Consider the following 576,716-nt stretch of genomic DNA (forward strand, 5'->3'; position numbering starts at 1 on the left):
TGTGACAGGTATGTACGCACTGACCAGTGCTATATGAAATAGGGAGACGTGCTCCAGATTTCCAAAATCCCAGAGCAGAACTGTAAATAAATGGGAAAAAAAGCACAGACTCCCAGTTCTCCACAGCAAGCAGGAAGTCATGAGCCACCTCTGCCCAGAGCACAGGGGCCGGCCTGCCTGACTCCAGGTGGGTGCTCTGTCCCCCAGGTCCCACCCCTCCCTCAGAAAGTCAAGATCTACCAAGGGTCCAGGCTTCTGTTCCTTTTGTATCACGACTGGAATCCATAATTAGGGAGGGGCCTCTCACAAGCAAAACACCAGAAACTTCCAGACCTCGACCCACAATTTTGCCTTTGAAATGGAAAACACTCCCCCCACCCCCACCCCCCATAGAACTTGGCAGGTGACAGCCAAGATCTCTCAGCCCCGTGCCAGGGGGCCAGGTGTGAACCGTTCCGCTCCGTTTCCAGAGAACTTCCAGCAGCACAGCCACACCTCTGAGGGCGCCTGGTGGCACCGGGAGCCTTTGCAGGGGACCAGAGAGGGCGTGTGCTTCCCTCCGGGGAGGCACTGCATGTGTGTTGCTTTGAAGCCTTGAAAACGGGAAAACGAATCACCTCTATGCCCAGGGTCCCTGGGCCAGAGCCGCAGGCCCTCTCTGAAAGAGGCCTTTCTCCCTGATGGGCTGCACCCGGTGAGCAGCCACCGTCTTTGTGGAAGGAGAAGTGCACACCTGGGTCCCAGCTTCAGACCACCGCTTTCTGGAACAGTCGGCTCCTGGAGGTGAAGGTCACCTTCAACAGCTTCTAGCTGGTGAGCAGACCAGGGGGAGAGCCCGTGTCCACCAAGGACCCCCAGCAGCCCTGTTGGTCCTCGAGGCTGGGTGTTCACACAGCCCCTCACGACTCTGGTGGTGGTGGTGGGGACACTCCCCTCCACCCAGCAGGCACCAGGGCACCAGGCACTTGATTTAGATCCTGAAGCCCTTCGAGATAATCATATGTAAACTTTTTCAGGCATAAGAAATCGAAGTGGCCTACAGGTGACTTAGCTAGTGACAACTGAAGCTGAGAAGGAACCCCCACACACATGGTGGCTCACCTTCAGTGCTCTTCCTGCCGCGTGGCACAGAGGTGACCCGCTCCAGGACACTCCCTCCATCCCGCGCTCAGGAACTCAAGTGCAGCAACGTTCGGGGCCTGTTCTGAGCTGCGTCTGGGGCTGAGGGCTGAGACCCAGAGTGAGCACGAGGACCAAGTCCTCCCGAGGGCACAGCATCCTGGGGACAGGAGGAGAGGGCACCAAGGATTGGCACTGTGCCCAGACCCTGCGATCTTGAATGCTTGTAAAGGCACAGCAAGGGCACAAGCCGGGCTTGGGGAGGTGGGAGTCGCAGAGCAATTCTCTGAAAAAGGAAGGCCTGAGGACGAGGATTGGGTACAGGCGCTGGAGATGAGCCCCAGGAGGAAAGGGACACACTCCCGGGCAGAGAGGGAAAACATAAGCCGAGCCCCGAGGCATAAAAGGGCTTGTGTTGCTCATGGATCTGGAAGGAGTTTAATTTGATTGGAGTGTCTCCTGATTGCCCTAAATTACATCAATTTCCTAATAAACGTCGGCCAAAGGCTCCTCATGCAAAGAGGAAAAATGAAACAGGGATCAAGTCAGAATCTATTTCATGAATGAGAGCGGTGCTGGTACCTAGAGGGGCTTCCACACAAAGGGCGTCCAAGAGCCTGGACAGGAGGGGATCCCTGAGACCGGGATGAAAACCAAGGCCAGCTTCCAGCACCCCCACTTCCATTTATCGCCACTATTTTAGCCACCACATGGACCCAGCCATCGCTCATCCTTTAACTCCCCAAACTGATGTGTTTCAAGGTTATTCTTTCATAACCTTGTATGACTTCAGGGACCCCTCCTTACAGATCGTCCTTGTGCCCCTAGAAGGAAACTAACCTCTCTGACAATCATTCCACTCCAGTATGAAGGCATCCTATCACTCCTGAGGCCCAGTGAAATGGAAAAGCATCTGATTTCTATTGCATTAATCCCAAACTCCTGTTCTAGAAGAGAAATGGTAGGAAGAAAATCAATATTTACTTAGCCTCGTCTATGTGAGAGCCACATATTGTTTAATATTATGAGACTGATGTGATAATCCCATTTCAGATGAGGAAAATTATTTGCTAATACTCACACAGTAAAAATAACAACAAGACTCGAACCCAAGTTTTGTTCTGAAGCTTATGTTCTCTAGGGTAAAGAACTTTTGAAGGTTCTTCCTAGGCATGACCTGCCCAGCCTTGACACCTGGCTGCATGGGAGATTCATCTTTCTTTCCTGTAGACTTGTCAATAGGGGATGTGCCAACACCAGGTCTGTAAACCAAGTGTGTATGGTGGGTCTGGCCCAGTGGACTGACTCTTAAATCAAGAAATCATAGGCAATGGGGAAAATATTTGCCTTTCAATAGTACAATTCTATGTGGGGTAGATTCTTTAATCATTGACGTTGAAGGGGAGAAGCAAAATTATTATTGCATGACCAAATTCCATAGGGAGGCAAATCTCCTGTGTTCTCATAAACCACGTGCAGAAATGGCAAGAGAAGGCCTCAGACTTGGTCAACTATGGCCTCTCTTTCTACCTGTACTTTTCTCCAGGCCAGTCACGTGGACGTATTACTGAATTCTCTCTCGTCTTACTGGTTCTTTTATACATTGATAAACATGTCAAAACGAGACAACATACATTTAATAAAAGAACACACTAGCAGTCTAAGAGGCCTTCAACAAATGTCAGTCCTCTCCTACTTCTAATGAACTCATTGTGTTTTCAACCATCTATATTGGTTTACTGTTTTACTGAGATGATGATAGGATACCTTAAAATATGTAGCACTTATATGTTATTATTTGCAAAGTATCTTCAAGTTTACTATCTTATTCAGTCATTACATCAAGGCAATGCATGACTTGTACAAATAAGTTATGCAGACTCATACCTTACATATAGTAAGGGACTCACAGTGCCCACAAGTGCCAACTGCTATTATTGGCCAAGATGACTCAGTGGTTGGTAGGAAACTGGTTTTCGAATGAGTCCTTGGAAACTAAAGCCATTCTGAGTGAGGAGGGTGGTAACTGAGGAAACAACTAATGGTGGAAGTCCTATTGTGTGCTAGAAGTCCTATTGTGTGCTAGGCACAGTGCCAATGCTTTGAAGCCTGGCCTATATTATTTTTGTAACACTTTGAAGATTCAAATCTATTATCCCTGTAGTTTCTAATTCTTAAGTGGGGAGAAGGCAGCCTGTCTAATTACCCTCCTGTAATAAAGCTGTGTAAGGGGAGGCCAGTGAATTATGGCCCCAGCTCTTCCCTTCCTCAGCGCTTTTCATGACAGCTACTGAGACTGGCTCCCTCCCTTTGCAGCTTTCTCTCTACTGCCTACATCCGAAACAGACAACCACAAGCTGCTTTTTAATGTGAATCCCAGCTTTCACTCCCAGACTCAAGCACATTTGGGAGACAAACCTCCTGGCCTTCCCCATCAGGGCAAACTCCAATCAGAGGCTGGAAACTAAACTGCATGGATAAAGCCTCAGAGTAGAGGTGTTTTTGTGGAAGGGAATCTGCAACCTGGTTGTGTTGCTTTTGATGGAGGGCCTAATTAGCCTTTAACTCTTTAACCACAACATCATCTTAAAGTATGGAGAGGAAATTAACCACCAGCACTCAAGAGCCACATGGAAGAAATTAATGCTCTTCTTCACTAATCCTCGTTCAAGGCACAATAGTAAATATGCATTATATTTAACAATCCTGTTCCCCTGGAGCTAAGCATGGGTTTCAGTGAAAATAAATTGCTCTCTACTGTGTCTCAGGGTGCTACCCAGAATTACAAGCAGAAAGTCCTGTGCCCTCCAACCCCAGCAGAAGGCCCTGCATGATGACAAGGATGGGGGTCAATGAAGAGGGTTTGCAGATCCATTTGTCATCTAGGGTTTATATTTCATCTTTGCTTGCAAAACAGAAGCTTGACTGGGTGAAACCATCACTTCCCACATCTGGCTCTTCTCCAGTCTTGGAGGAGTAGTGGTGTTTCTAAATACCATCTTGAAGGAGATGACATTGAGGTGTTTTCTGGCTATGTCACTTGTCCATTGCACATTTGATTTTGTAATATGGCAATATTCATCTAGTTCACTCTATATGTTTTGTCATCTTGCATATATTTTATTCATGTATGTTCAGCCTATATGATTTATTTATACGTAAATGTGTAAATACAGGGATATAAGAATACATAAACTTATATATGAATATATAGTCATGTGCATATATATTACATACACAAATAGAAATAATATAAAATAAATATATACATATGCATGCATACATAAACACACATAAGTACACCTTAATATAAATACAGCAGATATGTATAGATTTCCTTGTATGTGGAAAAGAGTTAAAAAATTCGTGGTTTATTTGTAGCCTCGTGGAGTCACTGTTTGCTAGATCAGTGAAAGCGTACTGGGGAGTAAATCATCTAAAACAAAGAGTTTTCAATTGTGGTCTTCATAGGCCTGGGTTTCCTCATTGGGTTTACAGTGAGATAGATATTTAGATATGGTTGCATTTCAATTTGAATACTTGCCGAATTACTTGTTAGCTTTGTAAACTTGGGCAAAGCATCTATGTAATCGGGAGAGTGACAGTGACTGTAGGTATCATGAGTCTTACACGAGCAGATGCACGTGAAGTGGATAACATAGGACTAAGATTGTGGAAACTAAATCACGTTTAACTGAATGGGTGTTAAACAGTACAGTGTATCTGGATCCTTATTTCTCTCTCTTTCTTTATATAAGTACATACATATCTATATCTATCTATCTATCTATATCTATATCTATATCTATATCTATATCTATATCTATATCTATATCTATATCTATATATATATATATACCATAAGTAAATATCAGTATCTTCTAAAAATTACACTTTGGGCACTTTTCTAAAGGGGTTTCTGAACATCTTACTATAGTCTAATATGCTCTACGCATAAGAACAAGTCCAGAGAGGGTTTGAGTGTGTCAAGGTCACAGACAGGCTCTGATCTATTATGAAAAGAAAGGTGTCTGGAACGATTTGGGGTGGTTGATTTAAGAGGAGCTCTGAAGGATTGCTTAAAACAATATTGAATAAAGGGGAATTTAATTTATTCTCTGTACTGAAACTGCTCCTTCAACCGTCTCCCTAGTTCAAAATTAAAGTTCACACACAACTCACACGCAATGCAAATTCTCTCTCACACACACACATGTACACACAGATATATTCAGTCACTCATTCACATGCAATTATACACACACTCATGCACACACCATGTCAGGGGGCAGAGCTGTGGTACTCTCTCCTATTTATCCTTTCTGCACACTCAGTAAACATGCAGGCATGCCTGTTGTGAGGCCTGATCTCTTTATTTGGATGGGGAATACCAAAAGACTCAGCGAGCCCAGGTTGCTCCCTTCAGTGACTCTTTGCCTTACCCAGCTATCGAGAGTTCTCACTCTATCAAGCTTCTAACAAGTATTATCACCTTTAATAATTACAACCACCTACCCAGGGTGGATGATCTCCACTTCACACTTTCTCTTTACAAAATCCCAGACTCATAAAAAGTCAAACTGCCTGAATCTTGGGACTACTTATTGGCAATACCAACATTCAGAACCAGTTCTGTGTTACTCTAAAGCCCATTTATTTTGAGGATTCTCAAGCTGGCAGCAGGGGCCAGCAGGGAGAGGTAGGTTTGTGTCTTTCCATTCATTTCTCAAGGAAGCCCAATTTAATAAGTTTCAACTGGCATCTAAAGTATTTGAAACAGAAAAGAAGAAAAAATGTAGGAGTACATTGTGCATAGTAAGTATGGTTTTATGAAACTTGTCTAAATATGCATGCGTTTGTGTGTTCACAATAAACATGTAAAATCAATTATGTGTTGTTGGTCTCAACCAGAAACAGGTTGACAACCACAGCCCTGTACTCTTCAGCCAGGGTCAGTCCAGGCATTTAGTATAAGAGCTTTGCTGGAACCCTCCAGACTGAAAAAAAAAAAAGGCTTCTGCCTGTGTGTTCCCTAAGCAGTGCACATTGTTATAACACGAATCAAATCGCATTTTCGTTTCTTCCTCAAAGAGTTTCTATGTGTGTATAGTCTTCTCTCTCCTATGCCTTTCATCTCTGCCTCAAAATTACAGTGGAGTTACTGGGAGAAAATGAACACCCAATACCTTGGACTTGATGGAATTTAAAACTGACTTATTTGAGAGAATGTCTCCAGTGTTTGAATCTACGAGTTTCTTCTCTTTTATAATGTGGCATGAAATCATTTTATTCTTCCTTGGGATCTATAGAAAAGACAAGCTAAAAAGGAAAAGAAAAAAAAAGAGAGAGAGAAAAGACAGAAGACAGAAGAGAAGTAAAAAATGGTAGTATGTGAAATTGCTATTATTATTATTATTATTTGTATTGCTAGGGATGGAACCCAGAGTTTTGCACATGCTAAGTACGTACTATACGACCGAGCAATAATCTGGACTCCCAAATTATCCATTTGAATGAAAATGGAAAAGAAGAAAAACCATAACACTCTTTATGAAATTTAAGTTTTTATATAAAGGATATGAGTTTAGTTTATTCAAATGTTCACAGGCCCAAAAAGTGTCAAAAGCTAACAATTAATAGCTGAGTTGAGTAAAATTGGTTATATCCATAGGAAGGACATTAGCCAGGGGAAAAAACATCAGAGGAGAAGAAATGAGAACTTTCCGCCCCCTCTTCCTGAGCCATCTCTTAGCCAGCACAGGAAGCCCAGCCAACATGGCCTCCTGAGGCCAGAGAGGGCTAGACTGTACTTTTTCGGCTGTTTATGTTGTTTTATGGCTCTTCATTTTCACATGCCTCCTTGGAAGGGAAGCGGAAATGCGGAGTTCGTTCTCAGGAGGAGGAAGCCACAGCAGACGCCCATGGAGCCAGAAACCCCCGGGGCCAAATGTTTCTTGCATGATTGTAGGAGAAACACATGGGAGTGTCCAGACACATCTCAGATAAACAAGGAGTTCTTAACTTGGAATCAGTGTTGACAAACGAGTGCATTGGAAAGCAAAGGGCTTTCTCACTCCATTGCTGTCTTACTCCACAGGGGTGGCAGGAATCAGGGATACACACTTCTCAGAGAAGACCACTTGATGGGTCCTCTGTTGTTCATCTTTCTCTCAGGATGAATTCCGTTGTTATTATTTTATTGTCTTACGATCTATCATTGTTTCTTAAGGTCCTCTTATCCTAGTCTCCAAGATTAGACCCACAATAAACCCAGTCAGAACCCAGAGTGGAACATGGATGCAAGGCACAGAGCATATTTAGGATGCAGTTGAAGCTGGGGTAGGTCAGGGGACAGTTTGTAAAAGATGATCAAGAACAGAAAAATGGATACTTTGTAAAACATGATGCTACAACTTTGGATAACTCTCTTGAATGAAAGAGCAAAATCATGTAAAAAGCATTTCTATTTGAGTCTTAGATCCTCATTATCTTAACCCATTGACTTTGCTTAATTAAAAAGTTTCTCACTTTCACGGTACCACAAGCCCTGGATGCCAGCTTTACAGGTTTGGAAGTTTGTCTCTGAAAAGATCAAACTATTTTCTCTCAATTCATCTATTAGGAATATATACAGGAATCGTAATCGTATTAATGTTTACAGTTTAGATATGAGGTGTCCACAAAAGCTCATAAGAAGCACGAAAATTTAGAAGGGAGATGATTGAATTCTGAGAGCCTTAACCTAATTAGTCCATCAATTCTCTTAAATGGATTAATTGGGTAGTAGCTGTAGGCAGGTAGGATATCATTGAAAGAAGTAGGTCACAAAGGAAATGTCTTGGGGGTATATATTTTGTCCTTGGTGAGCAGAAAGCTCTCTCTGCTTCCTTATTGTTATGTTCTGAGCCATGTCCTTCCACTATGGGCCCAGAGCACTGAAGTCAGTAATCTGTGGACTGAGACATCTGAAACCCTGATTACCAAGTAAAATTTTTCTCTTCCAAAATTGACAGTTCATTTAGTCACAGTGGGGGGAAAGCTGGCTAAAACAGAAATTGATATCAGGAGTGGGGTTGTCAGGGTGACTAAATTGACCATGGAGTTCAGAAGCTTTTGGAGCTTTGTAATTTATGGGAGGAACTTTGAAAAGTTTAGAGATGCAAGATGGAAATGTTTTAGGGTGATTCTGGTGAGAGCTCAGAAGACCAAAATGCTAATAGAACTGTGGACAGTAAGGACTGTGTTCAAGAGATTTTAGAGAAAAAGGAACACTCTATGGAACATTGGAATAGAGGCCGTTCATATTACATTCTGACTAAGAAGTTCTCTACATTGCGCTTATATCCTGAGACTTTCTATGAGGGTGAATTTATTTATTTATTTTTATTATTTTTTTAATATTTATTTTTTAGTTTTTGGCAGACACAACATCTTTGTTTGTATGTGGTGCTGAGGATTGAACCAGGGCCGCATGCATGACAGGGGAGCATGCCAGGCAAGCGTGCTACCACTTGAGCCACATCCCCAGCCCCTATGAGGGTGAATTTAAAGATGATGAACTAATTAATCTGATGGAGAAAATTTCAAGGACATCCAGCATTTAGGAAGTGGATAGATATTGCTGGCATATTTCAGCCAAATTTACCATGCTAATTAGGAGCGGAAAGCAAATCAGAAATATTTGAAGAATTTGCGGTTTGACCAGAGAAGTGCAAATAAAAATGGGGCTAAAGAAGGTGTGGTTGTTAAAGAGATGACAACCAGGAAAATGATGTTGCTAAATACTTTACCTAGAAACAATAGGAAAGATGGCTTCAGGGCATCTCAGAAATTAGCAAAACCACACCCCATCTCAGTCTCAGGGTGTAAAAGTAAAAGTTCCTCTGAGAAGAGATCATGAGGGCATCTTACTTGCACAGGTGACCTAGGAAATTGTTTTACTGTGCTGTGGTCCAAGGATCTCTGGCTACTGCTTGAGATGGTGGCAGATTTTCCATCAACTGTGTGGTGCTGGTTCTACAGGCATGCAGGATGCTAAAGTTTGGGGGTCAGGGAGGCTTCCATCAAGATTTCAAAGGAAAGCCTGGGAGATCAGGCAGAGTACCAGAGGATCTGAGTCCCTGCAATCTCCCCAGAGAAAGTGATGCATAAAGATGTGAGAAGGAAGTCAAAGCTGGAGTGGAGATCCCTGAGACTAAGAGATGACAGTGACATGCAATGTCTGCCTGGGAAGGTTGAAGAAATTAAGGGCTGCAAGGTCACAGAGGTGAAACCCTTTGGAGAGAACATCACCATGACTATGTCCCGGAAGATGGATGCAGAGGTACAGGACTTGTTGGCCCAGCTGAATTTCAGTCATGTTTTGGTTCAATTTCTTCTTTCTATTCCCCTGTTTCTCCCTTGTATAATATAAATATTTACTCTGTGCCTTTCCACATTGGATCTACGTATAACGCGCTCTTGATCTTTAAAAGGGGAAAATATCTGAGAGTTTGACTTGATTCTCAGAGACTCTGAAGTTGAACTTCTGGGAATTGCTGAAACTATTAAGAAGGTGAAGACTCTTGAAAATAGACTAAATATATTTTTCACTGTGAAACAGGCATGAGCTTTTGGGGGCCAGGGGTGGAATGTTATGGTTTAGTTATCAGGTGTCCACAAAAGTTCATGTGTGAGATGATGCAAAAAAAAAAAAATCAGAGGTGAAGTGATGGGGTTAGGAGAGCCTTAACCTAATCAGTGCATTAACACACTTTATTGGATGAACTCTGGTAACTGTAGGAAGACAGGGTGTGGCTGGAAGGAACAGGTCACTGCGGCCCATCGTTGGTGTTCATATTTTGTCCCTGGTGAGCAGAAAGCTCTTTCTCCTTCCTTGTTTCCATGTCCTTTTCCTCCTCTAAAATTGTCCTTGTCAGGTCTTTTTGTCACAGCAGCAAAAAGCTAACTAACACAGTCAGTTTTTCATTTTTGTGACCAAAGGACACAATAAAAATAATTTAGAGGTGGAAAAGTTTATTTTAAAGTCATGGTTTTAGAGTTTCAGTAGTTTGTCAGCCAATTCCATGGTTCTGGGCTGGAGGTGAGGGACAACATCATGGCAGAAGTGTGCAGCAGAGGAAAGCGATTCCCCTCATGGCATTAATGAAGCAGAAAGAGGGAGCAAGCCCCTGGGACAAAATATAAATCTCAAAGGCATGCTCCTAGTGACCTGCTTCCACTAACTCAGTCCTAACTGCCTAAGGTTACCATCCATTAATCTACTCAAATTATTAATCCGTCGTATGGATTAATCCATTGATTAGGTTCCAGCTCTCAAAATCTATTCATTTCACCTCTGAACATTCTTGCATTGTGTCACACATGAACTTTTAGGGAACATCTCACATCCTGATATCTAAACCATAACAATAATAATAACAATCTTTTATAGAATTGTAGACTTTACAAAGTGTTTTAATATTCGTCCTGCTATCCACTCATAGTCCTAGGAGGTAGGTGTTTAACTCTCATATCTTAGATAAAGTAGAATATAGGAAGAGTTTTCCAAGGTTAAACAGAACAAATATAACCTGAAAAATGAACTAGGTGTTTTACTCCAAAGTTTAATACTGTTTGGCTATGCAACACAATGTCATAATTAAACTTGGAAATAGAGATGTAACTACTTCTACATGATGGAGAAAGAAAAGCAAACAAAAATCATAGGACTAAAATAAATTTCAGTTAAGAGTTACAGTAAATCCCAATGAAACCATTATGCACCAATATGGCCCAGTCCCTCTCATAGCATTGACACACTGTAAACTTTTGGTAAAAATCTCCCTATTGACTAAATGGATGAATCCATTGAAATCACCCACCCTCCTTTGGAGAGAATTTTCAAATGACTTTACTAATGGTGGCCAGGCTGTTGGACTAAGCAGATGCTTTGGAACTGTGCCAGACATGTTTTCAAAAAATGCAGTCTGTCCTCTGTATCTGGGGGTTCCACATCTGCTTAAAATATTTGAAAAAAATGAAAATGTTCACAACTTTACAGACATTTTTTGTCATTATTTTCTAAGCAGTACATTTTAACCACTATTTACATGGCATTTACATCTTATTAGGTTTTATTAGTAACCTAGAAATGATTTAAAGACTATAGAAGTGTGTGTGTGCAGGTGATATGCCAATACAATACTACAGCATTTTACATAGGGACTTGAGTATCCACATTTTTGTTATCTGAAGGGGTGTGGTAGCCTGCAACCAATTTCCCGTGTGTAATGAAGGATGAGGGCTGGCTGTATTTGTTTACCGAATACTTTCCAATATTTTTGTCAGTTACCTTGAAGCCTGAAGGAAATCAATGCAAAAAAAAAAAAATGGCATATATCTTTACACCTTAGCAATAACAATGACAATAATAAAAACAGTAATAATGTCAGCAAAGATTCCTAGCCCTGTACTGAAGGTGGTACTCTCACACATATAAATTGCTAGAAGACTTTTGGAAAATATTTTATCAATAATTTTCAAGAGCCAATACATTTTCTCACACTTGTCTTAGCAAAGTAAGATCAATCATCCTCTTCAGGTTCCACACTCAAACGGATGTCTTTCTAGCTTCAGCAGCTCTGTTATAAGGAATCTGCCATATTTTTTTTCATGGAAAAAGCATTTACAAAGCTCTTTATAATTATATTACTTATGTTAAATACTAAAACTAGAAAATAACACAGCTGCTTAACAAAAATTTAATGAATATATAATTCATGATCATTTTAATCAAAGTGTTTTCAACAGCACCCTTAGAATACCTGTTTACAATCTGGGACTGCCTAAGAAATTCCCAAGACACATTGTTAATTGTAAAAGGGATATGAGATTGTTTAAACACTAATTTCACCTAAACATAAATATGTTTAGGAGGGAGACAGGAAGTAACACACAAACATGTTAATAATAAAAGGCCTAGACTGGTAGAATCCTGACATTTTTCCCTCAATTTTTTCTAATTTGGTTTTACAGCTTTTCTGATACATAAATAGATGAGAGAGGAGAGAGAGAGACATTTAAGTTGCAATGTACTGTGTGACCATAGACATACTCCCAATCTTACCTGATTGCAATATGAGGAGGTAGACTGCCCATTTTTTTCTGGAATGACCTCCAATTCTATCTATGATTTCAGCCCATAATAGGTGTTAGCGAGATGATTCTGGAAAGATACTTTATGTTGCTAAATACCCTCCATCAAGGGAGCAAAGGGCCAAGACATTCACACTATAAATGTAGCAAGGAATAGTTAGCGGGGGTTAGAAAAATTCTCAAGTTATGGTTGGTATATTCCTCAATAGTCTTTAAAGAATCATTTAAGGGCTGAACATGGTGGCACATGCCTATAATCCCAGCAGTTCAGAGCCAGTCTCAGCAGTGAGGCCCTAAACAACTCTGTGAGACCGAGTCTCTAAATAAAATATAAAAAAGGTTGTGGCTTGGTATTTAAGCACCCCTGGGTTCAATCCTGGGCACAGGAACAAAAATCCTTTAGGGGTAATAGTGCATTCTGCTGTCATATATAAATTTAAAAAATAATTTTAAAAAATCCTTTAGGGAAATGACTGGGTTGTACTTGCTTTGCATACAGTGGAACCCTAATAGTACTTGTGCTTCCTTCGTCACAGATGGTGATAACAGCTCTAACATACACACACACCATCTAAACATTGGTAAATGTCAGGAGTCAATGGCAGAGAAATTATACATTTGGAGTAACCCTCAAAAAATGTACCCTCATTATGTCTCTTTCCGGCTTGAACCCTCTCATTCACCTAGAAGAAACTTACCAAGAAACACAACACCCTGTTTTCCCTTCTGACCTTGGACCCTATGGATTTCTCATAGTGTCCTGAACTTGCCGTGCATGGTCAAGCCTCTGTGCTTTTGCATGTGCCCACTCAGCCAGCTGCCTCCCAGTCTCTTCTTACCCTTCAGTGACCATGTGGATCATGACGCAGACCCTCAAACCTCTACATACAATGAAATATAACCCAGTCTTTAAAAACCTTTTTCTGTACCCATCCTGGTCTCTTTCCTCCACCTAATCCCTGCCTTTAAATCTGCACAGTCGGCCTCTGAACTTTCTGTCTTTATTCTAGTATTAGGCACTGAACTATTATTGACAATTTTTTTTTCAGTCTCCTGGGAACTCCTTGAGAAAAAATATTGTATTTCTTTACTTCCTATTTCTAAGTACAATGCCTGACACATAATAGACACTCAAAGATATGCATTCAGAAGGATATATATACAAACATCTCACATATTTTATGCATGTAACATGTGTCTATATAGTCACATTTATGTAATACATTATACAATTTTGTAGATAATTATAATTTATTATAAATGAGTTTATGTAATTTTATATATAAAACATACAACTAAACATATATATTTATGTAAAGTACATACATACATACTTACCTATATATATAAAATCATAGAAAAAGTAATACATTGCTGCTGGGACTGCAAATTGGTGCAACCATTATGGAAAGAAGTATGGAGATTCCTCAGAAAACTTGGAATGGAACCAACATTTGACCCACCTGTCCCACTCCTCAGTTTATATCCAAAAGACTTAAAATCAGCACTCTACAGTGACACAGCCACATTGATGTTTATAGTCGCTCAACTTATAATAGCTAAGCTATGGAACCAACTTAGATGTCCTTCAAAAGATGAATAGATAAGGAAAATGTGGTATATAACCCAATGGGATATTACTCAGCCTTAAAGAAGAATGAAATTATGGCATTTACCAGAAATAGACTGAGCTGGAGGATATCATGTTAAGCAAAATAAGCCAATCCCCCCCGCCCCACCCCCAAACTAAAGACTGAATGTTTTCTCTGATATGTAAATGCTAATTCACAATAAGGTAGGGGGCTGGGAAGAATAGAATTACTCTGGATTAGGTAGAGAAGAGTTAAGGGTGGTGAGGGGTCATGAGTATAGGATGGATATTAGAATGAATCAGACATTATTAGATTACGTACATATATGACTACATGACCAGTGTGATCCTGCATCTTGTACAACCAGAAGAATGAGAAATTATACTCCATTTATATGTGATGTATCAAAGGACATTCTACTGTCAAGTATAACTAGTTAGAATAGAGAGAAAGAGAGAGAAAGCCATCAGCATAAGGGGACAGATGTCTGTAATCCTCTGAATACAGACTGCATTACTAGAGCATTGTCTTCTGGCAGAACAATCCAGTCTCTTATCAGTAAAGAAGAGGAGTTCTATGGAAGAGAAATTCAGCTTCTACATTATTAGCAAGAACCCCCACCCACCACCCAGCAAAAATAAATAAATAAATAAAAAGCTGCATGATATTTGGGCCTTTATAGCTAGCTCCCCAAAATAGTTCTCTACTAAGAGTTTGGCAGTTCTGATTGGAATAGATTTATTTAATACACATGAAAGATGATTTCTCTACTGACAGCAGGTCTGAAATAAGCCCTGTAGAGTGGGAATGCTTTTTCTTTACCCAGAAGAACAGCAAAGAAGCAAAGCTAAATTTGCCAAAATTTTTCAAGCTTTGAGGGGGGAAAAATCAGGATTTCATTGTGATTATTGATTTATTTTAATTTTTTCAGAAATAAATGTCATGCTGATAGCATAAATGTAAATTTATTCTCAACTCTTCAGTTTCCATGATTTATATATTATATTTATATTCCATGCTTTTATAACTATGTCAAAATGGATTCTACTGACATGTATAACTAAAAAGAGCCAATAAAAATCAGTCAATCAGTCAATCTCAATATGTTTGAAAAGGAACTTGATGAGGCTCAAAAATGTCTATAAGTTATATGATATTAAAAACAAACAAATAGGTAAAGGGGAAATAAACAACTATAAAAGGGAGATGAAAATAGAACTAATTAAATAAATTCTAGAATCCATTATATGACTTGTATTATATATATATATATATATATATATATATATATATATATATATATATATATATATATATATATTTGATGGTTGCAAGCACTTAAAAATTGGGTTTTGCTAAGTCTGAGTTTCCTGGATGAGGCAAAGAGGGTAGATGTGAAAATCACAGTTAAAGTAAAAAAAAGTACATCCATTCTCCACAAGAACCACAGCTGCTCTAGATAAGATTTTTTAAATTCCTACCAACTTTATTAATAATATGTAAAATGGGAAATGTCTCCTATGGGTCCTCATGGAGGAGATTGTCATGCATTGGGTTTCTTCAAGAACACATAAAAGTAAATAGAAGAAGCATTTTTGCACATTTATTATAATCACTCATCTGGACCAGGAAAAAGTCAGATACAAAAGAACATTTCTCCCTTAGATGGTTTACTCTGACAGTGCCTATTGCTTTTAAAAATCTGTTTATACCACCTGTACCAATTCCAGTCTCATTTAGCTTAAAACAAAGAAGCAGCAGTGGGTAAAATAGGTATTCTTTCACTTTTCCCCTCCCTTATTAGTAAAAGTGTTATGGGCGCCCCTTCCCATGGTTTAATATATTAGTCACACAAATTATTTCTGTCAATGTCACTGATAACCAAATTTGAAAACAATCATTTGGCAATATCTAAAATGTAATAGTTGGAGTATACAACCTTCTAAACGTCTTCCAATACAAGCATTCTATGACACTGAATGTCAAAAAATACGGCAAGAAGTTGAGAGAGTGAGCTGGGAGGTATACTTGAGGGTGGAATGGAATGGATGTCTTTGGACAGTTGTATAGTGTACATAGTATAGACTGAGAAAAATGGCAGAGTGGTCCTATCACCTAACCTATTACAATGTTTCTACTCAGTCATCTTGGCAAATTTTTCAGAGCATTTTTTTTCCCCAAGAAGCTACAACTGTGTTCAACAAGACAGTGGACAAGTGTAAGCTGTTAGTGTCAGAGAGAATGTTTTTCAATTCTAACCTTTTCAGATAACAACTATGTGACATTGGGCAATTTGTTTAATCTCTATGTGTGAAAATACTGCATCCCTTAAATGTTGTGAGGATCAAAAAGCAACAGAAGAACTAACTGATTCATACAAAGGGTATTCTCAGTATACATTTGTTTCCTTCTTACGGGAGTTCTATTCTTATAAATAACATTTATAAAATAATATTTGTATGAACTTCTCATCTAAAAGTCCTTATAAGAAATTAGAGTAAATGTAGTTAAGAACCTATAAACAAAGAGAAACTGATTTTTTTCCCCCCTTAGCAGACTCTTGGTTTTAACTTCTGGAAGCAAAGTTCATGCTAACTCCTGAACGGTTTCCTGAATAGGAAATATGCCATAGAGACATTTTGACCTGAGCAATATCATTTTCAGCAGAACAAAGATGTTTATGTGCTGTATAACATTTTGGCATTTGATGCTGGAAGCAAAGTTTAAAGTTCTGAATATACATGAATATCCTAACTTCATTTAGCAGCATCTGCTTTGAAAGGGTGAACCTGATATGCCTTTAAATTCCACGCTGTTGGGTCGAGTTAAGATGGCAGCCCTGGGTGGAACACATTTAAAATCTCTCCCAGGAGTGGAAAGGTTGGACTTGAAGTTCCTCTTCCTCCTTTACTATCTCTTCCTTCACAGACCAAAATGTTTGTTGATGAAAACACTCTTAGGAGCATCTTGATTAAAAGGAGATGATTTTTAGAAAGAGAAATTATTGAACAAAACATTGCAATAATAAAGATCAACCATAGTGGAAATCAAAGACTCCTAAATGAAAGCAAATTCTTTTACTAACAAGGCTATTATAAAACGCCTTTAACAGCCTGTTCTTTCCTAATGTGAGGAAATTTCTACATTGCCTATGTCATTGAAAACTGTACAACTCCATAGGCAGGCATCAGGGCAATGGGATATTAAGAGCTCAAATCCATTTATACCTTTTTGCTCAATAATTATGAATGCAGGTATTACCTTTATCCATTACTTTTTTTCCCCCAGAAAATGCTGTGAACCTCTGATGGGCATTTGACCTAAAAAGATTAAGGCAAAAACTGCTTGGTAATGTTTATAGTCTAGTGAGGAAATTTAAAGAAACAATTTGACTGAACTAAATGCCATAATAAGTGATTTTCACTTCAGTGCTACTTCTAGGAGCAAAAAATATGATGCCTATCAAATACCCAGCAACAGGAGTCTAATTACATCCATCAGTTCACTGGAGAGCAGAATATAAGGGTATAAAATGTGATGATTGTGATGTACAATGTAGACAGCACTGTAAAATTATTAAGCAATCTTTTACCAATAGTAGAATCTTATTCATCTTAAATATATTTGAATGAAAGAAAATGGAAAAATGATAAAAACTGCACTTGTCATACACCAGCAGGTTTTTATCTACAAACTAGCAACACTAGAATGGAATAACATTTTTTAAATTAAAAAAAAAAGTAGTGAACAAAAAAAAATTAATCTAGTTTTTCCTGATCAATGATAATTATATGGGGATTCACAGAATTGGCACAGTTTATAAGGATCTAGAATTTTCTCTTCCTTCCTCCCTCCCTCTATCCCCACCCCCTTTCTTTCTTTTTCATATAGTTTTGTCCTTTCTGCAAAATACTGTAAGTTCTTTTTAGGATTTTAGCTTTTAAATATCACCTTTCAAAGATCTTTCTGGAGTATAAACTAAAGATAGTTGGGGAGAATGTAGAAGGGTTTGATATGAATAGAGGTCAGAAATCGTGAACAGGTCATTCCATTTCTCTAAGTTTCTACACCTGATTTTTTCTGGGGGTGGGGGGACAAGGGATTGAACTCAGGGGTACTAGACCACTGGGCCACACTCCCAGCTCTATTTTGAATTTTATTTAGAGACAGGGTCTCACTGAGTTGCTTAGTGTCTCACTTTAGCTGAGGCTGGCTTTGGACTCCCAATCCTCCTGCCTCAGCCTTCCAAGCTGATGGGACCACAGGTGTGTTCCACTGTTCCCGGATAACTTTCTACATTTGAAAAATGCTGATGATTGTTTCTGCTTGACTCTAAAGTGGTTTTTGGATGACAAGCACTTATCCAAAAGCAGGCTAATGTTCTGAAGCTGTTGGGAAACTGGAACAGTAATTCCCAAAATCCCATGAAGATCCCATCATTAGTGATTCTGTTCTGCACACTGTTGACTCTGAGAAGGAATTTGGTGCATGAGATAAGGCCTTCAATGACAGGAGACATAAAACCATAGGTCCTTGTGGCTTAGGTGTCAAAAACAAAGAATTATAAAGACTAAGCTCAGGTTGCCCTGCATTGGTATACTTTCCTTGAAAATGATAAACTCAGTTTTCATTCCTACCATCCAATAAGAGACTGTCAAGACAAGGCTGTGCTGTTGTGCTTCATGTAATGTGCGTGATATAGTCTCCGTGATATCGTGGGATACAGTCTCTGCACACACACAAAAGCTTTCCTTCAAATAAAGAAAAGAAATGAAAGGAGGGAAGAAAAAAAGGGAAGGGATAAAGAAGACAGGGAGTATGGGGGAGGGAGAGAGGAAGGAGGGAAGAAGGAAGGAAGGAGGGAAGAAAGAGGGGAAAGATGAAGAAGGCGCCTGAAACAGGGCAACAGTGGTGTCTTGCTGGATTTGTGATGCACAGAAAAAGAAAAGCTGGTGCCGCAGAGGGGCACTGAACTAGCACTCTGGCCACGGACAGAGCCGATGCTGCAGGCTGGGCGGTCAATATTATACTGTAGGGAAACCTTCAAAGATAAGTGATCTAAATCTCTATGGTTCCTGAATTTAGAGCAGGAAAGTTCATAAATTATTTTCCAATGTGTAAGGAAAGATGCAAGTGAGAGAGTTTATCACTGGAAAAACCGTTCAGAGTATACAAATGACCCCTTTTCTCATTGCAAAGGAAGCAGTCTGAACTCCTCTTACCTGCACCCACTGGAAAGACTGCATCCTTCTTTTCCAAGTCTCACTCGATTTACTTCCTAACGTAAATTCTCCACTTGATTCAAACCCTTTCATTTATGGCCTGAGACATCCGTTCTCTATCACCTACCGATGCTACCCGCCCTCTCCTAAACAGCAGTGAAACCTCATCACCACTCCAACAGCCTTCAACCACCTCTGGAACTTTCAGCATCCCCAAAAGTCTGTGTTTTGTCATCTGCAATTTGTAGGGGACAACTTCTCCCTTGGAAGTCCAGTGTACACCTCCCAGAGTACCACACTCAACCTGCATGTCCTCTGAGATGCCCCTCTTTACTTCCCAGTGCACAACTTCCCCTTCCTCTTCATAGCGTCCATACAGCTTTGTTTGGTAGATATGCTTTTGAAGAAGTAAATGGAATGATGAGTGGGCGGAGAAAAAACAATGGAGCGATCCTGAGCAGAAACTTGGCAAATCTGGGGGCAATAGTGAAGTAGTATTTTGCTAAAAGTTTCATTAAAAATATAAATATTGCAAACCAAAGTTTTTACTTCATATATTTCTAACTTGGAAGGTACATGAACTAAAATGAAAAACAAACTTTGAATGAAGCTCACCACTCAGGAATGTGTGAAGTTGGAATACATCCATCTTGAAATCTCCAATAAGTTCTAGGGTCTACATTACTCCTCTTCTTCCACCACTTGCATCGCTGAGACATAACACTTTTGAAAAATCTGACAACTCATACTTTTGTTCAAAAATATATTGCCATCATCTATGTTCAATGGTTGCACAACTTTTTCATTTTCAGATTTGCAAACACCAATTAGATCTAGACTGTGGGCATAAGGCGTCATATTTGAGTTATGGCTGCATGCCATGCTTGTGTGGCCTTGCAAAGATTATTTTCCCTCTCTGAAACCTCATTTTCCTCTCTTGTAAAATGGGTGACAAAATACCTACATCATAGGGTTTCTTTCTCTCTGCCTTTTATTTTATTTATTTATTATTTTGTGTGTGTAATCTTAGAAATTTATTTACCAGGGACCAAGTCCAGTCTTTCTGTGTAGCCACTCATTAATCCTGACAGTCCTGTGAGTTCAAAGTGAGAAAAAACCATGACTCATGCTTAGCACAGCACCTACCATTTGAAGAGCATTCCTCATATGATGGCCATTGTTAATTTCCATTGATTCTTCTTAATCTAGACTAGAAGTCAGTGACAGAGAACTTTCCAGGTTTTCTTGTCCATATTCTCATTTCAAAGTTGAAAAATTGGCACCCTGGTGGCAGACCACATATTTCTTATGTTGATCCAGCTCCATTTCCAATATATACTTTCCTTGGAACAAAGGAATAAAGACACGAGATTTCTTGGGAAGAGTTTCCTGCTAAATATGTGTGGCCAGTGTAAAATGCACATGAAAAGGGGTGTTTGTTTATTTGTTTTTTTAATGCTTTTTAGAAAGAAAAACATGGGTAAGTCAGTGCTTTTGGTAAACACCCTCTCTTCTTCAGTCTATGATACATGCACATTTGTGTAAATCCATTTCTGTGGTTAAAACAAAGCACCAGAGGTTGGTACTTTGTATAAAAAATAGATTTATTTAGCTCACAGCTTAGAAGCTGAAAGTGCAGAATCTGATGAGGGTCCCTTAACTGCATCACTACATGACGGAGAACAGAACAGGAAAATGGCCTCATGTGGAAGTGGTAAGAATATATAGCAAACTGCTCTGGTGAGACTAACTCAGTCCATTAAGACCAGCATTAAGGTTTTCAGGGGTCTTGTCTTCATGGCCTACTGATCTTCCACTAGGCCCCACCTCTTAACATCACCATCTCCCAACATCACACACTAGACACTAGGCTTCCAGCTCATGAACCCTGATGAGACACAATCAAACCATACAGAAACCATGGCAATGATCTAAAATATAATTTTAAAATTACCCACAACTACTAATATAATGTCTATAAATTTCAAAACTGAAACTGATTCTTTGGGGTGTGAGGAATATCTCATTACAAAAAAACCTTGTCATGACTCTTTTGGAAACTCGTCTTGATATTTGCAACTTCAAATATCCTCATGTTATTTAATTTTCGTTTCTTATTTCCAATTCCACAGAGTTGAGGAGATATGGAAATTAAGAGCTTCTAATCTCAAGACTTGCATTTGTTGATTCCCTCCCATCTGAATTCATGTGCTATGTTTTTTTGATTAAGATGGATTTTATATTACAAATATGTGAATATGTGTAGTGACAACCTCTTGCTGAATCCAATCACCTGCTTCAGCAGCAGTAGGTTTATCACAGAAAGCAATAGAACAATGTGACTCTCTGGGTGGGTAAATCTTGCCACTGGATATGTTCTGGGACAATGACTTTTACCAAGTAGAAATGTCACACCTGCTTCCATAACTTTGCGTAGTTCCTATAATCTATGAATCATGTTACTGCTGAATTACTTTTAGGGGAAATAACTTGGGAAAGAGCATATGTTTTGAAAGTTGTTAGAAGGGGAATTGTTGACATAAATATGTACGGGAGAAGATGAACATATGGAAATTTTCATGGTGAGTTTTCCTCCAGAGTAAATGAAAAAGAATGTCAAACCACAAAGAATCTTTTCCCTGGGCTTCAGAGTGATAGCAGAAGTCTTAAAAAGGCACTTAATGGAATCATATCTGGAAATGGTTGAATCATAAAAAGGTACAGCATCCAACTCTCTTTTTGAAATGCTTTGGAAACTTCAGTTTTCTCATGGAAAAAATGAACCAGACTTTAGCCTCCTTGGATGCAAAGTGAGACGGTTCTATAAGCCACTTCTCACCTAATGGCCGGTTAAGGTCAGGCGGGTCCTCTTTTACCTCCCAGACTATACAGATCCTGTTCCCCCTCCAGGTTCTAGACACTAGGATTTCCTCCTTAAAGTTGTCTCCGCAGGGCTCTGCTCCTTTTGACTTCACTATTTCCTAAAACCTATCGTAGATGTTTGTAAAACCCAACTTTACATTTCCTTCAAAAATATCTTACACTGAGCTTGAACACTATCCTAGCAGACCACCAGGTCCCTAAAGGCAGAGATGAAATCCCACTTCCTTGGTGTCTAACTCTCTTAGGGGCCCCTGTAGAGACTTTAAAATATTAGTAATAATCAGTTTAGCAGTTGGTATAGTTTAACTACAACCTCCCCCGTCAAAGAAAAGGACTTTTCATGCAAAATAAGAATGGTCACTTTTTGAGCCCTTGCTACCTACCAGATGTAAGGCTATTTTTGAAATTTATGAGGTTCAAAGATAGTGAGTTGTTTGCCCAAGGAAAAAAATCTACATTTGAATCCAGAGTGTGTCTGACAGTGGGATTACCAACGTACTTGTAGCAACAACAAAACCAACCATTAAAAGTATTTCCTTTGTATCAGAGATAATCTCCCCCCAGATCATGGACATGGCCAGTAGGAAGTCCTTGTTCTTCTGTGTGGGAAGTCTCTCTGCTTGCACCTTGGTTTTGCCAGCAGTGTGGATTACTCAAGGTGAAGAGGGATGGCATGACATCTGTTTCCATTCTACTCAGTCAGATGACATCTTTGTGCAAACTGCCAACTACCAGAAGATGTAAATCTATGAAAATTAAAAGAGGTTTCTTTTTAATGTAGAATTGAAAATTGGCTCAAAGAACAGACTTCAGAACATTTTTAGCATATGATGTTTCACTTCTTCAATCAATTTATTATCTTCCCTCTTTTCTCTTCATTGTCCCCCCAAAAAATATATTCAATGTAACATTTCAAATGTATGTAGGATCTCTCCTGTATGGTTATTGAGCACTCAGGGAAAACCACATGATCAGAGAGACTCCCGAAGTCAAGGATCTGGTGACATATTAAAAGTGACTAGGGCTGGGAGTTCAGTGGAAAAACAGTTGAGTCGTGTGCAAGTTTAGATTCTATTCACTGCCCTAGTATTAATGCAGAGAGTACTTGGGCACTAGACAGGGGTGACCAATGGATGGCTTAAAAGAAGAAGGTGGAGTTTGAGCTAGATTTGAGGAAATGAGGAGTATTTGCTGAGAATAGGATCAAAAGATGTTCAAGAAAGAGAGAAAACATGAAAGAAGATGAGACTCAAAGGCAGTAGACTTTTCAGGGATTTTTAAGCAATCAGAAAAGGCCAGAAGATACAGTTTGGTAACCACCGAGAGATGTTTTAGTCTGGAGAGTGTAGAAACGAGAGAGTGCTAGAAAGTTTGGTTCTATCGTCTATTTCACTAATGACCCACCCCTTTTATTTAGTGGAAATCTGATTTGATGAGAGCAGAGCTCTAAAAGTTGCAGAACTGTTTATTCCTTAGAATAGGTTTTCTCACTGATTGATATTTGGATTCAGATAATTCTTGCTTGTGGGCATCTGTGCTATGCACAGGAAGTGCTTAGCAGCATCCCTGTCTTCTTCCTGTTAGGTCACTAGAGCACCTGTTCTCATCAGTGACAACCGAAAATGTTCAGATGATGTCAGATGTCCCCTAGTGGGAACATTTACCCTCAGCTGGGAGCCACTGCTTTGGAGTCTGTTTTTACTCTCCATCCCCTCCATATTGCATGGCTTCCTGGGCCTTGTTTCACCCTCTCTCACTCCAGTAAAATAAGGGGATAGGATGGATGATCTTCAGGTACATGCCAGCAACACCAAAATCTTATTCCTTTGTTATTGAAACAAAGTGAATTACTAGAATATCTCATAAGCACTCAGGGCCTGCCTGGACTAAGTTCTGAGCATGCTCTATAGTGTGGGACAATGAACAGAGAAAAGGCTTTGGAAGCATGACGATCATTCACAGGCTTTTCTGTGGTTCTGAAAAAGACTTCTTAGGCTCTGTGATGAATATTGGGGCTCAGAAAACCACACCTCACAGTGTGGCTCTTTAAACTGAAAGACGCTGGACGGGTCTCAGAAGATCCCTCTCTTTCCGTGTCTTGCTCCTGCCTCTGTCCTGAAACAATATACAGAAACCCAAATTCCTCTTCTCCAGTATAGATTAAAGAAACTATAACTATTTCTCTAATCTTCTTCTACTTTTCTGTGTAGGTTCTGACCATATAGACCTCTCTGGTCTTCCTTATCTGGTAGTGGGTTCCAAGACCTCATTCCACAGGGGAGCTGCCACATTCCTGGGGAAAGAGGACGCAGTGTGGAGAGATCCAGGGGAACCTGGACAGGTGTCCCCCTGGGTCTGCTACTTCAGGTCATGCCTTTTGTCCAGTCACACTTCTGCATGGCCTCCATCCTTCATCACACCTTAGCTTTCAAATAGGCAATTTTCCCTGGGTCTTCGGGTCTTCATTTCTCAAGGCTTTTGACTCATATAAATTTTGATTAAATAAGTTATTCATGCTTTTCTCTGGTAGACCTGTCTTGTTACCAGGATGTCAGCCATGACCTTGATGATGGGTGAGAAAAGAGAGCGTCCCTTCCGACCCCTCCATATGAGCAATGGGTAACGCCACCACCTCAGTGGAGCTTTGAGAAGCTCCACACAGGTCAGACACACAGTTTCATCTGAGGCCCTGGCATGGAGAAGTGACACCCAGAGCACACATTCCCTTCCTTCCAAAGTAATATGCTCTTCACTGGATCCTGAAAAGTTCAGTCTAGCCATGGGTAGTCTCTGTGGATGAAGGGCTTTCTGCAGACTTCTCCTGCCCCACATCAAGGTGGGACAAAAGCAGCCCACAGGCCAAGTTCAGCCCGTTGCCTGTTTTTGTCTAACCTACTTTAAGGATGGGTTTTACATTTTTTTTTTAATATTTATTTTTTGTTGGAGTTGGAAACAATACCTTTATTTCACTTATTTATTCTTATGTGGTGCTGAGGATTGAACCCAGGGTCTCGCACGTGCGAGGTGAGCACTCTACCGCTGAGCCACAACCCCAGCCCTGGGTTTTACATTTTTAAACGATGAATAATGGCAGATAAAGATTACATGGCATTCACATTTCGGTGGCTGTAGTGAAGTTCTGTTGAAATACAGCCTCATCCTGACTGACTGCGGCTGCCTTTGGCTCCAGGAGCAGAGCTGAGCAGCTGCAGCACAGACAGTGTGCCCTGCAGGGTGGAAAATATTTACTTTCTGGTTCTTCACTGAGGTTTGCTAATTTCTTTACTTGTTGCTAGAGCTCAGAAAAGGACACCCCCCAAAAAACATTGTTTTGGATTTCAAATTAAGATTACCTAGGAGCAAAAATGCAGAGGAGACTTTCTCTGAGGTTCCCTTAATACCAGATCTGCCAAAGAGAAACACAATTTCCTTCAATCCTCTTACTGAAATGTCATTAACCAAGGAAGACTCAACTCATATCACAGAAGGACACTGGAAATCACACCTCATACTGAGAGCTCAGAAACATTGTTTCAGGACTTTGTTTTTGGGTCCACTCATTTCTTCTGAAAATCAATTATTGTCCATTTAAATTGCCTACAACCCCCAATTCTATCCACCCTATGAAAGAGATGTTTAAACCTCAGCCATCTGGCTCTTCTTTGGATTTCTCATGTGGCATGGCTCCCACACACATTAAATAAGTCATGTTCTTTTTCCTCCTATCAAGCTATCTGCTTATTCTGAAGACTCAAAATATCAAAACTTCAGGGGAAGATTTGAATTCTCCTACATTCTCTACCCTTTCTCCTAAGGGCTCGGGGCTTTCCAACAGTCCTTTGGTTATCCATACCCTGTTTTCCCCGTTATCACTCCAAGCACCATAATTAAGGTTATGAAGCCCAAACCCATACCCACAGTCTTTCATTATCCTCACCTGGGCAATTTTAAATGAAATAATACATATGAATATGAAAGAAATTGGCTAATCATGGGATTTATAATATTCTCCTTATTTTAAAAAAGCACACATTCATCTTCTACTACGTAGGGTTTAGGCAGCAGGGCAGTGCCAAAATGAACCTGTGGTTCTAAACTGCTCTATAGCTTTATATCAATTAAGTCACTGAGTCCTTTCATCAGTTGTATGAAATGGGTCACATTATTATCCATTATTTTATACATAGGAGGAAACTGAGGAACAGGGAGGTTAAATAGCTTCCTCATGATTAAGAAGCAGGTAATGGCTGCTGTTCAGTTTCCAGCTTGGGCAGTCTGGTGCGAGAAGCCTGTCTGCTCTTAACTGCTGTGTACATGGCCACTCATCACCAAGTGGTTGAGAACGTCATGCAGAATCAGATTTGTTCCCTCCACAGTGTGGCTTCTGGCAAGTTTAACGACCTCCATTACCTTCCGTTTGTTCATCTCTTAAATTATAATAATATTAGAATAGTCATGTGCCACATAATGATGGGGATATATTCTGAGAAATATGTCATTAGGCATTTTTTGTCATTGTACTGGTATCATAGAGTGTCCCTAAATAAAGAGAGGTAGGACCTTAGTCGGCCACATAATTCATCGGTTTAAAGTTGTAAATGCGAGTCGTTATTGACTGAAATGTCACACAGAGTGTGACTTCACCTAATTCACATGGTAATTATGACTTGTGAAGAAATTTCAGTCTATAAGGGCTAAGCATGATGCCTAGTCTATGAAAAGAACCACACTAACCAATGTTTACTTTATTCTTACAACTTTCACTGTGCCCAGGACGTCATTTTAGGCAGAATGGAAGACCAATATGAGGTTATGCTTGGAAAAAAAAAAAAAAACCTGTCCTTTTATGTCCTTTAAATTCCCTGCACAGAAACCTGCTCTGCTCATTCATGAAGCCAACCCTGATCATTGATGTATGTGCATGATGTGCACATATGTCATCTCCTGATGCAGACTCCAAGAAGGAATCCTTCAGTTCTGCTTTGTGGGCTATCTGAGCTCCTGAGTATAATCACTTTCTTTTGTGGTTTCAGATTTATATACACAATGGCAGCCACAGGCATGCAGGCATGTATTTTTAGATCACTCTCTGAAAACGGAGCATCCAAGTTTTTAAAAATAAACTTGTGCAGCTCTTAAAGCTGGAATCAATGAGTGGGGAAAAACACCACCAAGCCTTGTGCTCCCGAGCCTGATTTCAGCCGATTCTTTCGTTTTCCACCGTAGGACCTACAGTGCAGATCTTAGCAACTGGCAAGTGTGGAGTTTGCTGTTAAGGAGAAATATCTGACTCCTCCCGGGGATTTGGCTTCTGACAAATGTTCTTGAAGACTTTAGGATGTGCCTGCATATTTCAAGGGCCTCCTTAGGAAACCTCAAGTGAAAGCAGGCTTCTCACAGATGAGCCTCTTTGGGCTGGGGGCTCACCAAGTGCCCCTTGAAGGGAGTCGGAGCCTGTGAACACAATAAAGTCCTGTGCATGGACTCTTCAAAGGGACTAGCCTCCACTCCCCATTTCCCCAACACAGCTTAACAACCAAGAGAGATGTTTTCATGGCTGATTAGCGTTGCTAGGGCAACTCAACATGGATCCTTCATCATATCACTAGGGGCAGATCTCCTGGCAATTGGAGAGGGTGATGGGTGATATTCCCTGGGTGGGAGAACAGGGTGCTATTTAGCATCAGGACTATCCATTCCCACCCCAATCCACCCCTGAAAAACAAAAATATCGCAAAGCTTGATTTTAAGTTCTGGAGATGTCCTTAGTCTGATAAAGGCTGAGGATAAAGACAGCAGAGGAGGCCCTAAGACTGCTGGGGGAAGACCTCACTGCAGGAAGCTCAGATTCCCAGGATGGGGATGAGAGGGTGGTCAGAAAGAAGAGACAGGAAACAACTGTCATTCCATAGCGAAGGGACCAAAGACAGCCCCAGGGGACAACCCTTCAATTTGCCACCGAGGAAGATTTAGAAAATATGGGGGTAGGAGAGGATAGAAGATCCTGGGGAGATCCCAATCATGTTAAAGAACAAGGATTCTGTTCAGCCAGTACTTTGAGGAACACCTCGGGGCAGACAAGCAGAGGAGACTTTAGTGACGTTAAGCAGGGCAGGAATTAACTGCCAGCGACACAGGTCACAGATCTGTCCTCTTCTGGTTTAAACTCAGATGAGATCAAACTCCTTTGGAAATTCAGTTTGTGCTTACAGAACCACAGCAGCCACTGTGACTTCTTACTCCATATGCTATTTTGACTCTGAAAAATTTCAAAGTGCCTGCCTCTTACTCCACTGTACCTTCAGAAAGAAAGGAAATCAAAAGAAAAAAAAAAAAAAAAAAAGAACAGACTGTGAAACATTCCAGAGAGCAGATTTGGCAAGTAATCTCATTTCAAAAACATCTTATTGAAAACAATTATTTGTCTTACATCTAATTCACTGTTTTCTGGTGCACTGGGTTGGAAGAAACTCTAGGTTTGCTTGCAGAGTTGCCAGAGATAGGAAAACCCGAGACTCCAGTGGGGACACTGCATCTGCACAATTTACTTGACCTCTCCGAGCCTCAGTGTTGTCACCTCTAAAATGGAAAGCATGCCACCATTCAAGGAGGCTTAACCTAAGACTTACACACAAGATAAACACCCTGAGTGGTGTTTTAAGCACTTAGAAAGCAGCACCTATTATTTCTGTTCGTTTCTAGCGATTCCCAAACATAAAGCTAAATTATGATGTAAAGGGGACTCAACATAAAGGGTTTATGAACTATTTGAGAAAATTAATTCCATGCAGTCTTGGGAACTGTTTTTTAAATTTAGAAGAGAAAATGTTATTTTATCAGCATTGTTCAAATAGTGTTTAAATTGTGTCGCTGGCTGTTTCCTTGAAGGGGGGAAGTTGGATGAGGCTCGCGCTGCATGTATATTTCATCTACAGTTCCCACATATGTGTTTTTCTCAGCAAGCAGCACATATGGAAGAGCTCATTATGGAAAACAGGAGTGATGTCATCGGCCTGGCAATACCAGGATATGAACTCAGACTCCCACCGAGCTGTTGGATCTACACAGCTACCAGTGTGCTTGGAGGAAGGGGGACTATTTTGAATGTTTCCGGAGCAGTAGGCTTTGATTTTCCTTCTGAGAAATCACTGGGAGGGTGTAATCTGATTTCCACAAAGAGGAAGGGGGGGGTGTGGGGGCAGAAATAAGTTTATTCTTAGGGATTCCTCGGGAACTCATTGAAAGTGTTTCTCATATTTCAGAGCAGAAAAGGAGAAAATGGAGCAAATGTGTTCCATTCCCTTTTAGGTAGAGGGAAACAGTCCCTGGCCTCTCAAGAGCTCGGGTCCCAGGCAGGCTGCTCAGACCTGCTATTCAGTCTGCATGCCTCCTGGCATGGCTGAGCAGATTAGCTCCAAAGGAGTTTAGTGCTTCTCTGGTGATTTAAGGCGTTTTAAACAAAGATTTCGAGATCCAATGGATGAAAGGAAGCCAGATATTTGGGCATGCTCTCTCCTTGGGGAAAACCTGTTTGTTTGTTTTTCTTCTCTTAAAACCAATAATGAAAAAAAAATTAAGTTTATTCACACGAAACTGTATTGGGATGGCTTAAATTCCATTCTTTGTAGCTAGGTACAATGCCCTTCATTAGCATTGATCTCCCTATAGAAAGACCCTTCATGGTGACTGGGAATTCAGGCTCCAGTCTATTAAGAACTAATCCCCATAAGCTCCTAGGAATTGCCACCCTGGGCCACAAATGAGAGAGCTGCCTGGAGTCACTGAGGGGTCCCCTGGTGGCTCCAGGATGGACTGACTTCTTGCAGATAATGGTGGGGTTTGGCAAAACGTTTGAAAAGCATTTGAATTGGAACGTTTTAGCCAGGGGTATGCATGCGCTGTCTTTTTTTTCTCCTCAGACCCAAGCACTCCCTAGTAATATTTCCACTGGTGTCCCTTGAGGGGAAGTTACCTGCCCAGTTCCCAGAGGCATTTGAGTTTGAGTTTCTTTGGATGAGAAGGGACACCTGACATGATGTCAATATTGTATGAATTTTCCTTCCTATTCCACCAGATCCTGACGTCAGTGTGGACTGGGCCGCGTCCTGTGCCTCAGACCTCACAGTCTGTTTATCCACTGCTGGTTGGCTACTGTTCTACTCCAGGGTCTGACTCCAGGATCCAGGTCTGACTCCAGGATCCAGGTCCAACGGCTCCCATTTGGATGTATACTCGAGTTCATTGCAGAGAGAACAGAAAAAGGATCAGTTACTCTTCAAACATCCACTCAGAAGCTGCACACAGTCTTCTGTTTACCTGATAAAGCAAGTCACACACACAAGCCCTACTTCCTAGATGGGAGCAAATAGCTTCCTCCTTCAAGGAGGGACAGGGAATATTTTGGACAATATAAAATTAACTTCATCATTTAAAAAGAAACTATTCATGAGCTCAGCACAAGCTAAATGAAGTGATAAGTGGGGGATACAGCCTGCCTTCAGTTAGAAAATGGAATTGATAAGAGAAAATGGTAAAGCATTTAAAATTTTTGCTGTTGATTCATAAGTAATTCTATTCGTATTCTTTTATCTATTAGCAGAATCTCAACTCCCTTTGGAAAACATTCTCTTCCTTCTATGTGTTTCTAGTTGAGCTGTGACTTCAGATGTCCTTCCTCTGACAGGAGATGTTATTATTTTTACAGGATTGGAGGAAAAAAATTAGTCTCATTGACTGAGATAAAAATTCTGCTATGGTGGTTGTTATGGGTTGAATTGTATCTCCCATCCCCAAATCTATATGTTGAATGTCTAAGCCCCAGTACCTCAGAAAGATAACCTTATTTATAACTAGGATTGTCATAGATGTATTACCAGGTAAGAATGTGTTATGTTGTGGTTGGGTAACCCTTAATCCAACATGGGTGATATCATTATAAAGAGGGGAAATTGGGGCATAAACACACAGACAAGGTAGCACTCTGTGGAGATGAAGATAGATACTGGAATGATCCAGCAGAAGCCCAGAAACATCAAAGATTCCCAGAAAACTAATAGAAACCAGAAAGGTCTGTAACAGATGCCCCTCATACTCCTCAGAAGAAACAAATCCTACTGGCATCTTGATCTTTAACTTATACAGCCTCCCAAACTGTGAGATAATGAGTTTTTTGTGGTGTCAATCACAAGGTTTGTGCTTCTTATCTAAAAAGTTCTTAGAACCTAATGCACTAGACTTAATTGAATATATAGGAGGGAGAAAGGGAGTTTGATGGAGCAAGATCTTGGTTCAAGAGAAAGGACCAACAATCTAATATTAAACAAATAAAAGATCTCTTGGTCTTTGGAGAAAAAAAAAGAAAAAAAAAGATAAGGATTGGCTTGAATAAAAAGACTTTAAGGGAAAAGAACATGAGTAAATCAGTATAGGTTTGCATTTTAATCTTTGATATGTCACAAAACTTGGGGACATTCTGAAAGTATCACAGTTTTTATACATAATATGCCATAACTACTTTATAAGCTGACTGATATAAATACTTTTAAAAATACTATTCTCTGTCATGACACTCCTTTTAAACTGGAAAACAGTTTAGTGTTTTTGATGTAAAGAAAAGTTGCTAAACCTAGAACATCTGATTTGAGTCTGATCCATAATTTCTTTTACTGATTCTGGTCAAGCTGCTAAAACATTCTATCATTGAGAGTTATTCTCTATAAAAAGAAAATGGCAATATTCTCTAAGAAAGATTATTTGCCTGACCAATCTGTTTCCAGCAGGCCCAAAGGATAAGAAATACTAACTAAAAAATTCAGATAAAAGGAAAATGAACTTAGAAAAAAAAAACACATAACTTTTCAGATAGGAATGAAAACATTAAAAGTGGTCAATATTTGAGCAAGTATAAATTACAGAGTCTTTAATCAACAATAATAACAATGTATTACAGGTGCTATATCTATATAGAAAAAATGAAATGTATGGTAGCAGTAGGTGGCAGTAACATTAAGACATCAAATCTAAGAATCATTGGCATAGCAGAAATATCAAGTTGCAAACTATAGGAATGTGCAATACTTTGGGTGAAATAATATCAGGAAAAATTCCAAACCTTAGGAATGAGATGGAAATTCAAATACAAGTCACATTTAGAACACCTACTAAATAATATCTAAGAACATCCTCACCAAGACACATTATAACTAAAAGGTCTAATATACAGAAGGACAGAATTTTTAAAACCAGAAGAGAAAAGCATCAGGTCACAAATGTGACCAATTTGACTTCCCAAGAACTCTCAATTCAGATTCTAAAACAGTCAGCAACACTCAGAATAATGTACACCAAGTCCTGAAGGATAACAGTGCCAACCAAGATTACTATAGCTACCAAAACTATCCTTCAGATTTGAAGATGAAATTGAAAAAAGAAAAACTTCCAGGATAAGCAGAAATTTAAAAAATTCTTAACCACAAAACCAGCACACAGACTATACTTAATATAATTTTATATGCAGAAGAAAGGAAAAATAAACATCAGAGTAAGGGAGTGAATGGATATCACTAGAAGACTATTTAATTAAAGAGAATTAAGTCTGAAACAAACATTAGAAATAAATAAAAATAGTGGAAAATAAAAATCATCTCTATCATACTGAATATCAATTGTCTCAACTCTCCAACCAGAAGATATAGGTTGGCAGAGTGTATTAAAAAACAAGACCAAACTATATGTTATTTGCAAAAGACTCACCTTATAGGCAAAGATATCTACAGGTTCAAGGTTAATGAACGGGAAAACATACCACACAAATGGAGACTGAAGGCAAGCAAGGGTAGCTACTCTTATATCAGACAAAGTATACTTCAAACCACCATTTGGATATTCCTCCAAAGACTAGGAATGGAACCAACATACGACCCAGTTATCACACTCCTTGATATTTATCCAAAAAAACTAAAACCAGCAACCAGTCATGGTACAGGCACATCAACATTTATAGCAACACACTTCGCAATAGCTAAGTTCTGGAAAGAGCCCATATGCCCACCAACAGATGAATGGATAGAGAATAGGTGGTCTCTATACAGAATGGTGTTTTACTCAGCCGTAATGAAGAAAAAAAAAAGTAAAGGAATTTGATGTAAATCGATGGAACTGGAAAACATCTTGCTAGGTGAAATAAACAAGTCTCAGAAAGTAAAGGGTCAAATGTTTTCTCTCATATGTGGAAGCTGGAGAGAAATAAAGAAATAAAAAAATGGGAGCAGAGATCCATGAAATTAGAGAGATCAGAGGAAAGGGACAGAGGAAGAGGGAGGAGAAACAGGAATAGGGAAAAGCTGTCGAATGAAATTCATCAAGTTATGCTGTTCACCTACATGAATATAACCATCAATTGTACCTTTTTGTATAGCTATAAAGTACCAATTAAAGAATAAATAAATAACAAAAAGAATAGTGGTGGGATAGAGGAAGGGAAACAGGGAGAATGGGAGGAGGGGGGAAAGTAGAAGTACTAGAAATAGAAATGGAACAGATTATCCCCCATGCATCAACGCACATGTGAAAATGAACCCCACTATCCTGTGTAACTACAATGCAGTCATAAAGGTATTTCAAAAGAATAAACCAGAAAAAAATAAAACTACTGAAGGTGTCTGTAGACTTCTATGAGCAGGGAGGAATCTGAATCTCTTCCCCTCTTGCCTCATTCCCCTTATTTTCTTCTGGAGGAAAAAAAAAATGACACAAGAACAGTAGAAGATTTTTGTTTTTTCTCTAACTGAAAGCTAGTCCCTCCACACAGGGTGTTTTTTGATGTGGCTCTCACTCTATTGCTTCCAGATTCATCCTTAGCCATTGTCTTTCTCCTACCAAATATTTGAGCAAGATTGAAATAAAAATTGAAGTTTGATCACTGATCTTGTTAGATTATCTCCATATATATTTGTATTATATTTGCATATGCTATTCCCCCCCCTAAAACATCCTTCCCATTCAAGTAATTCCCCCCAAGCTTATTTACCTTTTACAAATATTTCAAATCTCCATTCCCAGGTTGTATTTTCTAGCGGTCCTGGGCACCCCATAGGTCTTGTTGGAGAACTTGAACAGTGTAGTAGTGATATCTCTTCATATTCTCTCCCTCTCTAAACCAGTGTGCCTAACTTTTTGAATTTCAGCTCAATTCGAGGGGCAAAATACCCCAAAGCTATCATTTGATAGACTTAAATTCTTTATGATTAGGAATTGGGTCCATTTCTGACATACAAAGATCCTTAAGACTCAACAGTGGGCCAAAGACCATGCATGAGAAATCACCAGGTTACATAAATATTCAGGTATTGATGTAGTGGCCAAGTTTGTGGGCTCAGGCCCAGCTCTTGAGTTGTAAATCTAGCTCACCCCTTTACTAATTGTGCCCTGTGGAAATCACCTAATGCTTTTTTCGGTTCCCTCATCTGTATAATGGAAATAATAATACTATGTTTCTCCAGTTAACTCATGCAAAATATTTACAAGAATGATTGGTGCATAATAAATTCACTGTAGAAAATAGCTGTCTTAATCAGTTTTCAGCTACCATAGCCAAACTGCAGAGCAGGTAATTTTAGACAACAGAAACTTATTTGACTCAGAATTCTAGAGGCTGGGAAGTTCAAGAGCATGGTACCGGTATCTGGTGAGGGAAAAAGGGAACACAGGTAAAATAGAAAAACATTGAATGAACTCAGCCTTTTTACCATAAAAACAAACTGAATCCCATGATAATATCATTTATGTAGCAAAAGCTTCCTGCCTAATCACTTCTGAAAGATCTCACTTGTTAATACTATCATAACATCAATTAAATTTGAACAAGATTTTAGAAAGGATATTCAAACCATAGCACTATTAAGCTTAATGGTATTTCTGTATGTCAGTTCTTCCCACATTACCTAGAACATAGTAGATGTTAAATGCATTAGTGTTCCATTATCCATAAAGGAAACATTTCAAGACCCTTAGTGACTGTCTGAAACTTCAAATAGTACCAAACCACTGTTTTTTCCCCTATAAATAAGTACATACATATCTGTGAGGAATTTTAATTTATAATTTAGTCAGTAAGAGAAGAACAAGAGTCACTAATAAAATATAAAAAACAATATACCAGCATACTATAATAAAACTCATGTAAATATGGTCACTCTCTTTTTGGCTCCTAAAATATTGTATCATACTTCCATCTTTTCACACTTTACAGGAAGCACTTTACAGCCTCTCTTTGACACATCTAATTGTCAACATCACTCACTCCTCTTGCATTTTGGGTCCATTATTAAGTAAACTAAGGGTTACTTGAAGCAAGCACTATAATACTGTAATCTGATAACTGAAACAGCTACTAAATTTCTAAGTGTGGGTAGTATATACAGGGAGGATACACTGGACAAGAGCATGATTCATGCTCTGGACCACATTGAGCAGGCTGCCCTGAGATCTCACCACATTACTAAGATTTGTGTGTAGTTTAAAACTTACTAATAGTTTAATTCTGGAATTTTCCATTTATTATATTTAGACCCATAGTCACTTGGAGGTAACTGAAACCATGAATAAGGGAAAATACTGTCACTGCTTTCTAAGTGAAGGAATGAATCAGCCCATTTGGACAGAATGCCTACAAAATGCTCAGCAACTGATAAATGCAGAGGGAATTTAAGACTCGGTTTCATCTTAACTGCTTTTATCACTCTTTGTGACTACCTTAGACAATCCAGTTTGAGGACATCTGAAGAAAAAAACCATCTCTGCCCATTGTACACATCAACCTGGAGAGTTGTTAGAAGGCACAGAGAAATGTTTTTCTTCTGCTAGCAGAGAAGCAAGATGATCAGAAGAGGAAAACAAGAGAGAGAGGGAGATTGGGTTTGAATACAGGAAATTAGGGTTAATGCTCTCTGTGCAAAAGTGCAACATTGGATAAAGTCACTTAATGCTATCATTTACTCCATCTTAATTGAATTATTTATGCTTTGGTGGTTCCCAGTAGATGGTGAGCTCCATGGGGAGGAATATCCAGTGTTCCCTTGGTAATGGCACTTAGATACCTTGCTAAGAGTTTTGCAAAGGGAACTAAACTCAGGCCCTTCCTTCATCATTTATGAAGGATGCCTGTCCAGCCCACCATGAGGACTTACCTTCAACAAGAGGATGCACTTTGGAGATCTTCAAATCTTCCAAGGACTATAGAAATGTGTATGGTCTCTGTAGATGTTTTATGAAGATCAATAAGTAACCAATACATATGAAAATCACTTATTTACAAAGCATTTTTCATATCCAAAGCCTAATTTAATCCTGGCCAACATTTTAACGTATAGAAAAGGATTACTATGTCAGTTTCTGAGAAGTTCCAACTTAAATCATCATTTTGACATTAAAATATGCTTTATAATAATTTAAGGGTACTTGTTTCAAAAGTATTTTACAGTAATTCTTGCCTAATAAAATATTTTCTTTTTCATAAATTTTACATGTCTTATACTGCGGTTTTATTTGCATTGATCTGCAATTGAATGAAATCTATGTGCATTTGCCTCAACATCAGAGATTATACCAATGCAGAACATTCTCTACTTTAAAACTTTTTTTTGGGGGGGGGGGCATAGATGTATTTATCTGTTTTAAAAAACTATAACAGTTGGGAGTAAATGCAGACTTAGGAGTTAGATATACTTGTGTTTTGTTTCCTTCTTCTTTCATGACCATGTGCATATCAGAATTCTTACTTGTAAAATAGAGAAAAATTTATAAATACCACCTAGACTTATTGAGGACAAAGTAAAATAATGTCTTTGAAGTATTCAGCACTGGTCCTATCAAATAGCAAGTGCTGGACAAATAACTGCATTTCCTTTTATTAACAATTATATTTTGTAGGCTAATCATAATTAGTAAAATGTCTTTGAATTAACAATAATAAATGCAGTGGGTAGTTTTATTGTCTCTGTGTTTTGTTAGGGAACCTCTGAATAAGCTTTGCTATGATTTCCTATTCTGTGAATAATTCACAAGTGAAACCAGAATCTTGTTATGTTCTATGATTCCCATTTGTGTTTGTTTCCTGGACAACAGTAACAAACCCCCACAAAACTTAAATGGCTTAACACAACACAAAGCATTATCTTATGATTCGACTGGTCAGAGTGTTAAATGGGGCTCTCTGGCTGGAGTGAGTCGGGTGGCCTCTCTGTGTCTTTCTGCCATTCTGGTCTTACACTCTGATCTATGCCACCTCTCTACTCCCTCTTTAAGCATGATTGTGATTATGCTGGACACATGGTATGATCCCGGATAATTATCCCCTTTTAATGTCAGCTGATTAGCAACCTTAATTCCATCTGCACTTAATTCTCATGCAACCTAATATATTCACAAGTTTCAGGGACCAGGACTTGGGCATCTTATTTGGGGGACATCATCCTTCCTACCACACAGTTCCAAATATCTAGGTTAGAAGACAATACTGTGGAATTTGGATAGAGGAAGGTTTTGATTTGATGTCAAGCTTCAAAATGACATTTCTTGACCCCAGGCTCTGTTTTCATAAGGCTATATTTCCTGCCATCGAGCAACAAAAGATGTACCTATTCCACAAGACAACCCATCTCTGGTACTCTGGTTGGGTCATGTGCTATTAAGAAATCCAACCCAGCTGACACTGAAGAAATTGATGATAACATAAAATCCCTGGGTTTTTTTTTTTCCTGGTTTCCTGTATTTTCCTTCTTCTATGAAAGCTGCCCAAGAAATTCTACTGTTTATAGTATCCTTCAAAATCTACATTGGATTTCCAGGAAGGTCAGGAAAACTTAGTATGAAATTTTAAAAAGTCAGAGGATTTAGTTAGTGGATAGTACCTTGACAGCTGAAGGAGCTGAGGCCCTCTGCAAGTCACAGTCAGGCCTGGGTTGTCCCATCTGGATGTGAAGATGTGCACAAGTTTTGTGGATCAGTTGTTGTCTTCCCTCTGCCAGGTGCTTTATGTCTAATGTCTCTAAGGAGCATCACCATTGTTTTGAAGCAAGTAAAAATAAAATTTTAAAGGGCTAAATAACTTATGAAAGAGCCTTCAGTTGTGAGTTGCAGTAGGGGTTTAAATCTCCAATGTCGGATTCTCAAGGTAAGGATTTTTCCACCGCCTGCAATCCTCTTCTGCACACTAATGCTCATCATAGATCAAACTTGTTGCTTTACAGCTGTCAGAAAGCTGGGCTCAGTCAGTTCCATCTGTCTGCTGCATGAAGGCTTGGGCCTGGTGTGCAGTCAGGATTCAGCAACATTTGCTTATTTCATGAACATGAGATTTAGCTGGGATGCAAGCTTGGGTGTCTAACTGCTCCGGCGTCTATGTTAAGAGAGGCAGCAGTGACTCAGGGACTGGTGGAAATTGGCCAGGGAATATTGTTGTCTCCAGTCGCCATTCTCATGCTATTGGATTTGGCTTTCTGAGGCATATGAATCAGCCCTCAAAACTCTACTCATGGTCGTATGCTACTCAGTGGTAATCAGCTAGCATTTGTCCATGGAGACACTTGCAAAGATGAAGTGGAAAATCGGACTTTCACAAGGTGCTTTAACTTGTCCCCTTCTTCCCAGCTTCATTTAAACCTCATCTCAATGTGCCCCACACAGCTCTCTGCTTGAGGAATCACCAATGCCAGTTAACTCAACACGTAGCTTTCGGGTGACTTGCATCTACTTAGTGGCAAACACTGTGTTTGTCCCTGTGTATTTTAATCTGGATATTAAAAGCCCAACAGATGATCAATTTGCAATGCTACATTTATCTAAAATTCAAATATATCACATAGTGTTTCACAAATACAGGCTAAAGTTTCCTTCTACATTATTTTCAAATCTCTAAGGAGTTTTTCCATTAGGGATGAATTTTTAATATCATGGACTATTTTTAGTCATTGAAGACTAAAAGTATCCTTTAACAAATTTGCCAGAAAATATTCTAAAAATATCCCCAATAGAGGCACAGAAGGAAGAGATATATCCTATTAAATGCTGGAAACATTCAGTACCTGTTATAATACATAAGAAATGTGTCAAAAAATACTGTTGAAAAACATTTTTTAATCCTCTTTCAGGATGGCTAAAATCATTCTGATAATATCAAATGCTGTCAAGGAGATGGAGTAATTTATGCACTGAGAATGATTACAAATTTGTACTGACATTTTGAAAAGGTATTGGCACCCTATCACACAGCAATTCAACTACTTGATGATATGTATATGTTTAATGTATGTGTTTGCAGGTGAGTTTTTGTGTGTGTAATCATCCATATTCTCTTTTGTGAAGTTGTCTATCTCATGTCATTATTTCTATTAAAAGATATATTTATCTCTTCCCAAAGAATTCTTCAATGTGGTTTTATTCATAACAGTCCCAAAGAAGAAGCAGTTACATATCCTTTGGAAGTAGAATTAATTGATGCAATACACATGCACACGCAACATGCACAAGCACACACACATACACACACAGACACTTGAATGCTATTTAAGAATGAAGAACAAACTAATACACAGTAACATAAATGACACAAACACAAAACTATGTTGAAAAGCCTGATACAAATTGAAGTTCAAACTAATATGTGATGATTAAGGTTATGTTCCTTGGTATGGGCTATGAGGAGTCTCTGAATGACATAATTTGTCTGGAATGTCCTCCAAAGACTCACATATTGGAGGCTTGGTCTGAAGTTGGTGGCACTCTTAGGAGGTGATAGAAACCTTAGGAGATGAGACCTAGTGGGTGAAAGTAGGTCACTGCAGGAGTGCCCTTGAAAGGTGTATCTCATGCCAGCACCCCCCCGCCCTGGCTTTCTCTCAGCTCTCTCTCTCTCTCTCTCTCTCTCTCTCTCTCTCTCTCTCTCTCTCTCTCCCCTTTTTGGACACCATTAGATGAGTATCTCTGTTCTGCCTTATGCTCCCTGCCATGATTTTATGCCTTATCAAAGGCTCATAGTGACTGGGCCAATTGTACATAAACTAAAACTTTTGAAACCATGAAGCAAAACAAATCTTTTCCCTTTAAGTTGATTTTCTCTGCCTCATTGTCACAGTGACAGAAAGGTGACTAACACAGTGAGGTACTGTGAATGCTGTATATCTACTCTAATTGGTGGTTAGATGAGGATAAACCTGAAAAAATTCTCTGAGGTATGTATCCATTGCATGTTATGGTATGTAAATTATACTTCAATAAAAACTGAATTTAAAAGATACACACAAAAATCATATATTTCAGGTAAGTACATGGAAAATTTATATCCACATATATTGACCTTATAAAGAATGGCATAGAGCTCATGAATGTAAATTTCCTACAGGTTGTTTCTCAATGCCAACATGGGAAGGGTTCTCCTATTTCATGGAAATCCCTTAGCACTATATCAATGTCTTTTATGTGAGAACTATTTGTTCTTATTTCTTACCTACAGATGTGTTAGGGTATGTTCCCATACTAGGCCACAGTTTAGAAATGCTTAGAAACCAGAGATTCAGAGTCCATGTCAGATTTATTTCTATCCCACTTCTCCCCATAGACACAACCCCCAGGACCTGACTCCTGTACATAGACTGCCCTTGTGGATGTATTATTTTTGATATCTAATCCATGCCATCTAAACTTCCAAGAGTGCTGGCCTGTTGGTCCAATCAAGCTGTCACAACAGACTACAGACTGGCTGCATTAAACAACCAACGAATTACGCCTGTTCTGGAGGCTGAAGTCTAAGGTCAGGATGCTCACAAAGTTGATCTCTGGTAAAAGCTCTCTTGCTGGCTTGCAGATGGCCATATTCTCACATAACCTTTCTTCTATGCCTTGAGGATGAAAAAGGATTTTAGGTGTCTCTTCTTAGGAAAATACCGATCTGTTGGAATAGGACCCCACCTTTCTGACCTGATTTAACCTTAATTACCTCTTTAGAAGCCCTGTCTCCAAAAGTAGTTACATTAGGGCTTCAGCATATAAATTTGGGGAGTGGAATACAATTCAGTGTATAATAGCTTCATTAGCTGAACCCCTTTGTCAATCCACCTTGGCACCTAGATTTCTCTACTCACACCATCTTTGTTTCCATGGAATTCTAGTGGCATTATTGATCCTGGTCCCAGGGTTTGGACTCACATCTGTCTTGCTTTAATTTGCTCCTCAGTCTGGCCTTCTTAGTCACTAATTGGTGAAGTCCTTAGAAAGAATCCTAGTCATTCAGAACCCTATATATGACACCAGCTCTAGGATTCTCTATTTTATAGTTCTCTCGTGTGTGTGTGTGTGTGTGTGTGTGTGTGTGTGTGTATTCTCCTTTGTGAGTTATCTATTATCTGTTTAAGATTTTTTTGTTAGTCATTTCATATGGGCTCCCCCTTCCAAAAAAACAAACAAACAAACAAACAAACAAACTAAATTTCTACAAAATCCTTTACCCCAAATCATGAAACTTATGAGAAAAATCAGATTGGAGGAAGATGACTCAAAATGAAAAAAAAAATTTATCAGAACCCTAGTATAACTACTCTAATTGGGGTAAAAGAGTGCACAGTTAGTTTTCTATTGGTATCTGCATTATGCTTTATAGTTAGATTTGTAGTCTTGAATATGGGGCTTACACCTTCTCCTTAAAGATGTAGGGCTTTGGAGGTCATTTGCTTCTTACAAAGAACATAACGACCAAAATTTAAAAGTCTGGTCTAAATGTGTAGCTTTTTTTTAAATGCACTAGGAAATGTCTTTGTAGGTTTTTATTTCCACTGTGTCCTTCCCTGTAGGTTAACATAGTGGAAAGCCTGCAGTTCTGGAAACCATTCAATTAGCCACCACTTGCACTAAAGAAGGTCTCTTCTATAGATTTTCAATTTTTACTTCAGATCTTTCCCTTTAATTGTGAGATAATTTGCCCTTGATTGCTACAAAAGATTCACATATTGAGAAAATTGTACACAGATCAACACAACTTTTATACTTTATTGACATCATCTCCCTATTTACCAACAGCCTATCAGATAATTTCTGCCACAGAAACACTCATTATAGCTGAACAGAGCGCCGTAAACCCTCAGGGCCTCCTCTCTCAGGATGCTCCTTGCCACCTTCTTCTCTTAAGTCTCCATCACCAGAGCATGCAGGAGCAAAAAGTTCACCTTTCTCTGCTTGACAGCCAATTAAGAAATGCATCATTCCGAAACCTAAAAACTGGGATAAGGAATTTTAAGGCAGAAGTTAGAAGACAGTGTTCAAGACCCCAGCAAGGATTCATTAGCTGCTATATTCAGTATCTGTGCACTCACTAAACTTGTTTGGAGGATAAACAACTTATCAGGAAGTCAGCAATAGCAAGGTATTTTCCATGGGTGCTCAGCACTATCCCTTATGTTACCTTACTCAGTCCCCGAAGCAGTGGGCTGAGGTGGAGCAACTCCATGCTCTTTTGCTGATCAGGAAAATGAAGCTCTTGAGGAACAGAGAACACAAGCACGATGCATCCAGAGTGGAGAACTCATTCTTGCTTTTGCTCCAGAAAGTCACTGCTACACACCTGAGGTTCAAAGTATGGTCCTGGGATGTCTCCTGTCTTTTTTGTGTACTTAAGATTTCCTTTCCTTGAATCTGACCAAGTCCTTTTTAAAATAGATGTGCTTTTCCAAACGTCCTTAGTTGTAATCCGACTTTTCTCTAACATGTTGCTTCTAGAATGATCTCCTCATTTTGAAACAGTCCATTGAAAATGCAAATGACACCCATCCAATGGCCTAATTTGGGGTCAGAGGAATTATAACTGCCTTAGATTTAGTGGCTTGAGGCCCCAGTTTTCTAGAAGGTGATACTGGGCATAGACACATAATCTCATGATAGGGGATCTACAATTATTAATTATTTTTCACAATTGCTCAAAATCATGCAACAATATGGCAGAGCAACATTTGAGAACTGTTCTGTGCGAATCTAGATTGTATGCTTATTTAGCAAAAGCACACTTCCCCTCTTGTATGCTAAGGAATAAAAACATATGCAACACAACTCCCAGTCTTGAAGTGTCACAGCTGATTAGTGGGATGGGAGAGAGCCATGGCAAAGATGGCATCATCTAATGTAATCCACACATGTCTCCGTAGAGGGACAGTTTCTTGGCAAGACTGGAATTGGGGAAACCTGGTGACACTGGATGTTGAGTAGGTCAGAAAAGAGAGAGAGGGGCTCAGAGATTTAACTGGACCCTGAAGAAATGAGACTTGAGTTATGAGTGGGAAACTGGATAAGGTAATCATTTTCTCGTTTCTCAACCTCAACACCACAGTTATAGGTCATTTTAAATTCATTTTATCTATGCCTCAATTTTTCCCATCATCCCACAGTCTCCATCTAACTATCCTGTCTCTAGTAATGATTTTATTTCTAAAGATTATAGAAGCAGCCATTCTTCCTGGACCATAGGGTGAACGTACAGTGAAGTGAAACTTGCTGTTCTTGGCCTTTTCCCCCTATCCTGAATACATCATACACGATCCTGCTCAAAGCTTTCACTATTCTTACTCATCTATATCCTTGAATTGCTGCAATAAATAAATAAATAAATAAATAAATAAATAAATAAATAAATAAATAAATAAAACATCTCTCTCCATGTCAGCCCAGTGGTCCTGGAAGCGGCGTTCCCACAGCCTAATCCCAGTGGGCCCTCCCTAACATCCCTTTGGGATTGTACTCATGGTGAATCATCTTCGAATCTTCTGGGATCTGCCTTCTCCGCTAAGGCTCCTTGAAGACTTTCCCTTCCATTTGCCAAAGTCCCTGAGAACTTAGGAAATTCAGCAAAGCACCCATTCATTCCAAGGAAAAGATTTTTTTTTTTTACCTCTTCCTCTGTTGAAGCTAAACTTTTCTTCTTTCTCACTTTCTAAGCATATATTTCTGTCATTCCTAAAAATGCCTACACATAGGCATTATTTGAAAGTTTGAAGCTTTTTCGGTGAGTCACAGCGTGTTCCAGCCCTCCCTTTCCTTCATAAAGTTTTTAAGAGTAAAATAGAGAAGTGTATAGAACAAACTATAATTCTAAACCCTGTCTGACATTAGCCGTATGATCTTGACCAAGCTATTTGACCTCTGTAAATTTCTAACTTTGGATCCCCAAAATGGACAAATAGCCTTTGAAGCACTGATGTAAATGCTTAGCATAGTATTCTGTGCCTGTGGGTCAGACTCCCCAAATGTTGACTTCTCCTGTTTGGATTCATGAGCTTATCACATTTATTACAGACTCTCCCCTAACTTTTTTATGAAGCATTCAGCATATCCCAGACTTATGTGTAAATCCTGGCTCTGCTACCCCTTGGTTGGGTGGCTTTGGACAAATCACATACCCTCAGAGTCAAGCTTATCTACTGAGTAGGGATTAAAATGGCTACTTCTCAAGCTTTTATGAGGATTAAATGGGGTCATTTATGTGAAGTGCTTCCTCTAGTGCATGGTAAAACTGCATGTTAAGTAGTAACCATAAATAGTTCCTTTTCCTCCTCCTTCTCCTCCTCCTTCTCCTTTTTTGTCTTCTAATTATCATTAACATTTAAACATTTTTATTATATTACTACTATTACTGTGTCACAGTTATGATCAAAGTACAAGATTCTCAATCTCACTCTCATTCTGCTTCCTAGCCTTCTTGAGTTCGCTGAACATGGAGCCTGTTCTACAGTATTTGGGGCTATTTCCAATCACTGTACCCATCTTGGAAATGGCAGTGATGCTATCTTAGACTGAGACAAATAGCCCATTTTCATATTCATTAATTACTCTTGAATGCAACCAGCCTACCTTGAATTCAAATATCTCTAAATCTGTATTAGATGAACAAGGCTTCCATTTAGTCATGATTAACATGAAAGTCTTCCCGTCTGGTTGGTTGATTTAGTGGGGAATTTTGCCTCTAAGTCACATCTGTTCAAACAAGCAATATCAGTCCCTGGTTTATCCAGACCACTGTTTCTTTTCCACCCTAATAGGCCAGAGCACACAGACTTCCCAACATCAAATAGACTCATGAGGGCCACTTGCATTCCTTGCTTAAAGTTTTGTGGCAATAACATACTCTAGACCATAGAACTGGATCAAGGTTAACTATGGCAGCTAGGAAATGTCTGCAATTGATGGCATGTTTCTCTATGATCTTCTTCCAGTTGCCTTATCATACTGGAAAGGGCAAGAAGTCAAGACACATTGGAGTTGTATTTGAGTCTGAGTCATACGATTAGAGTGTGACCTCTTCTTTCTGTTTTAGTTTTCTCGTCTTTAAAAATGGGGCTGACATTACTTGGGTCATTAGATGTGAGACTCACAGACGCTTTATGTGGACCTCCAGCATGGTATTTGTCACATGGCACATGCTCAGTAAATTATAGCTGTTATTATTATGGTTAGCAAAATAATTTATCTTTCATAGAAGGGCAAAGGTGGTACTTATCTTCCAAACAGCTGAAGAGTGTTCTGGTTCCAAATCTCAAGTGTGGCTGTCATTCTTGCCAGCCTGCAGGTTCAGCACTTGCCATCACTTGTCAGATTCCTGATGCACCAGCTCTGCCATCCTCAGTCCTCGAGAGCAGATGAGGCTGGTAATAGCATCCACCCATCTGCAGAGACTTCTACCCAAGCAGAGGCAGACTTCTGTTTCCTTGCCTCAGCCTCTCTGCTTCTCATTGTGCATTCAGTCATCGTACAAAATGGGAAGCTCTGTTGTGCTCCTAGTATGTGTGTCACTAAATTGTACTACATTCAGTGGCATATTCTTAGGGTTTTCAAGAGAAATAGAATCAATAGAAACAATGGGAGAATATATATATATATATATATATATATATGTGTGTGTGTATATATATATACATATATATATATAATGTAATACATGCACACACATACACATGTATACAAAACACATATTTATTATGAGAAATTAGTTCATTGTGATTATGGAAGATGAGGAGTTTGAGGATCTGCTATCTTGGAGCTAGAGACACAGGAAAATCAGTGATATAATTCAGTCTCAGTCTGAAGACCTTTGAGCCAACAGAGTTGATGGTGTAAAATTGAATGCTGGAGAATATGAGATAAAAAATAAATATAAAAAAAATCAGCTCAAGCAGTTGTTTTGTTCTGCTCATGCTTTCCAAGTTATTGAATGTTGCCCACCCATGTTGGAGAATGCAACCTACTTTACTGAGCTCACCAATTCAAATGCTAATTCATCCAGACACACCCTCACACCAGCATTCAGAAATAATGCTTAATCTGGGCACCTTGTAGCCCAGTCAAGTTGACACATTACAATTAACTCTTATACCTCATTCTTTAACTACTTATAAATTTACCAGCACCACTAGGGAGGGTGAATTAATCAATCTATATTCAAAATCTGGTTGTTACAATATCCTTTGCATCTCACCTCCCCTATCCTCTCCTCTAATGCTCAGAACATGTTGATGAAGTGATAAAATTTTATCAAGCTCTCTTTCTTTCCTGATCTGTCTTCCTGGTTTTTTGAGCCCCCGTTTTGAGGGTTGGCAGTCACATTAATAGAAGTGAGAGCTTCCAAAGTTGAATACTGTTCAAGTCATTACCCCACTTCCACAATTTCTTGAACCTCTTCTTCGGCTCACGGCAAATCCATGCATGCTGGTAGAATGTGGACTCAGTTACCACCCATGTACAGGTCATATCAGAATTTGGATTCAGGCCCATTCTGGATTCCTGCTGTATGAATTTTTAAAGCCACAGGCAACTTACAGGACTGATGGTGTCTGATTCCTGATGATGACACATCACTGTCTTAAACACAGCTGCATTGCCATACCTATGAGTACTGAGTTATAAAGCTCTTACATTGTGCAAGATGTTGTGGTTGGTATTTCAGAAGCTTCATCTTATGAATAGGTCAAGAAAGTATGAACCATTAAAATCTTCCTAGTGATCAGAAAGACATCTGAGAGGTTAAGATATTTACCTAATACCACCCACTTAATAAAAAGAAAAAGCAAAGCTTGCTCTTTTGTAAACTCAAAGGAGTCTCTATACTCTATTGCCTCCAAAGATGAAAAATTTAGTATTTAACACGCAGTAAGCATTTGATATGTGAGTATTATCCCATATGAAATGTGCCACATCTGTAAAAACCTTGAAGAAAAATGGCTTGTCTTATTCTGATTTTTATTCTCATCATTGTCTCATAAATTCCAGGAAGTCAACTGCAAATACATGCCCAGTTGAGGAGATTTTGATGTTCCTCAGCTCTAAAATGGTTACAAGCACATATTTAGTGTGCTTTTGTATATTGAGAGGAGAGTAGCCATGATATGCCTTTCATACTTCAATGAATAGAAAACCTCTGCTCAGGTTTGCTAGATCCAATCTCCATTAACTTCTTGAAACTCAGATTTGAGGAGCAATGAATGAGTAAATAAAATGAAGTAAAAAAAAATAGAATTGTTGGCTGAATATTTCTAGAGCCTGAGATGGTTAATTTAGCAAACTTCACCAACTGAGATGTACGTCTAACAATAAATATGCTAGTACATTGTGTTTCACATCAGTTTGCTGAGCTTGCACAAGAGGTCTTAAATGAAAATAAGATCAAAAGTGACAATACAGCAATCTAAAGTTGAATGGGTTTATTTGCCCTGTCAGCAAGACTTTTTTTTCGTAGGAGACGCTGTGTCTTTCCTTAGCCCTAAATACTACAAGCTTTATCCTTGGCCTTTGCTTTATATGCCAAATGTAATTAACATGAGAAAGTGAACCTGTTTGGAAAGAGAGAGGGTCAACTTAGAAGATATGAGGTTAGTTGGAATCCATGTCTTTCGTGAATTATTTATACTGTTTGATCCCAGTTTTAAAGGAGAAACACTGAACTTCTTTTTTTCTGTTTTTTTTTTTATTTGATTTGATTGGAGTGATTCAATAACTTTTTGTTTTTCAAAGCAACTATTTCTGGGTGTTTTCAAATAGCACTTTGTGTTATGTGGGGTGATTCAGTGAAGCAAATATGTATTCATATTTAGACCAGCATAATCAGAACCATTCCTAGGGTGATACTGAGTCACCCCACCAGGGATAAGCAAGCGATCTTGAACTTAGAAATCACTGCAGATCTACAATTTAACTGACCCTGTCCCTAACTCACTGTGTAGCCTTACAAATTTGGTGTAACCTACCTGAGCCTTAGTTTCTATGTTGGGAATGTAGGATAAATACTGGCCACCTTGCAGCAATCGTAAGGTTGAGAGGACACCATACCCATATTGTAGGTGTTCCATAAATGGTCACAGTCTTTATGTGGCTCACCAGGCACTCATGTTTAGAAACAGTAATGTCATCTGTACTGCATGTAGGGAAGAACCAATAGGATGATCGAATGCCCCTCAATAGGTCCGTTAAAGACCATGATCTTGATGGCCACATCAATGTTTATAGCAGCACAATTCACAACAGCTTAACTGTTGAGCCAACCTAGATGCCCCTCAGTATATGAATGGATTTAAAAATGTGGCATATTTACACATTGGAATATTACTCAGCAGTAAAAGAGAATAACATCATGGCATATGCAGGTGAATGGGTGGTGTTGGAAAAAATAATGCTAAGTGAAGTTAGCCAATCCCCAAAAAACAAATGCTGAATGTTTTAATATAAGGTGACTGGCCCATAATGGAGTAGGTAGGGGGAGCATGGGAGGAATAGACAGACTCTAGATAGGGCAGAGGGATGGGAGGGGAAGGGAGGGTGCAGGGGGTTAGCAATGATGGTGGACTATGATAGACATCACTATCTAAAGTACATGTATGAAGGAATGAATTGGTGTGAACATACTTTATACACAGAGATATGAAAAATTGTGCTTTATATGTGTAATAAGAATTGTAATGCATTCTGCTGTCATGTATTTTAAAAATAAAATCAATTAAAAAAAGAAATAAAGAATTATATGGGATTAGAGAGAAAAAAAAAAAAACAAAAAGACCACGGTCTCGGGAGAATTTCCTCTCTGGCATGTTTCCTTTCCCCTATTTCCTCTCCACATCCCGCACCTCCTTGGAAACTGTTCATGCCAGTAGGCTATGCATCATAGAGTTCTCCAAGTTTCCCCTATCATCCAGCCCCTTCCTCTTCTCTAATATCCCCTTCCTTTCTTTGTATTCCAAAATTGCTCCTAAGCATTGTCTATTCTTTCTAATCTTATTTCTCCTCCTAGGTGAATATTTCCCCACCTCCACACTCCCCTTCTGCCCTCTCATATCTACAGGACAAGACTGAATAGTGCCTTCATCAGCTGTTATCATTAGTATTGATTTATTTATCTATCTGAAGAGCAAACCGAGCTCCTATGGAGGGGAAATAACTCCTTATATTTTCTGTTCCTTGTATCCAATTGGGCTTGACTCCTTCAAGGTACAAAACAAATGTTGGACGACTGACCGAAAGAACAAGTGAATCTTCTTGAAGTTACTCTTTATATCCCTCATACAAAAAGGTGAGCTCTAAGGATACATATGTATAATATGATTTACTTTAAAATGTATGGCTATCTACATAATTGGCCTTTGAATCTATTTATCTACCGTGATTTCACTCATAGGATACTTCACAGGATAACACAATAAATTAATTTTTTAAAATTAAAATTTCAAAAAAATGACTTTGCTGTGAGATAAAATTTTCTATTGCTCAAAGGAGAGAGTGGCCAAATATACATATTCATTCATTCAATCACTCACTGTATACAAAATTCACTGGTAACTACTACTGTGCATGAAAGTGGGCAAGGTGCTGGGAAAATAGCGATGTACTGTGGAGACAGAGTTATTTCCCTCCCCAACCTGCAATCATTGGGAAACAGATAAGGAAGGTTAATTACCAAACATATCTACGATAAAAGTCAAACTGAGGTAAGTGCTTTGAAGGAAAATACAAGCGGCTGACAGAAAATCCAGTCCTAGTCAAATAGGGTTAGAAAGGCTTCCCAGTGTGAAACACAGACAGATCCAGGCAGATAAATGGGTTGCAGGGATGGTGGGAATAAGTAGCAAAGAGTTACAGCCAGAAGCAGCTTGGAGAGATGGAGGTGGTTTCCAAACATTACCTCGACTGAAATCCAAACCCAAAGGAAACAAACCCAACTCGGCTCTTTTGGAATGGCTTCCTGACTTCCATCAGCCTGCCTATCTGCTTTTCATTAGATGGACTACCTATATCCCATGGATATAATCAGATTTATTCAGAGCCCTGGGCGCTTATAGAAGATCTGCATTGAGTAGAGTCTGATCAAATAGAAAAAGTGCCTTTATATGCAAAACAGAACAAGAGGAATTCTTATACAGAAACTCCTATAATTTAATCAAGAAATCTGGTGTGCTGGCTTCTGCTTGATCAGCCTGAATGCAGTCGCATAGATACCTTGGGCTGTATTCAGAAAATGTAACAACTGGGGGCTGGCTGTGTATTCAGGACAAAGGATATTGTTGGGAGAGCCAAGTCATGGGAAGAGCATTGAATTTCCAGTTACATCAGATTTTAGCCTCTATTTCAACAGCAGCCGGGACGGAACTGCTCCCCAGCCTTGTTTCCTGAGAGAGGATGGGATTGCATGATGGGCTTTCTCTGGGTCCCTTCTTCTTTTAAATGTATGTGGATCATCTCCAAATGCTGGCAGGAAGGAAGGCTGAGTCTTCACAGTGAGAGTGAGTTCAGTCATCTCAGGTGCTTGAGACAGACTGCAGCCTCTGAGAAAATTCAGCTTTACATTTCCTCAGGGTTGAATTTACCCTAATGGTAAGTTCCTCAGTCTGCTCTTCCGAATGGGGAACTCATCCCATTACAGGTACTTGGCTGGAAATCGTGCTTTTAATTGATGAGGTGCTATGACACTGGTAGGCTGTTGTTCTTCAAATCATTGTAGGAAACTTAACTGTGGCTAATTAACAGCACTCCTGCAAGGGTGGTATAGAATCTCTCTTAACGGAACATATGTCTTGTTTAATTGAGGCCCAGATTACATTTGTTTTGCGGTAACAACACAATGCTATTTGTGCATATAGAGCTTGGACTTCTCTAAGTCTCTAAACTGGGAGACCCATTGCAGGACATGACTGATTACACCACTCCACGCTTCCTTGGTGAAGCTGACCCATGTTTTGAGGATAGGGGACCCTTTTTGTGTGTGAGACTGTGGAGTAAGGAAAGATTTATTAAACTGGGCACAAAAATCACTAACTACAAATTTTAAAAATGCTAAGTTGGACTATATCAAAATTAATGACTTCTTCTATAATCAAAAGTCAGTATTAATGACATATAAAAATTACACATAACAAGAGAAAATACTTATACATATATTTCTTAAATTATTTATAGCCAGGATTTTTGAGAACACCTAACAAAGAAGAAAAAAAAATGATCAATCCAATAACAAGTTAGCAGAAAATTTGAAGGTACTGTAATAAAAATATACAAATGGCCAATAAAGATATGAAAAAGAGTCCAATTTCATTAGCAATTCAGAAATTCAAAGCAAAACTTTCAATATGATATCAGGAGACTGGCAAAAATGGAAAAAGAGAACTATGAGGCAGCTGTGTAGCCAATAAATATTCCTACATTGTTTCATTGTAGAAATTAATGCAATGCTCTTGGAAAGCAGTTAATCAGCATTTGCTAACATTGAATTGCTTATTTCACCATGCAGCAATTCCATCCCTAATTATATCATAGAATATATATATATATATATATATATATATATATATATAATATATGTATATGTGTATACATGTTTTGTGTGTGTGTTTAATAAAAGACATGAGGTAGAATGCTCATAGCACTACTATTGATAATTGCCTCAAACTAGATATTACTCAGAGGCCCATTAAGAGTGGATAAATAAATGTCAACATTGGCACCATGTACTATTATTCATCAATCAGAATCAATGACCTACAACCACACACAAATATGAATGAATTTTATAAAATACTCTTGAGTATGACTGTAAAGGGAAAACCCTGCCTGGAAAAACAGGGTTCTGACCAGTTCTGCTAACTGTCCTGCCCACTGGCAAGGCACACATGTTCACCAGACCTCAGTGTCTTCGGTGGACCGACAAACCCTGCCAATGTCAGGCACTGATTAGGAAACACTCAGGAAGTGGTTTTCTTTTCAACTGCTCTCCCCTCTTTCTTCTCTCCTTCTGGCCTCCTTTCTATTATTTCTCTTTTCATCTTCTGGTTCTTTTTATGCCTTTTCTTTCTCTTTTAATGTAGCTGTATTTATTCTCCCTTTTCGTTGTTTTCACTGTTATCCTCAGCAGTAAGGATGTGCTGGCTATTCCTACCTAGTATCATTTACCTTTTCCCTTGTTAAAGGCACCACATATTGTGTAGGGGATTATCCCTCCCGCCATAGTGTCATGGAGAGATATTCAATCAAATTCCCCTGGATTTGTCCAGAAAAAAAAAAAGAGTGAGCTGGGGACTCAAGCTAGGCCAGTTAAATGCTTTCTACTTCAATGGATTTTTACAAGCACTGAAAATAAATTGTGAATTCATCCTGCCCTGAAGAGACTGCCCATCAGATCTCTCCAGCTATATCTCTAAGTCTGCTCTGCTGCTCTTCCTTCCGGAAACGTGATTCTTCAGCTTTTCTTTTACTTCAACAAGCTGCTCTGTCTTTTCTATGAATCTCCCCTTTTGCTTAAGTTAGCTAGAGTATGTTCATGTGGCTCCCCTCTGAAATTCCCTGAGGGATTCACTCTTCCCCCACCCAGAAGTGTCTCCTTTACCCCAATCACAGCTGCTCCACTCCAGTGGACAATAGAACGTAAACACATGGAGCTAGGCTTTGCAGAACCAAACATGGGTGCCAATGATGCCTGCAAGCCCCAGGTAGAAAGAAGGAGGCCCAGTGAAGCATCATCCGGGGTGGCTCTCTTCTGGTGCTCTAGAGTATATAGAGAGATCATATCTAGGCATAAAACAAAGACTGAGGGGGAATCTGCTCACTCTTAAGTGCTCTTCTCAGAGGTCAGGCAGCAGTAATGGGAGTGAGCATGGAAGTTTGTAGCCTGACTTCTCTATTATCCATGACCACTTTCACAGAGGGAGATGGGATTATTTTCAGGGTCCCTTGAGCTGCCTTCTCCCAAGGTGTTTTTTATTACTTTCACCTTCTACCGAAGCTTCATTCTTTTGACCCTGTTCTTCTACTTCCCAAACACAGACTCACACACCTCCTCCTCTAACATTGAGGTTTCTGCTAACCCAAGAAAAATAGCTAGGATTCTGGGATCATGGAAACCCTTGCTGAAATTGGAACCTACACCAATCAAGCTTTTAAGACCACCTCTCCCTTTGGGGATAAGCGTAGACCCATTTAACTTTAGCTTCTCTATGTAGGACTGGCTGTCTCAGTATAAAGCAGTACAGACTTTAGTTACTTCTAGTTTTAATTTCACTGAGATGTGTTTTATACCTCCAAAAGCCATATACTTATAACAGAGAATTTAAATACATTACAAACGGGAAGGACGGGTTTGCTTGGGAAACTTTACTAACTCAAGAGCTCTTTTCATCTCGGTTGTTTTCTTTTCCTCAATTTAAAGGAAATGACATTTTCTGGTGCAAAAGAATGAAACAGCCCTTCTTTGTTGGTGACAAGCATGTAAAGAACTTATGCTAGCTGCCTGCACATAAGCAATAATGTGACTGTTCTTTAAGCTCATTGCCTGAAATGGTCTAGGAAAATCGAAAGATAAATAGATCACGGTGATGGTATTACCATCACATCAAGATCTTATTTATCCGGGAGGACTGTTAATAGCTCTGTGCTTAGGACACAAGTTCAAAAGAATTTGCCTAGAAAAGACCCAGGGCTTTAAATATTCCCTCTGAAATGTGGGCTGTTGAAGTAGATTGCAACAGTCATTTGTCTGCTTATTAGTTTAGAGCATTTGTTGCACTGTAATTGCAGGGAGAGAAAGCCTCCCATCCACATGGCTGGTTCCACCAGTCACCAGAGGGGGTACTTCTCCCTGAGGATCAAATCGCTATTTGTTTTTTGTTTTGTTTTTCTTAACCTCCTGCAGAAGCTTCCAGTGTGATGGGCTATAACAACTAATAGATACAATACATCTTCTCTGAAGAACTTACAAAAGAAATCAATGGCTTGTTTTATACCCATTGTCTCCCCCAAATTCCCTTATCCATTTGCCTTGCCTGGGTTGGGCAACTTAAGAACGGCCACACTTCATAATAAAATGTTGGCTCATAAACGTGGACTTGGGCTAGAAACTTTAGTGGGGACTCGTTTATTTATGGCATTAATTGTAGTCCTAGCTCAAAATAGGATAAAAGAACATCCAAAATAGGAAGAAAATGAAACAGTAAAACTGATAAAGTATGCATTCACATACAGTGTTGCTCTGCAAAAGGCACAGTGGACTCATTGAAGCTATTCCCAAGCAGCAGAGCATAGAGCAATGAGATTCCAGTTTGCAATAATCAAAACACCTTCTAACAATTGAAACACCCAGTGATGGAAAACAATGCTTCACTTCATTCTGGATATCTTTCTCCAGAGCAAAAGCACGACAGAAGGTAAATATTCTAGAACTTGAAGAAGGAAAGGAAAAACATACACGCAGGGGTCACATGAAACAGCTGAGTGAAACAGAATAAATTATTTAGCCTCTGTGACTTTGTTTTGTCATCTACAAAATGATGATAATGCTTAACCAGATTTGGAAGACTGAATGAACCCGTGTGTGCGCAGTGGCTAACATGATGTCACACATATTTTGTATTCAAAAAATGTCATTTTTAAAATTTTTGTTTTTATTTTCAGTAAGAGTGAACGCATAGATCCTGCTCAGGATGTGGGCCATTTGGCACTTAGCATTTGTCCTCAGGTCTCCTAGTGGAAGTTTAGAATCTACCTCTTCAGTGTCTCCTGGAGCTCAGATTCTCTACCAAGTTAAATTCCATTTGTTTGATGCCCTCATGCAGATGTGGGAGGCAGAATTTCAGCTGGTGGCAATTTCCTGGAGCACTGGGACATTTCTTGCCACCCGGCAGTGTCTGGGTGGGATCTGTGTCCCTCTTCCAGCTTCATGCAGTGGCTTCCTGCCCTGATCAGAGCCATGGCAGTCATTCTTGAACTGAGTGGCGGTGGGGTCCCTCTCCCAACTTCCTTGTTTCAGAAGAATGCCTCTCTTACTTGATCACTTCTTCACTGGGCAGCCTGGTCATCAGGCCCTTTAGCAAGTTTATAAGCAACTAATTTGTTTTGAATCCTTTCTCTTAAAAGTCTCCTTACGACGTTTTCTGCTTGCTACCCTGAATTAAGATATATCTTGGGTGCCCCTATGAGTGCAAAATTTTAAGAAGATTAAAATTGACTACCGTTAAAAAGTAAGGTGAGTTTAAGAATGGGAAATAGCCTGTGAAAGATTTCCAATTTCCACTTCTTAGCATGAAGAAAATATTTGAAGTCAATTTATAATTTTGCACATTTGCAATTATTTTGCTTTGTAGGTTAACGGTTATATCAAAATAAACATTCAAAGTATGTTATGAGGTGATTATGTGATTTATAAAAATAATTTTAAAGATAAATCATTCATATGATAAATGATGTTTGAGGAATAGCTAAAGAAAGCAGTGATTATCTTGGAATAAAGTAAAATTAAAGAGAGAAATTAGATAAAATATGGAAAAAGTATGCTACTTTTAAACAGAGAACCACAACAGGGTAGACATAACAAAGAGACTGACTTGGTTCAACATGAGAAAGAAATTTCTATGTCCTATAGTGAAAAGGCTGCCTTCAAAGAAGGTAAACATATCATTTAAATGGGGAACAAACAGCCATTTTGCAGGGACAAATGACAAGGGATTCTCAAGTAAGAATCTGAATTAGAGAAACCTCATTGTCTTTTGCAAGTTTAATATCCTAGGATGCTACGATCCTTTGTATTGTGACTTGACTTTTCTCATTTAATTGATGTGTGAAAGCAATTTAAGCTCAACATTCCAGAAACATAACAGATTCATAAATTGAGGCCTAGAGTAGCTCAATGATATTAGGGCAATTATTGTGCATTTTTGTACCATACATTCAAGTGTACGCATATGTATGAACATATATTCACAAAATGAAGATACATGGTGTACATATGTGTTAGTGAACAGAAGTGATATGCAGAAGCTTATCAATCATTTATGCAACCATTAACCTATCCATTTAGTCTCCTTTTTATTATTCGACTTAAAAATTAGATCTGTGTAATCTGGAAGAGCTAACAATATACATGTAAATGAATATCATTAGTTACTGAAATAAATAGGGGAAAAATGTGTTTTATGTGTATGTTAGAAGTTCTATCAATATGATTCTAAAACAAGTGCCTTTTCTGAATCCCCAATGTTTTCCTTACTCCTATAACACATATCTTGAGGGATACTCATTTCAGTGAGATATTAAAAACAAAACAAGAAAATTGTGATTTATTTTGACTACTGGATGAAATTTTATGGCCTTGAACTATTTTAAAAATACTTTCTCTTAGCCAAGAAACTCTGGAATTTACAGTAATTTGTAGTGTCATATTAAAAGGGAGATCTTAAAAATATAATTTTCACAGGATAAGGTGGTGCCTGCCTGTCCTGTCCTCCCAGCTACTTGGCAGGCTAAAGCAGGAAAAGTACAGGGTAGAACAGCCTGGGAAACTCAGGGAGATGTTGTTTCAAACAAAAATAAAAAAGGACTAGGGATGTAGCTCAGATTCCTAGAATCCAGAACATGTATATTTTTACACATTCACACATGTATACAAATATACATGTGGATGTACATATGTGTGTGTATAATTTTTAATTGGGCAAACTCTGACTTTCTAATTTTCCCATAGACCATTTAAGAAGCTTTTATGAGTACCTGACACAGTGGCAGGCAGAAGGCAATGAAGAATGCACATGCTTAATCTATGTTTTATTTTCTTCCTAATTCACTGGCAGGATCAATGAGATTATGGATTAAGTGATTTAATAATTCTAATTCATTATACAGACAGAAGCTGATGTTCACATCACAGTATGGATTTGGATTTCAATGATGTGAATACCAATTCCAGTTTCGACATTTCTTTACTAGGATTTGGGGTAATCGTCTGTGCTTCTGTTTCCTTAGCCATAAATGAGAGTAATAAAGCCAACAACAGTACTCGAGATTTAGTAACATGTGAAAGGGTTTGGAAACCAGAATGAATCGCACGTTTATTGAATCTATTGAAATCATAGGTATATAGGGGAGTACAAGAGCCAGGAAGAACTTTTTAAAAATGTGCTCAGACTTTAAACACAAGACCTGGTTTCAATTCTCCTATTCTTTAGATGGCGCTGTCTATCTCAAGCTCCATCCAGCTGTGGGTAGGTAGGAATCTAGATGTGTCCCTTTGGCATTGTGCCCTGTATCTGAGACACCACTGCCTCGAGTGTGCTGCAGCTTGATCAGTTTGTAGAGTTCATTTTTCAAACCAGACAGATTCTCACAGAACTGTGAACCCCCTTACCTGTCTGAATGTTACTGCTGGGAACCTCTCATATCAACACTAGCCGACTGAGGCCAGTTATGAGATGTCCTTTGAATATCTTGATTGGAATGGCTGCAGAAACCCCAGGAGTACCATTTCCCTCAGTACCACTTCCAGGGTCCTGAGGTCTTTCCATGTGTGTGGTCAACATTTTATAGATTATCAAAATTAAATCCCTCCCAGGCTATCAAGTATAATATAACATTCCATAAGTGGGAAGCAGGAGGGGCTTTACAAGTCCCATATCATTGTGCAAATGGACAGTTATTTTGTCTGAATGTGTGTGCCTTCTCTATCTAGTACAATTAGCAGATTGGGAAGAAAATGGATGGTAAGTATGGGTTCACTTTGCGGTGGCATAAATCATGTTTAGAACCTTCTTAGAGTTCTGGGAGGTGCTGGGAAACTCCAGATCATTTACTCCCTGTAATTACATTTCCTCCTATTTGCTTTTGGGTTTGTCTGTTAATGGAGTCTCTTGATCTGCTTAACTGCCTCCTCTGTAATTAAACAGTCGAGGAAAGCATATGGATAATACTATGCTAATGATACAGTTTTAAAATTTAGGATGATTTAAAAGGAAATTTTAATCTTCTACTGAGTTTGGCCTCAAACTGCTCTGGTCATATGGTGTGTTTTCAGACTTATCACCTGCAATGGCTTCACAGTTCACAAAGCTAACTTCGCACCCAAAGAGTTTTAACCAGCACTTGCTCAGAAATAGATGCACCCAAATCTCCATTATGTATTCTAACTTTTTCCCATGACTAAATAGGTTAACATTTCAAAGGCAGGTACAGAATTTTCCTAAAGTCATGTACCAAGAATGTTGGAATGACGTGTTTCATCTTCAAATTTATAGTTCAAAGTTCTGCTTGGGCTATGAGAAGAATGCTGTGTAAATCAGCTTTGCTAGTCTACAACAATCCCCAAATTTTAGCGACTTGTAGCCACAAACTTAAAAAAAAAATGACTATATGCAGTAATTGCTCCAACTCTGTTTGTTTATAGTCTATATGTATTCTCATGTTGGGGCTCTGGTTGAGGATCAGCCCACACCTGGTACATGCTTCTGGAAGCAGAAACATAAAGTCCAACAAAGCTACATAGTTGCACTGAAAATTTGGAAGTGGCTTGCACAACCTCCACTAGTATTCTAATGGCCAATGCGAATCACACAGTCAAGCTAATATCAGTGGAGAGGGATTTTTATTTTTCTAGAAAACAGAGGAGAGGAGTGAGCACATTAAGATGATAACATATTACATAGAGTCAAATAATATTCTAGTTGCATGCGTGTCTAACTGTTCTGTCATCTTACAAATCTGCTGCGTCCTTTGATTTGGATCTGCTTGTATTTGGCTAAAGACCACCAGGTCCGTCCAGCCTGTGCTTTCTCAGGTGGTGCTATGTCCTTCCATGAGGCAGAATGGAATATTAGAGGGAGATAGGATTTCAAACTTATGAACAGAAAACATGAATTGGAGTCTCAGCCTTATGAGCATCCAGATGTTGGATGGTGTTGAGTCAGTTTGTATGTGCAGGCTGTGGGTTCTTAATCTATAAAACTGTGCTAGGCATAATAACATGGGAAAAGTTGTCATATAGCTACTCTGGGGGGTGGAGTGGGGGGTAGAAACACAAACACATGTGTCCCTGGAGAGGACTCTCCCTCTCTGTGTGTAGGGACAGGTAAGAGCTTTCTGATAGGGAGATAAGAGGGTCATGTGACTAGGTGGGGAAGGAGTGGGGTCTGGGGAAGAGAAGAGCATGCAGAACAGGAAGATCGAAGACACAATGTGGAGCATGCTGGGGGTGCAGCGTGGCCACTTCTCTGACTTTGCACTGAAAATGGAAAAGGTGTGCCCCTCATTTTTGTTGTCAAAAACTCCCTTAGCTTTCTCATCTTCTCCTCAGACATGCAAATGACATGAGAAGTAGGAGATGCTCATCTGTAAGATCTCTGGTCTATTACATAACACCTGTCAGCCTCAGTTTTCTTATCTGCTAAATGGGGATGATCAATCTACTTAATGTTTTCTTTTTTCCCCCTGAGATAATGATCACAGCAGGGCTTTGAAAGGCTTAAGATATGACACACGTGGAGTTACTCTATTGTCTGTAAAATAAAAGACCTGGAGTATCACTAAGAACCTTTTTATCTTAGAAACTTTATGATTCTGGTACTATTTTGTTTTTACTCACAAAAAGTGTTAGAGAACAAATAGTTCATGCTTTTTATTTCACAATTGAACAAAATACTTTCAGTTCTTAAGATGTTTAGCAAAATATTTAGACTTCTTACATCAGAGTTTTGGGGTTGATTTTAGTTTTAGTTGTACTGCATACAAGAAATACTTCTGCAGTAATGTTAATATGGTCTGCTTTTTTTCTAAATGCCTACTAAACCTCACTATAGTTCCCTTTAGTTTTTTAAATGTTTTTTTTCATGTTGATGAGCCTTTATTTTATTCATTTTTTTATATGTGGTGCTGAGAATTGGACCCAGTGCCTGACACATGCTAGGCAAGTGCTCTATCACTGAGCCACAACCCCAGCCCTCCCTTTAGTTTTTAATTTATTTCAAGTCAATCAATACACATAAAATCCATGGATATATGGGCGTATGTACACACTAATGCTTCTCAACTCCACTGTATAGTGGAAACACTCAGGGAACTTTAAAAAATCCTAATTCCCAGGCCCTACTCTAAAAGCTGTTTTCTTTAGTCTCAGGTGAGTACCAGGCATAATTTTCATGTTTGCCTTTTACCTGGTTGTTTGAATCTTTGGTGGATTCTTTTGTAAAACTAGGCTTGGGAACAACTGCTCTAGAGACATCAACTTGAATAATGCAAAGCTCCTTCTCTCAAAAACTCAAAAGTCTTTTGGATCAGCCAGACATGGAGAAAAATGGCTTAGAGCTGCCCTGATATGGAATTCCTTCCAGATGGGTGCTTTCTGAGAGCTCAGCAAAGGCTTCCCGAGTGGGATAAAGCTTGGACTTTTGTCTTGAGGTAAAAGTAAGTATTTTCTAGCTACCTGGCCAAAGGAAAGACCCTTTCAAGGAAGAGGGGAAATGGCAGGCACAAGTCTTCACAGCAAGAACATCAGTAATGGGACATGTTCGAGAGAAACACAGGTTCTGAGGTTGGCAAGCAGAGCAGGAGCTGAAGACACAGAAACAGGAAAAATCGTACAGGGAAGGAGCTGGACACTGTGTGCACTCCAGTCATTGCAAACACACCAAAGAGTTCCCAAGAAACCAGATCACTTTTCTTAATAGATCTCCTCCAATTAAACCAACTCATTTCTTCTTAAATTTTTGTTCTACTTTTTATCACACTAATCTGGGCTTCTATGTACCTGTTCATCACATGTGAGTCCCGGATGGTCCCTGCAATGACATCTCCTTTGAAATATGCCACCTCAATGATAAGTCTATCACATTTAAGCCAATACTTTGGTCTTGAATTTCAACAAACTTGCCTTATTTCCATGAATCTGAAGTGCCAAAGAGTCTATGAAACCACTTTAATAAAAGCTATCTATGGAAAAATATAAGGAAAATGAGCTCTGACATATTGCCACATGCTTATATTTCTTATTCCCATGAGCCAGCCTAATTGTGAGACTCATTACAACTGGGGGAAGCTGCATGTTGGAATAAGGTAGTGAGGGTGGGCAGGAAGCTCTGCAGAAGCTCAGGTTGTGCTTACATGCATATGACACACGATCGATGAACATGTTGAGATTTCACTTAAGGAACCCATGAGTTTTGCTTTTTTTTTTTCCCCTTTCATTTTTCTGTGTTTATGTGTCCTCCAAAAAGACCAGAATATCCCAAATAGTGTCAGTGGGAAAGGGATAAAAGTAACACTTCCTTTGGATATGACCAATAAGCAAACAGAAATTCTGATGCTTGTTGATTGTGTTCTAACATGTAAGGCAGCTTTGCAAAACACCAAGAATCGAGGCAAAGCCATCTGCTCATGGACTCACATATCACTTATTTGAACAATGATTAAATACCTCTCATCATGCTAAAGTCTGGACAGAGAAAAGTAAGTGGTCCCTATATTTGAAGTGTGAATAGTAACACAATTCAATTGAAATATACTGCAAGATATATATGTGTGTGTGTGTGCGCGTGTGTGTGTTTTAATAGCCACATTTAAAAAGAAAAAAAAACAATTTAAATCGATTTCTGTAATATATTTTATTTACCTCATATGTCCAACATGTTAACCCTTGAACAAAATGTAAAAAAATATTAAAATATTTTGAAGTCCTTTTTCCTTACCAGTTCTGTGAAATTGCTAAATATTTTATATTTACAGTAGGTCTCAATTTAGATACCACAGTTCTAGTAGTCAAACTAAAATTATAGGTAGTGGAAATACTTAAAACTGCTTCAGTTTTAAAATTAAGTTAATCCAAAAACTCTGTGAGATTAAAATCCAGCCCTGCAGCCAAACCAGCCGTGCTGCGTGAGCTTGAGACACAAGCGTAGCTAGTGGTTATGGCTGCACAAGGCAGCAAGAGACCAAGTGGAAAAGGGAGAGATCAGTCAAGGATTATAGTAACAGCTAGGAGACCTGGAAGGTGGCAGAGAGCACAGAGCAAGATGCACTGGGTGTCCCTGGGGCAAGCTGGAGAGTCTGAGTCCAGCAGCTCAATAACTGCTACGGAAAACCAAGCTTGTGAGAGGAGGGGAAAGCGATTTCTGGAAAAGGCAGAACAGTGAGAAAGAAGAGTGGTGAAGGGTGCAGTCACCTGCTCCAGAGTCACACCCGAGGCAGGCATGGCAAAGAAAAAGAAGTTCACGCTGAAGAGCAAGATAAGCTCGGGAGAGCATGGAGGCCGCGAGCCAGCTCCGGCAGCTGCAGCCCACTTCTGTAGCTGTGTCATGCTGAACAAGCACCTGAGCATTTCCTTGTCTGTAAAAATGGGGACAATACACCTCCCTGGGCCATTGCAAGCAGTTGACAAGGTGACATGGATTACCGCTTCCAGTGCATGTCTGTGACCTCAGAGGCCAAGTGGCAAAGTCATGAGTGACTAACAGCGATGTCCCATGTACAAGCCACCCCCAGATGGGAGACTTAGGGGAGGGCTCTCACTTCAGGCTACAGTGGTAAAGGGGGCACCATCAGAGGTGGGAGAGCTGGTCTTCCAGGGGAAGAGGACCCACTTCCAGGTATCGCTCTCAGAGTGACAGAGCAGCTACTGGTGTTAGAGAGCAGAGGGGGAAGTGGTTAGTGCAAGCCCCTGCCTTAGAAGGACACAGAGGGAGGAAACTGGGGACAAATAAGAGGCAAACACAGAATTTAACTTTGAGCAAGACTAAATAATATCAGGAAGCAGAGGGAAAGAGCACTATGAAGTGTCTCTGGTCCGCCAGGGCCTGGGCAAATCGCCAGCTCCACCTCTGTGCTTTCTTTTGTCCCTACCCCTCCTCACTCGCTGCCTTGAAGACAGGTGCATGCCTTTCTCTCCTCTAGATGCCTGTGACTTTGCTCTTTGCCTGGTCCCTTCTCATCTCCGTGTCTCAGCTCAAATGTCTCCACTCCTGATCTTCCCTTCTATAGCACTCCCAGTCACATAGCCGGTCACCACCTTCCATGTGTGCATTGAACACGTGTTGAATAAACAAATGACATCATCCAGGGCATTTAGCTATTCTTCAGTGCTGGCCACTCATAGCTCAAGAAGTTAGAAGCTAATAGCATAAGCTCAGATACTCCCTGAACCTTAGAGCAATTACCAGGATCCTCTATTTGCCTCTGACCCAGTCCTTTCTTTTCCTCATTGTCAGCTTTTTGTTCCACTTTCATCCTCTAGACCTTCAGTTTTAAAGCCTAAACCTAATTATTTGGCTCCAGACTCTTTTGGATACAATGTCTTGAGGAGTGGTATGAAAGAGTGAGCCTGGTCCTTCCCTTTTCTCTGGCTTTCTATCTTGTCATGTGATCCTTTTTGCATGTGCTTCCACCATGATGTCATCCATAATTACGTTGTCACCACAGGTTGAGCCACTATAGTCACCTCATCTTGGAATTTTGGCCTGTAAAACTATAAGCTAAATACACCTCTTTTCTTTAAAAAGCAATCCACATCAGCCATCTTGTTATAGTGACAGAAAACAGACTAATGAAGCTAGAGAATAAAACCTCATGAAAAAAGAGGTTCAGCTGTTTATGGAATTGAATTTCAAATAAATCAAAAGAAAGTATGTACTGCTTGAAACCCCTGGAAGATGGCATATTTAGGACAGGAAAACTTCTTGCAAGAAATTTTCAGACACTTCTTGAGGATATGAAGTCACTATTTCCAAGAAAGACAGAACTGCTTTATTCTGACAAACTTTCTTCTTCCTGATCAATCATGGTATTTCCTAAGTTTTGATTTCACTATACATAAACAATCCACATATCTGGGTCAACAAAATATACTCCCATTTACAACAATTCCCTCAATTTTCACATTGGGCAAAGCATCCGTTGTATGTCAGCTACATCAGAAACAGGGGCTTCTTGTGAGGTTAAGAAGAATAAGAAGGAATCTATTTAATGATTATGTCCTGAGGGTCCACTCTCTAGATGTGAAATCTGAGGTCCAAAGAAATGGACACATGGTCAACTCAGCAGTCCTTAATTACCTTAATCTCTCAGATGACTCTTTTAAATTCAAAAAGGTTTCTAATAATCTACAACCACCATTCCTGAATTTCACTAATTCTTAGGGCCATTGATTTTGATGTCCCAGATCTACTTACACTTTTAGGATGAGAAAATATTCCAGGTCAAGGGAATGCATACCTGTTAAGTCTTCTGCTGCAATGATTGATGGGTTCTTGAATGACAGACAATTGATGGGTAGATGTTCATGGAGGAACAAGGAAACACCTTGCTTAGATGTCAATTCCCAGTGATCCATATAGCTTATGTACTATGCATTTAGGTTGTGTCATAAATGATTTTAAATGCTCAGCAAAGAAATAGATTAATCCTCACAAAAACCTAATGGTAGTTGTTGTTATTATCATCTGTGCTTATAAATGAGGATACTGAAGCACCAAAAAAAAAAAAAAAGTAAAATAGCTGGTCCAAGGCACAAATATAGAAAATACTCAAGCCAAGATTTGAACCGAAGCCATCCTTGAGTCAGGAGAAGCCATGCACTATACTTGCCTTCTTCTCCAGGAAGACACATTGAGGAGGAGACCTAGGGATGAAGGAACACAGGGCATGGAATATGATTCAAAGACGCACAGAACAAATGCTCCTGGAATTACAGGATCTCCTGAGGAGGAGTGATGCTGGCAGGGCTGCCCCCATGGCTTGCCTGATCTGCTTAATGAAATTTGTATTGCGTGGTCACCCAACCTGACGACATCTTGAAGACAGTGATGGGAGCTTGCTACTTTGGACAGTGCTCTTCACCTCTCTGCAATTCCACAATATGGAAGCACAATATATTTCATATAATAAACTAAGCTTCACTCCTTAACTAAATCTTCTACCCATGTGTCCCAAATGTGCCTCTTAGGAACACAGAGACCAAGGCTAATACATCTTATATCTGGCAACCCTTCATTGAAAAATAATGACTATCCTATCTCTATTTTCTTTTAGTCAAGATAAGTAGTTCCATTTTCTCAAATCTTCTTTTTATAAAATGAGCTTGAGTTTCCCCCTCAGTCCTGAGGGGCTTGGGTGAGAGAAAGCATTCTGGGAAAGAAAAACAAACACCAAACCAAACAACAGCAACAACAACAAAACCAGATGTTGCATATAAACAAGAACATTTGATTAACCATCTTGACTCAAAGATAAAAAGTGTGACTTGTATTTTCATTAGACAGTGTATTAATTAGGGTAAAATTCTTTATTGTTTTTACACCAATTCAAAGTGGGTGTTAGCATGTGCTTCTCCTCTGTGCTGTGATTCAAGGATTCAGGACTCTTCCCTTGGCACAGTGTATGGATGAGAAAGAATTCTTGGGGGAAGTGGACTTCATCTTGATGCTAGTGGTACACATCATTTCTCCTCACACCAGTAGGAAGCCTGGAAAATGGAGCCTTGCTGTGCACTCAGGGAGATAGAGAAATGGGTTTGGGTGAACAATCAGCACAAGCCCTATTTGTAATGTGGAGAACTTAGACCTAGATTGAAATCCCAGTCTCCCTTTTTGACTAGGCGTGTGAATATGGGTAAGCACTTAATTGCTTGAATCCACCATCTTCTCACTTATGAATAGTATGCTTCCTACAGGATTGTGGCAATGATTAAATGAGATCACACATTTAATGCTCTTGTTATTGTCTATCAAGCAGAAATTATGAAATAAATTCAAATCCTTATTATCACCTATTTTCTTACTGTTACTGCCAGATTCCAGCTTAAATCTTAGAAGATAATGGACCTCAATAAATGTCTGTTGAACTGAACTGAACTAAGCATCACAGTCATTCCCAAGGTCAGTTACACCCTTATAAGGAAGCACCAGGGGGACACGGCTGGTCCATGCTCACTGTGCTGCTAACATGCTTACAGGGTGCTTTCCTTGTGTTCCCACGCCTCTACAGCATCCATCCAAGAGACTGATTTAGTTCTCCTCCGGGGACACACTTCCACTAATTGAGGACCAAAACCCAGAAATCTAGAGCTAAATGGAAGAAATCAGCCAGGCTAATAAGTGCCACTGGTCTCCTTTCTCCAGTGCCTGGTGACTGGTGGTGGCTATACTGGCACATGCAGGGTCCTGGCCATCTGCCCAATGAGCAGGGTGGCTCCCCAGGAAATGAGAATGGCTTTTCAGTTGCTCTTCTGAAGCCTTGTGCCGAGTCACCAGTCTTCTGACTCAGAAAGCCCATCAACTTCAAAAGGCAGCAAGGAGCGGTGGGGAATATCTGCTTGCTTTCTTTTTTTTTTTTTTTTTTTTAAAAAAAAGACCATTAAATAAGAATCACGATCTCCAGGATTAACACAAGCCAGCGTGCACAGTATTCCCCAGGGCTGCCATGACTAAGGCTGGGTTATTGATTACTGTCTGTTCCCTCAACTAATGTCTTCTTTGCAGTTTCCACTCCAATCATTGTTAATTGTTTAAACAGTGAATTGATAGCCACGTGGCCAGATGGAATGGGGATGGGTTAGATCAAGTCTGTCTTTCCTCATATTCATAGTCTCTGAGACACTCTGATATGCCAAAGCTGGGTGGAAGAGTGGTCATATCAAAAAGCCAGTCTGTCTCTGAGAGCCAGACAGGATGTACAGTTGAAGATTCTCCCGTTCGAGTTCTTTAAATAACCCTCTATTCAACTTCTCAGATTTTCTCTGTGACCCCATTCCTCATTTCCTTTGGAACTGGGGGAAAAAATTCCCTTGGAAAACTCATCAGAATGGGTTGTTTAGTACTGTGGAAAATAGCTAGAGCATGAATAGTTATCCCAACAGCTGAACTTTCTTTTACCCCAAAGGTTACCAGGGCAAGGATATCAAAATTTCTCTCTGTATTCTTTCAAGGTCTAACAGCCCCTCACACTGAGCAGCTCTTCTTGCATCTGATCTATTTTCCACCAGTTTCCTTTAATCCTGTGTTTGGGGAGGATGGGAAGATCTGGAGAGCAGCCTGAACTATCTTCCTTGGGGTCCTTCCCATTCTGTCTGTTTGTTTAAGAGCCTTCTCATCTTTCTTCTTGCAAGAAATGCAAAGATAAGAGCTGAATGAGTCCCAGGACAGATAACTTGGCACTTCTCTAAAAACCGAGAGGCCAACTGGAGATGTAATGACTGCAACTGCTCCTTAAACGTCTTTCTCAGCTTCGACGCCTCTATTGCTGAAACTTATACTCCTGTCAGAGAGAGATGGACAAAGGGCTCAGTGTGGGAAGCTCTGAGTGTGTGGCGCTTTCCAGAGTCCGACCTGTCATTGAGATGAGTCTGCAATGCCTGCTGTAGGTCACTTGGGAGGTAACTATATGCGGAGGGCTGTGGTGTGTTAAAAGAGCAATGCTCACAAGTTCAAGACTTGGCTGTCCATTTGTGAACCATTGATCTTGGGGCCAATCATCACTCTTCTGAGCCTCTATGTTTTCATCTATAAAACGTGGCTCATAATAATCACTTCACAGGCTGCCTGGGCAGATGGAAGGTGTTATGTGTGGAAAGGGCCTTATGAACTATAAAAGATGGCTATAAATAGAGACTGCATGTTCAAGGCAAACAGTAGGACAGCAGCCCAGATCCATAACAGCAAGGGGGAAGGGAGGGCTGAGAAAGGCCTGGGAGTGAACAGCCCGGCCCCTCCCCACACCCCGGGGCTGCAGGCTGCAGACCCTTGATCTGGAGTCTCTAGCTCACACTGTGCTACTGGATGGTTGTGGAGGTGAGCGCTGATTAGAGTGAATTCAACAAGAGCAAAAAGAAACAAAAAGGAGGAAGAAGCAGGGGGTAAAGTTTTACATCATCTTTTAAAAATATTTGACATGTGGTTCCCTGAGTCAAAAAATCGCCCTCACTGGAAACCTGCTGCAATAAATCGAACGGAGGGGTCTATTACATTTTTCAGAGGCCTGGCTTTCCAACACACATGAGAGGACCATCAGAAGTGTTCCTGTCGGGAAGGAGATGTGCAGACAGATGGATGTGTGGGAACACACAGATGGCTTTAGTGATGGCTGGGAATCAAGGTGGGGCTGATGTCTGGCTTTGTCGACACACGAATTTCTATTTCATTGACTTGCCTATATTTTTAAATTACAGAATGCGGCTCCATCACTTAATTAGCTTGACAGTTAACTTCCTGATTTTCATAAAATGGGCATCGTTCAGAGGATTAATGGAAAGAATAGGTACATATCATCCCACTCATCCCAGAGGACATTCTTGATAAAGGATGATTCCTTCTCCTTTTCTCCAATTTCATCTGCTGTCTTGAAGGTACAGAATTTTCTATGCTAGAACCTCCACAATCATGAAATTATGAATTTATATTTATATATGTGCATATATATGTATGTGTGTATGTGTGTATATGTATATGCATATATGAAAGGTATCTGGTTAATTTATAATATTAGTGTTTCTGATAGTGTCTTTTCAAGGTTACAGGAATACCATATTCCTCATACATGGAGATCAGTGATTTTATCAGTTTTAGAAAGCTATCTGCAAGCTTCATGATTGCATATAACATCACTTCTTGGTAAATGGAAAACTTTCAAATATTCATATGTAAGTATTATAGAGCCATTTCAACCAAGTTAAAATAAATCCACTATCAGGATAATTTTATTGGGGTAAGAAGTCATTTTAAATTAACTTGATGGACTCAGACTAAGGATGCCCTTCAATCTGGACAAATTAAGGATAGATGTGGGATCTAAAATGATCCCATTAAAATAGCTAGAAACTTTTGATGGAGGGAGAATGGAGATCGGCACACTCAATGTGCACTGTGCACCAGGGCCTCAGTTACAGGCTGTCTACAAACCACCTCACCCAGCTCTGATGACCTCATGAGTCAGGCAAAAACAGGCCCATTTTGCTGAAAAGGAAGCCACGATCAAGGGCTGTTAAGCATTTGTTTTTTTAATCAAGCTGCAAATGACAAGATGAAGATAGGCACTCACACTACTGTGAATATAATGAATGTATTTGAAGAGCTTACAAGTGCTAGGGATTAATTTTTAAGTGTGGAGATTTAGCTATAAATAAAATAAGCCTAAGTTTGTTGCCTTTGACTTTAGATACAACAAAAAAATTAGGTATAAAATATATGCACCTATAGAAGCCCAGCAAATTGTACACTTTGAATTATACCAAAGTGATCAGAATAGTTATCTCAAAAGAATTCAGCAGCAACATATGTGAGAGGGTCGTTACATACATGTACACACACGTACACATACACATACATACACACAGTGCATCATTATAGTGCCCTCTCAATGCATCTTATCAGAAAGTACATACTGTTGATGTTCTATTACAAGCAATCCCATGAAAACACTTGTATAAGCTTTCTTCCCAATAAAACTATAATTTACCCCTTTGTATTTAACAACGACTTTGTGGAGAAATATTTTAAGACTATTCAAATAACCTGTTTCTCATCATACCTACACCAATTGATTTTATTATCCATTAATGTTTCTCTCTTTTAACAATTATTACTGTGGAGTTCCCCAAATGGTGATTTTTCTATTGTTATTATTCCCTCTACATTTATTAACTAGAGTGCAATTGTAAGAAAGAGTTTTCTTTTCTCCCCATTTATATTATGTCTATGTTTTGAAGTTCATGTCATATGGATTAATGGACATTTTTTTTCATCCCTGAGTCTTATAATCCATGACTGTCTTTATTTATTTTATTGTCCATATTAGATCTGCGGAGGCCATTTCATTCTCTTCTGATTAGCTCCTGGATTGCTTCAACATAATGCCATGATTTTTAAGCATGTTTGTATTTTGGTGCACATGACAATGGCATGTTGATAAACTGGTTCTCAAGAGAAACAAAATTTTAAAAAAGGAAACCAATATGTACGTGCAAAGTGTGCTAATTGGTATTTAATTGCTATTGGTATGTCATTACACATTGATCCAATCAGAGACTAGTTTTTGGAAAAACTTTATGTATGCATCCACACATGTTTATATCTATTTCTTTCTGTGTATATGCACAGAACTATGTGCTCAGACTGATATCTTTGATTCTGATCCATTGCTACAGGATTGACTCTTGTCTTCTCTCTTCTGGTATTATAAATTCTTTCTAACACTGAGGAAACATGGCTTTCATTGTCTCATTATCTACAACACATGTACCTATTTGCTTAACCTTATAATACATGCAAAGTTTCAGTATTAGTAGCCCATAGTTACTTAGACTGTTCCTGTTTCTATGACAAAATACCTGACACTGGTTAATTATAAAGATAGGAAATTAATGACTCACTGTTCCAGAAGCTGGAGTTCAAGATGGAGGTGCAAACAGGTTTGGTGTCTGGTTTCTGCTTCCAAAATGGTGCCATCTTGCTGAATTCCCAGGTGAAGAGCAATGTATGCTGTGTCCTCACTTTAGCAGATGGAATAGGAAAACAACAACAAAAGACTAAGACCTCTTTTATAAAGTCCCCAATGCCATTCATGGAGGCTCTGCCCTGTGACTTCCTCATCTCTTAAAGGCCTCACCTCATAATACTATCTTATTGGCAATTACTTTTCAATATATAATTTGGGGGGACACAATCAGACCATAACATTCCACCTCTGGTCCCACAAATTCTTGTCCTTCTCCCCTATAAAATGCATTCATCCCATCCAAAGAACCTCATTCTAGAACCAAATCAAAACTGTAACATCCAATCCCATGTAACTTCAATGTGGGCGAGACTTAAGGCACAATTCATTCTTAGGCAGACACCCCTCCTCCAGCTGTGAACCTTGGAAATCAAATAAGTTATTTGCTGCCAGAATACAATGACAGGACAGGTAGAGAACAGGCATTTCAATTCCCAAAGGGAAAAACATAAGAATGAAAAATGTTCTCTACTCGGAATCAAGAGAAATTTGTGAATGGCTTTTACTTTATCTACCAGTGTTTTTAAAAGCTCATGTGTTCTTTCAATAAAGCACCCTCAAGTCTCACTGGAGAGGCGCAGAAGGTGTTTGTGTCCTACTTAAGGATAAACCATCTCTGTGATGGTACGTACCCAGGCACACCTCTGTGCCACGGTAACTTATAGAAGGCTGGTCGACCTGCCCACCTTGCTTTTCCTTGCCTCATCTGACTCTCTTTGCACTGACACAGTCAGAGAAATATATAAATCAGATTGTGCCACTTCTCACTCAAATTGCTGCAGCTTGCATGGAGTGTGCATTCCCTTGAGCTCACTAAGCTGCTTCTGCCTCAGGGCCCTTGCATGGCCTTCTTTTTGGTCAGCAAGTCTTTCTCTCAGGGAACTGTGTGGCTGGCTCTCTCACTTGCCTCAGATTTCCCTCATCACCAGCCAGGTTTCTATCTAAAGGAAACACCCATCCCTATGCCAAATGGCTCACTTTCTTTCCCTGTCTTATTACATTTTTCATTATTTAACATCATTTGTGGGTGTGTGGATGTGCATGGTGCTAGGGATCGAACCCAGGGCCTTGTGCATGACAGGCAAGTGCTGTGACACTGAGCTGCAGCTCAGGCCCTGTCTAATACCATCTTTATTCTCCTTGTTTGCTTACTTCTTATCCATATCCTTCTAGTAGACTTAAGGCTTCCCAAGGGCAGGGCTGTTTGCATTTTTCACTATGTTAGCTCCATTGATGGGGCTCCAGAAAGACTTTTGGAAGAACTGAACTAATTACTATAGTAAGTTTGGTCTGGCTGCATACTCAACAACATAGAAAGTTTCTAGAAACAATCAAAGGAAATTTCCATTTGAAAGAACTGAAGATAAAGGCTATTATGATTCAGAATCAAAGAATCTGTAGGCCTAAAGAAGCTTTACAGATTATGTAGGTGGTTACCCTCTTATTCAAAAGGAGGAACTGGAGTCCCTCTGAAGTGCAGAAACTTGCCCAGTGTTCCACAGCCGGCCTGGCTCCACCCCAAGGAAGCCAACGCTACTCAGCTATAAAGTAGTGGAAACTTTACACATTTGTTCAACTCTTTGTTGTATTTTTGCTTCATAACTTTGGACAAATACCTTAATTGGTTCAAGTCTGAGTTGCCATCTTTAAAAATGGGAATAATAACCCATCACAGGAGTCAGGACTAAATGCTTAGGGCAGTGCTGGGTATCCTGTGGTCCTACATGGAAGGCACTATAATCATTCTATTTTTTGTTGTGAGCCATCCATGGGCTGTGTATGTGAGCTACGTGCATTTGAGCAATATGAGGGGACTGGTCTGTGATTGTGTGCTGATTGGGTGGGCGATGTAAGTGTGCCCTTCCTCTTGCTCTGCCTGTGATCCCACACAGCACCTGAGATGGGTGTGACTTGCCAAGATGTCATATGTGACTGCAAGACTCCACCTTCTGAAACCCTATCCCTTGCCTTCTTTGGGTGGAACATTCCATTGAATGTCTTTTCCCTAATTCATAGAGGGTTTCTGGGTGTGCTCACTCTCTCTTGCTCCTTTTCCAGCACTGTCCAGAGCAGAGCTGAACCCTTAAAGTCACAGAGGCGTCCTCCCTTCATTCTCAGAAACTCATGTTCCGTGTTTTGTGTGTTTTCTTCGTTATTGCTGCAGCCAGCTCCTTTAAACCCAGCTCATCTCGCCAAACCAGCTTCTTATTTTGCTATTATTAGGAGAAATTGCCTTTCCTACTTTTAATGATTCTGTGGCCTGGGACATTGGGTCAGCATGGAGTCAGGTCATTGTCCCTCCACTCCAGACAAGTCACTTCAACCACTTCTCTGTCACATGAAGAGAGAATGATGAGAGAGTCCTCAGCCTTGTTCATCCCCTCAACAGACAGCTTCCAGTCCCCCAGGCAAAGGTGACACCTTTGGAAAGCACAAACGCTCTCTGTGGGGGACAGTTATTTTGTTCTTACCTCTGAGATGGCTTTCCGGAAACTGTGTCTTTATGCCAGTGGCACTGAGATATGATTTCTTCCCCTCTCAGCAGGAAGAAGCTCCTTCTAGAATGAGTGCTCTTGTTTTAGTGCCCACAATTAAAGCCTTTTGTTTAACTTTATTAACATTAAGTGTTTTGTTTAGCATTCATTTTGTTGGGGTGCTCTAGGGTTACAATACTGATCAAGAAGAGCCTCTGCCCTCATGAAGCTTATAGACTAGTAATTTTTAAGAGCTCTATCTTTTTCCTCAATGATATATTTCTACTTGAATATAAATAAAAACTATGGTATAGTTCTAAGAATGGTTCCTATATTAAGTTTAACTCAAAATGTCAATATTTGCTTCAAGGATGTACTGGGGAAAGGAAGTTCCAAATCTGTTCCATAGACAATATCTGGAATACAGAAAGTTAGAGTGAGCAATGTAATTATTTCATATACAGATATATGCATATACATTTATACATATATGTGTATACATACATACACATAAATAAAGCCATTTGCTTATTCTTCAGCTGTCCTTATTGATCAGACAAGTCAGGCAGTCATGCATGTAGAGAAGCGTGCCTGGTTTGCAATGATCCAGTGAATTTTGTCCAACAGACACTCATGTGCCCAGTTTTATTAATACATAAATCTAACACCTGAGCAGCTACAAAATATGCTGCTAAGGAAAGATAGTAATATTCCCAGGACTAGAGAATCCATGAGAAATATAAGCACAAAATCATAAAGTTATAGAGTTATATAACAGCTCAGAGGTCCAATCTACCTATCGTAATGCAAGACTCACCTCCACAACTTCAACCTCGCCATCAAAGAGCACTCCAGAGGCTGCTTGGCATAGCCTTCAAGAGCATAAAATGTTGAACCCGGTGGAGGGGCATGATATTTGCTGCTGCCCAAGGTCCTGAAAATCACTCTTGTTATGGCATGGCTCCTTGTACCAATCATCATGGAATTAATGGTGGCTCATGTTCAATTCTGCCCCAATAATCTTCAGCTAATAAGAAAAGGCAGTGATGCTGGTGGAGAATGAGAGAAAGGATGGAAGGAAGTGGGGAGGACACAGCCTTTTAAAGTGCCAGGAAAAAAAAAAAATCCTTGATTTTTTAACCATGTTCAAATAATCACAGTTACCAACAAAGAAGACGACTTCAACTTAAATATGTTGAGTGTCTTGGTCTGATCAGGCTGCTGTAACAAAATATCACAGGTTGGGGGGCTTATCTATGACAGAGGTGTGTTTCTCCAATAGGTTGAAGCTGGGAGGTCCATCCGGAGGGGAGCACTTACACTTTGGTGTATGACAGGGGCTCGCTTTCTCACAGAGGGTTTTCTTCTCTTTCTCTCTCTCCTTTTCTCTCTCCTTTTCCCTCTCCCTCTCCTCTCCTTCATCTCCATCTCCTTCTCCCTTCTTTTTCTTTATTATTATTATTTTTTTAACCAGGGATTGAATTCAGGAGTACTTAACCCCTGAGCCACATCTTCAGCCCTGTTTTAAATTTTTATTTTAAGACAGGGGCTTACTAAGTTGCTTAGGGCCTTGATAAGTTGCTGAGGCTGGCTTTGAACTTATGATCCTTCCGCCTCAGCCTCCTAAGCACTGGGATTACAGGTGTGTGCCACCGTGCCTACAGCTGTCTTCATATATATATATGTATATATAGTAACCTCATGAGAGGGATCTCGAAGGACAGCTTTTGTAAGGTCATTAACCCCACCCAAGAGGGCTCCACTCACTCTCATGGCCTCATCACCTCTCAAGGGCCCTGTCTCCTGATGCCATACCCTGAGGATTAGGATTTTCAGACGGTTGTGAATTTGGGGGGAACACGAACTTTAGTCCATGGCATTGGATGATGCTATGGATTGGATATACTGGAAAGCAGACTTGGGTAGAGCTAAAGAGTAAGCCTGCAGGCTGTTGAAGTCTAATCTAAGCCTTTCAGATTCATACCTGTTGATGGAAAGAAATAAAGTAGGTGAGGGGAGGAAGGAGTCCTTGAAAGCCTCAGTGGACCTTAGAGGAAGTCTCAAACACCTTGGCTGACCCCATAGGAAATTAAGGAGCTAGACTGTCCCATCAGAGTGCTTTAAAGATGGCCCCGGGAGGTATAGTTCCCACATAAATCTGGTGGATCTGGAAAAGGGCCTCATCTGGTGTAAAGTGGAGCTCTAGAACTCACCAAACCCACAAGAAGGCTCTGGATAATTCCCTGAAGAATATCCAGGTGGTCCATGGGATGGAGACAACAGCTGCTTCTTATCATTCCCCATGACCCATCTTCACTTAGCTCCAGCCTTGTTCATATTCCAGCCTTGCCCTTGGGAAGGCAGCTGCCATGCTTCAATGCCACCCCCCAAAGCCACACCTGTCTTCCCTGGTGCATCACCCTTGACCCCTTCAGAGTTTCCTGGGATGGCAACAACTGAAAGTCATCTTTTATTTTGGTCACTCTCTTCTGGTTGCATTCTTATTTTTATTTTATAAAAATGGAACCCGGAATAAAAACTACTTGTGAAAATGTAGCCACAAGACCACTTGGAATACAGTTTAGGAGCTAAGTAAATATTTTAGCATTCATGTGAACTATCTATAGAGAATAGAATACTGAAGAGTAATTAAGGACATGAAAGCAGGGGGGGGGATATATGTCAATACATCAAAAGAACCAGTATAGAAATATGAAATTTTATGATTTAAAAATATCTGGTTTGGAAGGATGGAATTTAACTAGAATGTTTTTGTGAGCTGTCTGCTCTTCTATCCAGCAGAGTCCTTTAAAATGAGACTATGGAGCCTGGGTTTTTACCACCCAGTTTGCTGCATGAGAAGGAGGTCTTCCCTCATCTTCCTGTTCTTCCCCACCTTGGTTCTGAACAGTCAGCTCTGCCTGTATGGCACCATGCCTCTCAGTAAGCTGATCCCCTCCAGTCTTCTAACTCATTATCTACTTACGATCCCACCTTGTCCCTTGGAAGAGTAAAGTGGCCCCATTTTGCCAGGTACAAGCTAGCTACCTACCTGTGATCTAAACCTTTCTTTGGACTTCATTTTCAAGACAGTAAATTAATTGCAAGGCAGTAAGTTAGTTGAGGCAGTAACTCTCTGTTTCACTCCCCATTCTATTTGCACTCCCTGCAAATAGAATAACTGGGTTCAGGTGCCTAGGATGAGAATGTCTGGTATTGGGCAGATGTTCAAGGAGTGACTGATTAGGCTGTACCTCTGAGAGCTGCTGACAAACTTTTTCATGTTCTAATGTACACTTGAGACCCTCTGCCTCAGCCCCTCCCATGAGCATGTCACTTACCAAGCTCATGTCACCCTGCATGTGAGATCCAGGCCAAAACAGTAAGCCACTCTTCCTCCCTTTACAAAGCAAGTATCGTCTGCCAGGAATCTCAATCCCGGATAGCAAGCAGTTAACTCGAGGAAAAGAGAAAAGAGAAGACAATGGAGGAATGGTCCTCATTTCCAGGGGCATCTGCGTCCCAAAAATGAAACATTTGGAAGTTTTTTAAAAGCTCCAAAATGCAACATGTGAAGGGAGGTTATTTAAATTCTGATCTAACTGTGTGGCCTATCTTCATGCCTGCATTAAAACTGCTCAGGCTTTGACCATCCACCCCCGTCATTTTGTTTGGATTAGCCCAGGGCTCCACTTGTGTGGTACGTTTTGATTTTGTCTGACACAGTGTTCCCATCCCATCCTCCCTTGAGTAGGTCTGGGGAAAAAATGTACTTAGCTGAGAAGTCACAATCTCTGCTTTTTTATGCTTCCAAAGAAACTCAACAGGAAATGGCTTTGCTTTGCCATATTTAGGATAGATTGCAGTGCAGATTTAGAGAATTTTCCTCAAGTTAAATTTTACAGAGAAAACTCAATGACAGATGCAAAAGGAGAAGTGATCTCAGGATCCAATCCCAGTATGCTTTGAGGCATGATTAAAGCTTTCCATTTGATAGTTGAGGGAATTAATTCCTGGTGGGGAAAAGTTTGTACTCAAAGCCGCACAGTAAACTATTGATTATTTAAGAACCTGAACTGGAACCGGGTTTCTTGCCAGTGTTAGGTGAGAGAGCTAAGTTAAGCTAAAACATAGTCTCTCAAGCCAAAAAGTTACATGCTTTCATTTTTTTTTTTTTTTAACTCCATGGTCCTAATGGCAGGGATCAAAAACAGCACTTCTCAGGTTTGGTCTCCCTGATCCTAGTGTATATGCTGGGAGTGGTCCCTAAGGAAGTTCTACAGGTTCTGTAGAAGTTAGATCTGTGAAGGTAGATCATCCAGTCCCAGATTTGTAATAGTCTGATTGGATGTTTTTCTCCACCTCCTAATAATGTGCTTCTAGAATTGCACCCCCTTTAACAGAAGCAGCACGAGACCTGGAGTGAAAAGAAAGATTCATCACAAACTTGTGCTTACATTGCTTAATTCTAAGGGACCCAAGTAGCACAATCTTCACAACAGAGTGATTTAAGTGTTGGAAGATTCTAGAAGGCAAACTAAACCTTATCCAGGACCTTTATGCAGGATAGGGCCTGTGCCTCAGCCATGCATGCTATAGGGAAGTAGCTTTCAAGTTGGTCAGAAGAAGAGCAGGAATGTGCATCAGCTTTCCCCAACTTTGGGGGAGAAGAAGGGAGGGGGAGGCAGGGAAGAATGAAAGGCGGGAGGATTCATTTGAAAGAGTGTTCTGGGATATTCCAAAGTCTGCCTTGATCTCCTACCAGCAGTCCATTAAAAAGCCGCATCTGCAGGCTTGGATCAGTCTTGGCTCCAGGGGAAATTTTATTACGAAGAGATCTTCAGTAACACTCATTGGGAGGAGTGAAAAGCCAGGAAATCAGTGGGGTTTCCAAGCCGAAGGAAGACCCCAAATGGCAGGATGGTCCTGCATAGGTCTATGCAGTCCTGTGTGGTATAGTGGGGGGTTTCTGATTCTCCTCAACCTCTCTCTATATTGGATTATTCATATTCAGCATCAGTAGCCACAGGAACCAACACTTCAGTTTATCTCAGTGTCCTTCAACACACGAGGAAATGTGAGTGTGGTAGCCATTTTAATATGCATTATTTTTTATCCAAACAACAATCTCAAAATAAAAATATTATAAATGTTTTATAGAAAAAAAAATGGAAACTCAAAGAGGTGAAGCATTTAGCCAAGGTCAAATGGTTGAGTAGTTGTGTAGGTTGGTGGCTAACAACAGGGACCCTGTAAATAGAATAACTGGGTTCAGGTCTTAGTTTTGCTCCTTGCTAGTGGGGTAGTTGCGGTAGGAAGCCTCTGTGTGGCCTGGATGATCCCCACATCCTGCTATTACAGGTTCTGTACAATCCACTCCCCTTCAGTGGATTCTACTTATTTCTCACTAGTAGAATATGGCAACACTGCAGACTGACATTTTATGGTGAATTTATAAAATACAGCATCCTGATAGCAGACTCTATTGCTGGCTATGACAAAGCCAGATGCCATGTGGGAGTGGCTCTAATGACCAGGACCTGAGGGTACCCTCTAGCTGGTAGCCAATGGGCTGAGGCCTTCTGCCCAAGAACCCACAGGAAACTGAATTCAGCCAAATGTCTGTGAGTTCATCTGAAAACGGATCCTTCTCCACTCAAGCATTCAAATGGAACCCCAGCTTCAGAGGACACCTTAACTATAGTACTGTCAAGCAGGAGATGTCATATAATATAATTGAAATAATAAATAAGCCTTATGTTAAGCCTGGGAGCCTGGGCAAATTTGGCCATCCTTTGCCTCTTTTTTGTTACTTCTAAAATAGATATTATCACAGCTATTTCACAGAGTTCCTTGGAAGATCCTGCAATACTACATGTGTGTAGCTTGAGACACTTGGTAAACGCTACATTTTTAAGTATTCAAGCTGAAGCTGAAATGTGGGTTGGTTGCTTCCCAAGCCCTCTGCCCTGCAGTAGGCCCTCCTGCACCATGCCAATTCATAAGAGCCTTGTCTTTGATATTTACTGAAAAATTCATTCATGGCTTTTCTTTGTCCCTTGCTACTTTTCTAAATTGATCTCATTCCTGGCTCGTTTCTAAACTCTCTGTCTTTGGTTTCTAAACCCATTCTTAAACCTTTGAACCAAAGAGGGAATTGGCCGTCCCACTTGTCTGCGCAGCATCCACCTTTGGACGCCTGCTTCTCTTTGGCTTCTGGTCACACGCTCCCAGGTCAATTCCATTCAGTTTCACGGGGTCTCATTCCTGAGTTCAGGACCATCTGAAGATCTCTATGCAGTACCCTGAGAAACCAGGATAACAATGACCGAGGGCAAGGACGTGCGTCTTCTTGTTCCAATTCTTTAAAGTAAGTCACTTCATCATTTTCTACAACTCTGTGTATCGTATGAGGAAGGAGATGCACACGTCCTGTCTCACAGGGACTCTAGAAACATTAAAGTAAGTGAGGAAGATAGAACAATTAGCATCCAAGGAGAGCCAGAATGCTCTTACATCCTCACCTCAAGCATCCCACGACTCTAGCTGTAAGAAATTCATACAAGTAGAGGCCATGGAAAGTACTAAAAAATCCCTTCCTCTCCACCATGACCTGTTTTCCATTGTCCCCTGACCTCTTTCCCACTGGAAGTACTATTTCTATCTAGAAAAAGATAAACCAGCCTCCAGAGATCAAAACTTGAAGTTTCCTGCTGTGGGTGGCGCTTCTGAGTCAAACCGCCAGCCTGATTTATTCTCTCTGGGGCCTTGCTCCTGTTCCTTCCATCCCCGAATCCTGGGAACCCCGCCCTTCCCTCATCTGTATTTCAAGTACCTGCTCCTTAAGGCTTCTAGGCTTCAGATGCTATAGAACCTCCAAGTGTCCCGGATTTTCCAGTTTAATTAACAGTTATTGCATGACTTTTCACTTACTCTCCCTGCGTACAAGGCTTAGTTGTTTCATTCATGAAATGAGGTGAAAATGTCTATTTTACAGTGTTTAGGTTGCTAAAATCCCTTGCACACGGGACTCAATGTAGGATTATTATTATTATACTTAAAGGTCAGATAGAGCTAAATTGCTTATCTTTGCAAAGCTTTCCTGTACCTATATTGATAAATAAGCAAAAGTCCTTTATGAATCTTTCCCTTCGAAACAAGATACTTTTCAGGACATTAATAATACTGTGTGTGTATTTGTGGCTTCTTAGTGTGACTCAAGGGGCCGCATGTGCACTTTAAGCCAATCTCAGCTTCATATCCCTTGAGCTCAGCTCATCTGTGTGTCTTTGGCAAGCTCCTTGGTCTTGCAGACTTTCTGTGTAAGTGTGACCATACAACTTGCCCTGCAGGAATTTGGTACCCATGGACTCCCTGCCATACACTGAGGACATCATATACGTTAGCTTTCTCTCCCTGGAAAAATGGTGGTTTTCAACATAATCTACTTCCACTAACGGAGACAGCCCTGGCTTTGTGTCACTTGACATGGGATTTTACAAACGTAATGTCTCTCCTTGAATGAAAGCCAGCTCAGAGGGGGGCAACTAATCCAATTCATGACCCAAAACATGGCTGACTCATCCCCCTCAGCATCCTGCTTCTTCCTCTAACCCTGGATTTGTTTCTCATCTAGAAAAATCTCATCAAAATTCAAAAGGCCAAGGGGTCTTCTGAGGGAAGTCGAATCTCTTCATACTTTGCCAGAGAACTTTCCCACAAAGAGGAAATTCTACAAATACTCAAATGACATCATCGAGAAAGGACCCTATTTCCCCGAGGGCCCATCCTCTCTAGAAGATGGCAAGGGTTAGGAATAGAGAAACCTCAGGCCACTTGTCAGATTTGGCAAGCGGCAGCCAACAGCTGGTCCAGCCGGTTAATTAGCCCTGCACTCTGCTCCAGTCCGGCCTTCCCTGGCAGAGGCAGAGAGAGAGGCAAGGGGCTCCGGCCTGCTTTTCTCTTTCTATTAACAAAGCCCAGTGCCATCAGATTACCTTGGCCTGTGGCCAGATCTGCATGCCCTTTGCCTGCCTGTGAGTTGCTATGGTGATGGCGATGTGCCTTTTGCCAAGGCAGCAGCTGGTGGATGGGTAGCCGATTACCTGCCAAGCAGATTTACTAGCTCCGAAGTGTAGACCTTTCTCCAATAAGTAAAAGGGGGTGGGGGGTGGGCCATGGTTTCCAGACTCAGGAAACAAGGGGGGAGGGTTTGCCACACCTTTTGCCCCGGTTCCTCTATTTTAATTTTCAAACAAAAGATGATTATCCCTCCTCATTTGTCCAGATGCCCATCTGCTAAGCTCATAGGCTCTTCTCGTGTCTTTTTCTGAAGAGAAGCAATAAACAATTTAGTCTTTGTCTTTGCTGCAAGAAATATGCTACCCGCCCCCAGCATCCTGCGGCAGGATGCAGCGCCTTCCACGCTGCAAGGCTGGGCTTTGGGGGATGAAAGGGTTTCAGGCCGTGGAAGCAATTTCTGTCAAGACAGGAAGGCAGGGCCCAGGATGCCAGAACCCTGAAATCTGAAAAAAGACACAGGGTGGTGACGGTTCTCACCTAGGAGGGCCTACCATGGGGTCTGGGTCCCTGAAGGTTAGGATGCCTCTTTACATCTTAAACTTCATTCAAAAACCATCTATTAAGCATCAACTGTATTCAGAGTCAGATTTTACTGCATTTAAAGCCTCAGTCTGGGATAGTCCATAGTAAGTTAAATTTCAAAAGGGCTCTCCGAGCAGAGCAGGTGGGGACCCTGGGACAGAGTGAAGTGAGGAATGGTGAGCACTTTGCATAGCTTGAGTGTGGGAGCTGTGCCTGAGAGGGGGAGAATGTAGGGAGCAGCCACAGACAATAACTAAACCAGAGAGTACAGCCGTGTTCCAATAAAGCTTTATTTAAAGAGCAGCAGGCCAGATTTGGTCTTTATTCTATGGTGTACCAACTCTTATTAGTCTAAGGTGAAAATAGAAGGTAGTCTCCTTTGGTTGTAAAAATGGCACAGAAATGGTTGTGAATTATTGAATTTGATATGAAGAGATCGTGTGGCCTACAAATTCAGATCTAGAAGGAGTCTTGAAATTGACCCATCCATGTTAGGAAGGACTCAGGGTGTGGGTCATGGTGTTTATGGCAACATTCCTTAAGAAAAATAGGGTGGACTCGGAGGATGTCATCACCAATATACTTTCACTTTTCTGGTAAAGTCCACAGCAGTGTAAAGTGTAATGATTGTTCTCCGTTGAAGTCATATAAAGGTTGGAAGGAAAGCACATTGTAAGGACTTCGGCAGTAGCCTAAGTGGGCCTTTGCAAGGCCTTGGGGGGTCTGTACGTCCCTGGGATTGTTGGAAGAATTGTTGGGGATGTGTATGGCTGTAAGCCTCGCCACTGTGCTGCCTCCCATCCACATCTGCAGGCAAATGTGCAAATTGGTGGATGAAGAAACCAGAATTGGACTAAGAAAGACCCGGTTATGAACTCTGGTATGCAGAGCATGCTGATTAGGCTTTGTCTGAATATTTAGAAAATGGGACAAAAATAATACCAATGTTTGTGTGTAGGAGACATTGCTGTTAGAATTAAGTTATGTAAGTCAGTTTGATATAAATTGGATATTAGTCATTGTGTAAAAAATGGTCAAGTGGGGTAAGAATAAAAGTAGAGTCTAGCCCTGTCTGGGGGAGAGTACCAGAGTGGTCAACTCCTGTGCTCATTTGCAAAAAATGGATAAATATTAGAACACCCTCCACTTGGGGGAGGATAAACTGAGATGATGCTTATGAACAATTTAAAGAGTGTGTGATTCATGGTCGGAGTCCTTTGAGTTTATAATTTGGACAGATGGTAAACTGAGGCTCAACATATACAATGACTCACACAGTTGCAATGCTCTTCGGAAATTTTCCAATTTTGAGAATGAGAGAAGGGAGGAAAGCTTAATTCTAAAACACTGATCTCATATCCACATCAAATTAAAGAAGAAAAATGCTTATTCAGAGAGACATTGCCTTTGTGCTTACCAGAGGCTGGCAATATTCTAAGTGCTTTGAGTTTCCATCCCAGGAAATCCAAGTACAAAAAGGTTCAACAAGGAGATAGAAATGCCAACACTCCACTTCATCAGCACGCACCATACAGCTGTGGAAATAGGATACTGTACCCGGTTATGTAAGAATACACAACTGTTACACACTAATAAAAACAACACTATAAAGAGTGTAAAGGCACTAAAGACTTTATGCCCCCTAGTGAAGCTGTCGCCGGTGACCTCTTAGTGTGACGTGGCCTGTGTTTGTGGTGATGCATGGTCACAAGTGAGGAGGACTGAACAACGCTCAAGATGGTGCTCGTGTGGGACCCTGGCTGATGGTGGCCAACAACGGTGCTGCTGTTTTATGAAAAGAGGGACTAAGGAAGTTGCCGGGGCAGACAGTGGTAAGTAGCCCTCCCAACCTCCCTAAGTACAGACAGAAGAACAGCAGAGACAGTGAGGAAGAGAGAATGTGAATGCTCAAGCGTGTCCATCTGCACAGGTCTGAGGCCTCAAACCCCTCATCAGAAGTCTTGGCGTAGGAGGTGTGTCCAATTCAGCAAGGTGTCTGTTCCCAGCATGGCGTGATGTCCAGCTCCTGGGTAAAGCTTGGCTACACCTCCTCTCCAGGTGGCATGTCCACTGCTCCCTCATCTTGACCCCTGCTGTGGCACCTTTGACATGTGACCCTGTGCAGGATGCTCCTCTGTCTTCTTTATACATCCTTGAGAGTGGGGGCTTTGTCGTATCCATTTGTACATTCTCAGGACCCAGCACAGTGCCTGGTACAGCATAAGCACCTGATTCATTTTTACTGAATTAAATAAACAAATCCACAAAGAAATGCATGAGGGTCTTTGGGTTAAGAAGCCATGATAACAGTTGGGGGGAAACCTGGGTTGGGTTCTGGTGAAGCTATTGTGTGACTCCTGTCCCAGCTGGATGTTGAAATGAAAGCTGATGCGAACCTGTGCTCTGCTAAGAATAACACCTACGAGATAGCAATGTTTGAAAGAAGCCTGTCTCTGGAAAGGTTCCTGAGCCTTGTAATTTTACTTTTATAGTCATGGCCCCAGCATGTTTGACTTTCCAAATCCCCTTACTGTGATTCAAGGGTCTGTTTATAAAAGCCATATCTTAGGCTCGTTCCTCTGCGAGGTACAAGTGGGATTTGTAGGCCTCTGTATAAATTGGTCCCATAGAGTGATACTGCATTCTGCTCCTTGCAGACTTTCTGCTTGATGCAATGGGGAGAGAGCAGACAGAATTATATAGAGTTGGTCATAAATGTCTCTCAAGAACCAAAACCCTCTAACAATGAATGTAACAATAACAACAGTAGTAATAATAGCCCAATGCAGCTGTCGTCCAAGGGGCAAGAGAAAATGGGGACTTAGCAAGAGTAGCTAGACTTGTACCAGAGGAGCAACAGGACATTTTAAGTGTGATGTTCTGGTCGGTGGACAGGAGTCAGGGATGTTGGAACAGGGTTTGAAAACAAAGAAACATGTAACACAAAGCAAAAGTATGCAGAGCTATTTTCAGGATCCAGGAAAGACTACCAAGACATTGAGTTTATTGGATTGCAATGTGGTTGGATTAAAATATTTAGGACCAGACCAGAGCCCTGTCATCCCCGATGTATTATGGTGGCTTTATGTATCAACTTAGGTAGGCTGAACTGAATTTCCTGGAGCTTTTCTCCCCAGAATGTTTCAGATCCTGGTGGGCTACAGTGGGGATTCTCATGCAAACTCTGAAGGGTTTCAACACCATCTCATAGATTGCCCATCTGCTGGCTGGCCTGGTCAGCATGGGGGCAATAGTTGGACTGGCATCTGCTCTCGCTCCCCCCGGTTTCTTCCCCAGCTTCTCAATCTCTTAAACCAGGTGCGTATGTTTAGTTCTGTGATGAAAAGTGCCAGAGTCTTCTACAGGACACAAGGATCATCAAGGTCAGAGGTAGTAAGATCTGATAAACATTTCAGCTGATCCCTGTGGATTCTAACTTGCCCTCACTCACCCTCACTTCCATCCATCTTCCCTCCCAATGTCCTTGTAGGCTTCAGGGTTCAACATTAGATGCAAAGACAACAGGCTTGCAGAGAACTCCTTCTCCAGGCCATCAATTGGGCAAGATCAAATCCCTATGATAAATCACTTGCTACACACATCTTCATGCTACCTATTATTTGGCTTTTCTGATCGGATGCAGACTGATACACACATCCTCAACAGAATGAAAAGAGCATGTGGTTTAGAAAAAGACCTGAGTCCAAATCCCATTCTTTTCGCTCCTTGTGTTTAACCATCTATGAGGACTCTTTATCCTGATGGACACGGGGTTTCTTGTCTGTAACGTGAGGATAACGTCCACTTCCCAGGGTTGGTGTGAGCATCAGAGGAAGCACATATGCAAAGCATCTAGCTCATGGTAGGTGATGCGTTATGGTGCTGAGGGCAGGGCACGCCATTCTCTATTGACTTATGGATTTCCTCTTTAATGCATCCAAAGCAGCAAGACTAGCACAAATGGCATAAGAGTTGTGCTCCTTGGTTGAGTTGTGATGAGTGGTCACAGCTGCTCACTTACAGGACACAATGGAGATGGAGCTGGTTAGATTCAGGCCATGCTTGCTTCCTCCAAAGTGAGTCACTACAGGCAATTTCCTCTTCACTCAGAATGAGCCCAGCACGTGTGTCTCAGTTCTAATCCCCAAAATTTCCATATGGCCCACTGGCTGAGGATTGCCCAGCCGGGTTCTCCTATTCCTTCCTGCCTGTCTTGGTTATCAGAATACAGGGGATAACACTGCTGGAAAAGGTGGAGGCTCTGTCAGTCAGCTTCCTGAGTCCCTGGCTAAGCCTTCTAATTGCCTCTTGGGTTTCAGGCCTCCAAGGGTATCCATCGTCTAACACCAGAAGCAGTCTCGGGACTTGGGACAATACCCAATTATGGGTGTTGTCAGAACTAGGTTTCTGGTGCTAAGTCCTCTGATCAAAAATCTCCCTTATGTTTATTTATCAAGACAAAAGATGCAAAGAAACAGTCCACAGAATATCAGGCATCCACCCTTGCCTGGATTAATTCACAGCAGAGGCAATAGGAAGTAACAGAAAAGGCAGTGGACGAAGACTAAGGAGAGATTCCAGGCCACATGTGTTCCTCAGGGCTAAGGGAATTGCAGACGCCCACATTATTTTCTAGATCTCAGTTTTCTCCTCTGTTCCCTTCTCTGAGGTTGGTTCTTAACTCAGTATTTACATTTCAGTGTGGGTTTGTAAAAGGAGAACTAGACCATCAAGCCATAAATACCTCTGAATGTTTACTATGTGCCAGAGACTCTTGCACATTCTGTAGAATCAACAGATGGAAGGACCTGATTTCTACCTTCAGAAGAAAGCGAAGAATTAAACAATTAAGAGGCTGTTGTAGAATATTAAGATGAAAACAGCAATGTACTTACTTGTTTTGTGATTTGTGCAGAAAATACATACCAAAGAAGTCAAAGGAATTGAAGGAAGAGAACTGCACCCCAATTGGTCATGGGTCAAGGAGGTATGCTTGTCTATGATGAGGCTTAGGATTTGAACACACAGAGACAAAACTGAGAATCAGGCAAAAAAGCTGCATTCTCTGCCTCATACTAGAAAATTAAACAAGGTAAGAGCCTGGGTATAGCAAATCCTCAGTTTTCCCATCTGCTAAGTGGTTTTATCAGGATGCTCTTAAGAGGGATCGGCCAAGTATCTAATTAGATGGTACTTCCTACCATTTTGAATGACATCGTACAAATGAGTCACTGTCCATCAGCCAAGTGGCTTTGCTACACACCAGCAATGGTCACAAAGACACTGAGCCAGCAAAGTGAGACAAGCCAGAAGACGTTTGAGGGAAACTGTAGAATTTTCCCTCAACAGGTTAACAATAGTGTCGGGAAGATATGAGTCGTGGTTAGGGAACTACTTGGCCCACTGCGCACACACTCAAGCTAAATGGAGGTGAAAGTGGATAACCACGCTCAAATTACCAGGCCAATGTAGAATCTGAGCTTTTCAATTGCAATTCCCACCCAGCCCTGAAAATTTATTCAAGGAGAGGAAGATGTGTGAAAGTTGTCACCACATCTCTTTTCTCACAAAGCCAAGCACTCGGTGTCTTTTTTTTTTTTTTTTTTTTTTGCAAGTTTGCAAAATCATAGAGAGGCTCCGAGGGCTGCTGGGAACAGACTGTCTCTGCGGCCCCAGCAGAGCAGGGAGAGGATCTGTCTGCTGAGTAACGCGTCTGACACGCAGACATGATATTTTCATCCCTGCTTCAGTGGTTTGAATGGGATGACTGAGGCTTTTTGTAGAATTATTGTTTTGGCCCCGACAGTTTGCAAATCTGTTTTCAATCCAAGGGGTGGTGGTGGGGGGGAGTCAGGGAGATATTTCCAAAGTGGGTACTGTGGAATAGACAGGGGCCACTCAGCATCCTTCTCTTGATGGAGCTTCAGTAAGCTGTTTTATTGGGCAAGGAGTCTGACTCACCTACAGGGAACAGACATATTTTGGGACCTGTCAAGAAACTGATTTTTGAGGTTTTAGAACACAGAAAGGTGTCGTGGGTATTATTGGTGTCCAAGCTACCTGGCCCAGGTAAGGAGATCATGATTTTCATAGATGGCCCTTAATTTGGAAAACAGTTTGGGTTTTAAAAGACCTTGTGGATTTATTATCTTGATGACTCTGGGGTTCTTTTCCCTTCCAGATCTTACTTTGCCTCCTGTTACCTGGCAACATCTTCCAGTCTGGCTTCCCTCTTGGACCTCTGCTGAGGGCTGGGATAGGTCTTGTTCGTCTTGGATTTTTTTTCTCTAGTGTTGGTTTTGCAGTTATCGTATTTTACTAAGTGCTTTCCAAATTGATTTTGATTTCCTTAAACAGCCTGTGGGTTAGATCAACCAGAAATCTCCTTATTTAATTAACTGACGATCAGCCCCTCCCCCAACATACCTTCCTCTTTTCCGAGTGGGTAATTCACAGAACTCTTTGTTCCACCCAAGTCCCTCTCCATCTGGATGTCCCCTGATCACCTCAAGATTCATTTCAGGGGATTTCTACTCTAAAATAATGTAGTGATATGAGACCTCTTGAAATCATCCTGATGACATGTAATAAGACAAAAGCTCAAATACTCCTCATCCTAGTATGAGGCCTCTCAAACTCTTGCGAGAAATTGAGAGGAAATTTCACTTGCTACAATAATTCAGCAATTCAACTAAGAATCACTACCTCTAGCTATTATATTCATTATTATCCAAATGGAACAGGGCCACTTGTTAAAAGAAGGTGGGGAAATGCTGTGCTTCAGCCCTCTCATGCATATAGCTATATTTTGGCAAAGACCCAGAGCTTTAGGCCACAGGAAAATCATGCCATTGTTTCTCTGCTGAAGAGGACATCTTATGGAAAAAATAAGAGATTGTTTATTCTTACCTAAGAATACTCCCCCAAAATAAAATATTCATATGTACACACATACACACACATCTCCTTACATATGAAAACACAAATTACCTGTGTTACATATACACACACACACACAAGAAAATAATTCCACAAAAAAAATTATATATTTTTTCCAGAAATGTTAAAAAGCTATATCTATCATTTGGTTCTTTGATTTTCAGATCATCTGGAATATACTTTTAATATGAAATGACTTTGGGATTTATATTTTTCAAATATGAAATACTGTCTCCACTCTACTTTTGAAAAGTCCATTTGACCATTATTTCAAATGCCACTTTAACAATACAGTTATATGCACCCTTCTGTCTCTGGGCAGTGCATTCAGTTCCATGGATCAATCCTATGCATTTTCATGAATGTAGCTAAAACTTAAGTCTTGATGTCCACCAGGGCAAATATAATATCCTTCTTTGGCAGAATTTCCCTAGCTATGCTTGGACAACTATTCTTTTATATGAATTTTAAGTAATATTTTATCAAGATCCATGAAAAAAGTCCTAATTGATTGGAATATCATTGAATATATACCCTAATCTGGAACAAGCCTCAGTATCTAGTCCTCAAGCCCATGGTTGAGATACTTTCCTAACTGGATCCATTCTGCCTTGATTCTCGAAGCCCTTCCACAATACACTTGAGAATGTTCAGTCTGACTCTAGCAAATCCCCTGTACCTAGACCCTGAGGCCAGGACTTCCCCTGACGTTCTGTCATTGTACACTGTTGTCCTTCCTGCATCCTTTGTGTCTCTGAATGTGGGGTGGGGGTCTTCCTCGCTCTTTATTGGCATGTTCTAATGATTCATCCTCCTTTCTGTCTAAAATATCCCACATCCTTTGGAAAAAAAATACTGTTGGACTGCACTGTTTACTGCATTATGCCCAATTCCTGGACAGTCTCCTCCTCATTGATTTGGCACCTGTGTCCCAAATTTTCTCTGCACTACTTGTTGGTGATTTCTATATTCATGATGTTTCACATATCCATAGCTCATCTTCTTTTCATGATCTCCTCCACATCTAAATTTAACCAAACCCACATTTATGACAATTACTTATAATCATCACCCTGTAAAAAAAAAAAAAAAGAAGAAGAACCTCAGTGTCAGACTCCTCCTGCCACACCTAGCTTTTCAGCTCTCTCTCTACTGCTCCTTTCCAAACAAGCCTCCACCTCACCTGGAGCCCCCATGCATCATGGTAGGTGGTAGTGCCACTGATCATGGTTTTTCTCCTGTCAGTGACCTCCTGGGCTCATGTTCTCCCATGCTCCATTCAATTTTTTTTTAATTTGTTCTAATTAATTATACATGACAGTAAAATGCATTTGGGTACATCATACATAAATGGAGTATGACTTCTCATTCTGGTTGTACATGATGTGGAATTAAACTTGTTGTATGATCATATATGTACACAGGATAATAATGTCCGATTCATTCCACTATCCTTCCTACCCCCTATCCCCCTTCCCCTCCCTTCACTCCCTTATGCCTAATCCAAAGTACCTCTATTTTTCCATAGGTCACCCCTTATTGTGAATTAGCATCCACTTATCAAAGATAACATTGAGCCTTTGGTTTGGTGGATTGGCTTATTTCGCTTAGCATGATATTCTCCAGCTCCATCCATTTACTGGCAAATGCCATAATTTCATTCTTCTTTAAGCCTGATTAATATTCCATTGTGTGTATATACCACATTTTCTTTATCTATTCATCTGTTGAAGGGCATCTAGGTTGGCTCCATAGCTTGGCTATAGTGAATTGAGAAGCTATAAACATTGATGTGGCTGTGTCATGGCAGTTTGTTGATTTTAAGTCCTTTGGTATAAACCTATGAATGGGATAGCAAGGTCAAAGGGTGGTTACATTCCAAGTCTTCTGAGGAATCTCCCTATTGCTTTCCATAATGGTTGCATCAGTTTGAATTCTTACCAACAATGTAATAGTGTACCTTTTCCCCCAAATCCTTGCCAACATTTATTGTTGCTCTATTCCTATTTTGATTCCATGTTCTACCATTATAGTGCCCACTTGCTTCTCTACTGCCAGAGCATTTGTATTAGTTTCATATTGTTGCTGTAACAAATTACCACAAACATAGTGACTTAATTCAATACAAAAATATTGTCTGACCCTTCTGTAGATTGGAAGTTAAAAAAAAAGAGGGTCTCATATTTAAAATCAAGGTGTGTATAAGACCACGTTCCTTTTTGAAAGTTCTATGACATAACCTTTTTTCTTGCTTTATCCACCTTCCTGAGATACCCAATAGTCATGTATTTCTTCCATCTTCAAACCTAGCAACAACTGATCCAGTCCTCACGAGATGTCACTCCAACAGCTACTCTGCGGTCTCCCTCTTCTATTTATGGGGGTCCTCATCATTACATTGTCCCGTATTCTTTGATGCAGTATATATTTCCAGTTTGCAGGATAATTTACCCCATTTGGGGGCAGACGATCAGCAAATTAATTCATCTGCAGTCTTAATTCTGTCATGCTCCATAACCTAATGTGATCGCAGAGTTGTGGCACTAAAACGTGGGCACTTTTGTGGTGCTATTATTCTACCTACCTTAGTACTCCAATGGCAAAACTGCATTTAGTTGAAATTAAACTTGCAGCCTATATTCTGGGACCAACATCTTGAGCTTAACCTGACAGCTGCTGGCATAAATCTCACCACAAGAGACCTCAGGCATGCCACTGATATTGCAAATTAATTCATTTTGATGCTACTGTTGTTCACACAGCCCTCATTCTCATTGCAGTTCATCTCAACTCCCTCCTATTAGCTGTGGCCTTGGCTTTGTTACTGAGAAAATGGAAACCATGAGAGCAGAGTTGTTAAATTCTTTCACTAATACACTTATCACCATAGTGGCTTCTCAATATTCTGCTTCCCTCTTTTCAACAATTGTCAGGTGTGATGCTCCAGTTGGGAACACCTCCTAGAGAGTGGACTGGATTGTAAGTTGTGTCCACTCTACAGGACCTTCATGGTTTCCCTTCCTTCTTCTCCTGTATATCTTCTTCATTTTTTTCTCTCTCTAGAAAATAATTCTCATTAGAATAAAAATATGCTATAGTGTCTTCCAAACTAAAGCAAGCACAACTTTTACCAAGTCATTGCTCTGTTTCTCTGCTATCCTTGATTGCAATACTCCACACAATTCTTATGGATAATTGAGTTTTTAATGTCTCCTCTGACTGTCTTTTACCCTCGTTCCCACTAGTTTTTCTTCATTTGACTCCATCCTCTTCTATCCAGGTGGGCAGTGACTCCCACCTCCTGAGACCTCATGACCAGTTCTCAGTCAGCATCTTCTTCATCCCGTTTGCAAGAACAGACACTGAACTTTCAATCTACTGTGTCTCTCAATTTTCTCTCCTACCTCCTGGCCAATGTTCTTGTCAGATCATTCTCGATTTCTCCATGTGTAAGCACTGAAGGAGTCCAGGGTTCAATTTTCAGAACTCCTCCTTGTCAGGTCCATGATGTTTAATGCCCAAGTTGGTCCTTCCAGCCCCTGTCTCTTCCTAATTCACATCCAACTATACCACTTCCAACTTGGCATCTATACTCAGATGCCTATCAAGGTTCACCATTTATTTATCCCAAACAACACTCTTCATTCATATCCTCCATACTGAAGTTTCCTTCTTCTATACAATTTCTTAATTTATCATCAAACAGTCAAAGCTGTTGGCTCTTCCTTTTAAGTCTAACCCAAGACTCACCTTTTCTTAGCATCTGCCGTGCTACTTCCCCAGTCCACTCCCTACCCAGTCATTTTACACCTGGACCAAAGCAATGGTTTTTCTGTCCAGGCTCTCTTTTTTCATTATGGCTTGCTAAAGTGTATTCCATTCTTTTCAATCCAAGATTACTTGACAAACCAAGTAATCCATTTAAAGTTCTGACCTGATTATGTCACTTCCCTGCCTAAAATCATCTATTGGCTTTCCATCATGCTTAGAATAAAATCTGCATCTTACCATGTTGTATGAAAAGTTCTTCATGACACACCAAAGTCTTCCTCTTCTACCTGTGCACTTGTTCACTCTATCCCATCACCCATCACTCTGGCCTCCTTGTTCTTCCTTAAACACACCATGCAACCTTTTACCTTGGGACCACTGTTCTTAGGTGCTTTGTGTCGGGAATTATCGTCTTACTCATGATGGCTTGATTTATTTTTCTTTAAGATTATTTTTGTTTTTATTATTCTTTGATGCAGTATATATTTCCAGTTTGTTTATTTTCTGAATCTCCCGCTAAAATGTAAGAGAGGACATATTTTTGCATACTACTGTATCCTGGGAGACTAAAGGAGTGACTATATCCACAGGATGTTCTTTTCAGTTATCTGTCAGCTAAATTGACTGCATGGATGAAATATCTTGAATGTCCATCTATCTGTAGTACAGCTGTTCCCACCCATTCTCTTAGAAATTTCAACAGTGTTTTGGAACCCACATGGTTTCTGGTCCTAAGTTTCTCTCATCTTCTCACAATGAGAGAAAGGAGGAGGGAAGAGAGGTAAGTCTACTTCTTAGAGATAAAGTAACTTGCACTGGTAGTACTCTGCCCTTTTGGAATATGTTTGTTGAATTTACTTATTGTCTGGAATATTCATGTTTCACTCCAGACTAATTTAAAAAAATCTGGATATGAGTGAAGGCATCAGTTGCATTTAATGTTCCCCAGATGATTCCAACATTCAGCCAAGTTGAGAAGTCATTTTCTAAGGGACAAGAAGAAAGAGAGAAGTTTCAAACTGCACATTCATGGTCTGGCTTCCTCTCAGGCAGTTGCCTCTGGCTACCACGTTTCTGTTATCCAGGGTTGCGTCCCACTCTCCAGGCTCTGACTGTGGATCTTCTGCCTCCCCTTCTTTTTCCAACTCCCATTTGAGCCTCTGAAGTCTGATCATCTTCCTCCAAACTTCCCAGAGTTTTCCTCTCATAACTTGTAAGAGACTTTCCCCTTGTGGCCACTGAGCATTCCACCCTCACCTCCACCATTGCTCTGGCCAGAAGATTTCAATCATTGGTTCCTTTGGGTCTCTCCCATTGGACTCAACGCTCTTGTGGTTGGGGCCATGTTGTGTTCATCTGTGATTTCTCAGTTCTTATCGGAATGCTCCGTTCAGGGTGGAATCTCGGTGAGTGTTGAATTGATGAACAGAAACCATGAGAATGTTGAAGTAAGAACTGTTGGCATTACCATTGCCTGCGGCAGTGTGTAAAATATCTGGTCATAGCCAGTGAGGAAGAGTAAGTTGGATTGGACCACATTCATATTGGGGAGTCACCTTTCAAACACAGTAGTACCCCATCCAGTGAGATGTCCTGTTGGGAAACAGCCATTCCAGGGTGTAAATTGTCAGAAATATGTCCTTGACAGTGATGGTGACCAGATATGTCTGATGTATCCAATCTAACTTCCCCTGGATCTCACTTCTCTTACGATCATCATCCCTGTAAAAAATGCCTCCAAATTGTGTCACAGAAGACCATCAGTGGAGCTGGGGTTGTGGCTCAGTGGTAGAGTGCTCGCCTAGCATGCACGAGGCACTGGGTTTGATCCTTAGCACCACATAAATGTAAAATAAAGATATTGTGTCCACCTAAAATTTAAAAATAAATATTAAAAAAGACCATCAGTGGCAGTCTTGGATTCAGTAAAGAAAAAAGAAGAAGAAGAAGAAGAAGAAGAAGAAGAGGAGGAGGAGGAGGAGGAGGAGGAGGAGGAGGAGGAGGAGGAGGAGGAGGAGGAGGAGGAGAAAAAGAATCAACCAAGGACCAGAAACACTCCTCTTAATCTTCCTTGACCAAATATTTTAAAAATTACAGCTCAAGAGAAAAACAGAAGCTAACAGAGGCATTGCACTATTTTGTTATTATCAGTCACACACACAGAATTATCTTAGGTTATGACTTACTAAATTTACTTTTATTCCACATAGTGACTGCCACCATTTTTAGAAAATATTTTGGCTGTATTAACTTATGAGGCTAAAATCTTTTCTTATTTTATTCTATGTAACCATCTGGACAAAGATAGACACCAAGTAATAATGAAGTAAAGGTGCCTCAGGCAAATGTGAGAGACAAGGGGAGAAGTTCAGTCCTGGATGGAGAGCCACAGCCTGCCAAGGCACAGCACTCCCCATGGAAGTCATGAGATGAAAATCTGCTGTTACTGTCGAATTAACATGCTACTGGAAAGTGGCACTGTGTCACGTCCATTTTGTATTGGAACAAAATTGCAGCAGGAGGAGTGGCCAATGATCCTATCAATAACAACAGCAGCAGCAGCAGCAAACTAAGGAATATCTTCCCTTCTGAATTTCCTTCTGTATAACACAGAGGGCTTCATACTCTTCTGAAGAATGAGTTAAAATAATTCCAAATTAGAGAGGCAGCTGAAGGAAATATTCAGTGAACAGCAGAAGGAATTCTTCATCAGGAGCCTGGGCCTTAGAGAGGTTTAAAGTGTGTGCGACCACAGAGCTGACAACCGGACTCAGGTGGGATAGGGTAATTTCCGGAAAGGCAATGGTTCTAAACTGGGATCAGTTATACCTCCCAAGGACATTTCACTCTTTGTCAAGGATCTTTGTTTGGCACAACTTGGGGAAGAGGGTGTTGCTGACATCCGGTGGGAAGAAGCCAAGGATATTCTACAATACCCAATACAAATGAACCAAAATGATATTGAGGTTGAGGTTGACCAGCTTTTCTTATAAGGCAAATACAGTTGAAATTTTGACTGCAACACCTACTAGCAAGGTAGCTTTGGAAAATTATCCTTTCCCAATGTGCCTCGGTTTTCTTAAGTGTAAAATGAGGAAACTAATATCTACATCAAGTGACGTTTTCTTGTTTTGTCTCATATGCTGTAAACATGTAAAGGAGTCTACATATGAGAACAGGAATATTATAGGTGAAGTGAGGGAGTAATTCTACCTTCCATCCCACAAAGAAAGTTCCTTAATCAATAGCAACCCTGCCGGATGGCCATTAACCCTTGTCACCTGGTCCTCCTGATAGCCTGATGCTCTAATTGGTAGCTGCTGCTATTATTCTATATTATTCTTCAGCTACAACCTGGAGTTTGAGCTCATTTGTTCTATCTTTCCTCTGGAACAAAATGTCACAGATCTCATTACTCTTTCACAGGACAGCAAGTTATGTGACCTAAGATGCAAGAGTAATGTTTTCTGGGTATTGTTGGAAATGTGGGGATAGCATACCTACCTAAGCAGTTTATCACAGTAATATCCTGAGATACTGGAGCTTGCAGAATCTATCATCTAGTCATGTTTCACAATTAGAAGACTCAGATCTGTTGTTACTTTCCATCATTCCTTCCACTCCAAATCCAAAGTTAATGTCAAATATTAAGGAAGAAGCACTTTCTAAGAGTAATTGAAGCACATACCACATATAGACTGTTTCTCTATTTTCAAAACATGTACCATGGATTCAAGGCAAACTGTGAGCTCTGGCTAACTTCAGGAGCCACTGTTGCAGCTCCACCCAAACCTCCTCCCACTCCTCTTTATTCTTCTCTCATTGAATGACTTGCTGTCCCTCCTCTCTGTTTCACCTGCTCCATGTCAAAAGTATCATCTCCAGTAGTGATTCCTCTTTCTTCTTCATCCTCCAGATGTGGGTTCCTTTAGCTCTGGCTCTTCAACATATCTGAATCTGAGGCTCATTTTCATCAATAATGCCACTTCTTAAATGTCAGGTTCCATCATATACCCTCTATTTTATTGCAAAAGTAACCAATCAGCCTCCTTATTTATTGCCTCTTTTAATAGACACTTTAATGTGTCTTTTGAAGGGCACTTATAATTATGTATTAGTTACATATGTGCAGCATGCAGAAGATTTTATATCACCTGTCTTTTTTATGTACATTTTTTATTTATATATGACAACAGAATGCATCATAATTCTTATTACATACATACAGCACAATTTTTCATATCTCTGGTTGTTTACATAGCATACTTACACCAATTCGTGTCTTCATACCTGTACTTTGGATAGTAATGATCATCACATTCCACCATCATTAATTACCCCATGCCAGCTCCCTTCCCCTCCCACCCCTCTGCCCTATCTGGAGTGAGTTTGTCTCTTCCTCCCATGCTCCCGCTCCCTATCTCACTATGAATCAGCCTCCTTATATCATCACATAAGTACCGTGTGCTAGCCAATTGCGCAACTAGAGCCACCAACCACCTATATCAAAGAAAATATTCAGCATTTTGTTTTCTGGGATTGGCTAGCTTCACTTAGCATTGTCTTCTCTAATGTTTTAATGATAAAATATCCACCCTGCAGCCCAACAGTAATTTCTAGCAATTAAGGAGTCCTTCACACCTGGATTCATAGAAGAGCAGCTGGACATTCACATTCATAAAGATGAAGTTTCTTTAAGCTCTAAGGCCCTCTAAAGTACTTCTTTCAGTTAGTGTCCAAGCTGCCTCCTGACCCAGTGTGTTTCCAGGAACCCACTGTGTCGATGACCTGGGACTGTGAATGAGTTCCCACTGTGTCTTCGTATCTGCCAGTAGGGAAAGATGTGCAGATTTCAATCCCATCTCAGCAAGTACAAGCCTTCCCACCCCTTATTCCAGCCCACAGCACCCACACTGAGATCTGGATGCTGATGATTTTGTATGGAACAGAGAAGAGGAGGTTAGAAATGCCCTTAACCAGCAACTCACATTTTTTTTTTTTGAGGCACCAGAGTTGATATCCTTCTTGAAATAAGCAGAAGTTTTTCCACTGATTGTATGAACACAAATCACAAGGTTAAAGAACTGTAGATCTGAAAGACCATAAAGCCTAAATGTTCCAGGAGACGAGCTATGTGGCAAAGCCAGTAGTCAGTCATATCCACATTTCTTAATAATTTTAAACAAATATGCCAACCTATCTGCTGAGAATAAACAAAAATAAAACCTACACTCTGCATCTTGGCTTTAGATTACACAGTCACCAGAGAAAGTCGGTCAGTTCTTCCCAGTAAAGTTCCCCTCTTCAGCATCATCATGCTGCTTGGATCATACAAAATCTGCTTTCAATTTTATTTTTTTAAGTTTTAGGTCCTTAATAGGCATAGATCTAGTTTCTGCAGTAGGGTTTGTTCAAAGTCAGCGAATGCCTTTCTGTCTTATTTATTGCTCCAGATGTAACAACTGAGGCATAAGAAAGGGCTTTTCTAAAATCATGGAGCAAAGTGGCCCAAGACTTCAGAGTGCTCACTTGGTGAAACTCTGGCCTTCAGTGCTGGGCTCCTTCAGCTGTGTGAAGAGCTTGAGTGGAAGACGTGTCTCACTTTGCTTTCCTAAAAGGCCTCCATTAGACATCTTGCACTGTCTTTAAAAAAAAAAATTATCCTTGTCTAAGAATAAAATGCTACAAAAAATGTCTTCCTAGGATCTCTTTTTAGAGATGTCTCTAAGAATCAAGAGGAACTAGCTATACACGTCAGGAAATCACATGTTCTGCTGGTCAGGGATCTGTGGTCATTTATCACATAGACTCCGACTGTGTCTTGTTCTTTTCTTATATTATTTCTGGTTTCAACATTTCATTTTGACATTTGTTCCCATGTACCTGTAGCCTGAGTTTTCTCTCCACTTCCTGTAGTGCTGCATCCTAAAAAATAAGTATGGCTTTTTTCTCCTCTAAAAAAGGAGAAAAATGACCAGTCACGGTGGGCAAAAATCAATATATAAACAAATTATTATCATTCAATATTTACCAAGTTTTTATACTGATAATTATATAGTATGACTCAGAAGCTACCGTGGAATACCAAAAATGCAGGATTTAGAATCATATCCCTGGTTCACTACTTCAGAGATATGACTTCTTGGAAACTGAATTGCTCCTCTAAAAAGACTGGAAAATTCCACTTAACTTTTAAGTCTGTTGTGAAGACTGAAGGTAAATTATTTATCAATAAATATTTACTGTGCATCTTTTAGGTTACAGGAACCATGCTGGACTCTTGGTATTTAATAGAAGGCTGGTCTATTGTACAGGTCACATACATTGCTGACAGTTCTCTGAACTTATGGAGTTCACATTTTATTGCAGGAGATGACACAGAAATAAAGAAACATATAACAACCAAATAGTAAATTAAAGATATCATATTACCTCCTTAACCTTGAGACATGGGGCCCCTCAATTTTTTTTCTTGTGATTTTTTAAATTATTGATCTTAAAAATATTTGGAAGATATAGCAATGTAACCTCACTTATTTATTTGTGTAGTGAATTACCTTCCTAAGATTGAGAATACATCCTTTGCATTTTCTCCTGAATCATGTATCAATCACATTGGGCATAAAGGAAGATGGTCCCAGGATCTGGGGAAGAAAATGTCTTCTGTTCTTGGGTTCTCCAGGGAGGAGAAGGCTGAATAGATTTAGTCACAGGTAGTGGCTAACTTGGTCCAAGTGGCTTGCCTGAAGATAACTCCATGAAATTAGGGTTAAAGAAAAGAAATCCCACTCTCCTATGTATGGTACATATACAAGTCTTTGTCTTAGAAAAGGAACTGAGGCAATTGGTGGCAGAAAAGAAAAATATTGATGCGTTTTATAAGACACAAATATAATGTCTCAATGGTGCTCAAAGAAATAGAATTTGATAGAAATATTTCATATTCTATGTCATATTTTCCTGTTAAGCATTTCGAATATAAACCTTCTGAAGTACCCACTGGACTCACCACTCACAATGATTGAGTGGGCATAATGCTCCAGAGACATAACAGCCTGGAGAGATGGTCAAGAGGGTCTCTGAAGGAGACCAGTGTACCAGAGGCCAGCCTAGGGTGAATCAGCACCGCGCCACAGTGAGTCCTCCCGTGGGAGTGGATCACTCAGGTCCTGAAAATGTCAGTATATCCTGTCTCCAGGATGTGGTACGTTGACTCTTGTTGTCTTTTCTGGAATAGGAGGGGGAAAAGTCATCATACCCAGCTCATATCTAATCCTTTGATATCGTTATTATGTTTTGACTAATCCAAAAGTGCATTGTAATTTCTGTAAGCCTTGTAGTGGTTGAGTCTATTCTTGTTTGTCTAAATCAACAGTGGAATCTACTCTGTTCTTTTAATCTGATGTGCTAGGGGGAATTCTCAGTGAAGACTGCGTTGGCTTTCATCTTTTCTGCCAAACCTAGGGTGCAATCAGCAGCCCAAGTTGCTTTGAGGACACAGTAAGTGTTCTTGCCAAGTCTGCTGTGGTTGTCTGACTGCCATGCACCATTTTGTGGCAGGGAACTTTACAATCAGAGACCCAGGGCTTTACACACTACAGATACACACACAACAAACTCTTAAGTGCATGTCTCCCATGTCCCTTTTCAGTCGTACAGGATCATGCATCCAGCAGCCCATTTCATAGGTCTATCTGCTTACCTGGTCTACAGATCTGAGATGACACATTCAGAACAAACGTTTTTATTCCCCAATGTGCAAAATTATTCCTCCCTCAGATTTCCACAGCTCAGAGGTGTTATCACCACCCATTCAGTATTTGAAGCCAAAATCCTGAAATGATACTTAGTTCCTTCCATTCTTCCTCCCCATGGAGAGGGATCCAGCAGATGTTCTCAGTCTCCCTCACATAACTAAGCTGGCCATTCTCCACCAGGCATCCTATTACCAGCCTAGTCCATGACTGTAAGATTCCCTGCTTACAGGACAGTGTGACCCACGGGATTCCTCTCACATGCACCCCACTACAGTTCTCTCCACAGCTATTTGATTTACCTTTTTAAAACATAACAAATATTAACACTGTTACTTGTGTTATAATTCACCTCTACCAAACTTCCCTCAAAGCAGGAGAGAGACAAAGAATCATCTGCTGGTTGGTTAAAAGCCTATGGTGTAGTGAATAAAATACACTGGAATCAAGGATATCATTCATCATTTGATCCAAATCAGTTCTCCACAATAGCTGTATGAATTGGAGCAAATTAACTAACTTCTTTGTGTTAGATTTTCATTGCTGTGACGAAAAGACCTGACAAGGAAACTTTAGAGAGGAAGTTTATTTTGAGTTCATGGTTTCAGAAGTTCAGTCTATAGTCGGTTGACTTTGCTGCTCTGGGCCTGAGATGAGCTGAACATCATGTTGGAAGGGTGTGGTGGGGGAAAGAAAGCAGTTTGGCTCATGGCAATCAGGAAGCAGTGAGGAGCGAGCCACAAGATACAGTCCAAGAACATGATCCCAGTGACTGACTTTCTCCAGCCATGCTCCACCTGCCTAAAGTTACCACAGTAGTCAACTCTAATTATTTTCTAGTTTTATTTTTTTTTTTAATTTTAGTTGTAGATACACACAATGCCTTTATTTTATTTATTTATTTTGATGTGTTGCTGAGGATCAAACTCAATGCTTCACACATGTTAGGCAAGTGCTCTACCACTGAGCCGCAGCCCAGTCCAAATTTTATTATTTTTATTAGTACTTTTTAGACGTATATGATAAAAGAATGTATTTTGACATTATACATATCTGCATACAAATTATTCTAATTTGGATTCCATTATTTTGGTTACCCATGATGCTGAGTTTCATTGGTGGTTGTATTCATATATGAACATAGGAAAGGTTCGGTTCATTCTACTGTCTTTCCTATTCCCATTCTCCCTCCCTTTTCTTCATTCCATTTTGACTAATCCACTGAACTTCTATTCTTCCCTCCTCCCACTTATTGTGTGTTAGTTTGCACATATCAGAGAGAACATTCAGCCTTTGGTTTTTTGGGATTGGCATATCTCACTTAGCATGATGGCCTTCAAGTCTATCCATTTATCAGCAAAAAAGTCATATCATTCTAGGGCTGAGTAATATTCCATTGTGCATATACAGTACATTTTCTTTATCCATTCATCTGTTGAAGGGCAACTAGGTTGGTTCCATACCTTAGCTATTGTGAAGCTGAGATGCTGTGAACATTGATGAGGCAGCATCACTCTGGTATGCTGATTTTAAGTCCTTTGGGTATATGCTGAGGAATGGGATAACTAGGTCCAGTGGTGCTTCCATTCCAAGTCTTCTGAGGAATCTCCATACTGCTTTCCAGAGTGGTTGCACCAATTGCAGTCCCGCCAACAATGTATGAGTGTATTTTTCCCCACATTCTCACCAACATTTTATTGTTACTTGTATCCTTGGTAATTGCCATTCTGACTGGAGTGAGATGAGATCTCAATATAGTTTTCATCTGTATTTCTCTAATTGCTAGTGATGTTAAACATTTTTTTAAACATTTGTTGACCATTCATATTTTTTCTTCTGTGAAGTACCTGTTCATTTCCTTTGCCCACTTATTGATGTGGATATTTGTTGCATTTTGTTGTTGTTATGTTTTTTGAGTTCTTTGTATATCCTGGAGATTAATGCTCTATCTGAGGTACAGGTGGCAAAGATTTTCTCCCATTCTGTGTGTTCTTTCTCTACATTCTTGATTGTTTATTTTGCTATGAGGAAGCCTTTTAATTTTATACCATGATGAACACATATGCAAAAATTCTTAATAAAATTAGACAGCTTTGTGCTGTCATTTAATATAGAAATATCTACTTTTTTTTTTTTGCTAAAAACCCCTGAAATTCTTTGTTCTATGTAGGATAACTTGGATAGACTCCTTAGTGTAAATTAGGAAAAGATGAATTATTGTGCCCAAGTTATTACACAACATTTTTGTACCTGTTTTAAGGTTTCCATTTTCTGAAATCCATGTTATACAAAGTTGGAAATAAACCAGGTTAAGATAGAAAACCAGAATTATTTCTAAAAGGGAAAAAATGGTAGTCCTTATTCTTCTTGCCTAGATTTTGAATTATAGGTTATGAGGGAGAAGGAGGCAGCTATCATAGAACACTGGGAGATCTTAAACAAGATCCAACATAGCAAATAATTTCCAGGATTCTAACATTAAATTAACCTCAAAGACTTCCCTGGTAATTAGTGGTCAACTCAGAGACCAAAGAGGATGAAGTAGAGCATCAGCAGAATCTGTGGCTGATCATGAGGTCACCTCTCCATGCAGCCTCCTCTCTGTAGACAGGTTGTGTTTAGGGGAATCCATAGCTGAGTACCATTAAAATGCTGGCCAGAATCAGGTGACCAGAGGGCAACAGAAGTGAAATACAAGGGCATATTAGACTGTGCATGGCCAGTCTATAGTGGAGATGTCACAGGGCAAAGGGCACTTTTCCTGCAATGCCTTCAGTCATATATTTCACCCACTAGATGTGTTAAGGTGTATGAGGAAGTGTGTTCTTTGAAGTTTATAATTGTGTGGTATTTGTAGCAAAATACAAGAATTGGGTTTTAGTTACAACAATAGATCATAAACAGCAGATAACACCTATGGCCACAAACCATACAGAGGTGGGTGTGGACTTATCACTGTTCATATTCACTTCCAACCACCATTAAAATAGAAATGGGATCTCTGGTCAGCCAAGTAAGTGACACAGGACAAAGGTACAACAAAAAAAAGAGGTTGGGAATTTGACAAGAAGATAGGCAATTTCCTGCTGATAGGAAACAGGAAATTATAAAAATACTTTGCAAAGTTAAGATATGACCATATTTTAACAGTTTTGAGAACAGGTAGTCTTGATTCTTCTGTTGAAGTAAATAGGTTTTCTACGAGGCCTGAGGAGGTCTTCAGCCATACATGTCACCTGGTAGATGTGTTAAGATGTATGAGGAAAGGTGTTCCTTGAAGTTCACAAAAGTGTGATGCTTGTAGTAAAATACAAGAATTAGGTTATAGTTGCGACAACAGACCATAAGCAGCCAGATGGCACCTGTGGCCACAAACAACAGAATGCAGGCCAATAGCTGGAGTCGACTGAGATCTGAAAACCACAGCTGCAGGTGGCAACAACCTTAGAGCAGCTTGGGCCAGCTCCACCTTCTCTCCTGAGCACCAGGAGACCTCATCTTTGTTGAGAAAGTGTCCCTGTGACAGCATGGGGGACCAAGGCTGGTTGGAAGCCCCTGGGGACCTTTGTATACATAGCCCCAGGAAGGAAAGCCTTCATTCTTCAAAGGGAACCACAATTCAGTTCACAGCAGAGAGAAGTCAAAAGAACACCCCCTCCCTTGTCCTCCTGCTACCCCACATCAGCTCAGCCAATCAGAAAGTGGCATTTTCAAAGGCCTGCGCCTAGCTCTGAAATGCTTTGGCTTTCATTTCATAAAATGAGCAAATACAACTGCCTAGCCTGGTGAGAAAAACCTGGATTCACTGATTTCATTGGGAAAGTCTTTTTTCTCACTTGGGTTCTTTGGGCATGGGAAGAAATGAAGAGGTAAGCCATCTAGGGATGATTCTGACTCCGTGCTCCTGCAGCATGGGTAAGCTACTCCTCTTGTGTCTTAATGTCCTTACCTTAAAGAGGCAGGCAGCAGGAAACTTTAAAAGGTCCTCCTGAATCTGCAGCACAACCCAGAGACACACAGAACCTTGATGGAAGGGGCAGAACTCTAGATGGATTCACCTCTGCTATCTGGGGGTCAGATCACTGACTTCAGCCTTTTAGGCCATTTTACTATAGTCTGGGCTTCCTTTCAGGAAGGTCCTTAGTGTTAAGAAGGCCCTTGTTCTTCTTTGTCCTGCTCACCCGTTCACCTTATTAATTACCATCTTTTCTTTGAGCCATGGACCCCTCTCATTTGCATAGGAGCCTAATTTGCTGCCTCGGAAGACTGTGTACTTCCAGTGGGTCCCTGGGTCCATCTCTTGCTTTAGAGTAAGAGAAATGTCTCCGTGAAGGAGAGGCAGATTGAACCTTCGTGGGAAGCTCTTGGTAAATTTCTTTTTCTCAATTTATACATCTATGCACTAGGGATAAAAATGAATTAACATTCTTAGGAATTAGTGGAACTACCCAGATGTTTGTTCTTTAAACAATATTAAGCACCTACTAAGTTCTAACCACAGTGCTAAGGAGATTAGTTATATCTTATATAATCAATTGAATTAAAAATACTAATTGAATACCTACTAAGCATCTGGAAACTTACATGCTGCATTTCTGATACTTTTTCCCTCAACATTTTCTTCCTAGACTCCTCCTTCCTTTAAAACATTTAAAATCAAATTTGTCAAGATGTAATTTATTTTAGTAAACAAGTCAAAGGACTTTGAAAAATATACATACCCATGTAATTACCCAATCAAAATATAGGACATTTACTTTATAGCTGGAAAATTCCTCCATGCCTCTCAGCAATCAAATCCCTTCTATTCCCGGCCAGAGGCATTACCGATATGTCATTATAGATTTGTTTTGCCCTTGTTCTAGAATTTCATAAAATGGCATCTTAAAGTATGTTCTCTTGAATGTCTGTTTTTTTTTCCTTTACTGAATCCAATGTTTTTGAGATTTCCCTTGTAGCTTGTTCCTTTTTCTTACTAAACATTGCTCATTGTAAAGACATTATTGTCTATCTATTCATATATTTGTAAACAATTGGGTTGTTTTTAGGTTAGGTTTTATATATATATATATATATATATATATATATATATATATATATATAGAGAGAGAGAGAGAGAGAGAGAGAGAGGGAATTTTTAATATTTATTTTTTAGTTTTCAGTGGACACAACATCTTTATTTTATTTTTATGTGGTGCTGAGGATGGCACCCAATGCCCGGCGCATGCCAGATGAGCGCGATACCGCTTGAGCCACATCCCCAGCCCCTAGGTTAGGTTATTATAAGGAAAGCCACTGTAAATATATTCATGTCCAGGTGCTTGTGAGAACATTTCTCTCATTAAGTACCTAAAAATTAAAGAGTGAAGTGTGATTATGTTTTACTCTGAGAAGCTGTTTTAAAAATTTGGTTCCATTTTGTATTCCCAATCTGTGTTTCACCTCTTCACCAACACCTGGTGTCACCTGTCTTTTTAATTCTAGTTCTTCCAGTGGATGTTCAGCGGTATCTTAGTGTGGTTCTAATTTGCATTTCGCTCGTGGCCAGTAATGTTGAGCATCTTTTTGCTATGCTAATTGGTCATTCCTCAATCAATTAAAAATCTGCTGAAATACTTCTAGACCAATTTTATGGGCTCATTTAATTTTATATTATTGAATTGTAATAGTTGTTTATATAAATAGAGTAAGAGAAAACATTTCTCACAGAGGACTTAAATTTTTTTTCCGTTATTTAGTGGTTTCCTTCAAAGAGGGGGCATTTGTCATTTTAATGTCATATAATTTACTCCTTTTTCTATGCATTTAGTTACTTTTGATATAAGAACCTGGGTCTATTTTCAAGCTGTGAATATTTTTCTTTTATTCCTATTGTTCCAGATAAAACATTCATCGATAAACCATAATATATCATCTTAGATGTAAGGATATTTTTTAAAAATATTTATTCTTTAGTTTTAGGTGGACATGGTATCTTTATTTTACATTTATATGGTGCTGAGGATCAGACCCAGTGCCTCATGCATGCTAGGCGAGCACTCTACCACTGAGCCACAACCCCAGCTCCAGGATATTTTTGCATACATAGTTACATAGTTGGTTGAAATTTTTTTTATGAATGCTATAAAACTTTTTTTCTGAGATTATCATATAGTTTTTCTCCTTTATTAATACAGAGAGTGCATTTATTGACTTTCAAATAGTATGCTAACTTTGTATTTCTAAATAAGTCCTAATTGGTCATGATTATTTCTATTTTTAAATTTTATTGGATTAATTTTTGAGACCTTATTTGGAGTTGTCTATCTTCATAAAGAATATTAGTTTATAGTTGTCTTTTCTGGTGCAGGTATCAAGGTAATATTGGCTTGAAAATTCAACACCATTTCTGATGAGAAATCAGTGATTTGTCTTAACTTCATCTCCTCTAGGTAATGTTTAAGCACCTGTCTACCATTCCAATTTCTCTACGATGGAGGTCCTTACTTTGATCCCCTGAAGGATTTCTAGGGACCAGAGTTATAATTCTAAACCCAGTTGATTGCAACTAGTTTCTCTTCTCTACCTGTTGCCATACCATGGAATAGCTGATACTGTTGTTTTAATCTCTAATCACCATCCAAATAATTTTCATCCAAAGATATGGAAATGCATGACATTTCTTCTCAGTTTTTGGTAGGGGAAAAATCACTATAATGAAACTTCTAGTTTATATTCTTGGATTACTCATTATAATTTTTAAATACAAAGGAAGACAATTTCCAATTTTCCAGCCAAGGGTAAAGAAACTATAAGAATTTGGAGGAATCACCCTTCCTAAGATTCCCCAAACCCTCCAGCACTTACTCATGTAAGTGATGGCTCTTCTTGAAGCAGTGCTTCATTCCTCACCTTAAAATCAGCCCAAGATTCTTTTCACATCCAATAATGACATCATCCTAAAGAGAACATCTTGTCCCTTATAAGAATCTCAATGAAATGCTCTTTTATCCATAATCCTCAATCTATTGTTTATGTTTAATGTATTATATAAGTTGACTCATTTTTTTTGCATACCTTTCTTCCTTTATTAGTTTAGAATACTTTAAAAATATAAGACTTCCTCTGTATCACTTGATATATTCTCATTCATGTTCTTTCTCACAATATATTGAGGGAGACCTGTGAATAAATGAGGGGGAGCATGTAATCTTTAGAACCAATCTACCTAAATTTGGGAATAGGTTGTGGAATTTACTAAGGGTGTTATGGGGAAAGTTAATGTCTCTAAATGTCTGTTTTCTCACCTACCCATGAAGGATAGCATCAACTGCTTAGAATTGGGCTATAAAAACCTCACTATTGTTAAACATATAGAAATATTGGCACAATTCAGGTATGCAATTACTCTTTCCTTCCCAGATCTCCCACTCCCCAAATCCAAACCCATTCCCCACTCCTACTTCCTTTCCACCCACTGTTCCTGCTTCCACCCCACCGTTAATCAGAGTTTGATAAATTGTACTGAATTCCCTGTTGTTAATTTCATTGAATCAGGAAGCAAAGGATTCACGGCTTTTGAATAATCTATTGACTCTTCTCTCTGCCACTTGCTGGGGGCCTTGTCTGCTTGTCTCCTGCCTCTCTCTTTCTAGTCAGCGATGATGACTAGTCTTTTGTGTTGCTGGTTCTGTTCCAACATTTTATTTTCACCTTGGAGCCCCTTGTTTACATGGCCTCTGTCTTCTGTTGGAAGAGCCTGGCCTTATAAGCTGGCATTTGTTTAAACTTCTGACTTCTCAAAACCTGTATTCATGAGTTTCCTAATGTTCCCAGTGCCGGGACTTCAGTGTGTATGCCAAAGCTTGTAAGAGCTCCAACCTGAAAGGAGGCTTCTGCAAGGTTTTGTCATCCCATCGTGGCACTGACTCATCCACCGCCAGGCAAAATAGAGGTTTCCATGGAGATGAAACAGAAACACGTCTGTCTGATCAATTTTGATTTTTTATAAATAGGAATTTGCTTTCAGTCTGCTTGTAGCTTGAGCTAATTGCTTGTCAGTTAAGAGGAGTGTGGGATGTTAGCAAGTAAATTTCTAACATCATCTCTACTCAGCTCAATATAAGAGAGAGGACAGGACCCTACTCAAAGGGGGCTTAAAATTCAGTTGGGGGTAATCAAAATTAATTCATAAGAAAGAGGGGGTCACTAAAGGTTAGGAGTAGGAACAGATAATGTAACTGATATTTATTGATTGCATAAAAAGTACATGATTGAACAAATGAATAAATACAAGTCAATACATAAATGAAGATTTAAACTGGTGCTTTAAAAATCTGACAAAGTCACTAATTTGAAGCAATTTAAATCACCATTAAATTTTTTGCAGTGAAACGCCACATTTATCTTATTAAGTAAATAATCTATTTCAATAAGCACACCAATCCATAATCACAACTGGCCAGGCCTTTTACTGAGTCCAAGAAGAAAACATGATGCATAAGACAGGGTCCTTTCTCTAGGATTAAAACGAATTCTTGTGCCACATTTTTTGTGGATTATTGCCAACATATCCTATATATAGGCCCACACTCTCCAAGTCAATAGAAATGTCACAAATTCTAAGTTCACTAATAGACTGAATGGACACTGTGTTGGTACTTGGGACATTTTGTTGCTCCTAGTGTAAACATTCCTGTAAGCATTACTTGGAGTGTCCATTTAATCAGCAGGAGAGCTTCATCTTTCTTTTTCTGAAGTCATTTGGCATTTTTTATTCTCTGTTATAGGTATGTGAACTATTTGTTATGTTACAACTAGGTTGTAAATTTTCTGAGAGTAGGATCTATTTTTATTTATATGTATATCTTAAACAGAGCGAGCACACTGTCGGGCATGTGGCAGATACTCAACATATACTGAATAAGTGTATGAATGATGTGCATTTGTTCTACAAGGATTTGGGAACTCTCCCTATGCATCAGGTACAAATCTAGGCAAAGGAGACGTGAAGATGAATAAAACTAGTTCTTGGTGCTTCTACAGTTCTCAATCTGTCTGGGAACTCATATTGCAAACCAATATAAATAGTATGTTCGTGTGCTAAATATCATGGTAATGTTGAACACCGCAGGATCTGTGAGTAAGTGGCTGAGCTTAGGATCTCTTAAAAGACTTGAGAAGACATATAAACTTGAAGGAAGATCTAAACTCATTAGAGGTAGAAAAAAAAAAAACAGTATATGCTAAGGTACAGAGAAATGAGAAAGTCTGACATTTACGTATCAGGTGGGTAGAGTAGGGGTATGTGAAGGAGAGAGTCACAGTGGAGGGAAGAAGCAAGCGAGACTTTGATCAAATGTCAAAGACCCTGTTGTGCCAAGTACTTTGAACTTTATCACTTGAGCAATAGTTAGTCATTAATTTTCTACACAAGGAGTCTAGTGTTATGACCAAATGGTTAGTCTTAAAAAGAACTTTGAGAGAGCTGGGGAAGGTGGTCCCAAGAAGGAATAAGGAAGAAAGGAAATATTTATTGAATAATTTCTATGTACCCGGAAATTTATCAGGTGTATTCACAGATAGATTAATGGGTTTTTTTTCTCATTTAAACTATTCAGTAACCAGGAGAAACTATCATGCATATGCTCATTAAATAGAAGAAAATGAGGCTTGAATTTGGAAATGGAAGACGTATTATAAATTGAGATATTTCCTAAACTTCTGTGGGAAACCAAAACTGCATCTTTGCTAGAGGAGTGGTATCAAAGACAGAAAGGCAGGTAGGGAAGGGAGAGTTGGATATAGCACACCAGAGGAGAACTCAGAATGCATAATGATAGAATGGTCATTAGCTATATGTGGGCACGAGGAAGAGTGATAATCAGCTGATTTCAAAGTCTCTAGACTTCTACACAGTTGAAAAGCTGGTACTTACATAACCAATATTTTTAAATCTCACACACTTCATGTAGTTCCATTCACTGAAGTCCGCAGAGGTAGAAATAAATTTCCCATAGATGCAAAACAAAGTTTTAAGTCTTGAGTCTTTAGTGGGTCCCCTTGGGAGTTGGCTGCTATCCTAGGAAAGAACACAAGTACACAGATTTTAAGACAATTTCATGTCTTTAGTTCTGTTGTATGGAAAGGATTACTGTTAGTAACGTGTTCGGAAGAATTTGGAAGCAAACAAATATGTAAGTGCAAAGCAAAGAACTGTATCAGATGGGAGACGCCACCCAGACTTTTGGCACGCCAAAATTCACTTGGAAGCAATTAGTGGCTCAAGAGACTGATATCATAGAGGATCAAAGTGTTCACTGGGAAGTGATTTGGGGAGTAGAGGCCACCAGTGACTTCACAGAAAACCACGCAGTGATTGTGAAACTCTGGGTGCATTTTGCAATGAAATACACTACAGGGGAATCATTCCAAGTCCAGAGAAATCCTGCTGACATCCAAAAAGCCTCTTTCTTATGCTTCCAAGGACTTCTAGTATCACATATTCTCCTTCCTCTCCCAGGCCTAGTTTTTGGTGGTCTGCTCTCTATTTTGGGAGTTTCTATAACTACTAACATTGCTGAATTTAGTCATGCACACCCCAGCTTTTTACAAAGAAATTGAAAGTGGAGGAGGTGGATTGAGGTTGAGAAGGTAAAGATAGATTGCTAATATACCTTTGTGGCCATTCTATAGTAGTTCTGACCACTTCCTCTGACCAAAGCTATGAAAGAGGAAATAAGAGCAGAGGATGGGAGTGACACAGGAAGTCAGAGCGGAGGAGAGAGGCAAGGGTACCTCAAAAAGCCTTTCTTCAGTTTTTTTTTTTTATTTGTTCATTTTAGTTATACATGACAGTAGCGTGTATTGTGACGTATCCTACATACGTGGAGTATAACTTCCCATTCTTGTGGTTGTGCATCATGATGTGGAGTTACACTAGTCATGTATTCATATATGAACATAGGAGAGTTATGTCTGCTTCATTCTTACTGACTTTCCTATTTTCGTACCTCTTCCCTTCCCTCCATCCCTCCCCTCCAATCCTGTGAACCTCCACTCCCTCACAACCCTGCCTATTGTGAATCAGCATCCACACAGCAGAAAGAACTTTTGGTCTTTGTTTCGGATTGGCTTATTTCACTTAGCATGATAGTCTTTACTTCCTTCCATTTACTGGCAAATTTCATAATTTAATTTTTCTTTATGGCTTAGTGATATTCTATTATGTATATGTGCCACATTTTCTTTATCCATTCATCTGTTGAAGGGCACCTAGGTTGGTTCCATAAGCCACATTAATGTGACTGCATTCATTGCTATAGTATGTTGATTTTTAAATCCTTTGGGTATATACTGAGAGTGGGCTAACTGGGTCAAATGGTGGTTTCATTCCAAGTTGTCTGAGGAATTTCCATATTGCTTTCCATAGTGGTTGCACCAATTTGCAGTCGCACCAGCAATGTATGAGGGTTCCTAGTTCCTCACATCCTTGCCAACTTATAGTTCCTCACAACCTTATTGTTAACTTGTAGTCCTGCCAGCATTATATTGTTACTTGTACTCTTGATAATTACCATTCTGATTGAAATGAGATAAAATCTCAGTAGTTTTTTATTTTTGGTGGGGGGGGGTGAGGGGTGGATACCAGGGATTGAACTCAGGGACACTCAACCACTAAGCCACATCCCTAGCCCTATTTTGTATTTGTATTAGAGACAGAGTCTCACTGAATTGCTTAGCACCTTGTCATTGCTGAGATTGTCTTTGAATTCACAATCCTCTTTTCTCAGCCTCCCAAGCTGCTGGGATTACAGGCATGTATCACTGTGCCTGGATTATATATATATATATCACCATTCGTATTTTTCAAAGAAGGCTTTCTGTCTTGCAAATCTAGAGAAGGTCTCCTCATTCATCACCCTCATCGTAGCCTGCTCTTTTATAACTTTTGTGGACTTTTGTGTATATTTTTAACTTGTTACCATTTATAATCCTGAAATGCTTAATAATTTCCAAATAACGGTATTCGGGAGATTCTAGTGAGTGTCCTGTGTGCGTGGATGCATGTGTGTCTAAGAATAACAGTGCCTGACAAGGTAAAATGGCAACACAAATTTTCACATGGAAATCCATCTGGATAGGAGGATGAAATTTATAGTTCCCAAATATAAAACTCAAGGAGAATTTCAGACCAATGAAACAGTGGGATGACAGTTTCTATGCAAGACTCATACACTCAGAATCACACTCTCTAAGGATGAAAATCTGGACTACTTTAATTATCAGAATTCTTCACAATTACTCAAACTCATGCCCTGAATATTTTCTTCCCTCCCATTCTCCATCCCTAAACACACACCACGCACACACAAACACAATGCACATCCTACATTTCAGCCATTCTTCTCTATGTCACTTTCCCATTGGTGCATTAATGATAACCACAACTTGGTATTTTAAAGCAGTACAAGTTGATTTTCTCATCATGCTTCAGTTCTGAAGTCCAACACCACTCTCAGGAACTGAAGTTGAAGTTTTGGTAAAGCAGGCCCTTTCTCGAGACTCCAGGGAGAATGCAAAATCTGGCCTTTGGCAGCTTCTAGATCCTACCTGGATCCCTTGGCTCAGGACACCACTTCTCCTTCAAATCAGCAGCATGGCACTTTCAAATCTCTCTTGGAGGCTCACCCTATCACATTTCCTTCCCTTTTTATAAGGACTCTTGGAATCCTCCAGGTATCCTCCCCATTTCTCAGATCCCTATATGTCCTCTTGGTCATGTCCCTTGTCCACATAAGGTAACAGATTCGTAGGCCTTGGGAATTAGCCCAGGGCTTTCCTGGGAAGGGCCTTTCATTGGCCTAATGTCTTTGAAGAAGACAAAACCTGTCTCCACTTCCGTGTTTTGTCTCAGGCTGATGTCTCTGCATAAATTCCCTCTCCTCCTCTGTCACCTAAAGATGACCTCTCTTGACTATGATCCCTTTAACTACCTAGCCTTCCCTTGCAAGATTTACTGTCTTATCTTTGTCTCCATGGCAACATGTTAAACATGGTGTTTATTTTAACATTTATCACTTTTTTGTCATTTATCTGCTTCCTGCAATAGGCTGAGTGTTTCTCAAGGTCGGAGTGCATACCTTACTCATCTACTTTTAATTGCTAGTCTTAGACAAGTGGCATTAGTAGAGGTGGTTTATCACTGATGAAGATAGGATATTTTGGGTCATTCACAACAGCATACTTTGTTATGTACCTTCTAACCCCAGTCCAACAACTGCCCCTTCACTTGGGTTCTGGGCAGGCGATGCCTTAGCTGGTACCATAACAACTGAGTTCAGAATTTCAAAGAAAACTGTGTGAGGAGAGACCATGTTGAGTGATGCCAGAGGACGGAGGAGTTAGGACTAATGCATCAACATTACTGAAGATCTAGTTTTGATTCATTGTGGGGGGAAAAATTCTGTTTAAAAGAGCTGTAAATCAAAAAGCAGCTCTCTTAAAAGGAAGGTTATGTAATTGCTCTGGTATAATGAATAGAAAACAGTAGTAGATCATCAGGAAAACTAGAGAGTCTCTGATGAGTGTGGTGAGACCAACAAAGGACAACTACTTCCTTAATGAAAAGCAAATTCAGGAAAATTAAAATATTTTTTAAGCCATCGTGAACTATACCGTAAAATAGATATCCTGGAGTCGACGACCGGGAAATGGTAAAGCAGAATGCTCAAATCATTGGTACCTCTACCAATTATAAAATTATATCACCATAAGGTGACAAAAATGGACAAAATCAACATTTTTGAAATCTGCGTACTAATTGAAGACTTGGCAAAGAAAACTGCCACAGAATTCTCTCAGGAAAGTGTTGTGGCATTTGTGCTTACTCTCTATCATCGCCCTGTCCCCTGCACAGTGGTAGTGGCCAGGTGACAGAAGTTCACATTCCCTGTGTGGCTTACTGTTGCTGGGGGATGACATGAATCTTGCCTTTAAAATACTGTGATTGTGGGCTGGGGGTGTGGCTCAGTGGTAGAGCACCTGCTTAGCACATGTGAGACCCTGGGTTTGATCCTCAGCACCACATAAAAATAAATAAAATATAGGTATTGTGTCCATCTACAACTTAATTGTTTTTTTTTTAATACTACTGTGATTTTGTGCTCTGATCTGTCTTGCACCTCCTCAAGGACTAGGAGCTACCACTTTGTTTTGCTACTCTTCTCCCCCAGGCTGGGGAGGCTGTTCAGTGGTCACTAAAGAGATTGTAAAAGATTGTCAAACATACTGTACCTGTCTCTGCCTGGGACAAGAGATAGAAGACAGGAAAAGCAGAAGGCAGACTCAAAAGCCTGGGAAGTGGGAAAGGGAAAGGTCAATTTCATGGGGTAATGTGGAATCAGTAGGGTCACTAGGTGGATAGAAGGATCACATGATCAGAAGATACTTGTACACACTTTGTAGACTTGTGCTCCTAAGAAATCTTATGCTTTTGCACAAACAGCAATAAAGAATAAGTTTAACTTAGCAATGAAGTAGCACTCCAGTTCAGAGCTGAGACACAAAGTCTAGGAAAGTACCATTGTTTCTTTTAATTCTAGATCCAGGGTTTAAGACAATCCATATCAGGGCACTGGATGATCACTATGACAACTGGAGAGTCCTCAGTGATCACACATGACAAGGAATACAGTGTTTTCAAAAATGGTTTGGAAAGAGGATGATTGCAGCCCTCAATAATAAACACCAACTTGCCTGTGAAAGGATAATCTAATGTCCAGTTTATCACATCTTAATGTTTAAATTTTAAACAAAATATTACAAGGCATACAAGGAACAGGAAATTATGGCCCACTTACAAGAAAAAAAATTAGTGACAGAGGCAGTTCCTGAGTAGGCCTAGACATTGGACTTAGTAAACAAAGACTGAATCAACTGTCTTGAATTAGCTCAAAGAACCAAATAATACCCCAAATAGCAAACTAAAGAAAAGTAGGTGACTGTTGCATGAAGACATTAAAAATATCAAAGAGAAAAATATTTCAGAGAGGTTGAAGAGTAATTCTGGAACTGAAAAACACAGTAAGCGAAATGACTAATTCACAGAGGGATTCAGCAGAGAATTTAGGCATCCAAAAGAAAGAATCAGTAAATTTAAAAATAGGACAAATTCAGCATAAGTGTCCAAAGAGAATTAATTTTAATAAGGTGATTTTTTTCTAAAGCTGAAATATCTGTGCAAGAGATTTTGTATTTCCTGATAAAAACTTCTCTGGTAGATAAAAGACTGGTTTGGAATTTTGTTCAAAATCTTACTGCAAAATAATCTGGGCTCAAAGTGATCCAACCTGGAGTGAGTTGTCAGCAGAATCCAGGTATGAGAAGTATGTTAGAATGACAAACTCTCTATTACTGCAAAAATATTTATAATTGGGGAATAAAAACATATGGAACACTTGTACTAGGCATCATTTCACAGCAATTCAGATTGGCCTAGAGCTCTATAGTGCTCTGGACCCTGGATTGATCTATCTTATATCTTAGTAAACTTTGCACATGATTTCTGACTCCTATCTCAAGACCACTGCTCAAATCCAGCCAGCATGTTTATATTCCAAAGGGAATATAGCAAAACAACAACAACAACAAACTCATCAAAATTTACAATTGTAATCTTAGTGGCTGAGAAAATTCAGAGTATTCAAGTGCCCCAGGAAGTTCTATTAAAGAGAAATAAAGGGAGACAATATTAATGACCAAGTAGCAAAATCAACCACAAGAGCAAAAGCTCTGGTTAAATCATCTTATAACTGAACACAGATGGCACTGAGGAAAATGCCAAGATGGAGAGTTCTGTTTCTTCATATCCACTGTATGATTTCTCATCCAGGGAGAAATCCTGGTACATCACTGTCCTGGAGAAGACAAGGAGAGAGATCTGCAGAGTCATGGAGATTTCAAAGTATTGCCATGAAAAGTAAAACCATGAACTTACTAGGGAGGTGGACTAGAGGGAAGTGGTGTTTCTCACAGGTCCAGGACATGGGACTCAAGTAGCAGGAAAATTGCTTCTCTGTGAGGTGAGTGAAAAAGGGACTTTACTGATACGCAATATTGGACAGAGAGCCTTGGAGACTTGGAAACTTTTGGTTCATCAGACAAGAAAAAGGAACAAAATTGGAGCTGGGCTCCTGGTAGGAGCAGGGGAAATTAGTACATCAGGTCAGAAAAGTCAGAGAAGTGCTGCAGACAGTCTCGCCATGGAGAACCCTGCGATCAGGGGATACAGCTTACCCTGGGCTGACCCAAAGGCTATTTGGCTCATTAAACTGGTGCACAGAAGACACCTCTGGTTTGCCAATTGTGCACAGGGAGCCAAGGCAGGGGCTGTTTGGGGATATCCATACTGCAGCAGTGCCAACAGAGACCAGGAGCTCAGATGGGCTGAGTCAATACAGGAATCCAGCAGACACCAGCCATGGCATCTGGACGGACCCTAGCAAAACTGGAGATTTTCAGGCATGGAGACTATTTTTCCCAGGTGTAAAACAGGTGGAGAGACTGAAGAGATCCCTTGTCCCTCTTCTCCTTTGAGTCTGGCAGCATCAGGACCAGAGATAGCAGCTAGGGAACACCAGTGGGTGGAAGTGATGGATCTTGGGGACAGACCCATGGGAGCCCAAAAAGACAACAGAAGCAGCAGAGGATTGGCTCCCCCCTCCCACAAGTGGAGCCCTGGGAGACTCCTGGGGTAAAAATGTAGTGGTGTATTGATTTAATATTGCCAGTTAACTCCCTATGCAATAAAACACCTGGGGCAATACTAGACCTAAGCCCTGTCCCTGGAAGTTTCACTTCCAGAAACTCATCTCACAGACCAGCAGCATCTCCACTGTGGGAGTGGAGCTGACAGCATTTCCCATCCCTCCACATACCATTCTGCTCTTTCTGCCGGGAAGGGAAGATGAGTTGGGTGTCAACGAACTTCATATATAAACAGAGATATGAAAAAATGTGGTATATATGTGTAATAAGAATTGTAATGCAAAAAAATCAAAGTACATGTAAAAAGGCATGAATTGGCGTGAACGTACTCTATATACAAAGATATGAAAAAATGTGCTCTATATGTGTAATAACAATTGTAATGAATTCCACTGTTGTGTATTTAAAAAATAAAATCAATAAAACTAAAATAAATAAAGAGAAAAAAGAGGGGAAGATGAGAAATGGAAAGAAACTTTGGCACAGAGAATAAGCATATACTCATTGACTATTCTTTTTTTTTTTTTTAAATTGAATGGGTACTGATTAATTCCTGAACATTTATATGTGTGTGTATGTGTGTGTGTGTATGTATTTTTTTCTGTTTTCTCATTTCTAGTGTTTCTTGAAGGTAGTTAGTTATTTTCCCTTATTCTGATTTTTAAGGGTAAGGGTGTTGATTAGTATATTTTCAATTGATTTTCTATTATTGGTTCCAAAACTATTTTTTCCTTGCTTCTGTTTCTCTCTTTTCCCACAGCTGAACCCCATTGTTCTCCTCTTCACTGTCCCTTTAGCATTTCTACTTCTATTTTTCTCCTCCCCCTCATGAACAACACATCCTTCATGGCCTCTCCATCTACCTATCACCTTTCAAAACTACAAACCCTTTTCTACCCGCTGATCTCTTCTTCTTTCCTCTTAATTAGCTAAATTCTTAAATCCTCTAAACACTAATTGGCTTATAAAATGCCAGACCCTACCACTAATGATATAACAATAATTAATATAGAGAAAGTCATTAATAAGTTTAATTTTATGAAAGACATAATTCATGATTATTTACTACCTTTGCTGATAGAAATTGATGATCTTATCGTTTCTGTTTATTGTGTCAATTAACAAGGAATATGTCATAATAAGAACTAAGTGCTTAATTTAGTGCTACATATTGTAGGGTTGCTATTACTTGCTCTCTGTTTTCTGTGAGGCACTACAAGATCACTAAACACTAGTAGAACAGGAGCTCTGCTGCTTCAGATCCATTTGGATAGATTGGCAGTCACAAAAACATTAATGAAAACTTAAGGGAACAAACCATCCCAAACAAAGGGGAATGAATCAACAATAGACTCCACTGACACCGCAGTGGAGGAAATGTCTGATAAGGAATTTAGAAAGTTCATAGTTAAACAGATCTATGAGTTAAAAGATGATGTAAGAAGTGAAATCAGAGCGAGAATACAAAAAGTGAAAATTCACTTCAATAAGAAAATATAAATTCTAAAGAAGAATCAATCAGGAATTCTGTAAATGAAGAAATCAATAAACCAAATTAAAAATTCAATGGAAACATTAGCAATAGATCATTTGGAAGATAGATTTTTTTTTTTTCAGGCAGTGAAGACAAAGTACATAATCTTAAAAATAAAGTTGACCATGGAGAAAAGATGTTAGGAGACCATGAACAGAATTTTCCAGAAATATACCATGGGATATCATTAAAAGACCAAATCTAAGATTCACAAGGGTAGGTGAAAGCTCTGAAGTACAAAATAAAGGAATGCACAATCTTTTCAATGAAATAATAACAGAAAATTTCACAAAGTTTAAGAATTAAATGGAAAATCAAATACAGGAGGCATACAGGACTAAAAATATACAAAATTACGACAGATCCACACCTAGGCACATTATAATGAAAATGCCTAACATACAGAAAAAGGATATTATTTTTTAAATGGCTAGAAAAAAATGACTGGTCACATTCAGAGGTAAACCAATCTTGATCTCGGCTGATTATTCAACCCAGACCCTAAAATCTAAGAGGTCCTGGAATAATATACAGGAAGCTCTGAAAGACAATGGATGCCAATCAAGAATACTATATCCAGCAAAATTAAGCTTCAGATTTCAAGATGAGGGGGGGGGGAAAGTTCCATGATAGTATTTTAACAAAAGTTAAAAGAATTCATTATTAGAAAACCTGTACTACAAAATATACTCAATTTAATATTTTATGAAGAACAAATGGAGAATACAAGTAAAAAACAGCAGAGGGTGAAACCACACTGGAAAAATCGCATGTCAAAGGAGAATCTAATTCAACTTAAATAAAAACTAGAAATAAATCAAAATGACAGAAAATATAAATCATCTCTCAATAATAACACTCAGTGTTACTGGGCTCAACTCACCATCAATCAAAAGACATAGGCTGGCCGATTGGATTAACAAACAAGACCCAACAATATGCTGTCTCCAGAAGATTCACCTCAGAGGAAAAGACATTAGTCATTTAGTCTCAGAAGCAAAAAAGCTGACCAAAACAGACATTGGAGAGTCTAGTCTCTCTCTGCTTCCTGATCATCATGTGGGCTGGTTCTCTCTGCCACACTCTTCCACCATGATGTTCTGCCTCACCTGGAGCCCTGAGGAATGGAGTTGGCCTTCTATGGACTAAGACCTCTGCAACTGTGGGGCCTCAAATGAACTTTTCCTCCTCTAAAATTGTCCTGGTCTGGTCTTTTAGTCACAGCAGGATGAAGCTGACTAAAACATAGGAGATTTTATTCTCATCAGATAAAGTGGACATCAAGCCAAAATTACTCAGAAGGACAAAAGAAGGTAATTTCATATTCTTAAAGGAGTCATACAACAAAAAGTAGCAGTTGTAAATATTGATACCCCAAACAACAGAGCATCTATGTACATCGACAAACCCTCTTCAATAAAAAGAATCAAATTGACCACAACACAGTAATACTAGGTGAGTTTAGCATGTCTCTCTTATCTCTAGTCAGATCATCTAAATGAAAACTGAATAAAGAAACTACAGAACTAAAAAATACAATTAATAATTAAGACTTAACAGACATATAGACTATTTCATCCATAAGTGACTGAATATACTTTCTTCTCCATAACACATGGGATATTTTCTAAAATCAACCACATTAAGGACACAAAGGAACTCTTAGCAAATACAAAAAAACATAGAGATAACAGCTGACATTTTATCAGATCATAACAGAAGTAAATGAGAAATAAATGAGAAAGTAAAAATTAGAAATTACTCTAACACATGGAGACTAAATAATTAACTACTGAATGATGAAATGGTAGCAGAAGAAATCAGAAATAAAATTTAAAAGTACTTAGAAGTAAATGAGAATAATAATATAACATGTCAAAATCTCTGGGATGCTCTGAAGGAAGTACTAAGAAGAAAGTTCATAGCACTGAGTTCATACATTAAAAGAAGAGAAAGATACCTAGTAAATAATCTACATTACATCTCAAGGCCCTAGAAAAAAAGAATAAACTAACACCAAAATCAGCAGAAGACAAAAAATAACTAAAATAAGAGCCAGAATCAATGAAATTGAGATTTTAAAAAATTTTTAAAAATCAATGAATCAAAAAGTTGGCTCCTTGAAAAACAAATAAAATTAATAAATCCTTAGCCACGCTAACTAAAAGAAAAAAATGCAATTCTTAAAATCTGTGATGAAAATGGAAATATCAGTACAGACACTACTATAATACAGAGGAAAATCAGAAGCTATTTTGAAAATTTATAGTCCAATAAACTAGAAAAACTTGAAGACAATGACAGATTCCTAGAATTAAGACATACCTGAATTGAACCAGCAGGAGATAGAAAGTTTAAGCAGATCAATTTCAATTAATGAGATTGAAGAAGCCATTAAAAGCCTACCAAAAAAGAAGAGCCCAGAACTAAGTGGCTTTCCAACTGAGTTCTACAAGACCTTTAAATAAGAACAAATCCCAACCCTCCTAAAATTATTCCATGAAATAGAAAAGGAGGGAAGTCTTCCAAACACATTCTATGAAGCTAATATCATCCTGATATCCAAAATCAGACAACGACACAAAAAGGAAAGAAAACATCAGATGAATATCTTTGATAAACAATAAAGTACTGACAAATTGCATACAAAAACATGCTAAAAAGATTATGCACTATGACCAAGTGGGTATCATTCTAGGGATGCAAGATTGGTTCAAAATATGAAAATCAATAAATGTAATTCATTGAATAAACAGACTTAAAGACAAGAATCACATAATTTTCTCAATAGATGCAGAAAGCATTGATGAAATAGTGATATGAATAGCAAAAGAAGAGCTAAAACTATCTCTGTTTGCTGATAACATGACTCTATATTTAGAAGACCCAGAAAAATTCCACCAGAAAACTTCTAGAACTCATAAATGAATTCAGCAAAGTAGCAGGATATAAAATTAACACTCATAAATCAATTGTGTTCCTTTACTCCAATGACAAATCAGGTGCAAGAGCAATTAGGAAAACCATTCTATTTAGTATAGTCTCAAAAAAAAAAAAAAAACTTGGGGAATCAATCCAACAAAAGAGAAAAAAGACTTCTGCAATGAAAACTACCTTACACTAAAGAAAGAAATTAAAGAATTAGCAGATGGAAAGACTTTCCATGTTCTTGGATATGCAGAATTAATATTGTCAAAATGGCCAAAAGTGCTATACAAATTCAATGCAATGATGTTTTCGTGGAAATAGAAAAAAACAGGCATGAAATTTATTTGGAAAAATAATAAACCCAGAGTAGCCAAAACAATCCTTGATAAAATTTGTGCTTTTGAAAATGGCATGTTATAATTCAGTGGCAGGGAGAGGAATCCTTCCAACACTTCTTTTCAAGCCTTGAGTTTTCTGCCAACAGAATTCCGTAGAGTCTCCCTCTGTCCACAGAGGCTTTCTTTCTCCCTCAGAGCCCCATCTTCTCATCTTTTCTGTCCCTCCAAGATGCACTTCTCAGTAGTAAGGTCTTGCAACTTTCCAATGACATAACTATCATTATCCCTGTTTTGTATAGAAAGAAAGGAAAAAGTCAAGATACATAATGTGGGTAGAAGCATACACACCATATCAAAATTGTATTTTTGTAATAACGTACTTGCCAAACTATGAGAACTAATAATAAAAATCATGTTTATATATGCATTACTATAGTTACCAGTTTGTATGCCCTAGCAGAATGCCACGAACATAGCAGGTAACTCCCCACATCACGTACCAGCTTCAGGACTCTATGTATTAGGTAACAATGATAATAAACAAGTAAATTCATTGGCTATTCTGAGGCAGGCATTTCATTAAATATTATGGGATCTATCTCTTGATCTGTTGGACTATGCTATAAGGCAGATGATGTCACTGCCCCTTGCCATATGAAATTTCTGAGACCTAATGTGTCCATATTGATACATTCCATAATAATGTTTTCTGGTCACTATCAGGGAAATGCAAATGAAAACATAGTGAAATATCTCATTGTAGTTAGAATGGCTACTATCTAAAAGGGGGAAAAATAAATGTCAGTAAAGATATGGAGAAGGGGAGTGCTCATATACCGTTCATGAGGATATAAACTAGAACAGCCATTGTTTCTATGTCCTCGAATCACCAGACATAAAACTACCATATGACCCAGAAATTCTAACACTGGGTATATATTCCAAAGGAAGCAAAATCAGTAGGTCACAGGGACATAGCCACTCATACATGTATTGCAGTACTATGTCCATCAACAGATGAATGGATAAAGAAAACATGACATGTATACATAATCAAATATTACTCAGAAAAAAGAATGAAATTGTGTTACTCACAATAATACAAATGGAACTGGTATTAAGTAAAATAAGTCAGGCATAGAAAGACAAATACCATATTTATCTCTTATATATGGAAGCTAAAAAGTTGATCTTACAGAAGTAGATAATAGTTTAGTGGTTAACAAAGCCCAGGTGTGGAGAGAGGATCACTAACAAGTACAGAGATACAGATGGATAGAAGGAATAATTTTTAATATTCTATAGCACCATAGAATAACTGGTTGACAATTAATTGAATATTTTAAAATTTTATATATATATATATCCTGTTGGTTCTATTCCTCTAGAGAATTCTAATACAGATATATTTGCTAATTGCAGTCATCTGATAATCACACATAGCATAGGTATTGAAATGTCACACTGTATTCCATAAGCATATATGGTTACTATGTGTCACATGAAAAATATACATATATTTTAAAAGAAAAATTGTGTTTGTTGGATCATAAGATCTAAGTTCTCAGAGAGTGCACCTATTTTTACAGTCAGTCCTAAGATCAAGAGCAAAAAGCACTAGAATTTAATGGTAGGGAACCTCAATATTTATTCCTTTGTCTCTGCCCTGAACAAGTGACATTGATTGGGGGTTGGACAACCCTGTGTTAGAAGCTGTGTTCACACGGATTCTCAGAGATTTGCTTTCTCCTGTGTTGTTCCATAAGAAATTAGCCCACGGGCTTATGTTCCCTTTTTACCTTTGTATGGGGGGTCAGTTCACTGTCATGTTGGTTCCAAGGAACGTGGGCATATCCTGTTCAACTTTTCACTAGTGTGACCTCTAGGTTAGCACTTCATTTCTGATGTTAATATTTTCTCATTTCTAATTTCTTCCCTAGAATTTTCTAACTTATGTCTAAATTTTATGCTGTTCTTTCATGGTTTCCAAGATTTTCTTAAGGTATTTCAGCTTGTTTTGAAATAGAATTTGCTATTTTTATCGGATTTTTGCACATAGCCTTCTGGCATAATTTTATTATTTCTAGGGATTTTTTTTTCTCATAACTTTTCATGAGATATCACATCAATACTCCTCTGCTTCTCATTTTATGTGAAATTAATTTCTATGAATTTCTTAGAAGGCACGAAGGTTCAGGTATCATTTCAGCTTCACAACCTCTTTGGCTGTTTTAGTTCGACTTCAGGAATTCCATGGCTCCTTTCTCCTCCCACACTTTGTTCTCCCTTCTTTCCTCTGCCCCACTTCCTTTTTTTCCCATTCCAAGTTTCATTTTGGTTCAAATTCTAGGTTTTTCTTCTCACTGTGTCCAGTCCAGGAAAGGAGCTCTGGCTGGTGAATTTTGAGGGTCCAGAGTGATCAACTTCTTAAGTGGAAGACTTCAGAATCTCCCAAGGTTGTTTGGGGGCAATTTTTATATGATGCCGCTTGCTCCCCAGGGTCCCCTGCACTCTGGGCTGTCCGATGTCCCCTCTTCCCTCTGCTGCTTTTAGTAAGATGCTGACTTTTGCAGGCTTTGGGGGCCTGGTGCTGCTTGTATTTGGGGTTTATGAGGACACTCAACTGTGCGGCTTTGTTCTAAATGTTGCCCATGGTTTGTGGTTTTGTTACCTCATTGTTTGGGCTGTTTTAAACATTGTTACCTTCTTCTTCTTTGAGTTTTTTATGGCTACCTTTTTGTCCTTCATTTCTATCTAAATTCCACTGTGTGGGAAATGCCTGTTCTGGTATAATTTAGATCCTTTCATATTTATTGAGACAAGTTCTGCCACCCAAGATAAGATTAATTTTAGTAAAGTGTAATTCATGCTTGAAAAGCAATGAGTATTTCCTGTTTGGTGCCGTGTTGTGCATTGGTCAGTTAGGTTAACTGACATATATTTTTTACTTCCACCTGGGATTATATTTCATCTTCATGAAGACTGCCTTCAGTCTTTAGTGCACATCTCCTGGAGCCGAGCATTTTCAATTGTGTCTGTAAATATATTTTTGGGCAGCATCTATTCTCTTCTAGTGCTTTCAAGTTGCCATTCCACTTTCAGCTGGTCTGCTCTGTTTCTCTTGAAAAGTCAGTTCTCAGTGTTACTGTTTAATCTCTGTTGGTGTGTGTGTGTGTGTGTATTGGGGGTGGGGGTTATCTTTTGGAACTTACAGAGATTTCCTCCCATTTTTGTTTTATAGCAACTTTACTCGAATACATTCCTGGGGTTTGCAGTTGTCTCTTGAACCTGGTGTTTGGTGTCTTTCATCATTTTAAAAAATCAGCCAATGTAATTATGCCTATGACTCTGACACAAATTATTTCTGTTCTCTTTCTGGTTCTTCAATTATAAATACATCATCAATTTTCACTACGTCTCACCTGTGTTTCATGCTATTCCCATTTTAATGAAATTTGGCATTACATTTCTAATTATGGTGATACAAGAGTCCAGACAAAGTGGCTCAGGAGGCTAAAGCAGGAAGATCACAAGTTCTAAACCAGTTTCATAAACTTAGTGAGGCACTAAACTCAGCAAAACCCTGTCTCTTAAAAAAAAAAAAAAGACTTAGGATGTGGCTCAGTGGTTAAGCAGCCCTGGGTTCAATCCCCAGTATCCAAAAAGAGAGAGAGAGAGAGAGAGAGAGAGAGAGAGAGAGTCTAAGAGATGACCTTAAGCTCTCAGCCCTTTTATAGAATATGGGCAAATAAATTTCTGTTCAAAAGTGAGTTGAACTTTCTAAAACACTCTTTTACATCAAGGCACTTGCCAATTTCTGAAGTGTTTGAGGCAAAAAGTCAACTAGAGAGTAACAACTAAGACACTAAAAAAGAAAATAGAAAGAAAAGCCTCTTTCTCGGGGTACTCAGAAGACAAAACACTGCAGTTCAGTTTTCAGTAAGGATAAAGGAGCTTTGTAAACTCTAGATTTTATGTTAAGACCCCTGAAAGATTACATCATATTAATGTGGACACATTGCAAATAGACCCACCCTTCCTATAACTGAAAATCCCCAAACCAGATTTAATAAGGGTCTCCTTCCAAATATATCCACCAGTCAGAAAGGAAAATAAATCCTCTTTGGAAAGGACATTGTGGGATTTGGACTCTTCCAGTGCTGGTTCACTTGGTTGCTTTGTGAATGACTTTAAGCATCTCTATTTTGTCAAAATATGCTTTTGTGATCATGTTTTTACAAGCTCACCATCATGTTTTGACAAGTCCCCAGCATTTATCATCATGATTTGACAAGAATGTTGGTCTGAAACATGCCACTCTGTGACAGCCACAGTACCTCTTTGTTCTACATTTTAATTATGTAAGATTATTTAGTTAATGCTAAATGTTCCACTTCCAAGTAAACCACACATGGGTAGGGAGAATCCTCTTGTCTTTGTGACATTCAACAGTGCTTGACACACCCAGACAATCAATAGACCCTTTTGGGTGGTCACGGAATAGACCACCTCTCTCTCACTTTCATATGGTCTTCATCAAGAGCACTTTGAACAAGTATGCACCCAGCAGTACCTTACACATTTTGGAGGTACAAAGAAATGTAAATTATAGGTTGCTGAGAGCCATAGCCAAGTAGGAATGATGCATGGCATTTTTGGTTGAAAGGTGATGCCAGGAAGCCATTGAGATGATAATGATTATGTTAAGATGTGCATTCAATTGGAGATTAGACCCCTGCTGTCCACCTCCGCCTGCTACTTTGGAGCTTGGGACTCCGGGAGAGTTCCCATTGGTTGGGGAAGTGTGGTAGGAGGGAATTCCGGAGGAGGGATTTCCTGTTGGTGTACTTTGTCCCTGGAGAAGGCCACCTGCATGGCATTCGCAGGAGTTTTGGAAATAAAGTTTGTTCCTGCTTGAGTGGCTCGTGATTTTGTGCCCAGCCAGACTGCAGCAATAGGTTTTGTCCTAAATAATTTATATATTTCAATTAGTGACTTTCATGATTGAAGATACAATTAAGGTCACCCATGTCAACCAGTCATTAAATATTGAAATCACAGAGCTTAAATGGACACTGGAGTCCTTTAGTCCCAGGAATGATTAGTGTTTTTGTGACATACATGTGGGGCATGAGAATGGCATATATTAGACACTACATATGTGTGCTTTTCATATGTAGCACACAAAGAAAAGATAGAAAGATACAAAATATCCCGAAAACTCTGAGTTTGGGGAATTTCTGAACTTGCACATACTTATGGTAGAAATAAAATAAAACTTTCAGGAAGGCTGGATTCATAGTCTTTCCTTTCTACTTGTGTACCCAACGTTTTATGTATGCTTATTCCATGTCTGGTCCAATTTTTGAAGTTTTGCATATTTAACTTATTTACTGTACACAGATTTATCAATAAATTGCCACCCATTTCATGACCTTGGCAAATGACCTTAAATGCTCACAGCCTCATTTCCTTACTCTGTGGCTACTTCATGGCACTAATGCAAGGCTTATGTGACATCTATAATCTAAAAGTGTGGTGTGCTATTATTATTCTAAGCCTATAGGATGGTTATGGCTGTTGAGTGTGGAGATAGACTAACACAAAAAACAAGAGGGCCCGGATTGCTCAGTGTTGGAGCTGAACAAACCCTGTGAATGAGCTCTGTAATGTTGAGGCAAGAAATAGAGTCATGGAGGGCAAGGACTTTAGTCATGAGTGAAAACAAAAGATGAAAGAAGGCAAGGTGATTCAGTAATAAGCACAATACTATTATTTTCTGAAATTCCAAAAAAATGTTACTTGAGTGAGATGGAAAATTATACATAAAAAAATCAAACATTCGTATAACAGAATAAATATAATGAATATTGTCTTCGCTTGAGTGGTTTTAATTACTATTTCTTCCTAGGTACTACAATCATGTCTGGGTAGGTTTTTGCCATTCTGTTTGTGAGCTTTCTGGGGACAAGGACAAGCTTTATTTATTGTATCTCTCTACATGTTGTGAAAGAATAGAGTAATTGAGGTAAGACATGTGAGTCGAAATATTTGCTCCACCCAGCTCATGAAAGCATCACCTTCTCATCTGTGAGGCGAAGAGGCTGAGCCTCCAACCACCAAATCTCGTGGCTGTGATAAGGAGTGAATGAAGCTACCTAAGGCCTGCTCTCAACTGAGATGTGATGACCTCTGTGGCCACCGCCATTGTCTTCATCATCATCACTGTCACACCACTTCCTAACCATGATCCTCATTAGACTCAGTGCTGTTTTACATAGTGGACCACTGAGTGTTCACTGAATGAAGGAAACATGGAAGCCATGGCTAGATAAATGAATCAGGAGGATCTAAGAAGCAAAGCAGAACTCTAGGGTATGCAGGGTGTTGAAATCTCAAGAGTAATCAATAGTTTTAAATAATTAATAAATTGTGAAACCTCACAATAAAGAGGGGTTCACAATTCCTAAATTTGAAGCCCTGCCTATTTGTCGATTTCTGACTATAAAATATTAATTTACTTTGAATGGGACCCAAGATAAGGCCAGAGGCCATGAGTGGGATTGGAGGGAAAAACCTTCTAAAAGGAGCCTTAATTATTCTGGTGCTTAAAGAAAGGCCAATCTTTCAGTGAGTGGGAACCACAAAATGACCTTCCAGCCAGAAGAGAGGAATCCAACGCCCTCCTTATTGGAGACTGCTTTGAACAACAGGACAACCAAAGAGTTTCCCTGTTCAGACCCCTGGCGGCTGGGTCCAAATGAGGTACGAATTTCCAAAAGTAAATTTTTGCCGCTCAAGTTAAGGATGTTATTTCACAGAGGAAATTATATCAGCCAATTATAGGAAGGTTTAAAATCTCATGACATTTCCTGTCCTTTTGGAAAATTTGTGTATACTAAAGCATTCTTACGAATCAAGAATCACTTTTGTCTCAAAATAACATCAACTCTTTGCCTTCTCCTTGTGACTTTTGATGTTGCAGTCATTTGTGCATCAGCCTGAGCTGGGGAGGGGAGGAAAGCAGATGTGGAAATAAAGGTAGGACTCAAACACACCAAGCCTGAATCAATGTGGTTTCACAAATTTGGTTCAGTTCTGCAGGGTCTTTTCATAATGCAGGACAGGAAGGAAAATCCACTAACCCCAGCTGCTTGGGTGGGTGGAGGAGAAAGAAAGAATTTTTTAAATACTCTTTGTTCAAGATGGAATAACTTGCTCAGAACAAAAAACAGAACAAAACAGAAAGAACCCTAAATAACAAGGATTATCAAGATCTTAGTGTTACTTATGAATTGTTTTGTGTAAATGCAGATTTTTTTCCTGTACAAATCTATGAATATTTGGGATTATGTATGTTTTTTATTAGTTTTGTAAAACAAAAAAATCTGATCAAAGAATATATTATTATTTATAATAAATATAGTAAAGGGTCCAAACCTGGAGACCTCTGGGCTGGGGATAAGGTAGAAAACACAAACAGCTCTCCACAATCTTTTTTATAACTTCTAAACTGAGTTTCTTCTCTTGCTGAAGAACTGTGGGTTTTTACAAGTTCCTTTTTCTCAGGGTAAGGAGTAAGTATAAAACTGGCTTCCCATGCTAAGTACCAGGTAGGGGATATTTATGCCTCTGGTCATCTTCATTTGTATGAGTGCTCTGTGTAGTTGTAAGAATGGATAATGCTAGAAACATTTGATGTTAAAGACCTTGAACCCTGGGCTGGGGATGTCGCTCAAGCGGTAGCGCGCTCGCCTGGCATGCATGCGGCCTGGGTTCGATCCTCAGCACCACATACAAACAAAGATGATGTGTCCACCGAAAACTAAAAAAAAATATTAAAATTCTCTCTCTCTCTCTCTCTCTCTCTCTCTCTCTCTCTCTCTGTCTCTCTCTCTCTCAAAAAAAAAAAAAAAGACCTTGAATCCTAATTGTGTCTTTTTTTTGGGGGGGGGGTCCCAGGGTTGAACTCAGGGGTGCTTGACAACTAAGCTACATCCCCAGCCCTATTTTGTATTTTATTGAGAAACAGAGTATCACTGAGTTGCTTGTCATCTCACTTTTGTTGAGGCTGGCTTTGAACTCAAGATCTTCCTGCCTCAGCCTCCTGAGCCTCTGGGATTATAGGCATGCACCACTGTGCCCATCGATTGAGTTTTAATCCTAGGAAATACTTTCTAAATATCTTCTAGCAGGTAGGTTAGCTGAAAGTCAAAGCATTAGAAAAAACAGGTGAGTTACCCTCCAATACTAAAAATCTTCCCCATTTTCAAGAAATAGGCCAGATGATTTTAATGCAAATACTTGATCATAAGACTATACTCTGGTAAAAACACTCTTTAAGAGGGAAAAGAACTAGTATTTCATTAATAAACATCTGCTACTTACCAAATACATACCATCAGTCATAATAACCTTATAACTGATTATTATTATTATAAGTACTATTATTCCATTTTTGCAGATGAGAAATGGAAGCTAAGAGCATCCCATAGCTGATAAATGGTAGATCAAGGTTTAAAATTCATGTTCTTGTGGTTATTTCTTTCCCTACACTAAAAGTTTTTCCTTTTGTTAAAATGTCTTTCAATTCTGATTATCAGGAAATTATTCCTCCTTGGAACAAACACACAACATTTTTTTCCTTTGGCTCATAACTTCATTTTGGGATTGAGTATACCTAGAAGCAGCATACAGAACAGTCCTCATAGAATAAAATATGGACCAAAAGTGGCCTGGTGAAGTATCCTCCACCGGCAACCATGGCCTCTCTCAGTTTTTAAAGAATTATTCATCATCTCTTTTTTTTTAACTTTTGGTTTGAAAATTAGATATTTCTCTCAAAAGAAAATTTGAAGTGGGGTTGTAATAAGGCTTATGCATAATGATTTGTTTTTTTTTTCATAACCGAATCGCATTATTTTTATCCATGTTATTTCTTATTCCATTATCTCTGAAAAGTGGAAACTTGTGTTTTTGTTTTCCTTTGTATTGGTTTTCCATTCTTTCTTATAACCCGATGTAAAATTAGATTTAGGGCATCCTAATTATGCCATAATTACCATGATCATATTTTTCTGCTATTGAAAATTAGAACCAATTTTGATTTTCTCCAGAACTTGAGCAGATGCTTTCCTTGTATAGCTTGGGGATCAGCATCGAGCAGGCACAAGAGCAGGGGCCATTTTCCTGAGCTGGCAGGGGCGTGTCCAACCCACTGTTTCACTGAAGCTAATTGTTTCCAAGAGTTATCATTTTTATTGATAATTCTATTGCAGAGGACGTAATTATTCTCTAATTACACCACAAACTGTTGTATTTTCACTCTTTAGAAAGAAACTGGTTATCTCTGCCAGAAATTTCATTTTACAGACAAGACATAGAAAACCAGAGAAAAGAAATGACATTTTCAGGGTCACTCAGCAAGCCAGAAACATGGGTGAAGTTAGATATTTTTATCCCCAAATTCCTTTTATTATATCACTCTTAATCTGCTAAGTCTTATGATCTAAGACTTGAATCTGAATTCTAGTCAACCATCTCATCTGTATTGCTTTTGAGCAGCAGAACATTAGAAAGGTTAGTGGAAAGAGACTGAAGCTCACCAGTTCTGGACAAGAAACATCTTAGTGTCTCAGTGGGCGCTTGGAAGATGAGACTTTACTGTTTATATATAATTAAAAGTGCCACTTATCTCTTTTCTAGAGGTTTCCTGGTTAAAACCAGAGAGGAACATATCTTCCCAAGCTGACATGTTTATATGGAGAACCAGGAATGACTAGCTAGAGATTTTGAAAGCACATGTGAATATTTACAAGTGAAAACTAAGCCATTTTCTAATACAGCATTTTTTTAGGGATCCAAAATAGCCTAAGCATTAGATAAACAACTAATCCAAGTCCTGGGCATGTTTTATTTCCATGAAAGCTCAGTTTATGACCAAAGATTACAGAACTAGCTGTCAGTGTGCATATTTATTAAAGAGAAGTAGAGTAGACGTAGAGTGATAGGGAAGGAAAGAGACAGAGACCAATTTCCTGGGTATAATTTTCTGGATTAACTATGGAAACGGAGCTGCAGGAATGTGGACTTACTTTACCTGGACATCAAGTTTCTACATGGAGACAACAGCTTTCCAAGGGATGGAAGGAGAGGGCTGAGGGACGGAGAACCTTTCTCCCAGTACTTGCCTTCTCCTGTTACCTATCCCCATCTCAGTCCTTCCATAAAGACCAAAAGAAAGCTCCTCTGTTTCCACTTATACTAAGTGTGTCTGTGTGTGTAAGTGGGTGGAGAGATGGGGGAGGACCTGCAGTTCCTGTTGACGAAACTGATTTTCCCATGAGATGATCATATCTCGGACCACACTGTACGTTAACCAATCATTGGTTCAAGGATAAATGGGAGCTGGCACTTGTAGTGTTGCTTTGGATCTAGAAGTGACCTGCCCCTCATTTCAGCTGTCATACCCCTCTATTAAGTCTCTCCTGTGCAGACAATGCATTTCCAGGTCATATACAAAGGAGGGACCACTTGGTTAGTGGTGAGAAAAGAGTGACAGCTGCCAAATGGATACGTAGAGCCATTAGCTTTCAGCCCACATAGGGAAAAAAATAATTTCAAGATTTAAGGATGGTGTTCCAAGTTAAATTAAACTCACTTGATCCATAAACATTCATTTCCAAATTTCTGTGCCAAACTGTCTTTTTCAAAGACAGAATTGCTATTTCAAATCTCTTTTCAGATATGACAATGTACGATACTTCTGTTTTTCTTTTGTTGTTGTTGTTTTGTGTGGCTTTTAAATATACTGATTAGGGCAGGAGGACAAAAATATCTCTTAAAATTAAAGTCCAAATCTAAAACTGATAAATCTTAGGTGTACCTTAAAGATTATCCAACTGTGTTTACAAACTTGATTAAATTCAGTTTGACTCATTAATAGATATTTATTCTCTGTCATTTTTCAGGAAATTGTTAGATGAATTGAAAATGTTAGTCTTGTCATTATAGGCTGAAACCCTTTCACCATTTATAAACAATGTAAATGACAAAAATTCCAGTATCTTGATGGCATTGTGAGGGTGAATGAGATCATTTATGTGTGAAAAGAACTCTGTGTAGTAGAAGGTGCTTTGTGTGTGCAAGTTCTTGTTATCACTAAAACACCAGAGCTACTATTACTCCAAGAAGGGGAACTTGCTAGAAACATATGAGATGGTTGAAATCACACCTTCAAGCAAACTGGCAATTTTACAGCTTTGCAGCTATAAGAAGGAGACCATAGAGGTACTCCCTGTCAGAGCAGACTCTTGCAGGAAGTGCCACACAGTCACCTAAGACAGGGAGGGACAAGTGTCTTCCTTTGTGTACTAAGTCAGAGTTGATCCCTCACTTGAAATATGATCCAATGATATTACCATAAATATTGTAGCAATTCTTAAATAGAGGTTTGGGGAAAAGTGATTGATTTTAAATGGGGGAAGGATTTTATTTTTTTGCTTGATTTTAGACACAGGACTAGCTCTTAGCCTGATCTCTTTCCTGGGGGCCGGGAGGTACTGCTCCAGAGGAAGAGGTCCGTTCTCTCCACAGGTGCTGATTATGGAGGCCAGTCACTCTGCAAGGTGGGAGAAGACACCTGGGGACTGAAACTTGACTATTTGGAGGGAAAAAGCATTGATATCCTATATCAGGGAAGGGGGTTAAGTCGAAAGTGCCACCAGAGGTGACGGCCACCGGCAGAACTGGAGAAAGGGGAAGTTTTTACCTAAGGAAGTTCACACCGCAGGCTCAACAGAGCCTTGCCTTTGTGCAGAGAGAGAGCTGAGAGTCAAGAAGGCAGACCCGGGGAGCTGTGCTCTCCCCTCACACTTCTCCTCATTTCCACCGTCATGGACAGCACATGAAAGCAGGCGTACCCTCTATAACTGTAAAGAAATTGAGTTCTTTAGAAGAATTGTTTTTAGACCAAGTCATTTTTATTGGTGCATTATAATTACACATCAGAATGGGTTTTGTTGCTACATATCAGTACGTGCCCTCAGAACAATAATATCATTGTGTCAATTTTGTTCTCTAGTATCTCCACTTCCCCTGCCCTCCTCCCTCCACCTGGCACCTCCCTCTATTCTACTGGTTTTCCTTCTGTTTTCATGAGATACCCTCACCTGGTTTTCCTTTTTAGAAAAGAATAGCTGAAACCATCTTCAGGTTCATGGGTGTACTGATGGCTTCCTTAGCATAGACTGTGTAATCGCCTCCTCCAAGTCTTGAAGGTCCCCTTACTGTGGACTCCCAGCAGACATGGGTGAACAACCTCCCAACCATAGCCCATCTGGGATAAAACAGGGTCCCGTGACTTTCTGTCCTCAAAGGGAAGTAGGAGAGAGACTCGGTGACAAAAGAAAGAGGGGGCATACCTGGTTTCAAAATAAATCCTGGCAAATCAGTTCATGGCAGACATGGCAGAAGAGCAGCATTTATCAGATGGTTGTTACGAAGATCTGGGATTCCAACCTGGGTTCAAGAAACCTCAAAGCTCTCCTCAGAGACTACCTCTGTTGAGATATTGGTGACTATTATACATTTCACGTTTATTACATGCTTGTCTCTATATTACACAACTTTCACAAAAGACAATTTGACAATCTCGTGGACATTATTATGCTCATTTTATAGTTACAAGGGAACTAAAAAATGATGATAGACTTCACACAACTAGAAAGTGGATTTGGAATTAAGCACCAAGTATTAATTAGATGAAGTATCTAAACAGTATTTGATTAGACTAATTAAAGCTTGTGTCTCCACCCCTCCAGTTTATATAATGTATCATTTGCCTTTTGGGATTTAGTCAAGTGCCTTCTATCAATGTGGCCCTTTGAGGTTTCTGCCAGACCAGAGTGATGACACTCATCTGTTTCTTCTAGCTATTTAGTGACACCACAATTTCTTATGCTTAGTGTTCCTGTAGGTCTGACATATTGTCCTGATATTGCCTATTTCTATACCTGGATTCCTAAAACAAATATGTGCTGGGGTTTATTTTGGGGGTCCAATCTTGATTCAAAGGTCTTTTCCAAGAATCATAGATTGCCAGGTACAGAGTAGCAATTCAGGGAAGTTTTGAACTCCTCTTCTGATATAAAGCTCTTCGTTGGGCAAGTCCTGAGGTAGAGAATTGAGCTTGTGTCAGAGTTCCTTGGTTAGCTGTGAGGTTTTGAAATGGCCTGAGGCAATTACAAATTAACCAGACCAGGGTGTCCCACACTAACTGCAGCTCTCAGCCATGTGATCACGCCGTGTCCCTACAGCACTTCTCAATTCCTTTGGAAAAGACATTTTAAAATGGTTTTCTAGGAAAAAATCACCGAAAAATGATCGCTGCAATCTCTCTACAATAGAGTGACTCATCTGCAGTAGTGAACTGCCTGGCCAGGAATACGTGAGCAGTACAGTCTGCCCAGAGAGACCAGGCCATAGATGGTCCTTCTCTTAGCTCCCACCCTATAGCCTTCTGTTCCAGTGACAGCCGAGGACCACATTCACCAAATAGTAATGCCAGGGTTTCTTTTCTTTCTTTCCTTTTTTTTTTTCTTCCATTGGAATTTCCTCTTTTTCTGTGTCATGAACAAAATGGGGGAGGAAAGAAAAAGAAACAGCTTCACATTTCTTGACAAATTGCTTGTATCGGACACTGCACCTGACATATTGGGTAGGATGACACATTTAATTCCACAACAGCCTACGTGGTCGGCTAGAGAGGCTGCGCTTGTCCATAGCCAGACCCTGCTTCAAATAGGCTTGTTGAATAAGGTGCTTGCAGCCTGCCTTAGCCTGACGCTTACAGAAAGACAAACCTGAGACAAGAGTTTGCTGAAGGCTGAAATTCTGAGGAAGAAAAAAAAAAAGAAGGAAAAGCATTGGGAGAGGAGAGTAACTTCAAGGGGAGTGACACCAAACTAGTCCCTACTCTGAGATGAGTGCAGCTGGTCCCTTGGCCTTATGGTATGTTTCCAAAGAGACTATTCAAAATTCTGTGTTTCAGAACAGTCTGTCCAGATAGCACAAGGGGAAAAGAATAATATATCATTTGATTCTTCCCTGTGACTGGCTTCCCATTGGCTAATGACTGCCAGCCATTAGCCACACTTCTCAATTGCTCCTGTCAGGCAGGTCTTTGCAAGTCGTGCATGGGACTACTCAATTTACAGTAGCATCAGCACTCGTAGACACTTGGGCCCAGGACCCTTGTCAGGTCTCCTCCTGTCAGAAAGCAAGATTTCTGGCCTCAAGCCAAAGTCAAGATATAGGGGAAGAAAAAAAGAGGTACCCTTGCATGATTTAGGGTGGTGTGTTAATGAGTTTAGCACATGTTCCTAAATTGCCTTTCTCCTGCCCAGGTCCCATAATCTTTCTTAGACCTAGAGACTCAGCTCTTCGCGTTCATCTTTCTTCCTTTCTTGGTCGTGGACTCCAGCCACTCAGACTCATTTTCTTTCCTTTCAGCAGCTGCTACCCATATTCTCCCCCTGAGAAAGGTGGAAATTCTCTCTGCATTTTATGTCTTGCAGAGTAGCGGCATACTGCCACTCCAGCCGTCCCCACTGCCTCATCATCACCCTCCTATCACCACTCTCAATGACGAGGGTGTGATGTCAGGAATGGCCAGTAGGTCTCAGTCTACTAGTGTCATGGGCTCAGACTACTAGTGACAGCCTGGAGAGCTACTCAAAAAGTTTCCCGAGGCCATGATCATTGGAGATCCTTTGACATTGTTTGGAATTTATTTCTTTTTCTTGGGAGGAGAGTGATGACAGTACACGGATCAGACTTCTTTTGTGTGTGTGTGTGTGTGTGTGTGTGTATTATGATCCCTTATTATGGACTCATTATACTTTGAGTTTTATCTCTTATCACTTATGGAAAGCTAGACAGAAAAGATGACTTTTACAAGTTAAAAATATTAGGAAATAATAGTATTTACAAGATTTTTAATGTCATGATTCCTGGTTCATGGTCCTTACTCTTCAAAGTAGTGAATTCAGGTCTAGGCGGATTTATACTCTGTATTTTGTGGAAGACTCACTGACAGCCCTTGTACACAATGATATCATTATCTCTCTTTTAATAGAAACTTTAGCAAAAAAGAATACCCCAGTTTCCTCCAAGAGAACCCCCCTGTTAACCATGAAGCTAAAATCAAATTGAAGCAACAATAATTTTCAGTCTCAAATGAGTAATTTATAACTTGAGACTTCCATTCTGAGGCATCTTTAGATCCCAAAGATACAGGGCATGTCTTCATAGTCCTTGACGGAAACAGAGAAATACTGACACAAGATGGACACCAGGGGTGCAAGTTAGTAACAGGGAAAGTAGATAAATTCTGGATATATGCTGAAAGGAAAACCCCTAGAATTTACTGCTTGATCAAATGTGTTGAGAGAGAGAGAGAGAGAGAGAGAAACAACAGGTCTTTAGTCTGAGCAATTGAATAAACAAGTAAAATGTTAAAATATCAAAGAAGAGATAATATAAATCTAAAATACCTTAGATTATAATTAGTATTTCTTCCATCAAAGACATGAGTTCATCAGTAAAATAAATATCCTGAGTTCACCAGTAAAATAAGTATATATACATATATACATACATACATACACATATATATATTTACATATATATATAATATATATGCAGAGAGAGATAAAGAGAGATAGCTGTGGATATATAGATACATAGTAAAGAGGATCAGACAATTTTCAGGGTAAATGAAAGAATTCCATTAAGGAATTCCATTCAGAGCCCCTAAATATGTTATTTTCTGAATGCCATTTAAAATATCCATTGCAAAAAAAAAAAGTTTATTAGCAAAATGCTTCTAAATAAAGTATTTCCATAGAAAATAAATAATTCTGATGGGGAGGACCCCCAGGATGCATACTGAGGACTGAAAACAAAACAAGGTACTTACAAAAGATCTGAAATTCTGCAAATGACAAAGTTGAGGGGAAATTACGAAGACATATCTGTTCAGGAAAAAAAATCCGTTAAAGTGCGCATTCCCTACTAAAAAACTTATTGTCTTAAAAAATCTTAGTATTTCCTTACTTATTTACCTGATTCTCCTAAAATTGAATATTCCTATTAAAACTTCACCCACTTAGCGTTTCAAATGAGATCTTTCAGCCAAAGAAAGAATCTATAAAGAAAAGAGATCTTTACAATTGCAAAGAAGATACATTTCAGCTAATTATACTTATAAAAAAAATAAGGAATAAGCAGGCTAGGTTCACTAGAAAGTTTAAAGAAAAAAATAGCATGAAAGTCAAGGTCCAACATAAGACCAACATGAAACTGCCCCAGGAAGAGACAGAGAAAATTCAGGGAGAAAGAGAAATTAAAATAATAATAAAGATAATATTATCAGAGTAAAGGATTCAAGATGATAATGTATCCAAAGATTAGTTAGGGGAATTAACCATTTGATAACCAAATGTCAAACCTAATTTAAAATGAGATCCATATAATATGCACGACTAAAATGTGTGTTAGCCAAAAAAGAGCTGAACTAAAGGAAATGTATCACAGAGTACAGTAAAAACTCAAAGAAATATTTTTAAAAATGCAAAGAACTTAAAGTCATGGGGGTTCTACCTAAGAGATTCAAAATGCATTTCAAGTTTCATAAGAAAAATAAAGTAATGGAAACAGAAGATAATCAACAAACTTATAGAACACTCTCCTGAGTTCAACAATACAGTCACTTTTGAATGGCACAGTGTGTAGAGAGCCAAAACTGTCAAGTGATCATGGGAAGAGTCACTGAGGGAGGAAGCCTGCAATTTTCTCTTCCCAAGTGAATGTTGATACGGTTTTCTCTCAGTTCAGGACCATAAAGTGAGAAAGTGAGCCATGCAAGATTCATAAGAAATGGAAATTAAGAATGTCTTAAAGCATCATCTTCCCTAAAAATAAAAATCTTAAAGTCACATGATGCATGAGGAAGTTTATCAGGAGGTACCCTCATAGGGAAATGCGGAATGAACAAGGGAAGAAACTGTCCCATGATATACTCACAACCAAGGCCTCAGCAAGCCCTAGGGAGAGTTCTAAACCTCAGATGGCATTTTACAATTGCCTCAAATTGCAGCATGAGGCTGGAATTTTGTATCCCTACATGAGTAAACCACTGCCTGGAACATTCTTGTAGCTGGAAAATAGCAAGAGCAAGGTCTCAGCTGCCAATCTCCAGCAGCTGGAGACAACATGGTAAGGTGACCCTATAGAAGGGGTCTGTCGTGAACACAGAAGTATCATCACAAGCCTGTACAGGTTGTGTTCTTCTGTTACAGGCAAAATTCATAGTTCAAAATTGGTTGGGAGGTTTTTCTCCACTGAGTTTAAATTCATAAGTCATGAATTCTAGGAGACTGGCATGAATCACTGACTGGCATTAGAGTGAGACCATACCAAGATTTTCTCTTTCACTCATATATCGCTGAAATTCTGCTGTCTTTTTGGCAATGGAAAATATTGTGTTCTGGGAACATCATTTTACCAGTGATAATTGCTTTAGGGAGCTGGAGATTAGCTTGTTTTCCAAATTTTCTGTGTGTGGGCCAGGGAACATCTGTACTAATGCAAAAGGTTATCTACAATATTTTCTGAGAAAAAAAATTGTATCTCTTATGGACTCTTTAAAAACCAGAGAACTTCCACTTCCAAGAAAATGGAGTGGATTTACTTTTCCCTATTCCTTGTACTGAATACAATTAAAACCCTATTCATTATACACAAAGCTTACATAAAAATGATCTGAAAGGAAAAGGTAGACTTGCTAGAAGCACTGGGCCCTGAACAGTGACAAGGTGGGAAGTCCCCTGGGTTTTCTTCTTTGCCTCCGATATATCACACTTGGAACTAAAGAAGCCAACATGCTAGAAACAACCATGGACGTAGATCTTTCTTACAAAGAGATTACTCAAAGCCTTCTCTCTCTAACCAAAGGATAAGAAAATAACAGCTTAACATTTCTGAACAAGAAATATTTTAGATAATAAGTACTCTATTCAAGCCAAATGCTACAGAAAATCTGACCTTAATTGAACTTATGCCAAGCAAATGCTGAGTTGTGAAAAAGACTCAGCAAAGGCTGAATGGTGGGTCCTTGAGGCTGTAACAAAATGTCCCAGCAACTCTGCTGGGGTGGCATCAGGACAAGCAGAGAGTATAGACTCTCATTCAAGCCAGCCACTAACAAGGCTATCCCTGTACTGCCATGGAGACTCTCCTGGGAGCTAAGGCCTGTCACATAGCCCAGCAGTGACAAGAAGCCACCCTGTGGGGCATCAACACAGGGCCAATCTGGAACCCTGGACTTCTGCCTCTACCTGGCAATTATGAGGCAGTACCTCTTTGTTCCCCACCAGGGTGATATGAGAAAAATCCAGTTAACAAAGGATTTAAATAAGAGATGCAGAGTCTTATATTACAATGCAAAAATGTCAAATTTTGATTGAGAATCAGTCCACCTAGCAAGAACCAGGAATACCTAAATGAATAAAAGACAATAGATACCAGCATAGAGGTGACAGAGATGTTAGCAATATCTAACAAAGATTTAAAGCAACCATCCAAAAAATGTTTCAATGAGCAGTTACGAGCACACATGAAAATCAATGAAACAATGGAAACCTCAGTGAAGAATTAAAAGGTCTCACCAAGGAAATAGAAGACACAAATAAGAACCAAATGAAAAGCACAGTACTCAAAAATAAAACAACTAAAATAAAAAGTTTAATGGGTGGGCAGAGCAACAGAATTAAGATGACAGCGAAATAATAAGGAATCTAGAAAAAAAAAAAAGGAGATTAGCCAATCTGACCAGACAGCAAATAGAGTTAAAAGGACAGTAGTAGACAAAGCTTCAAGGTCCTGTGAGAAGAGATCAAAAGACATAGATTTCTGTCATCAGGAAGAGAAAGAGGTGGGGGCCTCTTAAATAAATACTGCCTAAGAACATTTCAAATTTGGGACAGAACTGAACCAAAATATTGAAGAGACAGAGCAGATCCGAAACGATATAAACCCAAAGAAATACATGCCAAGACACAACATCATAAAAACCCAAAGACTAAGTTCAAAAAATGCCTTGACGTGGCCAGAGAGAAACAGCAGAGAAAACAAGTGACAGTCGATTTCTTATCAGAAACCATGGATCCCTCAAGGAAGTGGCACAGTATTTTTCAAGGGCTGAAAGGAAAGAAAGAAAGAGGCAATCAAGGCATTCTGAAATGCATAAAAGTAAGAAAATTCGTCACCAGGAAACTTACCCTAAAAGAATGATGTAAAGAAATCATTTAAACAGAAAAGGAATATTTTTTTAAGTGAAAAGAGAAAGAACACAATGTGCAAAAACACGGGCGAATTCCATAGATTGCACTTCTCTTTTTGAGTCTCCTAAAATATGTTTGATGGGTGAAGTAAAAGGCATATAATCGTCTGAATCAATTATCAGTTTGTGTAGCTAAGTAAGGCAGTGATATCGTCAACGTGTGAAAGTAAAGGGACATAAGGGGAGATAAGTTTTTTATACTTAACTAGGTAAAGTCATGACCCCAGTAGACTGACAAGCACATATAACACACAGAACAACTACTGAAAAAGCTCTACAAAGAAGGCTGGGTATATAGCTCAGTTGGTAGAGTGCTTGCTTCTCACGCACAAGGCCCTGGGGTTCAATTCCCAGCAGCACGACGACCACCAAAAAAAAAAAAAAAGCCATACAAACAGAGACATATACTCAAAAATATCAGGGATTCATCAATCTAAATTCTAAAACATCTTCAAGTAACAAACATAAGAGTAGAAACATAGAAAGGAAAACCAGATTGAATGCAAAATAAAATGTGGACTTAAGTCCTAGCATCAGTAAGTATATTAAATATAAATTTTCTAAAAATGTCAATGAAAAATGAATGACTGGATTATAAATAATGACCCAACTATGTCCTGTCTATAAGACACTCATCTCAAATAAAATATTATAGGTAGACTAAAAGTAAAAGAAAGTAAGTAATGTACTATGCAACTATTAACCAAAGGAAATCAGAAGATACTATACAAGTATTATGTAAAGTACACTTCAGATCCATCCAAGAAAATTAGGAGAGACAGATGACATTATAGACTGATAATAGAATATATCCAAGAGAAAGACTTAGCAATCTGAAAGGCATAGGCACAGTCAACAGAGCTCCAAATCTGTGAAGCAGACTAGTAGAACTCTAAGAGAAAATAGACAAATCTACAACTATGTCAAAGACATAACAGCTTTTCTTAAAAACCTATAGGAGGACTAGACAGAAAATTAGTAAGGATGTAGCAAAACTCAATATTACCATCAATTAATAAGATTTAGTCAACATTTACTCAACATTCCACCCAGCAAGAGTAGAATATACATTCCTATCAAGGCCATAAAACATATAAAATGGACCATGGCCTGGGTCATAGAACAAACTCCAACAATTTTTTTAATCGAAATCATGTTGTGTATGTTCGCTACTTCAATGAAAATTTATTTAGATATCGATTAATAAAAGGTAACAGAGTAATTGGGAAAAAAAGGAATAAACTTTTAAATAACCCAGGCCAGAGAGAAGTTCTCAATAGAAGTGAAAGAAAAAAATGCATTGACCTGAAAAATGAAATATATCAAATGAAATGAGATGAAAATTTGTAGTTCACAGATATAGCAGTGATAGGAATACATTTATAACACTGAGTGAATAAATTAGGAGAAAGGAAAAGCATTAAATAAAAACTGGAGAATGAAATCAAAAGCCTAGAAAAGCAGGGCACATGAGCCCAAAGCAAGCAGACGGATGGAAATAATAAATATAAGAGCAGAAATTAATAAAATTAAAACAGAAAAAAATTTAAAACTCAATGAAGCGAAGCTAAGTTCTTTGAAAAAAAAAGAAAAGAAAAGAAAAGAAAAGAAAATAAACAGGCAAAACTCTACCAGAAATAGTAAATGAAAAATATAGAGGGACATGAAGACATACAAATTACCAAAACCAGGAAAAATTTTCAAAAAAAATTTGAAAACATAGTTCGTGAAATGCCTTGAAAAACACAAGCTACTACAACTCAACCATTAGGAAATAGATAACTGAATGATCCTATTCATGAAACTGAATTGGCAGTTTAACCCTCCCCTATGCACCGCCCAATCTTCAGACATAGATGATTTTAATGCACAACTCTACCAAACATTCAAGAAAAGACCAACACTAATCCTGCCCTGCCTTTTCCAGAAAAAAAAAAGAGATTAGAACGCTTCCTAATTCATTCCTTGCAGCTAGGAATAACTTGGAATAAAAGCAGAGACAAAACCTAAGTGAAAATGCTGGCCAATGTACTTTAAAAATTTAGCTGCAAAAATTCTTAGCAAAATCTAGCAAATAAAATTTAATAACATATACAAATAATTACACATCATGACCAAGTTACTTTTATTCCAGGGGAAAAGGCTTTTGATATTTGAAAATGTATCCAGGTGATCCCACTTATCCTTAAAGAAGAAAGGCACGTGGTCCTATTAATCACATCCTAGGAATGATGCAGAGAAACTGGATTGCTCATACATTACTCACACTCACTGGGAATGTGTTGTCCACTAGAAAACAGCTTGACACTTCACTTAGGAGACAAAACATTCAAATCCCATGTGACCCAGACATCATGGATCTGAGTGTTTACATCAGAGACATCAATATTTAGGTTCACATAAAAACCTATACACAAATGTTTGTATCAACTTTATGTGTGATAACCCCAAACTGCAAACAATCCAGATGTTCTTCAGTGTATGAATGATTAAACAAACTGGTGCGTCCTTACAACTGAATACAATTTGGTAATAAAAGTGAACTATGATGCCAAGAAACCTGGATAAAACACAGAGTTTAAAAAGCTAGTTCTAATAGGTTACATACTACGTAATTCCATTCCTATAATATTCATAAGATGAAAAAAACTATAGAAATGGAGGAAGAATTTGTGGTTGCCAGAGTTAAGGAGGATTGTGAGTGGGAAGGGGTAACTCTACAAAGACAGCATGGGGGAGCCCTTGTGGAATGTTCTGCATCTTTGCCTATGTAAATAACCTTGCATGACTGGTCTACCATGTTGCAAGATGCTGCACTGGGGAAAACCTGGCAGAGGAAACAGGAGATACACAGAATGTCTCTGATTTATTTTTTAAAGCTGCATGATAATCTATTAATTAATTAAACAAAAAAATTTAATTAAGAAAGAAATCAGGCACAATAGAACCTTCACATGGAATTGTCTTTATTTTTGAGGCCATGAGAGAGCTTTTGAGTGAGCTTTTGGAAAGAGATAGCCTACCTGCATCTGCTAAGGAAATCCCAAATCTAGAGGGTGTTAAGAACCTCTCTTGCTAAGAACAAGCAAGATCTGAAATTGGATATGAATAAATTTTGAGCTTCAAATTCTTCAAAGTTAAACTAAGGATAACTGAATTTTCATTGTAATTTTTTTTGACTCTTTGTACCTGAAAATTTTGCTTTGAACTTTAATTTCACCAGACAAGGGATAATGGTTGAGGGTAAGGGGGCAAGTTTATACATGATTTTGGAGAATTTGTGTTAACATTTTATTGTTGTAATGTTTAAGAATTTTATCTGAAGATTGGCATTCATCCCAGGGCGGACCCTCTGATGTGCGATTGTGATCAATATGATGGACTTGGTATGTGTTGGGAAATGCAACGTGAAGGAACTTTTCACTTGGGGGTAAAGAGTAGGTCTGTGTGGGTTAATATGCCCCAGAGTTTCCTGGAGAATCTCCAGTGGAGCAGTGGATGGTGCTGGCCAAATGGTTTCATGAGAAGCAGGATTGTCCCAAGGGACTACTGATCATCTCTTCCCTGAAGGTAGCCACACCATTTCAATAGAGGATCTACAGGTGATCCCAGCTAGTTAAAGATAACAGGTAAGTGTACAGGGGACGTGTTTTCTCCATTCCTGAGATTTTCATGAAGAATGATTTTCTTTACATGCTTCCTGACAATCCTCTGTTTTTCCTCTCATCTGCCCTCCCGATGTGGAGCTGCTTATCTGATGGGAAAACTTAAGTGGACATTCCAAACTCAGGGAGTAGGAGCCCGTCTTCCTTTTTGCTGTTCATAGAAAGCACATTCAGTGGCACCCCTGGCAGCACCCCATGCTGCTCCCATCGGCATTAGGGAGACTGGGTGGGTTTGCCCAATTAGAGCATTTCCTATTAGCCAGTCTGTTAGCCCTTTGTTCTCCGTGGTTTGTTCACTTTTTGATCAGTAACAAAGGGTTTTTCAATAACTCCATTTGTAGCAAAATGAAGTGAAGCCCCTATCTCTCACTCTGCACAAAACTCAAAGTGGATCAAGGACTTAAGTATTAGACCAGAGACCCTGCACTTACGAAAAGAAAAAGCGGGCCCAAATCTCCATCAAGTCAGCTTGGGAACAGAATTCCTCAACAAGACTCCTAAAGCATAAGAAGTAAAATCAGGAATCAATAAATGGGATGATATCAAACTCAAAAGCTTCTTCACAGCAAAGGAACAATCAAGAGTGTGAAGAGAGAGCCTACAGAACGGGAGAAAGTCTTTGCCACCTGCATCTCAGAGCATGAATCTCCAGGATATATAAAGGACTCACAAAACACCAAAGAAACAAATAACCCAATCAATAAATGGCAAAGGGACTGAACAGGTACTTCATAGAAGAACTATAATTGGTCAACAAATATATGAAAAAAAGTTTAACATCTCTAGCAATTAGAGAAATGCAAATTAAAACTACATTGAGATTTCATTTCACTCGAGTCAGAATGGCGATTATCAAGAGTACAAATAAAAATAAATGTTGGCAGGATGTGGAGGAAAAAGTACACACATACATTGCTGGTGGGACTGCAAATTGGTGCCATCACTCTGGAAAGCAGTATGGAGATTCCTTAGAACACTTGGAATGGAACCACCATTTGACCCATTTTTCCCACTCTTTGGTATATACCTCAAAGATTTAAAATTAGCATACTATAGTGATGCAGCCACATCAATATTTATAGCAGCTCAATTCATAGTAAGTAAGCTATGGAACCAACGTAGATGCCCTTCAACAGATTAATGGATAAAGAAAATGTGATATGCATATAAGAATGGAATATTACCAAACCATAAAGAAGAATGAAATTAAGGCATTTGCTGGTAAATGAATGGAACTAGAGGCTATCATGATAAGTAAATAAGCCAAACCCAAAAAACCAAAGGCTGACTGTTCTTTCTGATATGCAGATGCTAAAACGCAATGGGGTTGGGGACTAAGAATAGAAGTAGTTTTGATTAGACAAAGGGGAATGAAGGGAAGGGAGGGGACACGGGAATACGAAAGACAGTAGAATGAATCAGACATTACTTTCGTATGTTTATGTACGAATTCATGACCAGTGCAACTCATGTATTCATATATGTATGATCAAAGAATGAGAACTTAAACTCCGTATATGTACAATATGTCAAAATCCATTCTACTGTCATGTATAACTAAAAGAACAAATAATAATAAAAATAAATCCTATTTGTCAACTGGGAGATTTCTCAATGTCTTCAGAGCACAAATAATAGATTTTGTTTGGGGTGGTTATTTAGGCCTGAATAAATAAAATAGGTTTAAAATACTGCATTTGTGGGCTGGGACTGTGGCTCAATGGTAGAACACTTGCCTCGCATGGGTGAGGCACTGGGTTTGATCCTCAACATCACATAAAGATAAATAAATAAATATATTGTGTCCATCTACAACTAAAAAATATATTTAAAAAAAATACTGTGTTTGTTCGTTGTGGTTGCTATAACAAAATACCACACACTCGGTGGTGTAGGAGGGGTGGATGAGCCAACTGAAATTCATTTTTCTCACAGTTCTGGAGGCTGGAAGCCTAGGATGAAGGCACAGGCAGGAACGACTTCTTCTGAGACCCCCTCTCCTTGGTCTGCCGATGGCCACTTTCTCAGGGGTCTCACCTGATCTTCGTGCACACACATCACTGATGTATTATAGGGGAACTGGGCATATTGACTTAGGGCACCATCCTTAGGACCTCATTAAACCTCAGTTACCTCTTTAAAGGACCTGTCTCCAAATAAGAGTCACTTTGAGTATTAGGGGCTTCAATATATGAATTTGAAAAAAAAAAAAACAAAAACAATTTAGCCTACAACAAATATGTTTTTTTTAAAAGAGTTCAGAGTAAATTTTAAAAAAATAGAAAACCAGCTCTAAGTTATTAAGAAAATTTATACTTAAAAGTAAAAGTTAAAAACTAAAAAGCATGAGAAAGTATATTTCAACGAGCAATGGAAATAAAATCAAGTTTATAGTACTACAGTAATATATAGTAATGGAACGCAGGGCAAAACAAACTAGATGTAATTACCGAAAGAAAGAGCAGGATTCAGGAGGGATACTCTTACTGATAAAAAGAAACAAAACCACCAGGAAGATAAAATAATCACAAATTTATATCTAGCAACATAGTCTTAAAATATACATGGCAAAATTCCTCAGAAGGGCAAGTAGCAATAGAGAGTTAAAGAACACAGAAATTATCTCAGAAAATAATATTTAAAACAGCCCAATTATTGTTGAAATAATTTTAATAAATTTAATAAATAATAAAAAATAGAAGAATTAACAAATTAAAACGTATCCTCTCCTATAAAGAATACTTATCCTAAAATGCATTTGGAATTAAAAAGACCGAGGAGTCACCAACACACAGTATTGAAGAACACAAATGTTTGGGAGGATGAGGGTTGGACTAGCTCATTGGACATCAAGACTTGGTGTATGGGGCTGGGGATGTGGCTCAAGAGGTAGCGCGCTCGCCTGGCATGCGTGCGGCCCAGGTTCGATCCTCAGCACCACATACCAAAAAAGATGTTGTGTCCGCCGAGAACTAAAAAATAAATATTAAAAATTCTCTCTCTCTCTCTTTCTCCCCTCTCTCACTCTCTCTTAAAAAAAAAAAAAAAAAGACTTGGTGTATGACAGACAGCCTTACCAAATGGTATTGGAACATGCTGTTATGTATCTGATAAAAAAAATACAGTTAGATATCTATTCTATATAGTGCCCCTTAAAGCCCTACCTGAAAATATTTACTACCTATAGAAAAAACATAAATAATATATTTATTATTTGAAGATCGGAAGATTATTTTAGGAAAAAAATCAAAAGCTTAACATGTATCTACACGTTAAAATAAAAAAACCTACAAAACACAACAAATAAACAAAAATCAAGAGATTAGCAGTGGAGAGATATTTGTAAAAAGATTTTTAGGAAAATGGATCATTAGCTCAGATGCATAAGACATCTACATATCAATAAAATATTGATAAACTGCAAGTAGAAAAAATGGGAAAGCAGGAAAAAAGGAAACTTCACAGGTGAGGAAATCTGCATGGTCAGTAAGCATAAAAGTAAACTCAATATTGGCAGAAATTGGATAAATGAGTATTAAACGGATGAGATATTCACTCTCAGAGGAAAATAGAAACAAATACTGAGAAAATAGAGGCAAAGATTTTATTCTAATTATAAAAGTGTAAATTGATATAATCACTTCAATATTTGAAGAGCAATGCTGATGCATAAATTTAATATATCCAGTCATTCTGTTTTTAGATATCTGTTGCTATGAAATTCCCCATGTGTGGATCAGCAGGTAATTGGGAAAGCATTCGGACATTTACTAGGAAACCTCAAGGATGTTAACAGAAATCATCAAGGGGTGTTTGTAAAGTAAGAAGACTTGGAGGAAAGATCTAGAGTGTGTGTGTGCAGAGAGCAGTTTGGCTTCCTGTCCAGTACAATGACAGTAATGTTATTCTTTGCAATAAAGGTCAGAGGTCAGGTACATCAGCTTGTAGCGTGTATTAAAAATCCAGGATCTCAAAGGTTAGTATTCCTCAGGTGCAACGCAGATCTTCTGTGTTGCTCCTACAGGTTTCTCCTATGAAAGCCAAGGGGAGAAAGAAGTTGGTGCAAAGGAGCTAATTCACATGCAGCTTGCTGTGCCATGAGTAATAAAGTCCTTTGTCTCTGACTCAGGAATCTCTGAGCTTCCGCCAGAATTCATGAATCTGGCAGGCTGTCTTGTACACTTACTAATAGAGTGAGTACATTTCCAAACTTGTACCAATTCTTGACAGACTTGTGCAAATTAATGGTTGCATGGTTTATAATCATTAAAAATTGGAATCAAGTGCAATGTAGCACAATTAGAAGGATGCATTTTAAAGTGGTGTAGTATAATACATTTATTTATTATTAAACTGAGTGAAATGAATAACCATGTTTAAGCATATGGCTGCTATTATACTGAAGGTTAATTGATTGTTGACAATTTTATGTGGTTCAACCCAGTATTTGTATCAACACAAATAGATCTGAGAAACATGAAACTGAGTTTTAAACTTCAGAAGAAAGCAATGCTTGCAAATGATTAATGTGATAGACAGCATTTACCAAAGTACATGTATGAAGACAGGAATTGGGTGTCAATGTACTTTATGTACAAACAGAGATATTAAAAATTGTGCTGTATATGTATAATAAGAATTGTAATGCATTCCGTTGTCATTTTTTAAATCAATAAATAAAAATGAAATTAGGCTTTTTCGATTCACATAGATAGAAAAAAAAAAAAGGTGTCTACTTTATGGTAACAGGAGAAACAGACTTCAGGGTACTAGTTGCCCCTAGACTGAATGAGAGGGTGATGAAAACAGGATGATACTGTGGAGATTTCAATTGCTTCTGTAAAAATTCTGGTTCTAAAACAATGAGGGTTAGAAGTGACTCTCATCATATGCTAAGCAGTTTAAATGTATGTGGGTATACCTGGGGAGTTTCCGTGAGCTCCCGAGCTCCCCTTGCTGTGTTATGGCTGCACCATTTTCTAATTAAAACACAATTAAAATACAGAGAAGATCCTTGGGTTCAAGATGGACCCCACGGCCTGAAGACAGCCCTCCAGAAGAGCCTTTCCCCATCTCTACGGGCGGCAGAGCTCTCTGACCTCTGTTTTCTCAGAAGCCCTATCTTCATTTATAGGGCAGGACTTTTTCTTCTAGAAAATGCATTATGAGTCTCTCAGAAGTGTATGGGTCTGCCATGGAATTTTTACCATGTAGCCTTAAATGTCATGCAGTTCAACAGAAGGAAATTTTTTTTTCTCATAATGAGAAATGCAAAGTCGGGGTTGGTTTCAGTTTGTTATTTCTTTTAATCCCGAGAAAACATCAATGAGTTCATGTATGAAAAACATCTTTAAAATGCAGCTACTATGTGCCTGCTAAACTGTCTTTTCATGTACTATATTAATACATCTTTGAGTTATATTTTGTTTTAAATTTTGCAGTGTTTATTTCTGAGATCAGTGGGAAGTACCTAAATGAAATAAATGCAAAGAATTATACATGTTTAGAGCTTAAAGAGACTTTTGCACTTGTGATTTCATTCTATAGATGAAAATACATACTTGCCTCTGGGTAGTGGCTATGTTCCCATTTTTGAACTCAAATCTCATATCTCCTGACCCACCCCAAAATATTAATTTTAGTATTCTGGGTTAGACTAAGAGTGAGCATTTATTCAGTGCTTACTGAATGTCAGGAACTATTTTAAGTTCTTTCCCCAATTCACCTCATTTAATTCTCACAGATCTCTGGATTAAGTACTACTGTTGTTTCTAGGTTACAGAGGAGGGGATCAACCTTTTCTTTTAACTTCATGTAATATGAGGAGCTAGCAGCACCTGTCCACCCTCTTGCTTTATGTCATTAACAAATTCTGAACACTGGAACCCACCCAAGCTGAAAGAGTTTGAGGGAGCATTAAACCCTGGGAAAGGAAGGATGAGATCTATCAGTGAAACTGGTGGGATGAACATGTGAAGCTTTTGTGGCTTCATGATTTGGTTATTATGGAGTGGTTTTAGCATCAAAAGCTACCTTTTAACTCATATTTGGCAAAATGCCTATACCACCAGTGTTAGTGGTAATAAAAGTTCTCAGTTGTTAGAACTCATTGCAAATTCTTCCCTATGTGCAGCTTCCGGGAAAGGAAAAGATGTGTTATTACCAAGTATACTTAATTTATTTGACAGATATTTTTACAAGCCTTTTTCCTGTGATAAGTACTGTAGTTACAAATATGAATATCACAGTCCTTTCTTCAAGGAATTTATAAACTACTGGGGACATGGGTATGTTAAGTCAGTAATTGCAAAATAAAACACAAAAGGATGTTTCCTTCAATGATTAGAACTTCCAGATCTTTCTAGAAAAAATGAGTACCACTAATAATTCTTCAAATGGTTTTAAACAAAAACAAAAAAAAAACAAAACATAGGTAAAGTGAGTGATACAGATAAGGGAAGAAAATTGGTACATGAAAACATTGTGATGATTTTTATTATTGTTCTTATAGAACCATTGGCAAATATGTATAGACAAAATAATGGAGGGGGAGAGGGGGGCGCGTCCAAGTCCACCTGGAGAAACTCATACAGATCTTCATATAAAAGGAAGCTGTTGGGGCTGGGGCTGGGACTCAGCGGTACAGCACTCACCTAGCAGGTGTGAGGCCCTGGGTTTAATCCTCAGCACCACATATAAATAAATAAAATAAAGGTATTGTGTCCAACTGCAACTAAAACAAAATATTGGAAAAAAAGAGAGAAAGAGAGAAAGCTGCTGAGAAAGACAAACTGGCAAAGAGTAATTTTAGGCTCATGACAAATACTCAATGAGTGTTAGTATTGTTATCCTTAATGATTAAGGAAAGTTGTATCTATAGAAAATTGTGAAGGGTAAGATGAGGCCAAGGAGGCAAAAAGGAGGGATCTCAGGCAGGTAAAGGATTTTTTTTTTTTCAAATTCTGGATGATGTGCTCCATGGAGTCATCATGAAGCGAGCGATGATTCAGCAATGAATGTCAGGCTAAAGAGCTGATAGCACATCCTATCGACTATGGAAAGTCACTAATAGGTTTTAATATCTTAGGGGCACGATCAAATTCATATTTTAAGATTGTCATTTGAGTGACAGTAAAAATTTTAGTGAATGGTAAAAGGAAAAGAAAGTTCGGGGCTATCTGGTAAAGTTAAAATAACCAAGAACCTGACAACCTTTTTTCCTTTTTTTTCCTACAAAGTAACACAGATTGGTCATAAGCTCATGGGCTCAAGGAATTCTCTTTCCTGAGCCTCCCAAGTAGCTGGGACTACCAACAGGATCTACCGGGCTTGGCTGGCAATTCTATTCTGAGATTCCTACTTTGGAGAGAAGCACACACAGTAGAGTATTTGTTCTGTTGTAGCAACATTGTGTATAATAAGGCCAGACACAATCCACACACCTACTGGTAAAGGAATAATTATAGAAACAGTACAATCTAGTGGAGGAATTAATAGAATATGAGACATTTAAATAAAGAAAGTAAATGTAAGTCTATTAGCAAGGGATAATATAGGAAAACTGAGTTTAAAAAACATATTGGACAATGTTAAACACAATTTTGTGTTATTTTCAAACATTTACAAAACAATGCTGTTTATGGGCACATATACTTCAAGCAAATTCATAAAATAGACCTGAAAGGTAAATCACCAAGTGCATAATAGCTGTTACACCTTGGGAGTGAGAAAGGGACATGCTATTGGAGAGGGACACTAACAAGACTTCAAACTTGCCTTGGAAGATCTATTTTTTGATTTGTCAATTTTAAAGCAAACTTGACAATATATTAGCATTTGTGATTTACAACATGTAGGGACATGGGTTTTATATTTAGTTTCTGTTCCTTCAGAATAAAAAGTTTTAAATATTTAAAAATGTAAAGAGCATGTGTTTGATTTTATTTATGGTGTGTGTGTATGTATGTGTGTTTGTATATGTGTGAGAGAGAGAGAGAGAGAGAGAGAGAGAGAGAGAGAGAGAGAGAGAGAGAGAGAGAGAGAGTCTGTGTATGTGTTTGTGTGTGAATGATATCCAGGGGCTCCAACCTCTCTCTCTAGCTATTAGTGTTTGACATGTTCTCAGGGAACAGCAGAGAGCAGCTGAGAATGGGAGGAACAACTTCAGCTGAAGCCCAAGGATGGAGAGTGGGGAGACTCAGCACACACCACTGGCTATCTAACCTTTCAGCTAACAGTGAGGCCAGAAACCAAGGAGGATAAGTACCACCAGTAGTGCAAGAGGAGACCATGAGGGCTGCAGGCACGGGGTGGGTATGACTGCCCAGGAGCTGCAGCTGACTGATGTAATCCTGAGTTTCAGCGAAGTGGCACAGCACCTTCATATCGCTGGGCAAACGATTTGCTTCGCCTCCTACCCTCTTTTACAACTGGTCTTGAAACTATTCCTGAAGAGGGGATGGAGCATGCTATCTATGGTCCCATTGTTGCTGTTGTTATTGAAAACAGAGACCCTTGTGGGAAAGACACAGTAAACAGCTTGAACACAAAAGCATGAAGAACACTCTTTCTCAGATGGCTCATGTTTCCAATTCAAGTCAAGTCAGCCAACACTTTATGTCAAGTATGCTTTGAAAATTGTTCTAGGTGTCAATTCTAAGGAGACACTCTTCACACTCAGGATAGTGTAGGATCTATGTACTGGATAGGAAGTTTGTAGTAAGAGCAGGTTAATTAGTGTACATTATGATTAAGATTCCAGAATGAATCCCAGAGCTCAGAAAGGCTGAGGCAGGAGGATCATAGGGTCAAAGACCAGCCTCAGCAACTTGGCAAGGCCCAAACAATTTAGCAGGACCCTGTCTCTAAATAAAATATTAAAAGGGCTGAGGATGTGGCTCAGTGGTTAAGCCCCCGTGGGTTCAATCCCCAGTACCCATATATAAATGAATAAACAAATAACTAAACATTCCAAAGTGGGAAGATTTCACAAGTGTTGCAAATGAATCATGAAAATAGGTGTGGTGTTATGCATGTCCCCTGGGTTTTAAAAAAGGTGATAGTTTCAGGAAGACAATGTTAGAAGAAAAAAGAGACTGGAATGAGAAACCAGTGGGAAATGAAATGCACTATTGCAGAGCATACAAACTGTGCAGTTCAGATACCTGAAGAAGGTCTAAACTGGGGATGGCAGGAGAGGATGGATGGATAGCCTGAGAGTTGAGTAGAACTTGTGGAGTGCAGAGTCCTAAGTGTCTAGGTGAGAAAAATGGGTCTTCCACAATTGGCAGTGAGAAGTAGTTCAGAAAAGAGTGTTTGGATGTGATACTTTGTGATACTTTTGATCCTTTGGCAGCCTGGATCCTCTAGCTACCATATGTAACTTCCCTCCTTTGCACACTTAGAAATCTCTCCCATGAGAGCAAGCTGTGATAGCCAGTGAAGAAAGAATAAGACACAGAGGCTCTGTCACCACACTGCACTAGGGACAGGTGGCCAAATGTGGCATATGAGTGAAGCCATCCCAGATCATCAAACTACCAGCTGACACCCTCCCCCCAGCTGACTGCCTCATCTAAACCAATGCTAGGAAAAAAGAATCATCCTCGTAACCCAGAGTCAGAAGCTAAATAAATGATTGCAGGTGGTTTTATGCTGTTATGTTTCAGGGAGGGTATTTAGTGACATAGCATTATGAATCTGCACAGTGTATTCTTATGCATTCAGGAGTGAATTAAAATGATGAGGTTTTAATATTAAATGCTGTCTAGTTTGTGTAATGATAGCTGGCAGTCTTGCTGATGGCAGACTTCTGTAGATGATGGACTTACACTTATCAGTCACTTAGACTAATCAGGTTCATTTCTACAACCCAATTCTGCTTCTCTGGAGTTTTTGAAGAATAGAATCTATACCATTTCCTTCTCTTCCTCTCTGATGATCTAATTGTTATGCATTCACTACTTATTAGAATCTTTTCCAAAAGAGAGGAAATAAAGTAAAAAGGAAGATTAAATCATCTCTTCCCCCTCCCTGCAGCCATTCTCCTCCTCTTCCTCTTCTCCATCTTCTCCCTCCTCCTTCTTCTTCACATTCATGGACAAGATGCTCCCATGTAAGGCTTGAAAATTAAAGATGTAAAGATAGTAAATTTGAAAATTTCGTGCTAAAAAGACCTAGCTCGAGTGCTGCCCCTCATCATCTTCCCTCCCCTCCCCATTGAAATGGAGTCTTCTCCCTCCTGTCACTCTCAGTGTATTTGCTTTGCTGAACCTGTGTTGCACTTCTTAACAGCTGGGTTCTCTCTCCCTCTCATTCAGCTGAAGCTCATCGTTAGCAGGGACTGTGACTTTGCATGGTATCTTACCCAGAGTCCAGGGACACATGGATTGAAAAGTGGAACAGGAAAGTGGTATCATTTTTCCTGCCTCCATGAATTCTACCCTAAGGCCCAGAGAACAAGCTTTGCTCTTCAGCCAATCATGACTGGTGAAGGATGCTGAGAGGACCACATACAGAAAAGAGTGAACACAGCAAGCCTGAAGTTGCAAATCTGGCCCTTGGCTGATGTCTGGGGACTTGGATTTCAGGAGGGTTCCCCCTTTCTCTGATAAGAAAGAATTCAATGTGTGTAGCTTGTGTGAACATTGTTCACTTATTCGGAACACCTGCCTTTGTTCTTTTTTCATTTAGGGAGGCTGGAATTTTGGTCTGTGCTAAGCAGAAGATGCCTAAGTGACTAGCCCTTATAAAAACCCCATATGCTGGATCTCCAGTGAACTTCCCTGGGAGACAATGTCTTACAGGTGTCAAACTTATTTCTGGAGGATGAAGCATGTCCTTTGTTACAGTTTATCCCATCATGTCCACTTTTATAACCTTGGACTAATAGTTAATTTAATTCTATAACAGGACGCTTAATATTAAGAATGAAAACTTCTTTTCTAGTGTTAGAACTAATCAATCCTTGATGAATTAAGTCAGAGAATTTATTCTGAAGGCCATCACTTTATTAGTCATCCAATTGTAAATGCCCATTCTCTTTTTCCATTTTACTGTATGAAAACTACTTCAAAACATTGTCACTTAACAATCAGCTGCTCATCATTCTGTAGGCAACCAAGTTGGGCTGGTCCCAGCTGGGTGGATCCTGGCTGGTCTTGCTTGAGGTCACTCATGTGCTTGGTGGTTCACTAGAGGGTAGCTGTTCCAACATCACCTCCCTCCCATTGCTGACAAATGGCTCTGGTGTTGATGAACTGGTCCAAGGCCCACAGCTTGGAAGATGTGTCCCTGCTCCATATGGCTTCTTTTATTCCAGGCAGGAGATCAAGAGTCTTCCCAGACTGGCAGGAGCCTTTCTAGAGCAAAGGACAAAAGATTAAAATCTCCTGTAACTGAGGTTTGTGAATTGCTTGGTGTCACTGCTGACACATTCAGTTGGTCAAAGCAAGTTACAGGGCCAACGCAGATTACCAGGACGGGGAAATGGGTATCACAACTTAATAGGAGAAACAGTCGCTTTGCAAAGGAATGTGTGTACCAGGATGTGAGCAATTGCTGAGGCTTCCTTTGCAGACTATGTGCACATTTGGCTCAGGGTGCTTTGACGAACTCCACACAGCATGCCCCATGTTGGTTTGCCTGACTAATTGATACTGAACAGACATGAAAGATGCTTAGTTTAAATTGTACAAAGTTCAGTCATGAAAGTATTAAGAGTTTTCACTGTGACTTCATAAACATCTGTCTGATAAATGTTCTCTATTTTGATTATTTTTATTTCCCCCAATTCTGTGCGAAGTGTGAATTTCAGCTGTGATGACCCTTCTCCAAGAAAGTGAGTGCATTTTAAATTATCCCCCAAATTATTATCTCCTCAAAGTCTGTGGCACCAAAGCTGAGGGTTTGTTTTCATATCCCTGACTTTTTGTAAGAAAACTGAAAGTTTGAGTTAAATGTTCCATTGACATTAATCTATGTTACCTCATCTATAGACTTGGGGTGAAGATCGAATCTGAACATGTAGATTAGTAAGAACTGTAGTTACTCCTGAGCAGCTAAAGGAAGAAACTGACATAAGTACCACAGTGGAATCTTGTCTTTCAAAATGCCTAATATTCTGGGTCTGACATTGTTCCATGATTTATGAGTCAATACTAACTTCAGTGTCCCAACAAGAGAGCTCTTAGTCCCACCCTGAATTGTCACAATTCCAGACATTAACTACAAAGTCTTCTACTATGCCTGCATAGAGCATCATCTACACATACACAGAAATATAAGGATCATAAGAGGGAAATGGACAAATTCCAATGGGAAATGAAAAGATGAACAAATCACATTTAGTTTTATGAAGCAAGACAGACCAGGGATGCATTGTAAATGCCCATTCTCTTTTTCCTTTCCGTCTTTGTAAGTTGGAGTTCTTCTCCTTATCACGAGAGTCTTGCATTATATAATCTGGTGGTTTCCATTTTATACTTAAACTGTAGGTCCCTAATTGGCATCACAGTGTCTAACAATGGTGAGTCAAAGCTGTTCCTCACTATCTTTCATAATAATCTACTCTTCTATGAGAATAGTGGCTGAATCTCAATATATTTGTATCTTATCTATTCTTTTGTAATGATACCACCCCTATTCCAATAAAGTTTATAAAGAAAGGCATTCATTTAACAATCAATGTTGGATGCACAATAAGGAAACCAACCAAAGTCAAAATGAAGAAAAAAAAATCTACACTATTCTGAAAATACCTGCAGAACCCATGGCAAATAGATTTCATATAAATGCAGCACTCTGCTATTTTAGGTAATAGGCTGTTGTGGTGTGCAGATCTGCATATTCTAAACTATTCTGAAGTTTGCAGGGTTCTTCTTTGTGATTCTACCTAAATTCTCTACTTTTGCTTCCATCACTCAGACAGTTATTCTTATCTGTCAAATCAAGTACCTAAAATTCTTCAGTGCTTACATTTCATTGCACATTATACATTTTACATAGTGTTAAAAAAAACATCACATTTGATCTCCAAACAAAACTGCAAATGTTTTTTTTTTTATAAATAATGATATGAAGCCCTTAGAATCCAAGTCTAAGAGCTAAGTCTAGCTGGAGCTTATAGAGCAGGTCAAGACAATTCAGACACCACACCATGAAAGCAAAATTTTCCCTACTATAAAATACAGGGACAATTCTTGACAGTTGTGTAATCCTTCCTCTATTTTAGAGACAGTTTCATTTATTAATTTCATTGCTCTAATATTCAAGTATAACAAAAAATATGAAGCAGAAATATTTAATGATGGTTGGGTCATTTTGGTGTTCATTTCCCCATCTGTTGAACAGCTGGCAAGGCAACAGTTGTCCATCAAGGTTGTTTTGCTTGGCACTATTAGATTTATTGATACCAAAGTCTTCTACCAAATGGTGCCTGCTCTTGCTGAGCCCATCTTGATTGGGCAGGATGATGGGGGCTCGGTGGTTGTGCCATGCAGTCATGAACTGCAGTCCTTTCATGATGCAAGGTTTAACATCAGAACAAGAGGGTAAATCAGACTCACCATTGAAAAACAGAGGTCGACTTTGAGTTTGTAGAGCCAGGACCTGGGTGACTTTGAAACAGACCAGTTTATGAATCCCATGGTTACTCACTTCTCAACTCAGACAAATTGCTAAGCTCATTTGGGTTCAGTACCTACTTATAATGCACCTTGAAAATAAAAGAATGTCCATGAAAGGTCCCTGTGTGTCTAGAACGTTGAGTCACCATAAACAAAGACAGAAGCTACCTCCATCCTGAGTCAGGCATGACCTTAAGAAGATACATCTCTGGGGTCATTTGGTATCGGGCTTCAATTGCCTAAGGCGTTGAAAGGTGTCATTCTACATTACACTCATTTTAGAGTTTCAGGAGAACAAATTTATTTCAAAATCAGAAGTAATTTTCTAACACTCAGAGCGCTGTATGGATGGAAAATTCATAGTGGTAGGCTGTAAGAGAAACACCTTGGAAGAGGCTCAGGGCCACCTCTGTGGATGTTGTAAGAACAAGATGTAATTTTTCTCCTCTTTGGTTTCTTCCTTCGTAATGCTGGCTGTTCCCTCTCCCAACAGTACTGTGTAGAGCTCAAAGGGATCAACATAGATCCTCACCCTAAAGAAGCAGTGCACACATTTCAAGTCAATGCATTAAAAGAGATTGAGAAAATACACTGTGCAAGTTAGCAGCCTGAGTGGGAATGGAAACCTGCAACTAGCCATCACAGACATCCTAAGTATGAAGTCACTGGGAAGTGCCGTGTGAGTTTCCCTCACTAGGGCGAACCTCTTTGAAGCAGGGGAAATAACTTCACATTTATCTCATAAACAGTTCTTTTGCTATGAAACGCATTTGGTCTGTATTTGTTGGCCAGAGCTGCCATAACAAAGTATCACAAGCTAAGTGGCTTAAATGATGGAACGTATTGTCTCGGGATTCTGCACGGTAGATGTCCAAGATCAAGGTGTCATGGGTGTTGGTTCCTTCTGAGGATTGTGGAGGAGAATCTTCTCTATGCTTCTCCCTTAGCTTCTTGGGGTTTGCTGGCAACTTCCGACATTCTTCTGCCTGGGACACATCATTTTAAGCTCTGCCTTCATTTTCTGTTGGTGTTCTCTCAGTGCATGGGTGTCTGTGTCTGAATTTCCTCTTTTTTTATAAGGACACTTGCTGTATTGAATTAGGGCCTTCTCTAGTGACCTCATTTTAACTAACTGCATGTGCAATGACCCTGTTTCCAAATAAAGCCACATCTGAGGTACTGGGATTCAGGACTTTAATATGTGAATTCTAGGTGGACACAATGAAACCCATCATAGGGCCTTACATGGGATATAGTCAATGTTTTCTCCATGAATGCAGCTAAAAATAGAGTGATCAAACCTGAGAGTTATAAATAACTTGATGGAATGAGCTCAACCTCCGCCACGCTCAGATCCCCTCTGCAATCCAGGATTCCCTGGCTATTTCAATGGCCAGTGTTGCTCTGATGTAGAGCACAGGTGGGGGAAACAGCTAAGTAGAAAGGACACTAATTAATAAGTGACTGCTTAAAGGATTTAAATCCCATTGCTTGCTAAGATATAATTAATTATCCAGAGAAAAATTAGAAAATAAAGAGTTAATATTCACTGGGCACTCTTCTGTGTCACATGCTGTGTGCTTCCTTGATCAGGTGGAGAACATCTAGCCACAGCAGAGGTGCTGCTATTTATACTCTTTGCGTGGAGGAGGAGCTGAGTCCTCAAGCTACCTGTCCAAGATCCTCTACAGATTGAAAAGGGGTCCATCTGACTCAAAAGTCCTGTCCCATTCTGACTCTGACTTCTCTTCATGATAAAATTCAAATACTCTGATCCTGGCTCAGGGTGAAGTGGAGAGTGGTGAGGATGTTTGCTTATGCATCTATATATACAATGAATAATTTTTTTCAGTGCTGAAGATCAAAACCACTCTTAAGCATGACAAGCAAGTGCACTCCCATTGAGCTGTACTCTCAGACACTAAAACCGATAATTTTTAAAGATGGAAGGAGGATAGGAAAGGAAGTGAGAATCTATAAAAGGAAGGAAGAGTTTTTACTAGGGTATGTTTTAAGTAGATAGTAGGTAGGTGGGTAGTTATTAATAACCCGCTTTCTTCAAAATAGTTTGGCGATTGCCACTCTCAAGTAATGCATGACAAGAGAACAATTTAGAAAGTTCTGTTTCCTAGAAAGGCACCTGGCCCCTTTTCTGCGGAGGTGTGAGGAAGAACACCAGCTGTGCTGTGGTTAGCTTGCTCCAGCGTCCTCTCATGAGTCCACCTCTATCCCTGAAAGACACAATTATTGTAGGTGAATTTCTTAACCGGAAGTTGGTACAGAAGTTTTCTCTGGCTCCTCTGGATATAGTCTGTGCCACTGAACAGTAGTGCTGAGTGCTCTGGGGTGGTCTCTTTACTGACCCACAGCTCCAGTCTGTTTCTGGATCTCAGAAGACAGCTCTGTGAATGTAGCTCAGCCAACTGGAGCGAGAGGGTTGAGAAATCCCACCATGTGTCCCTCCCTGGGACATCACTAGTCAATGTGCTACTCCTCAAATAAGAACATGCTAAAATTAACCCCCAAATCCTCTCCTCACATTTTCTAGTCTTGATGCTGATGTTGCCTACTTTGTTACCATAGTTCTTCCTTTAGCCAAGGATATGTGGAGAATTCCGATGTGCCAGACCGAGCTCTCTCTCTCTGTCCATTTTCATAATCCATTCATTCAACTGACATTCTCTGAACGTGTTCCTACAGAATTTCATATATTAAAATTGGGGACGAAGATTTACTCATTACACTAGAACTCTCTGACAGGCATTATTCACCCTACACTGTGGAGGGACGGAGGCGAGGCAACTTGGGGGGAAAATGCCAAGTTTCCTGTCAGCAGCTTATAGTACCTTAGCAGAAGCCATGTGGGTAATTCAGCCTTTTATTCAACAGAAACCTTCACACCATGATAGTGATGAAGATAGAAGAGCGGATCATGCAAGTAGGGCCCTGTTTCATCTATCCAGACACAAAACATATTATCATGTGAGTCACTGAATGGTCATAATTGCTATACACAGACTGTGAAAGGACAGTGACTAAGCCAAGGACCCATCCTGGTCTCCCGGGAAAGGCCTCACTGCAGGCACATTGCATAGGTCAAGGCAGTGTGGATGTGTGGGAGGTGGGTGGGGTGGAATGGCAGAGGGAGAAGAGGTGAGAGAGGAGCACCCAGTGGCTGAGAGGATGCGAGGAAGGAGGAGAGCGGCAGGAGAGGGACTGGGGCATGAGACAGAGGCTGAATGACGTGAGTGTTCCTAAGGCATAGCAAAGAGGAACGGGACACTGTCGAAGGGCAGGGGAATGGCAGCGTGAGAGCCACATCTAAAAGCTCACTCTTGTCCGAATGGAAGGAAAAGGGGGAAGAACACATGGATGAAATCTGGTCAGAAGAGTCTGGAGATTCTACAGGAGTGAAGATATCAATATGTGGCTGGATTCAGAAAATAACCAGAAGAGGTCTTGCCAAGATCTGAGTGTTAATTGAAAATGCACCCTAGGATGAGAGAGATGGCCAAGATAACTGTGATGACAGCCCCAAACACATGGATGTTTCGAGATCCACTTATTGAGAAAATCACTGGAGACATAACATGTCTTTGGAGAATAGATTCGAGTTCAGTGTGGGATAGACTGGGCTGCATTGACCTGTGAAACATCAGACCGAAATGTCACATCAGTGACTAGATATTCAGCAGAGGTCTAGAACTTAGAAAAAAAGACTGGAAAAAAGTTGGAAATAGCCATTTGGAAGTCATAGCCTTCGAGATATTAATGAAACCAAGGACACAGGAACTATGACTAAGGGAGCTGCCCAAGACTGAGATGACCTGAGAGCCTTCAAGAACCCTGAGTTTTTAGAGGTCTATATATAAATTCAGAAGAGCAACATCTGGGAAAGATTGATAAGGAGTGACCAAGGTCTTCAGGGTCACAGAAGAACGTCTCAGCAGTGTGATCAAAGAAGGATTGCCTCAATAATGTAGTAGTCCACAGTACTCAAAGGTCAAGAAAAGGCGTTAAGTCCAAAGGGTGTGTGGGAATTGAGGTCTGAGTATCCCTGGGAACTCCTGGACAAACACTGGTGGGGTGGGAGTGGAAACCAGAACGGGGAGGGAGGTGAGAAAATGGAGAGACATGTAAAGATACCTCTTTAAATTCAGTGAGAAAGAGGAAAACTAGGAAGTAGCTGGAGAGGGAAGATCCAGATAGGACACAGGCCATCTTTTCCCACCTTCATTTGATCTAAATGTTGTGCAAGAACACGTAGGATTCCTAAATTCCAACACAGAACCATGATTGCTATGCCCCTGGTCAACTCGAGTCTTGATAGTGGTGTTTCTTCACTCATGACACAGTCTATCTAAACTACATGCTACTAAATGGTTATTGAAAGATTAAAGTTATCATGGGTGGGGTGTCTGCAAGGTTCATGAAATACCCACAGGACATGGAGGAACTGTTTGACTGGAGGTATCAGAGTAAAGGCCAAGATCTTCCAAAACCAAATATGTGATATTCTTGTGAACAGAATGACTAAGTTAGAAGAAACGGAGCCGAGCTGCCGGCAAGGGATTATACACTTATTGGTCAATGAAACCACCACTGCAGATGTGTACATATTAGAAGTGATTAATTTAGAAAGTACAAAGACCCAACAGCCAGAAGCCCCTGTAGGGTTTCTTTTAACAGTCAGTATTGGAATGATCTTTCTCACCCTTGAATGCTATGAAATTAGTGTTGGGTCTCAGTACCTGCAAGGAAATGATTGAAAGCCAGACAGAGTAAAGATGAAAGTGCCTTCTCTGTCAGGTTTCTCAAAAATGTATTGGCTTGATCGCTTATCAATAACTGTTGGGTTATTGGTTTTAAAGTCTGCAGTCAGAAGAGCTGCAGAAGTATACAAGGTATTATGGGATGCTTCAAATCCACCTAAAGTCATGCAGCCTAGTGTGTTGGACACCAACCTTGACACTAGAAAAACTGAACTCTCTACTAAAATTAATAATCGTAGCTAACAAGCTGTCCTGTTCCTCTGTGTCTTTAAATTTCCTGCTGGCTGTGCCTAGTGCGCAATTTCAAATAATAGTAGTTCTTCATATTTATTCAGTGCTTGATACTTGCCAAATCCTGAACATGTCTTATCTCATTGAGCCCTCAAAAAAATCTTCATTTTATAGAAGGAAACAACTGAGGACAAGACACATAACTTGATCAAAATTGCATAGTTAGTAAGTGACTCTGCTGGGAATTAAATTCAGCTGGGATGCTGCCCAAGAATAATGAAGCTTACCAGAATATTTGTTTTGCAGTGAATTCAGTCCAAGCAAATAATGACGAGTTGGAAAACAGGCATCATTTCTGTCAGAAACCAGCAAGGACTGGAGGGTGGAGCAGAGACCTATGCCTGGGTTCCTCACAGGTTCAAGAAGGCTTTCTCCCTCTCCGTTCTGGTTTCCTGAGTGCCACCCGGGAGAGAAGAAGGGGGAGTATAAGGAAATGTGAAATATTGACTGCTTACCTCCCCTGTCTCCAATTTTTCTTTTAAACTCTTAGGAATCCAATTTGTATTGTAAACAACTAATGTGTCATGTGCTAGCATGTTTTTTTTCTTCTGATCCAGAAGATTTAGGACTCAGAATCAACCTGACATGAGTTTTCCAAAAATGAGAAATCTTCCATTTCTTTGCACATTTGGGATTTGGTGTGAAATTGATGATGCTGCTGCTATATTAGGGGCAGCAGGCTTTGGTGTTTGCCTTGACTGGCACTTTCCATTTAGCACCCTTTCTTTGATAAAATTGTAGAATTTTGTATAATAATTCTCCAACTCTCCCACAGTGATGCAATTTCCCAGGGAAGACTCCACCAATAGCTTGAGGTCACAGGAGTCCTCAGGTGTCAACGTGTGTGTGTGTGTGTGTGTGTGTGTGTTCACGCGTGTGTGTGATACATATCAGTGTTCACAGAAGAAGAAATCCAAGTCCACATACCAAAGTAGGGAACTTATTTGGTTGGTGCATGAAAATGGATCAGTATGTGAAGTTGCCTAATTTCAGTTACTCTAATAAGTCTTTGGGGAGCTGTGCTAGGAGAATGCTTGGAGTGTACAGATGGAAAGATTCGTGATGTAGAGATTTACAGTAATTACTTGAATAATTTTGACAAAAACATTCATGAGGTCATTTTCTGAGTCAACTTAATAATGGCCTCATAGAATGTCAGCATTGAGAGAATATGTAGTGATTGTGTGGTTCATGTCTCTGGGACTGAGACTTATAGACAGACACACTCCATGACAAGTGAATTTAATGCAGGGGTGAGAATTCAGCTTGCCAAATGGCCGGATGCTTTTAATATTTGATTATCCAATGGATAGGTTTAACTCCAAATTAACCCCTGACCAGTCATGTACCCATTTAAAACTCCATATAACAAGTTTAGAACTGCTCATTTGTGTGTTCATTTATTGAAAACTATCATCACATTTTTTATTACTGAGCATGGAACTGGGCACTGGGAACAGAATAAAATATAGACCCCTCCCTCAAAGAACTCAGATATAAAAGGGAAGACAGGTGTGAAACTGGAGAGTAAGACGCATGACCCTTTGGTCACTGAATCCCTTTGGTAATCATTGCATCTCTATTGACTCATGTCAGTGCATGGGGTTGACATGACTGAGCCTCTGTCTTTGTGTACAGGATTTGTCTGACACACAAATAATGAAGATAGTGCTGCAGCAAGGAAACCTGATCATTTATGAAAACACATGATTTTTCAGCCAACCTAATGTAGTAGGGGAAAAACGAGTCATGCACCTAGCAGCCTATCCACAGAATCACAGGTTCTGTGGCTCGAGAAAAGGTGACTTACAAAACAATCCTGCAACTCTCCTGCTATGATGCAGAGCACTCAGCTTGAGGCAGGGTCACAGGATGGTCTGGTGGCTCCCTCACCTCATGCATATGAGCTCCACTCCATTAGTCCTATTTTTTTTTTTTTCGGTTTGTACTAGGGATTTTATTTTATCAGAGTCAACTGCTTTTAAAATATAAAAACTAGATTAAACTAGCCTTTTCATTTTTAATGTGGGGAAATTGAAGACCAAGAAGTAAAGCATCTTTGACCAAGTTCCAGTGTTGGTTAGGAACCAAACAGGAGTGAGGCAAGCACCGTGTTCCTCCTGGTCCTCCTTCTACCCCACTGCCCACCTCCTTCCTTATTTGTGAGAACTGGCAGTCCCATGATGGAATTGCAAGTCGCTGGCCCTCAGCCCCCCACACTCTATTACGGTAGAAGGTCTATATTCCTTTACAGAACCATTTGGCTTCTGAGTCATTTCTCAAGGCCAGACTGGCTTCCTCCTGCAAGCCGAATGAAATAGGAACCTTGCCCTATTCTTGGAAAAATTCTGTGAAATTTGACAAAGCTAATGTCTTAATAAAGAAGACACATAGTATAAGTCCATGATTCAAATAACTTGTAAAAGTTGGCACAGAAATGAACTTATTTTTACTTCTATGCATGCAGAAAAAGCTAGTATCACAAGAACAAAATGAAAAGAAGAGTAACATAAAATACTCAAAAGGAAAATAGGCCATACACAGGCTAATTTACTTAAGAAATTATCTGTAACAATGAACATGTAACTGCAGGCATCACATTAAATACATAAGCATCTGGTTATCTATTAAAAAACAAAATGGTTTTGACAGTATAATCTTTCCTTTTATCCAAGCTTGATCATGAATGAACACAATAACTCATGCACATGTAAAATGGTAGCATCTTACATTTCGCTTCATTTGTCAGTACAGATCTGCACATAGAGTTCTAACTGTAGCATGCAAACATGCACATCAAACATGTACACACATAAATTCATGAATTATACTTTATGATTATGAATTTACCCTTCCGTATACGCATGAATGCTCTTTAGAGTTAAACAGACCTGCATAAAGACTTGAGAACCCTAAGTCAAAAAATTACAATAAGATGAGACTTTTGCAGATGGCATAATAATCTTTAAAATAACAACAGAGCCTGTAAGCCCAGGCTCAAAGGTGGGGACATTTCTTCTTTCTGCATTCTGCAAAACAACAGTCTGAATTTTTTTTTTTTCTGAAAAAGGCCAAACAGCGATTATATCAGTTCTCTGGGTCATATGGTCTCTATTGCAACTATTCAACTCTACACTGTAGAGAAAGCAGTCTCCATGAAGTATAAACAAACAGGTGTGGCTGTACTACAATAAAACTTTATAATGACCATCATCTGAATTTCATTAAATTTTTTTTTATGTCATGAAATATTCTTCTTTTATTTTCCCAAGTATTTTTAAAAAGCATTAAAGACTGGATTGGATTGGATTTGACCTTTGGACCATGGTGTGCTGACCCTGTCCTAAGATCCAGTGTATTCTCAACAATAATGAAGATGTGGCAGTCCTTGGAGGGACAGTGTGGCTTGCTCTTCTGTCCAGGGATAAAGTAGGTTGTCTTGACCTGCATTTGAGCTGTTCAGGCAGTTCTGAGTTATTGGCCCATCAATTCTCAGAAGGTTTTTCAAACTCAACAAGGAAATGACAGCCTTTAGAGTAGGTATCCCCAAGCTTGGAGATTTCATGTTTTACTTTAGACATTCAGAGTAGTGGCTAGAGAAAATCAATTTGTGCATGAGAGGTATCTTTCATGTGCTTATTCAAGTAGCTCTTGTCTTCACAAAACCTGTATGTTAGCTAAAATATTCAGGAAAGTTTCAATTTATTTCTATTATAATATTGTTTAATTTTTGTTTAGAATGCTTTTCAGTCAAAATCACTAACAGATACCTCTTGAGCTCCTATGATTGCTGAGCACAATTGTGAGTGTGAAATGTCACAATTGTGAGCAAGGCAATGTCATTGCTCTCAGAAACCCTGCATTCTAGATTCTGCATGGCACTGTTAAAAAATGGGTAAAGAGATGAATCAGCTCATTACACATAATAGTAAGTGACAGAGGGGCAGAGTGATGATGGTTAGGTAACATTTGAGTTAGAGCCCAAATGACATTAAGAGTCAGTCATGAAAAAAACAACTGGGGAAAGGTCATCCTAGCCAAAAGTGACAGCTAATGCAAAGGCCATGATGTGGGAGGGAAGTGGAGAGGTTTAAAGCAGGAATTGAACTTCTGCATGGGCAAGGCAATGTAACAGGGGGAGAGGAACAGATGCAGCAAGTAAGGAGGATGCAGTAGAGTTTTTTACTGCCCAGTTCAGGGCTTTGACCTTACATTCTGCATGCAGAAGAAAATCAGCACATTGCTTTATTATACGTGTGCTGTGAAGCTAATGGAAGATACTGGGAATAATTGTGACAAGTCAGATTTATATCTAAAAAATGTAGCTCTGTCTCCAAGATGAAAAACCAGGTTGTAGAGAGGGTTGGAAAAGGCAAGCAGGGAGCCTGGCTAGGAGTTTTGTTGTAGAAATCCAAGGGAGGGCAACGGCAACTTGGACTTTGGAGAAAGACTACAGAAGCTCAAAGAAGTGAATGAATTTGGATACATTTGCTGGTGACTCCATTCTTTGAGGTGGAGGAAACAAAGCCATCTAGGAGGAGCCCCAGAGCTCTAGCTTGAGGAACGAGGCAGCTCAGGTCATTTACCCGAGCTTCGCCTTTAAAAGCCCTTCTATAATGACCAATCTAGTCCTATAGTATGACACAGAAAATTACATAATACATACCTGACATGGTGACTGATACATCATTAGCACTTAGTGCAAGTTGCTTTATTTATCATGTCTCTCGGAACCAATTGGACTCATTTTTAAGCAAAATTTATCAGATGCAAATACTTCATTAAGCAAATATTTTAAAATTCATTATCTCCCATACTTGGAATGACCAAGTAAAGTGGAGGTTTCTGCTCTTACTTCACAGGTGAAAAACTGGGCACAAAGCCAGACAACTTCTCAGATCAGGTCAGGGTAGCAATTCAAATTAGTCTGATTTCAATTCCCTAATACTTTCTCTCACAAAATTTCTTCATTCCAAGAGGAAAAATGCAGCAAGAAGGAAGAAGCATAATTTCTATTTATAATAAACAATTAATCATAACCATATTTGCCTTCCATGGGGTAAAATAATATTCATGGGAGGGAAGATAAGTTTCTATTTTCTTCTTTCCTGGCAAATACAAGTGGAACCAGGCTGAATCATATAAAAGGGATGTTTGTAGTTTTCAAAGTTTCCACCAGTTCCTTGACTGTCAAAAGAATCCCAAATACATGGCTTTTTATTCAGAAGAAAACCATAATACCTTCTTATATATTAAAAAGTTGGCAGAACTATCAGTTTAGGTAAAAAGCAAATTGCTCTGTACATTAAAAAAACAAAAATATTAATTTTTGTTTAGTTTTTCTATTTTCAGGTGAGGCCCAAAATAGAGGTAGGGAGTGATTCAAAATATGGACCAATAAGGGGAAGCTCTGAAGAGATGGGGGCATGGGCAAGTTTCCATGAGTGAGACTCGAGCCCGTGTGAAAGTCCCTTTCAAGGTGAATCTGTAGAATGTGGGGAAACCAATACCTTATTTATCATTTCCAGTGGCGCTCTGCAGAATATTTCCAAAACAATAACAAAAACAGAAAAGTCAAGACTTCCCCTTCTCTCTCTCTGAAGCTTGACTCAAAACAAGGAAAGAATACTAGGTTCTTTTTGGGTATTGACCCAAGTTAGGAAAAGAAGAACCACAACTTTTGAGAGAAAGAATTCAGAAGAGATACTTGGGACAAAGGAGTAGTGGGAGTATTTGTGCCCATCCTCACCAGAATTCCAAGCAGAGGGAATAGGGTGATTATGGCAGCTGGGCTTAGCACTGTGTAAAGATGACAACTTGAACCTCTTCATTTCCGTATTAAAAGAAGATGGTGACAAGGGACCATCAACCACAAGTCTTGGGAGACTCAGATTCCTGGTACTGGATCATAAAGAGAATACTGAAAGCAGTCCAGACTTTCTAGCCTGGACTAGTCTAGGGGAACCTTTTGATAAAAGCTCTTTCCATTGTTTTCTTCTTTCATCCCACAGCATTGTAGATTCAGTCGTCACAAAGTGATTTACCTTCTGTAAATATACTGTGATTGCATGGACCACAGTGTTTCTCTCCAACTAAAAGGTCCTTTTCCTTCTGCTACAGTTCTCTTCAGGTAGCAATGGAATCTCTTTATGACGACTTGTTACTTTCCCCATTTCTTCTTTCTTAATAGCATCCTATGTCTCTCTGCTGCAGTATCCACCTCTCTGGACAGTTGCTACCTATGGCCTGACTGTCTCCCAATCTGAACTATAAACTCTGAGTGAAGAGACACGACACTATTGGATTCTGTGTTTCAGAGCCTAGCCTGACCATTGAAACATAAGGCCCAATAAATCCTGATTAGCTATATGCTAATCAATGGGTCTTCTTTGGCAATTTTGTTCAAAAACATTATAGGAAAGAGTTCAAATAGTGCTTGAATCTTCTCCGGAATTCCTGCCCTACCCCAGTCACCAGCAGTGATAGAAGCTGTAATTATGGTGTTCATGTGAGGATTAACTCAGTGATACAGTAAGTGTATTAGCCAAGGCAATTCATGGAAACCATGCAGGATTTCTTTGAACTCTTGAGAAACATAGCAATCTGACTTTGCAGTTTGGTTCCTTCTCCTCTTAAAGTATTAGTTTCCATTTGATTGTTCCATTTTTTAAAATAATTTTAACTTACACAAAGCTTGGAAGAATCACACACAAAGAAAACTCTTATTTACCCTTCATTCAGAGCTATTAGTTGTTAGCATTTTTCCATATTTACTTTACCATTATCTCTCTTTCCCTTATATATACTCTTCTTTTGTCTTTTCCTTTTTTCTTTTTTTTCCTGTAACTGGTGATAATACACTGCAGACATCTTGCTTCTTTATCCCTAAATACTTTCTAGGTTATTTCCTAAGAGGAAGAATGTTCCCATAACAATGGGAAGATGTTGATTTTCATTTTAACATTGGCACTAACATATTTAATTAACCAGTGGATCATAAGCAACATTTCCTGCTCCTGGATCTAACTTAGGTCACAAGCTGCAGTTCAATGCTGTGTCGTAGTCTTACTTGGAGATGATTCCTCAGCCCTTCTGATTTCATAATCCTGACACTTTCCAAGGAAACCACTCACTAATTTTGTAGATACATCCTCCTTTTGAGTTTTGCCTAATATTTTCTAGTGATAAGATTCTCTTTACGCACATTAGGCAGAAAAACTATTGAAATGATGTCAGGTCATCTCATTAAGAGTTACATGGTGTCAGTTCACCCAATTTTGGGTCATGTTTTCTCTATACATTATTTAATAATTGCAAATGGAAAAACAGTGACTTTGCAATGGAAAAGTCTGACAACTACACCTTAACTTTGAGTCATCAAAGTTAACATCACCAATACCTTATTTAAAAGAAAGGTACTTGAGTTAAAAAAAATTTTCAGGTATTTTAAGAACTTATTTGTCACCCATGCAAATTACGCATTCTGAAAAAGTGCATGGAAAAGTTATGACTTTGGTGTTTGCAGGAATAAATACCTGCTCAGTGCATGTAGAATAAATTTTGTTGATGCTCAGTAACCAACCAGTGACCTGATGTTAACACTCTTATATATCTTTTCAAAGTTCCCAGGGCCCAGGTACAGATGGGGAAACAAAAGTCAGCTGGCCAAGATCACAAAGCTCCAGTGTCGTGTTGGAATATGAGGTCTCTTTCCTCTCTTATCAAGCCCAGTGTTCTCTCTCTGCACATCTTCATTCAAAACCCATGAAAATGTAACTGTTCAACACTGAACCTCAATAGGAGCTATAGGGAAGGTCAGGTGCTGATTCTATATTCACACTAAGGGGGGACATTCTACAACCTTATTATAATAGTAATTCAGAGAAAGAAAGAAAGAAAGAAAGGATTGTGGGAGTGGGAAGGGGGGAGTGGGCTAAACAAGGAAGGTGGAAAAAAGGGAAAAGATTCCATTGCCTCCAACAGTAGCTCAATCATGCTGGTGGCTTTCTCAAAGACAAACCCCGCTGATCTCCAGGCAGGCCTTTCTGATGGCTGGCCCCTGCTCACACACGCAAGCACTTTTTCAAAGAAAGCAGGAAGCTGTGTTTCAGGGTAGACAGGACTTGAAAGCAGCAACTATATATAGCACTTTAGCTAAGAAAACCCCAAAGCCCAAAATGCCCCAAACTCTCTGTTTCTAACATCTTCAAGTTATAGATCAACCTCAATTTTTGGTGGGAACCTCATTAAGTGAGTCTTCAGAGGTGTCAAGAAATGGACGTGATGTCAGGAATTTGCAAGCTGTTCCCCACCCAATTTTCAGAGAGAACATGTGGAACAGGACCAGGCACAGAGAAGAAAGTTTAAAGGCTCTCTCCTTCTTTGCTTGATCTGGACAAAAGGGAGTCTTCCTTCCCCAGTAGTTCCACAGTGCAAACTCATAGGCAACTGAGCAAGAGGAGAAAGATACTTTGTAAATACCAATATTTGCAGCTTCTGAAAATGGCAGTTTATTTTTAAAAAATCACTCTCTGAATTCTACCCAGAGTGGGTAAGGCTGGGAAATGCCTCATAAGGGAAAGGGGAGCTGTCAACCCTGAAGATTTAAGATCACCAACAGAAGTCATTCCAGAATTTTCTTTTCTCTCTTTGCCTTTCTGGGAGTTGGGTGGACCAGTGGATGGGGATAAGCCATCCAGATCACTTCTTTTTATTAATAGCTGTCTTTTGTGCTGTTCTATAGCAGCCAGATTCATTCCACTTGCCTGGGTCACTTAGTCACCACTCTGCTCTCAAGGATGCATTAGTTTCCTGGCTGACCCCAGAAATTTCACTTGTTTTGCCGTCCTCTTCATACCTGGCACCCCTAACTTCTCCAGGAAGGCATTTCTGTTGGAGAACAGTGCATCCCTGCCAGCAACCCATTTTCTACTTCTCTTGCAAAAAAGCCACACAATACCAAACGATGTAAGGTCATGAAGCAATCAGAGGGCAGGCTGAACAGTTAAGAGCTCAGATTCTGGGTTTCACAAGGTTCCTCCTTTTGTAAAATTGTCTGATCTTAGCCAAGCCAGTGTCTCAATTCTCCTAGCTGTAAAACTGGCACAAGAGAACTATCCCTGCATGCCAAGTTCCCTGCACATAGTTACAGGTTAATAAATCTTAGTTAATAGGATGACTATCCTCATCAGGAGTCTAGTTGCTATCACTGTCATCATCACCTTTATCATTGTCTTCTTTAATCATTGTAAAGACAAAGGCAAGAAATAAAACTCACGGATTTGGAAACTTTAGAAATTTGAGAATCTTATTAAGTTGCCGCTGTGTTGTTGTTGTTGTGGTTGTTTAAGAATATGTTTTGATCCCCTTACTTAAATGGATTTCTTTATGTTATGGTTTGGATCTCCAAAGGCTTTCCCAAAGTCTTGATCCTCAGTGCAGCAATGTTCAGAGAGAGGGCTTTAGGAATACGACTAGATCATGGGGGTTTTGACCTCATCAGTGGATTAATCCATTAAGGGATTCACAGCTGAAAGGACTCCTGGGAGGTTCAGGAAACTGTAGGAGGTGGGACATAGTTGAGGGGAGTGGGTCCTTGGGAGCCTGCTCTTGTAAGCATGCCCTTGGAGACTATATCTTGTCCCTGGTCTTTCCTCCTTCCATCTCTCTGTCTCTCTCTCTGTGTCTGTATCTCTCTCTCTCTCTCTCTCTCTCTCTCTCTCTCTCTCTCTCTCTCTCTCTGTCTGCCTAAAAGAGCAGAGAAGTGACCCTCAGAATCTTCCAGCAGTCTCTACATTCCCCTTTGTCATGGGTCAAATGTACAGTGCTCAGGATTTTGGCTTCTCTTTGTTTTGGAGTTTACCATAGTATTTTCAGAGGGTGCTGTGGGCTATTTTCCGAATTGTCTCTGTCTAAACTACAGGTGTCTCTAGGACAGGGAGAATTTTTATTCAGTGCCTGTTCTTTGGTCCAAGTTTAGTAGCTGACACAGAAGGAAGGAGCTGGGTCAGGGTTCCCTGACACTGGCCTGGCTACCCCATCTCATGCCCTCTCCCAGTCTCACTTTCTGTTCCTCTCTGTCAGTGCAGATCTGTCAATGTAAATAAGCCCACCCTCACACACACCCACATGGACCTAGGAGGACAGACTCCAAGAGGGACTATCTGGTGACCAAAAGAGCAAGTGGCAGCAGTAAGACCAGCATGCAGGGGTCAGGAATCTGGGTCCACACTCCCATAAAGCCTTGCTATTCAAAGGCTCCTGGGTTCGACTGGTGTTTATGACTTGGGGGAACCCCAGACAGGTGACTCACCACAAAGAGTCACCCTGTTTCCACAGGAAGGATCACCTGCACGCCCCCTTGTGCCGTTCAAAACTGCCCCTGGTATCCAGTAACCACATCTCCTCCTTGTCATTAACACCTTACAGGAGTCAGCCCTTTTCTCCTCCCCTACCTCCACTTTTAGCAACTCGGTTCATTTGAGCATCACACAAACTCTTACTGATGCAAGGGTAGATGCTAAGAATACCAGGTCTATGTGAAGTTTTAGAGGGGCCTTAGAGAGGTCTACAGGAGTGATTTCCAGTCTCGAGGTCATGAGGACAGCCAAAAATGATGGTATTTCAGATTGTGTGTGTGTGTGTGGTGAAGGGATTATGTCCAGGCATGATGCGGACATTGCAGCTTGTATCCTTGAATGTTTTGATGGTTCAGATCAATGGTGAATGAAACATGCATTGTCTCATCCAGAAACTATGGAATGTTCCACACTCAAAGTCTTGATCACATTATCTTCCCTTGCCACAGAAGTAGATATGCTATTAATGGAAGCAATTGTGGTCAGAGTTATCTTTTGTTTATTGATGGCTTATTCAATGTGGGTGAAATATGGCATGTATTGTGTGATGTACAGTATATGATGCACGTTATGTGTAAGCCTTAGCAACTCTTCAAGGTAGCAGTTATTATGAAGTCCAAACACAGAAATAGATAATATCATATGGTTTAAAAGTGGCTCTGAATCCAGACCTGCCTTCTCCAACCCCACCCCTTCTGTTTCCCTATGTGGTGAGCACAATCACATGGATCTGTCTGGCAGAGATGCAGAAGGATGTGTGTTTAGTGATGGGGGACATTGAGAAGGGAAGATTGCCTTGAAATGGTTCACTAATGGGAGACCTAAGGGCCCCATTTTTGTTTATTGGATAATATTTGGGGGTGGGGCTCTTACATACATAAAGTGTAACTAAGCAGGACCAATGGCTAACAATCCAAGTAACTTTTTCTTTTGTCTTACACCTATCCTGGCTCACAAATTTATGACACTTGTCAATGCCTTGGAGGCATCTGAGGATTAAAGTCTAGACAAGAACACAGACTGCAGTGCATTGTGGGCTGTGGTGAGGCCAGACGGGATGCTTAGAACATCCCATCTGCATCAGCCTGTTCCTTTAAGCAGCATCTCAAAGTCCACAAAGCTTTTTCCAGTCCAGCCACTTTCTTACTATGACCTTAGGAGGTCATCAAACCCTGCTCTGAAGACAGCAGGGCAGAGTTGAACACTCCAACTTTCCTTCCTTGGAGAACTTTAAGAGCTCTTGTGGTGAAGTTTGACCACGTCATTGGCCACTTTGAACAGAACTCTTCCTCCTGGTAAGCTTAGTGCTTTTAAAACAATAGACCTGTCATAGACCAATAGTAGACAGGCTTGGAGCATGGGGGCTTTGCTGTGTGTGGTGAGAAATTGATGCTCTAAATAAAGCTCATTTAAGTGTAATGTTCTCCAACAAAAAAATAATTGAGACTTAGCCAAATGTAGAGATATGAGTGACTGTCCAGGACCTGGAGTGGCTATGGACTACTCCTGTGGATTACCTCCACAGAGCTCATTGATATTACCCACTGACCAGAAAATCCCTTCTCTAAGGTTCCTTGTGGGAAGGATGGAACTAACTTTGGAGAAAAATGACCACACACCAACATACAGAACTCATTTTCACTTCCATAAAAGGGCATGAAATCCTTTTGCCATTCTCTGGCCTTTCCGTAGGGTGGCCCCTATCTGGGGAGCTGTTCTATACAGAGTTTCAAAAGCAGTTCTTGAAAACCAATTAGGGGGCCATTTTCCTCACTCCATTCACTTATTTGCAAAATTAGTTTTTATCATATAATGTATCTAAAGTTTTCCTTTCATACCAGGGATGTTGTGGGATTTTTGAACCTGAAAAATTGTTTGGAATCCTTGGCCTTTCAGATACCAGATTTGTACAAGTAACTTAAACCATGAACTGGGAAGAACTCGGTGACGACCTTACTTGCAATAATGCTTTGAAGCCAAAAACCAAAATATCCAATCAACATTAGAATTCTGCCTCCATCTTTGCCAAGGTTCCTTTATTTTTGTTGTGTTGTTCAGAGATTACAGTAACAATCTCCTGTCGGCTTCTCTTTTGTTCTTTCTGAAAGTCAACTTCAAAAATTCTATCACCAAAAATGACAGACGACACTCGATTGGTCCTGCAGTCCATTAGAATGAACTTTGATAGTCTGGGCCAAATCAAGATAAAAGTGGTTGGAATTGGAACACGCTGTGGACATTTTACAACAGGAATGCTTCGAGAGAATGGGGTTGTTTGTCCTGGAGATGAAGATATTTGCAGCATCGTTTTCAAGTACCTATAGGATTGTTAGGTAAATAAAGAATTCTACATCTTAACTAGTGAAATTTAGGCACAGGAGAGAAAAATGTGAGGCAGAGCATTTGGAACAACTAGGAAAAAAAAAATCACAATAGCCACAGAAAAGAACTGGCTCACTCTGGAGGTAGTGAGGCCTGACAGGCGCTCACCTGCAGAGGGTTGGCCACTTGGTGGAGATGTTGTAGAAGGTATTCAGGTATTTCCACAGGGGGTTGGGCTCTGTGACCTTGACAGTCCTTTTGAACTCTGAGATTTTGTAAGCCTACAGATCTTTATTTATTTGTATCTAGTCTCTACTGACTGAGGACTGGTTCAGGGCAGGTTGGAACTTTGAGAAAAAAGTTTCAGAAATGATCCTTAATTTCAAACAATAGAATCACCAAATGTTAAAGCTGAGATAAAACTTAAGAGAGCCCTTCTCATGACCCCCATTGTAAAAAATGGGTTTACTCAGACCAAGAGAGTTCAAATGCCCTCCCCAGTACGCCCAGCAAATTGTTACCAATCACAACCCAGATTTCAAATGAGAGATAAAATACATACATGTACACTCCAAGGAACTCTTCAAGAAAAATCCCTTTTTAGAGAGACAACTGCAATGAATAATCTCTTCTTCCAAATTTTATTTACTTAGAAAATATTAAAAAAAACACACTTGCCTTTCTTTTCTTTGTTTTCCAATGGATCAAATGGTTCACATTTAGTAACTTGTAAGAAAGCAAGAAAAAGCGTTTTTAACTACATAATCCTGCTCTTCTATTTCAGAGATAGATAGGCCTGAAACAGTAAATTAGCAAGATCTCAGGAAGCCTGCAGAAGATAATTCTTAACTTGAATTACTGCCCTGGGAGATATTTGATAGCAGACTTGGGGCTTCTAACAGAATTGAGGAAACCTATTTCCGATAAAAGTTGTCCTATCTGAGCAAAGCAAAGGATATCATGGAAATACTTGCCACCGCCCTGATGTGGAGGGGGCAGTGGGTATTGGTAGCAGGTTTGATCCTGGACAGAGAGAAGGGAAGTCCTTACCACTAGCATTTTTATGGATTTGTGAAACAGTAAAAGAAAACAAATGGGAGACACTATGACAGAAAAATTGATGACGTAGACAACTTTAAAGACTGGAATAAATTGAGTAAATTATACACATAGAGTCATAAAAATCCCTGAGACAGAAGGAAATGTCCGTCAGCTCTGGTCCCCTGGATTTAATGAGTGTTCACTTCTGTGAATTCCAGGCCTCCAGTATAGTTAGAAGTACTCAATCCATTAACAACCTGTGAGACTGGAAGCCTGCCACACAGAAATGACCAAGGCACATGTCCCAGGAATGATGAAGAAGGTCACAGACCGTCCAAGACCAGACCCAGACATCTCTCATGAAGTTTTTTGTACTCAGATGAAATCATGCAAGTTTGTTATGGTGGCACACACCTGTAATCCCAGCAAATTCAAGAGGTTGAGGCAGGAGGATCGCAAGTTCAAGGCCAGCCTCAGCAACCTAGTGAGCCCTAGAAAAACTTATCTCAAAAGTACTTAATAGAAGGGTTGAGGATGTGGCTCAGTGGTTAAGCAGCCTGGGTTTAACCCTCTAAGTAAAAAAAAAAAATGCATATTCACATCCATCTTTAACCTCAAAGTTGAAATCTTTTGTAATCCATATATGTTTTTCCCTGTGCAAAGCCCAGAACCGACTTTAGAATATAGATGTACAATAAATTATAGTGAACCTGAAGCTAAATTGCATTTCCTTGATATCCCAAGTGTAAATTAATCACAAGCCATCTCCTATAAAGACACCTGAGCCTTAAGATGTGTGTGAATGTGGAATGTATACATGCAGACATAACTTTGGAAATTTGCATTTAGCTTCAGTAAGACAAGTGGCTTACATTTTCTAGGTTTCCATTTCTTCAACTACGAAACAGAGGGAATCACATCCACCTCTAGATCTGTAGGACTGTGGTAAGGATCGGTGTAGAACTTGCCTAGGACAGTGTTTGCCACTAGTATGTGTTGATAAATGATGTGAGTTGCCATTATCCACAAATTATTTATTTTTATTTCTTTCTGAAGACCTGAATTAAGAAGTCACTTTGGCTAACTGAACACTTTTGGGATCTGAGTCAGTTGGGCTCTCTGGGGACTCCAGCAAGATTCTGGTTCTCAGAGAGGATACATCTAATGCCTGCAGACCAGCACCTTGATAATATCTACTCCTGTTGGGACCAGATTCTCTGTAAAATATCATGAAATATAATCATGCTGTTTAATTGACTATAACACCTGTTACTCGGTGGGTGACTTGCTCGATGCGTCAAGTATTTTCTGTCACTCCCAGTTTTTCACTTCAGCTTGGTTTAGCCCACGGCTTTCTGCTGCCGCTGCCCCAACCTCAGAACAGGGTTTTCCCCAGCCTCTCCTTTCTGCTGAACTGCGTCTTCATGTCTGTTCAAAAACAGAGCATGAGAAATCAGTATGAATGATCGAGATCCTTACCATCTCTGCTGCCTCTAAGAGTTTTTTTGTTTTAATTTGTGTTTTTATTATAGACAATCAATGTTGTGTGACTAGTATTTTCCCACTCTACAGAGGGGAAAATAATAAGGGAGAAGAAAACATGTAAAGATTCCTAGACTAAGAGAGACATGGACGCTACCAAGCAAATTGCCCTGAATCATCTCCAGGATCTTATCTGCCCAGGGAGGCTGAGCCATGAGGCCCTCCCAAGGGGTCCTCAGGACACAGTATCTTTAATCCTCCACCACTTTGGCATTGTTGGGGGATTGAACTCAGGGGCATTTGGCCACATTTATTTTTAGAGACGGATATTAGACCTTCTAATATCTCATGAGTTGCTTAGCACCTTGCTGTTGCTAAGGCTGGCTTTGAACTTGTGATCCTACTATCCCAGCCTCCTGAGCTGCTGGGACTACAGGCAGGTACTTCCACACCCAGCTTCAACTGATTTTTATAACACACTAAAAATTAGGTTATATTTTCTGCCTACTTAAAGTCCAATGATGGGAAATTACCCAAGACACTAATAGAACACATTTTTAATCTTGGGGGGAGGGAGATTCTATTCTTTCTTTGGAATTGGGTATCTTAAAAATCAAAGTTAGAGAAAAGAAAATATAAAGTGATTAAGTACTATTAAAATAGTATAATTTTTAAAATAGAAAATCAAAAGCAGAATTTCTCATGCACAAAGACTAGAGTGTATACATGGTTTCTATCCAAATAAATTCAATATGATTGATAGACCCTAGTCATTCTACAGTTTGCAACGAACCACAAATTGATATTCTGAGAAGGGACAACATGCCTATCATAGGTACTATGGAATAGACCTATAAATAAAACTCATGGTCTAATTTTTTAACTTTGGTTGGATGATTAAGTAAAGATTGTTGCCTATCTTAAAAGTGAGTAAATCAAATCTAAAGTAATTGATGCAAGTCCAAATTTTAGGCTATTGATTGACAGCACATTGTTTGAAGTATCAGATGCACCATGGCATCCTTGAATGAAAGGTAGAGGAAAAGACCAAAGTGTTGGAGAATATTTGTAATTGTGCATGTGATATCATGCTATTGGAGGAAGTGAAAGATGTCTTGACAAGAATTCTTTTTTGGCCAAGAATCATGAAGGCGATATCTCCTGTGAGAGTGGTATGCGATGGGTTGCCTCCGGCTTTGGGGTTGCTAAGGGGAATGCTATCTGAAATTATCCTTGGGTCAGGCTCAGGGCAAGTCTGTCAAACAAAAGCCTTCTGAAAGAATGGGTCCCAGTCCTCAAGCATCCATATTTAGACTTGATTTCTCCGAGATATAATTTTCGAATCTACCATATCTGAGAACCTTATTTTATTTTCTTTGATCTATAAAATGCTTTGAAAAAAAATGTGCTATATATATATATGTGTAAAACCCAACACTTAGCATTGCCATTATTATTAAACATTTTCTATTTCCCTTCTACGTTGACTATCTCACCTTTATGGATAACGGACCTTCTAATATCTCCAGGGCTTGTGGCTTCGCAAATGGTGCACACTAGATTAGGAATTTTTTTTATTTTAAGAAAGGGGAAAAATATTTGTAAGAATTTCAGAAATGATTCTTTTTTTCGTTTGTTTCAGAGCTCTTTGCATTTATTGAAATTATTTTTAAAGTGTATAATTAAACTGTGAGAGAAGAAATGTTTATCAGCCTATTTGTATTAATGTGAGGTCTGTTACTTTGCATTAAATTTTCTCCAAACTTTCCTTCCTTCACCAAATCATTATTGATAGTTTTCCAGGAGGAAAAAAGAGAGAGAGAGAGAGAATGCAGAAGAAATGAGCTAATATTTATTGAACACAAACTGTTTTCAAGGTGCTGTGATGAATATTTTACAACCACTATTTGAATAAATCCACCTATGATGAGCAAATTGGTACCCGCCCCCTGCCCAGGGGCTCATAAGAGATTCAGAAACAGTCACACAGCTTGCAAAAGAGAGAGATGGGATTTGAACAATTTCTGCAAATGTCTCAAGATTTCTCCTGGAGCTGACCAGTCACTCTACTAAGTAGTGACTTGAATGCTAAGCATGTGAGGAATTGAGTTGTTGAGGATGCAGTAATTCCAGGCAAAATAAGTCCCTGAAGGTAGAGACGGGAAGAGCTTGCAACAGCAGGAACTCAAAAGATCAGCACAGTGGAGGGACAGATGGAATTGAGAATTAACAATTGAGTCCGACCACACAGGTCCCCATAGACCATGGGAAGGGTTGGGATCTTTTCAATAAGAAAAATGGGCAACTCAAAATGATTTCTCCAAGACCATGACACGAATCCATCCACGATATACAGAAGATGGCTCTAAAGACCAGAGACATGGAAAGAGGGAAAGCCATTTCAGTTAGACAGCTTTGACAGAAATTTATGGAAAAGATGAAGGTGACTTGGACCTCACTCTTGGCTATGGAGAAAGTAAGAAGTAGACGGATTCAGAACAGAGGAAAACTCAGCCTGTCTCAGTGTTGACTGACAGGGGGTCTGGGGGATGGATTGACATGACTACTGGTTTGTGTCATAAAAATCTAGAAGGTGGAATTAGTCACACTGTTTTGATTAAAACCTGTGTTTTTTAGTGTCTAGGTCAATTAAAGGAGGAAATCACAATAGAGGATTTTCTAATCCAGAAATTTGGGGGTAGTCAGACGAGACTGAGGCATTTCTTAACATAGTGATGCACAGATCCTCTGAAGACCACGCCTACTTTGTTCCTTCTTTCTAATCTAATGCCAGCATTGCTAATCTTAGAATATCAAAGAATAGCAAACAAATGGTGCTCTTTTAACAATTTTGAAAGATGTGTAACGACCCATGGCTGAATATATGCATGTCTTTATCTGTACTCTTTTTCTAAACAAAGCTATGAACTCCAAAAACAAAGAAAATGGAAGAGAACAGCAAAAAAAAAAAAATAAAAAAAATAAAACAAAAAGAACTGACCATGAGTTTGGGAAAGATTGGAAGTGAATGGAGTAAATAATAAAGCAGAGAAATAGAACACCAGATACCTATACAGAGGAAAACCACTGGAGAGCAAGATGTTTTATGTCACAGACCCAGAGTGTTTCAAAAACTAGTAGTATAACGTGCCATCAAATATGAGAGTGAATAATGAGCTTTCCAATATGAGAATCTGTTTTTTTGTGTGTTTTTGTTAATTTTTTAAAATTTTAATTTGGTATATATGGCAGCAGAATGCATTTTGATTCATTGTACACAACTGCAGCACAACTTTTTATTTCTCTGGTTGTACACGATGTAGCATCGCACCATATGTGCAGTCACACATGTACCTAGGGTAATGATGTCCATCTCATTCCACCATCTTTCCTGTCCCATGCACCCTCACACCCTCCCTCCCTTTTGCCCAAATGTAGGCTAAACTCAAAGTCAATATTATTGTAAATAGAGAATTTTCCATTTTTCCCCATGCCTCCCCCATTATGGATCAGCATCCACTCAACATTCAGCCTTTGGTTTTGGGGGATTGACTTACTTTACTTTGCATGATATTCTCCAGCTCCATCCATCTACCTTAAAATGCCATAATTTTATTCTCTTTTAATGCTGAGTAGTATTTCATTGTGTATATAGTATAGTTTCTTTATCTACTCATCTATTGAAGGACATCTAGGTTGCTTCTGGTGCCTTTGTCTAGTGTGAGATAACTGTATTTATATGGGTTTGTCTCTGTGTGTTCTATTCTATACCATTGGTCTACATGTCTATTTTGGTTCCAATACCATGTTGTTTTTGTTACTATAGCATTGTAGTAGAGTTTAAGGTCTGGCATTGTGATGCCTCCTGCTTCACTCTTCTTGCTAGGGATTGCTTTGGCTATTCTGGGTCTCTTATTTTTCCAAATGAATTTCATGATTGCTTTTCCTATTTCTATAAGGAATGATGTTAGGATTTTAATTGGAATCACATTGAATCTGTATAGTGCTTTGGGTAGTATGGCCATTTTGACAATATTAATTTTGCTTATCCAAGAGCGTGGGAGATCTTTTCATCTTCTAAGATATTCTTCAATTTCTTTCTTTAGTGTTCTGTAGCTTGCATTGCAGATTTTTTCACTTCTTTTGTTAAGTTGATCCTTAAGTATTTTTTTTTGAGGCTATTGAGAATGGGGTAGTTCTCCTAATTTCTATTTCAGAGGATTCATTACTGATGTATAGAAATGCATTTGATTTATGGATATTGATTTTATATCCTGCTACTTTGCTGAATTTACTAATTAATTCTAGAAGTTTTCTGGTGGAGTTTTTTGTATCCTCTCAGTACAGAATCATGTCATCAGCAAATAATGATAGTTTGAGTTCTTCTTTTCCTATTTCTATCCTTTCAATTTCTTTTATCTAATTGCTCTGGCTGGAGTTTTGAGGATTATGTTGAATAGAAGTGGCAAAAGAGGGCATCCCTGTCTTGTTCCAGGTTTTAGAGGAAATGCTTCCAAATTCTCTCCATTTAGAATAATATTTGCTTTGGGTTTAGCATAGATACCTTTTACAGTGTTGAGGTATGTTCCTAATATCCCCAGTTTTTCTAGTGTTTTGAACATGAAAGGGTGCTGTATTTTGTCAAATGCTTTCTCTGCATCAATTAAAATCATATGATTCTTATCTATAAGTCTATTGATGTCATGAATTATTTTTGTTGATTTTGGGATGTTGAACCAATCTTGCATCCATGGAATGAACCCCACTTGATCATGGTGCACTATTTTTTAAAATATGTGTTTGTATTGATTTGCCAGAATTTTATTGAGAATTTTTGCATTAATATTCATCAGGGATATTGGTCTGAATTTTTTTTTTCCTTGATGTTTCTCTGCCTGCTTTTGGTATCAGGATGATACTAGCTTACTAGAACAAGTTTGGAAGGGTTCTTTCCTTTTCGATTTTATGGAACAAACTGAGGAGTATTGATGTTAATTCTTCTTTGTAGGTCTTGTAGAACTCAGCTGTGAATCCGTCTGCTCCAGGGCTTTTCTTGGTTGGTAGGCTTTTGATGGCATCTTCAGTTTCTTTGCTTGAAATTGATCTGTTTAAATTGTGTATGTCATCTTGTCTCAGTTTGGGTTGATCATATGCCTCTAAAAATGTGTTGGTGTCTTCAAGTTTTTCTATTTTACTAGAGTACAAATTTTCAAAATAGTTTATAATTGTCTTCTGTATTTCAATGCTGTCTGCTGTGATATTTCCTTTTCATCATAAATTTTAGTAATTTGAGTTTTCTCCCTCCTTCTTTTTGTTAAAATGGCTAAGGGTTTGTCAATCTTATTTATTTTTTTCAAAGAACCGTCTCCAGTATGGAAATTTATTGAGACTGTGCATGGGATAGTTATTCTACCAGTATACCTACAGCCCTTTTTCAATACCAAGAAAAATTTATACCTTGGCCTAATAGAGGGTTCATGCTATAGGTGAACTGAGCCAGAAAGACCTCAGGCTCAAGGATACTATGCAAAGTAGGTTAAATCAAGAGGGTTAAGTATAGTGAAGAGACTCAAAGAAGTGACATCCTTTGTTAGGTTCCAAGAACATGGGTAGAAAAATATATCATTACTATCATAACTACCACTCACCCTCCCACCTCATTCTCCATAGTCCCACCATAGCTTCCTCAAGCAAATTGGTAAAATGTTTTCTGAGAAGTGAAACTGCTCCTGAAAACACACTTGAGGCTCCCTTATCTGACTCATGAAATGAATTAATCTGACCCCTACCATGTCATCTCATTCAACACATTAAAAGGAAAATATGAAAATGCCATGAACAACTTCACCCATATAAATTTGACAACTAACATAAAATGGCCCATTTTCTAAAAATTACCATAATTTCAATCATATGAAACAGATTATTTGAATAACCCTGCAAATATTAAAGGAAATGAATTTGTTGTTTTTGTTATTTTAGAGGAGAAAAGGTTATTTTGGTTTACAGTTTCAGAGGTTCAGTCTATGGTTGGCTCATCCCACCCCTTTGGGCTGGAGGTAAGGTAGAACACTATGGTGAGATTGTAGGCAGGAGGAAAGCTGCTCACATAATGGTGGCCAGGAAGCAGAGAGAGAGAGAGAGACAAGAAATTGATCTCTAATTAAAGAAATTCCCAAAAGATGCATTGTCATGTGTGACTTCACCAGAGAATTTTCCACAAGTTTCATGCAAAATTAACAGCAATTCTATAATCTCCTGGTAAAATTAGAAAATAAGGAAACACTTCCAAATTAATGTTATAAAGCTAGTATTGCTTTGAACTCCAAACCAGTAAATGGTAGGAAAAGACAAAGAAAAAAATTATATGAACCTATCAATCTGTACAGAAAAGGCACCTGACATTGTTCATAGTTCAACACCCATTTGTACTAAAAACTCTCATAAAAAGATAAATAAAAAAACTTTCTCCATTTGACTGCCCCATTAACAGACATTTCCCATCCCTCTCTCCTTCCATGACCCTGGCAACAACTAATTGACTTTCTGTCTTGATAGACATTCCCTTTCTGGATATTTAATAAAAATAAATTGAATGTTTTTCTTCTATAACTGAGAATAGGGTAAAAATATGCACTTTCATCACTTTTATTAGGCATAGTACCAGAAGTTCTAGGCATTGCAATCAAGCAAGAAAACAAAATACCAGGTTTAATTTTTTTTTTTAAAAGAGGTTAAACTGTTCCCACTACAAATGGCATGATTATCAAGAAGAAAATCACAAGAACTCTTCAAAAAGATTTCTATAACTAATAAATGATGTCAGAAAGGTCATGGGATTTAAGATAAGCATACAAAATTTAATTGTATTTCTATTTAGTAAGAGTGAACATACAGATACCAACATTAAATACATGATATTCATTATATTGGTTATAACTGCTGAAAATAATGTAAAAAATGTAAATAGAGCAATATATATTTGGGGTCTGTCTGAGGAAAACTATGAAATGCTGACAAAAAAATCAAAAGATCAAAATAAATGAACTCACCATATTTATGGGCTGGAAACCAGCAAAAATGCCAAATCTCTTCATGTATATGTACAGTTAGCTCATTTCTTAGCAAGATTTTTGTAAATATGGACAGGATTATTCTGAATTATATTTGAGAAAGCAAATAAAATAAAATTTCTGAATAATTTTGAGGAAAAATAAAATGGAAGAAATCAATCATTCTTATTACAAAGATTCTTACATAGCTGTAAAAATTAAGATATATGGCATTGGCAGAAGGATATAGACACATAGCTTAAATAAACAAATAGAGACTTTTAAAGCAAAACCTGCCATGTCTCATACTTTATATAACATAACATTTTTCTCCAATAAATAATAGACTTAAGTAGCAAATGTGAAACCATAAAACTTCTAGACTACACTGAAAAGAAAATCTTCAAAATATTTTAGCAGTATTTCTAAAATGTGATCCAAAATATTATCCAAAAATAAAACTAGTAAATTAAATTTTGAACCATGTAAAAAACTTATTTATATGAAAATGAAAGATCAAGAGTTGGTAAAAATATTTGCCAATAACCTATCTAACAAAGAGAGAGTATCCAGAATAATACATAAGAGTTCTCAAAAAATCAACAACAAAAATTCCATTTCTTAAGCAATGATAAAAGACATGAACAGGCATTTAACTAAAGAAAATTTATAGGTGGCATGTAAGACATGAAAAGATGCTCAACATCATTTACCATTAGGGAGATGTAAATTCAAACTATAAACAAATATCACACATGTATCAGAATAATTAAATTTTTTTTTATAAAGTGGTAAGGTAATACTAATGAGAATGCAGAGAAACTGACTCACTTTGCACAGCAAGTAAAAGTGTAAAATAGAAGACAGTTCGATGGTTTGCTAAAAATTGAGTAAGAACAACAAATAATTAAAAGTTAAATCTGCTACTACCATGTTACCAAGCAAATTGTATTCATGAAATTCTATTGGAGAAAATCAGATTCATATAAGAGGCTTGCATGCAAAAAATAAATGCACAAAACTGATTATAATGGTTTATTAGTAATAACGTTAAACTAGGAAAAATAAATCTCCAAGATTAAATGGTCAAACTGGGACACAGCCATGGGTACTATGAAATGCTGCTCAGCAATAAAAGTGAGTGAATCATTTATATGCATAACAATCTAGAAAAATCTTCAGATAATCATTCTTAGAAAAAAACCCAATCCCTAAAGTTTATATATTGCATGTTTCCACTTATGTAACACTTTTGAAAAGATAAAATTATAGAAATGGAAAGCTGATTAGAGGTTGCTATAGGGTAAGGAGAGGGTGAAGTTGGAGGGCAGTGGGGGTGGCCATAAAAGGGTGACAGGAAGGATCCTTGCAGTGATGAAAATGTTTTCTATCTTGACTGTATCAATATTCTGATTTTGATATTGCACTGCAGTTTTGCAAGAAATTACCATTTGAAGTAACTAGGTAAAAGTTACATGATCTCAAATTTATTTTTACAATTGCATGTAAATCCCACGATTATCTCAAAATGCAAGTTTAACTTTAAAAAAGTAAATAGTGTAATCATAAAATGAATACCCTTCAGGAGAAAAAAAAAGATGTGTAATAGAAGTACTTCCAAACAGGGTATGTTTTAAGTCTATACTTGACAGGGTTATAAATTAAACATGTATTTTAAATGAGCAAGTTCCAGGAAATTGGAAATGTTTGCACCAAAGTCACAATCTCCCCGGGCTGGGTGCTGTCCACTTTCACCGAATAGAATAATTGCAAGCTCTGAATCCCACATTCGGTTAGGAATAGGTGGATTTTCAGGTTTGGCGACCCTTCTCATCTTTTCTTAGCTGCTTCTAGCAGGTGCTGTGCTTACAATGGCTTCAGAGGTAGCTCTTTCTCACCTGAAATTTCTTAAGTATATCAGCATAGCAGGATATATCTTCTGTCGTCACCTTCTTTTACACTATTTCTTACTCTATTGTCACTTGGCTCTTTAGATAGGGCTAATCTCCTGCTCCCAAAGTAAGAGCTAGAAATTTTTCTCAAGTGCCCAAAAGGGAAAAGAAAATTGGATACACTCAGCCAGAGTTATTTCAATCTCCACAAATTTTATAAACTGGAGTGTTTTTTTTCTTTTTCTTTTTCTTTTTTTTTTTTTTTGTTTTGTTTTGTTTTGCTTTTTGAAAGGTCCTTCAAATTCATGCTTTTTTTTTTGCATGCAAAACAGTCACCCCATTCCAACAGTCCAAAATTCTTAACCCATTCCAGTATCCACTCTAAATCCACAACATGGTCTAATCAACCAAGGGTGATTCTCAAGGTGACATTCATCCTGAGGCAAAATTCCTGTGAACCCAAGAAACCAGAAAAATTATCTTCTTCCAAAATAGAATGGCAAGTCTGAAACCTAGCAGGAAACACTCCTTTGCATTTTACATTGATTTGCTATTCAGTCCTCCAGGCCCCCTGTAGTGCCAGCCCGGTCCTCACAGCCAAAGATGGTGAGTGTCTGACCCACTAACACAGAGAAGGTGGCCCCACTCCCCTAGGAAACCAGGGGGAGACAGCTCCAGCCCTGCCCCTCCCCAGAATTGTCACTCCTGGTCCTCTGCTGGCACTGGGAGCCTGCTGATCTCTGAATCACCTTTGGGATCACTCCTTACTCTCAAAGGCCTATGCAAGTTCACGGATGGAGAATTCCATTGCCCCATCATATGGAATCTCCACAGTCTGATGGTTTTCTTCAATTTGTCTGGTCTCTGCTCCTTTTATTCCAAATTAGTAGTGTCTCCTGGCTCAGCACATCTCTATTCCTGGCTCAAGATGGCTAATGGTTCCCCAAGGTCATAGCCACCATCTCTTTATCAAATCATTGCCTGAGCACCCTTGGTGGTCTCTCCAGAATGTTTTCTTTTCTCTCTTTTTGTTTTTGTTCTGTTCTCTTTTCAATATCGATGACCTAAGAATTTTCCAGATCTTCAATTTTTCATTTCTTTTTAGTGAACAATTCCTTCTTCAGTATTTTCCCTCTTGCCTTTACAATATGTAGCAAGGAGAAACCAGAACCTGTCTTCAACACTGACTTTAGAAATCTACTTTGTAAAACACACAAGTTCATTATTCTTAATTTCTGCCCCTCACAGAGCACTAGAAGAACGTAGCCCAGCTCTCTGCCAATGTAGAGCGAGGACTGCTTTCCTCCCGCTTCAATAGCAGGTTTCTCATTTCCATCTGAGTTTCACCAAAAGCACCTTTCATGTCTACATGGTCTCTTCAAGGCAATTGAAGTTTTCCTAAGAAGCACCTAAAATTCTTGTAGCCCTTACCCATTACCCAGTTCCAAAGCCACACCCACATTTTTGGATACCTGTTAGAGCAGCATTCCTATACCAAAATTTGTATTGGTTTGCTAATTCTGTCATAGCAAAATATCACAGACGGAGTGACTTAAACAGCGTAAATCAATGCACTCACAACGCTGGAAGAGACAGAGGTGTCAGCAGGATTGGTTTCTTTTTTTTTTTTACCTGTCCGAGATTTTATTAGCAGGACCATAGCGGCCAGTCACAGAAGAGAAGGGAGTCCAGAGGGGCGGGTGAGGAGAGGGGGAAGAGAGAAGGGGCAGGGAGAGAGAGGAGAGAGAGGAGAAGAGAGAGGAGAGAGAGGAGAGAGAGGAGAGAGAGGAGAGAGAGGAGAGAGAGGAGAGAGAGGAGAGAGAGGAGAGAGAGGAGAGAGAGGAGAGAGAGGAGAGTAAGAGAGAGTAAGAGTAAGAGAAGGAACACGACCAGGGTGTTGATATTTATGGGCTTAACACAGGATGCGGAGGAGCAGGGCGAGTGGGCTGTTACTTCTTCCTTGGCTGAGAGTTGGTGCCACTTCAGGGATTGGAGGGGCACCATTCAAAGTTCGCGCCATTCACAGGGATTGGATGTGACGGTTCACGCGCCTTCAGTGCGCCATGGACCTGAGCTCCCGGAAGAGGAGCACTCCGGGGGCCATCTTTACCAACATTCCTCCCTTTTTTGTTTTGGTTTGGGGGCGTCCTACTCAATCTGGCTACTTCCTGCTGAATAGGGGCGTCGTTTAGAGGGAGGGAGGGAGGTCAGTTGGTTGGAGAAGAAGGGCCAGGAGGCCCCCTAGCCATGCACTGGTGGCATGGATTTCCTCCGGGGAGATGTCCATGAACATGCCCAATCTGCAGGCCGGTGGTGGATGTCAGGCAGGCCATCAGAGGAGTGAGCTAGGACAGGAACAACTGGGCTCAGCGATTGGGAACAGGGTTCCGCCTTGACTGATGGGGATCCCCGTCCCGGATTTCGGCATCAATGAAAAAGCTCCGTAAACTCAACAAGCCGAAACAACAGTTTACCTGTCCCAGATTTTATTAGCAGGACCATAGCGGCCAGTCGCAGAAGAGAAGGGAGTCCACCGAGAAGGGCGGGGAGGAGAGGGGGGAGAGAGAGGAGAGGGAGGAGAAAGAGTAAGAGTAAGAATGATTGGTTTCTTCTAAGGCCTCTCTTCGTGGCTTCTAGACGTCCACCCGCTGGCTGAGTTCTCACTCATTCTTCCCTGTATGTGTACCCCTGCTGGTGCTCCATGTGTCTAAATTCCCTCTTCTTACAGTGACACCAGTCAGTCTGGATTAAGGTCCACCCTAATGGTGTCTAAGTGAATCACCTCTTTAATGGCCCTGTCACCAAATACAATTATTCTGAGGCAGTGGACATTAAGGCTTCAATGTGAGTTTTTAAGTTGTTAATGGAGTCCAGAGCCAAAATATTACACTCATTGGCAAATATTCTATATGACTAAGCTTGAAACTGCAGCAGCATGTATGTATTTACTTTCAAACATCCTTATTTTTAAAAAAAAAAAACTGAATATAATGTAAATAAATTAAATATACTGAAGTAGAAATAATGGTGAAAAGTTAAAAAGAAAATGTTTAAGGTCACAGTATTGCTTAAGAGTTCAGAAGAGAACTGAGCTTTCTTATATGCAAAACAAAGAAAAAGCATACACACAATCAGTTACAACACTTGTTCTATCCATAGATCCAGGACTAGTATATGCCTTTCTACCAGCAATAGAGAGTTTATATGCAATGCTATAAGCATGCTAGGGTTCAAAGAGGACATTATTTTTCTCTTTAACACTAATTTGAGGAATTTAAGAATTTAAATATTTCTATAATATTGCATGTATAATATGTGGAAATTCCTTCACTATATAATCAGACTTTTCTAAGCGAATCCGCAGTGCTTACATTTAATTGGAATGTCACCCTTGATGTAGCATTTCACTGATCACACCTGGTTGTGCATATCATTAAATGGGCCCAGGGATATGTACGCATTTGTAAATATACATATCATTTGCCACACAAATACAAAATATTTGATGAGATATATTGAACTTCTAACAGTTATTGAGCACCAGCTTTCTGTCAGCTATTCTGTGTGATGTGTAGATAGAGGTCAGAGTCACGGCCTTGTAGGATCTCTGAGTAAGCAGTCTGAACAGGACAGGGTATTGCAGAGGGATGAGCCCCAATGCAACAGAGCTGTACACAGCAACCACCTGGCCTGGAATTGGGAGGATGCACAGGGCCGCCTACACGTGGCGACACCTACCTCTGTTCAAAAGGCAAAGAGATTAAACATCTTTTTAAAAACCGAGGGTGAAGGAGCATTCCAGACACCCTGAACTATCAGGACAAAGACGCAAGTGTGTGAGGTGCCCTGAGGACATTAAGGGAAAGTACCTGGAAACCCAGGACGCTTTGCTCTAAGCCAGCTCGTTACTTGCAGTGTTGTGAAGGTGGCACAGTCCATCAGCCCCTCCGAGTCTCTGTTCTCCTGCATCTGAACAGGAGTCATCACCTCTTCCTTCAGAGGTTGTTGAGGACATCTATGAATCAAATAAGGTGACATTTGCTGTAACTGCACACAAGCAGAAGCTATCACCAATACAGTGCATTTGGGGTCGTCAAGGTTGTGGAAACAACATTACTGACAGTTCTCATTACTCCCAGTACCCTCTTCACCACAACAATCTCGAGATTGCATAAGATACAAGCATAATCCAAAAGAATTTGGAAATATGGCCAATTATTCCATCTGTAGAGTATTTACAGAAGACTTTAAAGATGAGGCACATTATGAATGCTATTTAAAGTCCCTTTAGTTCTCAGGAAGAGCAATATTGTTGCTTCTAATCCTGAGCATCTGAAACCTCTCGAATCAAGGAGAGGGACTGTTATGGAATCTGCCAGAGGAGGCTGGGAGGGCATCTTCAAAGGCTTTTGGCCCTCAGACCCTCAGAATGAGGGTCTGTGTTTTTCCACAGCACAGTCTAGCTTTCTATTGTAAATATTTCCTCCAAAGGATCACAAGGTTAACCCAGAAGGTGGATTCTTAATGGCTTTTGGAGGACATTGCCACCTGTCTGTGGGCCGTTGGCTGAACAGCCCTACCCTAGCAGAACGCTTCCTACTAGAAGGAAACTCTCCACCTGTGCTCCGGTGAGGACTTTTGGGTCTCTCTGCTTTGCGGCCTCCTCCTTTTATCAGTGGCTGCTTCCTTTTTGGCTCAGTTCCAGAGCCAGAAGGACCATTGATCACCAGTGAGGGGAGGCCCTTGATAGGTGGCCAAGGCCAGGCAGAGAGGTTTGTCACGGATGATTTAGTTTTGAACTAAAACTTATGAATGAAGGAAAAAAAAATCGCTTCTACTTCATCTGCCTTTTCATCTGTGAGTGGGAAGTTGAGAAAGAAGAAAAAGAGCAATTAAAAATGCAAAGAAAATTACATATTTAGAAGAATGTGATGCTTCTAACAGAGTGGCTTATTGTCCCCGTTGGGTCCCCCCACTCACGAAGCCTTATCCATGCCATGCTCAATCTGGAAACTTCATATGCAACAGCCCCAAAGCCTTTGCAGTTTCCTGGGGAGGCTGGATGATTTAATATCTCCATCCCTTTACACAAACGACTTCCTCTGAATGGAAAATCATCTACCTTCCATTCAGGTCTGATTATAGCTGTGAAACTTTATTTTTTAAAAGCCTAATTTAATCTTGCCCACTCTGTGATGCTTCCCAGCCAGTTCATCCTTGCTCCTTTGTGTCCTATAAGCATGTAAAGATCCCAGGAATCCAAAGGAAGTCTGCCCACTCTTCTGTTTACCAATGAGACTAGAAAATTTTAAGATAAAAAAATCCTATAAGTTGGGAAAAATTCATGTGTTATTGTTTAGTATTCTTAAAATTTTTCTCAAAGTATTAAACAAGAGTCCCTAAAAAGTATTTATTCTTGGGACTTCTGTTACAGATTCTGGCTGCAAAATCTTTGTTGGAGGCAATCATTCTCTTTAGTTTTGCTGGGAAATCTGAGACACCATGGCGGGGAGGTACAGGATTGTCTACCTTCTCTTACATTTTATTCATTCTTTCTTGCTTGTGCCACTGGGAATGCCAGGGATAGGCATGTCAGATGCTAGTAAAAGCATCCAGTATTATTCTCCAGTGTAGGCTTAGCTTCTCACTATGGAACCAGGAAGTGTCTTTCCAATTAAACTGAAATGAAGTGTAAAGAAGACATCATGAGTAGTACAAAATCAGGACATTAGATAACTTTGTTAATAAACCTGTCTGTGCTGGATGTGGAAACACCACCAGGATAAGAACAGATAAATCTGGCTTATATAATAGTCTATCACATAGAGATCTCCATTAATCAATATTTCATTGCCACCAATTTTCACAATACTTTGTGAAGCATTAGAGAGAGGTCAGATTTGATTCAATCTTATTTGTACACTCAGGGCTAGACATGAACTTAGAAATGATCTGGTCTCCGATGGAAAATGTGCTATGTATGAGGGTGCTTTTACTTTGGGGGACATTGGCAGGAATCGTCAGTCAATTCTGAGGCCCCCCTTGCACTGGGCCTGGCTACAGATGCAGAATATTTCTTAACCCAATAGGTAGGCAGGCCCAACCAGTCAAATGGTCTTGCAAAGATTTAGTCCACCTTTGATTGAGTTCAACTCTGAGTCTAAAGAATTAATGTCCTCAGTAATATTCTGGACAAGAGAACATCATGTGTCTGCCCGAGCCCCTCTGAGATGAGGCATTCTCTAAGTAGCTCATCTATCATGCTCTCCTTATGTAACTGGTAATAAAGATGCATGTCATTAATAAGGGTTATGTGCATCAAACAAATGCTAGACCCTAAATATTGTAATCATTACAACACTGCCAAATAGGAATTATTAACCCCAGTTTATAAACAGGAAAACTCAGAATAAAAAAGGCACAGAGCAGGCAGGATGTATGTGGCCTGATTAGTGTTTTCAAAAGAAAATTGGGCCAGCATTTAAAAATCAGGAGATTTTGCATAAAAATTGTGGTCTTGCCGCTTCTTATTTGAAAGTCAGAATAACCTGTTTTTCCATGTGGCGATGATTAGCCCATGCTTCATAGAAGCTGGACCCTTTGATAGTTTGATACTTGGCAGGTTTCTATAAGCCCCACAATTCACTAGAGTACCTTTTCTTTTTCCTACCTGCTTCCCTCGTGTTACCTGGGGTCTTCCGTAAGCACTGAATTCACATTGACTTCTCAAAATTCCCCCAAACTCAGGTGGCTTCTCTTGGCTTCTTGCCATGGCATTTCTCGGACTCAAATACCTTCCTATTCTATTTTTAAATTGCTAAAACAATAAAAATGGGTGGGGTAGAAGGAGGCTAGGACTCCAGAGAGGGGAAAACTTTGGAGAGTTTAATCTCATTTCTGCAGCCACTGGAACCGTAGGCTTGTGCGGATATTTTGCCCGAGCCAGAGGCTAAGAATTCAGGTTTGTACCCACAAAGGATTGCTGATAGAAGCCAGAAAAAGCAGCAAAACTTTTGGCATAGATTTGGGTGATCCGGTTGACTAGGTGTTTTCCACTTTGATCTGGTTTCCAATTCCATAACTTATGACCTACCAGGCATGCATGTCAACTTACCACATAAAGACTGCTCCACATACATATATGTGTCAATAAAATTCCATTGCTTTTATCACAGTGTTTTAATAAGTTGACTTTAGGCCCATCTGTGGAAGGCTGTGTGCCAGTCTGTGGCAGTGTTGGCAGGTGGTAGCACCTTTAGGAGGTAAGGCCTCGTGGAGGAAGCTAGGTCACTGGGGGCCTACCCTTGAAGGAAGAGTTGGGGTCTCAGCCCCTTCCTCTCTCCCTCTTTGCTTCCTGGTTCCCCCAGAGGTGAGCAGCTTTGCTCCGTGTGCCCCTGCCATATTGTGCTGACTCACCACAGGTCCAGAAACAACACGGCCAACCGATCCTTGGCTGATATCTGTAAAACCGTGAGCCAAAATAATTATTTACTTTTTATAAGTTGATTAACTAGGGTATTTTGTCACAGAGAAGAAAGAAGACTCAGACTTCACTCTATGCCTTTATCTTTCCCTTCACAGTCTCTTGTAAATATGAATGTCATAATCTACCTCAAAGCCACCAAAAAGTAGGTGGACCATGTTATCCCCACTTCACTGATGATAAATATGAGGTACAGCACATACCAAGTCACTCACTGGGTATCTTACAAAGAGAAGAGAGAAAAACACATGGAAAACAGTTTAGCAACCAGTGTTTGTTAAGAAACAAGTCCCTGAGAGGCAGTGAAGGGGGACAGAATGGCTGTGGGTTTGAAACAAATTCTAGACACTGTCTTCATTAGCTACTGCCCTCCAAGGCAGGCACTCCTCTGGATTATGTTGGGTACCAAGCTTCAGGGCCCTCCAAGTACATGGTGGTCCTGGTTTAGAAGAACAACTCTGGGCATCTTTGGATTGAACATTCACATCTTCTTCTAGACCTAGACTCAGTGAGACACATGTTCTCCAAGGTCATCCAGTTGGAAAGTGGCAGGGCCGGGTCTCCACATGGGTCCTCTGATTTCAAAGCCCATGCTAATGCTCTGGGAATTTCTTTGATGAGGACTTGGGTCTCTCAGAGCTTCGTCAGTCTGGTATGTTGGCTATGAATTAGCCCAGTTCTTTGTGCTTAACTTCAGTTGGTGGATGAGATGGCTACTACCTCACTTTGGATCACTTTCTCCTACTCCCAAAGTTCTATGTAAGAAGAGACAACATAGCAGATGGTTACTGAAGCCCAATTCTGCCTAATTACAGATATGATTTTGTGAAGACCCACAAAAAATTGTTTTTCAAAGGTTTTTCATTTATTAAAATATGTTTTGTAAGACTCATTATTGAATATGTAGGTACTACAGTATTGGAAAGGTCTCAGTTCTCTTACTTCCTATCTGTACAATATGTACTATTAGGTAACTGTCTAGACACTCAAGTTTCTCATTTATGAAAGGATAATCATACATTGGAAAATCTTTGTTATGAAGATTAAATATGATCTCATGTGTAATGTTCTTACCACAGTGTCTACTACAGGAACTTTGTAAGTAGAAGGTACATTTACTTTTCCTCTGCACTGAACTTCAAATGAAGGAAAAAATAGTCCCCATGCTCACTGACCCCAGTCATGGAGCAGATACAAAGTCACTGGGCAGCCTTGGAGAATTTCCCAGGATGGTTGGGGCAGAAATGGGAAACCCCCACTGCATATCTGAGAACAGGACAATTCAGAGAAGTTCCACAGAGTAATACATCATTTCCATTATTTCCCCTGCACTCATCTTAAATTGCCTCACCCATGCAGTTCAGACCCCTGGCTGGTCTACATTAGAATCTTTGGAGGGAAAGAAGGTAGGATATTTTATCTAATGACCATGAATCTCTCCTTTGACTTCACAGCCAGGCTGGGCTGGACTGATTAAAAAGGTGCTCCAAGGTTGAGGAACAGCCAATATCAATGGTGAAAGTCCACTGGTTTGGCATGAGCTCTGAATAATCAGCCGTGGCGCCAGCTCAAAATGACAAATACAGACGTACCCACTTTACCCTTGCTTTGGTTTAATACTGGACCAACCAAAAGTGAAGAGCATATGAAGGAAACAGGAGGCCCAGTGAGTGGACGGACACAGGGCTCTCAAGGCCACACAAGTTCCTCAGAGCAGTCCCCTGGGTGCACATTTGAACAGTGCATTCTGAGTCAGTTCATCTCAGAAGCTTGACCTTCTGAGGCAAACAGCCTCGACTCTAGAATTCACACTGTTGGCACAAAAAGGCCATCTGACCTGCTCAGCAGTTGTATACTTCTGAGTTCATTTCTTGCATCCCTAGGAGTACTCAGTTACTGATGGGATAGTTCTGGCTAAGGCCTTCCATAAGTGCTAGCTTGGCTGACTTGGCATTGTCCAGCAGCCTCTGTAGCCAGATGGCTAGAGCTCAAGGTCCCAGCTCAACCCCTTGAACCTGAATGTAGTCAAGGAATTTAAATCCTAGTGAGAGACTGCAGAAAAAGAAAGTGCTCTCCTCCAAATCAACCTTGCCTCTCTGCCTTCAAACTCTCTGGTAGTTTCCCATTCTTTTGGTGGAGAAAGATGAAGATCCTTCACTTGGTCTATCCAGTTGACGCCATGGAGGTCCCACTGGACGCCATCTGGTTTCCTCTGTGCACTCACATTCAGGAGCCTTTCTTGTAACAAAATGATTCCTTTGTACTCATCTCTGTTCAGCATGTTCTCCTCCTTCTTTGCTCCCTAAAGAACACTGATCCATTTTCAGACATCAAGTTTGGAGTTCTCCAAGAATCTTTCTTTCCTGGAGCCTTTCAGTTTAGGATAGTTCGTTTGTTTTGTTTTTGTTTTTGTTTGCCATGTCTCTCCAATTGCTAAGAAACACACGATAGATTAACTGGCCAAATAAAAATGACATTGCACTAGACCAGTGTGTGTTCCTGCTGTGCGGAGGTTATCAAGGGAAAAACATGACTTTTATTCCATCATTAACATAATTCACCGTAAGACTAGGACATGATTCAAAAACAAAGAGGTAATGGGTTGGTGTACGTTTTCTTTTCAAATGTATTTCTTTTTTCACATTTCCTGACTTATTAAAAAAAAAAAGCCTATGGAAAATGACAAAAAAAAAAAAACCTGATAGAAAACCCCAGTAATTTCTCATAGTTCTGACTTTCCACAGGATGTGTAATCTATACAACCCATTCACAGGAGTGAACTGTTTTATATTGTTTTTCTGCATGTATTTCCCTTTTTTAAAACATTTTTATTGAGATAGAATTTTTATGCCATAAAATCCACCTTGAACAGCTAGGCTGGTCTTGAACTTGCAATCCTCATGTCTCAGCCTCCGAGTTCTGGATTAAGGGCATGGGCAAAGCTTCTGGCACAACCAGTGGTATTTGAATAAATATATAGAGTTTTGCAACTGTCCTCATAATCCAATTTTAATATTGTCATTACTTCAAAAAGAATTGTCATAGGCTATAGTTTTTAATGTTTTCCTGCATAATCATACATCTTTCCTACAGAGCACTGATCTCACTTGTAAATAAATATTTATTCATGCTATTGGTCATTATTATCTATTTCTTACCTTAAAACACAATCATGATAACAGAATGTTTCTTCCTGTCACTTTCTGTTACTAATGCTAACGACATAAAGAAGGTTTGTAAGTACCATAGGATGAGATCCATGCTCCGCAGTGTTACCCTCTACTGAGGAGAATGAAATATACCTCACAGAGGAGGATCCAAACTTACAGTGCATAGGAGTACTTTCTAAACTGAAATACCATGTAAACTTTTGATAGTATTTAATAAATATTTTCAGTTCCAGGAAACATCTGGGATACAGAGACATGAATTTTGAAAGTATAAAAATAACTGGATGCTCCTCAATCTCTCCTCATTTTCCTGAGAAGAGAGCAAGATGCAATTTCCCAGGAGTCTGTGGCTGTGTAACCACTTCTGAATAATGGGATGTGAGAAGAAGTGAGGGAGGCCTCCTATGTTCCATGCCCAGCCCTTAAACTCTTCCAAAGATCCTCACCTCTTGCTCTCTCTTCATCCACATGCAAAACCCAAAGAACATGGAGATGGTAGTTCCATGATTATATACTCCAAGACCCATGGCATTGAGGAAAACATCCTCAGAAAGCAATCTAATCTGCAACAGACTCTGACATTAGGACAGATTTAATGTTTTGTGTGCTAAGTCAATTTCATACAAAATTTAATACTGAGAAATGGGGTGCTGTCATAACATAAAGCTAAAATAAACGGTATTGGTTAAACATTAGTAAATGGGTACCAAGAATGCCGATGGGCTGAAATGACAGGTCTCCAGGTTATGCAGTTGGAAGAAATCTGGTTTCATTTCCAGCTGGACTCACTTGAGATATTGATGGCATTCCTTGTTAACCAACAGCTCTAACAGAAGGTCTGGAAAGAGAGCATTGTTGGTATGAGTTGATTCCCAATGGCTATCTTTGGCAAGATAATGTAAGACAAGAGCTCAAGGAAAAAACAGATGCTTTGCAGGAAGAAATGAAAGAGAATACAGAAAGTCCAGAAATTCAAATGTTTTTTTTCGAGATTGGAAAAGTTAAAAGATTCTAAACCCCCACAAGCAATACAGGATATTTTCAAAGACATTGATATGCAAAGTCTAGGAAAAATTCCTCAGTTGAAAGAAGTGACTCAGAGCAATGATAAATTATGATTCAATTAATCCAATTCAATTCTGATCACTTCAAGATAGCTTTCGTTAAGACAGAGAGGTAGGGGATGAAAAGGCAAACAGGCCTGAGATAGAACTATATTTAGGAAAGGATTAGGGTGTGCCTATCACACAGGGAACTGACTGGAAGTATAAAAATGAGAAGCCATCAAGATGTTGAAAGAATTGAATTTTCCAAAAACAATCACAAACTCAAAAAAAAAAAAAAAAAAAAAACAAACCACCTCACAAATTCATTCAAAAAGTCTTTGGCCTATCTAAACATGAACCTGACCTGTGTCAAGCAGGAGACAAGTGTCAAAACCCCTAAGAAGGATGTACTTTCCATTTCCCTTATTTTAAAAGGTTCCCAGATCTGAGATTTTTTAAAAAGACCACTTGGAAAATGTCACTGGACACACCACCTCTAAAGTGAGAGAAGCAGGACTGGGCAGGGGGAAATGTTGAATCATAAAGTAATTGCAGCAAAGGACCAGGCTGATCCCACAGGAGCCTGGGGGCTTGGAGGGCCCTTCAGAATTGTCCTGTTTGAGGCAAAAGGGCTATGACTTCATACCCCACATTAATCATTAAATGCAAGCTGCCATCAATGGGTCAGAGTCGTCCTTGTTCTAATGACAATTCCTGGTGGGCACTCAGTTGTGAACCATCAGCAGCCAGCGCAGTGGGCCGCTGAGACAAAGGGCGTTGGTCCTGAGGGGAGATCTGGTCAGGGGGCCTCAGTGGCCACTATAACTAGTGGTTTCTTCATCCAGTGTCTTTCTCCCTTTTAGATGAGAGTGGATACTGTGAACATCCATCTCCAACCTAACATATAATGTGGCCCTTATCCAGGGAGGGAAATTGAGAAATTGGGACACACAGATCACTTATTTTCATGGTTCATCAGACTATGAGAACACACATCTGGATCTAGTGAAGAGGCCTGCACCTCATCTGGACATCTGGGTTCATTGGTCAGGACATTAAATTGTTGCCCATGGGATGGAGGTAAGCATATTTCACATTTAAGAAAAAGAGAGAAATTGATTGTTGGAGACCAGACGGGATCCACAAGACATGGACTTGATCCTTTCCAATCCAATTTCTCCTTCATGGGGACACAAGGAAACCCCATTCCCAGCTTCCCTTTCACTCAGATTGTATCTAGTTATGGCCAATAGAATGGGGAGATAAGAGAAGAAAGCTTCTTCCAGTCAAGGTGCTGAAAATCTGCCTCAAGAACCTTGGCTCTCTCTCTTTCTCCATCCAAGGAGCTGGGGGTGGAAGACCCCCACATTGGTAGAGCTTTTTAACAGTTTTATAGGTAGAGATATTTTATATTATTGAGCCAAATTGTACAAGGCACTGGAATCCTGAAGTTACTCTTTGTAGCAGGGTCACCCAACCCACCGTGGGCTGTGATGTGAGAAAGAAATGAAACTCTGTTAGTTAGATCACTAACTAATCATATGCCACTTCCTTAAATATGGAAAACCAATATCCTCTAGGCTTCTCAGGGTTTGTAACGTACCAATGCGCACTGTTACCCCAGCCCTTCACACCTTACACTGTCACCTGCCACCAGGACACTCCCACAGGCTTCCAGTCCCCTGAGAAATCATATACTGGATTTTCTAATTTTTACCCCTTTGGTCAGGGGAAATCCAAGATCTCAACTATATCAGCACTCCTTAAAAAACATCATAGAAAACATCTTTATAGGCTATAAAGTTGTTTGATTGCTTCCATCATGAGAAGAGAGATAAAGGTAAATGGGTGTGGGAGTGCTAGGGAGATGAAAAAGCACCCCGCTTCGGAACTGTGGAGAGCTCTGAGGCATCTGTAGGGGCAGCAACGCCTCCTCCCTGAACCACATCGATTCCAGCACGGATGCTGATGGAGAGCCCCAAACCCAAGCTTCCCAAGTTCCAGCTGACTGGCTGTGTCCCCAGGATACATCCTGAGCAAGTACTGGGCAGGCGGCAGGCACGCATCACCATACGTATTCTAGAATCTCACAAGTTCTTGGAGCAAAACAGGTGTTTAAAAGGATCTCTTTTGCTCAAAGGCCTAGAAGCAGGAGAAAGGCATTGTTTCTCTGCTTTCAAAAATAAATTGCTCAAAGAAGAAAAAATAGCAGAATAAAATTTTATGCCATAATTTTACAATTGATCTCACCACAGAGGGCATAGTACAAATTTATTTTCCAACCACTGGGGGAAAAAAAGATGTGTCTTGAAAGAGGGTATTTTTAGCATAATAAGTGATTGTGTAGTTAAATATAGATTTTGTTTCGTTTTCTTCCAACTGTGAATGTGATTGTGTTCATATGCTTGGGAAATTTGCATATAATGTATGCTATTTGTATCAGAGCCAAATCACTTGAATTCAAGCTCAAACTGCTCACTGAAAGGGGACTGAAGCCCACAGAGATAAACATATTTATCTTTCATTTCTTAAGGCCAGAATCAAAAAGAATATCTTCCCTTATTCCCAGATCTGCCCATCTTGCAAATTTGCCAATAATTATCACGTTCTCACTGCAAGGCAAACCAGCATCTGGATAAGCAGCAATAATCATACTCTGCAGCTTAGGAGCAAAGAGAAGATCAAACCAGAATTTTTTTTTCTTTACTTTCTACAATGTTCTAGAATAAGCTCAATTGGGGGAAAAGAAATAAGCAAAGAAACAAACAAAACCTTATTTGTGGAGCTATAAAATGTCAGTGGTGAAAAGTCCTTAATAGGCATTCTATTGATTTGTCACAGTACTAGAAATTGAACCCAAGGCCTCACACATGCTAGATAAGCTCTCCACCACTGGCTTGTTCTTCTAATTGAAATATTATTCACTTGCCATAAAATTCACACTTCTGATATATACGACCCACAGAGTTGTGGGCTCATCACCCCTATCTGACCACAGAATATTTTCATTACCTTAAAAAGTAAGATTGTGCCTGCCAATGGTCACTTCTCCTTCCCTCCTCCCTCCAGCTCTTGGAAACCACTCATCTTTCCCTGTATGGATTTGCCCTTCTGGATATTTCATATAAGTGGCATCATATAATGTATTCACTTCACACCACTGTGACAAAATTCCTGAGATAACCAACATATAAGGAGGGAAGGTTTATTTTGGCTCGAGAGTTCAGAGTTTTCGGGTCATGATCACTCGCCACCCCCACACACATGGCTTTGGGCCTGGAACAGGCAAACCATCTTGGTCACGTGGTGCAACAGAGCTGTTTGCCTCACGGTTGCCAGGAAACAAGGAGAGGGAACTTGCTTTGGTCATGAAGAATCTCTCCCCAAACTCTTTAAATTATGAATCTATAAATAGACTTCTTTATTCATGAGGTCACAGCTCTCCTGACCCAGCCACCTCCCTGAGGCTACACCTCTGAAAGCTTCTACGTTAGAGACCAAGCCTTCAATAAGAGGGCTTCTGAGGGGCAGTGAAGTTCCAACCATAACACACAATATTCATTCTTCCGTGTCTGGCTTCTTTCAGCTTGTCAGGAGCTTCACTTTATGGACAAGGTAGCTGAGCCTGTGGAGGGACAACAAATGGCCCAGTCACAGGGTTTTCAGGCATGCTCAGAACTGGGCCTGTTCTTGCAAGAGCTGGATCTAGCAGGGTACTAGCTGTGGACTTGCTGGGAACTTTAAATTCAAGGGAACTTTCAACCTCATTGGAAATGTCACCAAATTCATTCTGACTCTCCCCTGAGAATGCCATGCAAGTTTGGGGAGTTTGGTAAGGTCCAGGGGGGCCAGGAAGAACTGATGAGCTCACTGCGAGGCATGCTCTCTTCACACACCACGGTGTCCACGGCCCCGAGTCTGCACCTGCTGGACCACAAGGCATTTCTGTTGCTGGGGGATAGGAAATTGAGGCAGAGCCTCCCCAAATAAACTTTGAACAGACACATGGGAAATACATTTGTGAATGAGCTTTAGACGGTTGGCCTGCCCCACACCTCTGCATTTCCACCAACCTCCCAAAATCAGATCCTGCAACCCCAAATAAGCCATTCTACCTCCTACCAGCACTTAATGATGAATGTATCAAGAACTTTCCCTCTAAATTTCCACTTTCTAAGCTCAGCTTCTAGAACAGCTAAAAAAATAGTGGTATACTTTAATGCTATGGAGGTGAATGACCAGGCTTAATAACCCAGAATTAACTATATCTCAGTAGGTGTATGACATTAACCAAGAGTCTTAACGTCTTTGAGCATTAGTTTCTTAATATAAAACAATGGGAATAATAGTAGCACATACCTTATGAAGTTGTTCTGAAATCGAAATGGCTTTATAAATATAGTTACATAAATATTTGCCATACAGAAATTATGTAAAAATATTAATATTAGTTTTATTTCCTCTACACATATGTAGCTCACATGCAACAGCTATGTAAAAATTGTATAGAAATGTGAAATATTTTCCATTTGTATTTTTTTTTAACATCTTGAAATATCAGAAGAAAAAGTGCTAGACTGGGAATGAGAATCTAGTATCTAGTTTTGACTATTTTACTAAATAACTATTGAACCTACTAGATTTTCTTTTAAAGGCTAAACATTTTCCTCTAGCCTCCCCCACGCTGTGTACATTTGTGAGTGCCGTCTTTACAGAAAGGGAATATATAAAATTCTAAGTGGTCACAGATGCCAAATTAGTGGCTTCCTAATAAATGAGATGTCTATAAATGATTCTTCTTCCTAACGTGATTAATTCTTCAGCTCCGGAGCACACATTCATCTCCCTGAGTCTTCTGTGCTCTGAAAAAAAAAAATAGAAGAAGAAGAATCCCGATATTGAGTGATGATGGGAAGTGATGGCCACACAATCAGCATATTAGAAAAACCACCGGCCAGTGGGAGGCTGTGTCAACCCACTCCTGGACTCTGCTACGGCCTTTCCCAGTGTCTCTGGCAGAGCCTGTCTCCAGGAAGGACCTCTTCCTCTAAAGGGGGCCATGGTGTTCCCACCTGCCTTTCAAGGGTGTGCCCCGGGGGTCTAGAAGGGCATGGTCAGCTGGTAGCCAGGAAAGGGCTGCACAACTCACCCTCTCCTCCTGGATGTTTCCAGAGACCCTGTGATCATCACAGTTTTAATTATTAACTTAATCTGTCTTCCATTTCCTGTGCCCACACTGTGTATCCTGAGAGAAAGGACTGGGTTCTGTGCTCTTTAAATTGTTAGCATTCAACATTCAACCAGTGCATTAAAAAATGTTTGCCTTCTGTGGGTGCCTAGGGTGAGTCAGGCCAGATGTCACTTTTTCCAAGGTAGGCTTTGGTTCTTTTCACACATTGGCCCCCTCTGTCTGAAATGACCCCTTCTTCCTGTGCCTTAATGAGTCATCCTTTATAACCAGATAACCCTTTATCTGATGTGTCATCCTGGAGTACCTTCTCTCCGTGTCACAACAGTGTGTTTCCTTACAGAGGTTAAAGATTTCTCCTATGGCTATTCCTACATTCTTTGAAATGATCACATTGAATTTTTTTGCTTTTAAGTAATTTATTTACTTCCAAGTCTGGCTTGCTCATACAATGAGTGTGACTGAAAGAAGACAAAGTACTTCCTTATCTTAGCATTCCCACAACCTACTACAGTGCCTGGCACATCATAGGAATGCAATAAAATGCATTGATTTCAACTACATTGTATTTATTTGAATTTCATTGAGTTTAGATTTAGTTACTTGGAAGGTTTTGTGATATAACTGATATGGTTAAATGAAACAGGTAAATTACCCATGGGCATATAGTTCACTCTTCTTTTATAAATGTGGGCTAATAAATAATTTTTACCATTATGAAGACTTTTAAAAATATTATTAGGAATCTTCTTCCATGGAAGTTACCTCCCTCTCTGCCCAACTAGAAGTATCCATTTGTCTCAGAAAAACTGAGACTATGGAAGAGAAGGGAAAATAGCTAAGAGTCAAATTTGGCTTCTAGAATAGAATGTAAAAAATCCAAAGTCTACGAGCAGTCATTTTGCTTTTGTTTTATTTCAAAAGAAAACAGGATTCCCAAAGGCAAGTTTTCTAAGTGGAAGCCCATCTTGAAGTATTAATGTTAGACAGCCTTGCAGGAACTCAGCATGTGTCCAAGGATACTCCTTCCTATTTCAAAAAGAGATAGAGAACTTTCCTATCCCAAAGGTGAAACCAAAGTTAGAAAAATCTTAAAGGGATCAAAAGCAAAGAAGGGATTCTATGTTGTTCTTGCAGGGATCTGGAGCCTACACCACCCAAAGTCTCATGAATGTGGTAGTTTGCAGGTAGGGACCAAATAGGATATTGGTTTCCCATTTCCATTTGAGGTAGACTTTCTTTCAAAGTGGATGATTAAAACCAACTAGACCAATACCCTGAAAACCTTAAACATAGCAAGGGCATGAAGGTACACACCTATTTTCCTGCCTCTGGTGGGGAAGGTGGCCTTCTCTGGAGGCATCCCTGGTATCATCTGTGCAAAACCAACTTTATCTCGATAGCAGGTAATTCCTCAGAGAAGTCCTCCCAGACACCAAGTAGATAAGGCATCGCAAGTAGAGAGCAGCAAAAATTATGGAAGATTCCTTTTCCTGCCTGGGTGTCACTTAAGGTAGGAACCAGAGAAAAAAGACACCTTAACAGAGGAAAGAAATGGATTTAAGAATAAATGTGAACTTTAGATCTACAGATTATTGATCCAAGTAAGATGCAGAAGAACAGAAAGAGACTGCATTAAACTGGAAAGGAATGATAAGTACCAATCCCTATTTCCCTCTGTCACCATCAGAAAAAAATGGAAGTCCAGAACTAGACATCATCGTTTAGAGAATACATTTTTTCCATTTTGTTTAACATGTAAATTTCTCCATGCACTTTTTTTTAAAATATATTATTAACACAACAGTTTTTGAGAAGGAAAAATTGCCTGGGTCAGATGGAAATCTCCCCAGACAGGCTATCTGACCTTTGCATGCAAACCAGAGTGAAACCATCAAAAGGCATTCATGAAGGTCCCAGGAGTACATTAGTTGCCCAGATGATAAAATGTCAAGAATATGGGCTATTTAGATATAGATGTCATTTGACAGATGAAACACTATAGCAATCTAATAAGCCATAGAGGGAAGTGACATTAAAGTTTGGCAAAGAACCCAGGACCCAACATGCTGCATAAACAATTAAGATCACTATGGCCATCAAACTCTTGTGGGAAGGCTTTCCTCTCCAATAGAAGGAGACAACAAATGTTGAGCTCCGGACTACTCATGGCTTCTCTTTGACCTTGTCTTTTTATCCCCAAATATCTTAAAGGAATTAAGTAAGGATTTTATCAAGAATCTGTAAAATAGAAGTGCTCGGGTTGTTTGTGTGTTCAATTAATATCTCTAAGGTTGTATGATTATTCAAGAATTTTAAGAACTGTGTATTAGTGTACATTAGAGAAACAATGAAGGAGAGGGAGAGAGGGAAAGAAAAAGAAGTTGTAGTAGAGGAAGAGAAGGAAGATTTATTAAAAGGAATTGACTCACAAATTATGCAGACTGGGAAGTTCTACAATCTGCCTTCTATAAGCTGGGAACTCAGGAAAGCTGGTGGTGTGGTTTCAATTTGAGTCCAAAGACCTGAGAAGCAGGAGAAGTTTGACATCCTGCAAACCAGACATGCGAGTGGTGCAAGTTTCGGTTGAGAGCAGGAGAATGATGTGTCCAAGGGAGGAATTTGCTTTCCTCCACCTTTTTCTATTCAGGTCTGCAATAAATTGTGTGGTGACCACCCATATTGGGAAGAATAATCTGCTTTAGTTGTTCTACTGATGCAAATGGTAATCACTCCCAGAAACATCTTCACAGACACACCCAAAAATGAGGTTTAGCAAGATATCTGGGCACCATGTGGCCCAGTCAAGTTGACACATAAAATTAACCATTACAAGCTACATGTTAATTATTTGAAAATTATTAACTATTATGGACAGGAGGATGAGAAAGGAGGATTATGCCTGCTGCCTCCAACTTGCTCTCATGCCTAATCCTCTTTGTCACTTCAAACAGTCCAGTCTCCCAAAGGGAATGTTTTTTTCCAGCATCACCTGATAGGTGGAGTTAGTGAAAGCCACTCAGCTCCTTATCACCAATGACAATTTCTAATGTCATATGCCTGAGTGTTCTTTAGATGAAAAACCAGCTCATGCAAGCTCAGAATTTATTTCAAACTTGTCATTTGCTGTGTTTCCTTGTGACAGCAGAGGTTTCACCTCAGCATGACTCAGCGTGACTCCCAAGAATGGCGCTTTCCCTCTAAGGGAAAGCAACAAACACTCAAACCATGGAGTCGTGAGCCCAATTCAAATGGGTCTCTACCTTTGACTTTGATCATAACCCTTGTCATTGTTTTTCTTATGGGAAAAATTTAAAAATCAGCCAGCACACTGTCTAGAGCTTCTTATATGCTCTGAAAAATATATGTGCCTTAATTGTTGAGGTGGTTGTTTTAGAAAAAATTAGCATGTCTATAGTGGTTACTAGATGAAGACAAAGATAAAGACTGTGTAAGCCACTGAGTATCTCAGAGGATCATAGGGAAAGTGCGTAAATCATTATTAACCATAATAACTTCTGATGAGTGTTAATTGAGGGATTTATTTGATCTGACCCATTTGCACTATCTTATTATGAAATCTAGGCGACTGCAGAATGAGTGTGCAGTTTACCCAGTTTAGAGACTCTTCCAAAGGCACAGAGAACCAATTCTCTTCCGTTTGAGATCTATGATCTCTGTTCCAGGCTATTATCAAAGGGTTCTAATTCACCATACTAAACAATGATCTCTAAAAATCAAAACAAAACAAACACAGATCCATGAGAACAAAGGGAAAAAGAAGAAGTGGACATACAAGACAGGAAAGGAAAGTTGTGTTACGCATTTTGAACACCTGGGTGCCAATTGTTGAGCTGGATGCTGAGCCACAAAGGTCTATAAAAGTCATCAAAGGTATCTATTGTTAATGAGCTTTCATTGAAATTAAAAAGAGTAGATGCAACTAGTAAACAAAGTATCCTGATAAGTCTGATGAGGGAGATAAATGGTTATAGGACAAAGGGGAAGGGAGTCCTGTTACCTGAGACCAGCTCTCAGAGATCCCAAGAGTAAACAGAGCCAAAGGCCCTGAGGAGGAAAATCCTGATACCTTAGGAGAGAAGAAGGCAGACCAGAGGGCCAGGATGGTATTTGCTGAAGTCACAGACTGACAACGTGGTTGCAGGGAATGAGGAAAAAGGAAGTATTTGGATTATGGCTAAATTTAGTCAAAATGAATGGGAAGGCAAGAAGGAAATCAGGAAAGGAGGAAGAAGAATCAGCTAACTAACTGAATGTTGGCCTATATTTTCTTTTTCTTTTTTTCTTTTCTTTCTCTGTGTGTGTGTGTGGGGGGGGGAAGCTGGGGGTGAGAGGCTAGGGATTAAGCCCGAAACCTCACACAGGCTAGGCTAGCACTCTCCACTTAGCAGCATCTCCAGCCCAAACCTCGATTTTTGTACTATACCCAAGATTGGCACTTCTTTTTCTGGAGTCTGCGCCAACCAAAACCATACTAATTCTATGAAGGGGCTAACTATAACAAGGGAGAAGAATGCACAGCTAGATTATTGGCTCTAAGAGAGGTGACAAAGCACTCTGCAAGTAATAGAAGTCTGGATGGTTTGAGCAGTTAATCATTTCCTCTCTGTGAGTCAAGAGGAAAAAAGGGAACATTTATCTATAAAGGTGAGTAGGATTCACCCAGATACAAATGGACAAGTCCATTTCAGACAAGGAGAAGAGTGCTTACTGGTAAATGGAGACACATCCGGAGTCTCCAAGTGTTTCAGCAGAACCAGGGGACAGCGTGAAAAGGCAGGAGTATTGAGAGACAGGATTGGGAAGTCAAGTAGAATCAGATCAAGGAATGCTTCAACACTGAAAAAGAGTTTTCCCAGCATCTTATGCTTCTGAAGCTCCATCAATGATGATGTTCTGTTCCTCAAACAAGCCAAGCTCCATCCCACCCAAGGGATTTTGCAACAGTTCATGCCTTTGGTGGCCTCTGCCACAAGCACTCAGGAACTGGCTCCCTCCCACCAACTGTCAATCAAGTCTTTGCTCAATCCTCCCTTCCTCAGCAAGAATGCTTCTTGGGATTCAATCTGAAATAGCCTCAGCCATTTCTTTCCAATCAATCTGTTTTCTCTTTAGTATTTTCTATTTGGAATTATCTTGCTTAGGTATGTGTTTATTAATTTATTTTCTTCTTTCCTCCACAGAGATAAATACTAAATAGGCAGAAGTACCTTTTCTATTTTATTTGCTGCTCCATTTCTATCATCTGTAATAGAATTGTAGGTGCCCACGAAGTGTTTGTGGAATGAATGAATGAGAAATCTTCATTTAGGAAGACACTCATGGTCCAACTTGAACTTTGGGGTATCAATTTAAATGCAAATAGAAAATAGGATTAAGTATTTCTGAAGGGTAAAGTTCTAAAGTTACTGTATGAGAGTTTTAAAAAATATACGAGTAAAATTACCTTGAAACTGGATTAGAAAGGTATAAAGACACTGGAGATTGACATTCATCCTTCCTGGATGCTAGGTCCAATATCCCTAGTATTTTTTAAGATATATTCCAGAACAGTTTATATGCCTGTATTTCTGTACTTGATATCCTGATATTCAGCATCTAGATGATGATTTAGCAATTACTATATTTACTGGAGATATGAAAGAAATAACCAGAGGGCCAGGATGGTATTTGCTGAAGGGGGAGGATGGTAGAGCATGATTTTAGAGATGGATGGATGGATGGATATAATATATGAAGATATAACTCTTCATATCTTCTTTTCTTTATGAGAATAAGCATTGCAGAGTTTGTGAAAGATCAATGTTCCTACAATAACACTTTAAGAAAAGTGGATGCAGAATTTATAAGTTTGGAGGTTGCAACCATCTAAAAACAGTATTTTGTTCCTTTTTGAAATGCAAAGAAGTAAATGAACTCTTTGTCTTTCATTCCATCCCTTTCAATCCTAAGATACCCAGTTTTATGCATCTGAGATGTTTCTGCAGTGAACTGAAAGTAATTTAGATTGTGTTTGAATCTACTTTCTTTATCCCAGGGTCAGCTTGAATGTCATTGCAGAAGATGTCTTGGATTAAAAGATCAACCTGGGCCTCGATGTATATATTGTTTCTAATGACCTCCAGGTTTAGAGTTTCACTTTATCACTCCTCTTGTCATGTTACTGCCTTCCCCAATAGAACACACTTAAAACTTGTTAATGAGGATTTAACAATTGGCTTCCTTTTTAATTCCTATTTCAAAAAATATCAAATATAAAATTTGAGCAAAAAGTAAATCATCCATTTAAATGTCAGTTCTTAAATACACTCCCTTTCTCTAGTAAACATGCAATCAAACTTAATTTTTCCTTCCAAGCAACTAGGAAAGGGAGAAATATTAGCTTTTCACTCCAACTAATTTGTCAAGCATTGTCATCTAACTCAGAGCATGAGATATAATTCTGTCCTCTTTGCAAGTTATTGCCTTAAAAACATCCCAAAAACTGCGGAAAATGTTCTACCAGGAGCTAAATGTTTTATACTTCCATTTGTCTTTTACCAGTACTCCCACTTTCACTGTACAATTCCCTAAATCTCCATCCCTAGAAATTAGAAATTACAAATACATTCTGGATTGTGATAGCTATAATTTGGTTTAACACTGTTGGCTAATAGGTTGCAAAGAGACTGAATAAACCTTTGGTAGACACAAGTGTTGGTCTTGTGCAGCCAGAAACTAACACTCTCCTCCTCTTAGCAAGAGAGAATTTTTCTGTATCTACCCAATGCTAAATAGGTAGATGTGAAGACATCTCGGTGCTCTCTCCCTACAAAGAGCTAATGGGCACCTTTGATCCTTGGAAGTGTGAGCACTACTCTGAATACCATCATTTTCAAAATACTTGTATAAGCCACAGAGCATTCTTGCTTTGCAGGCATATAATACTGGGGATTATTGACCAACCTATAACAGATTTGGTGTATATAAAGGTAAGTCAAGCTCAGAGAGCTAAGATTGAGCTCCGGCAGGTCTGTGGGGAAGTTGAGAGCTGTAAATACGGGTAATTTGTTCAACTTCCACAATCTCATTTTTCCATATGAAAAGTAAGGATAACAGTAGATAACACATCACATAAGGCTTTCATGGGAATTTAAAGAGAGTATTAATACAGGGATTAACCACAGTTAAGTTTTTACTACTTAATTATAATGAGACATCATAGTCAAAGAGGCATGGTGATGACAATGATGATGGTGATGATGATGATGATGATGATGGAGATGGTTATCATCTTATGTGTCCTGAAACAGAGCCAAATATGCCAAACTGTCTAAAGTCACAAAAGTCCTGAAGTCCTGGGTCAGGTTCCAAGCTCCAAAATGTTTCTTTGTTTCCCAGCTCCTGGGGCACAGTGAAGAGTTTGGGGTTGGGTGCTCCTGTGAGAAAAAACTTGTCTGTTTCCCTGTAGAATTCTTTAAAAATGAGTCCAAGGAGACAGAGTTTCCAACTCGGATTCTCTTTTTCATCCTGGTGAACAAAACAAGTGTGTATTGCAAGCCTGACTTACAAGGACTTGACAGGAGGAGGCCCATGTACTATTTGAGTTACTAATGGGATAGCAAACAGTCCCTACAATTTACTTTGTACTTTGATAATGTCTTGGCTTGAAGGGTCACACAGGCCTTTCCAAACATTAACTTTTCCCCCCTCCTAACATCTCTAAGGGGTCAGAGGTCAGCACTCCCTTTGTTTTATAGATGAGAAAACTGAGATCTGAAAAGGCCCAACATCCTACCAAGGTCACCCTGATAGCCAGTGTGCTTTCCAATCCGCTGCTCCCAGCTGTAGACACTGCCAGAACCCACACGGGAAACATGTCCAGGATGTTTTTCGTCCGAACCTGGAACTGCCACCAAATGTCATTGGTGTTGTTTTTCTGTATGACTCAAGCAAACACTTCCAACAAACAAAACAAGGGTGTTGCAAGTCTGGCTTCTTCGGAACCATGAAGCTAAAAGAGGTGAATGAAGAGAAGCAAGCCTAAGTATAATGTGTGTTAGTTGTGAGAAATATCACCTACCACGTTAAGAGTGAGCTGGGGAGGTTAATTTATTTTGTTTTTAAGGTTCTGTGGAACAACATAGGAAAAAATAGACTCATACCTAGACCAGACTTCAGTACCTCTTCTGAATATAGGGAGTAATTTCATTCAGGTAGGAATGAACATTACTGAGTTCTGGGCCCAAGTAGACATGCTTTCTTCCATTGAATCACAACAACCCTGGTTACTGTACCGTGTTATGTTGATTTCTGAGATGGAGGAGATAGGAGGACAAAATAGACAATTTATTCTTCCACATACTTATTCAAAGTCACCTTCCCACTCTCCAGAAAGGGTCCTTTCCTTCCAGGCTACTTTTTTCTCAAAGTGTGGCCTCCTTTACCCTCCTATCCCCTGTTATATATTTCTCATTGTTGCATCCCAGTGCCTGAAAGAGAGTACTCAGCACACAATGAGGCTCAACAAGTAATTATTAAATTAATTGATACATTTGGGTTCTCCTGAAAGCATATAGCTCTCTCACGGAGCATGCATTTGCAATTAATTTGCAACTTTGAACTTACATATGTGGTTATTTGATTAAATTCCACCTCTTCCTCCAGAAAGATCTGTGAAAAAGAGATTGTTTCTGTCTGATCAGAAAGTATACTCAGTACCGAGCATGATGTCTGGCAGAAAGAAGTTCTTAATAAATAATTTTCAATGGAATAAATAACTAGGCAGTCCGGTCAAATTCAAGCAGTGAAAAGATAACATAAGATTTGTACCATTTTCTTTTATTCAAGAACTATTCATTTTTAACAAAATAGATATTATTTCTGCTTTCATGGGGCTTACTACCTGGTGGCCTCTTCCCGTGAAAATAGTTTACAAAGTTTGATGACAAAACATTGTCTTAAATCATAATTCACGTTCCAGGTACTCATAGATATCAGAGTCACCCTGTCATCTTGGGATCATTACTCTTCTCAAGTGCTTGCCCTAATCCAGCTACTGCTAAATCTCTGGAGAGTACAATCAAATATTATTTACTTCCAACTATGCATCCATCACGACTTTCACTAACCCAGATTACACATTTCAAGCTGGGTTATCTCCTCTTAACATTGTTTTTTTCCAAAGAACATGACTAAAAGTCAAAATAAATAGGGCAGGTAAAAGTAGGTGTCCTGAGCAAGCTTCCGTGTAAGGGAATGATCCTAACCCCAATATGGTGGTGGAGACTTCCTTGTTCATCTAGTCAAACAGAATGGATGAACCCATCCATTTCCACTAGGTCAGTTGTTACAGAGTTGGCCTCTTGAAGAGCAAACTCTAATTTAAAAGTGATGGTTTCTATAGCACACATCCCAAAGTCATACTACCCTGGCTCCTAAACTTTATATATATACATATATATTTTTTTGCCGGGGGGGGGGGGTTACTGAGAAGGATTGAACTCAGGGACACTCACCCCCTGAGCCACATCCCAGCCCTGTTTTTGTATTTTATTTAGAGATAGTGTCCCATGGAGTTGCTTAGCGCCTCACTATTGCTGAGGCTGGCTTTGAACTTGCAACCTTCCTGTCTCAGCCTCCCAAGCATCTGGGATTACAGGTGTGTGCCACAGCACCCAGTTTAAAATTTGCATTTTTAACACATGTTGAACTCACTGGATATGGCTTTCTCATCTTTGCAACCCGTGCCTTACCTAGGTATGTCTCAAGGTGCCACACATGTTGTATATGTCAGTGTGGCTGTCCTCTTACATGTGTGTTTCTCTGCATGTGCCTCTCTAGAAGGAGGAGAGTCACTTTCCATGGGCATAAGGCAACAATCAAAGATGGATGGATGAAGTAAGTGCTCCTTCTTAGTCCCCTTGATCTTCTGATGGCTTTAAGGAGAAAGTCTATGTTTTGTGCTACTATGCCCTTAACTCCCCAATATTCATGATCTCCTTTGTTAATCAGCAGCCAATCCAGGATTGCAACCCTGAGCACACACAGTAGCTGGATTGAATTTAATCACATCACTATTTTAATGGTTTTGGGCTTAACATTCACCTTCTATCTATGTCAAAAGAAACTTATTTTCCATTATGTTAAGACACACACAAAAAAATTTAAGTGAGTTATGGCATGGAAGTGTATGTAATTAAAAAAAAAAACCACTCAAGATAATAATACAGGGAGCACAAAAATATGACAGAAACATGACGGAGTATTCAAAAGGCTAAAGTTGGGGAAACAATGCAAAGACCAAGTCCACTACTCCCTCCAGGCCCACAGTTGGGCACAGCACGTCACAGGCCCTTGGTAAACACTTGTGGAAGGAGGAGAGCCTTCGTTCCACAGTCCCGTATTGAGAACACTGAGAATACGCTGGGTGAATTCCCCAGCTCCCTTACCCCTTGCTCCTTGTGCTCAGCTGGCAAAGGCTCAATCGGATGTTAGAGCCAAAGCTCTGCCCATTTCCTGCCTGTGCTCTAGGAAGCTGAAAAGCCTTGTGACTCATTCGCAACCACAGTGACTCATCTCACTTTATGTGACTACTAATCTCAGGTGGACAAAGAGGCCACATAATGATCCCATTATATTTCCCCAGTCCATCCACTCACTCCCCAAGTGTCCTAAATAAGTATGTCACCCCCCCCTTCTTCTACCTCTAATCAGAAGAGAGCTTCTGCACACTCACCTCCCCTGTCCTTTGGATTCTGAACTCGTGCATTCCATCATCCTTGATGTTAATGCAGCTGAACTGACTTCACTCAAATCCAAGATGATTCCCTCCACTGTGACACCCCATCTGCTTCTTATTCAAGGAACATCACTTTGAGACATTTCCTTTCTTTTACATCCCGTTTTAACTGATTCATTCCTATCAGCTACAAGCAAACTGTAAAATATCTTCTATTTCTTGACCTCACTTGTATACCATGTCTGTTTTCTCCTTTTAGAAAATCTCTGATTTCATTTTAATCTCATTTTTTTTCCTCTGCAACTCTCCTCTAGCTGGTCTTCACAAAACAGTGTTAACTAAGGTCACTAATGACCTTTATCTGCCCTATGCAGTGGACATGCTCAGACCTCACCTAAGGTGGCCTGGGTTCAGTGCTTGGCACAGTGCATCACACCCCCCTTCAAACACTGCCCACACTTGTCTGCAGGAGGCTGCTCTTCCTGCTGCCCTCCGACCCCAACCCCCTTTTCCTGGTTTATTCTCATCTCTGATAGTGGCAATAGCTGGGGTGTTGAAGCCGCCACCCCCAGAGCCCTTCTTTTTACCTATACTTTCTTCTTAGTGGCCCTCCCTGGATGTAAAGATTTATGTACCATCTACACACCTTTAACTTCTGTACTCCTACCCCCAGCAGACCTCGCCCCCAAACCCCAGGTTAACTTAGATCCCTGCCTACTTGACATCTCCATTTACATCGTGTTTAATAGGCACCTTGAATTCAGCATAGCCCAAGTCAAACTTCACCTCTCATCTCTCAGTTAGTTCTTCTCACAGTCCTTCCGCCACATGATTCATGGCTCAGGCAGAAGACTTTGCCTCATTCTTTACTTCTGTCCCTCTTCACACCCCTTATCCCATCCATCCAGGAATCCTGACTTTTTAACCTTCAGAAAAGATCCAGAACTGGGCCAGTTCTCTCTTAGTATCCCACTGCCGACAGCTGTCCCCACTCGAGCTCCTGGCCGCCTGCACAGCCTACTCACAATTTCTCTCCCCTATTCTAGCCCTTTGAATCCTATTGACACAGCATCCTGAGTGCTGCCTTTCCAATGTGAGTCAGAAAACAGCTCAGAAACTTCCAGTGACTTCTTATCTCTTTAAAACGGCCAGGAAGTCCTGGCTGATCTGACCCCTGCTAACACCTGACCCCACTTCCTAGGGCTCCTCTGTTGACCCGTCCTCTCCAGCTGCCTTTCCTCTCCACTCTCCCAGCAGAACCTTCTCACCCCACCTCTGTTGGCGGTTCCCTCCAATGGACCATTCTTACCTAGAAAATATACATGAATTTTGTCTTTCTGTTAAAAATCACCTTCTTATTGAGATGTTAAGATTCCCCCCATGATAGTCCATGTTTATAATAACAATAATAATAATAATAATAATAATAATACTTTCAACAGCTTCCCTGGCACATTCTAGTTGGGAAGGTACAAACAATAAAGAAAAATACATTTACCCTCTGAGTGTGTGTACACTGAACAAATCCCAGTAGCTCACTGTGCACATCTTTGCTTGTTTGTTTCTTGTACCTTCATATCTTGGATGTAAGTGCTGTGAGAACAGGGATTCGCCTATTTGGTTTGCTGCTGAATCCCTAGTACCTAAAAGGGCCTCTCGTACATAATAGAATCTCAACACTTATTTGTCAAATCACTAAGGAAGAGAAGGAAAGAAGGCCAAACAATTGCACCCATCCCATCTTAGATTTTTATATGCACATCATCTTTGAATATCTTTTTCTGAAGTTTATCAACTTTATTCAACAGATAAATAGAGCACACCAAATCCCTGCCCCCTCGGAAGAAAAGGAGAAACAAACACAAATCAATCACATGCGTCATGCCAGAGGAAGTTAAGTCTATAAAATTTAATTCCCAGTTCTTCATCTGTTCAGGCTCATCTTTTAAGGCTTAGTTCAGAGGTAATGTGTCTTGACCTTACAGTCATAACTAGACCTCTCTTTCCCATTATTCTCGTTGTACTCAGGAGTTTCAAACAGGATAGCACTTGATCAAGCTGACAAGTGCTTTTAAAATGAGATACTTACAATTTAAACAACAAAGAGTTGACCACTCTCAAGTCCGCATTTCAGTATGACAAAAAATGGTCTAGAACTGTCTTACCAGACTCACCTTTCCCAGACCTAACCCTCTATCTTCTATCCTTGTGCAACCTACCTGCCTCCTCCCTCTGTCTTGCCTGCTCAGTCTCTCTAGGCTGAGTCTGAGATCCCTGTCTGAGCACTTCACCCCAAATGTTATCAGAATGTGTTTTGAATGGCATCATTGGTGATTTTGTAAATGCCTGTCTCTTCCATGCATTATCCCAGGAGCAGTTTGGGTCTATGCATCTGTGAATTCCAACTTCTCATGTACAGCTTGACATAGAGTAGATACTCACCATACTTTTGGAAAGAAAATAAAGTAAAACTTGTTGCTCTTGTCCTCCCCCCCTCCCCACCCCACATACACACACACTTTGGCCATGACAGGCAGGAGTCAGTCAAAGGGTAAGTTCAGGCAGACGTGTTGTCTGAAACATCCTGTAACTACTTGGAGCCTTACAGAGAAGGAAGATGGCAGAAACCCAATAAAAAAGAGAGAATTCCTAACACACAGCAATCTGAAGCCAGATAACACAAGGCAAATACACTACACATTTTAGTTAACTCTGAAGTCACTGCATGGTGCATTGATGGTAATAATGAGCATGTTTATGTGTGGAGGCAAGATTTAAATTATTTAATGGAGTCTATGTTCTAGGCTAAGAAGTATGTGAGACAGAGTAGGGTAAAGTGTGCACCCTATAATACTGGATCCTATGTTATTAAGAATACATAGCCCACTTATTTACAGAAGATTGGGATTTTATTGTGAATTTGGTATATCTAAAAATTGCCAACTATTCAAATTTCAAATTGCTTATTATAATTCTCTAGAAACTGAGAATCTTTTCTCTCAATTTTAATACCACTTATGAAAATTCATTGAGCAGCTGGAATTTTTTTATAATGTTTGCTGAAAGGGTATAGTAGATATCAGAGGAAAATGAAAGTTCTTAACAGATAGCAAATACTTAGAAAATAGTCTTGCAATACCAGGTATTTGCATGACAACCATCTGTCTTTTTTTCCTCCCTCACTTCCTTCTTATATCTTTTATTGTCCATTGCCTGGACTTCAGCTCTCTAACTCTGTTTGGCTAGGCCTATGGAGACTTAGACAAGTTTACACTCCACTAGATTTTTACCCTGCCCTCAAAACATTAACAGAATCTATCCTGGGAGAATGGTGACACACTGTTCCATCTAAACCCTGCCACAGGAACCACTCCAGTATGGTCGATCAGCTCTGAGACAGGAAGTGATAGAATCTCCTTGAGAGTTCTCTCCCATGCAGCTCAACCTAGTTTTAACTTGATGATTCTGCAGGTCTGATGCTGTTCACTGATAGCTCTCTGTGTATTCAAAAATCAGTTAATTATGATAACTAAGAAACCCAGCATTTAAAAGGGCTCAGAGACCATAGTCCAGTCAGTTTTTTATTGTAGCTATCACCAGGAGAATTGTCAGATATGATCTGGGTCTTGGAAATGTGAATCTGATTGAAATGCAAAAATAGGGGTGGAATGAATTCCAGTGCTAATTTGCATTCTGTCTTTTCATTTACTTGCTCCTTCTACTTTATAACAGTACTGTCAAAAATATTTGAAAATCTAAGGTGAGTGTGACTGTGGGTAAGAGTATGCAAGTATGAGAAGAGATGAGATTAGGGAGACAGGTTAAAGAAGTTAAAGTTAGAACAACAATAGGCTTATTGATGGGGTTCTGTGAATATGACAGACATAATGCCCAGAGTTTTGTATGCACTATCTCATTTAATCCTCTCAATGGTACTATGAATAAATGGGATGGATTCAAACTAAAAAGCTTCTTCTCAGCAAAAGAAACAATCAATGAGTTGAAGAGAGAACCTACATTCTGGAAGCAAATTTTTGCCACACAGAAATCAGATAGAGTACTAATCTCTGGGATATATAAAGAACTAAAAAAAAACTTAACATCAAAGAAAAACAAACAACCCAATCAATAAATGGGCTAAGGAGTGGAACAGATGCTTCTCAGAAGAAGATATGCATTTGATCAACAAATATATGAAAAATGTTCAACATCTCTAGTAATTGGAGAAATGCAAGTCAAAACTACTCTAAGATTTTATCTCAAGCCAGTCAGAATGGCATTTATCAAGAATACAGACACCAATAAATGTTGGTGAGGATGTGGGGGAAAAGGCCTACTCATACACTGCTGGTGGGAGTGCGAATGGTGCAACCAATCTGGAAAGCAGTATAGAGATTCCTTAGAAAATTTGGAATGGAACCACCATTTGACCCACCTATTACACTCTTCATTCTATACCCAAAGGATTTAAAATCAGCACACTACAGTAATGCAGCCACATCAATGTTCATAGCAGCTCAATTCACAATAGTTAAACTGTGGAAGCAACCTAGACTGCCATCAATAGATGAATGGATAAATAAACTATGGTATATATACACAATGGAATATTACTCGGCATTAAAAGAGAATAAAATTATGGCATTTGCAGGTAAATGGATGGAGTTAGAGTAAGCCAATCCCAAAAAACCAAAGACCAAATGTTCTTTCTGATAAGTGGATACTGATCCATAATGGGGGGAAGGGGACATGGAAAAAAATGGAGGAAATTTGATGGGGCAAAGGGGAGGGAGGGTTGGGGAGGGATGAGATGGACAACATTACCCTAGATTCATGCATGAATGCAAGTATGGGGTGACACTGTATCATGTACAACCAGAAAAATAAAAAGTTGTGTTGCAATTGTGAATCAAAATGCATTCTGCTTCCATATATACCTAATTAAAATTAATTAATTAATTAATTTTAAAAAACCTAGTACTATGGAGTAGGTATTATTTTCATTCTCATTTTATAGATGATAAAACTAAGGCTTGGGTAAGTCTTTAACTTGCTTAAATTTATACAAATATTGACAGAGCCTGAACAGAAACTCATACTTTCCCAACTTCTCATTCTATGTTCTTAACCACAATGAACCAACTCAGTTCCTTTTACCAAGCCACTAATGGGAGATCAGAAAAACAGACATCCAAGATAGCTCTAATGACCTTCTTCAAGTTCCACCTAAGGCCTTTGTCCCCTGGATTGGTGCTGAGAGAACAAGACAGATGGGAGAATTGATTACCATATGGTCTTTTGGGTCATCAAGTATCGGTGTTGCTTCTATTTGCACCTTAATAGAAAAAATAGAGAGTTCATGAAGGTCAATGTGTCATTAGGCATGAGAAAAGTGGGAAGCTAGGTGAGACACTTTGGAGACCTTTGAAAACTAAAGCAAAATGGCAACACTTCAAAACATTGTTGAGAATCTATTCTGTTGATCACTGTCCTTGAGTGGCCATGCACACATATGTATTCAGGCATCCATGTAAATATATGCACATGCATGTTTGTGTACATATTAGAGCAAACTACATATGCATCAGTGATGAAAGCATAAATTCCTTTTCAGATCAAAATTCCAAATTTCAAAGCCTTGAACTCATTTAAGGCTACAGAAATTGTTGGATGAGTGACTTTTTATGGCTTTGGACATATCATAGAATCTTCCTGAGCTTTAGCTACCCCTTATGAAAAATGGAGGTAATAACAGCTTCTGCCAGGATTCAGTAAAATATTGCAAGTCATATTTAAGACTATCTTTGAACCTGGCACAAAGCTGTGGCTTATTCCAGGTGAATTGAGATGAATCTGGCCTATATGACTGCTGAGCACCATGATACATGGGTGAACATGGAAGAATCATAGTCACACATGCCTGTGTGACTTTGGAACTGCTGTAGAGGTGACAGTACATGCTATTGGATTACTTTTGACACCAGCAGAAGTCAGACTCTAGCATGCCACTTTAATTATGTTCTAATTGAACTGCAATATGCATCACCACTTGGCATAGGCCCTTTGAAGTCCAGCCTCACCACCCTGCCTCGTGGGAATGTGCGCCGTTACCACCAGCGTAATTGTTGCGGCAACTGACACATTCCCAGCAGTAGGTATTGCAGCAGGTAGAGAAGATAATTAGGAGAAGATTTTGATCTTGCTGACTTATGGTGAAAGGCAAAGTATCCAGGGATATGAATGTAGAGACAATCAAGTCATATTAAAGTCGACCACGAAAACTCCCTTTAATATAAGGGAATAAAAAAGCAGTAAAAACAAAGCTATTTTCATTTGCATGGGGGTAAAAAAAGTGCTGTCCTTTGATCCCTGACGTAATATGACAGGGAAACAATGCACTCAGACAAATCATTCTATATGGTGATTTTTTTTTCTTTCTTATTTGAATTCTTTTTAATGCATGGAAACCAAGTTGCTGCTGCTTTAGAAAGTTCATTCACTTTGTTCATTCCACAAATGATGATTCAATGCCGAACTCATCAGGCTCTGGACCTGTGTTGGGCTTATGGACCTTGCACTCACTGTTCTCAGTGTACTGGGGGAGATGGAAATAGTTTCAGTTAGAGTGTGGAGGGCTAGGTATCCATAAGTTGAGCAAGGGACACTTGAAGTCAGGAAGGGGCCCCTGTGGTACTCTAATGAATGGAGGGCGGGTGTGGGTGAGATCAGAGGTGGCTTTCTGGACACATTTGATCATGTATTCAGCTTGGATTCAGCTGTGCTAATGGGAACAGGCTGATTTTCACAGGACAAAGCTCCGGGAAAACATGGGGGCACCATGAAGCACAGAGAATAGTAAGAAGTTTCACCACCATCTTGGTGCACCGGGACAAGTGTGAGAAATGAGCTTAGGTGGCGTCAGAACAGCCATGTATTAAGGGATTTGTTCTTTAAAGGAAAGAGGAAGTCCTTGAGTGGATTGTGAGAGCCAAGTCTAGATCTTTAAGGACCACTGTATTGAAAGATGAATGTCATAGTGGAGGGACAACTTTGAAGCCCGGGAGGCAGTAAGGAGGCTGTCACAACCACAGAAGAGAAGTCCAAAGGGTCTGGACCTAGAGAGTGGAAAGCATAGTGAGAATAGAAGAGGGAGCCAGAGAATACTCCATTTCCTTTGAGGCTGAATCCAAAGTAGATTTAGCTAAATACATTTTAGGAAAAAATACAGTCTTTCTCATTGCTCATATTTAATGCTAATGGCGAATAAGAACTACTTATGCTTAATGTATGTGATATAAGCCTTCTGGTAAAAATTCACTATGTAGATTAGATTTTCTTAAGTAAATCACATCCGAATATGTCAGAACATGTGATTTTTAAATATTCCTCTGCTGACTCATATTCCTGTGTTGACTGAGTATAGACATTAACCCTCTAACTTACTTGGTTTGTTAATTTAAATTTTCATGTTTTGGGGTAGCAGGTTTTGTATGCTTCTGCCACCAATTTGATTTTATTTTGTTAGATGATATACTTTGGTATATAATAATGTGGGACTATCTCTCACTACAGAAGTGTCAATCCTAATTCTGTCTGTTTCCACAACATTTTGGCTAATATTAGTGGCTCACCTATATCCCCAAGTTAAGAGGACTTGTCTGTTTTTGTATGAACATTCATTTTGTGAATGTCCTGAAAAGTGTGATGGTGAGATGGTGCATTAATAAATAAGAAAAGTGATAGAGATAAGCACTCAGAGAGATGTAGAACTTGTAGCTTCTTAGACCTTCAATAAATTCTAAACATTAATGTCCTATGAATAAATGGTGACTCAGAAAGACTAAATAACTAAGCCACATAAATTGCTTCTGGATATAAATGAATTAGAATTCAAACCACTTAGTCAATAATTTAATTCAGATAGGTGAAAAACTGGTAAATAGTGAAATAATTTTACACTTCTGCAGCAAACCAAGAAAACAGCAAAAGAAAAGTTAGATGGAGTTAATTGTAGTTCCATCCATTAGCTCCACATAAAAGCTAGTCTTGAAATTAAAAAAATAAAATAAAATAAAATGGTATTGCATTCAGATAGAAGAAATTCCCTGGCAAGGCACCCAGATGGTCCCATTTACCCTTCACAATCAGTAGAGTATGTAGGTATTACCAGCTCATTTTTACAAATGAGAGAATTAAGAATCAAATAAATTAAATGACATTTCCACATTTTTTACTTCTGACAGTTGAAGAGCCAAGGAAAGTCTCAGTCTCCACAACTCCTAGGGCCATTTCCAAACACCGTGTTAGGTCGGCAGCCCCGGATGTGAAGACCCGCTATGATCCCTGACTGTTTGCCATTATGGATTTGTTTTTGAACTTCTCCCCAGAGGGCAAGTGGAGAGTTTCTGGACCTTTTCCTTGTTTAGCACTTTGTAGATAAATAATTTTCTTCTAATAATTCCAAATGCAGTGTCCCGAAGAGCTCAAGGCCGTATGTGGAGATCTGCTAAAATCTCTCAATTATCGAAGCATGTTCCCATGAATGAATTAAAAAAAAAATACTAGGTCAGATCAGTGGTCCATTCCGCCCAGTGCACAGAACTAATGCTGACACAAAAGGATCATTTGTCATTTGTGCTCCCTGATGTCAACTTCAAAGGATTTAGCAACTGCCCAAGCAGGTTAAGCTTGTTCTAATTACAAATTGTAACTCAACCATTCATCATTTTAGCACAATCCTTTTAAAATTTATGGGTATAGATTTATGCAGATTTTGTTCACTTTTGTGTCGGTTAACTCAAAAGTGTTTATTGGGTACCTTTGGTTTGGCAAAGAAATTTCTGAGGTATCACATCCCAAGATGATGAAAACCTGCTGCTCTTCCAAAGCTCAGGTAAACAATGATGGTTCTGTAATTACAGAGGGGTTATGATGGCAAACAGCAGAGAACACTTTCGAGTCACACTATGGGGACTGCGTTTCCTTGTTAGGAGAGGGATTCTTCAGGTGGCCACGCCCCTTTTATCCCAGGCCTCAGAACAATCACACGTATTGCACTAACACCCCCCTGGAGCCTGGCCTGCAAGCCCCCAGCCTGAAGCAGAGCCACCCTTCCAAGAGCAGGCAAATGGTAGTGAAGCCCCCCTGCCCACCGTGAGAACAAATCCTCGCTGTTCTTCAGTCTTGTTGGAATCTATTTTTCTTTTGTGGAACATTATTGCAACAACAGCTGACTAATACTAAATATAAAGTCCTAGCACATGAAAGAGCCTCAATAAATGGTAATCCAACTGTTCTTTTCCTTCTACTGGTATTAAGTCCACGGAAAATTAAATGTGCACCTGAGTGAATCTGTCTGTACTCTATTTAAGCAAAATATGCTACTATTCCATTACAAAAAAGCATCTACTACCCCACTATGGGGGAGAAATTGAAGTGCAGAGATTCATGATGGTGCCCAGAATCCACTTAAACATGTAAGACATTACCAGGTCAAGTATAAGAACTGTTGTCTGTCATGGAAGGGAAACTTAATAAATATTTTTGATGTTCTCTCAAATGAGAAGGAAAAGGTACTTGGGGACATGGGGAGATGTGGCTGGGCTCTGCATTGGACCCCAATGGTTTTTCCTTTGAAGCAGGCCCAAATGTCAGGTTTGAGTCGTGGGTTGGATCAGGTACCCAACCATTTCTCCACTGATGGAAGCTATTCTAAGTCCCCCCAAAAGGGAGAAATAAAATTCTTATGACCCTGCTCTAAGAGACCAAAAGGACTTGGTTTTAATTTGGGGCTTTCCTTTATGTATGAGAGAACTTGAGTATTGCAAACTAACTGTCACGGGTGAGTCTGCAGCTCGTGAGTGTCCACGAGCTGGCCTAGCATTTGGGGTCTTAACCTTGACCCAAGGTATGCCTTGTCATGCTCAGAAAAGATTTATAGGGACATTGGTACTTTTTGCTTATGCTTCAAGTATGTGCTGAGCGCTTACTCAGTGACAGCAAAGGATTTAGGAATAACGTTGTGAAGAAAAAAGAAAAGGAAATTAGCAGCCACTGAGGGCCATTCATGGCATCTTGGTTCTACACTTTCTTTTCTTAAAAATTAGAGCACTAGAGCTAAGCATAATACCTGACTTAATCCCAACATAATCATATGTGCATGGAATTTGATTTCAGCCCACGGCTTCCCCCTCTTCCTTCCTTCTCTCCTTCTCCATTCTCCTTCCTCAACTCTACTGGTCTCCCTTTAACTTTCTTATTTATCATTTTGGATTGGTTCTTTCTATGTATACCTCAGGATGAAATTCCCTGTGACATACATGTGCATGATCAGAGCATGATCTTTTGACATCACCTTCATTTCCTCCCTTTTCCTGATCCTACTACTTCTCTCTCAGTCTCCTTCATCTACTCTACTGACCTTCCCTACATCTTCATGATATCTGACCCGACCCTCCTTCTTTCCCTTATTTTGCTCCAGCTTCCAAACATAAGAGAAAACACTCAGCCCTTGATATTCTCTGTCTAACTTACTTCACTTAACATAACCTTCTCATTTCCACCCATTTACTGGCAAATGCCATGATTTCATTCTTCTCTGTGGCTGAATAAAACTCCATTGTGTTTCTATACACCAAAGTTTCTTAATCCATTCATCTATTGACAGGTATCTGGGCTGGTTTCATAATTTGGCTGTTGTGAATTATGCTGCTATACACACTGAGGTGGCTGTATTGTCCTAGTATGATGATTTGAGTTCTTTTGGATAAATACTGAGGATCTTCATTGTACTTTCAATCCTCACAATAGCCCTATATGGTAAGTAAATTTTTTTGTTTGTTTGTTTGTTTTATATTTTAGAAAGTGAGAATGCTTAGTCTCAAGGTGGTGCTTTGAGTTGGGCTTCCTGGAAACAGACTGTCCCAGAGAATTGTGTGTAGGAGGTTTATTGGGAAATGCATTTGGTAATCAGCCCTGTAAGGAAGGGTGGAAGCAGGACTGGGCAGAGGAAATAGGTAAATTATGATGTGTTTATAACAGAAGCCTTTATTGATTCTAAAAAACAAACAAACAAACAAACAAAACCTGTGGAATTGTCACAAAAAAAAACCTGTGGAATTGTCACAGATTGACACAGGAGGCTCAGAGACATCTGAGAGATTATACAAAGAGAATTATTTTTTTAATCCCTTATTATAAATATCCATGTGGGAAGAATGTCACTGATTTGTGTTATTTACCTGTTCATACATTCCTGGATTCATTCATTCATTCACCAGCATGCAGACAGCCCCTATTACATGCCCAAAAGTACACAGGCTGATGGATCAACTCTGAATATGGATAAAATGTACTTTCTGTCCTTTGGTGGCCTTGAAATCCAGCTTTGTGCATGTCTAAGTAAACGAGGTCTTTTTAAAAGTGAACATATTTACTTTAAAACTTAAACCAAATTAACACAAGGACGGACCTAATCTCCAAACTCATTTTCCCTCCAGTCTACAGGACATCCCTCAAGGACAAGAAGACACTTGTATAACCAACCCAAGTATTCTCTTCCCCCATGAAAACCACTCTTTGTGGGCAGGAGCTAATTAAAGAGTACACTCTGCTGTCTCGTCCCCTGCTTGATGGATTTGGCTCTGCTCAGAGGCCAGAGGCTGGCTTGGATTGCTTCTGAATTTGCCCTTGCAATCTCTACACTTCTCTCTCTGCCACAGGGAAAATGATGTTCTCACTGTGAATAATAACCCCTTATATGAAGTCACTGAAGAAAGTAGATTGGAAAATAAAGACAGCCAAATAAAAATGTCATAATAGGTAAGAAGCCCTGCCAGTATGCTTCCACGGGGACCCTTGGCCCATTATCCATCAATATTTTGGGCTTAAAGTAGACAATGTAATTAGTATGACACCATTTGCTGAGACCTCTGTGGACATGAAAAAAACCACAGTTCTGGCTTGGGAGCCTCCGTGCCAACAGAGCAATGTAAACCAAGCATCCGTAGCTAGAAATGCTTGCCAGAGACGAGCTTCCAACCAGTTGGAAGCAAACAATGCACACCAGCGTGGACTTCTGAATCTATTGTTCCACTCAGGAAGAAACTCTGGGGGTCTATCACTGCTGAACCGCTTGGAAAACGACAGTCCAAAGAACAAAGAATGATCTAGTATAAACTGAAAAAGGGGGAGTTGACATTTAAAGTGTTACACTGAGGTTGAATTATGCTAATCAAAATTCTTAGAAGTACCCAAAACAACAAGTTTCATTACTGAAAGAGAACCAAAGAAAAACCCTCTGGAAACTAAAAAAAAATAAAATAAGACTCATTCATGAACTCCTTAATTCATTCACCCTTTCAGCACTGTGTATTGAGCACCTACTGGATGCCAGACACTATTCTAGGAACTGGAGATATGGTAGGAATTTTTTTTTTAAGTTCTCATTTCCTTGGGAGACAATAAAGACGGGTAAATATAATATTACAGACTGGGAAGGGCTATGAAAAAATCAGACACTATAATGTTTGTATGGAGAATACTGGTGAAATTAAGGATTTTTAGATGGAAAGATAAATATAGACTTCTCAAAAAAAAGTATGATCTAAAAAATCTAAAAGAAGAACCTATGGAAAGCAAGAGGGGACTCCAGGAAGACAAAAGCCAGTGCAAAGGCCCTGAGGTGGAAACAAGCTGGGCACAGCTAGGGGAATTCTAGCAAACCAGCTCATAGTCTGCTTCTGAAGCTGGCTGACCTGGCATATGGTCTCTGAAAGGAGGAGTTGCCTGTTCCTAAATTGCCCAAAGATACTAGACAGCTCAGGAGGCCCCCAAAACTTAGAAAGCAAAATGGAGAACGACAACAGGCACGATGGGCACAGTCACACCATGTGGTACCGTTGGAAAAGCAGCACACCTGAAGTCCCATGTTCCCTTTTCTAATTCAGATGCTGTCACTCCTGAAGAGGCCATCTAGGGACAGCTCCTGTTCTGTTTAGAGCCTCGACCCCTTTCACAAGAAACAGGAAGGCTGAACTGGATGACCCCCAAGGCAGCATCCCCCCACGCTCTCCAAGGCCGGTGCACAGGCTCTTTCAAGGGCAACGCAAATGGACAGCCTCACACGGGATCTGGGGCGAGCCCATCCCATAATGTTCGGGTTTTGTTTGTTCAGGTGAAAATAATTAAATTAATTATCTTTTACACAATAGCCAGCAAGCAATTTTTTGAGTGAGATGAGTAAGGGAATTTGGAGACTAACCCCGATGGACAGGGGAGATAGAGGGCGGGCGTGGGTCTCTCCTGTGGATGAGGAACACCACCCGCCTCTGCGCCAGGTGGTGGCTGACGACATGGATTTCTGAAGTGCGAAGATTTGGCTCGTTGATCTTAGGAACCGATTACAGATGCTCAGGAATTTTTTAATAAGGCAGATAATTGGGCTAGATGCATTTAGAGCATCCACTGAATGATGAATACGTCTCCATTTTCAGAGTACTGAAGAAATATACTTAACTTTTAATTTAATTATCCAGATTAGAGGGAAGGTAACTGCCTTATTCTACAAATGAGCAAGTAGAAACTCAAAGTAGCCAAGAAAATAGCTTAAAATTAGTGATTTCCAGCAAAGCCAGGACTAGAATCCAGGCTTCTTGATTATAATTTCTGTACTTTGAGACGTGTGTAATTGAAAGATATTATACATATATTTAGTGTAATATTTACAGAGCCCAGGTTTCTTTCATATCAACAGGTTTCTATTAACCAGAAGAGTTCTTTTGTGTGAACTTACAAGAACAAAGGAGTTCAGCCTTCCCATTCCAGGGTACCATCCGCGCACCCTGTGGACATTCAGTATAGAGCCTGAAGACCTGTGTCAACCTTGAGACTCACCAATCTCCTTTTGATCATTTGAGAATGTAGTGAATTTTACCCTTTTTGACAAAACAGCAAAAGGAAAAAATTTAATAAATATTATGCATGCTTCGCTTTTTGCTTTCCAACGTGCTGAGCTATTTCATAATACTCTGGTTGCTCTAAAGAGCAATCTTAGGAGACGTCAGGACAGAGATTGATTGGGAGTTGAGGATTCAGAGAGACATTATGAGCACCCCATCTTCTCACAGTCAATAATCGGAGGAAGGGGATCTCCATCTGAGAACTTCCAAAGCCAAGTGCAATCACGTTCTTACCTATTCAGCAGAGAAACATGAGCCTACTGGTTTTATTATTGCTGTTGTTTTTCTTGCCCGAATTCTTACAATTTTTGGAACAAGACTTTAAAGAGTGAGTTCTCAGAAGGAAGTGATCCGGGGTGAAGTTTGGCTGTGATCTACAGGTCTCATTTTTCCAAGGAGTCTTTGTCCTCCAACTGGGGTGAGCCCGTCCATCTCTCCTCCACATGGGGAACTGCTGTCTGCAGAAAAGGAGGCGAGACCCAGCCGCACACTCCATCTTATCAATGTGGGGGTGTGGACCTGTCCAAATGCAGAGAAAATGACGATGCTCCTTATGAAACACATGTGTGTCACTGAAAAACAAGAGCATCTTCATCAAGAGTTGCTCAGTTTTTGGAACACAATGAAAGACTTTGAAAAGTCATAATAATTTCACCAACATAAACTGTTACATTTAAGAAAGAAAACTCCCCCACACTCTGTATTGTGTTTATAATGCCAAATAAACATTGGCCAATAGCCCATTTTTTTTTTATACTTTTGAGCTCTTTGTGTTGGTGTCCTGGGAAGAATGAGGGACATATGAGGTGCTGTAGCGTTTTTCAGTGTAGGATGGGATAATCTGCATTTCAGCGCAGAAAACACGGGAGGAGACTTTCTGCTTCAAGCAGAGAACTTTTATGTGGAGTTTCCACTAGCTCACGAAGAACCTTGCCACACTTTTCAATTGCTGACCACACTTTTCAATTGTGTTTGGAAGTGTTTACATTTGAAATGTGTCAATAAGCTTGTGGTCAACCTGTAAGTCTTATTCAAACCTGTTGGCCTAAACTCAGTGGCTCCAGTTGTATCACTGCCCTCTGCCCAGGACATCTGTCTGGGCTCCAAGTCCTGCACCTGGTTGCAGTGTGCAGGGCTCCTCAGGGTGCAAGGGACTCTCTCTCTCTGGGAGGAGCCCCTTGGAGCAGGCATGTGGAAAGCCCTCACGTTCTCTGGGCCTCCCATCACCCTAGGCCTGAATGCATAATCCTCTCAGCTCTGCACCCCATGGCCAGGGACCTGAGTGCCCTGCCAGCTGTTGTTGGGAATCCCACGAACCGCAAAGAGGAATTTGGAGAAGACATCATGGCCACTTGGAGAAACAGACACCGAGGATCATGGGAAAAAAAAATAAAATGAGATCGAACAGCTACAGACTTCTTTCAGATGCAAAGCCAGACATTTATTGTTTTTTTTTTTTAAAAAAAGTTTATATAGAACTGTTAAAAACAGTTAAAATAATTTCTACCAGCCAAACTCATGTTGGGCAGAATATTTGCTCCTTTTTCTCTGAAAGCATTGTTAATCACTCTTCTTATGACTAGGACCTCAATCTGAGAGCAGAGATGATGACTGTATGTTTTCTTTGGCCTTTTGTGGGAAGGAAACAGCAGGCCTCCTTTGCTCCTCCTCAGTCTCTAGGGCCAAAGTCTTCATGATGTCCCCAAAGGACTTGGACTGACATGCTTTAACAAGACGGCGATAACACTTCAATGTGTTAATCATCTTTAAGAATGGTGATAAGTGCATTCAAGGCCATGGGAGATTATGTTCTCTACAATTGAAAATTTTCCATCCACCTTGCTGGGACCAGCTGTTTAAATCCGCCCTCGGGGCCTCTACTGCAGTCCATGGGCCTCTTTGAAGGCATCTGCAATCTGTTGAGAAATACCTGAATTATTTTTGAAAATTGATCTGTCAATGTAAGTGTATAAATAGCAGGCACTCTCTTTGACTGTTGGCTTCATCCTTCTAGTGATGGTGTATTGATCAGAATAAGCTACTCAGTTGCAAAGTAACTGTATTCCCAGGATCAAACCTCATTGTTTGGGAAATAGACAGGCAAGGCCCGCGCATTGGCAAAGTACAAGGTTACATATGGTATTGGTTGATGGTGATTTTTCTGAAGAGAATTAACCCAGAACAGTTTGATAAAGCGAATGTGTACATCATGTGCGTCATTAACCATAATGGCTGAGGGGAACGGGTTTGGAGTTAGATCACCTGGGCTCAATCCTGGCCCTGGCATTTCTGATCTGAGTGGTGCTTGGAAAGAGTGCGGAGAGCCTCCATTTTCCCACTGAAGGCTAGAAGCTGCCGTGGGTTTGTGATGGAAATTCATGAAGATCAAATGTGTAAAATTCCCAGCGAAGCTTCAGTCATCAGAGAATGTTAGCTAAGACAATTTCCCGTGACTTAGAAGAATAAAGTCTGACATGCTAAAGCCACTCAAGAAAATTCACAAGAATTCACTCCTCCTGGATGGTACCCCAACCTCTGATTTGTAAAAGCACATGTTGATGAAAAAAGAAGAAAAAAGCCCTGATTTTACAATCTGAGATCTTGAACCAATTGTTCATCCTCTCTGATTCTCTATAGAAAGGAAGAAGGTGATGTCTCTTTCACACTTGTGGAATAAGGCCAAATGAACACTGTATGCAAATTGCCCTCTACCATGCCTTCAAGGGATGCAGAAGGTACTCAATCATCAGGAGTCTCCTCCTCCTCCTCTTTTCCTGTCCTGAGACTCCGATGGCACAGTGTTTTAATTCGTCTAAATTGAAGATGGGAACAACATTTTGCAGTGAAGTTTTAGGTCAAGGCCATCAGTTCCTAAATCTAGTGCAAGGAGCCCTCATTTGTGGAGAGGTTAGACGGATTTCCATCACAACGTAGCCTCAAGCTTCACTGGTGGAGAAGTCCATCCTTCAGAAGAACCTGGGCTTTGTGCTCCAGTTCCCGTCTTGGGGCCAGCGGTGCTCTACATTGATCGGAAGGACACTGACTCTCCCATTGCACATTCACGGGCTTGCCAGATGGTGGCTGGGAGAAAGTTGGCTAACCTGAGTCATCTTCCCCAGACTCCAGACCTGTCTAGAGAAACTGCTGCCACCCCCTCCCCTATTTTATTGGCAATGCCTGAAGGTGCAAGCTGTCACTGAGTAAGTGTCTCACCCAGAGAATCCAGTCTCTCTTACTCTTGATTCACACCGTTCTCAGGAAGCCAACTGACAATTTCTAGTCAAATTAAGTGGACCAATCAGGGATTTTAGTTTGCCCGCTGTTTTGCTAGATTTTAATAAGGTAAGGTGGTGACTAATGTGTTCCAGTTTCAGTCTGGGACAAGATAACCCTTCCCAGAAAGCTGGTTCACTTTTTTCAAAGACAAAATTGTGTTATAGAGTTGAAAGATCAGTTAGGGATTTCCACTCTGGTCGGAAGTCTGGTAAATGTACGCTAATTTGCAAATACAGGATTGACTTGGACTTCCCTAGTGTAAGGAGATTCTGTTTTGAAGTCAATGGAAAATGATTTCCTTCCTAGTTAAAAAAAAATAATGCATTCACTTATCTTAAAAGTGAAAGAGTCAGAAACTAGACTTCCTTTTAAACTTGAACCTGTCAGGCCACAGGAACTTCCTTAGCAAAATGTCTTTTTTTATTGCATATAACATAAAATAAATCCTTAGCGTTTTGACCAAACCAGACCTAGCATTAATGTTGTAATGTTGAATGCCATGATATTTCTATTCAGACTTCTCAGAAAATTTACATCTCCTGGGAAAGTATTTGAACAAATTCTCCGCTCTATTTCCAGGATGTTACTCCTCAAAAAAGTTCAATGGCAAAGGTCTGGCTTTCAGACTGCCTTAGTAATCTAGTTTTACAATGAGCCTGAATGCCTTCAAGGACATGTGCTAAGGACATGTCCTGAGTTACTTAAGCATTTCTATTGTGGACACCCACTATACAGAATTAGACAGTACATAATGGTATGCAGTCTTGGGGTGTGGACTATTTACTTCTTCACAAAGTTTGTCATAACAGTCTTCATCATTATGAGAAATTGGTTTTCATTTATTTGTCTTGATTTTGCTTTTCTCAATGCAGCCATTCAGATTCAGCTTGAGCTGTGTTTGCAGGCTCTCCCTGTGTGCCGAGCACTGTGATTAGCCTTTCATCTGTCAACTCATTTCGTCTTTGCAGCGATGGTTGAGGCACACAGTACTGTGTCTGGAGCTTCAAAGGTTGGAATGACTTGCCAAGCTCGCTTAACTCTGTGGCTCCGCAGTCACTTAGAAAACTAGCCCAGCCAGGGTTCGAACTCAGCTCTGTCCAAGATCCCCCTAGATCTACTTTGTCAAATTTGTATTGGATACAATGTCATCCAACTGAAAAAAAATAACCCCAAAATTCTGTGATCAAAGTAATTTGAGAGGTATGAAATGAAATAAAGTTAACTGGTTTCTTAAATATAAAATTTTAAAAAAATACAACTTTATGGATATATAATTCACATATTCCACACTTCACTTGTTTAAAATTAACAATTCCATGGTTCTTAGTACATACAAGGAGTTGTGCAATGGCCACCCAAATCAATTTTAGATCAATTTAATAAAATAAAAACAGAAACTCCATAATATAAAACTGTCTTAGAACCAAGAATGAGGTTTCATATGAGCCAAGAAGTGCCTGTGGCTGGATTATGTCCCAAATGTTTTCTCAGTTAAATCCTTTCTATAAGGAGCCACGCAGAAGACTCAACAAATGTTGGGAACGTTGCTGTCGTATTTCAAGCTTGCCATTGTGTGCGGTGTGCAATTTTCTGAGCTTCTTACAGCATGTCAGAGTATCAGGGCTCCTTTAGGTTTGCTGCACATCCCCACTGTTGAAATCATTGAGGCATAGCAGAGGAGACCTGGCCCATGCCCGTGACACCATCAGAAGCCCACAGAGGTGAGAGCATGCTGAGTTTATCTGAAGCAGTTCCGCTGATCCAGGAACATCACTAGGATCTTAAGAGCATGAATTTGGAAACGTGCTATGAGGTGAGCCTCAGAATCCATCATCCAAGGACCTAGGTTCCAAGAGTCACAAAGGGACTTTATGTGTTTCATTTGGGGTTTCTCTACTAGAACTTCATAATCATCAAAGCTCTAGAAAACAATAAACACCTGCCCTTGTTTTTGACTATGTATTTAAAGAAAAAAAAGTTATTTGAGTGAATTCAGTACAAACCCAGCTAACAAGGGATCAAGAGAAGGGAAATTACACAAATGCACACAAAAAAGCAATTTCTAGATACAAAATTGTACCAATATCCATTGAAGTGAAGCAAAATTTCCTGAGTCTTCGAGGTCCTGCACTTTCCACAAACAAATTTACCATTGGGCTGGTTCGTGCAGATTTACCAATGTAATGGGAAGCGGAAGTCACAGCGTGCAGAGAGGGCGCAATGGGTAATCCCTTCAGCATTCATCCGTTAACTGTTGTTAACAGCCAAGCAACAATGTGAGCAAAGAAGGTGAAGAATGACTAATCTCCTCCCTTTGGGTTATTGCATTCACTCTGAAGATGTCACTGCAATTGCACTTGTTTCTAGTCTGCTGAGGTGGCTAGAAAAATTGATATGCTGCTGAAGTTTCTTCCACACCAAGGGCATATTAAGTCTGTTTTCTATAGAGCATCTGCATGAGCAATGGGCAGTTCTTTTGTCATGATCACTGTTGAAATACAATCCTACTCCCTGTCAATCTTCTGCAGCTGTGGGCTCACTCTCAGCCTCTTTCCCTTCCATCAATCATCTCGATACCATGTAGGATCATATCCCCGGCTATCCTAGGAAATGTGGCCACTGTCTGTATGAGCTGACAGCCAGTTCAGCTTTTGTCTTTATCATATGTCAACTTTGAGGATACGTAGTTACACATAAACACCCATAGAGCCACATACAAATACACCCCAAGGTGTGTATCTTAATATATATGACATATGTGAACACATGTTAATGCTTACTCATGTGACCTCATTTATCCATCATCCACAGTGAAATGTGGTGTTGGTACAGAATACTAGACTTGACCTGGCCATACTATAACAATGAGATATTTGATTTGGGGTAAAAAACTTAATTTCTCTAGGAGGTCAGTTCTTCATTTGGATGAGGAAAATTCCTCACTCATACCTCCACAGAACATCCTTTCAGTGACTTCATTCACTGAGAACAATTTTGCAAATTGTGGCAAACAATATATTTTTTTTAATCTTAGTCATTGATTGATTGATTCAGCAAAAGCATACTGTGACTCTCCCAAGAACATTGGGCCAGGTCTAAGGGGCCCAACATTAGATCATCTCTGTGATTTTGCAAGGACTTCATATTTGCACACAATGAAGCACCAGTTCCTTGATGGCCCCTCAGTACCATTCATCACATCCTTTTTCTTAGAACCTATAATGAGATCAGAGTCAAGGTGCTTGCTCCTCCCTTTCCATTTCTTCCTTCTGTACTGCTTTGGCCACCTGAGTCCTCCATGCAATCTCTAAGTGTGGCATTCTTGAGGTCTTGGTCTTAAGCCGCTTGACTTATTTTCTCCAGCACAATCTTATCTGTTGACTTTAAATTTCATCTCTAGGTAAGGACCTCCAAAACGTATATCCCTGGGCTTAGGGGCAGTTGCTTAGATTCCAGATGGTTAGTATAACTTACAGGCAATTCACCCTATTTCCATATTGCAAACCAGGACTTGATTTCAGCAATCTGTTCCCACCCTATTTCCTCATCCTAGAGTTGCCTCCATTCAAAGGAGGCAACTGACCAAAGCCTGGCCACAGTCACTCGTACCCCCACAGCACACCCTTCCAAAGATTTTCCCATCTCCACTGCCACCATCCCATCTGAAGCTACCAGCATCACGCACCCACGGGAACTGTGGCAATGAGTTGGTCAGTTAGAGTCCTCTTTCCCAAAAGAAACTGTTCTTTCTTGAAAACAAAACAAAACAAACAAACCTCAATAACTTGTGTTTGCATTGGGCAGAACCAGAAAACAAGAAATCTTTAGGGTGGTATTTCAGGCTAAGAAGACCCCATGACCTTCTCCTATTACCAGTCACTTCCAGTGCCACCCCCTTCCTGACTTTAGTCACTTTAACCGCTTTGGGGTCCTCAGAAGGCAACTGCTCTCCTGCCTCAGGCTCTTGCCCTTGCCTCAGATGGCCTTGATGCCTTCTTCAAACCTGTATATCCCTGGGCTTGGGTACCGTTGCTTAGATTCAAGATGGTTAGTATAACTTACAGGCGTCCAACCTATTTCCTCTTAGAGCCACATATAAATACGTCCTCATTTGGCCACGAACACACACACCTCTGAGACCCACTGAATGTCACATCTTTGTAAATAAGCTTGCCCTGACTCATCTGTCAAAAGTGGATCCCCTGGTTTTTCTTTCTCACGGGGCCTGCACTTCCCTTCATGCCATATATAATGATTGTAGATATGTATTTATATGTATGTATTTTCTATTCATCTTTCCCACTTGAGAATACATTCCATGAAAGATAACACTGGGCTATTTATATTCCTGAATACTCAGCCCCTAGGACAATTTCTGGAGTATACTACAGATATAGAGAATATTTATAGAATGAATGAATTAAAGAATGAAAAGTATTTTCATCTCCTAAGTAATTGACGCTTGCCCTTGAAATAACAGTTTTAGTTAAAATATTTTGGAGGATGATTTTTATTAATTATGTACTTGACTTCTGACAGCAAAGATATATAATTTTCTTGATTTTATAGGTGATTGATGAACAAAGTATTAAAAAATTCATTCATACAGACAAGACTTAACATTTAAGTTCCAAAACCAAGTGGACTAGCATACATTATGAAAACTTGGCTTTATCACAGTTAATTAGAACATAACTCAGGGGTTTTAGTTTGACTAGAAATTCAAAGTGAGTCAACAGTATAATATGGCTCACAGACATTAATATAGACACAAGCTGTATTAGTAAAACTATAGATGCCAAAAGAAGATAGGTAAAAGTTCAACATTGTCTGAACCCCAAATGCCTATTCATTTAAGGGTACCAACATTGAAAGGCCATGATCAAAGGCTACAGGGCATCAGAGGAAGAAGACTGAAGGTAGACAGGTCATCTCATTGTCCTTCTGAGTTTCTCCAGCCATCACTGGGTAATGGTGGACTCCTGGGCATATTTCTCCCTTGCATTGGTCCATAATCTCTTATTGGTCACTGGTTTCCAAATCTATGTTACTTTTTTAGACTCTCCCCAAGCTCCAGATGCTCGAATACTGAACATCTCTCCCGGGTTATCTTGCAGTATTTCAATCTTAGGGCATTAGGGAGTGCTTCTAATACAGCACCTAATACAGCACCACTTCATTTCAGTAGCATCCACTGGTCCCCACACTGAAACCTGAAATTATTTCTGTCTTCATCTATGTGTGTTGCTAGAGCAAAACACCATTGACTGGGTCGTATTCAGATCTCCATCCGTAGTTCTGGAAGCGGGGAAGTCTGATATCAAGGTGACAGCCAGTTGGGTGTCTGGTGAGGGCCAGGTCTCTGCTTCCAAAATGGGGCCTTGAGTAGCATCTTGACAAGGCTGAAGGGAGAAAGAACCAACAGAGCCCTATATCATTCCCTCCCGAGTTCTATCCTAAGGCACTAATCCTGTCCATAGGGGCGGGTCACTCAGGACCTCCTAAAGCCTTAGTTCTTACTGCCGTTGTCTTGGATTAAATTCCAACATAAATTTTGGAGAGGACCCCTTCAACTCCTTAGCAGTATCACAGCCCTTTTCCCACAGCCTGCAAACCTACTAAGGTGATGCCCTGTTTTTCACTTCGGTCAAGAGCACCTGTCTCCAATGGCACATTCTCTCATCCAACTACCAGCTGCTAAGAATTAGGAAAACCCAGGATTAAATTGCTGGGATTTTCTAGCAAATAATAATCTGAATGTGCATGGGGCTTGCTTGGTCCGCCTGTGGATGCGGGGGATGGCTTTGAACAGTTGATCTAGGATATTCCTTCTCTACTGCACTATGGCTCTATTAGACCAAGCGGTTCCCACCACCATGCTTACTAACGGTGCCTCCTCCTATGGTAAAGTGCTTTCTACCTGCACCGATTCTCTTTGCCTGGAGGATGGCCACTTCTCCTATAGCTCTCATCCAAGGCCTTTTTCTCCAAGGAAGTCTGGGCTGCACTTCTTCATCTGTGGCTGCCCAGCTGTCTTAGCCTACAGCTGTTACGACATATGTTAAACTCTGCTGTGATGATTTGCATAACCTGGATGAGTCAAAAACACCAAGAGTTTTCATTAACATAGAATCTAAATGTCACGAATAAGTACTCCATTATCTGGGGAAATTCCAAGGCCCCCCACCCCCAATATCCCTGAGTATACTGAGGAAGTGGGGGAGGGTTCCTGTCTTCCTTGTCCCACTCCATTCTGAACTTGTACTTTGGATGATTAATTTCTAAGTCCCAAACATCACGTTACCTCATCACTGAACTTACCCCCACAATGGTGGCTATTATATGTGTTAGTCAGGTTTTGTTGTTGTTGTTGTTATTACTGTGACTAAAATACCTGACAGGAACAATGTAGAGCCGGAAAAGTTTATTTGGGGGCTCATGGTTTTAGTCCATGGACAGCTGACTCAAGGGCTCTGGCCCTGACATGAGAGAGACATCATGGCAGAAGGGCATTGGAGAGGGAAGCAGCTCAGCTCATCGGAACCTGGTAGCAGGCAGAGAGCAAAATACATTATTTTCAAGACACACCTTCAGAGTGACCCACTTCCTCCAGCCATGCCCCACCTGCCTGTAGTCACCATCCAGTAATCCATTCAAACTTTAATGCATCAAACTGATAAATCCAGTGATCAGGTTATGGCTTTTACAATCTAATCATTTCACGTCCTGACAGTCCTGCATTAACACATGAACTTTTGGGGGAGATACCTCACATCCAAACCATAACCATATATTTAAGTCACAGTTTTCCCACCCATGAAAGGAGAAGTAAAGGGATGTGTTCTTGATTGTTAGGAGTTTTAAGTGAGTCACATAGGAAAAGCTCCACCCACGGAGGTTGCTCCTGTGTCACCATCAACATAAGGAACAGGTAAAAGTTGGTTTTTTGTTTTTTGTTTTTTCATAGACTTTATTTTTTCCTTTAGCTTTTGGCTCACAACAAAGTTGAGTGGAAGGTCCAGATTTTCCATGTCCACCCTGCCCCACCGATGTGTGCCTCCCTCATTATCAGTGTCTGGCCCCAGAGTGGTACCCTTGTTACTCTCAATGAACCCAATTGACATGTCATCATCACCCAGAGTGTAGATTCACATCACAGCTCACTCCTGGTGTTGCACACTCTACAGGTCCAGACAAATTCATCGCGACATGTGCCCACCATAACAGAATAGTTCCAGTGACCCTGAAGTCCTTTGAGCCCTGCCCATACATCCTCACTGAGTTGCTTAGCACTTCGCTTTTGCAGAGGCTGGCTTAGAACCTGTGATCCTCCTGCCTCAGCCTCCTGTGCTGCTGAGATTACGGCATGTGCCACCACTCCCGTCCTCCTTCTGCTTCTTATTGCAGAGTTTTGCCATCTTTTTTTTTCTGCAGGAATCCCCACACCTTGAGGACTGGCATTAGGATCTATTCATCTAATGAGACCACAGCTCTTGCATGGAAGATCTTCATTAAATGTTCAATTACTGAAACAAGGAGAAGGTTTCCTCTTTTCTGCCTTCCAGTGTCGTCAGCGTGTCTTGGAGAGCGCGTTGATATGGTAAGCAGCTTGCGGGGACATACTCCCTTGTGTTTATATGTGTGCATGTGTCTGTGTGTATATGTGCTTGTGCATGTTACAAATAGCAACAATAGCTACGTATATTCGTATATTCGGGACACTGCCTGTACATTATCTCATGTATTATGAAAACACTCTTAAGTTGTGTATAGTTATAATCATTGCTATTATTATTATTACTGTCTTCATTTTACAAATGAGAAAACTGAGGCTCAGAGCACTTAGGTAATTTGATTAATTTTAAAATAATTAGGAATGGGAATGTAGCTCAGAATGTGTGAGGCCCTGGGTTCAATCCCTAAAACCACACACACACACACACACACACACACACACACAAAATCATTAATTAGCACAATCAGGAATTATATCAAGATAACTGTGAAGCCTGTGGTTTAACTATTACACTGTACAGATCAAGGTATGTGTTAGTTTTATCACAGAGAAGGGTTACTGAAGAAAATTGGCAGTCCAAGGCAAGACAGTCTTTCAGATCATATCTAATACAGAATAAGTTAATTAAAAAAACAGAACTCTAGTGAAAATTTAAAATCTTCTCAATAAACTACTCATTACTCCCAATCATTTCGTGGAAAAGAAAAATCAGTGAATGCAACTCCATACTCAGTCTCAGGAGAAAGAAGAATATTGCTCAAAAATGTCATTTTGTCATCTCTTCACTCTGACACCTGGAACCGCACTGACATTGTGATTTACAATGGAGTGAGCAAAGGTAACCCAAATCCCAGTTCAGCAGCTCAGTTCCTAACACAGCAGCTCGATGCTCCTGTTTCTCGGTTCGGGGTGGGCTTAGCCCACGGGTCAACTTCTAAAATCTGAATGGCAGTCAGCAAGGATAAGGCAGGTCAGTAATTCCTGATAATGTGTCTTGGAAATTAACTAAAATAAACGGTCAAAGAGAAGAGAAAAGGAGAAAAGTCTCAAAAACACACAAACACAACATGTAGCCAACCTTGGTTTTGAGCTGTAGACCGTAAAGGGGCTGCTGGGGGAAAAGCACCCTTGAATTTCTGCAAGAGGCACAACCGATCTTGGAGATCACGGACCCCACGTGCCCCGTTTTTCCCAAGATGCAGTACGGTGCCCACTGCAGGCGCTGCCGGGGAATCTCATTTGACCATGTACTACCCCTGTAGCCTGTGCAGTGATTTCTTGGAGTTTAAACATCTTGCAGGATCACGTGGGACGACATGCAGTGAATAAGGTCATTGTCCTGTTTGAGCACATGGGTAAAGAAGCTGAGGTCCCCATGTTCAGCACTCTGTGGCCTCTTTGCCACAATCTAAAATTTATGTTCCCTTCTAGTCACTGGTCGAATCTAAAGAGAACGTGCTCACAAAGGGCCTTCGCTGGGCCCCAACTGGACTTCCTTCTCTCCCCAGATAACATCATTCCCCTTGACTCCCACTGAAACGGTCCTCTTCAACTTCAGAAAACAAAACCACCATTCTCACACTTCAAAGCATGTAAGGGTTTGTCATTTATTTTACAAAACACATAGAAGCCATCACCTCCATTTCCGGCATTATATCACACCAGTCTTTCTCCTGCCTTCACCACTTCATCAGGGGCCTTTCCCTTCTGGAACAGGCCACACTCCCCACCGTCTCTCCTTCTCCCCTAGTAATTTCTATGACCTTTGGGTCCTCCAGGGTCACGTCCCCCAGGACCCACACCCCTCTGCTGGGCATCATGCTCTGATTATCCTGGTGCCTTGTTTTACGTCTCTTCCATTAGACAGCAGGAGCCATGGTGTGGGGATTCTCTGCTTCAGCTCATCAGGGTAGTGACTAAGGCTGTCCACGGACGTTATGTCCTCTACCTTCTGGGCAAAGACGAGGTTGCACATCATTGCCCCTGTCAGTTAGAAGAGGCCATGTGACTTCCTGTAGTCAATGGCAGGTAAGTGATAAAGAAGTGTGGCAGCAGGTGTCACACAGGTAGAGCACAAGGTTTTCTTTCATTTACCGTTGTGTATTTCTCATTATCTATTCTGACTCCAGAATCTGATCGCTACAAGAGCTGTCAGTACACTACGGAAGAAGCCCCTTTACCCCTCCAGTGGCACCATGGCTGTGGTCTCAGGGGCACAAGAGAGGTCCACTAAACAAGCTCACTCCACAGGAAGCAATCTCAGAGCTCTAGGGACAGAGGAGGATAAGAGGGAATCCTTCCTCTAATGAGGCTCTGAGTTGATTTTTAGAAGATAATTATGGAAAGACCAAGAAAAGCCAAGAGACCCAGTGAAGTGGGGATATGAGAAAAAGAATGACATGGATTTTAAAAAAGAAGAACAAGAGAAATGTCCATCTGATCAGTACTGTGTCTCCCGGTGGTGTTACCAATCCAAATGTGGAGAAGAATCACCCTGTTATGCTTTAGATATGAGGTGTCCCTCCAAAGCTCCTGTGTGAGACAATGTGAGAATGTTCAGAGGTGAAATGACTGAATTACGAGAACCTTAACTTGATCAGTGGATTGCTCCACTGAGTTGGATTAACTGGGTGTAACTGTAGGCAGGTACGGCGTGACTGAAGGAAGCAGGTCACTGAGGGCCTGTCTTTGGGATTTATATGTTGTCCTTGGAGAGTGGAGCTCTCTGCTTTCTGGTGGCCACGTTCTGAGCTGCTTTCCTGTGTTCCACCAGGAGGCTCAGGCTCACTGCAGGTCCAGAGAAGTGGAGGTGGCTGACCATGGACTCCACTTCTGAAATCATGAGCCAAAGTAAAGTTTTTCCTCCTCTACATTCTTCTTATAGGGTCTTTTGATGACGGAGGTGAAAAAGCTGACTAAAACATACCCTTTCTGCCCAGAGCCACGTTTCCAAGGTGGCATAGTGACCATCAGAGAGCACAGTAAGTCCATGATCACAAGTTTCAAGAAAACAGATGATTGAAAAATCTATGAAATACACATTGTCTCTGGGGAAATTAGCATCAAATTTATGAAAAAAAAAAAGATACTGGCTCAACACATCAGGCTGGAGAGCTGTTGTGAGAATACATAGACCCTGGAAGGAATAAAGAGCAGGTCATCATGTCAGCTATAATATGCATGGTGGGGAGTGTGGGAAGGAAAACAATACAGAAAAAAATGACTGCAGCTGAAAAGTTTAGCAGATTAAAAATAGAGGGTTTTTTTTTTTTTAAAAAAAAAAAAAAAGCTTTTGAGCAGAGCTTGAAAGCAAAATGTTGTAAGCAATCATTTCAAAGAGCCAACAAAATGTACAACTTCCACAAAGGTTGTGTGTCCCAACACACACTTCAAGCTCAAGGTTTGCCCACATCTGGGGTCCATCTCAATACCCAGGAAAATGGACTTTAGATGGGAAGAAAACCCCAAATAGGTTCATTTGTAATTATCCATAAAGCAAAAATGCTCTGTATGGTACCTGTCTCTCCAGGACACCCACATGCAGGATTGCTCATGGTCTATCTACCCCTACCTCACTATGTCACCTACTGGGGGCTTCTTGATCCAGACCCCACAGTGTTTTGGGTTGTTTTTCCAGCTCCTCAGATTCCCATTCCCTGTCTTAGAGTCGCCCCTGGGGTTCCCTCTGCTGAGAAGGCTGCACCCACCCACCTCCCTCTGCACCAGCAGTCCTGCTGGGGGTTTGTTCAGAAATGTCTGGAGACATTTTAGTTTGTCACAGGCAAGAGGAAATGATATATCTACCTAGTAGCTAGGGCCAGGGATGCTGCCCAACATTTTGCAAGGCCCAGAAGGACCAACGCCCACGGTAAGAAATGCTTGGGCCTCAAATGTCAAGGGTAACAAGGTCAGGACACTCTGCTCTAGATATCTTCTAACAATCAATCTTTAGGGTTTCCACATAATGGTCACTTCTCCTAGAAAGCCTTCTTTGGTCTCCCTGATTAGATTAGGAAGATATTTTTTGCAAGTGACCTCGTGATTCTGCTTTTTAGTGATTATCACAGTGGCAATCAACGAATGTTCTGGTGAGGCATGTACATACCCCAGTTAAAGGAGTAGCTTCAAGGACATTCAGAAAGAAGCTCTTGCTGATAACAAATAGGAAAAATAAGGTCCAGAGGACAGTGAGAGCAATTTATTGTTTTCCTTATTCAGTGGCCATTCTCAGTAAATTTTCCCATTCTGTTCTTTTCCTTCTCTTCCCTAAGAGCCATCCAGACTGCTCCTTTTACTTAGCCCAGTTCCACCGTGAAGTTTCTTAAAAGCAAGGTCTAAATTGGCCATTTCAGCTTACCTCTGGATGGCGCGTCCTTCAGGGTCCTGCAAACTGCTTTTAGAAATGTTTTTTGTTAATGGTCACTTGGATAACTTGGACAGGTTCACCCATCCACCAAAGTCCTACTTCAATAGGGATGAGCACAGAGAGGACAACTCGGTGAGGTGTCCAAACAACCAACTTCTGCCTGAGTGCCTGTGGGGACATGGCAGACCAAGGAAGCCAAGGGGGAGAAGAGGCCACCGACCTGGGCCTCGGCACACAGCCGCACCGGCTGCTCATCCTGCATTCAAACTCTCCAGACCCTGCTTCCTCTCCTGTCCCCCATCACCTCTGCTGCTGGCTGATCATCTCAGTCCACTTGGGCTGCCATAACAAAATACCATAGTTGGGGGGAGGGCTTACAAACAGAAATTTATTTCTTATAATTCCGGAGGCTGGAAAGTCCCAGACTGTTGTGCTGGTAGATGTGGAGTCTGAGGAGGACTCATCTCCAGGTTCATAGATGATTGTCCTTTTGCTCTGTCCTCACATGATGGAAACAGTGGATGAATGGATAAAAAATAATGTGGCATAGATACACAATGGAATTCTACTCAGCAATAAAAGAGAAATAAATCAAGGCATTTGCAGGTAAATGGATGGCGTTGGAGAAGGTAATACTAAGTGAAGTTAGTCAATCCCCCCAAAAAACACATGCTGAATGTGTTCTCTGATATAAGGAGGCAGATTCATAGTGGGGTAGGGAGGGGGAGCATGGGAGGAACTCTAGATAGGGCAGAGGGGTGGGAGGGAAGGGAGGGGCAGGGGGTTAGCAAGGAGGTGGAATGTGATAGACATCATTATCCAAAGTAGATGTGTGAAGACACAAATTGGTGTCAACCTACTTTATATAGAGAGAGATGAGGAACTGTGCTGCGGGGGTCCACTCTGTGGTCCTTTCAGGAAGGTACACAATCTCTTCTCTAAGGTTCCATCTCTAAATCCCCCATACTAACTTATCACCTCCCCAAACGCTCACATTCAAAACTCTTGAAATGGGAACTAGAACTCAACATTTGAGTTTATGAGGGACACAGACATCCATCCACAGCACTTATTTGGGGCCTATCCTTTCCTATGTTCTGTATCTTAGATACACTGTATCTCTGCTCCAGGGCACAATGGCTACTCCATCCAGCACCTAGTGTTGTAGGCTGTCAAAAAGTTTTCTGGTGTTTCTTCCTAGGCACAGGGCTCAGAGGGACTGGCCCGGGCAAGGGTGGCACTGGGAGCCTGAGGTGACGCTGGCGACCGCCATCCTCTCCCTGGTGTAATAGGGGTCACCGGGAATGGGAAGAAGCTCCACGGTGTCCAGCTGAGACCACTCAGGCAGCAGTATGGGGGCAGAGCCGGAGCAGAGACGCAGGGGCAGAGCACTCGGTCCAGGACACATGGTGGAGCTCCAGAAGAAACGGCTGGGCTTGTCCGGGGCTGGCGGAGCCGCGACAGAGGCTGTTTCTACAGAAGCCTCGGGTTCCAGCCCCGGCCACGGAGGCTCAGGGCACCTGTGCGGGACCTTAGCTCACTTCACACTTGACATCTGCACACCTTTTCCCCTCGGCTGCATGAAGAGGTGTAGAACCGAAGCAAGGAAACCTCGGCTTCAGAAATGAAAGCATCAGAAGGCAAGACCTAAAGGCCAAGAGACTTCCTGATTTTGGAAAGAAGTGCAGCCTGGTGGACTTCCCACGGGTCAATTGACTCCCTATGGCTGATTTTTTTTAAGGAAATAAAATTATTTCATTTATCTTATAAATTGAGTAATACAATTACAATTACATCTATCTATCATGTATAACAGGATGTTTCAAAATCTGCACACGTAGTCGGATACATGATTTCAGTTAATTAACATATGCATGGCCTCACAGTTATTTTTGTGGTAAGGGCATTTAGAATCTCTTAGCAGTTTTCAAGAAAACAATAAATTTTTATTAATGATGATGATCACGTTTTACATTTACAGCTCTTGAATAATTTCTTTTATTTCACTAAAATTTTGCATTATTTAGCCAAAGTCTTTGTAGCCTCCTGGAACCACAATCTTCCTCTGTAAGTTTGACTCTCTGAGATTCTTCGTAGAAGAAGGGTCATGTGGTATTTGTCTCTCTATGCCTGGCCGGTTTGATTTCATGTCATGTCCTCCAATTCCATCCTCACTGTCACAAAGGACAATATTTCATTTTTTATGGCTGAATAGTATTCCACTGGGTAAATACACCTCATTTTCTTTATCCACTCATCCACTGATGGACAGTTGGGCTGTTTCCGTGTCTTGGCTACTGTGACTAGCACTGCCATGGACGTGAGGTGTGGATGTCTCGTTAACATGCCAATTTCGATTCCTTTGGATCAGTAGCTATGTTTATTTCTTTGAGGAATTTCGTGGCTGATTCTGTGTGAGAAGGTGACTATCAAGTCAGGGTTTGCCTACTGCCCCTAGAGAAATGTCTCCAGCGGAGTGACTGGGGACAGTGACAGAGCAGACACAGGAGTGGGGACGCCAGCCTTGGTCCCTGGGGCTCTGACTCCTGCCCCTGCCCAGCATCGTACCATGTCCAGCTGTCCACATTGCCCAAGCCACTCTCCCCATCCACAAAATGGGCACGTTGATCAGGGATTGGTGACGAAGGCACAAATGTCCAGCCCTTGCAAAGTGCTCGTCCACCTGGTGCGCAGTCCACAGTAAAGGTGCAGGTCGAGGGAACCCACAGCTGTCATCGTCCTGGACACTCTGAGAACTGATGGGTACTTTTTGTTCGTCTTTGCAGCACTGGGCTCAAACTCAGCTCAGGGCTCTAGAGCTGAGCTACGACCCCGGCCCTTTTTATTTTTATTTTGAGACAGTGTCTCACTTAGTTGTTCAGCCTGGCCTCAAACTTGTGATCCTCCTGCCTCAGTCTAACCAGGAGCTCTGACTCCAGGTGGCTGCCCCCAGGCCTGGTGGAGGTGTACAGTTTTAATAGCTCTGATGACTCTCGCTGGTCTTTCAATTCACTGGATTCACGATGATCCTACGAGTGGAAGCAGGCAAAGACATTTATGCCCACTTTTGCATAATAAGGGGGTAGGTTCAGAGAGGCTGAACATAGATCTCAAAAGTTGCACAGCAAGTAAGAAGTAAACATAAGAATAGATTTCATGCCTTCAAACTTAGATTTTATGTGGTTTGTAACGTCTCACCCATCCTTCATTCCTTTTTTCCTTTTGCAAGTATTTATTGAGTTTTGTTGATGAGCCAATCCCTATGGTAGATATAATAATCCACTTCCTAAGAATGGAGGGTGAAATCGTTCTCAGTCCTGCCCTTTGCTTCTTTACCTCATCCCTTTTAGGACAGGGAATGTGGTCTATTCAACTCTCAGTGGAAACTCGTAGAGAGCATGGCACAAAGTAAGTGCTTATTAAACAACTGGTAAATGGGATCCTTGATGAACGATTAATTCTAATGCAATATAGTCCAATCTTGACAATTATGGGTATTAAGCAGAAGGAGGGTCCTCTCTATTTCACAAAATTGGAGATGTACAATAACGCCTAGGCTTTGAAGTCAAATATGCCACTGTTAAATCCCATCTCTGTGTGACTGGGCAGCTCTCTCAACCTCTCTGCACTTTAGTGCCTTTATTTGGAAAATGAAGCCTATCGGGACTTACTTTGAGGATTGAAAGCACCGGCTTTGTATATTGACACCTGGGAGGTGCCCGTCAATGGAAGTGATGATGACTTCTGCAAGTCTGCAGCGGAGCCCAGAGGGGTTTTACCAGCACCAGCACCCTAGGATGCAGCGGCCATCACCCCAACCAGAAGTGTGGCTGGAACATGCCACGGGCCCAACCACACTCTGAACACATGGTTGTTTCTTAGACTGAGAGCGGTTTGCAGGCCCTGGCTTTCCACTGTCCATGGGAGCGAGGAGCAGGTCCTGACCTTGGGGCGCTCCTGCTGCCCCGCTGAGTCATGCTGACAAGCCTAGAACAACTTGTGCCTGGATTGTTAAAGTGCCGAGGTCTGCAGGCGCCACGAGAGCAGAGTCCTGGCTTTTTATCCCCTTGCTACAAAGGCCAGAATCACACACATAGAACAGAAATGTAAACACACTCCCAAAGCCTCTATTTGCTCTCCTTGGCCCATGCTTCCTGCCCACCCCCAGGCTCCCACCTCCCACCCCTTCAAAGACCACAAATGCAAATGAGGGAGAGAGAGCATCAGCAGTTCCTGATCCTGAGAGGAGTTTGCGCTTGAATCCCTGGAGACTTTAGCTCATTCTCAGCCTTTTTTTCCTAAGAACATAGACAACAACTTGCTCTCGGCGTGGTTTCGGTAAAGTATGGATATGTCAGTACAATAACAGAACCCAGAAATATGAAAGAACTAAAAGAAGTCCGATCAATAGAGACTGGAACAACCCTCAGGATCAATAATAGGAAATCAATGAAGTCCAGTTGTGACACACTCATGTTGGAATAGGCGCAGCCCCGGAAACTGTTGGTTTTAGTGGATCAGGACATTTCTACGGTAAAATCTGTAAGGACAAAGGCTAGAAAACTACCCAGCGCATCCCTTCAGTTACTAAATAGAATCAATAGACCTCAAAGCCTGCAGTGGGTTCTGTTAAGGGATTCTAATAATTATTTTCCTTTATTCAATTTGTACGAAAGTGCTCAAAATGACTCTTATTTAAACATGGTTTTTAAATGTGGTGGCACAGCTGATGTTCTGGGACCTCTGTCTCACAGCACCTCTGGAGCCATTAGAAAAATTCGCTCAGCGCTCACCCTTCACAGAGTTCTGGCCATCCACGTCGACATGTCCTGCCCAAAGCCTGGCATACACATGCGACCACGGTGGTCCAGGGCTGTCTCCATTGCTGAATTTCTGGAGAACCATGTCATGCGAGTCAGGAAGGGAGAGCACAAATACCAGCCCTGCCACTAAATGGCGGTGGCCCTGGACTAGCTTCCTGTCCCTCTCTGTTCTTCAGTGATTTCATTTGTCACCTGAAGGAGAACCATTCCTCCACTCATTTGTTGGTTCACTTAGTCAAGAAGGGGTTCTCCCTAGGATCAAGTTCTTCCCGGGGAACTTATGTTCCGGTGGGGAAGGGACAGCTGAGGAAGGGGACAGATATGTCATAGTCCCAGGGCTGTGGAGGAAGAGAGGCAGGGAGAGGAGGGAGCACTGAGGTCTCTGGAGGGGGTGCAGCGGGTCCCTAAGTGAAGGCAGAGGAAGCCCGCAGTTGCTCCCCAGGGCGGTGGGTGCCCCCCAGGGTGGTGGGTGACCCAGGCAGGGGCAGCAGCCCGTGCAGAGGGTGCAGAGGTGGGAAGCCGGGGACTGGCCGGGGAGAGAGAGCCAGCGAGGGTGAAGGACATGCAAGCTGTGGCTTTTCCACTGCAGCTTCACCAGAGTGCATGGAGGGCTGCTCTCAGGCTCCAAACGCACTTGGGTTCTGAAGTCCAAGGCCCTCGCACAGGGAGTGCGTTTACAGAAACTCCTGGGGCTCTTTGAAGGGCCGCTGAGCAACTATTAGCTGATCCCACTTAACAAACAGTGACACAGTCACCAGGCATGTTTGTGCCCAAGCAGGTGATGATTTTCTCTCCGCCGGCTCCAGTCAAGGACTCTCTGCTTCCAGATTTCAGGCTCCAGGTGACGTTGGGCACAGGGGGTCAGGTGAGGAGTGGAACAGGTCATGGGCCTGGCAGGTGACAGGATCCGCTCTCAGCTGGCGTTTCCAGGAGCCTGCCTGTCAGCCACACCGCTTGAAGGCTGCAGACGGATGATTCATCCATTTCCAAGCCCTTGGGAAAGGCATCCATCGTTGGCTTTTTTGCAATGTGTTTTCCTCACCCCCACAGAGGTAGCTATAGCTCAGGAAGATGAACTGGGATGAAGGTAAGGGGCAAAGAAGAAGCCATTACTGTCATCCATAATGAGAAGCCCTATCGTTTATGGTCACGAATAGTTGCATTTCCAGGCAGAGGTTATTAATTAGTGAAATAACAAGGTAATTTGCATTCATCCCCCTTCAGAAAAGAATTAAAACTATTTCCACCAACCACACATAGGTAATTCAGCCTCATTATTCGTGCTTCTGAATAAATTGGGAAACTGAGGCAGAAAATTTTAATGCGTCCTAAAAAGAAGTAGAGGGAAAGAAGGTTTCCTCAAAGCTTCGCAGAAGTCAGACGGCCATCACGGAGGGCAAGGCACTGAGATGATGTCGTAGGACAGTGAGATGATGTCACAGTGACATGTTAGATCACGAAGAGGAGACCGTGTTACGTGGGCAGGGGGATGACGTCAGCCTTACCCACCGTGAACTTGTGATTTAACCCGAGTCAGTCTGCACCCACAGAATGGGGCTGCGAGTCCCTGCCTGATCACTGTCCTGCGGAACATCGTAGGAGAAACACACAAACCCCGCCAAGCAGATGTGGCTTGTGACCTGACTGCGTGCCGCCCAGAGCCTTGGAGATGTGTCTTTTCAGGAGCACGTGGCTGCCTTAGCCTAGAGTGTACAGATGGTTCCAGAAGAATTTTTATCCAGGGCAGCTGAGACCATGCTACTATAGGAAACCAAATCATCTATTTTAATTTTTGATTTGTTCTTTTTAGTTTATGCATGACGTTAGAATGTGTTTTGACATATCATATGTACGGTGGAGTGTAACTTCCCAATTTTGTGGTTGTACATGATGTGGAGTTACACTGGTCATGTATTCATATATGAACATAGGAAAGTTACGTCTGATCCATTCTACTACCTTTTCTATTCCCATCCTCCCTCATTCCCCCTGACTCCTGCTCCCCCCACCCCAACCCTTGTCCAATTTGGTGAACCTCCACTCCTCCCTTCTGGCGCCCACCTATTGTGAGTCAGCATCCACAGATAAGACAGAACATTTGGCCTTTGTTTTGCCGGGGGGATTGACTTACTTCACTTTACATGATAGTCTCCAGTTCCATCCATTTACCAACAAATGCCATAATTTTATTCTTCTTTAAGGCTGAGTAATATTCCATTGTGTATATGTACCACATTTTCATTATCCATTCATTTGCTGAAAGCACCAAGGTTGGTTCCATAGCTTAACTATTGTGAATTGTACTGCTATGAATATTGATGTGGCTGAGTCACTACAGTATGCTATTTTTAAATCCTTTGGGTACATACTGAGGAGTGGGATAACTGAGTCAAATGGTGGTTCCATTCCAAGTTTTTAAAGAAATCTCCATACTGCTTTCCAGAGTGGTTGCACCAATTTGCAGTCCCACCAGCAATGTATGAGTGTGCCTTTCCCCCCACATCCTCACCAACATTTATTATTATTTGTATTCTTCATAATTGCCATTCTGACTAGAGTGAAATGAAATGTCTGTGTAGCTTTCATTTGCATTTCTCTAATTGCTAGTGAAGTTGAACATTTTTTCCCATATATTTGTTGATGGATCGTATTTCTTCTTTTAGGAAGTGTCTGCTTAGTTCCTTGACTCATTTTTTTCATTGAGCTAGCAATTTATTTATTTATTTATTTATTTATTTATTTATGTTTAGTGGTGACTTTTTTGAATTCTTTGTATATCTTGGAGATTAATGCTCTATGTGAGGTGCAAGTGGCCAAGATTTTCTTTTATTCTCTGGGCTCTCTCTTTACGTTCTTGACGGAGGAGACTGAAATCATCTTAAGGAAAATGTCAAAAGTCTAGTTGATGCGGAGGAAGAATCCTAGCAGGTTCATCTTCTGTTCAAGGATCGGGCCAGAAGAGCTGGGGGCAGAGTGGGTCATGCATGCTACCTCCACAGGACTGGGTTCTGGAAGGAAGGGGATTTGTAAAAGTTGGCAGGACGACTGTGACTGGCCCCTAGCTTTGTAAGACGGAGAAGTCCCCATGGCTCCTTCAGCTCTTGCAGCATATACGTGTAAAATGGCATTCACAGGTACCACTGTCCACTTATGCACATTAGGTCAACATGCGTTTTAGTTTGACATAAATAGCACAGATGGCGAAGGAGGATTTTCTACATTAGTTTGTGGTCTTGTGTTTTAAACAAGGGTCCGTCAGTGTGAGGCAAAACAGAAGAGGGGGGACTTTCATTGTAATCTGAGATAAAATCTTGCCAAGGCTCTTTGCTTTTCTGATATAAAGAAAGAGAAGCTGAGCGAGGTTTGGATGACAAAGTGGAGATAGAGTCAGCCAGAATCCTGAGCCCAGGAGCCCCTGACTAGCATGGTGTCCTTACCCCACCCAGGGCTCCTCCAGAGGCACCTTGCTGGGTCTCAGCCAGGTCCTCCGCAGGTAGGGGGACTGTCATCTCGCAGTCTTGAGTTCAGCCACCCCCAAGAGTCTCATCCCAGAGAAAACGAAGTAAATGTGAGACGAGGTGGGTAAGAAAAAGTCACAGGGCATTTGGAGTCAGGGATCTGAGTGTGACCTCAGGTAAGTCACTCGGCTTCCCCGAGCATCTTCCCTTGTCTGCTAATGTGGATCCCAGAGGCTACTCTGATGGTTGTTGTGACATCACGTTTTGAAAGGAAATTCTACATGAAAGGACTGATAAGGAGGGAGACAGCAAAGAAACACCCTGTTCTCGCGCCTGCTCCCCTTCTGCTCCTGGATGCTATTATTGGTATTCTTATCATTTGTATTGTCACTGGAAGGCAAGAAAATCGCCTCTCGTTTCATCTAGGACTCCATCACACAAATCCAATTTGATTCCCTTGATTGGGCTCTCCAAGGATGGAAACATAAGATGGTCTTGTATTGGCATTATCTTTCTTAAAGCGGCATTTATCTTTCTGACCCAGTTGAGTGAAGACAGGAAGCAGAGCGGCAGGAGGCTTTGTCTGTGTCTCTGTTTATCAATTAGAGAAATAACGTAAGGATCCCATGACTTCCCACCTGCTGCTTGCCACCGACTGGAATATTCTATTCTATTGCCTTGAATTACTTGCGATAAGGAGGGCGTGCTGGTTAAACATTTCCTAGCTCGTAATCCCCTTATTTGTATAGGACACCTGTTCTCCCAAGGTCTCACTTTACCCTACAAATATCTCATCCTCCAAAAGACACACCCCGATGCCATCGATCATCAAATCTCCTCTGCAGCCTCAGTTTCCAAAAGAGGCAAACTTCTCTGGGTGCCTTTCTCACCCAACCCCTTGAAATCGAGTGAATCGGAGGCTAGAAAGAGACTTATCAGGAATGAGGAGGTCTGATGTATTGGGCTGGGGACAGCAGGTGTACATTTAGATGATGATCGTCATGGTCATAACGATGACGACCTTTCTTGATCACCCATGACACTCAGTTCCTACGTCGTGATCGATGAAGGCCAAACTGGTTTGGATACTTTTGATATAGGTAAGCCAGGCACCTACTAAGGACAGTGTAGACTTCCTGGTGGTAGGATGTGCCCAGACTGGCTGCAGCCTGGGGTCTGCCATCAGCCTTGGCTTTTAAAGGCAAAGGTGTTTGCAGGTGGATCTTCCTACAACAATGTGAGAAATTAGAAAACAGAAACAAATTTCCCTTTTTGACTTCCTTTTTCATTATAAGGAAAGTTTTCCAGAAGCCCCCTAGAGGACTTCCCTCCTGTCTTATGGACCCCATGCCCAATTTTGAGCCATTCACAGGCCAGGGGGAAAATTGCCACTCCTGGCTTGAATCGGTGAGTATGCCTGTGCGCACGCACACCCACACGCACAAACACACACATGTGCATGCACAGTGTTCCATGGCTAGGGCAGAGGAGGGACCTGGACTCCCTTAATGCAGAACAATGCCAGTTGACCCGCCATGGTCAGGGGTCTATTGACAAGGAAAAATTGGGAAGAGCCACTCTCAGGTGGTCAGCTGTTACCAGCCCTGTTTTACACATGAAGAAGCAGAACTTCTGAGTAGTCGTCTGCCATCTTTGTGAAGGTAGATTAACCATCATGCCAAAGAACTTAAAAATATCAGTGGCCTCATATCATAAAAGTTGACTTAGCACTCATGTCCTCGTCTGAGGACAGTTTGGGGAGGAGGTTGGGTAGTCATCGAAGGACCCAGGCATCCTCTGCCAGTGGATCCACCCTCTTCTGTGTCCTCAGAGCCCTCCATGCAGCTGGGGATAGAGAAGGAGCAGGAGGACGGACCATGGGAATTTATGGGCCAGGCCAGAAGGGGCTACACCTCTCTCAGCTCACATCCCCTTGACTATGGTTTAGTCTCAGGGCCACACCTAACTGCAAGGGAGGCTGAGAATGTCGCATAATGCAGAAGATGGACAGGTAGCACTTTCCGTGGTCACAGAACTAGTGGCACAGCCACCACGTTGTGCCAAGCAGGTCTGAATGCACAGGTACAGCCACACCTCCTCTTGCTCTGGTCATTCTCCTGCCTGAGTGCCACATTAAGTTCCCAATCCATTTAACTTTCCTTTCAACTCGTTGCCAGCTCACACCAGTTGTCATCTCGTCCCTGTTCCTAACAGAAGGCCCCAACAGCTCTTACACCAGATCTTTCCTTGGGTCTCCGTTTCTTTGGCTTCTCAGTAACAGCAGATTCTATTGAGTTCCCCTTCCCTCTGTTCGCAGACACTGTCTGTGTCCATCTGTCTGTTGGCCAGTTCTCTCTCTTGGCTGGCTCCTTTTCCACCTCCTCTGCATCACAGTCCTCTGCCATTGACGCCTCTCCCCATGGACTGTTCAAGGTCACGGTTCCATGGTTAATCAGGTTCCAGGCTAACTCCCCGACATTTGCTCTGTAACCTGAGCCTCTCACCTGGCCACAGGCAGTAACTCAGTTGTTGATACTCTTGCTGTGGTGACTTATTTATATCCACACCACTCTTACTGTCACTCCTACAAATGGTTTAACACGTGCCAGATACCATGATAGGTACTTTTAAATTTTTGTCTTTAAATCGCTTAAGAACCCAACTGGTTGGTTTTACCACCAACACTACCAATTTTTTTTTTATAATGTAGAAATTGGAGACAAAAATTGATTGCAATTAAATAGTAAAACAGGGGCCCCAAACCAAACGGCGCGTCTCCACAGCCAGTGCTGTCGGCCCTCCAGTCCCATTGTTTCTGAGCTAGAGGACTCTGAAAGCCACATGCTCCAAGTTCCCTGCAAGCACAGAGCTCAGCGCATAGTAGGATCAACATACGCTAAACTCATCACACCCCAAAGCAAGCAGGTCCTCCTCTGCCCAAAGCCTGCCAGCTCCCAAGTTCTTCCTGTTTTTAACATTCCTTCCCTAATCACTTGTGATGAAATTGCTGCACCCTTGTTGATGTATCCTCTTGGGGAGACCCCTGAACAACAACAACTGTGGTTGACATTTATCAGACATCGATTATGTTCCAGGCGATGCTTGTTGCATGCTACCCTGTGATGCAAGTCCCGTGATTGGCCCCATTTCACAGATTAGAGATAGGGTAAGAATTCAGCGTTCCGGCTCCACCACCCACATTCCCCGTCCTTAACTCCGTCGCCTGGGGCCATGCTGGTCACTGGCGCATTCCTTCCAAGTCTCTGGACTGCATTTGTCCCTTCCTCGTTCCGGTTGCCACGCCTGTGGATGGGTTCTCAAGGAGCTGGTGGTAGAAACAGCTTCTTCCTGGGCTGTCACTAGCTCCGCCCCTGTGCCTTCCCATGGAGTTCAACTGACTGGACCTATCATTGACTCTCTTGCATTTTCCTTCTTGTTTCTGCCTTCATCTTGTCCATTCATATCATCTTCTAGAACGTTTTGCTTTTTTGTTTTGTCAAGTCAGAAGACTCCTTGTGTCCACCTGGGTGATATTTATCATTCTCCACAGGATTAAAATTTTGGAGGAGTATCAAGTGGGACAGTAAAGCATTCTGCACATCAAACTATGAAAAATTGTTCCAGATCAATGGGACGCCATCTGCCAGGACTCTTCTCGTCACTCCAGCCCTTGCTATCAGCCTTGGTGACTCATGAAAGACTCTCAGCCAAGGCTCACGGGAAGTAACATGATGGGTAAAAAGAATACAAAGAACATCGACTTTGGATTTATTCCTTCGTGGAACTATGACTATTTAATGAAATGAGCATGGATCTATCAAAATACCTGAAGAGATGTTGAGAGAACTGAACACTCCATCAGTCTTTAATATAGTACCTAGCCTATAGATAGTGAGTCACATACATAGAAGTTCAAATATCCACTTCCTATTGAACAAGTAAGAGTGCAAAAGAATTCTCACTCACGTTTCCTATGCTATTGCTAAGCCACGGCTCCTCTTCTGTTAATTTACACGGCCGTCTCCCGGAGTCTGCCTCTTGATGTGTGGACCATGAATCCCGACCAGTTCTGCTCTGGTGTGGGTCCTGCCAAGTGTTGGTTGTGGTCAGCCCCGCCTTCCACTCAACATCCACTCACCTACCCTGTGCCTGGCTCTGGGCTGGGCTCCATGGGCCCCATGGCAACCAATAGATGTGTCACCCCAAAAGAAAACAAGTAGCAAGTGTGGAAATAGGTACCTTTGAGAAGCACAGGATAAACAAAGCACAATGTGTGTACAAATGATATTCACATGGTCCCCTGTCCCTTGTTAAATCCTGCTCTTCTCAGGATGTTACTGAGTCCAGTTACAGAAAAGAATAAACAAAAAGCTCAGTGATTTAAATAACACCAGGGAGGGGATTTTGTTTTTATATTCGTTTTTGTTTGTTTGTTTTTTATTTATGTCACTGCTAAGTCCAAGGAGAACTGATTTTTAGGAAAAGCTTCGATCTAGTGACATGAGAAGATCAAGAATCATTCTTTTTCCATTTCTCAGCTTTTTAATTGCTGAACATCAAATCGATTATTGAAAAGCTCCTTCTCTACTGGTCCCAAAACAACTGTCCTTGGCTGCTGAGGACACAAACTTCCTGTTTTATTGACAGCAAGAAGGAGTGTATCAAACAGAAGTTCTGGGGGCTGGGCTGGGGCTCAGGGGCAGAGCACTCGCCTAGCACGTGTGATGCATTGGGTTCCATCCTCAGCACCACATAAAAGTAAATAAACAAAATAAAGGTACTCTGTCTATCTACAACTAAAAATATTTTTAAAAAAAATAGAAGTCCTGATTTCTAATTAGATTCCTGCAAGTCCTGTAGCTGTCTGTGAGCAGAAGAATGGATGTCCAGGATGGAACCATGGCCCCCACCTCTAGACCCAGATGAACTTTCTTAAAGCAGAAGATCTGCCTGAGAGGGGTCATGCATTGGCATCATGTGACCCTCTTCAGATTTATGATGACTGCACAATTGCTGCACAAACTGGGTTTCTGTCTAAACTTCTACCAACAGCAAATGAAGGCGGCCATTTCACCACTTTCTCCCTAACACTTGTTTTTTTGTTTTGTTTTGTTTAATTAATGTTAATATTGAAAGACGTGAAATGGAATCTTACTGTTCATGATCCATTCCTATAACTTTTTTTCAAAAAAGTGTCCATTTAAATAATTTGACTATGCCATACTTAGGTCATCGCCTTCCCCCTACCCCCATATATTTCACACACCAGCTTTTACTCTCTTGCTTTTTGCTAACAAGCCCTCCCAGTCTGTGTCTTTCCTGTTGCTGTATTCTCCATGCAGATGTATGAATTTCAAGGTATTTAAAGGCAGTTTGGAATTTTTTTATACCTTATTGAGGAGCTGCTTTCCTAGCTTTTCTATCCCAAGGTAGTGAAAATAACCTTTTATATTTTTAATCTACAGGTTTTAAATTTTTGCTCTTCACTTCTAGTTTCTCCACTCACCTGGAACTGGTGTGGATCCTGTGAGATAAAGACTCTATTTATTGACTTTATTGTTGAGTTCAAATGGCCGGGTGTTCTAGTGCTATTTATTGACTCTTCCTTTCATTCCTGATAATTTACCAGGTGCTAATTCTTCAGGTTAAAACGAGTCTCACTCTGGGCTTGGTTTTCCACTTATTGTGGTGAGTGTTCTAACTTGCTTTCTTTCTATTTTCTCCCTCTTTCCCCACCTTCTTTCAAGTTGTCCAGGTTCCTTGATTTGTGCTCCTTTCCTGATTCAACTGCTGCAATGTCTATGTTCTGTTCTTTAGACTCACTTAGGCTTCAGGTGCCAACATTCCCAGCAAAGGACACCATGTCAGCAGACTCTAACACCTGGTCACCTGTCTCGGAGCCTTTCGGTTCCACCTGGCTGTAACGCCTTCGTCATCAACTTGTTTCTTTCTGTAGCAGGTCTGATTTAGAGTCCTGTATGTGCTTCCTCATTTATCTGGGCCTTGTTCCTCTTGCATTCTTCTGGTTCATCTTTCAGCATTTTTGCAAATGTCATCTCACTAATTTCCAGACTCCGCTGCCAGCGTCCGTCCATTGCCAGGTCTTGGTAGGTGATGTCCCCTCCCCTCCCTGCACCTACAATCATTTCTTTGTGTTTTGTGTTTATTTCATCATTATGTGTCAAATTGAAGTTGTGTGGGTTTATTTGTTTTATTAACTATAGAATTCAGTGTGCTCTATTTATTCTGAAAAATTATATATTTCTTCTACTTGGGGAACTTCTAAGCCATGATCTTTTTTTAAAACATTTTTTTTTAGTTGTTGATGGACATAATATCTTTGTTTATTTATTTTTATGTGGTGCTGAGGATTGAACCCAGTGCCTCACACATATGAGGCAGGAGCTCTACCACTGACCTACAGCCTCACCCCTGAGCCATGATCTTGTTGCTTTCCTCCCATTCTTTCTGATCTCTATGTATCTCTATATATAGATATAGAGATGTATAGATAGGTATATAGATATATAGATAGATAGATATGTATGAAATAAATTTTCTCTATCCTGCATACCTTTTAACCTTTCTTTTGCATTTTCTGTATCTTCATTTTATTGAACCACATTCTGTATAATTCCTCCAGATCTATGTTCACAAATTCTTTCTTCATCTAATTTATTGGGAACTTCTTCCCTTTCACAACTACTTATTTTTCACTCTTGAGAAATTCTCTTGGTTATCTTTGTTTTTATAAAATGCTCCAGATCTTTGGGTTATAATTCCTTTTCATTTCTCTTTAATAAATTTGAATTTTTTAAAAAAAAATCCTTCTCGTATTGTTCTGTTACATTGAGTTCTGGGGACACCATCCCCCATAAGTGGTGGCCGCTGGCTTGTCTTCATGGCACACTGGTTTGTCATTTGTGATTGTGAGCTCATCTTTAGTGGAGATTGTTTCTGTCACTGTTAGGATCAATCAGGCTGAATTAAACATTTTATATTTTTTTTCTTGGTGATAACTACCTGTTTTTTATATCTAGAACTACTTTTTATATCAATAATTCTGCTTGAGATTCAATCCAGACCCCATCACCTGAAGTAGTATCACCTTGAGTTTCGATTTCTCAGGAGACATTTCCCATCCATTCAAGAGTCTGGGGACAGGACAAGCTTTTTTTTAAACAAAATATATTTATTTATATTTATAGGTGGACATAATGTCTTTTTTTTTCTTTTTTAATTGATTGTTCAAAACATTACAAAGCTCTTGACATATCATATTTCATACATTAGATTCAAGTGGGTTATGAACTCCCATTTTTAGGACAAGCTTTTATATCAGTATTTGGATTTTCTTCATCACCCTTTTAATATAAGGGGTATCTCTGTAGGATCCCATAAGTTCCACCCCTGCACTGTTGGGTTGACCTCCCGGATCCCAAAAGGTCATTCAAACCCCAGCCATCAAGAGAGCTGGCACCCGCACCCAGCTCCATGCCTTATTGCTGCAATCTCAGTTCATGACCAACTTGAATTTACTCTTAATTTTGGATATTTGGAGATTTATCTCTCTTTTGAGCTTGCTTACACACTTTTAAAAAGATCATTTCACTACATGTATATCCGTGTGTGTATTTAATGTGAGGCTACACTGCTATACTTTTGTATTTTTTGTTATGAAGAGCTAAATTTAAAAGTCCATCTCTTTTATCTGTTTATCTATCTACCTATCTGGGTATATCACTCAAGCGCTTGTGAATTCCTTATAGACATCTTGTTGTTGTTCGTTTTCACAATGACCACAAACATTGATAAATTGTAACTCTTGTACAAATAGGAATAACAGTAAAAAGCATTCTGTATTCCTGTTTTCTTATCTAAAAACACTCTACCAATATAGAAGTGTTATGCAGAGGAAATACAATTGTTCATGAAATAATCCCTGATTGATATCTAATGTGTGAAAAGAAAAAAAAAACAGAAAATAAAAACCTGAAATAAATACTAATTAGTCTTATTTAAAAGTTTCTAGAAGTGTATGTAGGTGAGTCAATAAAAGAGCCTTGGAGGTTCACACCTCGAGGGCTATGCTTCCAGATTCTGGAAAGCAGAGTCTTTTCAGTACAGCAGCAAGGTAATGTAATTTCATAAACAAAGGCCTGTGGGCCTTAGCTAGTGCCCAGGCACAGAGAGCACTGAGCTGCCAGGCCTTGGGATGCAGGTGGTGTGTCCTGCCTTCCCTCCACACTCTACCACCCAGCATTAGCTCTCACTTGTCAGATGTGCCAGAATGAGACAATAACCTGTCACCCTCCTCTGAGAATACGATGATCCCCATTTAGTATGTCATGGTACTGGCACATAATCACAGTGTCATCTCTTCTAATATTGGAAGACAAAGAGCAATTTGGGTTAGCAGGTCTCGGGCTAGAGAACTGAAGCCGAGGAGTAAAAGCAGGTTAATACCTTATGAAGAACAAAGCTGTCAAGGAGGCAGCTCCTGGGGAGATCTGAAAAACCACTTCCCATCGCACACGTGTGGTGCTCACCTTGCACGCGTGTGGCGTGGGCTCATCGGATGTTTCCACGCCGTGGGCCTCACCCAGGTTAAGCTCTTGGGCTGTCCTTTAAAGTCGCCTCTGGTTGAAAGAGTGGAAAATCAAGGTAGCATCTTGCAAAGCCTGCCTGGTTTGGGAAACGGAAGTGAGGCTGGGTAACCAGGGGGCGGGGGGGGGGGGGGGGAGTCAGGGCTTGGAAGGGGCCTGTGAATTTCCCCATTTGGTTTCTCCCACAGTGATCTGGGCAGCCACTCCATGTGACCGGTGTCTAGACATGAGAAACAGCTGGAGGGTAGGTGAGGAAGGCGAGAAGAGATTGGAAGGAGACCTGGTAAACATCCTCTCTCTTCTGTTGCTCTCTGGGGCAAGAGTAGACTTTTTTTTGTGAGGTTCCCAAAATGCAAAGTATAGGTCATCAATGATTTATCAATCATTTATTGAACACTTTCTCTGGGCCAGTGCAAGTGAATAGCATATGACCAGTGTGCAAACTGTTTATTTTTATTATCTCACTTAATTTTCAGAATACTGCAAGGACAGTATTATCTCATGGCCTTAGGAGCTATGTTAGGTGGCTTTTCAGTTGCTGAAAAGCAGAATTTTGCTCAACATGAAGGCATTGTGATTTAATTGAAAACAATTGGGCTTTGTAGCTAGATAAACCTAGGTTTATTTCCCAGCTCCGCCACCCATTAGTTTTGTTACCGTGATCAACATAATTTAAACTCTCCTAGGCTCAATCTGCTCATGCATAAAACAGGGGTGATAATAACTACCTCATAGGATATGCACAGAATTAAAATGAGATACGTTTACATAAAACCTCTTAGAAGTTAACATTTATTGAGCACTATCTTTGTGCCAGGCATGTGTTAACCACTTTATAAACATCTTATTTAATTCTTACAACACACTCTCTAAAGTACCAAGAATTCCAATTTCTTTTAAAGAAATTAAGGTTCATAAAACTTAGTTTTTGCCTAAGGCCATTAAACTAGCAAGTGCCATAATTGACATTCCAAGCCCTTCTGTCTTGTTGTGTTGTGGCCTTAACCACCATTCTTCAAAGGATTTGGAAAGTCTGAAAAATAGGGGAAATATTCACCATTTTTTGAGGTTTTTGTACAAGTAGTTCCTGTACTGTAAAGGAAGTTAGATGCCGTACTTTCTAAACCACTTTCCAACTGTGAACCTTGTTTGTATAAAACAGATTTCTTAAACCATTTAGGAAGAAGCAAGTGCGTTGGCCACATTTTCTTGGTTTGAACTTCAAACTAAGTTTTTCCAAACTGCCCAAGGCAGACACCTACTCCTACCCCATCTTAGAAAGAAGATCCCTCGGTCCAATCCCAGGTCTTGTTGGTTCAACTTTTGTTCTCTGAATTGTTTTGAATCACCTCCTGCTTCCTTCTCCTGACCCATCCCTGATCTATGCCAATACGTGAAGCATCGTGTGGACATTTCTGGAAAGCTCCATCATGCCTGACTCCTGAGCATGACGTTCTCCTCAGCCAGAGCCCACACTGGCCCCGCCCACTGGCCCTTTCCAAGCCCCCTCCCTGAGCCACAGTGATCTGGTCCCATGCACTCACCATTGTTGTCTCTTGTTCATCCCTGGCACCCCCCCCCCACCACTCACAGGGAAGCCTCTGTCCTGGGAGGTGGAGGAGCTAATAACCAAAGACACCTCGTTACCCCGACTCCATCGCCACTCAGGAAACCATCCCAGGGAGCCTTCTCAGCGCAAAAGAGTCTCCTTTCATGTCCAAGGCTTTCCCTAGTCACGTGTGTACCTAGAAGCCAGGCCCATTTTATATGGAGGGGAGCCCCAGTGCTGAGAAACGGGAGGGACATTGCAGATGTTCTATCCAAACTTTTTGTTTTACAATTATGGAAACTGAGGTGAGAGAGAGGAACTCTTACTTCTCTGCTTATTTTGTTTGCCTTTTTACACACACACACACACACACACACACACACACACACCACTCAAATCTGCGCGCCTCCCCCAGCCACACACACACTGAATTATACCACCTAAATATTTATCTGGGTAAGTGGACCTCAGTTATCACTAAAATATGATAATTTCACAGGGATGAAACTGTGTACCACATTTTTTTTAATTAGATAGACTTTCTCATTAGAGCACAGTATAGTGCAAAGAAAAGAGAATTCTGAGTCTACGAGGCTTGAACTGGTTTAGATGTGTGTTCTACTGACTCACTGCATGACCTGAGGGGACTCACTTACCATCTCGGGGTCTCCTTTACCTCCTCTGAAGGGCCGTGGCGAGTATACGGCCAGGTTCTATAGTGGACCTTTCTATCCTCTGGTGGCACCTGCTAAGGTATTCAGCAAATGCATCTCTTCCTGAACTGGGTGAGGTTCAAGAACCCTGAAGAGATGGGGTTTGGGTAAGTGTGCTGTGGTGAAGTGAATTGAAGTCAACAGGCAGAGACCCACAAAGCCTCAACAACAGAGCCATATTTGGGCTCACCACACCCAACTTCACAGCATCAAACAAGCACACAGAAGGAATATCAGCATGACTTGCTGACTTCCAGGGGATGGAGATATCTCTAGAAACCCAAGTGGCAGACTCAGTAGGCTCCATGAGATGGCACTTGTCCCCAGGACGTCCTGAACACTGCCACAGTCTTGCCTAGTTCCTCCCATCTCCGCAGTTCTGGGCCTGGGGATTGGAAGGAGCCATAGAACCATCCCTGAGGCTGGAGGAGAGAGGCAAGGCCCATTCCCACCCCCCACCCCCCCCCCCCACCCCCCCCCCCGCAGGAGCCTGAGAATCCAGGCCTTGCCTCAGGGGACGCTGCCGCTGCCTGGGCCAGAGTGATTGAGTTGGGATGAGCCATGATACCGAGTTCCAGTAAAACCCACAGAATGTTCTGAACTTGTGACTAAGCCTGAGCTAAATAAACATTCACCTCAAGAAGGATGGTTCTGTGTGGTGTGGCCTAGTAATCTCTTTTCTAAAAAAAAAAAAAGAAAGAAAAAAGTGAAAGAAGCAAAAAGTTCAACTTTGCAGTTTGCAACATTTTTTTTAAACCGTAGGTCCAGCCTCTATTTCATGCTGATCGTTTCGTCAAGAGCTCTGTCTCGTGGGGAGGTTGTTAACTGTGTTCTCTGAGGCCTGGGCCTGCTCAGGACCACCGTGGGTTCTGGGTGGAGCCCGGCAGATGGCATGCTTGCCTGCTTCTCCCTTGAGTCCGACTGAACAGCTTCCCTTTTATTGATTTCATTTTATGGGCCTTCCTCGTATTTTATTGAAAAAAAAATAAAAGTATAAAAGGCCCTGCTGTTTTCCAAAAGAAAAAAAAAGTATAAAAACAGAATCTGGGGCAATGATATTAAGTTAAAGGGATGATGGCCTATTATTTAATGAATGCTGGAGGGGGAAATAAAACAGTCGATACCTGTCCTTTATTGTGTGCCAGTCTGTTTTCAATGAAAAAGTCCTCACGTGACCATACAAGTAGGCACTGTTAGCCCCATTTTACAGAGGAGGAAACTGAGACCCAGGAATTTGAGTGAATTGACTCAAGTCAGACAGTCAATAAATGGTCCACTCTATATTTGCACTGATGTTGGAGCCGGTGCTCTTAACGGCTACCCTAGCTGACTCCTGCCCAGGTCTCACTCTGAGTTCATAGTTCAGGACCAAGCACTGGAACCTTTGCCCAGCTTCCCTTCTCTGTCCCTGGACTTTGACATTTTCAGTCTCTACACAAATACTTACCCTTTCAGAAGACCTTCTCTGGACACTCCAGCCAAACTAGCGCCTCCCCTGGCCAGTCTGACTTTGCTTCAAGGTCCTTCTTATACTTACAAATCGATACATAGGGGTAAGCACCTGCTTATGGCCTTCAGTCTGTGAACCCCAGCATGTCAGTTCTCGTGATGAGGGGCTTCCTAATCTCCTAGATCACTATCCGTCCCTGAAATCTATATTGCAACCAGGCCCTGTGGAGATAAGTGTGCAAGGGTGTGCAAGAGTCGGAGGAAGGAAAACACCTGGATTGAGACAGCATGGGTAGGGAATAAGCCTGGAGTTACATGTCGTAAATTAGATCATGGCTCTGCTATCAGTTAGCTGTGTAAGTGAGCAAGTTTTGATTTCCTTCTTGGTAGTACAGACTCACAGCTCTCCAGGGGAACTAAAGGAGGGTGCATCAATAAATGGTTCGGTGTTTACTTCATTTGTTTTATTTTTTCCCTCTAGCACTAGCTCTGGAAACATAATTAAGCACATAGTATGCACTCAATAAATATATTTTGGAGGACGGAAGGCTGGGTCATAGTAGGACATGGTTAGGACATGTTGTATCACTGAAAAAGGAGTAGGGAGACTCTAGCCCCTGAACTGCCACATGACTAACTCTAAGACCTTGGACACCCAGCCTTGGCTCTTGAGTATACACTTCCTCCAGGGGAAAAGAAGGTTGTTGAGCTTGTATATAAATTGCCCCGGGTCTCAGAAATCTGTAAAACAGCAAACCATGTCCGAGGGCTGATCTGGTTTCCCTTGGATTTCTGGTAACAAATCACCCCACCCTGATAGTTTGTCAGAAAGCTGGAATGACCGATGATGTTTTTTATTTGCTTCCTGGTCTCCACTCCAAATACAATTTTTAGTACATTGCAGGTTAGAGAATAACAGTTGGTGGTGCTGCCCAGGGGAGCCCGGTTCACCGTGGGCGGTCAGTTCCCCTCTTATCTGGCTGGGAGGGTCGTTCTGGATTGGTGAGCCTCTTGACTGACTGGATTTAAGGAATGCCACCACGGCTGGTCCTTGCCTCAAGGAATGGGAAAGGAGTACCCAGGTCACAGGGTAGACTTCTGCTGCAGGTCCCCTGAGACAGCCCAGCGGGTTTGCTGTGATAGTGAAGAAGTCATTGTTTCTTTGGACACGCTGCTGATTTATTCAAACAGGCTGCTGCCAAGGGTTTTACTGGCTTGTAAGGTCATATTGGTGACCTGACATGAAGGCTCTGTGTTCATTTCCTTAGCCACCAGCTCACAGCAGCCAGTACATTGCCTCTGCCTGTATTCAAACGACTGCATAGCTATGATGGCGTCCAAAAATTCTGCATAGAAATCAGTAGTTTTGTGAATTCCTGTCCTATGATCAGTAAGGTAGCACATACGTCTCACTTAGTCACATAGTGTCTGAAGGCTCATCATATGCCTCACCTTTCACTTGACACAGAGAGAGAGAGAGAGAGAGAGAGAGAGAGAGAGAGAAAGAGAGAGAGAGAGAGAGAGAGAATGACTGATACACAGCATTTTTTTAGTTTTCAAAGCCTTCTCACGTGTACACACATGAAAGCTGCACGGAGCTGGTCTTATTACAACCCCATATTTCATATGAAGAAGCTCAGTCTCAGAATGCCTTTAAGTCTTGCCTAACAACACAGATTAAAATCTGAGTTTTCTGACTCAAATCTTTGGCTCAGAGTTGAAGGGGGAGAGAAGAAGATTTGGAAAAGAACCAAGGCAGAGGTCCCCACACTGAGCAAAACAAGAGACAGTGCTGATTTCAACATCTTCCCAACCTTTCCACCCCCACAGGACACACAGAAAACCCCTGGGAAGGGAGGCACAGCCATTGTAACTGGCATCCCGCTTGTTACATGCCAGGAAGGCAAGGCCCAAGCCTCTTCCCGGCCCCATTGAGGGAGTATAGTGCTAGGGAGGTGGGCAAGGAGATAGAGGCTATATTTAGACACTTACTAAGGGTCCCTGGGACCTAGGTCTGAAAACCCAACGTGCCTCCTGAGAGCTGTGGGATGTGTGCAAATCCGAAAGTTATTATGAAAACCAAATAGAGTTATGCGTGTGAAGTGTGAAGTTCCTGGAAGAGAATGTTGGCTACCATGCGTGGCAGCACATAGCTCCACCTGGTCAGGCCTCAGCTTGTGAACAGGAACAAGTGTTTGGACGAGATGCTCTCTGGGTTTTATTTTCTTCAAATTCCACATATGACTTCCGAGTGCAATCGATGGAATGGAGAGAGAAAGGATTGCAGTAGATTTATTTAGTGGCTTGTCCTTGATGTATGTGTTAAGATGGGCAGCAGGCTGGTAGGTATATGGTGCCTATGTTTATTACATCTCACTAGTAATAAGGATAATATTAATAAAAATAGATCTATTTGGTATCTGCTGAGATGTATATGACTTCAGTAATTTCTCTACAAAAGCCCCCTCAAGCTCGTATTGGCTCATTCTACATAAGTAGAGAAACTAAAGCTCAAACAGGTTGGGTGACTTGTTCAAAGCCACCCAGGTCATGGACGCTGGATCAAACCTGGCTCCATCTGACTCTGACTCCCATTCCCTCGGCAGTATCTTTTGCTGCCTCTGTTCATCAAAAGAGCTGTTTAATTTCTATCTGACCTTTGTTTTCCTTATTCTATGTCAACTTCTCTTTCTATATTCATACTTCCACCTAATAACAATAGAATGCATACATTTTCATGTACCGTTGTCGCATTGTATGCTTTTGTGTATGATCTATTATCATCTACTTAAGACTATGTCCTTATTGCATAATTCACCATTTTAATATTCACTTTGAAAAGTGTTTTGAGTCCCTTCTCTGCAAAGGTGCTGTATTAAATTACATTCATTATTCTTGCTAAATGTAGGCAAGTCATGGTTCAGGTGAACTAGAAAGTAACTCCCATTATCCCCAGCACATTCCATCACAATCGTTGTTCTATGTGACATTTATCAACACAGCACTGAGACATTTTAAAGAAAGAGAGAAAAAAAATATCACTTTAAATTCCAAAGCATTTAACTAACACAGAGCCGAATTTTGCAGGTGAAAAAGTCACTTCCTTGCTACAAGTTACACGTTGCCTTAACTCTCACAGCATAATAAGAAGGCGGAAAAGCCCATGCTGAGGATCAGGGTCTGTGAACTCTGAAAACTGTCTGCTGCAGTTTCTGTTGCGTGATGCCTACAGCCGAGGCTGTGTTATTCAGAACAGCAAATGGCTCCTTGAGAACCAAGGACTCAGAGGTTGTGTTGATATCTTCCTAGGCCCCTTTGGCCACCTCCATTTGTGTGATTTTTCCATCCTGTGCAAAAGCTCTTTGTCTTCCAAAGGGAATGCTGTCTTGCCACTCTGCCTTTCCACTGTCCCCCTGGCTGGCATTCACCAACCTCACTTGTTTTATTCATGAATAAACCACACTTTCTACTACAACTTGAGCCATTGTAAGCACAGAGGGAAACTCAGCGGGGTCTTAGGCTGGCATCTCCAGGAGCACACTCTAAGATGAGGATTCAGTTGCAAGTGACATAGTAAAGCAAGACTCCTGGGAACACTGGTAAAAGAATGAGAGAAACAGTTCAAAGATGGTTCTCAAAGCCCTGTGTAAGAGAGCTTCATCCTTGAAATGTTAAGGATCCATGGAGAACAGGTTCTACTTTAGGCTGGGAAGCAGATGGGTCTTACTCCCACACTATTTCGCCATCAATCAAGGGCCAGTGGGCATGGGAAGGGAGATTGAGAACTTCCAAGGACTGTGTGCAGTAGCCTTAGCTCCAGTAACCTAAGGGCCATTTTCCAGAAAGACGGTAAATGCCAATGGAGATGAGGGTGCAGTTCCCAAAGTACTCACTAGAGGTGGTCACCTGGACCAGCTGCCCAGGCCTAGCATCCAACCCCTTGACTTTGTTTCAGCTAGGTAGAGCTGTCACAACAAAATGCCACAAACTGGGTGAATCCAACAACACGAGTGTATTGTCTCGCAGTTCTGGACGTCACAAGTCCAAAGTCAATGGGCCCACAGCATCTGTTCCTTCTGAGGACTGTGAGGAAATAATCAGTTCCAGGTCCCTCTTCTGGACCCTGGGCTCCCTGTCTCTGTTCACAGCGTCTTCCTTTAATACATGGCTGCCTTTGTGCTCAGCTCTTCTCTTTTTATAAGGACACCAATCGTCAGACCAGGGGCTGCCCTGTTCCAGGATGAGCTTCAACTTGACTCATTACACCTGCAGGGGCCCCACGTCCAAGCAATGCCATATTCTGTGGTGCTAGGAGTTCAGACTTCAACACACGAATGTTAATTCCACAAATAGCAACCCTCTTCCATTTCAAAATGTTTGTGAAACCCCAATTCCGTACGCCATTTCCGTGCCCACATTCAACATCTTACCTCCTGGCACTACCTCAAGAATCTTCAACTCTTAAATTCTTATTCCTGGCCTATCTGTTATTTCTCTTTCTTATAGTCCTTAGTCCTTGAAGAACATAACAAAAGAGGGTAGCTGTAATATTTAAAGGTCTGAGAGAATGCTTTCTGAATGGTAAACTTCTATATGAATTTAAATTGCCATTTAATGAGCTTCTGTCTTGCACGTAGTACGTATTCTCTGATGTTTCTGATTTCAGAAAGCTCTATAAGTGAAGGATGGATAAAAGAATGGAGAGAGTAATTGTAAGGCCATCATACTGATACAAATTTTAAAACAGAGTTTGGATTAGGGAAGCACAAGGGGGCTGTAAGGAAAGAAATAAATGTGAGGCATAGCCCCAGGGGTAGTTGTAGGGAGAAAAAACTGGTCTTGCTACATTATTTTTCTGTATCAAGTGCTAGGGCGCATCCAAATAACACACAATTTTATTCCTACGCTGATAAGGGTTTTCTAAAACTGCTAAATAAAAGGTGAATGCTTCAGCAAATTCTCTTTCTGATCTTGATTCTGACTGACCCTCTATATCTCCATTTCTCCCTCACAGCCTTGTTCAGACCTGCATACTCAGAGCTGACTCCTTGCCTTGGTTTCTTACATCATCTGCTTTCCTCCCTTGCTGAAGGTCCTTCCCTGGTGTGCACCTGACAAATGCCCACGTACTGCTGAGATGGGGGTGGAGGGAGCTGCTGCTTGGGTCCTGGAGGAAAGCCAGCCTCTCCTGCTCTGTGCTCTCTGTACCGTGGAGACCCTCCTGCCGATTTGCTCCTCACAGTGGATTGCAATCCTCTCTTATGTGTGTTCCCCTCATTAAATAGAAACTTCTGGAAGACACAGTAACATGTTAGATTCCTCTTTGCATCTGTAGCTTTTAGTAGGATGCCTTTCCCTTACTCAGAGTCAAGAAATGTTGATTAAGTGAGCAAATGAATGCAAACAGACTAACTTGGATGTCGGGCCATGCATACTCACATGGGAAGGGCACAGTGTTGTCTGGCCACTGCTCTGGGCACCTGAGGTGGTCTCCATTGTGTGTTCACTGTGGTTCAGAGAGAAGAGGTGCCCAGTGGAGGAGAGACAGGTCATTAGCAAGACAATCTCCCTCTCAGCTAATGAGCAGCTTCTCACATGGCTGAAGCAGCTGAAGTTTAACAGTTGCCCTGCAAATTAGCTATTTTTTCTGCCCAATTAGAATATTTCTGTTCAAATTATGATAGGATTATATTGACTTACTCTCAATTGTCCATTTTACAGGAGGAGTGGACCATTAACATCTGGATGTCTATAATCAGGGAAGTATCGGACAGCAAAAAGGATATTTTCTTTAGGGATAGGCATTTGGAATTCAACCCCAAGCTATTATTTAGTTGTTGTTGTTTTTTTTTTTTTTTTTAATTTCTGCAGTTGATTGAAAATCCACTTCCTCGTCTGTGAACTAGAGCTAATAATAACTGACCTTATAGCATCTTTGGTAATTATTAAAAATTATGCAACCCACATTTTTAGAGGCAAACGTTGCTTGCCAACAAGGGTATTATTGACATATGGGATAGAGAAAATTCCCACTGTGAAAATATGTCGCCTACTATTTGTTACATTAAGCATTTCTGGAAGTTGACCTCTGAAGGCCAGCACAGCAGCCCCAGACACCAAGACAGTGTAAAATGCCCCCCACACACACACACACATTGCAATGAGCCCCACCGTAATAAGGGAGAAAACTTACCAACACCATGGCATGCCAGGAAGCATTCTAAGAACATCATTTGGCTCATTTCATTTAATACTTGTTAAATTTTTATAATGCACTGGAAAGTCAAATACATTGTTAGGTTGTATAAATGGAAAGTCAAATAACTATGTTTGTAGACTTTTGATTTTGGCATCTGGGTCATCCTGACTAGAAGAATAGTAGGAACTCAATAAATATCCTTTTTCTCTTTTCCTTCCAGTGCCAATGCCTTTGGTTAACTCTTCAGAAAGCTACAAATAGGTTTTGTCTCAGATGTGTCTCTTGGGAGACCCCAGGTCTGCAGCCTTAATGGCTAACGCCCAATCTTCATAACATGAAAGACATCTTTTTTCTTTTTCTACAAATGACAGTTATCTTGGTGTCAAATTTGTCTTGCTGTAATATTCCATAGCCCACTGAGGGTTTTCACTAGAAATAAATGAACAAAGTATCACTCCACCCGTTTTTCCTCTGACTTCATTCTCCTTCCATGTCCCCAGGGTCCTCCTGTGTTTGGGGAATACCTCTCACTTAGTTACTTTTTGTTACTGCATGAGTGTCTTGCAAATCTTTCAAAATAAAACCAGAGTCATGGTTCCTTGTAAATAAAATTAGGAATCTCTGGCCCAGCAATTTAGCAGAAAGCCTGATAGAATGCAGAAGTCAATCAACTCTAATATTAGGGGCAAACATGCTCCTCGTCACCTGCTACCTGCAGAGAACAAGTGTTGCAGTGGTGCCCGAAGTGGTAGGAGAAAGGGAAGAGCAGCCTGGCAGGGTGAGGGGCTGAGGTAGGAAGCACTTAGCCTCAGGGAAAAAAGGGACTCCCTCTGCCATGCACCCACCTCATAGATTCAGGCTCCTTCCTATAACAAGGAAGCATTAAAACACATGTTTTCTAAACCCTTGAAGGTTCTGGTAAATTCTAAAAGATAGACTTAACATCAGTAAGGAAATTCCAAAGACAGGAGCTAAGAAGGGTGCTAGAAACCAGAGGTGGACAAAGTACAAGTTGACTTTAAATCAAAGTAACATGTATGGAGCCCCCACCTGTGTCCAGTGGGTGCCAGAGATGTCACATACAGAGGAGAGTGACATCGTCCTCCTTGGAAAGATTCACAGCCAATTCATAGTTAGTTACCAGCTTAAAATGAATAAGGAGGAAAGGATTGAGGGGGGTTTATTATTGCTGTGCCCGTGTGTGTCTTGATGCCAGGAAGGTATGGCTTAAGTAAACCGTGCTGGAACTATTGAGGAGCTGTTCCGGGAACCGAGGTGCCTGAGGGGCACCATTATTCCTCTACACTCCTTATGGTGCTGTCTCTGAGATGACAGGACCATGTGACAGGACCCTTGAGGGATTTTGAGGATCTCCCTGGTCAGCTTCACATCCTTCACCTCCCTTCACCTCCCTTCACATCTCGCAGAGGGAGTCCCTTCTCTCCCTACGGCTAAGGTGCTTCCTACCCCAGCCCCTTTCCATCTTGTGAACTTGGATGGCTATTTGCTGTCTCTCAGGCTTAGCTCTTTGCTCTGTAAGTGGAGATGATATATTCTAATTCTCAGTACATGGTAAATGATAAGTGAGCTAATGTGTTTATATAGACAGACTTTATATGCATAACGTAACAAATATATATATGAATACTTAAATACTTTGCATATAAAATAATTTGTACATAATTACTACGATTTGAGGAACTCTCAGAGGTCATCTCATCTTAACTTTTCAGAATAGAGGTGCAGGCAGAAGATCTAAGAAATGACTGTCTCCCGAATTGACACATGAATGACAGCTCCTCTGGACAGGGAACACCTGGAACGCAGCCTGGAATCACCTCTTCAAAAAGCCTCTGTTCTCTTGTTGGGCAAAATCACAGTCTCTGGGACAGGAGTCCCCTGTGTTTCTCCTTTGCTAGCAAAGCAAGCAAACTTTTTCTTTTTTTCTCACACAAACAATACAAGTGTAGAAACTGAGATCCAGAGATGCAGCCATTGCCCCAAATCATATTTGTCCAGGGTTGTTTAATTAAAGCCCAATTTTCAAAAGTTCCAGACTCAGGTTAAATTCAGACCATGAGCCACCGTGCTACAGACTATGCCAGCTCTTTGGACAATGTATAACTCTGGGAGTAAGTATTATCTTCTTCACTTTACAATTTAATAAACTGAGTCTTAGGGCTTAAAAGGCCTGCCTTCCCATAGTCACACAAATAGAAAATGAGGGCAGAGGGGCCCCTGCTCTGCCCATCTCCAAGCCTTGCCCACTCATGTACACTTTGCAGATGCACATGATCATTTGCAAACATTTGATCGCTTTGATTTCCAAAATGGACACATCCTCAATTTTAAAAGATATGCAAGTTGATTTCATTTGTGGAGGACAGTTTTTCAAAAGTATTCGGAGAGGGAGCCCCTGGCTTATCCTAAGTCCATATTTCTATGAATTGCTCTTGTTGCAATTTCAGGGTCATGGGAACTAAATCGTACCCCACATTAAAATATCTAGAAAAATATCATAAAAAAACGTTTTTCTTTTTTACTTAGCTTACACAGAGATCCCTTTGCTCCAGATAAGCTCTTTGGAAACACATATGGCTATTGTGATTGCATCTGTGAGAACACAGATAATTTGCTGAAGGAGGAAGCTGAATCCTCAGAAAGTCTGCAGGGAGAAGAAAGCAGGAAAGGACCACAAAACAAACCTCCATCTCTGTGAAAAAAGGATCCAAGAGCTTTTTAATATCTTGTCAAAAGAGGAAGCTCTGGGAAAGTTTTAAAGCTCATGGAAGAGAGACTTGTACCTGTCAACCAGGTTAGTGACCCTGAAATAAGTGAATCCATAAAATCACAAATGAATGGACTTTAAAGAGCATTGCTTTCTGTAATGTGTGTGTGTGCGCGCACACACACACACACACACACATTATACCTCCCCTGATTTCACAACCAGTTGCCAGAAATGTAAATGGCTTTGCTCATCCAATCACCCTATGCACTCTTAGGCATAATTCATGCTTCAAACACCATGCATGGCTTTTCTTTCCCAACTGTCTGACCTCATGATCATTTTCACCTTTGCACAGATTTACAAAATGATGCTCAGTGTCTGGAGAGTGGAGCAAGGTCTGTGGCCTTGGGTGAGGTGGTTCTTCAATGTGGCTTTGTTTTCCTCATTGGCAATGTCATGAGGTTACACTAGGTCACCTCAAACCTTTTCCAGTCTGATATTTAAGATTAAAAATAAAAAAAAGTGTCCCCGAGGGCAAATGAGATCCATGACTATAGCCCAATAGGAACTATGACCAGGGTCAATGACACATACAAGTCTCCAGGCCATTAATCTATTCATCAGTCCCTCGTTCTCGCCCTCCCCTGGCACGTTCATCAGGCATCTCCTCTGTGCATGTCAGGTGTCGGGGAGCACCTAGGCCGCTCAGTGCCTGCAGACTTGGGCAACGAGTGTGTGACGCTATCCTAGAACCAGGGAAATGGAGGAAGCTAACAGGAATGGAGACTTCCTTCCATGTGGAACAAGAAGATAAACTGTTTGATGAAGAAGAAATAAGCCCAGAAAAATAGCCTAACCCTGAGTTAGGATTGAGGCAAATCTCAGCCCTGGTAAGTACCAAATGGATAGGAACATGGTTTCCATCCCAGGACACCTCCTTTCCCAGCTACTGGACCAGGATGGTGATGACACTTTTGACATCTTTTGTTAGACTTTAGGAGGTCTGAGAATTCTGTTTAGGCCCCTTTTCTTTTTCTGATCATTGGCACAGAAGGCAGTCCCCAAGGACAGAACACAGGCACCCTAACTGCCTGACATCCTGTATCCCAGTTGTACTGTTCATCTCCAGTCCAAAAGAGGGACATCGCTAGATCCATTGTTCTCTCCTTAGAAATTTAAAAATTTCCCTACTACTGTAGGCCTCTCTTTCATGTCCTCCCAGTGTCTAGAAGAGGTTAGTTTTTATATGTGATTGGTAACTCATCCTGCCCATTTGGAAGGCTGAGGCTGATAGAGCAAACCCCCAGCAACTGATTCCACCGCTCTGTCTTCCCTGCCTTTTTATTATCTTACTAAACTTCCTCCTGCTCACTGCACTCCTGCCCCACCGGGGCAACAGAGCCAATGAATAGCAGAGCATAGTGGGTTCTCAAGGATTTAAAACCAGGAGGCAGAATTGGGAACCAGGCTCAAGGTACAACTCCAGTCATCAGTGAACTGTGTGAAATTGATGAAGGCACTAGGTGTCTGTGAACCTCAATTTCTTTATTCAGTCTTGTAAGATTGTTGTGAGAATTAGAAAGATACTTTAAGTTGCTGAACCCCTATGAATACATTAGCAGCATGGATAATTAGTATTAACAATGATAATAAAATGCAATAGCAATTACGGAGCTATCTCCAACAAAAGAACCAAAATGAATTCGCCGCATTTATTGTTCGTGACAAATGTATGGAATGGCATGGGAAACTGAGATCACACTTGTTGACGTCCCTAGAGTAGATGTGCAGCACACAGAAGTCTGATCCACCTGGTTCCCTTCCCAACTAGATGGCATAGAAGAAAGAAAACCCTGTTTCCATAATTTTCATCTGTCGCTGGGCAGACTGATGGAATCCCTGAGCTTCCTGACCCTTCCCTGGGACCAGATAGCATGAGTCTCCCTTGTCTGTGGACTGCTTCACGGATGAGCTGCAACAGGAAGCAGCTTGAGCTGAGCCTGAGTCATCATCATTCTTCCAGTTTTTTGGATATGGATCAGCCCATAATTCTGAACTCACCCAGACAGATATCCCTTTCTTCTGGGTCACCTCTGTGCACCTTATGGAAACTTCTCTCGTGGCACCCACAGACGTCACTGCATTTATCAATTACTTGTGAATCCAATGCCATCAGACACTTAAGTACCTAGGGGGAGAGACCTGTAATGTAAGCCATTGACTCATAGTAAACAACATGACCCCGGTGCAGGTACAAATGAATGATTTGGTGAAGAAGGGGCTGGATGGTTCAGTGGATGGATGCATGGGTGGATGCATGGGTGGATGCATGGATGGATGGATGGGTGGGTGGATGGGTGGATGGGTGGATGGGTGGATGAATGGGGGATGGATGGGTGGATGGATGGGTGGATGGATGGATGGATGGGTGGATGGATGGGTGGATGGATGGACGGATGCATGGGTGGATGCATGGATGGATGGATGAATGGATGGATGTGTCTCTGTGCTTAGAACAAGGACAACAAAGTGCATTCCACCTTTCAAAGTTTGACTTTGGGGTCAGAACAAACAAGTAAAATGATTTAGCTTCTTCCTCTAAATTGAGTCCTACTCAACACCCCTACGCCCCCCCCCACCACTGTTGTCTTTTGTTTATTTTTAACATTTCTCTGATGTTTCTCCAACTCAGTATTCTGGTTCAACCCAGCCTCTTGTCCTGATCACCAAGATCTGTCTCTGTGTACTCTCTAGATTTAACATCACAAAGGCAGTTTCTCTTGGCTTTAACTGCTGTGGTCACCAGTGACTGTCATTTTCACTACTAACACAAAGGCCAGGAAATCTGGAAATCTCTGGTGACACTAATGCTAATCAGATGTTTCCCTAAGCAGTCTCCATGCTTTGGTCCTATCTGCCACCGCCTACAGAGAAATCCCAGATCAGCTTATTTAAGCAGAAGGCATTCTAACACATAGGTCAGGAAATCTTGGCCCATCAGCCAACTCTGGCATGCTGGTTGTGTTTGTAAATAAGGTTTTATTGGAACAGGGCCTCGCACATTCATTTATGCGTAGTCCACAGCTGCTCTCCCATGACTACAGAGCTGAGTAGTTGTGACAGAGACTGTATTGCCCACAAAGTCTAAAATATTTACTATCTACCCCTCTGCAAAAAACATTGACCAAACTTTGCTCTGATAGATAAACTCTCCATTGTCAATCAACCCAGATATGTAAGTCATTGAGCAATTTGCTGTGATAGAGTGCTTGGCTCTGGATAGGATGGTGAGTGGACCACCATGTTTTTACTCACTCCCATTCGGACTCCTGACACCACCAAGAGAAAACAAGTTTGTTGGCCTTGGCTAATGGTCAGATGGAACTCAAATAACTCTAAATTCTAAAAATAAAGAAGGGATGGAAGGAAGAAAGGGAAGGAAGGAGGAAAGGAGAGATGAAGGAAGGAAACAGAGAATTGGGATGAGAATGTAGCAATAAATAATTTTGGTACTCAAAGATCAATCTAGGGCTTACAAGACTTGCCTAATACAGTGAAAAACAATGTAGACAGACTGGCTCTCTGCCCAGTTTTTTTTTTTAAATGTGTGGGGGGGGAGGGGGAGGGGGGGTGGTTTTGGGGATTGAACCCAGGACCTTGTATATGGGAAGCAAATACTCTACCACTGAGCTAAATCCCCAGCCCTCTCTGCTCAGTTTTAATACTTACTACCTGAGTGAGTGTGCATATATACAGAAGTCCAGTCATATATCTGAGTCTCAACTTCCTCATCTGTGAAATGGTTAAGATAATATTTACCTATGGAGAGCATTTGAAGTAAATGTGTTTGGTTTTTTTTTTTTCTTTCTTCAGGAGAGGACAGGTATGCCTCTTGTCCTGGGCAAAGGCCTTCCTAAGGCATTCCCTGGACACCCTACAGGGAATGCTCCATCCACATGGGGGATTTTCACCATGGGCACTTTCTACGTTATGTTTTTGTGTCAGAATGACAACAGTCACTGTAAATTAGGTGCCAGTATGTGTTGTCACCACCCCTGGAAATGTGTGGATTAGAAGTGGCAGAGAGTAAATCACTGACATGGCAGTCACAGATCACAGCTGGAGCACATCACAGGCTGGAAACCTAATTGAGCTGAATGCCATTCACACAAAGGGGAATCTGGGAATCCTGCCAGCATCTTCCCAGAATAGTAATTTTTCATTTAAATTCACCCTATTCCCCCCCCCCCCTTAAGGCAGACCTCCTTCTCTGTCATCGACTTAACTACCTAACTTTCCCTTTCTTCCCATCCCTGTGGCAGAAAAACTGGATTCTTCCTGAACCTTCCCAGAGACGTGATTTGTAGACACCTAAAAGTCAATGTGGAGAACATTGTGCATCTACTCCACAGCCCGGAAGAAGAGTGAAGAGGCAGGGACTATCAGACATGCAGAGCAAAAGACAACTAGGAAAAATGTTGATTCAATATGGCCCGAGATGGTTCTGAGATGGGCTGGTTATTCCAAGCTCAGTGGTGGAATAATCCCTATAGGAGAGTAAGGGAGGCTTCATCCTGCCGCCACTGATTCAGGACAGAGTGAGCTCCATGGCATTTCATGACTTCAACATTTTATACACAGAACATAGTCTACAGGGATTAAAAAATGTCTATGTTGGAAGTTCGCCTGAAGTTGAAAAGCCTAAAATGCCATTTGAGTTGAAAAGAAAATATAACTGCACTTTGAGCAAGAATGAATTTAACCCATACTTGGATATGAAAACAACATATACCATGGTGTACAAGTCTAGAAGTTGGCCAATATTTTTAGGGATGTGATTCTTGCATTAATTCTTTTAGCAAACATTTTTTGATCACCTGAGTCTTAATAATCGCAAAAATAATATTTGTAGAAGCTTTAGAGTTTAAGGAGTAGCTTATCTCATTAACTCTTTCAAAATTGTCTGAAAGGGGAGTTACTGCATTTGCTATCTTACAGATGAGGGAATGGAATCAAGTCAAGGTCATTTGTTCAAGGTCAACCGCCTGAATAGTGATGGAGTGGAGTAAGAAATTCATGTGTTCTGACCCCAGATCCCTGAATTCATGTCTATCTACTCTTCTCTGTCTAATTCACTGCAATTGTATCTTAACTCTAGATTCTCAGACTATTCTTTACCCATTCTGTTGGGAAATTGTATTTTCTTTTCTGTTTTTTAAGTCCAATTTATTTCCACAAAAATATATATATGAGCTCAGACCTTCAGTGATATGTCTTCTAATGCTGCCTCCCAGGATCAGCTTGTTAGATCAGAAACAAGGGAACATTTTCTGTAAAGGGCTGGACAGCAAACATTCTAGGCTCTGTGGGTCATAGTCTCTGTGGCAACAACCCAATGCTGTCATTGTATTGGAAAGGCAGCTTGAGTCATAGACAATACATAAACAAATGGGTGTGACTGAATCCCAATGAAGTTTTATTTACAAAAATGGGTAATGGCCAGGTTTTCCAAACCCTGCTTCAGACTCACATTGCTTTCTGCTGATCTCCCAACTAACAAAAGTACTCAAACTTCAGATTTTTATAACTTTCAAGTGTACTGGTCATTTACAGAAAATGCCCAAGTTTTATACTCTTTCCAGTCAAAGAAAGTCCATGCCCAATACTTGGGGGGGGGGGGAATGAACAGGGTCAAAATGATGACAAGATGCTATCAACACACAAACAGAACTGGAGCTCCAAGGTCTCATCCCACAATGGAGGGGAATTATCATTTTTAATTGCCTATTAAGAGACAAGTACTCTGTAAGATGTTTTATGTATTTCTTAATTATCCAATCATGATTTTAACCCTTTTACTGATGAAGAAACAGATCCTTAGATTACCAAGCTTCTTGTCAAAGTCCATACAACTAGCAAGTGGGAAAGCTCATATTCAAATCCGCTATTGTCTAATTCCAAAGTGCAGATTCTTTCAAGTTGCCATGTGATGCCTTCAGAATCAGCTGACAGCCCTCACTGACAAGAATGCTGGCTCTCACAAATCCCCAGCCAATAGGTACTTTGGGTAAGTTTATTTAAGATATTATTGAATTGATGATCATTTTGCTCAAATCTAGTAGCATCAATGAAGGATAGAGATGAATACATAAACTCTCCAGAAGTCATTTACCATCAGCCATGGTCCCTTCTGCTCTCGACCCACTCCATTAAAAAGTCTTTCTAGTCATTTGTGAAGGAAAATACATCACTAACCCATGTGATTAATGAGTCGGCCAAACCAATTTCATGAAACCATGAGTCAGCAGTGGCCTAAGTAAGAAGGCAAAGCCAGTTCCTGGACCACGGGGACATTTCCCAAAGCTAACAAACAATGATGATGCATGGCCCTGTGTCTGGGGAGGAATGCCAGAGGAGGTCTTTGTTCACCGACCTGCATCTCTTTACCCTGCATCTCTGATTCTTCTAAACCTGGAAACACACACTTCCCAGGGAAGAAGATGATAGGCATTTTTTTTTTAACAGTTGGCATTTCTAATGACTTTTTTTAATGACTATATTTTTTCTTGATAATAGCATGGAACCTGGACCTGAAAGAATCACTTTTCTATAGAGTGTCTATTAAGACTGTATCAAATAAATGGCTCTAAATCAAACTTGGAGGTGGGGTCATAATTCAAGATCAGGATAGAAACCAAATTTCCCTTTTTGTTTTCTTATGTAGTTTTAAAGATTGAGAAGTTTTAATTATTTAATATTTTATATCATTGTTTTTTAAACTGCTCTGATTGGAGTCTTGGCAATCTGAGAAAAGGCAATGGGTAATCCATAGAGGGAACTTGTAAAGTGGATACACAGAATGACTTTTTTTCAATGGCTGAATATTTTTCAAGTTGTGTTCATTATCTATCAATGTGCAACTATTCCAAATTTTATCAACTTAAGGTGCAAACAGTTATTGCCTCCCTGTTCCTGGAGCTGAGAATCCTGGTCTCAGCGTCTCTCAGGAGAGGTTGTGAAGCCCTCATCATGTCTGCAGCCATTTCCAGGCTGACTCACATGGCTGTTGGCAGCCTCAGAAAACCCATTCCAATGGTACTGACATGGATGCAGGTCTTGGATCCTTACCACACTGATTTCACCAGAAACTTCTTGAACACATTCACAACACAGATGCTCCTATAATAAGAGAGAACCAGAGAGCAGCACCCCAGACAAAAACATAGCCTTTTTATAACCTAACATCCAAACTGATACCCCATCACTTCTGCCACATTATGTTCAATAGAAAGCAAGTCATTAAGTGCAGCCTATACTGACAGGACAAGATTATCCAAAGGCTTATGTGAGCAGCAAAAATAAGGAATTACTGAGTTCCATCTTGGGAACCACCTCCACACAAGTTTTGGGTTAAACAAAATTAAAATTTTTCTTGGATATAATAAAATTTTTCAGAATGTTTTGGTCATTAAAAAAAAAGCACTAGAGTAGGGAATCAGCAAACTTTTACTTAGAGAGGTAGATGTAAATATTTAAGGCAGTGGACCTCAAGATCTCTGTCCCAACTGGTCAGTTCTGCCAGACAAGAGAAGCCAGAGACCATAAGTACACAAATACACATGTTGAATAGGACCTCGTTTATGGGAATGAGAATTAGAGAATGAGACTTTAGCAGATAATAGTGTCTTGTAATGACTTTTAATCATGAAATTCCTAGCCCAGCCAACAGAGTGAAAAGCTGTCTTATATGCATTTGAAATTTTGCCAATAAATGCAAAAATGTCAGCAACAATAAAAAGCTTTAAACACTTGCTGAAATATCACCATTTCAAATTTCTAACAGTCAAGGAGCACTTGGGGGTCTTTAATCACTCTTAAAACTGTAGGCTGTGAATTTCATGAGGGCAAGATTCATGATGTATGCACCTACCACCATGTTTCCCGTACTTAACAGACTTAGAGACCTAAAGTGCGTTCAATATTTTTAAGTTAATAGATAGGTGATTAAACAAATCCAAACATTCTATGTTCCTGTCTCCTTCTCCATTTCCATTATCCATGTTGTACCTTCCTAAATGCCCATATGCCAGTGAATCAAGTTTCCCGACTGATAGCTCACCTTCTACCCTGGAGAATCTCCTTTACTTTTTTTTTTTTGCCCTCAGTCACACCTGAGTTTATAGCTCAGGATCATGATAGCCACAACCCCAGAGAGACTTAGCATAAGTCTGTTCACTCTTAGCCTTGGCTTTTCCATCAGAAATCCTGAGGAAAGCAGGCTGGCAGGCAGAAAGGAAGAGAAAAGGAAGAAAATCAACATATTTCACAAGTCTACAAGATATGACTGAATTAGGGAAGTCTACACATTAGTTATCCAGTGCTTACAACAAAACTTTGAAATTATTGACTCTACTTTGCAAATGAAGAAAGGATCTTAAAGAGGTTCCATAACTTGCTTCACCGGACACTGCTACGGGCTGAAGGACAGCTGGTCTATATTGATTCTAAAGCTCATTTTCTTATGGTAACACCAACTGCACATCCCAGGGATGTGGGACTGTCCAAGTACATACCCATTGTTCTGACACAGTCATTAAAATCATCCTTCACACTCTCTAAAGTGTCCATATTTAGATGATTACTTATGTAGTCATCTGCCGGCAAATATCTATGTCTCTGGGAATAGGTTTGGAGTCTGCCATGGAAACAAACACAACCTATAGTTAGAGTCCATGGCTGGGATTTTTATTCCAGAGCCAGAGTCATTCCAATGAGGAGAAAATCAATTGCCCAAAATAGTGTGTGGGGCTCGGGTGAGGCCACTGGCTGCCATATGGTGTGTGTTGGGGGATGGAGAGTCTCGAGCACTAGTTCCATCATAAAAGGGTATGCACAGGTGCAGGTAGACAGAGGCAGGCTTACACATGGACACTTATTTTTAAGCCATCCTCTGAATATTTAGTTTCTGATCTCCTCATGAAAAGAGTTTCTAATGCAGCTATTTCTCTCCAAGAATCCTCCCTACTCTGTCTGTTGTGAGCTGATTCTGTCTGCCTGGAGGCTGGCATAACAGATTCCTCATTTGGACTTGGCTTGAGGAGGTCTCCCTTCCTAGGCATTCAGTCCATCAATCACAGCTCACTCTTAGTGATTACGACACTGAGCACTTTCTACCTAATATGATAGTTCGAGGTCTTCCTTTCTCCCTCACTTGGTCCAATATTCGTATGGTACTTTACCATATGAGTAGACATTATGGTTTGATTTTTCACAATAACCTTGTGAGGTTGCTTCATTGATCCCCATTTCAGAGATAAGAAAACAGACATTCACAAAGTTTAAATGACTCACCCAAGCTCACACCGTGCAGAAAAGTTGACACAGTTGGGACATCTTGCAGAAAGAGAAGAGATTATCCTCTTCTGAATAATGGTTAAATTATAGCCATCAACTGAGATGTTTTGTTTACGACTGATTGAATTACTGTACAAGTACTGTATACAGGATTTACTTTTCCTAACTGACAATGGTCTCTGTTCTAACTAGGATTGGATTTGAAACTTTTTCACAGGAGCAATGTTAGGAAAATATGTTTAGATGGGGGTGGGGGTGTGCTAGAGAAAAGAAGGCAGTAAGGAAGAATCGGGAGCTCTTATAGGAAAGAATGTTGGGCTTTAGGGAGAGGCGTCAATTGGGATTTTTGCATGGAAAAAGACTGGTCAGATCTTTATAACAGCACACGTTCAGCAGACAGAATTGTCTAGACTTTAGAAGGCTCTTGTGAGGAAGTGAGGCTCCCACTCCAGGAGGGGGGTGGCTCAACAGGAACATGACACATCCTTTGTTGGGAGATGGTAGAGGGGTTCAGATGTGGCCTGTGGCAATTGAATTGGCTGATCATTATTACAGTCTCCTCTAAGCATAGGAGTTGGGACTTTTTATTTAGATGCATTTTGAAGTCTGTATTTCATTCAATTGTTTCCCTAATTGCCTGTCGGCTGTCAGGGCTGATGTTCTGCTGAGCATTCTGCAGTATTGACACAAGTGTCCATGAATACTACATCTTGTTCTGTCTCCCAGCAACCATTCTTGTTTTGTTGTCAAAGGATCCAAGCCTTACCCACGCTTATAGTAACAACAGGTGTGAACCATTTAGAGATGGATGCATCACAGAACCAAAACTGAGGTTGATATCACTGGGACAGGCTGCCCAGAGACAGCTCATTGCAAAGGGGCTTGGCCTCTTCCTAAGGTCCCAACTCAGCCATCACACACTCAGGACATGTTTTTCAGACACTTCCAACCCAAGGCCTGTGAGGAGAAGGAATGCCAGGTAAACCCTGTGTACCTGCATTCAGATTAACCTGAACACACAAACCAGCTTCTTCACCACTCCTGATAACTGGCCAACCATCTATGGGAGAAGCCAGGGTTTCTCGGTTTCACTAGATAAGAGGTAAGAAGCCGAGTGACCACTGAAACAAAGCTGGGAACCCTGGTAAGGAGTGTGGAGAGTGCAAAGAACCTGTTCAGATTTCACAGATGAGGAAACTGAGGCATGGGCAGGCAATAGACTGACTTAGTGTCACCGAGCATTGCGGGGGCTGGAACTCGGACTCCTCGTTCTTGCTCTCAGCCTTCCACTGGCCTTCCACTGACCTGATCCTACTAGGATCAGTAGGCTTAGGATGTCTTTGATCGTGTGGTATGGGTGAAAGGGGACTTTGTCAGAGTCAAAGATGAGGAAAGGGAAGGTACAGGGAGGCATCTCAAATTAGCACTCAGGAATTACACGGCTTTTCCTGGTGGTGGGCACTGAACCACAGGGCTTAAGAGGACTCCCAAGTTCCACACAGGGGGGTCGTTCCTCTCTCCTAAATCTCATTTCTTCTCCCCCAAGCAGGGCGCATCAGCGATTCATTCAACCCACATATCCTAGGCCTGGAGAAGTGGTGAGGCTCAGAGGGGAGGGCCAGGGCCTTTGAATTCACACTGCCCTGCTCACACCTCAGACCCTCTTGCAGACTCCTTTAAACCTTACTGAGCCTCAGTTTGCTCGTCCTCAGCCAACCTCTGTGTGTTCAGAGGCTGTTCTATGCGCTTTGCATATGTTTTCTCATTAAAATTTTACACCCTTGCTCTGAGACAATTCTGCAATTATCCTCATTTTACACATACAAAAATAGACACATAAAAGTTAGATAATGCACCGAAAAATTGTATTAGCTACCCCAGAAGATGGGTATTAAATCAGTTAATTCAGGTAAACCCCGAAAGGCAGAATAAGTTTGCAATAAATGTCATCTTTCCCTAGTAACATTCCTCCTTGCTCTATTACCGCCACCAGCAGGACCACAGCACTGGTGTGATATTTCTCATGCTCTGACAGGTATTGGGGACCTGAAAAGCATCCTCCTTCTCTGTGCCTTTGGGGTCTCACATGCTAGCAGGAGAGTAAGCCAGTTGTTTGAACCAGTTGAAGACGACATGGTGATATATGGTCTCAAACTGTTGGTCTGCAGATCTCCCCAGAGGGGTCTGTTCCTGTGATCCATGCCAGCCTACTCACACTGGAAACCAGGATCAGCAGCAGTGACGAGCCTTGGTCCTGCAGAAGTCACTACTTCTTGGTGTCATCCACTAGGAAGTGCTGCCCTTAAATGAGAAGCAGTGAATGTTATTGTCTGGGCATTTACAGGGACTTACTATAAGCTGTTTAGATATTAGATCCTTATATCAGTCCACTCAAGGTACACGGAGAAGAATACTGTCATGGTTTGGATATAGGTATCCCCTCAAAAGCTCATGTGATCGGCAACGCAGGAATGCTCGGAGGGGAGCTGATTAGAGTATGAGGGCTGCGTCTCTGGGAGGGGTTAGTCAGTTTGATGGGTGGATATGTGAAGGGATGACTGGGTGGTGTATTGGAAGGTAGGCACAACTAGAGGGAGCAGACCAATGGGGCCAGGTCCTGCTCTCTCCCTCCCTCCCTCCCTCCCTCCCCCCCCCCTCTCTCTCTCTCTCTCTCTCTCTCTCTCTCTCTTCCTGGCTGCCATGCTTTCCTTCACTACATCCTTCCACCATGATGTTCTGCCTCACCTTGGGCCTGAGCAATGGGGTCAAATGATCATGGACTAAAACCCGTGAACTCATGAGTCAAAATGAATTTTCTCCCTTTAAGTTGTCTTCTTCAGTTATTTTGGTCACAGCAATGAAAAGCTGACTACCACACAGACCATAGGCAGGGCGACTGGAGAGTGCCGCTGCCGTCTTCTCTCTGCAGCCTCAGGTTGCAGAATGAGCAAGGGAGCTCTCGGGGCCTCTTCCAAGGGCACTAATCCCATTCATGAGGAATCTGTTATTATGACCCTATCACCTCCCAAAGGTCCTACCTGAAAGTAATATCAATTCAGGGATTAGAATCCAAATCATGAATTTGAGAGGGACACAGAAATTCTGTCTATTGCAGCTGTCCGTATTATTATATAATGTCATCCTGAAAATTATTTGAGGCTACTCAATTGTCCCTGATTGTACAAATAGAAAATTAAGCCTCAGAAAGTTCAAGTTCTCTACCTCAGCAGTAGACCCAGAATTTGAATCAGAACTTATTCCTTCAACCAACATACTTGCCACAAAAGTAAATATTAAACATTATTGCTAATTTTTATTAAAAAACAAAGTATATGCCATTCATTAAAAATTAGTTATATGATGGAATATTATGGACCTATTAAAAAGAATAAAGTAATTTTATACTAATAGAGGAAATTTATAACCCCAGTAGATTAAGTAAAAAAATTGAACAATATTTAAATGATACTATTTGAAGAGATTATACCTGTTTATACACATGGATATACTGTGATTTTTGTTGAAAACTCTACATGAAGCTTTTTTTCTGTTAGAATAGTTATAAGGAGCAAGACGTAGGTGTCAGAGGTAAATTAAGGGGTTACTTTTCACCATACATATTTCTGTTCAGTTTAAATATTGTTAAAAATGATTGTGTGCTATAGCATAGTAAAAAGACATTTTATTTAAGAATTGAGTACATTTTAAGTAAATAGACTTGATTTAGATAAATCACAAATAAATTAAATTTTTGGCTAGTCACAGGGGAGACTGATAATACAGGAAAATGTGCCACCACTCACTCACCTATCCATGTCCACGTGAAGGAGACAAGATCTGCCGCACGCCCGGGGACAGGCAGCCTGACACTTCTGCCTCCTCCCAGAGAGGGGCAATAGTGACTTATGTTTTATAGAAGAGGCCACTGAAATCCTGAAAGATGAAGAAACATGGCCAAGGACGCAGCTGGAAATTCAAGGCTGAGCTCAAATCCCGTCTGCCTCATCTTGAAATGAGACTTGCTCTCCCCTCCCCCCGCCCTGCTCCATCAGTACCAATTCCAGAAACACCATGGAAATCATTTTTTTTTCCCTCTACTCTTGGAGATGACATGGGAAGAAAAAAACTGTGGTGTGAAGCTCCCCAGCGGCAGAGAATAAATGAACATGTGTGCACTTAAGAGGTGCCATTATTAATAACAGTAAAAAAAGTATAGATTGTTTTGGGAAGAAGTGAGGGGCTTGGAGTCATCAATATTATTCATTTTAGGGAAAGAGTCATCATCCTGTGTTTCTGGGAAGGGAGCCTGTAAGAATAAGATCATCAATGCCAGGGGTACTTTGAGGTCATCATGAGAAAATAATAGACCTTGATGATAAAAGAACTGGTTAGTCAACAATTCCAGCCCCTTTGCCAGAAAAAGAGACTGTATTTAAAGAGCAGGACACATTTTTATTGAACTCGGACTCAATTCTTTTTGGGAAATAGATTTCCAACACTCTTCCACTAACATGTCCGGATTCCAATTGTTTAGAATGAACTTTAAAGAAGTGAAAGTCCCCATCACTATCCTTTTCTGATTAGAAAGAGGGTCATATACAGACTAGATCCATCCTGTCGCGTGTGTCTCAGAGAGAGCTGACTGGCAGGGTCCCCTGAGCGTGAGGGGGACCAAGATGGAAACAGTCAGGATGTGGTGCTGCCACTCATGCCCAACCCTCAGAAAAACCACAGATAAAGACTCTGGATCCCAAGACTGCTGAGAGTGTTGACAGGAATCAGTTCAAGCTCATTTTCACTGCTCAACAGAAAAACAATCCTTCTGGAGGGTGCATGAGACCGGGATACAGATGCATAGACACAGATCCCGTGCTTCCCTGGTATTCACAGCATTGAGCCTGAACTTGAGTGGGGATGACAGAGTTAGGATGTCAGAGTAGCAAGACATGGATGCAGGTGCGGGAAGCTGTTGTACTCTTAAAGTGAAGGCAGGAAGAGCTTCCTTGCAGTTTCACTAACAACAAATAAGACAAATCCTCCTCGTGTGGCCACATTCCACATGCTTCCAAATTCTAATTTTCTCTCTGCATCCTGGGGACTACAGTAGGCCTATATGCCCATCGTCTACTATACCTAGGGCAATCTACCTAAGCCTTCAGAGCCTTGACCTCCTCGTCTATAGTAGAAGGACAGTAACATCTCTCTCAATGGCTTGGCATGCAGGAAAGTTAAATGAGACCACTCCTGTAGCAAATCTGGCACACAGTAGGTGTAAAATACATCACTTCCCTTTCCACTTTACCTTTTTCTCATCTTCCACACGTGTGCTCACTCACACACTCTTATTTTCAAGGCACCTGGGTATGTGCATGCCATTGCAACTCCAATGTGAAGATTCTGGAGGAGGCGAATTCCTCACTCCTGAGTGCTTCTCACGGGGTTTTTTCTTGGACAGGTTAGAGCCTCACCTGGACTTCATGCAATACTTCAAGGCTCTCACGTTAGAATAGCAACATTCATACATGGGAACCCCTTCTGATCTCAGAATGCAAGCCCATCAGCTATTAATGTACCCATTTTACAAAGTCTGATGTTGAGACACCCACCGAGAGTCAGGAACAGACTTGTCTTTGTATTAAGGGGCTTTTGAAGGACTCATCTCAACACTTCAGAATGTTCTTTCATGCCTTAATCCCCAGGTCTGAAATCCAACCAACCATTCAGGACAAATCGTATTACGCTGGGCTGTATTCTTATATTTATATATCCATATCTAGTTTTGCCTCTGATACTCCACAAAAAAAATAATAAATTATCAACTTTGCATACGTAACAACAAATTTAAGAGGGAAAAATGTGAGAATTTGATAGGAAAGATTAAAATCACACTATACAGTTGATACATGAGAAATCTTGATCTCAGAGAGACTCAGTGTCACAACTGTTATCTGATGGACTGGGATACAACACACAACCCACATTATTTCATGAGAATTCACTTCCCTAGGGAGCTGTAGAGCAGTCCCAGCAGTTGACACTCACCCCTTCATGGATCAGACAATTCTTCCTTATTGAAAGCCAAAGTCTGCCCTTGTCAATGAAAGCTTTGGACCATTAATTAACTTTGAACTTCTTTGCAAATCTCTAGAGACAGAATCATTTTGTCTGAAATTCTGTTATCTGTCTGATATGATAGAATGAATACTAGTGAAAAACGACTTGGGATATTGCCCACTCATGTTCGTACCTGCCTTATTTCATTTAGGGATATTAGACCTATTACATGATTAGATCTGGGACTGGAACCAAGTATTCATGATTTCCAATCCAGGATACAATCTGTATATGCAAGCAGTTGCTAAACTCCTCTCAAACAAACATAGAATTCATCCATGCTACATCAACTTCAACAAAAAAAGTGGTAAGCCCTTATCATGTATCACAAGATATATTGGGTTGGAGGAACAAGACTTTATAAAACAGACATAGCTGACACGACCATACTACTTACTGTCCAAAAAGTTACTTTTGAGAATGAAGGAGACAATAATAATAATTACACAGAACAACAGGTGTATATGGGAATTTTCCAGATAAATTGATGTATAGAGTAAACATGGTCTCAAAATATGTTTTAGAAAGTGGGAGAAGGCAGGCAATAAATAAGAGTAAAGGTACAGGATGGATTTTATAAATAATAGGGCTATGTGATAGGTGGTGGTGAAGGAGGAGCAGCTAGTGTGGAAAGAGTGACTCTTGAGTGGGAAGGCTTCTCCAACGAAAGGTATGATATTTAAGAGGAGAACTGAACACAGAGAAAAAAGGTCAAGAAAACAACTCATGCAAAGGACTTCACTTGGCAAGGGCTGGCTATTAAAGACCACTGAAGAAGATGTAAATAGGGAAGCTCAGCAGAGCCAGAGGGAGGGGAGCGAGTATAGACCACAGAAAAGAGTTTCTTGGGGATGCTTCAAAAGTTTTTGAGTATTGAATCAAATATCAATATCCAACGTACTCAAATATCCAAGGGTGTACTTATCTATACAAATATAAAATTGCATACAAATACCATTTCTAAAACTATAACAACAGGCACACTCAAACATATTACTGATGATTTGTTATGATGCATAATCCTGTGCTAAGTTTTAGGTAGAACTTCTAGCAAAGCATCTCTCCTCATCACTGTGCATGTGGTTAAAATTCATGGACATATATTACTAGTTAGAAAGGTTTTTAGTTGGTATTTGTTCTTCTTGGAATTTAAGACTGTACATCTACTTGCATAAATATTGCACAAATAAGTATATCACTGATGCACAAATATACTACCCTCAAAAGCCAGGAAGGGCTGAATGAGCTCAGGGCATATTTTCATCAGTGTGGGGTAAATGGTCTAATAAAAATGGAATGCATTACTTAGGATACCAGAATATCATTTTTATTTTAGCACTTGTAGGTTTTGGGTCTACTAACTGCTGTATTTATAAGAAAGAATACAGACAATAGCTAGATATTGTTAGTGATTCAGCCTAGAAGAGAGAAAACCTAGTGCCCTTCGAAATTCTTTGTCTATTTAGCAAAAGAATGTTCAAAGATTGCAAGAGAAGTTCCTTCCTAATGGTAAATTTTTCTTCTAATTTTCTTTGTGAAGTAGAGGCATAAAAATAAATAAATAAAAAATTTCCAAAAGTAAATTGATCCACTTTGAGTTGACTTTTGTTCAGGGCAAGAGATAGAGGATTAATTTCATTTTGCTACATATGAATTTCCAGTTTTGGCAGCATCGTTTGTTAAATACACCATCTTTTTCCAGTGAATATTTTTGGCACCCTTTGTCTAGTATGAGATAACTGTGTTTATGTGGGTTTGCCTCTGTGTCCTTTATTCTGTACCATTGGTCTACAAATTTATTTTCATGCCAATACCATGCCATTGTTTTTACTATAGCTCTGTAATATAGTTTAAGGTCTGGTATTGTGATGCCTCCTGCTTCACTTTTCTTGCTAAGGATTGCTTTAGCTATTCTTGTTCTCTTATTTTTTCAAATAAATTTCATGATTGCTTTTTCTATTTCTATGAAGAATGTCATTGGGATTTTAAGGGGGGTCACATTATATCTTTATAACACTTTTATTAGTATGGCCATTTTGACAATATTAATTCTGCCTAATCCAGGAGCATGAGAGATCTTTCCATCTTCTAAGATTTTCTTCAATTTCTTTTTTTAGTGTTCTGTAGTTTTTTCATTGTAGAGGTCATTCACCTCTTTTATTAATGATGCCCAGATATTTTATTTTTTTGAGGCTATTGTGAATGGAGTAGTTTTCCTAATTTCTCTTTCAGTGAATTCTTTGCTGATGTATAGGAATGTGTTTGATTTATGGGAGTTGATTTTATCTCCTGTCATTTTGCTGAATTAATTTATTAGTTCTAGAAGTTTTCTGGTGGAATTTTTTTGACCTTCTAGATATGGAATCATGTCATCAATAAATAGTGATAGTTTGAGTTCTTATTTACCTATTTGTATCCCTTTAATTTCTTTCTTCTGTCTAATTGCTCTGGCTAGAGTTTCAAGGATGATGTTGAATAGAAGTGATAAAAGAGGACATACTTGTCTCATTCCAGTTTTTAGTGGGAATGCTTTCAATTTTTCTTCATTTAGAATGATGCTGATCTTGGGCTTAGCATATATAGCTTTTACAATGTTGAGGTATGTTCTTACTATCCCTAATTTTTCCAGTGTTTTGAACATGAAGGTGTACTGTATTTTGTCAAATGCTTTTTCTGCATCTATTGAGATGATCATATGATTCTTGTTTTTAAGTCTATTAATATGATGAATTATGTGTATTGATTTCCATATGTTGGACCAACTGCATCCCTGGGATGAATCCCACTTGATCATGGTGCACTGTCTTTTTAATATATTTTTGTATGCAATTTGCCAGAATCTTGAGAATTTTTGTGGCTTAGGCACTGGAACAGGGACCCTGTACCTAATAGAAGAAAAAATAGGCCCAAATCTTCACCATGTTGGCCTAAGATCTGACTTCCTTAACAAGATGAAAAAGTAAAATCAAGAATTAATAATTGGGATGGATTTAAATTTAAAAGCTTCTTGTCGGCAAACTTGAGGAGAGAGCCTGCAGATTGGGAAATAATCTTTACCACATGCACCTCCATTAACATTAATCTCTAGGATACATAAAGAACTCAAAAAACTTAAAACCAAAAAACACAAATAACCCAATTAATAAATGGGCTAAGGAACTGAACAAACACTTCACAGAAGAAGAAATACAATTGATCAACAAATGTATAAAAAACTGTTCAACATCTCTAGCAATTAGAGAAATACAAATCCAAACTATTTTAAGATTTCATCTCACTCCTGTCAGAATGGCAATCATCAAGAATACAGGTAACAATGAATGTTGGTGAGGATGTGGTGAAAAGGGCACACTCATATGTTGCTGATGGGACTGCAGAGTGGTGCAACTACTATGGAAAGCAGTATGGAGATTCCTCAGAAAACAAGGAATGGAATCACCCTTTGATCCACTATTCCACTCCTTGGTTTATACTCAAAGGACTTAAAATCAGCATACTATAGTGATGCAGCCACATCAATGCTTATAGCAGCTCAATTCACAATAGCTAGACTATGGAACCAACTTTGGTGTTCCTCAATAGATGAATGGATAAAGAAAAAGTGGTATATATACTCAGCTTTAAAGAAGAGTTATTATGGCATTTGCCAGTAAATGGTTGGAGTTGGAGAATATCACGCTAAGCAAAACAAGCCAGTCCCACAAAATCAAAGCCTGAATGTTTTCTCTAATATAGCAGATGCTAATTCACAATAAGGTGGGGGACACTAGGGAAGAATAGTGTTACCTTAGATTAGGTAGAGAGAAGTGAAGAGAGGAGGAGAGGGGATGTGGTGATGGGAAAGATGGTAGAATGAAACAGACATGATTACTGTATGCGTGTATGTGACTGCATAACCAATGTGATTCTGCAACATGAACACTCAGAAAAATGAGAAATTATATTCCATCTATGTATATCAAAGGCATTCTAATGCCATGTATAACTAATTAAAACAAGTAAAGATTTTTTAAAAAAGTAAATTGAGCACTAACTTGGATATGGAATAATTATCATCAAGGGTCTTCAACTTACATGTTTACTTCATTAATATAGTCTCAGGATTTTCTCACTTATCAATAGTAAAATAAATGTAATAAATTAGAGTTTCTGCAATATAGTCACGCCCATTATTTTAATGGGCTCAGTTGGGTTTCCACATAAGATTTTGCCTGTGAATACAGTTCATTGTTAAAGATATTTAAATATCAGGGAGCCTAACCCCCTTTTTTCTCTCCCACTTCTTTGGCTCTTGGGGAGAAATTTGTCTTAGTCAACCTCAGTTGAATCATCACCAAGAACAGTTAGTTATATCTTACTGCTTCCAAGATAAGCTTTTATGAAACCAACAATACTCTAACTTCATGTAGTGCTGAGAATCGAACCTTTTAGAACTTTGTAAGGTAGTCCATTTCCAGGGATCACAACTATGTCACTATGTGAAGTCCACAAAAAATGGAGACTCAAGCAAGCCAGAGAGTCCTTCCAGAAAGACACAGCCGCCAACCTCAAAATATGTGAGTTTGTTGGTGGGTCTGTAAATTAGAACAACCACAATGGAAATCAGTGTGGAGGCTCCTCAAAAGACTAGGAACGGAACCACCATGAGACACAGCTACACCACTTCTCTGTATTTACCCTGAAGAATTCAAGTCCTCCTACTACTTCACTCCCCTCTACCTAATCTAAGGTAACACTATTCTTAGTGTTATTATTATTGTAACTACCTATGTTTACAGCAGCACAATTCACAATAGCCAAACTATGGGACCAGCCTAGGTGTCTACCAACAGATGAATGGATAAAGAAAATGTGGTCTATATATACAATGAAGTTTTATCCAGTCATAAAGAAAATTGAAATTATGGCATTTGCGGGAAAATGGATGGAACTAGAGAAGATCATGATAAGTGAAATAAGTCAAACTTAGAAGGTTAAGGATGGTATATTTTCTCTTTTAGATGGAAGCTAGAGAGGAGAAGGAGGGGAAGGTGGGGACTGATCTTATGAAAATCAGAGAGAGATCAGTAGAGGAAATGGACTGGGGTTGGGAAGTGGGACGAGAGGGAGAAAGTGCTGGGAGGTGATATTAGCCCAAATCGTATGGTTATACTGTGTGCATGCATAAATATGTGACAACAAGTACCATCAGTGTGTACAACTATAATGCACCCAGAAAAAAATGTGGGATAAAAAGAGACAGCACTGGACTTCTGAGCTTCATTGAAAGAGTCACATTCAATCCACCATCTCTTAAAGACGGATTTTATTACCTTGGGTGGCTTCAGGTTCCCCAGGAGAAAGCCACAAACTAGATGAACAGTCTGCGCTGACTGCAGAAAACAAGATAGAAGGCCATTGAGGTGCAGGGTAGCTGGACAAAGCATCCTCTGTCCCCCTCCTGGAGTCAACCGTAAGAACCAGGCGCTGGAGTCTGGACCTTTGATGGGCAGCCCCCATGGAGGCAAATGGTGTGGGGCTCCTCCAGCCCTGGGGATGAGCAGGGGTGCTATGTGAACTCCAGAGTCAACAGGAACAGGGAAGCTCTGTATCATGGCCCCCGGAGCACAGGAGGGTGTTGGAAAGGGGAAGAGATGTGCCCGAGGCTTTTCCATTGGAGAACAGGCAGAAGACCACACATTTGCCTGGAAAACACGGAATTGGTGTTTATTTCAGAACCCAAGGCTGACAATGAGATTTCAAGCAAGTCATTTACATCCTCTGTACCCTGGTGGCTTTCATTTGTAATGAAGGGATGTAAAATATCAATAATGTGGGATATGTTCATACTGCTGTGATTTTTTTTAGAATTCCCAAAACTTTGAATACTACTCTCACATAATTTCTTCCATAAAATGAGGTGAAATATAAATAAAAATTGAATGATTTCTGTGATGCACAGATACATTGCAAGTGTGACAACATATCTGAAGTTGAGAAGCAATAAAGTTTGGGAGATGGTATATCCAAGTGGATGCTTCTCAGACTTTCAGATTTTATAAACGAGTGAAAAGTTTTATTTGTTTTTAAATAAGAGACTATCATAAGTTTCCAGGATTTTCTTTTAGCTAAATGATATAATTCAAAATAAAATACTCACAACTACTATGGATAAGAGTACTTTACCAAGAAAGGACACTTGGTAAAACTAATACAAATAGGCAAAAATGCAGAAAAGTATCAACATGCATTGATATTATTATTTGTAAATAATAATATTAAAGAGTTTGTATTTTTGATACTGGTTTAAAAGTTGGGCATTTATATTCAACACTACCACTTTGAGTAGAATTAGAATATGCAAATTGATCTAGCAAATCATTGCCAGAAATCTATTTTCATGTGACAGGAATGAAAACAATGACCTGAAAGTCATTTGTTCAATTAAGTTACAAATTCATCTGGGATTTTAGCTCAGCTTTAGACCCAGGATGTGGGTCTTGGTCACGAGTGACACTGTTCTACATACCAGCATTTGAAATCACTGACATTCCAATCTCACATCCAACATGAATCAAGTCTTAGCCTCTAAAAAATTAGAAAGTAAGCATTTATGGGAGATTATTACTAATTCAGTATTTCACAATGAGGTGGTAGAGCCACAAAGAGGTTAAGTAACTCGTTTGAAATCTCACACCATTCCTAAGTGATATCTGATTCAAAATTGGTGATGCCTGGGATAGCTAACATGATTAATACTATTTAACAATAGGTGTATTTGTCCATTTTCTGTTACTATATGGAAATACCTAAGGCAGGCAACTTTATGAAGAGAAAAGTCTTACTTAGTTAAAGCTTAGCACCAGCATTGCTCAGCTCCAATGAAGTCCCTAAGGCCGATGGCATTGTGGCAGGAGTACAAGTGAGAGGAGGAGATCACACCACCCAATGAATGTGTTTAGAAACACTTTAAAAGATGTTGGAATTTGAGAATAAAAAGACAGGTAAAGCTGCACCACACATACACCAAAAGAAAGCTGATGTAGCTGTGATTCTTTCAAATAGAGACAGACTTTACTTTAAAGCAAGAAGTATCATTATATGTATTTTTTTTTCAAAAAGACATTTTATAATGACAGAAAATTGATTCCAGCAGGAACACAGAACAACCCTGAATTTGTGGACACCTATTCACAGAGCTTGAAAATACACAGAGGTAACATCAGTGTCCAGGCATCAGAGCCGAAAACAGCTGTGACTCTCTCATAATGTCTGCAGAAATGGACCCTCTGGCTCCCAGCCCCCCTCCTTGTACAGTGCCAACTCTGTGCCTGCTTCTCCTGCTGGGCCTCTCCGAGGCTGTTATTACTGGCAATGTCAGCAGGAGCCGCGGCCTTGTGGGCTACGGCACAGTTCATTTTATGATGCCGTGAAACTCGCAATCAGAGGGCAGGAGTCGCCCCAGTCCAGCAACATGCACGCCAAGTCCTTCAGCTTTATCTCTTTTACCTGGATCGATAGTACTTGGCTTCAAACTCTTTGTAGTTGAAGTGATAACCACTAACGGCCCGTATTGACTTTGCAGAAGGATAAGTCTTGTGTGAGCCTAACGTTTGGCCCAGTTTGATTAGCATGTACACAAATAGCACACCTTCCATCCTCGGCAAGAAGCTGATTAGCAATCTTGAATTTAAAAAAAAGCCGAAGGACCATAACTGTTTATGGTGGCATGTAGTCCCCCTTTGTTCGTGCTGAACTTTGCTCCTTTAAAAGGTTCTTAATCATGCCTAGAGATTTGCTATCACCCTTCGATTAATTTAAGGGTAATTTAAGATGTGGGCAGTGTCAAGGCCAATCCTCAGCAAAATTATGAGGAAGTCAGTTTCACACAGGCTGTGGATTGGAAGGAAGCAGCTCACTCCTTGAAGATATTTCTTCTGTCCATCAAAACCAGCTCTCGATTCTTCTAATTCTTATTTCCTCTCAGATGTTTGTGCCTGAAGACAGTTTAGAATGTACCATGCTGATGGCATTTCATTCCTAACAAATGGACCACCCACACTAAAGAATGAAGCGGACATAATGTGGGTGTCCATAAAAAATGTCCTCGAAGCAGACAGCAAAGTCACGGGACTGAAAGGTGTTAGAGCGAGATCCAAAACACAAAGCCAGGGCTTGGCACACCTGACGGGAGTCCTGCGGAAGATTTTTGCCTCTTACTCTCAGAGTCCTGTCGCTGTTCCAGGCTGTACCCAAACCCTGGCATTTTGCATTCATTCATTGAATGGTTCCTCCTGTCACCTGAACTGTGTCAGGCCCTAGCAGGGACCTGGACTGAATCATGGAACAAGACCATCTCAGCCCTGAAACTCACTAGGTATGGGGCAGACAGACTGAACTAAACAGTCCATCACAGCACATTCCCAGAAAGTGTGAAAAGGGTGGAGAAGGAAAACCTCCTCCTCAGAACCAAAATATTAACATGTTGTTTGAAAAAAAGTTGGGAGTTGTTTAGGATTGTTCCAGAGAGAATGGCCAAAATAAATCAGTGCAGAAGGTAAAAGTACTGGACCATGATTCTCATTATCCACGACATTGTCCTCAAGGAAAATGACATCATCGAAAGCTTACTTTGTACCAAGCCCTGTTCTAATCAGTTTGTCAGTTTCAATTCATTTACGACAGACTGCATATGATGTCATATGCTATTAAAAAAGTACTTGAAGTTTGTACTCTGAGAATAAATTAGGTCATTCACACTCAATAAGATGGCTACTATTTAAAGAAACAGAATGGTAGAACCACTGTGGAAACCAGACTAATAATTTATCAAAATTAAAAAGTAGAATTATCAAGTGATATGGCAACTCCACTTCTGGGTCTATATGTAAATTATTTGAAAGAAGGGAGTCACAAATATAGCAACACTACTCACAAAAGATTAAAAAAAAAAAAACAGAAGCAGCCCACTGTCCATCAGTGAATGAATAAGCAAGCAAAATGGGTATATATGCACAATGAATATTATTCAGCCATCAAAAGGAAGAAAACTGGAAATTCTAACAGATGCCCAACATAGTTGAGCCTTCAAGACACTATGCTAAGTGAAGTAGGCCAGTGACCAAAAATATGAATGCTGCATGATTCTATCTTTTTAATAAAAACTGAAGGAAAAAAGAATGAAAGAGGAAGAAGAATTTAATTGAGTGGAAAGGCTAACTTTTAATTTGAATGAATCTCATTGATCTCTATGGGAAGAATATATTTAAAGAGACAGACTCTGAAAGCAGGGAGATCAATCCACAGGCAACTGAAGTAGTTGAAGCAGAAGAGTTAGAATTCCTGAGACAGGGGAAGAGAGCAGGGGGGACAGATTCAAGAACTATGTATAAAGTGAAATTTTGGATTTATTTATTAAGCTGGGGCAGGTCCTGGGGAGAAAATAGAAAGACTGGATTGACTCTCAGGTTAAGTCCAGGTCGTGAGATGGTTGTGTTGCTGATCAAAAGATAAAAGTCCAGGGTGTAGGATGCTGCACTCTGGCTTAGCAGAATTGCATTAGAGAGGCTGAGGGGCATCCCGATGAGGGGGTGCACAGTGTGAATCTCAGACCTGAGAGGAAGTGATCCACCTGCAGGTCACCATGGTCACCAGAGCAACACTGACTGCAAACCATCAGCAACTCGAGAGAGGAGGAGGAGACAGAAGGGAAGGAAGGAGAGGATCTCAGATGCACAGAGATACAGAACCTTTTGTGAAAAATGACCCATGCTTAATGCAGAAGTGAGGCCTGGTTGGTTCAGTCCTGAAAAGTACGCACTAGATTTTGCAAAGAAAGAAATTACTAAAACAGAATTATCTGGGACATTTTGCTGAGAGTAACTCTAAGAAAAACTGGACCATGCACAAGCCCCATGGTATTTCAGTCCTTCTTTTTTTTTTTTTTTTTTTTTGGTGCCAGGGATTGAATCCAGGGGTGCTTAGCCACTGAGCCACATCCCCAGCCCCCCCTTTTTTTTCAGGGTCTTGCTAAGTTGCTCAGGGCCTCACCAAATTGTGAGGCTAGCTTTGAACTTGTGAACCTCCTACCTCAGCCTCCCAAGCCACTGGGATCATAGGTGCACACCACCACGCCCAGCATGGATTCTGGAATCCCTTGTTCCTAAAAGTCTAGGATTCTAGACTTGGGATTCTACGGTTCTAGAATTCTCTCTTTTTTTTTTTTTCTTTTGTGGTGCTGGGGACTGAACCCAGGGCCTTGTGCATGCGAGGCAAGCGCTCCACCAACTGAGCCATGTCCCCAGCCCCCCTGGTATTTCATTCCTAACAAATGGGAAACCCACACTAAGGAATGAAGCGGCCATCATGAGGGTAAAGAGTGAATGAGAGGTGAGTAGACAGGGGATGATCGGAAAGCAGCTGGGGAAAGGACCCGGGGACAGAGGGCCATATTTTTATAATGGTTGAGCCTTGAGAAAGGGAGAGAGTGGAATAGAAGGAAGCAACTGGAAGGGAAAGTTGGAAATCTCAGAAAGAAGGGGATAATCTACAGAGCAGTTTCCCAGGGCTGAAGGTCGAAGGGTCAGAGTCCAGGGCACAGAAAGAGAGTTATCCATGACCCTGAGGAGAGAAAGTCCACCTTCTAAACCTGGGAACAGGAAGACGTCAGGGGAGGAGAAGAGATGTGCGGTTCTTCCTGAAAGATCTGTTTCTGATGGTCTCAGTATGAAGGTGACCCAAGAAGCACCAGTAAGGTGCTTGGAGAGGGGGAGAAATTGAAGGGTTCACTGAGGAGAGCCAGAGCTGGCAAGGGATTGACGGAAAGTGCAGGGGCTTATCGGGGTGGGAGCCGGTGCTGGGTTTCTCAGGTTTCTGAGCGAGAAGCCCTATTGCAATTAGTTCTAAGGCTGACACGTGGCTGAGGGAGAAGGCCAAGGAATAGAAGGTGTGGCTTCCCCTCTTCTCATCCCACTCCTCCAAAGTATCTAATGCCTTTATCTCACAAGATAAAGGAGAATACAAGCTTGGTCATGTGGAGATACTGGAGATGCAGGTGGTATGTTGAAACAGCCCTGCGATTCCAGGGTTCAGGTGCTGACTCACATGGAGTCCACTGCTTGACCCTGGGGCAGGTCCTAGAATCAGTCTGAATATCTGTTTCATCCTTGGCCAAAGAATGTCAAGAATTTCACAAGCTTATACCCATACAGCCCTTAGTTCAAAGTAGACATCAGAAAATTCTGGTTTCTCTTTGCTTTATCAACACCTCGCAAAAGAATAGCCTTTGTGAAACTGGACCCAGAGGAACTCACACCTAAGAAATTACTTTTTTTATAGTTGAATTTTCCATTATGGAAGAACAATTCACTTGGCGAAATAAAAACCTATTCCCAGCCAACCTGATTAAACCCTGGAGAATAGGGATGAATGTTTCAAAACATTCATCAAAACAGACTTCTATTATTTTTTTCATGGTGAGTGAGCATCTTGACTCCTGACCTAACACCACCCACAAGATACCACTATCTCCACTCTCCACTTCCCAAGGAGTCTCAGGCTAAATCAAGCCCACAGCTGCCTAGGAAAAGTACCAATTAAAACCTCCATCTTGCACAGGGTCTTGAAATTCTTAGAAATTATTAACTCACATTGCTAATAAATCAGAGTTTTTGATACTGAAGAGTGAGCAAGGCTTCTCCTAAGTAAGTCCTCAGAGCTAATTACATAAAATAATAAAAATAGAGGATCTTCCTGTATTAATTTTCACGTTCGTCATTTTCTACTGTCAGCCATTGTTAGTGGAGAAGAGACAGCTTTGACCAATTTTTTTCATGAATTAAAAATCCTGTCTATTTCCGATTTGTGCTGTAGGAAGTGCTACAAGTCCCCCTGTTCAACCATTTTAATGCGGAAACAAGCAATCCTGTGGATTCCCCTTGGCTGTGTGAACTATCCCCTCCTGAGTCATCTGTTTCTGAAAACTCTCTGAGTGCTGTGTTCACCAAAGAAAAGGAGGAAATCCATAGACTATTTTGTTTCACCTGCCTTTCTAGTCACTGCTCCCTGCTGAAGTTACTGGGTGTCTGTCCTTCCTTGCTTCTTCGTGCCTGGGTAGAATGCCTGATACCCACGCATGCTCAGATAAAAAGTTTCCTGATAGAAAACCTGACCTGTTTCAAGAGGGGCAAGGGTAAAACAGAGGAGGTTTTATACTATTGCAGAGAGAAGTCCTCCTCAAAAACAGGAAGGAAGCAGGTTTGTGTCAGTGCACTGGAGCCAAAGAGGAACCAAGCAAGATAACTGAGGGAGGGGCTTTTAAACTCTGCATTGCTAACTGGACACAACCTTCCTGTGTTCATACATGAGTACCCGACCAGCGTAACTACACATCATGTACAACCACAAAAACGGGAAGTTAGATACCATGTATGTGTGATATGTCAAAATACATTCTACTGTCATGCATAACTAAAAAGGACAAATTTCTTAAAAACTTAAAAACCTCTACATTGCTACACACACATTGATATTCTTTGTAATATGCATGGGATAGGAGTGGTTCTAGGTGGCTTTTAGTCTTTATTTATTGAGTGCTTTGGATGTAGCAAGTACTATGCTGAACATTGGTGAGTTATCAGTGTGTCACAGCACAGTCCCGCCATCTTGCAGGACTCTACAATTGTCCTTCATCCAACTCATTACTCTCTGATCCTGGGCTTTTCTTTGGCATCTGTCCAGAGAGGAGGGTTGGCACAACGTAGAAGTAAGTTCACCTTAATTATGTTCCTCTTGGGAATCTTACTCTTGGTTATCTGCCCCAGAACTGTGCATGGTGGATTCTGTGTGTTGGTTACAGAAATATTCCTTCCAATCTGTTGTAGAAGAAGGAGGGTAATAAATGGGAGCAAGTAGGAGAGGGAGGAGGTGCTAGAGAAAGGAGGGATAGCAACACGAAGAGGGCAGCTGAGAAGGGAGCAGACAGGCCTAGGGTGTGGCACCTAGAGAGACTGGACGGACTGTCACATCAAACCACACCATCTATGACACTGGTACAGTAAGGGGCAGACAGAAGGTAACTCACCGGGTCACACATCGCACCTACCTAATGGCCAATTTCATTCTTCCTGGCCATTGTCCTTCCTCGGCCATGTCTCCCTTTAGATGGAGCTCTAACCAGCCTGGGTAGCAGAGTGGCTGTGATAAAGCCCTTCGCATCAGACTGCCAAGTTGAAATTCCAGTTCTGCCACTTGTGACCTGAGTGACCTTGGGGAATTGCCCAACCTATTTGCCTCTTGGTTTCTTCATTTCAAAATGGAAACCACCTTGAGATCTCTCTGTGGCTGAGGGAGAAGGCAGAAGAATAGAATGTGTGGCCTCCCTTCTTCTCATCTTGATATCTCTCTGTACTTTTAAGGGGATTAAGTTGATCAAAACTTTAAAATACCTAGAATACAACATCACTATATAAGTTTGCAATACGTGCATGAATATGTGTGTATATAATTCTAGTTGAATCATTCCTCAAATATTAGTTGCCTTCAGCCATCAACTTAGAAACAGAGTTCATTTCCTTCTTGTATATTACTCAACTTCTCTCTTGTATCTATTCTACCCGTCCCACGTGCTAACGTGGTGTTTATGAGATATTCTTTAGGGAGTGCATTTGTTTACATACACAAATCCAATCAACAGATAGATTTTTTTATCAAGGTCAGAGGAAGTCCGTCCCCAAGGACACATCTCATGAGCACCTGCCCAGGATATTACTAACAACTCAAAATATTTTCTTCCCAAAGAGATGCTAACACAAGACAGGGAATGCCCATCATGCTCCAATGAGAGCTAGAGTTTGAGCTCTGCAGAAGATGGTGTAGCTCCTTCCTTTACTCATACCCTGCTGCTTCCAGGACAAGCTGGGTTTCACCCCAGAAGTACAAATGTTGTTACAAGATGGAGAGAATTCACAGAAATTCTTAAACTGAGAAAGCAGTCTCCTCTTTCATTTTCAGCCACTGATGTTTAAGAATTTCCTCTTTCTTTTTCCTGCTGGAAGCAGAAAATAGTAAACGCCCCCCTCCTGCTGCTTCTTAATGGGAAGGAGAGAGAAGGACCACCTTAGGCCCAGAACAGGTGCTTTCCTCCCTACCTTCCAGGCCTCCCTTGCTTTCTTCTTGCACTCCCTGGATAACACCTGGCTATGAAATTCAGTAACCCTGAGATGAAGAGAGTGTTCCCAATTGAGAAAAGGTCAAGTGGGAGTAACAAGAGCTGACATTTATTGAGTACTGACTCTGCGCCAGGCAGTGTTCTCAGCCACGCACATGCAGAAACTCATGTCATCTCTGCAGCAACACTCTGATAATTGTCCCCGTTTTGCAGAGGAAGAAACTGAGAGCCCAGAGCTGAACTCCAACTAATTCTAACTAACTAGAGTTAGAATTCAAACTGATAGAAAAAGGTGGAGCTCGAATTCGCACCCAGTCTGGTGGATTCTGGAGTTCAGCCCCTCAGTTAGTTGTTCCTCCAAGCGCAGGGCCCAGCTGTGACCTCTCTGTTGTCAGGTATGAGTTAAGTATAGAAGCTGAGAATAAGCACTGGGAAATTTTATAGCCATTTGCTCTTTGCCTGGCCTCCAAAAATGTAATCAGCAGTCATCTCAGTGAACAGAGCCACAGAACAGCTGGGTGCTGGGGAGCACCCATGGCAAAGGACACGTGGCGTCAGCTGCAGGCCCAAGGTGCACAGCAGGGCAACACATAGGTCCATGCAGGTCTGGAAGTTGAAAAACAAGTCCCTTGCCAGAGATGGTTTGATAAGCGTTGCTTTAAAGCCTCATGCTATATGACCTGAAGAAACCTAGTGCTTGCCATAAATAACCCGTAATGCATAAGTGTGTGCGGGAAAAGAAACACTCAGGAGCTAGAGGACAATAAACCAGGGCATGATCAATAACTAGATGCAATGGCCTGCTAGAAGTTAATAAGTACCAAGGAAATGCTTAAAGAGTGGAGTGTTATTAAGATTTGGGGAGGAAGGTCATTAGGACAGTGCACAGACATTTTTTTTTTCTAGGCAGATAAGCCTCTTTACAAATGTTTAACCTTGCCTAGGCTTCTCCCTGCCCCTCCCTGTCTGAAGTCCTGGCTCCCCTATTTTCTCTCTGAAAAGAAGCATAACAAGGCAATTCATTCCTTGCCAACTTCATCACCATATGCACCACCCTGTAAACATAACTAAGTTATGGTTTGGAAGAGATGACCTCCAAAATATCTTCCAACTGCAAAATCCTGTGACTCTGATTGGAAGAACTGTGGTAGATTGCTCTCCGGAGATGAAAGAAGTAAACCTTTATATCAGAGAGGTTCATTTGGTATGATTCATTCATTCACCCACCACATGTGTTGATCATCTTCTATGGATCAGAATCATCTTTAGGCACTGATGTTAGAACAACACATGAGATGTGCCTGCTTTTGAGAATTTCAGAGATCAGCAAGACAGATAAACAAGAAATGACAACCGAGGACTTAAGTTGCCTGTGCAGAGTATTACTAGAATGCAGATGAGAGACTTTTTTATCCCTGGGCAGCAGGAGCGTGAGTATCACAGCAAGATCAGGTTTTGGACATTGAAGAAGAGTTTCCCCTCTTGAGTATAGAGGAGGCAAGCCAATTCAGGCAAGGAAATAGATATAGACACATCGATAGAATAAAATTAGAGTGGCTAAAAGGTATGTTCATGTGTGAATCCTGATGGATGAGAGAGAGAACAGGAAACCAGGTAGAAGAGATGAGACTAAAAATGTTTGTCTTTTTCAACTGTGTTGCAAGTATCTGCTTTACCCAGCATGTGATTTCAGAAACACACACACACACACACACACACACACAGTGTCACCCACTTCCCTTTTTGGTTCTCTAGTTCCTCAATGATATAACAAGATGTGGAGTCATTGGGATTCTCCAGTAGAGTCCCAATGTCTATTACAGTGCCTGGCATATGGAAGTGTTCAATTTTGGGATGAATGAATGCACAAATCAACCAACAAATGATTCAATCAGTTACTGCCAATGCTCTTTTGAGCTCTGTGATTTCTATAACCTCTAAATTTCTTAACATCTTTGGATGAAATATTTGTCTGTATCCCCTTGACAAATGAACATCTGTGGGTGGAGCATACATATGAGTATACTAATATGTATTTAAATAAATAGTCTATAGGGTGTCAGACCTTTCAAGAGTCATTAGTTGGGAACAGAGTAGAAGATAAAGGAGGGACCAGACAGAGAAAACCTTGACTTTCAAATGATTTTTGGTGATTGAGGGCCAGATGTCTGTTTCTCATCACTTCCCCCACTCCCCTGTCTATGTATTAGAATTGACAGTGTTTTCCTAACACAGCGCTTCTGCAGTGATCACGTGTTTAGATTTCACCTCTGTCACACTCACAACAGGACCAGGCTCCATGGTGAAGCACAGCCGTTCCCCTCTTGGCACACACCGCCTAGAAGTTTCCAAAAGTACTCATTGTTCAAAAGCACTTTCTTGATGCTCTTCCACGCCCTAGGGATGACTTCATCCTCTTACTCCAATTTTTGTAGTTCTCTTACATTGGAAGTTTTACAACATTAAAAAAAAAAAATAAAAAGAATACTCTGATGAACTCCTGCATAGCAATCACCCCGCTTCGATAATAATCAATATTTTGCCAATATCATCTCTTACCTATCAGGGCCTCCCCACCCTGCAGAGATTTTATTTGTTTGTAATTTTGCTTGCTGAATCGGTTTAAAGCAAATCCCAGATGCCATGTCATCTCCTGTGTAAATGCTTCGGTATGAATTTCTGAAGGATCGGGTCATGTTTTGTTTGTCTGGTCTCCCTAGCACTGTGACAGTAATGCACCTAATGGGGGTCATACAGTTCTCTTAATTTTCCTCTTATGTACAGTTCATATTCAAATGTTCCCAATTATCAGAAGATGTCTTTTTACAGTTGGTTTATGCACATGATGATTAAACCAGGTCTACACGTTGTGTTTTTGGCATTGTTTTAATGTGGCAGTTTGGGGCTATTTACTTGAAATATTTACTTTTTTCCCCTACCTGGAGCCTAAGAGGCTGAAATATGCAAGGAAGGGGGAAGGGGCTGCCATTGCACAGCCTTCTACGACAGCACCATTTTTTCATAAAGATTTCCACTCAATTCCGGCTGGTGGCAATCCATAATATGCAAATAGAGAATGGAGTTGATATGTCTTAGACACGTAGGCCTTCACATTCTTCCTTCTAGGAATACAAATCAAGGGAGATTCACTCAGGTGAATGCTCAGAGGGACTTGCTTTGATCCTCCCTTCCCTTCTGAATTCAGCCCTATTTTCCTCAACATTTATTACCTAATAATACCATACTCTTATATTTTTATGCAGTGCTTTAGAGTTGACATTGTATTTTCACCCTTGGTCAATTTACTAAAACAAAGAGTCCACTCTGTATGAAAAAAATCATCTCCCATGATTGTCCAAATGAGCCTCTGAAGGAAGGCATAGGCAGATGTAATCTGCCCTTTTCTACACATGTGGGGAAAGCATCAAGGATAAGCAACCGAGGCCAATATACTATTGGTCAAGGCCAGTTAGCTGAACATTTGATTTTAGTTCAAGTGATATCTAGAACAAAAATCTTTTGATCGAATATACCATGCTTAATTTTATATAGAAAACCCCAAAACTGGCCTCTGACAAAACCCGCTCTAGCCAGCTGCCATCTGGTTAAATGTTAAATATCCCCTTTAGGGCTTCCTCTAACTTTGGTAAAACCCAGGCTTCCTGTTGTCTAGAAAGCCATGCTTTCACCTATCTGTTGGAGGGTTAGAATACCAGCCACCTTCCCTAACCCCAAGAATGTTATCATGGAAGACACAGCCATGACTTAATTTTTTAGCAACCTGTTCCAAAGCCCAAAAGGCAAGTTTGCACACGTTAGATTGAAACATTTACAGCAGAGATAGCAAAAGCTTGCTCATACCCAGGTCTGTCCCATTTTATGAGCATGAAGGATCACACTTTGCCACTTCCTTCTTAGTTGGGCAAGGTCATGTGACTGCTCTAGTGTGTGGTTCTAAAGAGAAATGCTAGGTGTGCCTTCTAGATTATCTTAAAGAATTAAACATAAGACCCTCCCACAAGTTTGTCCTGTGCATCAGCAGTGGTGGAGGTGGCTTTGTATTGAAATGGCAGCATCAAAAATCAAAGCCTCCTGAGATCACTAAGAATGGAGGAATCACCCTCCCTTCAGAATATTACAGGTGGTCAGGAAATATACTGTTGGTCAAGGCACTGGTATTTAGGACTTGTGTGTTATTGTAGCCCAATTTGGGGCCAGGACCCTTTTTTCAAGGCAATTCTGCTAATAATTGTCATGGAAGCCTCGAAGTTCAGCGGTGACTAGGAGATAGACGCAGAGTGGAGGTGAGCAGAGGAACACCCAGCCAGCGTGCTGTAAGTCACAGCCCTGTCAGTGACTCCAACCAAGGGCATCCTCAGAGAATATTCACTCATCTACCCACTCAAAAACGGCTAAGTGTCCACTATGCACACACCCAGGGACCACCTGAAGATACAGCAGAGTCCAGGCAATGGTGATCCTTGATGTCATGAATTCTAAAATCTAGCCATAGGAAAAAATATTCAAAAATATAACTTAAAATTTGTTGTTGCAAGATACAGATTAATTTAGGATCATCTCCTAAGAGAACCCAAATAAATCTACCCAGAGATTCTAGAAATTTACCCAAGGAATAATGGGGTTTAAATTCAAGTGAAGAGAAGATTGGACTCAGTAAGATCCAACTAGAAAGCAGCTCAGCATATGGGAGAGTACATACAGGTCATCAGAGGGAGAAAAGATCTCTGCAGTATTTGAAGTGTAGACATAGGCTGAGGGCAAGAAGACTCCATATTGATGAGACAGGCATTCTTCAAAGAAGAAGTAGTCAGACCTTTCAGAGAAACACAGACCTGTTGAAGATCTGGGTTCTATCATAAGGACTATGGGAAGCCACTGAAGTGCTTTAAGTGAGGATAATGATGTGACTAAATTTTTTGATTTAAAATGCTAATCATCAGCAAGGATGGTGGAACGTGATGGACATCATTATCCAAAGTACATGCATGAACACACAAATTGGGTATCAACATACTTTATATACAAACAGAGATATGAAAAATTGTGGTATATATGTGTATTAAGAATTGTAATGCAAAAAAAAACCAAGTACATGTATAAAGACATGACTTGGCATGAACATACTTTATATACAAAGATATGAAAAATTGTGCACTGTATGTGTGATAAGAATTGTAATGCATTCCTCTGTCATGTATTTAAAAAAAATAAAATCAATTAATATAAAATAAAATGCTAGTCATGCCATGAGAGATAATAAAATGTAGAGGCCAAAAGTGGAAGTTAAGAAACCAACTGCAAAGCTACGTCAATAGTTCTAGTGGGGAAAGTGGGGGTAAGATAATAAGGAATGGGAAGAAGCAAAATTATTTATGACACATTGAGGATACAGATAAAGGGTAACGAGGCTTACATATTTACCCAGGACAAGGAGCTTTTGGTGCTAAAAGTGGGACAGTTTAGGGCTAAGAGATAATCATTCTATATAGACATGCTTCCTAGTTAGCCATGTTTAAGAATTGAAGTGGAGGAGAATGATGGAAGGTATTATCATTTATTAAGATAGAAGACACTGAAGAAAGAAGAGATAGGAGAGGAGAGAGACAATATAAATTGAGTTTGAGTTGCATAACCAAATGGAGATGACAAACAGGCAGTGACACACAGGTTAATCTCACGTAGTATCATCATTATAGCTGACATTTGAGTGCCTTCTCTGTGCAAGAAACCAGAGAAACCATAGCCACTCAACATATGACAGAGTCTCAATGTTTGTGTCCCCCACACATTTGTGTCCCCACAAATTGCTTTGCTGAAATTCTAATGTGGTGGTGTTAAGAGGTAGATTCCAACCAAAGGAATTTGGGAGGTAAGTAGGTCACAGGAGTAGAGCCCTCCTCAGTGGGATTAGTGGCCTCATAAGACACAAGAGCTCACTTCTTCCTCCTCCCCTCTCCACGTGCAGGGATGTAAAGAGAAGGTGGCCATCTGCAAACCAGCAAGAGGTCCCGCACAAGCCCCCATAACTACTGGTGCCTTGCTCTTGGATTTCCCAGCCTTCACAGAGAAAGGAAACTCTGTTGCTTAAGCCACCCAGGATACTGTTACAGCAGCCTAAGACCAAGACAGCACACTTAACCCTCTTACTTCTCTCAGGATCCTGTGATGTAACTTCATTTCATACCACTAGAAGCAAATAAGTCACTCTAGTCCACACTGTCTGAAAATGATGAATCTGAAGCTGAAACTCAAATTAACCTAAATTTGAAAATGACCTTTCTTGTTTTCTAGTAGTAAGACATTGGACAAGACCCTGCTGAATCAGATCAGAACCCTGGCTCACACCTCCAGCCTTGCTCCCTGCAGCCCAAACCTGGTGAACCCATTCTGGCCTTTTGTCCTCAAGCATGCAAGGCATAGTCCTCCTCATGGACTTTATTTTCCCTGTCCTTCACATCGAAAGCTTTCCTCCCTCTTGTTAGAGTACCTGTTCCCTTTGCTCATTTGTTCTCTACTCAGCAGATGCTTCCTCGAAGAATTTTCTCTGAACTAACTTGTTCACCTTGTTCATTCAACGTGTATGCCACTTTGTCTCCTTCAAATAGACTACAAGTTCTAAGAGATCAGAAGATTTCTATCTTGTTCATCATTGTGTTTTGAGCACCTTCGCTAGTAGGATGTCTGGCACACAGTTGGTTCTCAATACCCTCTTGTCAAGTAGAGAAATATCCATCCACATATAGCTAGAACTGGGACTCCAAGGAACCAGTCTTCAAAACCACAGGGATCCGACAGAGGGAAAAAGAGGGGAGATAAGAACCTAAAACCTGGGTGTAAGTCAGAGCTTATCCTCCAGCGAGGCAGTGGCTCAGTTACAGGGATTGAAGGGGACAGTAAGCAGCAGGAAGGACAATGTAGCTCTGCATCCTCAGAGGAACTCTCCCAGGGGACTTTTGAGCCCCTTGGATGAGTCTGAGCAGGGCTGCAGATGGAAGATGGGGCTCCACAAGAAATAAGGAGCCCGCCCAGAGGAAGAATATTATCACTCTATGGGTAGTTAAATTAAGAATCTCTAAAGTCCAGACCACTCCCAGACACAGTGTGAAATGCCAAATACATCTTTGACTTTTTTCTAATGCAGGGCTCTGTGACTCAATCTTGTAGCATTTCCTTGATTTGTTAAATAAGAAATAAACATTTTGTTGGAAGATCCCAGCAGAACAGTCTGTAAAAATAACAGGAAGCACTCAACTCCGTAATTGTGCACCTTAACGTGGCACAAGGACCTTTGTCACCCTCCTGTGCTTCCCTTTGCTGTCTACCCCGGAAGTTTCAGGAAGTCCAGTCAATCTTATGGGAAATTAAACATCGGTTAAGATCCTGCAGTTGTCCAGTCTCCAATATTGATCATGGAACAGACAAATTGGAGCAATGAGGTGGAGTGGCCTTCTTGTGTCTTAGATGTAAGTGCAAATACTCAGTGGAGAGTGACCTTTAACAAATGCAAATCTGCTTCCTAAAGCATCACATCTGTGACTCTTTTCAAAGTGTTTGCTAATGGGTTGTTAGATGTCCCCTTTTGGCTTCTCCTGATTCACTTAGAAAAGCTCCTGAGAACCCTCTGAAGGCTTTTATATGTTCCTCACTGATGTTTGCTTTTCAAATGTTTGTCAAGTTTAGGCAATTGTCATGTTTAAAGGTTTCCAGCCGTGACAATTACCCACAATAAATGACCAAAAAAAATAAAAATAAATAACTCGACTTCTAAAGACTGTGTGTGCCAAACCCAGTCACAGGCCCTGGAAATTCCAGCCCCAAGCTCCCCCTAAATTAGGAGGTGCTAACATGGCGGAATGTTTAAGCACCTGCCGTGCACTCATTGTATATCATTGCCCTTTTATTTGCTTCTCTAGGACACAATTTTCCGATCTATATAGTGGAAATAATGTTTATCTATTTTGTAACTATTATATAAACATCTAGCCTATATTGCATTCCACAGTAGCAGTCTTCTATGAGAAATAGTTATCAAATATCAAATTCCAAATGAGGCTTGTGAGGCTTATCACAAGACCACAGAAAAAATAATTACTAAAATATGTGAATCATTCTTTACTTATTATCATTTTATTGCCAGCTAATGCAATAAATATGAATCATTCTTAAGTTTTTAAGCCTTTTGGTAAATTTTAGATACAAAGTATTAGAATTGTAAGACTTTAGAGATTCTTAATTTAACTACCCATAGAGTGATAATATTGTTTCTTTAGCAAATCTTCTAATGATTATTCTGTCCCTACTTCCAAAACTATATTGGGAATGCTCTGTTAATAAACCATAGAAGTTATTACACATAATGAAAACCTAGGTGTCCATGGGGGATTGATTCTGGGACCCCATACAGATAACCAAAATCTGCAAATGCTCAAGTTCCCTGTACAAAAAAACATAGTATTTGCATATAACCTACATACATCCTCCCCTATATTTTAAATCATCTCTAGATTACTTATAATACCTAATATAATGCAAATGGTATGCAAATAGTCATCATACTGTATTGATTAGGGAATAATGAGAAGGAAAAATGTCTGTACATGTTGAGCGGAGATGCAATTTCTTTTTAAATATTTTCTATCTGCAGTTCATTGAATCCACAAATGTGAAATCCACAGACACAAAGGGCTAGCAGTGTATTCAATGCATTTCCATTAATGCACGTTCTGTCATCATCCTAAATGTTAGACTTCAATTTTCTAGTTCATCTCATTGGTGGCTTCCAACATTTTAGCTTGTTGAGATCATTTTGAATTGTGTAATCTTTATATTCCAAATGTACTCTTTCTATGGCATCTCCCAAGTAACAGACAAAACTATTAAATAGTCCTCAGCCTCCACTGTGGATACATCTCCCTTGTGACCCTGGTCCATCATTAATATTCTGTAAATATGGCCACTCAGCTCATTACATAATTCAACTGCCAATACGGTCATTGTGGACAACGCTCATCAAAATGTTATCCATGGGGACATCAAAATAGACTCTTTCAGATCTTTTTCCAAAGCATTATTCAAGTAACAAGGTATGTGGATTGCATTTTTTGGTTGAATTATCATGTAACCAGTACTATGTTCTCAGAATTTAATATTCATAAATCTTGAAGTCTTGAGGAAATCTTTTCATAGATTACAACAGAGAGTTCTCAAACAAATCCCTGCTCAGGTTTTTGGATAGACTACATCAAAAGTTCTTAACTTGCACAAATTCAAGGGAGAATTTTAAAAAATAATTGTAATTCCATGAGAGTCACAGGAAATGTATTGTGGTGATGTAAATATGGGCATTTTCTTGGAATAAAAAACCTCAACCCAAAAATATCCTCAAAAATTACCATCGAATGACATTAAATCCCTAAATAAAGATGTCCCAAACGAAAATCTATTCTAATTTCTGTGGTTGCACTTTTTTGTATTTGTGTCATGTAGCAAGAGGCACGCAACATCACTTTTATTCTCCATTCCTTCCTGAGTGGAGTTGAAAGGATGTAAAGACAGCAAAATGAACTGTGCTTGTCCCTACTGGATCTGTGGTTTGAAACACAAACACCTTCAAAACTTGGCATTTAATATAAATAAAGCGTCTGACTCTGAATCAGTCTTCTGATATCTACAGGTCATGCAAAGAGGATTTTTGTCCTGGTTGAATAGGAACCGGAAGGACAGGAATGAAATGGAGAATGGATTTGTTTTAAGAAAATTGGGAAAGTATGAAAGACTTGATTATAACTACAGGGTACAACTATCAAGACTGGATGTTAAGCTAGTCTTTAGAGTATTCAGGTGCCTAGGAAGGAAAGGTTGTTCTCCTGAAGACGAATGGAGTGGCGTGGACAGCTAACTGAAGAGCAAGCTGCCTAGGGAGTCCACGTGTGGGCTGGAGGCAGGTCCCACTGCAGTGGTTCCTCTAGGAATCCCCAGCATCATTTTGGTTACATATACAATCTCATTTTAAATACTGGCTTAAGACTCTAATGTGCAAAATAGATATGAATTCACAGTTCCTGTAGGAAGAAAACACCACCTGGAGAGATCACTATTAGGAGGAACCCTACTGAGCAGGAAAGAATAAGTGTCTCAAAAACCAGAGAGAGGAGGAGCTTTAACACACCATTTCCAAGGTGGAAGAAGTGGCTTCAGGTGACTTTCTAGAAGGGTTCCATATTCCTATCACTTTGTCCTTCCATATGCCAGTTTGTGTACTAAGATGTACAGGGTGAAAACAATATTTATTCAATAGAGATTTTATGTCATATTTGCATTTAAGGTTCAATATTGTACACTAAGGGGGAAAAGAAATGGAAGGAGGGAAATTAAGAGGAGGCAGAGGGAATCGATAATTTAAAGAGCACCAGCGTTCCTGTCTGCCATGTCAAACAAACTAGCGCCTAGCATGACTGAGCATGTGCTACATGGCATGGGTCGCCTGCTTCCTTTGTGAGCTCAGTTTGCAAGGGCCACTCATCTCGTGAGGAATTCTGTAATTCTAGTACTTGAATATATGGATGTGTATGAATACGTACATATAAAACATACTGAATATATTGGACAGATACATGATAGATATAGCTATACACACACACACACACACACACACAGAGAGAGAGAGAGAGAAATAATATCAAAGAATGGTTTTGCCCAGTGCCTGGTTGGGGGAAAAAATACACTGGAAAGAAAACTGGTTGGTGGTTCCCACTGAGAGTTATGTATCTAGTTCTAAAATAACCTCTTACCAAGCCATTCCCCAGGGTCAGTTGATTATATACAGAACTTTATTGGAAACACTAATTTAGATTCTGTGGTGGGTGAATAATGCTCCTGCAAAAATGTTCACAGTCAAATTCCCAGAACCTTCAGATGGAGCTTTATTGTGGATGACCTGGGCAGGTCCAATCTAATCACAAAGCATCTTTTTTACAGCTATGGTCAGAAAGAGTTGCAACTATGAAAGATAGATCATAATGGTGCAATATTACTTGTTTTGGAAATGGAGGAAGGGGCCAAGAGCCAAACAACATGGTGGCCTCTTAAAATCCAAAACGACAAGAGAATGGATTCTCCCCTTGAGCGTCCAGGAAAGAAGCAATGCTGCTTTATGGACACCTTGCTTTCAGCTCATTAAGTTCAACTGAGTTTGAACTTTTAACCCCCAGTATCCTAAGATTAAAAAAAATTAGTTGTTTTAAATGGATGAAATTTCAGAATTGTTACTACAGCAAACCATAGCCCCTATCCTGACTGCATATTTCTCCTAGAGAAAATCAGCTTTAGGTGGACATGGTTTAATAAGCAGCAGATCTCTTTGAGTTTGTCTATTCCTCCTATGCTCCCTCTCCCTCTCCCACTATGAATCAGTCTGAGGAATTGAAGGTGAAGGGAGGGGGCATGGGGTTAGAAATGATGGTGGAATGTGATGATCATTATTATCCAAAGTACATGTATGAAAACATGAGTTGGTGTGAATATACTTTCTATACAGACAGACATGAAAAATCGTGCTCTATATGTGTAATAAGAATTGTGGTGCATTCCACTGTCGTAAATAAATAAATAAGTTCTCTTTAATTAGCAAAATTTTAAAGGCCAACCAATATGACTCATATAAAAGAGGTAAGTTTCACATACATCTGGACCTAGTTGTTAAAATTGGCTCACTGGGAGTTCTACTCTTTCTTTTTCCTCTTTTTACCTTTTCTTTCCTCTATGGTTTTTCCTTCTCTTCTCAAGCAAACTCTTCTATGGTGGGGTCAACTTGGCTTTAGTCATATCTTAGCAGCTTAGTAATCTTCAGTGGCAAAAGAAAACCTTCTTCATGACAATTTCAGGAAAAGTCCCAGACCCCGTCCTTACTGCCTTGTTTGGAGTCACATTCGTGGCTCGTCAGCAGGGGTAAGCAGGGGTAATGATGTAGTTCCATCATTAGGCAAGTCTGTCTTGACCCCACCCAAACTTCGTGAGCAGAATGGGAAAACATGGATTTCCTAAGGGAAACAGGAATAGCACCTCCATGAGGATGAAAGGATCATTGGGAAAACGTGAAAAAGTAGCCACCCCAATACCTGAAGCCTAAATGGGGGGCCCGAACTTGACGTTGTGTAAAACCTCTCCCAAATTCAATTGCCTCTGATTTTCATTTCTTCAAGATATGTTCTAAGTGTGCATTTATTTTCACAGATGAGTTAGTTTCCCTTTGTGACTAAATGTTCTTAATGATACATGGAGTTTGATTTTTTAGGTATAATAAAGTGGGAAATCATTTCACTGTATTTTCTATAATGGTCCTTTTACCTGGGCGTCTCTCAATACCTGAAGGCATTACATCCTACCTGCAGGCAAAGCAACCGGGGAAGGTATAAAGCCTCCCACTGCAAGCACTGACTTCATGAGCTCAGAGCTGTAAAGTGGACAAGAACCACAAAGGGACAATAAACGGGTCCTTTCTTTCTAACCAGGGGTTTCAAGAGAATACGATGTATGTAAACTCCTTAAACCCTTCAGAGAAAAAGTGTATATAAATCCAAGTGATTATTCATACCATTATCCAACACAAATTGAACTTCCATCCCTTAGAGACTGTTCCATTGCTAATTTCACTGACAGCAGTTGATAAAGTTGACATTTGGTTTTAATGGCACTGGCTAATAAGCTGTCAGAAGGTTTCACAATCTTACAAAGTAATATATTACATTACAAATATTAAAAATTACTGCTGGAATTAGCATAATCTACTTTGGACACTCTACTGTATTAATCTGATAGGATATATCAATTTTTGATCTTTTTTTCTTCTTCCCCCCAGGGAAGACTGACGTACGAACAGCAATTGAGGATGGATGTTTACAAAGCCTTCTGTGTTTGTATGTATTCTATGTTCTTCCGATGACAAATATTCAGACTGTGTCAGAGTAACTGGCATTTTCGTGACATGCTTTGAATTTTTGAAAATACACAAACCCCCAGCACCTGATTCTACTTAAATCCTTTTATAGCTTTCAACTTTCAAGACCACTCCAATCATTATTATGAAAATAGTGTAGCGTTTAAAGGAAATTGAAAAACAAAAAAGCATAATGATTGCTACTTTTTACTGAGAACTTCCTCCAGATTAATTCTGTTCATAATTATTTTTTTTCCTTGCCACAATTTTTTGAGATAATTTTATCAATTTAAACTCTTATACTTGCAAGTGACGGAAAGTCCTACTCTGACTGGCTAAAATAAGGAAGGGGATTTGTTGGCTTACGTGCAAGTCCAGGGTAGAACTCAGGCTCTCAGGCCTCTCAGTCAAGTGCTCAAATGATATCCCCAGAATCCTCTCAGCAATATTAGATGTACTTCATCCTTTTGGTGTATTTTGTTCTCAGAGTTCTATGGTGACTTTCCTTAGGGGGAAAATACAGCACCCAACCCAGCAGAGCCGGGAATCCATTTCTTCCTTTAGCTCAGAAAACACACAACAGAATCACATTTTCTTGGTTCTGATTGGCCTGACTTAAATCATGTGACCAGCTCTAAGCCAATTATCAAATCTTGACAGATGGAATGTGCTAGTTACTACTGATACTTAGCCTTGACTTTCTTCACCTGTTGGAGCTGGAGAGAAAGGTTAGAGACAACTTCACCCAAAATGCAAGAGCTAAGAGGGTGAAGCCAGGTGGGGCCGTCAAGACAGAATCGTGATAGCAATGCCTAAAGAGTGGAATTAGGATCAGAATAGGAGCAGAGCCACATGTCAATACAGATCCCTCATAGATTGACATCATCTTCAGTTTATCCAAGAGGAACCTTCAAAGTAGTTCAGTGATTTGTGCAACATCAGACACCCAATGAGTGGCAAGACCAGAATTTACAATTAAACCCCTTTACTGTCTCCTGGGACTCAGCAAAATGGCTGTGTCAGTCAGGGCCTGTGCAAGAGGTGGGGTACAGCATAAAAGGAGGGCCCCAGGTGCTCGCTCTCCTTGCAATATAGAGAGCGAGAAAATAGTGTCACATCTAACAGAGTAATATCTACTGTATGCCATTCTTACAGTGGATGAAAAGGGAGAATTAAAGAATTTTCCTTGGTGGAAAGGACAGTGATTTGGTTGGGGGGCAGGGGTGGGGGTTACTTAGCATCAGATGCTCTATCCAAACTTCTGCATCTTCCCCTACATTTAGTGAGAAGTTAGGGAGACTCATGTAACATCTCTGAAACTTGAAATCATGGATAAAAGGTCCCTAACTCTTGCATGCTAGAAAGCATTCAAATGCCCTGATATATTTTAAAATGTTTTATAAGCTGTCACATACTTACAAACTTACCAGTGAACATGAAAAAGTCCCATTCCCACTTGTAGTCACAGTGTAGCACTGGGCAGAGAAAGATATCTCTGTATTTGTGAATTTGATTTAGATGAATAATTTTCTTAACATTTACAAATCCTCTCTGTCTTGAAACGTGAGGGACCTCATGCATGTTCTAAAATGGATTCCTTGTCATTCTCCTCCCTGGCTCATCTTCTGCCTGTCCTCATTGTGCTGCTGCTCCTCAGGCTGTGTCCCCTCCCACTCAGCACACTCTTCTTGCTGATCCCTCCAGTCCTCTGGCTTTTGTATGACCCATGTTACCATTGAGCCCAGAAGTATATCTTTAACCCTGATAGTTCAAATATGTGCATCCAACTGTCAGTGTGTCACCTCCACTTGGGTTTTAACAGGTATTCCCAACTTAACATGGTTAAATCAAAATTCTAAATTCCCATCCTCAGTCACTTCCCCCAATCTACTCCTTTTCTAGATTTTCTCCTGTCAATACATTCATCCTTGATTTCTTTCTCCTGCATCTCCCATATCTGATAAATCAGCAAGTCCAGTTGACCCCATCCACCTGTATGTCACAGCCTGAGCTAGCCTTCACTATCATCACCCTCTCCCAACCCTCTAATGTCACCCCTTCTTCTCCGGCAGCAGTCCTCCTGCAGGTCTTGCTCATCCTATTCCTTCCCTCCAAATTCGGCCATTCAGAAAGTGGCCAGAGAAATGCTTTCCAGCCCTGCACCCACCCTGCTCCCTTCTCCAAGCTTTCCACCATCTTCCCATCGCTGAATGGATGATACCTTCTCTGTGATCCGGTGCCCATTCCCCTTTTCCATTCCATGTCTTACAAAGCTTTCCCTAGTTCACCAATTTCACTTGTCCAAACTCCTTTCATTTCCTGGGGTTCCTCTCTACCAGCTATTCTCACTACGGAGAATCCCCTGGCCTTTGATTTTTTTTTCAAAGCTGACTGTTTGAGACCATACAAACATTACTAATGAGAACTAAAATCTTCAGAAGGGCTCTTTCTGACCATCCAAATTAAGACAGCCACTCACCTCTTTTATCGTATCACCCACTTTAGTTCTTTGCATGTACTTTTCACTACCTATAATTTTTATTGTTTATTTGTTTGTTCATTACCCCCCCATAAAGATATATTCCATATAACCAGGGACTTCAGCTTATTTATAGCTATGATGTCTAGGACTAGAACAAAGTCACTTTTCAATAAATAAATAAATGGGAAAACAGATGAATAAATGAACACATGGTGAATTATGGCTTTTATTTTAGCGTGTGGGCCACCTTGCCAAGGGAGATTGTGATATCTTCAAGATTACTAGCTCTTTAAGGTGAAAACAAGCTATGAACTTATAGTTCCCTGGAACATAACAAAGTGAATCAACTCAGTCTCAGATTGGCCTAATCATAGAAGATCTTTCAAGGTTCTGACCTGTGCTTGTGTTGGAAGCAAGAGAATTGCATGGTACCAGGGGAAGCATTTGAATCTACTGTCGCCCGCCCAGTTCCTCTTCCGCCATTTCTGCATCATGTGCCATTACATTTAGTTACTCAGCCTCCCTGCCTTGCTGTTTTCTCAACCATAAAGTGGCTGCAATAATAACCCATCTCACTGAGTCATTCTGAGATTCAATAAAACAAAACAAGAAGTCTGGTAACAGAAGGGATCCAATAAATGTTACTTCCACTTCTCTTGACTTGTAACTTCATTTGTCACTGATGACAAATAATTTTCCCAGTTCTTGCTGAGGTTAGTATCTCTACTAGACATTGAAGGTACTGGGAAGAAGGAACCACCTTGATACAAAAAATTCTTGGTCTCTGTGCTGCCTCCTTCCACTTTCGCTTCCAGATTCACTCTCCTTCCTGCTACGTGACCTAGAGATGGTCCTGTGTGCACTCTATGAGACTTCTTGCCTTTTGGGTTCTGGTTGGGTTTGATAAATAGGGAGCATCCTCAGGAGATAGGAGGGAAGCAAGAGCATGTGGCCAGGTTACTCCTCTGGCTTCTTCTGTTCGGAGTAGACAGGGCTAAGAGCATCTTCCCCTGAGAGGCGTTTCCCTCTCCTCCTCTGGTTTCCGCAATTTCTTCTTCTCTTTAGTCCTCAAGCCTACGAATGCTAAAGGCGCCCTTTCTAATAATTATTCTTTAGGAACCTTAAGCACATGCCTCTGACACATTTGTAAATAAATATTTAAACTTCCTCATCGTCCTCTATTTAAAGGTGTCATCTCTTCTCTACCTAGATCCTGCCTGCTGTGGTCCCTGTGCCTAAGGCATTCACATCCTAGAATGCACCACAGCAGAACTCGCTGATGCTAAATGGACCACAGCAAGAGTTCTCTCCTGCTTCACGCACTTCATGGTACATCAATTCAGCAGAGTAGGGTGACATTATTTATTATTTACCTTCCAGAAAAGTCATCAAAAATATCCACATACTTATGAAACAACCAATTTAATGAACAGGTCATGTTAAATGCAATTATTTCCTTTTAATCAGTGGTTTTTAATGAAGTTTCAGGGAATGAAGTACAGAGTTCTATATATTTCAGAACAACTCAGGGGTCTCCAACATGAAATTAGGCTGAGACTGGTAAGAAGCCCAGAGCAGATGCCAGCATCTAATAAAATGCTACATGGTCATCCTCACTGTTGTGCTGAATTTGCTCCAGATTCAATTCTTCACTATACACATCCAAGCTACTCTCTTACCTTGGCCCTATTTTCTTTAATTCTGTGTAAACAACTATTCTTCTAGTATTTCCATTGGACATGGCTACCCAACCATCACTGCCTAATAATTTGTCTAATATTTCTCTTGAATGTCCTCAATAGTGTCCCTTGGTTTCAGCCTTCATCTCCAAGGATGAGAAGCATCATGTTATATCACTTGCTGAGAGCTCCAGTTCTCAGCCCAGGCCAATAGTGCCCCTGGGCCTTCCCCTTCCACGGACACATACTGCATCACTTCAGAGAAAAAATACATCTTCAGAAGTGGGTTTCACCAGGGGTGTACTTTTCACGTCCCTTAGTATATTGAGAATATTCAAAAAAGTCTCATAATCAAATCACAATCATCAAAAGATATTATAACTACTTCTCTTTAAACAGATAGAAGGATTTTGATAATGAACTTATCCAAATCTCTTAATGCACCTGGATTTGTACTTTAACTGTCCCTACCTTAGGGAGCTAATATATGTGGTAATTCTCTGTAAAGTTTATGCTTCTGCACATGTACGTGATTATCATTACTTCTTCTATGATTGCAACTTCAAACCAAAAACTTAAAAATGCTATAAGCAAATGCATTCAAGATAGACTAAACGAAACAAAAGCAATTTCAATGCATTCAAACTGTTTAATAATACCAGCACTGGAAATGGAATAATATCAAATGATCCCGATGCTAGTAGAAACTTTACAGAAAAAAAAAAGTATTATGAATCTGTGTGTATTTAAATCTGAACATCCAAAGTTCTGTTGTAACCAAATATCAGAACCACATTTACTGATAAAGAAGTCGGATGGACAGGAAAAGGAGTAAGTGGGGCAGTTATTAAAGAAAAAATATTGGAAGTTGCATATTGAAAGCATAACCCAGTGCTCATTTGACAAATACCAAGATGATGTAGCTGTTGTTGACCTTCCAAGTGGCAAATCCACCCTAGCTTCCGGTCAGCCAAGCCAGCAAGCTCTGTCTTCGACTGTTGATTCCAAGGTGTTATTGCAAGTTTGCAGGCAGATTTTGTCTCCAGCTGGGATAGAGAAGGATGACTGCCTTCTCTTGTGTGACCTTAATGTCAATCACTTCATTGCAAATAACAGTTGTTGTGAAATCTGAAGAAATAATTGGATGTGATTAGAACACTTTTAGAAACTGATATATCAGGGGGTTTCATATGTAATCATTTATGCATTCATTCCCATCCTTCAAAAAACATTGCTTAAACAGTCAGGAAGAAAGAGGACCCATGCTAGATACTGAGCCATGGAGAACGTACAGGCCGGGCACCTCTACCCTAATGCTCATGGGCTAATGCTAGAGAGACAGGCATGGCTTCTGAATTAACAATATCTGACAAGTGCCACAGACAGATGGGTACATAAAGAAGGGAATGATTTGTAAGAAAAGTAGCCACATTTGGCCTACCTAACCTTCCTTCCAAATGTGACATTGCTTTTAGCCTAAATCAACTACTTGGACCATACCCCTTACTTACTACCCACTGTTTCCAAATCAATGTTTCTGGGCTATCTAGATTCCTGATGTGCTGCCGTGGATCTGGCCCCTCCTGTCTTCTCAGATGCTCTGAGGCAATGGGATTGATTGGATCTGACAGTCCTGGGTTTGCTTCTTGTTTGCATCAGTATCTGAGTAGCCTGGGCTAAACCTCCTTGAGCGTGTTAGTCAGCTTTTTGTTTCTGTAACCAAAACACCCAATAAGAACAATTTGGTGGAAGGAAAATTTATTTTGGCTCATGGTTTCAGAGCTTTTAGTCCATGGTTGGATGAGTCCATTGTACTGGGCCCACGGTGAGGCAAAATGTCTTAAGGTCACAGTGGAGCAAAATTTGCTTGCCTCTTGGGAACCAGAAAGCAGAGCAATGGAGGAGGAAGAGGCCACAGAGAAGATGGTCCTCTAGGGCACATCCCAGTGACCCACCTCTGCCAGCCACGCCCCACCTGTCTGCAGTTGTCACCCAGTCAGTGCCTTCAAACTAGGATGAACTGATCACCACCCATTCATTTCACCTCTGGGTTTTCCTGCTTTAACACAGGAGCTTTCGGAGAGCATCTCAGATCCAAAGCATAACACTGAGTCTCTGTGACTTCAGGTAACTAAAAATAGGGCACAGTTAAAATTAGAGAAGTATATATAAGGCACATGACACAGAGCCTAGAATATGTAACAGACCCACAAGGAATGAAAGCGTTTACTATTACTATTGTTGTTATTATTCTCAAACCTTTCAAATTTTGCATCATTTCTCGATTCATGCACTTGATTTTTTTTTTTAATTAACAAAAAGTTCCATAGAGATTTGCTTTGTTTTGGTTTTGTGTTTGAAGTGCCGGGGATAGAAATGGAACCTTGTAACATGTTAGGCAAGCATTCTACCACGGAGCTACATCCACAGCCTGTCAAATAGTGATCGTACAAATTTACGGGGTACCATGTGACATTTCAATACATGTACACAATGTATAAGGATCAGAGATGACTCTACTTTGATATTCTAGACTTGTTCCTTAAATAATAAATGTGGGAAATATTTAAAAGTGGAAGAAAGTAAAGCTTAATTCCTACCCCACATGGTTGGCTGAACTTAGTGACCCACTTAGAAATAAAAGAATAGAAGAAGATGGGGAGAGAAACTTTTCAGTGGAGAAGTCTGGCAAACATGAACTTAGCCAAATGGTCATGGTTAATATCACACTGATAACCATATTGATATCTTGGCATTTTACACCTGTTCTTCAAAGTGCCTGGTGAGTATTCCTCAACATTGTCAAGGTCACAAAAAAACTAAGAGAACAGAGGGGAATATGGAGACATGGACCCCAAGTGTGGTACCTGGATTGGATGAACCCAGGAAGACCAAGAGCATTAATGGAAAAGGGATCAAGAACTTGGTTAGTAGTAGTTTAACAATGTTGCCACATGCACTATATCATCTTTAGAACTTCACTGTAGATTTACATTTCTTTCAAAGCCACACATTTTTTTTTAAATGAAAACTGAAATTCCTCTAGAAAACTCTCCTTCCTAGGACTATGGATTGTTTCTGTGTCTCAATGACACTCAGCTGAAGACTTGTATGTTTCTTCCACTTTTTTGTTCATCGAAGCATAGTCATAAACAAAACTATTTTCTGAAAATCCACTATATTCTTCTCATTGAAGGGAGTAATTGTTCCCATCAATCAATATTTTGGTATTTTTTGGGTTAAATACAATCAATGTTTTTTTAAACTTCTAATGAGTGAGTCTATAATTTGGGAAATATATTAAAAAAATTAATCAGATTGGTCATAGTTTAATATTCTTCATACGGATGTTATTTCTTTATGAACAAAACACCTTACAATTGGATAAAGTGATTGGTTATTATTATTATACCAATTGCAATTTGAAAACTAGGATATAAAATATATTGCTTGTACTAAGTCAAGTGACAAAATAAGTCAATTTTCCTAAAAGATTTGTTTACCAACCCCAATTCCTATCTATCCTATAATGACATTCCCTATATAAAAGGTTTTTAATAAGCCCATTAAATTTTCCAGGGTCCTCATTATACCTTTGTGTAACTTGTTACCTATTTATGAATTATTTCAGTTGTCTTTTAGGTTCTAAAGTTTTAATGAAAAAAAATATTAAAACTGAAGTGGAGGCAGACATACAAGGAACCCCTCATTAGAATTTGTCTTGAGTGTCACGTTCATCTTGCTTGTTAGGCTGTGAGGCCCATGAAGGCAGGGAACACGTCTCATGCATCTTCATGTTTGTAGGACTTGGAACATTTTCCAACACACAGCACAGCTCAATAAGCAAAGGAATATTTGTTGTTACTTGGAGCCTGGAGTTTCTCCTTACATTCTCCTTAGCATTTCTCTATTAAGTGAGGCCTCCAAAAATAAGACTGAGGTGCACAGTGACAACTGCATGACCCACCTCTGGTCACGGGGTGGGAGGCAAATCTGGGAAAGAGGAAGAAGCAGGTTTGACAGCAAGAGCCTCCCAATGCAATGCAGATGGGACCAAGTCTCAGCCAACACGATGGGGAGCTCCGGAACAAAGGTTGCCTATGAGAAATCCTGCACCCTAACCCCCTCCCCCTGTATGGGACAGAAATGTCAAGGTCCCAATGCCCCTGGAGAGTGTGGCCCCCCTCCAATGCTGTGGCCAACTCCAAGAGTGCTGCAGCTGGAGCTCGTCATGTGACTTCCCTCCTCACAGCTCAACAGTGAGCTCTTCCTTCAAGTGACACGCCAGTGGTGCTCCTCTTGCAGCCACCGATTCCCACATTTGGTTTAATGTCACCTTCTCTCCAGCAATCACTGAGTGTTAGCATACGGACGACTACTCTATATGTTGAACAATGTGATTCCAAATCGATCACTAACTTTTAGGGCAGGTTCAAAAATCTCAACTATGACATATTTTAAAAGATTGAATGTAGTTAAAGTGTCCACAAAACAAGGCTATGATAATAAAATATTATTATTTTGCGTATAATTGTGGTCACACAAAATAACCATAGTTTTCACAAGCAGAGATTCATATTATGTGAATAAATTACAGCTCATAGTGTCATATAGCATCTTTGAGGTAGATGGGACAACGGAGTTCTAAGTGGGAACAAAATATATTTGGAGTCAGAAAAAGCATGGTAAACAAATTGTTGATTCACGTTGACCCCTGCTAGTTCCGAGGGCCCTGCAGTTGCTCTGTATCTAACACGCTCAGAGGAAGACATTGCTGCTGAACCCTGACTTCAAAATAGAGGGCTGTTTGCTCCTGTAGGACAATAAGAACCTTGAAATGCACGCTGGAATAAATAAAAAAGATTTCTCAGGATTCACACAGTTGGTTTTCTTTCTTGCTTGTTTGCTTTCTTTTATTCATTTTTTTTCTCTATCAAAAACTAGAACTTGAAGGAATGGCTATGGAGGAAATCACACAGTAGGAGGGAGAATACAGGATGAGATTTGAGGGAAGTCACACCTTCTAAAAAAAAAAAAAGGAAAACCTCTGTGAGCACAGAAAACAGCTTGGAAAGATCATGAGTGGATGTGTCCTAAGCCTTGTGAGGTTAGCATGACCCACTCATGCTGGGGAGTAGGTTGGGAACCATGGAATTTTGAACAGGTAGCCCAAAACACAAGACCTCTGGGGTCCAGCATGTTTCCTTGTGAATTCTTCACTTTGCCCACATCTTTCTTAACAATCCCTCTATTACACCTTACTTGAATTATCCTAATTCCATGTGCCATTGTTTTCTGCTAGGAACACTGATTTTACAGATGTTAATATCATAATATCAGAAAATCATATCTACCTAGGAAGATTATGGAAATTAACTGCTTTTACTATACCATTAGATAACAAGGAGATTGGGAGTCTTTAGGCAAATAGAAATGAATGTCAGAATACAGTTTTTTAAAGCCCAGTTTCTGACAAATATGTCAGATTTTTTAGTGTGTGTGTGTGTGTGTGTGTGTGTATGTGTGTGTGTGTGTGTGTGTGTGTGTGTGTGACAGAGAGAGAGAGAGAGAGAGGAAAGTTTTTAAAAAATAGAGAAATTATTAAATAAAATCATTAAGTAACTTCTCCCCGGTTCCTTCTCAAATAATGCCATGCAAAAATGATGAGATGAGGCTAGGCAGGGCAGGATCAGGGGTGGAAGGGCTGAGCAAAGGAGCCCAGCACAGGATTGGGAAGGTGTGTACCCCTCGGGGTGGCCCAGCACAGAGGGTTGGAGCCTAAGTTGGGCATTAAGCTCCTTGGGGAAAGATAGCTGCTTGGGGTGAAAAGCCTTCTGCAGGGTACTGATGTGGCAGTATCATCCTGTAGGATAGGCCTCTGCAGGGCACTGATGTGGCAGTATCGTCCTGTAGGGTTGTTGCGTTCTGAGCAGGGTGAGTACTACCTGTGCTGCCCACCTGGCATGGGGCATTGGAGCCCAAGAAGGATGAGGAAGTGCTGGTGTAGAGGGCCCAGTGTCAGAGCCTCAGAAGGTGAGGAGAGCCTCTGTGTGAAGGAAAACAGTTGCCCCTAGTGCAGAAAATCAGAGGCAGGGCAGGGTGAGAAGGCGCCCGTGCAGGGGATACCAGACCTGGAGGCCCCAGCAGCAGCCACTGACCCTGCAGCCCTGGACTGCAGTTGGGAAGAAGAAGGTATCCATGGCTGGGGAGGAGCAGCAGTATTGGCAGGTAGGTGTGTCAGAACCTGGCAGGCTGAGAAGGTGTCCTTGAAGGGTCACAGACCCGGGCAGGCAGTGACCTCTGGAGGCCCTGAGAACCCAGGCTGAATAATGGGTGGACTTTGCCCGAGTGAGGGGCAGAGCTACGAAAGGAGATGGGTTTCAGGGAAATGATTAAGTAAGCAGAAACGTTAAGGGTAACGGGGGCCTAGATTCTCGCAGTGGAAAAGGAAAAGGAAAATACAAAAAGAAAATCAGAATGAAACTCTTGGTCCTGATGGAATTGGAGGTATTGACGTAATCTCGTGATTTTTTTTCACCAGATGAGAGAACACACACAGCAAGTAAGATGTAAACGTGCAAATACACATACCTCGTATACATAGAAAAGGATCTGTCCCCTAGCTTTGCCCACAATGGAGGGTCAGCCTCTGATCATGATGAGCACACATTGCAACCACGCCTTGGCTTCCAAATATTGTTTCCCACTAGAAGGAATGAGGTTCTGTGGAGCAGTGGCTGGTCCCAAGACTGAGACAGGGAAAGTACTAGATTCCCTGGATCATGTTTCTTGGCCAGAATGTAAAGAGATCATCAAAGATGAGGGGGGATGCATCAGGGGCACATAAGCCAGCTTGCAGGGACTTCCCTGGTCTTAGACAATCCCAATGTTTGTTCTGATATAAATATATCAATGAATAAGCTGAAAGACTGGTGTGTAACTATATGTTTATAGAGAGTCATACATGGTACCTCCTTCAACACATTTTTTATCCATAATAGGGAAAGAAAAACTCTGCAATGGTAAAGCCTAGAAGCATTGATTTAATCCAGTAATCACAAGTGTGGGACTAGTAGAAATCACTGTGACCAGAAAGGATACAATGAGGAGGAACCAATGTCACTTCAATGATATCCCTACCAAAAGTACAGACTATGAGCTTAGTAATTAAAATAATAAAGCAGGCATTCTACAAAGTAACTCTCTAATCTTTCACTAAAGCCAGGGTCATGAAAGTCAAATGGGGCTGAGGAATTGCTCCGGATTGAAAGAAGCTAAAGAGAAATAATATCTAAACACAAAACTAAATGTAATATTTTGCTGTAAAGGACATTATCAGAACACGTGGAGGAATTGAAATGGGGTCTGAGGATTAAATGATAGTCATGTATCACTGTTATCTCCTGATCTTGATGGTTGTTTTGTGATTATTCAGGAGAACACTCTTGTTTATAGAAAATGAATACTGAATTATTTGAGAGTGATGTGACATTATCATATGAGCGTATTACTCTCACATTGTTCAGGGTGAATAAAAGAAATTTTTTTGCTGAACTTGCAAATTTTTAAGGTCTGATATAGTTTTAAAATCACTCTGAAAATGTTATTAAATGTTTTATCACAATGTAGCACCGTAATCCACTCATCATTCATTTTAAATATGAAGACTCTGCTTAATGAGTATTCTCTCCGTTTCTAGCCTCTTCAGCAAAGAGAACTCAGACTTATTTCTAGCAAGACAATTTGGGTCCAGTAATTTACAGGGTAACAGTTGGCGATATGACAGTCCCAGGGAGATTTCTTTCTCTTTTTTCAGCTAACTGCTTCCACTTAGAAATGAAACTTTAAATATTCTGCTCTGACCTTTTTGCCTGGGAGGAGAGTTTAATTACCTGCCCAGTTTACATAAATTATGTCGCCTGTTTGTCTAAAATTGAATCCTGGGCAGAGATCAATATGGCCTCAGAAAAGCCAGAGCAAATGACTTCTCTCAAATGCCATCAAAGGTCACCAGAACCTTTCCTGCTTGGATGGGACACATTCTGTTCGACAACCTGGAGCATGTCAGAGGCCTGCCGCCTGCTGCCTTGGGTGCACCACAAGAGCATGATTGATCATCGGCTAGAGGACATTGGGTACAAACTCCCTCAGGAGCCGGCTGTGTGAAATTAATTGAATACCATGATGAGTCTGATCCATCACTCTCCAAAGAGAAAGGGGAAAAATGGCACAGAACACACCCAGAGTTTGATGCATGAGACCTTGGGAAGGGAAAGTGAAATTTCTATTCAGGATCCTGATGGTCACGAACTGTGAATGTTCTATTGTGTGCAGCTCCCCAAAATTATCCAGAGAAAAATAGTATCTCTGTGTCCTTACTTCTTTGTTTTCTCTTCTCTTTCTTGAAGAAAACAGTTGATAAGGGCTGGCTACATGTTGGAATCTACTCAAATAACCACATTATACAAATATTAAAAGAATTTTAATAGTGATAGGATTTTTGCCATCTGAGGGACTCAGAGAAAGCTTCCTAGAGGTTGTAGAATTTGATTGGTAACAAGGTGCATGACTGTACTGAATATTCAAGAAATGAAGTCAAGAGTAATGTCACAGAACTTGTTCAAATTTGAAGCCCCGCAATTACTTAGTGAGCAGCCAGAAAGTAGTGTTGGCAAAAGAAGACAGCTCATGGTTGCTGAAGTCAAGTCCTTAGGGAACACATGCTTTCAACACCGGGCTAGAGAGAGAGGTGTCAACCAAGAAGAAACAGAAACGTACAGAACCTGGAGGGTCCCACTAGCTGAGAGAGGAAGGAGATTTTACATCAGGAAAAAAAAAATGACAAACAGGTCAAAAGGGAGAGAGAAGCCAAAAGTTAAACAGAAAACACCACTGATACTGTAACTGTGACTTTTGCAAGAGCAGTTCTTAGGAAAGCATGGAACAAACCCATCTAAAGAGGAAAGAGGAGATCCTGAACTGAGAGCTGACACACTGGGGGGAGTGGGGGTCACCTTCCTCATACTTTGGTGGTCTGTGAAGAAAGAATGCAGGTAAAGATAGCAGTCAGAAAGAAAAGAGTGAAGCAAAAAGCAGGAAAGGAGATTGATTGATTGATAAGGACAAGAAACCACTGTGATAGGCAGAAAGGTTGAACCCAACACAGAATGAGAGATTGGTGCTATAAGAAAAACAACAGGTAATTGTCCCAGGTATGTTGGAAGGTGAGAGAAATTGGAATGGAGAATACAGCTCTGAGAGTACCTCTTCTCACAGAAAAAAAGAAGGAGAAGATAAGACATTTTTAAGGTTGTTGGGATGAGGGGTATGCAAGGGAGAAAAGTCAAACATGCTCTGTTGAGTGGGTGCGACTTGCATGTATTAAGAGCTCAGGTACCTTCTGAAGAAACAAAGGAAGCGTAATGGGAGAGAGAATTTGAGAAATAGACTCCATTGAGATGATCAGCTCTTGGGAGGGTTTCCCATGAATGCAGAAAACTTCTATATTCATGAAGGAAAGAACCATAGTAGGGTGGAGTAGCGTAAACTGCTATTAGGGTTTGGTATGTCCCCCAAGCCCCAGGTGTTCAGAGGTGGGGCTTTGGGAAGTGACTGACTTGTGAGGGCTCCGTCTTCATCAGTGGGTGAATCCAGGGACAGCTGAATGGCACTAGGAGGTGGAGCCTAGTGGGCGGAGGTAGACCACTCGGGCATGCCCCTGCTCTCCCTCTGCTTCCTGGCTGTCACAAGTTCAGCAGCTTTCCTTCTCTGTGCCCTTTTGCCAGGATGTTTTATCTGGGAGCCAGCTGACCATGAGCTGAATCCCCTGAAACCATCAGCCAAAATAAGTCTTTCCTCATTTAAGTTGCTTGTATCTAATATTTTTATTACAGCAACAAAAACCTGGCTAATGCAACTACTATGAATGACTATAGCAAATAGAACTCAAGAATTCAACAGCTTACACACACACACACACACACACACACATACACACACACACATGATGTTTGCTTCTTTCTCATGAGAACCAGGTTAGCAATGAATCTTTTCCACTCAGTCATCTAAAGACTAGGTTTGTAACAGACCTTTCCAGTACAACATGTGACTTCCAAGTTAGCTGAGTTCTAATATCCCAATGGAAATGACCTTAGAGGAAAGTGCATACCAGGTTTGTGTCCCAGAGCTGAAGGTGGCACACGGCCTTTCTACTCACATGCATTTAGCTACATAGAACTCAGTGGCCTACCCTGGAGGGTGGAACAGCTAAAAGTTTCTGAGATTAGGCCTATGCTGCTATTCTACAGGATCAGGACTAGCATCAACATGCCAGATCTCTTAAGGTTTATAAAAGTCTTCCCTAGGGACAGAAACAAAGGCATGCAATATGAAATTATTCAGGATAATAAGCTTCAAAGTCTGAAAAGCATCAGGGGCCACATGCTTGCTGGAGCTCTCCTTGGTACTGAACACCACAGCTGCCGGAAGCATTCCACAAAAACCGAAAGGAGCGCTGGGTGCATGCATGAATCTTTTTTTTTTTTTTTTTTTAATGCTCCTGGGGATTGAACCAGATGCACTCAAACACTGAGCCACATCCCCAGCCCTTTTTTTCGTATTTTATTTAGAGACAGGGTCTTGCCGCATTGCTCGATCTCACTAAATTGCTGGCTTTGAACTCGCAATCCTCCTGCCTTAGCCTCCCAAACCGCTGGGATTACAGGCATGCGCCACTGCATCCAGCGGGTGCATGGATCTTCAGGGGCTATTAAATTATGATCTTTCTGCGTATACAAGAAATTCTCTTGGACACGTTGAAGTCTGTCCATTTGGCAAAAATGATCAAATTAAGGAGTGACAGGCATCTCAGACTGTAAGTTAGCTAATGTAGAGTGTTGTCCAGATTCTGTGAGCAGTTCTCTGGTGACATGGCCAAGTGGCTTCTCTCCTCTGAGTATCAACTTTTCTGCTTAAAAATGCTGATTTCAAGTTCAGGGACCTTGTAGCTTCTCTTATTCAAAAATAAACAAATATTTTGTCCTTTCAGCTGTGGCGATATTTCCGGCCTCTGCTGTCTCATGGAACAAAAGCCCCAAGTTAGTGTTCAGCAGGAAGTCATCTTTAAATAATGATGTTCAGAATACAGATGGGCCTCTTCCTGGAAGGCATTTTGGTACAGTTTTTTAAGAGCCGTAAGTACTTTCATGCTAAAGGGAATATGAGAAATCTAGGTGTCTGTAGAGAATTATCTATAATTATCTATAGTAGAGAAGATTAAAAGCAATAAAAGTGTCCTAATTCAATAGGAATATTGAATACACTGAATATATGCAGTCATTAAAAATAGGATTTGAAAGTTTAGCTAGCATAATGGATATTGAGGAATCATTAAAATGTTTGGTTAATTATTTAAGATAATAGAAATATGCTTGTGACTTCCATCTCTAAAATGTCAAGCCCTCCCCATGCTCTCTTGTAGTTTCAATCAACACCTGGAACCTACGCATTATAATTGTCTTGTTTCTTCCTTCCCTTCCCAAACTGAAAGTATGTTCAATGAGATCTATAATTTTTGGTCCTTTTTTTTTTCTCTCTCTCTCTCTGCTTAACTCTCTTTTCCTAGAAAAGTCTTTGGCAGAGAGTAGGCATTCAATAAAAGCATTTTGCATTTATACATTTAGCATTGAGTGAAAAAAAAGAAAATTACATGCATAGTGTAACTATCCAAATAAAGTTAAATTTATATATATATATAAATGAGCCTGAATGTGTCTTAGATATTTCTTGTGCATTTATTTCTTGTTAAAGTACAAAAAAAGGGGAAAAAATACCCATTTCTGGATTCTTACGTGATACTATTTGACTTTCAACCTGGTTAGTATGAATGTGTCTGTGTGTGTGTGTCTGTGTGTGCACTTGTGTGCGTGTGCAGTAATGCTATGCTGGCCATCCCTGGTTCCTTCTTTCTGCTGTATAGTAGTCTCAAACCTTTCGTTGTCAGGATTTCTCCCTCTATGGTCCGAGCGTCCACTGTTATCTTACTGAATTGTCACAAAGCCTTTACACGTGTCTCCCTGTGGTCACTCCTCATCCTATAATTTGCCTTTCAAGTAGTTTCTACAATTTAAAACCAAAAATGGTTCTTGCTAGTCCCCTGTTAAAAACCCCAGGGACTTTGTGTAACACTCAAACTACAGTCAGAACACTGCCTTCTCCCTGGACTGAAGCCTGGCCAGCTTCCCTGGCCTGTGTCCTGCCAACCCTCCCACGCCCACCTCCTTTCACTGCACTTGTTCTCTGTCCTCACCACCCAGAGTCTCGGTCTTCTTTGATGGCATTTGAGCTCTGCCTGAAGCCTCCTCTCCCCGATGGCTCAGGCCCACTTCCTCTCAGCCACCAGGCCTCTGTTCGTCACTCCCCGGAGCCACTGCCCGTGACTCCAACTCCACAAGTCACTGACTCACCGCCATCTTGCTGAATTGATTTTAAAACACTAATCTTTAGCTGAAATCACCCGGCCTCTAAATTCTTTTGTTATATTTTCCTCCTTCTCTAGAAAAACTGCTTCCTGTCAGCAGGACCCTTGTCTGTCTTCTCTCTCATCCCAAGACCCAGAGAACACGCAGGGAGTCACCCACAATTCCTTGTTCTATGAGAGAATCAATGATACTGACCTTGGTTCTTATCTGTTCTAAAACGTAGTGTTCTTCCTACTCCATTCTTCGTATCCTGTCCCTTGATCTCACTTTCAAAATGATAAAGGAAGGTTTGACTTCAAATGATAAAGGTATGGTAAAGATATGAGCAAAGAATGTTCTAGGGTGAGAATGTTAGCAAGGGACCAAGAGAGATGAGGCATTTGATGTACATTAAAACCTGCTGGGAAGCCTACAGTGGTAAGAATGTTTACAGAGGGAAGGCCCCAAAGCCAGCCATTTTAAGAAAAAAAAAAAAGGATTTTTTACTTTACATTACACTGAAATTCAGGACTACACTGTCTTCAGGTATTACTGCATCCAGGTACTCAAAACATGTTATCAAAAAATGAGTTTCCCTTCCCTATGCAGCAAGATGAAACTAAGCCCCTATCTCTCACCATGCACAAAACTCAATTCAAAAATGGATCAAGGACCTAAGAATTAGACCAGAGATGCTGCATCTAATAAAATAAAAAGTAGGCCCAAATCTTCATCGCATCAGATTAGGCCATGACTTCCTTAACAGGACTCCTTAAATGCAAGAAATAAAATCAAGAATCAATAAATGGGATGGATTCAAACTGAAAAGCCTCTTCTCAGCAAAAGAAACAATCAGTGAGGTGAAGAGAGGGTCTATAGAATGGGAACAAATTCTTACCACACCCACATCAGATAGAGCACTAATCTCTAGGATATATAAAGAACTCAAAAAACTTAACACTAAAAAAATGAAAACAAAAAGACCCATTCAATAAATAGTTTAAGGGACTGAACAGACACCTCTCAGAAGAAGATATACGATCAATCAACAAATATATAAAAAAAATGTTCAACATCTCTAGCAATTAGAGAAATGCAAATCAAAACTACTCCAAGATTTCATCTCACTCTAGTCAGAATTCTTAGTAAGAATACAAGTTGCAATAAGTGTTGGCGAGGATGTGGGGAGAAAGGCACAATCTCACATTGCTCTTGGAACTGATGGTGCAACCAATCTGGAAAACAGTATGGAGATTCCTTAGAAAGCTTGGAATGGAACCACCATTTGACCCAGCTATCCCACTCCTCAGTTTATACACAAAGGGCTTAAAAACAGCATACTACAGGTGGCAGCCACATCAATGTTTATAACAGCACAATTCACAACAGTTAAATTGTGGAATCAAACTAGATACCTTTCAATAGATGAATGGATAAAGAAACTATGGTATATATACACAAAGGAATATTACTCAGCATTTAAAAAGAAGGAAATCATGGCATTTGCAGGTAAATGGATGGAGTTCTCTAGAATATTCTAGAAATGGATATTCTATAGAATATCATGCTAAGTGAAGTCAGCCAATCCCCCAAAACAAAGGATGAATGTTTTCTCTGATAAGTGGATGCTGATCCATAATGGGTGGGGGGATAAGGGAGGAATGAAGGAAGACTGGATAGGGCAAAGGGGAACAAGGGGAAGGGGGGAGGGCATGGACGCAGGAAAGATAGTGGAATGAGATGGACATCATTACCCTAGGTACATGGATGAAGACATAAATGGTGTGACTCTGCTTTGTGTACAGAGAAATGAAAACTTATGCTCCATATGTGTTCTACGAACTGAAATGCATTCTGTTGTCATGTGTAACAAATTAGAACAAATTAATAACTAATTAATTAATTATTTTTTAAAAATGAGTTTCCTTAACTTTTCAAATCTGTTTTTTCCTGTGTTAATATTTCTCAAGCAAACTCATCTTGGGTATAAAGGACCAATAACAATTCAAAATAAGTTCTAATTGTTTAATAATATCAACCAATAATCATTATTTTTTTCCCAGTAGCTACACCAAAAAATTCAGAAGATCTCTCTAGCCAGATGTGTCAGTTAACTCTTCATGAAACATCACTCAAACTCACAGTTTATAAGGCAATAATAATTCATCTCTGCTCACACGCCTGCAGAAGGTGTGGGTGGCTCCCCTGGTCTCATTTGGGCTCAACCATCTCTGAGAGAGCTGGAGCCTCTGGTGACCATGCCCAGGTCCTCTGCATGTTTGGGACATTGCAGATTGGCTGTACTTGAGTAACTTTAGCTAGAGAAATGAGGTTCTCATCCACGTGTCTCTCTTCTTCTACCAGCTTGTCCCAGTTACTTATCAAAGCAATGCTATGGTTCTAAGGTGGAAATTCTCAAGAAATCTTGCAGCCTAGACTTAGAAGCAGCACAGAACCAAACTAAGCCACAAGGACTCATCCATATTGAGAGGACTCAGGGAATATCATGGGGAAAGCTGCAGAGACTTCACAAAGGGCAGGGATGCAGGTAGGTGAAAACCCGGGATCATGTTGCAATCAATCTCACACTGAACTTGGGTCAAAAGTCCATCATTAAATCAGTTGCCATAAACAAAGTGTGGACAGAAGCTTAGGAGTAGTGGTTTCTAAGGAAAACGTGACATGCAGCTTCCTTAGGAAAGACTGATGAGGAAGGAAAACCAGAGGTACTTCACTTCATGACTCACCATCAGGGAGTCTGTTCTTCACAGTGATTTAGAGCACAAGGGTGTGAGATTCTGACTCCTGATGGTGGGATCACAACACTGTCACTTAGTAGGGAGGTTAAATGACTTACTTATCCTCTCCAAAAACTTATCTGCTCTAAGTCTTCACATCTGTAGTATGGGAACAATCACAGCTCTTTCCTCAAGGTATGCTTTTGAGGACTAAATGCCATAATATAAGTAAAGTCCTTAGAAGAGAACTGGGCACATAGTAAGTGTTCACTAAATCTTAGACATGTTGCATTAACCTTTGGCAACATCAAGCTTTTCAAAAATTATAGAGAAAACAGGGATATGTCAGTAACAACCTTTGAGGGCAAAAGTGGGTTTTCTTTATAATGCTAGAGTGAGGACCCTCTTTCATCTCTACTATACCTGCCATACTAAATTTCATTTCTAGCATAATATTGGAGCCCCCAGGGGAAAATATTCTTTCACTGAGAAATTCAGGTAAATTTCAGGCTTTCAAAAACAGAACTTATAAATGTAGATTAGGGGAAAGGGCACAAAGCTGGGTTCTCATGGTTCCAGGGTGTTGGAATCCATCATTGATTATCAAGCAAGGTCAACGTCTGTGGCCCAGAAAAGCCTTTTAGCATCTATTATTTATGTAGATGTTTGTGAGAGGCTCTCTATGCTTGAGAAAGGAGCTTCAAGATCAAGAGTGAAAGACCATTAGCAAGAACACTAGTTGGCAAAAGAATTGGGGTATCTTATTTTTTTAGGCAAACCTCTCTCTCTCTCTCTCTCTCTCTCTCTCTCTCTCTCTCTCTCTCCCCTTCTCTTACTCTCTGCTTCTTCTGTTATGTAACCATTTTATTTCTACACAGGGAAATAATCTCTAATAAATCTACAATCACTTTTTTCTCCATGCTGTATTTTGCTAGTATTTTACTATAGAAAAGTTGCGTGGAAGTTCTAGGTAGAATAATTTTTGGCTCTGCAAGAAGCCTGCATTCTCACTGGATAAATACAATTTCAGGTACAAAGCAGGAAAGAAAATGCTCTGGATTATTAAATGCTGGACATGGGATTGCGGCAGATGGTCAGTAGAGATTTTGACAAGAGAGGTGATCCATAGGAACTAAAGATGCTGATGGACATGTTACAAACGGCAGCTTTTCCTCCAAAGTTTGAAAGACCACTGGCTGGGGGTGAGAGGAGGCCATCAGGGGTTGCATCAGTTGACAGGTCTAGAAGGAAGTAGCTCAGAGGTGACAATGAGTCAGCTGCGTGGAGAGGGAGGAAGCTCAGGACAGGAGATTCACTTGGGCTCCAGGAGGCAGAAAGAGTTTTGCATTTAAGAGGTGACTCAGGCCTCCATCTGCAGAGAGATGGGACAGCCAGATTCTGTTCATTAAACTTGCACAACACAGAGCTGCTGTTGATCTAAGTTACTTCTTGATTCACTCAACCAATGGTAAGAACGTTTTGTTGAATCCCTACTGTGTGGCAATTCTGGGCCCACACACAGAAACATAGGGATTTCTAGAATGAAGACCTCCTCCTGGAATTGCTGGGGGCCAAGGCACACGTGCATGCACGCACACACACACACACACACACCTGCAGCTGCACTAGCCAGATTTGCATCCCAGTGACTATAATAGTTGAGAAAAACAACTGGAAGAAGGGAAGATTTATCTTGCTTCACAGTCCTAGAGTTTTCCAGTCATGGTTGACCTACTGCATTGCTCAGGGCCTGAGGCAGGCAGCACATCCTGGCAGAAGATCATGGAGGAGGAAGGTTGCTCAGCTCATGGCAGCAGTAGGCAGAGAGAGGAGTGGGAGTCAGGGATAGGATCCTGTGCCCAGGGACATGCCCATAGTGACTACTTCCTCCAACAAAATGCCACCTGACCACAGTCTCCACCACTCAGCTATCAGTGGACTAATCTGCTGATGCGGTCAGTGTCCTCCTGATCCCATCACTTCCCACAGCCCCACTCTGCACATCGCTGCATCGAGGACCAAGCCTCCAGCGCATGAGCCCTTGGAGGATACTGCACACCCAAACCAAAACAGCAGCTGCTTATAAAGTGGGGATTGCCTTACAAGAGATGTAAATGGCCATTCAGAGGCTAGATCTCCTGGGCAGCAGGAGCCAATACATATCAGTGTTTTGGAACTCTCTCTGGAGTGAACTCAGTTCACCTCTCTGGTTACTGGAAGTAGTCATTGATTTTTAGACTTAACTAGAAAACTCTGGTTCTTTGTTTGCGTCATGTGAAGCCAATCAGCCAGGCAACAGCATTGATTTACCTTTTGCCCCAAGAGTTGTTCTGGCTCCAGTATTCTGTTGTCCGGGACACTCCTTAGTATCTGGTCACCTTCTCGGCTATGGAAGGTGCTTAGGAAAAGAAAATTTCTGTCTGTTGGGAAGCAGAGACATTTCTCGTCCACCTAAAGTGCTGTCACCAGGCTAATAAAGGAGGGACAGGTGAAGCAGTCAGGCAGACAGATCCTTGGCTCACACATTCATTGGGGTTTGGAGAGATCACAACATGAAGAGCTTGGAGCTTGTCTCCAGCAGGTCTCCAGCAGAAAGCCATCAGACAGAAAAAATACTGCTGCTGCTATTCCCCACACCCCTCCTCCTTAATAATAATAATAGTGGACAGGACAAAGGACTTCCAGTGAGTGCCTGAATCAAGCTGTTAGCATACAGTGTATTTTGTAATCTTTATGGAACTCTAAGAGGTGAGCATCATTGTCATCTATATTATAAGTGACATTAAGTGGAGGTTAAATGATGGGCTTAAGGTTGCTTACCTAGCAACTGCTGGGGCTATGGTGCAAATGAACTCGTGTGGAAGTTCAATTTGGGGAAGTGGTGCACATCTTTCTGATTTTACTCCATAATGTCTTTTTTTCTCCAAAACCAAAATGTGGTACCACGATGGATGATCTTATATTATAGCAAATACTTCAGTAAGTGTTTTCAAATGCATTGAATAAAAATGTATTATATATTCCATATATCTAGGTAGATTTGTATTTATCTAACACAATATGTGTACCAACACATTAATTTGTCATGTGTAGTTTATTTATTTTTCCCAAGGAGGCACTACTGGGGAATGAACCCAGGGATGCTTTTACCACTGAGCTACATCCCCAGCCCTTTTATTTTTAATTTTGATACAAGTCTTGCTAAGTTGCTGAGGCTGACCTCCAACTTGCAATCCTCTTACCTCAGCCTCCCCAGTCACTGGGATTACAGGCAGGCATGAGCCACCACAGCTGGATTTTCATGAGTAAATTCTAAAATGGTACAGATATGCAATTATCTACTTGGTCTGTGTCCTTTTAGATGAAAAGTTCCATAAAAATGACATTATGCTTGGTTGCTGCCGAAGTCCGGCTGGGCAAAATAACCAAGAGCTGACAAGCAACTTGAAGGTTGAAGTGGGAACTACTTTATTGCAAGTGAACTCAGCAGGAACTGATCGAGAACTCAAAGTAGTGGGCTCCTAAGGTAGCAGGAGCTGCTTTATTGCGGGACAGCAGAGGTATATATACTTAACTAATTACACACAGCTTGACTGAATTAACATCATCTAGATACAGCAGTCAGCCAATAAGGAATCCTCACCATTAATGGCCCCCTGGCGTTGCTTCATAAACCACTCCTCCTGGCAAACTGCCAGGTGCCATCTTGACTTGATTTGCATCCCCAACAGTTGTTGTCATGTCACAATTCCCAGTAAAGTGCTTAGCTCCTAATAGACATGCATCACAGGTCAAATTGTAACCTAAGTGTACATATAGCCTTATCAAGACACGTGTATCTAAATATTTTAATTATGTGTATAACATTTTAAGTCCATGCATATCACATGACATATGATGCCATTTTCCAAATGTTGTTAGTTATTTCTCAATGGACTAAGAATTCTTCTAGCCTAAGTGCTTGTCGACATTCAACAGTGAGAAAAGTACAGGCAAAGAGATTTGTAGAGCTCCATTTCAATTACTTCATAAAAATTTGATTCAAGAGAAAAAGATCTATTTCTTGGCCCTGGCTATGTTGGCCTGTTGATGGATCTTGTGGTGGACAAACACAGAAGCATGAAACAGCTGCCACGATTCATGCTCTGACCGTGATTGGGGATGTGAATCCCACGCACTGAACCAGCAGAGGATGGTAGAGAAGGGCAGAGGATCATGTCCCCAGGGTCCATGGGAAGACTGAGCACCATGTTAGTTTATAGGAGAAAACAGAGAGAGCTTTCCATGACCAGGTGTGGCTATTTAATGACCAGGTGGGCATTTGTTTTGAATGTCAGAAGATCGATGTCATTAAAGACGAGTGAGAAGAAGAGACAGGGACAGAATTCACAGAGTTGAGAACCAGGCACATGGGGGTGCTCATCTCAGTACCTCCCCCCACCTCCTTTTCTCTTTGACTTTGTGGATCCTCAGTCTCATTGGGATTGCAACAGTAGCTGCCACAGGTGGCCACTATAACATCTAAATAAGATGTCACACGTGGAGTGGTTAACATGGTGCCTGCCTCAGAGAGACTGTTCCGCAAATGTTGGGACTATTACCTTCTGTTCTTAACATCTTTTGGGGAGTCACAACCAGAATGGTGGAGCTGGAAGAGCTGTCACACCATTAAACCTAACTCAGTCTGATCTAGAGGGAACGAGTCTTTCTTTTACCATTTTGCTTCGGAAGACAGGTGGAAAGAGCCCAGTGGAGCAGGCTGTTGTATTTGTGTTTATCTATTGAGATGTGTCTATTGATTTTCTCCAGAGCAGGGCGGCACCAGAGGCCTTTCTGATACCAACTTAAATCAGCAGGTTCCCCCCATTTCCATCGGGGAGGGTAGCCAAGGTCACTCTGCATGGAGATGGGCTTTTGGCAGAAACAGCAATTATACTATGCTGGAGAGTTTCATCGAAAAACTCTTCTAGAGGATGACAAGAGTGGACTATGCCTGTGTTCCTTCTTTGTATGAATGAGAGTGCACAGAAACTCAATGAGAGCAACAGAGGAGGCTCACTTGCAAGGATCATTGAATCATGGATCAGCTGCATCTTAAGAAGCTACTTTCCTGCTAAGAGGCTGAACCCAGAGCAAAATCCCACTCTACACCGGGTTCTAGACTCGAGCATTTGGAAGGGCTCCTTTGGGTCATCTGCACTTGCAATTTGAGCCTTGACCCTGTGGGCCCTTCCTGGCATTGCCCTGCTCTTGGCTCACTCCCTTCCTGGCCCATAGTTTTCACCAAGTTCAAAGCTGCCCTGTCTCTTACCTAGACTTTTTCAAGTGGTCTCCCAGCTGGTTCTCATTCTCTCACTAGCACTGATCCACTGTCACGGGGCTGAACAAAATATCCTCCTCAAGCACAGACCAGAAAGACTCCTACTTTCATAAAGGTGTCTGTTGGATACATTTAACATCCTAGTTCTAACTGCTTCTGATGCTACTAGTGTTATATTATCATCACAATCATCATCGTCACCACCATCATCATTTCTGTATAAAATCCAAACACCTTGGAGCAGAACTCAAGCTGTTCAAAATCAGTCGACACTCCCAGCTTTACGATCATGAACATTTTTTAATACCTTTACTTTATTTATTTATTTTTACATGGTGCTGAGGATTGAACCCAGCACCTCGCCCGTGCTAGGAGAGTGCCCTACTACTGAGCCACAACCCCAGCCCCTATAATCATTAACATTTGTTGGAAGTTAATATGTTGCAGGTCATGTGCTCAGTGGTGTATCCCACACTCCCGTCTCATGCACCTGAATGCTTGGCACCTGAATGACTGTCAAGCTTTTCATAGGAACGGAGAAATGTCTCATTAAATGATATCCATCTCCCCAATCCCATTAATAAGCTAATGCACCTGAATGCTTGGCCCATCTCATGCACCTGATTGCTTGGCCCACTATGACCAACCAGTCCCACCAACTGCCGTGGGCCTTTGCACATGTTTTCCTTCTCTGTGGAATGCTATGTCTTCCTCCAACCCATTACAGAAAAAGAATCACTTCAAATACCGGCACAGCAGATGCTGTGAACACCCCACCCAATTCCACATAGGCTGGTGAACTCACCCACCTGCAGCAGGCCTCGGCTGCTAACCACCTCCTTCCAGAGAGCTCTTCAGGAGCCTCTTCCTCCAGAGACGAGGAGGAGGCCATGACACAGTCCTCCCCCACTCATGGCCAGTGGTCCCCCAAGGAGAGGGAATGACCAACAGGACTCCGGGCAATCTGAAGTCATGTCTTTGCACAGCTGCCTCCCCTGCCCTGTCTGCGTCCCTCGCTACCGGACTCTCCTAAGAGTGCATCCTAAGTGAGTCCCTGACGCAGGATCTCTTGAAGGGCACCAACCTAAGACAGGCACACCCTCCCTGAGGCTGTTCCTCATGTCCCCAGAAAGCCCCAGCATCTTGGTTGGACATTCTTGTATTAGAAGTCCCCGTCCTCTCCTCGTCCACCATTTCCTTTAAGATGAGAACCGTGCCCGTTGAAGCCCCTGACCCCAGAGCCCGGCTGCTGCTCTGCCCGGCTGCCCCCTGCCTCCTCCCCGGAGACCAGGGGGCCAGCTCCTCTCTGCAGGCCCCACGCAGGCTCCACCTCCTCCCTTCTCCTCCCCACATCAGCTTCTCCCTCTCTCCCCCTCACTTCCCGGACCTCGAGCCACGGGACACTCAGGATTACAAATCATCTCATCAGGGGCAGCCCACGACCTCCTCAGCCGGATGCAAACGTGTGGCCTCTTTAATTTACGGCTGTCGAGCTTTTCACAGGGACAGAGAAATGTCTCATTAAATGATATCCATCTCCCCAATCCCATTAATAAGCTAATAGAAAAATTAAAGTGCAGCTCATGGGGGAGAGACCAGCTTCTGTGATAGAATGTTGGCTACATGAGATATTAATAAAAAGGCGTCGGAGGTGTGTGTCGGACTCCTCAGTGACGAGGGCTGGGACAGAGACCCACAATGTGAGTTTCCTCTCATTTGTCTGATGTACACATTCAGGGTCCTTTCTGTCTGACTTAGATTTTGTCATGATCAAATGATTTTTATAAGCACAAGTTGAACAACTAGAACTAAGAATTGTTCATTGAGAAGCAGATGCTTTAAATAAATTGCCTCATTTAATAACCACACAAACAACTGGAAAAGGTTAAACATTTCCTAAGCTCCTGCTCTAGGAAGGCCACTAAAGCTCAGAGAGGGTGATTTGATTCCTTGGAGTCACACAGCTAACAAACAGCACATAGCACTTGGTTCTTCTGACACTCCCTGATGAAGGGCCAGGATTTTGTTTGCTGGGGTTTTTTGTTGTTGTTGTTTGGTTTTTTGTTTGTTTGTTTGTTTTGTTTTGTTTTAAGTTTTCAAACCTTGCAGATGCTGCATGGTCCCAGTTCATGTGACAACTTAGATATTGTGGCAACATCAAATTGACCTAGGAGTCTCTAAAGGCTTGCTTTCAATTTTTTTGTGTTTTTCTCATTGATATCTGTCCACAGATCATAGTTGGAGTACTGCAGCTCTACTGTACTGCTTTCCGTTGCTCTAGCTGGCTGAGACGGTCAATGGGATTTAGGTTTATTTAGGTTTGCACGTCCTATCTAGAAGAAACATATTTTTTCCAAGACACAAGTTGGAAAACTCTCATGAAACAGAGTGGGTATCTTCAGTCCAATTTCCCAGGCCCAAAAGTAAGGCTAAGCAGATCTGAGTAGCCCAGCTCCAGACCCAATCTCTGTTTCCCTGAAGAAGATATCTTTGCATTAAAGGCATAATATAAATTATCTGTCTGTTCATTACTAGAATATATAAGTGATACATCACAATTTAGAATAAGATTTATAGAAATATGAACGCTAAGATACAAGCTGGTAATTTTTCCCTATACACAACTTCAATTATCATCAATCATAGCTTCATCTAGCTGTGATTCTTGCTTCCTCTGATACATTCTTCATGTGATCCAGGCTTTGTGAGGTAAACAACTTCTACTTTCCTGTGCAGAGGGCAGACACATCTATCTATGCCAGCCTGGGCTAGTCCCTGGTGCAATGCTGTAGATCACAGAAACTTCTCTGTTGCATGGCTTTCACTATGCGTCTCAATTTGACAGTGCACGCCCCACCGGACAGAAGGAATCTTCCTAGCAGACCAATTGAGCCTCACTTCTTTTATGAAGTGAAAAAATCTCCCTTCCAAGCTTCCAACTTTTCACTTATCTCCCACTCTGTGGACAGCATGTAACTTCAGTAATCGCACTGGGTTATGTAACATTCTTTGGGATCTAGTGAGGGGGGAAGCAACTTGAGGATAGCCTTGTTCCAATTGAGAACAAATTGCCTTGCCAATGAGTTTTTACACCGCCACAATTGTCTAATCATCCCTCTTTTATGGAACAATGTCTCATTATCACTCAGATTGCTCCTCGTGGAACCAGCTCCCAGCAGTTTTTACAACCTGTTTGGATCCCTGAGAACCAATTGGTTCTTGCATATGGGGAATAATTCTTTTTTATTCCTCCCAAATGTTTAAAATCACATTTCAGCAAAGCAGGGGATGTATAGATTTATGCAGTGTGCTTTGTTTGGTTCACGCTGTTTTGCTCATTAGGTTTTCTGGGCGGAGACTGCTGTAGGCAAGAATCCGAATTTTGAGCAAGATCAAATGATAGAATTTGAGGTGCGAGGCAAAAAGGATGGAGAGCCGGGTTAGCATCTAAGCCCACGTGAACCAACCAGGTTTGGGGAAGAGATTAGGGGAAATCCAAAGGAACCTGAACTCCTGAAGATCTGGGGGAGACTCTTTCTGAAGAAATCCTTTATCTCACACACCTCATGGCAATGGGCCTGAGCCCTTTCTGTTTCCAGTTCAATCAACCCTTCTCACATCACTTCAGAGACAGTGGGCTTTTCTGAAGCTTTTGAAGCCCAAGAAAGCTGCTGCAGGTTGCTTGCAGAACATTTGGAGATGTCAAGGTGCAGACCGCACACTGTGTATTTCACACGTCTAACCTAAGATTCATTCAAGACTTGGTAATGTACGGAAACCCCCAAATGTCCTTTAATCTATTAAGTGACCATTGAAATTGGTCCCTGGATGATCAACATCTCCCTGCCGGAGATCTCGTGCTGCAAGTCACAGGAGAGTGCAGACGCTGGAGGGGAGGTGTAGGGAGAGCAATAGTGGGCAAAGTACTATCGAGGACAATGGGAAATGTCCCACGGAGTTGTTCCCATGTTCTTGTGAGCAGTGATCACGTCTTCCATTTTATGGTGAGGAAAACAAGACTTAAAGAGGTGGATTATTTCCCCAGATCACAAAATAAGGCTAGTGTGCTTCCTTCCTCGGGGTTGGCATCAGCCTTCCCTCCTCAGGTCACTTGCCAGTCCCTGGACCTACGGCTACGACTCATGTGCATCCCCCCCCCCCCCCGAGCTTCAGGCTCAAATTTAAAGTCACCAAACCAGCTTTCCCACTAGAATGTTCTCCACATAACCTGTCCACAGAAAAATTATCACTGCTCCCATCCACCCCAACCGCTGCCACCAACTCTGTGCCCTCACAGTGAACAGCCACAGCTACTTCCCTTGAGGACGAGGAACACTGAGGATCCTTCTTACCTCTCTCTATCTTTTCTCAGTCCCACCATGGGTCCTATTCATAGATCTGGGAGAAATGTTCCAAATGTGACCGTATCGGACCACCTCTGAGAAGAAACCTTGTTCAAGCCACTGTCCGACCTTGACTGACACCAGCCGGCGTCCTCCCCTTCACCTTGACCCCTTACTATTATCTATTCTGTGAACAAAGTGATCGTCCCAAGGTGTGAATCAGTCCATGACATTGTCCTACTAACAACACTCCGAGGGGTCCCCGGTGATTCTGCAAAGCTTTACCATTACTTCAACAACTGCCCAGAATTCATCTTCCTCCATTCTCCCCTTGATCTCTCCAGAACACTAGCCTCCTCAGAACTCCAATTTACTCTTTTTTTTTTTTTTTTTGGCATCAGGAATTGAACTCAGGGGCACTTGACCACTGAGCCACACCCCCAGCTCTATTTTGTATTTTATTTAGACACAGGGTCTCACTGAGTTGTTTAGTGCCTCGCTTTTGCTGAGGCTGGCTTTGAACACATGATCAGCCTGCCTCAGCCTCCCAAGCCCCTGGGATTACAGGCATAGGACACTGCACCCAGCTTCCAATTCACTCTTTTCTCCAAACAAATACCCTACTTCTCCATTCAGCTGATCAGTCCTGAGAAGCACCTTACTGGTCTGTGTGCCGTGTTCATACACTTCACTCTAATATGACTTCTCTGAGGCAGAGACTTTTGTGAGCTAAGAATAATGAGCAGCACAGACTGACCATTCTCCACTGGGCAGGTTCCCACCTCTCAGTGCAGGCACCTCTTCCTTACCTCTGCTGGGATGCTCTGCTTCATCCTTAGTGTGTAACTCCATTCTCCTCATCCCTTTCATCAGTCATTTCCTTGGGAAGCATTCCCTGGATCCTCCAGACTTCCTGTTTTATGTTCTCCCATCGCCCTTTCTTTTGTGATTCTCACCAAAATCTGTGATTATGAATAAATGATGGTTACAAGATTTCTGTGAATTCTCTCCATTAAAAAAATAAAGCATCACAAGAAACAAATCATCTATTTTATTCCATAGAGAACTTGCTGAGCATATTAAAAAGCTTGTCATATAGTACATGTTCAATAAAGATGGAAATGAAAAGGAATGAGTGAATGAATGAATGAACGGCGGATAAATAGAGAACTCAGGGAGATCTGCCTCCCAGCAGCCTTAGAGTCACCTAGATTGTGGCTGCAATCCTTCAAGATGGGGCAGGACCGGTGGATGAAGGACGAAGCTCAGATTTCCACAAGCTGCAGTGATAAAGGACAAAGAAGGACAGGTGGACGAGGAGCATCATGACAGCTTTCCATGCAACACTTCATAGAATCTCCGTGTACAAAAAAAGACATGGAAGCAGACCAGAAGCAAAAGATGGAAGGACAAAGGAGGAGCTGGAAGGGTGTCAAAGGGAAGAGGCACAGGAGGAGGGCAGGTCCAGCCTTGGTGAGCAGAGATGGCCACAACGGGGGCGGGGGGGGGTGGGTGAAGACCTCCTAGTTGAAATCTAGCTGTGGGGAGGCAGCGTGGCACCCTAAAGGGCTTTATGAGCCGCGACACATCAAGGCACAGCCACTACCTGTCACACTGCTTTCTCTTTGGGGGTTTTCCACCACTTGAGGAACAGCTAAGCTTCCGTCCGAGTGTGCCAGCTGCTGCTGGGGTGTAGGAAAGGTGGCAGAACTCCTCTTCAGTACGTGCCATGTGCTCTCAGTCACAAAAGTGGTACTTTGGAGGTTTCTTTGTAGAGGACGGGTCAAAGACATGTAAGGCAAAGCAGCTGGGTGGAAATTCCAGTGGCCCCACCAAAGCACACACTGAATCAAGTAGGAGGGTGGACCCATAGCTCTAGGTTACCCTTCCTGAATATTTCTGGCTGGTGTGATGGTTGGCACTCTAGCTGATATAATGGTTCATGAGGCAACATTGAGAATAGAAACTAAGTTCTGTGAAAGATTAAGTACAGTAGAGAGAATCTGGACCTCTGATATCCTGGGAATCAATCCACTAGCCTTGGGTTTGATTAACATGCATTAAAACGGAAGTTTAGACTTTTGATCTCTCTTGTTTACATTTTTCATAAATGCAGTTATATCTGATTCTACAGATACAAATTAAATTTAGTTTGCATCTGATTCTTGTGGCAAAATCACTTTGAGAGCAAAGAAAGGGGACAGACAGACGGTATCGAAGACAGTCTCCTGTCATTTGACTTTGGGCAAAGCTCTGTCTCTTCCTCCGTAAGTTATAGCTAATAATTTCCTTACACAGCTTTGTCAGGATTAGATCAAAGCACAGAAAGTGCCTTGAACAAATTAGCAGCTCAATAGTTACTGCAATTACACAAAATTTCGTTGTGTAGAAATGTCTATATCCATTTATTTATTCACCGATAATTTAAACACTTATTTTTATGTGGAGCAGACACCCAGTCATGGCGAGAAGACTGATCAGCCAAGGCTAGATACTTGGAAGACACCATTAGTGCAGTTGATAGATTAAGAAGAAAGTAGCAAATAGTTCCAAACATAATTTCTGTACTTTAATATCATTTCATGTTTGCACAGTTTGTGATAAACCTGAGCCACTGCCCCCAGCTCCCCACTTCTTGACACCCTTGCCTGCTGTTGTTGCTGTGTCCCATTAATGACAGCTTCCTTTGATGTTTGCTTCAGCACAGGTTTCATAACCTTGGCGTTGCTGATGTTCTGGAACCGACGATTCTCTGCCACTGTGTGCTGGCTGGGGGCAGGGAGCAGCTCTGTGCATTTGCAGGCTGCTCAACAGCATCTCTGGACTCTTCCCACCAGATGCCAGCAGTGGCCCCAGCCCCAGCACGACACCAAAATGTCTCCCGACATTGCCACCCATGGGGAAGAACCCACCATGAAATGTCCCTGTGGAGAACCCACCATGAAATGTCAATCATCCAAGCACAGGGGAAGTTCGCGCTGGTATCTTGGGTTTTGCACAAAGTTAGAAACTTCCCGGAGAAATAGCTCTGACTGTAGATTTCCTAGACAGGAGCCCTGTTCTTCCCTCCCACCCGCTCCAGGGGCCTCACGGGGCCTGCTGTTTGGGCCCCAGAGTGTATCTTAGAGCATCCTCTTCCCATACAACCTGGTCAGCCTCAGTTGGTCCCCTCTCCTTCCTCTCCACTACGCTCTGCAAAAACAGTCCAATTCCAGCTCCCAGACACTGCCAAGGTCTCCTCCCCCAGGCCTTCACACCCTTTCCTGCCCACCTCACCCTCCTGCATCCGATCTGACATTTTAACTCCGACACCCCCACTCACTCTGAACACGACACTCGGAGCCTCGGTCTCCAGGCCTCCCAGCACTTGGTGCTGCTGTTCCCCAGCACTCCTTATCATGGGGGCAATGCCTCCAGGGACCTGCGCTCCCCGTCACTTCAGCTGTGCTCAGCTTTCGGCGATCATGTCCCACCTGGCCTGTGTGCTGTGCCTAGCATGTTGTAATGACATGGCATGAAGCAGGTGCTCATGGAATGCTTGAAGGTTAGTTAACCTTATGAATTTAAAAAAAAATAAGTGAAAACAAATGTTTTCATAGGAGATAAACTTAATCAACTTATCGCCCTATGAGTTTTTAAAGAACTCCTGTGTGTCAAAGAGATCTGAGCATCTGCAAAGCTGGCAGCTGCCAATCTCCCTTACAATGACAGTTTCTCTTATTCTCTGAATTAAATTGATGTGAAAAAGATGAGAGACAGGACTGCATCTGTCAGTCCTGGGAACATCACCACGGGCTGCAGATTTTGGAAGTTTCTGGAAGTAAGCTGAACCTAAAATTCACCATTCCTTCATCTCAAATGTCTCTCATTGTGCTCAGTGAATTGAAATATCTAAAAAGGCCTCGTCATTTGCAGGTAATGTTTAATACTTAATGTTTTCTGAGGGTTTTGGAATGTTCGATTCATAAGATCAATCAAGGAAAATCCTTCAAAGGAACTGTCCATGAGGTTTCTGTTTCAAAATAGACCTTGAAAACTGGGAGACTCAAGACTATTTCTTGCCAACAGAAAATTTCAACGGTGTTTGCTTTAACTAGATTTAGACAGCCTGAAGAATACTGTTAGTTGCCAAATTAAAAAAAAAAAAATTAAGAGAGTCCACATGGAAATCTGTATTTCCAGGGTTTTTTTTTCTTTTTTCTTTCTTTTTTTAGAAAATCAACAATACTGGGACCATCCTCCCTCAGGCCAGCATTTGGCCAGACTAGAGCCCAGGTGCCACCACTGAGGGAACAGTACCCCAGGGTTTCTTCCAGGCAGGTCACCTGCTTGGATCACCCACCACCTGGCCCTTATGGTGTAACTTCCATCTTCTGCTTCCTCTCATTCATATCCCTCAGGGGGTTCACAGTCCTCATACTTAATATCCAATATTAAAAATCATGTAAGTCTGAATTCACATAGGATGCATCTATTGCAAATCACAGAATACAAAATCTTCATTTTTGATGAGCTACTTCAACCTCCCAATCTTTAGACCTGTGTTGTCCAACGTGGTAGCTACTTAAACTTAAATTAATAAAAAAAAAAATTAACGTAAATTAAAAATGAAAACCCTCATCCACGGTAGCCACATTTTAAGTGCTCAATGGTCACGTAAGGTCACAGGCTACCACATGGAAGAGCTCAGAAAACATCGAACTTATGAAGGAAGTTCTATTATGATAGTCTTGCCTAGGACATTTCTGATCAGTGGACAGTGAAAGGAAAAAAGAAGGGCATATGGAATCTTAGAGACTCCTTCCAAGATTTATATATGAAATCCCTAACCCCCCTAGTATCCCAAAATGTGACCTAATATGGTGACAGTCTTTAAGGAGGTAACTAAGTTAAAGTATTGTCATTAGAGTTGGCCTGGGTTGGAAAGACTGTTTTCTTACACAAAAGTGAAACTTCTACTGAGAGACGTGTACAAAGAGAAGGTGACATGAAGAGGGACAAGGGAAAGATGGCCTCTGCCAGTGAAGAGTCCGGTCTAGAGCAGGCTCTTCCCTCCCAGTCTCAGAAGGAACCCACCCTGCCGACTCCCTGCCTTGGGCTTTCAGCCTGCAGAACTGAGGCCTGTTTCTCCGGGTTAAGCCACTGAGCTTGTGGTACCGTGCTATTTTGCTAAATTGTCCTTAACAACTAATAGAGCCATTGTCATTCACATGCTGACTGTGACAATGGCTGTCAAACCCCTTCTGCATCAAAAATTGTAGAAGGTGTTTTTAAAGAATACGGAGACACTCTGATTTTGCCTTCAAGAGCTTCTGGGTCTAGTGGTCTGGTACAAGTGTGAAAAAAAAATGTATTTAAAGAAGCAAATGGAAAGGATAGAATGGTAAATGTTTTGTGAAAGGTCTTATGGATTTTTAAAATTAGAGAAATCAAGAGTTAAACTTTTCCCCAAACTCCCTGCTGGGGCTCAGGATAATGGGGACTTTGAAAGTAAAAGGGGACAGTCTATTATTCATTTTATTGGACAAAGCAAAGAATCCTAGTCCCTCTTCCCTTTCACCTCAGCCTTCCACTTGGGTGACAAGCCAGGGGACTCTTTGTGCCCTGTGTTGCCATACATGAGGGACAATGCAGATGATAACAAATTTAATGTCAGTGACCCCACACGGTCCATAGCCCCGTTGCTCCTGGGTTCTCACCAGGAGGGTTTACTCTCCACAAGACCAAAAGAGTCAAGTGGAGTCTTTTTAAAAATGTATTTATTTACTCTAATTTGTTATACATGAGAGTAGAGTGCATTTCAATTCATAGTACACAATGTCTCTGTTGTTCACAATGTAGAGTCACACCATTGCTGTCTTCATACATGTACTTAGGGTCATGATGTCCATCTCATTCCACCATCTTTCCTACTCCCATGCTCCCTCCCCCCTTCTCCCTCCCCTTTGCCTAATCAAATTTCCTCCATTCTTCCCATGCCCCCCCATTCTTCCCATGTGCCCCCCAATTGTGGATCCGCATCTGCTTATCAGAGAGAACATTCTGCCTTTGATTTGGGTGGAATGGCTTACTTCACTTAGCATAATATTCTCTAACTCCATCTATTTACCTGCAAATGCCATGATTTTATTCTCTTTTAATGCTGATTAATATTCCATTGTGTGTGTGTGTGTGTGTGTGTATATATATATATATATATATATATATATATATATCCTATAGTGCAAGAAATAAAATCAAGCATCAATAAATGGAATGAATTCAAACTGAAAAGCTTCTTCTCGGCAAAAGAAACAATCAGTGAAGTGAACAGAGAGCCTACGAAATGGGAGCAAATTTTTACCATATGCACATCAGATAGAGCACTAATCTCTAGGAGGTATAAAGAATTCAAAAAACTTAACACCAAAAAACAAACAACTCAATCAGTAAATGGTCCAAGGAACCGAACAGTTTTCAGAAGAAGATAGGCAATAAATCAACAAATGAAAAAAAATGTTTATGAAAAAAATGTTCAACCTCTCTAGCAATAAGAGAAATGCAAATCAAAACTACTCTAAGATTCCATCTCACTCCAGTCAGAATGGCAGCTTTAAGAATACAAACAGCAGTAAGTGTTGGCAAGGATGTGGGGGAAAGGCACACTCATACACTGCTGGTAGGACTGCAAATTGGTGCAACCAATATGGAAAGCAGTATGGAGATTCCTTGGAAAACTTGGAATGGAAACACCATTTGACCCAGCTATCCCACTTCTCAGTTTATACCCAAAGGACTTAAAAACAGCATACTGTAGTAAGGCAGACACATAAATGTTTATAGCACCACAATTCACAACAGCTAAATTGTGGAACCAACCTAGATACCCTTCAGTAGATGAATGCATCAAGGGAGTCTTCACTTATCATTTGATCAGTAAGAAGAGGCTTATGGAAGACCCGCTTGTGACCAATGCTGAATCTCCTGCTAACAGGAGCAATACACTGGTTTTCCCCAGCCTATCTCCTCCAAGATGGTTTTATTAAAAGCAGGGTCTTGTGTCCCATTAACTCATTTACTTCCAAGACCAACTCTTTAGCATGAGGGGCCTCTTTGGCTTTGGCTCAACTACTTTCCTCACTTAGAAAGGTGAATAACTTTGTTATTAGAGAGTATGGTAGTGACTCACCCACTTTTCCCCATAAAATTTCCAGGCATATACAGATAATAAAGGCATTTGTTTAAAGTCCTTGTCCTGCTCAGACTCTTATTGTGGGTAGGGACCATGTCTTCAGTAGTCCATGCACACCTCCCATGCAAAACCCATTCAGCAGGTGCTCAATAAATGTTGAATGGTTGAAAGAAGTAATTTTATAAACCAAAAAAATTAATGTGAAAATTTTTTATTATTTTAAGTCAGATTTATAGACTACAGAAGGACTACATTATTTAACAGTATGAAAAGAATGGCCTCTAAAATGCTCCTGAAAAGCCTATGTGAGTAGAAACTTTAAGGATGAGGGTATTTTCCAAGTCGAATTGGAAGGAACCAATGAAAAAGACTAGATGGGCATAGCCCCAGAAGACAGGGACATGTGAAGAGAATTAGAGTAAGTAAAGTTGGAATGGTAAATTGTGGAGAAAGTTGGGAAAGAAATTTGGATTATTTTCCTGTAAGTAATGAAGAGGTATTGGAAGTGCTTTATAAAGGGATTGATATGTTCAAAGCTAATTTTTCAGGCAAATTAATTTGCCACTAATGCTTGAGATTGATTGGAGTAGGGAAAATTGGAAGCAAAGAAAATGAGCATGAGAGAAGTATGTTCTCATGCCTGTGTGTTTATAGATTACTTTTTAGACTAATACTATGGTTATTGTGCTGTAATGACATATTTATCTTTCAGACTTGAGAAAGCTGACAATCATTGTATCAGAATGATGTCTTTGTACTTCATGTGTTAGGTGTTTATTTCTTTTCTTTTTAATTTTTTTTAAATCTTTGGAAATTTCCATGCTCTATTCAAATGCAAGGGTTCTGCCTACTCTTCCAGCACAAATGGGGCTGGGAAAATGCCAATCAAAGAGGAAAGAACTGAATCTTTTCAGCTAAGGCGAGTGGTCCTCAACTTTAACCACATGCTGAAATCACCTGGAGAGGTTTGTGAAAACCCTCAATGGCCCAAGCCACATCCTTCATCAATGAAATTACAGTCTCTGGAAGTAGAACCCAAGCATCAGGGTTTTTCCCGCCTATCTGGTAATTCCAATAACAACCCAGGCTGAGAATCACTAGTTCGGATTCCTCTTCTCACCTGAAAAGTCACCATCAAGAGATAAACCTTGGAAATTGGTTCTGCTTAATGGAGAGCCGTGCTGTTATCTTTAAAGCTGAAAGTCAGGTGCAGGGAACAAAAACGTTGAGTGGATGGGAGTTAACACAGAGCATCAGAGACTGCCTCGCTGACTGTAGCAGGGAGCTTTAACAAAACAGGGAAGAGGATGATGAACAGGTTTGGTAGGAAAAAGATGAGCTCAGCATTGAACAAATTGAATTAGAAGTGTCAACAGCACATAAGGTGGAGATGTCACACAAGAATTAGATCTATATGGATGAAGCATTGGAAAAAGGCCATGCTGGGGAAATAGATCTAGGAAATGGCCACATGGAAGTTAGTTAGAAGACTAGGACACCATGGAACAAGCTACTGAGGGGAAGTTGCTAGAAAGAGAAGAAGGAATCTAAGGACATGCCCTCCTTACATTTCCATCTCCCCAACTGCCAAAGATCATCACTTCTCCAAGTTGGTTTCTCGTATCTTGTGCTCTCTTGGAGCATTTCTTGCATCATGTGATCTAATGTTTATACCTCATTATGCTTTGGATCTGGAATGTCTCCCAAGACTCATATGTTTAAGGCTTGGTCCCTAACGTGACAGCATTCAGAAGTAGTGCTCCTTGGAATTGATGGGGTCATGAGGGTTCTGGCCTTTTCAAGACTAATCCACTGGGGCAGTCATAGCTGAATGGACGACTGGGAGGTAGTGGAAACTGTAGGTGGTGGGTCATGGTTGGAGGAAGCAGGTCACCGAGGGGTGTATTTTGGACGAGTAATTGTGGTCTTTGGCCTTTTCCTCTCCTTTCCTCTTCCTTCTCTGGTTGTTGTTGTTGTTATTATTATTATTAATTATTCTCCTTTTCCTCCTACTCCTACTCCTCTTCCTCCTCCTCCTTCTCCTTCTTCTCCTCCCCACACTTTCCCCCCCCCTCCTTCCTGGCTGCCATGAACTGAGTCACTTTCCTTCACCACACCCTTCCACCCTGATGCTCTACCTCACCTCAAGTCCAAAGCAATGGAGCCAGTCGAGCATCGATTAAAACCTTGGAAACAGCCAAAATAAAGTCTTTCACCTCCAGGTTGTTTTTTCCAGGTATTAGCTAATACACATCTCTCTCTCCTAGCTCCTTGTTCAACTTCATCAAGGGCAAAGCCGTGAGCTGTCAATCTTTGTGTTCACCAGAGTTGAACCAAGGCACAATAAAGAGGTCAATGTCAATGAGCAAATGTAAAAGTGAATTAACAGAAACTATGGCTCTGTTAGACCAGGAGGCACAGTCACATGACCGGCAGCATATCCTTGCTGACCTGAACTGTCACTGCCACATCCAACATTCTACCCTGCCAACCACTGCTGCAGTCTCCCAAGGGTCGTTGAAATAAGTAACACTTACACATTGATTTACCCAGCACTGAAGATCTGCTTCTGAGCTAGGAAAGTGAATTAAAATTCTTAGAAGCCATGGCCCCTGCCTTCAAGGAGCTTGTGACCAAGCAGAGGAAAGAAGTCATTTCCTCTGTGGTGCCTTTCCTGAGAGCCAGGCAGACAACACACTCTCTCCTGACCTCCTTAAGACTTTGCAGGCATCAGCACAGGATTGGCCACACATTCCCCTCTGATCCTGTGACACGTTTCCCTCTCCACCACAGAGGGGACACTCCTCGAGGGGAATCACTGTCCTGCTCATCTCCATACTGCATTGTCTACTGCCCACGCTGGAACCCTTGTTCTTCAACATCTTCTTCATTCTTCTGTTTCAGGGGACCTGTGCCTCTGATATTCCCTCTGTCTTAAGTGCTAATACCGCATTCCATCTGGCGACCATGTGCTTATCTAAAAGGTTCAGCTTAGATGTCATTTCCTCCAGGAAGCCTTCCAGACTCCAGGTCTGGGTTAACTCCAAAATCATCTGTGGCTCAGAGCTTTTGCCTGTGATCAACTATATAATAATTGCCTATGTGTTCATGCAGCCTCCATGATCGTGAACTTTATTTATTTATTTATTTATTTATTTATTTATTTATTTACGTTTGGTACCAGGAACTGACCCCAGAGGCACTCAACCACATCCCCAGCCCATATATATAAATATATATATGTGTGTGTGTGTGTGTGTGTGTGTGTAATATAGTTTTTTTGAGACAAGGTCTCGGCACCATATAAAGCTACTGAGGCTGGCTTTATATTTGAAATCCTCCTGCCTCAACCTCCTGTGCCACCACGCAAGGCTGGATCATACACTTTAAACATGAAGATTATGGTTGTTTGGTTTTTTTTTTTTACACTGTATTCCTAGAGGCTAGTGTAATACCTATAAAATACCAAATTCACAGTAGAGGTTAGATGAATGAACAAACAATTGAATAACAAAGCAGAAATTCAGCATGTCTCTGAATAAACTGAATTACAGATATGCAAAAATTAGAAGATATAAACAGAGGACATAAAGTGGTAGGATGAGTATGAGTGATAGCTGTCCCATTGGATAGAGATGACAAGCACAACAAAGTCCAAAAGTAAGGCTAGTCACTGAAAAATTGTCAACCAGTTATCCACAGCATTCCAAATGGCTTCAATTGTTAATAATTTAATCTATTTTATATGCTTCTGATACATTTCATTATGATCACAATTAACATCATTATTCTTTTTTGAGGTAACACTTACTGAGTTTAATGTGAGCAACAAATAGTTATCTATAAGTTAAATATTTGAAAATTATAAGATTTTTTAAAACAATCTAGAAAATGTATATGATTCTTATCATTTTTTGTAGATTGCATTAAGTTAAAAATATATGATGTTTTTAATAATGCATGTTATGAAAATTGTATTTTTGATTTTCATATGTTAAATAAACAAATCCTCAAAAATAACATGGCTTTATTTAGTCACCATCTACTAGCTACTATCTACATCACCATTTGAGAATGAGTTTGTGTCATTCTCAAACTTTACAACACAATAATCATAGAACTAAGGTGTCAAGAACAGAGATACCTGTTCATTGCTTCAAGATTATCCGGAAAACAGTGCAGGTAGAATCCTCACTATCCACACTTACCATAGATAGATAGGTAGATAGGAGGACAGGTAGTAATAGATATAGATAGATGATATATGCACACAGATAATAGATATAGATGATAGATATAGATAGATGATAGAAGGATGGATAGATAGGTGATAGATGGATACATAGATAATAGACATAGATGATAGAAGGATAAATGATAGATATAGATAGATGAGAAATACATAGATAATAGGGGGAGAAAGACAGAGAGACAGAGAGAGAGAGATGACAGATAAGCAGACATAGCACAATTAGTTAGGTGCCTCCTGTGGGTGACATACCGTGTTATATGTTATATACATATCATTTTTTTCTTCTCCACCAGACTACAAAAGAATACTGTTATTCATATCATTGATTATAATACTTGATGGCTAAGCAAGCAGGTAACTGCATCACGCTTGAACCCTCAAGTTTCTGACAGCAGCACTCTGGAACTTGCTGGGTCGCCCTGCTATGTAGTCTTTCAAGACAAAAACTCCATTCTCGCTGGAATCCATTCACATTCCCTTACCCTGAACTTTGCTCTTCTTATCAAACAAGTGGGAGGACAGCAGACCTGCCTACATCCTGCAAGGGCCAAGCTGGCTTCACCATTATTCTTTAACCAAGGGACCCAAGCAGCTTCTGATGACACTATTACCTTGAATGGCTGTGCTAAGGGATGACATTCCAAACAAGAATGATCCTTGGAGACAGACTACTCCTGACCCACTCAAGTCCCTCAAAAGATAAACTAAAGTACTGAATCTACTTGATTCAGGTTTTACTCTGCAGTATTATCTTAATGGATTTGCCAACTCGGGGCTTAAAAATATAACAAAAAAAGTAGGCTGAGAAACATCTTTACACCATCCCCACCACCATCCCTGCTGCTGACAGACACACAGAAAAGCACATGGTTATAATTTATAATTATGTGAGCATACATATGTACATAAATCTATGTAAAGTTATATACAAAATGAAACTCAAATACTTGCATGCAATCAATCACACACCTAGATTTTGGATTCAATAATAGAAAGGACTATGGCATCATTTGATTGGTGTCTGTGTAGTGTGGCATAAATTCGGTGTTGAAGAACAGTTTGTCAAATGAATAAGTGAAGTCTAAATACACCACCAGCTTTCCCAATTCCTCCTCCCTTGGCATTGCTCAAATCTCCAGCCAGCACATTTGATGTAGTTTCTCTTTTTCTTCCTATTGGGCATTGCCTGGTCCTGCCTCCTCCCCTGATGGCTGTCTCCATCGACACCCCTGGGCCCATCTCCACATACCTAGGACCACTTCCTTCAATGACGGTTTATCACAGAGTTCTCGGACTGCCTCTGTGATGATGGGGCATTCAGGCCTTGAGTGCCAAGGTCATTTGCCTTGAACCAAACATACCTTATTTTGACTATTTCAGTTCTTAATGTTTTTAATTACTAATAACACCCACCCAAACAACTTCTATGCGTGTCCAGGATGTTAAGGGCTTCCAAGCACAGCCAACTCTGCCCTTATTATTTATTTACTTATTTGCATAATGCCCCCTGCTAAGTGTCCATGATACCTGTGAGCACCATATTTAAAGTATAAGCTTAGAGTTGGAAGTTTGGGTATCGACTCCAGACCCTTCACTTATTAGCTATGGGTATTAATCAAATTACCTCCCCTATCTAAATTACAATAAATCCTTTCTTAGAAAATGATTGTTAGGAATCGAAGAGGATACCCTTTATGGAAGACCCCAAACCAGAATCTTGCAAATACTATATTCTTAGTGTCTCATTTTTCTTCAACCTACCCCCCCCCCAAATCCTCTCCTTCACTGAAAGAGTTGTTGCAGATCTCCATGGCTTTAGGCAGAGAAGAAATAACTTCCATAGGTCATGTTACTTGGAATATTCCTCTCTTTTTCAGAAAAGTTCTTCCCCCTATGGTCCTTCTATGTGTGCCACAGTCAAAAGTCGTCTCAGCCAGTACAGTCAGAGTTTAAAATTGCCCACCTGCTTCCGTGCTAGGGTTTCTCCATTTAGGTTTCTTGCTTCCATGTGGCTTCATATTGTTCTGCAGAATTCTCCAATTGGGGATTAGAGTGAAAAATGTCTTCAGTTAACAACCAGCAGCAATGGAAAGATCTTTCATGTGACATTGAAATAGACCTTTTTTTTTCTTTTTCTTTCTTTCTTTCGAAATCTAACTGGAGTCCAACAGGGGAAGCTTGTTAGGTAGAACAGACTGACAGGCTTGCTCTGGGTGGTAACATCTGAACCCATTCTAACAGGGTGGATGGAAATGAGAGCCAGTCACAGGCAGGTGAGGCTGGGAGGAATGATGGAGCCCATGTGCTACATGAATAATGGATCATTTGGTCACAGCTGGCTAAGGGTGTCAGTTCCAGTCTTGTAGCAAAATCACCAGTTGTAACCTTTCTTTCCCCCTCAAGAAATAAGGTAACCGAGCAAAGAGAAATGTCCATGGCTGTGAGGATTGCCGTTTGTGAAATCTCTTTCTGCTGAGAAGTTTTGTCATTTTATTAGAATTTGAGGAGGAGGTCATCTTAGATATGAAGTAGCAATCTGTTGGCAAGAAATACTGGACCTTAAGAAGGCCCATGGAGGGAGATGGAAGGGCTGGATTCCAATCCTAACTTTTCTCCTTGCTTGCTACACACAATCTTGGTAGAGTTTCTTAGCCTCCCTAAGCCTTGGTTTTCACTGTCAACGCATAAAAATGGGAACTGCTTTTGAAATGGTTGCATAAATAAAAATCATTTTTGTTTCCTTTGAACATATCCATCATTTTAGAAAATATTTGTCCCTCCCTCTAGCCTTGTGCCTCTGCCAGTACTGTGAAATTTTGACTAAAGATAGATGGGCCACATCCTAGCAGGTGTTCTCACAACCACAAACTCGTGTATTAAGTAGATCTTAAGCACCAGACCTCTCTCAGGCTTCCTGCTTGTAAACCAGGTAACAGTAACAATCTCTGCTATTCCTACTTTGTGGAGTAGATAATGGTTATGAATATTCTGGAAAAGGGTAAACATCTCTTATCTTCTCTCTTATTTTTGTAGTCCATGGTAGGTCTTGAGAAACCCCACATGGGTCACAACTACCATGGCTCATATTCACCTTCTGTTTTTATGTTCCCTAATACATTAGAGTTTCTTAGCCCCAATGTTACTCAACACAACTCTTTGGAGGAGTATCAGTTCAAGAATAATTAATAATTTTGACTTCTGTGGAAATGTTGGATTCCAAATAGGCTCTTTCCATTTTGAACATTGGGAGTACAGATGAAGCATCCATCTAAAAATATCTGGATGACACGCTAAAGAATATCTGGATGACATTCGCCAGCCATCTCTTCAACACACCTGTGAGAAAGATGTGTCATCCCCATTTCATAGATTAATCAAGAAGTTTCAGGAGGTTTTATTGAACCCTCAAGGTCATAAGTTTGTTATAGCAGTAAGATTCAATACTTTGGCTTATTTATTTATTAAAATCCTAAATTCTATCCCCAAAGCATACTGCTCCTTATTCCACCAGGAGAATGAAAATGGACAGAGCATTCAGAAAAAGTTTTCTTTATGGTAACATGAAGTTGATCACCACACACCAGATCACCACACACATCTGTAAACAGATCTAGAGAAAGGCCCAGCTTCCTCTGGAGGAACCATGGGAGCCAGGATATGTCACCAACCAGAAGCAAAACACCCCTTTCACCTAGCCATGGCTCAATGGATACGTGTTCTCTTTCATTTTTCTTCCTAAAATGGCCATATTTTGCTCTATTACTGCATCTTAGTTCTTGCTGCTGTAACAAAGAACCAGAAGTTGGTGATTTATAAGTAGGAAGAATTTATTTCTCACAGTTCTGGAGTCTGGAAGTCCGAGATCTGGGTGTCAGCATGGTTGGGATCTGCTGAAGAGGACTTCTGGGTTGCAGACCACCAACTTCTTGTATCTTCAAAGGGCAGACAGAGAGCTAGCTGCTACCTTGGGCCCTCTGTGACATGTCTGGGGAGGCCACCACTCCTGAGCTCTTTTCCTACCCTCCACCTCTCACAGGCTCACTGCTCAGACAAGTTCTGCAAGTCTTTAGCTCTAGGCCACCAGCTCACTTTTCTTCTCAAGGAAAGAATATGTGCCTCCTCTTTGCAGGGAGGATCCCACAACAGGACCTCTCAGGCTCTGAGGGTAACCTGCACTCATTTTCTCCCAGGTGGAAGCACTCCCCTTACCTCAGTCTCTTACACATTACAGTCACTGCCCCTGAAGCTGGCACCTAGATCTCCCTCCCCTCCCAGCTTGGGTTCAGTTGGTAAATCCATTCCACTAGGATTGCATCAAAGGGGTTCCCTTGCTGACCAAACATTTATCATAAAATCTGGCATCTATCGCCATATCCACTTACCCCCTCTTACCCCACTTACACCAATGCTTGTTGGTGAAATGTTTCTCAAAAAGCCCCCTACGCATATACAGATGCATTATTAGGACAGTCACCCGAGGCCACTCACCAGCCAGAACCACAGCCCACTCCATTCTACTCTAAAACAATAGAGAATACAAATGCTGCCTGTTTTATTGCCACAAATGGTTCAAAATTATAATAATTTATAATTTACCAAACGCTTCCCCAAAGTTATTGCTAATTCTCCCCATCCTAATCTTGGAACATATTAAAATTCAACAAGTTGAGCAACTGCCAGTTTGGCGCTAATGTTTATATTAGGTACTTTCATATGTATTTCCCATTGAACATTCAGAATAACTCCCTACAGTTATTATTATTTATATGTGTAAAGACCCAAATGCTCAAGAGGTTAAGAAACTTGCCAAAAATCATTGAAGTAGAAAGACTTTTTATTTCTGCAGCTCAAATCTAATAATCTTCAAAGCCACTGTATTGGTTTGCATTTAACGAAGTAGCTTAGCACTTTATAAATCCAACTATTTGGTTGTTTTTTTTTTTTTAATTTATAACATCTTCTCTTATCGGGACACTGTAAGTTATTTGAGAACCTCTGATACTTCTGTTTAGTTGTGTGTTGTTACAAAACAAATTAACCCAACACACCAGAGATAAACTGTAACCATTTTTTATTTCCCCATTTTGTGGAGCAGGGATTCAGGCAGGGCTCAACTGGACAATTCTTCTCCACATGATGTTGATTACAACCTGGAAGTCGCGCTGTTCACTTGGAAGATGTGCTGCTCTGGAGAGTCTGAGAGGTTTCACTCTTATGGCTAGTGCCTTGGCAGGGGTGGCTGGCTGGACAGACAGACTCAGACAGACAGACTGTCAGTCAGGTCACCTACAATTGGAATCTCTCATGTGGTACTCTTAAGAAGTCAAGTTTTGCACACAGTAGCTCAGGGTTTCCCAGAGACGGGAAGTAGAAGCTGCTCATTTCATAAACTGACATAACATCGCTTGTGCCACATTTAGTTGATCAAAGCTGTTTGCAGAGCCTGCCTGATTTCAAGGGAAGACAAGAGAGATCCCACCTCTCAACAGGAGGAGTGCCAAAGAAATTATAGCCATCCTTAATGTGCCACAGCTTCTTCCAGATTTTCTAAATATATACTCAGTACATGTAAGTGGAAAGAGATAATAATTATATTTTAATAGCTACCATTTTTAGTGCCTCCAGATGGCCAAGCTTACTCTAAGGCAGATTTTCTCCAACTCAGCACTGTTGACATTTTGAGCTAGATAATTCTTTGTTGTGGGGAGCTATCCTGTGCATTGTAAGATGTTAAGCAGTATCTTTCGCCTCAACCTGCCAGATACCAGTGACCTCTCCCTGAAGTTATGACAATCAAAAATTTCTTTAGGCATTGCCAAATGTCTCATAGAGGAAAGATGGCCCCCACTGGAGGTCTCCTGCTCTTTGTTAAGCACTAAATACAGGGATATGTTCTAATAGAATAGATAAGTCTCAGTAGGGTATAAAACAGATAGTATGATTAATCCCATTTTATAGAGAGGTAAACAAAAACCCAGAGGGTTAAATGGCTTATCCATGGTCACCTGGGTCACTCCCCAGGAAAATTTCATGTCTGTTTAAATACAATGTATGAAATCTTTCTAAAATGCCATTGATTTCTATTTTCTACTCCAAAATTTCCAGAATCCAAATAGATCCCAGGAGCTGAATAACCAGCTTTCCAAAGTCAGAGGCAAAACCCCAGCCACACAGGTCCAGCTCTGTGGCTGCATCCCTGACTGATGCACCAGGGGGTCTGGCTAGACTCTCCAGCTGATTTAGGTCATCTCCAGCACAGAAAGCATCGATCCACACAAAATTAGCAGGCACTTCTCTTCTCTGCCCTGCTGTTTGCTTACAGAGGGGATTCAAGCCTAATTTGGATCTGCGCCTGACTCTGGGCTGCGTGCCAGGCCTCGGTGCAGGGACCGCTGGGCACCGCACTCACCTGGTGTGCAGTCTATTTCAGGACACAGCCTCAGTCTCTGCTGCTGCAGGTGCCCTGACAGATGCAACGTGCCCTGCATTTGCTCTGGATTAAAGATGCCACTGTGGCTGGTGCAGACGTGTCCTTGGCCCCTTCTTTTCAATCCTCCCACTGGCTTTCTTCATGGGAAGCCAGTGACCCACATGACCACATACCCCAGCCCCGTCCAGAGGGAAGACAAATATGCAATTGACAATTAGGAAATGGAGCATTCATCTGGGGACACAAAGAGAGGAGTGGTGAATCCTCCTTGGAAGAGTGGCTGAAGTGGGTGTTCCAGGGAGTCCTTCTAGAGGGAAAAACACACGGAGCATTCTCCAAGCAGAGCAAGAGGGAATAGGACATTTCATGCAAGAAGGATCTCATGTGAGAAGACAAAGACGCTCTAAGTGGCAGGGATATCTTGAGGCCACCAAAATACAATCAGAAGATAAGACAGTGAATCTCCAAAAGAAATGACCAGGGACTGAGGAGGAGGAGCTATGTCAGTCTTTGAGATTTGCACACACGAAGATTAATTTAGCACCTCTAAGCTGTGTCCTTTGTAGAGGGGCAAAAATGATGGCAAGGGACAGGTGAAAACCAAAGGGAAATTTGTTCAAATAGTATATGGTTTAATCACTCAACAAGTATTCATTGAGTGAATAATTGGTTTCCAGAGTCCCCACTAGAAAGCCCAAATCCAGTGGTGAATAAACTTGACATTTACCCAACACACGTCGATCCCCTGTTCTGGTAGGCACGACAGATATTAAACGATAGGCATCATTAATCACATAATTAAAATGAAGGGTCCAGGGTGGGGAAGTTACTAGAGGCTAATGCACAGTGGAGCAGCCCAACACAACCTGAGGGTGGAAAGCAAGCAGGATGGGGGCAGCTGCCCTCTTCTGTAGGAGATCTCAGGGCCCCAACAGGACAGTGAGTTGGGCAGGATTAGGGACCCTGTTACAGATGCAGAAAAGACGTTTTAAGGTAGAGAGTCAAAGCTCTGCCTTGAGACACGGTTACCCAGGCTTACAAGTGAGCAGTGGCCGCAGGATGAGAAGGTCGGGAGGTGGGGTCCAGAGGAGGCAGCTTGGCTCTGCCTGCTCATGCGAGTGACTTGGCCATTACCTGGAGGACCAAGGTATTATCATGGAGTCTAAAGTCTCAGTTCCTCCCCACCAAGGTACTCTGGTTTATTGAACTTTGTGAACAGAGCCAGCTAGCAAGGTGACATTGTGGCAGAGATGGAGCCTTGCTGCTCCTTGCATCAGAAAAGCCGAGACAGCCTCTCTGGCAGTGACACAAAAGAAGCCTGCGTGGGACATGACTCAGCTCAGCAACGCTCCACCACTGGCCATAAAAATGAGGCAAGGCAGCAGCAACACGACCTGAGACCGTGCCCCCAGCAAGCCACTGCCCCACAGGGAGGCTGCCAGCCAGGCAGTGCCAGCTCTTTCATGAATGCAATGATATGCCCAGGGCATAAGCACAGAACCTGCTGGCCTGGGTAGTCTTTGTATCCTGGCCACGTGTGGCACTGATCTCCGTTGCCTGGACAGTTGCCCTGAGAGCAGGCACTTGACTGGCTAACTCATGCTGCATGACCTTCCAACAGCTAGGTGACAGTGACTCTGAGCTGAGGAGAGAGGAAGAAGTTTGTGCAAATGTAAAGACAGATGTCTTTCCCATCAGCCTCTGACAGAAGCTTTAGGACCCAGTGCGAAGGACACAGGTGGAGGAGTCACCTGATGAACTTGGAAGTTTGGTCCTGCCCCTCACAGCCACATGAGCAGAACCTGTCTGCACCTCGGTGTCCAGCTAAATGGAGGAGGGGACAAGGAGATGGAGCTAACTGACATTAGTCCAGGATGGATCTCATCTGGCTTTGCCTCACTCACTACCACATGTGAGACCGGTGTGCCCATCCTGTCTTACATGTGACCGTGACACCTCCCTCAAGGTGAGAATCATGAAGCAATATTGATGAGTGCTTAGTGACCCAGCCTATCCTTATTATAATTATTATTACGTAAGTGCTATCCCCATTACACAGATGAAAAGCCTGAGGCTGGGAAGCCACATAGCAGGGACCTGACTCCAGCTCTCCCTAGTTTCAAAGCCCCTATCCTGAATCACAGAAAAAGACTGCCTTCTTATTTCTATCCTCATCCCCAGATGTTGACTGAGATCCATAGAAAATGGGTTCAAAGGGGAAAAAAAAAAAGAATTGAGTCCAATGATTCTTGAACACATAATTTAATAATAATTAGTTATTAAGAAAGTACTCAACTAAAATAATGTATTTATTTAAAAATTATTCTCTAAATATTTATCAAGGGCTATTTATATGCTAGTCATTGCATTTCTATGGGACATTAAAAAAAATTAGCATGAAGTCTTCCTACCCACAGTTTATAGTCTAATAAATACATGCAGAAATCATTCTAGTGGTAGTGGGAGTAGTAAATAATACTCATAATGCACCGATCTATACTGATGTGTACCATATTTCAGATATAATCCTCAGCATCTTGTATGCATTATCTCTTTAGCATTTAGAATAATTCTCTGAGATGATAATTATTACTCCAGTTCTACACAGAACAGAGCAGAGCTCAGCAAAGTTATATAATTTGGCCAAAATTATATAACTCAGAAATGGGACAGAACCAAGAAGCCAGCCCAGGTCCGTCTGACCCAAATAAATGCCCATAGCCATCGTTGGCTCTCCCTAGTCCTCCCTGACCAACCTCTCTACTTACAACTAGGAAACAAACTCATTTCGCTAAATGGCCTTAATAAAGAGCAGAATCCCACCAATCAGCAATAATGGGCAATGATACCAAATAAAATCACAAGAACTCCATTTTGACTTTGCAGTTCACTATTTTATTCTCTCAGCTGTAGTCTTCCTCCAGGAACAAGGGCAGGTCCCAGGGCCGCGAAGACCCTGCTCATGCAGCAGCTCACACCAGCCTTTCATCTGGGGCAGCAGACTAACTCCTGGCTTTCTCCAGGCTCATGCCACCATCCTGCCACTTCAAGCAGCCCTTAATCAAATATTGATGACAGTTTCCTTCTTCTTCAAAACGGTATATTTGAATGCCATTATCAAGGGATAAGATAACAAGGTTGTTTCTTTTTTGTCTTTTTTCTTCCAAGTCGTTGGAAGACATCTGAGCCACACAGAGACAGGTTTGAGGTCATCTGAAGGACAGAATTGGGGACGATGTTGAGAACAGGAATTCACTGTAGGTAAATGGATGCTTCTTCCTCAAAAGCCCACGTAGGCGACATCTTCGCAGAAGCACCACTCTCTTGCTCAGAGTCAGCAGAGGGAGGAATATGCTTTCTCACTAGATTCAAGGCCTTGGGGTGATTGACAACCTCTCCACCTTCTATCATGCAAACACTGCCCAGGGCTGCTTGCCAATCCACCTCTCCCACACAAAATGATCCCTTCATTATCAATTCCATGTCTCCCATCTGTGAACCCTGTTCAGGTCCCAGGTCAGAATTCGCCTGATTCATGAAGCCTCCTGACCACCCAAGCACTTCTGCCTTAGCACCCTGCCTCCTTCTGGGTCATGACCTAGCACATCTGTCTTCCCAGTGGACAGGCAGCAGTATGGACAGGCTTTATCTAGACCTACTTTGTCACCCTATTCATCAGTGAAAAACTAAACAGCATACACTCTAGGGTGTCAGGCAGCTTTGTGTCACTGTGACCAAAATACCTGACAAGAACATCTTAGAGAAGGGCAGGTTTATTTTGGCTCACTGTTTCAGAGGTTCAGTCTGTGGTCAGCAGGTTCCAAGACAGAAACATCATGGTGGAGGAAATCTGCTCAGCTCACTATAGCCAGGAAGGGGGAGGGAAAAAGAAAGAGAGTGAGCCAGAGAGATGGAGACAGATAGAAGGGAAGACATAATCCACAGGTGTACGTCCCCAGTGTCCCATCTCCTCCAGCCATGCCCCAGTAAATCCAATCAAATTATTAATCAATCAATGGATTAATGCACTGGTAAGGTAGATCCAATCACTGCCTAAAATTCCTGCCTCTGAACCTTGTTGCACTGAGGATCATGTTTTCAACACATGGTTTTTTGGGGGCCCACTCCAGATCCAAGGCATAACAACGAGATAGTCAATGACCCTGAAAGCAAAATATTACAGATCACCATATCACCTAGGAAGGAAAGCGTATTGGAGGTGGAGTCGTGGACGAAGGGACGTGACAACCAACTCAGACAAGTGATCCAAAAGTGCTTTCAGAGGAGGCCGAATTTAAGCTGAGGCCTAAAGGGAGAGATCGATCCAGTCCCACAGTAGACTAGGCCAAGAGAAGCAAGCACAAAATTCCTGCTATGAAAAGAGCTTGATGTTGACAAGAAAATGGGCAGAGGCCAGTATGGTGGGAACGATAAGAAACAGCTGGAAACAGCTGAGCAGAATACAGAAGAGACATGGGCCAGGCAAGACAGGAGGGAGCCCGCAGGTCACAGGTAGTCCAGAGTTTGGGTTATTCTAAAAGCAATAAGAAGTTTGTTATGGTTTAGATATTGTCTTTCCCCTCCAAAATTTAAAATTTAGTTCCCAGTGAAATGGTGGTGAGAGGTGGTAGGATCTGCAGGAGGAATTTGAATCATGAGGATTCTGCCCAAATGAGGAGACTCATGCCACTCCTGCAGGACTGAGTTAATTCAGGAAAGCAAGTGACCCTCACTCTTGTGGGACTGGATTAGTTACCTCCAGAGTGAGTCGTTATAAAGCAAATGGGTCCCTAGTGTTCTGTCTCTTCTGCATGCATCCACTGGACCTTTGGCTGTTCTGCCATGTTGCACTGCAGTCCTCACCAGAGGCCAGGAAGATGTTGGTGCCATTCTCTTGGACTTCCCAGCTTCCAGAACTATGAGCTAAATGTGCTTCTTTTCTTTATGAATTACTCAGTCTCAGGTTTTCTGTTGTAGCAACGGAAAACAAAGACATAGTTATCGAAAGGCTCTTAGTGGGGAAGTAACTTTATTTATGTTTTGAAAGGTTGTTCTGACATTTATGTGTGGGGCGGGGGCATCTAGATTTAAGGGTAAAGAGGGACAAGAATAGAATTAGAGCATTGGGGGACTCTTGTCCCATTGCCAACCACAAATGACTGATACAGCAGAGGTGCTCCATAAAAACGCTTGGAAGGAAATGAATGGATGAGTAAGTGCATAAGTGAAAGAATGAATGAGTTAGACCACCCTGGGCTTTAGCAAAAAGTGTGACCCACCATTTCTTTCTGTCTGGTTCTATTTTATCTCTCATCCACCCTTAGCACCAGCAACACTTGATTTATTCAGAAAAAAAAAAAAGGGTAAAAGGTGCATCCTGAAACTTTTTCACCCATCTCAGGCCCAGATTTCCCATGTCACAGGCTTGCAAAAATCACCATCTTGTCCTGGCAACATTTTATCATGTTTAACATCGTTTTTTGCCACTGTTCTTCATTCCTGTGAACAGAACACAGCCTCCTGTTTCTGGCAGGAGAAAAAAAAAAGGCAAGTTCTGCTTCAATCAGACAGAGAAAGAAAAGGGAAGGAAAGGGGGGACTTTGATGAGGACTTTCATCCCCTTTCAGGAAGCTGGCTGAGGGCCATGCTTGCAGGCTTGACATTAGACCTGAAAACCTCAGCTTCCCCAGGGAAGCCAGGAGGGGCGGGCTCTTGGCACACGGAATTCCCAAACAGCACAAATATCCGCTTTTCCTCAGCAATCTCCTGCTTTATTAGCTAAGCTGCTCCGAAGCCCAGACGGGCGCATTTCATGCCGAGTTTAGGGTGAAAGTGATTTGGCAGGTTACATTCCCAGGGTGCTCCGGAAAAGAGACAAGAGGCTGTTGAACGCAAGCCATGCTGGATGCTTTCCTAAAGCAGCAGGGATCAGCTGCTTTGACAGTGGGGTCTGCTAACAGATGGAAAATTCTTCAAGGGGAACAGAGGCTGAGGGAACCGAGGAGGTGCAGAGCACTCCGTGTGGATATGATTCCAACAGAGCGTTTCCCCAATATCCTCTACCTTCTGTAAGGACCATTAAAAAGGATGCAGAGGTAATCCTCCGATAGACAAACTTTAAAAAATGTAAAAACAATAAAATTAAATGGATTTTCAAGCTAGAAAGGAACTTCATAATCAAAAGGTTTCTCCTTTCTCAAGGGAAAATGGACACAGCAGGTTGAGAAGTAACTTCCCAAATTCACTTAGCTGCATTGGAACAGATGCCCCAGGTAACCAGACTCCACTCTGTCTAGCCCCTTCCTGATGCCATACCTTCTTGCTCAGGGGCAGGATAAAGAGATGATTCATGACCATTTGGATCATTAGTAAGTCAAAAAGACTTATGATCCTATAAACCTCTAATGGAATCTCTGAATGACACTCACTAGATCTATGACCCTTGATACTGTCTCCTCCAAGGAAATAATTGAACATAGTAATAATCCCTACCTCACAGATTTAAATGAGATAATAATGCCTGCAATGTCTGTACACATAAATTATGTTCCTGTGTGTTCACCAGATATTTTACTTCCTTGTGGATATTGAGGGCAACTGTTTTCAAGCTCTTTTGCACCTGGGTTGGGCCACATGACTAATGTGGTCAATGGAATGTAGGCAGAAGAATGTGCCTCTTTGGTATGAATCTGGAATGTCCCCTAAGACTTGGGTGTTAAAGGTTTGGTCCTCAGTGTGACAATGTTCAGAACTGGAGCTTGTGGGAAGTGATTGGATCCTGAGAGCTGTGACCTCCTTGGCGGATTAACCCATTGGTAGCTGAATGGAGTCCTGGGAGATGGTGGAAACTGGAGGCAGCAGGGCAAGGTTGAACAAAGTAGGTCACTGGGGACGTGCCCCGGAAGGGTGTTTCTTGTCCCCAGCCTTCCCCTCTCTGCTTCGCAGCTGCCATGAGCCAAGCAGCTTTTCCCCACGGTGCCTCCTGCTTCCCCTCAAGCCCAGAGCAATGAAGCCAACTGAACACACATTGAAAATCTGAAACTATAAAACCAAAATATTTTCTTCTTCCTTTAAATTGTTAGTGTTGAAGTATTGTCACAACAACAAAAAGCTGACTACACAGTGCCCAATGCCAGTAGTTGCTTATGAAACATTGTATTTCCATTCTCTAGACAATGGTGCCACTTTGTAGATGGCAGTGTTATGGATGGAGGTTATGTCCTTGAATTGCTATTTGAAAAGAGTTGACCAATCAATACTATCCACACTGGATTCTGTAAGAGAAAAACCTTCCTGTGTTAAAATATAATTTAGAGGATTGTTTGTTATAGCAGCAGCTCATCTTTACTCTGATTAATATAGAAAGCATCCATGGCATAGTAACAATCATAAGTGACATATTTTTAGTTATTCAGAATCTATACCAGCTATGGATTCTTATAATCAAAACTCATTTCTACAGTACTGAGCACTGACAGCCAACATCAACCCTGATAAAAGGCATCCTCTAATTCTGAAGTGTTTGGCAAGAATTTAACTGTGTTCCATATACTCTGGCTGCAGATATGTATCTATTGTCTTTTTTTTAAATTTTTTTTAATTCTTTAGGGGAAAAAAACAGCAAGTGAGGGTAATTCTTATTTTATAATTCTCATTGTTCTAGTATTATCTCTCAAGTTGCCACATGCTGTTCTCATGATAGCCCCATAAGACTGTGAGGTCACTGTTATTCCAGGCATGGACTCCCACTCCCCACCTTTCTCTTCTTCCACCCTCGGTATGACACATACCTTACCTTGGCTCAAGCCCTCTGCCATCTACCTCGATGGCCCCCATGCTTTCTTACCTCACTGGATCCTGTGTGGCTTTTCCTTCCTGTCACTGTTTATCCTGGCAATCCAGAGCCTCATTCTTGGTAGAAAAGGTGCTCCTTACCTGATGCCATTGGGTTCTCCTTGCCTCCAGGATGGAGCACAATCCGTGGCAGACCTTCGGAGCCCAGGGAAGCAGCAAGCCTTGAAAGCTTTCGTAACAGCTGTCCATCCAGTATTCTCACCTCAGTCTCATGTGCTTGGGGTCCCTGGGTTGAGCCCCTCTCCACCCTCCACCACAGTCTCACTGATTCTGTTCTGCTGAGAGCCATTGCCAAGTAGGAATGACGCATCGAAATTTCCTTGCCAGCGTACCCCATGTTGCTTAGAGGAAGGACTCGTGGAAATGGACTTGCCTTGGACATTTGCAGTGACATTGCATGTATGTTTGAGAAAGGTGACCCTGCTCAAGGACCAGGGTGGATCCAGGTTTAGGGAGGAACCTACTGGATTAGGGCGGATCCAGGTTTAGGGTGTATCCTGCAGGTTTTAGGGAGTATCCCACTCCTGGGTTTAGGGTGTTCCCGGTTTAGGACAATCTGGGTTTAGGGAGGTTCCAGGTTTAAGGTTATTCCTGCTGGGAATAGGGTGTATCTTGCTGCCTGAGTTCCCCGTTGAGTTCTCGTGGGATTCAGAAAGTATTTGGGATTCAAGCCTGGTGGAATACGTGAATTTTGCGACAGAACTTGAATTTCCCCAGAACGTGAGTTCAGGGAATAAAGAATTGCTGTTTGAATCTACAAGGTGTGTGGTGGCTCGTGATTCTGTGCCCAGCCAGACTGCGGCACTGTTCCAGCATCCTGATCTCTCCATTCACAGAAGAAAGGGCTGGGAGGCAGTCTTCATTTCCATCTGGATTTTCTTACTCCAGCTCTGATTCTGAGCCTTTCTGCGTCAACCTGCCTCTTTCTTACAGGGAACAGCCAGTTCCCTACTTTTTCCTCCTCAACTCAAATTCAGCAAGAAAGTCAGATTCTAGATTAAATAAGCTTGCAAAGCTGTGTCTTTGTGTCTGCTCTCCGTGCAGACCACTGGTGCAGGATAAGCACCTGAGGAGGCCCTGAGCACGTGGCCATGGAGGAAAACCATCAAACTCCTTGCTTCCTTGCAGCCGCAGGGAGCCAGAATCAGGGAAGGAGACCATGGTGCCTGCAGCCTGGAAGTTATAACTGAGATTGGTTCGATGACACAGAGGACACACCCTGTTGAAAATTTCTCCAAATGAGGGGCCTTTTCAAGTTGCTCATTGAGCAGTCACTTAGCAGGGCTGGGAATGTCTGGAGTCATGTATTCCTGGTCCCAATGTGATTGTGACTGGGTTTTAGGCACAGCTTATTACCACATTTAGGTAAGGATGTAAATACAACGATTCCCAATAATATGCAGGTACTTGGTCCCCACAGAAGTTGTCTTTTGGAGCAGGCCTGGTGACTGATGGGCTTGGTGTAAAATGCAAATTCACATTTTGTGGAAAGTGTTAAGTTCATTCATCTAAATCATTTCTGTTATAGTCTATGACGGCTTCTGAAAATTGCCAGGGTTGGATTTTTATTTGATCTTTCAACATTATTGGAGGTCATATAAACAGGATTATATGAAGTCTTTCACTGTCAGTTAGTGTAATTTTAAATCAACCTTCTGTCAACGATGTGCAGATTTCACAGGGTAAGGAGGAAGAGAGAAGATCTGGTCTCTCCCTTCAGTGGATTTATCTGGCTTTTAGTTACTGCTTACATAGAAAGCAAGGGAGAGGAGGGGAGGTGGAAAGGAGGAGAGAGAGGGAGGGAGGGAGGATAGGGAAGGAAAGGCAAGAAAAGGGAGAGAGAAAAGAATGGAGTAGGGAGAGGAAAGAAGGAGAGAAAGAGCAAGTTAGCTTCTCACAAGGTGCCTGAAAAAATTCATCTAGTCCTTGAGTTTATCTTAAGAAACAAAAATGTAGAGTTGTTAAAAGGTTAAAAACAATTCATTTTATGTGAAATTGGATGGCCAAATGGTCTTCTCGTGATATAATCTAAAATGTGACTCTTTCTGAGCCTAATGTGCAGCAGACATTTTTCACGAATAGATTCAGTGACGGGCACTAATTGTTTTATGGAAATTAAAAAAACATCAAATTTCATGTATTGGGGGAATACTGGCCCTACTTTTAAGTTTAATTTGACCTTCAAGGATTTATGAGCGTATCTGGGACAATACTTTCCATAAGTCTCTATAAATATGAGGAAGAACTCTCTTCATTTGAAAATCTTCATAACCGCGGGATTAAATTTTCATCCCTTTTACAACTCCACAGGAAACCTCCCAGCAACGGATAAGGAAAGTCTTAGTGTCAAGCAAATTATCTCACTCATGGCTACAACACCCTTGTAAAGGCTGGGCTATGTTTCAAGCTAATTGAAGTTGGAAAGAGTCAATAGATGAAATAAAATAATCCAATGAAGAAGCGCTTTTCTGATCCGGTTGTCTCTGATCTACCAGACCAGCTTATTTCAAAACGGGTGCTTGAACTCCAGAGTAGACTCCGCCAGAATAGATTCTCCTCTGTCTACCGTCTGACCCACTGGGATAGAGTCCCAGTTCTGCTTCCTTTTGTGTGATCTCTAAGTCTCCATCCACACAGCAGGGAAATCCCATTTTCTATCCCGCATTGTGGTGAGCACTAAATCCTAAGGAACGGACCATGATTAACACCATAACTAACTAACATCCTATCATCAGTGTCAACGTCGCCTTCGTCCACCACAAAGGTTTCAGAATTAATTCTAGGTCCCATCTTGCCTCCTTTAAATCCATTCTTAAACAATGCAGCCAGAATGAATCTTCCAGGATATGAACTTGGTATATTACGTCTATGGTTAAAAGCATTCAGTGTTGCTCCATTGTCAAAAGAACAGCGTCCACGATCCCTGAGGAGGCGGTCAGGCCCTTCTCCGTCCAGCCCTGCACCCTCTCCATCCTCTCCCCTCACTCCCCCTGTTTCCTGTCCCTGATCTGAACTTCCAGCCAAACAGGGCTATTTGATAATCCTAAGCATTTCCTTCCATTCACTCACCCTCCTGTCTATACTTCTCCATGCCGAAACATTCTTTCCATTCTTGTCTCCAAAAGGTTAGATTTAAAAAAAAAAAAAAGTTCCTTTCTTGGAGCAAGAAACTCCAGACTCAACGATGCACAGGAGAAGGGAAATTAATCTGCTCCAGTGCTGTTGGAAGAGGAGCAGGTGCCAATTTCCTTAGCAAGGAGAGGATCCATTATGAACTCAGCAGCCCTGCTGCTTTGCCGTCCCCGTTGTGGCCTATTTGCTCACACTGTGAACGCAGTCATGATCTAAGCACTCCCAAAGTCGGCCTGGCCGGCGTACAGCACATCTTAAAAAGCATCTGCAGCACAGACTGAACCCGCACTTTAAAAATCCTGGGAAGTGATAAACATATGATTTTGCTTAAGTACTTACGTGGCGGCTGCAATTAAAGTTGAGGATAGTGTCTCCTAGTGCCTGGCTAAACCGCACTTGTTCACACAGGCAGGAAGAGAGTGACTTCTCCATCGCTTTCCTAAGTGGAGAAAAGAATAGGCCAGGCAGCAAAATGTGTATCGTTTCTGTTTGTGATTGTGGGAGTTGGGGGCGACTACCGCAGGTCTTCTGGAATCCATCAACACCTGTGCTCTCCATGGCCCAGCTACCCTGTGTCTTTTTGTTTGTTTTGGGCTTTTTTTTTTTTGTATTAATCTATTGTAGTTACATAGAAGATTGGGGCTCATTTTAACATAATTATACAGCAAGGAATATAGTTTGCTCAATTCAGTACCCAGTCCTTCCCTTTTCCCTCCTCTCCTCCCACCTGCTATTCTCCTCCCTCTATTCTGGTCTTTCTTCTATGTATTGAAACAGTTTTTAAACAAGTGCATTATCAATACACATGAAGGTGAATTTACTGTGACAGTTACATACATACCTAGGACACTTTGGTTCTTTGCGTTCTACTGTTCCTCCCTTTCCTGTCTCTCCTCCTTCATTCCCTTTCCTCTACTCCATTGTTCCCCCTTCTGTTTTATGGGGCCCCACCCTTTTGCCCTTATTTTGGTCTATATTCCCCAGATATCCCTTCTTATCATTCCCTGAGAGAGGGATTTATATAAAAGAAAATGGCGGATGAGAGGTCAAGGGCACTTTGTTTCCCTTAGTTCAATTCTTTGGTTATTTGGCTGGAGTGTGAAGGACATAGGTCACCAAGGCCTGAGGAGTGTTACCTACTTTTGAAGCCCTGACACAAAACCGTGCTTCTCTGCTTGGCCCCATGAAGAAAGAGACTTAGGCGATGAACACATTGCAGTTGTGTTGGAGTAGTGCAGAATGACAAGTGGGGCTGTCCCGTGTACAGGTGTCTCCTCACCTAGATGACCACTTCGACCTCTAGCAAAGGTAAGACAGAGAGAACCACAGCGGTGCAGGCAACACCGCCTCCCTGCCCACTGGTGTACCCCAGAACCTGACCCCCCTACGCCTCTGGCTTGAAGTCATGGGTGAGTCAGCTTCAAACTCCTCCCTCAATTTCTTTATCTTTCAAGTGATACATCAGGCAAGAGGCACCCACTGTGATGTCATGCTGTGTGGCCATAAGTAAGCTTCACTTTCTAGAAAGCAAGAGTGCCCGCAAGATCCAGAATTTCTCCCAACAGCAAAACGAGTTCTTTTTTGGACATCAGTAATATATCAGTAATCTTCACGCCTCTATTCCTAGGCAACTCTCGTACAGTCCACTTGGGTAAAAGAACATGATCGACTCAGCAGACATCTAGCCCCAGTCCTGGAGTGAAAAGCCCCACATATTTGGACTTCAGAAATTCAGAACATAAAAACTTCAGAACTTGCCCAATCTGTTCTCTAGAGAGTTGTAATGAGAATCAAAATAGTCAAAAATAAGGAACAACTATTTCTCATGTGAACATAATGCAATCGTCAATTTTTCACTTCTCTTCAAAGACAGCAGCAAGAATAACTTTAAAAATTATTTTGAAGCCTTCGACTTCCATTATGAGAAAAATCAGGATACAGATGTGTAATCCATGGCCTCCAAAGCCAGAAAGAACCTGCAGGGATGCACTTCCTAAGCAGGAGGTTCCCAGCCTGCTGTGCAAATGGTGCCATTCTCCTTCCCACAAGCAGAAGAACCGAGTAGGACAGAGGCAGAGACACTCGACTTCCAAAGAACCGCACAGATGATCCACGTATGCAGGCATGGGCTACGTCACAGAGAACCTCTGGGTCTAAGGCTTTGATGCTCTTCTCCCACTCATTGGAGTCTCCTGAACATGGCTGGTGTGATAAGAAGTTATCTAATTAAGAGATAAGTAATAAAACAAGGAGATAATACCAAGTTATTGTTAGTCAATAAAGAAAACAATGGTAAAACTTACCATGAGAAGAAGATTACCCATAAGAAGAAAATTGTAACCATGTCATGAATCAAAATATAGAAATAAAGCAATTGTTGCTATTAAAGAAAACTACAAATAAAAATGTAGTAGCTCAGGAAAAATATAACCAGACAACAGGAAGAGGGTAAAGGTAAACTAACACATCTGAGAGAAGTTAAAGAAGAACAAAGCAAAACCATCTTACCTAGAAAAACAGAGAGAGGGGGAGTTGCAAAGAAAGAAATTTGAGGTTGCAGAAAATATAATAAGAACCTTAAAGGATAAAAATAATAAAAGCAAAAATAAAAAATAAGTGAAGGAAACAAAGAACAGAAAGAGAAAAATAAAAGAGAAGATGAGGGAGATAGGAAGGGCAACTTAGAGACATTCATAGACATTAGAATGTAAGACTTTTTTAAATTTTTTTTATTATTAGTTGTTCAAAACATTACAAAGCTCTTGACATATCATATTTCATACATTTGATTCAAGCAGATTATGAACTTCCATTTTTACCCCGTATACATATTGCAGATTCACATTGGTTCCACATCCACTTTTTTACATACTGCCATACTAGTGTCTGTTGTATTCTGCTGCCCTTCCTATCCTCTACTATCCCCCTCCTTCCTCCCCTCCCCTCTCCTCCCATCTTCTCTCTCTACCCCATCTACTGTAATTCATTTCTCTCTCTTGATGTTTGCATAATTATCTATAGATAAAGAAATTTTGGTAGGAGTCATAAGATTTGAAGGGAGATTCTTCACTGTATCATAATTTATAATTTTTGAAAAAATTTTTTGAATAAAAAGAATTAATGCATACATAGCAAAGAAAAAGGAACACGATACATAGGGACACAAAAGAAGGGAGGGAAAACACTCTGCTTGATTCAAACATTTATATATTTAAATGTGTAGCAGGTACTTATTGAATGCCTGTTATATGCCAGGCTCTGTTCTAGGTGCTCAGTATTCAGTAATAAAGAAAAGAGCCCCAAATATCTGCCTTTACAAACTTTCATCTTAGAGAGCATAGATAGACAACAAACGAGATATATTCTATAGCAAATGATAATGGTGAGAAAAAAGAGGACCCGGTGAGGAAGACAGAGCCCATCTAGGAGCTGGCACCCTGGGCAGGCTAGTCGGGGAAGGAGTCCATGCATGGTGACACACTGGAAGATGTGCCGGGAGAAGGACGTTGGAATAGCCGAGGCAGACTGGATGGTAAGCACCAAAGGCTCTAGGGCAGAAAGACTGTCCTTGAGAACGTAAAGGCTATGGAAAGGATGTGTGTTTCCTTTACTCGAAGTTCAAGGGAGAAAGACTTCACCCATATTGTGTCAATGAATGGGAAGGGTACTTTCCAGAAGAAATTTTCCTTCTCCGATTTGTTATCTAACTTTAAATCTCTATAAAAGAAGAGTGAAGGATGGGAAAGTCGCGGCGTGGTGTGGATGCCCACGATCAGGAAGAGAGGGTGTAGCGTGGATTGACCTGAAGGACAGATGTGCAAGGCCACCCTCTCCAACGGAACCTCAAAAGAAAAGAAAGTCTTGAATCCCAAATGTCTGCCTGCCCAGGGTTGGCCCTGGGAGGGAGGGGAAACCGCCGGAGACTTGGGGTGTTTTGGAGATCATGCTGGGCTCTCAAGTATGGGAGCCAGAGGAGGATGTATGCAGGACAGATCATCAGAGGTGCTTTCTGTGTGTCTGCTATGTGTCCACTCTGTGACAGCCAGGACGTGGCAGCAGACCTCATGAGAGTGACAATGAATTAGATTGGAATGTTTAGAAACCCAAAGAAAAGACTGCAACTGCATCTAATAAAAAAGAAAACATTGTGCTTTCTGTCTCTATCTATCACCCAAACAGTCAAAAGTGGAGAAAACTACTTTTCCTCTCTTACCAACATGGATGCTATTTACATAACACTGTGATTCCAATGATCTTGTATTATGCATAAGGAAACACTTTTTTAAAAAATTGAATCATATGTGTAATACACAAAATGGACCCCCAAAAATGAGGCATTAAGAGAATGCCTAAGATTCAAAAGTCTGCCATTCAATTCAATGCATTTATTTTGCATACCATGAAATTACAGGAGAAAACGTGACCTTTGCAAGGTTATATAGCTAGTTAGTTGTGAGGCTGAGTATACAGCAAAGGGCTCCCTTTTCTCAATTCATTGTGGGATCTTACAAAGCTGATCACAGAAGCAGACAGAAGACTAATCATGTGACATGGGGATGTGGACATATTTATGCTCACAGCCCCTTGTACCATCACCAGAAATAAATGGTTGCACATGGAGAAAACACAGAGCCATGAACCACAGCTCGAGTGCACTCACTCCACGGTGTTATGATGATAATTTATAATGCGATTGCAATTACAGTAGAATTATAGCCTGCCCGGCACCTAATAGAGCTGTGTGCATACTCTTGAGAAAGACGGATGTGCTGGCATCTTGGGCTGCAGAAATGAGATTAAATGGCTCCCATCCCTGATCCTGCCATTGATTTTTGTAGCACTCCCATTAACATGATCCCTCACATTCCATCCTTCTATCATTCCTCAGAGGTGAAGACATAGTTTTAGAGTGTAAATAATTAGACCCTCAAAATCCAAGGTGACAAATCTTCCACGCCTCCAATTGCCATGAATCAGGACACATAAATCAAAGCCTCTTTGGAGGGTGTGTTCGTGAGCAGGAAGACATGTTTACAGAATGAACCTGCGGTGCCTTTTCCTTTCTTCCTCTTTCCTCCTTTTGGCTTGTGCACAAACTTGACTTTGGATGTGAATCATTCAGGATAGAGTGATTATATAAATCGAGACATTTTTGTAAAGGAGGAAGGTTGCTCTTATACCAGGGCAACCAAACCAAACAGGAACTGTCCCTGGCACACAAGAGCATACATTCTTTCATAATGTGCCACAGTAGGAGTGGTGATCTGTGCTTTGGTTTCCATAAAATGCTTTTCTATGGACTATTCAATATTGCTAATGAGATAATGCAATGAAAAACAATAAGCAATACTAATGTTGGCTACCTTTTATCAAGTGCCTACTTTGTGTTCCTAAATGTCTGGAATAATGATTGAGAACATTGGATTGCATATCACATTTTGACAGGTTGATCAATCACTCTGTGCCCATGTCTTTAATAAATATGCACTGGTTCAAAGTAAGCGTGCAAAGAGATGGGCTATTATTACTGTATGCAAAGTCCTTTCTATACCTTATAGCATCAGTTCCTTACAGGAGATGATGCAGACATCATTAACCCTATTTTTGAGATGATAAAACTAGGGCTCAGCAAAGATAAACTCCTTGTCTGAGGTCATAATAGGTTTTTTCCAAGCTCAAGCTTTGTTGAACTTTGGCTTATATAACTATTAATGCACACATTTTCCCATTTGACATCTTTTAATTATCTTGTTTGTTCACTGTTTACTTACACCAATTCATCTTACTCCAGAAAGATTTACGTGGTTTATAAAACTACAGCCTTTCTATGTTTTAAGTATTAATGTGTTAATTATACACATTAATGGGACTCAGGATCATGTTTCCATACCTGTGTACACTGTGTATCTTCTTATTCTACCCTCATCTTGTTTCTCTCCAGTACCCTTCCCATTAATATATGGGTTGGGGGGGGAGGATTACTGGGGATTGAACCCAGGGGTGCTATACCACTGAGCCACATCCCCAACTCTTTATTTTTTTTTTATTTTGAGACGGGGTCTCCCTAAATTGCTTAGGGCCTTGATAAACTGCTGAGTCTCACCATGAACTTGTGATCCTCCTGTCTCAGCCTCTCAAGCCACTGGGATTACAAGCATGCACCACCACACTCATCTTGATACATGCATTTTTACATGTGTGCTGAGAAATCAGGAATAAAAGAAACAAGACCAGGGAAAAATAAGATGAAGCCGAGAGTGAATATGGTATTCAAAGTGTGAACAAGCATTTATTGAGCAGATTCACTCTAGCTGGTGCTAGACAGAAATTGGAAATTCCAGGTAAAAAGATAAACTCTCTTCTCTTCTTAAATTTGAATTCAAATGGAAGAAATAAGTATACAAACAAATAATTGCAATGCTGTGAGGAAAATTGGAAATAATGTATAAGACTCAGTAATAACAGCATGTGAAGAGGAGCCATGCCATCCTGTATGAATCATGCCCACCATGATCTGATGTTTTCCTGGCTTGCTAGTTGCCTCTCTTTTCCTTCTAGAATGTTAGCTTCAAGACATCTTCCATGACAGTCATATCCTCTCTTTCTGGATCACTGCCTGACACATTAGAGAAGCTTCATAATAAGAAAATGAATGGATCTCAGAGAGGTTTTTAAGTATCCCATTCTGCACAGCTTGCAAATTGCAGAACCATCCCAGTTCTGTCTGTCTTCCCTAGACCTTGGAGGTGGCTCCAACAGGTAGTTACCTCCACAAACATTGAAAGTAGAGATTTGGAAATTAGAAGACTCAAAATCAGTGCCTTGAGAAGGAGATCAGCGAACAAAACTCAACCCCCAAACCAAAGGATTGACTAGTGCCAACTTGAAGGCACTGACCAAGGCAAGGGTGGTGACTCTAGGGAACAAGCAAGACAGCAGTGATTGATTTGTTCAACTCGACAGAGCTGGTTGGAGGAAGTCCCTGCAGAGATGGAACAGAACAAGAACTGAAAAAATACCTGGAGAAAAAGAGAGAGAGAGGCTTGGGACATGAAGAAAGGTGGAGAGTCAGAATGCACAAATACTTATTGATCTTCTAAAAAAAAAAAAAGGATTTCAGTAACAGAGAAAAATTGCTGTGCTTTAATCAATGCATGATTAAAATGCATTGAGTCAGTCTGATGGCCTTAGCCTTTTGAAAATTTACTTGCTTTCAGTTTTTTTCACATTTTCTTATATAGATATATCACCATGAGTCTGGGAAATCAGCTTGAGTCAGAGAAGCATTCTTGGCGAGGCCGGGGAAGGTCCACGTTGTAAACCTGTTTCTCTCCACTGTAACAGGGAGAGAGGGGGCTGTCACTTCCTTCCTCGCCACTTTGGATTCTGCTTGTGGGGAGTGAGGAATTTAGAATCAGTTACTCCCAAGGTTCTTTCCAGCTCTGGCTCGTATATTTCCAGGGCCTTTGACAGAGTCAGGAGACCTGATTCTGGCCTCAGCTCTGTTTGGTCCCAACTTATTTTTGGCTTAATTCCCTGGTCTCTGTCCTCATTTTCCAGATCAAGTTGGGTTAAAATTCTGAACGTTGGCATAAAGATTTGGGGTGTGAGGACCCTTTTTATAATCTCTCCTTTAAAGGCAGTGCTGTTACCTGCTCTCCTTCTTCTCCAGTTCCTATGCAGATCAAGTGAGGCCATGCACATGTAAATACTGGGCTAACTACCAACTGCAGTAATATAAAAGAATTGAATGTTCTTTCTGCAGTTACTATTTTTACACAGACCTGTTAGGCTGTTTTCCAGAGAGGTTAAAAAGTCTTTCCCTAGAGGACAGGTGAAGACAGAAGTAGAGGCAGAAAAAGTCAATGAATTCTTTTTTTTTTAACCACTAATAATGAACTCACAGTTGGTTAAGAATAAATTAAGATAAAATAAAATCTAATGAAATGAAATAATATAATTTAATAAAGTAATAGGAGACATGGTGTCTTAGGCAGTTGGGGGATAGCACATGGATCCAGGAAAGAGGAGGCAGCACAGTCAATGAGGATGCATACTCTAAAGGGCAGAAGGAACTGGAGGCTTCAGCTTTTCCATCTGGAATATGAGAGGAAACACTGGAAGGGCTGGGTTGGCTGCATCCCTGGAAACCACTCCATGGAGGGTGTTGGGCAGTGTCAGAACCAGTACACTTAGTAAGAGGCAACCCATGTGGCTCTAGCTGATGCCTGCCCTGCATGATTTATTCAGATCATAGGCCAATTTTCTTAAAAGATGCCAGAAATCTGTAGTATGATGTATAATGAAGAAAAAAATTACAAACCTCAATTTTTAAATGCTGGAACTGAATTTTTTTTAATCAAGCCTAGCCTGAATTATTTGGCAGTTTTCCACCTTGAAACTGGACAGTTCTTCTTTCTACTGTTAACTTTGCAAGAAGACACACATAGGTATGTGAGTTCTGCCTAGAAATAAATCTGCAGGTCCTGAGGCCACTCTGAGTAGAAATAATGACAACAGTAGTATTAACATCTTGTACATATGTAGTAACCACTTACAAACCACTTGTGTGCCCATTCTTTTCTTATAGCACCCCTGATTGCTAAGCCAAATATGGGGGGAACTGAAATCTAAAGGAGGTTAAAAGACATGGCCAAAGACCTCATGGAAGGTCTATGACAATCCTTGGACTGAAGGCTGACATCTAAGGTATATTGCATGATGGTTTTTCCTGCCAGAGTGACCGCCATATCATGAGGATCATTTTCCTACTAATATATATCTCCATATCATCTGAGGAAGGGGGATGTTGGGATGAAAGATGATGCATGAAGGTCACTGCTCAGTATCAGAGGTAAGTGGGCAGCAAAACTCCCCTCCTGCTGTTGCCCACATGAGATTCCCAGGTCTGGTGAGTAACAAGTCATCAAGATATTGGGTGAGCCAATACCAAGTTCCAAGGCTCCTAGAGGCATGGTCAGAGCATCCAGGCTGCAGCAGAGCATCCAGCTCCAGCTGTAAAGGACAACCAACTTTTAAGTAAAAGAGCTGAAAGGACCCAGTATTCCAAGATTTTCCAGAGAAAACGCCTAGAAATCCTGTTCTGTGGGTTGTTTATTGGAAAACATCTTTTGGGATTGACAAGACAGGGGCTTCCCACAAGGAATGAAGCAGAAAACCTAGAGGAGCAAATCTATGGGTCCAAGACCTGCAAGGATCATGGTTAGGGGGTTCTCATGATCTGGCTTGCCCTGGATGCTCTCAGTACCTGAATTTGCCTTTCATTCTCAAGAATGGTATGGTTTAGATGATAAATTACATGGTCAAACCAACTCAAGGAGTCGTCTGGCCAATGGGAAAATGTGTAAGAGAAAAGAGAGTCCTGGAGAGTTGGACGCTCAGCTGGCTTGGTCACAGCATGACACAATTGAGGGCCCGTAAGCAGGACAAATGAGGGAGAAATGGCAGAAATAAGGACTTTAGGGATAAAGCTGTTGGAGGCATTGTTTGATGAAACTCTCAATCAAGACAATTTCTGTAGAAGTTCTAAGCCAGGCCCAAACAACACAATAACATTAGCGGTGACTCCCTGTGTCACTAGCACCCACTAAGTTTCAAGCACTTTGCTAAGAGGCTAGATTGTAACCAGATGCCATCCTTGCCTATCTGAAAAAGCAAAGTATCCAAGTCAGCAGTAGAAAGCTCTGAGGCTCAAAGAGTTCAAGAGACACAGAGCAATGAGGAAGCCAGGTGGAGGTCACCTGGATGTGCAGGGACTCGGCAATGGCTGTTATGTGTCCCTTTTAAGAAGACATTTTCTAAGATTAAGATAAGGTTCCAAAAACCTATAGAACTAGGAGTTAGAAGGCAAGAAAGGATAGTCCTTTAACTTCCAGGGCAATAAAACTCTCCATTCAGCAACATGCATGGAGTCCCCACTGTGACCCCAGAAGTTGCAAAATTCTCCAGGGAACATAAACAAAGTACAAAACATGGTTTCTCCTCCACCCACAGAACATGTGACCTACGTTGGAGGGGAAGGATCGATACCAGAGTCATCTTGCCATAGTAAGAAGCCCAGAGTCTTGAGCTGGGTGATGAGACCGATGCTGACCGTCCCTGGTACCTGCCACACGGCAAGGCAAATCACTGGTTGAGAACCTCTGCTTCCCCCTCTGTAAGCAAGAGCTGGAAAAAAGGCCAAACTCATGAGACTGAAAACCAGGTCTGAAAATAATGTAAAAGTATCCTGTACACTGAGAAGGAATATTCTAGAATAAGCTATCCTTCCAGCAGGAAGCAGAGGAAATTAATCAAGAGATGTAAGTGCAGCAGGTGTCCGTGGAATGACTCCCAAGAGAGTGGATGATCTTTCCGTGGACTCTCCGTTTCTCGGTGCCCAGGTCTACCATCTACTTCCATTAGTGTCTCTTTCTCCTTCCCTCTTTTAACTGAGAAACTGCATTTCCTTGTTCCCTGCAGCTGTCTCATAGGTCATTGCCATAGGAATGGCAGCCATGGCTGCTAGTCTCTTTCTTTCCCATTCAACCATGTAATAATTTTTCCATACCTGGCAAGCTCCCTCTAGAAGTGGGCCCAGCAAATTGCAAACCTCAGGGTGCTGGGTGGAAGTCACTTGTTTGGATTTAGATTCCCAATAATGTTTTTAATACTTAGTATTAACCAAGCCTATAAAAATGTCAAAAGTCATGGCCATCCTTTCTTTGAGTAGTGCCGTGTCATAAATTATGGAATTTATGGATTGCCTGAAATCCTACGCAGAGTGTTCGAGACAGAAAATGTTAGTTGTTTGGATGTGTGAAGACAGCACTCCTGTGCATATGTGTGTTTTCCTGAGACGAACTATTTCACTGTTGATGGGCTCACATGCATACAGACTCCTGTCACCTTAGAAACGGTCACTCAGCTGATGCCAAGTGCACGTCTCATGGTTTTTGTCTTCATAAAGGAATAAAAGAAAGACATTTATTGGCCATTACTATTTAAATTCACCAGCAGTTTCACTGAGATAATAAGCCCTAGGTCTACTTGCCAGGTTTTCTGCCAAAGTTCTCACTGTCATCCTTTTTATTCTCACGCAGAAGGCATCTCTGTGTTGAGGACAGAAAGACTGGAAGGAAAGGGAGAAGTTGTGATGGAAGGAGGAAGAGGATCTTTTCATAAGGGGGAGAGGGGATGCTACACTTCATGACCTCTAGGTCATCCACCCCCCCCCAAAGGCTTACCCTTGTCAATGACACTTGCAAATGTTATTGAGCACTGGTTTCCTGCCGTAGACTACACTAAAATCTGAGCAAGCATGATTTCATTTCATGCTTCACGCAGCACAAAGAATGGGAGTGATTCATTTGAGATCTTGCATCTAGTGACTGAAAAGCCTGGTTGGTAAACAGGTGTTGATCCTGCTGGATGTTATGGTTCTCCCTACTAGAGACTCCACCTGTCCACCAATAGCAACCACATCCTAAGAGGAAAGAAGGGATTTTTGACTTCCATGAACCTCAGAATCCATTTTGATATTGATTCAGTTCTTGATCAAAAATGATGATGGATACTGGTTTGTGGACACTCTCAGACACCAACAATCTAAATCCCCTAACACGCCCCAGGAGGACCTGCCTAATCGGACCTTTGACACATTTGAAATCATAGCCTCTGCCTGTCGTAAATTTTAAAATGGCCACAAACCCTTTTCAACACTTCCCACCAAGAGATGAAATCATTTTCCTGATTTTTGAGTCTGGGCTGAGCTTGTGACGAGCTGACCCATAGAACATGGTAGAGGTGATGCTGGGGACCTTCTGAAGCAAGGCATGTGTTCAAGAGGCCTTGCAGCTTCTACTCTCCTTCTGCCAAATGCTGCCTCCATGTGAGCAAGCCCAAGCTAACTTACTGGGATGTGGCCCAGCCAGGAACAAGGCAGCGGTGGCAGGAGTGAGGCCTTCTTAGACCGTCCAGCCCTGATCCAGTCTCCAGATTGACTGCAGCTGCGAGAATGATATGAGTGATATTTTAAGCGACTAAGCTTTGGGGACTTTATGAAGCAGTAAAATATAACAGGCCTTCACCCTCTGACTTTAATCTCCAACCTCTGTGGTCTTCTTGTAGTTCAAGAACTTGCCATTGACTTTCCTACCTCAGGGACTCTGCAGATGTTGTTTCCTGTGCATAAAATACTTGCCTCTTTACCTGTCAAATGGTTTGCTCTGTCTTATCGTTCAGGACATCGCTTAAAATATGCCCCCAGTGGCATTCCTTTCCTGAGCATCTATATAACAGAGATTTCTTATCCTGCATATCAGCCCTTGCTTATTTTTTGCCATTGCCAATATCACAAACTGTGATTATTTTGTGCTTTTCTTTCCCAATCCCCTCCCCCACACTCAAACGACACGAGAATGTCTGGAGACAATGTCCTTTTCTCCAGTGCATCCCAAGAGAGTCTCTCCATCTTCCCATAGATCTTTTTGGTATTTCTGTGCATGCCTCCACCCTGAGCACCCTCACTCCCAGTAGCCAGAAATTCCCTTTCCTCTCTGAGCATGGCTTTCAGGCTTTAGAAGCCGAGCTTGTTGTCTGCAGCAAAATGCACAAATGCATGGTCTTAGTCAGTGAGCCATTATTAGGTATAAACTGGGACTCTGGCTCTCTTGTTCCGGATCAGGAAGACGTCGAGGTGTGACCTACACTACGTGGAGTTCTCCTCTATGGGAGCTCCTTTCTCCTTTGCTGGCTTCTTCGTGCATTGAACGAACCCTTGACTGGGTCCTTCCCTCCCCTCTCCTACTTCTCCAATTCTCAGTAGGGATTTCCAGCAGCGCTTTGTAACAAACCACTTTCCCACTAATCCTTACGCCAGAATCTGCTTCTAGTGAGGCCACAAGGGGGTTTTGTGGAATAAAGTCATGGAAGCCGCTCTGGATTTCCACACATTGGCTTTTCACATTGATACCCTTCAACCGACGCCATGAATGAATTCAGGTAGATGTCCTCCACAGCATCACCATCTGTCACAGCCGAGTTTGTGCAGTGACATTAAGGTCTTATTGCAGTGTGCCCTAATGTTTTATAAAGCTGAGTGGGAAATGGAACAATAGTGGTTATAGAGGCAGCAAGACATCTGGGCCAAAGATGAATCTGCTTGGTGGGCTGAGAGCTGAGAATGATGACTGACGACCTGTTGGATACATTGAAGGGGGTCTTGTGAAGAACATGTACCAAATGAAACAATGTGTAGGGAATTCTACAAACAGATCCCCCAGAAATGGAGTGAAAGATGGAGCTCTTCAAAGGATATGGAAAGGTCTTTAAAAGTACAGAAATTGTGAATATTGGCATCCCAAACTCTTCCAGATACACAAAATCACAGAAGTTTCTGGAACCAAAAAGCAGTTCTCAGGGACGAGCTTCCTTTGGGCACTCTCTTTGAGAGAAGAAATCATTTCATGGTCAAGTTTCACCTGGGAAGTATTTCAGGAAAACTTACAAAATTCAACCCAAACCACCCTTGCTGTCTGTGTCACTGCAGTCCCTACACAGCCCCTTGCAAAATCACCAGCAGCCAGATGTCCTCCTGCATTTTAAAATAAATGTGTTCTCTTTACTAAGTGCTGTTTTAAATAAGTAGAAAAAAATAGGTTTTCAAGACAAGAACTTACACAAGATCATGAATTCTATTTGCATTTCATATCCAAACCAATTGCTGATATTTTAAATAATCATTATTGCAGAATTTTAAATTTTATGAATGTTTATGGATTCATTCCTTAGAAAACAGCCTTTCCATATCACATTCAGAGTTTGGGGTATTTTTTTTCAGTTTTTGTTTTATTTTTTTTTTAGTCTGTATTATGCACTGATGGAATGAGTTAGAGATCAGAGCTCTGTCACTAATTATGTAACCTCTGTCAGCAGATCTTCCCGGGTCTCTGTTTACTCAGTGACAAGGCTTCCTGCACCAGACTGGGGTGAGGATTAAGTTGGGAGCTTAGGTAAACTGTATGAGGCACAATGGGCACTCTGCCGACCTTGGTTCCCTTCCGTGCCCCATGTCACACACAGTTGGTTTGCAGATTCTGCTAACAAGTCAGCTGTTTTGGCCTGAAGACAAACCCAAACTCAGCCCTCACAGAAGATCCTGTACAATCAGACCTCCCATGTCTCTCCCCCTTAACACACCCTGCTTCCAAAGGAGCACATGGAACAGCCCCTGGAAAGTGCCAGCTCTTCTCGCCTGCAGAATGTTCTCCTTAGGACTCAGCTCAGAGGAGCTCTCTTAGACTCCCCCAGTACCCACATCCACCAGATTGGGCAAAATGTCTGTTCTGTACACTCTTCCAGGAGCCTGGGTCTCCTTCGAACATGATACTGTCGCATGGCTAATCAGTGTCAACCTCCTCTGTTAGATTTTAACCTCCTCAAATAAGGATGTCAGAGTTGGCTCTTCATATCCGCAGATTCTGCATTAGCAGAGTCAACCAAAAGTCAAACAAGGACTGAAAATATGGAGGGAAAATACATCTGTGCAGAACGTGTAGACATTTTCCTTGCCATCGTTCCCTAAACAATACTGTGTATTTACATAGCATTTACATTGTATTGGGTATTATAGGTAACCCAGAGATGAATCTAAAATACATGAAAGAATGTGAGCATGTGCAAAAACAGCACAAACCACTGTGCTGTTTATATTGGGACGCGAGCATCTGAGAATTTTGGAATGCATGAGTCCTGGAATCAATCCCTCCACGGATACCCAGTAATGACTATATGTCACCTTCTGCATAGGTAGACTATTTTCTCCTCTAAGCTCTTTCCATATGGAACTTATTATTACAATAGCACTATGAGATTTGTATCATCATTAGTTCCTAATAGTTAGGAGAGATAAGTGGGAGAAAAATAATAGGGAAATGATTTTCCCATGACCAAATATCTATCAGCAACATCTGACTCTGTGACCTCCAAACCTGAACTCTCTCTTTCTAATTCTGGATCTAGAACGTGAGGGCTGCAGGTAGTCAGTCAATCAAGTAAGAAGGAGGAAGTTATTCAGTCCTGGGGAAGGAAATGAGATTTGGGAAGGGATAAAGAGATTAAGACTCAAACCCACTCTGTCTTGGCTTCTTCAAAACATGGCACAGAACCATCTCATAAAACCTAGAGCTTGGAAGAAGCTGCTACCTCTAGTATCATGAGTTGATTCTAGAGTAATGGTGCATGGGTTACCTTAGGACGCAGGCACCTGAATTGCAGTGTCTTAGTCGATGATCTGCCTCTTGCAAGACCTCAATTGACTCATCTACAAAATAACAGCAATAATGAAGTCGACCCTGAAGCTTTTGCAAGATTTGATGTTCTATGATCCCAGAAGAGAACTGCAGGGACTTGTGTTTGCTGTCCCTTTGCCTCTCAAAGGTCATCTGCTCATCATTTCTGTCTCAACAAAAATGTCAAAACAGAGTAGGGGTTAATAGCATAGACTTTCAATTCTGGCTCTGTAAGTTCTAGGCAGTGTGATCTTGGACAGGTTACATAACTTCTACAAATATTGGTTTTGCATACCTGACTCTACTACTGGGGAGAGAACTGACTATTACTGTTCAATCCCTAGTGCCTGTGGAGTCTCACACCTGTACTCATGACCATTGGGAGGAAATAGGAAATTGTTTCAAGAAGACATTATTATTTAACATGATATTATTTAAAAACCATAAATAGAGAATAAAGTGAGATAGCAGTAGAAATAGATCCAGGTAGTGCAACTGAATCTCAGAGGTCGTGTTTCAGCACTGTTGCTGACCTTCAGGTCAATGATTGAGTAAGCCAGCTGCCCTAAGAGATGATTGCCCATCCTCACCATTTTGTGTTCAAGTTTGATTTGGATTAACACATAGGACAAATGTAATGTAGATACAAACTGATTGAAAAATATTGGCTGGATACAGAGGTCAAGTCCAGAAACACAGAAAAAAAAAAAAAAGGTACAAATTCAAAAGTTTAGTTTCAGTTCAGAAAAGACAAATATAGGAAGATTTTGGAATTAAGATTTAATTTCTCTTTCATTTTCTTGCTAGATATTTGACATTATAAAGAACCCAATCCAATTCATATACTCAATGAACTTTATATAAGGATTTATATGAGATGAGCTGATCTTCACCAGATCAGTAGATTTAGGTCTCTCTTCAGCTACTTGAAAAAGCAAAAAAAAAAAAAAAGAGGAAGAAAGAGAGAAAGTAGAAGGAGGAAAAAAGAGATGGAAAAGGGAGAAAAAAGGAAAGAAAAGCTCAGAATTAAAGCTTGTAGTCTTAACAATAACCAAACAAGGTACTGAATCTTATGTTGCTAAAGATGAAGTCAGAAGAAAAGTTCATTAACTACAATAAACTTTACACATCCTTAATACAGAAAACCATATAAATATAAAATATTCACATATTGAGGTATGGTGTAAGTAATGACAAACTGAGGTTTGCAGAGGATTTTCTAGATAAAGGCTACAAAGAATCACCAAGGTGTTCAACTATTCAATTCTTCCTGTTTTAAACTGTTTGTGTGTTTCTGTGACAAACTTGATGCGTAAGTATAAACTAAAATTTGGTGAGCCAAATACAGACTTATCATCTTCTAATCTTCAGAGACATTTAGTGTGATAGAATGTGTCATCCTGAGGTCAACGTCACCATTTGAATCCCAGAAAACTGAAGGGCAGAGGTCTTCGCCAGGGGTCTCCATGCCTCTTTCTGCCGTGCGGTTGTTTCTGGGAGGGCTGTGAATTTTCTGATTCCCCACATTCAGCTCAATGTGCCAGTGGTCACTCTCAGCCATGGACCACGGTAGCATGCCATCACAGCCACCTTAACCATCTTAGGTTAAGAAGCAATTGTGCTCCCTCCAACCTTCTGTCCCCCATTTCCTGACTGGATACAGAGACTCCTGGGGTCTTTGAGGATGGCGATGCCACAGGATGGAAATTTCCAGAGTCACGGATTCAGGAGGTGGATCAACTCCACTCTGAATCAAGAATATCCACAGGGAATCGTGAACGAAGCTTTCTGCTAAACCTCTGAAAGCGGGGTGGGGTGCCCACTCCTGTGGGTAGCACTACTGAAGCAGCATGGGACATGAGTCAGATCCAAGACTGGAGGCCTGTTCCCGATGGCCCAGCAGGTATTCGTGCTGTTTAGCCACGGGGACAACATCTGGGCACCCTGGTGCTTCTGGATGTCGTCTGGATCCCACAGCTGGCTGTGTCTTTCCCCTCCTCATCCCAAGAACCTAGCACGATGCCAGCCACCAGCAGGTGCCCCATCAACATTTATTGAATGGAAGATCTGCAAATTAGGAATCAGAATCTTTTAAATACTTTGAACCAAGGTACTGAACATGCGATTTTGTGAATTCTTGGTGCTCTGATATTTGTAAAATCTCTGGTTCCATAAACGCTCTATATTCCTCTGCTTGGGTATGTTTTCATTTTATTCTTGGCTCTGAACTTATAAAATTCCATTCTCGTGATATTTCCCTGATATCTATCTATATTAATGTAGGACACACTTTCTGGCCCAAGCTTGAAGTAGGAAAGACATACTTCTCTTTAGTTTGCAAGTCCGAGCAGCTAATATTTATTAAGGAGTTGATAAGAAAAGGCTGAGCAAATTGTGATGAGGACCAGGCACTCTGCTAAGCAAGTTACATGCATCCCCTCATTGTCGGAACAACCTGAATATCCTCGTTTCACAGGTGAGAAAATACATCAAGAGGGATTAGGTAACTTGTCCCATGGCTCATACGCAGACAATGGTAAAACCGGGTAAAAGTAGAGTGCTCTCTGACTTAGGAGACTGGCTTTATCATTCTCCGGGCTCTGACACCCAGATGCAAGCAACAGAGACAGGCTCTGGCAAACCTAAGGAAAAGAAGTTACTGGAAAGATGGAAGATAAGTGTAGGAAAATAAACAAACAGAACGAGGAAAGAGCAGGATCAAAGCAGTTCCTGGAATCTGGGACAAACAGCCTCTTCAAAAGGGCTGTGAGAAGGGGATGCTTCAACTCCATCTGTCCCCAGTGTGTATGTCACCCTGCAGGAGAGAAATACCTCACTAAGGGTCTCTGACTTCCCTCTCCCAAGTGGCCTGCCCATCCCTTGGCTGGGCCACCATGAGTGATTCCCTAAAGACCACAGTCAGAGGAGCGAGGTTGTCCCCCAAGTAAAATAAGGCTGTTATCAGAAGTAAAGGAAACAGACACAGGAAAGGCCAAACGAAAGGCATGTCTCACTGCAGCAGGGTGCGAGGGAAGGCACAGCCTGCCAGTCTCCTGAAAGCCACGAGGCCAGAAGATGTATTTCTACCCAGCCCTCATCCTCAGCCAAGCCCTGGCTCAAATCCCTTGCTTGTTTAAGAAGATAAGTTCTGGCCTGAATCTGGGCTTAAAATCTTGTTCTCCAATGTACTATTTATGTTTGAGAAATTTACTAAGCCTTTTAACGCCAGTTTCCCCCACCAAAAGGCTAGAATCTAACTCTTTTATGCCTAGCATATAGGGATGCCAAGAGAATTCAATTCAATAATGCATGAAGAGTTTTTGACATAGCACCTAGAACACCAAAAGAACTTAGTAAATAGTACCTACTACTGCTACTACTAGTAGAACTGAATAATGAATGAATAATGAATAATGAAAACTCTATGGCTGAGAAGTCCTGGGCTTTAGAACCAGACAGAGCTCCTGAATATCTACCTGCTCTGCCGCTGTCCTTCTCTGCAAAACAACCTTCTCTGCTACTGGGAGAATTAACTGAGAAAATTAAAGCAAAACTCCTGCATGAGATATTTTCCCCTCAATCTCTGTCTTTGGCACTGGTTTGATTTCAGTATCTTTCCAAGGTGTTTTCCAAGTCCAATTGCCTCTGTAGGAGAGAACAGGAAGGTGTGAACCTTCCTCACCCACTGCAAGTTCAGGGCTGACACCCCTCAACAAAAGGTAGACTAAAAAGAGCATAACAAATGTATTCACCAAAGTTCTGTATGATTCTTGCAGCATCAGCAATGATGATCCAAAGACTCAAGGAATACTGTGTTTTTCTGCCTTTAGTTTCAATGAAAAATGAACAGTTATGTAAAAGTACAACTGAACAAAAAAGGTAGTGATCCAATTGAGGGGAACTCGGTAAGGCTCCCCTTCAGACTCTGCTTGGCCTTCCTGTGTAATGTTCCTTTCTAGACACAGAGAAGAAGACCCTCTGGAAAGAGGGCCTCATGGTCTCTTTTTAATGAGGGAGGTTAGAGGATTCCTTTGTGACTATGCTTCATATCAAAATAATTGAAGGTCACAGTGACCTTCTTGCTTCTGTGACTTTCTCAATTGCCAAGGTTCCATATTTTGGATTCCAAGTTCTGGGCTCCAATATTTTGAAATAAGATGTCACCCTCTGTAATGCTGGGAACATATCTTATGCTCTTTTTGCATCTCACTGATGCAACAAAGAGCCTGCGTCAAAGAGGGCCCCTGATGATGCAGGCACAGGCTGCATCTGGCAGCCATCACAGGGCTCCAGGCAGACACGAGGTCTCGGTGGGGACCTCGCTGAGCTCCAGGGCCAAGTGCAGAGGCTGGCACGCGGCAGGCACCCACGGTCATTGGCTGAACTATGAATCCGTGAGCAAGAGCAGGCAAGATCTGAGACAGGAACACAAATTAGCAGACCTGGAAACTCACACAGGAGCTGACAGCTCAGAGAAAGAGAAGGGAGAAGAATGTGGCAGAAGCCACCCCAGCGTGCGAAAGAGGCCTTGCTGTCTGCAGGGGTCTCGGCTTGTTTGGAGAACTGGGGGCTCAGTACTGGTTCTCAATTGCCTGGATGTTGTTTGCTTAAAGATGAAACCAAATTATGTGTCACCATTCCTATCAGGACAGAGAAACGGGGAGGACGGATTTGCGTCTATGTGTTGATCCCCAGCACAGGGGGAAAGAGCTGTTTTCTGTTTTTGTAAAACCGTAGCACAAACTTACTCAGAGGGTGTGTTTTCTCCTGGGAGATTAAAGCACCCCCTTTTCCAATGCTTCCTCCACAAGAATTCGAGAGACTCCGCTTAAACTCCCGTGGTTCCGTTTCCTTGTCTGTAAAGTGCATATAGTTACAGAGCCCCCATCAGCAAATGCTGTGTGCTCCACACAAGAGCAGAGCCGAGAAGCCACCTTAGGCAGAGGCAGCCTGCTGGAGGGGGCACTGTGCTCCCAAGTCCAGGCCAGGTATGTCTTGGAAAAGCATCTTGGCCTTTCCGTCTTCTTCATCTGAAACAGAAAGAGGGTGCTGAACCAGGCCTTGATGAGTTTTAGACTCATCACGTCATTTGGGTGTTATAGCTTCTGGTTATTGATGCAGAAAAATAAGCTTTTTGATTTTTAAGTCAACGTCTTAGAATATTCTTAAGAGCCAAAACCCCAGGATTACTGAAGGGAAATTATTGCCTTGGTAATTTGCAAAATTGTAAATATAAAAGGAAGAACGAAAATACGGAAGACCATCAAAAAACAGGAAAGAGGGAAGGAGATTTCAGTTCTAAATAGTTGGCCCCTGGAGTCAATGTGTGTCTTCTGACCACACATAGGAATCTACCCTAAGGAAATGTGATGGATGGATAGATAGATAGATAGGTAGATAGATAGATAGATAGATAGATAGATAGATAGGCTGACAGAATATTTCTTTTAAGTTTTGGGGTCAAAGATGATTGCTTTTTAAAAAGAATAAAGAAACCATGATTCAAATGTACAATAATTATATTCAGATAGTTAAAACTACAGTGTAACTCCACTGCAGAATTGTAGATGACAATTTAAATGATGTGCTTTAGGGTTATACAACAACATTATAGATACTTACAGAATAGTGTTGAATTCTTTAAAAGCAAACTATAAAACCAAACGGTGTAATCAAAAGAATCATAATTTTTTCCAGTCTTTTTATATTTACCAAATATCCTTTAATGTGTTTTATAATATGTGTGTGTGTGTTCACAGGAACCAGTTGGGACCATTGAGCTTGGATGTCATTCAGGTTAGGAGTTCAGGTTAGACTTAGCTGTGCTCAGATTTGTCCCTTTGTTCCTGTTTGAAACATTGTATAAGAGTCACGCTGGGGACAGCCAAGTTCTTGCACTGGAGGGGAACAGGATAGCTCTTCCTTGCCTGGAGATTCTAGTCCCATTCATCACCCAGGACAGACCCACTCACATCAGTGAGAGAGAGGGAAGGAGAGAGAGGGAGGAGCCTGCAGGGCAAGTCACAAATGGCCAGCTCATCAAGCATCTGAAAGATCAGCACTCACAGGGAGGTCAGATCCAGCCAGGTTTACACAGTTGCCTACCTAGAATCCCCCCTCAACCAGGAGCATTTGATTTGCTGAGGTGTCCCAGGGCTTTAGCAAGCATCTCAATTACTTACTGCTTCTTTCTGTGATGCAGACACAATTGCTGTGGGTTTTCTTTACACTTGTGTCTTCACGTGAATGAGAGAGAAGTTAGAAAGCTGTTAAAGATTAAATATTTGAAGTAACTTTCTCATAGTACAACTATTAATTTAATACCAGAAAGAAGAGGAAGAAGTGAAAGGAGGAGGAGGAGGAGGAGAAGAGAAGGAGGACTATTTATCATCACTCTGGTTAGATGCCAATTGCTGCTTAGTTGTTAAAGTTTACTTTTTATTGCACTTGAAATTCCTAAGATGTATTTTTAAATTATTTGTTCTCCTTTGTAATTAAAGTTAGCCAGACCAGCACCTCTTAATATGAGAATCTTCTGTCACCATTTTGAAGGCTTCAACCCTTGTGAAACCTATAATTATAACTTTTACTGTATTATGCTGCTAAATTTATTTTCAGTTTTTTTTTATTGTTATTTAAAAAAAAAATGGTTCTTTAGCCAAAGTCAATGAAAACAGGCTGTAAGAATGGACGAGGTTCCAAGAAGGAAAGAAGTCTGGGCATGTCTGCTTTATTTATGATGCAAATTCAATGTGAACAAAGCCCTACAGCACATGGAGAAATCATAGTAAGATTTGCAAGTAATCAGGAGCTGGTTGTTGAATAGTGCTTCCCCCCCACCCCACCCCCAAAACGACATGCCCACATCTTAACACCTGGGATCTGTGAATGTGAACTTTTCTGGAAAAGAGTCTTTGTAGATATAATTGAATAAAGAATCTCAAGAAGGTATCACCCTGGATTGTTTGGGTGGGTCCTAAAAATCCAACCACCACAAACATCCTTATAAGAAATCTCTACAGGACAGACACCTGGAGAGGAGCAGAGGCCAGGAGAAGGAGGCACCAGGTGGAGTGATATGGCCCCAAGCCAAGGAATACCCAGAGCCTCCAGATGCTGGACAAGCCATAGATGGATTTTTCTAGATTTTTTCAGAATAAGCCTGGCTTTGCTGGTATTTTTTTAAATATTATGTTTTAGTTATACACGGGCCAATATCTTTATTTTGTTCATTTATTTTAATGTGGTGCTAAGGATGGAACCCAGTGCCTCACATGTATGAGGCAAGAGCTCTGCCCCTGAGCCACAACCCCAGCCCACTCTGTGATATTTTGATTTTGGATTTCAGGTCTCCAGAACTGTGATCAGATAGATTTTTGTTGTGACCGTAACCTTAGGACACCAGTGCAATCTTAGGCACATTAATGACTCCCTGGGCCCCCTTCATCCACATTTGCTGGATGGGGTTGGTAAAGGATACCTCTAGGGTTGTGATGACGATTAAACCTGATATGATATAAACAACCCAGTGCTTAGGAGGAGTTCAATAAACAGTAGCTACAGTTATTATGTTTTTGTTAGTACAGTGAAGTTTACCCCAATTGCAGGGAAGCGGCCATCGGAGACCCAAGGAGGCTTGGAGATTCTTTGTTATTTTTTTTCCTCACGAGATGCTGCAAAAGCCCAGCTTATGTTTCAACAACCTAGTGATGGGCAAGGTTTGAAATATTAAAAGCTTTCATTTGGGATTTTTTCAATGGCCTCACTCTGTACTGAGATACACACTAAATGCTAAGCTAAGTAAATATTAAACTAAAGAAAGTGGTCAAGGAACTAGGTATAATAATTAAGTTGGTGTTACAGTCTATTGACCCCCTTTGTAGGAACAAAACAACGGGCTTCCCTTAAAAGAAGTCCAAGTTGAACCACCAGCTAGAAACCCTTGTGAGAATGGAACCTGCTGAGCCCGCCATGTTTCTTCTCCCAGAAACTCTAGTTAAGACCAGTGGACGCCGCTGGTGGGAGAAACTCCATCTCCTGCTCTCGTGCCCTCTCTAGCATTCAGCCGTCTGTCTTGCTGCTGTGGCCCTCCTGTGACTATGACCATCGGCTCTTTTCATTTCCCTCATTTCCACCAGTTCTAGTCCACCCTCCCAAAAGCTCCCCTGGGTGATGCCTCTCCTGATGGCCCTTCTCTTCCTCTGTGGCACTCTGTATATCATCTGCACAAAGCACCCAGAGCGAATGAGCTCTTACAAAACCTGTGCGCTCTGTGACAGTTCAGAGCCCCTCCGTGGCTTCTCTTCTCACCTGGAATTTGTCTCCCTGGACTCTGGAGCCTGGCAGGTCTGGGCCCACTCCTTACTTCTGTCTTTAGGCTCTGTCACACGGCTCTCCTTTCTGCTCCCCCAAAGCTCCTAATTCATTCCCTCCCCTGGGACTCTCGTCCAGTTAGTCCCCCTGTGTGCAAAGTCCCCCATGTCCCTCTCCCATGGCTGGCTCCTCCCAGGTGCTCAGCCCTCCCTTCCAGGGAATCCCTTCGGAAAGTCTGTCTGTCTGTGACCACCAACTGCCGTCGGCCCCCTCGCCCTGTTTAACTTTCTCCTCTGAATTCTCAAGTTTCCTCGTCTGTTCCCCCATTTCTGTCTTTCTCCCTCTTAGAAGGTCAAGTTCTCCAGAGCAGGGCCTCTGCTCATCTTGCTCGCTGCCCTGTCCCCAGCTCCTGGAGGAGTGCCCCGCACACATGAAGTGCTCAGAAATCCTCACTGAACATTCAAACCGTGATGGAAGATCATTGCCTTGAAGCAGTATTTCTCAATGCGGAGTGATTGTGTCCCCCCAAGGAACATCCATCAAAGTCTGGAAACAAGTTTATGTTGTCACGTCTGAGGGATCACTATTGACATCGAGTAGGTAGAAGCCAGGTCGCTGCTAAACGTCCTGCAGGGCACAGGGCAGCCCCAGGAGGAGGAGGAATGATCTAGTCCAACCATGTGGGGCTCAGAAATCTTGACTTCTGGTTTACGAGCTGCCTGCCAGACACTGCAAAATGCCATGGATATAGCTGTGCAAAAACCCGGGCTGGCCCACAAGAGCTTTTGTAAGGGAGGAGGACAGTCTAAATAAACAGTACCACAGTGAGTGACAACTCACTGATTCATTAAAGTTGTGTCCACAATGCTATAGAGCACTCGAAGGTGGTATGTCATCCAGGAAAAAGGAGGTCAGAAAAAATTGTCAATTTATCACACAACTTTCCTAAACTCCTACTACCATAGCCACATCTCACACACACACACACACACACACACACACACACACACACACTCACACACACACCATAACATCTGTGCCACACTAGGACACATGCATGCTTTTCTCTAAATCCACTCCATTCTTATCTGAAGATTTCATTTCAAAACTTCAATCTCTCTATTTTGTTTGCTGTATTTTCCTACTAATTTATTTGTTTAAAAAAAACTTTGTAATTTTAAAAAAGTATGTATTATGATTTACAACATGATCATATCGAAATATTATTCGTTGTGCAATGACTAAATCAACTTAATTCAAATGCTATCATATCCCACACTTTCTTCTAGCAAAATGTTCAAGAACACATTACATTGTTATCAATTATTGTCACCGTGATATACAAGAGATAGATTATAAGCAGTTTTATTGTGATTTAATTCACATATCATTCATCTAATTCACACTTTTAAAATGTGCAATTGAATGAATTTTAGTGTATCCAAGATATGTGTAGCCACTACCATAGCAATTTTAGAGCATTCTAAAGACAACTCACTTTATAAATGCCTATGTACGTGTTCTCTGTGGGCATATTGCTGCCCAATGGTGATAGAAAGTATTTCTTTTTGGAACCAGCCCTTGACTTCTAGTCTCTGGGGTACCAAAGAAGAGAGGGGTGGTTAAGTTTCTCTTGGTGCATTTGGCCTGTGGTTTGGCCAGACGGGAATGAGTCAGAAGGGGTTAAGTCCTAAAGAGCATCGTCTTAGAATTTCATGTTTGTGGAAAATCCTGAGGTCAGGAAAGAAGCCAAGAGCAAAGTCTTTGGTTGGAGGTGTCCAGGACAAAGATCACTGGGAGAGTCTTGAAGGCATCAGAGGTTCTGACCCAATGGGGAAAATGAGCTTTAGGGCTTCCTCAGCTGCAAGAAGATGTCTGAAGCAACAGCCTAATGCAGACCAGCCTCCAGGCTCTGCAGCACCCTGCCTGGCCACCCTCTGAAATTAAGGATCCACCCAAGTCCAAGTGCATGTCACTGCCTGACCCCTCAGCAGATAATGGGGTGCTGGCAATGCCTCATGTCCTAGAATACCAAGATCCAGCCCTCCTTCACCTTCCCTGATCCAATAGAGTCCTATTTACAAGGACCCTGATGGTGTGATTCAAACCACTAGAAACTTTACAAGGCAAAAACAGTGCACTCAAGCCTTCAGTGTAAAGATGTTGATAGACACAGCATGATTTCTACATTGGCCCGTTTGGAGAAGAGTATGTTTGATGAGAGACCGAGCCCTCTTGGCACTGCAGGAGGCGATGTGGTAAGCATCACATAAATACAGAGTTGGCACATGGAGTCTCATTTTTGTTCTTCTGACATCAGACTGTCTGTTGCCATGGAAATTACTCTGTCGCCTCACAAATACAGTCTTCCTTCCAAATCAGAACAACCAAGCTTGTCTGCTTTGGGGAATCAGACTTGGCCAAATGTTTTTCTGTCACATAGAGAACATGTCTCTCACATCTCTGACCTTGAGTCTTCTGACCTTGACCACATGGTCAAGGACTTTGTCAAATTAAGAAAGTCTCAAAAAAGAGTAGCCCCTCCTTTACTGACAAAAGCATCTCCCTTGGCCTTACCTCTTCTCAGTCATCCAAAGGAAACACCGTGTCCCTTTTGCCTCCAAGAATCCAGCCCCTGCTCAGTGTGTGTCTTGCTTGATTCTGAGTCTTGAGGAATATCGCCTGAGATGTCTCAGAGCTATTAGCTCCTAAGAAGGCATCTGGCTGTCTCCTAAAACAGTCATCGGATACACGTTGAGCAGGGCTGATCGTTTTCAGGCATCATTAAAAGCATCATGAACACCTACAGGCAAGCTCACCCTGCGATTGTTTCAGTGTGTTGGGTAACTGTTTTTCCTGACTGGGTTTCCAGTTAACAAATTGCTATCTATATGTTTTCTGTGCGAGTCACATAAGACCCCTGAGGTCGGTGATACTGCTATTAGTTCCACCTGCACAATGAGTCTCAAAAAAGTCAAACCAATATCTTGTGACTCCAAATCTCTTGCTCAGAGAACCATGATGCCTGGCAGAACAGAATCGATGCCGTGGAGAATACAGCCAGGGGCTTTGGGGCTATAAATGAGGAAAATTAAAACGCATGTTTTGGGAGAAAAATGTTTTGGCAGTATTTGGCAAACGTGAGTTTTGAAAGTTAAACCCAGAAGTGAGACTCTTAGCCAGAGACGTAATTACAGGTCTCCTAGTCCTGTTTCTCTGATATTGCAGAGAGAAGTCTGTCCTAAAGATTTTCCACATTATTATTTTTTTTTTGCGGGGGGTACCGGGGATGGAACTCAGGAACATCCAACCACTGAGATACATCTCCAGCCTTTTTTGGTATTTTATTTAGAGACAGGGCTCACTGAGTTGCTTTGCTCCTCGCTTTTTTTTTTTTTTTTTTTTTTTTTTTGCTGAGGCTGCTCTTGAACTCATGATCTCAGCCTCCAAGCCTCTGGGATCATAGGCCTGTGCCACAGCACTCGGCTTCCTCACTCTTTACATTCATGCTTTAAATTCATATTGTGATGACTAAATGAGTTAAACCAATGAAGTCCTTAGTACTTTGACGTGCAAAACTAAGCATCAGAAATGTTACCTACAGGATGGATCTTTGATTATAGTTAATTGAAAATGCTATCGATAACTTCCCATTTTGTAAATATTTATTGACAAAAGAAAAATCCTCAATTGAGGAAAGGAATAATTGGCCATATATTTGTTTTGACCTTGATTTTATGTGGTTGGTATTTTACTTATTGCCTGAAGAAAGGAATGCATAATGTCAGCACAGAGAACTGATTCCCATCAACTCATATAGCCCACCTGGAAGGCAGGTTTCTGCCATCACCCACCACTCCTGATCACAAACCCAAATCTCAAAGCCCATCACATGGTCACGGCCATTACGAAGCCTGTGCACATGACTCACTCTTATTTGTTTGTTGTGATGCCAGGGATGAAACCTAGGGCCCTGTTAAGGCAAGCTCTCTTCCACTGAGCTACCCTCCCGGCTCCAGACCATGACCTATAACAAACTGTAGAGTGTGTCAGTGTCTACACTGCAGCACAGAAGAGCTCATGTTGCAGGGCGTTTTTAGAACCTTGCATCCCTCCAGGGTGGAGCTTCTCAAGAGGGAGGTTTCTTGCTCAGTAGGTAAAATGCAGGTGCCACACCTACCTGCTTTCACCTCTCCCTGCCAGTGTGGAACACAGGCCACGAGGACATGGACACACACCTCACATCAATGCAGCACACCTCACACCATCAGAGCTGCAGGATGAAGAGCTGTGCCCAACACAGAAGCCAGTGTTGGATGAGGGCACCTGCCTCCCAACACCAGGCCACCTCTGTCCTCCCCAGCAGCTGCAGTCCACCGAGAAGCTGCGGCTCCATCGGAGGTTAGGAATGTTCTACAGGGTTCTTGCCAGAGTTCTCCAGATCCTTGCTGGCAGGACTAAGCAGGTTATCCCTTGGAAAATAAAAAACCAAGTCCTCGTGATCTGGGTTCGGCCCAGGAGCAGAGCTGCAGCAGGACTTCTCAGCAAAGTCCTGACCACATCAGCCAGCAACAGTGGGCAGAGAGAGGGAGGAATGGTTCATTAGAAAATGACAGCCCTCCCAGGCCTGGGTGGCAAGAGGCCACTCCCACCTCACTGTCTCTCTGGAATGCAGGATTTGGCCTTCTTCATGGAGACACCAACTCTGCAGAACAACCCAACTCAGGCTAAGAAACATTGGGTTACATTCGTGCTGGAGGACTGTGCACAAATCACTTAACCTCTCTGTATTTCATTCCCGTCATCTATAGAAAATGTTATTATGGGGATTAAATGAGTTAAGTCAATAAAGTGCTTCTTACTAAGTGAAATAAGTGCTCAAGATATTGCCTGATTTTTATTATTTTAACTCTGAGAAGGCAGGAACCAGGTAATATACTCTGAGTCATTTACATCAGAAATCAAGACGTAGGCTTGTATTTATGTGTTTTTGTTTCTGCTTTACAAAAAAGGAGTAAGTGCCACTTATGTAGAAAATTAGTAAAACCAGGTGCTTAAATAAACAATAATTAGTGGATAGTTAATAGGTGCCAGGGCTATGCTAAGCCTGAATACACAGCAGAGGAAAACACAAAGAAAAATGTCTCTGCTACCGTGGGGCTCACAAACAGGGGGAAGTGTGCAATAAACAAGATGAATAAGGAGAATGGATTGTGTCAGGGACTAGAGAGAAAGAGCCGTCAGGGAAGGGATGGGCCATCTCCTGCACGTGGCCGTTCCATCAGTGCTCTGTACTGATGCCTTTGGACAACCAGGCTGCCCGGGCCTTTGACACGTATGTCCCCGTCAGGTGGAGCAAATGAGGCATCATGGGAAAGGGACACAGCTCTTGTTCCTAAGGTGGGACAAACAGTAGGCCAATCACCTGGGGTTGTGCCTTGACAGGTCCATCTTCGTCCAGCTTCCTTGGCTTGCTGTGCATGCCACTTTGTATAGGTACAGCTACCATTTGCAAACCACAGTCCTGTTTGGGAGTTTCCTCTTTTCCCTTCTCTGAAGCCAGACAGGAACCTTCATTCCTGAGAGCTGATCAGGGCAGGATGTTCTCTGCCTGGTCAACCCACATGGTGGAATCTCCTTGCATTTGCCTCCTGCGGGTCCTGTGGTTTAATATTAGCTGAACTACCCATGGGCTCTGTCCCATTTTAAATGGGGACCCTGAGACCCAAAAATTAATAATGAAGTCAGAGGGTAAGGAGACCATTTTAAGAAAGCAAAGATGAACCTCCAAAGATCTGAGTTCACTCATGTGTTCAAAACACATCAACTGAGGACCTACTATGTGCCTGGTATTTATACATGGTGCACTGGGGAAACAACGGTGAAAAAAATGGAGATGTTTATTATCTTTCCAGAGTTTTCAGACTAAGTGAAAACTGCGCGCACACACACACACACACACACACACACACACACACACTTACTCATAATAATATTTAACTTTTGAACAGATCTAACAGTTTAGAAAACTCTCTCTGATCCTCAAAGACCACCATGGACTTAAATACTAGCATCTGCATTTTAAGTGGGGATCCTGAGACCCAAAAACGAATAATGAAGTCAGAGGGTAAGGAGACCATTTTAAGACATCACTACAATGCAAAAAGGACAGTTCAAGTTATTTCCGTAGTAAACGGACTAACCTACTGGCTCATCTGGAGCTAAGCGAATATGGTGGTACTTTAGAAACCAGGCAAAAGCAGGGTGCAGTTTGGCCTGGCATGAGTTCTCCATGAGGAGAGCAGAACACTCCAGGAGGCTGAAGGGGGTGGGCGTGTGTGAAGAGCAACAGTCCCGTGCACTGACCTCAGGAGCAAACTTCTATGGGAGGACCACAGACGCCAACTCCCAAGCACCGACCTTGACATCCTTCCCAGGAGACAAGACCCCATGGTGGCAGCATCGGCCTCATCACACACTATAGAGAGATCTGGGAGAGAAGGAGCTGAGAGGCAGGGAGGGGAAGGTATCAAGTCCTTCATCCTGTGGGCAGCCTTGGAGCACTCTCTCATGGTCCCTGACAGCTCCTGGGGGTGGGGGGATGCTATCTGCAAGCCAGGCTTTTGTATGTGCATGTACTCGACAAGTGGAGATGTGAAGGGATGACACAACTTTCTTCTTGGCCCTGAGATGGCAAATGACATGCATGACAATACCCTGCAGTTGGTGAGTTTCTACTACTTACCAGCACTGGTCCCTGGGGGTATGTGTGCAGGGTGGGTAGCATCTTTAAGGGGAATGCTTCCATTGGTCTCCTGGAGAGGAACACCCTAGTTCTGAACCCTTAGAGACTGACCACAGATACAAGCTCAAAAGAGGGGGAAAAACCATCTGGGTTATCTCCAGGATGTCAAGAGCCTGTTCGAAAAGTGCCTGCTCTCCCAAGCTCAGGAACAGTCCAGGCAGAGCACAGAAATACTTGTAATGGAAACAAATGCCATTAAGAAACACGCTTCCCCTCTTGGTAACATCCATCAATTGTTCCTGTGTAATGACAACAGAGGGCACGAATCTCCAAGGATTCACTTCTGAATAGGAAGAGGGAGGAGGGAACAGAGGAGGGACATTTGGATTTGTCTATAGCTCCAATTTCCTTTCATGAATATTTCATTTAATCCGGTATTAATCATTAAGTGGTAATGGCTGTCTCTGTCTCCCTGTACTCGCTGTCTCTGTCACTCAAACATGCTTTCCTGTCTCCCTTCTTTTTTTTTTTCCTTTTCTCTTCCACGCTCCTGTATTATCCATTCTTTATGCCACATCTGATTTTCTGTCTTCTCTCCCTCCCTCTCTTCCCTATCCTGTCTCTACAGTTTATACGTTTATTCCCACTCAGTGTCTCTGTGTTGTTCTGTCTCGGTCTCCCCACACACATACTCCATCCATCTTTCTCTCCCATACTTCTCCTTTTGAATCAGAAAGGTATCTAAATCCACCGGTTTGTCAGCCACATATCACAGATGGCAGAGCCCTTCATAAAAGATGCCTGAGAGACTGAAAAACACCCACGTTCCAGAAAGCCAGGAGCCAGACAAGGCGCTGCAGACCTTTACAAGCCCAGCAGGACCAAGGCCTGGGGCTCCAGCAAGTTCCCATCATTAAGATCCCACTAGGCAGCCCAGGCGGGAGTCCAGTAAGTACTGACCAACAATTCATTTTACCCAAGACAGCTACTCCCCCATACAAATCCCACCAGGGAAGGCCAGATCTGAGCCCTCTGCTCTCTTGGTGAGGTAAGAATAACTAGAAAACCATATCACTGTGCACAAGGAATTGACCAAATCAGGAGGTCAGAGAGCAAGAGGGGGAGACACACAGAGGTGGGATTTTGAGGATGGTTTTTCTGCAAAGAAGAAAGAGGGAAGAGAAGATCATTTTTGATTTTGTCTACTAAATCCATCTCACTTGTCTCCAACCTGAACTTACCTACATTCCCTGCCCAAGACCTGACTTTCTCCCTTGTTCAAACTAAGCCTCTGGGTTCACATAACATTAACTAATCAGAATTGGGCTTCTCTTTTATTTCCCCAAACTAAGTCATAGATAGTATAGATTTCCCAAAAGTCTTGACAAGCATTAGCTCTGAGTGTAAGATTAGAGATTATTTTTAATTTTTGTCCCCCCAAATTTTTACAATATGTATGATGATGATGATGATGATGATGATGAGATAAAATTTGAATACTCAGCAACTACGCCGTAAGTCCACTGTGCCCAACCCAGCCTCTCCCCAGGACCCTCAGTGATACCACGGTACACTGACCTCTGCCTGCCCAGGGCCAAAGGGACTTTTCGATGTCTTTCCAGCTGTCAGTTTAGCTTCTTTGGAAGCTAAACTAACCTTCACAGTGGCCCTATCACCTAAGGCAATTGCTCCCATCTTACAGAGAAACAGGGGGGCCTCAGAGAGCCCGTGATGGGCCTGTGTTGGTATGTTTAGTGCCATCTTCAAGTCTCACACATGTCTCTTCTTTTAGATGCTTCTAGCTTTTTCTCAGTTGAAAAAAAAAAAGTGATGCAGAACTTTTCTTAATGGTCCCAGTGATCCCCAGAAGTGGATTGCTCAATGGGCTAAGGAATGAACTAATGCTAGGTCAAGATGTGTCTGAAAATGTTCCCAGTACAGAAGGAGCTCGATTCTATCAAAATCACTGAAAGATGTGGCAGTGCACTTCTCTGAGCGCCTTCCCCGTCTCTGGATGCTCCTCCTTCATCCTGGACAAGGCTGAGGTCAAGAACTCCTGAAGATAAATTCTGATGAGATAATAGCTCCTTCTCATGCCTACCCCCTCCCAAATGTTTTGTTTGCAAAAATTTTGATTCTGCTAGAAAACTGGCAACCTTTTATGTTCCTGGGGTCTTGCCACAGGACAGGACTTGCCATGCGACCTCAGGGACATCTGGCTTTTGCAGTGTGGTGGGAAGCAGCTCTGAAGGATCCAGGAGGGACTGGCAGTGTCTACGGTGAGCCCCCCAGCCTGGAGACGGCAGAAATGCCACAATTTCGAGAAGTTTGCCTCAATAATTTGGCCTTGCTTCCACGGAGAATCCCAACTCACAGGGTCATTTGATGCCACCAAAGAATTTGGAAGGAGAGAACCAGAGATATTATCTCTACAGGGGCAGCAACTCATCTTATTTTCACCTGAATTCTTTTGTCCCTGAAATTTAACAAAAAGGTAGCTTGCAGGGTAAGGGTCAACCTCTCCTGAGTTATGATGAGAGGCAGTGAAATAGCATTAAGTTGGTGTTTATGGATTGCATTAGCTGGAGGCAAAGTGGGGTTGTGGCTCAGCGGTAGAGTGCTCACCTAGCACTTGTGATGCCCTGGATTTGATCCTCAGCATCACATAAAAATAAATAAAATAAAGGTATTGTGGCCAACTACAACTAAAAATAAATACATCTTAAAAAGATACATTCCATAAATGACTAAGATAGATTTGGATTCAATGATGGGTGGTTACAGAATCAAATCCCAACAGACAAGATAAAGAGTCATTGATGAGAAAATAATATGTAATACTGTCTCAATGGAATGCAAACAACCTCATCCTCCCCATTTTACAGATGGAGAAATATGGGCACAGAAAACCAACTTACTAGAGTTCATCCAACAAATAATCACTGCACTTGGGAGGAGAACCCGGGCTGTGGGTCTCCAGAGCAAAGGTTGTCCCACTTCTGTTTTACCTGGCATCTGATCAGGGGCCACCTGCTCACAGTTTCATGTTCTTGTATGTTGGGTACATGTGTTGGTGTATGAACCCAGGAGAAAGATGTAGATGTCTATTTATCCCTCATGACCAGTACTGTCCAATAGAATTAAAATGAGCCATACATATATTTTTAATTGTCTAGTAGTCGTATTATTTTAGAATTGTTTGTGCTTGTAGATGAACAGCCTGCTTTTATTTTATTTGTTTATTTTTACTTGATGCTGAGGATCAAACCCAGTGCCTCATACGTGCAAGACAAACGCTCTGCCAACTGAGCTACAGCCCCAGCCCCTAGTAGTCGCATTTTTAAAAATAAAAAGAAGCAAGTGAAATTAATTTTAATGATATCTTTTGCTTAACTCCATGTAACTAAAGTATGATCCTTTTAATATAAAATCAATCCAAAGAGTTTTTGCTGAGCATCATGGTCCGGATGTGAGGTGTTCCCCAAAATCTCGTGTGTTCATATGGGAATATTCCGAGGAAAAGTGATTGGGCTGTGAGAGCTGCAATCTAATCAGGCCACCCTAGTTTGAATGACTGGGTGGTGACTGTCTGCAGGTGGCGTGTTGCTAGAGGTGGCTCACTGGAGATGTGCCCTAGAAGGGTGGAAGGGTGCATCTTCCATGTGGCTCCTTCCCTCCTCTCTGTCTGCTGCCTGATCCCCCCACGAGCTGAGTGGCTTTCCTCCTCTGCTCCCTTCCACCCTGATGTCTGCCTCATCTGAGGCTCAGAGTAATGGAGTGAGCCGTCTGTGGACTGAAACCTCTGCAACCGTAGCCCCAAATAAACGTCCCCTCCTCAAAGTTGTTCTTGTCAAGTATTTTGGTCACAGTGATGGAAAACTGACTGAAACACTGAAATATTTAAATGCTTATGTTCTTTCTTGATCTCATGCGCATCACCCTGTGGACAAGCCACACTGGCCGTCTTCAACGTGTGACTCAGCGCAGCTCTGGACCACCTAGTTAGCATCCCGAGGGCTCTAGATGATGCCGACACCAGGCTGCCTCCAAAGACCTGTTAGGTCAGAAATTCTGGATCCAGGGTCAAGGCTGGGTGTACATTTATTTAGTGCCCTAGGATGCAACCAGGCTCCAAACTTCTGGAGAAAAGCTCTTCCTTTCCTCTTCCTCATGTGTGCTGATTACTTTGCATACAGTCTGGAACATTGCAGGCATTTGGAATTTATTTCACAAACAAATGAATGGGATTTGAACTTGTCTTTAGTTTGCTGAGTTGTAGTCCTGATTTGCCACCAACCATCCTGATCAGGATCTTCTGCCAATCACCCTCTCTGGGCCTAATCTTCCCATCAGTAGCAGCAGCTCCTGTGGACTAGCAGCTCCTGGGCCCTTCCTCTCTGAGGTGAATAAGCCCTGGAAGAGGTGCCGGGTCCCACACAAGCACAGCCCCGTAAGTCCTGTCCCTTGAGACAGGTCTTCAGCTCCAGGGTCTGGAGCCCACGGCCCAGGATTCACAATTACAGGGCTCCCTGCTGCACGGCGTTTGCTCAGCATATGCAATCGCCGTGTCGGTGGCATCTCCACAGCCACAGGAAATCTAAATTGCATCTTTCAGGTCTTAATATGTTGTTTCTGGGCTGTTCCACATGCAGCTCCTAAGAGGAGGGCATCTCCTTGGCAAGCTCACCAGTTACTCTAATCACAGGGGATGGTGACATGTCGTTGCTCGTAGCCCAGGGACAGCTGTGTCTCTGTGAGCAGCACATTCTGCTTAGAAATTAGTGGGCAGGTGGGAGAAAGGAGGGCACGGCAGTGCACAGGAAGGGAGCCTTTTTGATGTGAGTGTCATTTGCATCTGTGGTTTTGCAAAAACATGAGAAAAAGCACTGTGAACTCAGATCAGGTCCATGCAGCCAGAAATGCTGAGGAACCAGTTTGTTAATTCGGTCAACGAGGAGGTAGGAAGGAAGGAGGGGCCGAGTTGTCACAAATTCTGAACAGAGCACCAAATCCTGTGATCTGTGCTGCTGGTGCTGGAGCACCCCTCCCCTCCCTGGCTCTCAGCACCTCCTCTGTACTTGTCCTGCCTCCCAGGCACTCAGGACTGACCACAGTTCCCTGAGCTGGCTAGAATCTCTCAAGATTCCTTGGTTTTGCGGATGCTTATTTCCCAGCTTTGCACTTGCTCAATTCTACCCATTCTTTAAAGCTCATTGGATGCCATCTCTGCCAGAACGTGCTCTTTCGCCATGTCAGCAAGCCCCGGCAGGGTGTGAGATCTCTCCTCTGTGTTCCTGCAACATCCAGGCTCACTCTTAATAATTGCACCTGTCACCATTTAATGCCAGGAAAGCCCCACTGTGCTAGGATTCTCACCAGGTTTTCCCTTTCCATCTCTGACTGTCCCACAAATAAACCAAAAATAACTGCTGCTGCTGTTACTTGCAGACAAGTAACAGCAGCAGCAGATAGCTATTATGCATTATCATGCCGTGTGTTAAAACCTTGGCGGAGCATGGAGCAATGGTGCACACCTGTAATCACAGTGACTCAGGAGACTGCGTCAGGAGGATCTCAAGTTCAAGGCCAGCCTATAGCCAGACCCTACCTTAAAATAAAAATAAAAAGAGCTACACCACGTGTTGCTCAGTGGTAGTGTATCCTGGGTTCAATCCCCAGTACCAAAAAACAAGCCAACAAAAAGACAACTCCTTGGCTGACTCATCACATTTGATTCTTAAGGAACCCTCATAGCTTCACATCACAGATTAAAGAAAGGCACAGACAGGAGAACTACTTTGGTTAAAGAGGGCCCTGAGATCATCAAGAGCCTTCGCCTTCGCCTCTCAGAGACATGGAGTCTGATTCCACTCCTGGTGGAGCTCAGGACATATCACCCTGAGACATGACTGTAAGAACCAGAATATGTCACCCCAAAATATGGCTCTTTGACATAGGATTATTTTGATTTGGTTATTAAAAAAAAAAAAAACCTGCAGACATGGGTGATTCTGAAAAGTTGCCTTTTGTGAAAGAAAGTTACCTCCACAAAGGAACTCTCCTTTGTAAGGATCTCTTCCTCTCTGCACCAGGAAGACTAGAGACTTCAACAATGAAGAAGCCATGGACTCCGATCTGCAAAACAAATCTGACTTTAAGTCACCTTTCCTGGGGGCCATCTTGTCTCAATGGGCCCTTTCCACATTCCCTTAATTTCAGAAATTGATGGTATTTAAGCCTGAAGTGTTAGCACATTCCTTGAAGTCTACGTATTTACCCTTTCCTCTGGGTTTTCTCCCATGGACATATGGGGCATGTGTTAGTAAACTTTTGTTTGTTTTTCTCATATTAATCTGTCTTTGGCTACAGGGAATCCCAGTCAAAACCACAAAGGGTAGTTGACTTTCCTTCTTTAACCTTCCTTGCCCGAGACCATCAGCAGCTCCCCATTTCCCACAAAGGATAAGTCAGACCCTAGGATGGCATTCATCCCACTCCTCACCCCCACCTCAACCCTGTCCGCTCAGTCCCCATGTTGCAGGTTCCAGCATCTGGAGAGCAGGCAGTCCCCAGACATCCACATCCTGTGCCCTTCCTCATCTTCGCCCCTTCCCTGCAGTAACTCTCCCTCCGCCAATGCTCTTCCATGTCAAGTCCTCCAAGACGGGAGCCTCCACCCCAGGAAGACTCTCAAAACTCCCCCAGAAAGGGCCGCTCTCCCTCCTCAGTGCCCACAGCACTTGTTCAGACAGTGTAGCCAAGGACACACCTACACGACCACAGATCCTGGTGAACACACCAGCTCACCTCCAGGCACACCCTGAGAAAAGGGCCTTCTCCGTCCCTCATCCCTGATACCCAGCACTAGGCCTGGATTCTCATGTCTTTTGAATGACTATATGAAAGAGTAGTCTTTAATGCCACATCTAAAAAAAAAATAATCAAGGTTAAATCCATTAAACTCTGTTAACATCCGATCTTTTCAAATCATTAGGCCCCTGGCACAATAAGATATCTTGACACGTAAGTTCTAGCTTTCCCTCAATTGATGGATTTCTTGAAGACTCATCACACACTGATGGCCATAATATGAAATGGTGGAATTCTGTGTTTCAACAGGCCACCTGCTTCTTATTAGACAAAGATTCTTAGACTCTACGTGATTTATATGATGTCAGACCCTAAGGAAGCAGCAAGGGAGTTATTTCCATCTGCAAGAAGCTCTGTGGATAGAGAAAGAGACACATCCTACTGTAAGACTTTTCCTTGGGCACCGTGACCAGGATGGGTCAGGGAGACAACAAGAACAAGGACAAGCAGCCAGATGCCTCCTGTGGAACCAGGAGGCACTATAACCATCAAGCATCAGAGCCTGAATGTTAAAACCAAAGTGGTTTTTCAGAACAAAAAGAATATTAGAAACAGAGGAAGAGACAGAAAGCATAGCTCAGTGGCGGAGTGCTTGCCTAGCATGCTGGAGGCCCTGGTCTTGATCCCCAGAACTGTAGACACACACACACACACACACACACACACACACACACACACATACACACACACATACACACACATACACACACACACACACACACATACACACATACACAAGCAAGGGAGAAATGTGTGCTAAGCCAGAACGTCACAACAGAATGGGTCAGATGACAAGAAATCTACATCATCCAGGATGACTAGAACATAGATTTAGCAGGGAATGGTCCCCATTGAGGCTTCTCTGTGTCTGAACCCAGTTCTATATTTGGGGATTGTCCTCTTCTCTAAATCTTAATCAGAGACCAAACCCTTCTCAACAAAAAATGTCAACAATCTATAGATCCTTATTTTTTCATATTTCTCGTAATTGTGCCATGGTATGAGATCTACATTTGATATCCTCTATCAAAGAGTTTTAACTTGAAGCCAACGACTCAAGAAGCAGAGGACATGAGGGGACCCTGTTCTGAAGGTAGCAGTAAGACTTTCCAGGACATCAAGGATGGTGTTAAACAAGGTGTAGCCTGCAGACTCCAGTGGCAGGGTCCACACTGTGGTGGGGTCACATATAGCAAAGGTAGCTGAGTATCCTCACTCGAGAGACTATGGGGTGATTTTACCTATGGTTTTCACTACATCATTTTCCTTTGCTTCAACTTAAATCCTATAGCTGGTTCTCCTTAAATTCTATAGCTGCTTCTCCTTCCTTCTTGGTGAGTCTTAGAGCTAATTACTATCTCCTTAAGCTGGATTCCACAGAAGTAGACATTGAGGCAAGAATTCAAGAAGGAAAGAAAGAGTTTAGAAATGGAAAAAAAATCCAATGAATGGTACATAAATCAGTAGGTTACTCTTGGGTGAATCTAGAGCTCAGTCCTTCTGAAACATTCTTAAGAGTTTCTCACCTGAGAAAACTGCAGTATCTATCTTCCAGTGTCCACCCATCATTGTCCAAGGACTTCTCTCAGGCTTCAGCTTCTTGGAATTTCCAGTGGCCCCATTAATAAACTGAGGAAATCTTATAGACAAGAGTCATCAAGCCCTGGGATGTCCCAGCTTGTGCTGAAATCGTGAGTGCCCTCAGCAGCTGCTACACGACTGCTTCAGGAAGTTATTTCTGCTAAAACCAGATCTCATCATTTTCTGTTGCTTACATCCAAGAATGCTGATAGAATTCAAGCATGAGGCAAAGGAAAAGAAAACCATATCATCCAAGCTAAAAATCTGGATGCTATCCTTAGAGTGATGGAGAGTTCTTGAAAAGTTTAAACCCTAACTTTTGTTTATCATGGAAGGTTTTTATTTCATCATCAAATCTAAAGCTTATTTTTTCTGGATAAAAGATTCTTGGTTGGCTTCCATTTTCTTTCAGGGCTTGGTATGTGTTGTTCCAAGATCTCCTTCCTGGCTTTGAGGGTCTGGGTTGAAAAATCTGCCAAGATACGAATTGGTCTCCCCTATAGGTGATCTGATTCCTCTTTCTTGTGGCTTTTAAGATTCTGTCCTTATTCTGTATGCTGGGCATTTTCATTGTATTTTGCCTTGGTGTGGATCTGTTGTAATTTGGTACATTTGGTGTCCTGTAAGCCTCTTTTATTTGGCTTTCCAATTTATTCTTCATGCTTGGGAAATTTTCTGCTATTATCTCATTGAAGAAATTGTACATTCCTTTGGTTTGAGACTCTGTGCCTTCCTCTATCCCAATAACTCTTATATTTGGTCTTTTTATTCTGTTTCACAATTCTTGGATGTTCTACTCATGGTTTCTTATTATCTTCACTGGGTGATCAACTTTATTTTCCAGATTGTATACTTTATCTTCATTATCTGAAGTTCTTTATTCCAAGTGACCAGGTCTGTTGGTTATGTTTTCTATTGAGTTTTTTATTTGACTTATTGTACTCTTCATTTCAAGGATTTCTGACTTTTTCTTTTTTTTTCTTTTTTTTTTTTTTTGAGCTTCTATCTCTTTCTTGAAAAGAAAAGATTGAGATAGATTCCTTGCCTGCTATTATTTCAATAGATTAGAGTAATCTTTTGTAACCTGTATTTGCTCTCTTATCTGTTGGAGTGATCAATTTTTGCCTTATTTGCTCATTCAGGTCATTCTTTAATTCACAGATATTTTATTTATGAACCTCTGAACTCCTTCTCTGACATTTCATCAACTGTGCTGTCCATGGGTTCTGTTATGGTAGTGTTCTGGTTTGTTTGGGGCACTTTCCTCCTTGTTTTCTCATGTTGTCTGTGTGTCTTCCTTTCTTGCAGTGTGGATCTGAGATATTACAGTTTCTACCTTATATTCTTCTAGTACCCATGCAGATTGTCTGTACCTCACCTTGAGATTGGGCTTCCAGACCTTGCTATACGTGTCCCTCGACGTATGCTATTGTAACTAAAGTTGGTGGAGGCAATAGTTGAGCTAACACATGATAATAGTGTTGGTGCCCCAAGATAGATGCAATGTCTTCAGAGATGGGGCTGAAAGGGTGGGCCTCACACTGTCTTTGGGATGCCTATTCTGAGAAGCAGCTGCTTCTAGGCCCTTTCTGTTGTCAAAAAGGTAGGGGCTACTGCGTGGGGATGACTGCAGTGTCCCAAGATGGGAGTGGGTTAGGCTTGGGCTCCCAGGTGTAGGGGGAACGAATTTGCACCTACCCTGGACCTGGGTCCCACGCAAGTTGGTGAGGGCAGATCTGGTCTGGGCCTGATCTACTGTGGTAGTCTGCTGGTCAGAAGGGGCGGTCCTGGGCAGGAGGCTCAGCTCCCGCTGGTATCTCCTGGTGGTGGGATGGACCTGGGCCTACTGAGAGCCTGGGTCTCACTCAGGCCAGGGTTGGCAGATCTGGGCTGGGCCTGACCTCCTGCAGTAGTCTGCTCTGAATTAATAAAATTAAGGCTCTAATCATCAATAATTTTTATCAAGAATTCTATTCACACACACAAAAAGAAAAAGCAGAAGCTGAATCTGAGAGAAAAAGAACACAGTAAATGATGTTATGAAAACAGTCTGCAAAATCCAAACTGTGGGGAACCGTAGAACAACAACAACAACAAAAATGTGTTCAATAGACACAATAGCAGTAGACACAAAAAATGAATAAAAATGGAAATGTTCAAGAACAAAAACTGAGAAAGATACTACAGATATAAATGGACAAACATCAACCAATTGCCATGTATGGAATTATTTGGGTCCTGAGTCAAACTGTAAAATAAAATTATTTTTTAAAAAGAGCAATAAAAAAATTAAACACTATGTATTTGATGATATTAAGTTATTATTGTAGAATGTTTGAGGTATGATGCTCATATTGTGGTTATGTTTTAAAAGACAAAGCCAGGATAGAGTCCGTACATTTTAAAGAAGCATATTTAAATGTTTTTGGATTAAGTATTATGACCTGAGAATTTGCTTCAACAATTTCAGTGTGGAGCTGAGGAGTGGGAGGAACAAGATTGGCTAAGACTTGATCATTGAGGAAGATGGGGAGTGGGGATTTAGGAACTCAATAGACTATTCTCTGTAATTGTGAACATCAAATTTTGGATAATAAAAGTTTTTAAATGAGTGTAGATTCTTTGTGTTTTCCCTCTCTTCCTCCTTCCACTCTCTGGAAACTGCCTCTCCCCCCACACACACATACACAGACACACAGATCCTGGAGCATTTTAGCACTAACCCTGTGGCTTGCCTTTGCTCCTGCTCTTCCTTACCTCCAATATCCTGCCCTCCGTCTTCTGCCTGCTCACTCTTTAAGACTCAGTGCAAAAATATCATCTATGAAAATTGTCTCTTATCTCTAAAGAAAAGATAGATGATCACTCCTTGCCTGAGCATCCAAAGCATCAAATCTGTACCTTCATGGCGATAGCTATACCAGGACGTTGTAGTTAGGAGAACAGAGCGGACTTCGCCCCCAGAGTGTGGGTCCCTCCCTCCCTCTTCCATTCAGCCATTCCTTCTGGAGGGCCTGCTGCCTGCCAGGTGCCATGTGCCTGTGAATGACACTCGTCTACTTGGAGACTCTCAGGTACTAGTTAGTCTGGTTCAAGTCAAGGCAGGTTCCAATGGAAACATAAAGGAAAAGGAGCCCAATAAAGAAGATTCGGGGTAGTCATTTCTTGAAACAGGACTTCAAGGATAAAGATGCCAGATGGCAGATGGGGTACAGCAGGGTCTTGCTTGCCGATGGCAAAACTTCTTGCCAAGGAGCACACGGTGCATCTGGAGACCTTTGTGGTCTGTGAGAAGGGGATTGGTGGGATAACAGGACTAACATGCAGCTCAGAGCCATGTCAAGGGAAAGCTTGCTTTCTCCATCACTGACTCCCTGTGCCCAGCAGCTCCTGCCACACAGTGGGCACCAGAGCTGCAGGCCCTCTAGTAGTCAGTCAAAAGACATGACCCCTCCTTTTCAGAACCCGTTTGGCTCTTGGGTTAAATGGGTGCAGTACAATCTATTTTCCTTCCCTTTCCTTCTTATTTTCTTCACTTCATACCGTTAAGTCAGGGTAAACCCAAGGCAGATGATTCAGGAATGGGCAAGGCTGGTTACCAGAGTGGCCTTCTGATACCTGCCTTGTAGTACTTATCTCTCCTCTTCTGAGGCAGTTCCCAAAGAGTTAATTCCTGGCAGCATTCCAAGAAGTCAGCAGCTTCCTCCTTCTCCACCTCCAAATCAATCACAGGAGATTTTCTGTAGCCCTGCTCTAAGTTTTCCTTTGATCATTATCTTGTCCCCTGTTATAAGCCCACTCTCTGTCTTGCCTGGCAGTAGGGGAGACAGACAGTGAGCAGATTGGCTGCAGAGTCCTTGGAATTTGCAGCCATTGGAGGCCGCCTGCTGATCTTTCGCTCCACAGGACTTCAAAGGGGAGCCCCACACACTTAAACACCAGGGGGGAGAAATTCTGGAAATAGATGCAAATACTGCCTTCAGAGGCCTGGCAGTACTCTCTGTTCCCCGGGGAAGGCAGAAAAACCAAAAGGTATTTGTTAAGGAGACTGGAGGTGGGGGCAGAGTGGAATTTTAACCAGCTGCTAAATGACTCCAGGCAAGAGATTTCTCTCCAATGGTCCTCAATTTCCTCATCTCTAAAGTGAATGGATTGATGATCTTTTAAGTGCCTTTCTGTTGTTGAGGACAATTACTTCTGGGAGGACTGATGATGACTGGATGGATGGATGGATGTTTGGATGGATGGATGTTTGGATGGGTGGATGAATGAAGAGATGAATAAATAAAAAGGGGAAAATAAGTTACCTAGATGATGACAGGTGATTAAAAAATGACTACAGAGATCATAGAAAGATATAGATCAATAGAGAGACAATAGAAGAGAAGGAGAAGGAGGGAGAAGGAGGTCAGGAAAAAGGAAAAAAAGAGGATGATCATAGCAGAAATGGCAAATGAAGATCTGAATCCAGACAAGAACAAGACCTAAGCCTGAATTCTTGTTTCCCAGGTTATTAGCAGATTTTATAACTGGCTAAAGTGGTTCAGGAATTCTCCAGGTCTGGATTTTCTCAACTGGAATTAGAGAACATCTCACTGTGTATGGGTTTTAAATAAAATATTCACAGAAATTGCCTCATATAGTTATCTCAGAGATGCCTACGAGAGGCAAATAACCCAAACCACTAAAGTAGTAGAGAAATCCACTGGTTTTCGGAAACATCAAAAGAAACAAGATATATGCAATATGCCTGTTAGACATCTTCACTTGGTTATCTCACATCTGTCTTAAAATCAACCTGTTCCAAATTGAAAGCTTCATCTAACCCCTGAACCCCTCTTTGGCCAGCCTATCTCAGCGATAGGACTGTGCCTATCACTTTCCTGAAGCCAGAAATCTGAGACATTTTTGACCCCCATTCTCCCTCACCCTCTTGTTTAATTTCTCACCGATTCCTATCAAGTTGATTTCTAAAACACTCAAGTCACGGACTTTCCAACTCTTCACACACTTTTTCCTAAGTCAAGACATCCACGTCTTTTTTCTGAACTATTCCAAGTGCCTTTTCCTGTCCTCCCTGCTGGTGTGCTTGGCCCTTCACCTCCTCTAAACTTACGTTCACGCTGCAGTAGACAGGTTCTCTGAACACATTAATGGGCCAGGTCACTTGCCCACTCAGTGGCCTCAGGGTCCCTTTTTCATTTCTTATATCTCAAATACTATACAAAGTCATCAAAGTCCCTGTGCCTCGGCCCCAGCTGACATCTTCCACCTGCCCTGGGTCATGCTCCCTCCAGGACAAGCCACTCCACGATCTTTCATACCCTCAATACACCACCTTAGTTCTCACTTCAGAAAATCTTTATTCCAACTCTCTACCCCACTAATCTGACCCAGACCCAGTCCACCCTTTAGGCCAATTTCCACCCACCTTCCGTCATGAATATCATTCAAAAGACTTTCTCTGACTCCCCGATTCAATGAGGCTCCTGTTCACAGTCTCCATCCCAGCCCTCTGTTTTCCTTACCAGTCCTCTTCACGGTGCAGGACTCTGGGTTCAGGAACGTATCACTCCTTCCAGCTCTGTCTCCAGAATTGGGTTATAATGCCCACAAGGACGGAGAGGGTATGCTTGCTGTGGTAGCTCACCCTATTACCCCAGCAGTCTTTTAGTTACAAATGCATATGTGTTGTGGTTTGGACCCGAAATGTCTCCCAGAGCTCACGTGTTGAAGGCGTGGTCCCCAGTTGATGGCGCTATTGGGAGCTGCTGAAAACCTTAGCAAGTGAGTCCCCTTGGAATTAGGTCTTGGGGGGGTGTCCTAGAACATGGTACATGTTCCTTAGGACATGGGACCCCACCCCCTCCTCTCTCTTCTGCTTTCCAGTCTCCATGAGGCTGCACCACACTCTGCCACAATGTTCTGCTTTGACGTGAACTAAAGCAAAAGAGCCAGGCCACCATGGACCAAGATCTTTGAAGTCATGAACAGAATAAACTCTCCTCAATATAATCTATCTCCAGTGTTTTGTCAGTGATGGAAAACTGACTAACACATGTCATTAAACATTGGTTGAATTGTTGAATGAATGAATGAAGTCACTTTAGTGACTTCTAATAAAAATTAGTGTTAATAAAATGTAATGATTTAAATAATGTTTCATTTTTCTCTCATAATTGAACTTCAAAAGTACTCAGAAAACAGTATGTCTACAAACTGGATTTCCTAGATCCTTAGAATCAAGAGATTCAGATTTAAAGGGAAATTAAAAACCTTTTCATTCAATCTATTATTTGAAGTTTTTTTTTAAATTTTCTGTTTTAATATTGCAGTCATTCTTGATTTAAAAAAAAACTAAAGTATGTATTAGTTATTGTAATAATGGATTTAAAATCTTTTTTTTTCTTTTTTTTTAACTATTTTCTTATTGGTTATTTTACTATTCTTATAATGTTAGTATTATGGATAAAGGCATTTTTACTTCTCAGGCTTAGATAGGAAATATGATTAAATCTGTGTGATAGGTGAAAAGATTGCTGTGATTCATTTACTGTCAGCACCTTTATCACACACACAAAAATTAATGACTGGAGACCTGCTTAATGTGAGATTCTAGGTACTCTTTTTGTAAATAAGGTAACTATAATCCCAAAAGTTTGAGGATTTTATTCCAGTTCCACAGCAGATAAATTATGAAGCTGTAAAAATGACTTAAATGATTGACTTCAAAATCTACACAATGCACAAACTTAGAAACTGAGGCAAATCCTTCTACCAATTTATCATCAGTATGCACAAAGATCACTGACTATATCTATCTCTACACTCTAAATTTTCCCACAAGTCAATTGCCCTTTACATCTCTTTCTTAAGTATTTCATAGTTTTTTATATTTTATTAATTAGAAAATCAGTATCTAGTTTGTGAAAATCTTTGCAAAATTAAAAAAGATATTAACATGCAATTGATCAACCAGAGCCCAAATGAATGAAGTTTCGGTCTGAAAATGACATGTTGACAATAAGAGTAAATATTATATTAAATAATCATATTTCTAGTCTTATAAAAAAGTAGATACCAAGGTTGATGTTTGAATCACCAAACAAGCAATCAATAACTTCCCTTGTGATGTTAATCAAGCAATCATGACTTGCCACAGTTTGGCTGGGCACAATTCAGGAGCCACTGGTCAAGCAGAAACTAACTTTATTTTTAAAACACACACGCCACACCACACAGCTCTTCAGGAATTCCCTCAGAGCCCAACTGCCACCACCGGCTTCCATCAGAGCCTCTCAACCCCCACTCCTCCTGCTCTTGAGGCCCATTGGCTGGGTCGAGTGGGTGGAGCCAAAAGAGCCCCCCAATGAGCAGCTCCGTGGTCTGAAAGGGCAGGGAAACAGCCCAATGAGCATCACCACAGAGGAGCCAATCAGCTGGCAGCTGGAAGTTTGCTAGGGCCACAGTGAGCCAATCAGCTGGAAGTTTACTGGGGCCCCTTCAGCTGTGGCTCTCAACAATGACTGGTTAATAATGACCAACTAATTTCAGTTTCAAGGGACATGCCATTTGCCAAAGTTGACTTCTAAACGATGTCCAATCTGGTTAATGTTATAGCCCCAAGGTGCTCACCTCCACTCAAACCAGCCTTTCACGTCGTGGGCCCTGAAGGGAGAGAGACGGTTCCCACCACAGGTGAAGGGGGCCCTCCAAGATAAAGAGTAACCCAGCCGCAAAGCCAAGCCTCAAACATGCCTGGGTCCCATTCACTGGGATTGCAGCAGTCTCTTAAAAGGTGAAGAACATTCCTCCCCCAATACTAAAAACATATTGCTTCCTCCAACTCCCAGGCTATAGAATCTACCTCTCAGCAGAAGAGTTATCCTTTTAGGCTGATTTTAAATGTTTGCTTCTCAATTTTTTAAAATTATTATATATTAACTGTATAGAAAAATGGGCTTCACAGTGACATATTTGTACACTCACGTAAGATACTTTGATCATTTCTACCCCAATTATCCCCCTTTACCCTTCCCTTCACCGCCCCATGGTCCCCTTTTTTCCTGTCTAATAATGCCCCCTTTACTTTCATAAACAAGTTGGTTTTGTAATGCAAATATTAATATCTACTATGTTGGTGAAAAAAATAGAAAATACCAGTCATCTCAAGCAAGAATTAACTAAGATTCTATCCTCATTAATATTTTTAAGAAAAAAAAAAAATATATATATATATATAAAGGAAGACATAAGAATGTTTTCCCATATTGCTGAATTGTTAACACCCTTTCTAACACCCTTTTTAAGACTGCCTGGTATCCAGGTGAAAGGACACATTGTGAATGTGGGCAATCCCTTTTGTCATTTGGACATTGGGCTGTTTCCAATTTCCCCCTATTATAAACAATTTAACAATGAGCATCTTTTCATTCAACCGCTCATTCTACAAAGATTTTTGGAGCACCTACAAAGCCAGCTGATACTGAAATTTTTGCTCACACCTTTAATATTCCTTTATGATGAAGTTCCCAGAAGTGGAATAGTTTGCCAAAACATACTTTTCAGATTTTTTAAAAAATATTTTATTTACATTTTAGTTTTCGGCAGACACAACATCTTTGTTTGTATGTGGTGCTGAGGATTGAACCTAGTCCGCATGTATGCTGGGCGAGCACGCTACCGCTTGAGCCACATCCCCAGGCCCTACTTTTCAGATTTTAACTACTTGTCTGTTACTACCCCGGAGAGGTTGCACCAAAAGGCCCTCAGCCAACACCACCTGAGGACACCTCCCCACCCTGTTTCCACCACAGAGGGCAGCAGGTCCCATTTTACGGCTGTTTTGCTCCCAGTGGTCCTCACAGGAGCAATGCCAGCATCCTGTGGAATGTAAATTCTCAGCCCTCACACCTGTGGCCTAGTCAATCAACAACCCTGGTAGGTGTGACCAGCATAGGTTTTAACAAACTCTTTGCATCATTCCTCTGCTGACTAAAGGCAGAAAACCACTGATTTTAAGCATAAGAAATAGTTATGGACTGTACGTCCCCCAAACTCACATCTCCCCTGGCCACTCCTGTTGACTTCCCTCCTCAGTGACTTTTCCTGAGGCTGACTGGGAGGTAGCTCTTTAACAGAGGCCCAGGAGATTTCAAATTCAGCTTTAAAGCCAGTTAACAAGAAAGCAAACTCCAAAACTGAGGCGGGAAAAGTACAGAGACTAGCAGAAGTAGAGAAGGAAGCCATCATCCTCAGGGAGACCGAAAAGGCAGGATGTTGGGGCTGGACCATTGGCTGGAAGATTGGCCTTGAACATCTGCACCATCTCACTTGTAGCTCTCTGACCTTGGACTATGTAATCCTCTCAATCCCCTGGTTTTCTTTTTTCTTTAGTTTATCAGGAATGAAACATCCCGTCTTGCATGTTGCTGTGAGGTTCACATACAGTGAATGCTGTGAAATGCTTTGGAAACTGTAAAGCCCTTTCTACATCAGGGACTCACAGTATTATCAGAGACCCGGGCCTGGATGCTCTTCCTGTGCAAAGTCCCTCTTCCCCATTCTGACCGTGAAATTCACTTCTTCCTGTGAACCTTCAAAGGCGCCATTTATCAGCCGTCAAAGTACAAAGCAAACAGCCTCCTTGGCCTCCTTTTGAGGGGTATCACTTACACTTCCCAGTTGGAATACTATCCCTCTTATCTGCAGACTGCAGAAACCCATGACCCACGTAACTTGAAGTTGCATGGAAAATTACTTAGATGGAGAACCCTGGTTGCAGAGAAAGTGTTTTAGTCAGCATTTTTGCTGCTGTGACTAAAAGATCTGACCAGAACAATTTCGGTGGAAGCAAAGTTTATTTGTGGGCTCCCAGTTTCAGAGGTCTCAGTCCCTACATAGCCAGCTCCATTCCTCAGGGCTCGAGGTGAGGCTGAACATCATGGTGGAAGAAAATGGTGGAGGGAAGCAGCTCACAGGATGATGAGAAAGCAGAGAGAGAGACACTCCACTTGCCAGATACAAAATATATGTCCCCAAACCACACCCCCAATGCCCACCTCCTCCAGCCACACCCAACCAGCCTTCAGTGACCACCCAGTTAATCCCACAGGGGATTGATTCACTGATTGTGTTAAGATTCTCAGAACCCAATCATTTCTCCTCTGAACCTTCTAGCATTGTGTCACATGTGAGCTTTAGGGGAGCTCACATCCAAACCATAACAGAAAGAGACAGTAAAAGTTGGACACACCACTGGGCAAGGCAGCATAATGTTTAGAATTCAAAGAGCTGAAATCCTGGTTACTAGGAAAAAGAGTGCATCTTTGGCCATCACAAGAACCAAGCCCAAAAGAGAATTCTTGAATTCCCCTTGTAAATCTGCTTTCCATGGGATTTGTATCTCAGAAAATAACTCCACCACTTCTTGCAACAACAAAAAAAAATGGTCCCTGATTCTATTCTTTCTTACTTTCCAGGTCTAGTTGATCAATAAGTTCTATGGATCTTAGGTAAGTTGCTTAGACTTCTGAGTGTCAGTCGTCTCATCTGAGAAATAGAGGATAATTAATGTATTTCATCTCAGACTGCTAGAGAATTAACTTAGTTCCTTCTAGTCCTTGCCTATGTGCTCTGCTAAAACTATCAACTGCTGCCAACTACTTATGTCTGAGAGCCATCCTTGGGGCCCATGCTACACCCTAGGCACTGGACAAGGTAACATAGACATCCCTGATCTCCTGGATGGCTAGAAAGACAGATGATCCATGGAGGAATAGATAAAAGGAACAATAGGAAGAATTTCAGATCATGAGAGCTGACCAAAGACAGACTGAAAATCAGGAGACTTGTTGGAGAGGAGGTGTGAGGTTACTTGAGGCTGCATCTCCACAGATGGCCTCCTAAGGAGGTCACATTTAGCTGAGATCTGAACTATCAGAGGCAGCCAATCATGTAAACAGAGTGAGAGGACAGGATGCCCCAGACAGAAAGGATGGCCAGTGCAGAGGCCCTTCAGCCTAGTGAACCTGGAAAAGACAGAGAGTACCCACAAGAGCAGCATGGCCGCAACTCGGATCCGCAAGGCAAAGGGAGCAGAGGCTGACCAGAGGGCTTTGCCAACCAGGGTGGGAGCGGAATTTGTTTCGTGTTTTCCAGTGACCTGGGAGGTCAGCAGAGGGATTTGAGTAAGATGGAGATTTTAAAAGCTCCCTTGAAGTACTTCCTGGGGAACAGATTGCAGAATGAGAAAAGTGGAAGGGAGGTCAACGAGGAAGAATTTTTGCAGTGACTCAAGTGAGGGAGGACATCGACTTGGGCTGGCTTGGGAACACAGGCTTGGAAGGAGGCACAGTTCTGGGTGAATTTCGAAAAGAAAAGACGTGGTGCTCAGTAGGACATGAAAGTTCACAAAAGGAGAAAAAAAAAAAAAGAAAGTTCACAAAAGGAGAAAAATCAAGGGCAATGCAGACCTCCGGCATGAGATCCTAAGAACCTACTTGGCCTGGGTGGGAAAACCCACCCCTGAGAAAGCAGTTTTTCCAAAGGAAGTCAAGGGTTCCTTGCTCTGTATTCCTTGTGATACCTGAAGATTTCAAGTTGGCACTTAGATGGGTTCCAGGATGCATTTTTCTAGAGCTGAAAGCTCAAGAGTCATTGGTTTCTCAAATTCCATTCAAGGAGCCATTCCCTAAAATGTTAACACATTGTAATGCTCCCGGCTCTTTGCTGCAGTCTAAGGAAAGACGAGTGAACAACACAGGTACCTTCCACCCTCATGGTACTCTTGCTAAGCTGGTGGAAAGGCTGCTGCGTCTTGGTAAGTGCTAGAATGGATGTTTGTGTGAGGTGCTCACCTGCGTGACCTTCTGCCATACACGAGGCCTCTCTGGTCCCTGGTTCTGCCACTCACAGATATGCACAACACTACCTGTTTTGCCTCCAGGGAAACGTGTGTCTCAAAGGAAATAATGTAGATGAAAGTAAATGGAAAAACAAGAGCCCTGAATTATCACCCCACTGCAAAGAGGGAGAGAGCTGGCATGACAAGCTTATTAACAAACTCACAGCAAAACACAGGGCTGAGTTCTGGCTGGCAGGGCCTATCTAATCACTGCAGCAGGAAATGTAATTCTTCACAAAGCCAGTTTTCCTACGAGGGAATTTGCATGAGGCCTAAGATAGGATGGAAAAGTTTTTCTGCTGCCACCGCAGCTGCCTGATAGCTACTAAAACACAGGCACAAAGGACTGGGGGACTCTATTTTGCCCAGCAGCCCACCTTTGGCCCTCAGCTGAAGTTCAGCCTTCAGACTTTCTCCCAATGATCTCACCCTGTCCAACTGTGAGAGCAGCGAGCTGTGCAGTGCTTGCCCAGTATCTCCTGATAACTCCATCACAAGTGACCACGTCCCTTAGCCTCAATTTCCTGAAATGCATCCTGGTGAGATCCATCTCCCACATCTGTGAAGGTCAAGCAGGACGCTTGAAGCACATCACCTTGTGTGTAGCACATATAATTAGTGCCCTAAATATGGTCTCACCTGGGCAGCATTTAAGTCTCCATTCCCATGGGTTTCCTTCATCTGGGAATTGCCAGCATCTAGCGGAACGGAGGTTCTATGTCTGTGTGTGGAATGAACAAGCGGTATGCAAAGTAGCTGTGTGAAGTCCTTGAAGGACACAATAAGGGACCTCTGGCTACAAATGCCTTCCTCCCTACCAGAGACCCTTTCCTACTGAGCCCAGCTGGTGCCCAGAAGTTGAAAAATCAACTTTATGCTTCACAATTTCAATAGCATCTTTGTTCAAGAAGACTGACATTGGAGCTCAATGGGAGAAAAAAAGAAAAGTTCCCGTCACTATATAATTACTTCAGTTTTCTTCCTCCCCTCTCACGAAAGGAAAGGCTCACTTTGACAAAGAGAACATTAAAACCTGCTTCTGCTCTGGCAGGTTGAAAAAGAAAATGTCATCAGGAGACTCCTCTGCACATGAGCAGCTCACGGAGCAAGGAGAATATTCATTGCAATAATTTTTTTTTTCACCTTGCAAAAAGTTGAATTACACAAAAAGTTAATGTTTTCTTGGGCTAACATTTCTCAAAGTGTGCCAGTTGGGAAGCTTGATCTGCAGAATTCTAGTGGATAGTCCTGGGAACAAAGGGCTCCTTGGTACCTGGGTCTGGGAAAGACTAGAGGACGAGGCATGGCCCATATTTACTGGATTTCTACAGCATCTCACAGGACTTGTCTCACCTCAAGAAATGTCACCTGGAGTCAGGGGGACGGACCACATAAGTTCTCCAGATCCTTACTGGATGAAATCAGCTGTTCACTTCTCACCATACAAAATTCAAATGGCAGCTACAAATAGGCTGGGCACCGTCTGAATGTTCTGGGATTCTTCTCTGACAGCCTTGTAAGTTCTCTTATTTATTTATGGGTGGATTTATTTGCCCATCAAGGTCTATTAGAAACCTGCAGTGGAGCAGGCACTGCAATTAAGGCAGAGCTCTGTTCTCCCAAGTGCTGGGTGATCCAGAGGAGGTGGGCAGCCCAGGTTAGGAGGACAGGGAAAGAAATGGGCAGGTGACAGGTGTTCACTGAGAACTTACCTCATAATTGAGGCTGACTGCTAGGTTTCAGGACCACAGAAGTGAGCAAGGCGCCCTGCCTGTCCAAACAGTGAACTCTTTATTGGGAAAATCAAGGATGGGGTCTGCGTTGGGAAGACCATTTGGGCTACCCTGTGGAAGGGCCAAGGCTGTGACTGGGATTTAGGTAGGATAACATAAGCCAAATTGTGCAGTTCTGACCTAGAGCAACAGCAGCGAGGATGAAGAGGTTTGGATCATAAAAAATTAAGGGGATAGAATGGGCAGAGGAAGTTAAGTGAGTGGTAAAAAGTGCAACTTCTAGGATTTTAACTTCTGGCAACTCGACAGAGGGGGTGCCTGCCAGTGAGATGAGTGAACAGTGGAATGAAGGGCTGAGATGGGGGTTCCAGGTGTGTGGGGGATCCCAGAGAACCCAAGGCAGGAGGATGGCGAGTTCAAAGCCAGCCTCAGCAAGAGCAAGGCCCTAAGCAACTCAGCGAGACCCTGTCTCTAAATAAAATATGAAATAGGGCTGGGGAAGTGACTCAGTGATTGAGTGCTCCTGAGTTCAATCCCCAATATCCTGACCACCAGCAAAACAAAAGAATTCAGAAATGAATTAGTACATTCTAGGAAAACTTTATTTGCAAAAGCAATTAGCAGCTCTAATTTGCCTGTGGGCTGTAATTTGCCAACCCCTTGTGATGATGGTATTGGACTGTATAATTTGCATTCTTCTCTACATGTGATTTATTGTCTACTTTTTAAGATTTAAAATACATCAAACAAACTAAAAAGGAGAGCAGGATTCTGGATTCAGGTTTCCTGGACTCTATTTCTGACATTGGGCAGCTTGACTTCTCTGAGCCTCTATTTCCTCATCTGCAAAGTGAGCATAACAGCACTGCTACCTCACGACATTGAAATGAGGTAAAGGTGAGCGGTGTTTAAAGCAGTGCTGGATTTACAGGTAGCTGTCCATCAAAGCTCACTACTCTTCCTGTAAATGCTCATAACAATTCTATAAATAACAGCTTTGGTAGCCCTGTGTTACCAGAGGAGTAACTGAGGCACTCACTCTCCTGCCCAAATCTCCTGATTTCCTAAACTGACACATGAAACATTTCAAACCTAAGTCAGCACCCTGGGACCATCACAGTCATGTGCAACTCCATCAGCACACCGTGTTCTTCATGTCCCTGTACTTTTGGAAATGTTCTTCCACCTGCATGGAAAGACCTGCTTCTTAGTTCCTCAGTAAGCCCTTACGCTTAAAATCCTGTTTAATACCATCGTCTCTGTGAAAGGGTGAACACCTCGGAAAAGTAATCTTCCAAGCTGAACCCATGCATGGGTTACCATCGTTATCATTTCCATCTGTTTCTGTTTGCCAAGGCCACACACATTCAGGAATTGCCCAGTGGACGGTGGCTCAGGTCCCCTCTGAAGGGTGGGCTCTTATCCTCCTTCCCAGCCCTCGCATCACGCCAGGCACACGGCCAGTGTCCAATAAATATGTGTCAGATGGATGAATGGATTGGTTTTTGGAACCAACCCCCAGGCTGGGCATCCCTACAGACCCAGAGATAACAGGTGACAAGCAGCACCGTCCCAGGCTCAACGAGCCCCCCACAGAACTCCAGCCATCGCCAACACCAGTCATCAAGGGATGATGCTGTAAGAACCTTATCTGTATTTTACACCACAGGGAAAACTCTACGGATGTTACCAGAATTATTTCTCACACTTTCCAGTCATAACAACAAACAAAATACATGCCCACCATTTCCCAAAGAGTCTAAGAGAGAAAAGTACCCTGTTGAGGCAATTATAATCCACAGCTGCTGCCTGCAATTGTCTGCAACTCCCAGAGAATCCAGGGACATTACACGAATGTGAGAGGGACCTCAGAGACAGGCGAGGCCAGCCTCACTGTTCACACACAAGGGGATAAATGACACGGAGAGATTTCTGTTCGCCAAATCATTTTGCCGTAGTGTTCTTTTTTCCTAGACTTAACGAGACAGAATAATATCTAGAAATAATATTTTATTTCACTTATCATCTTCTAAATGCATACGTACATAGCTGAAGGTAAAATAGGAAAGTTTTTTTGGAAGGAAACTTATCATGCAGCCAGGCTCTAGAGAGAGAAAAGGAACTTAGTACGATTTCACCCTTGTCAGTAACGACAGTTCCTCTTAGGGAAATTGTTTTATACCAGGATTTCCAAGCAGAGAGCCGAGTCATGGTGGACACACTGCCCACATCTGCAGGAGTCCTGGTGTTGTAGAGAAAAGGCATGAATTGCTTGGTGATATCACAAATCACCGGCAGGGGAAAAGGGTGTATCGAGAAGCATCCACGATCCTGTGGGGGTTTCCAGAGGCACCATGCTGTTCTGAAGGACTCCTACAACTCCTGAACCTCATTTCCCAGGTTTTGAGTCATCCAATGAGGCTCCTGGCCCTGCTGTGGGGAAGAGGGTGTGAGAAGCCAAGCTGAGCCTGCAGCACCAAGTCCTGGGATCAGTTCTGGAAAACCGAGAAGCAGCTCAGATTAGGAGAGAGTTCTCCATGACCTTGTCCAGCTCCTCTGCCTTCTGGGGTCCCGACCCTGCATGTCCTAACCACATCAAGCTTGCTACGAGTTCTTATTTGATGGATTTCACACACCTCCTGTTGCCTGAAATCTTCCTTTCTCAACTGTTTTTCTGGTTTATTTCCAATTCTGAAGAGCTCGCTCAAGGTTACTTCTCTTCCTCCTCCCTGCAGCAGGTGGGGCTTCCCAGCTCCCGGCCAGGGCATCCATTAAAGTTCACACCACAGTTCCAGGTACTCGTCTTTAACTTACTTAGTGAACCATGAGTTACTGAAGACAGGGACCTTGACCTACACCCCAGTCTAGTGCAGGCATACTACCTCTTCACAGTGGACTTGGGATCACAGTTAACAGCTCATCTCTCAATAGCGCAGCTTAGTGCTTCCCAGCTTAATTACCTATGGGACTTAACATCATGGTTTGAGGGCATTTCTGGGGTCTTTTACCCTCCTTGCTGAGATGATCAAGACTGAACCAACAGCTTTAAAGAGAGTACTGCTCTGTATTTTTGTGTGAAGATGAAACACATTTGGAGGGAGTCCTGCAAATCAGATTGAATTATTTTGTTCCTTTCAAATATTTTTGTTGTTATTTTGTTCCTTTTTTGTACCTGAGCACGCATTCCTGCTCACTGTGGGGATTTAAACTTTTGTGACATTCATTCAAAGCCTGGTTGTGACCAGCCTGCTTCTCTTATCCTGGCTGAATTTCACCTTTCTAAAAGCAGAACAAGTTGGATGGAGGAGGAAAATATTAATTGGCTAGATAATGTTGGAGAAGGTAGACACTTTAGGGTCTCGTGTAAGGCACACAGCTGAACAGGCCAATGGGAAGGCAAGGTCTGGAATATAGGTCCCCTTGATCTTGGCCTCGAGTCTACCCACACCTGTGAGATGCTTGCTCTCTCTCTCTCTGTCTCTCTCTCTCTCTCTCTCTCTCTCTCTCTCTCTCTCTTTCTCTCTGCACTTAAGTGTACCAACTAAGCAATAATGCTAAGGTGAGCATCTACTGAAGCATCCATTTAAGAGGTGCAGAGGTGGTTACTGGCATGTGTCAAATCTGTAGAGTTCACTTATCAAATGAGTCAGACACACAGTCAATGGCTTCTTTCAATTCTGGCATTAAATATAGGAAATATTATACAGCGACCCACATGCAAATATTTGAAGTGGTGCTTTTTAGCTAGCAATATTTTCCTTACACCTTCTAATCAGCCAACCAGAAGAGGTGTGGAAACAGCACGAGAGGCTTTTACATTTGGGTATCAGAAGTTTCCAGGCTTCATCAGAGGATCTTGTCCGACATCAGTCCTTTCCCAGCTGACACGGAAGGCTCTGCTCCTAAAGGACACACCTAAGTAGAGACCATGGCGTAGACCTTTTTGGCCTCTGGTAGTAGATTGACCAAACACTGGCCCAAAATAACACTCCACAAGCCTTCTCATTTAGAGTCAAGAGGTTGGTCTGGACTCAGATTCTGAGTGAGAATTACTCCACAAATAAAATGCCCCCTCAGGCGTAGACCTTTTTGGCCTCTGGTAGTAGATTGACCAAACACTGGCCCAAAATAACACTCCACAAGCCTTCTCATTTAGAGTCAAGAGGTTGGTCTGGACTCAGATTCTGAGTGAGAATTACTCCACAAATAAAATGCCCCCTCAGGCGTAGACCTTTTTGGCCTCTGGTAGTAGATTGACCAAACACTGGCCCAAAATAACACTCCACAAGCCTTCTCATTTAGAGTCAAGAGGTTGGTCTGGACTCAGATTCTGAGTGAGAATTACTCCACAAATAAAATGCCCTGTTGTTGGCACTGAGTGCCACAGCTTTGCACGGTGTGCCCAGAGCCTCACCCCTAAGACAGCCCAAGGGACACACACCCCAGTTTCATCTCCCGGCTCCAGACCCTAAATAAGTGGCTCCGTCTGTCTTGAAATCCCTTCCCCACCTTTGTCTGCCACTTTCCACCTGAACCTCACCTTGAAGGATCTCTTAGAAAGAACGTCCTTGATGACCACTAATTCCCCAAGGGCCCTGCACCAGCCCTTTCATTCTAGGACTCTGCACATTGCATGGTGTCCACATGCCAACTTCACACCAAACCTTAGTCTCTTCAGGGCAGGAATTTCCAAATTCTCCTGGGGAAGTCATTGGAACTGGCTCCAGCAGCCACTGTGGGGCAGTCTCCCCACCCTTGGGAGCCAGGGCTGAGGAGGGTTATCCAGAGCAAACACTAGACTAAGGGTGAATGAATGCCAATCACACACCTGGAAGGCCACCACGGCCGTGGCCAGGCCAGAGGACAGCATCCGTGTTGGCTCCCAAGAAGGAATGTGAATGCTGGGGGACAAGATGAGGACGGGTGGACCGGAACAAGATGATGATGAAGGACAGGTAGCACAGTGAGTGAAGTGTGATGAGGTGGAAAGGCCTGGGACAGAAGTGGGGGGTGGTAAAGAAGGGGCCAGGTGCAGGGCTTTTAGGTTGCCTGGTGCCGGCCATGGGCAAATGGGAAAGTTGGCCTCTGTAAAGGAACAGGGATGGACTGGAGACTGTTCCTTTCCACGTGCTGGTACCTGGCACACTGCCTAAAACAAAGCAGATATTTGATGAGAGTTTACTAAATAAATGAGTCAATCAATTGAAGAGTTGACCTCCATATTCCAACACGAATCTCTTTCTGACTTACTCAGTAAGATGTGCTCTGCAGCAGTTCCTATAGCCTCCTACTTTACAAAATACAGTGGTTCTCATAGATGGCCTTGTTTATAAGTTATGCATCTGCGATTCTGCTCCATTGGATTCTAGCCTCATGGAAGCAGCCATGGCGTCCAGCAGAGAGTAGAGCACTATCTCCCTCTCGATGTTCCATACATGTCCCTGGAGTTCAGTAATATTGAATTGAAAGGAATCAGCTTAGTGGTCCACAAGAAAAATATAGTCTTAGATCAAAGGCCAAAAACAGAGACATAAAAACAAATGAGTTGACTAAGCACATGAAATGATGCTCAAAATCATTGATCATTAGGAAATGCAAATCAAAACTTCAGTTGGGTAAGACTTCACATCAGTTAGGATGGCAATTATTTTAAAAAGCAGAAAATAACACTTATTAGCAGGGATGTACAAAAACAAGAGTACTATGTATTGCTTAAGGGAATGTAAAATGGTACAGATACTACAGAAAATAGTATAGACATGTCTCAAAAAAATTAAACTAAAATTACCGTAGGACCCAGAAATTACTCTTCATGTCTATACCAAGAAAAAGTAAAAACAGATATTTGGACAGACATGTGTACATCTGTGTTCAGAGCAACATTATTCACAAGAGTCAAAATGTGGAGGTGACCTAGATGTCTATCAATAGTCAAAGGAATATATGAAATGTGATTATATATATATATATATATATATATATATATATATATATATATATATATATGGAGGGGGGGAGAGAGAGAGAGAGAGAGAGAGAGAGAGATGCATCATAATGGAATACTACTCAGACATAAAAAATAACAAAATCCTGTCACTTGAAGCAACATAAATGAAATGGAGATCATTGTGTTACATGAAATAAGCCAGACACAGGAGCACAAATACCACATGATCACACTCACATGTGGAATCTAGAAAAGTTGATCTCATAGATATTAAAAATAAAATGACTACCAGAGACCTGGGAGAGGAGAGAAAGGGCATAAGGAAATATTGATGAAAGGCTAGTAAGTTAGGAGCAAGAGGTTCTGGGGAGTCAGTGCACAGTTGGTGACTACAGGTAACAGGAATGTACTGCACATTTCAGAAAGCCACAGGAAAGGATTTTGAAGGTTTTCACCATAGAGAAATGATAAATGTCTAAGGAGATAACTAGTTCCACCTTATTTGAATATCATGCAATGTATGTATGTATCAAAACATAACTCAGTCTTCCATTAATGTGTACATTGCTTGCATTTTGTGTATCAGTTAAAAATTAAAGAGAAAGGACATTCTCACACGTGCTACTACATAAATCTTAAGGGTTTCATGCCACATAAAATTAGCCAGTCACAAAAGAACATATGCTATGTGATCCCCTGTACAAGGAAGCTAGATGAGTCATATTCATAGAGTCAGAAAGCAGAACAGTGGTTGTCCAGGACCCAGGGTAGGAGGGAATCAGAATTATTGTTTGGTGGTACAGAGTTTCAGTTGGGAAAGAGAGAAAATTCTGGAGTCGGAGATGATGGCTGCATAATCATATCAGTATTATTAATGCCATACATACAGCCATACACTGATGAAAGATATGAAGATTACCATAATAAAAATCTCTCATTAGCAAAATTTTTAAAAATTGAAAAATCAGACTGAATTTACTAGAGATTTACCATTTAGGACATTTTCCCTCTTTAACACTTTTATATGAAAAAAATAATGGCTAATGACCACCCAAATACACACACGCACACACACACACACACACACACACACACACACCCTTCAGTAAAACTTCCTCAGAGGTGGAGAGAAGGCAGAGAAAGTTTTTACCAGACACTTGCCCCCACCCACCAGGGTGCCACACCTATGACCACTTCACTATGGCAGGGGACACCCACCGCAGCTACGGGACCCAAGTCCCAGATGCAGATCTACCCAGGAGCTCAGAGGAGGTCTGAGCTGGTGAGCAGGGCGCTTAGTGAGGAGATGGACCAGGACACAGACTGTGAGGCTGGACGCTTGGGTCTATGCTTCAAGGTATGATTCAGGTTCCACCTTGTTCCCCTCGTTCTTCAAGTGATTACAGATTTTCTCCCTCTCGATGGATCTTGGAAGTCTTCAGAATGAAGGTTTACATAATATAATAATCTCCAGAGATTTTTTCCAAGTTCTTGCCGTTTTATCCTTGGTTAGACTGTGAGCCCCTAATCCAGGTGACTGCCCTTCCCTTGACACCAAGCCACTCACGTTGCCAGCACTTAGATAAGTGATGGAGATTCTTCAACAACAGGTTGGTGTTGTTCTTTTCCTGGGGGTGGGGGAAGAGAGGGAGAGACACAACCTTCCGCAATAGCATCCCTGTGTAGCAGGACTTGGTACATACTTTTAATTCTCAATAAATACCTTTGAAGCAACCATCTGAAAGCAAGTAGTATCTCCTCTGAATATCATGTTTGTGCCCATTATCCAACCTGGAGGGAAAAAAAAAGGATCTACTTACAGGGTACAATATAATTGGACACATGTATGCAATGTATAATGACCAAATCAGGGTAATTAGCATTCACACCTCCTAAGCATTTCTAGTTGTTGAGAAACTTTGAACTCTTCTACTTATTTTTTAAAATATGCTATGTTTCTGCAGACTATATTTGCCCTACTGTTACAGAGGTTATAGAACACTAGCACTGATTATTTTGGTGCTATTGTCTCATCTTTCTGCCTTACCCTCTCCTCTACCCTTCCTACCCTCTAGTCACACTATCCTACTGTCTTTATCAATAAGACCAACTTTTTTTAAACTGATGCAGCAATGAGTGGAAACATGTGGTACTTTCCTTCTGCACCTGGCTTGTCTATCTCAGCATGATGCCCTCTAGTCCCATCCATGTTGTCTCAAGTGACGGGATTCAATTCTTTCTTTTCTTTTTAGCTGAATAACATTCCACTGTGTGTATAGACCACACTTCCTGTATCCATTCATCTACTGATGGATACATTACAAACCAGCCTTGTCATTAGAGGTCACTCCTGGATTCCTCCACGGGTCAGAATTGTAGAGGACTTTGGTGCAATTAGCCAGCAGTCTCCTTTTCCAGAAAGAAAAACTGAGTCCAGAACAGGATGGTAGTTTGCCCAAGGTCAACAATGAGCTGAAGGCAGCTCTGGGACTGGAACCTAACCCTTAACCATGGGGTGTGGATGGGCAAACTAGTCAGAGATCTTGTAACAGTACCTTTAAATCTTCTCTCTATGATATAGAAAGAAGTTCTCAATGAGCAATTATTGCATTGGAGTAGTGCAGATTGACAGAGCTGCATAGAATCTTCTAAAATCCTGACAATTAGAGAAAAAACAAACCGGTGTTCCAATGCACAGAGGGTAGAAAGTTGCAGGAAGAATTCAAAGTGAGGATGAAGATCTCCTTGAAACCTAGACATTCTCCACATTTCATTGTACTTTTAGATAAATAAACCAACAACCCCTGCACTTTCAGAGAAGGGCAGACCCTTTTTAGCATGAAGCGATAATTTTGTTCTTTGTTGATGACTAAAAATGTGTTTCTCATTCCAGTAACTTTTGTTTAGAGCACCTATGAGTTGTCAGATGTTATGATCAGCCAGGAGGACCCAGAGGTAAACTGGTGAAGGCCCCTTCCGTGGAGGAGTGCTGGAGACAGCAGATAGACACACGATTGTAACAAACCAGGGTGACGCAAGACGCATGTCATAAGATGCCTCAAACAGTTCTAGACAGAGGAGCTGATCAAAAATGCCTGCTGAGTGAACTAACTAATCAACCAGATTTTGAGGAATTTAGAGAAGGGTTTTTAGGAAAATTGACTGTAAGCTGGGTTTTCACTCATTGATTCAATGTGGTCATTCGTTATCAGGATGTTGAGCACACAGTTTGGTACGAGGCACCATGATGAGCTCAGTAAACAGAATACTGCAGCAGGGTTCTTGAGCTCGGTCATGACAGAAGTATGTGGCAGGTAGCGTTTTATCCTATATAGTTTTATTCTACTCTCTGTACGCACCAGTAGAATGTAAGTTCCCTGAAGGCAGGAGCATTTCCTCGCTTTCTCTATCTTGACATACCTAGAACGCCCGGTAAGTACTCCACAGCGTTGGAGTGAACACTGAGCGACTGCAGGAACAGAGGCTAGGGCGTCAGATGCACTGCAGGAGCGTGGGGACAGGTCTCACCAGCTTCAGCACACAGGGATGAAGGAAAGCACCCATCAGAGAAGGAAGAGAAATCCCAGGACAGCGCATTGTCCTAAAAGCAACTGAGGGGAGAACTTTCAAAAAGGAAAAGGTGGCTGGCAGCCCTTTCCCCAAGAATCATTGGTTGGTCCACCACCTTGGGCCCCCTACTAGGACTGGAATGAGCTGAACTGGGAGTCCATCTCAAGGTCATGAAAGTGCACTGTTGCACCTGGGAGTCGGGCTTCCTAAACTGTGTCCTCAGTGTCTCACTTGATCCAACTTAGTGCCAGCCTTGCTGGACCTAGCAATGTGCTTGAAGTTTGGGGAATAGTAGTTGCTAAGGCACTGTCTCTGCCTTCAAGAATGCCCGGATCTAATGGGCAAACAGACCTATAGCCAGTGGTTTATGCTGAAGATAAGCCCCAGCAGGAGTGAGCAGAAGAGTCTGCTAGGATCAGACATGGAGCATCCCCATCAGATCATGGGCTCGGAAAATGGAATGAGAATAAGGAGGGAAGAAAAGAATTCCAGGCGAGGGAACAACACCTTCCAAGAAGGAAGGTTTGGAAGGACATAAAGTTCTGTGAAATGATGAAGCGTGGTAACCGGAAGTGAGAAAAAGTTGGTAGTAAACAAGATAAGGAACGCAGGCTCTCGTTATTCATGCTCATGCTCGTCTGGTCTGGAACGTCATCTTTATTTCTGCCATTATATCAGTATCTGGGGCATTTTCCCTTGGAAACAATGCAAATTAATTGGGAGGCTCATCAATCTGCTGGTTCTGCCTGGTTCTGGCCTCTAAGAGAACAGGGAGGAGCCTCCGCAGGCAGAGCCTTCGCTGCTCGGTCAGATGTATTTTTAGCTCCTGCAGAAAATAACGACAGTGTGCATTTAATAAAAAAAAAAAAAAAAAAAAAAGAATGAAGCCCTGGGAATGATCTAGTGCCAGTGTTGGAGCAATCAGGATGGAATATGTTTCCAATTGAATTACTACTGTGGTCATAGTTATAAAAAGAGAGAGGGAGGAGAAAAAATGTGAGGCTGGTCAGTTTCTCGGGAGCATTTAATCTTGGTTTGCTCTAATTTTAACATTCAAAGGCACATGAGCCAACTCTGCCCTTAGGAGCTATTTCAGGGGGACTGGTCAGCACCCGCGACTTGCAGTCAACCCTGGGTGGCTCTAGTGCCTGAAGTCGTCTTTTCTTTTCTTTTCTTTTTTTTTTTCCTCCCCCCAACGCAGTTTGCCCTCCACTAGTTCTCTGCTCTCAAGCTGATGAGACACAGTGTGAATATGACGATGAGGGTAAATTTAGATTCTGACAATACTGAAGGATGTGGACTAGGGTCTGGGACTCAGAGAGAGCTGGGGAGAGCTCGGCATCAAGAGCCTCAGGATGGTGGCACTGCGTTTCCCTGCTGCTTCCAGATAAGAAGCCTCCGTGGATCAGCTGCCAAGGGCAGCTCCTCCCAACCCCATCGCACTCCACCTTCCAGCATAGTCTCCCTCCTCTGTTTCTTCCCACGCTTCATCATATCCCTTTAAAAAAATGGGGAAAAAAGTCACCATAATTAGCTGCCACCTATTGAGTGCCTACTTTATGCCAGATACTTGCTGAGCATTGCAGGAGTTATGTCAATTTATCCTTGGACTGGCAATAGAAACCATGAGCCAGCTGTGTTGGGTGAGGAGTCTCAGAAAGCATAAGTCACTTTCCCAAGGTCACCCAGATCTTCAGTGGCAGAAGCTGGATTCTGGACCACTGAAGCCCACCCACCCATTGCATGACCCTGAGCCCCCAATGTGGGCTCACCGTTTGAAAAACTGGTCTGCACACCCCTTATCTCCCGCTGTGGCCCCTCTCCCTGTCATGCCTTCCCACACGGTTCCCTAGGGTCCACTCCTGGAATGTCTTTGTTTTTGCTTACAGCTATGACAGCATGTTACTGTTAATATTAGTGATGATAACTAGGACACTTTCCATTTTTATTGCATGCCAGGCATTGCTAAAAAGCCTTATGGGTATTCTCTGATTTCATGTTCTCCACATTCTTCTAAGGTAGTACTATTATAAAATGCACTTTACAGAAGAAAGACTGATACATAAAATGATTAAATGACTTGCCCAACATACAGAGCTGTCTAGTGATAGAACTGGAAAAATGTCCATCACTCATGGAGCCATGACTCTGAAACAGGCACTGGACTTCACCTAGATAAGGATCATTGCCTTTGATCCTCATGGAAATTGTGAGGCAGGATTATCAACCCTGCTTTACAGACCAGAAGAATGAGCCTCCGTGGAAGTTTTGGGTAACTTGACCAAGGTCACAGAGCCAAGATGGCAACACAGGCATGAGAAATTTCCAAGCCCTCTGCCTTCATGGACTTTGCTGTTAGTTGCTTGCTATCCATCTTCTCAAAGAATCGTCACTCCTAGAGAGAACTGTAACTCCATGCTTTATTCACGTCCACTTGCCAGCACTCCCACAGCATTGTGGCACGCAATGGGCATTGAGCAAATGTTGGATGAAAGCCTGAACAGAGGGCGTTAGTAACCTGTCTCGATGGATATGTTGAAATGAACTAGGAAGGGTCAGCAGAGGAGGCATGCTAGCAAGGGACATTCTCAGGGTTGGAACACTCCCAGCGTGCACAACTCTCACTGGCTGTCTGGGCTGTCGGATCAAATCAAACTCATGTGAAGGTTTTCCCTGGCATGGATGGCCTCCTGTTGGGGAAGAGGTCCATTCCTGTCCCCCGGGCCCCTCCTTGCTATCCCCTGGCCCTCTCTGAGCTGGACCAGCTTTTCCGCTGGGCAGCTGATGATAATGATCATGTTCTGTTGGCTCTCCCTGGAATCCAGCTGTCCTTACTGATGTCCTTACTGGTTTCCTTACACACTGCTACTCTGCATCATGCCCAAGGTCAGAAAGTCATTAAGTCTTTTAGAAATAAAAAGTTAAAGTCCTAAAAGTGAGATTTCCCTGGGGCTCTTCAGATAAGCCACTGCCTTCTCTTCACACCCAACATTCTTCACCTTTCAAAGAGTTTTAGAAGAGTTGTATTGGGGGCTTCAGAGTCAGAGAGAGCTGCCTCTGTTACTGCCCAATCGCTGGCTCTGGATGCACCATTAGCCTCTGTTTTCCCACCAGTAAAATGGGTACAACAATCCCCAAATTAAAAAGTAGCTGGACAATCAGAAAGAAGAAATCAATAAGAAACATGACAGTGTAAAAATCTTTGCAGTAGAGGTAGAATCTGTTGCAGGAGACACACTGTCCCAGTTTGTCTAAGACTGTGGTTTCCTGGGATCTGGGGTTTTGAGTGTAAAGACTGGGAAATTCCCAGATAAACCTGCTCTAGTAAGTCGCCCTAGCCATCCACCTCACAGAAACCTGGGGATGAGTGCTCCTCTCTCAGATGATGGCTGTGGGATTCTATGCTAATGGGCGAAGCATGTTCCCAAGTCCTCCACAGTTCCTCCTGGGCCCACTGGGTGATTACAGGCACCAAGCCATGCTTTTTAACCAGGTGGATGAGAAGGAAAGGAAAACCGAGTTACACTTGGTTATCTGTGAAAGATCTCCCACCTGGGACCAGAGGCCATGCAGGTGACTCCTGTCCTGAGGAGTGAGGGACCCCAGGAGTCCACGAGGAGCAGATTTCCAGGATGCTAGAGTTAAGCCGACTCACCTTGCCTGCTTCATGCCAGGCTGGTACCTTGCAGCTGTGGGCTGGGAGAGGGCCCACGGGGCCATAGCAGAACACTGACTTAATGAAATGATGCAGGCACCAAGCTGGAGAGAATTCAGGGAATAAGTAAAATTCTGGAGAGAATAAAGGAAGTAAACCATCAGTCTTTTGAGCTGTTCACAAGAAGGAGATGTGACGGCAGAGTGTCACCCGTGGGAGAATTCACATTGTAAAGTCTGCTGAAAGTGCATGGTCAGCAGGCCAGGACCTGGCCCAGAAAGAACACTCAACAAGCAGACTTTTAACGTGTTGATTTTCAAACTGTTTTGACAACCTCATTTGAAAGAGTGATGATTACACATCTTCTTAACGCAAACACATTTGCCCAAGGGTATCCTTGGTCAATGTATCTTCCCTCCAAAAGGTAGGAACACAACCTCGGCACATAGTGGGCATGCCACAGGTGACAGCTATTGGCACTGTCATTATTGTTAATTTTATCATCTTAACCATCTTTCTTGCTTGCTTGCCTAGACTCTGGTATGAACTGCTCAAGCCACCCCCCATCCCTCACCTCTGATAACCCACTCGGCCAGGTACTAGTTTTGCCATCTTGTGTAAGTCATCTTTCTGACCCTCAGTCTCTTCTCCAACAAAGTAACAGTAGTAATCTTTGTTACCTCATAGAGCTGCATTAGGATCAAAAGACAGGTTCAACATGAAGATGCCAGACACACAGCTACTGTGCTAGCTGTAAGATGGAGCTATTTGTTGTTAATTTTATTTTCAGGACCTACCAACAGCTTCATCCACTGTCCAACATTTTGGCCTTGCTTCTCTCCTCTATATGTATTTAAAAGAAGTCAGAAAGAAATAACTCCAAGAACAGAGCACAGCCTTTGTGAGTCAGACAGGTCTGGGTTTAAGTCCAAGTTCCACTGCTGACTGGCTACTTCCCTGAGTCTTAGTGAGCTCCTTTGTAAAATGGAGACTGTAGTATCTATCACATACAATTGTTTCAACAATCAAGTGACATAGGTCCTGTGTAAGCCACCCCAAGAAATAGATTCAGAACCAGAACTCAAACCCAGGACACTTGGCACCCAAAACAGGGGTGCGGACATTAGAGTGTAACTGCCCCAGAGCCAGGGAGCCTGACAGGTCAAAGGCCATACTGTTCCTGGGCAGGTGAGATCTTGACTTTCACCTGGTACCTAGCATCCATTTCAATTACCTTCTACATACTTACTTACAAAGCACTAAAATAGGGGGAAAGATGCAGCAAGTATGGGTGCTGCTACTGAAAGGTTTACAACCTATCTGGGAAAGTCTGTATCTACTTTTTCAAAGAGAGGGAGGGAGAGAAAAAGAGAGAGTGAGGGAGAGGCACTAGGGAGTAATTCCAAGGAGCACTGAACCATAGAATGTTAATATTTTGAGGCCAACTTGCCAGATGAAAATTGAGATAAGCAGCCTTTGATGACTGGGTCCATACTAGACCTATGCAAGCAAACATGACAATATAAAATGATAACAATGACAGTAAATAATTCCAGTAGCTGGCATCTATTTTGCCCTGTGTGCCAGGCAGTGCGTTTATGCAGTGGGGTGTTGTGATATGCTTTTGATCCTGACAGCTCTTGTAATGTTCACGGCATTGAAGCTGCAGTCTAAATACATGGGAATTCAATCTCAAAACATCACCCTGAGTGAAAGAAGCTTCTACAAAAGGAGACATAAAGTGTGGTTCGAGAAGAGGACAAACTAATGTATGGCACAAACCATAGAAACAGCGTTCATCTCTGGTGAGGTTAACAGTAGGAGCAGGAATTGGCAGAATTGAGGGAGTGGGGGTTTCCTGGTACATTTTATAAGGGTTTGCATTACAGGGTATGTGTGTTTACCAACATTCATTCACGTTAGACTTAAAAGTTATATATAATTATTGCATGTTCAAAAGAAGAAATAAGAATATCTTAAACTTTAGATACTGATAAAAATCTTTAAGTATTAAGAAGAAAATATATTGATACTTGCAACTGACTTCGAATTTTATTTGAAAAAATAAGACTAACGTCTGGGTAAATCAGTAGAGATAGACCAGTGAGTGAATAAACAGGTGAGGAAAGCAAGTCAGAGAGAGATGATAAGGGTGGAAGCCGGGTGAGTGCTTTTAACTCTTCTCTATGTACAAAAATATTCATAGTGAAATTTTTAGGGAAAAATAAATAAGTCAACAAAAGCAAATTTGATGGATTCTTATCCCAGATCTCTTATGGAAACAAATTTAGTGAAGTAAATGTTCTGTCCCTAAAACACCAGTGGAGTTGAAATTGGATCTGAAATAGCTGAAAGGTGTGACCTCATACACCCTCAGGGGATAGGAGGATGTGGCCCACAGCTCGGCCCTGAGCAAAGCCAGGTCCTTCTCTGCAGCAGGCCCGGAGGCTCCTGCTGAGTCACTCCTGTGCTGAGGTCTAGCACGATCAATCCAGACAGAGGAGGCCAAGTGCATGTGATGAGGGCCCCAGTGCCCAGGGGCACCAACATCACCAGCAGCACATCTGTGGGGTCATCAGAATGACCTGTGTGCAGTACCTGGAGGAGAAGGAAGTGGCCGTGCGCCCGGAGCCAGCAGACAGGAAGCTCCCCTGGGTGAGCCATGACGCCCTTCTCCAATAGGATCACAGTTTGTCCTTCAGTGCACTTTGATTTGGTTAAGGAGATTCAATAATCCACTCGGGCCTGGGTAGCTCAGTCCCAACAGGCCCTCTGAAAATGATGCAATGGTCTCTGCCCTTTTCTTAAAACAAGAGCTGCCCGTCAGTGGAGAGAGCCCTGGACGTGGTATCGGGAGGCCTGAGATGGATTCTGGAAACTCACATGAGTCCCGGAAATAGTCTGGGCTCTGGTTTCCCTCATGCATGCAGGTGGCCTCTGAACACTGGTTGGACATTCACCATGACCTCTCCTAATAAGAACCAAATCTCAACCAGATCTATGTCCTTGCTGGCTCACCTAGTACCCAAGCTCAGACAACACTCAGGAAAAAAAAAAAAAAAATACAAAGTGCTTGCACAGAGCTGAGATCTTGGAGCTGGTCTTTGCTCTTCCTGGCATGTGCTTCAGATGTTTGACTAAACTGTTTTCTATCCTTGTCCTGGCCTTCTGAGGTAGGCACGATCACCTTCACTTGACAGTCTGGGGACACTGACATAGTGGGTGGTTGGCCAGAATTGTGGCAAGAATGCAGCCAGGACCTGAATCCACGCTGGCTTGGCTCTACCACCCAGACAGCCACTTGACACGCTGCCGCGACGGTTGATCAGAGCACCACCCAGAGTCATCTCTTCGTGTCCCAAGTTCTCCTTTCCTCATGAGAGACAGGTGAGGCAGCCTCTTCCAAAGAACAGACGAGACTGAAGACGCAGGCAAAGGAGCCCACCTTCAGGAAAGCTCCAGGCGGCCTCCACCCCCAGCCCCCACAAAGGAACAGAGAAACAAGTAAATCTACTCTGAAGTGTGGACCCACAGGAGACCGCATTGCAATTTTGGGTCACCCAGGCAGATGAGAAGTCCCTCATTGGTGACACAAAAGGGCTGCAAGTCACTGGAAAGTGATAGCAAAGGGCCTTCAACAGGGAGGCTGATTGATGGAGCCCTGGGAGAATCGCTCTTGCAGACCGTAACAAAAACGCCCCATCCATTCATCCTCCTGGCCGCAGCCCTTCTCCTTCCCGCTGGGGAAAATAGGCCCCTAATCCAGAGCACCGCTACACCTGCCACATTCTGTTTCCATGGCGGTGGCTGCCCTGAGATTACTCTTTGAAGAGGAGATAAAAACTGTTCCAGCTGGAAGGAGGGCTCCTAATATCTTTATCCTTGACTGATGCCGCTGACCCCCAGGAGAAGGGTAAACTGTGCTTTGATGCCAGAGGTTTATTCTGACAATTAAATCTCATCCTTCCGCAAAAGCCACGCAAGCTTCAACTCTCCTACTGGAAGAGAGTTTGTGTAGGTTTCCAGGTGAATGGTGTCAGGACAGGGGTACCTCTAGGTCACCGGGATTGTGCCAGACCCCGTGCACAGGACACTGGACACCTTGCTGCCACCGATCCCCACAGTGAGCCTGGAGCTTAGTCCACCCACCCCACTTCCAGAGGAGGAAAGTGGTCTTTCTTAGTTCAAGACAGTGCTCGACCGGAGCATTGAAGGAAGAGCGGGATTTAAGCAGGCTCGGCATATGCGCTCAGCATCATGGAGGTGACTGGGGTACTGAGACCCCTCGCTCTGGCCTGGGAGTTCATTTAGCAGCTGTGCAATGGTGGGCCAGTCTCAGCAGGACTTGGGCAGCACTGGGGACAGTGAGGATGCCTTTGTTCTAGGATTGATCTGATAATAAATAAAGCAAGGCATGGAGCCCGAGGAAGGCAGTCAGGAAAATGTTGGTGATTGTTCCCGAAGAAGAAATGAAATACATAGCAGTGGTGATGCAAGAGAATGTCACCGGCAGAGAGGGAGGCATCAAAGAGCAGCCGAAGGCTAGCAGTGCAAACACAGGAGGGTTCGGTTCATACCTTGACACCTGGTTTCAGCAGCACATCTGCGTTGAGCAAGTTTGGGGGAATGTGGTGAGGGGGGCGGGGCGTGGAATGTCAGGAGGAAGGGTTTGGATGTGATCTGAAAGAGCCAAGCTGGGGCTATTGCACACTCTTGAGCAAAGGAGTAGCGTGGCATAAGGAGAGGGGTTGGAGACCTTCTTGGAAGCTTTGGCATCACTTCCTGGCAGACAACTCATGTCTTCATTACCCAGTGCTTATAAGTCTGCATTCGTGTTTTCTCAAAGAAAGATATGCCAGCAGCCCAACTCCCTGGGGAGTCTGTGAAAATTACAAGGTCTTAGACCCCACCCAGACCTAGGAATTCAGAAACTCTAGAGATAACACCCAGGAATTTTCATGGTTCCAAATACCTCGGGATGATTCTTACAAGGAAGTTTCAAGCTACTCATCTCAAATGAGGGGTTTCAATTTTGGAATCAAGGAGCATCCTCATTTGAGCAGTCTGTTTTGTCACTGGGACACCGGGGCTTCCAAGAGCTACTCATAACTCTAATAATAAGACAAAGGCGGGGGCAATCCTCTTTGAAATGGTCAAACACCTGAAAATAAAGCCAGCCAGGCATGCGAGTTCAAGTCTGAGAAGAGTGAAGGGAAGAGGAATTACAATGGGTGACCGACCCTCTTTTCAGGCCCCTAGCCACTGCCAAGTCAGCAGCTGAGGACACACCCCAACTCAGAGGCAGCTTGCTCCACCGGCTAGGGTACAGGAAAGTGGTTGTGACTCCAACCAAATCCAAGGACAGGGCAGGGGTGCAGAGCAGTAGAGGGAAGGGGAAGAAGATGGGAGACAGGTTGCCAGCATTGAGTCAGCACCTGTCACAAGGCAGGAATCCCAAGTCACTTGGTGGGAACACAGGTTGGAAAGACTGAGGCCTGCCCTCAGGGGGGCTGTTATCTAGCAGAGGACCAAAACTCTGAGCACTTTAAAGGAAAAGACTGGGGAAACAGAAAGAGGGGAGATTCGTTCTGAGAAGGCTCGGAAGGGAAGACTCTGTGGATGAGGTTGACCCTGAGCAGGATCTTGCAGCATAAGGGGGATTTCAACAGTCAGAGATCTGGGGTGAGAACAGTCGAGTAGAGAAAAAGCGGCTTACAGACACCTACAGTCAGGGAACTATGGAAATGCTGAGCATTCTGATGCCATAGAGGTACTGAGTTCTGTCCCACAAAGAAGAGCCTGGAAAGAGATTAGGAGCGATTCATGAAATCATTGGATGCTAGGATAAGAAATGCGCTCCTTGTTTCGTAAGCAACATGAAAAGTGTCCGAAAGTAACCTTAATGATGATGTGGGGAGTGACTGGCAGTGAGAGGGCCTAGAAGTGTCTGCTGCCTTCCAGAAAGCAGTGAGCGCATCTGTGTGTCCTGCTAGGTTGGCCCCAGGAGAGAGGGTCTGTATTCTTACGTCTTTTGTTTCATCTGACTTTGACATAGCACTGGAGGAAATAGTACTTGCTAAATAAATGTCTTGAAATTGGTTTCCTGGTAAAAAAGATGAGCTTCAAGCTGCCCTACCTGCTAGGCAGCAGAGATTATGAAACTGTTCCCCAGGGCAGTGTCAGAGCCAAAAAGAACAGGGGTCACACAGGGAGATAAGAGAGAAGAGAGTTCACATTCTTCTTTTTTTTTTTTTTTTTTTTTGACAATGCTGGGGATTGAACCCAGGGCTTGGCACATGCTAGGTGAGTGTTCCTTCCCTGAGCTATATCCCCAGCCCTTCTTATTTTATTTGAGACAGGGTTTCCTTAAGTTGCTGAAATTGGCCTTTAACTTACAATCCTCCTACTTCGGGCTCTGGAGTAGCTAAGATTCTGGGTATGTGCCACTACACCTGGCTCACATTTTCTTTTTTTTTTGAATTTATAGCATAAATCACTTTCCCACCTTAGCTCAAAGTTATTTGACAGATTAATAGCATTGTGTGCCTATTCTTATCCTAGCAGTGGTAATGTAACTTTGAATTAAAACATCAAGTCCAAATCCCCACCCCTTGAATCTGCATTGACCTTGCTTTAGGAAATAGACTATGGATAAAGAAGACCAGTTCTAAGCCTAGGCCTCAGAAGACCCTGAGCAACTCGGCAGCACTTGGAAACACATACAACCATGTACACAAGCTCAGGCTATCCTGTGGGAGAATAGAAGCAAGCCCCCTGAGGCCATCCTCCCTCAGTCTATCCCTGGCTGGTCTCTCAGCTGGTGGCTGATGGACAAGAACAAAGCAGACCAGCCAGACCCAGTCAGGATCAGCAGAACCTACCAAGTGGCGCATGGACTCAAGAAAGAACGATTATTATTTTTTCAACATGAGTATTATTGTGGTAGTTTATCAAGAGGTAAAAGTTGACTGTTGCAGGCAGAACTAAAATTTCCTCAGGGACCCTCTAACTTACAGTTTCTCATGGCAAAGAAACCTAGACCCTACATATAAAAACATTTTAAACTAAATTGTAAAGAGGGAAAAGAAGAAATTTTGAGCATTAACAAGCACAGTTAGCACTGACCATGTGGTCACTCGGTACTTACTTAAGTACGTAAATACTGAGATGATGCCGTGGTGACCAGACAGGCCCTGACCTTACAGAGCTCACGAGCATGTACCTTCACATTGACAGAGCGCACTCATGTCTGAGGGCTCATTTGATCCGCACATTCTCCCATTTACAGATAAGGAAACCGAGGTTCAGACAGGGCAATGAGTTTTCCAAAATCATCTGCAGTCAGTTAGGGGGTTCATATTGCCTCATTAGACTTGGAGCTTACTGTCACCTCGACACGTGGGCCCAGATCACTAGAACTCTTGCAGGAACCCACAGGATCAAATAACAGGAAGAGGATTCAATCCCAGGTCTGACTCCAATCCCTCTGCTCACCCCAGGATATCCATTATGAACTGAAGACAGTACTAGATCCAGGGAAAGGAAAGGAAATACCTCTTTCTTCTGTTTCCAGCTCCCAACTCCAGGACAGAGTGTGTGAGGGTGTCTCCTCAGTGGAGCATCAGATGTCTGGGATTCCAAGAAGAGGGGACCCAGGTGTCCATGTCCTCCTCTCTGTGCCTCAGCTCCATGTTCCCCTAAGCTCTTGTCCTTCTCAGATAAACTGGCTTCAGCAGTGGAGGTAAAATGGCCCTGGCAACTCCAACCCGCAAATCCTTTTGGCTCAAAAGGAGAGGAGACTCTTTTAGGAGACTCTCTCTGAATGGTCATGTTAATTCCCTATTTTGGACCTTTGCCATGAAACCTTGGGTTTTATGCCCATCCCTGAGCTAAGGGGTGGGTCCTGGAAAATGGTGCACTCTGATTGGCCATTTTTCTGTTCGGATGAACACAGATGAGAAGTGCCTGCCAGAGGAATCAATTAATATTTTTGAATGAATGCAAGCGTGCGTCTTTGGCTCTTAATGGTTCAAATCTATCTCCACTGCTAAGGGACAAGCCAACATTCTTTCCTTCTTTTTCTTCCTTTGTGTTGTCTTTTTGCATTCCATGAACTGAGTGTCATCTAACCAATAACCCTTCCTCAGAAGCAAGACATGGCCTGCAATTCCAGAGGCATCTGTACCCTGAGCATATAATTAAATCAGAGGCAAGTACAGCTGGTGAAAGCAGGAAGACATGCATAAACTCTTCAATCTAGGAATGTTCGTGGACCCTGTCATTACGTCCCCCACATGCTAATCTATCCCACTGGGACTCTGTAAACTCTGTGACTCTAACTCCTCTGGCTGGAAAGGGCTCCAGCCTTCTCTGGACTTTGGCTTCTCTCCTCACTGCCCTCACCGGCAATCTTTTCAAATCATCACCAAGTTCAAAAGATTTGCACACAGCCGGAGGTTGACGTAGGAGGTATTCAAGGTACACTGCTACCAGGGGTGGGGATGGGGGGTAAAATTATTTTTAAAAATGTCTATTCCACATCCTCACTGTGTAATTTTTGGCTGATTACAAAGCCTTTCTGAACCCCAGCATTCACAACTGTCAGTGTTACTAATACCATCTGCCTCCTGTGGTCACTAGGAGAATTAAATGTCATTAAGAACATTTCGTAAATCCTAGCATGGTGCCTAGAACATGACAAGTTCTTCTCCCCTTTATAGACATAAAATGTGCTGATCCTATTTGTCAAAGTTTAAAAACAAACAAACAAACAAAAGACATGTCCTTTAAAATGGTCTTCTTAGAGTCAAAGCCTATCAAATTACATACCTAATTGTTCAGATCACTCATTTATTTATTCATTTAATTAATTAAGTAGTGAGCCCATAATATCTGCCAGGTCCCCTGCTAGTGCTGGGATGTAACTGTGGGTAAGACAGGGGCTCTCGGCATAATGAGCTCAAGCCCAGTGGACATGATTATTACCTAATGAGGGAAGCATTTGAAACTGTAATTGCATTTTAACTAATGAATGTGGCCACTACTCTTGCATTGCTATTAAAATTTGGGGTATTTGTGTCCTAGCTCCTCAAATAAACTATAAACTAATCTAGGGAAAGAAATTTCCTATATCCTTTACATTCCCAAAGAAGTGCTAAAATGTTGTTCTTGACTTAATTATTTGGAAGGGGGAACTTGAGCTCAGGAAAAGAAGGGATTTTTCCATTTTTCCATTGAAGGACACTGTTCCCCTGATTCAATACTTCAGTTAAGGATGGCCATGTTCTGAGATTCTTCTCTTTACCCAGCCACAGTGTCACAAATACCATTTAAGCTAACCATAGCACTTTTTCCCACCTGTAAAATAGACATTGAAGGTCTTACCCATATTAATCTCATCTTGAACTTTTGTGATGCATTCATGAGCAGGAATAATATTTTATTCATCATTGTGTTTCTGCACCTAGCAATTTATGACACAGAGTCTACGATCAATACAGGGTAGCAGCTTTAACAGAGCAACATTGCATGTTGCTCTTAAGTCAGGGGATTGGATGGGCCATGCTGATGTGTGCTGGGCTCAGCAGATCTTGACAGACACGCTTTTGGTACACCACTTACAAATAGTTGGTGTGCTGGGGATGGCTGGGCTGGGCTGGGCTGGCCTCGGCTACGATGACTGGGTTTTGCTCCATGCTCGGGGTGGGTAGGGTCATCTGGAAACAACAGGACAGCACTAATTTATTTCCTGGTGCCAAATAATATCTTGAGAAAGGCACTCCATCAGATAGAGTACCAAAAAAGAGATAAAGAAAATAGACGTTCTGACTCTACCTATATCTTTTGAAGGAAATATGTCACCTCTCTGGATCTGTATTAAAATGCAACCTGTTCGTGTGAGTTTGAGCTTGGAGATATACTCAGGCTAGGTGCAGAGTAGCAAGAGAGAGAATGCAGAGGACAGATTGGGGAAGAGATGGCGACACAAATGTGGTAGGTTGACGGCAGAGAAGTCAGAGGGCAGCCTGCCTACTGATACCTCTCTTCCAGTTCCGTCCTGCTTTGCACCATGAGACTGAGCCATGAATCACGAGTCTTCCCCCACCTCCTAGAGACAGGTGAGAAGAATTGTGGATCATTAGACACTTAGGTGGGAATCCAGGGGGAGCAAACCATGTGACCCCGCTGACTTCTGTCTCTCAAGTGGATGCAATCTGGGGGACCAGGGCCTTGGTGAGGTAGCCGCTCCCCAACTCCCCAGGCAAGGAAAAATAGCCACCGAAACTTGCAGAGCATCAAGAACAGATTGTATCAAAACCATTAAGTGGGCAGGTAATGCACTGTTCCAACATAACAGGATTTCTTAGCTTGAATCTCTGAAATCTCTGCAAATTAAAAAAAAAAAAGCCTCTGTTTTTCCCCTTATCTGTTCTGTGTCTGGGTTGTCAGAGTTAGCAGCAAGCTCGCAGTCTGGAATATGTTCTCCATTGTGTTCTTTCTGTGAAGAAAATTACAGCATGAAAAGGAAGGGGGTGGAGAGGAACATTACATTCCAAACAGTCTCAGGGAGATAATTGCAAAGGCTCCCTCGCTCTCCTGGTGCCCTGCCCTCCCTGCTCCTCCGACTTTCCTTCTGCCTCTGGGATCTGGCACAGGGCCTGCCCTACACACTGCTGCAGCCAGGGAGGCTTGGGCTGGTGCTGTCCCCACCGGGAGGGCCAGCTGCTTCCCCTCTGCTTTCCCAAGGCAGTGTGTCACCCGTCGTCACTGCCAGCAACGGACGATTCAGAGGTTTTGTTTAGGGTGACATGGGCTGTTTGGTTCTTGTCCTTCTTCTTGTTTTTTGTTTTTTTTTTTTCTTTAATAGATGACCTGCCCACATGGGCTCCAGGCCTCAGCATGTAAGTACATTATTTCAGGCATTTCCAATTCACAGTAACTACTGTGTTCCAATTCTATAACTGTGTCCAAGACCCTGTCAAGCATCCACAGTCCTGGTTTCATTTGCTCCCCACAACCCACCTGGGAGGTGTTTTGTTCTTATTTCCATATTAGAGATGAGATATCGGGTCCCTTGCTCAAGTTCACTATTAAGTGGCAGAGCAGGTCCAAGATCTGAAGTTGGACCTGTTTCATTTCCACTATTCCAACCCCCACACCAATAAAAATTGATAAAAGGCAATTCTCAGTCCTCAACATCCTTGGAGTCTCATAGAAGGCGACAGAAACCTTAAATGAGTGGGTTCCAGGCATGGTTACCTGATCCACTTCTGGCCAATAATCTGCAAGCCAAAGGAGGTTCCAGGAGATGACGTCACTTGCCCTAGGTCAGCCACCTGTAGGCAGAGGCTGGAGGAAAAGGCCCATTCGGATCTGTCTACTACAGATACTTGAGGAATCATGACTGTCAGGCTCAACAGATGCTTGTAATCATGCTTAAAATGACCATTCTTTCTGCCTCCCTGCACCACAGCTTAGAAAGAAGGAGAAAGAGAAGAAGCAAGAGAAATAAAATTGGTTTTCTATTTTCAGTCTTCTTATTTTTCTTTTGAAATCACTAAACATTGAGTCCGTTGGGTCTGTATGTCACCATTTAATAAATGAGAAAACTGAAGCTCTGACACATTAAGTCACCCAAGATCTGAAGGCCAGGGGTCCTCCTCCACACCAGTGGGTCTTCAAGTGTTGTCCCTAGACCAGCGCTATTGACGTCACTTGGGGACATGAATAAATGCAGATTTTTCAGGCTCCATGCTAGGATTACTGAATCAGAAACTAGCAAGGGCCCCAGCACTCTGGGTTTTACCAAGCCCTCTTGATGATTCGGTTATAGACTGAGAACTACTGCTCGACATTGGTCCTGAATGAACAGTTAAGAACAAGATCCAGTTGTGGATTCATATATTTTAAACATTTGTTGCTTTAACTGGAGCCTGTCCTGAAAGCAATTTAATTTTGACCTTGGACAAATCAGTTGGAAAAGGGAGATGCCAGCAAACTTTTAGAAATCTAATCAGCCATGCAACTTATGATATGCTGGCATTTGGTACCTGGCACAAAACAGCAGGTTGCTGTTTTAAATACAGTGGTGTGGATAGAGAGGATTTTCCAAGTTCTCATCACGTCGTCGTTCTTGTGATATCCCTCTGCACCAAGTGGGGTGCACTCCAGCTGCTAAGGCATAACTGGCCATGTTAGAGTTGTCCTCATCCAAGGGCTCCTTGTGCTCAGGAGCTTCCTCAGAGACAAAGCCACTTACCCAATGACCCCAGGTATAGAACAGAAGGAGGGGAGAGGCCGTCCATGTCCACCCTGTCACCACAAGTGTAATGAATCTGATTGCCACACAACTTAGCAGATGCTTAAGACAGTGTTTAAAATGACTACTCTTCCTGCCTCCACAGTGATTGTCACACATGAAAAAAATGACACAAAAATCAAAGAATAGCCTTGAAGTGAATTTTTGTTTTGTTTTATTTTATTTTTAAGCTTTGGGTTTGCTGCATTTAAAGAATGTTTTTGAGATGTGTCAGTGGTAAAGTGAGAATATTATTCAAGTTCTTATGTAATCCCTTCAAATTTCAAAGCAAACAAAAATGGAGCCTTGTTCAGTTAACCCAGCATGGAAAACTCTTCATTCTCTGTCCTTTTGCATCTGAATTTGCTCACAGAAATGACCCCTCCCCCTTGGCATGGCCTCTCTACCCATCTTCTGTATCATTGGTCTTTCTCCCCGGTGGTCACCCTCAGCACCCTCATCATCTTATCATGTACAACTTTGAACTCTTCTCTTGCCTTCACTCTGCGGTCCCTCTTTTTTCCCCACCTCCTCCTGAAATCCACATCCTCTCCCTTGTCCCCAAATATTGGTGATCTCCAAATCCTCTGGATTTCTCTTTGTCCATTCTCTCCCTGATTCCATTTGATTATACCAATAACTCAATTATGTATCTGTCTTCCTCAGATGTTTTTTCTAAGCCTCGGACTGGAATATCCAACCCCCCTGCAAGATTTCTCTCATAAGCATCCCAAACTTTATCCCATCAAAAGTGAACTCATCTTCCAGCTTCCCTCACAACCTGCCTCCTCTGAATTGTAAGACTTCGTGTGCAATATCACCAACTATCCAGTTATTCCAGCCAGGCACTAGGGAGTCCCTGTTCATCCTCCCAGATTCTCACTGGCATTACCCCCACTGCAGACACCCCCACACAAGGCCCAAAGCCTGTCAATTTTGCCTCTAGACCCTGTTTCCATAGCTTCTGAACTGAGACCCTCATCCTCACTCTCCTAACTACTGGGAGAACCTCCTGCTATTCTTCTTACTTCCAGTTTTGACCCTTTTAAACCCAGGCTCCATCATATAGCCAGAGAAGTGACTCTAAAGTGCGTGTCACCCGAGTTCCCCACACTGTATTCCATGTCTCCGGTTGCCTGAAAAGCCCCAGCTCCTAAACATGACCAATCAAGTCCTCTTTGACTTGACTGCTTTCTTTTACTGGGACAGCCTCAAATATTTTGCTGAAGATCTGGGAGCCTTTTATGTTAATATCAAGCTATCCATTAGAAAACATCAGCTTCAGGGAAAGTGTGACCTGTGAAGTAGAGGCTCTTTAGTCCTACCAACTGGGCCGCTCTTCCAAGGCCACAGCAGTTAACCAACCAAATAGTATGGGAAGAGAAGGAGAAAGAAGGAGAAAAGCCAGGAGAAAAAAAGAATTAGGAAATTCAATATGCACTGATAGGGACACAGGAGAGTTTATTTAACAAGACCCATTGATAGAAATGTTGCCAATCCTTACTTTTACCATTCCCTTGTGTCATTAAAGCCTCAGCATATCTGCCTTAGGGATAAAACAACAAAAGAAGGACCAGAGTAAAACTGGCTCCACCAGTTACAGAGCAAGAAACCAACTGAGACCAGGCTGGCTGCCGAGGAGATGGAGAAGAGAGATAGGAGAGGACCTAAAGGCCCTGTGTTAAGGGATTTACTTAGCTTTGCCACAAGTGAAAATGGGGGTCATTATTTCAAATCACCTATCCATTTTACAGACACCTGTTGACGACCTACTATGTTCTAGCCGGTTCTGCCAAGTTCTGAAGATCAAGTATGGCAGCCACTCCTTACCCTCAAGGAGGTCTCAAGCTAAAGAGAAAAGATGTGTCATCATTCTAGGAGGCACTAATGCACCTCGGGGCCAGGGTTGGGTACGGGAGGGAGGCTGTTGCCAGGGGAGACATACTGGGTGTGCTTCTCCAAGAGCCATCCTGACCAGTAGTTAGTGGGAGCATCACTTGTTAGGGTAGCACTCTCAGACTCACTGTGGCCCTCCAGAAAGAGAGCCTCTGGGTTCTGGGATGGCAGCCCAGCAATCTGGGGGTTCCTGAGCCCTGGAAGGGGTGGTGGTTCTTGAGCAGCTGCACTTTGAAACCCAAAAGACACAGAAGTAAATTTCCCTGGCTGGAACCAGTCTGCAAAGCCTTGAGGCAGGAAGTGACCTATGAGCCCAATCTTCAAAGGGAAGAGAGTTCCCCAGAAAGATAACAAAAGCTGGCAGAAACATTCCAGAAATTCCAGGTGCTTGTTTTCCTGAGCCAGCTCACAAAACCTCCAACCTTTGGATTTTCTGAATGGATTTAGAACTAATTCAAGGGAAATGAAGCATACACAAAGCAAGTCATTGCATTTTTGCAAACAATCTAAACACCTGTCAGCAGAGGACTTGTTGCATAAGCTCTGTTTATGCATCTAAGGATCATCCCTAGGTTCAAAGGGAGGGAAGCCTTATCCAGTGATTGGAAAATGAGCTGTGGGATGTGGAACTAAACAAGGTGCAGCATTATGCTAGCTGTGTGAAAAATGTCATGTCATGTATGCCTTGAGTAATGCAGAGATGCACAAGAAATTAGTAATTGGGCTCTTAGGAAAATGTATCAGTGGGAGACAGGAGTGGGAGGGAGATCTCACTGGATACTTCTTTGACCGTGTTCATTTTGTTCTATGTGCGAAGGGTTAGCAACTCAAAGAAACGGAAGATCTTTTCCATAAAATGTGAACAAGTAGAAAAGACCTTGCTGCAGGGCGCTCCAGCACCTTTAGGGGCATGTGGTAGGGTGGGGGATGTGACAGGGAGGGGTGCTCCATGTGATGTGAGCATTACCACTTTCAGTACCTATTTTCTTCTGACAGGATGTGCTATGTGGGGTTGAAGACCTGGGTCAAAAGCTATAGAAAAGCTGGTGTTCGTGGTACAAGCCTTGAGTTCCCGGTATTTGGGAAATGGTCACTGAATAGTGACAGCGGGGGGGGGGGGGGGGGGGAGGAAGTGAAGGTGCAAGGTGGGGTACATGCAGCCACGATGGTAGGGAGGGGGCCCCCTTGTACCATTCAGAAAAAGAATAATCGGTGGTTTCAGGCGGTTGAGTGAGAGCAGAAGGGAAATGTGACAGCCCAGAGAGGGGAAACACTGACCCTTGCTGTCATCCAAAAAAGGAAGAAGAAGAAGAAGAAAAAAAAAAGTGCAAAAAAAGTGGCCTTGAATGCAAAATGTTTCTTGCTTTAGCAGCTTTGGGCACCCTCAGTGAAGACTACCTCACCATTTCTCATCTGCCTCAGCCGCCCCATGCCCCTGTAGGGAAAGGCACTCACCTCCACAAAGCACCTGTTACACGCCAGGTTCTACTTACTGACCTTTTTTTTGTCACCACATTTAATCCTTTCCAAAATACTTCTGGAAAAACTGAGCACTTGCAGATGTGAAAAGTGAGTCCTAGAGGAGCAAAATATCTTGCACAAAGTCTAGATCGCTTTTATACTACGCTCAGCTAGGGAAAGACCATCCTCAGGCTCTGAAATCACTCATTGATGAGCAAGCCACATGGGCTCAGCCTTAGACCCTCAGCTTTGAAAGCTGCAATTGAAGGTAGCAGAGAGCAGGGTGATATTTGCAAGCAGACAAAAGAATGCACCAAGAAAATCCTGTTTAAGACAGAGTGAGGATTCCCAGGATTTATCTGCTTGGATAACCACAGTTTGTATTTGCTTCTGAAAAAATATTGGTTTATCAAGCCACGGACTGGATGGCAGCCTTATGGCCATCCATCACCAGAGCTTTCTGTTTGCACATTGCTCCATAGCCAGGCCCACACACCTCTCCAGCTCTAAGAATATGTCAGGATAAAAGAGTATTTGGAAAGGATATGACCTTCTCTGGGGTTTCAAGAAAAAAAAAAAAAAAAAACACTTTGTAGATGCCTTTAAACCGAACAGCACCTTAACTCAAATAAGATATGGTGTCTCCGGGATTTGTTTGTGGAATCATTTAACAAGATTCATAAAGGACTTCCTGCATGCTCAGGATACAGAGATGACTAAGAAAGACCTTCAGTCTTTATGTGACTTATAACTGGTAGAGGAAATCAAGGTTCATGAGGATTGACAGAGACAATCTTTAAATCCAAGGCTTTGGCAAATGCCACAGACAGGCAGGTCCATCCTCCCTAGGTTTGGGTGGTAAAGTAGGGGTGGAGGGAACGGGAATTGTAAGAAACCTGTACAGGAGCAGATCTTCGAAATGAGCCTGGTAGAATGTATAAAAGGCTTGCTGGATAGAGAGAGGAGGAGAAGCAAAGTTCTGGAAGCTTTATGCGTACAGGGATGTAGCTCATAGGGTCAGAATCTATCTGAAATTCCTGCCCTTGATACTAACTCGTTATGTGATCCTAGCCGGCTCATTTTGCCTATCTGATTTGCGATTTCAAGTGTAGCTCTTGTGTATTACAGAGGCAGAAGGAAAGAGAGAGGGGGAGATAGATAGAGAGAGAGAGAGAGAGAGAGAGAGAGAGAGAGAGAGAGAGAGAGAGAGAGATCCACATAAGGTAACAAGGGACACAGAATCGCGTTGTCAGGGGGCCCTAAATGAGTTAACCACAACCCCTTGGCATCTCTCCATGGGAATACACACATTCAACTAAAAAGCCTTTCAGAATAAAGATTCCAAGGTTAGCTGATGGCTGCTCTCTTATGGCCTCATGTGTGAAATCTATGGTCAAGTTCTCAGGAAAAGAAGAAGTAAAACCAAAATGGGTGAAACAGCTGAAAGCAGCCAATCTCCGCCATCTTGACTACCCGACACTGGGAGAGCCAAAAGGAGGAATTACCCCCTAGCCTCATGCTGTTTCCTAAAACCAGTCCTCTAGTGACCTCCTCCTTTTACTGGCCCCAGCCAGCTACAACATCAACTCTGCTGTCCTTCGTTCCCGATCCATCAACAGGACGGCCAACCCTCTTCCACTTTCCCAGTCCCTTCATTGTGGGCTTCATCAGACTGAATTGGCTGTTGTCTGTTTGCTTTTCAACATCCCTCATTGGATTGAATGACTCATTTATGACAGGCATCACGCCTCTCCTCTAGACCCCTAGCCTCTTAGGTAATAGGGACCAAGTAACTGTTAATTGAATATGAATAAGTGAACACATGAATGGGAAATGAGAGGGAGAGAGGAAAGGTCGCAAGCAATTTGTAATTGCCACAGAGTGGTCCAGAAACCTGGATCTTCTGAGTCAAAATGATACCTGCTCTGTGATTCTAGACACCATTTGGTTGAGGGAAAGGGAGAGGAACAAAACAGGTCCCAGAAAAGTTACTTGTGTATTACAACTATTTGGGGACCCATAATGTATTTCCCAACTGTTGAAATTTTAAGGTAGTTTTGTGCCCATTTTTCCATGAGGATCAAAAGGCACAATTAATTTGTAAGTTCAACTGCTAGCTTCAGGTAGGTGACTGGGCCAGATGAGTTTTTAGAAGACATAAAAAGAACTTTTCTGAAGAAAATGAGCCGCCATTTGACGTGTGAGATGGCAGGTTAGAATAAAATGGAAGAATCGAGGTGGACCTTGTGGAGCCTCAGGAACAAATGTTGGTGTGGTTGGTGAATCCGGCCATGATAATGATGAAAGCAGAGTGGTGGAGGTGACCATGACGCTGACAGCTGTCGGCATTTTGAGCGTCTTAACATCTGCCAAGCGTTCTACACGCGTGACTTCATTTCTTCCCCATAGCAACTCTGAGCGGTGGGTCGCCTTCTAATCCCTATTTTACAAATGAAGACAATAAACTAAGAAAGTTGACATGATTTACTGACTATCCCACAGCTCATCTGTGGCAGAGCCAGGAATTAAACCCAACTTGGGATCCAAAGTTCATTCAACTAAATACTGCTATTATTTGCCATTTGGGATTAATATTCTCTTAGGTGGAATCTTGATGTCTTCACGCTTGTACTCGCTCCATCCTGAACAACAGACTGTTGGAGCCATTGCTAAGCAGAAAAAAAACCTATGCCACAAATTTAATTCCCTGGAAGTAGTGCAAACCACTCAGGACTCTTCACACTACCCTAGCAGGGCTTTGGAGCCCATAGCAGACTGCATCCAGAGCTTGATTTCAGAAAAGAGAAGGTCAATTCAGATGTACCAAGATTCATCCAAATTTCAAATAGTACATCCCATAATTCTTGTGGAGTACTGAATTGTCATGATGTCCCGTCAGTTCTGCAGGCTACAAACCTCGTCACAAACCAGAGGTCACAAGTATTTGCTTCAGAAAAAAAAAATTCATGGAAGCCATTGACATTCAGAAACTGGGCTAGGGGCTCGATCCACTCGATGAAATGTAGTCTCTGTTTTTCACTCACTGTCAGCTCCTAAAAGACAGGAAATATGACCATTAACCAAAAAGTCAGGGGATGAAAAGTTCTCATTAATTTTATAACCTGGTAAATTTTTACAAAAGACTACAGCTAACAAAAAAAATGGATTCCTGTTATCTCCCAAATAGAGGTTATAATACCACATAATGCTTATCTTCATATAAAGCAAGAATGCCGCGCAGTTGACCGAGTGCTCTGATAGACATCATCAAATATAATACAGCACCCCATGAAAAAAACAGTATTATCTATACTAGAAATAGGAAAGCTCTGAGAGCTTTAATTATTAATTATATTTAATAATATGTTCCAGGTTACACAGCACAAAGGGAATGGCACTGGAGTCTGAACTGCTTTCTCATTTCTTATCTACTGAGCATTCTGCCACCTGCTCTGTCCCACTCCTTTAGACACACTTCTTTTCTAGCCAAGACAAGCAGATGTAAAGAATTTTCACCAATGAGCAAACCATACAGAAGCAAAGTCAATAAATTATCTTACTATAAGGGAACTGTAGAGTTTGTTGTGTAATATAGAAAATTATAAGCCCATAAGTACAAGGGTCATTTTCTATTAACCTTGTATTCTTGATTGGAACTTAGCACAGAGCAAATGTCTGCTGAATTCAGCCACTAGCAGGTTATCTATCATTCTTTTGGATAAAAAGGGTTTGGGAGGAGTTCTGAGCCAGGAGACAACTCTCTTCCAGCTTCTTACTCTGCCAAGTCAAATCAAATTGAGAGCTCAGACTTGCCCCTGATCAGTATCAGGATCCCTCGTGATAGGATCCCTCGTGATCTCCTTCCTTGGACAGGGTCATCAGAGGCTGTCTCTTTGAGGACAGTAAACGAAGCACCAAGTGACTTAATGCTAATAAAAGCAGAACCTTACCTAGAACCAGACGGTGGACACCAGGTCAGGAAGCAGCACCCAGCGGCAACTGACACTTGCATAAGCATGCAGGGGAAGTTCCTGAAAGAAGCTGAGCAGCAGGCTAAAGGGATACTTCCAGCCCACTGTAGGTGCCCCAGGTCACAAAGCTGGATAAAGCTCTCAAGAAGCCAGATGGCAAGGTCATCTTCTCAGGGATAACCAGCTGCCTATCTCTTTTGCTGACCACTAACACCCCTCACCTGGAACTTTATTACTCCACTGACCAAATGGTCAATAAGAATGGGAAAGACTTAGACTCTGCTTCTGTAAAATGAATGGGCACAAAGATTAAATGAGATCATGCATGTGAGACATGTAGCACACACTAAGGTCTCAATAATATGGAGTTGAATTTCATACAAAAAGCAGAGATAGTAATCCCAGCGGCTCTGGAGGCTGAGATGGGAGGATCATGAGTTCAAAGCCAGCCTCAGCAAAAGGGAGGCACTCAGCAAGTCAGTAAGACCCTGTCTCTAAATAAAATACAAAATAGGGCTGGGGATATGGCTTGATGATTGAGTGCCCCAGAGTTCAATCTCTGGTACCGCCCCCTCCCCACAAAGAAAAAAAAAAACACACGTAGCAAAAATTACCCTTGAGAGTCCCTTAAATTGCTCAGAAAAAGAAATATAAAAGTTTCATTTATATAATCTGTCATAGTAATATAAGTAATATATACATATAAACAACAATACATGTAGTAGTTAATGTGTGGGCACAAATATAATTTTAAAGTGCCATAATTACATATGAAAGAACAGAAATTGAATGACTAGGATCACACAGCAGGTATAACATAGTTGGACCCAGAGGAGATGGCCATCTAATTCTAAGGTTGAACTAAAAATGAAATCGATACTATGTGAATAATATTTAAAGATGGCAGCCTAGAGCAATAAACATGGATAACACAAAATGAACACAGAAGATACTTAATAAACTCAGAATTTCAGAGCTGGAAGGACCCTAGGTAATTCTTGTAGGTATGGGAGTTTGCTGTGAGGTCGCGGTCTAGAAAGGGCTATTCCAGAGCTTGAAATCCAACTGCATCTTAAAGCTTGGAAGGATGGGTGTGTCTACAACCAAACGGGAAGAAAACGGAAGCAGGCACATCTGTATGGACCCTGGGGCATCAGCATGTGGGGTGGGGGCAGGCTGCTTCAAGTTTAGTAGGTATCTAGAGAAACCCAGCTGCGGCTATGAAGGGATAAGACCTTTTGATGTGAAAGCAAAGCCAAGGTCATACTGTGTTGGCCTCTGGGATGACCATCCAGGAGTCTGAGGAGGACCTCAGGGAGCCACTGAACACTCCTAGATCATGGAACAAAAAGACAAAACCTATCATTTGGGAAGACGAAACCTAGTTCTCATTCAACATGTCAGGCCATCCAACCAGCTAGACTGCACCTCCATAACAGCTAAAAACAGTCCTGCGGAGGTCATTTTTTACCCAGCAAGCAAATCACTAAACAAACGTGTCTACTTTCAGGATGAATCTAGACTTTCCAGCTCTCCGAGGTCACATACAACCCACATGGCCTCTGCCGAATGTCCCTTAAGGCCTCCTAAAAAAGATATACCTGGTACTAGATGGTTTATTTTCAGAGCTCATGGTAAATTAGGCCTCTTGGAAGACACATTCCTTGAACCTTCCCCGCTGTGCTAAATTCTTCCCATGGTCACTGCCTCGCCAAAATGAAGTTCTAGACTGTTGGCAGCGATGTAAAAATATCCACTGCAAGACACTGCTGATTCCGGTGCCTAGAGCTTCAGTAATGAACTGTTTCGTCCCCACTTGTTTTTGTCTATTCATTCATGATGTAAAAGGTCCACTAATATCAAATAAGCAATGATCAGAAAGCCTGGCTTCAACGGAGCCTTTGCTCATTCTTTGGAACCTGAAGGTAACTCCAGGTGGAAGTAGCTCATGCATCAGATAGTGCACTAGTGACAAGTGTGGGATTAGAACTCAGCTCTGCCAGACGCTAAATACCAGTGACAGTTTGAGTGGGGTGGAGGATGGTGGCGGAGGAGACAGGGCAAGAAGTGCCTAAACCAAAAAGCTCAAAAGATCTTCAGGGCTGGAAGAAATTCTGATGAGCCAAAGAGCAGGGAAGAAAAAAATGGTAAAAACAAACTGAAGACAGCAGAGAGCTCAGAATACGTGGCATTCTGGTGGCAACACAACACCTTTAATACTGCCACAAACTTTGCCGCTTCTGTGAAATTCTGAACTCTTGTTTCTGATTTTGTTCTGCATGAATATACATTATTTATTGAGAGTCCATCTGGAAATATATTTTCTTTATTGCCAACTTCGTGAAAAATCTGATTCATTTTTTTTTTCTCCAGGAGAAAACAAGATAAACTATAACCTTTTATTATACGAATTTGCTCCTTGCCCCATTGGTAGAAAGAGTCGATTCTTTCATGATGTTACTGGAACCTCAGATGCTCCCTCCCGCTCTCCCTATGCCAATCAATCCCACACTGTAGGACTCAGCCTGAATCCTTTTCTGAAAGTCCTCATCTGTTGCACATGCTCAGATCAGTTAGGAACCTACCCAGTACAGGCAGATGAATACAGGTTTGCAGTCCAGCACAGCCACATACGAGACATTCGTCCTTAAGCAATAACTGAATTCCTCAAAACTTTGATTCCCTAACCTCTGACATGAGTACTAAATAAGTAAATATATGTGCTGGCTTCCAGTGTGCTTCCTGATACAAAGCAGGGGCTCAGGAAACGACACTTATTCTGGCTATGACTTGCTGGGTTTTTCTGTGCATCCAGCACCCCACCACACTGTTTCATTTTGGGGTCTGTGCTCTGACTTTCTCACGAGTGAGAAATCTATCTCTCAACTGAGACTCTGAGATCTTTGACAACGAGGGTTGCATTTGCATTCTTGACTATCTCATAACCAACTTTTGATCTCACTGGCAACACCTGGAAACTTCCCATTTTTTTTTCCCCCTATTTGTGGCACCTACTTTTCTGTCCAGGACCTCCCAGAATTTTACTCCGATTTTGCACAAATCTCTGAACTAGAGATGCTTTTCTCACAGTCTTTTCTTTTTCTGACTTATGGTAATATGAATACCTACTCTTTTTCAACTCATTATCTACCAGGGACTAAGGTAGGCACACAGCATACTCCTGCTCTAATCTCCATAACAATCCTGCAAGTATTTTCTGTGATTCTCATCTGAAGAAGAGGAAGCTGCAGGAGCCTAGGAGAGTTTGGTCATAAGTCCATGACTGCTCAGCTAATCACCAAGCTAGACTTCAAGCCCATGTCTGCCTGAGCTCCAAATCTCTTTCCAGTTTGCTTTATTCATCTCAATTTGATCTTAACGTCTACTGCCCGATTAGTCCTGCTAAATCACAGATCTGCTCCTAACCTTGCAAGAGCTGTACCCTGTGTTCCCTGGAAGCCAGACCCTTTCCAACCTGCTGAAGCCAGTCCCTCTGTTGAGAGGGGTCTCGGTGGGCCACCCACTCATTTCCAGGCCTCCCCTCCCCCAGAGCTCATGGCTCACATGCCTCTGCTGTGAAGCAGCATCCTGAGCATTCCATGCATTCACTGGGGTTTACATACCAAGCCGGTCAGCCTTCCATGCAAAGAAGCACTTCCGGTGGGTAAGTGCTCTGACAAGGTCAAGGCAAAGGGAGGGCTGGGGATGGCGGAAGGGGGACACCCGCCCATCAGCAATGCCTTTCTGGGGAAGAAGGTGGCTTGTTTGAAACTGAAGGGAAAAGGTAGCATTCGGTAAACACTCTCTCCTTATTCTGAGCATCCACAGCTTTATTTTTTTTTCTAGGTCTTTCTGAAGACCATGCATCTTTTTTTTTTTTTTTTTCATCTCTTAGAGACCGAGAGTTCTGAGGAATGGGATCTGTGACTTTTTCAGCTTTGAATCTATTTTGCACAATAGGCACTCGATGGAGGTCTCAAGCACAAATTTGGAAAAGGCAAATGTGAACTAAAAGAAAAAAAAACAGATCCCTCATAAGCCATTAAACATTGTGTTGACTGTTTAAATGGCTTTTTTTGAGGATCTTTCTTCCTATATGTATAAATTAGTATAATAATAATATCTGATACACGAGGCTATCATGGAACCCAAAATAATTAGAAAAACTGTTTGTGTAATGCTAAACATAGTGCCTGATAAGAACTCCACAAATGGTGGTAGCTCTGTACTTCTATACAGGTATTGATTTATTTCTTTTATACAACTCTCAGCACCATAAGCAAGAATAGTCCCTGGTGAGCACTTGCAAACTTGAATTACCTTATTCTAGTCCAAATATATGTGTACAAGCATGATCATATTAATTAAAACTGCATCTTTGGTTTTTTTTGGGGGGACTTTTGTTTTCGTTTGTTTGCAAGATGGATTTCTATTTTGCCCCCAAACTCATAAAGAAAGAGCAGTTTGAGGCTGAAAAACCCAGTGTATAATCACATACCATGTTGTCCAGAGTTTATCAATTACTCTACAAGCACGCCTAGTAAGTATCCTTTGTTGTCAAGTTGTGTGTGTAGGGCAGAGGGGAGTACCACTTAACCAAAGAAAAAGAATGAAAAAAAAAATTTTAAGACCAGACCTAGTAAGAAATTAAAGTGTATGTATGATTCTTTCTGAACAGCAACCGTGGATGGTTGTGGTTTAGATGGTGGTGATTTTTAATTACCCAGGATATAGGAATGCTCATCTAAGAGAGAAAATCCCATTAAATATTCTCAAGCCAATCCTTCCTCCTTTGTTCAGGCTAACAGAGATGGAAGGCAGAACATGAATTCAAAAAAACGCTATTATCTTCAAACACACATGGTACCTCAGCTAATTAACTAGTTACCAGATGCATGTGAATTGAAATTCTCTGGGTGTGGTTCATGAAATAAATAAGACTATTGAGCACATACTATGTACTACATGTTGCTTAAGGAGTTCAAGGTGAAATATACTCATGAATGAGATCTGCGTTCTGGAAGAGAGGCTTGAGAATACCCATCTTCAAATTGGTGATAGAGTAAAATTACACAAAAAGGGGGAAAATTTGCAAGTTTTAGGAACCTCCAAAAGAAAGTCATCATTTTAAGTGCAGGTAATAAATTTCCTCTTGTGGACAAGATCACATTCCAGATGGGCTTTAAAGACTGAACTCAAAGGAAAACAAGGAAACTCATCCTGACTGAGCACCTAATCTATGACGTTTGCTTTACACACCAGGCCTCAGTGGTATATTTAGAAGGCGTGAGTGTTTCATTCCTGTCTTAGGAAAAAAGAAGGTACTTTTCCATTTGACCCAGCTATCCCTCTCCTTGGTCTATACCCAAAGGACTTAAAATCAGCATACTACAGGGACACAGCCATATCAATGTTTATAGCAGCACAATTCACAATAGCTAAACTGTGAAGCCAACTTAGATGCCCTTCAGTAGATGAATGGATTAAAAAATGTGGCTTATATATACAATGGAATATTACTCAGCTATAAAAGAGAATAAAATCATGGCATTTGCAGGTAAATGGATGGCATTGAAGAAGATAATGCTAAGTGAAGTTAGCCAATCCCCCAAAAAATAAATGCTGAATGTTTTCTCTGATATAAGGAGCTGACTCATAGTGGGGTACCGAGGGGGAGCATGGGAGGAATAGATGAATTCTAGATAGGGCAGAGGGGTGGGAGGGAAAGGGAGGGGGCAGGGGGTTAGCAAGGAGGGTGGAATGTGATGGACATCATTATCCAAAGTACATGTATGAAGACATGAATTGGTGTGTCTTTATATACAACCAGAGGTATGAAAAATTGTGCTGTATATGTGTAATAAGAATTGTAATGCATTCTGCTGTCATTTATTTTTTAAAAAATCAATTAAAAAAAAGAACAGGAAAGTACTTTTCCCAAGGTCACCCCACAGAAGAGTAGAAGCCCGGATTCCAGCATCGCCCTGGGCTTTCCGAGCCCATGAGATCACATTCTGTGTTCCCCTGCAATCTCTGCATGGCAGGCATGAGGTCAGCTACATAAGTGACAAGGTTAAAATCACATAAAACCAGAGTTTCTATCATTGTCGCCAAACAATGACCCCATCCAAGCCTTCAGGACCAGTTCCTTTCTCTCCGTAGATTAAATAGGCTCACTGTCAATACTGCTCATCCTACTCATTACCCAGCATAGATTACCTAATTTACAGCTACCTTATAACTAATTTAAACAATTAATAAAGGTGCTTGGATTGAACTGAATGAGTTTCTCTCCTAGAAGGCCCTGTGAGGGTTAGCTTTAGCCCAGTTCATGTCTAATTATAATAAATTACACAAAATACTGAGTTAGCGGGAGAGCTAACGAGGTGTTCCCAGGGCTTTGACGAGGTACCAGCCCACCTGTGCAAATGCACAGCTCGCGTCTGTGCAAAAGGCTAGAGAAATGCAAAGAATCACTTCCAGGATGGGAGTCGTGGGGGCCTGTAAGTGTTCATAGCCAACAGTGCCGGGGGTCCCCAGGGGAATGGCTCTGCGCATGACAGCTCCTCCATTAATCACCCCAGGCCGGCTTTTTGTCTCCTTGCCTGGATCCTCCTTGACTCTCCCAACCTGCTCCCACCCACAGGGTGCTCTCCTTCAGTCTCACCACTTCTAACCCAGACCAACACTCAACCTTAAATGCCCACTTCTGCAGCTGTTCCCTTCACTCTAGACTTGAGCATGCAGCTGCTGGCTTGTCACTTTTCACTCATATATCTGATAAAGTTCTCAAATCTGACAAACTAAATCGCTTCTGCATTGCTGCCTCCCCTTCACATCCCTGATGAATTTCTCCTGGAGTCTTCCAAGTCTCAGATCCTGGAAGAACCAGGCATGAACCTACCCTTGCAGGCCCAAAGCAGCTGGAGTCAACCCTGGACTCCTCCTTCCCCGGGTTCTCCACAAGGAACCCAACAGCAACTGCTGGCGTTTCAATGACAATGAACCCCCCTCTCTCTCCGTTCCTCTTACCGCGTGGCCTCGACCTTCATCTCTTGCCTGTTGCATTTCTGCAACAATCTCCCTGCTTCCCTGTCTGGATTCTGCATTCTCTTCTCAACCCAGAAGCCAGAGGCTGCCAATGGCTTCCATGACATCAGAATAAAAGGCCATACCTCGTGGCTAGGACCCATAGTGTCCTACGTGGGCTACACACACACTCTCATGGTCCCTGTGTGCTTGGATCCTTGTGGTCTCCCCCTGGACAACTATAGTCAGAACACAGTGGCCCCCTTATTTTTCCTAAAAATGACACTGTTTTCCCACCTGTGTCTACAGTCCATAGTCAATGGTCCTCCAATCTCGTCATCCAAAGAAATGGGATCAATGGATCAGGGTCCTGCCACAAATCTTTACAACTATTTTTATACACAAATAATGAAGACGACAAAATCTCAAGGTAAACAATGGGGCAATACTGTGAGCTCAAACCACTGGCAAAGAAAAGCCAGCATTTCAGTGATTCTCCAGCATTGGCCCTGAAAATCAAAGGCCAGGCCATCCGTCGTTCTAAGTTAACGAGAAACTTAGCCATGGTCTTGCGAAGGAATGTAACCATTTAGATTTTATGGCCATGAATATAGTATTAAATAAGAAGCAAAATTATCCATCTAAAGTTCTAAGGCCAAGTAGAGAAATAGCATATGTGAATGCTATGATAACAAACAAAATGTAAAAAAAAAGAAGAGATGTGGAAGAAAAATCACCAGCATGTAAGAGAAATGAATTGTGCCAAAGTCAGGGGATTAAGGATGACTTTTTCTCCTTCTTTTTAAAATTTTCTTCTTTATGAGTCGTTTTCTTTTTTTTTAATCTTTAAGAATGAAAATAAAAATGGGAATGTGCTTTGTGTGCTGAATCTCTTACAAGTCTGAACTAGGAGACTGATCTCCAACCAGCCTTCATACTATATGTTCTTCCAATTACTGCAGCAAATTAGGAACGGTGTTCTTTGAACAGGAACATGGTAATAAAAGAGTAGAGGAGACTTCCCCACATTGATGCAGTCAGCTCTCTCGGCTGTCAAGAGCCCAAACACATGGACTCCAGGGTTTTCTGGTCCTCTATGCACAGACATAAGGAAGAACAGACCCACTATTCTAATTGCTAATCTGCTCAAAGGCCCTGCAGGGACTCTAAATTCTTTTTATTCTCAGTCATGCCATGATGCAATTCTAAGCCAAAGAGTAACACAAGCCTCATCCGTCAAGAACGCTCATTGAGTCAGGTACGGTGGCTCACGCCTGTAATCCCAGCTTGGGAGGCTGAGGCAGGAGGATCCCTAGTTCACAGCCAGCCTCAGCAAATGTGAGGTGCTAAGCAACTCAATGAGACCCTGTCTCTAAATAAAATACAAAATAAGGCCTGGGATGTGGCTCGGTGGTCAAGTGCCTCCGAGTTCAATCTCCAGTACCAGAAAAAGAAAAAAAAAAAAGAAGAATATTCAATGAGTTTTCCAAATTGCAACTTAGTCTATGTAGTATTTATTAAGTCAGTGCTGTGTGACTAGACATGCAAAGTCCAGGCTTCTAGATTTAGAGTACCACACACAAAAGCTGCTTAACTTTGGGCAGATTCCTGAACATCACGGTTCTCATCCATAAAATGAGAAGCATGAGAGACTTTTGCCATGAAGGGGACAGTAAGGAAAAGGGAGGAAAAAAAGGGGAAGGAAAGCATTCCACCTTCCACGGCTGTTCTGAGCATCCCATGTTCTAATCAATTAGCACAGGACTTGGTTCAAAATACAGACTCAAAGCACCAGTCTTTTACTCATTCAGCAAGTGTGTCAACTGAAAATTTAGGATGGGCCAGGACTGTGCTGGGTGACATGGATGTGACAGTGAACATGGCTCTTTCTCCTGCTTGAAGAAGTGCTCACGCTGCTGATGGATTCGAAGGAGTTAATGCCCACCCCAGCCCAGGAGGCCACAACTAGATGAGCAGAAAGCACAGCCCTGCTGGCAAGAGAGTGGGCCACAAATATCTCCCAACGACAGTCAAGAGAGATCTTGCCCTCAGTGCCAACTTGAGTGTTTATTAAGTGCCCAGGATTACTGAGACATTTCCACAACTTTGAATCTGCAGTAGCTTATCGATTCTCTTCTGTTCCTAATAACTCTATTTTAAGATAACTGAGCTAGAGAGTGGTAGAGCCGCGTTCCTAGAATAGCTCAGCTAGTAATCATGGCGGCCCAGACTCAAAGCCACCATGTGATCTCTAACCGGCATTTCTAACGCTGTACACACACTGCCTCCTGCCTTGGCTACTTTGCTGGTTAGGGGAAGCAACTGAAGAACAGGCATAGAATATGGCCGGTCACAAAGTAGATACTCAATAAAAGTCAGCTGGCGTTAGTAATAGCAGTAGTCGCAACAGTAGTAAAAGTAATAGCAAGAGAGCGCGTGGAGTAGTAATAGTAGGAGCAGCAGTCATAGTAGGAGTGGTGGGTCAAAACAGGACAGCCGCCCTCAGGTGCAGAGCGCGCTGCAAACCCAGCAGTTATTATTAGTCTGGGCTGATGGCTCACCTAAAGAAGGAAGGTAGATGTGTCCTTGCTTCTCTGTGTCACCTGGTTCCTGCTCTCAAGACTTCCACTTTGGGGTTCTGAAAAGGGGCCCACAAACAACACATCTGGCGATGTAGAATAAAGACTCTTAGAGTTCCAGACAAGATTGTTGACTTTCCAGGAACTGCAGGACTTAGGGACAGGTGGCCTTTTAGGGTTAGTGCAGAAGGGACATGGCCGTCGCATAGAGAGTTCTTGAAAGGCTCGGGGTCAGGGCAGTGCTGAGCTCTTCACCAGGACCCTCTCGACGGCTCCTCATGTGACAGCACAGAGGGCCATGTCTAGAGAGTTGCAAAGCCAGGATTTAAACCCAGGGCCACTAACTCTGCTGAGTTGGCTGTTGGAGTTAAGTGCACCTTGAGCTGAAGGTGCTCGGACAAGGACAAGGGAAAGAGAACAAGCAGGGCCTTCAAAGAGGGCCGAGGGCCAGTGCTGGGTGTGGTGGGGGTGCAGGGCTGTGGGCAGGGAGGGACTCAGCAGGCCAGCCGTGAGACACGGGGCTGGGCCTGTCCCTCCAGGGCTCCCCACCCAAGAAAAACCACACGCCAGAGACTCACACTTGTTTACATGCCTTGTTTTTAAGTTACATTTTGTTTTTCATATATATATATATATTAAGATGTGTGAGAACCAAGTCCAGAATGCTGAGAAAAGACCATTTTTTAAAATTTTGGTTTCCTCAAAAATGTACCCAGAGTAATAGAACTTCAAAAAAACAAAATGATCCTTTAGGTTTAGAACAATATTTGAAACCACATTCATACACCTATTTGACACCCACCCTAATCAAACTCTCTAGAATTAGCTGAAATAACTATGGGAGCCTTAGAATAGCCTTAGAATAGCTGTCATTTATTCAGTCAACAAACGGTTATTGAACACCCACTTTATAGCAGACCATGGGCTCAACACAGACTTGGCCCTGAAGAAGATGTTAATCTTTGTTCCCCTAGAGTTCGCATTGTAGATGGGCAATAATCAACACACTATTTATCATCTGATAACAAAATTCAAATAAATAAATATAATACCAAACAGACACAAACTTGAACAGATGTGGAGAAACTGGGAAGCTACTCTTGGGCAGGGTCTGCACCAGGTGATGGTAACGTTCACCCTGGGAGACATTCTCGGGGGTTTTGAATTGAGAATGACGATAAGAAGGCGCCCATGGCGTGAAGATGGAAGACCAGAGGCACCCGGTGGAGGTAAGAGCCGGTATGAAGACCTCAACATGGAAGAAGCCAGCCTGTCTGGATCTCAGTGTGCCAGCCGGAGAGCAAGAGATGAAATCCGGAGGCAGTTAGGAGTCCCATCAGGAAGGGCCTCGTACGCTCAGTGGAAGAGTTTGGACTTTGCTTTAAGTGCTACTAGAGCCACGTGAGGATGGTGGGCAGAGTGGGTGGGACGGTGGTCAAGGACTGAGTAGGAGGTGGTCACAGAGTTCCACGTGGGTGAGGACGGTCTCGGTTCTTCTGGAGCATAGAAGGCAGATCTGGAAAAACGTTTCACGTTGGAATGAAGCAGTCTTGCCGGCCAGGGGACAGGGTGGATCAGGGAACAAGTGGAATCTAGAAAGATCACTGGGGTTTGGCCTAAGGAACTTGGCCTTTGGAGGTGACAATCGCTGAATGCAGAGGTCTGGGGGTGCCAGGAAGGGAACTGGAGGTTTCCGTTTGGAAATAATAGGTCAGAGATGGTTGTGAGACACCAGGGTGGAAGTGTCCTGTAGGTATTTAAACACCAAGTTCAGAGAAGCAGACAGTCCTGGAAATAGAGATTTGGACTTTTTCCATGTGAAGCCACCTTGGAGAAGGGAGCAAGGAAGGACCAAACTAGGTTCAAATAGACACTGTGTATGTCAGTGTCCTCGTTTATAAAACAGAGATAGCATCCGACTCCCTCATGGGTGTACGATTTACAAACAAATTTTCATTTACTTATAGCTCCCAATCTATCTGACCCCAAAGCCCTCGTCCACTCCAGCACCATATCACAGACCCATCAAGGCCAAGTTCACAAAGGATAGGGTTCCTAGAGGGACAGTGCTAATCATTTACAAAGCAACACACACACACACACACACACACACACACACACACAGGCAGTCCTGAGGTTCCCACCACAGCGCTCTCTATGCTCTGACCCCCTCCTTGACTGTCTCCTACAGACATTTACCCAGCACACAAACACATGCTGTCCATTTGAGTTTTTCCCTGGGCTGCTAAACCCCTAATACTCAAGAATATAAAGTCCTTTGGGGACCTGGACCTGGGAGCCTGGACCTGGGAGCATAGATCAAGCCGAGTTGCTCAGTGGGCTGGTTCCCCTTAGCTGGAACAGACAGTAACTACCTTCAGAGCCCCAGCTGGTGCTCGGTGGGTTAGCGGCAGGCCAAGGGTCAATGGGGGCACTAGAGGATACCCACCCACACTCCTCAAGCTATCTTCTCTGCCACATTCCATGGTCCAAAAGAGGGAGGCAGAGTCTTCAATAATAACAGCTAACATTGACCCAGGGCCTGCTCTATCCCAGGCACCCGGGCAAGCACTCTCTGTGCCTTATCACGTTTAATCCTTCCCACTCTCTAGTAGGGTTTGTGCTCTTATGACCCCCAAGTTAAATAAGAGAAAAATAAGACTCATGGAGGTTAGGCCCCTGCCTAAGACCAACAGCTAAGGCGTGAGAGCTTTAAACGCAGGTCTGTGCTCCACAGTCCACGGGCCAGTGTCTTGGCCCATCCCAGTCTCTCAGCAACACGGACCCCTGGCCTTGCCTGCCGTGGGAGGAGCACTGCATGAGGAGCCGGATGAGTTCAGTCTCAGGCCCATTACTTATTAGGTAGCTGTCGTCGTTCATTGACCTTCTGTGAACCTGAGTTTTCCACCTTCCGGATGAACAGAGGGATCTGCCCCATCTGGAGCATCCATGTGCTGCTTGGTGCAAAAAGTGTACACATTTGCAAGGGAAAAAAGCACGTGAAAGATGATGTTGATGATAAAGCACAGAACGAACAGCAGTGAGAGCTTGTCAGTGAGAGCTGTCTCCTCCGACAGCTAAGAGTAGTGAGGATGCTGTCCTGGACTGAGTAAGTGAGCACGGAAGCAAGAGTCACAAGAAAGAGAGAATTCAAAAGATCCAGTCCGTTCCAAACAGAAGGGTGTGCAAGTACATCGCCTGAGTTCCACTCTGCTCTGCAGGGCTTCAGGTGGCTCAGGCCCTGGCTGAAGAACTTCCTGGCCTGCAGGGAGCACCAGCCCAGCACACAGGGAGACCCATGGAGGCGGCTCTCCACTGTCTCCCTCCTCCCCACCCCCTCCCTTTCATTCCTGCTCTTCTTCTCTGTCCTCACCTCTTCCTTCTGAATTCCTTCTCCCCTTTCTGAATTCCTTCTCCCCTTTCTGAATTCCTTCTCCTCTTTCAGCTCCTCCTTATCTTTTCTCTCCTTTCTCCCTCCTCCTCCTTTCTCTTTCATCCCCCTCTAATCACCTTTCCTAGCTAGATAATGACCCTCTGCTTTGTCTTTGGGTCTCTACTCCTCTTCCCTCCCAAGCCCTTTCTTCCAAGGCCCTGATCACATGAGATAAGAATCCACCCACAAGGCCGCCACAGCAAGGCTTCTAAGAAATACAGCCATGGCCACCTCCCAAAGGTCCAGGTTCAGTGTCTAATCTGTGAATTGACTCACCCTCAAGGGTGCTCTAAAAATCACTGATATGATCAGGGCCACCTCTTCCACTAATAGAGTCATTGAGGAGAAACGTGTCAGTTCCAGGAAACACGTGTCCATCTGTAACGCAACGGCTCGCCTTTTCAAGAACTAGCTGTGTGGGTTTCTATCCCCCACCCCAGCCTGCTCCCAACTTTGAGCCCCTGAAGGTCGCTATCGACATTTATCTTCTCCTTTATTTCCCACGATGACTCTATGGCTGAGCCTTGTTTTCCCCCCAACTTAGAGATTAAAAAAAAATAAGAAAAAGAAGATCAAAAAACAAGAGAAAGAGAAGGAGAAGGAGGGAAGGAAAGAAGGGGGCCAAGGAGGGAGGGAGGGAGGAAGGAAGGAAGGAGGAAATTTTTCCCAACTTATTTACATATTTACTACAATGATAATATAGAATTTAAATTCATGTCCCCCAATCCAAGGGTGTTAAGAAAGCAGAGAAAAACCTAGATCTTTCTCTGGCTTCCTAAGGATTCACAATGGTCAGAGCTATTCGGGTTGAGAAGAGCACAGGGTTCAGCTGTAGAAACTGACAGTTCTGGGTTCCTATTAGCTCCACTAGCCTTGGGGCCTTGAGCTGGTCATCAGGATCTCTGTGACACATTTGTCCTATAGAGAAAAGAAAAAAAAATATATATATATATATATATCTTGCAGAGTTAAATGGAATGATACATGTAAAACCTTCCACCACGGAGTTCCTGATAAAGAATATATCAAGTCTGTAATCCCAGAAGCTCAGGAGGCCAAGGCAAAGGGATCACAAGTTCAAAGCCAGCCTCAGCAACAGCGAGGAGCTAAACAATTCAGTGAGACTCTGTCTCTAAATAAGGCTGGGGATGTGGCTCAGTGGTCGAGTGCCCCAGAGTTCCATCCCAGTGCCCCCCCCCCCCAAAAAAAAGAATCTATCAAATAAAGTTAGCTGTTGTCACTGTGGAGTTTTAATGCCTGGAGAGGGTGATCCTGTAGCCTCTGTGGGTAAACGTGAGGGGACAGGTTCAAGTTCTGCATGGCTCCCTGAGCAGCTTGTGCCAGATCACAGGGAAGGACAAAAGGAAGAGAGACAGAGACTGTCACGGTTCTGAATCTGGGTCTGTGGAGATCATCACAATTGATCCTGTGGGCCCAGGGTTGGTCCCTTGAGAGGACAAAACCCCCACAGGTTTTCCAGCAGGTATCACTGGGGCTAATGACAAAGCACGCGATACATCCCTGGGCCCACGGGAGTCATCACAGGAGGACTAAGGAGTGTCCATCTCGGGGGAGGCCAAATAGCCTGAATAAGGGCCTCAGAGGCTTTGGGACAGTGGCATCGTGAAGATGTCAGAGTGGGAAAGACACCACTGGTCCTCATTCTCCCATTGACTGGGAGAAGGATCCATGGTCATGCAACAGAAATCCACAGACATCACTGGATCTGGAAGCCACCACCCCAGATAGCTTTGCAGGAGCTGGGCACGTAGATTAGGAGTGACTGCAGGATCTCTGCTCTTCCCATCCCTAACGACTGGGCCCTAGAATGGAATTAAAGAAACCTCAAGATAACACTGCATGAGTCAAGGCTAGAGGTCCAACCCAGCACAAAAATTCCAATCTTGTGAACCCTCCAGCACTGCCCCCCACCCTTAAGCCTTTTAATCCTTCAGATTATTAGGATCCACTGACAAAGCCATCATTAGTAGGTATGAGAAAACAGAAGCTATCATCAGTCTCGCCTGGTGGGGAGGGACGCAGACAACCAAGTCCCTCCTCTGCCTGGCTTCAAGTTCTTGTTGTTCCGCAGAATTGAACAGAGTCTCCAGAGGGACCTGTCTGTGACTCTACTCCTGGTACTCGATTCAAAGCCAGGTGGAACAGACTTTTAGGACATTGATGATTGCTCTTGGGATAACTGTTGTTCTGTTCAAGGTCAAGGTCTAAGTTTCCTTTCTCTCAGCCTAGGCAGCACCATATTTGGAGGTTGGTATCCAGTAATTGCCTGGTCTCATGGAAGGTTTTACCCATATTCTCTTATTTGTTAGTTGGATTTTTCATTGCTGCTGTTGCTGCTGCTGCTGTTGGAAATCAAGGGAGACAAAGATGCTCCAAACTGGTCCTCTGCCATGTTTGAACACCACCGGCCTTCATTTTAAACTTAAGTCAACCAATTGAGAGACAGAGTCAGGCAGCCCTGGGGGTTGGAACTGGACCAAACCCTTACCTCCTGGCTCCAACCTAGCGCTGCTTCTATCACCAGGTATTTGGGGCAGTCCACATATTTTGTCTTGGGACTGCAAAGTCAGGGCAGCAGGGATTCCCTGGCTTGATGCCTTGATGACATCTTGAAGGGGAAAATATGTCAAAAGCAATTTCCTTCAGTGATTTCTCACCTGGACCATTGTATACCCAGAAGAACTCAGCTGTTCTCAAAATCCTGAAAAAGTGTAGTTGGGCCAGAAAGTTGGTTATGTGTAGTCCGCTGTCTCTCCTGGTGTGCAGACTCAAATTTGGTGGGAGAATTCGACAGAATTGAGGATTTTTGTTTTAGTTGGTTAACACTTTTTTTTCTTTTTAAGCCCCATCTGCAGGATAAGTCTATTCATTCTGTCAGTCAGTCAGTCAATATGACTATACCCTTTCCAGGTGGCCAAGGCAATGATGTGTAGTCACCTTAAAACTCAAGTTTTAAGAGTCAGGAAGTTTCTGTTGGGCATCTCTATTTAACTTTAGCAAGCCCCAAAAACTCTATGAGCTTTGCAAGTCTCAACATTAAAATGTGAGCAGTAATGGCGACATTATTTTTTAGTGAAATAGCGTAGGTTAATTAATGATTCCCATGGTAATTGACACATGAATATCTAAGATTGTGTGTGTTAATGATGAATGCTAGCTTAGGACTGGATGAGAATACTCACAAGCAGGCCCTCCATTGCCTTAGTTAGGAAAACATCTGAGAAATTCCTGAGATGTTTGTTTTATATCAGAAACACCTATCTGTCAGCAGCAGGGAGTGTGTGGCATGTGTGTCTCATTTGGGACAAACAGCAACCCCGAAGGCTTTCACTCTCCAATCTGCTTTGTCTTGTAATTTTCTTCTTAGTCATAAAAAAAAAAAAGTTTCTGACATGGTCATGGCATTTCCAGTATATCACTTAAAATAATGACATTGGGCGGGGACCATTTGTACGTTCATCTCCTTTTGGTCTAAGACCTCATGGGAATTTACTCTCCATCAGAGTGAACTCCACACACCTCTTGCAGTGAATTCACATCACACTTGGGAACGATCACCCCTTCTAAGCAGCCATCAAGAGTGAAGAACGGGGACAGGAGGTCAACACTCTGCTAAGAACAAAGTTCTGGGGGAGCCCGTGGGGAAGACCTCATGATGGGTTATACGAGTTTTATAGTGTGAATACTCCATCATGGCCAAGGTCAAGCTACCAAAGTGATGTCGATAAACACAGTAGTGCACAGTCATATAGTATTTCCACTGCACAGGTGATAGGTAGAAATGACCTCAAGATGATGGATTACAGTAAAACATTGTAAAATGATAAGGAATCAATAGTTTGCAATGTTTCTGATTTCAATATAACTTATTTATCAAGTTTATATAACTTAATGTTAATAATGCTGTGTTCAACGACCAGATTGTAAAATTCCTAAAAAAATTAACAATTAGCTCGGCCCAGCCCATGTGTGCCTCCTAGGTAAAAGAAAGAACCTATCTGGAATCAAATTCAAGACCTGTTCACTACCACACAAGTTAAGTCCACCTAATTTAGTTTTGTAAGTTTGTTTCCTCACATGTAAAGTGGGGTAAGAACCCCTGCCCCTCAGAGACTGAGAAGATCAGAGATAGTGCACATCTAGTTCATCGTACACAGTAGGATCTCAGTAATGGCTGCCATTGTCCCTGGGACATACCAGAATTTTAGATTTGAGGAATATTTCAAGTACAGACCAGTGTTTCAGAAAGACCCCTCTTCAAGAACATGATGAACTTTGGAAAGTTGGGAGGTGATGCTGGGCAACCAATTTAGACACTATTCCCCAAATAAGCTCATACACCCCTCGTGCAACACACATGATTTTAGGTAGTATGTGGATAGTTATTTTTGTTTTAATAACTTTACATTTTAGAAAATTGTATTCTATGCATTTATAATAAGAAGACATTGGTTTTCTATTCATTTCAAACACCCTGTTGTTTATGTGTTTGTGTGTGTATACATATATATGTACAAATTTGTATATATGTATACAAAAGTTTCCTTTCTAATTACACTTACATATGCCAGAATGGGGAGAAGCTTCACTAAAAGAGTAATGTTTAGTAAATGATAAAACACAAGGTGAGCTAATATTGTGGGGGGGAAAAAAAGTCCAAGCGTCCCATAAATGAAGGAAGTTTAGGGAATAGTGGGACAAAGGACCACTGGGGATCAGACGGCCTGTACAGGGCAGAGGACAGGAGACGGAAAGCCATCAGTGGAATCCAGACACATCTCTGCTACAACACGTTGTACCAGATCATCTGGGGTGACTGAATGGTCGGGGACAGTCAGGGGTGGTATGAGTTGGGCAATAGAAAGTTAAGATCTCAGTTCAGAGCCTGTGACCTAAAGGGACTTGATGTGAGCTAAATCAATTCAAGGACTGTGCCCATCCAGGGTAAAGGACAGAACCTTCCTAGGGAAAGATGCTGCCAGTGGTAATTCCAGATTGCAGGGGACATCACAGTCTGCCTCCGTCCCCTCCTCAGATGATGCTTCAGTGGGAGCCACTCCCTTGGAAAATGAGTACCATTCTAAAAGGGAAAATTGAGGGTCCTTGCAGAAAAATCCAGGAACAAGAGGGAGAAAAGGACTTAAGCAAGAAAAACGCGTGTGTGCACGCACATGCAAATTTATGCAAGGAAACAGGGAATCAGTAAGACCTTCCCTAGACTGATTTTCAAAGTGCCAACCTGGCCATTTCCCTCTCCTGCTAACAGTTTTTTCACGGCTTCCCATTACTCCACTTAGCCTTGTCGCAAACCTGTAAGCCCGCTTTCCTGGAGAGCAGGCTGCCTCCCCTCCTCACGCTCTGGGCTCCCTCCCCAAGTTCTGGCCACACTGGCCTGGATTCCCTTTCCCACCCCAACGCTTCCATTCCTGCAGCTTCTTCTGCCTGGTTGTGCATGGACTGCACTCTTCCAGTGCCCACTTCAGGTCTCAGCTCACTTATTCCTTCCTCCAAGGAGGAATCCCATACTGAAAGGAGGGCAGGACAGCAAATCACAACCTTTATGACATCCCTGAACTCTCCTTCATGGCCTCGACCGGAATGTGCCCTCCTGGATAACTATTTGATTAGCATCTGAATATCTATATGGGCTGGAAATTCACCCAGAAAAGAGAGTCTGGTGAATCTGTTCACCTTACACCCTAGGCAGTTAGGTAAGAGAGAAATAGATGATTATGCTTAACTCTTACAAATTACTCAAATATGATCTTGTCCATTCAAGTAGATTTGTCGAACCTCTATTTTGTTCCAGGGTTTCCTACAAGGTCCAGAAAAAACTAGGCTGAAAAGTCCCAGTCCATGACCTGGAGTTCAAAGTCTGGCAGAAGATGTGAACCAAGGCATTGAATGGGCTTGGACGGTGATCAAAGTAGGTAAAACCTTAGCCGAAGTTAATAGAGCTCTGCTAGCTATTGTTTCATGTAGCAATAAGCTTCCTCAGATCCTGTATCTTTAACACCGCCTCCCTGGATCTTTGACTCAGCCACCTTTGGAAATCACTCTATGCTCCTTTGGTCAAGGCCTATCCGTCACAGGCACCCATTGTCAATAAGGACAAATTCTTCCTAAAGAAAGTTAAGAGACCACAGCTATTTATGTCCTGTTTGGGTGTCTTGAAAGCGTTTCTAAATAAGTTTTGACTTCAAAATTTATTTTTTAATTGGAGAGAGAGTATCAGAATTAAGAATGCAAATGGTTTGGAGTTTTCCCTATTAGAAACCTCTTCTCAGAGTCATGATTTTATCTGAGTCTTCTCCATGTGTGTAACTTGTACAATTAGCATTTGAACCTCATCTTGAGGTCCCAACTGGATCTTTCTGATAAACACCACTCACATTTCCACAGTGAGAAAGCCCAACCTCTTTGAATAGAAATAAATAAAGAAGATCCAGAAAAGTTTCCAAGCTATTAAAGATCCAGAAAGCTTCCAAACTATTATTACAGATAGAAAGTAACCTACCAAAATCTTCAAGTCAGTCACCCAGGTCCAAACTCTGAGCTCTTTCCAGCCACTTCATGTTGCCTTGGTAACTCACACTGTTCCTTAACTGCACTTTGGTTCTCTGGGCTTCAAAGGCAAACCACGGAGCTCTTAATCCATTTTCCAGTCAAGGTGATCTCCAGCGAAAGACTTGTCATTTGCTGTTCCCAGTAAACTCCAAAGACCCTGTCACCCCTTCCTTGTTTTGTATTTTCTATGTGACACATCCAATTCACAAAACATGTACAAGTGACCACTTGGATGTTATGGTCAGTATCAGCTGAATAAAAAGAGGTTAAATATTTTTGTGATTTTTTTGTTTGGATTTTGGGATTTTTCTTTCTTTCTTTTTTTCTTTTTTCTTTTCTTTTTTTTTTTTTTTTTGCCCAGTAACTTCACTTCCAAGAGTATACCCCCCCCCTTGGAAAGTGACCACAGATGTATATGAATTCCTAGGCTTACAGCTAAAGGATGTTCACTGATAATTTGTGTATCTTGAAGAAATTTTGAAAACAAGTTATATTCATTATACTATGTCCTTACTAGATTATGCTACCATTAACAGTGTTGTGGATAGAGCCAGGTGCAGTAGTACACGCCTGTAATCCCAGAGGCTCGGGAGGCTGAGGCAGGAAGTTTGCAAGTTCAAAGCCAGCCTTACCAAAAGCAAGGTGCTAAGCAACTCAGTGAGACCCTGTCTCTAAATAAAATACAAAATAGGGCTGGGGATGTGGCTCAGTGGTTGAGTGTCTCTGAGTTCAATCCCCCGGTAAACACACACAAAAACAGTGATGTGGATGGACATTTAATACCAATGAAAGACACAGGCAGTGGATTATTAATGTGAAAACTCAGATTATAAGACAAGATGTACAATATATTTTGTTTCCTGTTTTTTTAAAATTTATACTTACATACTAAAAGTTCCAGAAAAATAAATGTCTGACTGTTAGTGATAGTAAATTCTAGGTTTCATGAGAGCTCATTCTGATGAAGAAAATTCATCTATTAAAAAATATATAAATATATCTGCAAATATTTAAATTGAGAGCTCAGAAGGGTTATGGAATGCAGAAAAGAAAAGAAGCAAAACAGTAAAGGAAAAGAAACTCAAGGGTGTATTTGAGAGCCCCTCATTAGATATATAAGACTCCAGGCTAATAACATTTGTGAATGGCATGAGTGTTTTTAGGAATTATGAGAGAAGTAATCCATGAAGCAGAGAAAAGTAACACCTGGTGCAGAAAACATCACATCACTCCAAATCTAAGAAGTGACATCTAGCAGCAAACCCTGGGAGGAGAATTTCCTTGTGCATTTCAAGATGCCGTAGAGGCAGTCTTTTATGCTGTTGTGTTCAGAGGAATGTGGCAAGGTCTATATTGCTTTTCTAAGTTCATGGAACACCACCCTCTACGCCCCCCTAACCAAGCCCACACTAGAAGACAGAAATGGTGAATTGACTTTTATTAACTCCAACCCCCAAATTGTGCCCCTGATGTTAAAGGGAAGATTTAAGTGTGAGCTACTGAGGCACCTAGAGAACCTAGTGTGTGGGCCACATGGAGAAGGAGCTTTGGGTCCATGGTACCCCAAAACAAAGCACATGGGAAATGTCTACTGAACATCAGTGCCAACTTTCAGATTGTCCTTCTGTTTTCAACTCTGGAACAGGTGACTGAATTTTAGACAGGATCTCCATGGGCTTCGTGGTTGTTATGTAGAGGCCAGAGTTATTTCTGGCTGTTTCCAACCCTTCTTGTACACATCAGTTAAATGACTAATCAAGGCTTGATATAATGTTAAGGATTTATATTTCAATAAAGTCAAAAAGCTGAGCTGATACTTGCTCACTCTCATTAACTAAAGCATTTGTTTTCTAGCTGGGAAAAATTGGGGAGAGAAATCGCTCCCAAAGAAGCTTGGAATCCCTTGATTCTGCTAGCCTGCACCTTCATCTTCTCCCTGAATTGATTCTAAGATGTAAGAAAAATTCAGTTTACTGAAAGCCAACTCATTGTAAATATCATACATAGAAGTTAATTGAAATTGGGGTTTTAATCTAACTTTTATTAGCAAGTAATAAGAACATGAAAGATGGTGGAATAAGATGGACATCATTACCCTAAATACATGTATGAAGACATGAATGGTGAGACTCTATTTTGTCCAACCAGAGAAATGAAAACCTGTGCTCCATGTGTGTGCTATGAATTGAAATGCATTCTGCTGTCATGTATAAAAGAATTACAACAAATAAATTAATTAATTAATTTAAAAAAATAAAAACATGAATTAGGGTATCATTAGTTGCTATTATAAACAAATCCCCAAAATGTATGATGTCCCAACACAACCGAAATGTTCACAAATGTAAAATCCAAAATGGGGGATGTTCATCAGCAATTGGTCTTCTTCCTGGTTCCAGAAAACAGGTGTCTCCTTCTTGTGGCTTTGTCATCTTCCACAAGAGACTCCCAAAGCTATGGCACACCTGAATCCACAAGAAGATGGCAGTCTGAAAAGAATGTGTGAGACCATGAGAGAGATTTCTGTGCCAGACCAGAAAGTGGGCCATGTCCTTTCCAGGTACAGACTATTGGTCAGAGTTGATCACATGATCACAACGAATGCAAAGGAGGCTGGGAAATGTAGGCAGTGTTCCCAGGAAGACAAGGACACAGTGTGGTATGTCTCCAGATAGGCACATAAGCTTGGACCAGCCGCAAGAACAACAGAATGGCAGTTTTCAAAGTGCATCATGGAAGCTGGAGAAGTGAAGCCCCATCTCTTAGAGTCTTAAATGGAATAAAGATATAAGATGTTCTGCCAAAAAAAAAAAATTAACTGTCATCATGGGACTTTTCTTTCTAAGACATGAAATGGATACATTTTAGGGAGAAACAAGGGGATTGATGGGGGGGCTCATCAAAATAACATCAATATTAGTCTTAAATTTTCATTTACCATAAGTCACCTTTCTCATGTAGTCCAGCTAATCTGGGTTTCACCTATGTAGGTAATAAACTAAGGCTATTAATCAGTGATATTTTGGTATTAATTATCTTAGTGAATCCCTCCTCATCAAATATTTTCCCTCAGACTAAATTGATGCCTCATGATAGAAATAAAAGGAAGGAAGGGCAGGAGGGAGGGAGGAAACATGCCCCTCCCTCTGTGAGCTGCAGGCCCTCTCCTTCCCTGGACAGCTACACTTGGCTTTTAAAAGCTGCCTTCCTCCTCTACTTACCGTGACAAAAAGCAGCTCTGAGGAGGAAACCCAAGAACATTCAAAACCAGGTTACAACTCCCTTTAGTAATTTGATTCCGTAACAAAATATGCATGTGAACAAATTATCTTCAAACTCCTGCAAGAAGAGGTCCAGTGCTCACGGGAATTCAAATTTATTTCAAATGTGGAGGAATGTGGAGGAATTCTTTCTACCACTTTTTAACATGTATTTCATATCTATGAGCATGAAAGAAATATTTCTGATTTCTCTCAGTAAAACCCTTAACTCTAATCAAAAGCCAAACAGACGGGCATTTCTCTCTCTCTCTCTCTCTCTCTCTCTCTCTCTCTCTCTCTCTCTCTCTCTCTCTCTCATGCTAGGGATGAACCCAGGGGTACTTAACCACTGAGCCACATCCTCAGCCCTATTATTATTATTATTATTTTTTGAGACAGGTTCTCACTAAGTTGCTGAGGCTGAGTTTGAACTTGCAATCCTCCTGCCTCAGCCTCCTGAGCAGAGTGCACCATGACACCCAGCCAAACTGACCTTCTTTATGTCATGGGTGCAGAGTGAAGAGATGAATAGCTTAGACTTCTCCATCATGCGTGTCTGTCTGGAACAAAATGTGCACACAGCCTCACCCCTGCAGTCAGAGCTATTGTTGGAGAAAGGTAAACACTGAGGCTCCATTCGCTTGATGGCATATCTTAAGTACGGTCTGATATCCATAAGGGTACAGGAAATAGATAAACACTGCTAATTTAATCAAGTACAACTAAGACAGAAGTTTTATTGTAAATTTTCAGGGTTAGAGATGTGTTCATAGTTTTGGAATCAATGACTGAATTTCTGACCTCATTTTAAAGGAAGTGCTCTTAATTTTAGAAAAAAAAAATGTTTGTTGTAGAACTGTTTATTACAGGAAATAGAAATAGTTGGCTTTGGTTAAATTAATTTAGCACATAGAATATAATGATGATGTTTAAAATTATGCATATACTATCAAAGGTAAATGGCTCCATTCATATGCAAATCATTACAAATTGTTCATTAGCAAACTGACTTTTTTAAAGCTCTAGCACAAAATTGTGAGTGTCCTCTTTAGGTGAATATATTTCTATATAGTTGTTGAACAGCTGAAATACTATGTCTCTGTTTCTAAGGTTGGAGCGTTTTAATTACTTTGCTTCTGAGAATGGGTTGAAATTGAATTTAGGTCTCACTTTGAAAATGATGTCATTTTGCAATAACCTGTAGACACATTCAAAAGACAATCTTAGGTGAAAGACACAGGAAAGAATATTGTTAGAACAGTTTGGCAACAAGTTGAAATTTGAATGGAAAATGAAACTTTTTCACCATGGTTTGCCTCCTTTCAGAGTTTCTGCAAGAAAAAAAATCAAATAATTCTTTGAGAAAAAAATGCATAAATACATATAAACTTAGGAATCGTCGCCCCTTTGATCTCTCTACCTTCTCAGCTCCCAAACTGCAAGGATCATTTAGGTTACCTGAAGCCTGACCTCAGCCAGCTGGCTGCACAGCTTCCTAGGAATCTCAGCGAACATCATTCCCAGTTTGTTGGAGGCCCTCCAAAGGCTGACTTGCACTTCCAAAGCGTCCAGTTAGGTCTTCTCTGCCAGAGGCACATCACAGGCAGCTCGGATGGTGATGCTGGTGATCAACTTAGAAAAGAGATGCAGACAGGAATTGCATGCTGCCCACTCTGTAGTTCTCCTTTCAACTGGTTCTAGAAAGAATTTCTCGGAATGAGGAAATTTTCGGCAGCAGAGGATTAGTATCTTCCTTTCCCCGACTCTTTATTTATTTTTTTATTGTTGTTCTTATTGTTAGTATTGGTACCAGGGATTGAACCCAAGGGTGCTTAACCACGAAGTCACCACATCTCGATGTATTTATGTTTATTTGACAGGGTCTCACTAAGTTGCTTAGAGCCTCACCAAGTTGCTGAGGCTGGCCTCAAACTTGTGATCCTCTTGCCTCAGCCTCCCAAGCTGCTGGGATTACAGGCGTGTGCCACCATGCCCGGCTTACTACTTTAATTTGAATGTACCATTTTCAAAAATACGTGGAGGGCATGCTGAGTCAAGTCTCTTTCTACCAGCATTCTCCTTACTACTCTCGGTGACAGAATGCAGTTTTGTTTCGTTTTCAGTGACAGTAGCAGGGAGCCTATCTGCCATCAGAGCCTTCCAATCATTCTAAGAGAACATTTATCTCTCTCCCCTGCATTTAATCACATCCTCTGCCTCCATAATTAAAAATAACCGGTGTACGTCCTATCCAGGCAGAGATACAATGTCCCCTTTGTTCCCAGGGTTCTGAAGTGGGGACCCTTGCCATCTGACAGTGACACGTCTCAAGAACCCTACTTGTCTGTGATTCGACTAGGGTCCTCAATTCCTGTCCCTCCCCTCCTCCACATTACAGACATGGCGTTGGTTTTAGGAGTGTCAGGCCATTCATTCAGTCCATGATATCTCTTGGGAACCCAAGAGCTGTCAGCAGTACATTAGCCACTGGGAAGGTGGCGGGGGACGTAGGCCTGAAACAAACTTTTGCCGTGAGTTAAATCAAAACCTCAACTGTCCAGAGTGCTAGGAGAGTGTCTGAGGACCAGTTCTTCAGTTTTTCCTCCCCTGGTACATTAGGCAAGGTCCAACGACATTTCCAGTTGTTCCAATGTGAGGGGAAACGGGGAGAAGAAGGGAGGGCTACCGACACTGAGTAGGAGGTAGGATGCTGCGAAAATCCTACAGTGCACAGAAGGGCACTAAAAGCAAAGAATTATTCAGCTTAAAATGTGAAGAATGTCAAAGACGAAAGCTCCTGGTGATCTTCGGTAAGCAAAGACACCTGCAGGGCTGGGCCCTGGCCTAGAGCTTCTGGTCAGTAGGTCCAGGGTGGGGACTGTGCAGTTGCATTTCTCACAAGTTCCAGGTGATGCCGGCATTTGGGGTGCAGGACTGTACTTGCAAGAAATATCCTATGGACTCTTAGAGGAGGAATCTCTGAGAAAATGATGTGTGAAAGTTCAGCAGGAGTTAGCTGGAGAACAAGGGAGAAGATCAAATTTTGCAGGCAGTTTATGGGAGAAGCTCAGAGGTGTGAGGTTGTGGCATGATCAAAGCACTGAAAACAAGGAGGATGGGGTTGGATGGAGCTGGAGAGGGACCCAGAGCCAGGTTGCTCAAGGCTACAGTAGGATACCGATCTGTTGCCTAAAGGCAAAAGAAAGACACAGAAGAAATTCTAGCAGGGAGTTGGGGCAACTTGACCAGGTGTTTAGGGAGTGAAGGAGGAGTACGGTATGTTTTCTACAGTTCAATATAATAAAAGGGCATGGCTTTTACAGCCAGGCAGTCCTGGATGCCAACTGTAGCTCAGCCTTTTATATGATGCAGGCAAATTACTTCCATGAGCCTCAGTTTCCTCACCTATAAAATAGGAACATACAGACCTCGTTCCCCGGATGGTTGTGGGAATAAATGAGATCACGTTCATAAAAGTGTCTGGCACACAGGAGGACTCAATGGATGTTAATTCCCTTCTATTAAGTACCAGAGATGAAAGGACTAGTGGCTCCTCCAGCGCCTCATTTGCATCTCAAAGCGAACACAGCAAAGCGTTCCGTCCACAGAGCCCTTGCATCACCCGTGTGTGCCAAACCTGTGCCAGGGCTTGCTGCTGGCATGTCTTAAGTGCAAATTAGGCGAGTGCCTCCCACACAAAAATGCTTCGAAGCTAATGCTAGGTTTGCAGATACCATCACAGAGCTCAGGCCAACGTTACCTAATTTATAGATGTTTGGATACTTCAGAGGCCCTTTTACCATTTCCCTTATTGTTTTGTAGCCTGACAATGGGGAGGAGAAACAGCGTTTGGAACCACAATAAATAATAATACTTAGCGTTAAATAACATTTGCCATCTTCAAAGCCATTCACAAACACTCACAAATTAAGATGCACCCAGCCCCAGCCTTGGGAAAGTATCATTATCTCTGTTTCTTCAAGCCAGCAAAGAGGATGAGGTCATTGGAGTTGCCCAAACCCTGTGGCCAGTTGGCACCGAAATGGGCTGCTTCAGTTCAATCCAGACATCCCAAGCGGGTCCATTCCAGAACATTCTGGTCATCTCCCAGGAATGGGGGTAGTGCGAAGCGTTTGGGGGAATGAGTTCCACTTTTCAGGAACCTCCTGTGAATTTGGGTGGGTGCAGCTATGCCCAGCACAACCTGAGCTAAACTTAATTGGGAGCGTTGCTGTCAGCCAACAAGGTTGCTAGGACAGTTCCCCAACTCATCCCCTGCCACCTCCCAGAAAACTGAGCAAAATGTCAGGATCTTTCTGTGTGCTGAATAATTACATAATTAATCATGATAAGATCTCAGAGTTTCCTCATCTTCCAACTGGAGTGGTAATGACCCACAGGGTATCTGCGAAGGCACCTTAGGCAGAAGTCCTGGTAGGGAGCTAGGTAATTGACGCAAGGAAGATTTCTTTATCAGCGTGTGTTTGACGTCATGGCCTTTGTGTTTACATCATTACAGAAAGTGTGCATGACAGGTCTTTTGTAAAGAGAAGCAGGTAATGTCACCCTCTTGGGAAATGTGGGCCAGAGAGGAAAAATGAACTCACTCAAAATCACCCAACTGTTGGCCAATGGAGCAAAAAGGAGCCGGTGAGCTGTTTGCTTTCTCTCTCTGTCTCCACATTCCATGAAAATCATGACATCTGCGTCCTCCCCTCCTGAAACTCCACACCAACCCAAGAGGTATTTATGAAGCCCCCATCACGTGCCAGACACTGTGAGCAGGCTCTGTCCTCAGGTGAGAATGATGAGTGCCACCTACATCAGCTGCTTCTCAGACCCTGAGGTTGAGAAGGGGCCACTTAGAAGGGCCGCTGCCAGAATTTGGGATTTGGGAAATGCCAACCATTCCCAGCCTCACTCCTGCTTCCACACCTAGGTCAGCAAAGTATGATGTTCTAGAAACACTCGGAGACAACTGGATAAATTGCATTTGTCTCAGGATATAAGACTCTTTTGTTAAGATGCCTGGAAGTTCTTTAAGCTTACTTCAAGTCCGATGATATTTTCCAGCATGTTAGATAGACAAAACGTCCAGGCTTTGGGATGAGATAGACCCAGACCCGTACCTCACATTAGCCTTACCTTGTTCATCATAACAACAGAAATGGAACTTTCTGTCAAATAGAAATTGCAGAATGTTGATGGAGGAGGAGAAAATGAACATTAAGGGCTTAGTACAAAGCTGGGTACATGGTAGCTCTCCATAAATAGCAGCTCTAGTTATTATTATACTATTGTCTCTACTATTATTATACTATTATTTCTCATTGGTATTATCTAAATATTGTACTAAATCTGAATGCAAAACTTGGCATTGATTCTGCTTATATCTGTCCTGTAGATGATCTTAGTTAGCTAAGGTAACAGAAATAGAGTCTTCAAAATTAACACAGTAATCCACAAGCCACCTCCAGAGAGTATTTCTTTTAATTTTGGTAATTTTTTCCTTATTTCAATTGGTCATTGCTCATTTCATGACTGTCAGTGGTTAGAAGAAGCTAGCTCAAAGAAACAGAGTGTTTAGAATCAGAGTATGAGCCGAATTTCTGCTCCTTAATTAAGGCTGTGTGATCTTGCAGCCCTGCCAGGACTCTCTTTATTTATAAAATAGGAATAGCAGCCTCCATGGGTTATTGAGGAGTCAATGAAATAATAATGTTTATTAAAGATGTGGCATTTTGCAAATGCTATTAAAATACTTTTACTGTTCTGAAAATATTGATTTCTTCAGTTAACAAGAAACTGGAAAGCAAGTTAGTAATTATTTCATAAATATTGTTAGTTGGATACACTCTTTTAAAATAGAGGGAAATAATGGGTTAAATGCCTGGAGCAACAGGTGGACAGCAGCCAGTGTGTCATCATTCTTAAACACCCACCCTGTGCCATGCAAACCCCAGGACATTGATTCATACCATGGTCCTCCTATTAAGTGCATGGCTCCTGATCCAGACAGACCTGGGTTCAAATCCTACTTCTATGGCCTCTTTGATGAGCTGTTTCATCTCTCTGTGCCTCGGCTTCCTGATCTGCAGGTATGATAATGAGTACCACCCACCTCCCTGGGCTTTGGAGATTATGCATGTGAAAAGCACAGACCACAGCCCTGAGAAGCAGTGGGCATTCTGCACATGTTCACTTCCACTGTTAAACACCAGACAGAAAAGACAGCTGGGTCAGCTTCTCCACACCAGCACTTTGGAGAGTGAATCGCTCGTCTCTGGCAGAGCAGCAGTAGTGAGAATGACACACTGAGGTGCTGGCTGGCTGGAGAGGCAAAGGCGTGCACCCCACGTCCTGGGGTCCTGGAACCAAGGGCAGGAGATGGGTGCCCAGGCTAGGAGCCATGCTGGGTGGCTTATTCTACCTGAACTGTCACCTCGTATAGGATGATCAGACACCCCAGTCTATGCGGGTGTGACAATTATCCATTGATGTATTTCAAACCACCCCAAATTTAGTGGCTTTAGACAACACTATTTTGCTCAGGTACCTGCAATTGTAACAGGGCTTTGCGGGGGACATAAAAAAGGAGGAGAGAGGCGGGGGGAGAGGGGGGGGGAGAAGGAAGAAAGGAAGGAAGGAAGGAAAAAGGAAAAGAAAGGAAAGAGGGAAGAAGAAAGAAGGGGAGGGGAAAAGGAGATGATTGATGATAGATGATAGATAGATAGATAGATGATAATTGAAAATTATGGGATGTACGGGGTTTGCTTGAACTTGCTTGAAGAGAGAGATGGAAATCCCTCACCCTTATTCGTGCGGGGATGGAGGTTGCTGACATCCTTTCTAGCTCTGTGACCCTCCCCAAGGAACGGGCATGGTGTGATTAACATTCCCTTTTCCCAAGACTAGTGGTGCTAGCTTTCATCTCTCGGTGTTTATAAATGCCTTTGAAAATGGAATGTGCCCCATACACACACAGGGCTATTATTAATATGGTGTCCAAACACCTCTCTCCACATGATAGTTAAGGAACAAAGCATTCGGGTTGTAAGTATCCGAGTAAGCACGCGTGTGTGCACACACCCCAATTAAGAAATATTCTTTATTCTCACCCTGCCTTGGGAGACACACCAGAATACCTCACAAGAGTCCAGATGAGCAGAACTGGGACCACATAAAAGAGCTCCAACAGAGAATTGGGTGACAAAACCCGGGAATAATCAATAAGCCCACTTTTTCCTGAGCTCCTGCTTGCTGCGAGAGCTAAGCACTATGGAAAATGAAAAGCTTAGGGGGTACAGGGTCCTACAACGGGGGTACAGATATGACAAAGACATTGGCCTGGATTTTAAGGAGCTTACTTGTCAAAGATGGACATAATGGTAAGCTGAGCAGGTCCCAAGTGGAGAAAACCCACCAGGGTTGAGCAGGGAATGAGGGAAGAGAAGACTCGTAGAAAACCAGAGGTAAGTTGTTTTTAAAGTTTGCTGTAATTGCAAAGGACATGAGTCTAAAGCATTTTAATTTTTGATCCTTGAGTAATCCAACAAAATTCACAAATCCTCTCCCCAGAAAAATGCACATGCAAAGAAATTTTGTGTTAAGCAAGTTACAAAGTTCACCAATTTTGTAAAGCCCGGTACTCCCTGGGCCCTCTTTTGTACTTATCATGGAATTGCAATGTTGAGTTGTGCAATGAGCAAAGTCTGAACAGATTCAAAGCAGTGATTAGATTTTCTCCAACTCTGTGCCCAGAGCATCATGCCCAGTGCAAGTTTTTTCAAGCTCCTAAAATAAATGTTTGTTTAATAAATAAGCACTGAACTAAGGTATTTGAAAAAAAAAAACACAGATTCTTCCTTAAATTGTACCTTAAGAGGTCTTTTTTTTTTATTTATCTGACGTTTTGATTCCAGCCTGGAATAAAATATTGTTTGATGCTCTTCTTCCCCCCAAGGATTATCTGATGTTTGACCATAGGCGGAAGACCCAAGAACAAATGATCAAATGTATGAGTCATCACAGATCATTTCAAGAGCAAGGGAAGGTTGAAATATTTGCTCTCTTATACCCAAGGTAACACAGGATAAAAACCCATCTTGAAGAATATTCAGAGACCACCTTTGAACTGCAAAATCAACACTTGAAATGGCAAAAATGGAGGAGGTCTCTCTTTGGATATCCCAGATCAATCACAAAGCAGCACGTCCTTCGGGACTTTGATCCACCTGGGCAGTGTGAGCCTCAGTACTCCTCCTAGGCTTCCTGTGTCTCCATCCATCATGGACAAGGTAGAAGCAGGTGGTACTCAAGTGCACCTGGCTGTAAAGCCCCTGCCCGGACCCCTCTACCAGACAAACACCTCCTGGCCATCTTTCTCTGGAAGAAACGGATCCTATTCCTCAGACAGGTTCCTCATGTATAAAAGTCAAGAGGGCATCGGCTTCCGGTTTCTTTTGCTAAAGGAGTCGTTCTCCTCAAATAGGTAAACAAAACAGCACCCTATGGGCGTCACCTCACGCCAATGAGGAGCTAGAAGAGAAGAAGCCTAGCAGCTGCTGACGGGTGGCAGTGGGGGAGGGGCGCGTAAGAGCAGACCTCCCAGCCCCCCACCCACCCTGGGCCTGCGCCTTCGCCTTTGCATGCTGCTCCAGGACATCTCCCCTTGAGGGCTCCCAACTTCCGGCCACCTTGAGGGGATTTTTGGTAAAGTGCCACAGAAGATAAAATTAGAAACCCGGCTTCCTTTTTTTCCTCCTTCACTCTGTTAGTCTCAAGTACCTCACCTCCAAATGAGAAACAACCCTCCCCCCTTCCATCTGCAGGCCAGAGAGCAAGCTCAGCTGCACGGCCCCCTCCCACCCACCTCTCAGACCCTCGCTTGGATCACCTGCCACACCCTGGCCCCACATTCTCTCCACTGTACCTGCTCCCTCCTCTTTCGAGGTACGTGACCCCGGACAAAGGGTTTCATTTTGGGGAGCCTCATTGGTGAAATGGGATAAACCCGCCTACCTGCAGAGTGGGTGTGAGAACCAAATGCAGCCACAGTTTTGGTGTTTGGCAGCAAGCAGGGCATCCAGAGCCCAGAAGCGACTGTAGAAAACCCTACCCTGAGCCCAGTTTCACAGGGTTTGAACTCCAAGTTCAGCTTCAAACATGATCCCCCAGGGCAAGGACCTGCAGTATTTATCACTCACTAGGGTAGTCTGTCCCTGTGGGAGGTCAAAACCTGCTGCAGACACCAGGCCTGGGAATAAATGATTGTTTGATGCTGTGCTTTCCCCCAAGGCCTCTTATTATCAAAAGGAGAAATAAGAGCAGAAGTTGTATGTTTTTTTTCTTTCTGCCTAAGGGTCCAGGTTGGGTTCATTTCTATAAAGCAAGCTTGCATTTCTTCATAGGAGTGAGAATTGGTATGTTTCCTTGGGATGGAGCATGGGCCACCAGAAAACCTGCAGCCACTGTCCAAAGTCCACCTGACAGGTGACTCAGGAGGAAGTCCTGAGCAGCTTCCTCAAATGCTCAAATGTGGTCACCCAGGGAGAGATGCTTGTGGGTGGTACAGGGGTACACATCGTCTTTCTGTTGTAAAATTTAAAAGCAAGTATTGGATAATCGTAACAATTGATTTCGGTCCATTTTTCTTCTGCAATATTGCTACTTAGGTTTTAAAAGAAAAGTACTCTCATGGAACTAGGAAAGGAACAATAATACATATAATTGCCAAGTGGGTCAAAAATCTTAACTTGATACTCAATTGAGAAACCATGAAACAATGGAAAAGCGTTGAAGAAAAAGCATGATATCTGAGCTATGGTCTTGGGTCTAATTAATTTTCTATAAAAATTTAGGCCTTCCATATTGCATTTCAGGTTACACTTTCCCAACCAGTAAGTGCATCTATGTGACAGAAGAAAAGTTCTCTCTCTGTCCTCCATTTACACACATCATCCTCCTGCTTCCAGGATTGCTCTACCCCGCCCCACTTCCCTCTCTGCTGGAACGTCTCTTATGCCTCACCCCCATGACATGGAGCGTGGCTTCTTGGGGAACAGCAATCCTGCGTGATGAGTGTGTGAGCTCCAGAGCCAGCCTTTTGGGTTCATATCTGCCGCAGTCCGGCTGCAGCAAAATAACCGGGGGGTGACGAGCAACTTGTGTACATTGCTACAGCAGGAGTGGGAGCTGTTTATTGTAGGACAGGAGGGGTATATATACATTCCAAACAGCTGATCTTAATTAACATAAACTAGATACAGCAGTCAACCAATAAGGAATCTCCACACTTAATGGCTCACTGGGAGTACTTCACAAACCACTCCCTCTGCAAAATGCCAGGTGCCATCCTGACTTGTTTACAGATTCTAACACATATCCCAGCTCTGCCACTCATCACTCATGCCTTGGTTTCCTCCTCTGGCAAATGAAGCATCTAACTCACGGAGTCATTATGAGAATCCAAGATTACATGAAGTGCTTAAAGCAGGGCCTGGCACATCATAAGCACTCAGGAAACAGTAGTGGTTGTTATTGTTCTCCTGAAGACATCCCCAGTGTTTGTATTTAACTGAGTCAGTTGTCTATTCCCAAGGGAAGGAAAAATTCCTGAGGGCGGAGATGGGGGCTCTTGAGTCTGCCTTCCCCTTACCCCCTAACACAGCTGTTTGAAGATGATTGGCATGTATTATTGAAACGAACTAAAGAAAATGTCTTTTACCTTTATTTTATAGCACCAGAAGTTATTTTTGTCATATATTGATTTATTCTAGCCAGTGAATGTTTTTATCTTCAAAATGAACGGATATAAAAGCAAACATACTTGTTGCCCTGACTACCTGACCCTATCCATCCCTCCCATATCACAAGCCGAAAGCAGAGGTAATTCCCTAAACCATGAGATAGGTGTCAGAGTCCATGAGACTTACAGGCCTTAGGTCCTTCATGGGAAACTGATATCACGGAGCCATGCCATTGTCGAGTTGAGCGAACCTACGAGGTAATCATTCTTCTCTTTTATTTTATAGAAAGAGAAACTGAGGCCCAAGATGAAAACAGTGCGTGAGTGAGTGGCAGTGCCAGGGATAGGACTTTCTTCAGTAGTCCCAGAGATGTCACGTTTCACTCTATGCAGCCACAGTACGGTGCTCTGTTCAACAAATATTCTGCAGAGGATTGAACGGCTCAATGACATGCTCTCAAGCAACACACGCCTGCGCGTTTGCAAAACGAGGGGACATATCAGCTTCTGCTGTGCACATCGGTGTCTTTCATAAGGATGTCCATTTGATTGAGATGCTTCCATTTAGAGGAGGGCTTTGTTACCTACATCCCATGGGTCAGGCTTGGCCCCGTCTGACTTTGCAAATAAAGTTTTATCAGAAGACAGACATAATTTTCAGGGACCATTGTTTCTATGGATACTTGGATGCCACAGTGGCAGAAGAAGTAGTGGTGACAAACATCTACCAAAGCCTGCTGTTCCGTCTGACCCTATGTGGAAGAAGTTCCCAATCCTGCACAGAACAAGCCCTGCCTGCTTTCTGCTCTGCTGGGAACGTACATACAATCTCTCTAATCCACAAATTGACCTTAGAGGAATTATGATTATTCCTATAGTATATATTAGTGAATTGAGGTCTGAAGAAATTGAAGGATTTATCCCAAATCTATAGCTTCTAAGCATCAAATAGATTTTTTAATTTGCTTAAAGTAGTTATTTATGACAATAGAATGTCCTTTGACACATCATACCTAAGTGGAGTATGTATGATTCTTCTGGTTGTACATGATGTAGGATCACATGGGTTGTGTAATCATATATGCACACAGGGTATTAATGTCTGATTCATTCTACTATCCTTTCTGTCTCCCTACCTCTTCCCTTCCCTTCCCTTCACTCCCTTCTGCCTAATCTGAATTACCTCGATTTTTCCTTAGCTACTCCCCCTTATTGTGAATTAGCATCTGCATATCAGAAAACATTCAGCCTTTGGTTTTTGGAGATTGGCATATTTCACTTAGCATGATATTCTCCAGCTCCAACTATGTACTGACAAATGCCATAAACTCATTCTTCTTTAAGTCTGAGTAATATTCCATTGTATGTATGTACTACATTTTCTTTATCCATTCATCTGTTGAAGGGCACCAAGTTTGGTTCTGTAATTTAGTTATTGTGAGTTGAGCTGCTATAAACATTGATGTGGCTGTGTCACTGTAGTATGCTGATTTTAATTCCTCTGGGTATATACTGAGGAGTTGGGATAACTGGGTCAGAAGATGGTTCCATTCCAAGTTTTCAGAGGAACCCCCACACTGCTCTCCATAATGCTTGTACTAATCTGTAGTCCCACCAGCAATGTATGAGTGTGCCTTTCCCCCACATCCTTACCGATATCAAATAGATTTTTCATAAAGGCAAAGCAGTAAATATTATTCCATGACAATGTGGGAATGTGAGAGGTCACACATAGTGCTCTGTGTTTAACTCCAGGATTCAGAGGATTGCAAAACTGAGAGGATTAAGAACATGGCAAGCAACCTTTTTGTCCTGGAAAAGCCCCATCCAGAGTGCATGGAAATCTAGGCTTCTGTCTGCCCCTCTTCCTACATTGCTGTGTGACCTTTAGCAAGACACAGGACATATCTGTGCCACAGGTGTCCCATCTACACTGAAGTTGTGGGCTTTTAAGTCTGTTCTGAGACTTTTCTGAGGTGCAGCGGAGTTGGCCTCAGCTACAATTGAGGCAGGCCATGTTCTTTGGGTTGCAGGCTGAGAGTTCTCTGAGGCTTCTAAGAGATTCCCCAAGGACTCCCTTTCATATGTTCCTGCTTAGTCAGGACTCCAGAAGTTCTTGATGATAAGACTTTGAAGCAGGGTTTAAGACTGGCTAGGGGGCAGAGCAGAATAAAAGTGAGTCTGAACTCTTAGTAATGAAATTAAATAAAAAACCATCTTGCCATTTGTTCCCACTCAAATGAAGACTCTTGATACTGATCAATATCAAAGAAAGACAGAACTCGTTCTTTGCTGCCTTGAAGTAGATACCATGATTATTTTTTGGATCAGAAATGCACCCATCAATATTTACTGTGTACCTGTCAATTTGCCTTTTCACTTTAACAGGTTTTAGAGAATCATCCATCCATGTGAACTTGAGAGTACCCACTATCTTCAAAACCATCGTACCACGGCTGGCAGACTGGAGTCTGTTGAAGTCTGACTTGACTAATGGCACAGACCACAGAATGGGCTTGCCGGGGCCAAGGTCAGTCATCTGCAGCCGGTGGATCCCTCCTGCAGAGGAGAAACTGAAGAGTCAGTAAGGAGGGGTGGAGCCTCCCCATTTTGCCTATCTGACGTTCAAGAATTGATGTGGTCAGAGGGAATGTTGCATCTGGTATGAAAGCAAGATAGAACACACACACCCTCCCGTTGAGACTAAATCTCCACTTCAAAATGTTTTCCTTGTTCTGTTGAGATCACGAAAGATTACTAATACCTTGCTGCAGGTCTAACACTATTCAAAATGATGCCTAGATGCGATGAACAATCAGAAAGGCTGAAAGCTATTTTATCCTCAATCCTCAAAGAACTTGCAGTTCGTCCTCCCTCCGAGTGTATTCAAGGAACTGGTTCTTCCCCTAAGAACCAGCCCACCCAGTGAGCAGCCTGGAGAGCAAGGAGTCCAGAACCGGTAAGTCAACTTCTGAGTAAAGGAGAAAGAAAACCCTTTCTTCGAGATCCACCTGCCTAGAATGGTCCTGTCTTTGGGGTTGGGCTCTCAGGAGATCACTATTCACTCTCCCCTGCTCAACACCTTGGGCAGGGCTGACCTCTCTGTGCCCCCACCCCACCTCGCCCTGACTTTGGGCATGGTCATCTGGCATGCTCTGACCAGTGGGCTATGTTTGTAAGTGGCGGCAGCTCATTTCTGAGCTCTGTGTAGGTCGGGTCTCTCTCCCTGTCCTGTGTAATGAGGAGCAAATGTCCAAATGGCTGTGGCTTCTTTCGCCTGGACCCAGAATGAGACACAGGAGTAAACCTGAACCCGACCCAAACACAAAACCCAATCCATAGACCCAGATTGCCGGCCACCCCTAAGCAGGGGAGAAAACTTGTAGTCACAGGCCACTGATCCTTGGGTTGCTCTGTACTCGAGCAGATCTGACTGATAGGGTTCGCTCCTTCATTTGCCAATAAGGCTGTAGACACCAGGAAGCTTATTGTCAGATTTGTAGACTGAACTCCTAATTAAAGATTAAACAGTAATTAAGTGCCCTTTATTTTATTCCACACATGAGAAAACTTTCAGAGAACGAGTTATCCAAAGGACCCGTGAGTTAAGGGCAGAGAGAAGAAGGTCCTTCTGCCTCCTGACACGGAGCCACAGCAGCCAGCCAGGCTCCTGAAGCACTTGTAAATTTTACATTCTAATCTAAAAAATACTTGGGACCATGAGAAAGTCCAGCCATCACTATCAGGAGATAACAGTTGAATGACTTTTGGATGACACAGATACTGATATGTCACCCTCACATCAGATCCCCTCAAAAATGTCCTGTGTGGTCACAGCAAGATGAGTCCGAACAGTAAACACAACCGCATTTTATTTTTCAGCCTAGGAGTTGACATTCACATGCTCCAGATTACGTTTTAGATTATTTTCCCAAGCAATTCGCACCGTCATTTTGACTGACCAACAGTGGTGCTACTCCTCAAATGATTCAGAAATATGTCCAAATTAGGCCATGAACAACTTGATTCTTATCTGTTGGCCCAACGTCAGACAAGCGATGGCCTTTAAATATTTCCAGAATCTCAAATTAGGGGAACTTCTGAGGTTATAGGGTCCAGCCTTCTAACTAAGAAGTCTGGAGTCTGAGGGTCTGAAAGATCCAGTTGAAAACCCCACCTCTGCAAACCACTAATGCCTGGCCTTGGGAAAATTAAGAAATCTCTCTAAGGCTTGGGTTTCCCATCTGTGATATGGAGATACAGCCACTACTACTTAAAATAGAGCTTAGAAGTAATAGGGGCAGGACTTAAAGCCCCTGGCCCAGTACCTGGTTCAGTGTCAGCACACACACAAAAGTGAGCGTCCCTGTCATTGATTGTCGTATCCCAAAAAGATGGGCATTTAACTTTTTTAAAATTAATTCTAGCCGGTCATGGTGGCGCACACCTATAATCCCAGCAGCTCTGGAGGCTAAGGCAGGAGGATGGCGAGTTCAAAGCCAGCCTCAGCAAAATCAAGGCACTAAGCAACTCAGTGGGAACCTGTCTCTAAATACAAAATATAAAATAGGGCTGGGAATGTGGCTCAGTGTTTGAGTGCCCCTGAGTTCCATCCCCAGTACCACGCCCATCCCCCCCCAAAAAAAAATCAATTCTATTCCATGAAAATCTGCAGCCGTAAAATTTGCCCATGTTAAGTACTTGGCAGAGTTTGATGGGATTTGGCAAATGTCCACAGTCTTGTAACTTCTACTACAGTCACTGTAGAAAACATTTCCTTGAGCTGGGTGTGGTAATTCCGGTGGCTCTGGAGGCTGAGACCAGAGGATCGTAATTGCTGAGACCAGGCTTAGCAATTGGAACTAAGCAACTCAGTGAGACCCTGTCTCAAGAAAAAAAAAAAAAACTAGTGCTGGGGATATGGGGATGTAGTCAATGGGAAAACACTCCTGGGTTCAATCCCCAGTGAGGAGGAGGAGAGGAGGAGAAAACACATCCTTTTAATTTTTTTCATTTTATTTATTTTTTTATTGGTTGTTTTTAGTTCTACATGACTATAGAGTCATTTTGATGTAATTACACAGGCATGGAGACATATCCTTGATATTACCAAGTTTCTTTATGGTCTTTTAAAGCCATTCCATTCCAACCCCAGCCCCAGGCAACCCTTCATCTGATTTCCACCAATCTGTTCTGTCATGACAGGGAAACCGTGTCTATTCTGGAATTTCATGTGTATGGAAGACTGCAGTATGTTTTGGGGTCTGACCTCTTTCTCAACACATTGTAAGATTCCTTCACATCGTATTATCAATAGCTTACCCTTTTCTTACTGAATAATATTCCATTGAGTGCCCATAATTAAACCTGTTTACCCACTCATCTGTTAGCAGCCCTTTGGACTCTTTTGATTTAGAACTATTAGAAGTAAAGCTGCTGTGAACATTTGTGTCCAGGTCTTTTTGTGGACCCATGCTTTCACGGGAGAAGAATGGCTAACTAATGACGTGAATGCTTCACTTTGTAAGAAGCCCTTGAAGAGATCTTTAGAGATATGCGAGCTTTCACACTCTCCCAGCCACCTCGACCCTTCCTGTTGCTCACACTCCCACTGACACTTGGTGTGTTTAATTTCTTTTTAATTTCAGTCATTTTAATGACTGTACTGGTCATGTGGGATTTAAATTTGTATTTCCTGACCCCCCCAAAAAAAAATAACATGTAGTATATCTTTTCAGCTGTTTATTTGCCATCTTTATAGCTTCTTTTGTTCAAAACTTTCACCCATTTGCAGGGATATCTTATTAAGATATATATACACACACACATAAGTAGATATAATATATGTATATTTACATATATATACACACATACGCATTTTCTTCATAGAGACCCTTTGCCCCATCTATGTATTAAGACTATTTTATCTCAGTCTGGTCTACCCAGACTATTTTAAATACATTATGGATATTTCAGTCTCCCCCCCACACACACCCTGCCCAGAGACTCTGAAATTTAATACCTTTATTTACTGGGAAGCTTGGGCTTATGTAGAGGGAAAGACATCTCTTTATACAGGGTGTTAATAAAGACCATCATCTATGGGCCACGCCTGGCCATGGCCCGTTTCTGTGAATGAAGTTTTGTTGGAACACAGCCACACTGATTTGTCTACATATTGACGATGGCTGCTTACATGCTACAAAGGCAGCGCTGAGTTGTTGGAACAGAGACCCTGTGGTTGCCAAAGCCTAAAATATTGCCCCCCTTCACAGGCGAAGGATGCCGACTGCTGCTTCAGAACATGGTCCAACTTCTAGACGACAGAAAAGCAGCCTGTCTCCTCCTTCAAGATCTGAAACAACTCCTTTGTCTCCTCCTCTGCTTTCCAGGGTGAAGAAAGATCTTTCAACTTTTTCTGGAATCAGAAAAAGTTTTAAAGGTGGTGCATGACCATGCTGGCCACCCTTCAGTTTCTTCATTCCTCTGACATTAAAATCCCCAAAATTCTCTATCCTGAGGCTTCCTGCCCCCCCCCCCCCAAATCATTTCAGAAAGTGAGCAAGTCATTCATTGTTTAAACTTGGCCTCTGAAGCTTTTGAACAATGTCACGCCACGTTTGGCCCCAGTCGGGAATTTAGAGAGCCATAGATCCTCAGTTCGTCCTCCTGAGCGATGTCTCCCCTGGATGATTTACGGACTCATTCATCAGTGTATCCGACATGGATGTGGGAAGGCCTGTGTGCGGTGCATTTTATTCAGAGTTATTTGAATCTAAACACGAGAGGCTGCATTTTTATCTGTCACATATGGTGGACTATGCTTCACATTGCAATCTGTCTTGAATGGCATGGGCTATTGTTATCTGTTGTGCAAAAAAAAAAAAAAAAAAAAAAAAAAATCCCAGATATAATGTATAAATAAATAGCCACGCTCTGCTGAGCTGATGAGTGAGCAATCGGGGCCGAGCTCAGCAGGGAAGGCCCCTCTCTGCTCCGTAGCTGCTGGTGCTCAGACACCGCCCCTCTCTCCATGTGCCCTTCATGTGCTCTCTTCAACACAGGAGCTTTCCAAAAACACATGGTGGGGGACAGAGCCAGGCAGCTACATGGCCATTTCTAACCTAAGTCTCAGAGGCTTGGTAAGGTTGTTTGTCCTTGCTTTGTCGTGATTGTCACCTTCTTTTGTCGAAGCTCTCAAATCCCTGCCCCATATCAAGGACCACCTTGGCTTCCGTGGCCAGGATGCTTCTCAAGCTACGGGTGTGAGGGACTTGATGGTCCAGGGACAGGACCTCGTTTTCCTACCGTGAGAACAGAATGTTGACCTGCGCCCCTTTCATGATCCCTCTGAAGAGGAGGGTGGATACTTCTGGGTTCCTGCTGCTTGGTGACAGCCAGTTTAGGTGGCTGCCCGTCGCAGCCTGGAGCTCAGAAGAAGCTCCAGTAGCCTCTCAGCGAGGACGAGGAACCCACAGGCCGCGTGAAGCGAGTTCTTTCCACTTACCTGTCCCCGGAGTGGAGCTGGGTTCTGGAGCGCAGGACGGTTACCAGTGTCCTGCTTCAAGACTAAATTCAATTTAAGAAGGAAAAATATATATATTCCTATCTTCCAATGGGCTTCCGGAAGACATCATGCAGTTGTGCTGGTGACCCTGGATCAAAAACTCTTTTTAATAAATAATTTGTGCCAAGAGTGTCCTCTTGAATGCCTGGGGGCCCGTGACACAGGCTGCGGTCACTTAAACTAGGATTTGAATTTTGAATTTCTAGCAGTGGGATTAGTATTTAAATTTTACCAGGATCCTATGACCTCACTCAAGGAAAGAGGATGGGGCTTTGAATCAGACCAAGGACTGTGCAGTTAGAAGCAGCAGGTAAGGTGCCCAAGAGCACCGGAGCTTCGGAGCTAGGATCCCCACTTGAGTGACATGCCAGCTTCAGGGACATTATATCAGGGAAAGTCTGCAACTTCTTCATGCACCCGGTCCTTGTTTGTCAAACCGAGAAAAGTAAAGGAAGCCAGGCACACGCCTGTAATCCTGGCAGCTCGGGAGGCTGAGGCAGGGGGATCGCAAGTGCAAAGCCAGCCTCAGCAAAAGTGAGGCGCTAAGCAACTCAGTGAGACCCTGTCTCTAAATAAAATACAAAATAGGGCTGGGGATGTGGCAAGGTGTTTGAGTGCCCCTGAGTCCAGTTCTGGTAACCATCCCCCCAAAAAGTAGATGAGAAATGCTCCCCAATGTCCCTGTGACTGTCCCTAAATCAGGAGTACAGAATGGCTCTAGGCTGAATTCCTGCCATTCATCCCCCAAGGAAGAAGAAAGACCAAGCAGAGCGATTATGTGAGACAGAATTAGAAATTCTCTTTCTTAATTGCTTCACATAACTTCTTTGAGCCTCTATTTTCTCATCTATAAAACGCAGGTGGCCATCCAGGTACTGCCCATTTCTCTGGGGAGTTGGGCTGATTAAATGAGATAATACTTGCGAAAGAACACCATAAACTCAAATAGCCTCTTCTGTGCTAATGGCTATAGGGAAGAATACAAAAAAAAACAGGCCGTATGATCAATTAGGTTCTCAAGCAGCACTCCTGAGAAATAGCGAGAGGGGCAGGGATTGGACTCTCACCTCTCGCACTGAACCTGCAAGACAGCGAGACCCAAAGAAGATATCCAAGGCGCGGAGTATGACATGACTACATGGCATCCAGGAGGGGCGGGGAGGGGGAGGAGATGAGGGAGACGGGCAAAGATGAGGAGCTGCTGAGGGGACTCGAAGGACAGTGGCTCAGAGAGGGAATCCATTTGCCTGGTCCTGCTTCTGAGGTCGGCACTGCTAAGATGCTTGGCCTCCACTTTCGGTGCCTCAGTTCTTTACTTGTAAAATAGGACTTCATCTAGGGCCTCCACACCGTTGTGAAGCTTGTGTCACAAGCTGTAAGTGCTTAAAATGTGGGCGCTGCCCATACAGACAGCTTGGTCTGTGTGGCATTTCTTCCTCGGTTGACAAATACTTGCCAAGAGTTTAGCCTGGGCCCGGCCTTGTTCTAGGAACTGGGCCAATAGTCACGAACAAATCAAATCCCTACCCTCAGGCAGTTTAGATGGAGCTCTAGAACACTCCGGGAAGACACCCGGAAGGAACACGGTGTCTCTTCATGGTGAATAGCACTGGGGGAAATGAACCAGACAGAGGCCATGTGGGATGAAGAGATCGTAATCTTGGAATGGTCACGGAAACCTCTCGGATCTAGTAATTCACAGAGCACGTTGGCAAGGTGGGTTCTCATTCCACCTGCTGCCAGGGGCTCTGGGTGCTGCTAAACCAAATAGAGTGTCCCCATCTCAAGCCAGAGCCCCCAGAAGGCAGCCTTCCCCCAAGACATCAACAAGGCCCTGGCACTGGCCTTCAGCTGGGACAGTCTGAAGGCGCACTCAGCACCAGGATACCCTGTGGGATTGTGGGGGCGTCCATTGAATTGCATGTGGGTCCGACTTCTGCCCCATCCTGTTTCCCTCCCGCTGGGGGTGTTGTTCCTGAGCTTACTCCCCATTTAGCCTCCTCCACATGAAACTCAGAATCATAGCATTGCTTTTCCAACCAAAGTCCTAAAGTCATTCTTTCTGATGGCTGAGTAATATTCCACTGTGTATGTAGACCACATTTTCTTTTTCCATTCATCTGTTGGAGGGCACCAAGGTTGGCTCCGTAGCTTAGCTATTGTGAATTGTGCTGCTATAAACATCAATGTGGCTGTGTCGTTAGAGTACGCTGATTTTAAATCCTTTGGACATATACTGAGGAGTGGGATAGCTGAGTCAGAGGGTGGTTCCATTCCTAGTGTTTGAGGAATCTCCATACTGCTTGGATCACTTTTCCAGGAAACCTCACCCATGATCAAGGCTAAGCAGCTTGTCCTAAATTGTTTGAGCAGAAAGCAGAGGAACTAGGGTTGGCTCTTGGAACTGCCTACCTTGATGCTCTTGTGCACCTCTTCCAGGACAGAGCCTTCCAACATGCTCCAGTCATGTGGCAGCAGGAAACGTCTAGAACCCCTGAACCATGCAAAGCATGGCTGTGGAGATGGCTGTGGAGAAGAGAGGGGAGGAGGTTTGCCCTTCAGTAGCAGAAGACCTTGAATTTCTCACGTTAGAACCCAGTAAGGATGAAAGTGCATCATTGCATTCTAAGAAGAAACTCACAGCACTCTAGAATCTGACTTATTTCCTGTTTGCTGCAAACTCTTGGCACATTTGCATTAGATAAATAATGATTTAGTTCACATCGACTTAAGCTCTTTCCAAATAAGTTCTAACTTTAGATTTCCATAAGATGTGTCTGTGTTCGAGGATGTTATTTGTATCTTGGAATGCAAAATTACCTTTTGAGAGCTCAAAAAATGTGATCTTCCTGTCATGCCTTGAAACCCTCATGTTGGATACTGGCTGTGTAATGAAAAGAAAGCCCAATTGTGTCTCATTCTCTTCTCCCAAGCTCAACAGCCTTGGAGAGTTGGTTGTAATAGAAACTCTTGAACTTGGTCCCTGAGCCCTTTCATGACCTGGTCCCGAGCTCACTAGCACATCTCTTTCCCACTAGGCAAAGACACATGATCATGAGACACTCCTTGGCTTTCCCTTTGCCTGGCTCCATCAATCCACCCTCCCTGTGAGGAAGGCCCCTCTCGTCTGCTTCTGCCTGCCTGTCAATCAAGTTGACAACTGAAGTCAAGTGCTACCTAATGGAGCCTCCTCTGCTCCTCTCCTGCCACACCCTGAGCTCCTTCTTACTAACCAAGATCAGAAGGCTCCGGCTGTTCCCAAGATAACCCCCAGGAGGAGCAGCATGGAGATCCAAGTCTCTTGGGTCCTCAGCCCATTCTCTTTTCACAGATGCTTTTATTAATAAAAAAAAAAAAAAAATACAAAGTTACCCTAGCAACTCTGAGAGACCCAAGACACTCTTCATGTTTAGTAAAGCCAATCTACGCAGCCATTCTAATCAAATTGTGGAAATACAATTGCCTGGACCAGGTGACTCACTCACGGCTGGCCTGTCTCCTCAGATAAGGCAAAGAGCTAAGCCCAGAGCTCGTCCAGATGACAAACAAGAACAAGAATGAACTACAGGGCCCTCATTCCATCCAGGATCTCTGATGGGGACAGAAACCTCCCAAGCAGGCTTCTCTGGTCACAGAAATGACCACCTCCATGAAATCATGAGCCCTTTGCAATATTTGACTTTGATTCTCACAGCGATAGGACTCTCCAAGTAAGGCCCAGGGCTGCAGTCACAGATGGAGTTTGTATCACAGAGCTGTCCACAAATAGAGAATTCACGTGCGTCAGTGAAAGCAAATGAGTCTTATTGTCGTGGCGCTTCGAGTCTCCAAATAGGATCTCCTCTCCTCCAACTGGAGACAGCCTGCGCCCGCGTGCAAAACCTGAAACCCTTCAGGGTGCATATAGGTCATGGGGGAAAAGCTTTTGTTATTAGGTCTGATCAGGGATCAGTCATAAATTCCCACCAGGAACGGGAAGCCAGGAGGGCGTGAGGATATAAGACGGATCTTGCGACACCCGCACACGTTGTGCAGAGCTGTTGTGTGGACCCTCTGAGGATCCATAGATGTTGGCATGTGCTGCATGACTGTCCCCGTTTCACACACAAGGAAAAGGGAGGCTCTGAGGTCCTGCATGAGTTCCCCGAAGTCATGCCAACTCGAGACTCAGGGCCAGAAACAGTCCCCAGCCCGGTGCATTTTCCATTCTGCTAGACATCTTTCTACCCAGGGGGTTTTGCACACCATCAAATAGAGAAAGAAAATCAGAAACAGTGAGCTTTTGCACAAAAGAAATGGAAACTTTTGCATTCCAATGGAAATTTTGGTTGTTTCTGAAGTTGCCAGGCAATAATAATACTAATATTCACATTTTATTATTATTATTATTATTATTTATTAAAGATGGACTACATTTTTCTATCTACATTTTGGGCCTTCATACCCCATGAAACGTGCCTTACTGTGGAGAGAATATAAGGTACTTATGTGTATGGGATTTGGCTTCAGACACACTTATTAGTGGAGGGACTAGGGGCAAGTCACTTAGTCCCTTTTGCCTGAGTGTTCTTATCATGAATATAGGAATTATAATTGTCACCAAAATAGGCCAAAGAGCAAACAGAACAAGAGAAAAGTGCTCCACAGGGTGTGGCTGGCACACAGCAGGTGCTCACAATGAGTATCTAAGGACACAGATTCCTCATCTACTAAGATGAACAAGGAATTCAGTCTGTGGCCTCCCAGGGGTTCTACTCCTCTCTCGTATCTTTTCTTAATGATTATATTAGTGCCTAAGAGTCAGGTACAATAGGGGGTTCATTATGACATGATCATACATGCGTGGAACATCGTTTGCTCCACTGCAGTCCCCAGTATTTCCTCTCCCCCTCCTCTCTCCCCTGTTCCCCTCCAGTCGCCCCACTGGTCTTCCTTCTATCTATCTACAGCTTTTTTATTTTGTGAAGAAGGTGCACTTTCATGTCTAGAGAATAAAATCATTCTCACCATTGCTGGTGGGACTGCAAATTAGTGCAACCACTCTGGAAAGCAACATGGAGATTTCTCAAAAACCTTGAATGGAACCAATATTTGACCCAGTTATCCCACTCCTCAGTCTATACCCAAAGGACTTAAAATCAGCATACTACAGTGACACGGCCACATCAATGTTTATATCAGCTCAGTTCACAATAGGTAAGCTAGGGAACTAACCTAAGTACCCTTCCACAGATGAATAGATAAAGGAAATGTGAGATAGATAGACAGACAGATAGATAGATAGATAGATAGATATGCAATGGAATATTATTTAGCCATAAAGAAGAATGAATTATAGCATTTGCCTGTAAATGGATGGAACTGGAGACTATTATGCTAAGTGAAATTAGTTAGTCCCCAAAAAACAAAGACTGAATGTTCTCTCTGATATATGGATGCTAACACACAATAACAGGGGTGGATAGAAGTTCATTTGATTAATCAAGGGGTAATGAAGGGAAGGGAAGAGAGACAGCATAGGAAAGACAATAGAATGAATCAGACACAAATTTTCTATGTTCATATACGAATAAACAATATTGTATTTCCACATCATGTTCAACCATAAGACTTGCATCCTAATTAGGATAAGTTATATTCCATGTGTGTATAATATGTCAAAATACATTCTACTATCATGAATACCTAAAATGAACACTTAAATAATTGAAAAAAAAAAAAAGAATCAAATCCTTGTCTTCAGATCTCTTCTATTCGGCCAGGAACTAATACAGCCCTTATACCCACCAACAAAAGATAACGACTCCTTCATCTTATTAACGGAGCTGCTCCGTTGTACTCACAGCCATGCGTCCTAAGCATGTGCCATTAACCCTGGCAGTGCTAGCGGTCAGTTAAAATCTCCCAAGCACCTGCTGAGCATCTCCATCCACCTGAGCCCATTTGAGCCTTACCAACACTCAGGTTGTAAACTCTGCAAAGATAAAATTCTTACCATTGATAAGTGAGGAAACTGAGGCTCAAGGTTATCCCGCACTAAACTGGGGGAGCAGGACTCTGGCTCTAATGATCTGCACCCTCCTCTAGGCAGAACTCACTGCCCCTTGCTTCTCAAGTGGCCACCACGTCAACCCCCAAGACAAAGCACCCAAGAGTGAATGGGAGGCGCTTCCCCCTCTGACTCAGACCTGGGGAGTCTGCGCGGACCTCGCTCTCTGCCTGGACACTTGGGAAATGGGATGGCCTCGCTCACAGTTCAGATTTAAGTCACTAACCAGTTACTAAGTGGCCTGGTTCGTTTCAGAATCTCACGTGTGCATCGTGTCTTCCAGAACGTCTTTTGGAACAGCAGCCTTTCTCTAAGCCCACTTTTAAAATTGTGTGGCAAAAAGGAGAAAAACCTTTGTTTCCTATTTGCCCACTCTTTGTGGGGCTGCGCTAGTTTCTGGGGATGGAGACACCAACCAGACAGACTCCATCCCTGCCCTCATGGAGCTGGACGTAACAGATGCACCCTGGACTGTACAAGTGAGGACACCCTCAAAACTCAGATGACCACCACTGAGAAGAAGCCTGGGAGGTAGTGAGAGGGTGGATCCGGGGTCATAACCTAGTTCAGGGTCAAAGATGGTTTCCCTGAGAAGGAGAGATTAAGCAGAATGCGGAAGAAGGGGTGCAAATGAGCCAGTTGAAGGGAGGGGGCATGACTCTCCTCCCAAAGAAGAAACACTGGCAAAGCCCCTGGGTCAGGAGGGAGCACAGCCCACTTGAGGAACTGAAAGAAGAGGCCAACATGGCTGCAGCACTGAGACCCGAGTCAGAGGGCACCTGAGAACTGGGCAGCAGGAGGGCAGCCCTGTATCCAAAAGCAATAAGGGGTGCTGGTTCCAGACACGGAGGTTCCACGCCAGCCCAAAGCCCACACGCCTATTCACCTCTCTGATATCTAAGCTCAAGTGGATGAAAAGTTCAGTGGATTAATTCTTCTTTCCCTTTCTCTTCCTCTTCTGCCTTCTTTTTCTTCTGGATCATCATCTTATTTTCTAAGTAAAGGAAGAGAAGTGGAGAGAATTGCCCAAGACTGTATTGCGCAGCCTCACATACATGTGTCTGGGGGAACGTGTATAACCTTAGGCCAACCAATAAAGTTCAGGGTTGTTGTGTTTCTTCTGCAAAATGGGAGCAAGAAAGATCTCAGAGTGAAGCCAGCCGAGAATGCAAATCTACCAGGCACCATGGCTGGTACTAACAGCTGTGTACCAAACACCTCCCTCTCTCTGGGTGAGACACGGGACAGAAGCAACTGATTGCTGTAAGAAGTGGCCTTTTCAAACACAGTAACAGCTTATCTTGCTGATGTCACCTCTAAAATGACTGCTCATAATTGGTGGCTCTTTTCCACACAACTTTTGGGCACCAGTCTCGGTCCTTCTCAAGCCTCTACCATGTCCTTCCACATCAGGTGGACAGAAAGGATAAAGCATGCCAGCGTGTGCATACCTGGGCCTGGAAGGAGCAATGTTGTATCTCTTGTTAGGGCTCAAGGCATAATCACACCTGACAATAGGGAAATAAAGTCCCTATAGTGGAGTAAACAAGGAGGGGACAGGTGTAACGGACTAGCCAACAGCCTTGGCCACCTCAGGAAGATAAAAGGTCTTTCTTATCAAATCAGCTTAAATTAATCAATTTATGCACAAATAGGTGCTGCATATCTTCTTTCTGCAACGCTGGGTCCTGAGTATAGGTACAGAAATGGCACCGAGAAAGACAGTGTGTTCTGCCCTGTCTGGAAGGCCCTCACAGGTGTGAGCAGCCTAACTCTTCCCTTCCCTCATCTCCCACAACATCCAAGCATCATTTTATTGTGGTTATTGTTGGATTTTCTGCCTCCCCCCCAAAAATGTGAAAATCCTTCCATTTCTCTAGTAACTGTCACTGCCCTTTGACTTCTCTTATCTAAACTAGAGCAAGAGTTTCCTTATATCACCTGCAACCAGACCATTCCTACCCATCCCTGTCCAACCCCAGTCCACCCTCCCCAGGGCTGCCAAAGGGCTGGCTCTCCAGTGCACATCCCAAATGCTGTGGACGCTGCTCGGCTTCAAATCCCGTGGGGCTGATCACATCCTGCAGGATGAAGTCTAAACTCCTTCATTTGTCAGCTTATAACCCTGGCCCTGCCTCCCATGCAGCCCCATCCTCCTTGAAACCCTTCTCTGTGCCTCATGCTCCAGCAACACAGCATTTCTAGAATACACAGCCACCAAGCTGTTTCTCTCCTCCGTGTCATTTTTGCTCCCATTAACACGGGAATGGCAAGCACAGTTTTAAATTCTGCCTCAGGCATCCCTGACCCCTGGAAGCCTCCTTGGATCCTTGCCCTGCTTCACTGAGTTTTGAAAACACTTGGTGAAGGTATTCGTCACTGAATTCACTCGGCTGTGGGCCCTTGGTGTGGTACCCATGCACCTTGCTCTCCCAGAAACTCCTCAGGTAGAGTGTTGAGGGCATTGAATGTCATTCCAGAAGCCTGGAGTTCTATCCCATAAGTTAGGGGGAATTCCTGAGGATTTTTGATGTAGGGAGTGATGTACTATAGTCGATACTTTCAGAAGATAAATCTCTGGGAAAGAAAGGACTGGCTGAATGTCAGACCACTAGAAGGGAAAGGATATCAGGGTAGGAACTGTTGTGCATTCTGGGTTTTGGGGTTTGAGGGATGCTCGCTGGATAACTCCAGACCAACACCTCTCTGAACCTTTTGTTTGTGAATAAAATGGAAATAATAAATCATCCCGGACCATCTTACCTGGTCAATGTAAGGACATTGCAAAATAATGAATGCTAATATGCTTCATACATTCCAGCAAAATGAGTAAAGCTAGCGCTTAAAATCCAAATGAATCCAGAATGAGACAGTCTTATCATACACTTGGTGTCAGGATCCATCTCAGAAGTCCCCAGTATTCCCATGTGCAATGTGAGCCTAAGATTATCTCTGCTTCCTTGTCACCTGAATGCTGACTTCCGACATCAGAAGGGTTGTCAGGTGGCAGAAGGACAGGATGAGCTCCACAGGGCTAGTCACAGTTACCGGGAGACATATACTGGCTCAGCACAAGGGAAAGTTTCCAGTTGTCAGAGCTGTCTGTGCTGCGTGGGGCTGGGAGTGGAGTCCTGCTGTGAGTGCCATGAGATGGAAGAAGGCCAAGCTGGAAGCCGCAGCTCTAGAATCCATGCATCAGGTTTGGACTGGTCAGCCTCTGGGTGTGCCTCCATCACGGTATTGCTCAGTTACGGCTTGAAATGATGGGTTTCTGGGTTGTCTTGCTGTGACAGAATCACCCGACCCTCAGAAATTTATGAAGAGGTTGATTCTGGCCAGTGGAGGATCCAAACAGCATGGCACTGACATCCTTGACGCCCCCCCCCCACCGCCCCCCGAGCATCACAACGTGGAGGGACGTGAAAAGGAAGCCGGTCGTGCACAGGAGGGAGAAATCACGTGGAAGGCCAGGAAGCAAGGGGTGTTCCAAGGCCAGCTTCTCTCCCAGGAATGGCATCGATCCCTTCTGAGGGCAGCACCCTTGGTGACCTACTGACTGTCCCTGAGGCCTCTTCTTAAATCGTCCCACCACCTCTGGACCTGGCCATGCTGGGAGCCCTTTGGGGACCACTCAAGATGCACCCGAACCTCAGCTGGAAGCTTTCCCTTGAACTGAACAAGCTTCTTCCTGGAGGCGAGGACTGTGTCTCCTCGACCCCTGGGAATTCAGTGCCTGGTACGTAGCCTGGCACACAGTGACCCCTCGGGAATCACTGGTGGAATGGACGGATGGACAGAGGGACAATTCTCCATTTGTATGGATGACAGTGACACCCATTGCGGGGAGGGGGAGATGATGGTGTCTTTGGGTTTGGGCTAAAACAAATCTTTTCATCATGGCCCTGGAGGTGATGATATATTCTTCTGAACCCACATCTCCATCTGGAAGCCTTGGGACACCTAAGAGTCTTATTTTTAATGTAGTTTTCTAAAGTTAGTAAAAATCAGGCATCTGTTCACATTTCGAAGTGCCCAGATTTCAAACATACCAGGTTTCTATGCTGTTGGCCTGGAGTTATGAACTCAGTGTGGTTTTATCTCTATCTCATACAGACCATCAGAACCTTGAAAATTGTATGTATCATCTCATTGAACCTTACACGAAGCGTGCATGTTAAGTCATAGCATCTAATTTACAGACAAGGAGACTGGGGGTCTCCAGGGGGGTTAGTATCAGAGGCAGAATGCCCACACAGTACTCTGGCTGCTTGGCTCGGACTCTCCTCATGCAGAACTCCCTACCTTTCTGAGAACAATTTTTCTCTGATGTGCATTGCTGTCACTTACAGAGATGGGACCTGCTCTGGACATTAATAGTTTTCTTTCCTGGATGAGCCAGTAAATCAGAGAGGCGAGGTGAGCACAGCCCAGACAGCCTGCTGATCTCTTAAGAAAATCTCAGTTTAATAAGGAGATGCACGATCCCCCAAAGCCTGTTTTGTGAAGCACAACTTCTGAGCCTCGGATGGCCCCAGACACCACCACCCTCGTTCTTACCCCCACACGTTGTACAACAGCACGCTGGGAAACCTCCCAAGCCCTCCATCCTAGACCTCACATTTTTCTAGTGTTGACAACTTAATACGTGTCCACACTTCCTTTTATGGGGAAAGATAAGCCCCTGATGGTAATCAGAGCACCCGGGTAGGAAATGCCACATTCCTCCGTGTAAATGTTTGACTGAGCTTTCTCCGGGCCAGGCTTCCCTGTGCCGAGCCCCAGAAGGTTCAGGTCCGTAGATCGGCAAGCGTGATAGCCAGCTAATGAATTATGAGAGGGCTGGTTTAAAGACGTGGTCAGAGCAGTGCATTCCAGGGTGGCCCTGCTCTCCATGACCACAGGCTGTTCTCAGAGGGCCAAGGACAGAGGCTGGGGCTCAACTGGGGTGGACAGCTGTCCTTGGGTCAACTCATTTCTAAGAAAGGGGGCCTGTCCCCATGGCGTTAAAAAATAAGTAAATGCAACTATGGAGCTAATTTTATTTTTGGGGGTGGGTTAGGGTTACAGGGAATTGAACTCAGGAGCATTCGACCCTGCGCTACATGTAGGCCAGCCCTATTTTGTATTTTATTAGAGACAGGGTCTCACTGAGTTGCGTAAGGCCTCACCATTGCTGAGGCTGGCTTTGAACTTGCAATCCTCCTGCCTCAGCCTCCCAAATTTCTGGGATTACAAGAGTGTGCCATCAGTTTGTAGCTGATTTTCATGTCTTTTTAGAAAGTGAGAAACCAGGAACAACCTTAAGGTCAATAAAGAATTCCGAACCCACAAACATAAGGGACAGAGAATAATGAAAGAATTGATGATAACTACCAATGTTTACGGAGCTCTATCCCTGTGCCAGAAACTTCTGGAGGTTTTTTGTTTGTTTGTTTGTTTTCACATATTATTTTACCTCCCAGCATTCTCTTAGGCTCTCTTCAGGTATTTATTACCGCCTTTTACAACTGCAGAAACTGAGGCCGGGAGGATTGCACAATTGGTCCCCGGACTCGGGATAAGCAAGTATTGGATCAGAAACCTTCGTGTCCACTATAAAGTATCCTATGAAATGGACGTTTGTTAAGTTCAAAATATGTTCATGCATACGTTAGTAAATGGAAAATTCACTCGTGTGGATAGGGATTCCACTGTGTGGCTGAACCTTTTTCAGTTAAAAGAAAAGACAAAAGAATCAGCTCACATACAAGATGGCCATGATGGAAAAACATAAAACGCACCCACGTCAGTGAGGATGTGTAGACAGTGGAACTGTTGGTGGGAATATGAAGGGGTGCTGCTCCTGTGGAAAACAGCATTCACATTTCCTCATACATGCTAAAGTAGAATTACCAGATGACCCAATACTTCCACTTGTCAGTAGACACTCAAAAAAAAAATAGAAAGCAAAATCTCAAAAATGTATTTGTAGTCCCACCAGCTATGGGAAGCAGTGTGGAGATTCCTCAGAAAACTGGGAATGGAACCATCATTTGACCCAGCTACCCCACTCCTTGGTTTAGACCCAAAGGACTTAAAGTCAGCATACTGTAGTGACACAGCCACATCCATGTTTATAGCAGCTCAATTCACAATACCCAGATTATGAAACCTCCTTAGGTGTCCCTCAATAGATGGATGGATAAAGAAAATGTGGTATATATACTCAATGGAATATTACTCAGCTTTAAAGAAGAGTAAAATTATGGCATTTGCCAGTAAATGGTTGGAGTTGGAGAATATCATACTAAGCGAAGTAAGTCAATCCCACAAAACCAAAAGCCAATGTTTTCTCTAATATGAGGATGCTAATTCACAATAAGGTGAGGCGGGGGGCACTAGGGAATAATAGCATTACATTAGATTAAGTAGAGGGAAGTGATGGGAAGGGAGGAGAGGAGATGTGAGGATAGGAAAGATGGTAGAATGAAACAGACATTATTACTGTATATGTATATGTGACTGCATGACCAATATGATTCTGCATGTACACTCAGAAAAATGAGAAATTATATCCCCTCTATGTATGCATATCAAAGTTCATAAATGCATTCTACTGTCATGTATAACTAATTAAAACAAATAAAAAATTTCAAAAAAAAAATGTATTTGTACACACATGCACAATACAACTATTTGCAATAGCTATAATGTGGAAGGACCCAGCTGCCCATGGACAGCTGAATGGATAAGCCAAATGTGATGTGTAATCCCAGTAGAACATTATTTAGCCTTTAAAAGGGAGGAGATTCTGACATTACCAACCACATGGATAAACTTTGAGAACATTAATGAAAATTGAAATAAGGCAGTCACAAAAAGACAAAGACTGTACATTCTTCTTATATGAGAGACCTAGAGGAAGCAAATTGAAAGAGACAAAGGTGTAATGGAGAAGCCAGGGCATGGGGGCAGAGAGAAAACTGTTATATCATGGGTAGAGAGTTTCTGTTTTCAAGGTGGGAGAGTACTGGAGATTGATTGCCAACAATGTGAGTGTCCCGGAAGGGCAGGGCAGGCCAGGAGAAGAGAGGAGAGATGGACTAGGAGAGGGAAGGAGTGGGGAGGGAGATAAGGAAGAGAGGGGAGAGAAAAATGGGGTTAGAACATGCATGGGAAAAGTTTTAAGAAGACACACACCAGTGAACTAGTGGCCACTTATACTGGGTCACAGTTTTATAAATATATTTACCTACTTTCTGTTTGCCTAAATTTTCTACTTTTTCCTTACTTTCTTTCTTTCTTTTTTGTACTGGGATTGAACCTAGAGGCACTGACCAACAAGCTGATTCCCAGCCCTTTAAAAAAATATTTTATTTAGAGTCTCACTGAGTTGCTTAAGGCCTCATTAAATTGCTGAAGTTGGATTTGAACACCAGATTCTCTTGCCTCCACCTTCTGAACCGCTGGGATTATGGGTGTGTGCCACTGTGCCTGGAAATTTTCAACTTTTTCCATAAGGTATATGTATTGCATTTATAATAAGACTGTTTTAACTATCCAGGAGAATGAGGGAGGGAATGTCAGAGAGATGGAAAGCTGGAGGAGAGGGAAGGAGTCTATACAACCCCTGCACACAGGGACAGCAGGGACCACACCTTCTGCAGAGAGCCATCTCACCCAGGCTGACTCTACCCACAGAGGAGGTCCTGTGGGAAGATGCTCTGCCTCTGTGGAAGAGGGACTCACAAAGAGCCCAAACAACCCAAAGTGGGGTTCTTTATCCACTGTAAGTAGAAGAATGACAGAGGAAGTCGGGATTGTACTTCTGAGTTGAGATAGGCATTGCCTGGGTGCCTTCTGCAAAGAGACTCTGGTACTATACCTGGCAAGAGACAGTGGGTGGGAGAGGCCCATTTCTGGCCCACTACCAATAAAGATAGACTTTCAACTTCAGAACTCAAAGAAGCATTGGAAAAATTCCAGCCTAAATGTCTCATTTCACAGATGTACTTAAAGTACATACAGGTGAAGTGACTTGTTTAGGGTGGCAGTACTGGTTTGGTGTCAGGCACCAGATTACAACCCAGCTAGCCTGAGCATGTCTTCCTTACTGCCCATCCATCCATCCTTCCATCCATTCATTCATCCACCCATCCACCCATTCACTCACCCATCCACCCACCTATCCATCCACCCACTCATCCATTCTTCCTTCCATCCATCCATCCATCCATCCATCCATCCATCCACCCATCCATCCATCCACACACAGATACATCCATGGGTGGGTGTGTTTATTCTCTCCTTCTTCGTTCATACTTACTGAACATCAAATACACACAGGTTCTGAGGGCAGCACCCCCATCTTCCTACTTCCCCACAGTGCTCCAAACAGAGGCTATTTGCGCAGGGTGTGCCATGCCGTGGAAATGTCACATGCAAGCTGGGCTGCACCACATTTTCACTTCTCTTCATCATGGCCATTTGCATTAAGGCTCATCCTTTGCTCCACTCTGCAATGATTACTTCAGAATAACCAAACACGACTCTGAGAGGGCCCTCATGGAGAGGGGATGCTACAGGAGCAGAGTCTGGGAGCCCCGGTTCCAAAGAAGGTTTTTAAAGTTACGGATTTGCTGGTTTGAAGGACAAACTCTTCTTTTTGAGTCTTCATGTGGGAGTCATGGAGAGGGTCCAGCAGCCTTCCGCCAGTCACTGTGACATCGGTTAGAATGTCACAGACAGAGCTGTGTTCAAATTCTGGATCCACCACTTCCAGCCAGGTGACCTTTCAGAATTTTTCACCTCCCAGTGCCTCAGTTTCCTCCTTTTTTGAGACTCATAATTCCAGCATCGTATGCATAGCTGAAAGCCCAGCCCTTACCACAGAGCCTACAGAGCAGTGGCACTTTGTCCAATAAAAGGATGTTTACATATTTCTCACCACCTGGGAACCCCCCACCCACCACACCTTATCAAGACCAGTTTCTAAGGTCAAGGAACAAAGAAAAATGAGGGCCAAGAGGTTTTATTTGTTGGTTGGTTAGTTGGTGTGTTTTGAGGTGCTGGGGTTGGTTTTGTTGATTTTTTTTTTTTTTTTTTTTTTTTTTTAGAGAACACGAGCAGATATCCCAAAGACTGGAGGTGGCCTGGTCCTTCTGCATCGTGGACAGTTGGAGGCTGCTTGGGAGCCTCCCTCATGAATCATTCATCTGGGGTGTTGGCCATGGTTTCCCGCCGTGGCTTAGTTCCTCAGGGCCCAGGAGAGAGTCTGGTTTTAGATTAGGAAAAGGAAGTAGTTTAGCCAAATTGAGCTTGTTTAGGACAGAAGATGGTGAACTGAATAGCCTATGAGCCAGATTTTGTAAGTAAAATTTTATTTGACTTAAATAAGCTGACTTTACCAAAAAAGAGAGCAAATGAATGAAGTTGTAACATTGTTTCTTTTCCCTATTTTTGTGAACAGCCATTTATGGGAACACAGCCACACTCTCCTTCATACACTGTTCTCAACAACGCCAGAGAGGAGTGGTCAGGACAGAGACGACATGGCCTACGAAGCTGAAGGTATTGACTGTCAGCCTCTGTGCAGATACAGTTCCTCAAGCTGTGGGTGACAGAGCATGTACTATTTTATCAAAATGCAATGGACGTGAGCCGTTGTCCTCTCCCGATCTCCAGCAGGAAGATGTGTCGCCTGCACGGACAGTGAAAGGAGGAGGTCCCCCCCACCCCGGTCCTGCAGCTCCAACAGTCGGGATGGCCTTTACCAAATCCCTGCCGCCCTCCTTTAGACCAGTGCTTGGTGTCAAGTTGCACAAAACCATAATGTGGTTGTCAAGTGGCAGGCGGTGGGGGAAACTTAGTTGGTTTTCCACTGGTAGATGTTAAATCCTAAACAAAGTAAAAAGGCCAATGACTCCGAGAGTCACCGTATATCTGAGTGGTTAACCTGTGCTACTAAAATGACTCATCACCGTCCCTGACTTTACTACTGTTGGTTTCATTAGTTTCCGTCCCCGCTTGCTCTGCTCATGCTACCAGGGTTGCTAAACGCTCCTGATGTGTGCCCCCTGCCCGGCCTCTGGGTCCGCTCCCAGGCCCTCTTCCTTCCTATCTGTCTTCATCTTTCTTTCTCTTTCTTTCTTTCTGAGCTTTGGCTTCTGCCAACAGCTGAAGAAACTGGAAGCTTCTGCTTTTCCCCCATAGTCTATGGACAGGACTTTTAAGCCAATGACCTAGACAATAACAAGAATGGGGTGCTAAAAGACTGTCAGAACAGAGCGCTTCAGTCAGCCTGGCGCTTTGAAATCGGAATCAAAAGATAACAGGCACTCGCGCAAGTTTCGAGCAGAGCAGTCTTAATATAAGGGATCCAGTGTACACCTCTGGGCTGGGTTGGTGGGGAAATCTGAATGGGCTGGGATCCAGGAAGCCAAGCTGAAGGGCACAGTTCTCAACGGGGTGGACCCAAGGAAGCTCCTGGTGACCTCTGTGACCCCATCACCTGTTCTGGAAACTGCTGCTGGGAATAAAGATTTCTCTGCAGTCTCCAAAGGCAAATCTGGGGAATGTGGTCCCTGCATTCATTTCCCCTATGCAGGAACGATGTAGAAGAAGGGGTGACATTGAGTCTATCGATCGTCCAGTACAATGGGAGATCCAGGGAGACTTCCTGAAGAGGGTGATGCCACAGACCAGATTTTGCAAACTTGAGGTTGGCCAAGCCCTGGACTTGGTCAATGATTCATCAAAAGAGTTTCCCTTTCTAGGCTGCAGGAGCCTACATTAGGGAAGTGCAGCCTTCCTAAGAAGCTCATCTTAGGCAACCCAATGAAGAGGGAACCAGAAATAGCACTTTTGCTCATTATTCCATCTCCAAAATGGATGAATGATAGTAACCTTTCCTTCCTCGGGAAACAGGGATGAGTCACAGTCACTGGAGCAAAGAGCAATAGCCCTGGTCACTGGGAATGTAAGTGGGGAAAGGGCTTTTTCTTCAGTGTATGCCATAGGCACTTTGGAATTCTGCCAAGAGACTGCGCAAGGGTGGGTCTTCCTGCTGCCAACCGTGACATCTGCCAGGCGATGCAGAGGACAGAAGCTCCAGCACCCACCTGGGTACCATCATTCTCTCCATCAGAACGCCCGCCATTCTCTCCACATTCACAACCAAAATCCCTCCAGGTAACCATCCCTTGGCAGCAGGTCATTCATCTTTCCCTCAAAGTTTAGATTGACAGGAACCTCTCTGGCCAGCAAGGTAAAGGTGCCGCATTGATCGAGTTCCTAACATTCCTTTCTGTACCAGATGCTTCGTGCCCCTGATGTCCTAGAACCCTCTAAGAGACCTATGAGATAAGTCTATTACCCACGCTTTCCAGGAGAAGAAGCAGAATCCAAGCAAGGTAAACTACTGTATCTGAGGTCACACACCTATGGCTCTGCTCCAAAGAAACGAGACACCCCTGGACCCCCTGCCACAAGCACACCCTAGATTTTACAGGGTGCCGCTCCTCCCCCAAGGTTGCTGGTTCACCACAAGACACCCCACCCCTCCTCCAGTGTAAGCAAACCCTGAAGCTAAAGGGTGTTCCTAGGTCATCGTCTTGCAGCTCTGTGAATCCATGAAGGACTTTGAATCTAGCCTGTGGGATACCTCTTCACCCCTCTCTACCTCAAAGACGGAGATCCTGAGGTTTCCCCACTGCCAGGGAAGGCCGCCTGGAAGGTTCCCACCCACCTCTGAGCCTCCCTCTGCCATTCTCCCATAGAAATGATTTTTAAAATAAAGAGAAAAACCAGGTATGGTGGTGCACACCTGTAATCCCAGCTACTCTGGAGGCTGAGGCAGGAGGATCATAAGTTCAAGGCCAGCCTGGGCAACTAAGTGAGACCCTGTCTCAAAATAAGGGATGTAGCTCAGCAGGAGAGTGCCTCTGGGTTCAATTTTCAACACCACAAAAAAATTTAAAAAAAAAAACAAAAATAAGACAGAGATGACTCCTTACTAAGTAAAATTCATATGAATTTTTAAATTTTCAGGTAAAATTCACTTTTAGTGTTATATTTCTTTTTTTTTTAATCTTCTTCAACCTTCACTATTTCTTTTTTAGCCAAGTAAATACTTACCATGTTAGAAAAACAGAAAATACAGGTACTGCTAAGGAAAAGTAAAACCTATAAGCACATTACAAAGATAAAAGCCACGCATCCCCCGTGTGACAATGAGTTCGACTCATTATATTTCTTCTCCACACCTCGTCTCTTGTATTTCCTTGTCTTTGTTACTAATTCTTTGAAGTTTTGGGATCCAGATTCTTGTTATGACATTTCTATTTTATGCATTATAAATACCTTCCTTCCTGAGTGCATTTCAGACTTTAATTCAGTTTTGTAGCCATAATAGTGACTTTAAGATTTATCTCCTCCTTAATGGTTATCACTGCTTCCTGATAATCCCTCTAGGTAGAGGTCATCTAGCTCTGGGTTCTTGTATTTCACTACTCGGTTTGGAATCTGCCTTAAAGAAGAGAGATTCTGTTCTGAAGCCATGTGTTTTTCTTTTTCAAACTTTAAGGATGCTGACAAACTGTCTTTTTTTTTTTAAAAAAAAAGTATTTAGTGTACCAGGATGAAGACTAAGGCTAGGCTAATTTTATGTTCAGAAATAGCCATTGTTTGGGACATGGATACTTTTTTTTTTTTATTTACACATGACAGTGTAATGCATTACAATTCTTATTACACATTTGGAACACAATTTTTCATCTCTGTGGTTGTACACAAAGTACATTCACACCAATTTGATACTGATACATTTTTGTGGTGATCTCAGTAGAAACGCCCACCAGTCTCCGTAGAGGTGAGGGTCACCCTTGGTTTTCCTAAATTGGGGTGAGCTGTCTGTCCCCTGTGAGCTCTCCTGCCCTCTAGCTCAGGAACACCTACTTGTGTCACCTGGCTCCATGTTCTGGCCACTGTTTCTGGACTCTCCATCATTGTCACCCCTTGTCCCCTTCTGCTAAATTCTGGGACATTTCCTCGCGGAGGCTCTCCACAGCAGTGACACGCCTTCGTGGGGCACAGTGACGCCCTTCCTCGCTCTAACAGGGACGCGATTCCCTGTTAGACATGAGCAGCAGAGGTTCTTGTCGCTTTGTTCCACCACCATCTCAGCCTCTTGGCCTTTTCCCACCCCTCACTTCACCTTCGGATATGGTGCTTCCTTTGAGAGGAATCAAGCCTCCATGCCGCTGTGAGAGTGCTGCGCAGCTGTCTGAACGGTCGTCTGTATTGGGAGGCAAATGGCTTGGGGCGTGGCTTTGTTTTATGGAAGTTATTCCTTTTTTCCTTTCTCTTTTCCATGATTTTTCAGCGACCCCTTGCTCCTGTTGCTGTTAGGACCTTGTTTGTCACGCTCCTCTTTGGACAGGACAAGGCTGGTGTGTGAGCATTTGTGAACTCCAGAGACAGTGCTCTGCAGTGGGCCCTGCCCTCGGGGTCTCATTCTTTTCTCTAGTCCACAGTTTGCATTCACCTGGGAGGCTCCTGCCTTCAGCCAGGCGGGCACCCTCTTCCTCAGCCCCCCGCAGCCCTCCGCCTGGTTTCTGGTACTTAGAGACACTGCAAGGCAGGAGCAGCATGGTCCCAGGCACCCTGGGGAGCTCAGACTTCACCCTTGGAGGTAACCTTCAGAGCTTTGTCAGGGTCACTCACCCCACTGTGGCCTCTGTGAGGTCCTCCTGCCTTCTGCCCTGCAATTTGCTGCTATTCCCAGAATCCACCTGGATTGGGAGAAAGAATGTTCCAGAGAACAGCACATGAGCAGGGGGAGGAGACGGCTGCTCCTTTCCAGTTGACCCAGGGCCTGGGGCTGCATCTGAGTGTAGAGGGGGGCGGGTTAAAGAACCTGCTGGAGTGTGCTCTCTGCAGAGTGCGTCCAGGCCCAGGAAGGAGGCAGGACCTCCTCAGTCCAGATCCATCTGTTTTGTCAGATTCTGTCACAAGGTTGTGCCACCAGTTGTATCTTTCTACCTTGTTCAGAGTCTTAACAGAAACCCTTCGGATGACTCAGCTTTGGAGGCACCAGCCATTCTGAACCAGAAGGCAGTGGGCGGCTTTCTCTGCACTCACCCAGCTTCCAAGTAGCTGTTATTTTAAAGGGTCAAAAAGAAGATAGCCAAAGTACTGAAACCATGGTGACCTGTCCCTCTCTCTTCTTCCCACTCTGGCCAAAAACTTGTTTACAGAGCAAGAGACCAAAGGTGTGAAAGTATTATTAATAATTTTAGTAAATCCTCTTTGCAGAATCCTCCAAAGTGCCAGTTCGGTTTTCACTCAACACTTTAGCTTTGACAGAGTGTCCCAGCAGCGGGCTTTCTACCACTCATCTGAGGACCCCAGACCAAGTCTGTGAAGTCCCATTTCTCAGGGGCAGTCATGCAGTCTTACTACAGAAGACAACGGCAAGCCAAGAGAAAAACAAGTTCGAAAAGAAACTAACATGGGCAAAGTACATTCATATTAAGAGGAGCATGAAAGTTACCTTTGAAGGCTCAGGACTCCCCGGGTTCAAATCCCCCCTCTGCCACCTGCTAACTCTACATATTTAAGCAGTTTTTTTTAACCTTCCTGTGCTATATTTCCTCATCCCTAAAAAGGGATAGTAAGAGGATGTAACTCGTAGAGTTGTTGGAAACATTCATGAACTAACATCTTCAAAGAGCTTTAAGAGCTGTGATTCCCAGAATCTGTCTGGACTGGGGAAAATGGCAGAAGAGCTCAATTCCTGGAGCTGCTGATTTGCCGACAGCGTGGAGACTCCCTTCAAGCTTATTGTTGCTAGGCCTTCCATCCCACTGAGTCCTTCTCCTTTATATACATAAACAGCCAACAACACACAAGAGGAACAACAGGAGCAAAGTCAGAGCCTTCTTACGGGTGGTCAGCACTCTATGGTCACCCGTCCTCCCCAAACAGAGCAGGATTACAACTCAGTGAGAGACCCTGTCTCTGAATAAAATACAAACTAGGGCTGGGGATGTGGTTCAGCGGTCGAGGGCCCCTGAGATCAATCTCTAGTACCCACCCCCCAAAAAAAGGAAGCAGAAGAAGTGCCAGGAGGCCCAGTGGGCTGCCACAGCAAAGCCAGGGGCAGCAGGCACCAAGCTTTCCTTCTCCCCCGGCTGACCTGGGTGGACCACCGTGAGATACAGCTGAGTGGCTGGGAGTGGGATGCTTTGAGGGACGTTAGAGGAAACCCAGTGTGGGGTCAACCTGCAGCCAGAGCCGAGGTCTCACTGATCCTAGACACTTGGTGTCCAGAGGGGTGTTCAGAAGCATCCAGCCCAATACGTTTAACGAAAAGCAACAAGACCAGACTACTTGATGCAAGACAAGGCAGAAAGGGGATGATAAAGTATTTTCCTCGTTGGATCAGAGCAAAGAGAACACCTGGGGCATGTTCTCCAAGCTAACCATGAAAAAAAAAGAGGGGAAATGGCATTTCAACTATGCAAACCTTCCGGAATACAGAGAAAGGAAACCCAATCTGCAAAGGAGCAATAGAAAACTCAGTATGGCGCCATTTACACCGGACTCAAAAATGAGATGATAAAACAATGATCCAGGATAAAAAGAAAGACCAGCAAGGCCAAAGCACCATCTCTACAGGTCAAATAAATACGTGTCAGCCAGCGAAGAAGAGTCTAGGCATGACTGAAAATCCAAACAGCCCAACAGAGACAAGGCTCTAGCACTCAGAGTGAAGGCAAAGGAAACGATGAACCGAGAGAGCATTTTCAGGAAAATGGATGGAAATAATCCAGACTCAGGAGGTCAAGGGTCTTATGTTTTCTTTCGTATGTGGAAGCTAGAAAGGAGAAAGGAAAAGAAAAGTGGGGCTGGATCTCTTAAAAATCAAAGGGAGATCAGTAGAGGAAAGGGACCAAGGGGTGAGAAGCAGCGGGGAGGGGGAGTGCTAGGGAGTGATATTGGCCAAATTACATCGTCACATTGTGTGCCTGTATGAGTATGTAACAACAGATCCCATCCATGTGCACAACTATAATGTCCCAATCAAGAAGGGGGAGGGGTGGAGATTCTCCAGATCCCTCAATTGGAGATGGTGACAAATAAGAACTTCCAAGTTGGTGCAAATAAAGTCCACTTGTATTTCTCGGGTAGAGAGAGCACCCCACAAGTGAGAAGCATTCAGAGATGTAATTACATAAGTTTCTTTTTCATATTGGGAAAGACTGCTTCTGCAAAACATAAAGAAATTCATATACTAGAAAAATGGAATTTACTTGGAGACATAGAACCTATCCTCATCAATATGAACTAGAGAGGATGGTTTTATGCAGGTGAATAAAAGAAAGTGGGTCTGGGATGAAGCTGGCCTCTGATTCCTACACACTGGATTTTTTTTTTTCCAGAAGAAGTTATGGTAGTATCTATAAAGCCCCTAATAAAGGATTATGTAGTCTATCAAAGCTGAATAAAACTGAAGACGTTCTCAAACATGAAGGAGCTCAGGAAACATATGAGCCATTTTGGAAAATACACAGGAGAGCTAAATCTAAACACAGATGAGTTTACTAAAAATGAAAAAGTACATCTCTAGAGTGAAGAAGTTATTATTAAGAGAACTAGCAATCAGGGCTAAATCTATTTGAATAAGTATAAATAACAGCATAATGGCAATTTTTTTTCTTGTTAACCAGAAAGTGTTTTCAGTTATTTTAAGTTCAAAATTATTTAAAAAAAAAAAAAAACACAAAGCAGGAGGCAAAAGAAAGGAAAAGGGATAAGGTATCAAGAGGATGCCTCACTTCATCTTTCATAGTAGGAAGTTAATTAGTATTACAGAACCTGAGAAGTTTAAAGATGCAAATTAAAAGAGAAAAAAAATGGCACAAGCTTATTTGGTTTCTTGGTGTTTTTATATAGCCTTAGAGGGATATTTGAGGAAATAATATCACTGGCAGGAAGAGAAGTGTGATATAAAAATTTCAGCAATTCCTTGAGTTTCACTTCAACTTTTCTCTAGTTACACTCAAATGACATTAAGCAAAGGCTTTATTTTAATAAACAGGTCCAGCACGACCTCTAATTACCTAGCTATTTTTCTGTCTAAATAGCTTTTCATGCTTCCCTTCTTTCTATGCACAGGGCTATCTGTAGTGATGTCCACCAAGAATTACAGCTGGTTATGTTTTGCTGGGGGGAATTTGGGGTCAATATTATTTAAACTATTTTATTAAGCATTTTTTTTACTTAATAAAAATAAACATAGCATGTTTAAAAATAACCCAAACTTACAGACCACAATGAGATACCACCACCTCCCACCCATTAGGATGACTATGTATTTTTAGATTTTTGGATCAGAATGTAACAAGCCTTGGCAAGGATGTGGAGAGACTGAAGTTCATGTGCACTGCCAGCAGGCATGTGACACGCTGAAGCCCCTGTGGAAAACAAGATGGCAGCCATTCCTCGGAAATTTAAAAATAGAATCATCATTCAAATTCCACCTTTCCACTTCCAGGTTTCTATCCAAAAGAACTGGAAGGAGAGTCTCAAAGAAGGGTTTACTCCCCCCAGGTTTACAGCAGCACTGTTCTCCACAGATGAAAGAAGGGAGCAGCCTATTTCCAAGGATGGATGCAAGTGGCTAAGCAAAGTGTGGTGCAGATATGCAGAATGGAAACTCATCCAGCCTTAAAAAGGGAAGGAATTCTGACATCAGCTACCACCCAGATGAACCTTGGGGGAAATCAGCCAGTCACAAAAAGACACATACTGTGAGACCCGCTTACTGGAGACACCCAGAGTAGGCAAATTCGTCAAGTAGTCAAATGCATGGAGACAGAAAGCACAATGGTGGTTTCCAGGGGCGAGGGCAGGAGAAGGGAGTTTCAGTTTTGCAAGATAAAAGAATTGTGGAGAAGGACGGTGGTGAGGGCTGCACAGCAGCATGAGCGAACTTACTAGAAGCTTGCTTAACAGTGGCTACGATGTGAGAGAAAATGGTTGAGAAGGTCACTTTTATGTTGTGCATTTCACCATCATAAAAAATTTTGTTAAAAATTAAAAAAACAGCAAAAATCATATTAGAAGACGCCGAGTTCATCTTAATGTAGTGATAAATCACTATTTGATCAAGAGCTTTGTAATGTCGTGAACAACCAATAAAAAAAAAAGTGTTGGGGAAAAAAAATAAAATAAATAAAAAAATAAATCACTATTTGACGGTGCCCTGGAAACAGAATGTCTGCTCACTGGTGGGGAATGCTCTGAGAGCATCCTGAGCAGGGCCTTGTTTCAACAATCCGTTTATTTTAAACCACACGACTTAAGAGAGTGTGTTCAAGTCTAAGGATGAGGAAACCAAAGCTCAGATCTAGCTAACAGCTACCACACCATCATTCTTCCAAGCCCTGGGCGGGGACTGAATCCCTATCAGCTCCAGGTCTGTCCATCCGTTCATCAGGTTTGAGCTGGGGCCTCCCTCTGTCCCACAGACACATATGTTTCACGAGGGTGCCATTTCTACACTTCCTCCTGATGACTAATTTTGACTAAGAATTTCCTCTCTATTCTGTTAAAGAAAAGTACATGGCAATATTTCTTACTAAATTAGAGACTAATTCATAAATATCCCCAAATGAGACATCTGCTTAGTTTTCCTTTCATCTTCTCTTTGAAGATAAAATAGTTATTTTACATATACTCTGCAGATCAATTTCATTTTAAAAAAAAATAAAGTATAATGAAATTGAAACCGTGGTGTTTGTTTTCAGTCCTTTCCACTGTACATTTATGCTTTGGGCAATTTCTATATATGGTTCTATCTCATGACTTTAAGAAAGTTTTTTTTATAAAAGACTGTCAAACCCCAGGATGATTTCTCCAATCAATAAATTCAATTCTGATCTGTGATCAACACTAAAACATAAAGGATTAAGCATTTATAGCAATATTGTTAGGTACACATTGGGATGCTTATTATTTACCTATTGCTGAGTATCAAATTACTGCCCACATTAGTGCTTAGGGCAACAAACCTCTATTTCCTCGAAGACTCTGCCAGGGATCTAGACAGAGATCAGCGGGGTCCTCCGACCTGCCCTCCCTCACACAGGCAGAATCCGTATGTGGATGGGCCCCTTCCTCCTAAAGTTCCCGCCTGGAGAAGCTCCTCCCAGACTCACCTGTGTGGCTGCTGGCAGTTCTGACATTCAACGGATGCAGACCAGAGACATGATCCCCCCCACGTGGGTTTCCCAGGACCTCTGTTCCCCAGAGGATCCTTTGCTTCTCCAGAGTGAATGAGCTCAGAGAAAGAGAAAGAGAGGTCTAAAACAGAAGCGATGGCATTTTTATAACCTCATCTCGGAAGGTGCATCCAATCACCTCTGCTTTACTCTGGGAACTAGAAGTGAGGCACTAATTCTAGCCCACAGGTGTGTAGCATGAGGTGTGGACCCCTGCATGCCCTCACAGGGGCTGCTACCACAGACTGGAAGATGGTTTACCAGACTGCTAAGCAGCAGCAGCTGCCTCTGGAGAGTGCACTGGAATCCCAGGTGGGCTTTATATTCTCCTTCTTGCTTCTCTGGCCCACAGTGCAGAGGCTGGAGTGGTTGAAACATAGGCCCTGTATTTAAATTCTGCTCTTGTCACTCTCCACCTGGATAAGATAAAGATTTTAGCTTTACTAAGTCTCAGTTTCCCCAGGGCTTACTTCTTACGGTTGCTGAAAAAATCAGTGTGATCTGTATGTAAGGCAACTACACAATGGCACTTTTTAGGAGTTTATTAAATATGGATGTTTATCATTAATTAATATATAATTTTTGAAATACAAAAAAAATAATGCTACAAAATGTTTACACTAATATTTTCATTCATGGAAGAATGTGAGTCCATATGACAAAGGAAAAATAAGAATAAATAATAAATGCAAATGCTATCGGTGTAAGTTGTTAATGAAGACATTAAAAATAAACAAAGTGGAACACAAGCAAATGTGGAAAAGGATGTATTTCAGACGTGGGGCAGGCTGTGGACAGACTGAAGGGCAGGATGGAACAATTGAAATTCTGGTTGGTTTCTCATATACCAGGTGTCTCCTCTGTGTAGAATAAGGTAGACAATTCACACCCAGAAACACAGTCTGCAAGACAGGGATGTGGATAAAGTAATCCTTTCAAAATATTTAGTGACTCCAGAGATGGAGATTGGCGTTAAGCAACAGCTATGTATTGAGCACCTACTGCATGCTGAGATTAGAGTGGATACTGGAAACTACTGGCCTCCAATAGCTCATGGCATTGCTCAGAAGATAGAAAATTAAACAGGAAAGTTCAATGCTAATTTATTGGATAAGTTGAAAAGAGAGATGGGAGACAGACAAGGGCACAGGAGTGGCACGAGGAAGGCTTTACGAAGAAGGCCACATCTAAGCTGAGACTGTGGCAGCCAGGCGGAGTCAGGAGAGGGGAATTCTAGATGAAGCATGCTCTGACGGCCCAGGGGAAGATGGCATAACGGAGAATCGGACGGAAGAGTGCAGACAACGTAATCAAGGCCAGGTGTGGAGTACACAGAATTCCAACAGCAGGAAGGAGGTGCCCTCTGAAAATCTGTAGAGAGCAATGATCCGGCCAATGCTCTAAGGACAACCATGTGTTTCCCCCAGAGGAAGGGGTGAGCTCAGCACTTGGAGAGGTGACCCTGACATCACAATTTGAGTTCACCTGGGACTCTCCTCCCAGGGTGACTTCCTCAAATGCCAGTGACATCTGGGCTGGAAGTCCACTGTAGCTCGCTCGAAACTCTACAGAACCACCCGATGCTGGTACAAAGAATTGGTCTCATGCAAAGTGTTGTATAGAACGACAGGGAAGAGAGAGCTCTCAAAATGAGTCAGAACCCACCAAAACTTCATCAGGGTCTTCACAGAAGGCTTCTTCAATGGGAAAGTGTCAGGGGAAGCAGAGCAGAGCCTGACACAGGAGGGGAGGAATTCTTAGTCACCACCACGGCGGCAAGACAACAGTCTGCATCTGTTGTTCTGGAGCAGAATGACTTGCGGCCAATCCCTTAATCCCTTTGACCCAAGTTTCACATCTGTAAAATAAGGACAATGACTTCCATTTTGCAAGACTGCTGCAGAGATAAAGTGAGGTTATCCCTACAAGAGACACAGAGCACTATCCAACTGTCAACTAATTTATGATGATTATTAGAAAGGAAGCAGAGTGTATTTGTTGATGCTTGGACTCTGCAGTCCATGCTTGGGTTCAAATCCCCAGCCTTGTTGTTTCTAGCAGTTTGATCTTAAGCAAGTCACTTCACTTCTCTGAATCACCAATGCTTCCTGTACAAAAGGAGGGGAATTACAGTAGCTACTGCATAGGGGTTTTATGAGGCACAAATGATTTACTAAAATCTAAAGCAGTTCAGGCATATGGTAAAATCGATAAATACCAGCCACTGCTGTTATGAGTAACCATAATAGTACCAGTGGTAGTAGTTATCATCACAGAAGTAGTAGTATTTCTGGACTCAATGATGCTGAATTTTATGAGATGCATGTGCAAATAGAAAAATAACATATTAATGCAATTGAGATTTATTTAGCACCTCAACATATTTTCATGAATTTTGTGTTTTTTCCAGCCCAATTGCAAGACTGCAGCATTATTCTCATATTAAAGATGAGAAAACAGAGACTCAGAAGAATCACATAAATTTCTACGGTCACACAACTGTAAAAGGGGGGAATTGAATCTAGATTTTCTGAAGCTAAATTCAGTGGTCCCTCTGATAAACTGAGATATCGCTTGGTACTGAGTACAGCATGCTTTAAAAAGAATCATTTCAAGGCATCTCCCCAGGAATTTCCCTTAGGATAAGGTAAAATCCAACTGTAGCCTCATGAGCCTTTTGTTCTTTTAAAAAGCTTTTGTCTCCCCAGTCCTGTCTTTTAGCTTTCTCCTCCAAGAAGAAATTTTCAATTAACCATTAGCTTATGTTGCAAACATTTGTTCTTAAATGCACTCATTCATTCTTGTAGGTGATTAAGGATGATGGGTATATAAATATACAAGTACATAAATGACAAGTCAAACCATGTACATATGGTAATTTAATTTTGAGATGAGTACCATGTTTATGTACTTCTATCAGGGCCGCCTACTTTTGATGAATGTGCAATTTCTTACCCACCATTTTATCTCTGCCAATATTTAAGTAAATATCCTAACAGCAGGGCTAGAAGACGCCATCGCTGCCATCCAAATAATTTGCAACAGGGAAAGACAAGAAATAGAATCCTTTCTAAGTAAATTGATGCTCCTCACTTCATTAATGCTGCGTGTTTCGCAGGTGCCCAGTGATTTGAGACGTGCCACTGGGTGAAATAACTTTGATCCTTAAATGGAAGCACAAGATGAAAGATAAAGGTCAATCATGGACCGAATATTGTCAGGAATATTGCAGAATATATCATAGATTACAGTCATCCCTTTGTGCTGTGGAAAATTGGCTCCAGGATACATCCTTTACCCCACTAGTACCACTGATTCCAAAGTCCAAGAATTTTCCTTATAAAAGGTGCAGTATTTGCACATAATCTAGACAGATCCTCCCATATGCTTTAAGTCATCTCTAGATTAGTTATAATACCTAGTACAATATGAACATAATATAATTATTGTACCATACTATGTAAAAAATAATGTCAAGAAAAAAATATGTACGTGTTCAGTACAGACGCAATCTTAAGTATTTTCAATCCATGATTGATTAAATCCACAGATGCAGAATCCATGTATAGGTAGGACCCACTGTATAGAACTTTAGAGTTATGTAAATGAATGGAAGGGACACCAAAGCCACCTAAGTGAGATGATCTATGAATCAAAGAATAGGAAAGATTGTCTGGGAAGGAGCAGGGACAAAAAATTATGTATGATGGCTTTGGTCCAGAGCCTACAGGAATGTGGTATTGCTGAAAGAGCCACAACCAGCAAAGGCCGGGATTTGGAGGGTCTTGCATGCCACGCTTCAGGACAAGGACTTTATCCTGAGGTCATGGAAAGGTGGTAGGCAAGGAGTGGCATTGGCCAGATTTATTTTGGGTGAATCACACCCATGAAAACATGGAAGCTGGTGTGGCATTTCCACAGTGGCTGGAACTCCCAACGTCCTTTGAGTGTGGTCTGAAGCTTCCCCAGCAACACCCTTCTCCCTCCAGAGCAAGGGGACATGGGGAGGGATTGGAGGAAGGTAGAGACATTCCGGCTTGTCCAAACATAAAATCACCCCTGACCATTAGCAAAGTCAAAATGTTCTTAGATTTCATGGCGCTCAATGGTGAGGACAGGTCCCTTCAGATGTGATGTGAAACCGGAATTGAGACTCTTGAAGGCTGTATGCTATCGTAGGAGCGTTTTGCACCCTCAGGGTGTAGGCTAGAGCTGAGCTGTTATACAACTGTGGGTTTTGCAAACCTAAACTCACGAGTTCCTTTCCCAAAGCTGCTCCTCCACACACTGCAGCTTCGCCCCTCTGTGAAATCTGGGGTCTCAGGGTTTAAAGTAAAACCGAAAGTTCCAAAATAACCACAAGAGACCTCTGTTGTCCTGTCCTCACCAAATATCTCCCTCTTCTTTTATCGCATGTAGCCTATGCAGAAAATTGGGTTGACTCAAATGCCAGGTGCCGTAGTGAAAGAACACTGGAGTCCAGGCACTTGGTTTGGATTCTTGAGCTCTAGCTGCTGATCATGTGACTTGTAAATGATGTGACCCGCTGAGCCTCCAATTTCCCATCCATAAAGCCGAATGTTAACTAGAGGATGCCTGGATGTTTTGAACTCTCTAACATTCTGTGGCTGCAAGAGCAACCAGTTCTGGATGCTGAAAATGGATAAAAGGAAGCAAGCTGCAATCCTAGCCTCATACTATAGCCTGGTATTGATAATAAGCAGGCACCCCAACAATGTTGTAGACCAACACCTAGGGACATAAAAATTCTTCAGCTCTATTAATAATCAAATGAGAAAAGATTTTCCAAGAAGTGCATTATGTTATTGGTTTTGTAAAATAAATACATACATAGCAAAAATACCCAAGAACACTCTCATGGTCATCTCTGACCATGAAGTTTTCTTTTTTTTTTTTTTTTTTTTTAATTTTCTGATTTGTTTTTACAAAGAAGAAACATGGTTTTCACAGTAATAAAATAAATCTCATTTATGTAAAAATAATAAGGGTTGTTATCCTCTGGAGCATCATGAACCCATTGATCATTCTTGTGGGAAAATCACTGAAGACTTTTCAGATGGTGTGACATTTATGCTGAATACGATGGATAATTAGGAGTAATTTTTCCTCAGCAAATCCTCCATCCACCCATTTTCTGATTCTTCTGAATACATCTTATGGTTTCTCATGAATAAACACTGACTTGCCCCACTAAAGCATATACTACTCGAAGGCAAAAAGCAGTTCTCCCGTATCCTCTCTAAAAATGACAGGATATACAGAATAAATAAATCTGCACTCGTGACAGGGGCTTTATTGAAAGTAGTAGTGTTGATTGAACACCTAAGTCTGCGGGCAGCTATGTAAAACTCTGTCTCTGGGTTCTCAGTGGTGAATGTGCCAGTCTCCCAAAGCCAGGGTCACGAGTTCACCTCCTCCATCTCCACCAGCTTCATTGTTTTCTCTGCAGCTTGGGCCAAAATTCCAACTAAGTTCAGCAATCCCTGCCCTTGGAAAACGGAGATAAAAGAACAAACTGGAAAAGCAGAAGTTATCCAAGATGTGAATGCGTGGAGCTTCGCATAAGCAAGGAGACATTGGGGTAGGTAGAGGGATGGAAGGAACAGGGGGAGAAGAAAGGAACAGAGAATTCCTACTTCTTGGGCCTACATGAAAATCAGGTGAAATAAATCTTGGGGAAAAACCAGCGACAGGATACTTGTCGGCTGTACCGCAACTCCTTGCCATGGATCTGCACCCCAACAACTCCCAAATTGCTTCTGTCTTTCCTGGCCCCATCTCCCAAACTCCAGACGACTATTTTCAGCTTACTACCTGAGATGTCCATGTGGAGACCTAATCAACTTCTCTCAGCTGACAGGCCCTAAACTATCAGAACCCAGCCCCTCTCAACCGCCCCTCCTCTGCCAGGCTCGGCTGAGTCCCCGTCACCTTTTACTTACATCATTGCAAAAACCTCTGGAATTTCCCTCTTGCTTCCTTCCCCTAGAGTTGATTCTAAACCCGGCAGCCAATGTGGAACTCTTAAAACATATATTATCTCATGACACTCTCCTGCCCAATATATGCACTGGCTTCCCACTTCACTCTGAGTAAAAGTCAAAGCCTTTTTTGCAGACAGTGGCCAAGGCACTCCAAGGGACCCTGTCCCCATTGCCTCATCTCATTCACTCAGCTCTTACTCCAGGGACCCCCCCTTACCATTCCTACAAAACTTACCTACCGTGATGCAGAGTTGTTTGCATATATTTTATCTAACTATTGAGTAATATGAATAGCTAATATGTGAAATCTCATTTGTGCTTAGTAGCACTTTGCAGTTTACAAATTACTTCTGCATATATTTATTTTAATATTCATAATAGTGTTGTGAACTAAGTATTACTTCTCCCATCTTGCAGATCATAAATCTGTGCCAGAAAGGTTTAGAAAATGTGCCCAGGAGAACTCTAGATAGGATGGGGTGGGAGGGGAAGGGAAGGAGGTATGGCGTTAGAAATGATGGTGGAGTGTGATGGACATTATTATCCAAAGTATATGTATAAAGACATGAATTGATGTGAATATACTTTGTATACAACCAGAGATATAAAAAATTGTACTTTGTATGAAAAAAAAAAGAAAGAAAGAAAATGTGTTCAGGGTTGGGTGTAGTGGCACATGCCTGTAATCCCAGTGACTTGGGAGGCTGAGACAGGAGGATCACAAATTCAAAGCCAGCCAGAGCAATGGTGAGATGCTAAACAACTCAGTGAGACCCTGTCTCTAAAATACAAAATAGGACTGGAGATGTGGCTCCCTAGTCAAGTGCCCCTGAGTTCAATCCCTGGGAAAGAAAGGAAGAAAGAAGAAAGGAAGGGAGGGAGAGAAGAAAGAAAGAAAGAAAGAAGAGAGAGAGAGAGAGAGAGAGAGAGAGAGAGAGAGAGAGAGAGAGAGAGAGAGAAGAAAGAAAGAAAGAAAGAAAGAAAGAAAGAAAGAAAGAAAGAAAGAAAGAAAGAAAGAAAGAAAGAAAGAAAGAAAGAAAGAAAAAGATCGGTCCAGGATCACATGGTTAATAATCAGTATTATAGAATTCGAATATAGTTCTGTTTGACCCTAATAGGAGGAAGAAGAAGTTAACTATTGACTGATTCATCCTGAATTCATGCTGTGGTTGGGAATTTAAATGTTTCCCACAGGCCCTTGTGTAAGGACTTGTCCCCCAGAGTGGAGCTGTTGGGAGGCTGTGGAAATAAGAAGAGGTGGCCCAGTGGGGAGTCTTCAGGTCACTGGGGGCATGCCCTTGAACTTAACCTAGCTGCTTCCCCTTTCTCTCTTGTGCCTCCTGCCGGGATGTGCTGCCACCCAAAGCAGTGGGACCAACAAGTCATCATGGACTGAAACCTCTAAAACTATAAGCAAAATAAACTTTTCTTATAAATTGATATCTCTGGTGTTTCTAACTAATATAGTTCAGTTTCATTATTTGACAATCTCATTAATTTCCTTCAATCTATCATCTTTAATCCTTCTACTACATTCTTTTCATTCCTTCTTGTTTTTTTTTTTTTTTTTTTTTTTGCAGGGGGGAGGTAGGGGGTACAGGTTTCATTTTTTTGGTGGTTGGTTTTTGTACTGGAGATTGAACCAAGGGCCTGGTGCATGCTAGGCAAGCACTCTATCACTGAGCCAAATCCTCAGCCGGTGCCCTTCCACCATGTTGTCCTACACCATTTTGCAAGGAGTTCTGAATATAGCAAAGGCTTATAAACATCATCATCATCATCATTATCATCATCATACAAATTCCCTTTGGTACCTTCACCCTGGTTATCATGGGCCATGTCCTTTCTAGTTCTTGATTCACAAACTAAAGAAAGAGACAAGTAGCCAGCAAGGTGGGAAAGTTAACTCCATGAAGTTCAGTGGAAAGCATTCGTCTGTGTTTCTTTTCTTTCTGCTTATCCTCACTGTCATAAGAGGACACTTGGTTTACCGAGTTCCTACCCAATTCTCTTCCCTAAATTTAGCTATGCCATTGTTCAGTTTTCCAACTGTGTGCTCCCAAGTGTCCTCCATGTTAGCTTTTGCAGGTACAGTCCAACTTATCACTGTCCCCTAGATAGTCTACTTATATTTTTTGAATGTAATTGTTTTTCTTCTTTCTCAAAAAGTGTTCAGCGTTTCATCAGTTATTTAGCCAAAAATATTTGTTTAGCATTTAATAGATTTCCAACCTCTGATTTAGGAATTGGAACTAGACAATGACATAGGATACTTGGTCTTTGCATAATGTGGGGTAAAGCTAAGAACTTCATTTTAATCTAATCATTGTAACCTATTCCTAGAATGTAAATAATAGAAGGTGGAAGGTGCCTAATAGATCATTTGGTCTCCATTTTACAGATGTTAAGAGTGCTTCACAGCAGCAATTTGTACAGAGTTTTTGGCAATTTCTTCATAATTTTTTTGGCAATCTCCAGTTTTTTATCCCAAGTACTTTTAGCTCAACACATTTGAAGTTTCAAGATCTTATTTTTCATTTTGGGGGACTTCATCCAGGGCTTCACATATGCTAGACAAGCAGTCCACCACTGAGCTACACCCGAGCCTAAGTTTTTTAAGTTTTGAAGACTAGGCACTCACTTTAAAATATACCATTTTTAAGCAATTTCAACATTTCTTGGATTTGTTAATTAAAGATGCCAATTAGTGGTTCTAAGTAACATGAGGTAAAGCTGCTACATTAAATTGATTTCATTCCATCAAAATTAGAATAAGTTGACATTTTGCTGAGCCCAAGCATTACTAGGAAGGCTAAACACATTTTTCTTTCATTATAATTTGCACAACATTTTTTGTGGACCCCTGGGGATTCAGGGAACAACACTGAGGAAAACTTGCTAAGATGGGAGAATAATAATGTCAAGAATGGAGCCCTGGTCCTGCAGTCCGCTGTAGCTCCTCGTGGCTCGCCCATCCCACAGCCATTCACAGAACCCCAGCTGGGCTCTGGCCAGTCACACATACACATGGCCCCACTTAAGAGTTCTAGACTGTATGATGGTGCAAAAGCAGTGTGAATTAAGTAGAAACTATCCTCAGAATTTTGAATGTTGTTTTTTTTTTTACCTGAGCTAGCAACCTATGTGGCATGATCCTCTCACAGTGCTGAGCAGCAACAGTGGGCTGCAGCTCCCACATGATCCAGGAGAGACAACTGACACTCGACAGGATATGGCCTTCAATACGTAGCAGGAGATATTGAGCGCTCTATTCTAAGATGGACTTGGCCATGGGATGTTGCCTCCGGGTGCTGAGCATTTCTGTAGGCCCAGCTGACCTAGGAGGCTCAGGAAGTTAAGTGTCTCAGATGCATTTTCTATTTACAATATTTTCAGCTTAAGACAAGTTTATCAGAATGTAACCCATCGTGAGTTAAGAAGCACTGGTACTGTGATTCCAAGAGCTGCAGAAGCCCTCAGGGTGGACAGGAGCTGAAGTGTGGACTTACGAGCTGCAAGTCATTCAAAACCCTTAAACCAGGAGGAAAAAAATAGTGAGTAAAGGGACAGGGGTGGTGGGGAAGGTCTGGTTCTGAAAGAATTCACACAGCATCCTCCTACAGACTTTGAACTTTATTTCACCATCATTGAGGGTTCTTAATTAAAGCCATGATCACTTTATGTTTTCAAAAGCAGCACTACAGAGCTTCCAATAGTCTGGGGGGAGATGCCAGAAGCCAGGAGATCAAATCAGAGACTACCACAGCAACCTGAGCAAGTACACATGTGGGCCAAAACAGCAGAGGGAAAATAGAACAGATGTGAGAGATATTTAGGATGTTAATTAGACTTGAGAGCAGGAAGGAGGAGTTATCAAATGTTCTAGGCGTCCTATGAGATTATCGTGTGCCATGTTCCAATGGCCCTCTGCAGTGGGTCTCAGCTTAGAGACCACAGGTAGAGAGATCTGACACGAATGGCCCAGATTTTGTTTCCCTGAAATCTTAAATTAATTTGACACAGAGACTGAGTTTTCCATATACACTGAAAAATCATGAATATTAAGTTTGAAGCAGGGAGACTCAAGAATCAAAGCCAATGTGGGGTAATCGACAAGCAGTAAAAGATGATCTTCAGGATGGAATGGAGATAATTCATGCAGAGAAGAAAAGATGAAGAACTATGTCATCCAGGGCAGGAGGAAGAGAGGGAGGGATAAGGAAAAGATGAGAGGTTGAGGGGGCAGAGAGAGAGAGAGAGAGAGAGAGAGAGAGAGAGAGAGAGAGAGATCCAGGCAAGGGATCATACTCCCTGAATTTTAAGAAAACTAACTGGGAATCATTATTCCAGAGAAGCCACAAGATTCATCCAACTTGGAGAAGGTGTTATATCCTACTTTATAGTGGCTCCTGGAGACAGAAGATAAGAGCCAGATAAAGAAGACATTAGTGAGCACTGTGTCCCTGCTGTCATGAAACCAAACACCACACAATGAAGTTGTGACACTCGGGGTTTTAGAAATGTGACAAGCTGAAGCTCGCCTGATTTTAAGAAAGGAGGCCTTCTGCAGGAACAGTTGGCTAAGCACAGACATCATATTTACACATTTCTTTAGCGGCAGTAAATTGCAGTGCCCTATTTTGGGGTTTGGAGGTTTTCTGAAGAATGTTTGTGGTGCTAGAGTAACACAAGCTCTCATTGAAGAAGAATGTGGATGCATGTGTGCTGGCCATTTTGACAGAGGGGCACCAAGATGTGAAGATGGGGAGGTCACTTCCTACCCCAGGGAAGCTTCGCTCCAGGGAACACGGGGCACCATGCTAAGGATCACAGGGGAAGGTAGAACTGAAGAAACTCTAGGAACCAGGGTGTGGCTGCTGACATGAGCAAAAGGGGTACGGCGTATCGCTCCAAGGAGGAAAATACTTCTGAGGATTAAAGGAGAAGGAGTTCACTGGGCTGCTAAAGGCAGAAGAGGAGGCCACCGTGGATTACCATCCACTTCTCCCAGTGGTAGTGCGTAAACTTAGGTGTTGATTTGGAAACAAAACCTTAAGTCTCCCGAAGGTAGGATCTAAATTTTTAAAATTAATCAGCTGATGTTTTCTTTGGGTCTCACCCAAACTTAGTGTATCTGAGTATATACATTAGTATATCTTAGCATACATATTACTCCATGGTACTCGACCACCTGAGTATTGGAGCCTAACACACTTGTCCAAGTCCCAGCTCTGTCATTCCCCAGCTGTGTGGCCCTGAACAAGCCACTGAATATCTCTATACCCCAAGGTGCTAAAACAGAGACTACAGTCGTAGTGACTTCATTGGATAGCTCTGAGAACCAGGGTGTGGTTACTAGAACCAGTATTACTTACTACTCCTGATAACACCAAAAATATTGGAAGCCTGTTATTTAAAGGAAAACGCGTGCTTTACACATCATTATCCAGTAAAATCACCTCAAAGTTGGAAATATGATGATAGATGTGACTCATTCATTTACACCTTTTCTTAAAAAACGTTACAGTCAGAAAAGAATTTTTACCTATAGATCCGTACAAACAAAACATTGGCCCCACACGTCTCCAAAGCATCCTCCTAGTTTTTTGTTCTCCCAGCCCTACATTTTTAAAGTAGCTAAAATTCTAGCACACATTTCATTGTACACTCTGTTTCTTGCTATCTAACATTATTTAGAGAATTTTCTTTTTGTCTTTCTTTAAATATAGGCCAAAATTATTTTGAACTGAGGTATTACAATTCATTTCACTTGCCCCATCTTTAAATATTTGAATTATTTATAAATTTTTCTCTGTATATCACCTTCATTTATTCAGTATCTATTAAGTACAAGACACAATTCTGCTGTGTGGGATCATGAAGCTGATTCAAACAGAATTTCTGCTCGCAGGCTGTAAGTCTGGTAGAGTGATGCTAGATCAGCATATAAATAATACAGACAATAAGAGAAGTTGTACAGGTATCTGATGATGTTCATTTAACCTCTAGAACAAATGATGCAATTTGGCTATAATTCAGGGCAAACGAAGCCAGAGAGAGAACGTTGGGATAGTTGGTAAAGACGGATGACAGAGGAGCCTCAGCTCTAGCAGTCAGGGCTGCTTCCTGCGAATGGTGGGTCACCACCAGCTGAGACAGCGTTAAATGATGCTTAAAAGAGAATGGATTCAACAACAAGGGGTTGGTTAACTAAGTCGCGTGAATACCCCGAAGCCATGGGTGAGTTAGGATGCATTCAGGATGCTATGGCTGGAGACCCCTGTAGTCACGGAAATGAGTCATAGAATAAAAACTAATGAATCAAAAACAAGGCCAATTAGCTCCACATGAAAGATCCTAAAGCCACATTCCAGTGTGCTCCAAAGTTTGCATCAGAAACAAAAATTTGAAAATAGTTGTCAAGATAACACACACTTTCATTGTGATCATGGCTGAATAGAGGGATTATCCATGATTTTAACTTTGCCCTCTGTGACCTACTTTCCTCTTTCCTTGTTTAAACTGGGCCCTGAGTGCATCTCTTCTTGTTTGGCACGCAGAGGGTCTCCGCTCACCGCTCCTAGAGGCAAGGCTGGAGGGGCCCCTGTTGGTACATCTGTGTGTGTATCTGTTAATTCATGTGGAGATGGTGTGAAGGTCAAGGGGTATACCTAGAGGCACTTGATATTTAAAATTGTATCTTAAAACAGTAGCAACAACAACAACACCCTGGGTCTGGTGCCTGGCCACCCATGCGAGAACTTGAAGGCATGAATACCACCACCTCCTAGGATGTGACCCTAGACCCATGCTGCATTAGCTTTCTGAACCCACTTCACTCTCAAAGTAAGGATGGGTGTGTACAGCCCTCCCTGGGCTACAGGGGCTGTTGTGCAGGTTGGGGGTATTGATTCCTGTAACTTACAACAGGCCTAACACAAAGAGGGTGGTTAATAAATGTTAGAAATCATGAATTTTTATTGTTAGAAATATAACAAAAAATGTCTGCATTTTGCTTTGCCCTGGAGCTCCGTTGTTGTCTGATGTTTTCCACTTGGACAGTATTTTATATCCTCCCACAAAATTTTTACTCACAATTTTTTCCTATGGCCACTTTGAAAAACATATCTTAAGAATAATTCCCAGGTCACAGGAAATAAACCATTGTGTTTCTCTCTCTCTCTCTCTCTCTCTCTCTCTCTCGATATGAAAACTTATTTTGTAAAATACATTTTTAACTACCCAGTCACTAGTCACAGTATATTTTGGCATAAAAGTTAGTTAGGATGTAGTTTCTGTCGTGTCAAAATCAATTCCGAAAGAACACTGGGATTCCCTAAAGGATTTCAAGCTTCACTTTTCAAGGGAATATTTCAGTTCAAACATGCATGTGTTCCCAACATTTCCCTCTGGGGCCTCGCTGAGATACCAGATGAAAGAGGGAAAGGGGTTCTTTTTTTTTTTTAGAGAGGAACAGGCACCCGCCAGAAGCAATTACACATAACCGAAGAAATCGTCCTTTAGAATTTGGGGGTTTTGTAGAACATAATCCTATCACATAAAATATTCTGTTAAACAAAGCCTCACTTGCAAGATGAGGTTCCTTTAGAATTCAGACGCACTCTGTTTGCTGGCAAAAGAAATAAGTCCCTTTCAGGATCCTTTGTGCTCCCCACACTTACCTGTGACTGATAGAAGAATACCCGTGGCTCTCAGGAAGCCACTGAAGACTGGAAATCGGGATGCCTGGTTTTAGACTGGCTTTGCTACTAATTACCTGGGTAACCTTGTACCAGGTACAAGGTAACTCCTCTGATATTCAGTTTTCTGTCTGTGGAAATGAAGCACAGAATCAGCTGATGTGGTCCCAACATTCTGTTTTGCTTTTCCTGCTTTTGTTCTGAGCTGGCTCAGAGGTGGAAAAGCAGTCGACAGTCATTAAAAGACTGCCAGAGAATTCCCCGTAGCACTTGGAGGGAGACGGTGAAAATCCATGTATTAATATTTTCTTCCATAACCCGCTCCTCGTATTCAGAAGGAGCCTGTCGGTTGTCAGGCTTGTTACATGGTGGGATACGTGGTGAGCAGTATAGACAGGGTCTGTCCTTAGAGAATTGGAAGGGGATCAGAAAATGAAGCCAATGATGATGATTAAGTTCAACAGGAGCAGTGACCTCAGGAAGAGGTAGCTTTGAGATGCTGTGAGTTTAAAACTGGACCAAAGGAGAAAAAAAGCTAATTGCACTGATGTAGCAGCCCCTTCAGATGACCTCTGGCCCTTCCCAACACTCTGAGCCCAAGCTGGGCCAGGCACCCCTTTGGGATCCAGGGCATCCAGTACCCACTTCCGCCTACTCTCTTAATGTACGGCATTGAGAATTTCATGTGTCCATCACATCAGACAATGGTGCTCAAGAAGAAGGGCCACTTAAGTTTCATCTTCGACCCACTATTCCTGTTTTAACATGACATGACTCTTTTTTCTCTCTTCTTTTGGTACTAGGGATTGAACTCAGGGGCACTCAACCACAGAGCCACATCCCCAACCCTTTTTTCTATTTTATTTAGAGACAGAGTCTCACTGAGTTTCTTAGCGCTTCGCTTTTTGCTGAGACAGGCTTCAAACTTGCAATCCTCCTGCCTTTATAATCACCAGCAGGTGATTCCTAACTCCATTATAAGGGCCTGTTGCTAATAAAGTCAGTACAGGCCCTAGTGGACAACAGTGCTATAAGTCAAGGCTAGGACACTGGTCACCTTGCTGATGGCCTAGGGCACACCACCAGCACCCTGACCAAGTTCTGGGCACCACTGGCCACAATCCTTTTTCAAACTTGAGTCAGGAGAGATTTTAGAAGCAGCAGCTGGCTTGGCATTTGGGCATCTAGTGGTTACTCACCTCTAACACCTGTGATTCCTCCACCATCTCTCCCTGACCCACCTGCCCACCTTTGATGTTGGGCAGTTTCTCCTCGTTCCTGCCACCCTGTCTGTTCTATCTGAGCATCAGTCTTCTTCCACAGCTTGACTTTGCACAGACTGAATCCTGGCACCAAAACTCTCCCACCCTCGCTTCCTAAACCATCTCTGTGTGGCTCAACTTTTCTCCAGAGATAAATGCTAGGCCCTGTGTGGGCCCTACACTGGATTTACCCAGGGCCTGGTGATATTGTTTCCTCTCACCCCTTCTTTCCCAGGGAGACTGAGGAAAGATGTGTTCTTTGATTCCTACTAAACTATCAACTCTGGGACTTAGAACTTAATCGGACTTTCTTTTTGTCTTGTATATTTCTCGTGTATTAAGGGAGGTGATTTTTTTTTCTTTTTTTTTTGGCAGGGGGTACTGGGGATTGAACTCATGGGCACTCAACCTCTGAGCCACATCCCCTGCCCTATGTATTTTATTTAGAGACAGGGTCTCACTGAGTTGCTTAGTGCCTTACTTTTGCTGAGGCTGGCTTTGAACTCGATATCCTCCTGCCTCGGCCTCCCAAATCGCTGGGATGACAGGCGTGCACCATCACACCCGGCAAAGGAACTGATTTTAAATGATGCTTTTAAAAGGACGGCAGCTTGCCCTGGGTCTTCTGTGTGTAGAATGGCAACCTGCGTTCCCTGTACGTCTCCCCACTGGTAATTCTGAGTCTTCTTCACAAATTCTCCTTAAATTGTGGTGTTCCTCAGGGTTCTTTCTTTGGCCCCTTTCTCTTGTTCTCTTTTAAGTGTTGACTTCTAGAGCCTGATCTATCATTTACCCATATTTTGGTAACTTCTAGATCTCTCTCTCTTTCTAGCCCTGAGCCTGATAAAGCTGCCCCATAAACACTTTGCCCAAAATCCAATTGATGAACTTCCCCTAAAACCCTGCCTCATCCCTGTTCCCTGTCCTTGTGACTAGCATCTCTTCAGCGGCCCAATCCCAAACCTTGGTCATCGTATCAAATCCTTCCCTCCTACTATCCCATATCTGAGCTGTTGGTCACTAAATCTTGGTGATTCTGTCTTTAATCTCTTCCCAGTTCCTCTCTTTGCCCCCCGTCCTATGACTTTTTGAGATGCTGGGGTCTGACCCAGAGCCTCGTGCATCCCAAGCGAGCTCTCCACCATCGAGCTCCCCAGCCCTGTCCTGTCTCTTGCATGTCCTGCCGCATGCCTCCCAGCTCGTCTCCAGAGGGCCAGCCTCTCCCTCCCTTCTCCAGCCTACACTGCTGTTGGGGCACTCTCCTTGAGAAGCAAACTGATCACATTACCCCTCTGCTCAAAACTCTTCAATGACCTCCCATTACACTAAGAACAGTCTGGACTCACTAAGAAAAAAAAGATCCAAAGTGTCACCAGCCAATGTCCCCAGGTGCCTCTTTGGTTGCTTTAGTTGAATGAAGCTTCCCCTCTTCTGAGCTTTCTATGGAACCCTGCATTTGTACATTTCTTTCTTCTTTCTTCCTGCCTGTGCTTTACAAGTCCGTGGGCTGGTCTTATCTTCCCTGTTAGCTGCAGGTTCACCAAGGAAAACTCATTGCTGTATTCCCAGCAGCCAGTAAATCAAGATGCTTAGTACATTTGAGATGGTTGCATGGACGGGTACTTCCACGGTCACATTTTTGACAGCACAGCTTCTCCTGATTCACCTGGGATACAGGAAGGACCCAACACTTTGTGTGGCACACAAACACCTTTCTTGATACACTATTAATAATTAAAAAAAAATCTTCGAGATACAGGTGACCCAACTGTACTTAGAAGCTCTTGAAAAACCAAAGCAAGGCCCCATGTAAGAGGGGTGCAGCTTCAATGTAAGTGCCGGCTGTTCCCAGGCACTCCTGCCACACATTTCACTCCCACAGTTATTTTTAATTGAAGCATTCATTCTTCCCCAGAAAGCCAGGAGAAGGGTACAAAGCCTGCCAACTCCATCAAGTGGAGTACGTCACAGTCCTTAAATACCCAGGCATCTTCCTCCCTCCCCTCCTTTCCTCCCTCCCACTGTGTCTGCCCTCTCTCTCTCTCTCTCTCTCTCTCTCTCTCTCTCTCTCTCTCTCAGTTCAAACCTTCATGCTCATATAGCTTTAGGTAAATTTTGGTTCCTTTCCGTCCTGGCCCAGGGCAGGGTCCAAGTAAAGTACTAGTGCTCACTGAAGAAGATAATTCCCCTCATCTTGGTTCCCTTTCCTTCTGTTTTGGATACTCTGCTTTCCTGTAGAACCCACTTTGTTCTAAAAACAATCTGTAATGAGAGCTGGTCCCTGGGGAGGAATCGGAGGAGGGGAGGCCCTCGCAGCAGGTGCTCAGCAGCCGGCAGCTCTTCCCTGTGGAGCGCAGAGTGCTTGACCGAGATGCCTAGGACTGAAATTCTATTCTGGAGTCTTTGAGGACAGAGGGAAGATCAAGTGCAAAGGCCCGAGCCGTCATGCAGGCTGATTCGTGATGCGAAGTGTGCCAGCGTGGCTGAGCAGGGTGGCTGGGGTGAGGTGAGGTGAAGCTGGTGAACTGGAAAACCGGCACCCACATCCAGGCTGCTGGGTCAGAAGAAGCAGTCCATCCAACCTGAACCCCAGCACTTCACAGATTGCAAGCACCCTGGAAAATAACTGGGTGATACAGTTCTACGAACTGGCATCCTGACGCGTCTTCTGACGCACCATTTTTTAGATTCTAGAAAGGTAAGATGGTGCTTTCACAGGAATTTTGAAAGTCCCCCAGCAAGGACTAGAGGGCACCTCGAGTCAAACACCTATCAAATATCGAACACCTTGCTATTTCTGCCATGGTGCCTGTGAACATCCACACTCAGTGGAATAAATAAAGTACAGATAACTTCCCCTTGGTCAGTGTGTGGCAGTTGCATAAGATCGTGGGGTCAGGGTTTACCCAAATGAGTTGCAAATTTTTGCTTTTCAGAGCTTAGAGGAGTTCAGGATTGCAGGCAGGGATTCTAAACTGCCATCAGTCCCATTGCTGTTCTTTTCTTTCTCCTGGGAATGCTTCCTACACGGGTGCTTGAGTCCCTAATGCCTCATTAACCTCCTGCGTTCTTCAAAGCCCAGGTCGGGAGTCACCTCTGGGAAAAGCTCTTGGATGCCTTGCACTGCATCCTCAGAGAGAGTTGATCACCCTGCCTCTCGACCCTTCTGTAGGCTGTACATAAGTGACACGTACGTCTATGTCTAGGCACCTCTTGCACTCACTCTGAGCCCAAAGGGTGGCCAGCATCTTACTCCTCTCAGTATTCTCAGCACCCGGCAACCATGCTCGATCTAAAACGTCACTGAAGAACTGATTGTCAAGTTGAATGGCATTGACCTTCCACCCAGATCTCCTTTCCCACTTTCTTTGAAAGCTTCCAATTCTTCTCTCCTGTTTTATCCGGATAAGACAACTGCCATGATTTACTTAGATACTCAGTTTCACCCAGTAAACGCTTCTTTTCCAATTTCCAGCCCAGAATGAGCCAGAAGCCACTTGGGGACCCTGGTTGCCATTCAGTGTCCCTGCAGGCAAGGGATGAGAAAGAGCGTGAGAGTCTCCTGGCAGGGATGGAGCAGGACTGGAACTGCCATCACCTCTGCCCACTTGCTACTGGCTACTTCTCACCTGAAACATGGCTGGGAAATTCCATCAGCTTCCCTGTCTTTTATCTCAGAAGGGAGAGACAGAGGGCTAGTGAGCACCCGGCACCTGGGTCCCCTTCCTCAGCAACACGGCCTAATCTTTCAGAGGAAGAGCAACTGATGCTCAGTTTCAGGAATCCAGCAACTCTTCACGCATCTTGGGATCCGCTGTATTGGGTGACTCCAAAATGCTCAATCCCAGCACAGGCCCTCGGTGAACGTGCAAGTTCTGCCCTGTGCTAAGGACAAATCCCAAGAGTGTGTCTGTTCTATAAACCCTATAAAACCTTCTCGTCCTCTGAAATTACTCCCTCGGCATTTCTCCCTTCATTTATATCTTTTTGGATGTTCTTCTTTTGCCCAAATCTTTTGGGTAACTAGATTCATGGTAGTCGGACTTCAAGGCAGAGAGCAAACTGACCTGGGTGACTTTTCCCACCCAAAGGAGAGAAAATGTGTAAAGCCCCCAAAAGAACATCTGAGAAGGTAAAGCAAAGAAGGCCACGCAGCTTATTCACATACGGGTTTTGTTTCAGTGTCCAACGAGGAACTCTATGAACCTGGGTGGGGCTTTCAACAATTGGCTTGGCTGAAACAGAGGAGGAAGTGAGAGTCCTAGGAAGGGAGGGGACCTTGATTGGGGGTGTAAAATCTATACTATCACAAATGTTCTGTTTGGCTTTTTTTTAAAAAAAAAAAAATAGAAAATCTCTTCCAGCTTAGTGGGTGGCCCTGAAAATCTACTGCTCACATCTCCTGCTAGGTCAGGAGTGGACTGTGTCCCAGCTGGCTGCCAGAGCCCCGCGGTGCTCCCAGCCAAGGGACCAAGCGAGGCTTCTGCCCCAGAACCTCCTTGAAGGGCAGTCTCGGCCCAAGGACTCCCACCGGCTTCGCCAGATACCAGATGCAGAGATGCAAAACACTCTGAGCCTCTGTCTGCACAATCTCCTTCCTTCTTCCTCCTCTCACAGGTGTGAGACGGCATTGGGTCTGAGGCTCCCTGACTCTTCCTGTTCCCTCCCTCTTATTCTTCACAAGCGCTTCCTCCAGTAAGTCCCATGCACATCTAATCAGGTGCTTCTCAGAGGAACCAAACTTTCACATGAGTCTATTCAGACTTCCTGGTGATTAAGATAGAGCTGTTTTTAACACCCCCTCTTAGATCTCATTTCATTCGGGGAGGTAGAAGGAACGGTAGAACAGTCATCTTCATCGTTCTTAAACAAGGAAGTTTCAGCTTTTGAAAAAACTCACCTACCACACCAGGCTAACAATAATTGCTACAGAAAAATTATCACATCTTGTAGTCTGCAAAGCCAGCTGAAGTGTGTAGGTGTTTGTTCACCCGAGAGATCAGGGAGTGGGATCCCAGAATAGCGAGAGGACTTGCAGAAGAGCTGGGTGTTTGTAAACAGGAGTGGTAAGACCAACATGGTCCAGCTCCTGGTCCTCCCAACTCTGCAGACTGCCACATTACACAATTCCATGCTTCACACCCAACTGCATGACGGAATCAATGCCCGAAACCCAAAGTGACCGTTTTGCATGATATCATTGGTCAATTTAAGCCCCCAAACAAACTGATTTGTATAAAGAGATGTCAATTCTACCAGTGTTTCCAAAACACCCTTAATTGACTTTGAAAAATCATTTAACAACTTGAGGCACCATTGGGTGCTTAGCATAGTCCTGGTGAGCAGCACCCTGCCAAGAATATAACACAGAAGGTTCCTGCAGCCCATGGCTAACTGTTACCCTTACTAGGGTATCTCATATGTCATAATCTGATAGCCTGCTTTTCAAAGGTGATGACTGCAGCTGTTTCTGTAAAACATGTTCATTGTAATGATTAACTGAAGAACACAAAATGTTGACAAAAACCACTGTGGTTGTCATTCACTGAGCCCTCGGTCATGCCAGAAACCATCAGAACCAACCACCCGCCATTATTGTCCCGCACTGCAGACACAAAGGAAGTTTGGCAACATTACCAATGTGCCCAGGTGCCATACTAATGAGTAATAGAGGTTGGTGACACTAGATCAGGTCCCCTATGTCCTTCTGTCTCCTTTATATTCTTGATATGAACACAAATTCTCCATTTCAGATACATAATGAAATTTTGAATTCAGTTATTGAAAGAAATATTTTCCACTATTTCATTGAAACTTCGTCAACAAAGTGATACCTAGAAAAGGCATTCAGATCTCTTGAGCTATGAGCTGGGTAGAAGAAGTTTGTAATCATCTCATGAAACATTTGATAACAAGTGCTTCCGAGGTACTAGGAGCATTTCAAACGGTTTCTTTTGCTGAGTTTCTGAGGATCCTTGTTACTGTGTTGACCCTCTAATAGGGGGAAGGAAAGGCCACAGGAAACTGCCCAGAGACAGCATCAAAGGGAACGAGCTCTTCTTGACTTCCAGTCTTGCTGGAAAGGGCTAAGTCATGTCCACGTGTGCTGCCCACGCCTCAAACATGCTGACCAGCCCCCATCAAGGCCCAATGGGACAGTGCTAGAGACCATATGTGTCCCTTACCCTGTTACCAAACTTAGGAAGAGTCATCTTCAGACAGGAAGAATATCCCCATGACCACCCACACCCAGCTCAGAAAAGAGGAAACCAAAAGAAGAGATGGGGGAAATCCAAGAGGAAGAGCGGCCTGCTATTCATTCATCCCTTCACTTATTCATCCCCAGTGCTATGGTTGGAATGTCCCCCTCAAGACTCCTGTTGAAATCTACTCCCCCTTTTAAGAGATTAAGAGGAGGACAAGGTGGGACCTCAAGAGGTCATGAAGTGGCGAGGACTGTGAACGGATCAGCCCATTCATAGATCCTGGGATTAGTGAGCTCCTGTATGATCTGGGGAGCGTGTCTGTTTACAAGCTCCTGGAGCTAGGCATGGTGCCGTCCCAGCACTAAGGAGGCTGAGGTGGAAGGATTGCTTGATCCTAGGAGTTGGAGATCGGCCGGGGCAAAATGGCCAGACCTCATATCAACACCAAACGAACAAATAAACAAACAAAAAGACAGTCTGGCTCTGTCTCAGGGATGCATCCCATTCACCATGCGATTCCCTGTCCTACTTCGGGAATCTTCAGTCTGCATCAGCAAGAAGAGGGCCCTCACCAAAGACAGCCCTTTGACTTTGACCTCCCAGTCTACAGAACCATGGATAAAACTTCATTCTTTATAAATCATCTATTCTGTGATACCCAGATATAGCAACATAAAATTGAGTAAGACACCCAATAAATATAGATGGTCTACTTTAGCCCATCCAATTACATGATGATCTAGTGAACAAAGCAGGGGTGAACCTTGAGAATACAGCAAGGATGCTTGGAACTGAGGCAGCCATTTTGACCCCTGAGGAGAAACGTTGCTGAAAGGTCCTTGAAGGTCCTCGTGAGGTCCTTAAAGACATGCATCAGAGTCCAGCATGCGTGGGAACAGCTCTGACAGGCTCGACCCTGTTAGGATTTCAGAAGTGTCAGGTTTCACTAATAACTATAGTAGAGAAAGGTGGAAACATACAGCACCGGTTTATTTAAAGTCTGTTTTGTGCCAGGCATTGGGCATGGTTCTTTCCACATTATCCCTTTTCATCTGCACGAGAGGTTGGTCAGACGACTCATATTTGCTCAAATCAGATGCATTCTTTGGATCCCCAGTGTCCTTACTCCTTCTTCTATAGTGACACTCTCATTTTCCCAGGAGGAGCCATAGCTACCCCATTCCATGGGGTTGTGCAGGGACTGTCTCCCTGGGCGCCTCAGGCCTCTCCCACAGTGATACCTGTACACGTATAATTTCTTCTACTCTTAAGCCCCCACCAAATTAATTTTTTTAAAAAACAAACCAGGCCATCTTTTTACTACCTTTGCAGGAAATGACTTATTCCAGATAGATAGATTACTAAGGTTCCATGTAGAAGAAAAGCTACGCTCCGGGCTCTCGAGTTCTGAGTTTTCTCACCACAGGCCAGCTCTGGAGGTGGAGAGAAGGTGTTCAGTTACTAGGAAACAAGGAATTGGAGGGGAAATATGTGGGAGGGCTCTCACCACTCATACTTGTAAGCTAAGTATTGTCAACAAACACAAACCCTGAGAACAGACTTCCCTGCAAGCACCTTGTCACTGCCAGGAAAATATTGCTCATCCTCAACAGTGAAAAGAAATGAATTCTCTTAAAGAAAAAAAAAAAAAAAAAAAAAAATATATATATATATATATATATATATATATATATATATATACACACACACATATATATATTTATTAGTTGTAGATACCTTTATTTTATTTTTACATGGTGCTGAGGATTGAACACATTGCCTCCCACATGCAAGGTGAGCATTCTACCACTAAGCTACAACCCCAGACCCTGAAATGAATTCTTGATAGCCAGGAAGTTCAAGAACATTTGCCATCTGCCAATGAGAATCAGCACCTTTTAGACTCACACTGCTCATATCATAGAGGACAGAGGTCAGTGGACTTCCTCCCAAGCTAAATCCATCCATTTATATAAATAAAGTTTTTTTGTTACACAGCTGCAACCACTTGTTTATATTTTATCGATGGCTCTTTCACACTTCAATTCCAGGGCTGAATTTCAGTGACAGATGGTCTGGCCCACCAAGTATAACATATCTCTTGTTTGGTCTTTACAGGTGAAGAATGCTGGCCACTGGTCTCGTATAATATCAACAGTTATTGAACATCAGCGTTTATCTCAATTTGTGTCTCAGGACATCTGAAGTAGGTTCCCAATTCCATTTTCCTAAAAAGGAAGCAAAGTGAAACTTAGAGACCTTTAATAACATGACAAAGCAGGACAAACCAAGTGAGGATTACGACTTAGTCTTGTACACATGTTTATGAGCAAGATTCGAGGGCCTACTCTGTGCTGGGCGTGAGCTAAAAACATGGACTCTGTAAATAGTGTTGGGCCATCTTTGTCCTCCTGGAACTTCCAGCAAATAGAGAGAGGCTACTGTTAAACCGATAATCACACACATGAAAACACACTGCGATCAGCAACGTCGTAGATTGCCAGTTGGAGTAAAAGTAGGAGAGAAGAGCGTTGGGCACTAGGAGGAGAGAAAAAGCAGAGCCAGCTCTGGGTAGCCCTCAGGCTGGGCTCTCAAGACGACGGGGCTGCCGTCAAGCTGAGTGGCTTGTCCAAGGGTTTAGCTGGATAGGCCAGCTCCAGCCACGGGGCCCGGGGATCTCTGCCAGCTGAACCCATGGCTCCTCATTCGTGGGAAAGCCCCAGGCAGCCCGAGGTGTTATGAGGACAGGCGAAGGACAGGAGGTTGGTCCCCCCATTAAGCAAGTCCCCATAGCAGAGATGAAGCCAGGCTGAGAAACACACGACGTGAGTCAGTCAGAGGCCAAGGTCAGGACCCTCTCGAGGAAGTGACCTTGCTGCTGAAATTTCAAAAATGAAGTGAATGGATGGGAGGAAGTGTCACTTAGGATCCAGAGAGGGAAAGGAAGAGGGCCTGAGTGAGGGATGACATATTTGAGGAACTGAAAATGACAAAGGGGTCAGGGATCACTGGCCGTGGATCCATATCCCTGATCCGTCATTTACCAGCTGTGTGGCCTGGGGAAGTGTTTGAACTTCTCTGAGCTTCTGTCTCCTCACTTATTAAATAGAGGTTCTAACCGTTCCTACCTCACAGATGTCAATCTTGTCATTATGTCTTACACAACATCATTTGTAGGTCTGAACATAGTGTCTGGACCATAAAAGCAGACAATATCGTCACCATCACGAATACGACTGTTATTATAACCTCTGGTATATTGAATTAAAACAGCAGAAGAGGGGCCCTGGGATGAGAATGATTGCCAACCCCGTAGGGGAGTTTGCACTGAACTTCAGTCCTCCTGAGAAGACCACACACTCCCACTCTTGCCACATCTCCCTGAAATGCCTCTTGGTTTTCACAACCTGTTGTCAGGCTTGGCCAAGGGAAAGGCTTTGGCCAGTGGACTGTGAGCCTCGTCCCACAGAAGTCGAAGGTGACTGCAGCACTGAGGTCGGGCTCCTGCATTCCTACCTGCTCCCAGGAGAATAGCACATGGCAGAGGCTGCCTTTTCAAATGCACTTGTAGAATTGACTCACTTTCCATGCACGGCCCAGTGCAGAACTACAGCTCACCCAAGGGCCTCATGTGACAAGAATGGAAAATAAGTGTTAGTCACTATAATCCACCAAGATCTGAGGATTCTTTGTTATGCAGCAAAACTGACAGATACACTCCTTAATGGTTTTTTGACACACCAAATTATGAAAATATAAAACACAAAGCGTCTGGTATGAGCTCTTAAAGGAGTTGGGTTTTCGCCCCAGGACAGATATCTGGGAAGCACGGATCAGGGAGATACATGAGTGTAGACTGGGATAGTAGAGTGGGGATAGGATGATATCAGAGAAAAATCTCTATTTAATGATAAGGAACACTAGACCCAACATGGGTGTGTTTGCTCAAACTTCCCTCTGCCCTCTGGCGGAAGGGGAAGCCCCATCCTGGCTCTGACATCCTTCCATCTGCATGCACCACCTGGGGTGTTTCTGTTCCCTTCGAGGCTTTTCTAGATGGGCATTTTCATTTTCTGCTGGTGGCAGAATGTGGGGGTGGGGAGGGTTGGCAAGATGGCCACCTCCAGCGTGGTTTTCCCCAGGCCTCACCGAGGCTCTCCCCCGACAGCGCCCCCTAAAACTGTTCCCCATTTCCTGCCCCCAAAATCCTTTTGAAAAGCTTCACACTCCTTTCTAAGAACAATGCTAAGGCAATGTGAACATTCACACAGTCTTTTTTTTTTTAAAGAGAGAGAGAGAGAGAAATTTTTATTTATTTTTTAGTTCTCGGTGGACACAACATCTTTGTTGGTATGTGGTGCACAGGATCGAACCTGGGCCGCACGCATGCCAGGCGAGCGCGCTACCGCTGGAGCCACATCCCCAGCCCCACATTCACACAGTTTTAACTTCCAAAAATATTTTAGAGACCTGAGCTCAGGCCACCCTTGCCAGTGCCGTTTGGCCTCCTCTGGAGAGACCACAGGATGTGCCGGACAGGAGGAGAAATCCTGGCACGAGAATATCTGCATTTGAACCCTGCTCCAGCTGGGTGGCCATGGGATGAGTTACTTAACCTCTCTCTGCCTTCACTTTCTCCTGTACAAAATGCAGATCATAATGGTAATTATACCACTGGGTCGTTGTGAGAATGATTTGAGAAACACATAAATCACTGAGAATAGTGCTTGGACTCTAGTGAAATGCTCAAAAATCTTAGCTTTTCTTATGATTTTATAGATGAGTGCAAGCACCTTGGTCAAGTCACAGAGACAGAGCCAGGGTCACAGATTACACAGTTCAACCTCCTCTTGTACATGATAGTGAAGACTGGACCCGTCCCTCGTCCTGCCGCTGCCCATGCACACACCTCTGCTCGGGTCCAGGCTGCAGATGCTCTTCCGTGGCAGCAGATAAGCCAGAGCTGGAGAACAGGATGGAGCCAAGGGCACCACGTGCAGAGTCAGAGCAGGGACAGAGGGGCCAGGAAGGACTGAGGGCTGAGCACCATCTTCTACAGGGTTAGGGCTGCTCTGAGGGACCAGGGTGCGCTGGGCTGGGAGTCATCCTTTGGGGAGACGGTCTTTTACTACTGGGTCATCCATCATGTGCAACAGAGGGGGTGGCTGACTGGCAGGGCCTCAGCCCTGCGCTGTCCTCTCCAGCGACTCGGCTCTGGCCTAGCCTTGTCTTCCTGGCATTAACCTGATCTACCCTCCCCAGGAGGCAGCTTAGTGGGTAACTATTTCCCCCTTCAGTGGCTTAACCAATGTTCCTCCCCATAGCCTTGTCGGTGCAGATGGAGTATTGATAGATAAAGTGCACTCCGTGCCCGGTGCTGTCTCCTACCAGAGTCGATCATGGCTGCTCCCCCCTCCTTCCATTGGCTCTAAATAGAGTTATGGGCTCATGGCAGAGCAGAGCAAGAGGCACATCGCAGGGTAAACAAAAGCCAGCTGTAACTCTGAGCAAACGGCCCCCACCCCCAAGACCCTCTTCCACCTGCCTGGCCAAGGGGCTCCTTTCAGGATGATGCAGACATTTAAGACATCCTCTGATAGAGGACACAAGCTCAGAAATTGGATTTAAATCCTTATTCCGAGATCTATTATTATGTTTTCTTCATGTATACAGTGGGAATTATTATACTCATTCTACAGAGATTATTGGGACAATGGAACGTAAAATAATATTTATAAAGTGTCACACAGTGCTTGGCATACCACCATTGATCCATAAAACGAGGGCCCTTTGAAAAGATAAAGGATGTAAGAGGATCCAGCAAACTCGATTTTGCCATAAATCTGCTCAGAACCAATCAGGAAGGAATCCCCAGCTGAGATCCCAGGAAACATTCCTCCCTTCCCCCACCAGCCCCCTCTCCCCAGCTAGTGTCAAGGTGCAACGGGCCCTGGTGCCTGGTGTCTGGGGCAGAGGGAGAAGGATGCGGGGGTAGGGATGAGGGCCACATAATGGGAGAACCCCTGGGGGCAAGGCCGGGTGACCTCCTCTCTCACTGAGGCTTCCTGTGATGTCCCTGGCTGTCTTGCCACATGGGCCAGCCTTTGGATAAAATGTGTACTACTGGGCCCTTAGTAGCCAGGCAACCGGCTCAGGGCTTTCCCTGAGTTACCTCTTGGGAAAACTTCCCTCAAATCCCGTGCAGTCAGAGCCCTGCTGATCCTCATTTTGAAGATGAGGAACCAACCCCAGAGAGGTTAAGTCATCTGCTAGGGATCACTGTCTCAGCTGGGAGTCAAACTCCAGGTCACCTGTGCTACACTGTGTGGCTTGTAACATGCAGGAGCACTCTCAGCCCAATGAATGTGACCGTGACAAGCAAGATGAGGAGGTCACCGTGGGCTATCTAGGACAGGATTTTGAAGGCATCCCTGACTCTTCACTATCTCTCCCTCTGATTTCCTCCTTTTCCCTTCCCTTTCTCCTGGGACCACCAAACTATTCTCCGTGTCTTCTTCCCCTGCTTCTATGTCACCTGATCCTGAGAAGTTGTGACAGTCACAGAGGGGAACTTGGACATCTTGTAAGTCATCAGGACTCACTCCACTCTGGGGAATGCACTTTAACTGACCCTACTGGGTGTGGAACCCATCACCTGTCTCTCATGACGTGAGAGCTTTAGTGGACAAAGGATACCCCTTCTACCAACACATCACATTCTCAGAAGGTGTCAGTGATGTCACCACCTCCTGCCTTCCCCTCCCATCACATCCTCTTTCTGAACAGAGCTGCTGCCTCTGTGTTCCCTCAGCTGCCATCCGCAAGCCCCAAACAACAGCACCTCTTGAAAAATCATGTTCCCAAGACTCAGAGTTCACCCATGAGTCCACCAGTGGAAGCCCTTCCTGGCCCTGGAGCACAACAGAATAAGGTCATTTGGAGGTCCTCAAACTTGAGTGTGCCTCAGGACCCACAGGAAATCTGCAAACACCCAGTTTGCTTGGCCCCACCTGCAGAGTTTCTGACCCAGTAGGTCTGGGGTGGGGTCCAGAATTTGCATCTCTAACAAGTTGCCAGTGGATACCATTGCGACTGGTTCCAGGGCCGCTTTGAAAGCCACCGGTGTCGTCTATTACTGAACAAGCACCCGCACAGCCAGGGCCCACCAGTCCACCTGCCTCAAACGGGTGCCCAGCTCTTCCTTTCAGCTGTGCAATCCTGGGCAAGTCGATCTCTCTGAGTCTCAATCTCATCCCCATTAAATGGAGACAATGATGGGGTGTGTCTCAAAGGTCATTGCAAGGGACAGGGGACTCCTCCATGCGCAGCCTTCAGTACTCTCCCAGGCACTTATTAAGTGCTCAGTTTTTGTGTGATGTCAGAATTTTGTGAGTTCCGGGGGCCTCTGGCATCACCCATCCTGCATCCCCTCAGGAGGCTGAATGCCCAACCCCCAGAAAGAACATTTCAAACGACTGAATGTGTCTCTAGCCCAGGAGCTTCTCACAGATGAAAACAAGCTACAGAGAAAATTGCTAATTTGACAACGACAGTGAGTCAAATGTTCCCCGTCTCTGCGCTGTTGACTGAGCAAAGTTGAGACTACTTAGATTCTTGTTATATCGGAAGAGCTTGGGGTGTGACATCAAAGGCTTAAGATCTGGATGTAGACTCGGCCAGTTCCTGGCTGGGGAATATTCAGTAAGTTCAATCTTATCCACACAACTCGGTTTCCTCATCTGTTCAATGAGGACAAGGATGTTCCCTTCAAAGGGAAGTGAACTGTCAGTCTATTTCATGAGCTCCTCCTTGTGAGAATCTTAGCAGCTACCTAAATATCTGTGCCCTTTACTGATCCAAGCAATGAAAATACCACTGCGGATAACCTAAGCCTGCTAGTGCTCCCTGTCCCTCGAACAAGCCACTGCTGGCTCCTGTTGCACAATGAACCCTCATTTCTGAGAAAGGCCAGGTGACTCCATGCAACCCACATTCCCAGCCTCAGTCCACCTGCGTTTCCAGGGAATCCTGTTGGCCTGCAGGTCTATCGGAAGGCCATCCCAAAAGGTCATGTTTAGCAGAGGGTGGCCCGAGCCAGTCAACTAGAGCTACGAAGTTCAGAGAGAAAATCCAGGCCGACGTTAAGGCGTGTTTCTCCTCCTCTTCCTCAAGAAGTCAGTCTCATCTGTCACAGATCCTGCCTTGGAAGAACTCAGAACATCCCACAGGAAAGCACCAGGGATTGTTCTCATCCTTTTGCTCCACTTCTCCAATTTGCTTAGTAATCCTGGTAAATAGATTTCTGTTGAGACTGGAGGCTCAAATCTTAAAAAAGTCTAGGAGTAAGTGGAAAAGGTGCTTTGGATGTAAACTGTCTTATAAAAGGCTTTATTAAAAAAATTGAAGAATACTTAGTAACTATTTATTCATTCCTTAAATATTGACTGAGTTCTTACTGAGAGGCGGACATGGTTCTTGGGAGCTGGGTATATAACAGGAAACAAAGCGTGGTCTCTGTTCCCTTGTATCAATACCCAATCAGGGAACATTCTAGATGACACAAACAATTACATGCAGAGTATTTTTTTTCCCAACAAGTAGTAGCTCTATCTTGGCAGTTTAAAATAGAGTGGCCAACATGTCAGTGCAGGAAGAACACAACTTGAAGAAGATAACCAATCTAGTTGCCTTTTTACTGTGTCAGAAGAAATTATGACTCTTCTTCTGATCAGAAAACAAGGGATGGAAAATGTTTTGTCTCATTCTTTTAAATTGGCTACACTACCAGAGCCATTTGTCACTTACTCATATACTTATGCTATCAGCCATTGTTGTTTGGGACTTTCTGTGCCCCAGATGCTAGGAACAACAGTGACTAAGACATACTCCCGGCCTCTTCAGTCTGCTCAATCTTGCAGGGACAGAAGGGTGAGTGGGAAAGGGACAGCAATGGGAGTCTAGAGAACAAGTACTGGCAGGCTCAAGTGTGCTGGTAGAGTCCCGAGGGCGCTGCACATATCCATGTGGACTTCACAGTACCCCGGGAAGAGTTTCTGACCCAGTAGGTCTGGGTGGGGTCCAGAATTTGCATCTCTAACAAGCTGGGTAGTACCATGATCCCCGTTTAAAAGACACAAAATGGAGCCACAGACACAGATTGCACACTGGTAAGTGCCAGATTTGAGGAGGGACACTGGGTGGTTTTTAAGGACATACTTTGCCTTTCCATGCTGATTCTCTGGTACATATTTACTCCAAGGTTTGATGACAGCTTAGCTTTGCTGTTAGTTCAGATTATCTTTTTTTGAGGGGTGGGAGGTGGGTACCAGGGATTGAACCCAGGAGCATTCAACCACTGAGCCACACCCCTCCCCCTTTTTATATTTTATATAGAGACAGAGTCTTGCTAAGTTGTATAAGCCTTGCTCAGTAGCTGAAGCTGGCTTTGAACTCATAGTCCTCCTGCCCCAGCCTCCCTAGCCCCTGGGATTAGAGGCGTGCACCACCACTCCTAGGTAGTTCAGATTATCTTGACTCACAAATGCCACAAATGTTTAACATGAAAGATCTTATCCAGTGGCATTCATTTCAAGCCTGGGAAAGTCCAGCTAGATATTTTTTCAAGGCTTGTATGGCCAAAGGGTATTGCCTCCTGCTTTAGATGTTAGCCAGAGAAGAGCCAGGATGCATAACCATGTACAGATTCAGTTCCCATCCCAATTCTGTGTCTCTCAGGCCCTGAGACATCCATAGGTTGTTGGACCTTGAGTTCCTTTTTAAATCCAATATGGATTTCAATACCAACCCCCAAGCCATACTTTGAGGTGTTTAGATATGAATGTGGAATATAAACACTCGTATGGAAACTATTGTGGGTTTTTTTTTGTTTGTTTGTTTGTTTGTTTTGTTTTTTACTATTATCAACACCATCATCATCCCCATTAGAAGTGTGATCCACAAGTACTTTAAGATGTATTTGTCAGGTGTGAATTAGTTCAGGGCATCAGAGTCCTGACCCCAAGGTTGTATGTCAATCACAGCCCAAACCCTAGAGAAAAAGAGAATACAGCAGAGTTTGGTTCAGAAAGCAAAATGCACGTCACCTCTGCAGAGCCGCTTCTTGAGAGCTGGTAGGACAAAAGTCCTCTGAGTGGACACTTTACAAATATCCCCCAGCTTCAAGTTTCACACTGGGCCTCCCTGAATCACCATGCCCAGTGCCATCCAATGGTTCTGTGTGGGACCCATGTCACTGAGGTGGTGACAGACTCCTTACGGGTTCCTTTGCGGTTTGCAGACTCTGCCCCTGGGTTGCGTTTGCAAGTTCCCTCACCGCTCCAGCCTTTTCCCCGTGGTGATCACTGCTCTTTCCACTCCTACAGCTGTGCTGTCCTGGTAGCTGGCCCTTTTCACCTGCCCCTGTGCACACCACCGAGCAGCACTCTCTGCAGCCTGAGCACCTATTAATTCTTTGTTTGGTTTGGTTTCTCGCCAACAGCCGGCAACTCCCTGGGTTTTACTCCTGGTTGCTCAAATAAATAAACCAAATGTTAATTTGTTGCTCATTGATTGAGATTAAGTGCAAAGAGGCAGCAACCAGAAATATCTGTGTTTTTCTAGATGTCTGCACTAGCTGAGGCATAGTATTGGGTTTTGTTTGAATTTGGTTCAGAGACAGAAATGAATGTCCTTTCTTTTAAACTATATTTTTTCTTGTTTGATTCTCCCAATAGCTTGAGAAAGTAGAGAGAGCAGAAACTTTTGTCTTCATTTCACAGATGAGAAAATCATACAAAGAGAAATGAAATGACTCTCCCAAGGCCACAGGATTGGGTAGACCTCTGCAGCTAGAGTGAGGCCCAGTTTCATGATGCTGTTGTAAGTGGCTCCATTTCCCATCATGTCACCCCATGGGTTAATAATAATACTTTACATGATGTGTTTACATAGACATTTTCTGGATTTTCTAGAGCACGTTCAACAGAACAGCGGTTGTATAAGAAGCCCTATATGAAAAAAAAAAAAAATTTCTGTGGTCAAACATGTCTGTAATGAACTGTGTACTGGGTCATCCTCCCGGCAAGGCACTGTTTGGGTTGGTGTATGAAAGCGTCCCTCAGAGGACTTCTCATGTACTGCAGTACAAAGCTTAAGACAGCTTTTGTCCAGGCCTTGTCCATACATACTTGACCATGTGGAGGCAAGATTAAAGCAGAGAGACCACATTCCATTGTTACAGGCAAGAGAGCGGGAGTATAGGGGCAATGAGGGACGGCAGCAGAGGAGGTGAAAAACAGGTGGATTCTGGACCCATTTCAAATATGGAGACTACGAGACCTACTGGTGAACAGGACTGCAGATGTAACAAAAAGATCGTGTTCGTATGTGCATGTCACAATGAATCCCACTATTGTGTACAGAAGGCACCACAAACCATGTGAATAAAATGAAAGAAGGTACGGATGACTCTGAAGTATCTGAGCAACAGATGGAGAGAATTGTCACTTCCCTAGGAACACTTGCTCTGGAATGAACCCCACCCCTAGCATCAGGAAGTCCCCCAGCATCACATCTCCTGCCTTTAGAGATCACCCCACGGCTTTCATCTTGTCTTTGTTGATGAGATCTCTTTTTTACTCATTGGTCCTTTTGGGGGCAGGAAAGGGGCCTACACCTACTGCAGTCTTGTCAACTGGACTGAGAATATTGGAAACCATCACAGATTAACAAATAGAACACCTTTTCGATTTTTACTCACGGTGGCATCCCCCATACCTAGGACATGGCACGCACTCAAAAGCTACTTGTTGCACAAAGGAACAAACAAAAATCAGCATGTGGCCCTTGCTTAACAAAGTGTAGCTACCCTATCCTTAAGGGATCCATTTTATAGGGCTGATCCACGCAGCAAACAGTAGGGGGATGGAGAGAGGCGTGAGAGAAGCCATTGCTCTCCTCAGAAAGGAGAAGGATGATCTGAAGGCTCAGATCCAAGTTGAGCCCTGTCCCTGCAGTTCTGAGCTGGCCTTGGGCAAGTCTTTTCCCCTTTCTGGGCCCAGCTGTTCCGATCTCATTCAAGAGGAGCAAGACAGTAGGGTTTCCATGCCCCTGCACCCGGCTGCCTGTGGGTCTAAGTGGAAGCCATGGCCCATGCCCTCAGTAACAGCACTGCCCAGTACAGACACGTCCAGTTAAATGCTCCATCCTCCTGCTTAGAGTAGTCCTTCAGGTACACAGGAAAGAGGAAAGCAGGGATTGCCAAAGCCATCAAGACTTCAGGGAGGTTTCCCTTCTTCCTCCTTCCAAGAGCTTAAAGTCATAAATGAATATCCCAAACCAAAGTGGAAAAAAAATCTGTGATGGTTTCAAATATTCTCAGTCCAATTGACCAGACTGCAGTAGGTGTATGCCCCTTTCCTGCCCCCAGAAGGACCACTGAGTAAAAGTCACTTGCTCTTCCAGACTCGTCCTCTAACCTCCTTTTGTCCATCTGCAAGAGTCTGTCTCTTCTCTTCCAGTTAGGAATGCACGGATGTTTTCACCTGAATCTTGTCTGAATCATTCTCTCTGTTTGGATAGGAGGTGTCTTCCAAAAGCTCCTCTGTGGTGCATAATATTGAGAGGGGAAATGATTGGATGGGGAGAGCTGTCACCTAATTAATCCATCCTAGTTTGAATGAACTAACTGGGTGGTAACCAGAGGCAGGTGGGTCACGGCTGGAGGTGGGTCACTGGAGGAATGCACTGATGGTGGGTTCTTGACGAGGTTATGCATGGATAGACACATGCGGTTTCATTAGTTCTAAGAGGGATCTTGAGCAGAACTACTAGGCAAATAATTTTCAGCTTTTAATTCATTCATTTTTGTTCCCACCTGGCTGCCGAGGCACATATCTATACTGAGAGTTTCTCTCTCTGGGGACCTTCGGCTCCATCCCGGGTTGCCTCAGTGCAGATGTTCTATGGTCTACTAGTGCCAGCCTTTCTTTCCCCAGAAGAGGTCACTACCAGATTAAAAAAATAGTAAGTTTTGTCCAGCCCCTGACCCCTCCCTGCCACTCAATGCCCAAGTCTTCTCAGCAGTTAATAACCAAACCCCAAATGTCACCCGATATTTCCTAATGTTCTTGCCATTGATTTTATTATCATTGTTACTGGGAAAAATATTCATGGTGTCATCTATCACTTCATGAGTCTTGTTTTACAAAGATCCCAGATTGGCAATCATTTTATTTTGTTATTTGGTACTAGGGATTGAACCTAGGGGGCTCTCAACCACTGAGCCACATCCACAGCCATTTTTTAAATATCTTATTTAGAAAAAGGGTCTCTCTAAGTTTCTTAGGGCCTCATTAAGTTGCTGAGGCTGGCTTTGAACTTGCAATCCTCCTGTCTCAGCCTCCCCAGGCACTGGAAACACAAGCATGCACCACTGCGCCTGGCCAATTTAATTTTGTCCTTGAAATATCCTTCTGCTGTTACTTAGCTTAGTTTATAGGTGACATGACTAAAGGACAGTGATGAACATGCTTGCAACAATGATCCAACAGCAAAAGTTAATTAAGAACCCATGTCTCCCAATAACCAGTTGGTGTATACAAAGAAAAGACTTCTGAGTTTCATTGGCTGATGTACCCTTCTAAGGTAGGAGTAGAACATGGTAATCATTCAATTGAGAAGAGCCATCCTGTGAAGGACTGGAAGGGATTGAAAGCAAACAGCTTGGCTAGAGAGTAGTTTAACAATCCAGATTCAAGATTCCCTGAAAAGTAACAATGGAAACCTTGATACAAAGATAGTGATCCCACCAGGTAGCCTGCTATCGCCACAGGACTGAATGGGTCAAGCCTGAGGCATTTGCTTAATCTGTGAGCCTCAGGGTGAAGGGAGGGAGGACTAAGTCTCTGATATCTGTGGTGGAAAGAGGCCACCACTCTCCAACAAGATTCAGAAGTCGTCGCTGTTCTAATAGAGAAGGTGAGCTGATGCCATAGAGCAGTCTATGAAAGCCCACCACCATCCAGCAGGCTGGTGTGCCTCCCCGTCAGTCCAGTGATTCTTCCAGAGCCTACTAGAAAAATCCAGCGTCCATCATTAACATCAGTGAGAGCTACAATTTCATGAGGACGTGTTACAGACTGAGCAGAAAAATAGGTGCTCTGTACACAGATTGGCACATTTCGTGTCACAGCAGCCCCCAACGGGTTTCATTAACTCTATTTCACAGAAGAATGATCTGAAGCTCAGAGAAACAAGACATTTCCAGGGTAACACATTACACAGTTAGAATTAGAACCCAGATCTAGCTATCGGTGCAAAGATGCAGCTCTTGGCATTACTAGATACCCTGCTCTCCAGGCTAATCACAGGAAAGGAGAGAGGCGAAGACTTCACGTGAGCCGTCACATTGGAGAGGACGCTGTTAACAAGGGTTTGAACCAAGTTGGCATCGGAAGCCATCCCAGACCTGCGATCTCATCAGTGCCTCCTTTCTAAATGTTATGTTTTATTGTATTGCTCAAACAATAATCAGGCAAGAGCTTATTGGGCAAGATGCTATACTGGATCCTGTGGAGGATGTTAGGACACACAAGCCATTATCTTTCTCTGTTTTTATTCCTGTGCCTTGAAATCTCATTGTTTTCTTGTGTGCTTGCAAAGGTAATTAGAAAATTGAATTCTGTTGATTTAAATAGTAAGTGACAAGACTCTTGGGGAGAGATAGATAGGAGAGTCTCACAAAAAAAAAAAAAAACTGATACCTGAGCAGTATTAAGTGGGAGCAAGTGAGAGAGATTGGCAGGCATAGCTGGAAGGGGAAGGGTACAAGGAAAGGCCCAGAAATACTGAAGAAACCGGCCCAGCTGGAGCTGACAATAAACATGGAAGTGGAGCCGAATCAAGTTCGAGCAGGGATAGAGCCTAATGTAATAAGGCTGGACATTTATATTAACAGCGGTGGGAATCAGAGGGAGGTATTGGAACACATTAGGAATATGTCCAGCTACTAGAGTTCTCAAGACCAATCAGGTGTCTGGTTCACCTGTGCTCAGTAGGCAAATGAGTGCTGGTTCAGAAAGATAAATCAGGGATGCCAATTAAGAGCCCATCGCAACAGGACTCTCAATAATCTAGGACTTTTCTGGCAGGTACAGAAAAGGTAAAGAAAATTTAGAACAATGAAAATGGTATCATTAAAATAGAGAGAGAGATTTTTCTAATTCCCCCATTATTACGGTTTGGATGTGGTGTCCCCAAAAAGCTCATATGTGAAACAATGCAAGGTTTAAAGGAGAAATGATTGGGTTATGAGAGTCTTAACCCAGTCAAGGAATTAATCTCCTGATGGCATTAACTGAGTGGTAATTGGAGGCCGGTAGGATGTGGCTGGAGAAGGTGGGTCCCTAGGGGAGTGCCTCTGGGGTGTATATTTTTTATCTGGCAAATGGACTCTCTTTCTGCTTTCTAATCACCATGTAAGCCTCTTCCCCCGGCCACACTCATCCGCCATGTTGTTCTGCCTTACCTCGATGGACTAAGACTTCTGAAACCATGAACCCCCAAATAAACTTTTACTCATCTATAATTGTTCTGGTCAGGACTTTTAGTCGCAGTATGAAAGAGTTGACTAAAACACTCATTATTAACACCAAAACAGAGGGAGAAAATCTTCTAATAACCAAGTTCAAGAACCCATAATTCCACCAGTGGAGCTAGAGATGCTTGTTTCTGTCTCCCACAGCCCAAAGACCTACACAGGGGAAGCAAATAAGAAGGAGGCTTTAAAAGCACAACATTAAAATATAAGGTCTGACATATGTTAAGCTTTGGTGGCAATAATCCATCTTTTCTCTAACTGGGTAACTGAAACTCAGCTTACCTGTGGCAAGGAAACGCAGGTCTTCCCACACACAGTCAGCCCATGGGGAAAGAAGTAAGGCCCAGAGAAGCCCAGTATCTCACAGGGACTTGACTTCAGGTGAACTGGTTCTAAACTCTGTGTATTTTCTATTATCCCACGTGGCAGAGGACAGACAGGAGGAAAAGAGAAAGGTAAAGGAAGGAACGCAGTCCCAGGGAATCTCACTGTTGGAAGCTTCAGGAAATCCGCAGAGGAGCTGTGCCAGGCCAAGACCCACCATTGGATGCATGCTGAGTTTTTCTCTCTGCCATGGGTGTGGATGTGGACACTCACCTGCTACCCATGAGGATTTGTGATGAATGACAATACCTTTTCTATCCTGAGAATCGGTAAACTTTGTTTTGTTGTTTGTTTTGTAATGTGAAGAGCACATATATGAAATGGATCTTTTCTGACAAGATTCTTTTGGGTTAATAAACACCTGCTTTATTCTATCTTTTCTCTACATCTTTCAGTCATCAAATCGCAGCAGATGCTGGGGAGTTCTCACCCAAGCCCCTGAGTTTCGGGATTACAGAGAGCTACAGATGTTCCCCTCAAACAGGACCTTGTCGTGGGGAACAAGTCCCATGGCTTCAGCAATTGGGTTTCTTGGCAGGAGCCAAAAACAGTGCGCTCCCTTCCATGGAAGGTGGGGATCCTGGGGTCTGCCCAGGGTGGGTGCACCTTGGACTTTCCACAACCTTCCTCGTGACGTAGGATTGGCCAGAGGTCTGGCTGAGTCCAGCTGTGGCCATCAGCTGTCCAATAAAAGTTGAAAGAAAGGCTAGCTACATTCCCTTCCGTGACGACCAGGTCTGAAAACCACAGGCAGAGTGTTCCTTCATTATGATCCCTCCAGGCCACAAGGTCCACTGGGAATGACCCAGACTCGGCCTCCTCCAAAATCAGCTACTTCTTGGAAATGATCACCCAAAAAATGTGCTGAAGTTTTGAGCCATGACACCAGGTTACATCCCAATAAAACTCGCCCTGTTGACATCTTCTCCTGGTCCACAGTCTACTTTTTCTGGTCTCCTAACACCACGATACAGACTGGCCCCCCAGGAGAAATGGCTTCTTTCTAAAACCGGATCCCAGTGGACCAGAGCCGCCCAATGGGGTGGAGCACCACGGTGGAGCGCACTGAAGGCACACAGTCCCGCCAGGATTTTGCTTTCTTTACACCATGAGGTCCCAGGAAAGTCTTTCTTCCTTTTAGCCAAGTTCACTATATGAAAATCATCCTTTTTATGTGTGCCAAGAAGTGAAAAACAAAAATGAGGAGTATTGTTAGAAGATTGAAGGAGGAGCTTAAACTGGATAAAGACTTACTGAAGGACAAGAATTTCTTGAAATTGAATGCTCTGCCTAGGGGCTAGGTTGTGGCTCAGTGGTGGCGCGCTTGCTAGCTTGTGTGAAGCACTGGATTTGATTCTCAGTACTGCATATAAATAAATAAATTAATTAAATAAAGATTCATCAACATCTAAAAAAATCATTTTTAAAAACTTTTAAAAAAAACTTTAAAAATGCTCACCCTTTAAATGAAAAAAGCCACTACTAGCAATTTATTCTCTGCTAACCATTAGGTGCAAAAGAATAAAAGTATTAAGAACACTCACCACAGGGTTATTTATAATGAAGAAATATAAACAACCTATGGAGCTCAGGCACTACATAACCTTTCAGTCAATCAGTGGCTGCATTTATGACTGTGTCCCCATAAAATTATACCACCTCCTGATGTAGCTGTCTGAGTTTGTGTAAGTACACTCCACAATGTTCACACAGCCACCAAGTTGCCTAATGGAGCATTTCTCAGAATGTGTCCTCATTAAGTAACACATGACTATATCTGCAAATCGGCCTTCAGTTAGGAACATTATGATATACTATGGAATATTCAGCGGGCATTTGACATGGTGCTGATTTTCCCTGGTATTCTAGTAGTTAGGATTTTTTGGTCTCAAAATGGTGTAAATATCTTTTCATTGATCTGGCAAAAAGTTTGTCACTATCATTAAAAAGGGGAAAAGATTTTTAAAATAATAATTGGAGTGGTATTGCACTTTTTGTTCAAAAGTATATTAAACTAGCCATAAATTCTATGTGTAACAATAGGATAAATGATAATTTGTGGAGTGCCAGAAATTTGGCATTTAAAAGGAGATATTTCAGCTTCTTTCTCTCTTGAGATAGCCCACATTGTCCCTTGAATGCGTGCCCCTTGCTTTCCTAAACAAACCTCCACTGAGAGACGACAGAGACAGAGAGAGAGAGGGAGGGAGGGAGAAAACGTGCTGTCCATACTGTTCTGAGCAACTATGGGACACCTGGGTCTCCCTGTGAGCTGTGTCCAAGGTCATCTCACTGGCATTGCTGAGCTGGGCATTGAGGGGTGCTGAGAGTACAACAAGAGATGGATCTGGACCATGGCAGACCCATGAACAAGGGCCCCAGGTGCAGAGAGGAGAAAATGCTTGACTTTCTCTGGGAGAGGAGCCTCATGCCCAACAAAGCCCATAGACGCCCACAGCTGTGCACAGAGCTGACAAGATTGCTCCCAGCCTGCTTTTAGGTACCCCAAGGGGGCTCATAACACTGCTCTAGAAGGGGAAGTACTTGCCCTCGCCTTTGGGACAAGTAAGACCTTTGAGACAAGGTCTCTAAGGGGAGCCCTTGACCCCAAAGACCTCAAAGACCCCCAAGACACTCCAGGCCCATCATGACAAGCCGTTACTCTATCCCTGTCTGGGAGAGCACTGATAATGAACAAAGGGGTTGAAGAGAATCAGATGACCTGAAGCATGGATGGAAGCAGCCTGAAGACTCAGTCCGGTAAAGGTCCCCTTGTCACCTTTTCTAAAAGCCCTTTCAGCTGGAGACGTGCACAGACATACACACGTACACCCCCTTCACATGCAGGCAAACACATACACCCAGATACATCCAGGGCACAGATTCTTGGGCAGCAAACAGTATTTTTAAATATTTGAGGGCAGTGACCTGTGGGTCTATGGAACCTGGGTTACCGCAGCAGTTTTCTTTCCTAGCCCAAATCATCTTCAAGTCAAGACCTATGGCCATGAGCCGTGCCTCTGAGTAAATTTCATATGGCCGTGTCCAACTGAACCCAGTGCGCAATGGATCCTTAATGGCACTTGCAAAGAACATTTAGCTTTCTGGCCTCAGCAGCCCTGGTGTCTGCCTTACGACTGGGTCAGGGGGCGATGGTAGAAAAGTCCCAAAGCGCTGTGCAACTCAGCTTAATTGGGCAATCATTAGAACTTCCTCCAGTGAAGCCAGGAAGCAGGGAGACTGCAGCTGACCTCCCTGGGGCGATGCAGGGGTCTGGGGTCCGGGAGCACTTTACACAGGATTAATACCTCTGAAGTTACCCAACTTCCCAGCATGATCTAATTAGTAAACACCTTCAAAGGGGTCAGCCTAACTTGGGAGACAAAGTCTGCCACACACAGCAAAGGTGGACAAATAAATATTTAAAGGCACATCTGTGTGGGTGGGAGAGGTGGGGACCAGATGGGGAACAGATATGCTCTAACTTCCGGACCTCTGTTGTCTAATTGCCCTTGACCTAGCCCCTTCCACTGGCCAGACGTGCCCTCTCTCCAGGGCTTCTGGGCGGCTTGGCTCACTGGATGCTCCCAGCCTGCCTCCAGAGGACCTGTCCTAAGGCATCATAGAGGGCAGTCAGAGCCCTGGTCCCTCAACACCATTGTGTTGTTTGTTAGGGGTAAACAAGTCCTATTTAAGGGTCTAAAATAACACACTGCTAATCAGCAAAAAATGACAATTAGTGTTGTCATTGTTATCGTTGAATCCAGCAACGTGTAACCTCAAGGACTGGCTCTGCAACGTGGCATTTCAGGTAACAGTAGCTCAGGTCAACTGCACCTCTACGGAAGACTAGCTCGTCTGCTGATTTCCCGACTCCTCATGCTTTTCAGTGGCTTGTGGCCAATTATCACATAACTCCCACCCGCCACACTGTGCTGGAACAGCAACTAACAAGACCTCCCCGGTCACACAAAGGCTTTGAAAGAATCAAAGGACGTGCATGCCTCCCCCGTGAGCCATAATCAATTCCATCTCCATCATTAGCGCTCTAGAAGACCGGGGACGGAAAGTTTTTCATCACTGAATTGAAAACTGGGAAATCGCACTTGGATTGGAGTTCAAGTCTCTGTAGTAGTTCAGATGGAAGACCAATAGGAGCTTCCTGATACACTTTATTTCACATCTGAGAGGACGGAGGGGACAAGGCACCTGCGGCATTATGCTGGGGACTGCCGTCCATTCATTGGCTCATGTGATCCTTCAGGTCCACCTGCCAACCCGGTTTTCTTCTCATTCACACAGGAACCTGAGGGTTAGGCACGTCAGATGGGCTACACATATTCAGTCCACTCTGTGGGTTCATTTTTCTTGTCTGATTGGAGTAAGGGGAGTCATAGAAGATGATGTCGAAGAGAGAGGTCAGCTTCAGGTGACACAGGGCTTCGTAAGCCAGGGTAAGTCTCATTCATGAAACATTTCTTAAGTGAATCAATGCACAGGTCTTGAAGTACCAAGAAAGTTAGGAGCAAAAGCCTTTAAGACTTGCATCAGAAGGACAAACCAAATCCTCACCCTTTCATTTGAGAACTATTTCCTGCCAGGGCTGCGGTAGAAAGGGTTGCCAGACTGAGCAAGCATGCTCTTGGCTTCCTCCCAGCTCACCCTTTTAAAGAAAGAGACAAGACTATGGTTAGAGCAGCAAGTTCTTCAGTCTGAGGAATCTCTGGGTGAGCACATGGAAAACATCTAACTGTGCCTGGAAAGAGTCAAGGAAAATGCCGGGATGGTGTACAAATTACAGCCAAGAGAAAAAAATAGGGATGAGTTGCTCCCAAAGGCTGGAAAATCAGGGAATATTGAAGATAAACTTGGACTTGAGTTGTGTCTTCAAGAGAAATTAAAGGTGAGAGAGGAGGGGCACCAGGTTAAATGCACACGGTTTGAATGAAAAGTCGACATTAGTATGAGGCACTCAAAGCCTCCTACAGTGTCTATTCCTCCTAACTCACGCTGTTTCTGCACACACCACATACACCCCCATGCGCATCCTTCCTCTCTGCTGAAACACAGCTGAAATGACCCATAAGCTTTCTCCCAATTCCTTATCACCATAGTCACTCTGAAACGAATGTCTGATTCTCTGCTAGGAAGGTCCCGTGCATCTTCCTGATGACTGAACATGCCCATGGCCAGGAAACTCTTAATTTCACCAGTTCACCTTCTTTGGCTAAAAAGATCTGTCCTTACATGCAATACAAGTCTTTTTTCTTGATGTTGCTATTCCTTGGTGTTAATTTTAATTTCAGAAGTATATTGGCCAGCTATTTGATATATAATGATAATCATTATTATATTAATATATAATGATAATCATCATTATCAAAAAATATTGGGTGCTTTTAAGACTAAGCATTAATTTCTCAGGCATGAATGATGTTTTGGTCAGCTTTTTTACTGCTGTGACTGAAAGACCTGACCAGAACAATTGTAGAGGAGGAAAAGTTTGTTTGGGGGCTCACAATATCAGAGGTCTCAGTCCATAGACAATTGGTTCCATTCCTCAGGGCTTGAGATAAAGCAGAACATCATGGAAGAAGAATGTGGCAGAGGGAAGTGGCTCACATGATGGTCAGAAAGCAGAGAGAGAAAGAGAGAGAGAGACTCCACTGGCCTGATACAAAATATATACCCCAAAGGCATGCTCCCAGGTACCCACCTCCTCCAGCCACACCCCACCTGCCTTCAGTTACCACTCAGCTAATCCCACCATGGGATTAATTCACTGACTGGGTTAAGACTCTCAGAACCCAATCATTTCTTCTTGCATTGTTTTACACATGAGCTTTGGGGGGACACTCCACATCCAAACCATAACACATGGACCTTTTGGCTGGGAGGGCTCTCGTGCATGTTGCAGAGTAGCAGAGGTGGCTCGCCTCTAAATGTGTCCCAGCTCATCTGGGACCAGTGGGCCAACTGAGTCATGTTGTTATGGCAACAGAAGAAAGACAGGAGAGTGAAAGGAAACATGAAATGTACTCTAAGGTCCAAAACTGGCTTTCTATAACTTCGACCTACCTTTCTATAACTTCACTGGCCAAGCCAAGTCATGTGTCCAAACCCAGATGCCTAAGGTCAAGGAGAAGGAGAAGACACACTGCTCGCCAAAAGATTTTGGCAAGAATGAATGCAATCATACAAGAATTGTAGCCAATTATTTAATCCACCACAGAAGCTACAAATTCTTTGTCCCATTTCTCTCATGTAGAACTCTCTGGAGGCAGAACTCATGTTCCTGCTAAAGTCCTTTACTTTTCATCCAGCAGGTCCTCAAAGCCTTTCTCCCCACCCTGACCTGAGCACACTGTAGTTTGTGAACATTTCTAGCTAATGATTACGAACATTTCTAGTTAATATTTCTGGCCATCTGATGTGGTCATGATACTGTCTCCCAGAGTGGATTTGCCAGGACTTTGGGTGAGTTTGTTAGGATTCCAAAAGTTAGCTCACAGTTCTAAAGGTCAGGGAGGTAATTCTGGTCTGGGTTGAGCTTGGCTGATCTCAGCCGGGCTCACTCCCACATCTAAAATCAGCTGAAAGGTCTGCTGCGGTGGTTGGTCCAGAATGGCCAAGGCAGGGACAGGCGGGGTCTCTCATCATGGTCTTCCTCCGGGAGGCTCAGCCAGACTGAATCACGTATCCATAACGGGGTTCCACGGGTTCAAGAACGGAGAGGTGGGCTTGAGGAATCGGCTCAGATGACACATCACTTCTGCTACATTCTAAAGCCAAAGCAAGTCTTGGGGCCAAAGTAAAGAAGAAGAATTAGGAAAACAGACTCCACCTCATATGGAAGAAGCTACAAAGTGCATTGATCATTTTTGCAGTCCCCTGCAACTCCCCACCCGCCCCACACATACAGGGGGACTTTGTATCAGGTTTCCATGAACAAATTGAATGTAGCGTGCTTGCCTTGGGTTTTGGCCCATGCCACACGGTTGACTCACAGGCAAGTTAATTAACAACCTTAGACTTTGGGTCATGATATGTTGTCAAGAAAATTCATATTACACACACGTTTATGTTACTGAGCTGAACCCCAGTAGAACCCTTGATACTGAATTTCAACTCCACTGCCACCTCCAGTATGTTTTCCTCTACAACCTTCTTGCAGAAATCTTTGAATCTGTTTTTAAAGGGGCTGCCAAATTCTGAACATCATTATGCATTTCCATATAAGATCTTGCTACTTGATATCACATTGATCCAAAGAGTTTAAAGACAGAAATCATCACATTTTTTAATCTTCCCGCATTTTTTACAGCCACCAGGACAGTGCCAGACACACTCCTTTATTAGCAGAGAAAGCCACCCAGGAATGAATCAATACCCAGTATGACACAACTCCGACGGGTTAAGTTGGCGGCTCTTCAGTTTTTTTAGTTTGTTTGTTTTTATTTTTGTTTGGTTAGTTGTTGTTTGGTTTTTATAAAGTTTCTTTTTAAAAGATGAACTACTATATGAAAACTCAGCATGAAAGGAGGATAAACACAGGACTAATTTAGCAGGAACAGGGGACATTCCTGAGGTTTCTCCTACTCTCCTGGTCCTCTCCCATCCTCTCCTAAAGTATGGAGGCCTCCTCTGCCATGGAATAAACTTTGAAAATCGCTGCCTGAAACTGGCATTTTCAAGCTTCGACAAACAACCCTCCAATAAGAAATGCATTTTATGCTGTGACCCAGATACCCGCACAGTGGACACCTGAGTGCTGCCTCTCAACACTACTTCCCCCAAGTGCATTACCTCTGAGGTCCTCTATTCCATCCAAAACATAACATAAAACATTTCATTCTGGAAATGTTTGTTATGAACTATTAAATTGATTTTACAAGCCACTAGGCAAGCCGTGTCCCCTCCCCACCACCAATAGAACCCATCAGGCGAGATGATCTCTTGAAGAAGTCTTCCAACTTTTAAATCCTCTTGGCTTTTGATTCTGTAGCTTCTGTGTCCTCAGTTTCCATCACTTGTTCTCAGGGACAAAGAGGGGATGGTGACGGGCATCATCATGCAGAGCAGGAGTCAAGTTCTGGACAAGCTACAGTAGTGCTCCCCAGGACAATCGACACCACGTGAGTTCAGAGACACTGATCAAGCCAGTAGCTGAAACTTGTCAGAGTTCACTCTGGAGTCACGTGACCTAAGTTTAAACCCTAGTTGTGCCAATTATAATTTGAGTTGCCTGTGTTTACTAGTTTATCTGTCTGGATAATTACCTCTGCCAATAATTACCTCTTTTGAAATTGAGGTGATACCCACCCTGCAGGGTCATTAATGGCATTAAATAAGGTAATATATAATGGACTTAGTACGGTGCCAGTAATATAAGCCCTGCTCACACTTCTTTGGTGTTTTAAGTGCCAGATGAAGGGGGAGATGCAGAGAGACAGAGAGAAATGCCTGAACAATATCTGGCCAAAACAATGTTTTGAGAAGCAAGACTTTGGATTCTTAAAAATGCTTGAAGATTATTAAGTTGGACACAAAACAGCCAACCACATAGTATCTTAGCTGTGATGAGTTACTCTAAAATGCAGAACCCTATGACAAGTCCCAGCAAGATGAATTCATAAAATTCATCAATCTTATGTGTGTGTGTGTGTGTGTGTGTGTGTGTGTGTGTGTATTGGGGGGTACATTTGTTAAGCTCAGCAAACAGTTATCTTCTGTGTGCCACACAATGTAGTGAAGTTACAGGACAATTGAGGCAAGTCTTCACCATCAACGAACCTGCAATCAACACCTCAGTCTTGCTCTGTCATGGCTCTCCCCTTTTATTGAGCACTTACTATGTAGCAGGCTCCGTGCTAGGTGTTTTCTATACATCTTCTCACCTAGTCCCCCGGCAGCAGCTGAGCCGTCAGGTTCTGTTATTCCCATCTCGTGGTGGAGGACACTGAGTCCACTAGCTGCTTAGAGGCAGAGCAAGCAAGAATGTGAACTCAGGTGTCTCCACTACCACGTAAATCCTCCATACCCCTCAGTTCTAGTCTCATGGATTAATAGATGAAGATATGAGAATGGCCTGGTACAACGTTCCAGCTATGTGGTGCCTGTGTGTGTATCCAAACAGCATCCGGTAGGGAGAGGGAAAGTGGGTTTCAGATCTGTGTTTGAATTCTTGCTCCAGCACATAATAACTATGGGGGAGGGGATCAGATGGATATTCATAGAACAGAAAGATTATAAAAATACACATCCCAGCACCCCCAGCCCAGAACATCTAATTCAATAACTGTACTTTGCAGCTGAGAAAATCACCACTGGGTGGGGAGGACACAGGGAGGGAGAGGCTGCTGCCAGCAGACCTGGTTTTCAGCCCCCAGCTCTGTGCTCCTTCCTGGCTCCACCCCAGGCCACCTCTCTCTATAAACAAGCCCAAATTTGCACATGGATTCCCCCAAAGTCAAAGGAAACTGGCTTCCCACACCAGGCAGATTTTTGTAGAGGACCGTCCCCCTCACTTTGAGATCTCCCTCTGTCTGCTCACTTGCAGAGGTCACACGAAGGGCAGGGGATGCTCCCTTGACTGGACTCCTGGGTCTCTACGCCCAGGAATGCAGCAGAGGTTTAAATAAATCAGGCTGCAGGCAAGAATTCAGACTGGCTCCTCTGCAAGCTCTGGGCTTTTTCTTTCTGGTGGATACCACCAGCTGTCCTGTTGCTAAGAGACCAGAGTGGGTGGGGAAGGGCAATAGCCATATTTTTCCAACTTATCTGCAAAACCAGTTTTGCCTTTGCTCCCCCAGGGGTTCCATTTCCTTAAGAACAGGATATTACAACCAGGCAGAGGGAGAGGGTCAAAATATAATTTTTTAAAGAAATGGACTGAGTTTTTCCTGGGCATGAAATGTCATCCAGCAGAGGAGTCCTGGGAGCTGCCAATTACGGTCTGATGCAATGTTTGGGAAAGAGCTGCAGAGTACACATGACTCAACACAATGTGACGATTTGCATTCCTATCTCTTGGGAAGTTGTACTTATCAGCACCACCAAGTACCATGCGGTCAGCAAGAGAGCTGGGCTGAGTGTGTCATTGGAGAATTTAAAAGGAATTAAAAGTCAAGACGGGGTTTTGGGGAGGTGAGTATTTGAATCACTATCACTCCGGGACTTTCCTTTTGAGTTGCATTCCAATCGGACAGACCTCAACCTGGCAGAGCCGTAGTACCATTGCTCAATGTCAGAAACATGCTCCTGGAATGTGGGACATGTGAACTTGGACACCCCCTGTAGCTTCCCTGTGTGACCCAGTGAGCTGCACCCTCCATCAACACACCCTTCATGAGAGCAGAGGCAGAACTCAGAGCTGGGGTGAGCGGGGAGGAGACAGAGACACAGGAGGTGAGGAGCCCGCAGCCTTCCTGCTCCAAGCTGTTTGTACAGACTCACTGAGGAGCAGACTAGGAAAGTGAGCCCTTGGGAACAGGCCGGGGCAGGGGAGGGGGAGGTTTTCCTTTAGAAAAAAGCAAGAATGTGAATGAACATTTTCCTTCTCTGAGTTTGTGCTTAGCAATATGAGAGAAAGAAAGAAAGAAAGAAAGAAAAAAGAAAGAAGGAAGGAAGGAAGGAAGGAAGGAAGGAAGGAAGGAAGGAAGGAAGGAAAGAGAAAGAAAGAGAGGGAGGGAGAGAGAGGGGGAGGGAGAAAGAAAGAAAAACTACCCAATCCCTCAATTCCAAAGAGCTCCAAGAGTGGATATATATGGGCATTCAATTCCCCGTGCTGCCCCTGTCCTGCGATGCCCCCACCTTATCTCAGATAATCAGCTCAGGGATCCATGTCACACCACCATAAATGAAAATCCTAGTTGGCATGCTCAGAAGTCCACTTGCAGCGTGTTCTAGAGCTCAGAGACTCAGTCAGCCAAGGACTAATCTTTGGCATCCTGCTCTGATAGCCATATACAAATCAATCACCCCACCCCTCCAGCACCTCCAAAACTAGTACAGAGGAAAAGAAGGCTTCGTGGCCCACGTGCCATCGAAGGCAGATAATGACGGATTTGAGCACAGGGTGCTGTGTGCCAGGGTCAGGGGAACACGGGGAGTCAAGAAGAGAATGGTGAAACTAAGTCAAACTCACGCCGTGAACAGCCACCGTGGGGAGAACCCATTTAACTTTTACCACCAATGGGGTGCACACGGCAGCTTCTCACAGCCCCTGCCCCATCCATAGACCTGACTCTATCACACAGAAGGCAGGACTGCTTCTACAGTGACGATTCCTCAGGCCAGCTGTGGGGATGATGCACTCTTACACATAGGACAGCAATTAGCTGAAATAATACCAAACTGCTGTCACCTCTAATCCCTAATTGCCCCTCTGGGCTTGTGGCTTGTCTACCAGAAGACACGCAGAGGAGCAAGTGGGAGGGCCGTTCAGGGGAGACTGGACGAGGTTCCATGGGTATTTTCAGAAGATTGACAAGTGGGCTGGAGACAGCCAGCCATGCTCTGTGAGAGGCAAGGCAGAGTTGAGTGACTGACCTTGAGCTCTGGATTGGGGAAGGAGGTGGAGGTGGGAGTGGCCAGATGATTAGGTCACAGTCACATTAACCACAGGATGGGTCCCCTCCTGGTCTCATTCTGGAGCAACTGTGTGGCAGGCATTTTATTGATGGAGGCATCAGAAATTAGTGACTCTGTAACCAGCAGCTTTAGATCTCCTTCCAAGCCCAGAAAACTCATCAGGTGACCTTGGGCCAGTCACCTCTCCTGCGTGGGACAAATCAGTAAACCAAATGATCCCATTCACAGTCATGGTTGATTCCTGTAAGGCTTTGTAAGTCATCTCTCTCTAAGCCAGGGTCTGATCAGAATGCATGTTAGTAGATAAAACAATGAGTCACATGTATGTCTAGCTTTGAATTTTGAGAAGGAGGTAAAAAAGTGTGTCAATTTCTTCCTTGCAGAATGTAAAGAAGAGTTCCATCACCCCAGCAGATGCCCCTGGAGGAGGGCTGAGCCTCTGTCAATGCTACACCAATAAAGGCACCTTTAGGAAAATGACTGGAAGCAATTCATCCGCGTTATCTTCCCAGCACCCAGTGTGATGCAAAGCACATAGTAAATGTTGAATAAATGCTTGCTGTGTGAATCAGTGGCTTGATGGAATTCAATTCTGAGTTGAGCTTACAGGTTTTGTTTTTTTTTTTTTTTTTTTAAGAATACTTGGGATTTTTTTCTACCTAGGACAGCTTGAGCCAGTCAATCAGTCAGGGCCATTACTTTCTCTCACACCCACAACCCTGCCCTCCTCTTGCCTTTCCTACCCAGGTTAACACTGATCCTAGGAACTGTTTCCACACTTGCCTAGGCAACTCCTGTCCCTATTCTGACACTCTTCTCAAACACGTCCTCCCCTGATAACCTGTCCCTGCTGTAGCCTTAAGAACCACTGATCACTCCCCATCTTCCCCTGGGTGTCACCCTGGTACCCAGAGCACAGTGCCTGGCAAACAGTGCCACCTCAATACTTCTCAATTAGGAATTAAATGAACAGTCACCAAAAGTACCCACAATTGGGATTTGATCAATCACAATGAGGTGCCTACTAAGTGTAAGGCACTATGCCTCTGCCTTTTGCTGAAATTGTCTTGCACAGGGCTGGAGATGTGGCTCAGCGGTAGCGCGCTCGCCTGGCATGCGTGTGGCCCGGGTTCGATCCTCAGCACCACATACCAACAAAGATGTTGTGTCCGCCGAGAACTAGAAAATAAATATTAAAAATTCTCTCTCTCTCTCTCTCTCTCTCTCTCTCTCTCTCTCTCTCTCTCTCTCCTCTCTCACTCTCTCTTTAAAAATAAAAAAAATAAAAAAGAAAAAAGAAAAAAAAAAAAAGAAATTGTCTTGCACAGTCAATGGCCTGGGTGCATTGCATATCTGAATGACTGCTCCATTCTGAATTCTATGTCACAACCTGCTCTTTGCATTTGTCAAGAAATGTTCGTTCTATAATCATTCTTGATGTCTGCATAGTGTTTGTTGATGTGGATGTACTGAAATCTGTTTCCCCAGCTATTGTTTTAAGGATAAGGAAATGAAGTTCAGATAATTTAGAAAGGTGCTCAGGGCCACACAGGGGGTGCCTGAGGGAGCAGGGATGAGGACCCAGATCTGCCAGGCACCTGCTCCTGTCCTCCATATTCTGCTCAAGGACCCAGCCTTGGGATTCTCCTAGCAACCCTGGCCAATGACATCCTACCAGGCCAGTCATGGACCCTCTGCTTACCCACTCTCTCATCAAGACCAGTCACTCTTTCCAGACGAGCAGAAAAGGAAAAATGCAAAACTCAAAACATTTTTTCTACCTTTG

Source organism: Urocitellus parryii, chromosome 7 (genome assembly GCF_045843805.1).
Source record: "Urocitellus parryii isolate mUroPar1 chromosome 7, mUroPar1.hap1, whole genome shotgun sequence".
Taxonomy (NCBI): domain Eukaryota; kingdom Metazoa; phylum Chordata; class Mammalia; order Rodentia; family Sciuridae; genus Urocitellus; species Urocitellus parryii.